We start from the raw sequence: 536,662 nt of genomic DNA, 5'->3' as shown, positions 1-536,662 counted from the left end.
GGCAGCTCCTGCTCCCCGATTCCTTTTGCTTCCCAAAGGCACCCAGGGCTGCCCCGCTGCAGAAGCCCCGTCCCTGGGGGTGATTTCTCCCCCCTCCCCTCCTCTCCCTTACTCCCTCCACAGGGTCTCGCTCCCCTCGGTGCACCTCCTGCTGCCCTTGCCTTGTCCTTTCCCTTCTGCAGCTGCTGCTGCTCTCGGGGGAGATGTTTCTCACCTCCGACAGCTGCCGTGCCAGCCCCAAGATGCCAACTGTTACCTGCTGGCCTCCAGAACGCACCGCTCCGAGCAGGGGGAAGAAGCCACCCGCCACCTCTCAACCTCTCCCGGCTTTTCCAGCTCGGGAGCATCATCTCAGGCAGTCCCAACAGCCTGGCATTGCTTAGCAACGTCACAGGGATAATTTCCTGCTAAGTAGCTCCCGAATCTCATCTTGCAAGGGGTCATTTCTCTTGGCAGCTGACACGGCCGCGGGCAGATCGCAGATATCCTCAGGAGGACGTGGGCAGCGGGGCTGGTGCAGGTTCACTGACCCCAGCAACAGGCACAAACGTCCTCTGGAAGATGCTCCATGCTCCACCCCAACCTTTGCTCCCGTTTTGCAGAGCAGAGCAATGAAGGATGAAGGATCGTTGTGGGCAGCCTGGGAGCTGCAGGACCAAAGATAAAGGCCGAGCCCACTCCGTCTGGTGGAGCTTTGCTCTTCTCTTCAAGGGGTCGAGGCTCCAGGGCGCACGCGACCATTTTATCTTCGCCTCCTCGGCCACCCTCCCTCGCAGCAGCACATCAGGGACAACGAATTCAGTTTCCATCAGAGCGGGTGTTTGGAGCAGCCTGACAGCAGGGCGAGCGGAGGGCGCTGCTCCATGGCGAATGGAGTTTAATCCTTTTCGTTTCTTTCCCGTGGCACTGAATGCAAGAGTGCACCGATTTCTACCCAATCTCAAACACACTCAAACCTGATTGTTGCAAGAGAATGCTTTTCCCACGGGCATTCTCACGTTTCTGCTCTACACGCAGGCACGGGCTGTAACTGCAGAGCTCTGTGGGCGTGCAGAAGGTTTTCCTGCAGCAGACTCGACCCAGGTGCCAGTGGCTCCATCCTCCTGCCGAGGAGCATCGTGCAGAGCCCGGCCTCACACCTCGGCACAGCCACCTGCCTGCAGCACACCAGGAACGAGCTCCATCCTGCCTGGGGGGGCACCTTTTGATGGAGAAGATGCTCAGATGGCCCTGAGCAATGTTCAAAAAAACAAAATAAAATCACACACAAAAACCCCAAAGTCCTATCTATTCCTTGGTACCAATACCTGTTGGGGAGGACTTGCAATGTGAATAATTATATACACCATACAAGTAGATGTTTTGTCCACTCCCTACAGCTATTCTAATCAATTCCCAGTAAATTTGTAAACATATTTAGCAAACACTTATAAATGACAAGATGGCAGACTTCTGCATGTTAATCAAAAACTATCTCACAAATTATGATACCAAAAAAAAAGTCTACAACCATGTCATGTACAAACAACTGGGAAGAATTCTCTAATAGTTTAATTTTATTGTTGCATTAAATTTTCACCTCCAACAAAACACTTCTCGAGCATCACGACCCAAAGAACTACCAGAAAAGACCTAAACCCCCAGCCCTCAGGCTGCTGGAGGATGCGTGCTTAGCTCTAAGCACAATAATGGTGCTGATGTCATGCTAACCCAATGAATGTACCAAAAGTACGTCTCATCCCAGGAAGGGATGAGACTTTGTGCTACGCACAATATGAGGCAGATTGTATGGATGCCACCAACTCCTTGCAGCTACAGAAAGAGTTAGGAAATATGGGGACCCTAGTCAGAACAAACTGCACTCTGAATATTCTCTCTCTTTACTTTTCAGTCAATAAAAAGCAACCTCGATGACATAGGTTTGACTCCATGCCTGCCCTGCAAGTACAATACAGGGGAAGATGGAGTGTTCGTGCCATTCATTGCACAGGTGAGCTGCTGAATAGGATTTATTTAAGGAAGGAACAGCGTGATGATTTTAATTCTGTTAAGTGTAGCTTCCAAAATGCATTCTTTATGCTTCATTTGTTGCAAGTGAATGACTCAGTTAAAACAGCATTTCAACTCATTTTAGCCAAAATATTTGCTTTGCACGACAACAAAATACAGATAACTGCAATCATCTGTAAGTAAGAACAGGCAAATTGACAGGCACAGCAGATAGCTGTTTACTGTGATACCTATAAAGTGGTCTTTCTTAGCGCAAAACTTTTATGCAAAATAAGAAATGCCAGGAAAATGAATTTGCAAGTTAGCATTTGCCTGATCTGGCTGGCATTGTGTTTGGAAAAAACTGCAAACAATTGTACTCAATTTGTTTTCTTCCCGCATGCATTCCAACCAGAATACATGTACTTAAAATATTTTCACCTTTGTGCTCCAGGACGGTGAGTATGAATTTAAAATGTCATTATCTTCTAACTATGTAGGCTACATGCAAGATGAAGATTTTCCTCTCGGTGCATTCAGTATAATTAGCATGTATGACAACATTCAGACGATTTAATTTCCCAATTACACAGCTATACTGAAAATATGCTTTGGATTAAACATGCAACATTTCTTATCAGTAGATACCCTACAACTTCCTCTGCGCTGTTACATTACTGCAGATGCTCCTGTTTTGGCAAGATGAGAAATAATCATTTTCTGCCCTAAGAACCACGGAGACAGAACTCATAATGCTTCAGCAGCTGCACCACGTCACCGGTGCATGCAGAGCTCCCCGGGGGCAGCCCCGTGGCATGGGTCCCTTGCTGAGCCCAAAGACACCCTGAAAGGACTGGGGCCATTTGTGATATTATCCTGCTGTTCGTCTACAGGCTTTGGTAGCTGTGGGAAAATCAGTTACTGGCATCTAATTTACTTGCATATAATTAATTTCACCCCGAAGCTACTTATTTGCTTGCTTACTTTTAGGACTGATGGGTGACCACCACCACAGCACCACCAAAATCAATTGTTTTCCTGAGACGAGTAGTAGGCATACGCTTGCATACATGTCGAGTATTACTCATGGGAAGTCTGGAAATCTTTCTCTTCTGTGAGTAAAAATTAAACAGAATAGGGCATTTACAGATGGCTTGAGAGTACACAGCATTTTTTTTTTTGCTTCCTTATTCTCCAATTGAAAATAAACAACCTATTCCTTCAATAACTGACATGAAAGGGGGGAAGCCAAAGCTGGGTGAGTGGGGAAGCCAGTATTTTCCTCCAGGCTAGGGCTGAGGAGAAAGGGATGCTGCTAAAGACGCTTGCAGTGCTTTTAGCCTGACATGGGTTGTTCTCCATATAACCAGAGCCTGGCACAGAGCATCTCAGGGACACCCGCCTGCTCCAGCTCAACAGGCCATAGCGGCACCAACCACCTCCCCTCGGCCTCATCCCACCCGAGGCTGCGAGCAGCACAGCTTAGACCTAGTCTAGGTCTAAATCTTGCAGATTTTCCCCGTGTAACACCCGAAAAGTGCAGCCTTGCCTGGTTTTCCAGGCAGCTGAAGCTCCCTCCAGCTGGCGTCTCCCCTGCCGAAAAGCCCTTTTATCTCCTTCTGCCAGTCATGCTCCTGCAGGTACCTGCAGCAAGTGCTGTTACAGAGGCCTTTTCCAAGCCTATCGCTTTGACCATCTCTCCATGCCTCTCTCAAGCATCCCTCTGCTGAATTTCGTGTATCTGATCAAACAAACTACTTGTCTTTATTTCAAAGGCTTTCACAGATAACCCTGCCCTGTCTTTTATCACTCATTTAGCACCAAGAAATCAGCTCCTTCCTCCCGCTGGCCTAGACACCAGCCTTCCCTCCCCTGTGAGGCTCTCAAAAAACCACACCTGCACATTTCCACGCTGCCCCTTCCACATGGAGATTTTGCCTTCTAAGCAAACCCAGGCCAGCTGTGCCACCTCCCTTTGCCTACAAATACACCTATAAGGTCAAGAACCCTCCTGGGACACTTTTGCAATACAGCCATGCTCTAAGAAGTCGAGCAATGTTACTCCCAGTTTCCTTTGTCTCCCTTGCCTGTGGTCCTGCCTTGCTTTGTGTCTTCTCCTTGGCAAGAGAGCTCTCTTTTCCAGGTTTGTAAGGTGCCTGGCATAAGGTTATCATACCCTATTTCTGGAGTGAGTCCTTGGGCACTACAGTCGCACCAGGGCAGCTACAACAGCCAGTTTCTCAGCTCACAGCCACACTGCCACCAAGGAGATGCAAGTACACACCACATCATGAACAACTGGCCACTTCTGCCTCCCTGCTTTATCGTGTACATCTCACAGAACAACATTTAAGACATTAACACCCATGAATTATAAAACAGGTACATGTTTTCCAGGCTTAGCCTTGCTGCAAACTCCCTCAATACAGCACAGCCTCAGACAAGACCTGGCGGTGATGGGGACAGAAGGACCAGCCTGCCACATTAAAAGCAAATATGAAGTGTGATCGTCTCTTCGCTACCAGCATTACCATCCCTGCTGTCCTGGCTTCTTAATAACATCAGCATCATTTCATGTGCTTTTTAAGCAACGAAGAGAAGTCCCGAGGTTAATTAATCAGAAGTAGAACACAGTCACTTTACGCAAAAACAAAAAAAATGTGCAGAGACACAAACTAGCATTTGACGGAGTTTTCAAGTGGAAAAGAAACACCAGTTTTAGCACTATTTAAACATAACAGATTGTCCTTCAGCTTAGGAAAATTCTGAAACCTTTGACCTGTTTTTATAATGCTTTAATGAGCGTTCGTGCTTTCTGTCACTCAGGAAGGCAGCAAATTATGTGGCAGGCATCAGAAGCCAGCAACCTGTTGTATGTGCACGTACACTGCACGCTGCAGAGGAGGACAGGCATTTTAGTCATGGCAGAGCACATCTCACCGACTGAGTCTCGCTATAAATCTTCTTTCGACAGAGGACATCGTAACAGGCAACCTTTCCAGAGGCTGGCTCAGCTGTGGGGGTCAGTAAGACCTCCAACACAACGCTTTTCATGACTGAGTCGCAGATGACCAGTTCGCAGGCCTCAGCCGTGTGCTGTGCTGTGGTGTCCCTGGCTCACAAGCGGCACGGGTACAACAGGGGTACTTGTCCTGACCTCATGTCCTTGGTCTGCTCTCTGTGTTGGTCCTCCTCCTGGATTACCCCCAAAATATTTCTTTGTCCAGCCCTTTGTACACATTCTGCCGGTTCCTTCCCTTCCCCTGCTCTGACACCCTGCATAGATGGAGGGTGATGGCAGCACTGTTTCCTGCTCCCCATCAAGCTTACTTTTCTCCTCTCTGCCTGGCTGCTCCTCTTGGAGGACAACAGTTATTTAAGGTGGTGTCAGTCATGGGCTTGAATTCTGGCTAAATCCTGGTGTCCTTCACCTTCCAGATCTGGGAACCTTGCTTCTAGAGAGATAGGGATCCATTAGTGCTCAACAGACAGCAATGAGATGCCTTACAGGAAAAGACTTACAGCTGAACATACTCATGTCTCCTGAGGGCTTCCTCATCTTGTATTGTTTTTTATTTCTTCTGCTCACCTCCTCATCTGGCCTGAATCTTCTTGCCTTTAAGACCTTTTTGAGGTCCAACAGCTGAGGAAAGCCACCTATTAGCCAAGGCCATTTTTGCATTCGTATAGAAGCAAACTCAGTTTCTTCCCCTATATAATAGGATTTAAGAACTTCAATATTCAAATTAAACATTTTCTTCATTAAGTGAAGAACCTTTAAGATGTGCTTGAGCCACTTGTTTGGGTTTAGAGCTAAATCATTTAGCACATGCCCAGGAGTTTTCCATGGCCTACTTGCACAGCCTAACTGGCAACTGTGGCGCCTGTTCTGAGATGTTGGCAAAACAAGGATATTTTGGGGCTGGTCTTGCAGATGTAGGGCTTTTTCTTGCAATCAAAAATTCATCTTTTGGAAATACATTGCTCTCAAAGCTAGCATGGCCCTTAACAGAGCTGAGCACAACCTAGGGACAGCTGCCAGGGCTTCTCAGTTTCCCTGTTAATGCCCTAACATGAAAACCCTGCATCTCCTGAGCAAAGCATCTCCAGTGCACCCAAAGCAGACAGATCAGCACTTGCAAGGCTTCTCTCTCCACAACCTCCTCTAGAGCTTAGCAAAACTACAACCAAAGGAAAGTTCAACCCACTTGATCTGTCCTCCCTGCTTGAACCCTGCAGGGAGAGTGCCAGTTTAAAAAAAGGCAAATCCTGACTATGAAATCCGTTCTTGATGGCAGAACTCACTTTTCAGATCCACACAGGGATTTTTGCCTTTGTGGCTATTCTTGCCAAAGGCAATGTTTCCATCAAGGTCAAAAGTAAGTGGTTTCTGCTAGAAGAGGAAGGTTTCACTGTCAGAGAGACAAGGGGCAGACTCAGGGGCAGCATCTCACCCTGACTCTCCTCTCCCCTGGATTCACGAAGGAAGAAGAACAGAAGCCCCATTAAGATCTGGAGGATTATGGCTCTGTATGGCAGAGGCGTGCAAAATAAACAGTGGTGTAATTTGTGGAGCAACTTTGGAAACTTAATTACTTCTCAGGATTCAAATTTAATGACTCCTTCATACTCCCTGGATCCTAAGCAGCAAGTTATGTCACGTTGTGTTAGAAGCTGAAGCTGTAGCACACAGAACAGCATCAGATCCGGGAGGAGAAAAAAAAAATGCCCCAAATGGTTTTCCTTTCCCAAGAACAAACATATGCAGTAGCACAGTGCTTTGAAAATAAATTGCTCATGAACCTTCTGGCTTGAAGGTACCAGTAAATCTTCCTGTTTGCAATGATGCCCAGGTATATATGGCAAAAATCTCACCGCTCTATTAAAGGCCTTCCTGAAATGTCTCCCTGCTTTACAGAAAAGCTCTTATTTACCCCTTGTGTCCTCAGAATAACGGATTACCACAGCTCCTGGCAATCACAGCACAGCTCAGCTCTATGTCCATATTACAGAATAAAGTACATTACATAGATTGAAAGCTGTTACATAAACCAAACTTTTATTATGGTGGTTATAGTAACAAAATGTCCAAAGGGATGTTTTATATACACAACTTCTCCCATGCTTAATCAAAGTACAATCAAATACTTTTTTTTTTTTTTTAAACAGCTTTACTACAGGAATGTTTTGTTATTTTTAAATCATCCAATACTTTACCGCTAATTCCCTATGTTATTAAAGCTTGAACAAGGAGATTGGGGTACAGCTCTTGCAAATCCTCAGCCAATTTGGAGGAGGAGGTTTCTAAAACCTCCACACCGGGCAACTCAGACCCAAATCCTTCACATATGAACGGCCACAACTCAGGTGCCAGGAGGCTCAGCACTGTCCAGCTCTGCTCATTGATGCCCCCGTTGTGTTCCCTGGAGCAGATAATTTTGGTGCAGGGCACAGACGGCAGGCGATGCTTTAGCCCAGATATCCCATGTGAGACCAGGCGCGTCCAACAGCCCCAGCCACCCAGACCTGCAGAATGGGCTGGTGGCAGCACCTTGTTTCTCAGGGGCTCCATGGGGGACACACAGGACAGAGCTCATGGTGTTTGGCTAACACAGTAATGGGCCTGTGGAAAGAAATTAGGTGGCTACAACAGAGGTCTGTGGTCCCAGAGCCAAGAAATAACCTGGCCCTCATCTGCACCTAAGAATGAGCATGGTCATACCCTGGGTGAGTGATTAGCCAAATGTAGACAGGGTGCAGGATCTGTGGTGGGTGTGCTTTGTGGGGGCATCACCAGGTGTGCACCCAAACACCCCAAGCACCCCCAGCAGCTCTGGGCACACGCAGGTCCCCTCCCATGGGAGGGAAGCAACTTTGCCAGCCCAGCGCCAGGCAGCTGTCTCCTGACAGTGAAGGCCTCCTAATTGCTGTCTGGTGCAATTAGACTTATCCCTGCTTGTAATTCAATTTGCACAAGGATTCGAGTTCAGCCCAAGGAGTTTGTGTGTATTCCAGCTCCTCCAATTAGCAGCACTTTGTAGCCGTTCAGACATCAGCGCTGACATGGGCTGGCTTTGCTGCATCCCTCTGGGATGTCAGCTCGCTCGTGGGACTCAGGTGACTCCAAAAGGGCACGTGCAGCACTGAGACACGGGCTGCCCACCACTAGCCACGTGTCTAGATGATGCTGGGCTCCATGTAAGGAAAGGAGGAGGGAAAGGGCCCAAGAAGTAGAAATCCAAATATGATTAATGCAGATCAGTGATGTTTCACTGATCTTTATATATATTCTTGTGGGATGGGGAGCATCTTAGGTACTACGGGAGGATAAGCATCCTTGGCTAAACAAGGCAAACTCCTGACGTCCATCTTTCACATCCTCTGCTCTGCAGACAGGTACTAGATGTAGGAAAGCTGCTCCATTCCTCTGTCAAGATTTTCCTACCAAGAAAATTTATATAGTATTTCCTTAGCCTTCAGGGAAAAAACACACAAAAACCCCACAGTATTTGGAAAATAAGAGATCCATGGAGGCTGTGATTTGAAATTCATCACACCATCATACCTCCTGCTCCAGAGACATGTCTAAAGACAGCTACTTCAGAATATATAAAAATATTTTCAAACTTAGCCATGTCCTGCATGTCTGCTTAGCTCTGATATTTGCTTCAAGAGAAGAGCATCACAGGGACTGCTGTAAAAGCTTTAAAGGCAGAAAAGACCCCTTTGGTGCCAAGAATGGCAGCGCTCCCTTAGAGGAGGAGTGGCACAGTATTGTGTCAATGGGGAGTTTGACAGATAAAGTGTTCTAATTGTAAAAACTAGCAAAAATGAGATCATCACCATCCATGATAAGTGTAGAAATTAAGAGAATTTCTATTTTCCCCTCCAGCTACCTTTAAATAATCCTGCAAAAACAAAATACTTTTCCTTCATTCTGATGCTTAAAGGACAGCTGAGAAGATTTAACCGTTAAAAGGAGCCATTTATTTTAAAGGTTGTAATAAAATATATATAATTTCAGCAGCAATTGCCTTCAGACAGCAAAGAGAGAGCTGTTGAACGTGCCATCAGCAGGGAGATTGCAGGGAGGTCGAAGAGGAAGGCAGGGAAAGGCTTTCGCCTTCCTGGATGGGCCACAGGCTTTGGGATGGATCGGGACAGCGCTCACCACCAGTCTCCAGCTGGGGAGAGGGCTCGGCTGCCCTGGGCTGCAGGGTGCAAACGGGGCCAGGGCTCACCAGCACGGCAGGCAGGGACCAGTCCCAGGGAGAACCGGGCAGCATCAGACGCAGCAAGACCCGACACATGCTTTTCAGGAGAGAAGCAAAAAACAAAACAGCCCTGTAGCATTAAGAAGCCAGTTATTAGAAGTTTTCACTTACCAGAAAGAGCTGGATGCTTGAAGAGTTTCTTTCATTACATATAATATATGTATATATACACACACACAAGTAATTTTCTAAGAGTTTTCTTTACAGCAGCGCTTCGCACTTGCGGAAAACAAGACTTTCCACTCTGAAAAAACACTTCTCTTTCTGCTCCCTTCCCTCTCCACTCCCCCATCACTTTTCCCCTTTCCTCACCCCCACATTTAATACCCATGGAAATTACACAACACCTGCTTGCTTTGTCCTGTGCCACTTCCCCCAGGCACACTGTCCCCTCTCCAAGCCATGTCTCCACAGCACTGTGCCTGGCCAGCCGAGGCGGGGGCGCTGGGAGAGCACCAAGCACGGTGTGACCCACTCCTTGTCACCCTGGGGACATCCCCTGACCTCCAAGCAGCCAGAACTAGCACACCCTGCCCAAGCTGCTCCCAGCCACTGCCCCCATATATCCACCCCCAGCTGTACCAGCCTTACCTCTCGGTGCCCCTGGGCAGTGCAAGCAGCCAGGTGTGGCTTAAGAAAAACCTGGGGGCAAGGCACAGGCCCCCACCTGCAAAGCATTGGCAGACTGATGCATTAAAAAACCTGCTGAAGATTTTATACAGGTGTAAAAGGGGATTGCATCCTTTCCTTCTGCTTTTTAGCATGTTTTGAGCTCTTCCTTAAATAAATAATTAAATAAAGGCTTTAAGCTAACAGGAGTTTTCTACCAAAAATGTATGGCTTCATTCCTTAACAACATGAGCAAGGTTCCTGCTGGCTGCACATTCAGCAGCTCACCTTGCAAATGTGCTGCTAAAATTGGGTCCCTCCTGGGCCATGCCCTTGTTGCACAGAGCTTGGGATGCTACTGGGGAGGGGGCTCAGGGCAGCCGCTGCGTTTCGCAGGTGGAAAAATTCAGAGGCACCCCTCCTTCATATGTCAATATGTTTTTTCTGAAGAAATTAACACACCTGGAGCTGAGTCCAGCTTTATAGCTCTCCTTTAACATGGCTTTCCAAATGTTTTCATGCTGGGAGAGGACAAAAACATCTCCGAAGTGGGGGAAGCTGCAGAGGCCAGCTGCTGGGGCATCCAGCCTGGGTGCGATCCTGTCCATCAGGTGCAGAGCAACTAGTGGTGGAGGGGGTTGCAAAAAGTTGGCTGTGCGGAGGCAAACCCTTCACCCACTGCATCACACCCTGGAAAATAGGAGATGCCATCAGGGAGAGCTCGGCTGGTGCCGGCAGCCTCCCCTGCATCCCTCCTTCCCAGGGACGTGGCCCCGAGCACGGTCACGGGCTGGGGCAAACCTCCCGCTTCAGTTCCCGGCACTGACACGTTAGGTTAAATCATGTGTTTTGAGCTGAGATGCATAAAACAAGCTGGAGAAAATGAATCATGTGGGGAAATGAAATGGTGAGAAATCTGCTTAATAAAACCAACTGCCTCGGGGCCTCCTGTGCATAAAAGGAGTTGAAGTAGTGCTGTGCTGATGGGAAATGATGGACTTGCAGGAGAAACCCCAGGGAAACTTTGTTTAAACTTGAGGTGCTTGCAAAAGCAATGGGAAGGCAGGTGCGGAAAGGTTCAGCACCCTGGTCCTGCTGCCACCCGGGTGTCCCCACCTCCTCTCCTGGGGTCCCACTGCTACCACGGGGCTCACATGTGACACGTGCACGCGTGTGCACAGCCTTCTCCGGGATGGGACGTGGTGGTCTGTGGCAATGCTCAAAGTCATAGGAAAGCTCCTGCCTCCCTCCTGCCTCCACTGTGGTAGTGTGGACGGCACTGGGCAGTTGAATGCCCCCATGGAAATTGCCCTTGATGGGTGCATGTCAGTTTGGGTGCATTGCTGCTAGAGAAGAGACGAATGCCTGCTCTTTCCCCTGCCACCCTCAGCGCCCACAGGCTGGTGGCTGCCCTCTGAGCACATCCTCTCGTTTCCCTCCCGCCTGCGCTTTCAGTGATGCTGACGCCAGGTTTGGGGTCCCCGCAGGAGCAGCCAGCACGCGGCCAGGGATAACGCCACCACCTGAGCAAGAGGCACGTGGGGCTCTCCGAAATGTCAGCCTCGCACGGCTCCAGCATGCTGAGGAAGCATTTCCCTGTCTCAGAACAGGCAGGGAGTTAAATGTCAACACTTATATGCGTCCCCTGGCAAACAGCTGGGGCTTTCACAAACGCCACAGGGATTCCCAGCCCGCTTCCTTTTCGCCCCATGCATGATGTGAGCTCCTGCCTGTGCCCAGAGCTCAGCCTTTGCCGAGGAGCCTCAGACATGGGTCAGGCGTGGGGATGGAGACCCGAGAACCACGCGTGCCTGCAGCTTGTCCCGCAGGCAGGGAAGCACACTGGTCCCCGGCGCAGCACTGACCTGAAGCAGGCGAGCACATCGCTCCGGCTCCCAGCAGGAGCTGCGGGGCATCCCGTTAATGAAATTACAACCGTGGCTCACACGGCACATTTCTGCTGAACACATCTGAAATGTCTTTCCCTCGGAGGCTACGTAACCAACGCCTGGGAATTATCTCACTGCTGTTATAAATGCAACATGATTACAGTGCTGAACCTAATTTAAATCCCATTGCATGCTATTGTAAAACAGCAAGAGATGAGCTAATGTGTAATCTGTCATTGAGCCATCCTCAGAGTGGGCACGCCAGTCTGATCCCCAAAAGCTGAAAAGCTAAATCCAGAGACTTTAAAGTAAATCACAAATCCTATGTGAACAGCTTCTGTTTGATGAGACTTTCAGGTACTTCAGGGACAAGCCTCGTTTAATTGTGTGCCCACTCAAGGACGCTTTGCTGCCCAAGCTGCTTTCTCAGATCCGTGCTTACTCTGCGCATCCACCGAGTGCCGCAGCATCTCTGCTCCCATGCAAGCAGCAGGGTGAAGCTGGGGGAGGTGACTATGATAAATCGGGGCCCCGGCAGTGAGGCCAGTGCAGAGCACAGGAAGTTTAGTCGCACCAGTTGGCTTCGTGGGACCCTCCATGTCGCACTTACCATAAGGGAGACTCACAAATGGCTTTCTCAGACATTTATTATTTTCTATTTACAACCAATTTACACTATTTATCACAATAGTTTCACCTTGGTCCTGAAATAGCGCACCACGGAGGTCAGAACACAATTCTGTAGTATCATGGGGAAGGAGTCTCCCAAATCAAGGTAGCAGCCCAGGCTTCAAGCAGCAAAGCTGGAAATTGGGCTCTTCTGAGCTTTGGTGCCCAGCCAGCCATCAGCCTCTTCCTCTTCATCTTGGCCATCTACATCACCCTACTCTTGCAGAGTTGCTGGGACCAGACACGTACCTGCTGTGACTACAAACAGATAGCAAAGTATTTTAGGAGGGGAGTTAATACTCCCCAAATGAACTCATCCTTTCAGTTCATGTGCTAACAGCACAGACTATCATAGCTTTATTTTTAAATGGCCTTTTCATTTATCACTGGAAAAATTTCTTCCCGTTGACCCGAACAGCACTAGCAAAGTCAAGTGGAATATATATATTATTTCCTACTCACTGAACATAGTCATTGTTAATCTGAGCATGTTAAAACCAAAAGGGACAGGACCTGGAAGGTGGTTAATGCTAACACGATGGGAGTAAAGGGGAAGGGGTGAAGCCCAATCTTGTTGAAGGCAGAATTAGATGTTTAAAATGGAAGTGAAGTGACTATCTGTCTTGTACTTGCAGTACCTAACTCTGTCTCAGGGGACATGGCCATGGCACAAAGAATCTAGACTGTGAAGAGACAGGGAACCAAAAGTCTTGTGGAGTTTGCAGCAGCATGAGAAGCAAGGAGACATGATCACATGTATAAAACTGGGAGATCCAGAATAAGAAGCCAGCAAAAGCAGCTCACACAGTGTTTGCTGAGCACACTGCTGTCAGGTCACTGGAAGAATGTTTTATAGCCACTTTGAAAACAGTGAGCTAAGATAACAGATACTCAGACTTTTTTTGAATGTAGCATTATTTTCTTTTGAGTAAGACCTTGTGTAAGTTCAAGGTCTGGGGGGGACAATTTATTTTTAATAAGCAATGGCTTATTTTGGTCAGGTTAGTATCAATAAATAGCAATTAGCTATGCAAATGATAATTTGCATAAACAGCATCTGAAGGTCAGTTCGTAGCACAACTGTCTCATACAAAGATGAAGGGAGGACCAGCCCTGCATTCAGATCTCCACCTGGTGTGGATGTCCACAGCTTCCTCCCGGCAAGGTGTTTAGCAAGACAAACTCACATGAAGCCCACTCCCCGAAGTGGGCTGGAACTGATCCTAAAATTTCGTACTTTCTGGAAATGAGCCTAGAAGTTTAGTAGCTCTCCCTTTCCTACAAGTGGGATGACAAGTTTTCTCCTCTTAGCACAGAGGATTAGAAGAGCTCTGGTCAAAAACAAGCACAAACCCAGCCCAGGGAGAAGGAAGAGGGTTTGGGGCCCACAATTAATCTGCCCAGACTGTCTCACACATCTCCTCTAGCACATTGCCTCTGCCTAAAAACACTGCTCAAGTGCTCTGACGCAGAAAGATGCCGCATTCACAGGGGGTTTCAACATGAGGGAATCTCCTCTGGCTCCACAGGAAACAGGAGCTTGTCCTTCACGGCTTGTCCTTTGCTATGCACTGCTCGGTCAAAACATTCCTGGTAAAGAACAACCAGTAATGATTTTTGCTTTCCTTTGGTTTTAAAAGTTTTTGCTGGTTTTATTGGAAATGACCCGCAACTTACATGTTCAGAGCAACCCAAAAGCTTTTCTTCCAATCAATGCAAAACAAACTGGGGGACAAAAGCCCCTGAAGGGGAAAATCAATGTGTTTTGATATCTTCATTACTCAGGTAATACAACCCAGCCTGACATAAGTGTAAAGAGGTGTTCAGAAGCACATCTATTTTCAGCCCAGACAAGTACCAAAAAGGCACAAGGAAGAGTTCCAGCATGCAGCAGGCAGAGGTAGCAGTTATTTGACTAGCTGGGAGAGGGCAAATGTACTGTTACTTCCATCCCAAGAGTGTTAGAAGAGCAAAATGCATGTGTACAATGCCCCCAAGGCCTGCCAGCACTTAAATCCACCTGAAGGCATCTCTGGTAGCTACCTGGGGAGTGGGAACAGCAAGGAGCCCCAGAGCAGAAGGCCTGGTCCCGCCCGTGGGGCCTACTGCTCAGGCATGTGTACCCGAGCACCGGCCCCTACCTCCTGCTGCTTACAGGAGAAATTCAAAGCTAAGATTGCTCCTTGGGATGATTTTTAACACTGTGAATGTGTGAAAGTGTCCAATTTTAACAGTGAATTTCATCTGCAGGAAGAAACAACCACCACCACAACAAAAGGAAGTGCCGAATCACACCGATCCATCAGGAACTTAGACGAGGCCCTGAGCAACCTGACCTAGTGGGTGGTGTCCCTGCCTACGGCAGTGGGGTTGGAACTGGATGATCTTTGAGGCCCCTTCCAACCTGAGCCAGGCTATGATTCTTTGAAAAGTGTGCATCCTCATCCACACAGTGTTAGAGGTGCGGGGCAGAGCACAAAGTCTCCTGAAGAATTCTTTGGGTGCTATTTAACTACATCGCAAGGCGGGGGTCTAATTAATCCTTGAAAATGGTGAAAGAACAGCTGGGGGTAGTCTGCCAGGTAAGCCTGGCAGCCTGGCAGGTAAGCTTCTCGGTGGGAAGGAAGAGAAGAAAAATATACATACGCTTCAGTTTGATTTTGTGTGGAAAAAGGCCTGGCAAACACAGTTGCTTATTAGGGATCAGTCTTCACCCGAAAGTTAATTAGAACTGTACTGTAAAACTTTGGGGCTGAAGATGGTAAAGGTGAACTTTAATGAAGGTTTAATTACTAGAATGACCGTGAAATATTTTGCTTCGAATGCCCTCTGCAGCAGTATGGAGCTGCAGTGGCACCTCTGCTCTGGTGACCACAACCATAACATTAGGAAGAAATAATTGAACACCACAAGGAACATCAAAGTTCAGGAGTCCCCAGCAGACGATGTTTTTGCACAAAATTGTCAACAGTGCAGAACGGAATGAGACTGCTTCACACATGGGGTGATCGTTACTCTGCTGCCAACATTTTTTCAACTCAGAAAGCCAAAGCGGCCTCGTTTCTGGAAGCGATGAGCTGAGCTTCATTTTGGCTATAACGGCAGTTCAGTGCATTAGTACCAACACCTCCTCTTTAAAAATGTGTGTTACAGGTCTAGAGCAATATCCCATTAAGAAAAAAAAATCGTTATGAAAATGCCCTAGCAAACTGGGACAGAGCTGTTTTAGTGAAAATGGATGCAATTTCATTCATAAGAGAAATATTTGCTTTTTCCTAGGTGCATCACTGTAGTGGCTGCAATGAGGTTGTGACTCCTGTGCTGAGCAACACCTTCTAACTGGAGATAACATAAGCAGTGCCCAGAATATCTGAAAACTTAATTTATCTTTAAGGCATTGCTAATCACAGCAATGAGAGCCATAGTCACAGTGGATAAGACCCATTCCATCAAGCGGCAGCGTTAATTAATTGAATTAGAATTAACTTGGAGTTCAAATGAACATGAAAATGACAGGTCTGACACTATCTTTTTATCTTTTTATCTTTTTTTTTTTTTTTTAATGATCCAAAAAATAGTATCAATTATCTGCCTGAAAGTCAAAACAGGAGTGTCCGTGGTCTGTTTCCCAAGGTGCCCACCGAGCTCTCCAGCCCGGGCAGACCTGTCCTGCTCCTGCCAGTGTCCCCACATGCAGCTGGGCTACTGGGGGCTGGGGCAAGCTTGACCTCTCCTCCTTGCCACCAAATCTCTCCACCTGTAGCTGTGGAGGTGCCTCTGACGCCCCAGCTGCTGCGTGCTCCTGTGCTCTGCCAGCTGCATCCGCTTTGACAGTCAGTGCCTCTAACCAGGCATCCCAAAAGGCTTTAATAACGTGATTATGCGATGGCAAGAAAAACCAATAACCCAAACCTGTTTTTGTCACAGTCTTGAAGTTCCTGCTTGGAGCAGATGCCTTATTAGCCATTTAATTCTCAGCTTCACAGCAAGGAAATATAAGATCAACAAGGCAGCTGCAAACTATCTTCATGCTCTTGCTCAAATTTAATAGAGATTCATGAGGATTTACAGTAATGTGCAGAAAGAAAAGGATTACAGGGCTCTCGCACCTCCCTCAGACATAAGGAAGGTGAAAATAGGTAATCAGCACACAGATGATGAAGGCCAGACAAAAGTTGTACCCCAAAACAATGATGCCAAGGTAAAACAAAGCAGCAGCCCCCCAGCTAGCGTAGTGCATTCGCTCAGGCCAAGCTGGCTCAGAAGCCCCAGCCTAGAGGTGAAAGAGCGGGGCTGGAAGGGAGGACACGCAGATGCTGTGGGTGAGCAGAGGAAGGCAGACCGTCCCCTCCCAGCCTGGCCCTTGCCCCGCCACTTTTTCCTGCTGTTTCCCCTCTCACTCCAAATGCATTTTTTGCCATGTGGGACCTGCAGCTGCATCAGTGCTGCGGAGGCGAGTGAGAGCCTCAGGCGGAGCTGGGCGCATTAGCAGGGCTTGGCTGATGAACTGCAGCTCCGAGTCGGTGAGCTGTCAGCCTGGTCAGTGAAGTTTGCAGGAGAAGATGAGAGAGAGAGTCCCTTGTACTGGAAAACACCTCTATACTCTTCCAGCACATCAGGAAAATGGATAACTTTTTTTTTTTTTTTTGATTTTAAAATGCAGTTCAATCGCATGGAAGCTGAAATTGAATGTGCCATGAGAAGGACTTTCCACCTTGCATCCTTTGTTGGAGTCCCAATAAGTCATAAAACTGGCTGCTATATATTTTTCTTCACCAGCCAGGAAACCTTGGCTGTCATTCAGGATGTGCCTGGGATAGAACAGTGCTACCCAGTCTAAAGCAAAGCTACATATGATAGAATTTACTGGCACAAGAACAACCCCAAAAGAGCTTAACTGGGACCGGACTGTGCAGTAGTAGGTACAGAACATAGCTACTAAGAGAGGATCCTGACCCTACAAACCTTCATCAGGCAGCAAGGAGGAGACAGCAGTCATCATTACCCTGGTTTATTGGTGTGGAACCTGTTTGCCATAAATTGCACAAACCTGGGGCTGAGCCAGGAAAGGAGCCTGAGCAATGATGCTGATTTACTGCTCCAGCCCAGCCCTCGCTGCTCCTCATCCTGCGTGGGGCCACCAGCCCGCTGGAGGTGGGGACCCTTGTCGTACGTGGGGACACTTGTACGTGGGGACACTCAAAGCTGCTGTAAATAAAGTGGGGCAGTGCACGGTAGTTAAACCAATGTTTTTTTTTTTGCTGTCCATGCTGAAGATGCTGACCTCTTTATGCTCAGTGCATCTCCTATTGAAAATAATGGATCAGATTCCACCTCTGTAGCTTATTTCTATCGAAGCAGCCTCCGCGCCCCTAAATGAATGGTAATAGCTGCCGTGCCATTGTAACTCCCGTGCAGCAAAGCATGTTGAAGCCTGTTAGCTCCTGTTTGTTCTCAGCACGGATCATTGCTCCTTGCACCGCTGTGAGAGCCAGCCAAAAATAAAGAGGTGGCATCCCCACGGAGGTGTTTAAAGATCGCGCCGCACACCTGCGAGGAGTTGCAGCTACAGCAGGCTCTGCAAGGCACCGGGAATTCCCAGAGCTGGCTTGGGACAGATCCTGGGCACGGCCAGGCACAGGAGCAGGAAGGAAACACCAAGCGCCAGCGGCTTTCAGTCGCAGCCGCATGAGGGCACAACAAAAGCTCCTCTTTGCTTATTGCTCAGAGTGGCTTTATTGGAGAAAGGAGGGCTGCTTCATCTGCTTTGTACCTCTGAGGTACCGCCAGCCTCAAGCCAGAGAGATATAATGTAAGACGTATTTTGAGCAATTCAGGGATGGTTTTTGTTGCCTTTAAAAAAAAAAAGAAATCTGCACAAAACTTTCCAGAAGCAATGTGATTTTATTCTGCACATGGCCACATTCAGCATCACAGACACAGAGTGCACTTAGGCAAAGCAAAGGCAAGAATTCACATAAACCAAAAAAAAAAAAAAAATCAGTGTTTTTGTCCAGTCTCCAATTAACGTTGCTGGCAATTTGCAACAAGGACTTCATAAAAGTCCTGAGGCACCTTTTACAGGCAAGATGGAAAGTGGTTTTATTTTCATCTCACAGGAAATTTCCTTTTCTTTCTCTGCAGCAAAAGCAAACATGTCAATAAATAAGGAATGAATCTCTGAAAACTTTCTTTGACTCAAAGGCAACCTGAAATTATACAGCCTAATTCCCTTCAAGCACTCCCATCCTGCCCGGTGCGTGCGTCATTCCCCGAGGCAAACGCGGCGGCTCTGAAGGACAGTCCATTAGCCAGCACGAAAGCCCCCCTCTCTCTCCCTTTGACATATTGGGTTAGATTGCACGTTTGCTCAGTGTCCTCAGCGTCAAGTCCCTTAATTCGACTCCGAACGCTGGCACAAGCAGCAACATCCTCTGCAAACATCGCTTTGCCTGCACGTCTGAAGCCTGACGGTACAAAAAGAAACCCTGGCGGTTCGGACAGCAAATTTTCTGCAGAAAACGAGCCGCTGGCTTTGCTCCCTCCCTGTCCTTGTCTGCTCCTGTCCCTGGGGCTCAGCATTCGTGTCGGGATGGGTGTTAGTGGGAAGCAACAGCTCCCAGCCCTGCACGTCCTGCAGCCGCTACCTAGCTCCCACCTGCCCAGCATTTCAGTGAGAGGGGTTGGCAACTTCAGTGAATCCCTTCAGCTCTCAAGGGGGTTTTGTTACTGAGAGAAGAGTCAGATGTCATTTCCTTTGCAAGAAAAGCAAGTGTCATAAAAAGACACTCGAGCTGTTCTAGTTGCCTACAGCAGCCACGAATGTATTGGGTATGTCAGGTCGTGACAAGCATCAGGAGAAGCACTGATTTTTGTCTTTCAGTCTGTTCAGCTTCCCAGAACCTGGGAGTCATTTGGAGAAGGCTTTCAGCAGTATAAACCAGCACATAAACAACAGTGACATTCCTGGGGAAAAAAAAAAATAAAAAAATAGCTGTCTGCTCGTGGATTCAGGCAGAGCTCAGGACTTCAGGGCACTTTGTGGAAGGGCTGTTACAAAGGGGGCAAGCAGGCGGGGGTCTGGTGTTAGACATCACACTTTGGGGTTCAACAACACGTAGAGCAGCTAAGAAAAGGCACAGGCAGGGGTTCAGGTCCTAGCAGGCAGTGTGGATGCAGCAAGGATGTTTCAGCTGCAGCACAGCGAGGGCTGCCCAAGACATTTGGGACAGAAAGAAACCATCCTGCCTTGGCAGTGTCCTTGGGGCACTCGGGGGAGAGGCTCAGGCTGCAGGAGGGATGGCAGGGAGGGAGGAGGTGGAGGTTTAGGGCCCCCTGCTCTGCTCAGGGTAGGTTCACGGCCCGTCACATGAACATGTTTACCACTAAGACGCTGTCTGCCTTTCCCTGATCAAGTACACATTTAATTACACAGAGCAGAGGCAGGCAGGCACAGTGCAGTGCCCACGGGATGGACCCTGTCTTGGTGGGGGGGTGTGGTGGGGCTGGCCCTACAACAGTGTGGCACAGAGGCTGTGAGAAAGGTTGGGGTTTTGCTCTAGGGGAAGACAAAAACATCTGGAAAACAGCATTGCCTGGATGGGAGCTTTTCAGCCACTTTATTTCCAGCTCTTCCTTCCCAAGAGAAGGCAAACTCCAGTTCTCCTGCTCAAAAGCTGGAGGAATGGTCTGCAGCCACCAAACGTCTCCATTCAAGCACTGTTTTCCACTTCTCTTCCATCAACAGCTACTTCACAGGCTTTGCTCTTCCCACATCCTTCGTTTTTTATCTCCCATCTGTTAACACCTCTTTTATTATCCCGTGCACTTCTCAAGTCAATGACTGCCATCCACATTCCCTTCCACCGTACATCTGCTGTCGTTTGCAGTTTGGACATATTTTCAGATGCCTGTTTGAAGGCTGCCTTAAAACCTTAATCACAACTGTTTCTCCCAGTCTGAGATAATTGGGTGTTAGGGGCTGCTTCTCTTACTTATTTTTAGCAAAAGGCGAGACACTTTTACAGGTGTTTCAGCACACTGGAGGAAGGGAGGGGAAAGAAGTCAATTATATGATCTCAGACTCTCCATATGGCTTCCCCAGCTCCCTTCCCTCCTGTGCAGAAATTGCCCGTGTGTTGAGGCGAGAGGACATGCCCTGGCAGCATAAAGGTCAGGTTTTACCTGTCCCCAAGGTCCTTGTTTTCAGCAATAGCCAGGTCTCCAGCATTTCCAGAGGGCATCAGCAAAGGCAGAGCAGAAAATGCTCCAATCTAACTAATTTTTAAAAGAATGTAACAATTATGTAAATTAGGGTTTCCTCGGGTACACTTAGCTAATTATGTGTGATTTTAAAGTGGAAACATGACAAATTGTTCAGCAGCCAGCATCCTGCCCAGTTGGCAATTCCTCCTGATACAAAGGTTTTAAATATCGAAGACCCAATCAACATACCTTTGTGCATGCAGAAAGAAAGGGAAAATCCTTTTCAGATCATGGAGACTTGGTTTCTAGCAAAGCTTTAAACACCAGCTCAGTGGTGATTGCAGCCGAGCTCTGTGCAAACATGTACTCGCAGGCTGGTCCTGCCCCAGCTGCTCCTGGCTGCGCAGGCAGGGCCAAGGGCAGCAGGTCCTGCTGCAAATAAACATCATGGAGATATGGACCGGAGGCCATAGAACCAGTGTCTTTATCCCAACCCATGTTTTTTTTCTTGCTTTTACTCTTCCATCCTGCTGGTGGGGTGGGCAAGAGAGCGGGTGGGTGGTGGGGCTTCGCTGCTGCCCGGGGTCAACCCATCACCGTCCTTTGCAGCTGAGGCCATGGGGCACGCGTCCCTATTTCCTACATGTCTGTTTGCAAACAGGAGTTGGGGAAAGAGGCTACCTTGCTGTAAGTTACTTAAGGAATCTATCGGAGTTGAACCTTAGAACCCGATTCAGATTTCCCATGTCTGCCCCGGTTCTGTAGCAACAAGGAAATCGCCCAGAGCACCTGGGTCTAGTGGGCTGCTGCTGAGAAGCTGAAATGCCAGCGAAGGCAACAGAACGACACCCACTGGCTGTAAACTGAGCCCAGAAGTGCTGGCTTCTGAAATAACACTCATACAGTCATTAAAAACAACAACAACAACAAAAACTATATCGACAGTAAGAGTTGCATGAATGCCAGTAAACCTGTCATTAGCAGTGTAAATTAGTATGATTTTTTATAACAACCATCAGAAAGAAAAAATAATCTACATTTAGTGGAGGAAAGACTGTAATTGTTTAAAGGAACCTTTGTTCTTCTGCGCTGTGTACAAAATAATGCAGAAATATGAAAAAGGCATAGGGAAAATAACCATAATGAAAATTTCTCTGCATATAACACTGCTCCTGCAGTAGTGGAGGACTGAGGGTGGAAGATGGATCAGAGCTGTATGGGAGATAAAGCATGCTGACAGTTTTCCTCATAATGCAACTATTCCCAGGGTGCCTGCAGTGACTCATGGCAAGGGGACACATCTGGGGGGTGCAAGGGCTCAGGCTGCACCGACTACTCCCTCTGTGCAGTCCTCGTCGCACAACAAGATGCGCTGCCCCGCGGGAAACCCTGGCTTGCCAAAGATTTCAGGACTGGGCTCCCATCCTGGAAACCTGCTCTCAGTTCATTAGTGCACATGAATCCAGCAGCAGCTATAGAAATATTTGTCCAGGGTAGTCAAAGGAGTGGGTGGATTTCTCCATTAAGTCACCCGTCTGTAATTTCTCGTAGAAAATTGTGTGCATTGCTTCAGTTCTACTGGGACACACTGAAAGAAAACACGAGGGTCAGCAAAACAGTTATTAATATTGCACACATGTGCAGAGGAGGGCGGCAGCAGCTTGTCACTCACCGAAAGCTGCCAGGAGTGTGGCAGCACCGGGTCCTGGACACAGGCAGGCTGTAACGCTGCTCTGAACGCTGGCACCTGGTGAGAGCTTTTTGTCCAAGGGGAGAGGGAAAAACAAAGCTTTGCTTTGGACCTGATAAATGGATCTCCCTGGAGTACTCTGGGAAGATCTGCAAGGGAAAAAAAAAAAAGACAGAACCCTGCACGTACATGAATTATGTATGGGGAGCTTTTGTAGGGCTGGGGCTTTGTCGTGAAACAATAATTTTCAGAAGAATAAGAGGAAGTAGGCAGTATGTTTTTGAAGGTTGTAACAATGGTATAATGTGTTGTGGAGATGGTCATAAATGCCAGTATTTCCCTGTTTATTTCTAACCACACTTGCACCTGTGAAGGTTTATACAGGCTTCTCCCCGACAAGTGCTTTTGTCTCCTTGGACTCCTCAGTTTTCCCAGTTCCTGCTCTTTCCCAACCCCTTTCTCATCCTAGCATCCCCATCCCTGCTCCCCAGCTGTCCTGTTAAAAATTCTTCCCTCCTCTCAATCTCTTTCCCAGTCTGCTCCGATGCCCTGGGGCATTTTGGTAAGTGCAGGATTTTGCCGTCAGGAAGGTGATAAGACTGGCCCGGTGCTAGTGCTCTCTGGTCAGCAAAAGCAAAGCACAGGATACAAGAAGAGAGCTGGGTCACACAAATTCATGGCCCAACACCTGTCTCAAGCACAGTGCTATTTCCCGGTATTACTCACCAGGTCTTAGGCCTAGAACTTCCCAAGCCCGGCTTTCTGGAAGCTAACTGGGCTCCTCCCAACTCAAGGGCCTGCGAGAGCAGACCATCATTACACACACTGACTTGCTGGTGCACTGCAGTTTGGAGGAGGAGCAGAAATTCAGAGATTCTGTACCAATAACAACTAAACACAGTGCCAGATTTCGGAGATCCTCACCAGCACCCACCAGTTTCCTACCAAGGAGGTGGAGATCCCATCACACAATCCATCTGCTGCTGTTTCCACTCTGCCTCTCTGGAGAAAGCGCTGGAAAAGCTATTGTGGTGCATGGTAACAGCCAGTGAGTAGCTCAAAGTGGAGAGAAAATCGTATGTTAAAAACCCAGCACACTGATCATCAAATTCATTGCCGTTTTAAGAGAGCACAGATTGAATCGAATGAATGAATTGTACCAGCTGCAAAACTTCTGGCAGGCGGAGCAGGAAAAAAGCAGCCCTGGGTGCTGGGAACGATCTTCACCTCTTTTGAGGGAGGTATTTCTACAGTGAATATATTTAAGTGATCAAAAAAAATCTTGTGCGAGGATGATCTTGCTTCTTCCTCAATGTTTCTTTGAAATAATTGTTTCAAACGCAGCAGCTCTCGAGAAGATCAATGGCTAGCGCTATAAAAATATCCTAGCACAGACAGATTGCTGCTGAAGAAAGAATTATTACCAAGGTTCAGCTTTACATTTTTGGTTTTAAAAAGAGACTATTTACAGCCCAGAAAACTACATGTTTCAGGATCTGAGATGTCATTTTTAGCTATGCATTAATCTTTTAGGTTCATGTCAACCACCATCATCTGTTAAGTCAATAGTTATCTTTCCTACCTACCTCTGAGATGTCCTGGATGAATCCATCAGTCAAGGAAGTCTTCAGTTCTCTTGCTGCTGGAAAGAAGAAAAAACACATGTAGTAGGAGAAACCAGGCAAGAAAACTTTCTTCATAATCCATCACTGAGCTTGTTTTTGTAAGCACAGGTACAAAGCACACCTTACCTTTGTGAAGATATTTGAGATGTAAATCAAAGAAAATTGCTATGCCAGGTTATGTGCATGTGGTATTATATTCTAAGAGTCAAGAATTTAACCTACTTAAATTAACTCCAAAGCCAATTTTAATGGTGTCATCCAGCTGTAAATGGAGAAAGTTCTAGGCTCTATAAAAAGGGGAAAAATATGCAGTTAAAAAAGTTAGAGGAGTCCTGTACAGCATCTCTGGCACTAGGAAACTTCCTTCCATCCCCACACAATGGAAGTGCATTTCTCTCCAAACATCTGAGCGTGCAGAGCAGCAGAGCACCACACTCACAGAACAGGGGTGTGGGTGTCTTGGTATAGGGTTACTGTCTGCACCACACTGCAGACACAACAACACGGCACCTTTAAGCCAAGGTTACGTGCCGCTGAGCAAAGCAAGTGAGCACAATGGCTTCAATTTTTCTGACATAAAAGTGAGCCCAGAAAGACTGATGTGATCTAGACGAGATCCCATAAGGAGATGGTTGGAGAGCTGGGATCCGAGCATGCTCCCAGCCTGGTGCTCTGCCCACAGCCCAGTTCTGCCTTACTTTTAGACAGATAAAATTTCCAGCTTCATTTTTTCTTTCAGATGTCCACTTGGCATGTTAGTGTACTGCTATAATGCTCCAACCTCCCGTTTTGTTAACAAATAATCTGAGAGGATGGTGAGAGCTGACAAGCACGATTTATGAATAGTTGTTAATTATCAAAGCCTTCTGATAATATTTATGCCAATAAATTAACAGGTAGGAAGCTCAGCACAATTAGCAGAGGAGCCCAAGGCCTGATGTTGTGCACTTGGCCCGACTTTAATTAGTCAAATGGCAACACGTTTTTACAATTCTGACAACCTAAGGCAGCAGCTAATAACATTCACAACGCTAGGCTAAATTGTGCAGACAAAAATTGTAATAAGTATAATAAATTGAAGCTGAGGCTATAAGGCAACCTCTTAAACACACTTTCCGCAGATATCTTTGACCAACGGTACTTAGAAGCAGCTGAGTGGTGTCTTCTTAATTTTGTAGCCAGCAAACACAGGAGCGACAGAACTCCTCCGTGTCCCTTTTTCATGACCCTACGGACAATATGTGCACCCCTGTAACTGCCCAAGACAATACAAGCCTTCCAGCTGGGAGCAGCATTCCTACAATGACACACTGATGTGCACACCTTTAATGGCCCTCTTTATCAACGTGGTTGCAGGATGTGTGTTGAAGGACACACAATGCGACCCGTGGCAGGACCAGGAGCAACGGCAATCGCTCACAGGAATCCCCAACTCACGCACGAGTTGCTGCCCTGACCCCGGCCTCAAGGCTGAGTGCTCAGGCGTGCCTTGAGCACGAACATCATCATCTGGGGCTGCATCCCTAATAAATCTCCTGTAGTTTTGCTGTGAACATTGGTTGACGGAGAGAATGGGAGACTCTGAAATTTAGAGGTCGTCTTTCTCACCATATTTTAGTGCTGATGAAACTCTGCTAGTTTTCTGAGCAATATATTTTAAAAACATTAAATAAAAATGGCAAATTCCTCTGGTTTCCACAGGGGAGCAGAGAGGTTTTCCCCTCAATTTGGCCAGAGTGAACATTTTGGCAGAACTCAGCACTACTCGGAGGGAATGAGATGATTATTTTCTGTGCCAGCCCCAGCCCAGCTCCCCGCTTCCCACTCAGGGCAGCGTGCCACTAGCTTCAGACACACAACTAACAAAGAGCATTTCCCAGCAAGGAACTAGTCTGTTATGATTTCTGTTGATAGGGGGAATGGAAGGGCAGACTGGCACTATGCTAAAAATTAGCCACTTTAACATATTCCTTCTCTCCCTTTTCAGTTTTCACGGGTACTTCTAAACACCGCAAAGGCGCATCCTCCAGACAGTCCAATTAAAAGAAAAGTTAGATTTGGTGATTCAGTGCTTCACTACAGGCAGTGTTTACAGCGTTTTTCCTTGTTATTTCATGACATCAGCAGTTGGCAGAATAAAAAACATTTCATCCAATTTGTTGTTCATTGCATTGACTTCCTCTCCGCTTGCAGGCTGCTGACTTTTGTGAAAGAAACATCTTTACATCGTAATGCGTTTCATTGTCTTCATAAGGACAGGTTTTCAGATAGCTGTGGCTGCAGTCACACATATGAAACAGACTCTTATGAGATTTTTAACTCTTACCTCTCCCTGCCCTCTTAAAATCATTAAACTCTCCTGAACCTTTCAGCTATCAGCACCGGTTTCTCAAAATGGTCCTGCAAGATATTTTGTCCATCAGTCATGTAAGCTTCATGCCTGTGTGAACCAGCCGACGTGTCCGAGTACCGCAGCCAGCGAGCCCCCGTGCGACGCAGCAATATCCCGAGTCCTTTCATCCCCAGACCCCGACACTGACAAACCCACAAACGTGACCCAAATTACAGCTGCAAATAGCCCCCTAGCTCCATAACGCTGCATAATTCGACACGCTGACTGGAACAATTTTTGGAGAGTTCAGCCATGCACTGAGCACTAAAACACAGCGCTAAGAAGGTGGAGAAAAGCAAGTGTGGTCGACATGTCATTTTTATATACCGGCGGATCATTCGCAGTCCAGGCCTGCATGGTCAGAACAACAGGAGGGTTTGGGAGGCTTTTTGCAGGCAGTCCGTTCTGCAAAGATCATGCATTTTCAGGGAGGTTCTCCAAAGCCTTCCCACTGCTAATTTCTGTCTAGGCAATAGAAATGGTATTGAAAGCTTTTTCTAACCGAATGAACGAGATTTCAGTTGAACTCAAACTATTTGATATGGATAAAAAAAGTGCATAAGAACAGGTAATGGAAAGCTGTTTCTTAAGGCAACACTTCATTTATAGAAGACTATTGAGAAGCTGCTTTTGTACTGCTGACAATGCCACAATGAAATCAGTGACTCTTCGGTGTCTTGAAAGAAATTGCAGCTAGATCCTACTTTGCTGGAACATTTATTAAGTTGTAAAACTCATTACTAGTGAAGGGCTAAAAGTTATAAAACTTTGGTCTTGAAAGTTCCAGTGTTAAGATGGTGAGAGACCTAAAACAAAGGGGTTTGAATGGGCTGTGAAGTTCAGGGCTGGAACAGATTTGGGGTACTTATTATTCGAAACACAAAAATTAAGCATGAATTAGGGTCATCAACCTGTTTGGCCTGCTGATTGTATCACATTTGCCTACTTCTTTCCTAAGAAATGTCATTGCTTCTGGCACGAGACAGGCACTTTCAAGAAGCCCAGGATAAAGCTGAACCAAATGAGTCCCTAGCCAAATGGAAAACAGGTACAACGAGGAATAAAGGTGTTTATAAGCACGTGGGGACTAGCCACTTTCATCCAGGTCTGCAAAAAGCAGAGACCTACACACAAACAGAGCAATAAATTTAACAGACTGCATGGCGATTCTTGGGCACAAGCCTTTTAAGGGGCCAAGAAAGTATTTCCCCACGAGAAAAGGAAAAAAGGAAAAAGCTCAGTAGTGGAACAATCTTGAACTGTAGTCAAAACTGGACATCATACTTGGCTCAATTTTACCTGTGGTCTGTTTTCCTAAATGATGCCAGCTGGGATCTAAGCTCTGTTTGGCTGAACCTCAACAAGCTTCCACATGCAATCTGTAACACATATTTGAATCTATTATTACCATTTTCAACTTTCTGCACAATTTACACTTACATAATCTACTCCCTCTTTCCATGCAGTCAGACCACTGATGTAAGGAGATTTCCCACCACAGAACCATTATATAAGCATGAAGAGTAGCATTTACTGTACCTGCATATTCTTAAAGGACAAAGGCAGAAAATACTTCTTTGAATACTTGAATATCTTGTGTTTGCTTGTGGCTTGAAAAAGACCACCACATTTGCACTCTTCTGCGTTGTCAAAAGAAAACACTGAGAAGTTAGCAAAATAACTAATGACCTAACTTCCAGTGATATTTCGGAGTTTGTCTGACAGTGCAGACCTGAGCACGTTGTACGCAGCAAGACAGTCCGTCTCTTAAAAGTGAGCATTTGAGGAGACTAAGTACTCTCCTGCCGCATCCGATCAGCCAGTCCACAGAGCAGAGGTCTCCCACCCGTGCACATCCTCAATAGCTCTTTCTGTTTCTGCCTCCGTGTGAGATGTCACCCACTTATCCAAAGGAAGAGCAAACTCTCTATTGCTTCAAATCGAGAAACAGATGATTAAACCAAACCCTTACTTACAAAATGACATTCAACCCACTTGTCCTCTACAAAAGAAGAACCTATGTGACTTAGATGCTATGGGAAACATATTCTTAGCTTCCTTAAATCATAACTTCTGCAGCGGGCTTGAAGGATTGTCAAAAAGGGGGAAGAAAGTTCAGTGATTTTGAATGCCAGTAGCTCAGTCATTGCTGTAAAGCAAGCAGCTGATTGCACACTGCCTGCTGCCCTAAGCTCCATGTAAAGTAGTCATTATCCTGGGAAGAAAACACAGAATTGCATCTGCCTGTAAAGATTTGAGACTTGTTTCTTTGGCAAAGTTGCATTGGACTTAATATCCAGCAAATTTTCACTGTCATAGTATGAGAAGAACAGGTTTTCAACATCTCTTATTCTACCCATGCTCAAAAAACTATCACGGTGCCATCAAAATCATTAGGTTGTCAGAACTGACTGTCTCTTTGCCAGTTAAAACACACTGGACAAATGCCATCAGATTTGCTAGCATAGCTCACTCATTTTTACAGTATTCTCTTAAATTCAACATATAATATCACTCCTTGTCCACTTTGGCTCCTTATCTGTTATGCCTTAAAATAGAAATAGCTTTAGGATGGGATGAAAGATGTGTTTAATTTTTGCCAAGTGTGATACCACTAAAGTCATTAGCCAATATTGGTTCCAACAGGAGATTACGAACAGCAGGAATTTAACGTGCTCCTTTTGCAGGATTAATAGATACGTGTCTCATGTTGCTTTTGTGCGTGATGACAGCTTGAGGCTGTCAATTTCAACCATTTCCTGATTAAAAAACAACAGATAAGCTTACATGCGTTCAAGAAGCATGAACAGAAGATGCAACCGAAGACGAACAGTTACGTGATCCATAAAGGCTTAAAGCACAGCAAGTTTTTGGCAGGGGGACGTGGGGGTTTGGGGAGTGTTTTAATTGGATCACGTTCTAAGAAGCTGCCTATGTTCAGCTATTAGATCTCCCAGATTACATAGCATATTATCATTTTGTTAAAATGCATCTTTCATGAGGGGAAAGGAGTTCAATAAAGGCTACTTTAGTATGCTGGCTTTTTTCAGTCTTTGAGACAATTTCAAATTGCCTATTGTGGCAAGACAGAGAGCATTCACCTCTGGAGTTAATACACCTCGGTAAAGCTATTACAGAGGCACACAGGACAGCTTCACTTAGAATATGCAGACTGGAGGGCAAGAGTCATTTCAATCCCGATTAAGATAGCCAAGCTTTGACGTTAGCCAACACAGAATCACAGAGTAGCTGAGGCTGGGAGAGACGTCTGGAGACGGTCTCACCAGAGCCCTCGGCTCAGAGCAGGGTGAGCTGCAGCCGGGTGCTCAAGACCATGTGAGGTTGGGTTTTGACCATCTCCACGGATGGAGACTCCACAACTCCGGACAATGACAAGAGCCAAGGCACAGCAAGGGCTGACTGCTCCCTGCAGGAAGGGAGCCAGGAGCTGAGCGCGGCACTGCAGCTGGCAGCGCCGGGGCCTCAGCCCAGGCACGGACGCTGGGACCAACCCAGAGACTGCCAGGTGGGTTTGCGGGGACAAGGCCGGGCTGAGGACAAGCAAGGACGTCAGCCTGTGGGCCAGCATTCAGGCCAACAGGGTGCGGGTCGCACAGGGAGGCCTCTGACGGGCCTGGAGAGGGACGTACCTATGGCCTGCTTAGGGACAGAAGGCCCAGGGCTGAGCTGAAACCAAGCCTCGGGTCTGAGGGTGTGGGTGAGCGGCCCAAGGGAGGCTGGTCAGGGCCCTTGAGGTCTATTCCTGCCTTCAGGGCCCTGACAGAGACAAGGCAAAAGAGCTGGAAATATCTTCCCACTGATAAATTGCAGCACAACTCACAGGGACAGCGTGAACCCAAACAGATAAGGGACCCGCACAAAAGAATAATGATCATCTATTCTCTCTTTGCAATGGCAATTCTGAGAAAACCATTAACTTACAAACTCAAAGGCTTTCACTATTCGTGATTCAACTGAGTAAACTGGTGGCTTCTTATTATGCAAATACATGAAATGTTTTGTTCTGGGAATATAAAACAAAATAATAGATTGGGGCATCTAAAGAACCTTTAGTCCTCTCTCTGTCATTATACTATCAGACTTACATGCGACATATCTTTCCTACCATAAAAATCCAAGGGAATAAGAGGTATCCCTCGAGTGATTTTGCACCTCTGCAGCAGTTACCTTTTCACTCTGTGTTGAATATCCACTGGAAGAAGGTTTCACTGAGGACAGGTTGCTATAGCTTTCTCTTCCAACACAGCTAGCTTGCTGAATGGGGGCTGTAATAAGACTGTGACACAGGCTTCCTGTGTCATCTTTTTTTAATGCAACATCTTACGATTTTGATAGAAGTCTTTTAATCATTGTATCTGGTGATTTACAATTTTCACTGTGCACAGGGTAGGGCACTTGAAGGCGTGTGGACAACACTTTTGATTGTTTCAATAACTTAATGCTGAAACATACTTTCACGCTTACTTGACTCAAGGTGTAAAAACACTCATCTTTTCACCAATCATCCTTGGAAAATGAATTAAATTATTAGAACTTCAGAAGGGAGAAGTAGAGACTACAAATTACTTTTTTCCTTTTTTATGAAGCCAAACTCTCTGACCTGATTCTTGATCAGAGTTAAGGTTTTCTTCAAGTTTTGGCATTTCTGTAGGAAAAAAAAAGCTGTTATACAACTGGAAGTAATAACTTCACAGACAGTCCTACAGTCACCAAGGCCACTGTGTCCTAATAAATAAAGCCACAGATATACATTTTTGGATTGCATTTTAACAAGAAGCTCCCAAACCCACTTTTTAAGAGAGGAAATACGAGCATACACAGGACTTCTCCCTGGGAGAACACATCCTTAGAATGTATTTTACAAAAAGCTGGACAAGAAAAAGCATGGATCCTCAAACTGTGACACTTTCACTGAAGAAATGTATCACATCTGCTGCTCATTTTATGTTGCTTGGGGGAAGTCATAATCTGCCCTTCTCCAGTCCTGCATACTGGGGTTTCCCTTAGCTTACCATACATTTATAACACTGTCAACTACCATCAAGAACTCATACTTTCTCTTTAGAGATCCACAGTTTAGTGCTCAGTCTTAAAAATAAGTCTGTCACCATCCATCTACATGCGTGGAAATTTTGTCTGTATCAGAAAAAAAAACCCACAAAAAAAACAACAAACATCCACCACTAAGTCATATTATATATCCCGAGGACAGCATGGCAGTAATCCAGAAATGGCAGATTTTCACCATCACTTTCAAATGGGCTGGCAGAGCTTTTTGCAATGTTTATCACGATACATGTTCAGGATTAATTGTTGCCAAGAGATTATCATCTGCATTCAAATTAAAGGTGTTAAATTAATACCATAGAAATTTCAAGTTCACAGGAAAGTAAAAGTGGATTTGTTACGAACAATCAGGGATTTGCTTTGAGATTACACAAAATCCATCAGGGCATTTCCCCACCTTCATTCACATCCAGTGTAATCCAGAGCAGGAAAAATTAAGGCAAAATCAAAGACATGCTTTGCATCACGAATTATCAGGAATCCTTTTATGATACAAACAGAATAGCAAAAGCACTACCACACCAGCTGTCCACCAGACAGACAGAAACCTAATTAGCAGGCAGGCAGGTATTAATTTCCAACCAACTGCTCCAATAAAGCATTTCCCTTCATATGTAATGCTTAATACAACTACACTTTCAGTGCTAAGAGCGTATGTCTAAAACCAAAACAAAATATTCACAACATGCTCACAGTTAAATCACAACAGAAAAAAAAAAAATCAAACACTGAGGTTTCAACTTCTAAAAGCTGCACTTTGGAGAATTTCAAATGAATCTTCATAAAGTTACAGCCAAATTAATTTAGCGAATGAAAATAAGAACATTGGACCAGTGCAATGATGTATTTAATGCTTTCAGAAAATGAGGCAAAATTAAAATTAGTAAAGAAGTGGATGCTTTACTAACCTCAACCCACAGGTCTTTTACTTCTTTACTTCATGTCATTAGTTGCTTGGTAGGAATGGGAGAAGTATGTGATAAACTCGATTTATTTATGTAGAAATTAAATTAAAGAGGACTTGGTAACACAATTTCTTCATAGAAGATAACAGACATTACCTTAAATCCAGGAAAACAGGAATTCTAATGTTATCATTTGTTGTCCCATTAAAAAGTTGAGAGCATGGTCTCGGTTGTCTGTAATGCATGAAGTTTAATAAGTGAGAAAGTGTACGTTCCAAAATAATTGGTGTCAAACAAAATGTTATGATATGAAGAGGTACAAGTGACAATTGATGTGAAATCATGATCAATGCCAAGAGACTGCAGGTGTATCTCAGTGGTTGTCAGCTTCCTGGTAGAGCCAAATAGTTCAACGCCAAACCATTAACAAAATTTGACAGAAGCTGCCCTACAAGTGTAACCAAGGTCTCCCTACCTGTAGGGAAAAATAAAAAGGTATATACTGAGATCCTCAAGTGATTGACGTTATTTTGTAATTAACAGCTTACCCACCAACTGGCTGAACAGCCAATTAGGAAGCTGTTTACACATCTAACTCATTCAAATTAGAGCATCTTTAGTAATAGTTATTAGGTATCAACCCCTTAAATTACAAAGATTATACTCAGATGGGCAGCAGCAAAGCTGATGAAGTAGAAGCCATTCTTCAGACTCTCTCTACTGAGAAATGTGCTCTGAATGAAACTGATAATAGGGATTGGAAGATAGCTGCTTACAAGCACTGAAAACTTCCAATTGGCAAAAAGTGAAAATGTCCATTCTGGTTGGAAATAGGAAAAACAAAACCAGAAAGCACACCGCACCACTACTTTCTAAATCCTGGAGGAAAAAAAAAAAAACAACCCATGAGAGCATGCTAAATGCAAACCAGGCTCAGTAAACAATACAGAGTGTATAAAAATGCAGTTTAATCTGAATTTTTCTGGAGCTAAACGCTCCACCTAACTCCATAGCACAAAAGAGAAAAGTTAAAAAAAAAAAATTGCTCACAGTGAGGGAAAATATTTTAAGAAGTTATTAAAGCAACAACCCTATTAAAGAGAACAGATCTGCAAAGCAGCAGCAAAACAAGCTGCCCAGTCTATTTTATCAAGGCTTTTTAGGCTTTTTTTCCTATCACTTGACAAACAACTGCCATCCCCGCTGCCAAATACTGAACTATGGTGAGACTTAACTGCGTTTAGGATGGAAAAATAAAGTTGCTGCAAATTTAACACTGCATAATCTACAACAGCTGCCTATGAAATCTACTTTATGTCCTTTTTTTCCTCTGTCTCTACTAGTATTGTTTCATCAACATATATAGAGAAAATCTTATTTCATTTATGCTGGTTAAAATATTTTTATGCTTGTTAAAACATTGCAGGTAACTTTTAAAAAAGGTAAAGAGTGGATAGCACAATTATATATTACTGGCTAGATGGCTCTGTTTCATCACAACTTACATGCACCATCAAATTTCTCTGTACCAGACACAGCATTTTAAGTTGTTGTAGGACTGTAAACTCTGCTAATTGTTATTGATCAAAAATTGAAAAGAAACCTAATTTATTAGTTGTCCTAATAGTTTAAATATTGTTCTTTCATTCCAAGAGAAAAGCACTAGCAAGTGGCATATCAGCTCCCATTTGGACCATTGTGTTACTTTGGGTTTGAATTTGATCATCAATTGAAGGAAACCCCAATCATACCAGTAAGTATCTAAGGTGCAATTAGCTACCTTGTTTCTCATACTGTTCTCCTCGACATCCCTTATCACCATTAAAAGCAAATGGAAAGCCCATTCGGTCCCATGTCATCTGAAAAAGTAAACCTTCTCACCTCAGACACTGTGTATGAAGACCTTTGTGTCTTACAATTGATAAGAAATCAACGTCTCATCTGCCTAAAGTATGATAAAAAAAAAGCTGTGTCCCAATAGTGTAACTGAGCTATTATCTAGATATATTCACTGCACAACATATCCTTTCTTTTGTCTATTATAATTTTAGAGTAGTATCTATTACTCTAAACATTGTTCAAGATTTTCTTCCTTAGTATTAACCCATTTAAACTGGACACACAGCAACCACTTTAGGAAGATGTAAATGAAAGTAGCTAAAGGTCACAAAAATTCAGCCCTATCTGAAAGAGCATCTGGGGATTTTTAATTATATCTTCTCTTCAGTGATTGCCTTTTTGCACTCATTTAAAGAAATATTTCAATTAAAAAATGATAGTCTCACTGTACTGCAAGGAATGCATAACGAACAAGCCTACAATTATACTGAGTTCAGAAGAAAAGATCTGGAAAGTGTTGACTGGTATGTGTCATAAAAGTTAGTAAGCATCTTCCTCAACATCATGAAAGATGTTAAATTAAAAGAATGCTGGATTTCTGGTAAGTATGACCTCAAAAACATACGCTCTGTAGCTAACTAGAGAGAAGCATGTTCGGACATTGAGGCTTTTATTGACTTCAAAAGGTCAGCAACTCAAATGGGGGCTCACAGTCCCTTCTGAATGATGGACAGAAAATTATGTCCCCTGTCCAGAAACTGTCCACTACTAACATCAAGGCAAACAAGCATTCTTAGATCATTCTGTGCCTGAAGGAGATGAAAAGTATCTCTCAGGCTAAGGTAGCTAGACAGTTGTTATTCTAAGAAGCAGAAAGTATGTAAGAAAAAGAAAACGAACTTCTAACAGAAGTCAACCGCAAACAATTAAGGACTCCACAAAAACTCTGTAGCTAATGAAAGATGTTTCGTTCTTTATTATTGTGTAATACTTTTATCACAGAAACATGGTATTTACAAATATACACATATAGACTGCTGATCATAAAATGTTACTGAAGAATTAGTCAAAAAATCAATTTACAAAAACCAAAAACTTTCCAAAGATATTCTGGCTGAAAAAATTCAATGAAATTTCAAGGAGACAGTTCTGTACAGAAAGATAGGTTTTAGCTCCTCAAGTTCTGGTAATATTAGACAAGAGAGTTGTGAACCAAGTGAGCTAAGCTCAGCTGTACATTTGAGATGAGGCAGTTTTTATATTGTTCTTTTTCACAATTTCTTGATGGTCAGTTCAACAGGTCTCAGGAGGCACTAGTTTGTATGTTTTTGGAAGCTGCAAGCATTGCTCTCACTTTGGCCATAAGATCCTGTAGAAAATAAGAGAAAAATTATTAGACTTGCCTAGGCCTTGAACAGAGCTAAAGCATGTGATTGAAAAAACCTGCATGAAAGGGCTAGTTTATGCTTCAGTCACATAAAATAGATTCATGACCATCAGATATTTAGCCTTGGGCCTGTGATACCAGGCAGTAGCTTTTAAAAAAGAAATGGAATTACTTTGACAGAGGATGGGTATCTTAAAACCATGTTAACATTTAATTACTGCACGCTGTATCAATGCATATACCTGATACAGCTATTTGTAAATAGTTATGCTATGAGTCACAGCAGACTTGAACATATCAACAAAATCATAACGAAAATTCACAGACAAACAGCAACAAGGGTAAGACTAAGTTGTGGATGTTGCTCAATGCAAAGCAAGTACTTTAGTTTGCAAGAGGACATATTTTTCCTCTATCGTCAACACCACAAGCTTAGCCTTTGCCAAGCTGTTCCTCTGTTCCTTCTTCCATGAAACTTAAGAGCACAACATAGCAAGACGGGCTCTCAGTAATACCTGCTGTTTGTGTATTGTTCTAGCATAATGTGGACTTTCATATCTTAACAGTGGATATACTGCATTGCAATGAACTTAGCTACTTTCATTTCAAGTTTAGTCAACCCTCTAAAGATCAAGCTGCTAGGGAAGCAACAAAATTGTTTTTCTCATAAGCAAACAAATTAAGAATGACAATGAACATGTCTCTATACCATATGTGAAGCTCAGAATTGTACAAGGTATTAAATGGAGATTACAATATGATGGACACACTCCATTAGGCCACTAATTTGAATTTGTTTATTTGTACCTGAGTGATTTTACTCTGCACTGAAGACACGATTGCTGAAGAGATTTGGCCATCTTTTTCCTGAGAAACTCCCCTAAAAAAGTAAAAATCCGTGTTAAAAGTTTATAGCTTACGTTTTCAAAATGAATTTCACTCACCATCAGAGTTTTGAGCTTTATTGTACGATTCTCTCATACACTAATAAACAGTTCTCTCATTCAACCACAAGTCAGGGTAAGTCATGGTCAGAAGACTCACTCCTGTGTAACTGACAAAACCAAATCTCAACAGCAGGCTAGGGATTTTGGACAGGACTGCATTGTATTCTGTGGAAATAATTTAACTGCGAATCTCACAAACACATTGAAATTCAAACCACTCTGTTAAAATTCTACTTCAGAGTTACCCCATTTAGTGAGAGTTAGCATTTTCTAACTTAGAATCACACTGCAGAATTTTACATGTAAGTTTTATTGTAGGAGTATGTCAAGGTATACTTGAACAAGGAGCAGAACCTTCAGTTCTCTACACTCAAAAGGATCACACTTCATCTCATACATAACATGAAAACTTCTTTGACAAATTAAATTTGTACAGTGCTTTCCTGACTTAAATGTAAATGTAGCAGAGGTAGTGTTAACATATTTTCCAGGTTTTGAAATCTGATCCTAAAATTTCACTGGATTACGTAAAAACTCCGTCAAGCAATGGAGATCCAAGCTCATCATTAGACTGATGTACAAAGGGCCATCCTATCAGCGTCTTCTACTTTTAATATACGTACATACAGAGCTCCTCACCATACCAATTAGGTCAAAAGACACATTCACAGTCAAGAAACACAAGCAGTGCAATATTATCCTACTAAGAAAGTGTATTACCTGGAGCGTTCCTGGCTGGATTCCCTGCTCTCCACAGGAGAGACACTAGCTGAATGCACAGAATTTTTGTGTGTGGATGGTTTGCCTGGTGACACAGCTGGTGAAGGAGACCTAGCTTTGGACTTAGTACGTGATCTAGACCGCCTCTTCTTCTTCTTTTCATGGGGACTTCTGCGAGAAGAAATATTTTATTGAAGGATAGTTACAGTAGTATTAAACTAGCTCAGTGAAAGGTACTTTTCACACCTCTAAAGGATTACGTAGCGCTCTTCCCCAGGATACTTTTCCATGTGCACTAAGCAAGCGTTCAAGTCTTACCCCAATATTGTATTTCTTACCCCAATACTGCACTTCTCTGGTTGTGCAAAACAATGTCTCAGAAGCTCCTTTTAATAAATTATGATAGGAGAACTACTAGTATCTAAGGCTGTCACTTGGAATACTATTTCTCAGGTACGGAGGAATTAGGCGGCAGTATTTGATACTTTAAAGGATGACAATGAAAAGTCTCTAATTGAAGATCTGCAGAATAACCTCACTAGAGGGAAGTTCCTTCTCAAACAACATCCTGCATCTAACATATAATGAGAAATAGAATAATTTATATATCCCTGTATTTTTTTAGCCCATAAAGGAGCAAACCATGTAACTATAGCTTTGAAAAAAATCTACAAGGTAAATCCACGGTTTGCTTGCTTTTTAAAAACACGATTACTACAGTAATCCACTCCATAACTCAACATACTGCAGACTCAAAACCCTAAACAAGCTATTGTATACTATGCAAGCAAACCTTCACCTAGCAAGACGTTTGAAGCGCTAACCATTCCTGACTTGGAAATTTTATATACAAACATTTGCTTCTAAGAGAATGGAACAAATGACTAAGGGTATCTGATGTATTTACTATTGACAGAAGGCGGAAAACAGAGGTTGCCTTATATGAAGCATTAAGCTCAAAGAGAATTCAACTACTAATATACTACAGATGAAACTATCAAAGCCTTTACGCTTGTTTATGGATTTACGTCTAAGATTTACATACCAGTATTGATATTACTGTAATCAGAATTACTAACTTAGCTTTTAGGCAATACCTTACTGCAGGCACATCTCTCTAGCTTTCTCTGCTGGGGGTGCTGGCATACCTTCCATTTTTAGAGCTCACAAGGTTAAAAAGGTCAGTTCAAAAAGAACTAGAAATGCTCTGCTAGAAGTCTAAACAGAAAAGTAAGTTTCTGAGGCTTCTGACACACCTTAAAACATTGTAAACCTTAGACCCATCTTTTAAATACCACATTGTTGATCCCTTTATTTTCATTTTCTTGTGAAATTTTCTACTTTAAAGGCAAATATGCTATAATAAATACTCACATAAATATTCTATAATTACAATGCTTAGAATTTATCATATGAGTATCTGATTTTTTTTATATAGAAGTCAGCATTCAAGACTTAAATTACAAAATGCACCTTACTCTTTTCCTGCATAAATAATCATTAAATGGCAGGGAAAAAACACACAAAAACACAGCTCTATTGGCCTCTAATATTCCCATAATTTTGAAAATAAAAATCCTCTACAAAGCTGGTTATTCCTTGACTAGCTGCTTATGTACTGTAATTGCTCAATTTCTTAAAACATAAGGTAATCAGGCAGTGAATATATTTCATATTTAACTCTTGAAAATCTCAGCAAACATTCATGGTGCTAGAATATTTTAGAGTAGGCTTTTTCAGTGTTCTTAATCTCAGATTATAATGAACAAACACTATAAATGCTGAATGAAATTGTCTATCAATTTTCTAGTTTTAAAAGGGTCCACATGCTAAAACCAGGCTTATTTTTACAATATTTTTTCTAGGCACAATAGCTAGCATGAAGACCCATGCACATTCTCTGTGGAAAGCAATTCACTGCAGATGAGTTAGATTAAAATGATTAAGATGATTACAGATTAAGATGATTTACATCATTCTTATTCAAGTAACTATGATGACATCCAAGGTACAGGATAAGCAGAAAAAACAATTGTTACATTTATTCTGAAATAAACATTATTTTGTTAAGCAGTAAGCCACTAAATTCACAGAGAAGACAAAGCATAGCTTCCTAGTTCTTACATATTTTCTTCTGGAAATGTACCTACAAATTTACCAGCAATGCTAGCATCACCACAGGTATCAGATTAATGCCTTAAGCAGTTTAAAACACCGCAGTATTTATTATGTCTAGGGTCCTTTTCAGTCCTCTGACGATACAGGATTCCAAAGCCTGCCTATTCTTTGTTTAGCTGTGGTTAACAAAAAGCACTTAGCTGACGGCTGCCATGTACGATTCAAATCTGCATTTGGCTATCAGGCAAAATATACATTACTTCCTAACAGAAAGCCTAAGTAAACTAAGTGGCTTTTAAAAGATCATGAACCCAAACCTTCCTTCCATTACACCCACTGCGAAGAACCTACTCCATAAATGAAGATCAGGAAAAATGGTGCACCACAGCATCTATCTACATTTTTACTTGACATTTAACATGTCAGTCCTAGCTAGGCTTTCTGCAGTCAGAGCTGCAAAATGTCCTCAACTATGTTTATCTACAATATTCTTTCTTCAGTCTACTTTTTTGCTTTTACTGCCATATGTTGTTGTGTAGTGTTGTTTTCTTGTCTGAGGCCTAACAAAGGTTTTCAAGTTCTACCTATATAAACAATATTGTTTAAAGAGGAGTCTCATTTATTTCAAAACTCCAATCATAATTTAGCACTTTGAATAGCATAATTTTCAACATGATTTATAGCTTAAAATATCAAATGGTCAAGCAGCAGGCACACCAACGCTGCATGAAAGAACATCACAGGACTGTGAAACGATTCTTGCAAGTATTTATAGGAAGAAAAACATTCTAAGCTTCTATATATTGGATCTTTTCTGCTTAGCCAATTTGCATGCTGAATTCCACAGAAACCTCTATTTTTATCTCAACTTTTGAGTATGAAAAACTGAATTAGTTGAAGTATACTGATAAAGTTCTCATTCATACATACCATACATCAATTAGCTAGAAGCTGTTAAGAGATGGAAAGTTATCCTAAGAAACAATGCCAATATTTTAAAAATCATGAAGGTGAAAGTGACCTCTTGTTTCCTACTCTAATATGTTTTTCCATATCTCCTGTAAAGACAATCTTCACTGATACGAAGAAGGAATCTGTATGTTCAGTTTAGTAACTCTTAAGGTGCTGCGTTTTGTGTACACTTCAGCTGTACATGACAAAATTAGCATGAAAATTTTCACTTCCTCCCATGTTGAAATTAGAGACAAAACATTTCAAGCCTTTTGGGCACACATTTTGCAGATGTTTTTATTCTGCACTGGTGAGATGAAGTAATGGTTGTTATGCCATCTTGCCAATAGGAGGTTCAGGTAGACTATATGCAAGGTGGTCTCAAAAAAGGCACCACTTATTTTGGATTTCACATTCCACTCAGGTAGTAAAGTAACGGTTGAACATAAAGCAGACTTTTTGTTAAACTGGATTTTCCCTTTATTTGTGCAGATACTGTGAGTGGTCAAGCAACTTTCAGATACTGGTATGAATAACCTAACACCAGTATATGGCCTCTGTGGAGGTCGTATCGATTGGACAAGTGGAACATGAAAAACAGACCGAAGACTTCAGAGTCCAAATAAAATCTGAACTTTCACAGCTAGGAGACAGTACTGTATTAACATTCATTGATTTGGTTCAACATTTAGTGTTCAAACATATACAAGAACGTGCAAAGAACAATAATCAGTGCTTCTGGTTTTTCTTTTCCTCCACAGATGTATTTGTCTAATAAAATAAAGCCCCAGATGAAAAGAAACCCAAAGCTTTAAGTTTTATCCAGGGAGTATACAACACTTCAGGCAACATTTAAAGTCTTCTGATACCGGAAGATAACCTCTTATACTTACTTGGATCGTGCACGTTTCCTACTGTTTCCAGGACTATTACTGATGCGATAAGCTGTTGGAACACTCCTTTCCTCTCTCCGTCTTTCTGGTGTGTGAGCCCTCCTCCTAGGTGACCTTGATCGTGACCTAAACAGGAAAAAACACCCAAAAGTTTGCTTTTTGTTACTTATATTATTTGTATAATTATTTTTGTTTCAGTGGAATTGTGCTGTCACCAAACACAAATGTAACACCATTCACTTCTACTTTATATCATTATGGGGTATTTAGTCTCCAAGACTTGTCAGTTGCTTATGAATTTCTTACCCATCCAACACATTTAGGGTGTAGTTATCCATTGCTTTTCACTCCCAACACTGGGGGGGGAAAAAAAGCAATTTTTTTTTCAGTATTGTGTGCTGACATCAATGTCTGTATTAGTAGGCATGAATGTTCCACTTCAGTGCAGTCACCTTTTGTGGCAACAGTTTACTAATGATGGTACACAGAAGTCCAATTTGGCTTGAAGCCTGGAATTGTCAGGCCTGACCTTGCCTTCTCAAATTAATGGAATGTTTTTAGAACTGCTGCATCACAGAGATAAATGCAAGTTTTTGTTTTCAGTTCATCTCTAGCTCTGACAAGTCCAGGAAAATTTGTTCCTGATGCTGCAGAATAATCCTAACACAGCTAATATTTTCACCTGTGCAAGTGACCAACAACCCACGACCGGCATTGTTTGGCACTAGCACTTTCACTTGAAATATTTTTCCTAGAGAGAGAAAGAGAAAGACCAAGATGAAAAAAAAAGCATGCCCAGTTAAGATCAGAAATCAACTTAACAGCCTAACTCTTTTTCTGTGTGATCTGCAATTAAGTTGATGTGCAAATAAAAACCTGTGTATTTTTTAATAACCAAATAATTTGAATGAGGAAAGTCCTGAAGAATGGAAGGGAGACAGGGAGGAGATTGAGAAGGGGACAAGACAGGGACCCAGCTTGAAAAAAAGAAAGAAAAAAACCTAAGCCCCAAATCTAACCCAAATTCATGGTAGTAACAGTTAATTTTGTTCCCACTAAAGTGTATAGTTCTAATCATTCGATTTTTATTTGTTATTTTCAAGCCTTTCTTATTTATTTGCTATAGGTATGTCACTCCAGGTATACCAAACATTCATTTTCTTTCGTTCTTTTGCAGTGACTAAAAGAGAAGCCATTTGTGAAATCACTGATCTTCTGCAGACTTGCACCATATATTTAGTATATACACACACGCTCCTGAGCCATTTCTCTTATACCTACAACAGAACCGATCAACTGAAAACGAAAAAAATAATCACAATGGCAGTTAAGGGTTGCAAATTAACTGCTTTGTCACTTAGAAATCTGATCTTTACCAGGCCTTTCAGAAGGATTAAAAAAGGAAAAAAAAAAAACAACAGATCATAAAGTTTGGGGTCAGTCAGACACCTTGACATTTTACCAGGATTTCCCTCAAAAGAGCGCCAGCAGTCAAATCTTTTCGTTGTCGAAGCTGCCTGATAACTTTCCCGCTCTGTTGCTGCTGCCATTGATGAGTTGCTCAGACTCGGTTCCATGCTCAGTGTCCCTGTGGATGCTGTGAGTCTGTGATACGGAGGCACACACTTCACATTCAGAATAAAATGTGCTAGTTTTGGTATTAACTAGACTCCTGAAAAGGCTCAGTCCCTTAACCAAAAGCTGAACCTTAGTGAAACATGCCTATATGGACCAGCCTAAAAAAAGTCCAAACAATCAGAAAGAAAAAAGCATTAGCTTCATTTTTATGAACCAGATATGATGTTTTTTGGTTCTACAACATTCTTCCAACCACCAAACGTTAAGAACTTGGCCATTAGTTTCAACAATTACAAACAGCTTAACAGTTTTACTTTGATACAACAATTATTACTTTCATTACACTATTATTTTAAGACACTCTATTCCTTTCAAGTCAACAGAACTTGTGTTTAGAAGGGTCCCAAAAGTTCAAAGGATTACAAAGCTTGGCATGTCTCATTACCATACAGGAATTAAAACTAAGTGAAAAGACACTACCTCTGCAATAAGAAAATTGATTTGGAACTAACAAAGAGCAGTTACTTCCAAATCTCTCAAATTTCTGCAGTTGAGGCAAAAAGCCAGTCTCTCACACAAGCATTCTGAAGCATTCTTCTCAAACTTATTGAAAAGTGACCCACTAATGAAGCATGCCACTACTACCGTTTGTTACTGGGTAATTCAGTATGTGGCTTAGCACTACTCTGTTACTAGACAGTATAAAGGAAAATGATCAATATCCAACAGAAGTTTAGACTTTCCATCTCTACTTTAGGTCAAAATGAACATCCAAACGTCATCGAACCATATCATTCAATACCTAATGAGCGCCTCTCCATCCCCTCTCATACACACACAAACCACACTCACACATACAAAGACATCAATAGCTTAGATCATGTGCTAAAAAGATCTACTGGTAGAAAACAGAGATGCAGATGAACACGGTCATTTCTTACACTTACTGTCCATCAGCTTCAAAATCAAACTTCCCAGCTAGAACAGCAAACCTACAACTCCAGGGACTGACAATTTACACTTCTTTAAAGAGCAGCACTATCAGATGCAATTCACATCTAACTTTTTATGGTGCTTTGAAGCTGATTAAAAGAAAGACACCATGAATCATTTACTAGAGATGACCGAAAGATACCAAAGGCTGTTTGCCAAGACAGATTTAACAGATGTGCCTCACCTTTGACCTTAATTACTGATGTGTAATAAGTCGTTATCTCTTTGGGACTAACACCTCCAAAGCAAGCCATGCTAAAATACCTTACAGTGTTTTTGTACATTGTTTACTGTTTCTATGACTTAAATTTAACTTTAACCTGTCATGTTGATCTAGAATTAAAGCCATACTAGGCCAGGAGCTTTGTGGGACTAACTTTGGCAGGCAAATTTTGGTTCAGAAAATAGCATTCATTTACACAAAGAAATTTCTTGTAGTGTAGCACATGGCTCCATAAAAGCACTATATCTGGGTTCCTTGCAAAACTACTTTCTTTAAACTTGTTTCTGTTAAACAGGCTTGGTTGTGCTACCCAGAATAATGAATATCCAAGACATGCTTTGAATTAATTTGCTGTTATTTGAACATATTTTTCCAACTTTAGTACTGCTGAAGTTGCATTAGAAAATACTAAAAAAAATGCAAATTGTACAAAATTGTACCTTACCAAGGCCTATTTTTAAATGAAGCAGTGTCTATGCCTCTAACAATGCAAAACCAAACGATAAACAAGTGATATAAAACAGTACAGAAGTATATTGCAATGATTATTTCCATGATTTCCAAAACTAATTGTGATTAAAAACCAAAAAAACCAAAAACAAAGTTTGACAAGAATGCTGAACATCACTTGAACAAAGACGGCAAAGACAGTTACTGTAAAGTTATCTTTAACTTCACTTCCTACATCTCATTCCCTATTAACTTGTTAGAAACCAAAATCAGTATATAGTTTGTTGTAATCTTATTTTTTGAAACAACTTATATGATTAAACAGTAACTACTCAAAGCATTAAAGAGAAGCTCATCGAGTGTCCACATGGAAATCTCTCAAAATCTAAGACTTTTATGACTGTTCCCAAATACAGGGCACATGGTGAGTGGTCATTATTACAACTTAGAGGTCGTTCACTATTCATTATCATCCAAACGCAATGTAGTCTAATGAGAAATTGTGGAATACGCATCTCTCTTTTGGTTGTCACAGGTAATTTAAATATAACAGTTTAAATAGCTTCAAATCTAAAACATATTTTTTCACTGTACAGACCCCTCAAGCCCGACAAACTACTCTCTAGGAAAGTTATCAATTAAATTACTACAAAAAAGATCATCTTTGTTATTCCATTTTTTTGATTAATGTGATCTGTAGCAGTACTACAGAAAGAAAATTCTAGTTTTTTTTTTTTTCCAGTCTACTGCACCAATAATTGCTCTATACTGTGGTCTGCAGGTTAGCATATACATCTAGTCCAGGATGGAATAAGGCAACAAAATCTCCAACACACTACATTAGATTGAGACCTTCAAATAAAGCAAAGTTACTCAAAATAGGAATGTTCCCATATAATTTAGCATCAATAACCAGACAATAAAGACTATCCTCTAGGCACCATCCAATTAATAAAAGATGAACACAGTAACCGCTGCAAATAGTCCACAGCTTTATCCCAGGTGGTTATGACTCTTTACATAACTACTTATTCAGCAGTAAACTGTAACATCCAGTGTTTTAGGAATCTAGAAAAGTTACACATTTTGCATCAAGCACTGGGAAAACTAAAGACATAAGAGACGTGAAAGGTGCCATGTTTTGAACAAGGCAAGGCAACAAATGAAATTATGTTTATATATTTAGTGTTGAAAATTAAGAAAAGTTGTATCTCTTCTAGCTAGGCACCAACATTTGCTTCTTTTGGGAAAAGTACTAAGACAAGGCATTATTTTTACCTTAACATTTGAGAGACAAAACATGTCAGTATCTGAATGGGTTATGAATCAGCCTCCCACTCTTGATTACTTAATTATTTTACAACCTTTCCAGTTTCAGGGGCAAGAACTTTGATTTTGTAAACAAACTGAGTACTTTAAGGATTATCAAACACTTTCAGTAAAGCCTGGCTAACTATCGCCATCATTTCTTGTACAATGTGAGACCATGGGGATAATTTTTCAAGGACCTAATTAAAAATACAGAGCTAGAAAAGACTTAAAGAAATCAGACTATTCAATACTCTCTAAACCATCATTCTTAATACAGAAATTTCCCATGATGGCGCTTTCACAAGCTGTATTAACCACTGAGAAACTATAAAAAGCTTTCTAGTCTCTCTTCCATTAATTTAAATCCATTACTTCTCATCCTAACCCCAGGGACTGAAGAAGAATGTTCTATTCCCACCTTTCTAGCATACATGATGACTCATTTAATTTTTCTCCAGTTTTTCCAAAGTCATAATTCTAAATCTCCTCCCTACCCCACCTTTTTTTTTTTTAGTTTATGAAAATTTTTGCTGATTCACTCCAATCTTCCTCTAGCTGGTCAACATCCTTCTGAAGTGTCATGGTCGAAGCTGGACACAGTACTCCATCTTCCATCTCAAAATTATCTTTATACATCTTATTTGCAACACTGGAATTTGTCTTCTAGCTGAGGATTCATTCAATCCATCCTGCATAAGACTTGCTGTCTTGACTGACTATATAGATTTTTTTCCATTTCAAATTTTTTACCGTACTCCCACCAGACTACTCCTTACTAGTATATAAGAAAAACTCTAAAGTGATAAAATACTCTTCCATTAAAGTAAACCAACAGTCGTTATATTTAGTATAATATGCAGGAAGAAGGTATTAATTACTATTAATTACAGGAAGCCCTCAAGCAGAAGTTTAGATTTAGTCACAGTGAGAATGCTGTAGATAATAAATTTAGACATATAACAGGTCTCCTGTCAAAAAGTTTCTCATACGACCTGCAGAAACCTCAAAGTGAAAGGGCAATAACTCAGCACTGATGATACTGCCTTAAGCTCCCAGAAACAATGGTTTCCTGAATGGGAGACCCTCCAGAGACCTTGGTTTGAACTGGCATTCTCAAATCAGAAAACAGGATGAATGAGAGCCCTTTCCTGTTCAGCTTTAACACTAGTCAAATTTTAAGATGTGCAAAATGTTCTCAATGCAAGATGTGGTGCAATTTTGAAACAATTTTAAAATTCAGCCAGCCAGCATCAAGCTTATTGGACCTCTCAGGTGAACAATTCAAACAGTTGATCTAGGAAAAATCCATCCAGATTTAATTAGGTGTCATCCATTATGTTAGGGCTAGTATGCATCTATTAATTGATTTGCACCAGGAAGCATATTCTACAGGGCACACAAAGATTAGCTCCATCGGATTAACTATTTTTGGTGACTTTTGCGTAGTATGTCCACCACCTGAATTCTGGCCAATCAAGAAAAAAAATCCACTAAAAAATAAGAGTGTCTGTGATATGTGTGTTGGACTTCAGAATACAGTAGTTCGGTCTTTCCACTAGCAGAACCAAATGTAAATCAGTTGGTGAAAGTATTCAGGCCTTGATAAAGGAGGAGATATCCTCAGATCACCATGAAGTCACTGGAGACATCTCAATATACATCTGACTTGGTTGTCATTAATCTGGTTAGTGTCGGATGCAAGCTCATGCAAGATGCAGGATTATCTTTAACCTACAGAGTAGCAGACTGAAGTACTAATAAGAATCTTCTTAGATGATTCTTTTTCAAGGTACCAGAAAAGATTATTATTTTTTTAATCATTACTTTGATGATTCTTCTTGTTTTCACCATTTATCAATAAAACAGTAGAGGAACATACATGACATAGCTTGGATGAAGAGACAAGGGAGTTCCGACATGGGAGTTCCAAGTGAAGATACAGCTTGGCAGGGAGCTGAAAAGATCAGTGATTCACCTGACAAGACTTTTCCTCAAGATATCCTCCACTCTGAGAAGACACGTATTCACTTCACTAAACAATGAAAGCTTCATTCAGCATCATTCCCTTTATACACTGGTATGTACAAAAAAGGAATGGTACCAGAATATTTTGGAATGCATGTAATAACATACAAAGTATCATGACCACCTGTTTGTCAAAAGCAGTCAAATAAGCATTGTGCCAGACTGATCGTTTAAACCCAAATCAAGTTATGTTCATTTCTTTCATATCTGAGTAGAAGAGATGTCTTCAGTGAAGTATCGTATTTAACCTAAGAAAACTAGTATAAAATATCAAGTTTTAAAGCGTTAACACATATATTAGCATAGTTAGACACTTTGTTAAATATATGTGAAGTTTTGTCACATCATCATCAACGGCTAGAAAAAAAACTGAGACATAGCTGAACCAGCTGTTTCTATAGAAGAAGCATTTAAATCACTGGCATGTCCACAGAGGTAATACATAATTCTGCGTGCATCAGATACATATACAGCTATGGTAGTATTAATATGCATAATTCATTTGAACTACAAGTTACTGAAATACTGTTTGGATATTCTGTAGCATGATCCAGAGACTACAACCCCAGGAACATGCCCTTCTGACTGATTACAGCAACTGCTCTGCGAAAGGAAATTAAGATACAACAGAAGTTTACAGACAGCAATCTTTAAAGGTTCCTAGACCCAAATGTCTTAGATGTAATTAACAGTATTAATATAACATAATATATATAGCCATATAATTAACATAATGCATTTAATCTCATTAATGGTCAAATTTAGCCCAACTGCAGTGGGCTACATTCTTCTACGGTCTCTGTTCCACAACAACTCTGCTTTCAACCTTCTTTGATTCCTGTCATCTCTCTCCTGCCATTCATCCATCACATCTTTTCACATGCTACCCAACTGCTTGCTTTCCTTCTGAGCTTTGCTGTTCAACCAGCTAGTTCTCTATTTCATGTTTTAATACTGTTACTATACCAGAGCAATAGCCACAAACTCCTCTTCTTGTTATAATCACACTCCTACATAGTATCACCAGGTATTTCACAGACCAGAGTGAAATTTGCCAGTGTAAATTCTGCACTATGTATTTAGAAATTAACGACTATTTCATCAAAAATATTTTCAGAGATTTTCCATATTTGATATTTTCTCACTGTCTTCAGGGTGACTATATCCCTTGTAATGGGTAAGAAGATGCTTATGTAATTAAAGAAGTGCAAAAACATTTCCAGTATTAGCTCACACAGAACTCTAGAGAATATGGTTGGTTTCCAAACCCACCTTGAATGCCTGACAGTTCTATAGGCAGTGGGAAGTGAGTGCTTTGCTTTTGAATGTGATCTAGATCTGGACTTAGATGAAGAATGATACTTGAAAGGTGATCGAGATCTTGTCCGAGATCTTTTCTTGTGTTTTTTTCTTTTTTTGTCTTTTTCTTCATCCCTAGGAGGATCCTTGCTTTTGCTTGAAGGCCTTTCTGCTTGTTTAACTTCTAAGGTAGGTAAAGTTCTGACTGCAGTCACAGGACATGGTATACTACTGACACTCTGAAATCAAAGGTAAATAAAGAACATCATCATTCAGTTTTGAAAATTGCATAAGAATTTTTAATTTGAGAAAGTCCTACGTGTGTAGACAATACATAAGCATCTCTAGATCTTTATAGCTTTTTATACTAAACAGGGGGTTACATCTACTGTTACGCATGCCATGTAAATACACAGTTCTGGCAAAGAAACTTAAGATATCCTACTCACTAATCTTGCCTATATATATACACCTATATATGTATATATTGTCGAAATGCTGGATAACAAGTACAACAGCAAGGAAGATAAGAACTAACAATCATCTTACATTTTTGACTCAAGAAAGTATGAGAAATACATCCATCTTAAGAAAATAGTTGTTAAATCAATAACAATCTAACCTCCCACGACTGCTTTAAATCCTCACGGTGCTGCATTAGTATTATGTAAAGCGCGCGTAAGTCAGGCTCACATCTTCAAAAACACAAATCTAATATTATTCAATAGAGGCCTATACAGTCCCCCAAAGGTATATATGCAAGTTGGGATACACATTAAGACTCTCAGCTTAACTAGGTATATTCCTGAGGTTTTCATCTTTAGTTTATAGAAAAATTTTTTTCTAAAAAAAAAAAAGTGTACTAACAGATAACTTTTTATGTATTTATCCCTTTGCTTAAAAAGGTATAAACCAGAAAAATACAATCAGGACTTACTGATATTCAAGATTAAGTTTTCAAGTCACTTTCTTCCTTGAACTGTGCTATTTAGATTAGAACCTCAAGTAAAACAGCAAAATGAAATAGCGCTAATACAAATTATTTCTGTACTTTATGAAATAAGTCTTTTGCATGTAAAGGGCTGGAAAAAATGACAAAAGTTATTAATCCTAATGATAGAGCAGGCCCTTGCTCAACTCATGTTCAGCGAGTAATTCTGACTACAATTGAGCGAATTAAGCAAAACATACCACACTCCGAGAAATTTTCAAATTACCAGCTTGTACCTGAGAGAATTCTGCTCAACACCTTGCTCAGAACAATTCAAGTCAGGCACTGTAGATAGGCTCCTCATTTCAAAGCCTGTCATTCCCCCAGCTGCCATTTCAAGGCAACTGGAGAAATCAGTTTCCCTGTCATAATTTCTGCTCCACCTGGTCTGACACTTTCATCATTTGATACAAGGAATGCTTACCGTGATCAGAATAGAAACTAATACATTAAAATCCCAAATAACCAAATTAGAAGCAGGTGATCTTCTCCTCTCTCTCTGCCCTTCTTCTATTGTGAATAGGTCAAGGCAATAATTGACTACATGTGAATACTCGGAAATTCGGCTTCGCTTCACATTACAGCAATGTTTCTTTTCTGAGCTTTAACTGGTAACTGTTATCACAATATTTACAAAAATAGCAATAAAGCAGTCCTGAAGTAGTTTGCTTCAAGCATTATAAACATTTTATACCATTCTCATTTGAGTGACTGGTTTACTTGTGGCCTATTTCCAATTTCCCTAACTTCACAATCCACACGCAATTCCAGACACCTCATCTCCAAACTCAAGGGTTTCCTAAGAGACTACTGCAGCCTATTTTTGTTCCTTGACAATGTTATTCATGTCTTTATACAGTACCTTAGTCTCTTTGAACTCTACTGAATATGTAATAGACCAGTTTACCTTGAAGTAGATAACTAATAGCTTGAAACAAAATAGCTGTAGGCAAAGTAGAGTTAAGAGGAAAACAAGAGAGGGAAGAGAAAACAACATTTTTCAGTGCTCAAGTTCATTTGGCTGCACAAAACACAAGCCCTCATACCGTTAGCCAAAAGGAAGCTAATAACTGATTGACACAGGTACTTTTAGTGCGTACGCAGGGATTCTCTCAGCAATCAGAATGAGGAACCCCGCACTGCTAAGCATCCCTCCATACCCACCACAAGCACTGGCTGCCAAAACTGTGATCTCTCCTTGACTTTCAGGATGCTTACAGTACGAGTGACCAGAGCTGTCCACAACCCTCTGTGGAGCGTGCTGCAGCCTGGCTGGATGGAGATTCAGACACAACAGCTCCAGCTTACTAATGAAGCATGTTTGGAAAGCTCTGGCAGAGATCATACAGAAGTAACTTCACCAACCCCCAAGTGAATATGTAGGTCCTGAGTGCAAGACAAGATCTCGTGCAGAGAGGGAAGCCACCTACCCAGCTAAACTGACACAACGCACTGCTGGGACCGGGTGCTCAGAGGAGGTGTCACAAACATGCTGATTCCTGCAGTGGCAACTGTACTTTCAAGAAAAAAGCCACCAGCAAAACGGCTTGAAACATCCTCAGAGTTGAAGGCAGAGCTCTGTGAAAGAACGTAATGCCAGCAAGTTGCCAGGACAGGCAGAAAAGTTAAATAATGCTGCTGAATTGGAAAACAAAACAAAATAAACCAAAACTGTCTTGTGTCGGGCAAATAGAAGAAGCTGTCAGTGACTTGGGGTTTTGCTAGGGAAAACTGATCCAGGCAAACTAAGGTAGTAGAGGCAAGAAACTAGAGGCAAGAGTGAAGCAAATCAATAAATAAAAATCAAAGCGAGTGCGGACAATGGGAGATGATTGTTTCCAAAAGGCAGAAACTTTTTTTTTTTTTTTTTACTGACCAGACTTTGCAAACCTGCAGGTCAGCAGAACGCTGTTTCAGAAAGCATGGCAACAAGCTGGTTACCTGATTAACTTTATTATGCATCTCAAGGGAAGGGAGATTTAAGTTTTTTGAGAACTCTCCTAGGAAATTAGATTGCAAATTTTCAGAAAGCATTCATTGAACCTCACTTCTTTATTCCTTTAGGTTAGCAGAATATTCTTTCAGCCCCTACTAAATATTACAGTGTCAGACAATTATTCTTCTGTGTTTTCTGTGGATGGCTGAAGGAAATCCTGCTAAAAGAACACTTCCTACAGTAAACACCGGCTACAAGAAATGTTTCAAAGGTACTTCTTCAGAAAACAAAGATTATTGAAACACTCTCGTTTAAGAGAGATGGGTTAGGAAAGAGCTTTCTATCAGGAAGGACAGAAAACTATTGAGAACGAGTACTTCAGTTCATTACCAGACATTTGCTTATTTGCAGTATTCAGAAGACCAAGACACACATTAGTTTTTCATGGGTTACATTACTTAATCAAAGTTCAAAATGGAGATTAGAAGTAAACCAGAAAGTGCTTATTAAAACAGAACAAAACACTGGCATTGTTCCTGGTACAAATGAACTTAACTGTGAAAGAACATTTATAATGTAACTAACACTTTCACAATTAGTTAATATTTTTTTCTATTCTGAAAAGCTGATTTTTGCATTAATTTCAATCTTGTGTTGGATCAAAGTTGGAAAGAGTTAAGAATTAGAAATGTGAAGAGTTAATCAACAATTATTTTATTTCATTAAAAATTAAATTTTATAAAATCTAAATCGCTTCAAACTTTTCTCTGCCACTGCACCTTTTTCTTGCTGCAGGTTCCCCAAAGATTGTGCTGAAATATTCTTTGACACAGAACTAGAAAGCAACTGTCTCCTAGCAATAAAAATGTACCATTGCTCTGTGCATTGGAGTGAGCAGTTAAAACTTTTAGAAGACTGTTAGTCCAACCCTAAATTACCCCAAAGTGATTACATGTGATTGATAAAAACACTTGTTTTTCTAGAACAAATTAAATACTCAGTACTCAAACAGTTTCATCACTGTTTAGTTGCTGCTACAACTAGTAACACTGCAGTGACCATGAGAATTTCTTTAAAAAAACACAAGAAAAACAGAATTTTGCATTTTCAACTTTGAAGGGTCAACTGCAAAGAAATTAGTGGTTGCGAATGTGTTTGCTGCACAGAGAAGTATGCCTTTATACCCTGAGTACTTTGAAGAACAAAAATCAAGGCAGAGAACATTCTTAACTCCCCCACATATCTAAATTCTTTAGATGGCAGTTCCTGGTATTCAACTTTTTTTCCATTAAATATTCGTTGAAGTAATTGCAGTATAAGGAATTACAGCTCTCGTGTCATTTTTTATGGTAGGGTTCTTGCAATAAAAGAAGTTTCAAATGCCAGCAAGATAGCCACCACTTATGCCCCAAATGCCACATTAGTATGTGGCACTTGGTTTTATGTCTTTTGTATAGCCTTTTGAAAAAGCAAGATAATAGAAGTTTTGAAACAAACAAGCTAACAACCCCCCCCCAATCGTTCCATACTAAACAGAAGATAATGATGCATATATTCTACTTTATTTTTTCCCCCAGAAATGGATGACCCTGAAACACCTGAAAGCTTTTTATTTCCTATAAATACTTAGCATATGGTATTCATTAGACAGTTACGTTTTGCTTACAAATTAATAAATATTTTTTAAAAGATGCAAACATAAAATTATGTTACATGTGATTGTGTACATCTTGCACACTTTCTGCTGTAGTTGATCCCGCTGTATTAGCAATAGATGGTGGGTATTGCTGTATGCCTGTTTAGAGTAACAATCTACAGTTGTTGATAACGCTGTTACGCTTGGCAAAAATTGAATAGCGCCTTATTTTTAAACCTGTACTACAAACTTCTATTTCATCCATAAACATACTACTCTCCACAAGAAAATGAATACTGTTACAAACAGGACAAAAGTAAGGACAAGCCATCTAAAGAAACAAATGAAAAACAGGTCTTCAAAAGAGAAAAGATGAAAGAGCCCAAACAAGTTAAGAACTGCTTTGTGCTATAGAATCTTTATATTCAGAAGCACAATGACAGATGACATTAGGGACAAGCCACTAAAACAGTTACTTTCAAGTTATGTGCTTGCCTGGTTTTGCAGCATTATAATGGTGAATTTGTCTCCTTGTTTAAATTGGATGATAAGGTTTATACAGGTAACAGTTTGGGTATAGCCAACTGTCTTTTACAAGCAGATCAAAGTACTTATCACCCATAAAGCATTTCTGACAAGGTAAAATATGAGAGATGAGCAGAATAATATGCATTAGAAACCTATCAGACATGCTATTAGGTAAATCATGCCTTGTATACAAAAATTATACCGTACTACACATGCAGAACACCTATCTGTACATCAAGTAACTGCTCTGAAGAAGTCAAATACACTGTGTGCTGCAGAGAGTATATAAAGCCTTGTCTAACCAGGCACCAGCATTGTCCCCCTCTCCTATTTTTGTCAGGTATTACCTGCACCAGTAGATTCTGAGATGCTTTCTCTCTTCAATTGCTTTAACGGTCACTTAAGACCATTCGCTTTGACAAAAAATGAAACTCTGCAGGCCTTCTTTTGGCAGGGACAGCAGGGATGAGACTTTACCTACGTAAATCACATTTACCAAAACTTTGCTGGAAGTAGTTATTTGGCAGCTTAGATTCTACCTCTGCAAGGCTTCTATAACTTGCTGCAGTTATCAGCCACTGTTAACAAAAAGATTAAGCAAATGTTCACCAGCAAGACACTGAACCTTGCCAGGTTTTGCTTGGCTGCAAAACAGATGGAGAACCCCTGCTCCAGAGATGCTGCTTCCTTTTTTGCTCCCAGAGGCACCTAAGAACAACGCTGCTTAAGTGGACAGGATTGGGAATAATACAAAGTTTTAATTAGCATTTTTGTAGACAAACCACGTTTTAAACCCCCTAAACAGTTGTGAAATGTGCTACAGGCCTGCTATACCACAGCCTACTACTACCAAAGGTGATGTCTGTATTCAGAATTCAACTGATGCCAATAGCTGCATATCTGGAAGAGTCCTACAGTCCTCAAAATTAAAGGTTGCTCCCTACTGTAGGCCACAGAACCTTATGTTTGTGGCTGACTGACTGCAATTTCTCTTAATTGAAATACTGCCCCTTGTGTGTTAGTTGGTATGCTTTTCTTGATACAATAGCATCCACCTGAATCATATATAAACATAAAATCATACACAAAGAGAGATGCTACCAAGTTACTGTTTACCCATCTCTTGAAAAAGCACAGACTTCACCAGCTACTAGTTACTGGAAGCTGATTAGCTTCAGGAACTGAGCTAGAGTTCCATGTTTTCTAAATGCTGCTCTGATGAAGGATTATTCATAACTGCATTACTGCTGTAATGCATCCAAGAATGGTGAGGAGTCATTTCTGAAAAGCTGTGCTGCTTCATTGCTCAAGCTCATTTTTCAGCCTTTTGTTCCTCTTGCTTGATTTCACTTTAAGGAAAAACAGAAAACCATATAAAAGAATGAATTCAGCTACAGAAAAAGTAGATCTGACTATTTTTATGATCCAGCTGAAGTCAAAGAGCTTAAAAGTACTACATAACTCTATGGTGCTGAGTGCCCTTTACGTGCAGTTAGTGGAATCAATTTTGTTCCAACTTACATACTCAGTATCAGCAATTCTTTTAAGAAATACTAGGTATCTTGAAAACCTGACAGAGGTCAAACAAAACTTTGTTCATTTAATGCATTTCTATACCGTGTGATAAGCAGGTTTTCAGCACCAATGTATGCTGTGTATAAACACACAAATAGCATGACTAGTTTTTATACAGTTATTTGGCAAGGACAAGCTCATGGGAATTATGCATCTCCCATGGAAATTCTCAACCCATTTTCATGCCTTATTATACTTTTCAGTCATTACTCCATTTCTGAGACACATTTTAAGCTACAAAAATCATTCCACTACATTAACTCTATGACCACTGCATATCAATCTTTGTTTCCTGGACTCAGCATTGGATGGACGTATCCCCAAAAGGGAGATAAAATTGTTTGTGACATTTTTGGTAAACCTACATATTTTTTTCTTCATTTTGTGAAATTTCCACTACAGCTTCCGTTGACCAAACTGCAAAACTAATTTTACATCTCTCTTTCTATTGGTTATACGTATGTTTTCTTGATTACAGTTACTTTTTGTTATTGGAGAATACTTTTGCAGTGTTTTTAAATGCATGTTTTTCTTTCTGAAACATGACTGAAAAAGCTTTTTTTTTAATAAAAAAAACAAGATCCATGCTATGTAATTGTTTTTAAATTGATTTAGACACCATGATGCAGATTACTGGATTTTGAGTGTAGACAGCAGAAGACTGCCCATTAACACAGTACTAACATTCCCCATATAGAAGGTCAATATTATTTCAAAAAGGCAGGTCACATCACTAACTTTTAAATACATATCTGAAATTCTAAATAAACCCTTTTATAAACAAATTATTTTCCAACTATTTCTATTGGTAAGAAGCAGAGAAACTGGTTGCTTTAAAATTCTTAGATACATGGGACTTTGTGTGAGAAAAAGAGATGCCTTCTCTGAAACAGTACTTCTGCGGCAGAAGAAAACCAGACATTTTTAGCAAGTAAGTTTACTGAGAAGTGGAATTTGGGGGAGGCTTTTGTTGAAAAGTTGACTTGCTTTTTAATAAACTCAACTTAGACCTTGAGTAATTTCAGATGCAAGTGGGGACACTCATCTGCTCTTCTGAAAAGAGACAACTGTTATTGAAGAATTACTGTGCCTACGTCCTTGGCAAATCCCTTTGAGGAGATGAGCAGACAAAGTCTCAGGAATTTTGCACTGGCATTGTCTCTTTGCATTCACTCTTCAACATATAACTGGAAAAACATACTGCACATGCACCAGTCATAGGGAAAACATGTTAGCATTAGCAATGAGAATCCTAAACAGGATCTCTTTCAGCATGTGCTCGTACTCAATTCATTAATCTGCTACTATGCTGATATGGAATTCTTTCTGTGGCAAAGGAAACAACGGAAAGCCACGTCATTCATTCTTGTTGCAGTCTGTCACAACCATTATCTGAAATTTTCAGTTGGTACCCAAGATAAAGTTTTGCTTGATCAGTGCAACCAAGAACTCCTTGCTGGCTTTTCTAAGAGTGACACAGATCCAAACCCAGGAAACGGAGACTACTTCCCAACGATATTTGTGTTTGCAATGTGCACGGTTGGTCTGACTGCAACACACAGTTTTTTTCTGGCTTCTGTAGGATCCCACAAAAATACCCCTAAGCTGCATAAATTTCAGGTCCTATTTAGGCTGGGTATCAGGAAACTACATAGCCTACACCAAATCCCACTCCTACTTTTTTCCCCCACAGCTGTTTACAACCACTGCAGTGAAGACCTAAGTCCAAGGTGACTTTCTTGAAACGGGTTTTGATGGTTTTTCTTCCATTAAGAGAAGAGATTGTCTGGACTTGTTGGAGGCGTCCATACATTTGCTGAAAACACAGACACCCCTGTCTTTTATGAAGCATGCATGAGATCACGCTGGATTGGGATGTGCTATGATAAAACGATACTCAGACTGAAAGAAAAAGAGGTTGACAATCTAGCCTCTTCTTCACTCTGAAGTTAAGCAATTAGGAACTTAAATGGAAAATATACAATGCACATGGGAAAGTGTCGCTTGGATAGAGAACATAGCTCTGCTGCCAAAACCTGCAGATGGAGAAAAAAGCTTCAGGACACAGCTATGATGTACGAACAAATCAATACTAGAAGGATTTTCCTATAGAATAAATGCAAATCCCTCACTTAGGCTTTTAAAATTGTAGTTATTTTATTGAAATCAGAAAAGGTTTATATGAAATGCATTATTTCTAAGCTGTTTTGAACAGCAATTTCCATTTATTAATAGGGAAAAAAGCAGATCAGTGGCTTTGATCGATACAAGTTTTTAGAGTTTGGTTTTATATTTCTTCACTAAAATTTGCAGAAAAGCATTCCTAGGAAACAAATGTCTTCAGCTGAAGAAGGGAGACAAAGAATACAGTTTTTGTACGGCTCCTATCTCTTCCAGCTTTCAACAACAAGCTGGAAATGATTAATTCCAGAAACATCAATCTCTCTTGATCTCTTTATAGTGATCTTGAAGATACAAATAAAAATTATGAATACAGTGTTGAAGTAAACAGTCTACCGGAGTCAAGAGGACAAAATATATTTCACTATTCTTAGAGTCTGCTGAACATGACTAAAGTACAAAAAACAAAAATTACCATAGAGAAAGCTGAGACTTTCATTATAGTTTTGTCTTCATTACTGTAGAAAACAAATCTGTAATCTGCCTTTTTCTGTAGCTTCTTTTGAGATTCTCTTTTTTCTTTTTTGCAGAGACAATGTTTACCTTTTTTTTTTTTGAATGGCATGGATATAAGCATTTTGAACCAATGCACATATTACTTACTACCTATGGACTTTTGCAAAGGCTCACAATTTCTACACCAAACACAAAGTAGTAATTAACCAGCAGCAGGACTAGAAATCAAACTTAAAAATAAAATCCACATACAAACTGCTTACTAAGTTATGACCAAAGCAAAAATGAAGCAAGTTAGCAAACTTATCATCTGTATGTCTCTGTCGTGAGAAGCACTATACACTAACAAACATTATTGTACCAACTTTTAAGTTACTAGCTAAAGGTCACCACCTATGGCAGACACAGACAGAGTAGGTGCAATTATGTCTTTACGCTTATATAGCTGCTTCAAACATGATTATACCAACCTATTATTTTTTACATAATGAAGTACTAGAAAACTTGTGGACGTTAATATAAAACTAAAGCATTTCTGCAACTTAACTTAAACATCTTTTGACCCAAGGTTGCCCCTTTAAGCTTGCCTACTCAAAAATTCCAGGTCTTATAAAACTGATTTCTAGAGGCTGTACCCAAAAAGGCATTTTAACGGATCCACATACTGCCTGGTAATAGTTCGATTTGCTGCAGAAGATAATGCCAGATAACTGATTAATAACTACTTCTGCATGATAAAACCTCTTTTTTTCTTCGTGATAAATTCTAGTAAACCAGTGTGTGACCAGTAGAAAATAGATTTTAACTTCCTTTGGAAACAACAGCCCAAACAGTCAAATGGCAAGGTAACTTACTAGCAACTCTATTATCTTTTTATAGCTAGGCATAAAGCCTTTATCAACCTCCAGGTTACTTTTAGATTGGCCTAAGACTGCAATATCATGATGACCCACTCAAAACAGAGCTTCTGAAAGCTCTCAAACTGACATTACCTTAGTATGATCTATTACAATTGACTGTCCAGACTGGGGATACAGGGACCAATTGTCAGGAGCATTGCAAAGACAAAAGATGGAAAGCAGTCTGCCTGTGCTACATACACTAGGATTCTAGAAAGCAGCAAAGTGCACAAATTTGTAACACAACTATCAAAAATTCTTCTTTGAAGGAAGTGCAGGAATACTGACACTCCAAATCGCTTTGCTCTAGATAGATATCCGCTTCAGCTGTTCAAAACAGATTCTACTAAACAAACCCAAGGCACTGGGCCACTTTATCATCAGAATGGCACAAGCATATACTCTGGAAGACATCAAAATAATTAGTCCCCTCAATTCTTTCACTTTGAGTTTCTTGTTTTGATTCTTTACTACCTGCTCTGTGAGTAGCATGCATGCACACATTACACGTTTGTTTGAATTTTGCGCTGCTATCCACAAATTCAGTTTTGTTTTTAAAATTGTATCCTTATACTACTAATAGATCTTTTATAACTCCCATAATAAACTGCTGCCTAAGAGAAAAATATCCTAGCAGGCAAACCTTTTAAAGCACTTACCTGAAATACTCAACTAACATAATAATGATGAATAACAGTCGCCATATAATCTAGATTTTTCCCACCTATGTATTTATTTTCTTGATTAAGGATGCGCCAACTAGAAACTTAAAGTGGTATGCATCGTTTCACTACATATTTACCTCAGCTTTATACCAGCTAAATTAAAAAAATTGAACAGCAGGACAGGTTCAAAGTAAATCTGAATGTAAGCTCAGTTGCCTGCATATTGTTTTAAAATTTTGAACATGTCTACTCACACCAAAATAAACTTGAAACAAGCAAATATTAAAGTAGATAGCTAAATAAATTTGAAAGAGGAGCATTCTACTTCACAGACCACTAGCGCAGAGTTAAACTTGCAAGTTTATTTTGCTTTCTGTAACCGGCAATCTGACCTTTGAATTACACACCTTATTTCTCTACCAGTTTTTTAATTGGCATTAAGGGGCATATGTAAGATAATTGAAAAAAGATTAAAAAGTGTTTAAAATTCAAATTTCTGTCCATTTGTAAAATATTCCATCTCTTCTGTCAACTTGATAAAATACTCACAGATTCATACCCCACAGGTAATTTTTCTGCTAGCTTTATGGCAAAGAGAAATGTATTTCCTGCATACCTCAACACTGAAGGAATTCTCTTCAACCTTCTCAGTTTCTGCCTCTGCCAGAGGATTTTTCAGAGTCTGCAAGAACAGTGCAGCTTTCCTTTTGCGTTCTGCTTGTAGCTGCTTTTCTTTTGATTCCTTGGAGGCCTGTGCAAGCTTCTCCCTCGCCGCAGCTGCTAGTCTATCCTCAAGTTTCTGCTTTGCTAAGGAAGATAAAAAAATCAAGTTTAGAATGAATCACACTTGTGCACCTTAAGTTTCCTTGAAAGAAAGGCACAAACAAAAAAGAACAGAACCAAACAGTCCCCCCAGCTATATACAAACCTTTCTAGTACATCTATTCAAAGAGATAGTAAGGACAGATCAGTTGAAATGATCAAATTCTACCCATTATAATTTATAGGTAATGTCATTTGATCAATGAAAAGCATTAATACAGTAAAAATTGTTAAGCTTAAAGAAACTGCCATAAAAATCTGATCCTGGAAGCGCAGCATACTAGTGTTTTCCTTAGTATTTACAGAAGCTGCCTAAAATAGTAGCAGTGTAAATTCAGAGGCTTTTTCCTTCATACTCCTTAAAGCAATGCACTCTTCATTTTGCTTTTCTCACAGGCTGGATCATTTTCTCACATCTTCCAGCCCAATTTATATATATCTAAAAAAGTTTACAAAGGAGTTTGCTCCAGATAGCTTTACAAATGGTTTTGCCATTGTTATAAACAAGTATTGTTACGTGATTAAAGAAAGAAAACAAGCCACTTTAGCTATGCACAGAACGATTTTTTTTAACCTGCTTCATCTTACGTTTCCAGCTCTGTGTTCTGTACACATACAAGATGATTTTTTGGTTAATTGCACCCAACCCAGCTTTTCCCCAACCATCTCTTATGCTTCATTTTTATTACCATATACAATATTTCATACTTGCTCTACATATGTATCACTAGACTATACTCGGTGCTACAAAAGTGTAGAAAGGAACTGCTACTTAGAAGTTAAAAAAAAAAAAAAGTACTGTTTGACAATGAAAAATTAAATTCCTGTAGCATACTCAGTTATAAGAGCAATATTAAGTTTTTAAGCTGGCAAACACTGACAGCATCTCTACTTTATATTAAACAGCCTCTACTGTGAAACCGCCTGGGGGATGAAGGTGGGAAATTTGATCCCTTCAGAAGATCACTTCATTTGAATTCACACTGCATACCCTTCTGCCCTTACATATACACAGTAAAAGAGAAACCCATACAAAGACTTAATGGCACTGCATTATAACAGGAACAAAACATCAACAAGGTGATATTAGTGTATATGGGCATGCTATGTTACTGAAAAATAACTTGAAGCATTTCATTGTTCTGTGAAGAAAATGAGAAATGGACATGTCTTTTTCTGGGTTGTGTAAATGCAAACTGGAAACTAGAGGTTTAGTGTTTTACCCCAAGTTTGTAAAGAAAAAAACAACTCAGAAAAATCAGGTACCATGGCAAACTATTCAATGCCATTTTGTTATAGTGTCAGTTTTAACTGAGCAACCAATGAATATTTTGTACTCAACAATAAGTAAGAAACTGTGGGAAAAGGAAAAATCTATTCCTGTAAACATAATATGGTGAAGACCGAAAATACTTAAAACACTGTACTTTACAAAGGACTCAATCTTTCATTTTGCTTTCAATATAACATGGGATACCTTGTTTAGCTTCCAACTCCTCCTGAGTAAGCTGAGGTTTTTTCTCTTCAGCAGGAGTAGAAGGAGTGGTAACAGCTGGAGTATGGTTTGAAGCATTATTAGCATTCTCCTGGCCTTCCTTGCCCTCTTCCTCCTCCTCATCACTGTCATCATCTAATTTAACACGGTTTTTCTCCAAAGGAAGAAGGTCATTTTCCTTGGCCTTGATTGCAAAGCTTATTGGAGCAAATGATGCTGTGAATGAATGGGTAAGATTTTACACATCATTAGACAACAGTGGAAAGCACGTTGAATTTCTTGTCTTTATCCATAACTCCTGTAGCATACACCATGAAAGAAACCAAAACCAAGAAACAGATCTGTATCATCCTTACACTGTGGTAATTATTTTGGGGGACAATACAATAATTTTTTTTCTTCTTTGAACATATTTTGGAAACTATTTCCCTGAAATGTTCAGCCTCAAATTAAAAAAAAAAAATCAGACACAAACCATTTTTTAGACCCAGCCATACAATACAGTTCTTAAAATGATTTTCATTTATTTAAAATCACTTAACGGTTTCTCACCCTCACAATTACGTGAGAATTGGTCTTTGGATTGAAGCATGAAACCAGTCTAGGTCAAAATACTTCGTAATGCTATAAGAAGCAGAAAAATAGTTGAAAATATTTTTTTATATTTTATTATATCAGACACTGCAATTAGCCCTATAGTATAACTAGAACTTAAAATACATCTCTAAAGGATCACTTGCATTCCATATTTTTCTGCAAATCTGTTGTCTCAGGCCAAAGAGATATGAACAATCCTAAGAAAGAATTCAGTATTTCCTCTCTATGGTTGCTTTCTTTCTTGTTGAATCTGTTTTCCCAGTTTCTTCTCCCCACTGAACACTCCTTCTGCTAAGGCTGCTGACACACTACAGTATGATACAGTCCCTTATGCTTCCTTCACACTAAATCTGATGGTTTGTGCAACAATAGCGTTTGTCAGGCTCACAGAACAGAACTTAAATACTTACATGCATCTATATGAAAATTAATTATCTTGGGGAGATAACATTTCACTATAGAAGAAATAAATGCAAAACTTAAATCCTGTTCTCTAAACGCACTGTGTCTTAACTATAGTCTCGCTGTGGCAAAATTAGTGGTCAAATATTCCTTTCAAACAGTCCTCCCTGCTACCCCAGCACAAAAGCACAACACTACACATCCATGACAGCACAGACAAAGGAAAAAGAATGCCTGTACACAAACCACAGAAACCCACAAAAAAAATTATTGTGGATCGTTTCAAGCTAGTCTTCATTAATGGATCTTCCAAAAATAATAAATATAGATACACATTAGCTACACTTAAGTCTAACTACTGCTTTTCCCTCAAATAATTTTTCCTGCAATGTTTTCTGAGAACTGTTTTCTGGAAAAACACAGAATTCATCTCTAAACAGTTTATCCAAAAAGTAACTTTAAAGAATAAAAGACTGATCAGCTCACACATCTCAAGCAAAACAACTCACTGCTATATGATCTGCTGCAATACTTGTCTTTCACAAATAGGAATGCCTGTTGCATGCATATATATAAATATCCTCTAAGATTCTAGTAACAGAAAATTAAATACAACAATTAATTTACATACCAATGTTTAGAAAATATAAGCTTTGCATCTTCTAATTCTAGGGTAAGAAAACAGGCTCATAAGTAAGTAAGAACCCCAAAATTACAAGATAAGAGATCATAATGGCAATTTTTCAACTTTTTCATATGACTAAACAAATCCTAAAATGGGATTTTAATCCTTCAGAAGCAAAAGAAAGGTTCAGATATTATGTTTGTCTTAGAGCCAGCTACTGCATTTACATTACAAGAAAGTGGGATTTGTACCATACCAGAAAGTGAAAATAAATTTATAGGAATAAGACCACAGGGAGTAGGTACACTCATCAGCAATTAAGTAAGCCTCTGAATAAGGTAGAAGGTAGTACTTGTCAGTGGGAACACTGGTTAAGAGTTTGTCTTCTGTTTTGTCTCCTAATGGCTTTTAATTCTACTTGTATCTTTTAAGTTTTATTTTATATTGAAAAGATGACATATTACGATTTCTTTTTCTGACAGGCCAGGATATCAGTTCTCGAATATAAAAAAATCTGTTTTCAAACTCAGGATATTAACAGTGTGTTAGCTGAATTTGGCTTTTAAGAGATCCTTCCACTTTGTCCCTCTGCTGCTATAACTGCAAGAAGAAAAACATTTCACTTGCACGTGGAAAGGCTTTTTTTTTTTCCCCAGTATGATTAACATGCAACATTGGAAGACTGATTAACCAAGAAATAAGCGTAGTGTACTTCCTCCATGTGTATGGCTTCAAACAAGACTACTGCTTTTATTCAGGAGGAGTATCTTCTTTCTTACAGAGCTTGTAACTGTCAAGTTTTAAATGACAAAAATAATATTCTGCTGGCGTCACTGATGAAAGCCTTCAACTTTGCACTAAACTAAAACAAAACAATTTATTCTGTCAGACAGTAAATACCTCACAGTCTGATAAAAGAAAAATATGAAAGCAAGCAAATTGCTTACTTCAAAATTTTTTTATGCTTTTAGTGAAAATAATGCTTAAATTCTTTTCCCTACTCCCCTCCCGCACCCCCTTTTTTTTTCTTCACTATATGCTAACAAATATTTTTACGTCCAACAACTCATGCCAACGTACCTTTCACCAATTTACCATCACTGACAGTTTTAGGAGGAGGAACATCCTTTTTAGTTCCTGGAACTCCCTTAGCACTTGGCTCAGATGCATCTTCAGGTGTGTGCTCATCTGCAAATTGAGTCTCACTTGGCTTATCAGTGGCAGTATCTGCTGGAACGTCTTCGGATGAAGATACTCCCTTTTCAAAAGAAATGTTTGATTTTACCAATTGGGTAGTTTATGAGAGTTAATGCTGTGCTTGGGGAGCTGCAATTCTGCCAACTATTTCAAACATCACTTTATCAACAGCTAATTGTATATCAATAAGCAGTCATGACCAAAGTTTGCTCCTTGTAAATAATACACTGCTTCACATACAGGCTGCACAGACTAGAGATCTGCAGTAAGATGTGTTGTTATTTTAAAGGAAGAAAATGTTTTTCAGCTGGTATACTTTTGCAAAGAACTGTTTTAAAAATGGCATTTTTTCAAACTGGACCCTAAAAGCATATACTTTATTTCCAAAGTATTTTCTTTTAGCTCTCGATCTCCAGAGTCCAGGACAAAATCCATTAAAGTTGATTCACAGAACAAAAGCTTGAGACGTTTTTTGCTAGATACCTTCTGTACAAATTCAAGTTATTACAGGGATGAACACAAGGTAATGTCTGACTCGTCCTAACCTTTTGCTGAAGAACACTGGGCCTATCAGTGTTTTTTGTGACATTAAAGCGATACAGTACAGATGTTGTAAGATTTTCAAAAGAGTAAAGAATTATTGCTCCTACTGTTACATGACTGAATCATTCAAGACAACTTCTACACTCATACTGTGAGAATATTAAGACAGATATTGTAGAATATTAAAAATATTTACATGGCAAGTCAGGGGATCACATTAAATAATTTAACATTTAAATGAGCCTCTCAGCAAACAGGTTGGTCGCTTCCCACTGGCAGCTGTTAAGTATATTTAATGTTGAAATATCATGTATTGAAGCAATCCTTTCATTGTTCCCTGCAGCCACTCCCTGACCAACAGAACTAATTTCTGAAAATCCTCTGAGAGGAAACAGATTTCATGTATTTACCGAAGCCAACAGCACAGTTTTCTATTAACTTTAATGGCCAAAAGGAGAATAATCAATTGCATTAGTTGCCTATACTTACATTATTAAAGCATAAAAATAATACTGAAATCATTATTCTAAAAAATTAAAGAGAACGGCAATATCTAAAAAACCATGCAGTAAGACAATATTCATTGCTACACAAGACCTCAGGGGACTTAAACCAGTTTCTGCTTGCTTCTTAGCTACTAGAATCATTTGAACACCTAAAAGGAATCTTTTATCATTATATTTTGGTTAGTGCACAATTTCTCCAGAAAATAAATGTTAATGAGTCTTGATTAATTATGTAACTTTTATGAATTCAACCCACTAGTTTGGAAATAAGAAATTCTACAGTAACAGTTATCACTGTGGTACAGGAAAATTTTGCACGTAATTTATCAGTTGACTAAGATAATATTTACTACAGCTTATCTTTAAAAATAGTGTTTTCCAAACATTTTTCATGATTAAAATAAGAGACAAAAGCATTTCAAACATCAACTATTATTGAATTTCTTCATTTTCCAGGAAGTTACTTTGAGGAGTTTACCCACAGGCCTACCTTCTTCAGTTTAAGTAATTAATTGTTGAGCACTCCAATCTAAGCCTTGAGATGACAAATGACATAGGGCCTAAAAAGAAAATAGCTCTTTCCCATGAAAAGTTAACATCAGATTAAGTATTTCTGATAATATTTGCAATTTTCTTTTCAGTAAGAGAACAGACAATCTAATGCTATTAGCTAACATGAGAATGGTTAAAAACAAGGATGCCAAGTTTGGGTATTATCTTTTAATAACATGACTAGAAGAAGCGAAGGAAGTAAGAAACTGACATGAGATTTTGAAGGTCTAGTATTACTTCAGTCAGTCATGCTAGGATTCCTCTGATAGAAAACCTCACTCAGAAAAAAGCATGCCAGCAACATAGTTTGGCTACTACTCTACAAAGAACCATAAAGCATGTGGCTGTTAAAAAGTTATACCTCATCTTCATGACAAAAAAACACTAATCCTAACTCTATAAGGCTGCAGACCTCCACAAGGCATATACTGCCTTGTACAGAAATTCAAAAGATTCACCGTTTGCCATTTTAGACTACAACCACAGTGAATGGCTGCTTATACTAAAAAGCAAGAAGTAAATATCATACCACCTCATGTATCCCAAATTAAATGCTATACAAAATTAAGAACGAACAACAACAACAACAAAAAGCATTCGTATCCTTTGCTGACCGAGTTCTCTATAATTCAGAGATTTCAATTTTTAAAGTCTCATGATAATAATGACAATACACTAAACAAGTCCTTTCCCCACTTACGCTGCATTTTTAACATATGTACATATAAACACACACATACCTGAGAGTTGTCACTGCTTTCCTTTTGAAGGAAGAACTGTTTTTTAAATTCATAATACGCATTATACTGGTGCCATGGTTGCAGGAACTCAAATCTGTTAAAACAAATGAACACAGTATATACCAACAATCTATTGTTGTCTAACTCTCTCTTGCACATAGAACAATATTTTATGTTTGGAAGCACTGTAATGTACGCCTAAATTTCCAGAGGATATATATTGAGAACATGGTTTTGAAAGAAGTTTTTGCTTGTTTGGTTGTTTTTAACATTTCAGCAATAATGCTTTGGCATTACTTTTAAGTAGATCCCTGAATTTCAATTAAAAAAAAAAGACATAAGTCCCTTCTTGAGATCTCCATGCTCTGCTAATATATTTAAAAATGAAAACCTCAAACTTTAAAATAAAAAACAGAATAATGTTTTCTTACCTGAGATCATTCTTGGCACGAACACTAGTTTCAAATTTTATCCCATTCCTAGCAACATACTCAGCTAGCTTGTCAATAACAGGTTGGATATCTGGGGGTGGAGGTATAATGGCAACCACTGGAGCAATTGTGCTGAAAACATCAAAAGTACATCATTTTTATAAATAGATTATAAGTATCTTTCAGACTCTTGTTTAACAACCCCCCCATGAAATAGAGGCTTGCTCTCTAGGCTCATTATGCAGTTAAAGTAACTACTGATTTTCCACATAGAAAAAAAGTCATAGTAGCTGAATAACAGTAACCACATATAATATCAAAGACCAAAGTGAAGCCAGGTAATCAAAGCTGTATAAACACTGCTGAATGTTACCGAGGCATCACCAATAACACTGCTGTTACTAAACATTTCATACTGCAGTGCAAGAAAGAGTCCCCTCCACCAAACAACCGCAACTATAAAACTCTATGTGGTACCTTGTAGATGTTGTGGTAGAGGTCAACCCACTGCTGCTTTCGGTTGTGTCTGGGGGAGGTGGAGGTGTAGTACCAGGGGGTGGAGGTACTGATGCTACCCCTGTAGTGCTTGATACAGTCACCCCTGCAGGCAATGCATTGTAGTAGGTGGCGACATCTATTCCTGGAGGTGGAGGTGCGAGGCAGTAGGTTCCATCAGGTAGCATATAGTAACTATAATACATGGCCGCCACAGTTGCTATAAAGAAAAAAACAAAAACAAAAATATTAAAGAATAAAGTTCTAGTTAGAAGAAAAATATACAATAATAACAAAAAGCTACTATGGCATCAGAACAAAACCATCTACAATCTAGATTCACAACAACACAAAAAAAATGTGTAAAAGAATGTTCACGTTAATACGCTTAGAATGAATATGAACTAAGTATGATTAAAAGAAAGAATCAGAATATACTGAGGGTCAGATGGAAGCCAAATAGATAGGAATAAAAAAAAAAAAAGAAAAAAGTGAATCACCAGAGAACGCCTACAAAAAACAACCTAATATGAAATCGTTCTTCCTAAACTAAATTAACCTCTGGCATTGTAGCTTAGATAAAATTGTGTATGCATTAAGAACAAAGTGCGCATATATTCAAAACTAACACTGAGAAATTAAACTCCTATTATTGCTAGTGGTTTAATTAAACGACAGCATTGCTTTAAGAGCAAAATGCTTTTTCAATATAGAAAATTACCATAACTATTAAGTTAGTTCTAAGTTCCACTTTATTAACAACCATTTCTAATTGCCTCTATATAAAGCTGGTAAAAAGCTGTTTTGAGTATCTGAGTAGTTTTTCCTTATATCTGGTAAATACATTTGCATTACAAGCTTTGGAATCAAAGTTATGCTGACTGTATATCCACTTACGTAAACTGTATATGCAGGTAAGTAGAAATTAGGCAATATAGTCTTTTAACGCTGAAGCTACATAGGCATTCACAAAATCTAGAAACTTTAAAGTTTACAGGTGATTTTTCATTCTTCATAATAGAAAATCTCACATTAGACTACCTTCACAGTAGCTGCCATTGTACAACTGTGCTACATTGTACACGTATGCTACAGTCAAACTCAGAAACATTTTGCATATACCAAGTGCAAATGGAAAGAAAAGAAAATAAAAACCCAGAACAATTCACAATGGCCAGTGCCTTATTTCACTCATTACCTGCATACAAACTCCTCATTTACAGCACAGCTGAATGTGCCACTGCTATTCATTATGAACAGAAAAGAATTTGCTTTCTAAAATGATCTTAGAGGGTAGTCTCTATCTGTATGATTGCCAGTGAGGTCTTTTTCTGCATTTGATTGGTAAAACTTCACATTTCAAGCTTGGAGTCACTGAAGTGCGCCTTAAATTTTTTGATCAAGTAGATGAGGCTGACGGGAGATCTTTTCACAAGAATGGCACAGAACCAAAGTGACAATACAGACTTCATCATGAAGAGAAGTGAACTACTTTTGTTTGCCTCAGGTTTGTATATATATTTATTTTCTAATCCCCGGTCAAGAGATCTACTTCCAGCTAAATGAGACTAAATTATATTTAGTCCATTACTTTGTATTAACTCACACAGTAAGTAGGCAGGATGAAAAATTTTCACATTTTCACATATTTTTCGCATTGGTTATTTAGTGCTGTTTAGTGAATTTACAGTCTGAGGCAGCATACCAAAAGATGAGCAAAAAGGCAAATACTTGGCTATTAAGCTAAGCATCTTTTCAGCTCAAGAACCTGACAGTTCACTACTACTAGCCAATGCTTGAGTCCACCACACCAGCTCTGCAATGTAAGATCACATACAAGGCTGTATCATCTGGGGAAACTAGCCACTGACAGGGAACAGCTACACTACAATGAAACTGAGATTTATAAACTAAAAATAGTAAGTAACAAAGATTCCTTTTTCTGGAACACTGTCTAAACTCAATTCTAGTACAAAAATGCTAATACACAAATTATGAAAGTACATCCACATTTTTCTATGCTGCTCCCACCATTAGTGGTTTAATATATTGAAGTATTTCCAATATACTCAGCATACCACTCGGCAGATAGTAATTATCAAAGGAAGTACGGGAAGTTCTGGTTATGTCTAATTAATACCAGCAGAATGTAATAGACATGTAGAACTGTGCAGGGAAGATTAGCACATCTAACTCAAGCTAGTGCAGAAAGTTGTTTGGAAAATCTCAGTATATACAGCTAAGCACAAGCAGCAAAACAGAAAAAAACAAGCAATTTCTTAATGCAAACGCACATGGAGATTAACATCCTTTGCTATTTTACCTAGCGCAATAATGTATTTCATTCCTTTGTATATAAATTGCTTTAGGATTAAAGCTTTCTGCTTCAATAACATCCCACTGCAGCAAGTACCACAATTTTGTATTTCAAAGTACTATGCTAAATATATATGCAACTTTGATACTTCGTAGTTTTATCCAGTGCCTTCTTTATGGACTCTCCATTATGGACATACATACATAAGTCACTGAAGTGCCTCATCATTACCTGCTCATTTTTATATCTTCCAGTGCTGCTTCTTATTCTAATCACATCTCACTCTAACAGTGCTTTCTAGTAGAGACAACCTAATCACTTTCTGATCTTATGATGGATAACCCATTTTGTGGTCATAAAAAAAAATATTTATACAAGATACCGTTAGTAAAAACTGCCACTTAAAACCCTGCTAATTTTGTAGGTATCTTAAAAACGGATATGAGAATCTCTTATTTAAACTGCGTTAGTTGAGAATCCGAAGTACTTAAAAAATACTGCACTACTATGCAACTGCAAGTCATAGATAACCAGATTAGCCCTACCGCTCCACATTACATCAGAACACATTACCACAAAATCTTTTTGTTTCTAAATAGAGGTAAAAATTTTATTCTTTCCATGGAAGTTTGAAATTAAACATTAGTTTTCTTTGTGTATATTTACAAGCATTACTTTGCATAGAAATATCTTACCAATAGTTTAAAATGGAAGGGAATTTTTATTTCCAAGATGATTTTAGGGTAGAGAAAAAAGGGTTGCATGTCTCAAATAGGGTTCTTCTAGCAAAATCAACACTCACTGAATGTTAGCATAAAAGTTGCACAACATTGAAAAATACACACAATTTGTATCTGCTGGATATATATTAAATATAGAGACACACAGAAGCCTCAAGAAGCAGATGAGTTTAGCAACATAATACCAATACAATGAACAACTGATTTGAGTAAGTTTTCCAAGCTAAAGGTTTGTCAGATGCTAAATGCCTGTTCCTTGAGAAAGCAAAGGCTTGTGGCTTGCTTGCTTTCTTTAAGCAAGTATTTTATAATGCTTTAATTAGCTCAACACTTCACACAAGGGCACTCACTTCCTGTAAATCTAAAGATTTTCCACAGAAAGGTGTATAAACAGAAAGTATTCAGGTAAAATATTTCAAAGGATTTAGACTAAGAATTTACATTTCTGGAGGCAAAGTTTAATCAATGCATTAAATTACAGTCCTCTTAAAAGTTTCCTAAACAATTCTGTGTGGCAGTATTTACTTTTTTCAAAGAATAACTTATCTGTAAGGAGAGCAGAATAAAGATCTATTAAGTTTTAAAGGCAGAGAGAGCAGAGCTGTAGGCTTAACTTGTATTGCTATTAAATGATAATCTCCAAGTCTGCATCACATTCATTCAGATTCAAGCCTGACATGAAAGTAATCAGAAAACTGAAGGGCATTTATCCATAGAGACACTTATTCTGATTTCAGACTTTCTTGAAATAATCAGTAATTTTCCATTTCTCTGCAGACATCTTATTTCAGTTTTATTAACATTCTCTTAAGGTACAGTTTTAAATAAAAACACTTCCACACATATTCCACTACATGTATTACAGTTGGACAACATCTCCAATCATTTGGGGAGTTCTGAATTTATAACGCTTCATAATCGACTTTGATAATTATTGTCACAATTATTTGCAATAATATTATTAAAAGAATGAACTCTATCACCACCACCTTGAAATAAGACCACTCATTACCTACAAATTGATACTGACATAAAATGTTTCTGCAGTGAAGGCTACAATATACCTGTTCTTACAGCTCAATAATGTCAGATGGTAAGTCCTATAAATGAAAGGATAAGTTATATTTCTATGTTTAAGGAATCAACGACTTTCGCAATTAAGGACTATGAAAGAATTAGAGGCACATAAATCCAATTAAATTTGTCCTCACCTTTTTGGGTATGAGAATTTACTAAACTTGCAAGAGCTTTGCATGCAGCCTGCATTAAGCAGCTTCAAAGATAATAGAAACCAGACATACCCAGAGAAGTTAAGATAACATTGCTAAAATATTTCATAGCAGAGGAGATTCTTAAAAGAGGTTAAAGACAGGACAATATTTAAATTTAATCTGAAACGGTTCAAAAGAAATGTCTAGTATTAAAGATTTCATAATAATTTGGAGGTGAGGAAAGCCTTGACATTTCACTATCAGGCATGGGAAAATCAGTTGAGCACACAACTTTCTACATTGCTCACTTATAATTTAAACATTATCATTGCTTTTGTTGTTCATTTAAAGAGAATTAGAATATCTACTCCTGTATTAAGAAATGACCTCCGTAGCTTTTGAACTTAAAAGACAGTCCTCTTTCTCTGATACTGTAATAGGAAATATAATTTAAATACAAATTTTTAAACTTTGGATCTTGCATTTTCCTGATTTCTATTTTCTACACATAACATTGAGCCAGTGCACAGAATAACAAAATAATGAAAAATGATACAAAGTGTATAATAAAATACTTAAACATTTATTTCCTGTAAAACTACCTCCTATTTCAGACTAGAACATTATACTAAAATCTGAATGTATCACCTCATGTGGATCCTTCAATAAACATGATTTTTTTTTTTTTAACCTTCGCACATTTTTCTTAGTATTAGGCCAGCAAAACTGTTCAAAGCAGATTCACCATCTGCTTTTTCACTCAAAGTAGCAAGTTTTTTTGATGAACTACTTTATAGGACAGTTTTATATTCAACTCTGAAGGCATTAGTTAGGCTTCGTTAATAGAAACTGATGGAAGCTATCAAAAAACATTAATATTGTGCTCTCCATACTCACAGACCGGAGACTTTGCTGCCTCGCTCCCCCACCCCATTTCTGTTTTTTTCTAAACTGCTAGCAATTTGATATATACCCGGTGGAACACCACACCTTCGAAGATCAAAGCGATTGAAAAAGAATAAATACCAGTTACAAATGATCAAATATGAAGTTAGCGTATTTTTCTGTCCACCGGTCTCCACACACAATTAATTCATCAAGACACACCACCAGTTGCCTAATTACAGGGCACTTACAATCAGAAGAATATTCTACTTGTGATGTCTGAACAGCTGCCCCATCCGTTGACTGCGGTGTTGATGAGTTATTATCTGATTGCGCTTTGCGGACCAGTGCTGCAAGTGGATGATCTGGGTCTACTACCTTCAAAGGCTGAAAAAATTTGAGAGTAGATAGTACGTTAAAATTTGAAGTGCATATTTAAAACATGGTATCATCAACTTAATTTGAATTAAATTAATTAGGTATCAGTAATATACTCCAAACACTGAAATTACTGTTTCTGTAGCTCCTATATCAGGATCAACTTGATTCTTTTTCAAAAATTTGTGGAAGGAAAAAAAAAGACAAAATACACTTCAATTTCATGTGGCCATAAATCCATGACATGAACAAAAAAGCAGGTATTACTGTGTTGTTCACCACCACGGCTAAAATAAGACACAGAATCTGACTGGACTTGTCTAAATATCAGACAACATTGCTGCCATTTCTCTGAAAGCTTCATAAGTGCACAAACATCTGTTATTCCCACTGTTCCATCACTGGATCAAACTCAAAAAATATCTAGAACATATCCAGCAAAATCTACACTTAATGAGTCGTACTAATTCTGCTGAAATATTATTCACTGAACCTATCATGTCATGTCAAGATTTTATCTAAAATCTGAGAAGAAAATATTCCATCTCTGCTTTTAGCAAAATACATTCACAAGACAGAAAAAAATGTTAACAGAAGATCCTAACACCTGCATATTACAATTCTGTGCCCTGTAATCAGATGTTTAAGAGTCATTTTAATAGGCTGAAATACCTTCATGAGCTCTTCAAGTCTACTGCATTTTTTAGACGCAAAGAGACTTGGATGCAGATAGTTTCCATCATCGTCGTCGTCGTCGTCATCCTCTTCCTCAGATTTCACTTTCGAGTCTGAGTAAAAGCAATATCTGAATTTAATTTGGGTTTTCTGCGGATTGGTATTGGGAGAGGATGAGGGTACAGAACAAGCATACGTTCTTCTAAGAAACTACACTTTTCACAAATCTGCTTATTCGCTAAAATATAGATTAAAAAGATGACATTGTTAGCCATCAATAAAACTAAAACTTAAGTGCACAAACCAACTTTTTATTGGACTAGAGCTACACAAGCATTATAAAGCTCCAAGATCACAGCAGATTTTGTATCATAAATACCCCAAAAGAATATTTTCTTTTAAAAAACTTTTTCAATTTAAGGAAAATCTCAAATCATCCCATCAATCTCAGCTGCAGGGTAACAGTACTGCCATCACAATACACCAAAAAGATGCAGCTATTTTACAAAAAAAGACCAGTGGATGTTTCACTGATTCACATCCCAAAGCCACCCATTCGACAAGCATTTACTTACGTTTTTTCTCGTCTGCTTTATTTTCAGAAGGAGCTGCGTATCGTCCCTCTTTCATAGCTTTCTGAATGAATTTGTAGTAGGGATTGAGGTAGTGATCAAATCGCAAGAAGTCAAACTGGGAGTTGCGTGCTTGCTTGGCTTTTAGCATAATCTCAAACTGTGCTCCCTGCTTGCAGACAAAGTTTGCAGTTCGTTCTATAATCGCATGCATTTTTGCTGTTGGAGGCTGTGGGAGTAAAATAACATAGATTTGTATTTTCATAAACAGTTCGTAGAGTTTGTCAGAACTCCAGAGGTAATTAGAAAGAGGGCAGTTCCCTGCCCGGCTTCTCAGCAACATGGTGTCATAATCACTTTCACCTAGTGAAAGCATTTCACCTTTGAAATAAGAAAAAACCACAAAAAACAGTCCCAATTTTCCCCAGCTTCTTATTCATTTCCTCTTGCAAGATACTCTCCACCTATCACACCAAACCGAACTGGGGAACAAACTCCAGTTGAACTTGATGCAGCAAAAACATTCTTTTAAGTGAGGCACATTCCATAGCCAGAGACACTTCTGCAGGCACAAGACAGGAGACGGATGTTTTTGTTGACAAAGCAGTGCCAACATAAAGTGGATCTGCCTTACAACATCTTGACGTGCTCTGAAGAGTCACCATGCATGGACTTGTTAATAAATGTGCAAATAATGTTCCTTAACTACAAAAGCTTCTTACTAGGTTTCTTAGAAGGGACATGTTGCATCTGAAGACCAACATAAGAATTTTATTTATACATGCTGTCACATTCCCAGTCATTAAACACTTTAACAATAAAAGAAAATGAATGAAGGTAACCAGCATCTGTGCATTTCCACTCCTGAAATCTCACATAAGGAGCACTGCCATGTCAAAACCAAGAACTGAGAAGAACAAGAATTTAAGTGAAGAATGAATAAACTTCACCACTGACTCTTCATACTCAGGTCTGTTTTGTCTTGTGCTCAACAAACTGTAGGAACACATACTGTGTGTACCTATGAAGAAGGAAATGTCACACTACTGATTCATTTCAGCTTTGAATTTTTACTGGTCCAAATGCAGATGCATACTGCAGACCTCAGAAAATCTTTTTCAGAAGATCAGAAGCAGACAATACAGTGGTGCTCTATTTAGGGAAAAAAGACTGAATGTGATCAAACAGCATATTTTTAGAAATAATTTTCAGCCAGTTGGATTCTTCATTAGAACAACATGTTCAATCTGGAAAAATAATTAGTTGTTTCAAGTTTTACTTGTCCCTCTAGAACACTACTAAAGATTGTTTTAATTAGAGATAATTAGGTTCTCAATAAACCGACAGTATTATGTTCATTGCAAGTTTCACAATTTAGTCATATATCAAATTTATCTATTTCTGTGGTTCTTGTGCAGGAATATAAATTACATTTCAAGACCTAGAGATTCATGAACAAAGCTACAAATCAGCAAGGAATCTCAAGAAACACTGTACCCGAAACTGCGATCTGGCATTGAATTTGAAACTGACACCACTTTATAAACTCTGGAAGACTAGCAGCACCAGGGATCTGCAAAACTTTGAAACTTTACAAAGTAAGAAAACAATAAATCTCCATCAGGTAGAGATGCAGATGTCAGAGAGATATTCTAGTTTGCTACTACATTTAATAAATAGACTAAATTAAACTGATAAGGACTGTTCGTTAAAATTGGTGGTACTCTTTCAGGAGAACAGGGGAAAAACCCTTTGAAAATAGTCCAGAGGTGACATTATATAAGTGCTATAATCTAGTCAGATACTCTGTTCTAAACTTCAATTATTATTGGAATTAATTTTTTTTCCTGAGAGAGCTTTCCTTACTGCAAGTTAAACAACTATCATCCATTCTTCAGTGAGCCTGGAAAATAATTTAAGTCTTACATTGCCTCTCAAATATGTTCATCTAGAGAAAAAAAAACAATTTTCAATCTCTCCTCGTAAATTTAGCTGGTAATATCCTCTTATTGCACACGTCTGTGGCATCCACAGACTTCTTAAAATGCAGTGGTTAAAAACAATCACCTTGGCCCACTAACCCAGACCATGAACAGTTCAAGCAGTAGAAGACATCCTGTGTGCTTAACACAATGCTTGTATTTTAAATTTGACAATGACATTACTGCTGCAATTGGAGTTTCCATACACTCAACATGCAACAGCTCACTAGAGCCTCTGGATTTATTTTTTTATTTTACAGTAGTGCTGCCTAACTACTTAGTCTTCATTTCATTTAACATTTGCACACTGGATTGCTCTTTATTGCAGGAGCTATTTGATATCTTTATTGATCTGCACCTTGCAGATAGTGAACAAAGTCTCCAAGTTAGCAAGTCGATTCTCAGATCTTATCCAACTTCCAAGCACTACAGTTTCTTCCACAAAACGATTCACAAAGCTTAAAAGTACCACCCCCTTCCTTGACCATTAACTCCTTGCCATAATTACATATCATATCCCTTAACTTAAATGTTGATTAGCAGCAGCCTCAGGAGAAGCCTAGAACACCACTGTCACTTCCACAAAATAGTAACGTATCTGTACATGTTTTCCAACCACCTGGGGATCAACAAAATGGCAAAGTAATTTACAGAGGGTTTTGTTTGCCTTTAAAATAAAAATAAAACAAAACCAACAGAATATGCACTTCAGGGAAACTGAATCAGTTGGTTGGAACAACAACAACAACATCACGGCTTACAAAAAACATTTTCACAATTTCCTATCCAGGGTTAAATATATGTTCTTTGCAGAGCTGCTATCTAGACATTTCTGGTTTTGTTTGTTTTAAAACACAAACTGAAAATATCCCCATTCACTTTTTGTTTGTTTGAACATATTGGAGTTCAATAGCTGACTTATATTAGAAATCACTTCAGTAAGCCCCACGTTGCATTCTGCAAGTACATGTAAAAATGTATCTTAAATTTCATAACAAAACTCAGCAAAACAGATTTCTAAAACAGCAAAACTTCTTTCACCATCAGACACTTTTTGGAAACAGCATACAATTGTAAATAAGTGGTTTCTGACTGTGAAATTGACGTTCCTATTCTAAGAATAAAGTATAACTGGCAATATAAAGGCAATAATGTAAATATCTGAATTCAGAAGTGGGTTTGCAAGCACTTTACTATTGAAACATATTGTATGACTGTATAGAAAGTAAAGGAAGTAACACAATAGATATGTTAAAAAAACAGAACAGGATAAAAATTTCCAATTAATGGCTAACGAAGTAGAAGAACAGTCTTACACTGTGTTCATGAATAGTGATTCTAACAAATTGCTTTGAATCTTTACTAGCTAAGATTATCAAGTTGAGAAGGCAGCCCAAAGGTAAATTAACATTTCCACAAACACAGTATAGAAGAAAGAATATTATTTCACTTATCAGCATCTCTTCTGAAACTTGAAATAAATTTAAATTCATCATGTTTACAACTGTACTGAAACACCAACATCACTTCAGTGAAGGATCTTGGAAGGAAGAGACTGTTCAACTCTCTTTAGGGAAAACATGCAAGTCGTCATTAAGGTTACAGCTTACGATGTAGCACGTTCTGGTAAGATCACATGAAGGGAAGAGCTTCTATAATGCTAATACTTTCAAGTTATTTCAGAATTTTCTAGAAATAAATTATTACTTTCCTCCTGGAATAGGCTAGCCTTAAATGCAGCCTTTACATCGGTTACTTCCTTTGCATTGGTCACTTCCTACCCACTTCAGATTGGGCCAGATTAAAACAAATCTGAAAAAGTCAACAGAAGCAATCTTCTGTTTAACAGTCCTTTCCACTTTTTATATTCTCCACATTCTCTAAAATATCACAAGTGATACTAAATGCACTTAGCATAAACACGGTAGTAATTTCAATGTGAATAAGAAGATTCAAGAGAGTTAAAAGAACTCAAAAATTCAAGGCAGTACATTTGGAATTAAGCTACTATTTGAGAATAATTTAAAGTCTACCAAACTGAAGTTAACAGAGAAAAATCAGTACAGCACCATAAACTTCTTGAAAATTGACAGAAATGTAGGCTGCATTAAATGTACACACATACCAGTTCCACATCAGAAGGTACATTCAGTCCCGGAGGCGCAACAAAAGGTTCTTCATTTTCTTCTACATTTTCTGTCTGAGCTGCTTCTACAACAAATGGCAAGGTAAAATACTACAGCACAAAACAGGACAAACTTTAACCAAAAACTATTACAAAAAAGCTTATCTAAAAGTATTTATCTTTACATCTGTGTAAGATAAGCACATCTCGTATCACAGTAACCCAGCAATATGTAGTTAAATAACCCAATTATTAATTAAACAATCCTAACATAACTAAGAGACAGTTCAATAACACTTGAAATCTTCCTTAAGACTTCCCATTAAAAATACAGTTATCATAATTGAAGATGGGAGCATGAGAACCTGAACTCTGCATTTAAGATCATAAAGAGAAGCGTACTATGTTGAGAGGTCTTGTTTATAATTACTAAGGTGATGAAACGTAAATCTAAAAATTCTATTATGGTTAATTATTGTTTTGTATGTTTGTTTCTAGTGATCTTTTCCTTCTTGACCAAGAGACATAGCAGTAAAAAATTGTCATGTGATGAAATACAAGAATTTTCATGATTAAGAACCTGCAGGACAGCAGAATTAAATTTCCGATCCTGATTACTGCAGTATTGACTATGGTTTATGAGGAAAATATTTTAATATGTCAAGAGAAAGTTTCCACAAAAATCTAGTAACAAACTTCCATAAAAAATGTAATCTCTATTTAACCTGAAGTACTTTTGCATTAAGACACATGTAAAAACGTCAAAGATTTTCAACCCTGAACTGAATAGGAGACAGAGGTGCTTCCTCTTAATTAACCCTCATTGTTTTTACCCCTTACCTCTTTGTTTTGCAGGCTGATGTTCCTCCTCCTCAGTAGGTTCTGAAGGGTCATAATAATCACTGCCATAACGGAATCCCACTGCATTATAGGTACCATCTTCTGCCAAAGCTTCACTCAGTCTTTTATATTCCTCCTCTTGAACAAAAATACAATTATCAATTAATACAACATATTTAAAAGCTAATGTTTTTTTTTAAAAAAGAAAAAAAGTAATGATTCTTACTTAAGTTTTTAGATGAGACGTTGTCACCTGTTTTAACTTTCATTTAAAACTGAATAGAAAAAGACAGCATGTACACATGCTGACCATTTATGTCTCCCTGAAGAGATAAAGGCTGAGGGTTAAGACATTCTAACATAATTATTCACACAAGAACACTGACTTTCAGTTATACAGCACTGAAAAAGAAGCAGGGTGTGTTTATTCTGTTGTTTTTTTTGGGGGGTGGGGTGAGTGTCTCAAATCCCAGTCTGCCCTCACAATCAGGGCAGTTTCTGTGTGGATCTATATTTAAACTATCCTGTGGTCCTCTCACATACGCAAAGACTCCCGCTTTTCGAATCCACTGGATACTGTCAAGATAACATCAGAAAAAAAGAGAGTATAAAATAAGTAGGAGTAAATTTAATTAATTTCAAAATTATTTATTTAAACATGTGCTAACTCAGGAAGTTTCCTTGAGCAATACCTTGCCTCGCCTCCTCCTCAAGCAAGTCCGTATGCAAGGCTAAATACCTCTCTTCATCACAGAGGGCTTCTATTCTAGCTTCCTCTTCAGACAACTGATAATCTCTGTTCCACGTGGAATATTCAGCATCATATTCAGAAAGGTCATGCAGGTGACCACGCCCATCATACCTGCAAGATGAAAAAGCTGGTCAATGAAAAAAACTTAGGGCTTGAGTTTATGCGACTACTTAAATACTTACCCATTAAAAATGAAAAAAAAAATACTTATATGTTAAAGCATATTTCCTTTTAGAAGTTACGTTTAATTTTGCTAATCATTTGTCACCAACTATTGAAAATTTGTTTAATAGGCTAGATTCCTCTCAAAGAAACTAATAAATTATTACAATTAAAGGCAAAGGTATCCTTTAATAGTTTAAGTGGGATCCATTTCCTTAACAGCTCTTACCGTACGTGGTTCAACCAACCAATCAATGTCACTTGCAAAATATGTTTTTCTGGAAAGTCAAATAGCTTACATTCACACAAACCCGAATACATAAATACCTATCCGTAAGAACCAAACGGTCGAAATTTCCTCGCTTCTTTCTGCTAGTCCCGAACTCTCAGGAGATATCTTCACCATAGAAACTTGCGTCCATTGGAGGTAAAATCATGGCTAGGCTCGGCCCCTAGCCATTTGGCTGAGGAAATAAGTTCTGGGTTATGTGATAGAGAGACACACATACATAGGAACAGTAACATATACATGCAATTCAAGGAGGTTCACCGTAAAAACGGCAAAGATCAATGACGTACACTTCCCTTCTACTAAGCAGAAAATTTTATTTGCAAGAAAAGCATTGCATCGGGATAATGTTTATGCATCAGTAAAAGAAACTGATTGAAAAGTGACAGTAAACTCCACTCCGCTGAGGTGTCTTCCCACACACAACTCTTGACTTGTGCCAACTTGCTAGACCAAAAACAAAGAAAGTAAATATTCTAATAGCAAAGTTAATGAAACACGTAGGTCTGGTTAATCAAGCTCTGTCCACAGGCAAACTTCAACCCATGTCTTCTCATAGCAATGTGCTTTTCTCAAAATGGTGAAAATGAAGACTGCTGCTGGAGATAAAAAGAATCTAAGCTTCCGAAGGAGTTTATAGGATTAGTAAATGCAAGCTTCCTTAACTTACAAATGCATGTTATTTGAACTTTTTAGTATTGTATGTATGTACGTACATGCACATACTTTATTTTTGCTCCCAACAATTTCTGTAATTACAATAAACTGGGTTACTGCTGTACAGAACCACAAAAATGGCCTCTACCTCCTAACAAAATGCACCATACAAGTGAGCTACCCTTAGAAGTGTGCATTATAACACTTCCCATGTAAGTAAAAAATAAAATAACTTACTTTTTATTCATGTTTTTGTATTTATTGCAATTTAACAAACCGTAAGAATCCAAAATAGTGCAAGAACATCTCTTTTTCCTGCATTCTTATGGATTTTTTTTCAAGCCAAATACTGTTATGTTAAATCGAAACAAGAAAAGTCATGCTTAGTATCACACCAATGATGAAATTGAGGGAACAAATACATATAGTATGTCATGTGATCCTTTTCAAACCAAAACCCCTCCATCTTTCCACTGAGTTTTTCAGGATCAGCCACAACTGCTCTTAAATATTACTTTCAGTGCTCCACTCCCATATACCCAACCTGACTTCTGATTTTCTTTCTCCAGATGTATATTCAGAAAATTCATTCTGAATAAATTATTTGTAAATCCCACCCTGAACCGCTGAGACTTCTTAAGAGACCAGAAGAAAAACCAAATCACTAAATTCTGTTATACTTTCTGGCCACGAATCTGTATGTACCGCAAAACAACATAAAAAGCCACCTCTGCCATAAACTCTGAAGAGTAAACACCCCAAATGAGACCCACTCTGCCACTAATATAGATTAATGCATGGCACAAGGAAAAAGTAATGAGACCACGAATTGCTCTTGGGGTATCCCATCAACAGCTTGCAGTCAGATTACACAGGATAAGTATGGAAGCCCCACTTTCCCTAAGGTGGGTAAATGCCTTTTCGCTCCCTACCCTCCACCCCAGCTGCTTAGAGAACACAGAAAACTTCCGATAAGCATTCCAATGCAATAAGGCTTCCTTGGTTTCCATGTGAGGATAGACAGTACTTGGGGGTTGCACTGAAAAGGTGCAAAACCTTCACACTCTCCACTCCACAAACCCTATCCTAGCAAGTGGAAGAGGAAGACACAACGCATACTGGATGCCAGAGGGAGGGGAACCTCCCCACACTGCCAGAGAAGGGAACCCCAAGTTCCCGTTGCCAGGGGGACGTCAGCCTTACAACAGCAGCGCTCGAAGCACCCTAGCAGGAGGAGCAGCCCTCCAAGCCTGCCAGCGAAGAAGATCCCCACACATCCATCGGCCAGAGCGAGCCCTCCATTGCTCATCCCCCGCCCTCGCTTGCCCACAGCACAAGGGGAGGAACAGAAAGAGGCTATAACAGGAGATCTCGCAGCAGAGTCTGGGGGTTGTGGTACACCGACCTATCGATCATGATCTTGGGGTCTCCCATCCAAGGAATAAGGTGTCGCCCCTGCTCCTGGTACTGAGCCTTCTCATCATCTCGAAACAGCTTGCAGGCATAGCCGAACACCAGCAGCTCCACACGGCTATTCCCACCTCCACCTCCTCCTCCTCCACCTCCTCCGGGGGGCCCGGGGACCGCTGCCCCGCCTGACAACAACATGAGGGGTGGCGGGCCTGCCTCTTCTGCGCTCCGGCGAGAGCCCCCGACCCCTCCGTACATCACCGGGGAACGCAGCGGGCAGGAGAAAACTCGCAGCAACAGCGACTGTCCGAGAAGCGAGTCCCCCAGGAGGCCGGGCCCGCGCTAAACTCTCCAGCTCCACAGCACCACGGTCGCCATCACCCGAAACAAAATGGCGACGCTTCCCCTTCCGCTGCCCGAGCAGAGGGCGGCCCGGCTGCCGGCAATCGGTAGATTCGCCTCAGTTTTCGGGGAGGAGAACGAGCAGCCCCCGAGGCCGCGGTGAAGCTCCGTGCTGCCGGCGGCGGCGGGTTGGGACGGCCAGAACGCCGTGAGGCGACAGCGGCCGGTGGCGTGGCGGCCACAGTGACGCGGGGGTGCGACGAAAGTGCGGAACCCCGAGGGGGGGGCGCGGGGGAAAGGCAGTCATGAGGGAGAGGCTGGTGGCTGAGGGAGGGTTTCTGCTGTAGTTGATAAACTACAATATTTGCTAAAAATATATATAGCCTAGGTCAGATTTTCTAATGATGTTTGCCTCAGTGTGATATTATTTTCCTGGTTTTGGTAAAAATGTGTAACGTGGTCAAGGTGACCCTGCTTGAGCAGCGGGGTTGGACTAAATAATCCCTGGAGGTCCCTTCCAACCTCAACTACTCTGTGATTCTGTGAAAAATAAAACCTAACCAACCAAACAAAAACAATAACAACAACAAAAACCACAAAACAAACGAGCAAAAAAAAAAAAACAACAAAAAACAACCCAACAACAACTAAGCTCCTCAATAACTTAATATGAAGGATCAAGTTGCTTTGCCTAATTTATGATAAGTTTTGTAATTAAACACATCATTTTTTGCAATTCAAAATGGGTCTTAAACCATAGCTTTTGTTATGAGGAATTCTGGACACCAATAAACACCGACAGAGCTGCTGGTTTTTTCCAGTCCAATTTACCGATGTCACTGCACCCAAGGGAATTAAATATGTAAAATAGTGTGAGAAAAGCAATGCACGAACAGTGGAAAAGAAATGGGTAGGTTGTATCTGCATCTAGAAATACCTGCTACTGCGTAAATTTGGTGAAGAAATGTAAAACTTTTCCTTGAACAGTTCTTTTCCCAGTTTTAGTCATGAAACTGAAGACGTTATCCATGGGGTTTCCACAGAATATGTGAAAATGAACTGCGAAATCTAAGTAAACTTTATATAATGCTACTTTAAAGTAAATATGATGCACGTACACACGTATCTGCAATTCCTTGTGCTATAAAAGATGGTTAAAAAAATGAAGTTCTGGAAGTTAACAAATCTGTAACCCTGGAGCATATTTCATGTGGAAGTTATTAGAAACTGATTGCTCTGAAAGCCATTGGTGAAGAAATCTGCTAAAGATAGGTGCCTTGGATGTATCTTGCTGTCATGTAAAAGTAATGACTGAGATGTTTTAATGTAGAGAGTAGTTCTTAGTATAACACTCCCCTTTGAAAAACATGGTATACAGGCCTGAATACCAAGGAGACGGGGGAACAGGCCTGATCATCATTCCACAATTTTGTACCAGTTGGGAAACACTTGCAGTAAAGAAAAGTGCAGGAGAAAACAATAAAAAGAAGATAAAGGAAAACAAACAAAAAAACAAACTGATTTTGAGGGCAGTGTAAAAACGCAATTAAACACTAATATGTGGTGAGGATTTTGTGGCTTCCATAAATCTTCTGGTAATACAAATGATTCAGCGATGTGTCACAAAAATGTCTCCATGCAGTTGAAGTGGCGGTGTAATGAGATGAGATAACTTAAGAATATTTTACCAGGATATCAGCGTTTGAGACAAGGGTGTGAACTGTACATGAGTCAGATAAAGGACAAAAATGGAAATCTTAGTTACAAAGAATGCAATTAGAGAAAGATGGAGGGAGTATTTTAATGAGCTCTTTAATGGTGAAATGGATAAAGGTGAACAAACAGCAATTTTCCAGCCACCTGAGCCATTTGTAGAAGAACCAAGAGGCAATCAGAACACCCAGGAACAATAAAGCACCAGGTGTTGATAATTTTTTCCCTGAATTATTAAGAACAGGAGGGGATATGCTAACTGCAAGACTTTAAAACTAATTGGTACGGGTTTGGTGATTTGAAATTAATGTAAAGAAATGGAAAAGGGAAGCTGTATGTCTATTTCTGAGAAGAGGGACAAAGTGAAATCTGAGGCCTCGGGCCTCACTGCTTATTAGCATGTGATATTTGTGGCTGTTTGTTCACATGTAATTAACCTGTAAACAGAAGAGAGATTAAGAGAGGCTTCTGCAAGAACAGGACTACTGCACAACAGTTATTTTCAAATTATTAAATACTCAAGGAAAGGTAGTAGGAACATGAACAGACTACATACAGGGATCTTTAATGTATTTAAGGAAGCACGTAATAGTATGTTATGAATTTGCATTGTAATAATAATAAAAATATCTTCTTTAGATTTTTTTTTCTTCAGTATGTGTCAGTAAGTTATTCCATTTTTATTTTTGTTCTAGTGTGTATCATAATCAGGAAGGAAACTTGGTGCTAGTCATATTATAGAGGTTTTTTTTTATTTTTTTATTTTTATTACATTTAAAGACACATCCAGCTTTAATATCAGCTAATACGAAAATACACTCTGAAATGACTCTAGGCTTCTCTTTTAAGGTTTTTATATGGTAGAATGTCCATGTTATTTCATATTTCGACACTCAATTAGTCCTAGCTGAACTGGCTGGGAGGAAGAGTAGCTAGCTATAACAGGAAAAAAATTACAAAATGTATCTCTCTCCCTCTCGCTTTTTATATTTTCATTCCATTGCAGATAGGAAAGCAAGAATAAAGCAAGGAAAATCAAACCTTTTTTTTTTTTTTTTTTCCTCTATCTTAATAGAACTGTAGTCATCTAGTATTACTTTGTGGCTTACCTTTAGCTAAAAGTGTAGAAAACATATTATTTCTCAGTTCTGAAGTAGATTTCAAAGAAAAGCATGTTGCACTGATTTGAAAGAAAAATACCATTTTCCTCACGTTTTGTCCTTCAGCAATATAAAGGGATTTTCAAGCATACCCAAAGAACGCATCAAATGTTATTCCAGTTGTAGAGGAGAAAAGAAATCTCAGCTGCTGGAATCCCTACTGAAGACATAGCAAAGGAGGGGTAAGCAGTTCTGCAGAGGAGAGTGCAAATTTTCAGTAATTAAGTAGTTGTAACTTAGGAGTGGGTAGTCACATAAATCTAAGATGTTATATTCTTTTGTATTGGTTATAGGGGGATGAGACTCTATATGAGTCTGTATAGGATTTATTGATCAACACAGCACACTGTTCTTCGTAGTAAAAATTGAAAGCTTGTGTTATCATGATATTAGTATTGACACTGATGTTCAAAGTGGGCCCGTTATTTTTGTAGAAAATGCTGTGCTTAGGCTGGAGCCAAGATCTAAGGTTTTTCTGGGTCATCATTTGTTTATTAAGGATCTTGGCATGAACCTGCATGGCCATAAGACTTTATTCTGCCTCAGTGGTATCTTGTAACAGAAGAGCTGCCATGTTCTTTAGGGACGTACGCACAGAACCAGAGTGGTTTACTTGAACACTAAAATTGCACATAATTATTCTCTTAAAGAAGATATTCTCTAAATTATCATGACTTTTTGAGCAGATTTTATTGTTACTTCTGCCATTACTGTAGCATCCACATATAAAACATACGGTAATTCCAGTCCAATTGAATTGGAATCACATTTTAAACATAGAATTGCTATAAAACAGTAGCTAGGTAAACAATTTATGGGTATGTTAATGACTGCAGTATGTAACTGGCTGCATTAATGACTAGATACAGAGTAACAGAGTAGTGGTTGAGGATTTCCAGCTCTTTTTAATTACAAGCTTACTGTAATTCATAGCTTAGTTGCTCGCTTTATTTCCAGAGAGTTACTTCTTGAATGAAGATTATATTTACCTATCTGTCTAAAAACAGGAGGTAAAAAGCTCTCTTCTTTTTAACACAGTGATTTTATCTATTGACCACATTTCTTATTCTAGCAAGTTACACAGATATGCAATGTATCCTCTGGTAGGTTGTTTCCTCTGTGAGTGTGTGTGTATTTCACAGCCTGCCAATTTCTATGACTAATTTGTTTGGTTACTTTCTTTTGGTCTCCTTTCTTGAGGGTGTGTTTAAGAAGCAAAGATGCACTTAAATATAAACAGAAAGCATTAAACAAATGAAAATAAAGGGGAGGGGGGGGAGTATCCAGAAAAAGATTGTATTTTTTTCCCCGTGATGTTTGCCTTGAAAAGGCCCAGCAGGTTCTATCAGACAGTCCTCAAGAGACTAAATGGTATAGATCAGCTCCTAGGTGCCATCATTTCGTTGAAGAAATTTCAGTTCCTGTCGTTTTGATGCAGTAGAGCTTAATGTGCAGCTGATTGCAAAATACAATAAAATTAAATAAGCTTGTTCTCTTTTTCCTTCCATTTGCTTTCTCTTTTCTTTATTCAAAAATATCTTTGCTGTTGTATTATATAAAGCATTTTATTACTATATGCTTGGAAAGAGTAAATTAAAGTTTATGAGTAGTACTAACAATCAATGTTGGATTTGCTCCTGAATTCTCTCATATAGCAGCAGTAGCTTCGTTTTCTTACAGCTTTTCCCCAGAAAAAAGATTATGTATGAGACATTTCAGTTAAAATGCGTAACAAGCAATTTCTGTTACTGTACACAAAATGTAGAGCAAATTAAATAGTTTTAAAATATATTCAGTTTACAATTAACCAAATTCCTTACATTCGGCTTTCATCATAAATTTGCTTTTGTTGTTACTGTGGAAGCCCATGACGTAAGTTCCATAAGGAATGTGTTGTGGTTTTGTTTGCAAAGCATAGTATCACTGGATAGTAACTTACGTTCTGTATTATTTCATTTGTTTGTTTTTAAGTAATATTCTGTCTTGCAGGTAAAGTAATGAAAATGGACTGCTACTTTCTAGATAGCACTGATGCGTTTAAGAGCAACCTTCAAATTTGATAGCTTGTCTCTCTTACTGCAAGGAGGTTTTACACAGCATTCTTTGTGCAACAAAGCAGCCAACTCTGTGTTACAGTCTGTCCAATTGTATTTAATCTCCTCTTAGCCATTAGGCGGAATTCTTTCTTCTTTTGCAGAAGGTCATAGCTGAATAGGTTTATTGCATATGGAAAATAAACTTATTTTTCCTATGAGCAGTAACATTAGTCATGGTGTGATAGCATTCCTAACTAAACCTTGACCATCATTGATCTGCTACTTGAAGAGAACCCCACTTCATACATAAGGAAATAAATGCTCTCTTATTTATTTATTTATTTATTTATTTATTTATTAAACTTTGTATCATTGGGAATATATAGATATCAAAAGATGAAAGTCTGCCTTGTGTAACCCTGTGTTAAAACTGCTATTATTTATGTATAATTGCATGGTTAAAGAAACCAAGACATATTCATTAGCTTTAATGGATTGTGAGGCCATATTTATTACTAGTAACAACAAGGGAATACAGATTATAAATGGCTGTCATTTTATATTATAAAATAAACATAGAAGCTAGCTACTTGAAAACTTTATGGTTCTGGAAATTCTTCCTTTTGCAAATGATGTAAATGTTGTTCTTAAGCTGCCACTGCTTATTGAAGCTTCTCTCTCAAATGATGCTGAAGCACTCCTGGCCCTCTGCATGCTTTAGAAAAATCAATGCTGCACTCCTATGTGGAAATAATTACTAAAGATTTAGGCCTGGTAGACTACTATTCATTCCTAGAGGAAAAGGATAAGGCAGCAGCAGTTTGTCTTGTTTATTTGCTTCTTTAATGGTCTTTGATCGTCTGTTCTGTGGACGCTTTTTTGAAGGTTTTCATTTTATTTGCACCTAATATTTTAATGTTTTCTGAAGGACTTACCATTCAGTATAACATGATGAAAAGTTTCATAGGTGGGAGTGTGAAAGCAGTCACTGATAGACACATTAGCTTGTGCCAGATGGCACAGTTGGACAACATGCTGCATGCTGTTGCTTCCTCCATCCTGAAGTTGCCTATTGTGCAAAGTAGACCTCCAGTGGATCTGTCTTCTGTACGGCTGTATGATTTGCAGAGTTATCAAATAGGCAGGCTGAAGGGCCTTCATATTAGTATTGCCTGTTTGCGTAATCAAATTCAGTTACTTCTTCCCTCTAATGCTTCAGATTTTCTTGGGTGAAAAATCCTTAGATTTCTCTTTCAGCGTTAAATGTTTGGCTTCCAAATGTCTCAGCAGTGTCAAATGTTTCATGCTCAACAGCTGGTGCTTTCAGAGTGCTACACACTGTGGCTGCAAATCAGTCGGTGTGAAACCATATGTAATCTGCCACTTTCTTCATTTTTTTTCTTTTTTCTTTTAGTGCAATTTGCTATCATCCCTTGCACACAACTCTTGCCTTTCCCATTCACATATTGGCTGGGATCAAGTGACGAACATGGGAGGCCAATGTAGCTGTCACACCTTGACGTTGGATCTGCTGGGTATAAATTGTTAGTGTTTCCATGGTGGCAAAATCTGAGACTCAAACACAAAATAATAAAAAAGAAAAGCTCAGAGCCACTGTTCATTGAAGTGTGCTTAAATGCTTTATCCTCCCCTATGTTTGATTGAGATAAGATCAATTTCTGAAGGTTGATGAAGATGGAAAAAAATACCAGTACTTAGAGGTAAGCATTTGGATCCAATGATTTATTTCAAATACTTCAAATACTGACAAAAGTTTATAAATTTTAGAAAAATAAATTCTAATATAGAATGTCTCTTTCATCACCTAATCAGCATTTTCTACTCAGAAACCTCTCAGCACATACTAGTTCAAAGTGGTGCCTGTCCTGCTGTCTTCCTCTATTGATGTTGTTTTCCACAGCTTCTTTCTCCCATTTTTGACTGCAGCTTTTCATAATACATAATTCTATGTGAAAGGCTCAGGGCATTAATGCTCTGAGGGGAAAAAACTGAGCTACTGACTCTGGAAGCAAACTGTTCCAGACTCTTTTGATGCTTCATAAAGATGCCCCTCTGCTTTATGCAGTTGTTATGGTTTTCCTAGCTTGGAAGTCTGAATTGCTGAAGACATTCAAGTTAATATGTCTTGCTTGTACAGGAAAAACAAAAACAAATGCTTCATCGTGCTGGATAAGTTAATAAAACCTGCTGTGAGCACATTTGCGATATGTTATCTTATTACAGACAGACAAGATGCATTTGCATCTCCATACTCTATGCAGTTTTAGCATATGAGGAGTGCACACGCCATAAGAAGACAATGTTGATCAGCATGGTAAGCTCAAGTCTCAGCATACAAGCAATCCAAGCCTCAAGCCTCATTTTTCTTATTTTGGTATGCTTCATACTAACTATGCTTCATTCAAACTTAAACGAGGAAGATCCCAGCCTAACACCTGCCTCTGTGCAGCCAGAATGATCTGTGTATCAGTACAGATGCCCAGGCACGTCTGTGCGCCTGTGCTGATCCAGTTGTAGCATGACACTTTCAGTAAAGTTTTCTTCATGGCTTTTTAGTGTTTGCAATCCTAAATCTTTATTCATTCACATTTTGAATGCGAATGTCCTCATGCTGAAGACATTCAGTCTTATCTCAGAATTACTCAATTACTCCGTTGTTTTGTTTCTTGAATTATCTGATGGACCAGAGAAAAGCTACAAGTAAAAGGTGTGTTAAAGGTCACTCTCTGCTAACTTCTTCAGTAAGCCCAAGGGCTTCTGCTGCTAGAGACCTAAGGCAGAAGGACTTGATAATTAGTGCTGTATTGCTTCTGTTCTGATCTGCATAAGCCTGGCCATATCATGTTAAATAGTTGTCAGAGTGAAGGAGAGCATACCTAAATGTTGTTAACATAGAAAGGAAATAAATGCTGCTCAGCAGTCAGTCATTCCTGATTCCTTCCAGTAGAAGTAATTTACATTCAATACCTTGGTGGCTTCTGGTTAAGAACTTAAGAGTTTGAAATATTGGATCCGACAGCTGGTTCATGTTTCAAAGGAAAATAAAGCAATAACATAAAGTAGGTGTTTGATATGTCTTGGGAAATAAAATTAATGTCTTAGAGATCTAATTCGTGGCCTAAGCAGCAGTATTTTGGTACAGGAACTCAGGATGGACAACAGTAACATGCAAACTGAAATAAGAATGTTAATTATTCATGTAACAGACTATATTGTAAAAGCACTTTATCTCTTTGTCCTATTGATAAAAGCAAGTCAAAAAATAGAATCATCCACACAGAGTGATCCCTAAAGTCTGGAGTAACAAAACTCCCCCTGAGGCTCTGAGGTAGTATTTCACAGCAAACCTCTTATTTTCCACGGTGTTTTGAAGGTAAGTTGATTTCTGGAAGCTTCATGCAGTTTCCATAAATTCAATTTCTGGAAAGGGAACTATCTTCAGAAAATTACAAAAGATAAAAAATTCTGAAAGACACAGAATATCCAGCCCAGGGATTTGGCTTAAGCCTTGAGTCTGCGGACAGACTGTTCGACTTGTTTTCCAGCATTTTGGCTGAGGTTACATTGTTCTTTATTATTAAGCCTTTTTAAATAACAGACGTGCCATGCAGGAAGCTAGCATCTGCTGCTGAAGGGTCCTAATTTTTCCCCCCATCTTTTTAGTGCAGTTTGTTACTCTTTCCTGTTGCATTTCTTGGGAGCTCACAGTGGCCAGCAGACTAGTATTTCACTGAGCAAGAAGGACAAAAATACAGCCATGTGAATCATTTCTCTACACTTCTGCCAAGACTTGGATCAATGAAAAGCTCTTAATGTTAAATGGCATATATGTGTGTGTAACCTATGTGTACGCGAGGGTGAGACTGTTTTGCTAGCAAGAGGAGAATGAAGAGCACTTACTTCCTTGAATTTCTGCTCTTGTCTCTTGACCTGAGTGCAGATTTCAAGGGCCTTGACAAGGAACGCTAGAGAAAGAGATTACAGGGATTACACTGTATTATTAATTGGCTGCGTTTGATTTATGAATATTGATCACTGAACTTTTGTGTCAACCTGGAGACTGGGGAATGGGCCGAGTTTGGGCTGTGAAGCTAAGTGAACATCAGCCAGCTGTGAACACTGAACTGAGAGTTTGAGGTGCAAACCGGGCCCGGATGCAGACTTTACCCAGGACACGGACATTAAGCTGAACATTTAGAAGATATTATATTTTAAAACACAGAGGCTGACTAAAATGCTTTGAAAGCCTTTGTGGGAGAACTTTGACAGCAAAATAAATGTCTCAAGCATAACTATATTTGTGTAAACAGGACATCAGGATTAGAAAAATCCTGGAAGTCTTCTAAAGGGGAAATCTGCATTGTGAGCTCAGACACCAATGAAGCCATGCTGGAAAAAGACCTTAACAGAAAGCTGCTGCCAGACCTAGCATCTTCTCAGCAAATCTGAAGGAACCCAAATTTACTGTGCTCAAAAAGTTACATGATTTAACAGAGACAGAATGGGATCATCTTTATACTGCAGCAGGGCACAGAAGCTTCTTGCCTTTTTTTTTTTTTTTAATTATCTTAGTGCCTCCTCACAACTTGCTGTCTTTATAAGATTTGTTTCTGGATCATATTCTGTTAATTAATTATTGACCTAATTGTATCTGCAAAAGGTCAATATGGTTTTGGAATGCGTTCGAGCGATGGAATAGTCTGTTTGCAGTGTTGGACTTCACAGCTATGCTCACAAAGCAGTCTGTGCCTTTGTTCTTCTATCAGTAGTTTTGAACACAAGCAACAGAGCACATAAAGAACAAATAGAAAATGGGACGTGAAAAATTTTAGAGCAGAAAGATCTGTAGATACAGTGGACAGTGGAGACATTGGAGACCAAGGCTTTGTCCGGCTCTGAGCCGGGAATGAGATCCTCCTCAGACAGGGCAGTAACCCTTGGGTGGTTGCCAGTCTGGTGTCGCGTACTTGCCATTTCACTGTTTTTTTCAGTAGACAGGAGAAATCTGTTCCAATGAAACATGCATCTAAAATGGGATTTCAAAACCTGCATTTCACAGAACAGACATTTTTCAACTTTTTTTTTTTTTTTTTTTCTCTGCAAGGAATATGAAGTTTTAGGCTAATTGTGTGCAATTAACACAATTTAGAGATGTTTGTGTTTTGCCAGTTCTGTGCCACACTTTTTGACCTTCAGTAGAACGAGCTGGCTTGCAATCTGCCCTGCAGAGATTTGCAGAAACATTAATGCTTATGAGAAAATTCACACTTCTCTCTGATTCAAAAACTTGGAGAAGCTCACAATAAAGGATTTTGGCTGATCGTTCATCTTTGGGGGGAAAAATAAAAATGGCTCATTTGTTCCTGCCTAATTAGTGCCAGGGCTGTGTGTTTAGGAAAAATAAACATGCATGTGAGAAACTCAGACTTCTGACCACATCAAAGATACCTACTTGGAGCACTTGTTTTTTGTTTTCTTGTTGTTTTACGTGGACATGGTAACTGCAATATATTTGAAGAGAGCTAACAGAGTTGCAAGAAGCAAACACCATTGTGTTCCCACATGGATAGCTGTCTGCAGAAATACGTTATCTAAGAAACCACTGCAGGCAGTTTTGTCATTAGAGAGGATCTGACCACACAAACCTTTCCCAAACATGTACTCCGTGCAGGATTATTTAACGTTGACTTTCTCCTAGGATGCTTCTGTCTTGGCAGGCTTCTGAAGAAGCATTTCCCTTTCTCCCCACAACTGGTTCACGACACTACTGCCCCAACATTCACTTTTCTTGTTTTTATCAAACTTTTTCAAAGGTTTATGCTGAGCAAAAAATACATTCAGTTATCCCAAAGGATGACCTTTTTCTATAATGAATCTTAAAATTCAGGCTGCCAGAACAGTAATGCCACAAATGCCTCTACTCTGGGCCTTTCTCCTGTGTCGTAATCTGCTCTAGCTGCTTTATTGAAGTCTGATAAGTTTATTCTTCCTCTGAGACCTGGTCAACTCACAAAACAAGGAAATTATAATCTTTTCATCCTCTCCAACATCAATTCCACATTGCATCTGATCTTAGTTTTTCTTTATAAACAGTATATTAACAACAAAAAAGTCTTAAAAGTTCTGCAATACATCTTTCCTTTGATGGTCTTTGTATTGTTCCACAATAAATCCAGTACAACCCACTTCCTACCCTGAGAGTGTATCTTGCTTGGATATAATGAAGCTCACAATAAATAAAAATACAATTCCCAAATGATTCTGTGTATTTAGCCAGTGAAGTGTGACTTCCTAGCGTGAGACTGCAGTGTGGAGCTTAATTATTTTCTGTGCAATTATTCTGGCATTTTTACCTGGTTCCCTCCTTAGGCAACCATCTCTGATGTTACTGAGGTATTGCTGAGAGAAGGCTGAGTGAAATATGAGTATAAATAACTTCAGATCTGGTCAACCAAAACATCAAAAACAAACAAAGAAAAAGTGTTAAATTGGCCTTGAAGCTTTTCTTCCAAGGCTGCCTGAAAATGTATCCTGAAAAATAATTTTCAGCTTCCCAAAACTGTAACAGTATCATGCTTCAAGTGTTGGCCATGGTATTTTCCACTCATGCATAAATTTTCAGCTTGATTTTATTTTATTTTTTTTCCCTCGGATAAGTAGTTTAGAAGTTAAAACTGATAGAGACACATGGCATGTTGTGGCATTTTTTTTTTTTAACATACACATATATATAAAATGTATTTTTCTACCTCTACGTGTTGGAAGAAGCACAGCTTAGAATTTGTCAGTGGTGTTGAAATTGGCAAAATGTTTTGCAGTACTTGTGTCATTCTTGCTGTTAGAAGCCTTTGAGAAGCCCACAACTGCCTGTATATCCTTTGAGCCTCTGCTGCATGTCAATGGTCAGCTCCAGGCTAAAGGGAAAATACATTCCATTATATTCCTTCCAGCTGATGTTAAGAAAAGGGCAGCAGTGCTCAATGATGTCCGAAGGTCTGACCAGCTCAGTGAAGTCGTGTTATTGGAATATATTGCACATTCAGAGCTATTCCAGAATAATTTGGTAATGGACACAATTCAGGGCTAGCAACGCAGACTAATGAGGAGATCAGTGCCACTGAAGCTTTCATGTTCTGTGCAGTGAAGGCAGAAGGAAAAATCTGTCTTCTAAGATTACTGAAAAGGGATTATCCTCTATCATACTATGTTTCAAAGGTACAGTTTATGTGCTATTTTTCACATGCTGAGTGCCAGGGAAGTTCTGGGTCTTTTGGACAGCAGGCTGAAATCTTCCCGAGACTTTATTTATGCCTTCTTAGCGAATGGCTTGTTAGCAACAAAGCAGAATTGACACATACATTGCACACTGGACAGTGAGATTTTCACTCGTCTTTCCTAAGTAAAGAATAGCAAAAGTTAGATACCTGTGAAGACGAAAAAGTTTATGGAATTTGAAAACTAACCTGTAAGGCTGAATCTTTGAGATACCTCTCAATATTTTACACAACATGACATCTTGTCCTTTTTAAAGTTCGCTGGGAAACTACCTAGTAATTAGTTAAAAAATAATAATCCAGTTTTAAAGTTTCATATTGCTTATCTGCATTTCCCACTTGAAAAGAATACTCTGCTTTAGTAAGGGTTCTGTGTATAGCACAGAAATCTGAAGAATGGTTGTTTGTTCCTGCATCTTTGGTAATACCTGCTTTGTAGTGTGATGGCTTTAATCCCCTGGGTGGCAGAAGGAGAACTTAGCTGGATTTCAGGAGAAATAGGAAGCCATGTACAGTAGATGCCAACTGTTAACAATGATTTTTTTCTCTGACCATGATATTAAAGAAATGCTGCTGTAATTTACTAGTACTTTATGTGAGATTATTTACAGAAGTCAGTATTTTTTCATTTTAGCCTCGGTCAAAAAGGCCATTGAAAAGACATGTTGTTTTTCTTTCAACTTAACGGCACAAAGGCAAATTTCTTTACTAAATACTATCATTAAAGACAATACTCAACCTATTGTTCTTTTCTGATAGCTTTCCATGTTACACCTGATTGCCCAAGCCCCTCAGTTACCTTTGCCAAGAACCAAGGTCTGAAAAGTATTTTGTCAGCTTCAGTACAGGAATAGGTTTTCTCAAATAATGTCAGAATAAAGGCAAAAGCCCTAAATGAAATTAAAGATTAGGGTTTTACTTCCCCCCTCTTGTTCTTACTTTGTTTCTCAGGTGCAAGTTATTCAACTTTTATAAGAAATACAGTTTGTGTGTAACAAGGGGTAATGTTGTAGTATTCAGTATAAAGAAAATACTGCTAGCAGAATGTTTTCTTTGCATCAGGGAGGCAGTTACCACCACTTAGATTTCTTTGTAACCATTTAAAATAATAAAACTCTTAAGTAACACCCATTCACTATTCTAGAACGTGATTGCAACTTTTCCTGCAGAATACGGAAAGCTATTAAATAAACATTTTCTTCTGTGCCACAAGGTTAAGTATGTTAACAGCTTGCCAGTGCTTTTCAATTTTGGTGGAGTTTTGAGCAGCCTGCTTGATTTCTGGGCAATGTAGGCTCTTTATATCCCTGTCTCCAAACCCTGGATATCTAGAAATGTCCTAAACCTTTTCATTCTGAAATCACCAGCTCTGTTTTTGGATATGGAGAAACCAGCTACTTTGGGTAGATTAGTTTGCCTGGACTGTTGGCTGAGCTTTAATGCCTAAGGAGGCAGGAAATGCACCAGTTTGATGCAACTTTCCAGTCCCTGGAGCATGCAGCTGTTTTTAAAGCCTTTCTAGCAATCAATTCTGAGATTATGGGCAGCATTGATCAGGATTGCATGCATAGCTTAAAAAAAAAACAAACAAAAAAATCCCACTAAAACCAACAAAACACAAAAGCAAACGAACAACACCAAAGAAATGCACAGAAAATACAATAAAAGAACTTAACTTTAAAGAATTTTAATCTTTAATTAAAGGATCTTATGTTTTTCTCTGCGCAGTTCTGTTAGCTGTTTGAGTTGGTCTCAAACACACATGAGTTTCTGTAATTATTTACTTTGTTCTTTGATGTGTTTTCCATTAGAAGTAAATTTAAGGACAGAATCAACTGCAATTTTGAATAAATTAACATTTGTATAGGAAATATTTTCATGATTATGCTTCAATGTAAGGATATTGTACAGTGAATTTTCTGCTTAAAAGTCTTCAAACACCAAGTAGAAGTTTACTCTTGAGCAAATTGCTTACAATTCCCACCAAGGAACAAGAAGTAGCTTATTAACCAGTTGTGACCTCTTTTGATTTCAGATGAATAAAACTGAATTTTGTCTAAGTTTCTTCTTAACATGCTATTTTGGAGCTGCTCTGTAATTAAATGCTTGTGTTTGAGCAATATAAAAACCTTAATTAAAAAGGCAGAACCTCTCTTTTGACAACGTGTTATAAAAGGATTCTGCCATTGAACAATACTCTCTTTTAACTGCAATATGTGAAAATTATTCTTCCCTGTGTTTCTAAAAGCCTCCGTTTCAGTGTCAGCAAGCTATGAAAGCGGTGCCCATTGCTCTGCCAAGCTCTGAGAAGCACGAGGGTTTGCTCGCCCCGCCGCTGGCTGCTGCTACTCGCAGCAGGGACCTGGCCTCCGGCAGGCTGCTAAGAGCATGGCCAGGTCTGCCGAGGGCTCTGCGGTGCTCGGCCCCCTTCCCTGTGTGGGAATTTGTAGGACAAAATCTCTCCGCTCAAAATACATTAATTGTGCTCTTACTCACCCCTGATGCTTGTCAACGGAAAAGGGAGGACTAATCAGTGGTTATTTTGAAAGCACTCTGTCTTTGTCTCTGGGCAGCTCTAAGCATGCAAAAAGAATTGAAGGTTTCCTTGAAATTTCTGCCATTGTCTGCCTGAGCAGTAATTGCTGCAAAGTGGTACCATCCCTATTTTCTTTCCCTGCAAGCATGGTTAATTAAAATTTTAGATTCATGATCTGTGAAGATAACTATCAGCTCTAAGCGGGATCTCGTCAATCAAACTCTCCCCAGTTAGTGCCCTTTTATCTCCAGTCACAAGAGTAACTGTTGGAAGGTTGCAGTGCTTCCTAGCACCAGCTGAAACCTCATTGTTTGGGGAAATTAAAACAAAAGAAAATGTATTTGTAAAATCCCAGTTCGGGGCAGAAGGATGGCTTGGAAATGTGTATGGCCAAGATTGCAGTTTTAACTGTAAATGGGATGAGCTTTTCAATTTTTAGTGTATGTAGTTATTCAAGAGATTGACAGATGTTTCAATTACAATGAAGTAGTATTTTCATGGGAAAAATGTGTTAAGTCCTGTGTAATGTTTTTGTAAGAATCAGAAGATGGAAACTGAAGCCAGACATATGCCAATTAAAAAGATCAGACGTAGATTGCAACTGCTACAATAAATCCATAGTTCTCTGCCCTCAGATGTCTTTGAAGTAATATTAAATATACTTTTGGAAGATTAACTCTAGAAAAATATGAGTTAAGCTTTAGTCAAATGTAAATAATTGCTCCAGGTTGAAGAGCGATACTTTTCCAGAAAGCCATTTGATTTGACCTTCTGGGCGGCTGGCTGAGGGATGGAGTGTGCCTGCCTCCAAGAGGCTCGGAGCAGAGCTAAGGAGCTGGGGTGTTTGTGTTTCATGTTAGCCTTGAGTAAAATGGGAATGAAAAATTGTGGTGGGCCCCAGGAGCATATTGTGTCTGTGGAAACAGCTAACCAAAGAGCATTGTGGGGAGCCTGAGCAACCTACATGCCACACCATGAAGTAAGAGCATTAGTACAGCTTCTGGACTAATAGCCTACTGTGAAAACATCTTGAACACGATGGGAAATGGGAACGCTGCAGCTTCACACTTGTGTAAGCTAATGCACTCTCCTAAACAGGATGTTTCCCCATCAGCTGCTGCTGATGAAGAGGGAACACACTGTTCTGGAGACTCCTTTTCCATTTATGAGTAGTGGTAATTGAATAGCAGGCATTCGGAAAACACATAAAGGATTTTTACAGATTAATCTGTGAACCAGGGCGTCTGCTCGGCTCTTAATTTCTGCTGGTCGCATGGTCGAGCTGTACGTACGACCCACCTCTGCAGCAGGGCATAACCTCTGCTACCTCCTCACAGCCTCTGATTTGACTTCTATCCACAGGTCCGACTGTGTCAAATATATCGCTGAACATTGCTCACTGACAATTTATGGATCCTCATTCTCAAAGCAGTACTCAAGAAATCAGCAGCATAAATGTAATAAAGGACCTTAGGGTGTCCACTGGGGCAATTCAAATGTTTCTGTGCTCACATATAGGAGATAAGCTGCCACGCCAACACCCATTGGTTTGTTTTTATAAAAATGTATTCTTGTGCTCTGAGCTACTTGTTATTGTCTTCGGTTCCGATAGCACAGGGAAAGAATGGCACATTTACTATAAATCAGCCCATGGTTCTGCCTTTCTGTTGAGAGAAATATTGTTTATTAGAACAGCAGTTGGCAGCACTTGCTGGCAACTTTTCTCATCTATTTCCCTGATAGATAGTAGTGGTCTTGCTGCATGGCTGGATGCATCTTTGGTCGTGTGCTGTTTTGTTCTTCATATAGGAATAATGTATGGTTTGAGACACTCTATGAATATGTTGTAGTCTGTTATACAAACCTAATTTCACAATAGCTGATGCATATTGTTTCTTTTCAAGTTTGTTTCATCGATCCAGAACAACTTGTGTTGATTAAGCCCTTGTAAAAAGTGTACAGATAGTTTGTACAGAGCAATCTGATTGTACCCTGAAAATATAGAAATGCAAATATATTATCTTGGGTAACTTCCACCTAATCACTATTAGTGATGTGCCAACTAAAAGGAGTCAGCTCCATGCAGAAATGTGGCAGGGTCTAGCCAGAAGAAAAGAAATTTTGTTGTCTTTCTTGTTCAGAAGACGTTCAGCAATGCACAAAGAGTGTAGCAAAACTGACAACTAGCTCCAGATTTTCAGTCCTAGTCCAGTGATTTGAGCAGATGCACAGCTTTTTTGACTCCTTAAAACTAGCTGTCCCTGACTGGAGTCCATATAAAGGTTTTGTCGCAGGAATTGTTTGATCTTTGTCTAAACTTTAACATAAAATATGTGCATTACAGTGAATTGGGGTCTGGAGCTCATGAAACATTGCTGTTTTCTTTCATAGTGAACAGGGAAAGAAACTGAGCTACATGGTTGCTACCAAGTTTAAGAATCTGTCAAACACCTAATTTGCTGAAGAAACCCTGCACAAATTTTTAATGCAACTGTGAGCTGAAGCTGAGCAATGAAACTTGGATCCTGGTCAAAGCTGAATTATACACAAAAGCGTTGTGCAGTCATTTTGGTCTGAACCTTCAGGTCAAAAGCAATAGATGCTGTGCAACTTCCAGCATAACAGCACCGAGGTACAGGACACGAGGCCTGTTCTTAGGCATATCAGCACTAACTAATAAATGCAGGACAGATGTATTTAATTATCCTTAACTAGAGGGTTCTTAACTAAAACAATAATAACAATAATAAAATCTCAACAACAGCAAATAGTAATATCTTAAGAAAAAAAAAGAAAGCCCAAAAATATGACCAAAGAAGCCTGAAATTTTACTTAAATGAGTTAAAAAAGAAAAAGAAAAAAAGAAAAAAAAGGAAGCTCATTATTCTTCTACCAGGCAGCTGCTGTGCTTGGTAATTAGAGAAAGAAATGAAAAGCCTTCAGTTCATCTGCGTACTTTGTTTTTAATGCACCAGTGGAAGAGCAGATATACCAGGGTCTATGAGAGAGTTCTGCTTGATCTTTGAAGGGCAGGAGAATATTAAGTAAGGTAAAGCTGCTTCTAATAACAGGTGTGAACTTGCACATGTATGGAAAGCCTACTTTTCTCTTTAAATTGTCCAGTTTTGGGGTACTCTCATAAGCAAGTAAATCTGAAAATTAATCTAATCACTTTGCTCTCCTTCATCATGCAATGCACTCATGTGAGCATCAGGCATGCTTGACGTTATTGTGAATTTACTCAAAATAAGATATCCATCTAACTCGGTGATCTGGAGGACTGTGTTTATAAGGCTCTTTTTAGGGGCCGAACCATACATAATCTCTTTAGCTGTGTACATAGGTACAGGTACCCACCTCTGTTAGTCTGTGCTATTGAAGAACTACATAGGTACTTGCGTATCTCAATGCGAAGGACGATATAATTAGTACTGGGGGTCAGAAGTTTAATGACCCCACTTGGTTGGGCCATCACTTTGCTACTCGCAATCATGTCTTGTTTTACATCTACCCTGCAGCGCAGCATGGTGGCTTCTGCAGGTTCATAAGCAGCTGAATGAGACTGGCTTTATAGGATCTCTCAAGGAATACTTGTGGCTTTGCAGGGTTTCAGCAGAGCTTGTTTTTCAGTGCATATGTAGTTTTGCTTATCAGGAATGTTAACCAAACTGTCTGGGACTTTCAGCCCACTGTTGATGGTGTCCTTTTCCCCTCCCTCCTCTGCTTTCAGTTCTAATACCTAAACAACAATGAGTTCATGTGTGCTTTATGAGATTTCCCTGCTCCCAGTAACAGTTTGGAATCCTGTTTCTGTTCCACTAACTAGAACAGAATAGAAAATATGCCATTGATTTTCTATAATTGTATTACTTTAATTGCTACTAGGTGCATGTGGAAGAACAGAGGCCAAAGCAAGCAAGCTCTGTCCTAGAGACCTTGTGTGCCAAGAAGAGAGCTATTGGGGAAGCTGGGAAATTCAGGGAGAAAAGGGAGAGACTGCTGGTAACAATTTTAGCATTGATCATCAGTTCAAACTCCCTAAAGAACTTACATTACACTTGCTTTTTGTTTTCCAATAACAGTGTGCTAGGACCACTCCTTATTATGCAGTTATTATTATGCAGTGCAAGTATATATATATATAAAAAAAAAGGTGTATCTAATAGAATATATATACATATATATTTTGTCACTGATATGTATTATTTCCTTTTATTCCATTCCCTAGCCCTTGTGGATGTAATTAGCAATTGGACTTTGTAAATTGAGAGGAGGCTGAGGAACATGCTACTTCTCTGATTTTGGCAGAGAAAGGCTCTAATCATTTGGGTAACTGAGGAGGTAGTTAGGAGGGATGGCCAGGTTTTGTAGAGAAGGTGAGAAGTCATCCACAGACTTGTTGTGAATGTTAATGATTGTTAAAAGAGAGGATCAGCTGCACCCGTTCACAGCAATGTAAGGACTGCTGCCTGTCAAAGACTTTGCATTGGTCTTCTGCTTGTTGTGTCAGGGTGCTGTCTATGGCCAGTTCAGAGAGTTGGCTTTTAGATAACTGGTTCTGTTCAAGCCTTTAGTTTGTCAGTGTCATAATTTATATGTTGTTGACTCTGTGGCATAGATAACTGACTTCTGAATTGTATATATGTGTATTTTTTTTTTTCTTTTAGAAAAGCATCTATGCTAACTGGATATCAGTGATCGTGCAGATTATCAGATAAGTAATCAAAGTTAATAAGCACTGCTTGTAGTATGCAAGGTTTGGCCAAATTAGTATCAGCACTGACCCACCTGGGCTATGTAAAGCAGAGGAAGAGCCTTAGCTCCGTGAAGGTGCTTGTAGGTCCTTGATACACAAGTGCACTCTGGCTTATAATTATTTCCCACAATTGGTGTGGCTGTCTTTATTAATGATGTGGTATCTGTCCTTTCTTCTGGATCCCTAAAAAGGAAGCCCTTCCAAGCCTGAGTTTTACAGTGTTTGTAACCTCTTCTTTTTCAGTGAACACCAGAGAATGAAACACAAAATTTGAGCCAATAGTACTAGAGAAGGCTGGAAGGAGATGCTTGTTTAGAATTACTGACAGCTGGATAGTAAAAAATAGATTCATGTTAGCCAGAATAGAGTCTCCTTAAAAATTCTGAGTCCTACTTTCACTCTACACTTGTGTAAAGAAATTTTTACAGTGACACAATTAAGCTTTCAGAGGACCAAGTCCAGCCCCCATTTGCAAAAGTGATGGAAATGGAAATTTATTGGAAATTGCTGCAAGTGATCTGCAGTGTGCTTTTCTGCTTAGGCCAACAGCATCTATTAGGTTTGTTTGCATGATACTTGTTAGAGATGCCTGATAAATGCTTGTTTGGTCAGTGTTCCATGCCTGTAAGAGGATGAGTTGAAGGAGAATAGTTGGCAAATATTCACCATTGAAATGCTCGAGTAATGCGAAACAATTAAGTGGGAGTCTGTCTGAGTCTGCATCAACCAGGCACCAACCTCCTTGAAACAAGTGTGAGATTCCCCCAGCTTGTGGGAGCCCTCTGGGAAGCGGCTGTTAATGCGTATTGTATTCCTTACTAGTCATGGATTTTATTTGGCACGACCCTTTATTTGTGCCTCTTTTCCAGTCACCCAGTCAGCCAAATTATGATTGTGTTGAACTCTCAGTTATAAGCCCTACAGAAACAGAGGGCTAGTAGAAATTAGCATAATTGTTTTATGCAGTGAATCAGGAAAATATTTTGTTATTTGAAGTATCAGTTGAGTTGCAGAACGTATGTTAAAGAAATGCCTTTGAGATAGTGTAATCTGTTTCTTTGTATACATTATACATTCATATAACTTGACATTTCTTACATATAAATAGCCTGAAAATATGCTGATTGTAGCAGCAGCGTGTTTATCTGCAGCAAAATATTATTCTGTGCCTGCGGGTTACATATTAAATGACTTAAATTAGAGGAGACGGATTATTCAGGAAACTCATGCAGATTAACACCATAACATGGATGATACTGTATTTATGTGGTGCACTATTACTGTAACCCTCTTTCATAACTGCAGTCTTTCTCTGCTGCTACTGTACCACCTCCGGCCTGATTATTGTGTTAGCAATTCTCCAATAGGGGCAGAAGTCGGTGATAATTCATGCCGGTATTTCAGAGCAGTTTGAAGCTATCTGAGTTATATATAGTATGAATCAAATCCTGATTTCATTAAAGCTGATGGCTAAATTCCCATTGACTTAAGAGGGACCTGAATTCTGATTCCAAAGAGGAAATTGTCCTAAGTGCATGGGCTATAAATACGCAAAGCACATAAGGAAGATTCAAATGGCATAGGATTACAAATAAAATACCTCTTTAATATGTCACAAAAATTACTTGAGTAATATACTTTCTCAACATCAGTTGATAATCTCGTTCAGAAGTTTTTTTTTTTTTTTCTTTCTACTGTATATTAGGTTAAATAATCTTGGTGTGATGACAATCCAATCACAGTTCCCTCCAAGTAAAATGGTTTGAAAATACAAAGTGTATTTAATCTCATTAAGGGTGACCACATCAGGAGGAAAAAAAAAATAGCATCTGATGTAATGAAGCTGTTGGTGATATCATATGGAGGATGAATATTGTGGATCAATACAAGTTGTTCTGCTTGGCAGCATTCAGGAAACAAGTATGTTAAAACCTGGCAGCAAAATCTTAACATATAGACAGAAATGAATTGTATTTTAAAACTATTAACTTCCATGCCTTATAGTAACTTGATTTAGCTGGAACAGATTTGCACCAAGCCTATTACTAGCTGCAGAGGGGAAAATTATTGAACAGGCACACAGAGTGACAGGCTAACGCAAATATAAACAAAACTGAAATATCATTAAGGCACTTAAACTGCACAGATCCTCCAGAATCGATGGTAGACACACTCTACTTTTAAGCGCCTGTATTATGTGCCTGAGAATTTGTTGGCTGAGCTGTTCATGTCTGGATATGGCATTCAAATTAAAAAAAAAAAAAAGGCAACATCAAAAATCACGTAATTTTTTGGCATTAACTGCAGTAGCTTTGTTTCTTTAAAGTCTTCCCCTCTTGTTACCCTTTTGGCTTCATAGCTTGCCCTTGTGCAAAGTACGGGGTGATATTCAAAAATGAGAGGAAGGATGTAATTTTTGAGTACACCAGAAACAAATTTCTCTGACACCAGAAAACAACCCCACTTGAATAACATCCTAGGAAATATAGTTACTGTGTGGTTGGAATAAGTGAACAGCAAAACAAGGCGAGATCAACAAAAGAATATTATCATTCCTATAGCTAGAATCCTTTTATTTTTTTTTTCCCCCCAAAAAACTGTTTTTCTTGCGTCTTGTACAGATGACAGAGGTCAGTTGGATTTGTCCCTTTGTCTGCTGTCAATTTACACTCCTGCTCACTAGCCTGTTTTTGCTAAAGAGTATATTATAGTGAAGTGCTCATGTTGGTATGTTGTAAGTCAGCAGTGTTAACTTGCTTTCTGCATCCTACTACAAGAGTAGCTTTAAAAGCCACCATTCAAAAAGTCAAGAGCAGGTGAGTTGATTGATGTCGTGGATTGCCTTGTAATAAGTGCCGCAGAATCAGGGATGTGTCTGTCCCCTCATTGTATGGTTCTAGATGACAAATTGCAGGTCCATGGTAATATTTTGCCCTTTAGTATGATGTGCAAACAAAAGGCTATTTTACAAGTGTTTTGTTTGAGCTCAGATAAAAGTGTTAGTAAATAGTCCTCTATTTGCAGGAGTGATTAATGCTTTCAGATTTGGAGCAGCATTTGTATTATAATCATTACGGTTTGGTTTTGATGACTAAACCTTTGTGCCCTACACCAGGGTAATGCTTCTTTAAAAAACAAATAAAAATTAATGGGCATGTAAAAACACTCCAAAAAGTACAGAAGTTGGAAATCTCTGTAACTGGCTTGGCTTCACATTCTAATATTCAGTAATGCTTCTGAGGAGAAGGGTCAACCTGCAAGTAGCTGGGGAGCTTTGAGGCTTTTGGGATGTAGCTGGTAGAAAGGTGTAGGCTTGAGGGCCACCCTGGCTTGCCGGTATAAGCACAGCTAAGGCCAAACTTGCGTGCTGCAATGCAGCATTGATAGATATTACTAAAGTAACTGTAGGCAGGCTGGTGTGGTATAATGCTGTATAGCTCGGATCTCAAAAACAGGGGAAGCAAACGTGCTGTGCCCAAGAGAAGTAACCCTGGTTGAGTTAATTCAAAAGCAGTAGGGGTGTATCAGTACCAGCTCCAAAGCTGGCTTATCCAGCAAGGCTGAGGGCTTGGCACCACTCTGCATTATTTCTGGCAGGACAAATCGCCCTCGTGGTAACCAAGGTGAGGGTGTGCTGGGGGAGCTGTGGTGCTCCTGTCTGGTAAGACCTTTAGCTTTATCTACAGATAATTCACCTTGGTTTAACCACTTCTTTGCTGCAGTGGTTGTAACTGAATTCATGCAATCACATGCAGACAAATTTCAGTTGTTACAGCATGGCTCTGCAGCCAGAGAGCTTGCATAGTGCTGGGACTGTGCTGATACCTACAAAGCTTGCAAACAGGGTAGAACAGACTCATAAAAATCACCCTCCTGTGTCACTAGTTGAGTGAGTTAATCATTCATGGGTTTTTGCTCTCACAGTGGTCCATGCTAGTTTGCTTTCTTCTTAGGGATTCTCAAACCACTTTCTGCACTTTAAGAATATAGAGGTGATGACTTTGCTACCAAACTGCTGTCACTTTTCAAGCAAAGCCTGACAGCTACTTAGCTGCTATAAACAGTGCTATAAAAGTGCTGTATAGCAGCTAGCACAGCTGCTTATATACAAAAGAAACATACAGATAAGTAGCAGGTAAATCTCTCAGAAGTTTAAGATCATGCTAGAAGGAGGTTGTATATCATGATAAACCACCAAGGGGGTGGTTGGGCACTGGGACAGGCTCCCCAGGGACGTGGTCATGGCACTGAGCGTGCCAGAGATCAAGAAGGGTTTGGACAATGCTCTGTGGATGTTCTATGATTTTAAATGTCACTGTATGAGCTACTGCATACATTTGTATAAACCTCTTTACGGAGTACTTGCCTTGATGGATCTACTATTGGTAAAAGTAATTTTAAATTCTTAATGAGCATCACAAGTATCCTGTTCAATGGGGAATAGCATCATTAGCACAACATACAGAATAACCAGACTTGGGTGTCTAGTAAATGTGCTGGCTATCATGAATGATCAGTTCCAGAAAGTGCTTCAGGAGTACTGTAGGAGTCTCCTATCTATCCAGTGGTATTGTTTAAATCTGCTTAGCGGAGAGGTCTGAGTGATTTCTTACCCTCAATAGTAAGCTGTATGGTTTAGACAAATAGTCTCTGATTTTTAGAGGGGAGTGTTTTTTTTTTTCTTTCCCCTCTGTGGTTGTCAGTTTATATACCTCTTTTTAATGGGCACACTCGTAGCCAGGCAATTATCATTTTGTTATTGTGGTTGAATTGAAAGGATCGTTGTAGAAAAATGACAGCACTACGCATGCTTCAGTATTGCTGAACCTGAACAGTATGCTCTTCATCTCATAACTATATCCATCTGTAATCTTCCCTTCCTCCCTTGTCTCTAGAGCAACAGCAGCAGAGCAGCTGCTTGATTGCATGTGGAGTGCATATTGTAAGGCATCTTGCTTGTATTCAAATCATGGGATGACTTCGCTCTTACAGAGTGAAGGATTCCTTGGACTGAAGGTGTGCTGCAGTCTTTTGCGTAACTGGAGACAACACTGCATTAATAGCTAAAGGACTTTCATTAAATGGGATAACTTATGAACCAACCTAGAAATATTTGGGTTGCTATTTTGAACTGAATTACCACAGCTCCAACCTCACAAAACACTGATAAGACTGCAGCGCAACATGTAGCATACCTGGGCTAAGTAGAGCTTACCTAGTCTGGGCAATATAAAGCAAAGAGCATTGCTGGAGAAACAAAATAGAGGTAACATGAACTGGCTGGAAACTTCTATGAGACCGGACTGGTGTGGATCTTGGAGGAACTGAGCTTTTTTCAAAATCTGAGTGACAAAGGAGTTTTAAATTTAGCAGAACAATTCTCACTTACCCTTATTTTTAGGAACAGTATGAGTGATATGGACAGCGAGGTGCTAGCCTTCTTTTTGTCAGGTTGGCTTTTATCGAGTACTGTTGGGATCCAACATCTACAAGGACGTAGAATTTGTTAAAGTCAATGACGTTTACAAATCAGTTCCCAAAGGTGTGAGGTATGTGTAAATTAGTTCTTTGCTGTGTTCCCTCCTAATTCTTTTGAGTTGGAGAAATGCAAGAATTCTAAGGAATTACATACATTTTCATGGTCTTCAAGAAGTTCAGAGAGAAATCCCTTCTCTTCCAGTTAAGAGTAATCCCCTCAAATGAGGAACATCGTCATTGGAACAATGGCCCCTAAACCATACAGTGCGGAACAAAGGCTGGAAATAAGCTGTTTTGAAGAAGTGAAAAAAGTGGGCTAGAGGTTCCTGAGAGAGACTGTATTAAACTAGAGCCAGGACTCTGAACTGCACTTTTGCCTGCATGGAGAATGTAGAGATTACCATGTAGTATTCTTTCTGTCCATGCATTCCATTGATATATTATAGCCTTATAGGCCATAATGAAATAAGGTTGTTAGAATTATGTTGTTTAGACCTCTAGATCAATATATGGTTTACTATTGTGTGGTATGGAAGGATGGCTTAAAAAAAAGAGCATAACAGCTCAGTATGGAATAGCCTGGGTCAAGAAGCATGCATCCCTTCAGCCCCTATCAGTTATAATTTGTGTTATCTCTGCTGATATATATGAACCAACTCTCCTTCAAATTTCCTTTCAGGAGGAGGTAGGTTTAATTTGGTTATCTGTTTTGTAATGCATGATGTTGTCTGAGCAAGTATTTAGTTACAAGAACATCCAAAGCAGCGTTTTACAATCCTGTTAAGCTCTTCCTGTGTTCTCTTTGCTTTGACCTTTCTAATTAGTAAGGTTCCTTAGAACATGTGGGAGAGGACTGTTTTAAAGAGAGCGGGGCGGGGGAAGCATTGTGTAGTAGAGAAAAATATGTTCTTGCAAGATTTGTTTTAAAACGAAATCTTCAAACAAGCTCCCCTGACACTTGTAAAAATGTATAAGCAGGTAGGCTAAATTTCCCAAAGCTGTTGAGATTCCTGCTCCTTTATATTCGTGAATAATATTCTCGTCATGTTATAGTGATATAGGTGAAAAGCCACAGACTCTTTGTCTGTATGACTCTCCCCCCGGTACTCCAGGTATCTTTGTTTTAGCTGCTTTGGAGAGAGAGTCTCAATCAAGCATATGATCTAGCTGTAAGACCACCAAGACTCAGTCCTTGTCCCCTGAGGGTTACAGCCTTCACTCCTTGCATGGGAAAGACATGAAAGGGCATCAAGGGAAACCACCCCCCTATGCTTCTGTTGTGTCCCTGGCAGTTGCCAGAGCTGGGAAGGGACCTGGATTTCCTAACGCCAAGTGCAGAGTTCTCCCCGCTATGCTACATTTTGCATAGGATGTGATGTGAACTAGCTTTTAGTTTACTTTGCATAGTTGTTAACTCTGCAATCAACTTAGTGGATGGAACACGCTTGCTGAATTTGTGTATTTGCTTATTTCAGTCTTCTGTAGATATGCTTGTGTAATGAAAACTCAATGAACTTTTAATGGATTAAAAACCAAACAAACACTAAACCACAAAAAACAACCCTTTCATCAGCAGATCATTATCTCATTGCAGGCAGGTCATGCCAGATTGTTGCTGGCCCAGAATCTAAACATCATCTAACCAGGAGAAGTCATTCTTCAAACACGAATCACAGAATGAGCAGTTGTATTATATAAGATCTATGAATTATTCATCATCTCTGCTTGAACATTCATCCCGCCACTGAGGCTAAAGCCAGCCATATATTTACTGGTAAAAATAACAATTTATGTTACAGTGGATAATAATGCAAATTGTTGTTTTATCCTTAACTGACAATATCATTACCCTGATGACTTTACATACAGATAAGAAATTGTATCACTTCATACTTCGTAGTCTTCTGAGATGAGTAGTAATTCTTCTAAAGTTGTTTTATATCTGCACGTGAGTGTTTTTTATATGCATCTACAGTCATATACAGATGAAGTTCTACCTTTGGATTTTTAATAATACTGGAGAGGCAAAACAAAAGGACTGTGCAAATAACAATGTACTCAAAGAGTTAGTGTTGCATTATACTTTTCGCCATATGCTGAGCAATCCTTCACGTCTGATTCTCTTTCTTTCTCCACTCCTTTTTCAGCACGACTTTTCCTTATGCAGCGCACACTGCATTCGGTATCTCCTTTTTTCAGCTGCAAATGTTACAAATTATGTTCTTTGACTTTTTCCCTTGTTTTTGCATAGCAGTTGAATACATTGACTCCTGAGGATAACAACCTACAGTGGCCAGCTCTGCCTGGAATACTGAATGTATAAGTCAATATCATTGACCAGTAGTATTAATTATTTCAGGAAAGTTTCTTAGCCCGGTGTTGCAGCTTTCATTCGATTATGTTTAGTTCCCGGTAGTTCTGGAGGACAGCACTAATGTGGGTTATGTAACAAAAAGGATATATATATATATATACACATTATATATACATTATATATATATATATATACACACATTACTTTTAAAGTAATTAGTGCTTTCTTCCTGCACTACAAAGGGCCAAATCCTTGCCCATTACGCTGGCTACAGAAGGCACAAAAGAAGGGGCAATTTTATGCATAAAAAAAGAAGACATTTCAGTTTGCATTACAGTTGCATTGCAGCAGTCTGAATGTTTTTGACATTGACTTGAATGAAGTTTTTGCAGTTTGGGCCTATTTCCATCATCTGGGGGGACCAGAGGACAGAGACATCAACTCTTTGCAGTTTGCCCACCTGGCCTGTGCAGCCCTTATCCTTGTCCACAGCACTTCCAGAAGACTTGTAAAAACCCTTGAAATAGAGCTCCAAAGTAGAGCTAAAGAGCACACCCTAACTAGACCTGGGTGGAGGTAAGGAAAAAAGTGTGATGTTGATAAAGAGGTAATATGTTGTATTTTAAAGCCAGGTGTTGTTTATCCAAGATCCCTAAACAGACGTGGTATAACCTAAAAAAGCAAATGATAGGCAAATATGGTTGATCAAGGTCTCCACTTTATATTGTGCTGGTCAATAATGATAGCAAGGAAGAGTGTGGTGGTCATTCACTATACTTTTCCCTTGCAATCAAAGCAAAATTCCACTTTTGGAGCTTACTCCTAGATCTTGTTTTCTTTGACTTTGTGTGGAACAATTTGTATGCAGGGAGCACTGCAAAACAGAAAAACAGCACTCCAATGCAAACCTGGTGTGGACTATTGTCTGCCTAGTCACAGTCCCGCTGGGCTCTGGACATGCATGCCAAAACATCTTGCACAGACATTGTTTTTCCTGGCATCATTAATGTTCTAAGCAGAATCTGGTTTGCTCTTATTGGTCTTCAGTCATCAGAGATACAGATATTGCTGTTTATGCACTGTCAGAAGCAGATGTTTTTCCTTGTGCACAATGGAGACGCTTTCCTGTGGAGAAATAGAAATGTTTCTAAGGAGAGCCCCTTGTCACGGGGGCAGGAAGAATTGCGTTTCTTGGTCCATGCAGTTTATCTTGACCTATCTTGTATGTTTTAAGTGGTGGAAAGTAATTTTTAATCACTGTGGGTAGGAGAAAATAAATGTATTTCCCTTTATCACAGGTGCAAGCTGCTTTAATCAGTGGAGAGCTTTCTCTGTAAAGTAAAATCCAGTATGTCCTGCCTTTATTATTTGATGCACCAGCTTGCTTACATGGACAGGCCGTTTTTGTTGAATGTTTTTGCAGGTTTGGACATGAGACTGGAGAGTAGTCTGGCTATTTCTAGCAGGTGTATTAGATGCTGATCCATACAGGACCTATAGGCCTGTGGTCAAGCACATCAGCTCCTCCTGGGAGCTTTCCCCATCTGCCCATCCTAAGGAAAACAATCCTGTTTCCCCTTACTTAGCCCCCCATATTTGCCATGTTGGTCTATCGAGCAGATGTGAACTAGTAACATCCATAAAGAGCAGGCTAAAAGTCTGAGGATGGGAAGAGGAGCAGGCTTGTAGATGAAGCCCTCCAGAGATTTGATAATTGCCAGAACCCAAAGGGATGACCCTGTAATGATCTGTGTTACACTAGCCAGGTTTGGGTCCAGCACAAGCAGTGTCCTTGCAGCCACAGCCCTGAGGAACTGACCCTGCTGGACTCTTGGATGGGATATCCCCAGTGCTTATGCAGACTGTCTGAATCCATGCTTATGATCTCAGAAAAGAGCTAGAAAATGGTGAAGATCAGTGTGTTTCATGCCTGCACGAAACCTAAAATTTAACATGAATGGACTTTGATGTATAAAACAGTAAGAACACCCTTACATAAAAATTCAGCTTCTCTCTGCTGTAGTTCATTTTGAAGTGCTTGTCGCTGGTGCTTGCATACTGTGCATATGCACTAAAGCACTGTTTAATAACCACTGATTAGGTTGCTTTCATTCTCTCCACAATTTCTTGAACCTTTCTTTCTTCTTGGATGCTGTACCATTGTGTCAAGCCTAATGTTAGCATGGGAAAACTTCAGAGAAGTCACAGACGTATTATTATTATGTATTTGGCCCTATACTTTCTACTTCAGATCAAAACTGTGTCATGAAAGGCAATTGCAGAGGCTGTTCCTATCCCAGAGAACTTACTGTCATGGCAGAGGCTATAAGCCGGGGAATTAATGATGGGACATTTGGTTTGGTGCCATGCTATAATCTGCTGTCATATTCCTGGGCCAAGTCTGCAACTGTTAAAGTGAGATATCTTCAGTGGTTTCAACGAAGTGTGTGTGTGTGGGGAAAAAATCTTCTGCAAATTTTTTACATTGTGATTCTGTGTTATTGCTCATTATGGTGGAAATAGACCTCTTGCTAATTAAAATGGGTACTAGCAATTAAATTAAACAATGCCTTAAAATACCCAGCGTTGTGTCATCTTCAATAATGGCTATTTCTGCAGGGGCATTTTCTCATGTGTGTATGTTTTTCTGAGATGATTATGACATGATTTCCGTTGTTTGAGCACTAAGTTCTTCAAGGACCTGACCAGAACCTTTGCCTTCTAATGAAATAAGTAGTAGTAGAAAGAAGGAAAGAGAAAATAGTTAGCATGGAAAATAAAACTAAGAGGATCATGTTCTCAGATTACTGGATAATCAGGCAACTTCAGCTAACTATTAAGGATCATCAGATCCCTGAATCAAAGACGTATATATAAAAACATGTTTCATGATCTCAGTACTTCAATAAAATAGTCATTCTATTTGTACTTATCTCAACTGCTATGGTGAGATATAATGCAACAGAACATAGGATAACTTCTGTACCAGTATATTTAGAAGTGTTATAGTAATTTTTATGGTATTTCAGAGTCCAAATGGGTATCTGCTACTGAAGCATACTTCAGTTTTTCAAGTCAAAATGTGTGCCGGTGCCCACTGCAGAAGAAAGTATGTATTCCAGCAGATCTTGGTGTCCACCTCTCAGTTGTTTCAGAACCTGCCACCAAAATCCGTTCTTCCAGCACTGAGTAAAATGAGATTTCTCTTATCTCTTCAACACAAAAAAAGTAAGCATGGAGTTAGAATATAGAATACAGTTTCACTTGAAAGAGGATCTTTCAAATAAATCGTCTATAACTGCATCTTTTTCTCATTGCCTGCCTTCCAACGTTCTCCTTATGACTGGAGAGTTGCTGTGGGTTACCTGCTCCACGTGTCTAACAGTAGCAGACTGTTCACTAAGTAAATTCTGCTCTGTGATCTCCTTGAATTTCTCGCGATCTGTTGGGTTTAATGTAGAGTGATGGATTTTTATTTATCTATTTATTTCAAGAATCCCACCAACATTAGGCAACAAAACTGCTGTTCAAGCCGAGATCTTGTTTGAGTTCGTTTGACTGTCACATAGCTTACAGGTCAGAAGGCATTTTGCCACATTTGAACTGAATTTGTGAAGGAAATCAAATGGAAATCTAGGAGCATGGATTTTTTTCAGTGTGATTTTCTAGCCTACGCTATCGTTATAAGATGGGGTGAGATTACTTATTACGGGACCTTTTCCTGATGGGCCACATGATCTGCGTTACATGGTTTGTGCCAGAGTTTTTGTGAACCAAACTGGAATGCTGAGTATAGAGAACTCAGGTTGCCATCTGCATTTGACCTTTTCGGTTTGTGTTGTTTCCCCTTCCCTCTCCATTTGCGAAGTGTGCATATCCTATAAAACGCTGTCTCGTGCCTTTCAGTTGACTGTCATGTGGAACCGAATCGCAGTTAACTTCTTCCTATTGCTCTGGAAGCAGAGCCAGCTGCTCTGGCATCTATCGTGAACAAATTGGCAATTAGAAAGCCCAGCTAGAAGAGGCCACTATAGTGGGTTTCTGTTATCTGTGAACCCCATTTTAAGTGTTTTGTTTTGTTTTGCTTCTAAATCCAATCACAAGTAGGCATAGAGTACGGGAGATTATGATAATACCTGCAGTTATAACCTCTGGGGACTGGTGGTATTTCTCTGTTTGGAGACCTGTCCTGAGAGATGAATGGCCTGGCTGGTATCTCTGCTCTACTGTTCAAAGCAGGTTTCAGCTTCAGCACTAAATGGAATTTATTTCATGAAGAAAAGGACCAAGTTGGTTTTTTTACTAGATTTATCTGACAGACAGCCCTCTCTTGACTTGGACCTTTCAGATGAATTCACCGACAGAGGCGTTTTGCAGAGCTGTACAGCTGAAAGCAGCTGTCACCTGAGGAAATTGTTGGAAAGGAAAACCCATCCTTCTGAAGTATCTTCGTTTTTCATAAACCAAGGCTTTCTGACTGCTTTCTTATGCCTTCACTTGCCCAAGTTTTCCTTCTTTGTGCTCACTCTTGCATTCCATCATCAATAGCACGACTTTCATCAACTTTAACAAATGGGAATACCAGCCCTACAAAACTCCTCTAGTTGTGGGGTGCACTCACCCACAGTAATCAGTCTGTGTGGAAGAGACAGCTGAAGCAAGCAGTGGGCTTGGTCCTTTTAATCCCAGCCATATGGTGTTGGAGACAGGCAGAGCTGTAAGATGCACCAGCCTTGGATCTTGTTTAATCTGCAGGTTCTAGGTGGGGAGTGTCAGATAGAGACCTGTCCTCATTGCAGCTCAGCAGCAGCAGTCAGCATGGCACTGTTTGTGGCTGGCACCTCCTTGGCTGTTCTGTAGGCATCGCTTTCTATACGGTAGCTAGAGATCTGAAAGGCTATCTATACCTGAGAGTGTGTGGATTTACTGCCATGGTGCCATTGACATTTATTTTTTGGATGTGCCTTTCCTTAATTTTCTGTGCCTAAAGCACTTGCATTGCCATATCGAGGCATAATTTTTATAGTAAAAGCAGCCAAATCTTCCTGTGCTCAGACTTATATTTTCTTTAAAAGTGTATTTAGTACGACTTAAACACCTCTAGGCTGAGGAAAATGGTACATCTTTCACTGCCTGCTTTGTAAATGCTACAGCAGCCTTGGTAAAGGTTCCCTGTAGTCCCTGCGCAGGGAAAAGCACAGCACCATTTGTGTCACCTTGTTATTCCCCTACAGTCTCACTAGTTTAGTGCTGATGAAAGGAGCAGCACGGAGGCCACAGCTGCGGTTCCCTGCAGGCAGGGTCTCCAGGAAGGAGACTGCAGGCACGGGGGAATTGCTGGCTGTCATACAGGGGGCAGGGGTGTGTTGTAGCGCTGACTGAGGTCAAGGCAGACTGAAGGGAAGGTGATATGGGTGAGTGCCAGTTCCTCACGCGAGGACTGAACCCAGGAAATTTGGAAACAGAAATGTTAATAGAAATGGCATTGTTTTGTGTTTGTTTGAAAGCTTTGCTGTGCTTGGAAGCTGATTTCCCGACAGCAGTTTCTTTTGCCTCCTCTGAGTCGCAGTATATTTGGTCGGCTTTTGGAAAAGACTGGGACAGGTCCATTTTATTCTTGGAAAGATCTTTATGCTAGTGTCCTGTCAGCTGAGCACCAGAGCATCCTTTGGAAAGCATGCTGGCACTTCTGGCAGCGAGGGCTGTGCTGCTTCCAAGTGCCTCTTCTGGCAGCGATAGAAGAGGGAGGCGTTGGGCTGGCAGCGCAGCACAGCCCTGTGGTAAGCGATCATTGCAGGCATGTGCTCATTACTGCGTGTCTTTGAGCTGATTTTACTCTTCTGCTTCCCTGTTTCATCTCAGCAGATGAGAACACAGCTTCTCAAAGGAGAACGTGGATTTTAGCTGCGTGTGCTTGGTGCCTTCTCACAAGTGGCTGGTTCAAAGCCGCCTGTGCTGGCCGGCTTCTGTCGCTGCCTCTCAGAATGGGAGCAGGAGAGGTTTCGCCTCCTTTCTCTCAGCAGAGGCTGTGATTTAGGTCTTGCTCCCTACTTAGCTGCCAGTTTTTATTAGGCTTAGAGGCATTCACTTAGAGACCTTTTTCTCTGCCAATTTTGTCTGAAACCAGCCAATAGGTTCAGAAATGAGGTGGAAGGAGCATTAACAGCACTTGGAGAGGCAGATGGCACAACTGTATACGTTTCATTTCCTGAGGGAAACCAGACGCAGCTTTCCATCAAAACCTTGCAGTTTTGAAACATTTAATGGGAAGTCATTCAAAGTAAACTTCGAATAAATTGCAGAAACTTCAACGTAATGCCTTAGTCTTTGTGCATAGTTAAGTGGAGTATGAATAATACATATACAGAAAGTATCTATCTTAAGCAACTCACATTTTGCTGAATTTAGGATTGCCTCTGTGCTGGCATTCCCCTTCTGTGCAATGGGAATAGCCCTACCTCTTACCTCCTGTCAATACAGTAGATTTAACTTCACAAAAATCCTGTAAGAAATGCTCCTGAAAAGCTGACAAGGAAAAGGAATTCTGTTTGCAAAGTAGAGTTTACCTGTGGTGCAGGAAGAAGGGTCAAATGCTAGGCAATAAAACAAAAGATTACATGTCCATCAAACTGGAAGCTGCCAGTTCTGTGCACTGAATGAGGCTGGAGCCCTACGGGGGGAGGAACAGTGTGTGTTCCCTTAACTAAAGACACTGATGTAAAGCATTCTTACAAGGTGGTTTAGCTGAGGTTGTATAAAACTGGTTCTGGTGTTTCCTGATGCCTCAGTGCTTGGCTTTATTTATTTTTTTTAATTTAATTTATTTATTTTTTTTTTTACTTTAACACTCTTTCAAGCTTCTTTGTATGAATGTCTGTATACCAGCTATTTTCTTCCTCCCTTACAGAATTACCTGTCTGCACAGCAAATATGGGGACACAATCTGGCTAATGCAGAAGGTCATCAGAAATGATTCAATTTTAGTTAACATTTCCATCTCTCTTTTTTTTTTTAGCCTCCATATTAATTCCTCTTGTGCCTGAAGTTAACACATATTGTGATTGAATTTTTTCAGTCTTCCAGGAAGTGGCCCTTTCTACTGACCACCTAGCAGGATGCAGTTATCCTATCACACCAAGAGCCCTGCCTTTAAAAACAGCCTATTGCTTGACCTACATCAGGCAAAACCCTCTCAATCCAGGTGATCAATAGCAGAAAGAAAAATGGAATTAGCTTAGCCAGCCTGTGAAATATCTACTTGTCCATAAAGCAGTTCCAAAACTGTAATTGTTCCGGTGAAATTTTGCAAAATTCTTTGCAAGAGTGCCAGGATCGCCACCAACCTTCTGTTTCTTTATACCCAACACACTGGAAGGATGAGCTGTGTGCAGTTCTTTTGCATTTCTTAGTTGGAAGTGATCGTACACTGCATTGAGGAGATAAGAAATATCTGAGAAGCTGCATGCCACAGATATACAGCTGCTCTGTATATGTTTTTTTTTTTTAACTACACAGATCATGGATTTCAGGAACGAGTAACTCAGTATCCTACCCAGCTTCTTTTATGTCAACAGTTTGCTCAAATCATGAGACATCTCCAAAATGCAGTGAAAGAATCAGTCTTTGGTAGCATTCCCCTTACTGACTTTGACAAATGGCATGTCATCCTGAAAACATACACTCTACAATTCCTCAGTGTATCTGGAGTGTTACCAAATGTGTCTAGTCTTCCATGAGAGCTTAGATCTCCCTGGGGCTAGTAAGCCTCATCAACTTTTTAAACCTGAGTTTTGGAGATCAGCTTGCCATGAAAGGAATGATAAATAATGTACAGGTCTGACACAGAAAGGAGTTCTTGTGCTCTAGCTCTCATTTGGGGCGCAGTTGACATGCGATGAGGATATGTTGCAAATGCAGAATTTTGGTCTTGCAAATCAATTAACTCATCTGTGGCTGAGGCCTGGATGGATTGTGAAGCAGAAAATCCATGTCAACATATGCTTGTAAAAACCTGTAAAAGTTTTCTACAGAGATCAGATACAGCACGCTGGGTGAAACTGTTCAGCTGAGACGATAGGTGGTAGGAATCTAAGATGAGAAAAAATTATTTTAAGTAAAGATTCTGTACAGCTGCTCTCTTCCATTGCAAGGAATGTATCTGTCTCATGGGGGCTGTTGTTTATTTGGATTGTGCTGAAACAGGCCTTGGCTGTTGCTTTAGTTCTTCCTTTCCTCAAGTCCACGTGCAAATGTCTCTATTCTGTTTTGAATGAATGCATGCCCCAAGATGTTGGAGTGTTCCAAGCCATGGATATTTTAACATCATGTCATGCACAGTGCAATCCCCAGAGAAGTAAATGGTGACATAAAGAGACAAAACAGTAGGAAATTAGGTACTTCAGACAAGATCTTCAGGCGTGACTGCTGACTGTGTGGTGCTCAAATGCAGATGCTTTAAAAGCATAGGCCATCTAATCTCTAAAAATTGTCTTTCTGTGCTGTCGCTAAGCTGGTATCTAGAACTGAACAGACACGCTGGAAGTCACTGTGCTCTGCTGTTTTCTAGCAAAAGCTTTTATCTAAAAAAAAGAGAATAGAAATGATATGAGGTTAATCTAAAAAGCAGAATATTGCGAAGGCTGAAAAAAGTTTGGAGCTTTCCAAAATTCATCATTGTCTACACATCTGAAAATGACTACTGTTTTGCCCTTGAAACAATAGATAGGTTAAGTTGTTAACTAAAGCTTTTATTAATGGGGGAAAGAGGGGATGTAGACACCTTAAGAGCCTTCTGTTCTCATTACTGAAAGAGCATCTCCTTTGTTTTTCTAATCTTTGTAAGAGTAAAAGGTGCAGCTCCTAGATAAGAAGTAATATCTAGTTAAAGATGCACCATCACTTCTGCCTTTCCAGGGCATTATTTCAAATGAAGCAACAGTGTCTGTAAGCTCTTTGTGAAGAAAGGTCAGGCCATCAGCCACCTTGCTTGTCCTATACCGGGCACAAGAATCATGACCACGTTGCTGCTGCCTCACAAGTTCCTCAAACACTTTGCCACTTTTGTTCCTAAAACATATGGCAATTTCTGTTGCCAATTAGGAGCCCATGTAGGTCCCCCAGACTGACGATCCCTGTTCACATTAGGCTGTAGGTACAACAGCTGTTTTTTTCCCCTCCAGTGATTCTCTGTCTGTGTATCTGATGTGCTTCTTAAGTGCACAAAAGAAATACTTGGAACAAAATCATCCTGCAGAGTCCTGGGATGTGTTATGACCAGTGTTTTGATTAAACTTTCTCTGCTTCCTCAAAAGTCAGGCTCCTGGAAGTATGGCAAACCAACTACAACAGCAGTTCGCACAGTCATGTGTAAACATGCAGGCTATGGGCTCTGTGACAATGTGTGTTGTGTGCCAGTTTTGTTTTCAGCCTTAGGAGCATCATGCCACATGCCTTGTGAGCTGGTTCTGTTGATAAACTGGTAGATACTCGCAACTAAGACTTCTTAAGTTGGAGTCCGGATTAATCAGCACTCCTGTGAGAGCGAGACTGTGACATAAAATAGTGGCTGCTTATTTCACAATGAAGCATGCTTTCCAGAATGTTTAAGTTCCCTGTGAAGTAAGAATGGCATAACACCAAAGATAAAGATGACATTTTGAGGCAAGGAATCAAAACTGACAGCCTCCAGAAAATAAATTGAAGGGGTAGGTGGCTCATCGCAGTGCCAAGGAGCAGTGATAGGTGATTATGTTTGCTGATGGAAGTTGAGTAATGAGGAGCGGTCAACAGAATAGAGACAAGGCAGTAACTGAGGTGAATAGCAAAGTGTTTGTAATTCACCAAGACTTTTTTTTCCCCCCCCTTAAGAGTAAGCAAACAGCCAAAAGAAACCTCACCCATTCCTAAACAGCAATCTCTATGAGACTGTATTTCTAAAGAAACCTAGCAGTGTATTGGAAGCTTTCACTGCATTTTGGAAAGGTTAACTTGCATGGTGTTTCTATGAACTGGAATGAGTTTTATCTCCGTGTTACGCTTGAGAACTAAGGCACAGAGGAGTGAAAGCAGGTGATTTGTTTAAGGTCACAGAATAAGACTCTCCCTAGCATGGGGATGGGCCTTAGCTAATGGCTCTAAATGACTTGGTAGAACAGAAATCAGCACTGACACCTTTTGGGCAGGAGGGCTAGCTCTGATTGTATGGCACTGCAGCACGTAAAGTTGATTGTCAGTCTCATAAATGCACACTCAAGGTGCTTTCTTTCGCTACTAGTGTTCATGATGGGCTGTTGCGTGCGTTACAGTAAGGACTGGGGATTTAAACATCACTTGAAATCACACTATGGAAAGTTTTATGAACACAATAAAAGTTGGCTGCTTGTCCTAAAGCTCTTGTGTGTATGATCTGAAAACAGAAGCAATACCTTCATTTTACCAAGGGGCTGCGCCATACATTGCCGCAAACTGGCATCTTTGCTTGGATGTGGATTTTCATGCTGGCTGCTGAGTGGTTAGGATTCGCCTATTCAATTAGCAGTGTAACTCTGTGATAGGCAGAGCTCTCTTCAAATACCGAAAAGTGAGGTATGTATGCCCTGTAGGTGTAATTGCTACATGGGACATAGCACTTGGAACTAATTGCATCTTCTGAAGAGTTTTCCTAGGGAGACCAACAACTAGAGGAATACCAATCAATGCATGGGGTGATAGAGGCATTAATCAGAGTTGTTGTTGCTTCTATATTGTACAAGGACTTGTCTGTTTAAGATAAATTATGCACATAGAGAGGAGACTGTTAGTATCCTTCATGATATATGAAGGAGAAAAAAGACTACAGTCAGCTCCCAAAATTTGGAAATTTTGTATTTCAGAAATTTCCTTATTAAAGATTAGTAGATCCTAAATAATGCAGAACCTTGTGGGGTTCTGTTTGAACCAATTCCTCTTTTGCTTACATTTATTTGCTTAATCATAGCACTCAGTGCTAGCCATTGACTACAGAAGCATGTTTGTTCCTTTTTGTGCTTAAACCATTTATTGAGGACTTCACCTTTTTTCTTCAAACACAAAAAAAAAAAAAGAAAAGAAAAAAAGTCCAGTTTCATTTGAAATTCAGTGGATGGTGGACGTCAGATCCCTTAGGCTTCTTTGAAAATCCTAATTGCTCTGTCTTGTGACAATTATCTAATGTCTGTCTTTCAGCTTGTAAATGATGCTAGGTATCAAACAGCCTTCATCTTTCTTTGACACCTGACACCTTTTTGGCATCTTTCCATGCACCTGTGGGAAAATTGTGCAGGCAGAAGTGACAGTAAACAGCCAGAAATACCAGAATATGGAGATCTTTTGATATTCGTCCTATCTTTGCTACATACACGAGAGACATTTACATGAAAACATTCTACCACAAATGTAAATTCAGTAGTAATGATGTGTCAAGGTGATATCTCCAATACACTCTGATACCAATACAGTGGTGTGTGCTGTGCTTAGCACTGATATTTGTGGATCTGGTTTTAGACCTTTGTGTAAGAAATCAAGCTCATAGTCACAACTTGTCAAAGAGAAAGAGGATTTGGTGGCCACACCTAGGGAAAGCCAGAAAACAGCGAAGAATGATGAAAATTTAAAATCATTAAAATCATTTGATGTTGCTTTAGAAATTATATGGCAAAAATGTGTGCTTCCTTCCCTCTGTCCCCAAGTCTCTGCTCCAGTAGAATGGAGATCATTACTGAAAGTCACAGTGGAGCACAGGTCATAGCATGTCAAGGAGAGATAATGATCTATGAGAGAGCAGCAAATCTTCTTTCTCACAAAAGTGAAAGAGATGGGAAAGAGCTGTAAAAAGAATAAGGAATATTTTATATAAATGCTTAATAGATTCTGCCTTGTCTTTGTCAAGAAGGTCAAATGAGATACATACATCTCCATCTCCTCACCTTGCCTTTTTCTCTTTTTCTTCTTCTGTGTTCTATTAAAGTGACTGATTCATGCTAAAGGGGGAAAAAAGATACTGAGATATAACTGACTTTGAAGTAAGTTTTAAAAAGGGAGATTAAGACATAACTGGTGTAATTTATGTGCTTCGATGCCTTGGTTTCTTTTTCTGAGTTGTAGGTATGAAAAATGTACAGTGTGTGCTAGCAAAAACCAGTTCTAGTCTTTGTCTATAATCTTTTCCAGGCTGACTCATTTATTTGGATAAGTAGAGGTTGTGAGAGTGTGAGTTCTTTATGTCTACCCCTCTTCTATGTGGGCGGTCACAGTTCAGTAGGAGGAATGGGTACAATTACAGAGGATCAGTTCAATGGCTTTATGCTAAAGACAACTGGGCAAAAAAATAAAATAATACCCAGCTTTAGATGGTGTTTCTACCTTTTCGTTTTTTTTTTTTTTTTTTTTTAAGTCCTACATTCAGCAGCTGTCCAGTAAAATCTTGTTGGGTAACTTGGTTCTGTGCTTTTTTAATGTTCATATACTACTAGTGTGTAGAGATCCCAGAAACGATGAACACACACACATTATTCTTCCTCAATTACTGTATTTAAATTGATTATATCATAAGGTGGATATCCGTGCTTATAGCTCATGAATTAAGATGAAATCTAGTCCCATGTGACGTTTCGCAGATGGGATCCTGAAGTGCATCATTCATGCATAGAACAAAGCTAAATTTGGTTTTGATATAGTAATAATGATCTTTTTAACAGAGAAGTAATGACTGTAGAAAAGGGAATGTAAACTTTTCATTCTTCAGTAGTTAATGTAATCAGTTCTGAAAAATTAAAGCAAAAAGTGTCCTGATGTGTGTTACTTATGAGGCGTGTATTTTGAAAAAAGTGGTTCAGCATAAATCCTGCTTCTCCAATGCTATATGGGTACTTCGGTGTTTCAGACTTTTGTCTTAAGAGGGTGGCTGTGTTTGTGCAAGAGAGGGTTAATCATTGATATCGTTGATGCTAGTAGGGTGCAATGGATCACTGTAAACAAGTTCAGTCTGTGTTTATAACTGCTCTGTGCCTCCTGTCTGTAGCAAACATACCTTTTGAGATGTTCAGACATGAAGGAAAGTCCAAGGTCTCAGCTTTGTTTCTGTCATTTCCCTGCATTTTTTTTAATAAGCAGAGGGATTCTTTTTCATGAGACTATGACGTGGGACTGTCTTTCAGATGGGCTTGTTCCTTCTGGTGGAGGAGGTTGTATGTTTTTAACGAAGGTAAGCAGGAGATCACAGAAGAGGATCACCAAGAACAAGGAGTTTCAGCTATTAGTTTTTATGGTTCAGAGTAATGTCAGAACCACAGACCGCCATTAACTTTCACTCTATAATGGAGCATAATACTATCCAGAGATGGGATGCTTGGTTAGCATATGTCAGGGTGATTACAGAATTCGTATGAAAAATACAGCTCTTAATTAGCTGTACAGTCTACAGGAAGCGAATGACAAACTATCTGTATAATTCATGACCTGCCTCTGTTAATTTGATGCTGTGATGCATGAAGTTCAACTCCCCTGCTGCCGACCAGTCACTGAAAAATTGTTTATACTCGTGCATCGCTGAAAGGACAGACACAAGGGAAGAGGATGTTGTAAACTCTCTCAAAGAATGAGATGAGCAAAATGTTCTTAAACTATCTTCTAATGTCTCCCCTGTTTTTAAATCAAGAGCAAAAGAGATACTGATCGCATAAGCAATTGTCCTCAAGATGTTATCAGTCTTGATTAGAATGGAGTTGGTCCTCAAGTCAGTCTTTGTATGTAAGTGCAATCTGGTGTAACGAGCATTCGCATTAAACATCCTGCTGCTGAAGGAGACGGATACCTTTGCAAAAGACTGAGTGTTGTCTTTCTGAGCTAAGGTAAACCACTTTTTCACTTACCTGGCTTAAAAAAAAAAATCACAGAATTTTGCTGAAATCTTCTCAGTGACATGAAGATGAGGGATGAGCGTAGCATCCCACTCTGAAGTAATGAACAAACTGGCTATGTTTGTGTTATCCTTTCAACTAAGACAGAAAAATAATAAGTTTGCATTGAAGGTACTTCAAGATGCTTTTTATGCAACTTTGGTAAGTGTAAAAAGGAAAATTTGTCACTCACTCTTTATGACTGCAAATGAGAAAATGCAAGAAAGTACTGATGGGAGAGAGCTTTCTGAGGAACACTTTCCCCCATTTCCACCCTATTTTATGTCAAGGCTCTTGAGACATCTTATTTCAGTGCCCTATTAAACTTCTGCTCTCCACTAATATTCTGACATATTCTGATATTTCCATACTATTCCAATCTTATCCCGACATCAGGTCCCATATAGACTGAGAAACAATTTAAGATTCTAGGAGTGCTAATTGTTCCTTTTTTATTTTTATAGGAAAAAAATACATAAAAATCCCACATCATTTTGCTGTGAGATAATGAGGTAAAACTTATTATCCATCTGTTGTACACACATTTCAAAAAGCAAATTTTTATTATGGTTACACTACAGAGGCCCTTGAAAACTGCAGGACTGGCTTGGTTTAATGGAGCTGCAGCCTTTTACTTCAGGTTTCATCTTGTGATCTTCCAAAGGCAATGAGAATAATTGCATCCATCTTTTGGCACATTATGAAACCCTGGTAAATGCTTTTACTGCTTTAGTCTGGCACGTTTCTCTGAGATATACGGCACAAACATATGTGGGTGTGGAGGAAGAAGGAGACTGAAGGGAACAGATCCTGGATGCTTGTGGAAATGTAGCTGTGTCTTCGTGCTGCTGTTTCCCTTCCTCAACCCCTCCAGCTCCACCTCTGCCTACGAAGGCAGTTTGAAATGCAAATAACACTTATGTTACCCTTTGATCTAATTTCATCTGAGTAATTTCTCATCATGTTATAAACCACTCAGACTGAATAAACCAGTAATTAGACATTATGACTGGAGTTAGGTATAATTAGCTATTTAAAGGAGAGCTAATAATGCTTTTAATGGAACTTCTCGTTGTGGGGAGGGAAGGGGGATAGTGTTAAAATGTTTATAAGAAACTCCAGTTAATGCATAGAATTAGCACTCTACTGATTTTGTGTGTTTTGTGCTGTAATTTTTCAGATAAAAGATGCTCTGTTTTACTGAGAGATTAGCTCTAACTTTAGTTTATGGGAAACTATTTCTTGTTAAGTTAATATAATTTTTCTGAGCTATGCAGTCACACTGTGACTATTGCTTACTTCCAGAGTGGATTTTTTTTCTGATCATTTTATGTTGGTTAGGAAAATGTCTGATCATGTAGCTCGGGAGGAGACATATGATCGTGTAGTCCCATGGGAGGAGACGTTTGTATATTATATACAAAACCTGCCTTAGAGAACGCTTTTACACCATGTATCTTGAGCCAGCCTGGAACGTGCTGAACAAACAGAGGGCAACCAACCTTGCTAAAAAACCATTTTGCATAATATGACTCTCCCTGACTGTCTTCCTCACTCTCCTTGAAGCAAATTAATTGAAAGTGTTGCCTAGTGATGGGTAGTGCTTCTTCTAGCTGTACATGAAAAAAGCCTGGACTATTATTGCTCTTGATTTTCTGTTTTGCTTCCCTCTATGCTCCTAAATTTCATTTGGAAGTAAGTGATCCTCTCTATTTTAAAAGTTCTGTCTATAATTTAGTCCATTTATGTATCAAATAGCTGTGAGTAGATATATTTAACTCCCAAAGTACCATAATTTAATTCAGGAAAACATTAGCCTTTGAGGGTCATTTTTTTCCATCTAAGAATGATAACAGAAAACAAAAACACCTGCATTCCAAATCATTATAAAAGAAGTTATTTCTATTTGTTTTGAAATGTTATTTGAGTAACTATTTGAAAAGGTTTTGGAATCTTTAATCAAAATGCTGAAAACATGTTTAGGATCTGATGTGTCTGGAGGTAAGAAAGTTTGGCAAAAGCTTCAGTTAAAAAGGTGTGTGGTGAATAAGCAGTAGGATCACAGGATAATTCAGGATAGGAGAGACCTCAGGTAGTCTCTATTCCAACCTCGTGCTCTGAGCAGGGTCTGCTATGAGGTCAGACCAGGTTACTCAGCGTTTTATGGCATCTTGAAAAACCTTGAAAGACGGAGATCACACCTCTCTGAGCAACTTGCTCTACTGCCTGACTGTCCCAGTCATGAAAAAGCTTTTCTTTATATCCTGTTTAAAACTGGCTTGTTTTGATTTATATCCATTATTTCTTGTCCTCCTACCATGGAACACTGTGAAGAACCTGGCTCTGTTGTCTCGATGACGTCCTTGTAGGCATTGGAAGGTATGGGATGGTTGATATCAGGTTTCTGTAAGCATAAGATGCTAGTGACAAGGACTGAGATTACTGCTCGTGCTGACTCCTCCAAACAAGAAAAAGATTAAAAGAAGAAGACCTTTCTCAAAAGAGGGTTAGGTGAGAAATGTGCCTGCACAGGCTCATGACTGTTTTTGAATAGCTTCCAAAGATTTATCAAACTGTAAGATTTTTTTGCAAAATAATAGCTTAAAAATAGTAGCACTAGAGGAGAGGAAGGAGCTAGTAGCAAACTTGGAAAGATCGCTTTTCCATGATAGTGCTTCCTATGATAAAGAGCTAACAAGGCTCCTAAGGGCTTGGTGATAGAAATAAATGTTTCGACTGTAGGATGTTAGGGGCTGGGACCATCTTTTATTCAGTGTAATGGGAGTGAGGGCTTGAACTGCTGTGATACAAATTATAGTATTAGCAGAACCATTACTTCCTAAAAGTAAACTGCACCGTGAGTTTGACAAGGACAGTGTGAATAATTCCTTGAAAATAAAGCAAAGATCAGTTCAAACTATGAATCTTCTCTGACATGTTTGTTTGCTTTATTTTATTTTTTTTTTTTTTGATATGCTATCTCTCACATTAATCTTCTCAAGCTCTTTCAAATGCAGTTGCAAGATCCATCTGTGGGCATATTTTCAGGCCTCCATCATCCAGGTTCTCGAGTGTAGAGATGCAGGAGAAGGGGAAGAAAAAGGAAGCGTCCTTCAGCCAGAAATGAAGGAGTTTGTCCGTGCAATTCAGTGCTGGGAAGGGTTCTTCTTTTCCTCGACTGGCAAGTGAGGGTTGCCACTTCTGTTTCTCCCTTCAAGCCCTTGCTGTGGTTGGGGGAATCGCTGATGACTGCAATACTAGGTAAACCATGGGAGGCTAAACAGGAGGGCAAAATCCATCCTATCCCCTGAGTACCCAGCCCATACAGACAATCTGGACTGTAGTGGTCTAAATGGAGTACAACAGGCTTCCGTATGCCAAGATGCCCTCTTCCCAGCGATCTCATGGTCAGTTTTGAGGACTCTAAGTATGCAAGTGGAAACACAGCTGGCTGAGGACTAGAAGGCATATGTCAATTTATCAGAAAGATTACGATCACAACTGTAATATGGATCACCAGCTCTTCTATTTTTGCAGTGAATATCATGTCAAAATAATAAAACACTTCAAGGAGAGACATGAGGGTTTTGGACAACTGCATAAGCATGAGAACTTCTCAAATCCATCCTCAGTCTGACTCAGGCAACTGTGCACATCAGATATTTGATTCACTTTGATTGTGGCCCCTAAGCAAACACCATTGTAGCCATTTTAGTTTCTCTGGAATATTTTGCTGCACTCAGCTGTTTTTGATCTTTCAAAAAAAAAAAAACAAACTTGTGTCAATAGAAGAATGATAGGAAGTTAAGTAGCTCTAGGCTCATCAGGAAAACAAATATTTAATTACTTCTGTATGAAGTAGAAAGACATCATGACTGTATTTAAAATCAAACATCAAAAGGCAAGGATGTAGCGTCTTTATTTTTTTTTTTTTTGTATTTTTTTTTCCAGGAAATACCACTGGGCTTTTAATTTGGGTTAATTGTAGAAGAGTTTTTTTTCTTTGCATTACATTAATGATTTACTCCACATAGCATCCCATTTAGTTTGACAGTGAAGAAAGATCTCTTGTGGCTCTCAGTCTAGTTCCAGAAGATGGGATAAAAGGGTAGCTTGTTTCTGTCTCTTGTTAAAGATATGTCCTTGTTACAACTATTGTTTAGCCCACCGAGTCTTACCTGTAATCCAGCTACTTCAGGCTCCACTAGTGTGTGTTGTTTCCCACTGGAGCCTGTAGGGAAGAAGGTTTCTTATTTATCCTCTGCGCTCTGAAAGCAAGCTGTAGTCCAGCTGTTCTCTCCTGTCTTCATGCATTCTCTCTTTTTCCTCTGCTAATTCTTCCTCAAGGATTCATGGATGGAGGGTACACCACAAAACAACAAGCAAAAGGCAGGAGAGACAAACGTGTCCTGAAGCTTCATCAGGAGAACCCCTGCCCCTTATCTGTAGTGTTTGAATGACAGCTATTGCTAGTCACAAGTCCCAGGCATAACAGAGAATTAACCAAAATCACATGCTTCGTCACAGCCGATGGCTCTGAAGTGGGAGCTGACAAGTCTTGGCTGCTAGAAATTACTACAGCATCAGCTTTGCCAGCTCATTGAAGCTAGTATTCTTGGGCAGGGATTCCCAAGTTATCACAGGGCTTTTTTTTTTTTTTTTTTTTTTTTTTGATTAACGAGATGAGATACAAAACAAATTCTTCTTGGCATTAAAACCAAATTCAATTTTTAATGAAAATGTGAGGACAATAGATGGCAGGGCAGAAGGTTGAGCTAATTTTTGTAGAAAACAGGGTTGGGAGTGTTTTAGAACAAAGCAGATATAGCAGGGTGCTGTGGAAAAGTTACTAAATAACTTAATCATATATAGAAATAGGATTCAGTTTCAAGTGCAAGGTACATCAAACCTAAAATCCTATTCTCTTTAAAACATAAACACTGAACAGCAACCAGAAAATGACTGGGTCTCTTTTATTTATGTTTTTAAAAAATCAATTTAAATACCATCTGTCTGATTTTGCAAAGCAGTGAAGAGGAACCAGTACAAAAACACCAGTCAGTGCTTTGTACACCTTCCAAATAGCCTATAGCTGCAGATAATAGAAAATGCCCCACTCACCTCCAAGAAGGTGGTATTTTTTTTTTTTTGCCAGGAGAGCTGCCAACAGCTCTTTTGCCCTGTGTTCAGGGCCAAACTGTCAGGAAGCGTGGTGCGGACCCGTGAGTGAAGTGTGCCAGCAGCCCTCTCCCGCAGCATCAAGGGGACAGTGAAGCTCAGTGCTTGGCCACCCACTTGGGAAGGACAAGTGGCACTGTGCTCCCAGGGGACGTGTGGCAGCCTCTGGTCATGCATTTGGCTTATGGCTGCTGGCTGGAGCAGCCTGAGCCTGCGGTGCAGCCCCCTCTGCTTGCTTGCTTGCTGCAGTTGTTTGACAGGGAGTGGTTGAGGCAGGGAAGCATCTCACGCCTTCCTGCCTGACTTTTGGGGATCTCCCCTTAATGCTCCCATGCCTCGGTGTTTCGTTAATGGAATGGATTGCTTATTGCACTGTCTCTGCTCTTCCGATGCACTTGATGGTCAGCCCAAGCCAGTAGTTCAGCCACCTCTGATTTAGGCAATGTGGCATTTACTGCATCTCGTTGCTGCTGGCAGTGGGAGTGCTACATGGAGCATGGACTACCCCAGACTAGAGCTGCAAGAGAAAGCTGAAGGGAACCCAAGAAATTACTCTTGGGTCTTCTGGCATGAAGGCATGTCTAACTACACAGAGATGTGCCATCACCAAAACTGGTCAAATAAGGAGCTCAGAAGAATTTACCATAAGTAATGTACCAGAGGACAGTTCTATGGTTAGTATGAAAAACACATGGAAAAGACCTTCAAATAAATGAAAATAAACCTTCTGCTGGAAAGGAGTAAAGCCAGTATCTTCTAGTCATTAAAAAAAAAAAAAATTGTTAATTTATAGCCCAAAAACATTAATTTGTGAGTGAGAGATTAAGCCAACTTTATCGAAAAAGAAAAGGAACAGAGCTAGAAACTATTTTTCAAAACATCTTTCTGTAGCTCTTTTCTAATTGTTAGGGTATAGGAATGCCAAACTGCTGTTGGTGTAACTTCAGACACATTTACTTTTTGTAAATATTTAACTTAAAGTTCCAGCAGAAGCAGAAATCAATCAACCAGTCATCATTTTATAGACACTGTTAGGCAAAAAACATTCTATGGTTAAACAGACTGAGATGTAGGAGTTGAAAATTAAATGGGGTCTTCATTAAACTAGTATTTTATTAGATCTCAAAAGAAAAAGAAATACAGTTAATGCCATATTAGAAGAAAACTAAGAAAAGAGGAATGTAAAAAAAGAAACCTGGAAAAAAATAAAATCATTTTTTTTAAATGCCATGTGTTGTTTCTGCCCTGGTTGCATCCTGTAGTACTCCATGCCAGTCCCCTAGTCTGCTTTTCAGGTATCCCACATAATAGTTTCTACAAACTCTTAAGGGGAATAGACACAGTGAAGGGGGTGGAGGTTCGCTGTAGACTTTCCATACATTAACTTGTTCATATTGCTTTGTGCTTCGTAGTAAATAATGATTTGTTCTCTTTGGTGTTTGCTTTCAATCATTAAAAACCCTTCCTTTCAACACTACTTTATTGCACATGAATCAATTCCTTCATGTCCCTGATATTTTTTTTCTTTCCTGAAGTGCTTACGATCTTTCAGCACCTCTGTGATAATGAATAATTGTAATGATGATAATGAAACTGAGTGCTTACAGCAGGCTGGAGAGAGGGGGGAGTGATGCGATTGGAAAACCACTAAATAGCCCTACATTCTTTCAATATTTTCTGCCGTTGTGCAGCTGAGCATTGCATCTGATTTGATGTCTTTTTATGTTCTTGCATTTCTTTCACTGGCATAGTTTCCTCTGCATCTATTTCACTGAGCTTCATATTTGACGTGGTTTGCTGTATGATGAATCATAGTTTTTTTGAATTTACTTAATCTCCTTCCTGTGTTTCCACCTGCGTCAGCCATGTTTCTTCAGTGTACTCTTAGCTTTTTTTTCCAGTTTTCCATGTTAGGATAAGAAATGAAAGTAGACCTTGGAGGGCTTTGCTCTTGACCTCATTGGGACACCACCAATTTTATTAGAATTATGTTTTATTTTCCAGTTCATACTGTGTCATGAAGAATATTGATCGGTTGCAGCGTCGACAGTGATGGCTAAAATTTGCCACTTAAAGTATTGCAAAAACGTAGAGATAAAGCACTGAAGTTCCTGTTCCCAAATAGAGCTGCTCTTCTAATCAATTTTCTCCATAAAGCATGAGCTTAGGTTCTTTTTCTACTTGCAATACAAGGATTTCCTATGTATTTTATTCCAGGAATATCACTTTTTCTTCTTTGACTCTTGAAACATAAATTAATTGCAGATGTCTGCATCGTTATAGTAGCTATTGAAAAGTTGTTTATGAATAGCTAGATCAACATGGCAGCCCTCTCACTTGTCATGTCTTTAAAGCTGCAATGTCAATATATGCACAAGACCTTTTTTTCCCAATGTTTTTGTTTTAGGTGTTTAGCTTTTGCCCTGTCTATCAAACAATGAAGATGAGTACAGTTCCAAATCATCTGTGAGGATTACATCACTGCAAATGATGAGGCTCTGGGGAGGCTATCTGCCCTTATCCCCTAAAATCTGTCTTGGGAGGATTTCTGTAATCTCTCTGAAATCCTGGATTTCCAGAACTCTTCATAGAACGGAGAAAACCTCTCCCTTTCAAGAGCTGTGCAGACTAGCAGTCACGTTGCTCCTCTGCGATCTGGCTTTGTGCTGTTAACAGTTTCTCAACAATTCCTTACATCATCACGCATTTTTTAGAAGTCTTTCTAAAGACAGAGTGATCACATGAAATAAAGATGTAGAAAATCTACTTTGAAGACTCTGAAGTCTAGTTTTCACTTTAGGCTTTTATTTGGAGATGGTATTAGACATCTTGTTTGTTTAAGAATACAGGAAGAAAAAAAAATGTTAGGCAGAGGTAAAATCATTTAATAGATCAAATGACAAAGTGGGAAAAATGAGTCTTATGTACCCAGGAACTTCTCTGAAGAAGGGATGTTAAAAAAAAGTTGTGTAACTGTAATCTTTTTAATTTGTCCAACAAAATCAGCTGGTCAAATACAGCTACTTGCAAGCTCTGCCCTTTGTTTAAGAGAGAATTGAATAGTTTATATTCAGTTGAATATCTGCAGTTCCTTTGGGATAATCACGGCTTTATGAAAAATCTAATTATTATGTTAATCACTATTCAAATGGCATGGAGTAAACTACAGAGCTCCAATTGCAAGGAAGATATTAATCGTTAGATTTTGTTCTGAAATACATGAATTTTTGTGGTTTATTGGAAGCAAAGCATCTCTTCAGGGAAAAAAAAAACACCTTGAAAATCAATGAGGTCATTGCAGTTGTAATTTAGTATTTCGATAAAACTGGAGATTACCAAGTTAAAATTCTTGTCAGTGATGAATAAGTAACATGAATGATTGTCTGTGCAAACGGTTGTCTGTGTGGTTGTTGATATGTGTATATATATAATTTTCTTTTGCTCTAGTCAGAGAAATAAGAAACATTGTTAGCAATGGAAAAGACAGAATCAAAGGATGATTAAAAATGATTCTTTTCTTGATAGTGCTATTGTGTTAGGGTAGGAAGAGATGAGAGAGCCTTCAGAGACTGCATCATCGTGACACTGCAGCAGACAGGCTGCAAAAAGTCTAAAAATAACGTATGGGTGAAGTCAAAGAATGCGGAGCTGTGTCTCTGCGAGATGTGGAGCAGCTCCTGAGTGGTTGGTACCTGGCAGGGCTGAACTCCTGAACAGTGACACCGGGGTTCTCTTCCTCCACCTCGCTTTGATTTTACCTTCGTCTTTCACAAGCGTTGAAGATGAAACGGTGAAACAAGCTGAGCTGAAAAAGAAAGTTAGAAACGTGTAAAGTTATGTAGCAAATTGAAAGTTGAAGGGGTCATTGTGGTCTTGATTAGTTGAAAGGGGTTATCTGCAAATATGAGACAGAGAGAATAACCCAAAGCGTAGAGCACACGTTGGGAGAAAGGCTCCCGACAGATTTTTCATAACTTTAGAATAGAAACTGGATTTCAAGAGGATCAGTCCCACATTTCTAACAAGCAGATGGAAAAATCTCTTTTAACATTATTCTGTGGAAGAATAAACACTTTCCAGAACTGCAACTTGTGCAGAGACAAAGGTATGGCAAGTTGCAGGGGATAACTCAATCCAGGCATAGTGGAAGTGTCTGATTTGGTAACCACACTTCAGCCATCTCTTTCAGTTTCCATAGTGTGCAATTGTGATGGATAATTAATCAGTGACATTAATTTGTATCAACAATGATCCAAGTGCCTTTTGCTTGTCTAGAACCGCTTGCCAGAGTGCAGCTGTGCTGTCTGGGGACAGGACCAGCCATTGTGTGTGTGATGAGGCAGCAGTTATCACATTTCCGCTGTGATGGAGGACGTGGCCAGTGACTTTTCTTGTGGCAGGATGGGGAAGACCTTATCAATGTACATTCAGAAGTAGTAACAGTGAACGTGCAAGATATAACTCACATCAGTCGGTAGGTGGGCTGCCTTAAAGAGGAGTCTTTTTACATCTGCTCTGCTTATAAACCATGCTACATAGGAAGGTAATTGTGGATGGTTACCTGAAAATGTTTCTTGTTCCCATTTAAGAGAAGAGTGAGATTCTGTATGTCAAGCAGGACTGATCTCCCTCCTATCCTCCAAATCATTAAGAAAATATCAAAGTCAGAACTCAGCCAACACCACAGGGATGTGTTACAGGACATTTGCTTCGGGGGCTGCTTTTTTTCTGATAAGATGGACAGAATCTTGTTTTCTGTTAGTGGATACACAGAAAATCCCCCACGCTTTACACAGAAAAAATGCTATTTCCTGTGTTCTGGCTCAATTTTGTTTCAAACAGTTATTTCATGTCATTTCAATTAATGCTTGCGGGCATATGGTGACACAGATTGAAGGATGATTGAAAAGACTGGAAACATTCTAGAAAGCAGGGAAATAATCAGGGACATTGGTAGATACCATATTTACTACAGGATACACCTTTGTCCAAATACAGAGTCAGGAGACTTTGAGCCAAATTGGAGATGACAAATTCAAAAGCCAATGAGGAAAATGCTCTTAATACAGCATATAAATAACTCCAGCTTCTTGGAAGAAGTGCTGAATTAAATGACATAAGGACTTCCTATTACACAAAAGAGGAAGCAAAAATATACCTCTCTAAAAGCTCCCTCTTCAATTTGACTCAGAGTATTAAAGCACAGACTTCTAACTCATGAAAGCCTTGATTTAGGAGACTGCTTCAGCATGCACCAGTATTTTAGGCTCTAAGTAATTCCATTGACTCCATTAGCAATCCATGCTCACTTGAAGTAAAGCACATGTGAAGGGGTTTTTTTAGACATTGGCCTAAGAAAACCAAGAAAACTAAGAAAAAAGTTACATGGCATAAGGAAGACTTTTTTTTCCCTGAGAGCTCTTTTGGAACTTGTTCTGGTGTATTGCTTTTACTTGTTGTGCCCAATTGGACTGAAGGGAGACCTAAATGCGTTTGTGGAGCCTGTTAGCCCTACTAGATTACATCTAGGATAAATGTCAAACAATGGAAAACATTGTCAATGCCTTTGACTGGATTCATGACAGGCTAGAAGGACATAGATTTAGCATTAGTCCTGGTGCAGGTAAAGATGGTTCAATTAAAACCAACTTATATCAAATGATTTAGTATCAGGCTAAAAATATTTAGCATCACATCATCAGGAAATTAATGAAAATTAGGTTTAGAAGTGAGAATGGGCCTTCGGTATCTTTGCAGAGAGGATGTACTTTATTTAAAATGCAAACTGAATCAATAATAAAATGTATGCTCACTTGGCTTAAAATCTTTGTATATTGCTGCTAGGCTTGATTTTTGCTGAATTTCAGAAAGAAACCAATGGCCATCAACATAACTTTGTGCCAGGAAAGGGGGGGGGTCCTCTTCTCTACAGCCCCATTATAGGTTTTATAAAGAAAACTCCCATTGCAACTGAAGATACTGATCTCTCACTGAGGTGGGTGAATTTAACCTGGATCTATAAAGAGCTTTTAGCACCTGCAGATCTTCTAATTCAGGGCTGATATCTCTTTTCCATACGTGTTTATGATACGTCTTTGTGTGGAGAAGTCGAATTGTGTTATCTTGTGTATCAGGTACAGGTATTTACAACTTGCAGCTCTTCATCTGCTGACGTTGGTACAACGAGAATCACTGCAACTTCTCCCTACCTCAGTCCTACCCCTCACCCTGAAAAGGGGAGAACAACCACAAAAGAAAGTGTCATCTCTGTATCTGTTTTTTTTCTTTTTGTTTGTTTGTTTGTTTAGTAACAGGTGGGAAAATTCTTGAGCGCTTGACTTCAGTGATAAGCATTTGAGTGAGACTGGTTTATTTTGAGACAGAGGTGTGTAATGATAGGCCAGGTACAACTGGATTTTCCAGCCAGTCCATGTGGTTTATGCTGGTATTTCTGTGAATGAATTTCATTAGACTTGCGTAGTCTTCTGTGTGCCCAGAACCAACTGCATTGTCATCCTACTTACATCACCATCAAAGCACGGTGCCAATCAGCGTCAGTATAGAAAAATAACTAACACGTACTGTGCATTTGTTCATCTTTACAAAGCCTTACAGTAAAGTATTGTAACATCCAGTGTCTATAACACACAAAAAATATCGCTGAGGAAGAATGTAGTATCTATTGCCTTTTTTCTTATGCCAGTTATTACAAAATCAGATGTGCTACAAAAGAGGCACATCATAATTTATCAATTTCATTTTATATCAGTAATAAATTTAATGTTCTCTGTATGAGAAATACCATTATCACATTTTTGTGATACAAAAATATATGGATTCTATTAAAACCCAGAGAAACAGTAGCATTGATCGAACTCCTTTAAAAAGGACTTACCTTAAAAAGTAACATGGTGTGATCCTTAATAAACTCTTCCAACTTAATTTTCCTTTGCAGTGTTCATTTTTATAATACAAGCTTTACTCTATTAAGCTGTCAGATAAAAAGGGAGCTAACGGCCTTGCCACATTTTCCTCTAACAAAGGATACATTTAGCTAGTTCAATTACTAGTGGAAGCCTTAGATAGAAATACAAAAAGGACGACAGAACGATTTATTTTTACAATAAAACTATTAATTCTTGCGCCCTCCCCTCCTTACAATATTCTGGTGCTTAACACTACATTAATGAGACACTTTTAAAATAATTATGGTTACTTTTGTTGCAGCTTTTTCTGATTTTTCGATGTGGCCTTAGAATTAACTGTCCTTGGCCGTAGTTAAATGTTCCCCTTAATTTGGCTGAAAATGTCAGCTTTTTATGATTTCCTGCAACAACTTTTACTGTTTGTTACCATTTGGATTTAGGGAGAAGAAAGAAAACATCATTGCATGATGCCCCTCTCTTCGGATAATTTAACCAATCTAAAATTTGTAGCAACATTGCTGGAGTTTGCATAGTCTGAAGCTCAACATATGGCCACCTAACAGTTTCTCTCTGCGATCTTTACATGAGATATAATTTATCTTTTATAGCAAGCTAAACCACACAGGATCTAACTCCTAATACAAGGAATTCATTAGCAACAGGCTGTGTTGATTCTGGAACCAAGTACAGCAATTACCCAAAAGGTCTTTAAACTGCCTCTTAAACAATTACGTGAAGGAGTGGGTTATTTACACAGCCGGTACCAAGCTGGGAAGCATTTAATCTTTTAGTTGCTGCTCAGGTCCTCGGCTAGGACTGGATTGGCTCTTATTTGTTTGTGTCCTGTGACGAAGTGGGCTGGTGCTGCACGCAGCCAGCTAGTTTGCAGTCTCAGAAAGATGAAGGAATAAATGGACCATAGCAGCTGAATTCCCTTTTAATTTTTAGGCTGCCTCCTTCCACTCAGTGCAGGGAATATAGTGCTTTGCAATTCAGCTCACCACCTTTACCGTGGCATTTTCTTCATCATTATGCATGTTGCTAGCTGTAGCTGGTCTTTGGTATGGTTATGGAATGGCCTTCTGAATTACATATCTCTCTGGATGTATGAAATTTATACCATTACCCCCTTATGCATATTAAGAGAAAACTAGTCTTTTGTTTCAGAACATAAGGCGATTTTTCAAACACAGATGAGGGAATTCCTCTTCATGGCTCAGTTCACCTACGGCCTTTATGAACTGGGCATCATCACCACACTTACAGCTCCACCAGTTTCAGACACTTTGCATGGGTGGTTTATCTTTCTCTTAAGCATGCAAGAGAAATTCTGCTGCCTTTGCTCTATATTGTGAATCTGAATGCAGAAACTGGCTCTGTTTGCCTTGCTGTGTACCTGAAGCAACGCGGTGAATGCGGTACAGGAAAGGATGTTCTCTGCTGCCTCCTCTGCTAGGAGCAATTCAGCCTTGCACCCTTAAGTGTGGCTCTTCAAGAAGCAAGCATTGTTTTCTTCGGGTCCAAAGTTTGGCTTTGTTTCTCCAAGGAAGAGAACTTGTTAGGGATACAAACATCCCCATAGCCCAAATATGGCCTACTACTCCTTTTCATAAAGACCAATTCCTTCAACAGCCCTGGAAAAAATCAGCATATTTGCTTTCTCAGGAGCAACATTTAAAAACTGTTTCTGTTCTTTCATGCAAAGATTGGTCGCACCAAGTTGTGCAGCCCAGGGATAGGATGGAGATAATTTAAATGTGGAGAAATGCTTGTTGGGAAAGCCGCAAAAGGAAGCCAGAGTTCGTGCCCTGGAAAAAATAAAAATGCCAAATCCCCCGCCCCTAAATTATTTGGCTTGTCTTGGGGGAATAAATGGCTTATCCATTTGGGATTTGAAGGGATTCCTTTGGTTGAGAAACTGATAAGTGAGTTGTTAGAATTCTCTAGGTGGAAGTACATGAGATGGATTGAGGCTGCGTGGGTGGAAAGATAAAGGCCTGCTCTGAGCTGCTTAGACAGAATGCAAAGCGGAAGATTTCAAATTAAACGGCTGCAGTAGGAAGCAATTGCTCTCTTGGAGGCGTGGAGGGGTTCCCTGGGGTTGCCCTGGCAGAAGGGAACAAAGGGTTTATAGGTTTCATAATCCCCTGTTTACGTGCTGCCCTTGCTCACTGCATCGCTCATCTGAGAACTCTGCAGCTGTGTATTGTGACAGAGACACTGGGGAGGTAATTTTGTGTTGGACAAAATGTGGTTTTCATTACCAAGGCTGGCAAGGGAGGATAATAGAGACTTTCCTTACTTTCCTATCAACGCTTGAAGACTGCCCAGGTCCTGAAAAAAATCACAAAGATCACTTATTTTGCTTCACTGCCTAAGGCCATGTGCTCCGGTTGCTTTGGGGTAGATATTAATATTTAATGACAAATCACTCTGAAACTGAAGAAAAAATTAATGGTCATTTTTGGCCTGCTATGTTCAGGGTTCAGTAGAGTGCAATTCTTTATAAGAAGAAATCTTTGCCAGATATTTAAATCTGGCATTGTCCAATGAATCATTCAATGATGAAATATTCTGGAACCATTATAACTTTTAAAAATTAATCATGCATTAAAATTTTTGCACCACTTAATGTAGCAGAGAAGGGTACTATTTAAAAATTACAGGCTTCATTAACCGAAACTAAATTATTGTTCAAAATCAAGTGCATGAATCTCATCCTGAGAGAAGTCTGACCTGTATTTATTTCTGCTACTGGAATAATTGTAAAGGGAATTGTACTGTCAGTGTTAATTTTGGTCTTGTTGTTGGGAAAACTTGTAATGCTCACTGCCCGCTGTTTTGAGGTACAGGAGGGGTTAGGATCTGTGTTAGCACTGAGAGATTAACTGACTATTTCTATTTTTATATGCTCTTGGACAGCTTTTATAAATATTTATCTTACTGACAACTGCCAAGAAATTCAGTTCTGCATAGTACCTGAAAGATAGTTTAGTTCCAGAGAGGAGTAAACATCCATACTCACCTGCCTGAGTCCTGCAAAGTATATCATCTTTTTTGTTGATAAGGTGAGAATCTGGTAGATGCAACGGGCCTCTTAAATCTGTATACTCTTTGAGTACGATGGCCTTATCCAACAAGAATTAATTTAGTTTAGTATGTTTTCTTTCTTCTTTTGCAGATTGTCTGCCTTCATGCCACTTTTCACTAACTTATATTGATAAACGTATGCACTGCTGTGCATGGTGAAAATGCTATATAAAAGAACAAACAAACAAACAAAAAAACTAACTTTTCTTACTAAAATACAATGATTAGTTTATTTTTCAAGTGAGTTTATATGGGTGCAATTGGTAATGGTTAGCTCTTCAGGTACATTCATATTGTTATAAGATCAATAACTAATTGATCGAAGTGATAAGAAAATTACTATTAGATTTCATGAAGTCATTAATTAGCAAACCATCAGTAGTGCTTACTGAATCACTAGGGTATTATTGCTTAATTATATGCCTAACTAAGCATACCCTCTGCTCTAATTAGTGGAAAATGAGTTAAAATATACAGGATATGGCCTACTTCTGTACCCAGCCACAGCTTAACTCATTTTCTTTAATTTCCAGATATTATATCAACATTATAAAATATTCAACGCATGTATTTCATTGCTCTGCTACCATTAGTGTCAAATTTGTTGGTGCAGCTTAACTGATCTAGAAGTAAGTTTAGAAATTAATATTAATATATTGCTTACAAAGGCTGCCATTTGAAAAAGTACTTTAATTATAAACAAGGCATATTAATTTCAAGTGTGCTCAAATATGATTAAATACCAGTGGGAAAGATATACAAGAAGACCAGAGGTGCACTGCAGAACCCCTTTTTAGCAAAAGGTTATGATTCTTCATTCCTATAGTGGGCAACATCCACTGAGGATCCAATAACCTCTCTCCGACAGGGATTGAATTTGGTTTTAAATGACATCCATTAGTTGAAAAATATGTGGAATAAATTATTTTTCATGAACAAGTTTAATTGTAACTAGCTGGTTACTTTAAGGAGTATCTAATGCTCTATCTGCTTGGTGTGACGGAGGCTGAAATCTGAATTCTGCTCACCTCATTCGTACTGATTATAAAATTTTTGTTTTGTTTTACACCTATTTGCAACCAGTATGAGTTCCAGGTCATCATAGTTCCAAAACATAAGCTTTCACCTCGGTTGTGCCCCCATTTACAAACCTGTAGGTTAGAGTAGCCTTGGTTCATGTAATATTCTAAGTAACTTTGAGTGCTGGCTAGAAGTTACCTTGGAAAAGTAAAGTGTTGTCAGTGAATGAGGAAAAAAAAATATGCAAGAAACATCCATCTCAGGCTGTCAAAACCAAAGCTATCACTTCTGACTTAGGAACTGCCTGAGCTGCAGATCACTGAAAGCCGGGAAAAATATCGTGATGCATGTGTCTCGTTCTTGCAGTCTCAGCATTCCCAGCTGGAGGCAGAATCTGAAGCTAAGTGGGGCTTTGATCTGACCTGCTCTGGACATCACAGTGTAATTAACGCTTGTCAGAGCCTGCAGCACTCTGTGCAATCCGCTGCATTTCTCCTGCTGTATTCTGGCTAATGGGTGGTCTCTTGCTCTAGTCTCAAATAACATACATTAGTGTCTCCGCTGAATTCATACTTCAGGCATAGAAGTTAAAGGAGCTTTTTTCACCTACAGCAGCTTGTAATTTGGTCCAAAAACATGAAAGTTTACCACAAGGACACTTTTTTCATAAAAGATTTTTTTTGAATGGCTATATGAAAGCTGTGTCACCTATAAAATTAGAATGGAACATATGGATATAAACTGGCTTTGTATAATTTTTCAGGCCTTCTTTATGAAAATTACTATTTTATGCTTTCCTCTGTCACATGTATTTTCATTTTAAGTGTTTTTATTATCATTGCTGAGTTTTGTCTTGTGTGGGTATTTAGCAACTCGTGCAGTGCCAAGTCTTCTACCCTCTTAAGACATATATTCCATAGCAGGTTTGATACAACATTTAACTTTTACATAACAAAAACCACTTTTAAAACTGCACATCCCAAACTGAAGGTGCAATGAAGCTATTTACACAGAAATCCCTGCCAATTAAGACAAAACAAACTTGAAAGCATGAAATCAGACATGACAATAAGAAACCAAATAAAATCTTTCAGTATGAGGACAGAGGAAAAGTGAGAGACATGCTGGAGATTTGTTCAGCGGGAATTGATAGAGTCAGCTCGAATGAGGAATATAAAACCAATGATGTGTGGATACCTCTGCCTGAACAGCACATAATTCCTGTAGAGGGGAAAAAGGTTTTACGGAGTCATGATTAGCCCTCCAATGATCAGAGCAATAAAATGCATTCTTGTGAGGTGATCCCACTGGGCATCTTCCAGTGCATATTTTCAGGACTGGCCACTGAAATGTCTCACTTGCGATTGCTTTATTATCTTCTCTCGTTCGCTACCTCCATGTATATTTAGGGCTTTCTTCCCACTTAGTCCCTGTAGGGGACTTCTGCAGAGGCATAACCTAGTGTTGGACCAGCACTGGGATGTTGTGAAGCAGTCTCACCATAAAGATTTCCAGCTAGAGACTCTGTGGAGAAACAATGAGCTGCTGTTGTGATTCCTGTCAGAGGCTGGACAATGTCCTGAGCAACTTGTTCTGTTCAATCCTGCTTTGAGCGGGGGGGGCACTGTTGCACTGGATCATCTCCAGAGGTTCCTTCTGACCTCCCCTGTTCTGTTAGTGTGTAAAACGAGGCCTGTTAGCGTGCACGTCAAAGTGAGTTTTCTTGGCATGGCAGGACATCTCCCACCAGGAATACAGAAAGTATTTAGGCTCCTCTAGAGCAGTCAGTGACTGATAGCAAATGTCTTGATATATATGGGAAATGCCAGGGGGTGATAGGCAACTCTGTTACTGTCTGCTGGCAATAACACATTTCTGCAAGTGGTTTTATTGCCATCAGTCATATTTCCCTCAAGTGTACCCAAAGGGCAAACAAGTCTTGAATATCCAGGAAATGACTAATGTACTGGTGTAGGAGCAAACTTCTTCAATAGCATCAACTTGTGACACTTAAAAGTAATGCAATTAAATGAATGAATCTGTGCTGCTACCCTTACAAAAAAATTTCCAGGGTAGCATAACAATCTTTCTGCATAAGTCCATTTGTCCCATTAGCTAGATTGTAAGTTTCTCTATAGACCTGAGTCATACTGATCTGATATAGTAGGAGAACCATAGTATAAGAATTTCCTAAATCAGTAGTGCATGACATGTTTTTATTCAAATTTCACATTGCCTAGCTTAAAAGCCTCTCTAGAATGCCTGATCCATGATGAAACCCCAAATCCTTTCCAGTGTGTAGCTGTCATAAAAGTCCCAATTTACAAATTTTTACAATTTTCCCAGTGCTATAGACACTGCTCCCTCTGCAGAGGCCTGTCCTAAAACCCCACACAGTTAAGCTGATAAACTTACAACCAAATTCTGTTATTAACTTGAGACCATTTGACCTTATAAATTTACTTGAAAATCTGGTCACTTAATTGTTATAAATCAGTGGAAACCATAATGCCTTGAAATTTGGTGATTTTTTTTTAAAGTTTTGTCCCAAGCTGTCTAATCTTCAGCATCAAAAAGGAGTCACTATTTACAGGGTTGCCTGGGGTCTGGACTTTATACATACTCATGAATTTCAGGTTTATTTAAGAAGGTTATTGCCAGAAAATCCTGAAGGGGGTCTCTGGAACTGAGTTCAGAATCCCTGGGTAACTCTAGCTTCAAGAACTTCTTAAATGAACAGTTTATAGAGGAACACATCTCCTTAATATAGCAAATTCCTCACAGACAGCATTTGTCTTTGCAAGCTGACTCTTAAATGCATTGGCGACAAAACCTACAATACACATAATAGCAGCGAAGCCATTGGAATGACAGGCTAAAGAAACAAGAATGGTAAACAAATGCATTATTTGTGTGCTGAGGTTTTGCAGGTTGCCACACTGAACGAACTAACTGAGCTTTACATGACTCTTCTAATGCAAGCAAATAAAAGTGAAAAATATTTACGCAGAGGTGCTCATGACTCTTAGAGCTTTTTAAGAGGTTAAAAGTTCTTTAATAAAAGCTATTTAAAGCACTTTTAAAACCTGTTTGAATAACATGCGTTATAAAATCATACCGTAAATTAAAATGTCACTTCTATTATTAAAGATTTGAAAGGATATCTGAAAACATATGTTCAGTGCCTTTATAACTCTTATAAATGCAGATTTATAACTGGAAACTTAAGAAAGTGACCAAACAGTTTGACTACTTTGTTTACCTTTGAGTGGCAGAAAAGAGCATGTCATGCAGGTACTGAGATTTCCAACATCAGCATCCCTGCTGAAGTATTTCCAGTGTATGGTATTGGTGCAGTGCTTGGTATTTGTCACTACTTTTCCTGGAAGTTCTTGGGAGAATTTTTCTTTCACATGGTGTTCTTAACAGTTTTCTGAATTTTTATCTGGTGAAGTCACTTGTAAAAAACTCAGTGGTAGTTTTTCTGGGTTTAAGCACACTGTAGTGGCTTTAAGTTACATGTATAAGCACACATTTGGAAGAGTAGGTGAGCAACCTTCATCAGAAAATTGTCATTCTTATTTCATGGAATAAAGTAAAGAGCCTGGCTCTCGCTGTGTCATCTTAGTGCCCACTATGGGGTATGTCTAAGGAGGAAGGTCAATTGGCAATACCATTTCCTTTCTCACTTTGTGCTATTAACTATTCACACAGTTGTGGTTTGGGATTACTATGGCAGCCCTGTATGTTACCTCTCTGTATAAGCACAGCAAGATTATTAGTCCATCATCACTTACAGAGGATATTTTTTTTCTTTCTCATTTCACTTTGAGCTTTCTCTTCAATCATGCTATCGTTATCAGACAGATGAATCTCACAGTTTAGTTTCTCCCTTCTGAGTTTTATCCACATACATCCACTTGGAAGAGGGGAAGAAATGCAAGTAATTTAATCTTTGGAAATGATGCACCAGCAGAATATTCTAAATGAGGAGGGTAGACGTGGTATGGCGAAGGAGATACTGGCCCCCAGAAAGCAGCAAGTGTTCTAGTGGAAGAAGAGCAACCAGCTCAGAGAAGTTGAGATTAGCAGCAACTGTTCTGATGTGCGGTGACCTGGGAGTGGAACATCTTCCCTAACTGCTATCAGCAAGTTTTGTGCTGACCTCCTAAAGAAGTAAATGTTCGGTAGCCTGTTTGGCTATGGAGGTGGCTAGGTTACGATGACTAATGGTTCTGCTAGAATGAGAAATGCTCTCAAGACAGAGGCTAAAACAAGCCTCCAATATCCAAGTTGTTACTGGCCGACTGCAGCTGTTTTGTTGGTAAGGGACACGTCTCCTTGCTTGCCCTGTCATGCAGCTGTAAGCCATTTGCTGAAGTGTACTAAGTGTTAGCAGAATATTGGAGAAGGCGATGGCTGTATGCTTTAGTAAGCGCTAGAAATGTGTTCATTTCTATTGTCTTAATTAAAAAAATAAGAACTAAATATGATTTTGTTTTCAAATGTGTTTTATTAGCTTAGTTTAATCATATAATTTATAGCTGTTTGAATACCATTTCTCTTGATAATTCCAAATTAAAAAATATAGTTTATTTATCACAACAGGTAGGTCTTCAATTTCCACTCAAGTCTTCTGGAAGACAAATAATTTCCTTCCTTTCTAATCCACAGGAAAGCAAAGATAAATATAATCTTCCCTTCCTGTAATTGCACTGATAAACTGTATATATTTGTGGCCACAGATAAAAGTACCACATCTGTTTTAGTGACTACAGATTACCCTATTTATTTCTAACCATATGAATTTGACAGTATCCCCTTAGATTTCTATTCTATGGCATGTCAGTAATCTTTGAAAAATGTATTTCCTTGCTCTGTGAGACAGGGTTGATAAGGTAAACTATTAGAATGGGTTTTAAGCAGTTGAGGGAATTTCAAGGACATCTGCTAGGGAGGAAGAGGCTGCTTGGTTTTCTCTGTTTATCTAACATTACTCGGTGCATATCTGTCGTGGATTAGTAGTGTTTAGAACTACCTGCATTATCATATCATCTTTTAAAGAGTCCTTATGAATATGCATATGTGCCTAGAGACATGCAATCGAGCTTTATAAATTGAAGACGTGCTTCCTCCTCCTTCCTCCCTTTCCCCAGCCTGGGGTTTGCAGGTGACCCTGCTGCTGCTCATTGTCCCCGCAGGCTGCCTCCACGCCGCGGGCCAGGAGTGCCTCTGCTAACACCACACTGCTTGCTCACTGCAGGTGCCTGGGAACAACGAGCACCTTCCCCTCTTCAAGCTTCAGCAGAAGCAGCAGCATTTTACCCGCTGCCACCTTGGTTGCTCCCAGAAACTTTATAGCTAATTGGATAAAGCATTCTAGGCTTAACCCTCCTTACGAGTACCTCCCGAACAGGCACAGGGAGAAGTGCCTCACAGCTGGAGATACCAGCCTGCTCAGGCTCTGCCAAATAACAGAGGGAAGAAGAAATTGAATCTAATTAGTTATTCCCTTCTGCATAAGTTATTCCCTTCTGCATAAAGTTATTCCCTTCTGCATGAAGGATTTTTTTTTTTTATCTGTTGTTTTGTCCTCTCAATTAAGTCTTGATGGAGGTTTCCTGGTATTTTCTCCTGGAGTCTGTTTCACAGTAATGTGGACCTTAAACAGTTTTCCTGGAATTCACCCTAAAGGTTTCCTTCCTTTTCTTCGTGCCATTATATTACTCTTGGTTGCATGCTCACTGACTGCTTTCATGACCTCCAAATGACTGTTGATGTACCCATGGATGTGCTGGGTTAGCTTGGTGTGATGCTCGTACTTGGGCAGGGGGAGCAGAAGCTCAGGCTGTCAATCCCCCAGCTAGGTGTTGCCCTCCACGTACAGTGCAGTGGGCTGATGCATCATTTAACATGCGTTGTCATTTGTGTGGGAATGTAAAAGGTGTGTATGCTTCATGACAGCTGTCTGCACATAAATGAAGCAAATCATCCCCAGCAAATTCCTAGAGGCTGAAATTGAGCCCAAGAGTTCTTGTATCCAGTCTTAGACTGCACTACCTTCTAGTGGCATTTTACAATATTTTCTTCCTTTTAATATTTTAGCACATATTGGCAATGATCCAGAGACTCTTAGGCACGGCTAAACTAAATGAGGGTAACTTTTAGCTTCTAATAAATTACAAAATATTTATTTTCTCAGGAGTAGTAAAAATAGCATGTATATAAACTCATTCTATTTCTGCAACTTTGTTCCCATCAAATTGTAACTCCCAAATTAAAAAAAAAAAAAAATATATATATATATATATATATTTGCTGTCTTCTAATGCTGGTCTGTGTATCACAAAAATCTGATTGACATAAATGAATTCACAGTTTATAGTTAGACTTAATAATGGATAGATTTGCTGAAATTTAAGCAAGCATTCTCCAAACATGAAAGTGAAGTTGGAAGTGTTGAAGTGTTTAAAAGTCCATGAAGCAACGTTGGAATAGATACTTGCTTGTTATTGGCTTCATTTTACTTTGAGAGTTACTCTTCTGTAAACCAGAAATAACAATAAATTATAAAACCAATTGGTTTAGATTAAACTATAATGAGAGTATTTCAGGCTATGTTCTGCATGGATAACAGTGCAGGGAGACTATAACTAATTGTAAATGTGCTTGTAAAGGATTGGGTTCAGGTCCTGCTTTTAAGCCTGTGCATGTAAACTAGCAGGCAGCCCAGGGCTGAGGTGACTCACCAGTGCCAGCTCAGCACGGTCTCGTTGCTGGTGGTCTGTTGGTTATCACACCATCTTTTGACCCAGAAGATGCAGTAGATGCAGTAGGCAGAAGAATAGGGTGCTTTTGCTAGAGCCAGCCCAATACAGGGTGGTTTTATCTACAAACAGAACAGCTTTATTTTTTTATTTTTTATTTTAGTTTTGTCTGCTATGCAAAATTGAGAATATCAAGTGCAGAAAAAAAAAAAAAAAGAGGAAAAAGCCTATTATTTGTTAATTTCTTTCCTTATTTTTTTTTGGTTAAAACTGAAGGAATTGTGAATCCCCTAAACATCGATGTCAAAGCAAAGTGGTTATAAAGCACTTTTATAGTGACAGAGTTTCACACTGAAGCTGGGTTTGCGCTGAGCTCATACAAAGCAGCTTCTGCTGCCCATTGTTCTCTTTCATCCTGAGTTACATGGGAATATTGCTTGTGGGACTGTTTTGCAACACAGATCAAGGGACGATCCCAGATAAAATTAAAATGAGCCTCAAAACACTGGAGCAGCACAAGCAAAAGGAGGACCATTGCCAAAAGAAAAGTAACAGGCTGATTTTTTTAAGGACTTGGCATTGATGTGGATGAATATGCAAGGGCAGAGCAGCAGGGACTTCCTTCCCTCGTTACTCTCCGTGTTTTATGGTGGCAGTCAGAAGACAAGGCCATGGACTAGTGGCAGTACCATGCTTGTTGAAGTACAGAGTAGATGTGGGCCTTGTATTGAGGAGCTCAGATTTCAGCATATCTATGCAGAATCAGCATTATTGCATTTTGCAGTCCTCAGTGTTTCCTTTTCTGAATCTGCCATTCAGCTGAGACAATGAATGATATGATGTTTTACTACCCACTCCTGCCAGTTAATTTAATTCTTATGCACACATACTCCCTCACTACTTCACAACACTGAAGGGATACGTTTGAATCAGAAAAAAAAAATCTGCTCTATTTATATCTCAAAGCCATGTGATTTGTTATTTTTTTAATGTATTTAGTTTTAAGAAAAACACTTCCTTGGCTGAAAACATAAAAGCCTTAAGGAAGCTCTTGAGTCATTGAACAATTTGAATAAATTTAACACTAGATAATCCCATTACCATCACCATCATTGTTATGGTGCTACTGGGAGGGCAACGGATCCTTTAAGTCAGATATTTAGACCAGAGAAGCAGACAGCAGTTGGAGAAGAATTTAAAAGCCTGTTACCTCCTCAGAGTGGCTGAAAACAAGGGAAAAAGATATAACCTAATCTTATGGCTGCAATGCCTGAAACTAACATGTACACCTAATTACTTGAATGAAAATTCTGTCAAAGAGTTTAACTTCCAAATGTTATTTTCCTACTTACATCTCAATTCAGTAGCTGGTTATGGTTGAGAGATTCTTGTTGGTTTTATAGTGAATGGTCATTCAGAATCCATCTCAGTTTATGCTTAAAGATATTTTTAATTGATGATCTAATGATATAAGCAGATAAACCATGGCTTTTAAAAGATGGATGTAAGTAAATGTTCTGATCACCTGTATGCTAAAGTTGATTCTCCCTTCTTCACCCATATATAATTTACATTTTAATTCAGTTGTGAAACTTGCAAAATGGTGATATGAAGCAAAGGAAACAGTAATAATCTTGGTGCAGTTCTAACACATCACCTAGGTCTTAAGTAGAGAGTCAGGGAGATTCACGAGGCTTTCATTATGAATATGGCACTTCCACAGCATGCTTTTCAAAGAGGTCAGGGCCATCTAGGTCTGTGGTGCTGCTGAGAAGGGCAGCGAGAGCCTGCAACACAATCTAATCCTCTCCCTTCTCCCAGCACTAAGTTTCGTGCAGCCAAGAAGTCATCCAGTTCAGGAAACTGATCTGGCCCCGAAGTAAAATAAAATAATAAAATAAAATAAAATAAAGTAAAATAAAATAAAATAAAATAAAATAAACATTCAGCTTAATCTTCCTCCTGACTGAGCTGGCTGCAGGGCCCAATGTGCCATGCTGGTGCCAGCCCAAGAACAAGAGCATGCAAGCTTGCAGACAGGGAAGAAAAAGGCAAGATCAGCATTAAATCAATTTGGCCATGATGAAACTGCACTTCAGGTCTAATGAATTGCTGTTCGAAGCTCTGGTACAAAAACCTTTAATGTGTGTCTGAAGCAAAGCTAAATGCACAGACAGTTGGTGGAGAATGGCTGGTAGGGGGATGTAGTGCCTGTGTTGTGTCTTTAGCAGTCAGTCTGTTGGAGAACGTCCATCATGTACCTGCTCCCCCCTGTCAGCACCAGTCAAGGATGACTCTCAGCCCAGCCCTGCTCTGATGCGGTGGGAATGACGGGCTCCCCGGTAGCTCACATGGATAAGTAGAAGCCCCTCTCTTCAGGGAGAGCACCTGCAGTCACTTTCTCTTCAGATTTCTCCGCTCTGTCTGTTGAGCATTCTCTGGGGGCCCTTCTACATGCACTTCCAAGGCTTCCCCAGATGGCTACTCTGCAACCCAGATGTTGTTTATTTATTCATTTGTCACTTTCAAAAGGAAAAATACCAAGAAAAAAATAGCATGAGACATGTTTGTTCTCCATCAAGGAGGAACGAAAGGGACTTGTCAGAGGTTCCAACATATGCATTTTTCACCTCGAGAAGGTTGTCACAAACACTTGCTCCTCTCTTGAAAGAATCTTTCCCATTCTTTTTCTGCTGGAAAACTTCTCCTCTTTGGGAAGATGGGCTTTAGAAGCTCCAGTCCTAAAATATATCAGAACTGGAGACTTTCATCAGGAGCTATTTATCCCAGTACCTGGGATACTTTTCTTCTTTGCTAATGATTAGGTTAATAAATCTGTGACAGCCCTGAATGTCTCTGGAATGCTCCTGTGAGGTATGGCTCTGGTCCTGGTTCTTCCATGGGGTTAAAATACGCATATTTTGTAGCCATGCTTAGGTGGCTACTTGTCACATTAAATGTATGTAGGCAGCTGATGAGTGTTGTCATTTCATTTTCAGGGACCTATCTCAAAGGCACAGTTAGCAATCCCCTACTGACAGGTCTGTCAGATCATAGCATTTCTTATTAATATTGCAGAGAATCCAATATTTATGAGATCAGCCTTTTGCAAGAGTTCAAATAATAGTGAGTGAAGAAACCTTGGGTGCAAAAGTTCAAGCATCAATAGCCTTCTCTCTGGGGCATTCAGGACCATTCAGCTCTGTAGGGCATTCAAGACCTATTCTACTGCACTGCTATGCTGAATAATGGGACTTTGAGAATTGCATAGTTCTTTCAGTGTTGCTAAAGAGATTGAGGAGGACTTGAGCTGCAATCAGTCTCTTTAATGATATTACTATAAAGATTGTATCTCTTGTCCATTCATTTGTTAGAAACCATTTTTATAGCAGGTAAAGCTATAGAAGATTTGTCATCCAAGACTAACTATAGGAGAAAACCTGGTCCTTCACACGTAGCACAGTTCCCTTTCTGTGAATGGAACATAGGTGTTCAAGCAGGGGCTGCAGCGTGTGACATTTTCACCTGTTGAACACACTGGAAATAGATGTGATGAACCTGAATGAACTCATGTCAAAGAGGCAGTCAGGTCTTCCATTCGGTCAGCTTCTGCGAGGTCTTATAATGGCCCCACTTTCTGTTTTGCTTACGGGTATAAAGAGCAGAGGGTTGATGTATTCGTGTCCTCTGCGCCACTGATCACAGCAGTTGGAGTAAAGCTCGATCGCATGATTAGCAATGCTCAGAGCCTGAAGATAGGTTTTAATAGAGCTTGCAGAAGATTTTTTTTTTCTTTTTTCTTTTCTCCTCTAGAAATTGTTCATATTCATTTGTTGAAGCATCTTCTAAGAAAGCTCGTGGGCAATATCAGACTTTGACAGGATGGAGCTCATTAACTTCTACCCAAGCTAAATGTCGATTTACATACTAATGTCAGTTCTCTGTTACCTCTCTGTCCCCAGTCACGTTTTTTTTTTTTTTTTAAACCAAATGCTTAAAGTAATTTTTAATCCATGAAATCACAACAGTTGAGAAATTGACCCCAGAAGTATTTCTCCAAGAGGAGCTATTATATAGGGAATTGCAAACTGTGGGCTCGTTATCTAGCTGCCTTAGAGGAGAAAGTGGCTTTTTAAGGAATTCTAATAAAAGTAAAATTTTATAAATGTAGTAAAAAGAATTAACTATGTGAAAATTCTGGTGAACACTCAATGTTTTTATTTTTTCAACTTTACATCATCAGAACAAATTTATCTGTAATTGGTAATTAAAAAGATTAATAGCAATGGTGTAGGAGACAATGAATAACAATGAAAGGGAAGAGACCATATTTCTCCTTTTGCAGTACATGCACATAGGAGGAAAATCCATAAGACAAAAAAATAGGAAATCTTTTTGCATCCATATAGTAAACATGCCAAACTAGCTCCCAAGAGCTACAGTGTACAGAAGTTTGTTCACATTAATTTAAACATCTCACTCCAGGCAGAGATTTTTTTTTTTTTTTGTAAAAGGAAATTTAATGGTCAAAGATTCATGCCATGAGTTAAGTAGCAGCCAAGTGGGAAATAAGAAAGGATTCTAAAACCTTTCTCCATAACTCTGTTTTTTTCAAGTTTTGTGCATCTTTCTTTGAAGCAGCTTATGATACTTATTGTTAAAGCAGGATTTTGTTCCAGGAAGACTCTTTTTCCTCGTATTCTGCATTTTTAAAATAAATTTCCTTGAGCCATATTTGTAGTTTGTGTTCCTTTTGAAAAGCATCATTTTGCTGTATTTCATTGGTTCTTGGAAAATTTGAAACAACGTGTTGCCAGTATCAGGAGAAATTTATATGCAAAGCATCTGACACAGAGTAGATTTAGCACTCATCCAACGAGGAAACAAAGTACTAATTCTTTGGCTACCCATTGCAACCCAGTAAGACTTGTAAAGTAGATGTATCCTAAAAATGTTAGCAATTCATTTTTAGTTTACACGGTGCATCAGGGAGCCTTGCTTTGACCACTTCTGAACCAAGAAGTCACAATTTCTCCTTTTAATGAAAATTTCAAAATAGAAAATATTTAACACTAGAATCACTCTGAATGAACATATTTCTGCTCCCTTGTAAATCATAAAGGATTTATTGTGATTGTGTTAGGCAAATTTTGGATCTCTGAAACCTTCCTCTCAAATATATGGGGTGGGATTTGTTGCTTCTTCTTATTACTTTCCTTCAGTAGGACCCGTGAGTTGCTAGTTGGAGATTAGGGGGTGCTCCCAAAGTGGTAAATTAGTAAGCTCAGCCAAGCCATATTTGTACCACTGCAACTTCAGGGAATTAGCTGTTAATCTTTGTACACAAGTCAAACGCCAAAAGGAAGCTTCCTTGACCACAGAACTGGTCCTTACAGGTAAGGTGAGAGTGGCGGTCAAGTAGCATGGCTAAACCGTTCCATTTCTGCTGTTAATAGCTTCTGGTCTTGGTCCAGTACCTTGTGATCTGGTTTCTAGGTTATGGTGTGTGTATGATATATATTTTTGTCACATTACAAACGTGAACATACTTGCTAACTGGCTGAAGAACTTCATGGTGACTGGAAAGCAATTTTTTTGTAGCTATGAGCAGCCTGAAGTTTATAGACCTAAGCACAGGAGAAGCTACAGATGAAATAGCTGCATATGCAGATTAGCACATTTATATAACATACTGACAATGCCAGCCAGCTTGTCCATCCTGCACAGAAAGAAATAACCTTGAATTTAAGTCATTTGTAGGTGACATGACAAGTGACACCATTTGCAAAGTTCTGTGCATTCAGATTTATTTTCTGAACATCAGATCTGCAAAGGTTTGGCAAACTCACAGTGTTGGGTTTGCTGTATATACATTTGAAAATCTAAGATTTACTGTGCATGTGTGAGTGTTTCAATATCAATGCATCATTACAATTTGATGATGATGTTCTGCAAATAAAAATCACATATAAGAAAGATACAAACTGAGCATCAGATAAAATGTGATCAGAAAAGGAACTCTGAGCAAATAAGAGGACAGTACACAAATAAAAAATACATTTTTTTTTTTCAGATATACCTGCAAAGATGTTGCTAGTTGCAATAGCAGGCAATAGGCTGGGATGCATCTCCATTGCTGTATGTGAGGATCAGAGCTACCACGTTCCCAGAAGGCAATTCCAGGCTGATCTCCAGAACAGAGGGGTTTTTGCCAAACTCCATATTGATCTCTTAAAAATAAATCAAAACAAAACAAAAAACTTATCGTACATGACATCAGAAAAAAGTTTAATAAATCTATTTTCCCCTTTTAGGATGCTAACTGAAGGGACAGTGAGAAGTCCTCAGCCATTTACAAATTTGAGTCTATTATGGATACATTATCTATATTGGAGACTGAAGTGAAATTTTAGTCTGTTGAGCACTGAATTTTTACAGCAGAGTGCAGAGAAATAATTCAAATCAGGTGTTTCTGTAATTGCAATGCACTAGGGGCAATTCTGAGAGCTGAATAGATCCCAAATTTACCCTTCCAGCTGATTGATGCAGTGGTTTAGTGTTAGTACACAAGGTAATAAAATAAATTGCATAGGAAAACACGGCAGGCTGGCTTCAAACTGAGGAGATTTGATTGCACTTTGTGTCTTTATCTTTCGTTTGGTTTTGTTGTGGCCTTAGCACCAGTGCAGTGATATGAAGAGGTGAACCTGTCCATTAAAACTGAGAGAAAGCTACACATAATAACTAAAAGTCAGCACACGTACAACATGCCCTCTAGTCTGGTCATTGGCCTAGTGTGTGGTATTCAGCAAATTATAAAGTGATCCCCAATAGGAGGGTTATTGGCCTCCTTGCTCTGTGTAGGAAGAAAGGAAGATGACAGAAAAATTTGAACAAATCAACTTTATAAATTTTGAAACATTAGGTAACACTTTAAATATATTTTAATGCATTGCCACAAAGTACTTGCAATGTACTGCTTAATGCAAGTCTGATTTGCTCTAGAAATATAAAGGACGGATTTTCTACCCTATCAAAGTGAAACTGCATATGTGTTATCTGGCTTGTATGTACAGCATTTTTTTTTAAAGACCTCTATATGACCTGTAGTATTGCTATGCAAATGATGTCATTTTTTTTTTTAAAAATAAGATATTTATGAATAGTTCCAGTGAAAGTCCTATCTCTTGGTGCAGTTTTTCATTTGACAGCCACATCTGGGTCTTTCTGACAGAATATTAAATCTCTGACTTTTGATACCTGTTTTATACAGTTAGCCTATGTTTATCATTTCCAAGTAATATTTGAAAGGGCAGAAAAGTAGGAAAAAAGCAATCCATATAAGTGAGTCCATGAAAAGGTAAGAGAAGACCACAAAGCTTTTTAAAGTTCAGCCAGTTGAACCCCAGATCTTACAAGTTAGCCACAGATAGGTCACCAAGCTTAAAAATAAAATAAATAAAATAAATAAATAATTAAATAAAGTCTCACTTTATGGCTGCTGCTAATGTAATTTTGCCTCATTTTTGAAGTCCTTTTTGAATATCCTTTAATTAGTTAAGTGATAAAATTTATTTTGAATTTGAATTACCACGGGATATTTTTTGCCTATTTCTGAAATATTTAATACATTTGTTGTGATAAAATCTACAGGATTTATATATCATACGGGGTTTATATATTGTCTCTTTGTTTAACATACCCTAAGCTCATTTTAGAGTATTAATATGCAGTTATGAGAAAAGTGGAAAATATAGAGTTTGTATAAGAGACTTTGTCTTTGAACAGTATCACAGATAATCCCGCACTGAAGCCAGGGTGAGCTTGATCAGGGGTTGGTTTCAAGTGAAAATGCCAGATCTAAAATAACACATTATTCTAAAATAGACAATATTTTTATACTTTAACGTTTTATCTGCAAGAACTGAGCATCTTTGTCAAACTAACTTTGAAAAACTTTCCTTGTTTACAGGCTGAATTCAATTATTTGTGAAAAATCTTATATTCCTTTCATGTATCATCTGCACTATACTGTTCATAAGGAGGGCAGAAGCTTTCATATTTATAAGTCAAGTTCTTTTGCTCAAACTCAGTATGAAACTGAAAATGAAACTATCATTTTTCAGCTTTGTTTTTTTTCCCCCCAGTAAAATGAAAACTTAGAAGTAACGGAGGTGTCAGGAATTTTCTAGGTGGGATGTATTCAGACAGCCTTGGAAATGAATCCTGCAGAGGTGTTTCTGCAAGGAGGAGGGATGAAACTTTCAGTGCCTCATTTCTTTGACCTTTCAAGCTGTTGGGAGTTTTAAAAGCTTTTTCTCCTGCTTTCAATTCTAAAGGTTTAAGAAAACAAATCAAATGCAAATATATGATGTGATAAGGAGATTATAGGTGTGCAGGAGATCACATTATGTCTAAGATACTGAGATAGCATTCACTCAGTATAAGAACTTAAACAGTCTAAGAGTTTTAGTGTAGGCTGTATTCTAGCTTGTTGAAAGATCCTACTTTTGCTAAGAGAGGCTCCTGGTTAAATTTCCTCAAATTGACTGTCCACACAGTGGTATTTCCATTTTGCACTTGCTACAAAGATACAATACATGACCGTTTTCTTTGTTTTCATCCTTCTCACTGAATTCCTGACAAATGGCTTAAAAACTGCCAAGTATAATCCCTTTCCCATGCAGCATTTATTTTTCCATTCAGCATTTAATTGAGACCTGGAGCGCCAAAGGGTGCAGAGAATTTAACTTTGTAAGGGGCAGACCATTGTGAATGCAGGAGCCATGACTTACCACTTCTGTCTATTAACAGTCTAGGGAACACGGTATAGGTGCCCAAGTGAAGTACCTGCAGGTGGTTGGTATGAACACCCCCATTTTCCCAGTGAGCATTTCGGACCTTTATACATCAGCATTTGCAGTCCCTGCGTTGAACATCCCTGGTTTTTTTTGCTGTTGGGAAACTAAAATGCTATTCAATGCTCGGTGTCTCAGAAGAGGTAGCCATTCTCCTCCAGAATCCTCATAAAAGATGCTAAGAGAATGTCTTGCTCCTGGCCATTACCCTTGGAACAGGTCACTGATAACATCAACTTCCTCCTATGTTTGGGGACATGAAGAAGGTTATCTCAGTGGAGGCTATTGTTCAGATCCTGGGAAAAATATTCAGATTCTAGGGAGATGGGGCTTACTAGAAAAGCATATTAGCATATTTAATGTGAGGCAGAAACTGATTAAGAAACAATGACAGAATATGAAGCTAGTGCAAATGAGAGAAAAGACTTATAGCAGCCACAGCAATCCATGTGCGAGAGCAGGAGTGTAAGCTCTGAGTCCACTACATGGGCTGACTTCTGTAACCTCTGGCTGTCATATATCCAGCAGCAGTAAAGCAAGGCAACTATAATGAGGCTGAGGCAGTCAACAAACAAAATTTTATATCACAAAGCTTGGGAGCCGAAGGCCTGGCACAGCGCAAATTTTACATTGCTGTTTTCTCACCTGGTTCTCTGGAAGAGCAAGGCAGAATACTAAACAAAGAGTATGGAGTGAATATATAAAGAAGAGCAGATAAGAAGCCAGGGGATGAGATTATTCCAAAAAAAAAAAAAAAAAAGGAATAAAATAAAAGTATGAATAAAGCCTGTAAGATATAAAAACACTTGGGGTGACAGTTGTATCGCAAAGGAAGTGTAATAGTGAAAGCAAATAATGTTTTCTGCCCTGACAATATCTCTCTCTTCTAGTGTAAATCCAGTTATAATTTTTTCTTTGTTTCACTAATCCTTTTATGATAAGGAAATAGTTCACCTCTCTGAGTTAGTCCAAGAACACTGGTTGTAGTAGTGTTTCCAGCACTACTGGAATTTAAAAATGTGTTTAATGGGAAATCCAGCTGGTTGTAATGGGGTAACTCATATGTTTAACATTAAGCATGCACTTAAGTGCTTTGCTAAATTAGGCCAATATTTACATCTTTAGTACTTCCATATCTTAATAAGGACTTAATCTTCTAACCACATAACACATTGAGTTTGCATATTATATGAAATACTACTGCAGGGATTTGACAGGCTAAATTTCTTTGTAAATAAGGAGAATTAATTCAAACCCCATTGGTGTCATTGAAAAGATTCTTATTGATTCCCATAGTTCTTGAATATAGAAAGAGAAATTAAATAAATGTTCCCCAGGAGAAGAAGTGGGAGGTTCTTATAAGTTACAAAACAACAGATGTCTTAGTTCTATGTCAATTATTTCATTTGTGATTATTCTGCATTATGACTCTGCCCATGATGATTTAAGTGATAGCATCTGTGGAGGCCTTGAAAAGAGTCTTCACTGCATTAACTTTATGTGGTAATATTACACCTGAACTGAGCCTGTCTGCTGGGAAGCACTAGGTAAGACATGAGCATGAAGTGAAACACAACAAGAACATCGGTGAAAATCCAGTTGTAAAATGCAAAAATTATACTGAGATGTTTATGGTTTGTTCCTGCTGGTTTCAGCTAATAAGAAGATAAATTTTTATACTTTGTTCTTTTGCACAGTAGAGTACTGCTTTGGCTGGGATTACTTTATATCTGTATTAACTTTCAACAAAATCTGGCAAGTTCTATTTTTTTTTTCTTGTATGATCATAATAATGAGTAGGACAAATACAAGCAGCAGTTAATAATGCATATCTGGTGTAACTAGTCAACATCTGAACTTGTTACAAGGATGCTATTAAAAGATGTGCTTAGTCCAGTGTTTGTAATGCAAATTAAAATCCAAGAAATATTTTTTGCAGAGGCTCATACAGATGTTTTGTAAAGCTGCATAACAAACACTGTCAAAATGTGAACATCTTTACTTGTTATTCCCTGGTTTTCTGTTGCTTGTTTGATCTACAGGGAGCAGTGCATAGTAGGATACTGGAAATGTTTTAAATATTTTCCCGTGAAGTGACCCTTTACTTTTCCTCCCCCCATGTATTTATTAGAGATTAACAATCCTAGATTGTTTTTGACTCAGGATTAGTTAAGAGATCAAGCTCACTTACTTGCAGATCTTAGTCCTTTACACGTTAAGTAAAATTCCAGCCTTCTATGCAGGAAACCTGCAGCGAGAAGTTTAACAGTTGCCAATCAATGACCTAGTTGCTGCTGGATGACTGTGGTCATGAGCCGAGAGACTGGGGATGTTCTGAGGTTCAGTGCTCTGGTTTGTTGTGAGATCAAGGTGGTTTTCTACATGGAATGCCTCCTAAGAGCCTCTTACTTGTCTTTATTTTTCTTTTGAGTTTTGTTTTCACATGCATCTGATGTCTTTACTGGGGAGTTAAGTTTGTGTTATGCTTTGAAGAGAAGATCATACTTCCAAAATCAATTCTCTCCCCTCAGCAGTTAAGATGGCATTGAGAACAACATGAAATGGGAAAACCATGGGAAGGAAGATCTTTTTTTTGTCTGTGGGGAAAAAAATAAAATAAACAAAAACAGATCTTTTTTTTGTAATTGATTTGAGAATCAATATGTTTTCTGAATTGTGCTAGCTTATCTCTGGAGAAGAGCTTACAATGTTACCGCTTCCTCTGCCCTTTTTTTTTTTTTTCCTTCCTGGTTTCTTTCTGTTAAGAAATCTGTAATGTCTCTTGTCCACCCATAGTTCTTGAGACTAAGAGCTGAATTTTTATTTCTGTCTGTACAATACCCAGGATCTGATTAATACACTGAATGTAGGTAACTCAGCTGGCAAGGATATAAAAACTGCAGGAAGATGATGAGGGCTTTGGCAATTATTTATTTAAGGCATTTGGAATTCCTAATGGCCCCATTAAGATTACAACTACTGTTGATCTGTCTTCTGCAGTGTCACAGAGAAGGGCCATTACAAAGAATTTAAATGAGGAATAGGGTAGTAACTGTGTCTTATTGGCTTGACTTCTGTAAACCTCAACAACGTTAGTTAGAGAGGCTGGGGTGGTTGTGCAAGCTTAGTTACAGTCGGGACTGGGTTTACCATTGATGTGAAGTCCTTCCTTCACAAGCAGGCTGTCCGTGGGTGTACGTGCATTCACGCGGACACAGTCTGTTGAAACTCTTACTGCACAGAGCAATGCTCTGAGTTATCGGGATCTGAACAGACACCATCTCGCTGGGAACGGCATGTCTTTCTGGGCTCGGTCCAGGAGCTGACGGCTGTCAGCCCTCGCAGGGGGTTCTGTTGGTGGGAGACAGCACTGCTCCCCATGTAAGCTTGTGTTTTTCCTTTGACATTAAATTCTCTGCTTGCTGAGATACACTCTTAATTTCTGGCGATTACACCATTAATATGCAAACCATGCAAGTTGTGATAAGTGGTTCCAGAGCTATTTACTAGCAGGAATATGTAATGTCAGATGAGGCTTCTAAATGTGAGTATTCTTTTAAATATACTGCCCATAATTCTGCTGCAACCTTCTTGGTTTGTGTACGTAAAACTGACAGAGTCATATCGTTTGTTAGCTACAACTGCCACATTATGTATATTCTTCTTACTCCCTTGAAAATTACAGCTGTTGTATATCCCAAAGAGACCCATTTGGGAAGCAACAATAACATTTAAATTGAACATTCATTTAAAAAGTGTTGCATAGTGAAATAGTGTTGTTTTTTTTTCTATTTTAATTGGGAAACTTATTTTACTTTTTTAAAAAAAGCTGTAAAGTACTGAGATTCCAGAACTATAAAGCACACAAGGATGTCTGGAACCATGTTCCTGTAAATGAATCAATTGTTGTAATCAAACCTTTTTACACTATTATGCAGTATCTAAGTTTAAATTAGAAATAGCCAGGCATCTAACTTTCCTTCTTCCTTATTTTTATTTTCATCAGAGACCAGAAGTGGGGAATAAACTCTTCTTTGAATCACTTATATTCCTTTGGTCATGGACTGGGTTGTTCACAGCCATACTATGGGCATCATGGGTTTCCTGTCTGAGGGCTGGCACACACCTTAAGGAAAAGGAGATGACAGGAGCTGTTCATTGCAGACTGGTGTGCTGTTTCTACTTCTGTATTTGTATCTGCAGAGCACTCTTCATTAGCCAAACAAGACGTTTTTAGAGTTGAAATTTAGTAATATCTGTAAGAGGCTGCAGAAAAGTCTTCCTATTTTTCACTGAAGTGTATATTGAAATGCAGTGTTTTATTTGCAGCTGTTAGCTGTGCTGCATATCAATACCCGTACAACACCTCTGTCTTCTGAAGGCTTGCTTCAGATTCCTGTTTAAAATATTTCTATTTATTTTCTGAAACTGAAGTCTTCTGGATATGGGAGTAACAAGCCTGAAGAAACAAAGCTATCTAGTCTGGTCTATTCCAATGCAAGCTGTGGATTTTTCACTCGTAATTCGTTGATTCATGGATGTCTACAAAACAAGTGACCTGACATCACTCAAATTCAACTTAAAATGGCCTCAGTGTATAATTTAGTTAAAAATGAAGGATTTCTTTGTGAAGATTAAAATTAACATTTGCAAAGAGAGGGGGAGAGGCAATTGGAAAGGAGGAAGCAAAGCAGCCTTCATAGCATTCATATATAGTGTCAATAAGTGAAAATATCTGCACGTGTCAAGGGGCCCAACAGGTTTAGCGATCATCTGCAGACCTTTAGAGGATGGAACCAGAGGGAATTCCTTTCCTTTTGAAGATCCAAATCCCTGTCAGCAATGGAAAAAGAAAGAAGAGAAGATCCGTAAGGAATGAAGAAAATCTCTCTTCTCTGTATTGTCTTTCTGCTGGCAGGGATGCTGTTCCCTCCTCCAGAGACATTTTGCTCATATCTTTGGGTGAGGAAGATGTGATTTTTATGCCAGCGGGAATGATACAGTCTGTATGAGTACTGATAATAGCCCTGAGTGACCTAGCACATTAGCATCCCATCATAAAACTAAAGGAAGAAGTGCTATGTAAAATAACAGCAGTAAGCTGCTTTACTGGGTAAATCTGAGTGTGAGAGAATACACAGTATAGTTTTTTTTTTTAAGTGGCAAGGATGGAAGGAAAGTAAGTGCTCTTCTCCAACTACCACTTGATTTTAAGATTTATGTTGTACTTCATTCATGGCTAAGTAAGGTCAGCTCCAATGGTAGCCACTAGTGGCTGCACGTACAAGAAGAGCAAATAAGTTGTTAGAAATAAAGTTACCCATATGGTTCTATTATGATTTGTAGCCTCATCCCCCTTTTTTTTTTGTTGGATAAAGAGTGTATAACCAATGCAATATAATGTGTATAATCTAATTAGGTTTAGGACAAAAATTACTCTTGATGTGTTAAAATGTCTATGGCATTTTAACCCTAAACGAAGCTTACTAGGCATAAAGGAGTATATAAGGATAACTTAACTGAGCAGAGTGGAATTGAAGATTTTCTGATATACATATATATATATATATATATATAACTGTCCTAATTTGGATTTCTCAAGGGTAAATATGAACTTGTCTTCCTGATATGATACATATTTTGGAAAAGCCTACTTATTTTCACTGTGATCAGTTCTGTGTTTGTCTAAGGAGAGGTGTTAAACACTATGCCCATGTAAAGAATCAAACTTTCTTTAAAGCTTCTCATAGTGTGAGAGCATGGTGGCTCATGAAAACCAGTGCACCAGTATGACATAAATAGCTTTCCTATCTTTAAATGAAGTTTTAATTAATAGAGGAAGTTCTGTTCAGGTGATTTTGGGGGCTTTCTATTTCTCTCATTAATGTTTACTGGAAGCTTTCCTGTCCTAAAGAGGATGTCACATGTTCATTGTGTACTCCAGGACAGAAATAATGATGAAAAGCAGTCTTTTTTCTTAATGGAATAAGAGAACTAAAGGAAAAAAAAAAGGAATAGAACTCTGTGGAAAACAAGGATATACGTGGATCCTTTCATAACGCGGAGAAAACTTGTAGAAGAAACAAGGTTAATGAGGTTAGAAATCAATTTTTCTAATATAAGAAATGCAATCTAAGCTTAATTTTAACCAAAGATTTGTTAAGCACTTGGCAAGCAAATATGGATTTTTACAAGCATTCTGTTTCAATTTTATGTGCAAATGACATTTGGCAGCAGTAATTGAACTACAGAATGACTTTCTCATATATTTCTAATTTTGGTTGCTTGTCTCCAGCTTTTGGAACTCTCTCTAGCTGTGCTTGTAAACTTTCTTGCAGACAAATTAACTCTGCAGTTGTCTCCAATTGCTGCTTCTTATTTTTCTGATTTACAGAGATGGATATCTTGTTGGACATGCATTAATAGAATGTGAAACTTTAAAGGGGGGGAAAAAATGCTTTTGATCAGATTCCCATTTGGTGTAAGCAGAAAAACTTAAGACTGATTCCACATAGAACTAACCCATAGGAAGCCAATACTAAACAATTCCATTGGCATCAAGTAACTTTTTATTTTTCCTGGAATGATGTCTAAGGTAATATACAACACAAACATTGGATAAACTTGGGTTTCAGATACAGAGGGGGACTGAAGAGTGCTGCACAAGAATGTTTTGAAAGTCAGAATTGGGCAGTGTGCCTTTGTATGGCATAGGAAAGCTGAAACTCTCTTAGACTCTCATAACGTTCACACCATGATTCAGAGTTGCCAGAAGTGTGGCAGCTGAAATCGCAGTATTACTAAATGCAGTGAAGTTCTTGCAGGTAATGATAAGTAATGATAAGCCCAGGACTTCATGCATTCTCTAAATTGGTTAAAATCACCAAAATTACCTTCCAAACAAATACATAGACAAAAGAGAGGAAAGTGATTGTTTTGTCACTTTCTTATTTTTTTTTCCTGGTTTATCCTGTTTAGAAAGATGAGTGCTTAAGGATACAGAGTCTAGGCACAAATAATGAAGTTAAGTCATATAGTAGTGTATAATATAAAGCTCTTTCATAATGTATTGCCAGACTTTAAAAATAAATAAATATATATTTTTTTGTAACCCAAACAAACTTGGTGTAACCTTTTGGGGCGGGGAAGCGGTTGTAGAAAATTCTAATCTGAAAGAAAAAAAAATCTGGTGAAATTTGAGAAGATAAATGCTTGATTTTATTCACGTATAAAATAAGACTTTCATAGTCTAAGTTAATTGATTGAAACTTTATGGTGACCTAGTAATGAAACTGTGTCTAATACATTCAGGTATGACTTTGATCGTATTTTTCTATCTACATGCGTTCCAATAAGAAAGCAGGAATGCCTCACAATCTTGCTACTATCTTTCCTTAAAAAATATCTTAAAAGTAGACTATGTGAGCCACTTGAGAGATCGCAGCCTAGAAGACTAGCCTATGATCATTTGAATCTGTAGTGTACAGAGGAAATGATTTGGATGCTTGCATATCCCAGACTTGTACACTGGTCTCTAGACCACCTTTTTTTTCTTCCCTGGGTCCTTTTCTGCCTCCTAGGTAAATCCATGTGAAAGCTCTAGCAGGCTGTTACCAGTGGTGAGTGCTTTTTAAAGTCTGAACTAAGCATGCTCTTGAACAAGGACTGCCTTTTCCTCTGATGGCACAATGTCAGTAGTAACAAAGCCCCGAATGTCTCTTAGGCCAAACCTTAGGGACCAACCTAACAAAAATAAATAAAATACAATTTCTAAATTCGCATTACATTATTCTCTCAAACTTTCAATTTTGCTTTCTCAGCCTAATTTCAGTAAAATGACTGTAGTATTTATTTTTTCATTCATTAGAGCCAATTAATAACTATGATCGAGTATCATGAAATGACAAATGTTTCCTGGGTGAGGATCAGCAAGAATAGACCAGCCTGTCTCTATCTCAGAGGGCAAGGAAATCCACTTTTTTCTATCATCAGTGACTTAGAAAAACAAGAGGAAATTGAAGTCAGAATTTTGGTCTGGCAGACAGTCTAGTCATGAATCAATAGAAAGATGAGATAAATATTAAAGAAATATTATTCAGCCTAAAACAAGAACCAGCTGCAGCTGTTGAAAGTGGTGATTTTATTCAGAAGCTTGTGTGGAAGAGTTGTGTGGTGAACAGCATGCAGCAGAAGATATATGATTCATTTCACTGTGAACCCCAAGTGCTAGGTATTTTATTACCTTACACAGGGAGTTACTTCCAGAGGTAGTAAATTTTTCATTTAAGCTTCCTTTGTTGGCTATAATCCCTTTGATTTCTTCCTTTAATTAAATCATACAAATTTTCTGGCTGTTTTTCCTTTGTTCTGTTTAACCACTCACAATCTTTTTAACAGTGATTGGTAGAGGGAAAATAAATGCCTGACAAATATACCTTGGCTGCAAAACCAAGTACGGTAAATCCTGTGACTGAAATACCAAGTTGTGCTCTGGAAGATATTTATTGCATTTAGCCACCTCAGAAGACAGATATGAATACTCTAATCTCCCTTAGAATCCCAGATTAGATACAGTAATATGATAGATACAGTGTTTGGGAATGGATTCTCTTCTACATATTGAACCTCTGCTTAGTAACTGTTCTGTCAGCTTATGCAATTTGAATGTGCCAATATTTGTGTAATCGTCTCTGGGTGGAAACTTTCTCTTGTTATATCTAGTGTACTTATCTATTGATAAGACATCTTTATTATTATTTCTCCTTCAATAATGCAATGTATATTATTGCTGCTTCTGTTCTTATCCGGTCCAAGTTTCTCTGACTTTAACAGGTACAAGGAAAAAGACAGTTAATGGTTAACTGATAACTGGTTTACTAGATAGGATGTTTTAAGATTTGCATTGATAGAAAGCTTTTTTTTTTTTGGAGCTGCAATAAGCTAACTCTTCAATGAAAACCAAAGTGTGCTTTTCATAATCAGTTCAAAAAGCTTTGCTTTTATGTTCCCAAATTATGTTTTTCTGTGATACTCCAGGAATTCAGAGTCTGTAAGACTGAACTGAGCAGAAATTACTTGTTTATCTATTAGTGAGCCTAGGATTGTGATGCTTATTAGACAAGCACTAAGCAAGGACTTCTGTAATATATTACCTATGCTCTAGTTTGAGGAATGTTGTAATTCATTAGCAACTCATTACAACTCTTGGAGCAATACCCTACAAGAACTTCCTTCTGTAACAGTGACTAAGATACAGGTTAGAAAACTTTTTTTTTTTTCCCACCCCATTCTCTGCCATAAAAGTACATTGAAATATAAAAGTACGGAATAGCTGCAACCAAACAGTAATGGATTCACAAAATCTGTGAACTAAAAAGCAAGTCTTGTACTCAACTGCTGAAGGCAGTTTAGAGTAAATAGAGAATCATAACTGCATTGCTAAAATAAATGCTTCTGGAATGTTTGCTTGTTTTGGTGTACGTGACTGAAAATTCATTGGATATCAACACATACTTTGAATACGGCTGCATCGTAGACATCTTAACGTTCAGTCTCAGAGGATCTCTGGAGATTTCTGCAGATACATCTGAAGTCTGTCAATCTATTTCAAGACTGAGATGAAGTATTTAATTTGACTTCATACCATAAAGAATTATTCAGTAGCATGAGCATAAACAGTTGATTGTGAGCTTCTTGGAAGAGCTTCTGGCTTCAGGTGCTCTTAGAAACAAAGGTTCATAGGGAATATCTTCAGAATGTCACGTGCCTACTTGAAAGAACAGAGACTGTACAAACACACAGTGCCTTTTTCAATTTTTTTCACAAAACATGTTACTTTGAACCATTTCTAAAACTATCCACAGATTTTAAACTGGTTTATATGATTTAAATTTATTATAGAAATCAGTGATTTCTATAATTTGGTAATTTAACAAATAATTATAATTAGAACCTCGTCTTTATTTAATAGTAAGGTAGTAGTGGCACTACCTCCATCATACATTGCTGTGGAACAACATGTACTTCTTAAAAAGAAAAGCTGGTGGAAAGGAACTTTAGTGATGTAGCCATGTGGTGACCAGTGATTGTTCCAGTCCTACCCTACCTTAAGGTGGCGTGAGTACAAACATACACAAACTTTCAAATGATTTCTCTTAATGATGTCGTCTTAAGGACTTCTGGGCTCTTGTGAATCTAAAGTTACAAGCACAATTCAGTTACTTAGGAGAGTTGTAGGATTGAAGGCCATTTCTCCTTGTAGCTTTGGTTTTCACCAAAGATTTTCTATAATGCATTAACCCTGACTGCATTTTTGGTCTAGTCTTTAGTTTCTTAGATGCCTATGAGATGCATAATATTATTTTTATTTTCAGTGTTAATGAATTCCCAATTTAATTCCAAATTTACATCATGTTGTTAAGCTATCTGCCCTCAAATTTCCAAACGTTAGAACTTCCTGAGGATTTACCACTTGGATGTTAGAAAGGTACATTTTTCATTTAGGCTACTCAACATTTTTTTCTTGTATTGTTGGTGCATCCTGAGGGATTTCTCTGAAACCAAGAGTGAAGGTTCCAATTTAAGATGGGATAGGGTGGTGACTGCTGGGGGGGGAGGGGGAGGGGAAGACTGGTGAAAGGAAGCCTGCCTGCAATTGGTCTAAAAACTCAATGCTCTCAACTGGCTTTGTATCATTTCTTAGCTGATGAAGTTTTATCTTGAAACTTTCTCTTGTATTTATCATTACAAAAGAGCAGTTTAAGAAAATGAAGTGGAGGAAAAGCAGATCGCTCCTTCAGACAAGAAAGTAGCCATGAAAAGCAGTTGAGGTCTAGGTATATATCAAAATTTCTAGTAAAAACTGAGCTGGAGGGAGGCTTTTAGTTAAGATATTAAAATGTTTATAGTATGTAACTTCCATTTTAATTCCATATTACATTTGAATTCCTGGGCCATTTAGTCTCTACCCTTATAATGCAAACAGTTTTAATTTCAGTGTTTCAATGAAAACACTGGGAAAAAAGTGATAAATCTCTTTTTAATTAAAAACGTCAAATCAAAACCTTGAGAAGCTTCTGAGGCTTTTACTTTATGCCTTAGATGCCTCATCTGTAACACACAGGTCAAATAATACTTGGTGTGATACTTTTTTCACCCAAACTTCTCAAAGCATTTACATTCTGATTGCTAGCAGTATTTGGAAAATTATCTCTTTATATTCAGCCCACAATGCAATTCCTTTCATTATTGGTTTAAGTGTTCTTATCATACAATGATCCTAATTGGTCTTAAATTAATTCTGCTCTCTGGTTATGAGAGAGAGCAAAAATTTATGGATTATACATTTTCGACTTCTATCCTTGTTTGCCTCTGAAATTGTAATAAAGTAAAGGATCCAGAGATGCTTTCTTGTCATGTTTGATAAAACTACAAGAGAAATTATTTCCCCTTCCAAAACAGCCCACTGCTTTTATTATGTATATTAACATGAATGCCCTTAAATCAAACAGCTTTCAAGATTAATATCTAAGATTAAATAATTTCTACTGGCATCCCTTCACTAATGACAAAAAAGGTGGTGCTGAAGAGACCATACAGTGGAGACCAGATAGCCTCTATGACTTTTTATGCAAATCTGTGTGTTTTGTACTGCAGTGAAAGAGTAGCTGGATGTTTTTGTTGCTCTTTCTCAGATAAGAGCTGGCAACACTTTAGAACTGCTTTACTACAAGTGCAAACACTTGTGTATTTATGGCCTTGTTCTTTTCTGCATTGGTTAAAAAAAAAAATAAATGAGAAGGGTTAAAATAGAAAAGTCATCCTTGGTGGATAAAACTATTCCTACAAAAGGGTTCTCTGCTGTCCACCTTATTGCATACAGTTTCTTGAGAGTAGTGTTAAGATTTTGAAAAAGCAATATATTTAACAGAATACAAGGATGCTTATTTGTTAAAACTACAGTTTCTAATGATGATAGAGCCTGTACAATATCAATTAAAGAAAGCAAATGTAGAGGAAATTGAGACTATTTATTTATGGGTCTGTTTAATGAGGGAATTGCTGCTCTTTGCAATTTCTAAAAGTAGAACATTGTTATACCGCTGAGCCAGTATCGTCTGATTTTATTGCAAATTACTGGAAACAAAATTTATTTGAAATTAGTGAGTAGTTTGAAATATCTACCATTTAACATAAAGAATACATTGAGCCAGTTATCTGTATTGTGGTGGACGTGCAGTCCTCTGGATTGTTCTGTGTCTGCATCTGTGACTGACAACACATGTGATATATTGTATTTCTATACAGAATACTCACTGTAGCCTACCTGTTGTTTTTCCTTTCCCTGTTTATCAGTCATTTCAGCAGAAACATAAGAAAATAAAAGTAGAAAAATGCTGCACATGCTCTGCATCTGTCTAGATGAAAGGAGTAATAAATACAGTGGTGGTCACTATTTTTATTAAAAGAAAAAGTCTGAGTTTTATATATATAACATATAGTTTTATCTTGGGCTGTATTTTCATTTAGAATAAAAGCTCCCTAATGCTATTCACTTCTGGTCCATATGGAAAATCATAATGCATCACTTCTCTTGATGTGTTGGTTATGCTTTTGGTAATATAGCACAGTATATAGCTTGCTCCTTTTCATCTGTTGCAGTGCTTTATGCTTATTTCATGATGGATCTGAAAAGACTTTTTTTTCCTAATTTGAGAATTTATAGGAAGGAAAATATGAAGTATATTGCTGCATCTCAAGTATCTCAGTTATTTCTTCAATGGAGATTTACGTGAACTGTAGAGACTTTTGCATCTAAGAAAACACTTGTAGAATAAACCACTTCTAATGAGCAAACAAATCCTCAACTCTCATATTTGATCCTATAACTCAGTGTAACTATTCTGTAACTAGTCTTTCTGCACCAAATAAGGTTTGTTGCAAAAATACCAATTCTTTATTTGTATGATTTCATTAATTATATATCATCTCTGAATTAAAAGTCATTAGGATTTTAAAAAAATGGTTACATTTCTCAGATAGCATTAGCTATTTATTTTTATTATCTCCCATATTTTTATTGTCTTCTGCTGCCAATGAGCTCTCTCCAGACTATCATCCCAGCAGCAATTCTGAATTTCTCCTGGCTGCTTCCTATTCTACTGAATTTTCTCTGCATAAATCCTGGACAAAGTCGTGGGAGAAATCTGTACTGGCTAGGTCATAGCAGAGCAGAAGCCCTCTAAACAAAAGGAGTAAAGGAAATCTTGCAGTTAGGTTCAAATATTGAAAAAGAGATCGTGTATAAAGTTCTCCTTTCATGTCCACTTCTGAATGTTCTGGGAAGGTAAGAAGTGCTTGTGCAAGAATGTCTCCTGCTGGTACCAGTACCTTAAGATTTTGGTCAAAGAAATAAAACCTGCATGCTCTGAAGGCATAGTTTCTTTTCTTTCTGGGTTTTGTAACATTAAATCTCTATAGAGACTGCAGTTTCTGGAGTAGAGTCATTTTGTTATCGTTAAAGCGTAGATTTTTTTTTTTTGGTGGAGGCTTTTCATCAGCTCTCTGAGAGTAGGAAAGGAAATGAGAATAATACTGACAACATGTTTTTTCCTTGAATTCTGTTACCCTAATCAGGAGTGTGTAGGGGAAAAAGGATTGGAAAGACTTTGAAAAACTTCATAAAGAAGTGTTATTATTATTATTTTTAAGATAGTTTAAGTTTAAGTTTAAGGTTTAAGTTTAAGAAGTTTTATAAATGAACATGTTGTGAGGGAATGTAGTCAGTGATATTGTTTAAGTATATTTTCTATTCATGATGAGGGATGAACAATATGCTTTAAATTCAGTGAAAAGTGGGAATGTAAATGAAGTTCTTTTGATTTAAACAATGCTTTTCCGAGGCATTTGAAGCAACGTAATTTGAAACAGGACATTGATTTAGGCAGCCTATTGAGGATATTCTGCATGGTCCTTTCTGTGCCTGCCCGGGGCGGGGGGGGGGAAGAAAATGGACGGAAGGAGATGGCAAAAGAGTGGGAGGTTGTGAGTCAGTCGCTGCCAGTCGCTCTCCCACTCCTCAGTTGCATCCCCTCCTTCCTCCTCACACCTTTCCCCTGAGCCTTTGTGGGCCCTTCCATGGGCAGCAGCTCCTTCAGGGCACATCCCCTGCTCCACCATGGCCTCTCTCCATGGGCTGCAGGTACACATTTGCCCTGGCACCTGCAGCATCCCCTTCCTCTTCCTCCTCTTGACATGATGTTGGCAGGGCCATTCCTCACATGTTTTACCTCAGCCCTGGCTGCCCTGCAGCGCATGGCCCTTCCCTCAGGGTGCCCCAGAACCTTCTGGAAGCGGCCCCGGCCTTGCCTCATGGAGCCCCATGGCCTGCACCTGGGCACGGGCACCTGGTACAGAGGCGGACAAAAATAAGCTATCGTTGTTGAAACCTTCTTAGCAGGTACTGCAGCAAATGCTGAAAAGACATACAAGTAATTGTGTAGATCATTTTGAGAGAATGGAGAGGAAAATGATCAACTCCATATTCATTTGAGGTACGTGTTGCCTGGGGCTGCCCTGCTGGTTGCAAGCGCTTCCTCACGTTTGTCGTGGATCAGAGCGTTAAGGCCCTTCTTCGCTACAAATTGGAGCTGTTTAGTAGGCAGCCTCAGGGCTGATACAACTGCGTCAGGGGCCAACTCTTAAGTGTATTAGCATTAGCAACATGAATATGTTCTTGGATTCAGTCTTAGCTCCTACATCATACCTGAGGCTATAAAGATAAATATACTGCTTAAATGTTGATAAAGTCGCTTTATTTGAGATAAATGTCTTCCAGAAAACAAAGTCTGGGGAAGGATTAATTAAGATGATAAGCTCTGTTTACATCAAGTAAAACTGAAAATCAATTGTTTGCTTTCAGATTTGATAATGGAAATATACGTTGTTTTATTTGTCAAATGGCACAATTAATTATAGGGAAGATTTTTTTTTTTCCTCTAGGACTTCTTTATTACTCTGCTTACACTGCTTACAATTAATCCTAATGGAGAGATCAGACTAAAAATTCATGGTCTCTTGTAAATTTTTATAACCTGATTATTGCTTTCATGTGCCCAATGCAATGATACCTATTTCAGGAAATAGCTTTCTAAATTTCACACAGTGGTGCATAGACCAAAATCTTTTGTTTTCCAGTGTCATTTACCTATACCAGCCCTGTCAAGGTATTCCAAATTCTAGACTTCGTGTTTCCCAGTGCTTGTTCCTCAGTCTCACTTGCTCCCAAGGAATATTGAGCTTTTCACCCTTCAAGGTTAGAGCATTGAAGTTTCAACTGCGGGACCAAGCTAATAGACACCAAACTTGTGTTAGGTGTTTATTAATGTGGTCAAAACGTGTACTGTTGCTGCTTAATCCATTATGTGTATTGCCACTTATGTATTTGATTCATGTAGACGTGTAATATGAGTTCTATCTTTTAAAGTTGAGTTCAGGATGACTGAAATACTCTGAGACGTTGCTTGCTTTTGCATTCACTTAGCTTCTTGAAATGCAAACAGCTAATGGCAGAGAAGGGACGGGGAAGAAATAGAAGGCTAATAACTTTCTTTTCATCTTCTTGTTCTACAGACCTTGATGTGTCCTTTCAGTTTATTGAAGTTGTGGTTACTTTTGCAGTTATGAAGGCTGACATTTTTTGGAATATTATAATTCAGCTGTGACACTGATGTGTTGCTAGCAATAAGTCTTGCTATATATAGCTAAGTGCTTATATAATACCTACCTCCTGTTCCCCTGAATGAGGTGGGAGGACTTTTATGAATCTTCCAATATTCGGATTTCATTTCAGTAGAAAAGATATTCTTTATTATTTTAATGGGAAATGTAACGAATTGGGATGTCTTCTTTACTAGGACGTCTGCCAGAGAGCAGCTCTAGCTTAATGTGAGTGAACAGTAATGACCGTTGCTTACTGGGGACGATGTTAGCAAAGGTTCTTAGTAGAGATATCCTTAACCAGTGCCAAGAGTTACAGCAGTGATCAGCCAAACTTAAGGAGTTAAATTAGTCAAAAGAGAGGTTGTAAACTCAGACCTACTATTATATCAAAAACACATTAAATGCAGCAAATCTTCTCTTATATATTCGCTATAATATTTCATTGTATGAAATCATGTAGGGGTTTTTCTGATTTTGTAAAGTTCTTTCTAATTCTTTGATCCAAAAGGCTTCAATTAAGTGAGTACTTAAATGATCGGAGGGATCAAGGTCAGGGCAAACTATCTACTGAAGTAATTTTAAAAAACTTAGTAGTCTCCAAGTATTTCCTATGTCATTCTCAATTTTGGCATAAGGTGTGATGAGATTCAACCCAGTAAATAAAATTAATTGTCATGGACTGGTCAAGGAACACTAACTGCTTTTTTTTTCTTGTTTTTACTGAGCTCATAATTGTAATATATGCAATATATTCAGGATGGTACAGTGATCATGCAGGTCAAGGCTGTCTACTGGGGTGAACCCAGCCTAACTTGGCCTGTGTCAGCATGTTTCCTTGCAACAGAAGTGACGGGGTGTATCTGTTGCTGGGCAGTGGGAGGAAGAGAGAGGGTCTTGGAGCTCTCAGAGTCTGTCAGTGCTGGAAAACATTTGCTGATCCCAAACTAGAACTAAACCTTAAGAGTTTTTGAGTATCTTACAGACTGAATTTACAGACTGAATTTTAAAAAAATAAATAAAGCTGCAGTTTTAGATAAAGAGATATGAAGCTATAAGATGAAGACATAAGATGCATTGTATACAAAACTGTTGCTCCCTTTTGAACATAAGTTACAGAAAACTTCAAAAGCATGGACCAAATATGCGTAGAAAAAAGTCTGAAGGCTGTAGCTGCTCTTGACTGATTCTGAAAATGTAATACTTACAAAAGACATCGAAGTTGATTAAATTACCATTTCATTTTTCCTTAGTGATGGTATTTTATATTACTATTAGTAATTTTCTGTATTTTGACAGTTAATAGCTACAGCATGAGTAAAGGTAACTTCTGTCATATTTTTTCACAACACTATACTTTGTAACTCTTCCAATATTCTCATGTGAAAAGCAGACCTACATCCATTTCTTCCACTCCCCAAAACTTCAGCCTCTTCTCCATCAGAAAGATTTTGCAGAACTATTTGAGTTATTTGAAATAAGGGTGGAAGTGAAACAATGGGAAAGAATTTGGTCTTAAAGCTAGAAAGTTCAAACTACTAGTATTACAGAGCTTTGAAAAATTTTGACCACCACCACTTTACTACTTAGTACTAGTGGAGAGTGTTTATAAAGACATGAAAATCAGGAAAAGTGTTTCTATAATCTTAGCTCTATATCTTTTAATGAAATCTATGATATAAACTCACTAGGAGATGCATTAGGACACAGTATTACTGTGCTTAAATTTCTACACTGTTACAGCATAATTGAATCATCAGACTTAAATAATGAGAATCTTGGGATATTGTGTCTCATCAAATAAATTATATCTACCAGAAAGCTATACCAGCTTACACTCAGTAAAAAAACAACAACAACAAAAAAACTAAAGTTTGAGGCTCACTATATTTTGGATAAATAATGTGAAAGAAAACATTTATTGATTTCTACCAGCCAAATGAAGACTTCAAACAGCATATCCTAGCAAGAATACTAAAACTTAGTCGCTTTTAAAATAGTTCTGTAGAACAGATCTAGAGGGGGAAAAAAAAAAAAAACCACAAACCTGCCAACAAGCTATAAATAACTATTTTGATGATGAAACCAGATCATTCAGTCTGTGATCACATCTCCTTTGTTATCTGCTGATTTTTGTTGGTTTTGTATTGTTTGGGACGAGGAGGGAGGCCTACGAGTCTGGCACAGTGTTCTCATTTTTCCTTTTATAGCATAAGTAGATTTTAATCACTTTGCATACAGCATCCAGTTCACTTAGATTTATAGAGAGAAGCCATAGAGTGAGTACAGTGTATTTTGACAGAAGAAAGTGACTTCCTACTCCCCACTGTCCTGCCCTATCTTTTTCTGACTTTACTAGCAAACAGGGACAAATATTTCTGACAATTAATGAAATTGTGTTTTTCACTGAGTTTTTGTTATTAATAGCTGCTTTACAAGAACATTTGCAATGCGGGAGTGTCTCTGTGTATAGTATTGCTTTTGCATGAGGATAACTTTGCAAATTATGCTAAATAGAAATAGCAAGAAAATTCAATAGCTCTTGAATCTATTTGATTGTAGAATTGGAAACGGAGAGGTTTTATAAAAGCCTTTGACAAAGAAAGCATATTCTGACTGGGTCTGCTGTGCTTGCCCAGAAGGTAACACTGGCCAAGGTGACTTGATTTGCATTTGCGTGTGCAGTGTTCTGCATCTGTAGACTTGTAGAGTTTCTATATAAGTCTGAGATCAAATATGAAAAGCTTTACTTTTGGGTCAAGAAGGACCACAATAAATACAGCTCTGAGCAGCTCTCTTCTGAGAGCGGTTATCTGGGAGGAATAAGTGGAAGACCACAGCTGCAGATTTTAGGGAGTCGGTTACTGTATCTGTTTTCCTTTTGAACATAAAACATGGATTAGACTCAGCAGACTGCTCTGTGTTTCAGCCAGACACTTCTCAACTAGGCAGCAGATTGGCCTCTTGTTTCCCTCTGTTGTGACTGTGGATTAGTGCTAACAGATGGGCACAGGGTGAAAGAATTGCCAAGCTTGTGTTTGAGGACTGAGCTAAAATGCCCAGATTCCTTCGTCATCCTGGCTTACAAAACGTGAGTCCCAAGCCCTCCCTTCTGAATCCAAGATGCATGCATGTTGTGAAGACACTGAATTTTATTTTAACAGTGATGATAAAAGTGGATGTTGGGTAGTGAAATTTTGATACCCCCTCCCTCTGATTTTTCTCTGTTCCAAAACTTGTGTTAAGAAAACAGTCGGCTAAAGAGAAGCTGAGGGGGTGTGTGGGGCAGAAGGGCAAAGATGTCAGCCTGGAGACACCGACGGAATGGGGCCCCATCCCTGGAGGGCTGACTGGAGGCCACCCACCAGACAGAAATGGCTGTACTTGAGCCAGTTCCTGAGGCAGGAGGCTCAGGCCTCAGGAGACCATTTCAAAAGGAAGAAATGAGGGTGTTGGGCTGTGCAGAAGGCTCTCCAGGACCTTGTTCTTCTCAGTGTCACTTGTTCCTGTTGGGGCAGCTCAGAAGTTTTACAAGGCATTAGCAGTGGCAAAACTCAAGCACGGAGGACGTGTACTCCTCGGCCAGGCAGTGACAGTCCTCATTTGTTCTGTATCTGTGGAAGCTTGGGCACTGCAGCCTCTGACCTGAAATCCTGGCGTGATTTATGGCTGTCTTCAGTTCTGGTGCTTATTACAGTGCAGACATGAGACAAATCAGTCATCCTTAAGGTTTTGTTACCTGACATTGTTTCGTTCATCCTGGCAGGGAAGAGGCTCAGTAATACTGAGCTGTCTCAAGGTGTGAAATGATGTAAATAAATAAATATATTTGTTAAACTAGTGAAGCAGGAGACGGGAGGAAAGAGGACTCTCTCTTGAAATGGCAGATGCATCTGTGTCTGGTATTCATGCTCAGTTATTACTGTTCTTATGATCTTAAATAGCATAATACCATATAAAAAAGCCAAAGATTAGAAGAATTATTAGTGCTCACTTGTAATTACAGTGAATTAGCTAGATCTTGCATACTGAGAGAGCTATCACTTGTAATAAGAGTGTACCTATTAAAGAAAAAATGAAAGTCATAACTGAGGGTATCTTTTTGAAGAATACAAATATCTACAAATACTTTATAGAATAGTAGTTCTACAATAGCTTCCCAGCTATTTGGCGGTGGATATGTGCAAATCCTCTGTATAACCTGCAGCAATAACAGCTGCTAGTGTGATTCTGAGAAATACCACAGAAAAAAAGGCCAGAAGAATAATAAGAGAACTTTTAAGAAGGATGGCAGTGATCCAGTAGTACCATCCCTCCAGGACACCATTTACCAGTAATATGTATAGTACTTAGCTGAAAATACTGTGGTTGAGATGGAATTGTATGTTGAATCCCAAATGCTTGTGTGTGTGTGTGACTTCAAAGGCCCAGATAGCTTTCTTATTCTGAGCATCAGTTGCTCCCTGAGATTCTGACTAGACTCCAGCAAATTACCACCTCAGTGCCTAACTCTTCCTCCTCGCTATTTTGTTGCAAAATAGTACTGCAGTATTATTTTGCATTTGTAATTAGCTTTTTGTGTCAGGCAGAAAAGATTATCTCTTTGGTATTTTTAATCAGTTTTTCTTATGTTTCTTTAGCAAGGGACAGCCGAGTGAAATTGCTACTGTTTTGTGTGCAGCAAGGTGCCCTGTGGTCTTCCAGTAAATTAAATCACACTAGGATTAATGCTCCCAGTCAACAAAAATCCAGTTCATCTAGCTGTGAATGTGCAGTGTGGAGTTAAAGGGCACCTTGTCCCTGCAGCACTCATTGCTTTTTCTTGAGGGGAAAAAACTCCTGGTTCTCTGAAGTCATCAGTAGAGCCATATGTAGAGCCACATATAGAAATGAAGAGATTATTTTGATGAGTTATCATTTTTATGAGCTTAACTATTGATGAGAATTACTTATAATTCAGAAACTTCAGTCAATGCTTTAAATAAATAGTAGAAAAATCCCCTAGAGGTCTTTTTATGGTCAGGGTAAATGGGAAAGATTTATAGCATCTAAGAACATATCGAACAGGAAACAATTCGGTAGAAGTGCTCAAAGGACCGTGTGCAGGGAGCAACGTGTGTTAATAGGCATAACCTTCAACTTTCAAAGGAACTATATATGCATGATGACTGAACTCTGGGAGAGAAAACAGATCTTACCAATTAATCAGAAAAAAACAAAACAAAACACCACTAAACCCAATAAGTAGCAATTCACTTAAAAATGGCTCAAACTTGTAGTCTGAAACGTTATCCAAAATTCTTCTTTTGCCTGTACAACAAACAAGTATCTGTTGGAATTCACATGAATGTGGTAGAAATTGTCCAAAAACTTTTATCAAAAACTAAGACTCGGAATATGTGTTACGTCTATTGTCCTTCAACACACTCCACATGTCCTGATTAGCAATCAAGTACAGCACAAAAACACACAGAGGAAGGTGAATTTCAGGTTTAATCAGTTTAGGGTGTTGTACACTGTATTAAAAATTTTAATTCTTTTTCCCAAGCTTGATTATCAAATGGAGAAGTACCGGTGGGCCTCATTAACTTGGTGAGCTCCCTTGTACATACATGGAAGGTCCTATGACAAGTCTGTTTTGTAAGAGCCTTTAAAATAAGCAAGAACACAACAAAATACTCCCTGGAAATTGGCGGAGAAGCTATGTAAACCAAAACAAAAGTTTTTTTTTTTGTGTGTGTTGTAGGAGACGGCTCTTGAGAGATGCCTTAAAGCCTTCTGTCAATATGGAATTTGTTGCTTATTATTGAGGAAGCTCCTGAGGAATAGGCTGACTTGCTTTGTCACAGGTAGTAGGTAGAAAGTCTTGAGAGATGTAAATCAGATTAGTTCTGCAAGCCTGTCCTTGCTTATTTAAAGCTTAACACGCATTTCTCTTCTGTTGGGAATTAGTTTGCACATGGAAATAGTCAAATAAGAAGGATAATATACTCTAATATACAGACTACAACCAGGATTTTGGCATTTCAATCCTTTGGATTTACTTGAAAACATCAGCTTTAACTCCCTTGCATTAGTTTCCCGTGCATGATATTTTTTTTTCTTTGTTGAATGCTTAGCCTGTCCATAAAATTAGGTCCAACTTATGCAAGCTCAATATTTGTGACTTTAGTGAATTGATTTACATGTGCAAACTCAAGCATATATAGGACCAGAAGAAACAGAGCTCGAGATGCGTATCTGGGGGGAAGGGAATACCAAGTATCTATTTTCAATACTGCCTGATGAGACTGACTGGCTCGAGACAAGACAGGCAATGGTACTCAAGTTAATCTGTAAACAGCTGCTCAAGCAGAAGTGCATGCTTTAAAAAAAAAATAAAAAAAAATGCAAAAATAAAAAAGCAAAAAACATTGTGAACTATGAATTCTATAGAGCTAATGTGCAATGGAATACAAGACATTAAAAAAAAAAGCTTGATTCATCAGGTTGTGTTGTGATAGTTTCAGAAATTATTAGAGGAGGATGTGTGTTCTTTTTTTTCCTAAAATAAATAAATAACAGTGGCAAGCTGCGAAGATGCTTTCAAGTCTGGAGCACTGAGTGGAACTCTAAGCAAAGGGTAACGGACAGCCTGTTGCGTCTTTTCCACCCAAAAGTCAACAGATTATGCCTGCTGTGAGAATGCCACGTTAATCTTCATTTGTTTTCCCTCATATCCAAGTCATATTTAATATAGATGGTTTACTGGATCTCTAAACTTAATTGACAAGCTTGTAAATTTATGGTGTAAGTTGTCCAAGAATGTAACACTGAAGAGAAATACGATGGTCTGCTTGGCTTTTGCCTGATATATTTGGCTGGTCCAAGGTCACCCTGGAGCTGGAACAGTGTTTTGAAAAAACAGTAAGAATTAAATGCTCTGAAGGACAGGAAATGTAAGAAACAAAGTGATAGAATAAAAAGGTTCTGCTCAGGGTTTTTCTGGTGTTCCTGAAATAGTAGGCATTGTACTGGAGAGACCATAGAGCTTTGTTACCATTCTATTAGAGAAACAAAAGCAAGTGTTCTTGTAGCTTTGTGGTTGTATTACGGTCACAAATTTTTCACAAATTTGGGAACTTCTGTGGTAGATGAGTGGAGACTCCAAGCATCTTCTAGAACAGAGCAGACTTTTCTGTTTGATGTCCTGTCTGTGTTTCTTCATAACTTTAATCAAGATGTATTTAGACAATCTGGAAAAAAGGGGTTTAAAAAGTAGGTGGCTTTTTACACACCATGCTGTATATCAAGTCCAACAGATGTAAGTCAGCTACTCGAGGAATTATTTTGGCAGCCAAAATTACTATGCAATATAGGTTCTCTGTCAGGTCACTGCTAATTTCCTAAATGCAGTGAACTTAAGACCATTGTATGTTGGAGTAGATGTTGCCACACTTCTAGCTTTTTTTTTTTTTTTCCTGGGGGTCTAGGTATTTTGAAACCCCAAAATCTTTTGGGTATCAGGTTTAAACTATTATGTGTAGGCTATAAAATACAAGATTGGCTGGCATAATGATGATGTCTGAAGAATATAAATGTCTGATTGACATAGAAGGTGGATGTAAGGAGCTGGAGGGAATGTTTACTGATTGATTGAGAATGTAATATTTACATCTTTTTTTGATTATAGTAGTCAAATACAGTATTTTCACGGGGAGCATACTGTCCTCTAGAGACTTTGGATCCCTATTCTCTAATCAGGTTGATGAGCACATTAAAATGCAGATAGAGGAAAAATCACAGAAGAGTTGATTATCTCATGTGAAGAAGCTGATAGAGGAACATAACTGCAGCACTTCTACAAAAGTTTCTTTGGGTCAATAGGAAGGAGTATCACATTTAAAGATGCAAAAGGAAAAACTATAGCATAACAAAAGTACAGCAGGTATTTTGAGAAAATTGGTTGACTGGCCTTGTCACAGCATTTCATTGCAGAACATAGGTGAGAGCTTCTGTAGAAACCTGGATGGTGTTTGCACCAGTTTTGGAATGGGAGACAAAATATTATATGCTTTAAGCTTAGCTGTTCAGTATGATAGGTGAGATAGTATGCTGTTTCTTTCACCTTTTTCCATTCTCCTCAAATTGTGAAAATAGGTTTGAATGTGATGTTTAAATGCACAAAAAGACATTTTCCAAGCGATCCAGGATTCACATAAAGAAAACAAAGTTCTTCTGAGGAAGGGCTTAAAAATTTATGAAAAGAAGTTCTCCAGCTCACACTGACTTATTTTTAAGTTCAGAGACTTAAATTTAAAACCGCCACTTTTTGATGTAGCTCACTCAACTGAAGCATTTTGTTCAGATCACAGACATCCTAGCGATCTACCGGTGAGTAGTGCTGATGTGCCCAGAGTTCCCAGTGATGACTGGAAAGACTATCTTTATTTCCTGTTAAAAACCATCAGCTTAGCTACAGGTAGGAAAATGGAACATTCTGCATTTGTGTTTTATTTAGCTGGCAATAAAGCCATTCCTGCAAATGAGAGCTGAGAGTGCTCACACGTGATATTTGCGTTTGGTCTAAGAATGTTGAAACATAACGTTCTCAGGAAAGAGTTTGACCCTTTGTATTATGGTGAGAAAATCCAATCTAATCTTCTGAAACAAGATATATTGCAGCCTCTGCCAGTCTTGCTGCGTCTCCCTCTAGCAGCAATTAGATCACTGGGTGAATGTAAGATCTCAGACTGCTGCACTTCATACGTAGTCCCTGCATTGAGTCCAGGAGTTCATGTATGACCAGTGCCTACAGAGAGTTATCTATGGAAGGATGGCAGGATCCTTCTTCCATTCCTTTGTTCACTTTCCACCTTTACAAATCTGCAGGATTTGTACAATCAGGAGCAAGTGAATGGTTGTGAGGAAAGCGTGAGCTGAAATCTGATCCTTGTCCTTTGTACATCAGATCTGCACAGAGCCCTTCCCAACCAGATGTGAGCCCCCTGCCATGCACAACAAAAGGCTGAGGGGCCACAGCCGGAGCCGAGCTGAGTCAGACCAAAGAAAGCCTGCAGAGGAGCAGCGTGCTGCCAGGTTGAACGAGCACCTCACCGGTACATTGACATGGCTTCCAGCCAGCTCAGGCCTGTGGCAGAGCCAGCTCATCCCCGTAGCAAAAGGCTACGTGTGGCACAGGCTCCTGTACCTGCAGAAATACTCCTAGCTTTCCTCATACTCTGAGCTAAGCTTACAGAGAGAGCCTCTTGAGGGACCAGCCTTGCATGCTAGGCTTGAGCAATGGTTCTAATTAAATACCTGAATAAATCTTTAACATTATGATATTAAAATTTGCCATCATGATGATTGGCTCATTTATGTAACCTGTCTGAAAGCAAATATGACTTACAATTTGCAGTGTGAGTACCAGTAACCAGCTGCTTTTAATCACTCATGCATTGAAAAGGGCATTGCACAAAAATTACTGAATACTTTCCAATATCTAAACATGTGCTATTTATTTCCAATTTCTTAAAAAGTACGGAGATTTGGTGAGTAAATTATTGTTGTTAAAAATAGAACAAATAATGACCGAAGAGCAAGAATGAACTGTCAGCATTTTGTGGAATTTCCTGACTAATGTAAGCTACAAAAAACTTTTCTTAGAAGTGAGCAAACTGGGATAGAGTTATCACGAGTAATGAGCTCAATGAGTGAGGTAAGAGAGCAGAGATTTATTGTGGGTTGATTACACAGAATATATTCATCCTGACCTTCTTGAATCATGAAAGTCTTGTGACAGCTTGCATTTCACTTGTTATCTAACTTGTTACTTTTCATCAGCTGCTCATACACTGTGTATGGGGGAAAAATAGAAAAAATGGTGAAGTTATTAGAGTCATCAACTTCTTTAATTAGTAAAGACTAAAACAACTTGGAAGTGGATGCTAGAGGATTTCAGACTATCTTTCCATCTTTCTAATGGAACGCTTTTCCTTTGAGGCGAACTCCCAATTTCCACTAGAAAGACTTCATGTCAAAATCTCCTCCTCCCCTGTGCAATTATCTATCTGCAATTGCCACACAGGCTGCTAGATTTTGTTTAAAATATTTGGCACGTTCCAACCGTAACATCCATTTTCACTGTTAGACTTGGTTTTTGACTGAGTCTTCTTGCAAAAAGATCTTAAGGAAGAATCAGTTCTCCTTTATTTTTCCTTCCTGCTCTGAGTATGGAATGACTGTTACAATGCCTTTTTTGAAAGCTCCTTTTCACTGGCACAAATGTCTGCTGGACTGATTCGTGGCTGTATAAATGTGGATTTAAACAAAACCCACAAAACAATGATGACTTGACAGCAAAAATATAGAGCTAGATTCACAGAATCACTGAAATTTAAACTGTTTAAAATTTTATTGTGTGGAAGTTGGAATGTGCATAATTGCTCCTCTGGATAAAAGAGGATTTCCTCAATTCTTTTTACTTGCTGAAGGAAAATTCACACGTGGCCATCCCTCAGTGCAGTGTCTCTACAGGTGATTGGCTGACATAATGTATGTTGGCCAGCTTACTCACTCTGGAAGCGGAGCCTGTTCTTGCAACTGGCTCAAAGCTAGAAATAAGATACCACCCTAAATGTCTCACGCTAACTTAGTAGTTGATGGGGAGAAAGGAGGGAGGGAAGTGTAATTTTTGTTACATTGTACCTAACATATATTTACCTTGATGCATTTATGAAAGTAACTTTTGGGCAAAGCTCCATTAGACTCCAAAAACTATTTGCACCAAACCTATGTTATTTGTATTGTAGTACAAACTGGATATATGAACAAAGGATACAGACATATCAGTTAATGCTTTGCAAAAAAAAACACAAAACAAACAACAACAAAAAACAACCACACAGCCGAACAACCATGATAGCAGTAGCCAGTCCCTGCCTCAAATAATTTAGAGATACTCATGTCAGCTGTGATGACTAAAACTAAGCTTTCTTTAGATCAGTTGGCTTAGAGCTGCCAGAAATGCAACAGCATATGCTACAGAGCAAATCTAGGAATACTGGTAAATATTTGGCTTTTGGCTGTGATGACTGAGTTTAACGATATTGGGAACCGGGTCTTCAATAAGCACAAGTACTGAGAAATGATAAAAGATAAAACTATGAAAGTTTATGCCACACAGCACTGGGGAGAAAGAAATGCTGTTATCCCTGCTTTACAGAATAGCAATGGATATGCAGAAATTGTTCTTGCTGCAGATGACTCAAAGAGCTGCTGTAGACGTCCAGGCAAACTTCTCTTGCTACATTCGCTCTGTGGCTACAGATTGAAAGGGCAGCTGAGGTCCCACTGAAGGTCACAGCACACACTTAGAATATTCAAAGCTTTTGAACACAATTTTTTCACCTAGCTCCTGTGGTAGCAAAACCTCAGTTGTAACTAGGTTAGGGATTTGGCTGCTCTGTGTTTGCTGTCAGGGTGAAACAATTATTGCTATCACAATGCTAAATGAGTCAGATGGAGATCAATTGTTGAACAAATTAGCAACAGTATTATCAAGAGAATAGAAAGGTCTGTGATAGTACGCTTTGTTATCATACAGCCCTAGAACAGAAGACACAGAACACATAGATCAAAATATAATTTAGATCTCAATCAAGAGCATCATTGTCATTTAGCTACATTCAGTGAGAGCAGAGAGTAGAGAATTCATCTATATTTCTTTAAGCCGAAATTGTTTTCTTCCAGTATGTGACTGGAAAGTTAGTCAAGTATATTGCTTTATTGGCATATAATTCATGTGCTGACATTATCTCTATTCTAAAAAAGTTAGTAAGCAAAAATCATTCCATAAATTATTTTTTCCTAGTAACTTTTTAGCATGGGTTATTAAAAAACTTGGATTAATCGTCCAAGAAATTGGAACCTAAATGTTCATAAACATTGATAAATGAGAGCTTTATAATTTTTCTAGTGGGGTTCCTAGAAGTATTCTTAACTACTCACGCTGCTAATGTAACAGTAAATGTTTATGATATGTTGACATGCAGAGATCGATTTAGCATCTCAGGAAACGGTCAGAAGCTGAGGCCGCCCTGTCTGTGCTTGAAACTTGACAGGTGAGGCAGGCAGTCCAAAAGTAATTAATATTTGAAGCTTCTCTCGGGGTCTTTGGGGTACAAAGGATATCTCTTCCTGAGGGAGCCTGTGATGAACTGAAGTGTCTATAGGTAAGTTTGGTTGGTTTTGAAAAGTGTGTTTTTTGTGTGTTTTAATAGAAAAAAATAAAAATGTTAGAGGTAATGAACTGACACAAACTGTTTACAAAGACATTGCACAACACTGCAGGGTGTTTGGCAGGAATCTGGAGAAGCTCCAGTGGAAACAATGGCAACTCCTGTGTTAAGTTGTGCTCCTCCTTTAACTTAAGATATGTAAATAACTTGTATCGTTGTTTGGTGCTAAGGAAGAACTACAATGCAATAGAAAAGATATTCTAATCACTACATCTAATTACGCTGAAATGAGAACTACTGAAAATTTCAAGTGGTAATTATTCTTTTTATTATATTTAATCCAATCAAAGCCAAAACTGCCACGATCATAGTTTAATATAAAGAAGTCTGATGTAGGGAATGTCTAAGAATATGGAACCTTCTGGAGCTTTGGTGCTCTAATATTTTTGTCATCTTCCTTTCACCCCAAAACACATTGGACAAGCATTTTAACTTACTCAGTGGTTAATGTTTAAAAACTCACGACTTTGTACAAGGCTTCCATATCTTGTTAAATTGGCTCTGTATTTTCTCAACTTAGTTTTATGTGACTTTATGCTAGCTGGCTTTATGCTATACACAGTCTAGGTAATTGCTTACTTGGTGCTAATATGGTTGTGAGCCAGAAAATTTGCATGTTGCTCTTACAGAAAAGGTCCTGTCTGAAATGAGGACTCGGGCTAAACATTTGTGCACACAGTTATATGCAATCATTGCCTGAAAAAGCCATCTAATTATAGTTAGTGCCTTTGCCAAACATTGTTCTAAACTATTAAAACTGCTATAAAACCACACTATAATCCAAGCTAAGCACCCCACATTCTGATAGAATCCAGCACAATAGTTTTCTGAAGTAAAACTCTAAAGGGATTAGTTTCTCTGCACACCTGAAGCAGATAAACTGCTTAAGCCTAAACCCTACACAGGACAGCCCTCCCTATGGTACAGATTTTTTCAGAAGAGACCTTATGCAACAGCTTTTCCCTGTCATTTGACTTTATGGAAAGAAAAATGCTGCAGGAATTTGAGAGCCTTTGCAAGTAGGCATTGAGTCAGCTGAGGCTCTAGCCTTGACTGAATCCATAGATTTTTCTGTGTGAAGAGTACAGTGCCTGCTACAAGGCACATATATATAATTCTGTTGAAATCTGAAAGCTGTTCTCTACAGATATCTTCAGAAATGTTACTGAGTGAGGGATGGGGCGAAGGACCATGTTCAAATACTGTCATGGGGAAACAGCTTGAAGTCTGCAACTCCTCTCATGTGGCATGGCTGCTGTTCCCAAAATTCCTGAATACTTGTCAGACTATAGGTTTTGATTTTTTTTTATCCTGTTAGCCTGGAAGTTCATGTTTTTCTTCTTGTTTTTCCTTCCTACACTACCTCAGAGCCTTAGAAGGAAAACTTCCCAAAGAACTTTTGTAGTCTTACTTCTGTTCCCACCAGTGTAGCCCTCATCTCATCAAGTGTGAGAATGATAGGTAACAAAATATTTGTCCTTCTGGTTGTGAACACGTTGGAAGATTCACAACTCTAATGGAAACGCATTCCTCACAATACTGATTTATTTTTCACTTCTTGTCAGAGGTCTTTGAAGCACAACATTGAAAGACGTGTTTCTTGTGAAGCAGCATGCTATTCCCTCTTCCCTCTCTCTTCTTTGTTTTATATCAAGGGTTTGGTACATTTATGATGATGCTTTCTTTGTGTTTTTTTGTTTGTTTTGTAAGTTCAATTGTCATATGGAAGACAAATTTTGTTGCTCAACTTTATAATAAATATCATATTTCTTTTTTGGCCAGATTTTTATAGAGCCAGGCGTATAGCTCATCTTGGCTTTCACTGATTAAAATCTGAAAGCACCACCACACTTGGTCTTGTCTTTTCCATGATTTTCCTGTTGCGGTTTGAGGTCTTTCCTCTTTGTAGCTGATGTTGCTTGCTTTAGTCACTGTGTGAGATTTATTTCAAAAACAATGAAGGTGAAGCATTTGCTTTCACGTTGTCACCTGTTGTTTAAATTCCCTTTCCCATATACTTAATTTCTGCAGGGATAGCCGGATCCTAAGGCTGTTGTGGGATCTTTGAATTCATTTGAATGTATGTATTGCAAGAGTTCCTGCTCTTAAAAGCACTGAGGAAAACAAAGGGATAATAAAGATTCTTTAATCTGTGCTTGTGAAATGAATACAACTTACTTGCTCAAGTAAGAGAATCTAATTCTATAGATTTGATTTACTCTGGGACAGCCAGTAAGTGCAGCTCTGCACTACTGGGCCCTGTTGGAAAAAGGGTGGCTTGCTTTCTCTCCTTTCAGGGAGAGAACTTCTTTCTTTGCCTTAGCTCTGGGACAGCTTTTCCCTGGGCTATTTCAGCATTCAGTGTCAGAAGAAAACAATGTTTTCTGGTTAGACTGCAGTGGAGTTCCTCTGAACTTCCTGCTGATTTGTATGCTTTGCAACGCTTGGCTTTTCAGGTTTAACATGCTTAGTACTTTTCTGTTAATTTCCTTTATAATAGGATTTTAATACATAGAAAGCAAACAATCTCTTTGGAATGTTTAAAGTCCTAATCTGTCTGTGTAAATCTCTTATTATCTAAGCATTTTCTAATGTTGATAGTAATTTTCAAAGCATTTTTTATGGCTTTCATGGGAGTTCTGATTTGCATTTGGTGTCTAGGCATGTAGCCATTTAAGTCCGTTATAATGTATTAAGTACGTGCTTATTAGCATGAGCAGTCTTGCGGTCTTTTAGTCTGGAAGGTAAGACTGTTGAAGCTCATAAAAGTGGAGAGGTATGAAGATGACTAGAGGTTTTACCAATTGCGAAACTGACCACAGTGAACATAATGGTGGCATGGTATGGAAATATTGGTAGGAATATTTCTTGTAATTTCAGTGGAAGAAAGGTGAGCGAATAAAAGACCGAAGTCAACTTCAGTGGAGTAATAAATTCAGCAACATAATTTGAACTTATTTAAATCTATTTTTCAAGGACTTTAATCAGGAATTATCACTAATGAAATCAATATTTTTCCCTATGCTTTTTGTTGTGTTGCATTTCTCTGCTGCACTCTGGACAGTGCAGGTGTCATTTTCTGTTGACTTCAACAAAATAATTACTGATATTTATGGATAAGTTCTGGTCTCTATTTTACTCCTATGTTAAATGCATATAAAAAGTCTTGCTTTTTTTTTTTTTCATGCATGTGCATGCTTTAAACACAATTGTCCCTCACACAGAATGAGTTTCAGGAGTTCAAAATTTAAAGACCTTTTGAAAGATTATCTTAGGCACTGATCTGGGAGCTGACACCACTACTTGGACCGTACAATCTCTTCTGATTTCCTAAAACACCAAAAAACCCTTAAAGAATTAGCATGTTTGTTTCAGCATGTTCTCTTCTGCAGGGATGTCTGACAGAATTGAATAGAAATTTAGATTTTAAAGCCTCTATGAAGTTAAACTTTGTTACTAACAAGCAATTTAAACAATATAGGGATTTCTGTATAGCATTTCTTCCTCAATTATTTAATAGCCCATAAGACAGCTAAAGTGCTTTTTACTTTGCTCTTTCCATACTGAATAATAACAGCCAAATGAATTTAAAGGACCTGCAAATAAATGAAAAACATTCTTATGCAAAGCTTGATGCCAAGAACTCGTTGCTGAAGCATATGACTGAATCTCGTTACTTAAGCACTAGAAACTACTTTAACTGTAGAAGGTTATGTCTAATAATGTATAAGCCTTCTGTCTTTGACGTAGAGCCATGACAATGATCTTAGTAAAGGATTATGGGTGTTGTGTTAAGCAGAGGAGAAAGCTACTTTTAATACCACAGTATTAAGCGACCACAGTGAACTCTGTAACAGCACAACTTATCTTAACATGTTTAGATTTAATTAAGCTTAACAACCTGAATTTGTCCTATTTTAACAGGATTTAAAATCAACTATCCAGAGGTTACCAGTTGTGATTTGAATTTGTCTAGAGCCTGCACCAGTGGCTATGTAAGTCACTGAACAGATTACTGTGGGCTTTGGATCAGGCTGATCTGCGCACAGATGCACACCCTGACTTCAGCGTAACAAATGGCAAAATACATATTTCTGCAGCCCTCCTGTTATCTGGCAGCTGTTCCATTAACATCTTTCTGAACCTACAAGACCACTACCCAGTTAATGGCTCATAATGCAGATATGTAATTGTTGACTGTTTCCTGCTAAGTAAAGTAATCTCTGTGCTCTACTCAGTTATTTAACTCTTCATTTTGCATTTCTGGAATACAGATCAGAGCCCAAAAAGGAGGGTTCAGCATCTTCCTTTTATTCAGTGTTAAATCTGCTGGCTGTTGAAATGCATGTTTATAATCCCTCTAAAATATTTTAGAGATAATTGTTTTGGATTTGTCCTAACTATTTTTTCACTATGCCTTAATTTGTGTTGTTGCTCAGTTGATCAAATGTTCTTTTTTTCTCTTTTAAATTAGTGTAAAAACTAGGATATATATTGATGCCTGTTATGTGAGAGAGACTGTCTACCAAAAGGGAAGGTTCTGAAGGAAAGTGTCAAATAGCTATGGATAACAACATCTAGAATAGATCAGCATTGGCAAAGGGGTTCACAAAGGAAAGGTAAACACAACTGGCTGTGTGTCCCAAAGTTTTCATAAGCTGTGAAACTTCCCTTGCAAGTTAATCTGAAGTTTCCTGTTAGAGTGTAGGCCACAACCATCTTTTTTTTCTTGTTTTTTCTCCAAGAGAAATTATGTTTAAAAAAACCCACAACACTATAACCCTGCTTCCCAAGCTAAACTGTCTCCATTATTTTGGAAAAGAAAATACAGTAGTCCCTAAAGAACCTGGAGTACAGATGAGTGCAGGTACTGTTCAGCTCCCTACTGCCTTCCTTTGCTCTCCTTCACTCTGCAGCTTGTAACTCTGTGCCTTGAACTTCTCTGTCAGGAGAGGCTCTCTGTCAGGAAGAGCTTCAGAAATTAAAATCATGTCCCTAGAGAGAGAACGGCATACTGAGCAATATAGTTCACTGATATACTAGTACAGAGCATAATGATCAGAAATACGGAACGCTCCTGCTGATCTTTAGTGGAATTTACTATTTATATAAGCTGAAGTTTAATCATTAATGGATGGATGTGTGGGGTTTGAATGCAAAAGATACAATAGCTGTCCTAGTTTCTCCTCACTTTTCCTTTGTTTGTGTGTTACATTTGAATAAAATTGGAAGTACATTATTCTGCAGAACTTGCACGCACACACACAAAAAAAGTGTATGCATGTACGTTCTCTTCTCAGGAAGAAAACTATCCAACAGTTTCAAAACCTGATACTTTTGTCTGGATTTTGTGCAGTGTCCTTTCCAATACAGCCCAGCAGAAAACTTGTGTTTTAAATTTGCTATTAAAAAAGACAGCTATTGGAAGCAAGGGATGACATACAGCTTTATCTGCCTGCCTAAACCTCCCCTGTTTGGACCTTGTTTAATCGTTGGCTAATTTTTTAAGAAAATAAATTACTGCTATATCAGCCTTGTATACTGAAAGAGTGTGCGTTCAGTGAACACTTGTGAACTGTTGGATTCAAAGTTGAAATTTTGTTGTCTTTGCAATTCATGTAGCTTCTTTGAATAATTTTCCGCACAAAGCCATTCAGAAATCCCTGAAGGTTTCTGTAACAGCAGGGGTGAGTGCAGTGCTCAGAAAGTAAATGCGCTTTGAAATGATTGAAAGAAGTTTATTTCAGTTGATATATTTCCATAGTGATAAAAGTCCACAAAGTATACAAATTAAGTTAAATTAGTCTAATCACCTCAGGGCAATGCCAAGCATGATAAAGTGAATGCCCAAGTTTTGTTTCCAAAAGCTCCAACTCGTAGAAACGCTTGTATAGCGTATGCAGTTAAGTGTCTCCCTAACATCCATAACATTTATCATGTTATGATGTGCATTCTTTGCAGTGACCTCTTGACTTCCTTAAGTGCTTTGTAGTAAGACATGATGTGATACAGTGTAAGCGCTGTGATGTTAGGGGACGGTGATGAGGGGGAAAATATTTACTACCTATTTGTGCAGTATCAACTTTCTACCTCAGAATTCAATTTATCACCATCCTTGTTGCTATGTATTAAAAAAAAATAAAAATAAGCAATTGTCCTCATTTTCCAGGAATGTTGATTTAGCTTTTAATTCATTAAAATGATTCCATATTCAGCAGAACATGTGCTTACATCCTCTTGACGTTTACTATGGAGAGAAAAAAACTTGATCCAGAGATAAAGGTACACACTTCCTTGTTCTGTCACAATATTTTTGTGTGGCCTTGAACAAATCAGACTGTTCTGAAGAGCATTTTGGTATCCCTGCTTCACTTGCTGAATGTGTGCTTCTAAAAGCTTTTTAATGTGATCTTCGTGTACCAGCACTCTTTCTTCTTATCTTCACTTACCTTTCTTCTGTTGTGGATGCAGTTGTAACTATAAGCTATTCAAATACTAGGGGAATGAGGGCTTGAGATATCTTCGTATCTTAGGCTTAAGTATGTTTTAAGTATATGCTTAGGTACTTTACTGAAAGGGAATCAAAAGCTAGAAAATCTGTAAAATCAGTACCTCCTAATTTTCAGGATAACTTCTTTAAAGTAAAATGTGCATTCCTTAAAAGCCAATTATATTCAGATTTTGTCTTTTATTTTCTGAATTCAAGCTTCTGTGGACATCTAGAGCTCCGTCAGTTATCCTGTGGGGTCTGCTTTGGGGAAACAAAACCAGTTGTGTCAAATTTGTTGAACAAGTCCAATAGTATTGTTTCATGTACGGTACTTAAACTGGTCTGCTGGTGAAAATGGGAAGCACATATGTATTTTTTTTCTGTTATATGAATTCAAATTTAAAGCCTCTAATGTTATTGCTGACATCTTTCTTTATGTTGCAGTGTATGTGTAAAAAGTGTCAACTTCAGATTGGAATGAGTGGGGGGAAAAAGCTATACACTTGATGATTAGAAATTTAGTGCAAAGTAAAATTTATTGAGAATTTGGGTTAAACTTGGTAAATAGTATGTGCTAGAAAAAAGTCAGGTAGAAGCGTGAAAATGTAAAGCACTTTGATTTGATATTTTGTTAATGTTTCACCTCAAAAACACCAAAAAGTTCCCTTTCAAAAATGAATTTTCTGGAAATGCCCTGTTCACTCAGAGTTGCATTTGATGTTTTTATACTTGAATTTGAACCATTTGCTCTGCACTAATGTGTTCGTTAAATGTTCTGGTACAAATGGTTTGATAATCCTTCTATTCCCTTATTTCAGCATTTAAACAATGCAATTTTTTTCTAAGGGTTGAAGCATTTGAGACTTTAAAACAGTCTTTGCTTTGAAAAATAGATTTGAAGTAACTTTCACTGGTGGTTTAAAATCTATGGTGGAAGTTGAGCTCCATTTCTCTAGCTGCAGCAGGCCAGTAGCTCCCCGTTTGGATGCAGGCAGTATGGTGGTGCTGAGCACTCTGTCAGGCTTGTTGGCACTCTAATGTAAAGCCAGATGATGCCCCTAGGGACACAAGAGCATGAAGTACATCACTGGCGATACAAGAGAGAGCTTTATAAATTGCAGAACTGTGGTTACTATTTCAAGCAGCAAATTAAAGCTGCCCATTAAAAATGTTGTGAAATACGATGTTATCTTCAGGTTAGAACAGCTTTCTGATGACATGATTTTAGTTAGGTTGGAGAATTTCAGCCTATTGTTAATACTCATCATCCAGTAATTGAAGATGGATATATCATTAGATTTTAACAGTTTTTCAATAAAAATACATTTAATTCAATGTACAGTAATCAAATCCCTTCTCACTTTGAATTAAAATGATTGGTAAAGCCTTGGTTTGCAATTAAATGTAAAAAGGCTTCTGAGTTCACAAAAGGCTGATATGGAAGATACTAACTGTTTGTCTAGGTATCTTTCAACACTTAAAAAAAAAACAAACAAAACCAAACAAACAAAAACCCCAAACTAACAAGCAATCAAAGCCAAAAACCCAACAGTTACAAGACTTCATTTCTGCATTCAGAAATGTATGTACTATTGGTGTTTTTCCCACAGAAAAACTGCAATGTGATGTTGTACATACAGTGCTATGGTAGTTCTGTTTTCCATGCATAATTGGATGACTGATTTAAATAGCATCTCTCAGTGATAGGAGAAATAAATAGGCAAACACACAATTTTCTTCTTTACTCTTGATAAGTGGATCTGTCATTGAAATGATGAGGTTTTTCTAGTGCAAAGAGAAGCAAATATTCTATTTGAGAATACGATGTGATTGTGTGAGTTTTTGGTAAATATTTGAATTGGATTACTGGTCAGCTGTGACTGTACTGTGAAGAACAAGACAATATTTGAAGTGCACTCATCTTGGAGTTAATGTTGCGTTAGTCAGAATCTTTCAGGATGGTAAACTGGTGTTTTGTTGCTCTTAGCTTACAAGTTTGGCTCGAGAACCTTCCTGCATACCGGTGGCTTTTGATTCCCACCTCTGGAGGCATGTTTTGTACCTTCACCACATAGCTGAGGAGCTGCAGTTTTGTTTGGGCTTGATCACTGTTGACCTACATTCTAGCTAGATTCAGAGATGATTTGAGAATTGTCTCATGCAGGAATGCCCGTTGCATTTTCTAGGTTTATAATCAGTGATTTGATGAATCTTCTAACACAATGACTGACCTTTCTTCTCTCACAGCTCCTCCAGAAGTAAATTTCTCAGGCTGCTAGCCTGCCATGCACGTCACTTTTTTTTGTTTATTTTATCATTAAACATATGCTGAAATGTAGGGTAGGACAGATGTTTGTGTGAGCTGGATATATGGCGAAGGTACCAGCAAAGTTGTTCTCCCTGGGCATTCCTGTGCTGTTCCACCGAAAGAGAGCTCTTAGGAAGCTTCTATATCATCGCCATGATCAATAGCACTGGTTCAAGCCCAAGTATCCAATACTAGTTCCAAATGATAGCAGCTCTCAAGTACATCACAATTTCAAACATTATTTCCGGAATGTATCTTAATCTAACTCCTGTGGTATTCAATTGTGCGGCTAACTAAAGCCTCAAAGAAAGAAAGAAAAGCTGTGGTGTAAATATGTAAAAACAATTCAACAGGTGCTCCACTATCTTTTTAGCTAAATTGTTTTGTAAATGTTTGAGTTATATAACTGCAGCAGGCTTAGCTGAAGAAGCAACACTCTAAATTCCTCCTCAGCTAAACTTGTCTAGGAGGCACTGGTGCCTGAGACATAAAACCATTTCTAATTAAATTGGAAAAATTCTTCCTCTTTCTTCCTTTGTATTTGTCTGCTGAGCAACAAATCTCACTCGTGCAGCTTCTTTCTACGTGGCTACAGTAAATCTAAACCTTTTTTAGAAGCAAAAGTTTATCTTGTTTGCCTTTAAAGATCATAACATTTAAAAAGTAATTTGGTTCCAGCAGGAGCTGGGCTGGATTTGTCGTCTTTTATTTTTTATTGATTGTTGTGAGGTTTATGACTTGGGAAACATGAGAAGGAAGAAATGTGGTGATTACTGTTTTTAAGTGATGATGAAGAGGAGAAAAATGCTTGCACTGTTGACCGAAAATGTTTGAGAACAAAAAATTTCAGTTCGGATATTTCAATATGCAGGCACATTTATAAAGCATGAATCGGTTATTAAAAATCAGATCTAGGTTTTGTGAGTTAAGAGGATTCATAAGCTAATGTTTTAACTGATACCAGCTTTATTCATCTCTCTGACTTACGATTTTCAAAGTGGTTGCACTTGCCTTTTTGAGCTAAGGTTGTGCCTCTTTTGTGTGCTTTGACTGAATCAGTGTCCCAGAAAAGCATTAAAGGGATGCTGCATAGCTGGAGGATCACTTTTTGAGGAAGATGCATGTTGAGATCATTATAAAACACCCCTGGCTTTTCACAAGAATAGGAGATGTTTGGAGCTCTAGTTCCACCTTGTATATTGCTTTTAGCCAATGGATATTTTTCAGTCTGTCAGTAGTATACAGAATGTGCAGTACAGTAGCAAATTACTGCTGTGTTCCACTTTATCTTGATGCTTTCAAGGATACGAAGTGTCCATTCTCTCTATTTTTCTTTCAAGTATTTTGCTTTCTAATAATAAAGGACCACTCTCCCTTTATTTCTAAGGGATGTTTATACTCTGTTCTTGCTTGAATCATTCCTCAAGGCTTCAGCAGACCTGAAGTAGACCTATCCTAGACCACAGCTATTCTGACCCCTAAATACATTTGAAGGGTCCAGGCATAGTGTGCACTGAAATCAATCCAAACTACTTTTGTATGGCCAACAAAGCTTCCCCAGTCTCAGAGTAAGCAAGAGAGACATGTTATGTTAAAAATAAAATGCAAATGTCTGAGTTATTTGAATATAATCGCTTTATTAATTTAACTGTCTAACAGATACTGATGACAGTGTAATAATAAGGTCCAAAATGTTCTTTCTCATTAAAGGGATTAATGAACTCACATCTTAAGAATTTCATTTTAATTAATTAGGAATAACTTATACAAGAGAGAGAAGTGCCAAAAAAAAAATATCCTATTGAGGAGTGGAAAATTAGTAAATCTGTTAATGAAGGATGCCAGATGCCAAGGCTTTCATGAAAGGATGCCTACAGTTTTCTGCTTCATGTGTAGAAAGCTATTGGGTGACTGGATATTTTGAAAATTTCAGCACCAAAGGCATTCCCACTCATTGCTATCATATATGCTGAATATTATGTAATCTCTATAGCAAGCACAACAGGCACTTGCTTCAAGACAAAAATGTTATCCCTGCACATAGGTAATGTATTAAATAATGCATTAAAATGTGATATTGCAGTTTTCAGTTGATTTTTTTAATCAGTGAACTGATAAGGGTTTATTAGTAATATAGCTTTAAATTTCTCCATAGTTTCAGAAAGTTGAAAAACTGAACACAATTATTTTCCTTGAATTGTGAAGTATGGATTCCTCTCTTGAACTCTAGATCCTTCAAAAATTAAATTTCTAAAGCTGTACTTCCAAAACACTCACTTTATAACTAATCATGCTGTCAATTTCTAAAAAAAAAAAAAAAAAACCGCTTGCTGCCACTACACTGTTTTTTTTTTGTCTTTCAGAAGTTAACAAACAGTACAATGGCAACAGTAAGCATATTGCTCTAAGGAAGCAATTTCAGTTATGAGAGCGTTCTGATCTCTTACATCCAAACTGAACATTCATGACTGACTGAAAATGAGCAAACTATATCATTTTGTTTTATGCTTCGTTGGTTTAACTTCCTTCAGCTGTCATACCTGGAATTCAGTATGTGTTGGCTTCAGAATCTTGTTAATGTCAAAAATAACTAACTTGGAACTGCCAAAACCACGATTGATATGTAAACAGATAAGTCTTAAATCTTCAGGAAATGCTGAAAGAAGTAAGTTAGGAGCGAGTGGTTTGCAAACAGATGGTTTATTGAATTAAGATCAGTCTGCAATGTTGCTACAGAGTTAGGATAGTGCCTAAGGAGTCCTTACTGGTACTACAACATTTTTTTTTTTTTAATATTGCATGCTGTAGGTTCACTTAAGGAAAGATGCTTCTAGCTGGAATTGGAATGGACAGAAGAGCAGCAGACTAACCTGAGAGAAAAGGGCAATGACTTTCCTGAAATTAAACGGCAGCTTAATGACACAGGTAGGAACAGGGTTTAAACCATCTGTTTTTTTTATTCTTGTGCTGTGAGAGAGATGCCAGGCACCTTTCAGACAGTATTTTATCTTGCATAGTGGCTGTTTCAACGTTGTTTTTGGCTTCTGCCTGGTTTTCTAGACCTGGAAATTGTGCAGTAACCAATATGTTGTGCAGGCGATACGTGCAAGTCAGGCTGAACATGCGTTTGGTAAGAATAGGCTGTCCTTCTTGGGGATGTTGCCTTTATACATCAGGAATGAATGCTATTTGGGCTGAAAATTCTTTCTCAAAACACTTTGGTTGAAATCAAAAAGAAAACTTATTGCACATAAATGGAGTTTACCGCAACAGATAATTTATAATTATTTTTACACTCTCTATAGAATGCATAGCTATACGTATATATTTTTAGAAACTAAAGCGTTCTTTGAAATATTTACAGATCGCTGTAGATTTCAAAGGCTTTTAATGTCATGCTAAGGTAATACACAAGTGTGCAAGCAAAGAAAAGTTAAATTCAGACTCATCTCAAAGAGTGATAGGATATGGTCACAAAAGTTCTGTTATGGTAAATTTGCATGTGGTCAAGAGGATAGACTAATAGACTGGAAACTGGGAAGCCTGCTTTTTCCTTCTAATCTGCTTGCTTCATAGTTCAGAAAACTGTTTTATGGATTAAAAGCTCTTCTGAGCAAAACCTCTTTTGTACTGTGTATTTGTCTGTATAAATACACATTATGTGCTCATCACCTTTTTCTTATGGCCTGTTGGTCTGACGGTTACAATAACAACAAAAGACAGGAAGGACTGTGTAAGCTTTTAGGCAGAAGCTGTGTAGTATGGGTGAAAGAAAGTAACTAAAAGAGTAGATTTACAGCTCTAACATTCAGTCCTATGTCGTAATAACATTCCTGGTGCAGTCTTAGAAGAAAGAAGTGCCAACAAGCCTTTATGTAGGGCTGGAGTATGTAATGTTGAGTAATCAGCATTACAATATATTTTTTCTTGTCCATTCTAAATGCCAACTAGAGGAAAACTGTGCTTTTTAGGCAGGCAAATGTAATTTTGAATATGTCGTTGAGTTCAATAACACTGGTCATTCTGACAGACAGAAGAAAATTAGATGGGCGACAAAGCATAATGATAGGTGCTGAAGAAACTCTTTCGCTAACGTTCATGCAGTGTTTGGGAAAAGAACATAAATTGGTGAAACCTGGGCAGTTTTTAGCAAATTGAGGGTGAGCAAAAGACAGAGCACAGTGCCACCTAGTGCCTTCGGCAAAATCAGAGTATTCTCAATCAACTTTCAGGTGGATAGGAATTTAAAATAAAAAGAAAGTGAAAATATATGAAAGTGGAATCAACGTGTTAGAGTAAAAATCAGGGGGTGGGGCCCTCCATCGGGGGCAGGTCTATTCTGACTTCCAGGGAGAACTGCCTGAGTGTAAGAAACATTGTCAGTTTGAGTAGATCCCTCCCAAATCCCTTCTTACTGTTGAAATCTGGGGTGTCACCTGGGCAAAGAGAATGGTGCTATGTATCAAATCTCAGTAAAAAATTTAATTTCCCAAAGAATGTTAGAAACCATGCTTACATTAAGGCAACCCCCAGCACAGAGTTAGCCTCCTGCTGAGAGGCCAGGTCTGCAGGTCCACCTGTAAGCCTCATGGCAGTCAAAACTTTGCACCCTATTTTATCAGTCTTTTTTCATGAACATGATGGAGTATACGTAAGAAATTATGTGACGAGAGGGTGAATATTATATAAAAGTACACCGCAGTATTGTTAGTAGTGTGACGTTTGTACTGGGAATCACAGATCAAGTCTGCTCTTTGGGTTGAATTGTCCTCTGGACCTCTTCCTCCCTTGACTGTGGAAAGAGGTGGAAGTGACTGTCTCCTTTTGTTTCTCAGGTGAGTGGATTGAATCCCAAACAGAGAACATATCTGGTTTTGTATACATATGTATGCATATATTATGTTAGGCTGCTTCAAATGTTCAAATTTCACATGTATTTTTGCATGTCCAAGGCAGAGGAAGCAGTAGCTAGGTGACTGCATATAGAGCAAATACAATAGCTCAGTCCTGTGTGTTATTGTGGGATGATAATATTCATGTGGTATTATAATAAGACTGGCAGAATGACAATCTCTACACTTTTCAAATTCAAAGGAAATGAGACAAGCTTGAAGCACCTCATAAAATGCAATCCTGTTTCACTAGCAACAAAGGAGTATCTTTGTCATCTTGGTAATGCTTAAGGATTAGAAGTTACCTCTCATATTAATGGATCTCATCTCCCCAGAAATGAGCTAGTTAGAAGTGAAGTAGTGGAAGATCTCTGAATATATTACTAAGGAGTGAATTTGCTTAGAGATGAGTTTAAAAGGAGACCTTGGCCAAAGACATCTTAGTTTGGATATTTACTCTTAGAATCTTTACAGTCAACTCCCCTTGGACTGTCTGCATTTCAGTGCTCTGAAACTTGGGAAAATAAAAAGTCATAACTCTTCTTTTTTGTGGTTAGATCTGGTTCAAGTAAGGGAGACTAATCTTTATTGTAATGCTGTGAAATTGTAAGCTGTATGTAATATAGTATTAAAATAAGTGAAACTGCTCTTTCTGAGGAGTCTAAAGTGGTTGTGTGTTAACTACTCTGCCAAAGGTTTAATTTTAACTTTATTGCTTATCAGAACAACAGAAAGGAAAAAAAAAAAGTTATAGCAGTTTACTTTCCACAAGTCATGCACTAAGTTAATTCTGTTGTGATTTTTGTAGAGTCCTGCTATTTGATACCTGCTATATGTATTATTCATCCAAACTATTGTAAGACTCCAAGGCTTCCATAATCTTAGCAGTGAATGTCACTGCTTTAAAAAAAAAAACAAAACAAAAAAAAACCACAACACACAAACAAAAAAAGCCTGACTTCTAGCTATCTGTTATCCTCTCACTCCTTCTGTACAAGGCCAGAAGCAATATGAAGGTGAGTGATCTGTCGGACAATATGGCTAATGTACAGTCCAAGGGAACAATAAATGAGTAATAAAATTATTCATTACAATTGTTCGGTATATGTTTAAAAGCAATCAAAAAATCTAGGAAAAAAGTACAGTAAGGTCACAGAATAAAAGTGTGCACCCTTAGTATCAACCCCTTTAGCTACCTCATTTAAAATAAGCAGCTTTGAAAAAGAAAATAAGAGGAAAACTGCTTAAGAAATTTCAGTTTCCTAAATTACCTTCCTGCCTTGATTGGTTGCACCAGTAGTGAGATCAGAAGAACTTAAAAGATGTTAATATATTTTTCTTATTGCTTAATTTACTGAAATTAAATTTTTGTTCTTGTGACCTTTGTCATTCACTCTTCACCCCCATTTGCATTTATCAGAGTTCTTTAGTCAAAGTACAAAGTGAAAACTGCAGCACTAATTAAAAATGATCAGATAAAATAGATGTGCATTAAATAGGATGGATGAGTCTTTCATTTGCTCTGCCTTGAGTGCCAGAGCCCTGAAGCACTCCAAGAGTCCTCTTCGTTTCTTTTTCAGTCAGCCCACTGGATGCTCAGACAGCCCTTGCTCATGGCACATAGCTTGTGGCCTTAATTAAATCACAGATGGTAGGTGGTTGTCCCCTTAAAGAATCAATTTGACTTCTTTTCATCTATTAGTTGGTTTGTATTTGAGGGCTTTGATACGTCCTGGAGACTCACATCTACCTTATTACAAAGATCTCCTGGAATAGCTCTGCTAATAGATGGGCGGTATTGCTGAAAATGATCTTGACTTTATGTAATTGGAAGTTGTAATGTGTCATTGGAGATGGTCTGAGGTTTGGCAAATTAAGGGCTTTGTTGATATCACTTGTACCTCCAGGCTTTGCAGAAAAATAAGTGTAAGTATGCTACTAGAATCACCCATTACATATTCTGTTACTACAGTATTTTAAAAAGTGAAATCAAGGATTCTAGAGTCTAAAGCTGTGGATGGTATCAGTAAACCACTTCAGTTGAACCGGGGCCATGAACTCCTGCTCGAAGGCATGTTTTATAACAAGTTAAATGCTAATGAGAGTGGGCTTGTTACGTAGTAGGGTTTCACCTTCTTTTGTACTCTCTGCTATGCTGTTGCCTGACTCTGAGCCCTCGCGTTTGTATTTTATATGGATTAAAGCTATTGCATTTATTCCTTAGGAAATACCTGGAGCATGAAAGCTGTTATATTAAATTAGTTCATTACAGTATTACATGCATAACTGCATAAACATCCATTTGGTCCTTGCTTTGATCACCTCTGATCTTGGCTTTTACTGCCACTGACTTCTACAAGCCTTTTTTTCTCCCCTAGCGTGTTTTTTAATTCTAATTTGAAGTTGTCAAGAGCAGGTTCTTTTATTTCCCATGATAATGGCTTGCCTAGTTTTTTAATAGTTTTGAACTTAAATCAGTTTTACTGGGGGCATTTTTACATCAATGTTGAAAAGGCATTGATGTACTGGCAGTGTTTTACTGCTGCTGTGTGTGATTCACCTGGAAAAGCACCTTTGCCTGTCACTGAAGGGCACTGCATAAATGTAATATAATATTATTTATTTATTATCATAGTACTACATTGCAAGCTACCTCCTGAATACATCAGTAACCAACCTACCTTGTCAGTTTTATCATCCCAATTTTCTTTCCTTTTTCTCCTTGTGTGTTTTCTTTACTTATGACTCCTTGTAGCATTGCTGTGGTCTTACTCGTTAATTAAGTGCTAGCATCTTGTACTGAATCTACCTGTTTTATCACTTTGGGTCATTCATTAATTAGTTTATACTTTTTTAATGGATGTTTAGAACCAGCAGAAACATTTTAGTCTTGCATTTGCAAATGTCAAGATTGTGTTTCTAATCTTAAAGACTTATTGTACTTGCTGTTGAATCCCAGTAATTTATCACATAGTATTACATTTCACTTATTCACTTATGGTATGCATGGTTAAAGCAGATAATAGGTTACAGCAGACAACAAGCAGATTTCCCTAGTTAATATCTGAAAACGTTGGCTAGAAAACTAGTTGTTAGTAGCATCAGACTAAAGAAATGTTAGATGCCTAGGGATTGAAAGCCAAGAGCAAACATGGTGGGGAAAAATGTAGACCTTGAGCTTGATTGACATGGTGCCTGTATTGCTTGAAGCTGCAGAAAACACTTCTCAGATTTTCTGAGATCTTACATATGGTAGTAAAAATGTGGCTTTTTCCATGACCAGTCCTAGGATTGTCCTTAAAATAAGCTACAGGTCTACCAAATAAGTAGACATGTCAAACCTGTAAAAATGTGCTGGGAACACTCATTCATTCTAGCTGTAACAGTGATCGTGAAGAAGACAGCATAATACTGCTCCAACATCACTCCTAGTGAAGGGATCAGCAGACAATGCGGTAGTGGGTGTCTGAAGGGGAAGAGCATACATTTTAAGTTTGAGTGAACACGTTAAGCCAGTTTTAAGTGTTTATATAGGCACGACTTCAGGTGGAGGTTAAATAGGGCTGTCCTCACTTCTGTTCTTCTGGATGGTCACTGCAGTGAGGGCAGATCTCCCTGATGGAGGGAGATAGTTCTCAGAGCCTAACTCATTGGTCCTTAAACTAAACGATGAGATAATCTCACTGCTTTTATTTTGATATCTCTTCACCTGCTGAAGTGATTCATTTTGATAATACAATGTGCAATGGGTTTAACACATTTCTTAAATGAACAAGGAAACCGGCTGATATAAGTTCAGAATGTAAATATCAAAGCTTTCTTGTTGTGGCACTTCTACTGGTGAGATAAAGCATACAATATTAAGCTATGGCATTACATCCTGACAATATAATGAAGTACTTAGTGCAATGTTGTAGAGATTTTACTCTGCATCTTAATCTTATTTTATCTATATTCATTATTAGTCAGGTTAAGTTCAAACAAAGAATGTTATTTTTGGCTCTGAGGATTTTTTTAATTTATTTTTATCCTAGTGACGTGAAATCTGAACGAGGTTTCTTGTTTCATGTAGCATTTTCCTTTTAAATGGTAGGGAAAGGTGCCATTGCAGTAGATGACAGAGTTAATGCAGTATGGACTGAACTGTGTTACTGAGGAAAAAAAACATCTCATGCAGTACAATGTGATGTGTAGTTTTAGATAATTTCCTCTGGCTTTTGTAACTGCTGTGCTACAGTGCTGAAAGTATGAGTACAAATTTCCACTGGATATTGTCTGGCAAAGCTGAGACTATGGAGTGGGAAAAGAAACCTCAAACATGAAAAAAGCTTTAGAGATGAATGGCTTTAATACTTTTGTGAACCATTCTAAATCTACTCATACTAGAAATGCATGCAATTATCCATAAAATAAATTGTCTTTGTCTCATAATTGTCTTAGCTAATTACCTTTTTAGCAAATTAAAAGGTGAGAAGACTGAATACTTATGTCTACATTTCTTCAGCAGTGCTTGCTTATATTGTTCCTTTGTTCATTGATGTGAATCTCCAGTTTAAAAGTGTTAGATTTCCATTTTTTCCTGGTACCCCAAGCAAAGCCGGGCTGTGCAATCTCTGCTGCCTGTAAATAGGAGTGTTCTATAATTGATGAGATCCACAGGTCTCTCTTTTTACAGTACTCTTTCCAAATGGGAGAAAATGCTCCAAATAAAAGCTGCTTGCAATTAAAAATCATATCACACCTTTACAATGCTTGCAGTGCCCTCAGGGCTGGTTTTCTTTTCTACCAAAGCCGAAGACTGACTGGATTGAAAAGAAAATGTGTATTACAGGACTGGAAAGAAGCACAGAGAAAGCTTGTTTTATCACTAAGTGAAACATATGAGAATGCCTGTAGAATTAACTTGGTTATCCTGCCTTAACAATAAACCTTTTAAGCTCCAGAATTTGCACAAGTCCTGATCTATGAATAGGAAAAAAATTAACAGCTAGAAAGATAGAGATCTAAGCTGCTTAGAATTGGTTCATCTTGTTTGGATAAGATTTATCATAACAGCATCCCAGCCGGGAGGCAGAACCATAGCAGCACTACCAATGTTCTTGCTGTTTTCCATTTCTCTGGCAAAACTTCCAGATAGATAACAAAGGAGTTAGAAAATGACATGAATTTAAAAATGTGACTCTTTATTGTCTGCCTGTGAAATGATACAATGTGCCATGTAGTATTCAAAAACTTACAAAATATAATTGCATGTATCTGACTGTCAGCAACTGTTTTGTAATCATCTTGGGAACAAACACACATAGGGGCACATTCTGCCCAAGTCTTGTTCCACTAATTAGCAATACCTCGGAAGTTCATTTCAACAAAAGAACCCCAATTTTTGATACCCCTGAAAAGGGTCTGCACTCCAAGTGAATTAGGGGGCTTTTTCTATGCAGTTTGTTCAGTTTAAAACTTGAACAGAAGAAATATGAACATGTTTTCAGGCTTGCCCCAGAGCACTCCTGTTGTTCTGGCAATCCACGTGGGAAGCAGGGCTCTCTACCACTCACTGCCTGAAATAATATTCGTTGAAGAAGAAATCAGCATCCCAGTTAACTTACTTCTGTTATTATTCCTACTTCAAAGCTGTATCAGAATTATTGTGTGATCATTTGCTCTGTACTATCTGCACAGATACATCCTCTCTGACTTCCAGAAGCAAATGCAATAAGGTAGAAAGAATCATCTTTGATCCTTTCCCACTGGATTACAGGATAATTTGTTTGGCCTTTGAACATGCATTGAATTATAGGAAGGCACGTGATAAGTAATTGCACTGAGAAAACCCCTATAATCTACTCCCCAGAAGGAAAACAGCACTCTGGTTTTCGTTTATATCTCCAGACCACCCAGATTAACCCAGCAGTAAATGCCCCCTGTATTCATTTAAGAGGTTTTTGGGCCTGGATGGGAGAGGAGTTAGAGGTTACCTGACTGGGAGCCTGGGTCAGTGCTCCAATATAGGTCACCTAAGTCAGTGTTGGTGCAATATAGATTGCATAATATGCCATAAAGATTGAGTACTGCTTTCCGCAGATAGCACTTGTACGGTCCTTTCTCTCTTTATGTAACTTCAAGCAGAGTTCTGCCCAGGGAGCTTTGTACCAGATTGGCAATTTTTTTCTTCCCCTGTTGTGTTTGAGACTGAAAATTTGGTCAATCCAAGGAAGGATTGAGATAAGGCAACAGGATACCCATATGAAACATAATCCACTACAGAATCCTGATACTAAAACCAACAACATAACAGTATGGAAAATACTCAGTGCCCTGGAACTCCCCTTTAGCTAGAATTGTAAAAGCTATTTGAGCTTGGAGGAAAAAATCTGCCTCCTTTGCGAGTCCCTATTCCTACTCCTTATTTAAAGAGCTTTGAGCCAGTGCGCCTAGAGGGTACAAATTAATTAAAATCAGTAGAGGTTTTAAAACATGAAGGTGATGCAAAACAATGTTAGAGGCCGGATTCTCCGGTGGTCCGAGCTAATACATGTCAGTGACTTCAATTAAGCTATGCTAGTTCCCTTAACATCAAAGGATTTGGCTGTAAGACTTTGTGATCTATCCAGGGACCTTCTGCTTAAGAAGCCGTTGAGCCAGAGAACTACTGAGGACAGAGTGAAGGTTTCTGAATTGGTATGTCAAGACTAGTGGTTTGGCCAATGTCTTTTTTTTTTTTTTCAGACCAAACCTTTTTTTCTTTATTTTTTTTTCAAGGGGGGAAAAAAGACCATTTTGGGCTAAAGTGACGCTTTTTTGTATTTCTCATTTGGCTTACCTTGCAAGTCTAGTCATCTCCATTGGCCCTATTAAAAGAAAAATTGGAAACTTTTTTAAACAAAATTCCGAATAATTTAGTAGCTTTTTTTCATATTCAGATTGTGAGCCCTTCCTTCATCCATTCTGGCTTGCTTGACAGGGGCTTATAGGAAATCTGTTTCAGAGATCTCCCTTATGCTGGCGTTCCCTGTCCTGAACTTACTTTGGTTGCTATTTGTCACTTCTGTCAGACTCTGTCAGTATCTGCATTGCAGGAGCAGTAGCTCTGTCTAAGGGTCTCTTTTTTCACCCCAATAATGCCATGCTCTTCATGTTGTTTAGTGTGGGTTAATACTGCAGTTCCAGCTGCATGCCTGGGGGGCAGGCAGAGCTGGATGGCGGCTGCAAACTAGGTGATATTAGATTTGATACATGCATGATCATAAGGTACGTAGGATATCCTGGTGCTTTGAGCATGTGATATGTTTTCTAGGAGGTATTCCTGACAAGTGTGTTTCTTTGCTGCTTTACTCTGATGTACAGTTCAGAAGACAGAGAGGAATTGTTGGGTATAAAAGACCAAAGGGTACAATCATAGAAGATTTCCTTGGTTTGTTAGATTTCTCCTTTGCTTTCACTTTATTGGCCTCCTTCTTAGCTAAGTGCTGTAAGAAAGCAATGATAAACTATAACTGAAGAAGAGAGGGGTCCTAGGTAACACTTTAGTCTGTAAAAACATGTGCTTCTTCCAGCTCGGTGTCACTTTCATGAGAGTATCTGCAATCAAGAAATAATAGTACATCTTTTTTGTCAGTTAGCTGTCTGCTTCAAGATATGAGTCCAGATGTCTACCAGAAAACAGATGTACAAACTACAAAAAAAATACATCAGCTACATTATTCAGTGAGTAACAACATAAATTCTGCTATATCCCTCTATGCATTAAAACATGTCTGCTTTTTTTCACTCAAGAAAGCACTTCTGTTCAGAACAATGACATACCACTTTGTTTTTGAAATCTCCATAATTTCCTTGGCTAATAAACATCCTAATACTTATTTGAGGAGAGTTATGGCATACTCCTGTTCAGAAGCCATCTGTTTGTTTATACACAGATATTCTGTGCTATCACTTCTTGTCAGTTTTTTATTTCAATTTCTTTCTCTCACTATTTACAGTCTTGAGAGGCATATTACTTCTTGTTTTGCTGACCTAATGTTAATACTACATGACGATTTTGAACCTTTAAATTTGACAAATATGAAGGCGCTGTGTCTCTTAAAGGTCTAAAAGAAAGAAATCCAGAAAGTGACAGAAATGCAGTGACAAATACTGGCTGTCTTAGAGATGCCAACAAGAAGTTATCAAGACTAATGAAAAATCAGTATCATCAAATACATTTGCATAGTACAAACGAGTAGAAAAGCCAGTGACAGAAATCTCTCGGATAGCGAAGGATGAAGAGAGGCATGAAGTTGGTGGTCCAGGCCTCACATTCATCCTAGAGAGCCTTGGATGGCCGGCCAGAAGGCCTCTATACTTCCACTGGCATATCTACGTGGTGGGAATAGAGAGAAATGATATGAAGTCATGCGGTCTATCTTCCCCAAAATACCCAACCTTGGGTGCCCAAGATGTGTGGAAGCTATAGATCCAACTGAGAGGAGGGGAGAACTGATACTAACAAGCCTGTATCATGTAGCTTATTTACACTTATGGGTTTCCTTCTTCAAGCTAAAACCAAGGTCAGGATAACAGCGTTAAGCAAGTCAAATAACTTAAGCACTGTGACCGGTAGTAAGAAGCTACAGAGCGTGGGTTAGTAAGGTAAGACTGGAGTTATTAGGGACCAGTGCCATTAATTGGCTTTTCTTACACAGTTGGTTCCCTTCTTTCTTGTTGAGACTAATGTGAGGACTGCAGTCAAGACTAACTGTTGACAAATGAAGCATAAAGTTTTCAGGTGAGCACTAGATGATCCAGTTTTCCTGAAAAGATGTGATTTTATGAAGAGGTTTTGTATTAACAAGGTTTGGTATTGCCAAGTCATTTTGTGATGATGAGTCTTTTCTTTATAACAAGACTAGAGCTGGGTCTGGTGATCAATTTATGGTTAGGCAATATATGATCTGGCATGCTTGGATTTGGGAAAGATGTGGCTTGCTGCCTTAGTTTTTGCAGATACATCTGTTATCTTGTTTCTTAGCATTTTGGCTGTGTTTATGTGAGTATTTCATCATAGTATTTCATACTATGTGAGTATTTCATCTGTCTCTATGCCATTATCATTGTTACCTAAGTAGCCCACCTTTCTTGCTGCACACCTTTTAGATCATGAATGCTACCAGATTTCTGCAGTAAATGTTTCTTCAAGTTCCTTAACTCCCTCATTACCTTTTCAGTAAATGAGACTGGTAAATTTATCATGGATCAGTCAAAATTTGCATGCCATTATTTTACTGTCATTTACCATCTGTGCCAGTACTTGATTGATTGGCAACAGACCCATTTGGGATCATGAATGTAGAATGTAAAAGTGCCTTTTAGACTGGTAATGAAACCTTGTCTTTCCATGGTTAAAATAATTAAAGCTCTTATTTATTTGTGGCTAGTCAGGTCTGCTTCTTGTTCTACTGCCTGATGAAGTTGATAAAAGTGTATTTCCTGTCTTTGACAACTAACACTATTTTGTTTCTAAGAAAAAAGTAACTCATGAAAATGTTGAATGAAATTTTTGGGTAGTAAAGGTAGAAAAAATATTTTCTGTTCCCTCTCCTCCCCCACCTCCTCCCAGTCCTTTGCATTCAAAAGAGAATGTCACACTTAATACTGGAAAATTACAAAGATACAATTACCTGTCACTAGCATATTATTAGCCTATGCAGATATACTCACTGACATGGTCAAAATTTCATATGCTCTGTCACCGCCTGATGGCATTGTAGCTGTGTCATGCTCTTTCAGGAACTTTTTTTGTTGTTGTTACTTTTAGCACACCCTGACTTTGAGGCTTGAAGTCCTTTATTTCCAAGTAGATGGTCAGGTGCATAATTCAAATATAAAACTTATTTGAAAGGTCCACCAAGACAGAAAGCTTATCTTCCTAAGATACTTTGTTGTATCACTTCTGACTTCTTTATATAGTATGTTGCTAGATTTTGCAAACCCTTAATTTTTCTCAGTGAAATCCTTGTGGAAATTTCATAACATCCGAAGATGAGATAACCAAAATCACTCTCATTTAATAATGAGGAATTGAGAAACAATAAGATTATGGAATTCCTTTAATTTGGAATGGATAAATATGATAGGGAATTTTCAAGGGGGGAACATTCATTGACATGTGGTTTGAAAACACCTTGCAGTTTATTAACTGGGAAGTGATATATGGAAAATGGAGCTCCAAAATAAATTTAATTGAGGGGAAATGGAAGAGCTAATGGTTATCTATTTTTCCCTGCCACACCTGCAAATATTGATTAGATGTGATTCATTGAGAGTGAAAGGCAAAGATACAAGTTCAGCTAGATATTGGACAACAGGTTTTAAGGAATTGTGAATTTGTCTATGTTTTGAGTTTCAGGAACAACTATCTGGTAAAATCTTGAGGTCTGGGGAAAAAAAAAACACCACAAACCAAACACAAACAAAAACAAAAAATCAGTAGTTCCAGTAGGTTTCTACAATGTGAAGAGCTAAAAGAAGATGCAGGAAGGAGCTAATCTGGCTTCATCCTTAGTGATATTCCTTGTCCCTGTGATCTAGACTGCTTCTCAAGATTCGCTAGAGAAACTGAGAAGTTCTAATACTAGTAATTTTAAGAAGTCTGCGAAGTTTCTGAAAATGTGAACTCTCAGTAATAAAGATAGTGATGAAACTGGAATCTCAAATGAGAAGCATGAGATTGATTTTTATACAACCTTATAATATTTTGACTTTCCATAAAGGTTTCCGTATTGATCTTTAAATAGAGAAGAGATGTATTTTTACCACAGGGACAACTGAAAATTTATGGTTTGGAATAGAAAAATTTTGTTGTTTCCTATCCTTCCTGTAGAACTGAAAACTTTTAATAATGCTAGTGCTTGAGTATTGATCAATGTCTGGGATTATCGGTCTGCGCCAGCGTTTTCTGATCATCCTCATTTTCATGGAGTGCTGTTCTGCCTGAGTTTTCGCTCAGAAGTGGGATTTAATATTTCTGCATTTTTCAAATAGAAAGTCAGTGATGAGATCTGCAGTCATAAGATGTTGTGCTGTCAAAGAGCTCTTTGCTCCTAGAGCCATCAGCATGTGTGGTTCTATTACAGAAAGCAAACAAGCAGCTGCTGAAGGCAAGGAACAGTAGGGTAGCAACAGGGGGCTTAATTATGCCCAAACTGCACAATATTTAGGTGCACCTGGCATCCTTTGGTAGGGTATGAAAGTTTTTATTACAAAGATGCCTGTTGAAAAAGCTATTTACGATTCAGCAAACACTCTGAAAAGGCATTTTATCTCTCTAAATTCTAATTCAGTGAGTCTTTTTTTAACTGTACCCAATAGGTGTCAGGTGATGCTTCTGGAAATAACAGACCTGACACACTGGAACTTTAGGTAAAAAGCAAGGTTACCTAATTACCTGCAGGAATTATATTCAGCTATGGTGCATTGCTCATGTGGAACTTATCTCAGGCAGAATGTAGGAGGTGAGTATACAGTACCAGACAGGGAAAGTGGGAAGGAAAAACCCATCAGTTTGGTGCTGATAGTGTTCCCAGAGAGTCAGGGTGATCTTCCCCCTCTTGTTTGGAGCCTTGCATACTCTACTGGAGCACCTTTCTTCTGCATCTGACGTAACTGTCCTGTTTGAGGGTGTGTGTGGTTGGTTTGCTTTTTTGTTTGCTTGTTTCTGTTTAATCTGACTTCTGTTCCCTCTTATTGCAAGCAGCCATACACTTGTTTGCCTCTTGTGCCCTGAACGAGCTCAGCATTCAGACTAAGCAGATCTTTTGTACTCCTGGTGCTGTCATTTCCTGATCCTAAACCTCTGAGTCAATGGAAGGATTGCATTCGTTGACTTTTGGTAGTCCTGTAAGGAAGTTGGACAGCTGAGGAACGATTGTTACAGGATTACGTTCAGTCTTCTATCAGTTTAGGATTAAACAAGACAGCAATATTTCAATGTGTATGTGTACAGACTCAGTGATATCTTCATGTCTTTTTCTGTCCCATTTTGAAAATGAGTAAAATAAATAAAAAAATATAATAATTAAAAACAAACAAAACCCTCCAATAATCTCCTTATCTCTGTCCATCATATTTCAGATTGGTTCAAGAAAATTTGGGCATTCTGAGCAAATGTAATTTTTTTTTTTTAGTTTACATAGTCTTATTGAAACTTATCTGAAAAATCATCTCCCATTTGATTAGAAAAAAACATGGCTACTTGTATAGAATGCAACATAGCTTTTAAACCAGGAAACGTGGGCAGGGTGACAAGCAAATGTTTATTTCCTTTTGCTGCAGTCTTACCGTATCTAAGAAGAATTTCTAAAATTGTCAGTCATCACTGAGGGGGATATTAGTATTCATAAATGATCTTTAGCATTTTTATGGCATTTCTGTAAAGGTGAACTTTATTTTGAATTTTTGTTCATTAACGTCAAGAGTTTTCCCCCAAGCCTGACATGTCTTTTGCTTACTCAGCACATTAAAATGCCTGGCTTTGAGTCTACAATGCATTAAAACTCTGCTTTATATTTTTCCAGGGCATGAGGTATAAGTTTTTTAAGAAGGTATAAAAGTTTAAGGAAACTTAGTGCATTCTTACCTTCCAAACACTTGAGGAGAAAATAGTGTGTATGTGTAAATTCATTAAGTTTTCCTAACTCTTATTTTGAGAAAGCAATAATATTCTGAGAAGTTCTCACAATAGCAGACAATCCTGAGTAATATCAACAGAAAATGTGACCTACCAATAACTTCTGAGGGGTGTGTGTGTGTGTCTATATATATCTATATTTATATAAATATAAAATATAAAGCACTTTTTCACAGAAATAGGAGGAAAGGAATCTTACATTAACCAAACACTTCTTAATTTCTTCAGTATGCTCAAAGCATCTCAGTTTTGAGCTGCTAAAGTTGATCCAGTACTCTCTACTGCCCTAGCATTTCTCTGGAGAATTACAGTACTTAGAAAAAAGATGACTGTGGCAGAATTCTAACATGATAAAATGTATTAAGCTCAAAAGGTAAGAGCTCTTCATTTAAAAGAAAAAAAAAGGGGGGGGAGGTGGAATTTTAAAGTGAGTAATGAAAAGCATCATTCCTACACAGGTCATTATTTTACATACGAAGTTCTCATCACCTGAATGGCTTAATTTACCAACCTAGTGGAAAGAGATCTTGTTCTACATCAGACTTTTATATTCTGAATTTGTTGGTGGAACATCATCTGAGATTTTAGGGACTTAAAAGTTAAAATTCTGAGTTGTCGAGTTTTTCTTTGTGCTTTTTTAATAGCCTGGCATACTTTCCATAGCATAAAACTAAATATCTTGATGTCATTTAACAATATTATCTCCAATTATTTTTTTCCTTTCATTTCAAACTGAAAGATATAAATTTTACTCTGATAGTCCATGTAATCTTGCTCTACCTTGCATAATTTTGAGTCTATCCAATTGTATTACACTTTAAATGGAGCTTGAAACATGTCTAATTTAGAAAATATTTACATATAATCAAGGAAACATGACAGGGAAATCTATTTAGTAGCAATGCAATCAGCACTGTAATTGATATTGGAAATCTTTCTAGGAGGACACAGTTAGTTTAGCAAAACAGTTATGGCTTCATATATTGCACACAGAGGAAACCAGCAAATTGCACTGCTCATTTATTTACCACCTTCATTATTATAAATAATATTATTGTGTAGATGCTGTTTTTATCCATTTAGCAAATTTGCTTTGTCATGACTCAGTAGACCAAACTGCATTTCTGCATTTAGTGTTATGATATTCTTTATATTCTTTATTTTTATTATTCTTTATTTTATTTATTATCTTTATCTTTATTCTTTGTTTATTCTTTATTTATATTCTTTATGATATTCTTTATATTCTTTATTTCGTGTTATGATATTCTTTTCATCATTCATGTGATGTGGGGGGTGACATGGGACATAATCAAAGGAGGGGGAAAAAAAAAAGAAAAACAAACCACCAAAACCAGAAAAAGTAGCTGTTATGCTTTACAGTTGAGTGTGCACAAAGAGAACTCATGCAAAGGACAAGTTGCACTTGAGACCCTCACACTATCACACTTGATTCAAAATTTTATACTATCCTGGATTTTGCCAATAATTTAAACATTATAAGTGTTCAGGATATGGAGTCAACCTTTACCAATTATTGGGAAATCACTCTGGTTTCTTACTATGATCCTCAATACCCTATAATACTTTGAAATAACTGGGGAGAAATGATCTATTTTTGCATCCTGTGTTTTGCTGGCAATGTTGGGAGCTAACTGTGGTTGAGGGGCACAGCTCAGCTGCTAAGTGAGCACGCTGATAAGAAGAATGACAAAGAAGAGATTTAGAGATGGTTGCTTCTAGGGTTTTCCTACTGAAGGAATTTCTTTCTTCCCTTTCCATCTTCCTCAAAGACATCCATCAGTATTGTGTGAGTAGAACTTTGCCTACACTTTTCCCTTAATTCCTCAGTGTTAAATTTGTAGTCAGTTATATGGCAAGTATAATTTTCTTCTCACTTTCTATAGTTTCATTGATGTACAAATACTGACGAAGCTAATTTACTTGTAGGTGATGTTTTATTAAACACATATCATTTGTATATCTAGCAGTACACCGATTCTTGGATAACAGCCATGTTTTTAAAAGCTAGCACTAGGCTTATGCATTATGTGATTTGTGAATCAGTGCCCAGGAGATGAGGGTTGTCACTTATTGAAACTATCTGTGAAAATAATAGAATAATAGATATGGCTCTAGGCTTGCAATGGATACTGTTTATTTCATTTTGTATTTTAGATATTTCAGTTCACTTCTTAAGCACACAAGTATCCATTGTCTACTAAAGGAAGTAGAATATAAATCAAATCATTCCGGCTTCTGGGTTCAGCAAGAACTCATAACTCTTCTTTTCATTTGATTGTTTTTCATTTTAAATATTGACACGTGCAGCACTTCTTGAGCCAACTGCTTAAAAGTTTCTTTCACGTAACTTAGTGACAGGCTAAGTAGCTGTACTAGTGTAGAAGAATACATCTTCCCTTTAATTTTCATTGCTATGGTTGTGTGAATTTAATATAAAGTTACAAATATGTTGGAGGTGAAAGCAGTCGGAGTTAGATTTAAAAAGCAATGAATCTTAATACTGGTCCAAACAGAAAATATAATATGCAATTCTCACTGCTCTAGTGAGACATTGAGCAAAACATAAAATGATAAAGGCATAAAGGGGAGGCTTAATTCTGCCGGGGGAAAAAAAGAAGGTGGGATTCTCCTTGTCTAGGTGTACTTCAGGAGCTGGTGAATCAAGTTAGAAAAGACTCTTGTTCACCATTAGTTAATGAGCTGTGATGAGGGTTAAAAACACAGATAATTTGAGAGAAGTAATCTGTACTACTTAAGCGAAGTGTAATGTATTTTTGTAGAAATTGTTACAAAGATTTAAAAATATTTAGCATTAAATATTCTAGGAAAAAAACTCTAACTTCTATAGGATAGTTTTGAACCAATTATAGTAGTGTCATTTTCTAGTCAGTTTTCAATTATTTTCATATAAAGGTAAAAATTATTTTAAAACAACTAAGAATCTTTTCAGGGTCATTACACAATAACTAAATTAAAAAAGAAAATCATTGGATAGGCTCAGAAATGTTTGAGTCAAATCTAGTACAACACACAAGGATTAAGAAAGAATATTTTGCATGAAGAAAATGGGTATGTTAGTTCACTCTTCAGTCATGGTTCTCTTCATGTTTTAATTATCATATCTGACTAGTTGTTTCACAACAGGCAAAGGTCAGTAACGCCATGAAATGGCAATCTGCAACACTGGCTACCTTTGGATAAATGCGTACTATCACTCTGATGCATGTTGTTCAAGGAGGAGAGTCATTTTTGAATGATACCAATGCTATTCTATTTAAAATGTCCAGAATAGGTGTTCTGAAATTTATTTTTTGGTTCTCACCTATAATTTTTTTCAGCTATTTTTCTTTCTATCTTTCTATAATACTCAGGTTTTCTTAAGTAAATAATTCTGGACCAAAAGAGTCCTGATACTACAAAATACAGTCATAGCCTCTTACAAATTTTTCCATTTACTGTATGCATGGAGGATTACTGTTAGAGTTTCAGAATGATTTAAAGATGCACTTCTTTGGACCCATACTGGAAACTTTTTTGGTTCGCAGAAACTGGAATTTTAACTTTGATCCATTCTGCATTGCTGTGATTGTTATAATCCTATATACTTCTGTGGGAATGAAAAAACACTTCCAGCATCTTAAATGCCCACATGATTTATGTGCCCAACTCCCAAGATTGTGTGTTTTTTTGTTTTTTTGTCTTTTTCTACTGGTAGACACATTATATACAAGCTTTCCTCACAGTTAGAAGTTTCCCTATGGAAAGTATACTGAGTTTTATGTAGCAGTGAGGTCATAATTCAAGTTGCACCCTGGTACTCAGAATCCTCAGCCCATATCTTTTGAGTTTATCTCAGCATCTCACTTAGAACAATCATGGTCTTAGCCAGGATGTCAAAGCTAAGAAGGAAGCATTTTCCTTTTTATTGTGTAGATCTCATTTAGATGAATTACAGAAGGGTCACAGCTTTTCATTACAGATAATCACTTTTATTAAATTGCAGACACCATTGTTTCTTCCTTCATGCGTATTGAGAGCCAGACTGGAAGTAATCCAAGCAGCTTCATTTTTGCCTGAAGTAGCAAAAGAAGTAAGAAATTGCCTCTTTTAAACTGTATTTCAAGCTACTATTGTTTAAGATTCCTAAGAAAAGTACAGAGGGTAAAGTCAGTTAGTAAATTATTTTAAGAATCTAAGAGATACAACTATAAAGAAAACTTTAAAGACACTTCCTTACAGCCTGTCTCAACATCATAAAACTACTTAAGCATTCTGGGTGTATTATGTTCTCCTGCACCAGAATAGCAAGTTGATGTGTTCATCAGTTCTCTCCAGAAGACAATATTACATCAGTTCTACCAACTGTTTCTTATATCACTTAAGGTAAAATATGTATGCTGAACTACTGTAAGAGACCTTTTAGGAGCTCTTTAGCAATGGTAGGGTAGGATTCCTCATACCCTTTCATTTTCTTCATACCTCATTTAACTACTATAGTTTTCCCAAATTCTTCATCCTTTTTTTCATCCTTTCTTTGGAAATATATTTGTCCAGTTAACTCAATAACAAAAGAAATATATTTCCATTGATCTCTCTGACTGAGAAAACAGGTTTATGGTATTTTATTGAAGGGTTTTATTTAATACATGTATACACAACAGAAATAATGGATTAAAAACTTCCTTAAAATGTTTCAGGAAAAAAAAATCATGCAGAAAGAGCACCATTACAGAAGTACAATGACTTCTAGAAGTCCCATGACTTCTAGTTTTCACATAAAAAAAAAAAAGCTCTTCCTTTAGCATGTAATGGATTGTGAAGTACGAGCAACCAAACACAAAGATTATAGTACCAGAAAGTCAATATGAGTGTTTTATGAATCCAGATGGATATGAAACAAGAATTGATCTAACTCTATAAAGTCCCTTTCTGACCATGTTACATGCCATAACTCAAACTTCTGTTTATTCTGTTTGAACTCAACATGGAAAAAAAATCCATAAAACGAAATGCAACAGTAAATAAAGAATGTTAGTGCTTGGAAGAAACATCAAAACTGTCAGCACCTGTAGAAGAGTTACTTTGGGAAAACTGTTTATCTTTATGTCTCTTTTTATCTTTCTGCCTCTTATTGTCAATTCTGAGTGTATGGAAGCTGCAAAAACTTCAGTTAGTTTCTCTTCAATGTAATACATGTTATTTTCTGCTCATATACAGTCAATGTTTCGGCAATAGCTCACCACCTGCACAAAAGGTGATTCCTGGAGTATATTACTGCAAAATTATATAGCCATAGGGAGTAACAGTAGTGGCTGTGGCAGCAAGCATTCTTTAAAGTGTTTTTAGTACTTGATGTCATTAAAAATGATGTTGGTAGCGTACATAAAAGAACGGTACTTTCTTTTTTGAAAGAGAGCAGCAAACTATTGTTTATTCACTAAGCTTCTGCAGTTCCTATACACTTCAAAAATACAGCCTTATGTTTTGATAGTGTCAAGAAAATGTAGGCATAAAGGCCTATGTTGTCCAGGAGTGTGAAATGGTTTTGCTTCACACATTTCAACTGAATTGAGCCAGGCTTATAAGCTAAAAATAAAAGCCAGAGCTGAAATGGAAAGATGGCTCAGCAACCAAGAGTCATGGATTAAGTGCCTAACTCACTTCACATGACACGAATTACCTTTTAACAAATTGCACTCAGATTTTTAAAAGCATTTAACTTAAACATGTAGTTATAGAAAGTTTGAGACTGCCAGTACCCTAGAGAAACCAGAAATGTACAGAAGTTGTAGCACAAACCACAGTTTACTTTGTCATAATCCCACACCCAACAATAAAATATTTTAAAATGTTATAATTACTCATAGGAATCCCATTGTTGGCAAGTTTGTACAGTTTTATTACTGCAACGCAAGAACCACTTCTAAAGATATCAAGTAACTTTCCTTGCTTGGGTGCTAAATTAGGTAGATTCTGTAACTTCAAATTCAGATTAAAAAATTAGTTTAGGAGAGGTCAGATCCTGGTGGAAATTGAGGAGTGCGAGTGAAAAGGAGGGAAATGAAGTTATAGTTCACTATCAAATTCTTAGGATACATGAAGGAATATATTTGGATCAAATCTGCATTGCACGTGCTCAGGTAGAAAGTAATTTCTAGTTCTGGATCAAGTTTTGTTAATGGCTTGATTAAACAATTAACAATTGTCCTTAATCATTTTGCTGGTTTAGCTGTGAATGATAAGTTTTAATGGTATGAACTATTTCTGCATGGTTTTCTCCAAAATCCTTTGAATACATTTAGTATTTCAGTTGTCTCAACATGCATGTCATACAGCTGTATAGTCGTATGAGCATTGCAACACTGATCCCTGAAAACCTGCAAGGTGTGAATGTCTCATGATTTCAGTGCCCTGTCCCATTACACATACTTGAGCAAAGCAGGTGCATGCATGACCCTGCAAACCTCTTAAAGACAAAGATGTCATGCACACTATGACGGTCAGTGCTTCCCTGTAGGAGCAGAATGACTTCCTGCTGTTTATCAACTGATGGTGTCTGAATTATAACCTGTTTTTAATTAACAAGCTTCAGCTTCTTTACCTTGATGATAGATGCATTATTGTTTCTTTTTTCTCAGAAAATATATGAAGTATTACAGATACAAGTTCTTTTTTAAAAAGATATTGAGAACCAGATGTGTAATGAGGTGCTCATTAAACATAGGAATGTGTGCACCAACATGAAGACTTCACAACCATGATTCTCCTGCTGTTCTTAACAGATAGCTATTGGCAAGAGCTAGTTACTGCTGTACTTTCTGTTAATTACATGCATTTTTCTTCCTTTGTCTCCTAATGAATAAAAAGTAATTTACATATTCCTTTATATGAAATCTTTCTCTCAGTGGAGATGTTTGTTAGTATAATTGAGGTGTCGTTTATCCAAGGTAGTATCACTGCTGCTCAGTGACTGTTATGTGCATATATTTCTTTTTGCAGGATGGTAGAGCAAACCAAAGAACACTGGTAATTTTGCAAAATGAAAGAGAAGCCCTCTCTCTGATGGGAATTTGTCAAGATATTGCAATTACTAATGAGCACAGGGATGAGCCATAGTAGAGCAAATCCTTCCCAGAGAAAGGGATTTGATTGGCAGCATAGTCAGGTTTCTATCAGGAACAAGCTCCCATGTACCAGTAGTGTACTTCTTTGCTTGTAGAAATTTTTCATGCTGTATCTGCAAGGATGATGGCTAAATAGGCACTGGAAAGAATATATTTTCTTTTCACAATATGAATTCACAGTGATAGTTTCTGTTTTTCTTTAGTGTGTCAGTGACATGAGCAGCAGGTTTGCTGACGGCTTTGTGTTTTTCTCCTAGCCAGTCCACTGAGGAATGGAATTACAAAGCCAATTATTAAAATTAACAGATCTTTCTGTGTCACTTCAATAGCTTACTGTAATTTTCAACAAGAGAGAAGAAACTTCTGTGCTTCTCTCTTTCCTTTGTGTTTCTCATTAAATATCCTTCAAGGCTAGCACACCAAGAGAAAATAACTATCTAATATTATACACCAATCTGACAGCTATACAACAAATTGCCTCAGTGCCTGTGTTACTTGAGTAGTAGCTCAATTCCTTGGAATTAACCTCAACTTTAAAAATCCCTGAGAGTCTCCAAATGGCTGATGCTCAAAAACCAGAACAGCAGCAAGAAAACTGTTAAGGAGATGACCTTCCTCCCCTTTTCCAAAGGTTTACATTGCTGTCCTGGAGATCCCTAATGTAGTTATGTATGAGGTGATGATTCTAAGGTAAAATCCAAATAAATTGTATTTGGATGGCTCAATAGGTATTCTATACTGGAGGTTCAGCTACAGATGATGGGGGGGGGGGAGGGACGGGCTGGAGGGGAGCAGTGGGAGCGAAGCGGGTGGAATTATTGGAGCTCTTTCTTTCCATGCTCATTCTGAAGTTTCTGAAACATAACCTAGATTTTGTAGAGAAAATTAATCTGTATTAAACTTCTTCCAGTTTATTGATGCTCTTAAACAGGTGTATTGCATCCTTTTCCTAATACAAAATGTTTATGATGAAGATTTTCCATTCCTGGAGATCATGGGGAGCTGGAACCAATTCTGTCCAGCCACCGATTTTCACATTTAGGAAGCATCCTTTGTGTGAGATGTCTATTTCTCTGTCAGATTCAGCTGAATTTAGCCAATTATCAATAAAAATTTCTCTTAATGAGAAACAGATAGCAGATGCTGTAATTTAAACCTCATTTTCTTAGGAAAAGTGGGTCAATAGTGGCTTAATCCTTTCTTTAATTTTTCAGATAAACTATTATAGATTACAGGACGTAGTACAAAGAGGCAAGATGCAAATAAAACTTCTGTTTCCCTGCATATACTTTGTGATGGATAGTGATGGGCATTGCAAAGTTCTTTTTTGTGGGGCTGTAGACTTTTATCCAAATATATATGTATGTGTATATATATATATGTAACTTCTTGACTTGAGCTGCTATTCTCCTGTTTACTGCACAGTATGAATCACTTTAGAGTATATTAAAATGTATGAGTCCAGACACATGGAAACTGAAATGCTAGCAAAAGCATATTAAAGTACTGCAAATACCAAACACTTGACCCAGAACAGTCAGGCTGGGAATCCTTTCTGTACATATTGTTCCCTTCAAAATCTGGATTGAAATAAATCTTTTCTTCAGCTATGCAAAAAATGGAATTCTGTGTATTATGCACACAAACTAATTTGTAGCAGGTAACATTATTCTGGGGGCATCCATAACAGCTATGTGGCCTTTGTTCTTGAACAAATAGATTTTCTATGCGTAAATTTTATTTTAGGTAGTGGATTACTCTCCTAATGCAACCTAATATTCTGCTGCTGATACTCATAAATCCAGGAGTGGTCATTTGCACATGGTAGCCAAAGTTACTGTCTGGTGGGGTTCCTGTTAAAATAGTTGTTGCGGTTTTGGTCTAGTACACATAATTGTTTTTAAAATAGTAATGAATATCAGTTGGTAAGAAATAAATGCCAACTTTTCTCCAGTTTGGGGCCTATAGGGTCAGGGTCCTGTGTGTTTTTTTTTAAGATTACATCTCTGAAATGTTGGGTCCATGCTGTCTGAGTAATCATGAATATTGATTTATATTAAGCACAAAAGTGCATTTCTATAATCCAGACCACTTTGGTTCAAATTTAAATAAAAGTTTTGCAAAAAAACTTTCATGAACTTAAACTGCCGGTCGTATCAGAGGTCCAGTTAAAATTATAGAAATGAGACCTGGAGGCTCAAAAGTCTCTAGCGTATAGTCAAGCAGTTAGTCCATATGCATCTCTGTGCTATGTCCTTTGATTGCATAATGGTGAAATAACAAATATAGAACTTATAACCTGTACAAGAAACAGCAATGGGGCAAGAGAGCTTCTAATCATTCCAGCATGCCTCTTCTTTCTCTAAAAGAGATTTAAAGCTTCTCTTTTAAAATGGAGGGTGTAAGGGTCAAACAGGGAGTAGCTCTGTAGGAAAGGAATGTGTTCCACTATAAGATTCTGTTCTCTAGTTTGAAGGAGGGTAGTGTGTTTTGAAGTTTTTTGTCTCACACACCCCTTTTTTTTGTGTGTGTGTGTGTACAGCCTTTCCTGAGCTTCTCCATTTGATTTTGATGCAAAACAAAATATGCTTTGGAATTCTAAAAGTAAACTTTTGTAGCATTTGCTGAGTTGCCTGGCAGCGTGTGTAGCTGTTGTTTGGGCTACTGGAGACTGCCCTGAAGATTTTCTAAATATATCAAGCTGGTTTATGCCAATGAAGCTCTACTGCTGTGAGTGTAGCTGTACAATAGCTATCATGAGCTATAAAGCTTAGCCCAATTTGACTTTATTTTTCTTCCATCTTTGTTTGAGGTGCAACACAGTACCAATGCAGGAGAAAACTAGGAAATTTTTAGTTTGGGAAACTGAAGTTGGAAATTTCCAACTTCATGCATATGAGAGTGATTAAAATTGCAGCCAGCAGAAAGCCATTAATTATGACATCCTTCTGAAAGCCATAGTTGTTTGCAGCATGCTTTTTAATATATATAGTGATTGGGACCAATACAGATTTTATTACTTTTGCTGTAAAGCAGATTAAACTATTCTAAATTGCTTTGTTTAAATGTCAGGTTGACCACAAAACAACTAGCTTTATGTATATAATACAGACTAAATGTAATTTATATGTGATAAAGTCCCTGTTGAATTCTTGTGTTTGTACAAGGGAATGATCTGTTCAATGCTGTGTTGTAGTTTGATGCATCTTCATGTGTCAATATGAAAAAAGATCAGAAGGTAATCTTAAATGTACCTTATGACTCTAAAATTCCTCTGAATTTTAATTATTTATGGACCATGACAACTATCTTTGCAGTTTAATCCAATTGCTTGTTAATGAGAGAATATTGTAAATCATGCAAGACACCTTTGAGATTACGAACATTACAGCGTAGTGGAGAATACAACCACTGTAAAAGAAAAAGGACATTCACACTTTTGATGAGTTATGACTACCCATAAACACTTTCAGAATATGTAGTATACTTGCTGGCACTTCTCCTAAACTACAGTTCTGTATATTCACAAATTGCTGCTGAGGAGGGTAGGCCTGAGTTAGAAGAGGTTGCAGTTAGGAGGTTTTCTGGGGTCAGTTAAGCAAAGCTGCGGCTCTCCCTGGTCTTGGCGATAATATTGTATCAAGTAGGAGCTTGGGCTACAGATATCCAGACTGTACTCAGTGCTAACATTTCTGTGATTCATCACTCTGTAGGGATGATGCTTTTCTGTACTTTCTTTCCTTAAATATTTCCTTGCATTGAGGCAAATCTGAAAGAAAATTTCAGTAAACTTTTGTGTATTAGAAGGGCGTTCTTATCATTACATAATCAGTTACTACAGGGGAAATGTCAGAGTCCATGATCCCCAAATCTGTGCATTCAGAATCTAGTGAAATTCAGAAGGAAAAGTTGCACTAGAGTTTTATATAAATTCTTTTCAGAATGAAGAATTCATCTTTTCCCTTGAAGAGTCTCAGAATAAGATAAGGGGATTTTGATAATTTTCTTTTCTTTATAGCTCTCCCAAGCAAATTAATCCAAAGAAAGAATAACTGACAGCATGACAAATTAAATTATCCACAGATGATATATCTGACAAGTGTGTGAACATTGTCACAATAGGCTAATAATGGTAAAATATTAGCACTCAGCCAAAGGCAGAGTGACCTGTGCTCCTTTTTTGGCTACAGACTACATTTGAAGTTGGATAGTCTTCTGCATAGCTTATTTGATCAGACAATAATTCAACAGACCACTTATGAAATCATTATTTTGAAAATAGATGGTGAAATTTTTCACAGACACTACAGATTCAGAAACCTTAATATATGAAAAGTATCCTATGTGTTTTTAAAATAGTATTTCTCTACCTAATTAAAAAGGGGAAAGAAGGTGGATAGTGCCATGTAACATGGTCTACCGCTTTGCTATTACCTATCTGTGTGATTCCACAGTATTTAGTTTCAAAAGCTTTGACCTTTGATATTGAGGGCAGTTTTTATGCTCCTATGTTGTCTTCTATTTTACTAGATTCTCATAAGCATGTGCTCTGTGACATGTATATTTCTAGCTCTAACAATCAACTTCTGAAATTTAGGGACTCATTTTGATTTATATCCACGTTTTACTTTATAAGATGGAAGGTGATAAGTTAGCAAATGTAGGTTGGAAGTACAAGGTGGTAGTCTGGAAACTCTAGGTTTTGGGTGATGCTCACAAATTCGTGCAAATAAGAGGAACACAAGCAATAGGTGTACGAGGAATAAAAGCAACAATGTAACAACTATTTAATTTATCAACACAAACCAAATTTTGGTTCAGTTAAAAACTTCTGTTCAAATTATGTTGCCTCCAGCTTTTTGAAAGAACAGCTGTTTAGTCCATACAGCTAAGCCTCCTACGTGCTATTCAAAGTCTGTAAATATGACAGATTAAGATGTTTTTGGTAGCCTTTATAGAAATCATGAAAATGTACTTAATCTAAAATGCAGCAAGATCCAGGAAAGGAATTTGGGTAAATTAATTCAACTCTCATCAGATTTTAGGATTTTTTTCTTAACCTTCCACTGTATGGAACTAAAAAAAAAAAATAACACAGACAAGAAAATAATAATTTAAAATCTACACTTGGTTTCTTTTGAGTTTACTGTAAGGTGCATGTAAATTTCTTGAAGACAAGGAAGTGAAAGTTATTTCTTTGCCATGTAGAAGTAGCAAGACGAAGGGAAATCTTGAGATAAGACCTACCACTCTTCATAACTCGACAGTGAGTAACATATCTTGGCCACAAGTCTGTTTCTTATCTCACACCTAACAAGTCATCTGTTGATTGTGTCAGTACAATTAGTTGGAAAACAAGCTGCAGTTTCTAGATCAGACAACTGACACAGTCTGGAAAAAGAAAAGACTGTCCTTTTAATAACTTTCATTAACCTGATAGCCATCCTATTTCATGTCTTAATGTTCGTTTCTAAAGTGACTCTGTATGTCCTGAAACTTACTTGAAAGAATTGAATTATTTTTAGCATTATAAAGGCAAAAGTCCAGAACCACCATGCCAGCTACTCTTTATTATCAGATGGAAAAAACAGTCATTAATCATCATTATAGTAAAATCACACTTTAAATATAGTGTGCACATTAATCTAAGCACCAAATTAAAAAGCCTGTATTGCCAAGTGAAAACCAAGAATTTAATCTTCTGTTCTTTATATAGCAAACAGATCTTCTATATCAGAGAAATTCCTGTGTATGAACTAGCTGATGAGAAAAGAACCTACAAAACCGCCATGTTTAATGGGGCAGATTGCAAATTAAGAAGTTAATGATTCCAGGTCGCTTATATGAGGATGATACTGTTTGGCTCCAGTGTTCTCAATGCTTATTTCAACTTTCCTGTGCTGTTGCAGGTTTGCTTGCTTTAAACAATAAGCTGTATTTCATTTCATTTCAGTAGTGTAGAGGAAAAGAAGATGAACGGTCCATACTGCAGGGCTCTTCTGAACAATACTAACCCATAATTACTTGGAAGTCCTTGGTAGATTGGCATTCTTTCTCCTTCTTGAATTTGTTATTCTTTTCTTTTCTTTGAAAATTGTTTCTCTACACGAATAGCAAAGAAGCTACTCTAACTAGAGGTGCAAAAAGTATATTATAAGTCTTTTTGTCTACCTAGAATTGTTTGCTAATTTCCCATCCAGTTTTGCTTTCATCTTGTTTTGCACTAATTTGGCCAGTTATTTTTCTGATAATATTTTTGGCTGAATTTCTATGGAGCTAGCTCAAACATCTTTGTCTCTCCTTTTTCTTCTCTTATGGACAAAAAAAAAAAAAACACACTTCTGAAACCTTTGGGTTTATAAGCTACTGAATTCCTGAAGTTTTTCTGATAATATGACAATAGAAACATCCATGGTATTAGTCCCCAGCCTCTCAGTTCAGTTGCATTTTGATTGAGGCCCTTAATGCTGCCAAAGTTTATCTCCATTCGGTCAGGCCAGAAGAATATTGAGTTACTGTTGACTCTGTCCTCACAATGCTGGAGGGGATGAGGTGTCCTTCCATACGGTGCAGCAACACTTCAGCATGCCTGAAAATCTACTAGTGTTTGCCTATCTTCTTTGAACAGGCAGGTGGGCGGTATGCTATGTAAGCAAGGATGAGAATTAATGACAAGGATGACATCTTGGCAGAGGAACTAGCCTTTCTTCCAGAGAGACAAAGCACATCTATTTCTAAGCTTTTACTGGATATGTTTCTTTCATCTGCATGAGTTCATATTCAGTGAAAGGTTTATTGTACTACTAGTTCATTACGTTCTGATTTTATCGTACAGTAAGATGATGACTAAGGTGATGAAAAGGCAGGTAAATTCAATGTAAACTTTTGTTGGATATTATGTCTATAGGCATTTCTTATCCAGTGACTGAAGACCATGTTAATAAAACGACATACAACACAGATAAGAGTACAATGTGCAGCATAATGGTACCGACTGTGACTGAAACATAAGCAAGATCACTAGCTACGTCAGTGTCACATCGAATTATCATGCTGATTTAGGTTTTAATATTTGCTAAATTTGATGGATGTAGATAGTGCTTTGTGAGGTGATAATATGGAGATTTTTTATATACATATTTAACAGTAAAGATAAAAACAATAAGCAGGCACAACTGAAAAATATTTTCTTTCAATTTTTTTGGGCATGTTTCACAAGAATGTCTTTGACTCTTTGTAGATGCTACATTTTAGTTATCTGAACATCACATTTTTCTTAGCTTTGAAAACAATGGAATGTTCCCTCATTATGAACATTTCCTGGATTCTAGAATAGACAACATAAAAAAATGATCTGTGAATAACAGTGAAGGTAGTTTATGTATTTATATATGTAGTTAATAATAAATTAGTTTATAATAAATTCTTCCTTGTTGCTTTTGGAAAGCGTAGAGGTAGTTGGACTGACCAGTCTGCCACATACGCACATGCACCTCCAAATGAGAAACGTATCAGATTTAAAACTTTTTTTTTCTGGCCAAAAACAAGTATGAGAGTTCAAAAGGTAATTTCCTTTTAAATTGCAAGAAGAAAAAAAAGGACATCAAAAAACAGATCAAAAAAGAGATTACTACAAAAAGATGTCCTGATAAATGTGAATCACTGGCAAAGTTGTATTGATTTTTCTGTTAGAACTAGCTGCCTCTGATGCCTGATAACGAGTAATATGTAACCTTAAAAACAAAATATTTATACGTTGTATGACTGTTAAGGGATAAATCACACTTACACATTTAATGCACACATTTAAAGTGATTCTGTGTTTACATAGTACAGTTTTTGTCTTTTTAATGCCCAGTCTCTGACTTGAGACTTTCTTTTGTAACTTTTAACTCCTAGACCCTTTCCTTTTTTGTTTGGTTATTATGGGAGTTCATTTTGCCTTTTTTTGCCAGTTGTTTCAACATGGGAATGATTTATAGTGGGCAGATTTTTTTTTCTTATAGTATTATTAAGAATATAAATCAATAGTATTATTAAGGATATAAGTCTTTGGATGTGCTTTCCAGAACTATTCATAAAAAAAAAAAGTCATAGACAATCCTAGCACAACAGCAAGCAGTTTTCAGACTCAGTAAATTATATCAGAGGGATATGTTGCAACTAGTTGACGGCAAGCGCTAATAAGCATGGTAATTTACTTGGATTAGGTGATTTAACTAAATGAAGCATATGCACACTAAAAACATTCTACCAGCGTGCGTTTGCTTTATTAGCATATATGAATGTGTTAGTAAACTGATTTTTAATTTTTGTACTGTTAGTAGACTTTTTCTCATCATGCAAGCCAGGTCATAGGGGAGGATCTTCTCTTGGCAATGACACAAAGGAAATCTGGGTGTTGTACTAGATCGCAATACTTATGGTACACCACTGCAAAACAATGGCAAATGCCATGGCCTGTCTCACAACACACTTCTAGAGTCAGTCAAGACACATTACATGACTCCATCCTCATCTGCTAGTTATAGTCATTAGCTTCAAGTAATCTAGTTTGGAAATCAGTATGGGTGTGGATCACTAGAATGATCAGAGGAAAAAAAAATCATATTTTATAAGGAAAAGCTAGAAGATGGTGAGTTTTATATCCTGGATAGAATAAACCTAGCAAACCTTGTTTGCTACTTGAACATGCGTCAGAGGCTTCATGCCATGGAGGAAGAAGGCTATTGAAGTTGAAAGACAGTGCTGGCAAAATATCAACTGGACATAAATCAGTAATGAATATATTTGGATAGGAAGTAGCAAGATATTTGTTCTCTAAATGTATACAATTGCATAAAATTCTCCAATGAATCAGAGCAGCCCTTATCAGTCAAATTTTGATTCTAAAACATGCAGGAATTCTCCAGTTACTGAGCAGAACCCCCAGATTTCCATCTCCCTTCCTTTTGAGATAATAAATATCCCTTTTGATTGCTGTGTGAGCCAACCATGCCACTTGCTCGCAATTTGATTTTGTGTTGATAGAGAATATGTTAAACATGTACTTTCTCTTTATGATCTTATAGGGTGAAGAAACTTTCTAGTAACTGACGTTTTTGCATAGCCTGAACGTTTTACTTCTATCAGTCTCTCAGCAGGCAACGCTGAAACAGGGCTGACAGAAAACCTTGAAGGTGGTAGAAGCTACACAAAAGATCATCTTGGTTTTTTTTTTTTTTATTTTCTCCAAGTAATAATGACAGAAAAATGATGAATCTCTGTATCTACTGCTCTATGGAATTTAAAACCTTTTGCTAAGAATATGTTTGAGAAAATGTGACTATTTTAAAGCTGATCCTGGGATTTTGTAGGTACCTCAGGAGCTTCTTACACAAGATCAAATCCTTAGAAGGGATTTGTCCAGGAATACAAAGATAGGTGGTAACCTGTTTATAAACGGTATCACAAACCCTGAGGAAGAGCTCCAAGAGTTGTGCAGCTTTGCTTTTCCACTGAAATGCCAGAAAACTCCCAAAGCACTGCTGAGGACTTATCTAACTGCAAGGGAGTAAACCACTTGGTAGCCCATGGGCAAACAAAGCAGAGCAAAATAATAATTGGTTTGAGTGGCAGATCGATTGCATTATTATACTGTCCTTGTGGCACAGAGAAACAGATCAAAAACACAATTGTAAACAGCTATTTTATATTTCAAGGGTTTCCATGCTGATGTTACCAACAAGGCAAAACACAATGTGTAAAGAATGACGGCATTGTTCTTTCTATTTCATAAATAACTTTAGCGTATGACTCCAATACTTAGAGAAGAATTGGTACAAGTTCATTCTATATATTAATGTTGAAAATGGGAGTTTGCTTTTGAAGCATAAGTTCTCCTAAGATTTTTTTTTTCTTTTTAATAAAACAGAAAGCTCAATAAGCTATTGCAAATCCTGCAGAGTTTTAGGAGACCAGGGTGACATATCTACGCTAATTCTTGAGAGAGGCTTCTTAATCTCTCAGGCATTATTCCTTGAGAACAGAATGCCCTGATAAAATAATTTATAATTTTCCCTTAGAAATCTAAGCAGCAGAACATTCTGTTCCCTTACTTCTGTACACTGAAATGGTAATATTTATCAGAAAACTAATTTTCCTGATCACAGACCAGATTTTTCCATAGATGAGGTGATTTTCAGGCCTGTGCTGTGTGATGGCTCTGATCTGCTCTACAGTAGATCCTGCAGAGCTAGCATTTAAGTACTTATGTGCAGCGTCAGATTGTGAAATACAAGGACACTTTTAGTCATTTTGGATGTGAAAAAGGCCAAATAATCAACGCAAGTATCTCAAATTTGTCATCGACGTTTACAGACTTTATTATTAAAGTATCAGCATTACAAAGTGAATGTTGACAGCTCTTGGTCTGGTACAGCACTGGATTAAATAGGGTTGACTAAGCTCCTCATACAGGACATGTGGAGTGCTCTGAGTTTCAGTCTTCCTACATCTGTTTCCAGAAAAATGGCTGTTGTTAACATGCTAGATTGAACAGCTAGACAGCTAGATTGAAACCATTAGGTTATATATTCTCCATTAAAATTTTCTAATGGCCTAACCTCCCTCACAATTTCATGTTTTACATACAATAGTCTGTAAATTCAACTTTTCACAATTGTCTTATCTCAAAGGCAGAAGTGCCTGGAAAGTGCCAGATATATAGAAATTATCTTATGATATTCTTCTGCTAATGCTGAAAGGTGAACTATAAAAAGTTCAAAATACTCTGTGGTGTTCTATGGTTGCTACAGCCCTCACCTTCAACTCTTAATAAGAAAGCTTCTAGTATATTTTGGAAAAAAAAATAAATCAGTCACATAAAACAGCAGTTTAGCTAAGCTTCTTAATGTAAGATGTTGATGTTTGTTTTACAAATTAGCATGGGCTTAAAAGTGCTTTACCTTATTACCACATGAACAGATTTTTATAACAGTTATTAGTGTAAAGTAGCCTGAAAGTACAGCAGTAGTTATAACAGTAAAGAGCATCTTTGTCCGTTGTCTTTTCTGGCTTCACGTTCTGTGGCTTTTAAGTTCTTTTAGGTGTGATTATGCATCTCTAGAAATAGTTCAGCATCAATATCTTTAGAGGGAAACAACTGCTCTTATCTTTCATTGTTTTGTGGATTGGGCATTTTAATTCTTCACCTCATTCAGCTTTTGGGGAACAATTCTGATTTACTCTTTCATAAGGACAGCTAGACTGAAACCAGTTTTAAGTGATAGCATTGCCTTGTTGCAAGACACACAGAGTAATAGAACTGCTGATATAAGAAATAATATGAATTTTTCTGGAGGCCACATTCATGAAAGTGTAATTTGAAACACAGCAAAATTGAAACTCCAGAATTTCAAATTGATGGGAATTTGATGGGAATTTCAGTGTCTTTCAGAAGATTATATTTCTCTAAATCCAGATATTTGAGTAGGAATTAGGCCTCAACCAAAGCGGTCCAAATTATCTTTTATTTTCAGGAGAGATTAGTCTCTGTTTTAGAAAGTTATACTCCAGCATGAGAACTCTATGGAAAAGATCATTCTCTATTATAAAAGGAGCAACTTGGTTTATCTTCCCTGCTAAATAAGCAAATCTTCCCCGCTGAATTCCTTGAGCTTTTCTTTGAGAGCAGCTACGTGGTGGTTCTCAATGCCTTCCAGCCGTGGTCTACTTGGAATGCATAGCGTAAATTCCAAAAAGCTGAAGTTTATTAAAGGGATTAGCACAAGCAACCTTTAACCCTAGCAGAGTAACTTCAAACCTTTAATGCTCAAATCTGCATTTAGTTTTAGCAGTCAAGGCTCATCTGTAGTTTGCAATTCAAATTCTGACATTTGCTTTTGTTATTGCTTTTTGTTGCTGTTGCTGTGGAGTTTGAATTTCTCTCCTGTGCTATGGGAAATAGGTAGAAGCTTTCAAGCGGCATCACAGAAGCATAGGTGGATAGGGCTCTCTGTGCAGCAACTATTGTGTATGGTAATTATACAAGTGATGCATGATTTTTGGTTTTGAGTGTTAGCTTGATGAATTCTGCTACTTTTTCCAGTTACCATAAACACAATATTTTGTGTTTATGGTAACTTGTGGGGCCCTTCTCTTCTAACCACAAGATTCTCTCCAAATTAATGGTTTTTTTGTTCGTTTGTTTTGCTCATCCCACTGATTGTCACCATGCATATTGGTCTCTTAGAAGAACTCTTAAAATCACCTTGATGTACTTGGAAGTCATTGTTTGTATTGCTGTTTGCCTCGCATCTTACTTAAACTTCTCACATTCTTGATCTATCAGATCTTAGCTATTCCTTTGTGCTTGGAATCTGTTGGTAAGTAGTAGTTTCACAAAACAGCCCAAGATAGCCTGCAGCCAAAAGCTGATGTTCCCAGGCAGCCTACACCTGCTGTCAAGAGCTGTTCTCCACCAAAACTAGTCAGAAAAATAAATGCACATAACTGCCTGCTTATTGTACGCCAGTCCCTAAATTATAGTTATTATAGTGCTCACGTAGTCACTACACCAGTTAGAGCTAAGCCTAGGATGAGCAACAGAGTAACTGAAGTTATCTGACGGTGCTAGGCACTTCCTCATTTAGCACACTTTTTGCTCCTGTTTTTCTGTTTCATTGATTGGTATTATTTTCAAAACACTAGTACCACATGCAAATTTTTTTGATGATTTATAATTTTTATCATAGTTCACTAACATTTAACGTCTTTCAGGCTCTTAGATGAAAAGCAATAGGTGTCAATATTGGCCAGTATTTCATATTGTGTGCAATATTCCGGGCTAAACTGAGGAGTGACCAGTTACTGGTGATTTCTGCAAATGGTTCAGGCAATATTGCAGGCAACTGAATTTGAAAATTATCACCCATGTAAAACTATTTAAAACTAGAAAGAAACTGAAAAATGTCATTTGCATCTGACTAAGTTCTAGCTGAATCTATCTTATGAAAAACCTGCCAGAACCAATATTAAAATATTGTTTGACAATATATGTAAACTCTGTAGGATACACAACAGAATGAAAGATAAAAATCAGAACTAAAAGTATCCTACAACAATCGTGGTCTGTAAGATATTTTTCTTATCAGATGTTATACATGTGCAGTTAATAGTCTGAAACTTCATGAATACTAATCTTGAGACATCAAAGTAAGACTACTGTGTAGAACGGCGAGCTAATCTCTGAATTCAATATACACAGTGTACTTTTAATTTAGATAATGATAGGCGTAAGGTTTCAACCAGTATAAATTTTGCATAGAGGTAAAAGAATTGATAGTTTTACTATCCCGATTTACTCTGATGGAAATGCTGCAGCACCACATTCTTTCTCTTTAACCCTAAAGCTTTTAATCTTTTTATAACGTCTATTTTATAAATGGATCACTGATGCTTTTAAGCTGGTGTTTTAGGGTACCACTGCCAGACACATCACTCCTGGAAATTTTACTTATTTCAGTGCATATTTTACTTAAGAAGGACAACTAGAAACTGTCTTGTTCTAAAGCATCCGGGCCTTGTTTTCTAACATGATTTAAAGCTTTGTGTTAGGAATTGAGTCTCCAGTCTAAGACCTCTTTTTCAAGAAACGAGTAAGACCTATTTTTCAAGGAGTAGATGCTCTTAAAGATGTTTCAGACTTTGCTTTTTTGAAAATCCTTTCACTGAACACAAATGAAAGCTGAGTAGCACTTTGGAGAAGCTCGTTTACTTTGGCACCTTTATTTGAACCTGTGCTGCTCTTGATACTGCTGCTGCTCCAGCCTTGGCGTGCTCCCGGTGATCTTTGTCTCTTACAGTAGATGAAGAACAGATCTATGTTCTTGCTAGTGGTATAGGAACCCTGGGTTTGTTTGCTGCAGCTCACTTTACGTAATTGAGAAGATAAGATGTACACAAAGTAAAATGAAGATTTCAGCAAAACATTACAGGGATTGAGTTTATATTTGATAGCCAAAAGATTCTTTTCTGTCCATAGGTAGCTGGTAATTAAACAGGAAGACAGTAAATAAGCAATAAGACAACCATATGATGTTTTGCAAGGATTAAGTTGTAATTTAAAACATAATTTCTACGTTATTCTTGGCAGATTAGTTGTTAATAGAAATGTATTTTCAAAGCTGGGCATGTTTTCATATCAAAATTTACAAAATATGGAAAATACTCCAATTAGGCATTTTCTTTCTCAAAAATAACATATGGTACATATGTGATTTTGTTGGTTTAAATGTTCAATTACAGTGCACTATGTAGTGTGAAGTCTATGTACTAAGAGTGGAAACTATAAGTAAATAATAAAAAACTTAAGAAAAAGAGGAAGAGCAACCAACCCCCTGGAAACATAAGCACGTCTGTTTTTTTTTTCTTCAGAAGAATTTATCTTTTTAAATATATATAAATGCTGGATAAAATTGGACTAAAATAGCTTGAAGACAGCGCACACATGGCTGTAAGTAGAGATTTGATTAATGATCTCCATAGACAAAAAAAAAAGACATACCTCACAGCCATTGAACAGCTCAGTCTTAGAGAATGGAAAATAAAAGTTAGTTCCACCTGGCAGTGCTCTCACGCACAATGTAATGAACCAGTGAGTAATTAAATGGGAGAAGAATGGATGCAGGACATTTTTGGGAAATAGTTGAAAAATCAGCTATTCTTTTCAAGCAACTTGGACAAAAAAGTTGAGCTAATTGCCTGTTGGAATAAGCTGGCATAATTTCAGCAGTTTTTGAATGGCAATAATGGAGTTGTTATTAATGAACCATAAGAAAGAATCTGGCCTTTGGTATCTGTTGATAAAGATATAATTGAATCATTATGAGTTTTAATTCTAAAGTGCATAATGCCATGTACCACCCCCAAAAAAACTTAAAAATAAAAGTAATACAGTTGTTTCATACCAAATTTAACAGTTCACAGTCCTGCAGATATATGTGCGAAGGTACCACAAGCATGGCAAGAAAGCTTTACTTGCATTATTGGCTGAGTTATACATTCCTGCTGTAATGGCATCGTGTAAAGTAAATTGTCTCTAGCAACCAACAGTCAGACTGGATGAGAGACGTACAGCTATTTTTATGATCAAAATTACAGCTGAAAACTAGAAGTTATATTCTTTTGTCAGTGTAGATACCTAGTGTTTCGCAGAGCTTGAAAGCAAATGTGCCTTTCCTGGTCCAGAGTTTTAATACACCACTTGAATCTTGTCATCTGTCACTTATAAAACTCACTCTCAAACCTGAAAGCGTGGAAAGGACCAAGCTGTAAAGCATTATGTGATACATCATTAAAGTATGTGAAAACTGCCAGGTGTTGCTGAACACCCTCTGCTCATGCTGTCCTTAGTGGGATGCAAGCATGTGCTACCTCTCAAGATCAAATTTAATTTCTCTACTTTTACATCTTACACCGATGAGACTATAAAATACCAGGACAGAGTTTATTATCAAGTTGGCTGTTAACTAGCAGATGTTCCATAACGATAACAAAGACTGCAGATTATAAATTGTCTGACTATTAACATATATCTCAGTATTTACAATAATGCATTGTAGCTAACTGCTGTCTCTCTGCAACATCTTTAGCCTAAAGGTTCTATATGTAAGAAAGAGGGAGCCAGGGCAGTGTTTGGTAAACTGTAGTCATGTAGGCATTCAGCTTTACTAGAGAACATGACAGTAGTTGTTCCACAACATCGACCAACTGAAATAATTGTATGTCGTCTTATACAACAAAACGGCAAATTTCTAAAGCCAGTATTATCTCTCTTCATTTCTGCAGTACTTTTTTCCGTTGTGAAATCTGCCTCAGTTACTAGGAAATGTGCTTTTCTCTGAGCGTAAAACAAATTGAAGAGAGAGCCCACAGAAGACAATTTTGGAGTTCATAACCCAAGCTGTAGCACGAAAAGTAATTTATAGATAACAAACCATTAACCTTGAAGAGGGGAAGGTCAGCAAACTGGCAGCACTTTTAATAAAAAGCTGTGTGGGAAGAGAAGAGCAATATCTCAAACCCATCACAAACACGTGAAATGCTATGATCGTTTTACACCTCAGTAAGCAGTGCTCCTTAAAGAATTCACCTTATGAAATAAATTAGATTGAATTGTATAGGAACATACCAAAGGCTCATGACTGTAAACTTCTGCTAATAATATCCTGAAAGTTGTGACGAGTGCAAGTGTGTGTGTAAGCGTTTTAAACGAATTAAAAATAGAGTACATGGGTACTGCTACTTGACTGCTAATAGAAATACTCTTGTCGATTTCCTTGCATGTACTGCCATCTAAGCACTGCCGGCTTCAGGAATTTAACTATTTATAATGATCTGCTTACAATCAGTTAATGTAAAACTCTCTTGATCCTGTTTCTTCCCTGTGGCTCTAGAGCACTTAAATTGTATACATTCCACCAAGTGATACCATTGGCTTCTCAGCGTTTTGGCAGCATCTGCCAGTAAATTTTCACAACAACTGGGCAACTACTGTTCAAGTAAGACTATATTTCAGATAAAATTCAAGTATTGATATTCTGAATAATTCAAAATTCCAGTAAATTTGACAAGAGTCAAAGTTACATGAAACTCACAAGGAAACATTTAGAAATAAATGCCCCCTCTAATATTGTTCTTTGGACACTCTGTATGTTCTGTTCATTTAGATTACAAACTAGGATGAGAGTCCTATTCTTTCTACTTGTCAGCTCAGTCTCAGTTAACAAACAAATTTAGGGAATCCAAAAGCAAACTATCTTAGTTAGCAAGCTGGTCAATTGTTTTTCCTAGTTTTCTAGTATGTCTTTTTCTGCTGTCTGAATGCTTGAAAACACATAAAAAGGTGAAGTTCCTCAAAGATAGCCCTGCTTTGGGGAAAAAAATAAAAGGAGGGGGGGGGGTTTAAATGGAAATGTCAGTAATACTTCTTCCACCTTCATTCTCTTCAGATAGCTGTTACTATCTGGGCAACTATAAGCTTTTTTTAGCCGTATGGTTGCCGTGATTTTGCAACTATATATTTTGCAAAAGGAGGGAGAAAAAATAAAGAAAAAGGCCCAAAATCTCAGCACAACTGCCAGAGACAGAATTAACTTTCTACGTGAAGATTGTGTACTGCTCTCCTAAATATAAAATATTACAAAATGTTTATATTAATTCCTTGTAATTGTGACATAACTGCAATCCAAATAACAATATTCATTATTTAATATTATTTAAGTAAGTAGATTTGCAACAAATGTAAAGGTAGATAAATAATGACAGTAACTCAGATAAAGTTGCGTATAGGAAACGCACCACAGCTTAACCACTTGTGTACAATCCAAGAGATTCCTACAGTCTTCAGTGATGGCTTTACCCCAGCAGTAACTGAGAGACTTAACCAGGGACACAGGACTGCCCTGGATGGTGACATAGGAGTTAACTGGTTAGGATACCCATAGCATTGACCCCAGAAAAAGCCATCTATGCCCCAGTCAGCAAGTGTAACGCAGGAGGATGCAGAGCACAGAGGCAGGGAAGGTGTTGTTGCTTGGGCTGGACTGAATGGAGAATCTGGAAGCAGGAAAGGAGCTGCCTTAGTGCCATTCAGGGAATTCCCTCATCCATCAGGTTACTGCCAGGGCATAGGAACTCAACCGAGTTTATAATCCTCTGTTGGAGAAGCGAAATGTTTCACTCAATTGTTGTCTTTTCTATTTAGGTAGATAGATCATAATTTGTAACTGATTTTACATCCCGGTTAGAGGTGATGAATAGAGGATTACAGCATGGAAGTAATGCCTTATCGGATATTCAGCAATAAGAACTACAAGCCTCTTAGTTTGATCTTGATTCTGTGCAGTGTATCAGAACAAATTTTAAAGAAAAGAGAAAAATCAAGAGATAAATGCAATTTGTGGCTGACAGAAAGTTAAGGGAGTTTGCCAGTCATGAAGACAGCTATATTACCCTATGGTAAGGATAAAATTCCTTGTTGCCTGTAGTAGTAGAAGAGGGTTTCAGTTTAATAACTGCAAAGTCATGCCTTAGGGCCTAACAATGAGGATGTCTGTCTACAAGAGAAAAGGAGAAGGTCCTGAATTGCATTGATGGATGATAATATAACTGTCAGTGAGAGCTGAGCAAGAGAAAGGACCTTTGTATGCATTAAGTGAATTAGTGTCCCCAGGGACACGAATCCTTGCTTTAAAGCACAGAATACAGTTAACATCCTGGAAAAGTCCAGAACTAATGTTTAAAAATAAATAAACAAAAATGGCACCTAACATTTTCTGATACTGAAAGATTCAAGAACAGTGGTAATAACTCTGGTTTTCTCTTTTTCTAAGTGTATTATATATTTTGAATCTTTTGCTATTTTGTATACAACTGTTTTAAGATAATGAGTTTTTCTGTGGCTGGTGATGTTTGTATCTAATTCCATTCATGTCAATGGCTGATTTTGTGGGGGTTTGACACAGTGACCTGGCAGAGTCCTCTGCTGTTCTTGTCTTTTAAGTCGGTAGCACTACACTGATATTCATCAACATAGGATTTGGACCAATGAACAATACAGCTGATGCATAAGTCGTCTTTTTACACAACAACATTTTAAATCAGAATGGTACTGAATACACAGAAAGTGTGAAAGAACAGACTAATAGTTGCCATCAATCTCCATTTATCCTGGATGACGAGTGCATTATAAAACATAGGCAATGACAGTAATCTAGTGGAGATAATAGATAACTACTGTTTAGAAAGTCATTTTTTTGCTCTTAACTACCTCAACTGATAGCCCACTACATAAGTATATTCAATGTTTCCCCCCATCCTTTTAAATAGGTGAAAGTCTAGATATTCTGTAGTGCATACACAAGAGGTAGTGATCATAGGTGCTGTTATGCTGTTATACTGTTATGCTGTTGCTGCTAAATATTTAGCCCCTGGGACAGTAGGTAACATTTTTATTTTCATCTTCCCTAAACAGTTATATACACAAAATACCATAATCAAGCCTGTGATACACTATGCTTGTGTATTGCATAGGAGTTAGCAGTAATAAGAACTTCATCAAATACCACAAGAACTGTTGGTCTTTAAGGGAGAATATCAGCATTATATACTCCTCATTTATGATCTGCTTGGAAATACATTGTTCCATTATGATATAATGATTAATAAGCATGTAAAAGTAATTACACTAGTTGGGTTTGTAGTTGGTTTAATAACGGAGAGATGTTCATCCTATACTATCAGCAGAAGATGGACATGGGAATTTAATTAAGCAGATCTGACTTAAAACAAATGACAAAGCTACTATGTGCCATCTGAGCCAATGGACCTAAATGTGTGCATGTTTACAGGCTACTTTGATTGTGAATATCTTACTATACAGTGCAGTTTCACTAATACTGGCTATGGTAATTTATTAATCATATGGATATACCTAGCAGGAATCTTATTGCATTGATTTAAACATAAAATCATTCTCATTCTTAAAGAGAAAAGTGGCTTCAACAACCAAAGGATTATTGCAAATCATTTTTTACAGCATTTCATTACTTCTTGCAAAAGGAAGAAAAGGGAAAAATGATCTACTGGAAGCTTTTCAAAGCCTTAAATATCTGGAAACCATACTCCCCTATGGGTGGGAAGCTTATTTCCAGCTCATGTGACAGTGCTGCTGCTTATATTCAGCTCAGATGACATCTTGATGCAGTTATAGACAGCGTGAAAGCTTTGTGATACATGGAAAAAGTAGTAGTCTAGCTCAGTAGCCTGTACAACATTGGTAATAAGCAGGTAATTATGGAAGAAGAAAAACCACGGGCAAATGTGCAATATCCCTCTGATACTCCTCCAGCCTTCTATTATTTTGTCCCAGGAAGTAAAATAAATAGAATATCATTTCTGTGGATTCATCTGGTTATCAGACCGAAATTATCATTTTCTTTTTTTTTTTTTCCTGTTGACAGGGCTCTTGCCTTCAGCTATCTAGAAAGTTAAAAGACTGGCAACTTTCCAGTTTCAATCTGCTTTCTCTCTCTCTCTCTCTTTTTTCTTTTTTTTTTTTTTTTATGCTACGGTTGGCTATCTCATCGGTGTTTGTAATTTCACAGATGCTCTGAATTGTCTTCTATCTTGTCTGGTCTACAGATTTTGGCTTGCGAAAATCCTGTAGTCTTTCAGAAAACCAACCATCTTTAGAATAGCATTCTTTTATTTCACATTGTTGTCACTTGTTTTCCATGCTTTAGGAACAGCTTTCAGTTCAGAAAAAGGGTTGGAAATAATTATACTACTTGCATAATTTAGGTGAAATTAGTGTTGGTAAATAAAATATACATATGCCTGCATTAAGAAGGAAATTAAGGAAATAGATACGGAAATAGATCTTTTAAATTGGAGAGAGAAATAACCACAAACCATTTCAGTATTGCATAAATTGTTTTTGACATTAAGTATTTTAGACTATCTACATGCTACAACAATAATTTATTAAAAAGAAAAAAAAAAAGAAATCCTAACATGGGCTAAAACTACACGTTTCCTTCTGATTGACTTGGATGTTCCTTGAAAAAGTGTCTTATTTTCTGGGCTTTCCTCTTCTAGAAAATGTGGTAAAAGTTACATACCTTCTAAAAACATTGGAGGGATATCTAAGTAGAAAATGTTCTATAATTGTCACAAAGGTAATTTGTTGTTACTTCTTATATTTCATTTGATTTTCAGCCTCAGCTGGCTACTTTCTGGGCATGTTGTATTAAGATGGCAAAAATTTGGCAGATGGCACAGTGAATAGTTTTGTGGTTCTAGTGCCTTTAAGTCACCTATTCAGGAATAGGAAAGCTTTCTGGGCATGGTGGTTGAAGGGAAATGTAATTTGTGGTCTAATGACAGAAAATTCAGATATTTGAAATAATGTTTTGGACATTACACTTAAATTCTAATTATATTTGTAGGTGTTCCATGTGAAAGCTAGAATATTAGTTTTTTTTTTGCAATCCCAGTAACAAATGGTAGAAATAATATTAAGCAAGCAGCAATAGCACTGTAAAAAAAGAAAAATCCCTCATGTCCGTGGGAATACTCATTTGCAAACTCTGTACTGTAAGGTTCCAAATGAGAGCTTATGAAATGCTCCTGTTTCACGGGCAAGGTCATTCTAAAATCTGAAATAAATACATCTTAGAACCAGCTCTTTAGTTAGAGGATACAGCCAAGCTATTTGATTTGCACCTTGCCACCATTTATTTGTTAAAATGGTAAAACCAGAGGTAAACAAACAGGCACTTCTGACTGAGGAGACTGAACATGTTATTGCAGTCAGGTATCCTGTCAGTTGGGAAGAAACCATAGGCACAGATAAAAAATAAATAAATAAAGCCACTGTAATTGTTTCTGCCCAGACTTTCTGACTGACTGTGTACACAGAATGAATCCAGGCATTTAAAAGACAACCTGCTGCCTTTTTTTTTTTTTTTTTTTTTTTTTTTTTTTTTACTCCCCCAAGCATGTAACACATTAGCTTTCTAAGAGAAGGTTGAAAACATTATCTGCATCCTAGGTTTTCCTAGGGTCAGAACCATTCTTTTCCTTCACTGTTTCTTACCCCGTACATGGCATCTAGTGAACAGGCAACTAATGCTCTTTGCCAGTATTAGAGAAGAATCTAGTGACTTTAATCAAAGACAATGGGGACTGTAAAGGGGACATATGTTTAAAAACTAAAAACAAATTAGGAATTGAAAAAGAGAAAATAAAGTATGTATTATGAAGTATTACATGTTTTCTTTCACATAGCTCTTTCTGTTTTTATAGAAGAAGATTCCATGGGTTGCTCACAGATTGAGAGAGAGCGAGGTTTGGTATTTTACTTAAATATTCAGCCCCGACAAGGCTGAGGGTGACTTGTTATTCTGAGTGAAACAGGAGGAAAACAAAATACCATGTGAAGACTGACTTGGTCATGACTGCTTTCAGTGAATACATTTATGCACTTATTCTTTCCAGAGCAAAGCTATGTGAAGGCTGCTCTCCCCTCGACTTGCTTTTCTGCAGCTCTCTCTCTAATCCTTCACCTTCAGGAGCACAGGACAAAGTTGATTAATAAATAGAAAATAAGGTAAAAAATGAATACAGAGGAGAAAGCACTTAATGCATTGCAGTGCTATCTAAATGCACATAAATAAAGCAATAGAATGTTTTCTGATCTTTTCTAGTTTAAATAGCATTCTACTTACCAATATGTTTTTTCTTAATTGCTTCAAATGAAAAATTCATATAGGGAATTCACAGGGGAGAAGTGAACTAAAAGTAAATCCTGGGTTTTTGTTTCCAACTGTGAACAGTGCTACTTTCATAAAAATGAGATATCTGCCTCTGGAGACTATCCCAGTGATCAAAAAAGTAAACAAATATTAAGGCATAAAGAAGGATTGGTGACATGAATGCTGTTGTCAAAACTTTCTGATTTATTCCCAAAGAGAATAATGATGGTTTCATCTCTCACTACATTAGAGCTTGTCAAAGCTACTCATTGATTTTTTAGAGTTAAACTCCCTAAGCCTAGAAGTAGGACATTCATTTGTTTCTTTGCTTTCTTGCTTGCTTTCGGAGTCCTGATTTACCCCAACCTTCAGGAAAGAGTGTAATAGAGTGATAGTCTTTTAACAAAATTTCGAAGATTATAATTATAATAAAGGCAGTGTGGCCAGCACTATGCCTCATTAAACACTACCTTGAGCATTTTAATTTAGTCAGTTTAAAATTCTATTAAAATGTCATTTATCTCTTACTGTGAAGTTGGTGAAAAATGCAGTGAGAAGAAACAGTCAGGATGAAAATGATTTTTTTATTACAAATATGATAGGTCAAATATTGCCCAGTGTAGTGTGTGTGATAGAGTTCTCCCGGTACTGCCTTTGTCTAGAGAATAAAATAAGAAGGCAGCTTTCAGAGTAATGAGCTTTTTATGGTTCAGACAAGTGAAACTAACAATAAAAAAAATCTGCCACTCCCCTATAACTGTAACTAATAGGGACTGTCATTTCTGTAGCTGACAGGCTCTGAATTATCACAGAAATCTCCCAGTTCATATCACTGCTGGCATTATCCCACAAATGGGAGCAAAGATGGGTTCACAGCCTAAATGCAGGTGAAATATTTCTTAGCGTTTTACTTTTCGGTATCACTCAAGTATTTTTGTCAAACTCACCAAGCCTTCTGATTCTTTACCAAATTGGTATCAAATATGATATTTACCAGAGATGTTATGAGATAGCACAGTATCTCTCCTTTAATGTTATGTTCTGAAATATTTATAATGTGGATGTCCTGCTCCTTGATTCTTTCTCCTGTTTAAGGGACATAAATTTTTCATGCTAAAATTTCCTGGTTCATTTTCCATTTTTATAAAAGCTGGTTAAGGATTTAAAAATTAAAAGGAGGACTTCCTTGTTTAATGTTTAAAGTAAATGCTTGTTATTTAACATTCTAGTTGTTCCTGATTGTTATACTTCAGTAAATGACATCAGCAACTGTTTGCTGCAGGTGGCCATAGTAAAACCACTTTCAGCTAGATCTTTAGATATATAAATAATTGTGGTAGTTGTGTGCACAAGGACCAGTTCCTGCTCAGCACTGGAAGGAAAGGTTAAGCACTCTTTGAAGGACTTAGTGTTGCCCAGCAGGGCTTTCACTGACTTGTCAGCTGGAGAGAAGAGAAAGATTAAAGGAGAAGATGATGAAGTGTTGAAGGGTTCCCTTTCTGGGGGAATCTGGTACGTACCCTGGCTCAAACATGGGATGGAGGCAAAGCAGTGAAGGAATGTTTAAGATACCTAATTAATTTTTATTATTATTTTATTAATATTTTCATTTTTATTTTATTTTTTATTATTTTTTATTATTTTTTATTATTTTATTTTTTTATATTATATTTATATTTATAATTTATATTATTTTATTTTTTATTATTTTTTATTATTATTTTTATTATTATTTTATTAAAATATTTAAGATGTTGCCAGGCACGGGGCCTTGAAGGGCCCAGAGAACTCCATGGGGTTTACATGGTACCAACTATTTTATAACCAGGCTGTGTGGGTGTAAATACTTAGCAAAAGTTTAGTCTGCAAAAATAGAGGAGAAGAGCAGAGAAGTATAATAGCTTCAAAAAAAAAAAAGTGGTAGGAAAACAAGTGCAGTTCTCTTCTACATACATTTTCTTCTTAAACCAGATTGATCTGCATTCAGTATCTTAAAATCTAAAATGATAGCTTTGTGAAAAGATCACCTGCTTTTCTGTGACAATGTTGGGTTTTTCTCTTTTAAGGATAGCTTCACCACTTTGGATCTGATGTTGTATTTTCAATTTGATCCTATTTTTATGTCAAACACACAATCAGTGAACTTGCTGAATGGCTTTAACCTCTAAAAATATTCAGGAAGTGCCCTGCTTCATTGCTCTAGCTCTTACCAACACTTGGTGTGTTCAGATCAACAACTGCAGTTTCCACCCAAAGATCAGCACAACCGTGTCAGAGAATGTAATCTTTCCACTTCTGCATTTGTTTCTTGTTATAACGCAGCTTTTCTAGCCATGCTAACATTTCAGAGGGGGCTACAGTCATGTCACAGGGTTGGGATAAATGTGTTTGACACTTGGTCTCCAAAACGAATGTTCAGTTATTGTTTGACATTTGGGGCTACCTGAAGTGAAGTACTGCTTGTCAGCGTTTGCTAACTGTAGGGCATTTTGGAAACTGTGTAGTGAACCACAGCTCTAAATACTTTCTACTCTTGGAATTATCTTCAAAGCTGAAATCTTTGAAAAAAAAAAAAAGAAAAAAAAATAGTTTAAACCCAGAATGAATATCCCAAATGCAAAAGAAGAAGCTTAGCCTTAAATAGAAATTTTCTGGTGTACAGATTTTATGTCATTTTAAGACAATAATGCTTTCCATGAGGAATTGTGTACCAAATATGCTGGAGGGCAAAAATATTTTAAAGTGATCTACTTTAGTGTTGATAATGTTCTATGCTAAAATCTATAATTGATATTTGGTCCGACTTATAGTCAATCGCAGTGCACACCTGCTGATAGCTGTAACTGTTGACTGACTGAAGCTTACTGGATCTGTAAACAACCATAGCCCACGGCAGCTACAGCATATACCTATTTTTCTGTTCCCCAAACAATATCTTGATATTCTCAGCACCCTTGGTACTGTGACACTTTTGCCGGTTATCAGGTAGGATATGCTTATCTAGCTCGAGCAATGCCATGGTACAGATAATCAAGTGAATACAAAAGTCTATCCGGCACAGCGTGCTGCGCCGTGTGGAGCAACTAGCTTGAGCCCTGGAAACAATATTCGCCTGGGCTCAAGCCAAGGTAATTAGTTCTGCCTCTCTGAAAGGGTAATTAGTTGAAGCACCACACATAGGCAGCCCTGGTGTTTCTGGCTCCAGAGATAACTCACCACGGCCAGCTCAGGTGGCTCTGTGAGGTGCTGCTCCACCGAGCCTGGGCGTAGGCACGGCGTCCCTGCTGCTGCGGAATGGCTTTGCCTCCCTTGAATTGCCGCGTCTCTCAATCATTTCTTTGTTATCTGAAATAAGCAAAGCAGCTTTAGTTGTGTTTTCCATTTAAAATGTTACCTTCATTTTAGCTTAAATGAAGGTCAGATCTTTCTTCTCTTCCTTAATAAGTTCTTCACATACACTACATCTGTTATGAAACTCTAATGGTTGATCAGAGAAAAGTCATTAAAAATACATGGCATATTCAGGACATCATTTATACTTAATATGTGCAGTAGAGTGGTCATTTAAGTAGTTTATTTTAGCAGGTTTGCCCCATTTAGGAAGTACAGTCACTCCTTAAATGTGTTCTCTAGAAATTACATTGCTTAAGTAAAGTCTACTCCCTCTTCAGGCCTGCACTCCATATCACTAATAAACTGTTTGGCAAGTGTTTAATTTGCCCCTCTTACTTTTCTTCAGTCTGTGTTTTCAACATTTTCCTTGTACTTTGCCTCATAAGGTTTCTATTTTTAAAGAAAAGTGTAACTTGTCTTAGAACCGCCTCTGTGTTTTATAGCGTAATATCATGTTCAGTTGCTCAGACACAAACCAAAAAAAGTTGCTACTGATTACTCCAGCCAAAACACCTTGGTGAAATGGTCTTCCAGTGGTGATTCTTATGTAAATGCTGTAAAATGACATTATATCTGCCAGGCAGTGTTTGCAAATACCAAAATCACAGAAGTTACTGCTGAAATGTAACAAAAGTAAATAGATAAGGTTGAAAAATGCTCCAATGATTTTATTTATTTATTTATTTTAAAGTAAACACAAAACAAGCCAAATAACTTTTAGTTATTTGAATAGTTGTCTGGCTTTGTTTTCTCTTGCTTTTTCATGCTTAGCTATAGACAGGACTGCAAATACTCAGCTGCTGTGTTTTGACTCGTCTCTGAGCTACCAAAATGTCCCTCACCTATAGCTGAGGATTTTGTCCAAGAAATAGCAGAAAGAAACCACACCCAGATGCGCATAAGTGACTGTGAATGCACCAAAAAAAAAATCATTCTTTATAGGAAGCTCCTGGCACTGTCATAATTCCTTTCACTTTACATATTCTTCAGTCTTTTTAGCACGTTTTTGAAGTGTGGGTGAATGTCTTCCCTGATCTCGATGCGTCAGTGTTCAATTCCTTTGCAATGACTGCTGAGTAACTTCCTACAGAAAGCTTTTCTATCTCTCGCCAAACTCTAGTTCCTCCTAGAATGGGAATTTGGGTGCATTTTACTGTCTCCCGTCTGTACTATATTTCTAGCCTACTCTGAGCCTCCATAATTCATTGCTCAGTAGTTATGAGGTCAGATTAATAGCTGATCTGATAAATGTATGAACACCTAGGTTGTACATCACGCTAGTAGTCAAAAGAAGGAAAACTCAGGGATATTTGGCTATGGTCTCTCTAGCTCATGAATGTGCCTTCTGCATATTGACTTGTCTCATAACTTTTAACTTAATAGACTTAATTCCCTGCTGACTGCACTCATTTATTGAGTTTGCCAAAGCCCCAAAAGGCACAGCCATATGCTTTATGCTTCTTGATGCCCCGAGTATCCCTGGGTCAAGTTATTCTTCCATTTTTGATAATAGAAGCACATGTGATACAGTCAGAAAAATTTGGAAAACCACTGTATTTGTGGTATAAATTTAAAGGTGATTCTGTGTTTATAATTTGATACACGTGGTTATGCAAGTATCACCAGGTACAGTTGCAATCACTGTATGCATGAGCTGGATAAAATGCAGCAGGAAAGAACTTCAAAATCATGAAACTACCTTGACACCGATGCCCCAAGATTAAAGCATAGGATAGAGATTTAGTTACTGTTTTCCCATTCCATTATACACTTCAAAATAATTACTAATCAATATTGAAAAGCAACTGAAAATGGATTTCCTGTAACCTTGTAGATTGGCTAGATTGATATTAATAGGAACAAAGAAATTAGTATGTTGGATAAGATTAGGCCTATTTATCTTGATTCTGACAGAAGAGAATATCAGCTCTTTTAGAGGAAAACTTCTGGAAAGCAAACTTTAGTTAAGGGAGTTAGGAGATAACTATTTCCTTAGAGAGGAGCCATCTACTTTCCCATTATAGTACATCTGAGCAAACACAGTCATAAGGCAACACAATTTTTCTGTGTTACTGAAATCAGATGGAAACGTAAACACAGTACTGAAAGGCTGTTTTCTCTTGTTCGTGGGCTCATTTGTTGTTCCTTCTTTTTGCTTAGCTTTTATGATTCTTTTTTAACCTTCAGTTGTGAGAATCTCATAAAATGGTGTATGGTGTGCTTCCAGACCTGTGCAGTACGGTTTGCAGCAAAGCACTGCTTCATCTCCCCTTTGTCTCGGAGCTGCAGTTAGAGCACAAGAGTACGTGTTTTACTGTTGCAGTGCAAAGGGAAAATGTAGCTCACAATAATTACAGCACTATCCAAAGGCTGATCAAATCATAATAATTGTCCTTCCATCTCCCGGGTAACAGGTTTTGCTGTCAATTTTTAACATTTCTGTAGTAGTATCTCTAAAAAATCTTTTTTTTTTTTTGAAAAAAAAAAACATTGAATTCAGATTATTCGTAAAACATTTTCATCACTGACGAAATACTACTTTATTTGGGTGAAAGTTCAAATTGAGGTATCATCCAAAGAAGACACTGCATTTCCAATTTGAACCCAACTGCTGACAGACGGAGTGACTTCAGTCTTGCAGAAAAGAAAAAGTGGCAGCCCTGCGCAGGCAGCTGTGGGAAGCACTATTGACCTTGACCTTTTAAGAGGTGGGAGGCAATTTAGTGGAGTGTTAGTATTTTCCTGATCCCTTGATTCAGCTAGAGAAGCAGTTCAGCTTCAATAGTGTCTAAATTGACTTCTGTAAAAATCTACAGTGCTATAAAGAGGGAAAAACTATGCAACCTAGTAAACCTGTCAGCGGCACAAACTGACTACTTGTGTAAGCAACTCGTCTGAACATTTTTTGTCAGTTGTAGGCTTGAAATTCATCCTAAGAATCAGCACAAGTCTTAATACGCCAAAATTTTCTGAGCCAAAATTATTTTTCCAGAAAATAGGTGGCTTACAGAGAGTGTTTCAGACCTTTGCATGGGGCAAAAATCAAGCTTCAGGATCACATGTGTAACCAAGGGATGTGAGGAACAAAGCAGAACTTAAAGACCTATTCTCTAATCAAAAAAGTGTTTCACGTAACATGATTTTCATGGCATATAAGATGGCAAAATCTTCACTTAAAATCCTCAAAACACCAAATTATAGCTGTTTATTTTAACATGGTAGAAAACACCAACAACAATTGATGTCAGTTATTTTCAAGACTAAAACAAACCTTTAGTAGTCCTGAGAAGTATAAATCAAAAAGTATGGCTTGAAATGCAAGGTGGTCTTTTAATTTTTTTTTTCTTTCTTCCAAAGAGCGCATGTGAAAAATACTTAGAGCGGATTTCAAAAACCACTTCATATCTTCTAGTGTGAATAAAACTCTCTACAAACTGAAAGTACAGACACAGCTGTTCATGTGATATTTAGGAGAAAAATAAGCATTTAAAAAATAATGTGATAGGTTATATAAGGTCAGCGGGGGTGCCTTGTATGTATTCTTTCCCCCTGTTGTCAGGATGAAAAGATACTGTTTTATTCATTTCTGTTTCTGTATCCTACAACAGACTAACAATTCATCAACTGACAGGTTTATGATGGATTTCAAAGTCTGTTCACAAAATAGGTTGAGTAATACGAGTCCAGCCCCTGTAGGATTGGGGTGACAGGAAGGAAAGGCAAGATAATACTCTGAGGAAAATCCATTATCAATCACACTCTATATTCAGTGGAAAAATGTGCCATTCCCCAAAAGATTGCAACATAGTGGGTGGTATTTTGGCAAAATCTTTGCGCATAGGCATTCAAATGACTGTTATTGCATCGTGTGGTATATGGCTTTGTTACATGTAATTTTGCGAACAGTTCTTATGCAGGATAGAAAACATTTGTTATTGAACAGAAGATAATGACTCTGGTAAAGCAGGTGCTTGAGGGCTAGGCTTTTATCTGGTCCTATCTCTGCAGTGACTCCCTCAACATAAAATAAGAGGATTCCATTATTTATTAATTTTAGAAAGTTCTCTTGAAAAAAAAAATTAGCAATTGATTTGAAAACAGAATTCCTAAACATTATCAGAGTCTTCTTATATTTTAATAGAAAACTAAGTATAGGGCCTTTCTCCATACAGATCATTAGTATTACCACACACACTTATTTTAAAGATATGCTCTTTTTGCACTAGTGGTTCAGTTGTACTCGTGGTGAACAGTATATTTTTCCAAAGCCTTGGAAGGATTTGGAGTGGTGAAGCGGCACACAGCTGCATGTCCTGCACTGCTCTTCCTAAAAATCTCAACGGCAACCCTGGTTCAGGCACACACATAGACTTACTTGAATTGAACCATATCTGGAACTGAAGCTGTGTGGCAATGTTTGGCTGAATCTGAACTGCCAAGAACAACTTGCAATACTGACACAAGATTTATTATCCTGGTCATAGACCATTTACAACAAATGCTTCATATTTCAACTTAATCAAATGTTGGCAGGTGTACCTGGCAAGACATAGATTAAGAAAATGAAGTAATGGTAGGGTAGGAGTGAGTGCAGATGCGGTGTGAAAGGTATGGGGAAGAAGACTGTTTAACCATAAACACTGCAACGTGCAGTGCTGTTAAACCACCCAGACCTGTGTAAATTCAAATCTGCCTTTAAAAAGCCATTCCAGGGCCCACCAGAGTCAAGGACAAATATTTTTATTGATGCGAACTTGGTAGACCACCTTTGTGCGATATCAAAGAAGGAAGAATGTACACCGGTTTCACTGGCAACAAAACTGGTTACACAATTCAAACCCTTTAATTTTCCATGTTATTAAAATAACATTGTTACGAATAGCATTTGTTCCCTTTCTCCATTTAAACTAATTCTACTTTAATAACAATTCAGCCTTAATGTCTTTCACATTTCATAAAAATAAATAAAATATAAATGGGATATATATGTGATATTTTAATTTTTATTTATATAACAAAAAATATATGATAGATATTCTATACAAAGTAGAAATGTGGGAATCAACATGGATTTTGCCTTATGCCCCTCCTTTGCCCAGAGCCATGACTACTAAGGGAACTAGCACATGAGATTTATGTATAAGGTTTTGAAATATTCATAAAAAAATCAGAGAACTTCTGGCATGAAGCTGAAATAGAAGCTGAACAGCTCTTAATTGCGAAAGAGAAAAAAATTTTAATCACTTCATTTGTGTTCTGACAGCTTATTTCAGGGAGGGATTATTTTCCCAGAAATGCAGAAATCTTATCACAGAAGTTGTCATGACGAACTTACAGTTGAGCCCCATATTCTTTAATTCTTATTTCAGATGTTCAGGTAGTAATATAAAGGATATGGCTATAGTTGAATCTTGATTTGGGAATGTTTGAAACGTACACATCTTTTTATTAGGTAGTATCAAGAAAATAAAAGTTGTACAACTATGAAAAAAGTTCGTTAGCAACTTGAGGAATTTTAAAGATGTGAGAGATCCAGAAAACTTAATATCTAAAAAATTATTCAAGGTATTTTGTATTAATTAGGAACAATTGTCATTTCTTGCATTGAAACAAAATGAGATGATCACTGTCTTTGCCTAGTAATGAGACATGAAATCTAAAAAAAGTGTGAAATCAATTACTTCTCTGATTGTTGTGCTAAGCATTATGCAATCAGAGGCTGCTTTGCATTCGTAACACATCCACACCCTCCTATCTGAATCAGCTCAATTATTCTAGCTGTTTCTCTAAACCTTTGTTTCTTCTGAAACTAAAATCTGATTGCAATAACAGTGCAATTTACTGCAAAGTTCTTTTTCATCCTATGCCATAAATTGGCAGCATCAATATGTAATAATATTTTGAAGGTCATACATTTCAATTACACTCAAACTTATGCATAGGTTACAAATTGCTTTAATCATCAATGTGTGAGGCAAATGCTTAGTTTCTGGAAAACAGTTTCAGATATTGAGTTTTTCTTGTCACTTCTTTATTTCTTAATAAATGTTTCTAAGAACAATGAAATTGTTTTGCCTGAGATGGCAGGATAGAAAACATGGACATTTCCTGTAGTGAAAAATATTGATCAATTCCCATGATGTGAATATAATAATTGGAATGATAAGATCAAATAGTCCTAATAACTTGCCATGTAAATCCATAAACCAGCATTTTGTTGAATGAGAACTATACTTTTGAATTTTCTGATTCATGTCATGCAGTGGATTTCTGAAAGTTTTGGAGTATATGCAATGCTAAATTCCTTCATATTACAAGTTCACAAATAGGACAATAGACAAGCATCATTTTCTAGTTACTTTAAATTATATATAATTTGAATAGTGATATGTATTTTTTACAGAATCAACCTACCTGAACTATGATTCTTAAAACATTGAAACATTCAATTTTTTCAGCATTGTAAATATAGCAACCTCTTTAAAGTTGTAATTGATGGCTGCATATAAATTGGAGTTCTTTTGGTTTAAATGGGAATGGGATCTTGCAGTCTTGACCCCCTTCAAGTTCTCTGGATTGTTAATTTCCTGGAGGACTGGGAGAATTGCATGACCGTGTTTGGTGGAGTCATAGTCTCAAGAACAGAGCTAATTAAAAGAACAAATCAAAAAATAACAGTGACTTCTCTATTATGAACATGCTCTTTTTCTGAACCTGAGAAAGTTTCACAGAAATGTTTTGAACTACGTACAAATTTTAATAGGTGGAGTGTCTGAGGTCCAGGATAAAAAGTTGAGACAAAAAATGTTCTTTCTGTAGCTAATAATGTTCTAGTGCACTCAGATGGCGATGGGGAAACATGGTTAGGTTCCAGTTCTGCTTCATTTGCTTTGTCTTTCAGTTGTCTTGCAGGAGCTCTTTGCTTTTCTGTGCATGTTAGTTAGCTGTGGCAGAGACGGACAGAATTCAAAGCAGGGTGTTTGGCACTCTGTGGCTTACGGTCCCCAGGATGCTAGGCTGAGCTCACTGCTGCCTGGGCCACATCTCTGCAGAGTCACCAGAAAATTAAGCTAACTAAAAAGTTTTCTGCAAATGGTTCTTTCTTTATAAGATTAGTTTTCCACTGTCTTAGCACATTGGGATCTGACCAACACTGGCATGAGAACACAGGTGGGAGCAAGAAGAATGTGTGGGTAGGGAAGAGGACAGTTTAATATTAGCAAATTCAGTAAATGCATAGTGCTTGACTTCTTTTCATAAACCAAAATACCTATGGTTTCACCTGTGCCTGTTTGAGTGCACCTAAAACAATCATAGTTTTCTATCTTAGATTAAGGTCAATTTTCTTAATATTTTCAGAAATGTTTAATTAGTTTTTACCTATGTTAAACAGAGCCATTTGCTTTTTCCCCCTTGTCTTAAGGAGCTACAGCAAGATCTTTTGCCTTAACTAGTAGCTCACCAGTATATACATATGCATCAAAACCTTTTGATGCAATGTGCATTCTGCTTACAGTATGATGGCATAACAATATCTCAGATTAATTTTGAAATTTGGGGTACATCTGAATCATGAAAAATTGAATGTATAGGGCTTTATATGTATTCCCCAAAATGAACAATAATATTTATTAAATAGACTACTATAAATCATGTTGTCATTCTTTACTGGCTGGCAGCACCACACTTAAATATTGCCAAACCACAAACTTTTCCAACTTTGTGTAAATGCATTTTGGGAGGTGCTTAGCAAAGCATCATGAAAACTGCTTTGTACAGGGAAGCTGAGGTGTTGGAAAGGATTATGCTTTAAGCCTTATGCCTGCTTACCAACCTCTTTCAAAATCTCTTTTCTACTTCCTTATACACGTCACATGAATAACACAATGTTCACGGTGTGACTGTGCTTCTTCCAGCATTTAGATTGTCCTGAAATCATCATTTCTCCCTTTTGGCTAGCAAGCTTTTGCTTTCCCTTATGAATATGAAGTTGAACTATTCTTGTAGAATACATATTTAGATATCATTAAATACTGATTTAACACTAGAAACTTTTATCTGCCAAGTGGACTTGATTTGAGGTGCAGGGAGCTCAGTGGAACAATTCCTACTGGTTGTGTATGAAGTTCAGCTGAGGGTGACACATGCTAGATGGTCCGGTTGTCTAACCATTGAGGGGCACAGAGAATGGAAACCTCACTGACAGCTATTTAAAGTCAATCAATACAGTAAGAATATCTTTGTCTATTTCAAGTGGATTCCTTCACAGAGATCAAACACTGCTTATAGGTATTCCTGGATCTAAGATGGAGGCAAAGCTCAATAAATCATTCTGCTGTTTACTAAGTGGAAATTTGGACACAACGATATTTTACCTTCCTTCTATTCTGCCTTTTAAAGTTAAGATACCTGCCAAGTTAGGAACCTTTAGAAATTTATTATTGTTCTTGCTGAAGTTTTATTTTTTGTTTAAAGACTTTGATTTAGCTGCTGAGTAACTTAGTTTCCTTTTGTTTTTCATAAAGCTCTCTCTTTTTATTTTATTTAACCTACAAAAACTAGGGATCAGAGCATTTGCATTCATAAAGGCTACTTATTATGCTGAAATCTAACACATGTAATAGTAAATTGCTCACCAAAATTAACAATAGCAGTCTAAAGTCCTTGGATTTGAACTGTTTAAAGTCAGAACAAGCCAGAATTGCTGAAGACTTTATGATGCATTATGCTTTCTTCTGACTGATATTGAGCATGACAGGCATTTTCTCCAAGATTAAAAGGGCTTGAACCCTTTTTGGCATACCAAAGGCTGCAAGACCTTCAAGCACTGTTCTTTTAAGAACTGTGTTCATTTCATTGATATCTAGTGAATCATAGAGTACGTGATTTCTTAATGAACTGGCATTTTTCATTGTGGCAACCACCCCAAATCATAACCAAATGAGAATTTAACAGTCTCATGCTAAAGTTGACAAAGTTGATATCAAGTGCACTTGTGCACTTGGAAAACCCAACTGGTAATGTCTCAACTGTTTGTCAAATTTTTCACACACACGTGTGCGCTCTCACACAAAGACAACTCTTATTTCCTCGCTAAATGAAATTTGAGCAGATGCAGATGAGAGATAAGCAGATGCTTACAACTGCCAGTTGTAAGCCAAGAGGCTTCTGTGCATCATCCCTATTTCATCAAGTATGAATAATTTCCAGGGAGTCAAAGGGATTTTATCTACAGTGCCTCTGAATGTGTTGGGGCTCTTACAGTGTCATCGATATCAAAAATACACTTTTCCTCTGCACCATTTACAAGGTATTCTGAAAGGTTAAGGATAACTAGATTGTCAAGTGGCCACCATAGTCATTTGCCACCTTTTTGTAGGTGGGAAAATTTGAGACAGAGAAAGGTTAAGACACCTGCTGTGGCTGTGCTGTGAGTGATAATCCAGAGTTGAAATCACTGCTCCTCTGAATGGGAACATCTGCTGATTTCAGGGGAACTAGCAGTCTCACTAGGGTCTGACTTTGAATCTCATTTTGGACTCTTCTATAGTCTCTACATACAGTGAGGAAAGAAGAACCCACTTTGTTTCCTGAATTACAAAAGCAGCAGAACTCTCCTCACTCCACAAGGAAATGCATAGTTCATTTCTTTCGTTATGTAGCAAAAACTATACTTTAAAAATGTAGTATTATCAAATCATGTCTGTAAGGGATAGAAGAACAATAATGATACTTCATCTTAACTCCTTTAGAGGCCCATTAAGCATGGTGAGATAATCCAACCTTTTAAAAACACATAAAAAGGACAGTATGGCATAGGAAGGCACATGTCCAAACAGTTAAAATACCATACTGATAAGACAGAAACAAGATATATATTTTCCTTTAAAACAAATGTAAGAATGTGATCTAATGGTCACAGTGTAAATGTGGGAGTGAGAAGACCCTGCCACTGAAGACTTCTGAATTTCTTATAATGTTTAATATTTCACTGGAAAAGATTCTTAAGAAAAATAATACTGTATTTGGCATGATTTTCCCTTGTATGTAGGTATACATTTTCTTTTGGGTAAAATTCTCAAATGTGTTTTGTGCAGCCCCAAAATACCCTTTCCCAAGCCTGAATTCTTTTTACTTCAGCAGTTTATTCGACTGTAGTCATCATTTACATTGGTGTCTATTAAATAGTAAAAATATCCATGACTGGAAGGGGTAGCTGTGATTTCCCTCTGACCATTTTCAACTGAAATGAAATGTGTCGTGTAAAATAGTAATGAAAGTTCTCTGACATTTCTTTCCTGTGCTCCAAGCTAGATGCCTAAGGCACACTGAAAGATGATGAAGAACCTCTTTTTCTTGCCCAAAGGCATACCATCAATAACGTCATCTTTCCTCATTGCTGATGTCTATTTCCTTGGTCAGTGATTTTCTCTTTCTCAGAACTTTTTGAGGTAAATGTAATACGTACATACAACTCTTGGATGCTGCGATTTGTAAACAGTTTTCTGCTTTTTTGAATGATAGTTTTGGGCCATCTCATTTGTGCACATAGGAACAGTTAGAGCTAGATTCATGAATATACTTAGGTATTTGATTGCAGTTAAAAATTCAATGAGAATTTGGTGCTGAAAAGCCATTGTTACACATAGCTTTAGCCCGTTTGTTGTGTGTCTGTGTACACCAGGAGCAAAGTGCTATAGAACACCCAACTCTTGATTTTAATGGAGGTATTCACTCAAAGCTACCCAATCCTCTTTTTCAAACAGGAATCAATTGGATCTTACAGTACTGTTGGGTTAGTATGAAACCTAATGTAGTATTACCAACAAAAAACCTCAGGCAGAGAATATATTAATTTGTCCAGTTCCATTATTTTGAGAAGTAGATCTATAAATCTTTTTTTTTCTTTCTTTTTTTTTTTTTTTTTCAGATGTATGATTTCTTTAAAGGCTAGTAGGACATCACAAAACAGTATAACCTTAGGAAATATAATCAAAATGATTTCTAAATCTTGACCTTGTAACATCAGCTTCTGCAATTCTGAATGGTGTTTGGCAGTGTGACAAAGGGTTTGCTTAGCAGTTGCCCTGTAATTTGGCACTTTGCACTCCCTAATGGGATTCAAATACCTAAACTTAATATTCTGTTTATGACAAGCATTTTAATATGCAAGTTATACGTTGGGATTCCAAATCTAAATTGTCCTGCAACTCTCTTCAGTTTTCATTGTTGAACTTTGCCTCTTCCGCACCAAAACTACTATTTGCTGCTAAACACAATAAGGTATCAGGTTTGGTAATACCTGAAGCTGGTTTCATCCCAGAAAGGCAGGTGATTCTTTTTCACTGGGTATGAAAGATTTTGAAGGAATTCTCAGAGCAAATGGCCCTCTGTCATCTGGAAGATGGACAGCCTTTCCTACTCATTACCAATTTTACTGAAAGCCCAGTTTTGAATTTCAGTTCTCTCAGTCAGAGCCTTACTGCAGTCATTTTCTGATGTTGGATAAAGTAAAATTCTATTATAATTTGTACTAAATTTTTATCGAGCTTTTGCCACTCTAACTTGACACATGAAACGTGTTTGCATGTGAAGTAACTCACTGCAATGGGTGCCCATGATGAGCTAATAGCAGACTGCAGCAGAAATCTGGGCATATTATTACCATTATTTGCAAAAGAAATGTTGTGGCATATTTCATGGTGAGGCCTATTCATAAAAGGTTTTCATTTTGTTTACTTCTGAAACTTTAGTTTATGGGACTGATTTTCTAACAGAAATTTAAAAGATTGTTTGCTGTTTAGATTGATTGCTCTTTTGGTATTTAGGGTAGTGGATACGTGGATGCTATTAGAAGGGCAGTGGAATGACAGATCTTCATGGCTACAAAGTTAATAACTTGACTGATCAAACATCAAACCACAGAAGCCATTTTTTAAAATGATGGATATAGAGTCAATACTGCTGGCTATATGAAAATTGCTCTTGCAGAATCAAAGTGATTCATTGCTAGTTAATATATGCTAGAGCTTGGCATAGTAACAGCAGGTATATACCTGGGAGTTTCTTCTGTGTCCATCATAGGAGTAAGAGTGGGGAATATTTTCCCTGTGCTACTGTAAAGATCTCTTCTTCACTTTCTCTTTAAGCATCAATTTTACACTAGTTTGTGGTGGTTTTTTTTTGTTTGTTTGTTTAATTGAATATGAATTTAAAATCAGAGTTTATCTGGAAAAAAGAATATTCTAATGTACATCAGGAAAAAAAGTACAGCAAGTTTGTACCCCAGAGCTTAAAATAAATTAAAACAAACAAAACCAAAGCAAATCCAACCAACCCCCACCAAAAAAACCAAAACCAAAATAAAACAAAAAACACCAAAACAGCCCATTTAATTTTTTGTCTAATGATATTCTATCTGTCTTCACCAGGAACTTTGCCGAGGAGTTGCAGGAATTATTTCTTTGCATGAATTACCAGTATGTTTATGCCTAATGCTGATTAGAGTATGTTCAGAAAAACAATGAACAAAACATTTTCAGACTATTAGGCATTAATTCATTCTAACCCATACATTTAGGAAAGGAGAGATTGCATAAAATGTTTCACACAGAAATTAAAAAACATACATAATATATGCAATTTGTCCTTCACAAGCATTTGGCACAGGGAGCAGACACTGCATGAAAAGGAAGCCTCTATAAAAACAGTAATTCCTTCAGTTCATTTTCAAACCCAATTTGTTTTGAATTTTTGATGAAAACCTTTTCTGGTGTTTACGTATTTACATTTGTCTATTTATGCAATTATTTATTTGAATGCAGACTTGATAATTCAAATAAATGTTTGCTGTCCATCACAGAGTCATTTTAGAAGGATTTATCAGTATCGCTAGCAGTTAGAAATTGTATTATTTTTTTTCTTCCCAAACTAGTGCTTTTGAATGAGTAACATTCCAAACAATCAGCCTGCTGCCTAATCAAAGTGAGTTGTCAGAGAACAATTGCTAGGAGCTTCCTGAAAAAATCAGGAAAAAATTGCATGCTAAAATCATTAGAAGCTTTTGAAAACCATGTCCTCTTTTTTCCTTCAGTATCTTTGACTGAAGTCAAACATGGGAAACTCATTATGTTAGCTACCTCTCAGGTAAGTAGCGATGATTTGTGAGGAAATTAGTACAAGCAAGTTAGGTAAATAGTGATTTGAAGGAGAAAGAACCTTCTTGATATATGGAAAGTGATAAACTGTGGTACAGGTAAAGGCTGGCAATAAATTCCCACAGGGAAGTAACAGACTTACTGATTAGGATGCAAATAAGTGTAGGGGGGCATCTTAAATCTGATTTAAATGCAAAGAACAGTTTCCAGGAGACAGGCAGGTATCACTACAAGGCCGTATAAAGAAGATGCCAATCCAGAAAAGAGTTAAATCGATCTATCAAAATTATCACCATGCTAATGTCCTTTATATACAAAAAAAACAGAACTTATATAGAATAAAAATGGTGCAGGGTTCCTTATAGCATGAGTGACATGGCAGAGACTAAATATGGAGTACTTAATGGCATGTGGCAGACTGAGAGGAAGGACTCAAAATTTCTCAGTTTCTTCTTTTTCAGATACTTTTTCTGTATTCTTACAAAATGCTCTGTGACTTTTAATATTTTTGTTTATTGGATGTGTTTGGAGATACAGTTTTTTGAATAGTATTCCTGTACTTCTGTACAACTTCTAGAAAACATGTTATTCTGCTCATACGGAGTCAAAAGGAAATGTCATCCTTTGTATTGTAAAGGGTTGTGTTTGAATTATATTTTAGTTTCAAGTATCTTTGTTCAATCAAACACCTAAGCAGTAGAGGCACTCTCGCACTTAGCTCATATTCATTCCACTGGGGATTTGGTTTTAAGCCTCATTTAAAGCCCCTTGGAATCAAGGATTCATTGCTATAGATGGCCATGGAAGAACACACTGAATTGCTTCTTCAGCTGGAGTTGAGAAGCTCACCTGTCTCCAACTCTGTGACCACAGGCTATGCTAGCCTCCTCAAATCATTGCTGGCAGAGTGGCTGCAGCCCTAAGAGAACAGCAAATATGCTCTCTGTCCACAGCTGTGGAATAATTTGTCTTATCCAAGCGCAGTCTTCTCACCCAGTGCCTCTGCTTTGGGACTTGAAACCGGTGGATAAAAACTGTGTAGCAGGAAGGAAAAACTCAAACTGGAATCAAAACTATCTCTTGTCTCCGCAGAGATACCAGTGAAGCTACTTTAATTGTGAAGGATTCTTTGCCTTTAAAAAGAGACTGAAAGCAACCAACTTACTATGTATAGATGTTAAGCTACATGTACATGTTTCCTTGGCTTGGAAAATTAGATTGAATCAGTGGAATAATTTAAAGCATTTTGTTTATTTAAACTACTAACACATTAGGTTGTAGAATTTAATTAAATGGCATCCTTTGAAAGCTAGGTATTAATTAAATACTCACTAAATGAAAAAAGGAATCAGGGTTAAATTCAAAATTATGATGTTTACTGAGTGTTTATTATTGGTACAAGGTGACCAAAGAACTATAATCCATCTATTATTATATTTGGTTGAACTGTTGATTAATGAAACTGTTGATGAAACAGAAAGGAAGATTACTCCATAGAGCCTGATCGGGAAACAGATGAGATGGAAAATGAGGTTCTTGTGTCTAACATCTGTATTATGACTCCTGATAAGAAGAGAACAAAATGCCCTGGCTCCACAGAGACCTCAGCACAGCCTGACACAGGTGTTACTTCACTAACTGTTACCCATGAACTGAAAGGAGATAAATTTACCTCCATAGTTACATGCTTTGCTTTAGTTCCTTGTTGATTGACAAATCATTTTATTTCTGGACATAAGGAAATTCTGGCTGGTGGAACTGCTTCCATTCTGAGACTTCCCCTGGAAAAGAAGGCAACTCTCTCAGTTCTGCTAATTTTTATTCATTATTTTTTTTAACCAAATTGTAACCATTTTTAACATTTCCTTTTCTTTGGCCACCTGTAAGACAAACCTAATATTAAGGACTTCTATGCCACTTTGGCATCTTCCGGAGAAACTGTTGCACATTGGTAGGAAATAGGAAGGTCCCCCGAATGTTAGGAATAGCAATAGACAATCCAATTCCAGGTATGCCTATCTGAAGTGGGAAGAGGCAATGTCTGAGACACACTGGGATCCTTTTTGTGGAAACAATGAAAGTGCAGCTGATTATAGCCCATGATTTGACCCTTTCTGTTTTCTAAATAAACTTTTTGTTTGTTTTTAATGTATGAGCTTGGATAATGAAATAAAATTTGAACCATTTCTTTAGTTCTCTAGCAAGAGAAAAGGAAGTGCTAGCCCTTTCCCTTTCCCTCTTTTCCCTTTCCCTTTCCCTCTTTTCCCTTTCCCTTTCCCTCTTTTCCCTTTCCCTTTCCCTCTTTTCGCTTTCCCTCTTTTCGCTTTCCCTTTCTCCTCCAAATTGCATGTAAGAGTAAGAGTTTTCTTTTACGTACCAAGAAATTGCAGGACTTCCTTTAATATAGTCAATTTTATATGTAACTTAAAAATTAGTGCATTATTTTTCACCAGGATGTTGTTATTGCACGTGCCATGATCACAGCAGCCTTAGCTCATTCCCATTACCTGCCAGGTATCTCATTGAGGTGCTGTGTCCTTCAGAGTGACAATCGAGCAACCCAAGAGTGACATAAATGTTCTCAGAATGCTTATGAAGGAATTTTCTTCTTTCTGCAGACTTTTAACACTGTTTAGTACAAAAGGTTAATTGTGAGATAAGCTCCTATCTTCCTGTTTTGACTTTGCAGCTCTTGTAAAAATAGATGATGGGAAATAATTGTGATGATCTTTAGACCTCAATTTTAAAGATTTCATTAAACTTTAGACAATGCAATTTCTTCTAAGCTTGTTCTTAACATACATTTGTCAAACAGGTATTTATCTGCTTGTAGAGCGATGCATCTGAGAGAAGGTGGCTGGTACTGTATTACATCCCTGACACACTAAAGGCAGAATTTATCCAATTAATAGTTTTCATGAAAACTGTGTGGTTGAAATAACCTGCTGAATAATTAATATCCAGATATAAATTATTAAATAAAGGTTTAAAAGTGTATATAATAAAAGACTATCATCAAGTGATTTAAAATGTTCTTACAGAATAATCTTTCTAAAATATGGTACATAACTGGCAGCAATCCAACAGTAAAATAATTTACAGGAAGATTTATAACATATAGTTAAAATCTCATTGGGAGAATTTGATTAATCACATTATCTTGGTTGCTCATTTGGGGTACATGCTTTTTAATAGTCAAGAGAAACAAGGGAAATAGTAAGACAGTTTTAAAGAAAGCAACACAATCATGAGTTATGAGAACTAGGACTGTTGGACAAAAGGAAGACTTAGAGCAGATCTGATAACACCTATTGCAAATTAGGAAGCTGTGAAAAAGAATGGCAGTTGTTTTTCTCCATGTTTTTCTAATCATATAAGAGGAAGGAATTGGTCTCATTTACAGGGATGTAATTTTGAAAAGATTTCCAAAACATAAGACTTGCTGAAAGAAGATGTATAGTCAAGATGTGGAGCGTTCAACGCTGACTACTGCCATTGCTGAATGTTTGTCAGGGTCATGGAGCTGACCAGATGAAGGGCAGAATAGGAAGAAAAAAGCTAGGCTGGATGAGATTTTGAGCTTACTTTTAGCTCTGTATTTCAATGATGTACCCTCAAAATCCAGATTTTCTAATTAATACTGTTTGATTTGGTCTTTCTTTTCTGTGTTCTTTGAAAGAAGCCTGTTTAGTAATCTGTATGTTTCCTTTCCGGTGCAGACCTGTCTTCCATTTCTTATTGCTTATTTTTTTCTGAGAGAGCAATTTCTTCTCTAGTCTAAGAATTTATTAAATCATTAACATATTCATTAAAAATAATTTCCAAAATGAATTCTGATGTTTTAAAGTGCAAAAATTAATATAAATGGGATTAATTTCTTTCAGCAATAGAGTTTTTCATAAAAGGGTAACTGATTGTCAGATTATAACAAATTGATTGATTGTGTCACCATTCAGCAAAAACAGCATTTCTTAATAGAAGTGTCTGACCTCGGTACAGAGGGAAGAGCAAGATATAATAAATGTATTTGTTACTTTATTTCCTTTGGCAAAGAAAATTAAATGTCCTTAAAATTAATATATTTTCCTTCTGTTTTAATTTGACATTAAAACTGCATGTCTCAAGAAAAATACACTGAGTACACCACTTTAATAATTGTATTGATCAGGCTGTCCTGCTAGACAATAGAATTGTCTTGTACTGATGTCCCTTAGTACTGTAATTTTGCTACCCATTCTATTAGAAAATGGTTTCAGCTCAAAGTTTAGAATATACTTAAAATACTTTGTCAAGGAGTTTAGGGATTAAAAACTGTCAAGGCATTTGAAACACTAGGATTCAACAAAAGCCCCTGCAACAATAGATCTTCATTGAAGTAAGAACGTATAATAAAAATTTTATTTTGGAGGACAGAAGAGAAGACTCAGTACTGGTTTGCTTCAGTATCATTTAAATGTACCACCTAGTTTGGTGCTGCTGATCGTCAGTATTTAAAAACCAGGACTGACCACCAGAAATGTGTAATTCTTAGACAATCAGTAAGAAAAAGCCATTGTACTGCTTCACCTGGACATTCACAGAAGTGTTGCTTGGCAGAGCATTTCTTCATTCTCACTGAATACTTCAGACAAAGAAATGCTTAATACAGTTCCACCTGGCAACAAACAGAAGTAGAGTTAGCACTGTAACATGTGGCAAAAAGCTCTCCTTGTGGGAATAATACATGTTCTTTCCGATTTTCAGCACATAAAGCATTAAAGTTTCTTCAGGTAAAGAGAATAAAATACTGTGAAACTGCATTCTCTGAAACTCATCTGTCGCATTTAAAATAATGCACTTACAGCATAATTTATTTAGCTTATCATTTTTTTTTCTGTGTGGCCTTTGTTCCTCTGAATGTTTATATTAAACTGTTTTTCCCTTCTGTTTGTTATACTCCACTGTTCAATTTTTCTGAATGCTTGTTTACAAACAAAGCCAGAAAATAATTGATATTAAAATGCAAATACAGTATAAGCAACCTGCCTTCACTGCATAAAGATACATAGAAAAGAAGCATATTACACCATTCTGTACCCTGAATGTGCACCCAAAATAAATACAATCTATCGCTAAATACTTCTTTCATCTCATAATGGGCCATTAGTGAGCTGTCTGTGTATGCCAAATAGCAGCTGAAAACAAACAGCTAGAACCAGCTAGGAGTAAACATGCCACATTTGGAAGTAGACAGGAGGCAAAGTTTGGGCTGTCTTCACACTTTCTCTATATTCACCAGCTCCTGGAGAGTCATTATGTAATATGTAGCAAATAAGGGAGAAGAAAATCAGACTAAAATATAGTTTCAGGCAACATTATAATGGAATATACAATATAAATAGAATAGGACACGCTGCAAATGCTGTTACGTGAAAGACTTAACAGCTGTGCAATGCCTAAGCTTAAAGCTTGATGAAATTTTTTTGAAGAGGTCAGTCTTTCATTGGAAAGTGCTTATTCAGAATAAGCTTTATAAGAGTTTATAAGAACATTTAAAAGAAATTATATAAGAAGTATTCACAACTGTTTATGTTTTCTCAACTTGTTTCATCTCCCCTTCTGTGGAAAACTTCTTATTGTTGAGATTTGGTTCTGATAGAGACCAAAAAGCAGCTTTGCTCTTTCCTCCTTCTCTTGTTGCAACAGTTTTGAAAATGAGACGTTTCTGCGGGATGGAAATTTTGGCTCAGTAAACGTCTGTCCTTTCACAAAACTACCATGAATTTTGACAGAGCAATCAGCAGGCTATGAGTGGAGCTGTGGATTTGAACATTGGGTTGGCAGAGTAATTCTAAGGGAGAGAAGTGCATTGAAGTCTAGCTTGAAACTGGGAATTGGCATTAAAATCAGAGCAAGGGGGCACTGGCAGAACCATTTAGTAGGAGCATGAGCTGGTTGTTTATACCTCTAAACAAGTAAAACCTCCCTAAACCTTCCTTGAATGATTCAGTCTAGTAGATGTACTGTGCTCAGAGCCCAAGATAGAAATTATTGACTGTGTTTTCCATCTAAATTGTGATGCTTGATGGTGATTTGTATCTTGCATTGGAATCCTTATAGATTGCACAGGAATAAGAAGCAGAGCACAGTACAGTGTTATACAGAACACATTCGTTTTTGACCATATGATTAAAGCCATTAACAGTTTCCTTTAAATCACCAGTACTGAACTGTTCATTCTTTTTGTGTTTTTAGAAGTAATGCAATATTTGGATTTCAATCCTCTTTGGCAGTCTCCAGGCGTTATTGTAATAGACTGTTCCCTGGCTGAGCTAGTAAACAACTTGCCAAAAATATTTTCTCAGCTAAACACAGACTTTCTGTCATTCACTTATTGGTATAATTTTTCATCTTTAGCCTTTTCTTGCTACATTTACAACATGCTGGGAATCACTTAATTAAACCTCAAATTGCTTGCGTGTTTGTTTGGAGGAAAAAGAAACTTGCATTTATGTATATCAAACTGTAAAAGGATCAAGAAGCTTGACAACTGTACAGCGAAGTTTTGAGACGGTGTCTAAAAACTATCAAGTAGCAGCATGTCAGAAGGTAGCTTTGCAGACACTCAACCTTTTCTATTCAAGCTACCAAAAAAGTCAACTCAGCATCCAGCAAGTTATTGATAAATGAAACTGGCTCTCTAGGGAAGTAGAATAAATATTAACACAGTGTGTGCTTTAATTCATATTCTGGTAAGTCCAGCCTTTTGGTGTGGAAGGGGGATTGTACTGCTGCTTTCCAGTTATATCTTTTCTATTTTTTTGAATTTTTGCCTGCATAAAAAGCAGAAGAATTTTTCTGAGATTTATTGAATTCTGAGATTTATTGAATTTATTGAATAAATATATTGAATAAATTACTGTTTTTTTTTTTTTTAAATGGTATCAACTCCTGTGTATTTACAAACCTTGCTATTTGTCATTACTTGCTATATTGGCATTCAGGAGGCAGATGCCTAAGCAGACAGACCATAAAATTTGATTTCCCTCAATATAGCACTTTCTAATATGAAATATCTGCTGTTTATGTGTACATCTATGTGTGTGTATGTATATATCTGTATATGTGGCTATCATACATTACTGTTAGCCTCCAGACACATCATTAAATTCTCATATTGCTGAGAAGTTGGAATATGTTGGTTTCCCAAGAGATCCTGTTTTCATGGCCTACTGTATTATTGACTCAGTGAGAGCCTGAAATAGGCTTACCTGCTGTTCTCCATGAAAAAAGTAGGATCCAGGCTCTTGCTGATTCAAAACAAGAGATCTAGCATGGAGATCAGGAAGGGATTAACATGGTATATGTTCTTCCCAGCACTCAGCCTCCTAAAATTCCTTGTTTGTGAGCCCTCTTGGGTAGGAGCTACAATTAGCTTCAGTTTACACTGGTAGTTAAGTATTTTTCCATAAAAGCTCATTGCAACAGTGAAAATGGGAGATGGGTCAAATTTTAGGCCAATAGATTTTGATTTTTTTTTTTTTTTTACATTAACACTAAAGTACACTTGTTCTTAATTTTTAAAACTGTAAGGACAAGATAAAAATTCTAAAATACTTTACATTTCATTATGTATTGATATATATATTCATATGCACACAGGAGGTCAAATTTTAAATTTGTGTCGTAGCCTTACTGACATTTCTGGAGCTATACTTATTTAGCTGAACTGACAGCCTAGGACTGTTGCAATAGATTTTAGGTAGCTGACAGAGGCTTATTTAATTATCTCTTGCCTTTATCAGTGCTTAATGAAAGTAGCATTTGCCTTAAAAATTCACCTCTTTTAACAAAAGCTATGGATAATTTTATCTAAAATGTAAACTATGGAGACCATCCCTTGAAGGGAATCATAAGAATAGTTTGATCCCAATGTATAAACTTCTTAAGTTCTTTCCTCTCTTCTGTTTTGTAAAGAGAAAAAAACAATATCTATTTATTCCCTAATCTCTTAAACCAGCTATAAAGTCTCAGACCTCAGACCAGAACAAGTTCTAATGAATCACTACAAAAATGTTGTTCTTTAGAGTCTGACACTGGTAGGGATTTGTAACATAAAGTCATAAGCCGACTTCTCACACTAAGTACAGTTTAAACAGTCAAGATGGACATGAAGCGGGGAAGGAAGCTAGATTATTCAGGATTTGGAAATGCAGATAGAGAATGACTGCCCAAGGTCAGTGGCTTGGCACGTGTGCCTCTGCCTTCTTTTCTTTTCAAGTTGCCTCTATTATAGTTCATTGCTTGTCTGCTAGAGCAGCCTTCTTTCTTGTAGAGCAGTCTTTCTCATTTTACTTTCTCACTCTGTGGTTTCCTTGGTAATTGGGAAATATTCTAATTAAGTTTTGTTAATTTGAAGAGAAAGGACCATTATATACCTTGGGTGAGAAATGCTATACAAGGGTTGATTATTACAATGATGATGATGATTAAGTATTGCAGACTATCTGCTCTATTGACAACCTATTTGCAATCTTTATTTTTATATGAATATTCATAAAGCCTGTACAGATATAAAGTACGACACTTGGCAACATTTATGCAATTAACTACACATTTAAATTCTGCGGGTAGTAGTGGAAATTAAAATCTTCAGACTGATTAGAAGAAGGTTAGGGTCTATTAATCCCCATCCCCACCATCTACACGTCTATCCTTGTAGCTATCTGTCCTCTCTAGATGTTTCAGTGGTGTTCATCTGTGCCCTTGAATTACAAAATAGTTTAACCTTTTATCGTAGTGTAAAATGATACAACTTCTTTAAAAAATAATATGCATTAATAAACATTATTTATATAAATATCCACAGTGATGTCTTAATCTCTCAAATGTAGAAGTGTTGTTTTCCATGCAATCACAAAAGTTAATAGCTTTTCACTGTGAAGAAAAGTATCCCATTTGAACAAACTAAAAGGAGTAAAGTGAGATGAGACCTCTGCTTGTTTGACAGAAATTTAATTTCAATAAGATCATTAATTGTTCCTTAGTTCCTGAAAGATCCCAAAGTTAGTTTTGTCTAGAGTTACCTTCTGGCTATTTGGCACATTTCTCCTTCTCAACCTTTGCTCAGGGCTGCAGTGGGTGGTGGTTGTTACTGGTCTTTCTACATCGTGAAAAAAGTAATCAGAACTAACATTCGTTTCCTGATTGTCTGCATGCTCCATTTCTGAATCTTTCCCACTTTACATCTCAGTGAAATGACATATTTGCATTAGAATTTTTGCCCAAATGAAATATTGTATTTGTTGAAGTTCTGTTTGTGTTTTTCATCCATTGTCTTTCTTGAAAGAGAAAAGAAGGGTAGTGGTAAAAGCTGGCTTAAAATATTCGTGTCTATTGTATTTGAACAAACAATGCTACTGCATTCATGTGAAGTATCCCTCAGAGTGACTGTTCACCCTTTTGTATGGCCCTGAGAGTCCATTTATTTCACACATCAATTACACACTTGACATTTTAACACCGTGTCTCTGATTTTAATGGGTTTTAGGAACTGCATTATGATTAGAGAGAAATGTTTCATTCAGGAAAGGAGACACCAATCACTTACATTAAGAACAGAAACATAAATGGCAAAATGTTAAAATTAACCCAACTGGGACTCAAGAAAAAGACAAAATACCTGTAGAATTTCTATCTGTAAATCTGTTTCTTCTGTGTAAGTCCAGAAAGTACACTGCTAGTGTGATACTTAAAAAATTCCCCCACAGTTATTGTATGTCATTGCCTTTTGCATTGTTTCAATGAGGATTCAGTGGAATTAGAACGAGACTGAAATCACTACAAATGATGTTCCGAGGGAAATTCCCAAGTAGTAACTTGTTGTTTACAGTTTTTCTCTTCCTAAGAAGCATTATTTAGTCTGAACATCAACTACATGTGGTTGAAATTGTTTTTAACTTTTGCCTCTCAGAGTCATTCTGTTTATTTCTTTTAATAAAATATTTCTCACTAATAGCAATTAGTCCAAAGCAAAGGTACTTTTTTCAGTATGACACTTTTGAGAGCTGTATTAGATTGCCTCAGTCAGAAAAAAAAATATAAAATCTACAAGTCATTTTACAACAAATTTGCTTTTATTTTACTAGCAGCTGCATATCAAAAACTTTTGTGTTAATGGAACTTGATAACTGGACTTTGACCTTCTGCTGAGTTTATTAATTTAGTGTTTAAACTTAATGTAGGTTCCTGACTTTGCAGAAATCGGAGATGGGAACGCTTGACAAAAGAAAATGGTTTCAGTCACTATGTGAAAATAAGGAAAAGTATATAAAAAAAAAAAAAAAAAGAAAAGATCCAGGAAAAAAGAAGTCAGATTTTATCCTATTTATTCTTCCTTCTTCAGGTTGTGCTTTAGCTACTTTAGGAAGCTCTTGAACTAAGAGATTTTTCAGCCTATATAAGCATCCATATCAAGAATACTTAACTCGTGTTAAACGAGATAGATTTTTCCCAGAAAAAAAAAAAAAAAAAAAAAAGAGGTGAAAAGCAGTCTATTCAAATTCTGGGCTTTATAGTCCAGCCAAATTTTTTCTTTTTACCATTAATATTAAAAACAGAGTACAAGTAAATTTACTTTTAACTGAAACCAATTTACATGTGGGAGTGAGCAAAACTTCCTCCCTTTAGAAAGTCTATCTGTAAACTCTATGACATGAGCCTATGACTAAGGCTGATGTATATGTATCAGCTTCAGTAACTCTGGGCAGAAGGGAATGAGTTTTCAAAGAATAATTCCATATAATCTATGTGCATATGTCATCCCTTATTCAAGATATTTTGCAAATTCCCCTCAAAGTGTCCATAGAACAAAAGAACCCATTACCATTTAAATCCAGGAAAAATTATGACTAGGTTTTTAAGAGCGTCTTATGCCAGACTGGAATTCATAATATTGCATTTGATTGAATCTACATAATGTGGCACTTAGTCTGCATTAGGACTGTAAACCTTGACCTGGGAGGCTACCGACAGATATCTGAGAACCTCACTGCAAATCAAATCATTTGGTAGAAGGAGGCCATTAGGACTCAGATCTGACAGCCTAATTCTGACCTCCCTACATGATTGGGAAGAAGGTAGAGCAAAGCTCCAGTCTGGAACCTTATCATTAAGAAACTGCTTAGAAAGCAGCTCCCCAGCACCAATGAGCTGTTGCTCCTAGGATCTGTCCGAGTGAGTGATCCCAGTACTCCTGAAGGCAGAGTGTATAGGGCAAGCTTTCTGATAATTTAAATTAATCTATTTGGCTGAGAGTTAATGAGGTGAAAGCATGCTTGACGATTAGTTCAGATGAGTTTGCATCTCATCACGCATGCGCTAATTTATTGTGCTGCCCAGGGAAATAGGCCAGGAGGCCCACAGGTAATGTCCTGTGTTGCTGCCTTGCTGCCCACCAGGATCTCTAAAGAAAGGTGCAGAAGGGTAAATAGATAGGCTGTCACTGTTGCAGCTCCCAATGAGAAGAGAATTGTTGCAGAAGGTGAGAAAGATGAGAACCTGTTTCTGATGTGATTTTTTTTTTCCTGCTGGAATTATTTCTGTCTTATAAATGAAAATGAGAAGTTTTATGATGTTGCTGTTTAATGTACTTAAATTCTGATCTGACAGACTATGCTATCACTACCTGAGGTAAATTAAAACTTCATCAAAGAGTTATGCAGAGCTTGTGGGCTAGACTAGGTAGGACATAATGCATAAATTGTAGCAGTTGGCCCAAGGCACTATCGATCATGTACACTTCCAGGTACAATTTCCTCTCTATTTTCCCTAGTTCCAGTGTGCCAAGAAGGTGAACAGAAAGTTATTGGTTTATGCAGTGTTGGCCTCAAGACTCAAACCAGCATGGGATTCACTTAGAAATCACAATGAAATTTGCAAATAAATATTGGGTAAGGTATATTCAAATCAGCTTTTCAAGAGTTAGAAACGTACAGAAAACGAAAGTTGTGCTTCTTTAAAATTCACTTGCAGGAGTGGGATCATCAAGGAGAACAGTATACCAGATCTCATGGTCAAAGAGCAATTGTTGTCTACAGGTGCTATATTAGAGGCAAAATAGGACACAAGCTGCACAACCCAAACATCTACTCATCTCCTGCCATACCCCTCCCATGTGGCTCAAGAGCTGTGGGTAGCGATAGGTGCACAGCAATTGCTGTTTGTAATATCTGCAACATGGCAATTGCATTAGACTTCTAACGGATGCTTATATTTTCTTCCAATATGCAGCATGTAGATTAAATTATATTTAGGCGCATACATGGAAATATTGGGGAACGCTGGGTGGCTATAAATTCATAGGGTCAAATATTGATCTTTTGACTTAGTTATATACTGCTTTATTGAGTAAATGCCCCAGCAGGAAGCTACAGGAGTAAACTATTATCTTTATTAGTGAAGATACCTGACACTTGGTACTGCGTTGTTAAAACATTTATTTATTTATTTATTTTTCCAGAGAAAAAGTGTTGAGTTGTAATAAGATACTGAGTTAGTTTTTTTTTTTTTAAAGAAAAAAATCAAACAAGAAATGTGCCCACAAAATGAATTAGCAATGACTGTGAAAAAGGAACACCTTTTAATGAGCAACTTATTTCTTCAATAAGAAATAAAATCTGCTTTAACTGTTTCAAGGAAAACCATGGAGCTGTTAGTATGTTAAGTTATTCATACAGAGCAGATTTTTTTCTGCTAAGTCTAGATAATCATTCTCCCTTGTGATAAATTTAATTGAGATCACAATTACACCAAGTATTCATTTGACTTCAATTACACTGATATTTAGAAAATGTACCAAAGTGTAAATGTGAAGGTTTACAGACACAAGTAAAAATATAATACACAAGCAGGGGAAATAAAGGAATAAACATTTGTGGTGAAATTTACTGGTTTTTACAGTTTTCATCTCCAAAACCACATTCAGTATTCCCCATGCTGTTTCATCTGTGATGTGTTAAGCTGCTGTGTCCATGGCTCAGGAAGTAAGACATAGACACTGTCCAGACCGCTGTTGTTTCTGTAACAATAATTTTGACCATCACTTCTTTCAGTGACCATAGGTTACGCCCTCAGAGATGCAGCCTAAGTCAGAATCAAGAGGAAGTTTTATTAACAGGTGCACAAATCTGTATGCACTCAAAACATAAGATGTGATGATGTCTTTCTGTGTACTGATAGATTTTGGTTTTAATCATTTATAAATTACGTGTGGGTCTGACTCAGGAGGCTGCAGCATTGCCAGATTCCATCTGCAGCTATGAGTGCAAACATCTTATTGATCATGATGTCAATTTTCTCTGATGAAAGAATTAGAAGCCAATAAGAAAGGTGTGTTTTGAAGACAAATCGGTCTATAGTTTATTAACTGGTAACTCTCAGATTATTAGAACAGATAATGAAGGAGAGAAATAGCACTATGTTTTTATCACTTCATGTAATTACACAGTTTCCTGGTGCATGTTTCTTGCCCCGAGTGGCTGCAAAGCTGACAGACATGCTTTGGTACTGTCTTGTAGCAGAAATTACTCCCCTGACTAATACTTTGAAGGAACCGATGTACCACTGAATTACTGACTATCCAGTATGTTCAGATTGGACAGTGGCCATTGTCAAGCATGATCTTGAGTGGTTCCACAAGACAAACTAAGGAGAGAACAGCCTGACTGGAGTAAATATGAATAAATCGTTTAATTTAGCAAGCACTTAGCATCTTTAAGCATGTATGTAGTCCTTCTGTTTTAAGAGAAGTACCCTGAAGTTAAAGTTATATATGTCTTCTGTCTTATTCCATTACAGCCTTGAGGAAAAAATGGGTAAAACCTCTTATCCCTTGATGTTTACTGATGCTACAGCTAACTAGAAATTTTTAGAAAGTCTGCCTTTTCAAATGCCTGAGCCCTAAAAAAAAGGAAAGTAAAACATCTGTGGCCAAAACCTACCCATCAAGATTCCAAGTAAAGCAATGAATATACATATTAAAAAACCAACCAACAAAACAATAAATAACCTAAGCCTAGGACCTTTGTTCATTGTCTGTTTCAATTATGACTTCCTGTGTATCTGCTCTGATGGTGAGTGGCTTCTACTGTTTGATCAAAAAATCAAGACATCTTGCAAAGCATTTATCATTCGTCAGTGTAGATTTCAAATGATTCAACCACACCAGAATGGCCGGAGAGTATTTGATCTCCAGGGCTGTGTCAAGAGAGGTTGTAATTTCCATCTGCAAGCAGTTGCACACAATCAGAGTTGTGTGAGGTATTGAAGAAAATCTAATTTTAGGCAGCCAGACTTCAAAGACTAGTTTCCATATGTTCCTTACACAGAGACAGGCTCCTGCTGAGTTAAGCTCCTGCCTCTGACTCATTGTCTACAGACAAAATCAGGAGTCCAGGGAGCTAAGCTTTCTGAAATTCAATTTGTACTTAAAAATAGATGGTAGAAACATTTCTGTGTTTTAGATAACAGGTAGGTCAGGCTTGATAAATAATAATTCATCCATACACTGAAGTGACTCAAAACTTATCTTATTTTTCTAAGCTAGATTCCTTAACAAACTGTGCATGATACAGGCTCATAATGGGGAGAAGAAACATGTCTTACAATCCAATATTGTTACAATCTGTTTGTCTTATGCTGGGGTCCATAGAAAAGGCTTAGTGCCAGCTTCTTTTAGGTAGAAGATCAGATGCTGTCGGGCCTCCAAAGGCAATGTTTAATGTAAATGTAAAATACCAAATATTTTGTTTAACTTCAAATGTATGATCAAGTGTTCAGCTGGAGTGCCAGTCCAACTGAATGGTACAAATTGATTTTCAAGTATTTCTTATATGACCATTTGAAGATGTATGTTGCCCAGTTGCTTTGTTATTGATATCCTCTATGTTTCCTTTCATAAGCATTATCAAGCAGGAACATTGTTTTGAGGTGTAGAGAAAGCTAAGCTTTATCTCCTGATGCTGTGTTTTTGGGTCAGGTTTTGATGCTTTTAATTAGAAAATGAGTATCACTTTATACCGCAGGTAGTCCCACTTACTAGCTTCACACCCAAACATGAAATGAGGACTATTTAACTGAACTTCCATGTGTCAGCAAATACATTCTGTATTTATGGTTCTTCAGTTTTTTAGGAACTTAATTGCCCTTCACAAGTTCCCCAAAATATTTAGTGCTCTAGGATGAATTTCTTCAGGTTCTAAGTCTCTCTGAATATGAGTACTGTTCCTTATTCTGGTATGCAAGCCTGTCTTTTTGTTGAAATCAGCATATAATATATCTGGGTCTGTGGTGGAAGACTGAGGTAGTAAATACACAGAATAATTGAAATTTCTCTGTCATCTCATATTTGCTCTTTTTCCCCTGTTAAATAATCTGCACCTTTTGCCACCTCCTCACTGAAATAATCTTTTCCCACAATGTCTGATACTCCTCACTAGTAATAACTGCCCTTTAACCTTGGTTTTTCTGACTGTATACCTATCTAGTATAATACCTTTCTTTTCCTCACTTATGATGTGTTCATTTTTGATTTTTAAGTTCTTTAAAGAGTCATGACAGTTTCTTTCCTCTACGGTAGGATCTTTTGACTTTCAGTTTTTAATATCGTCTATTTTAATAACTGCCAGTCCTCAAGAACTTCATTTTCATTTATAATTTCTTCCCAGAAGATCCAACCTGCTATTTTCCTTAATCAATTGGGTTTCACTGTTCTTATGCACTGCTCTTTGCAATAGATAACTCAATTTCTTGATATTTTTTCACCAAATTGCTTCGTTCTTTCAAATTCTTACTTAGCTTCTCCTTATGAATCAGAATCAAACTCATGGCACCAGTTCCCTGAGTAACTTCCTCTGCCATCTGGACAAATGAAACTGTCCCTGAAACATAGCAAGTGGTTTTTGGGCAGCCTGCATTTTCCAGATTTTTTCAATATATAGTTTGGTAATAACATGTGGCTTTACAATTTTGTCCTTTGAATTCGTTTAATAACTCTAATTGCACATGATTCTCCTCTTTTTCTACTGACTGGTAACCTGATGTATACAAGATATATTAAATGTTACCATTCTTTAATTTTTTTGAGAAAGAGGAAAATACTTAGGGCGAGATTTCCAAAGGATGTCATCTCTCACTTGGTGTTCTTACAATTAAGCAGACAAGAGAGTCTTGAACCAGAAGAGAGGCAATATTATTGCCCTCCCTATTTTATAAAGGGGATCTGAAACGTACTGGTTTTCCAAAGGTCATTTTTGATGTCCATGGAGGATGTGAGATCTGCTTTAAAACTCATTAATTCCAGTCCAGTCTCTAAGTGACGGGTAGTTTTTCCTCACATTCATCTAAATCTAGTTTACTTTGTAACAGTTATTCAGGTTCTTTGTCATCAAAATTTGATATCATTTAATTAATTGCTTCACACTTAGGAATTTTTAATCCTTGCTGAAGAATAAATTGCCTTTTTAAAGGTTTCTTTGGACCAACAGATTGTGAAAAAGTGGGGGCAATGTTTAAATGAATCAGAAATGTTATTTCTGTTTCACATATTTACATGACTGATTTTCCTGTCCACAAATGTTTTACACATGTATTTATGTATGTATTTAGTTTTATGTTATTGACTGTTGGTTTTCTACCAACAGTTTAGATAACAGCGGTATGTGTTTTTTATCCAGTTACTGAGTAGTCTTAGATGTGAATAATGTATTCCTAGCCTTGCTTCTCACAGTTACCAGTGATTGCAAAGAGGGAAGAGATGGCAGGGCCACAGCTGACAGGGTCAGGTCTTTGCTCCTTTAGGAAGGAGGGAAACCATCACACATCTCTGCTCACGGAGCTGCTGTTCACACTGTTAGATCCTACACAGCCCTCAGTCGGCTGCACCCTCTGCTCCTACATTTATCCCTAGAAGGAGCTGCCTTGCATTCATACCCACTCAACATACTTTTCTTTTCTTTTCTGGTAATTTTTTTGTTTTAAACATTTTACACACAATTCTACCCTGCCTTTTTCAAATTCAAATTCCTCTGGTTCTCCCCTCAAGCTTCTTAAATGTGGAGCAGCCGCACAGCAAAGCGAGCCCAGCTGACTCCCGTACTCTGAATATCCTGTGTAGAGGGGAACCTGATTTACTTTTGAAGTGTTGGTGGATGTGATAAAGCTATTGAACCTGTTTTCTAAAAACCCTGGAATTGGTCCCTGGAGTCACTTGGCTGGTCTCTCTGTTCACAAGTAATAATATCTGTAATAAACATACAAAGAGCTGCCCAGAAGATGAAAATCTAAAATTTATTCCCAAGCAGCACTCAGTTTTGTTCATCCAAATAACAAAATGCAAATAATTTTAAAGGTAATCCCTTATTCAGAACTAAGAAGCAGCAGAGATGGGAAAGAAAGAGGCCAGAAAAGGAAGGAGACAAAGGTGTTCATAAAAGCTGGAGACTGATAGCAGTGGGCAAAGCAAACCTATCCAAGAGATTTGTCAGTGTTCCCAGTGCTTACAATGCCCTGGTTTTTGTTTTTCCATGGTTGAATTTCTGCTGAATATTGGCCAGCAAATGTGCTCTTGGCTTGTGTAACTGCTAGTTATTATTTATCACGCAGCTTAGGAGCTGCAGATAGACCTTTTTTTGACTGGCCACGTGCCAGCTGAAAGCAGAAGGAGATTTGCTTCCACAAAGAGGTTAAAATTACAAAAGGATAAAATAACTAGCATATAGCTGAAGACAGAGATGCATCGGTAAACTGTTAGCCAATTCTGGATAGCAAGATGTCTTCTGGTTAGTCAGCCACTTAGCTGAAGCCAGGTATACAGAACAACACATTCTATTTCAGAAGCCAAATGTGATATCCTAAAGTTGGAACCATTTGTAGCTGTGCTGGAGCAGGTCAGAGGCCAGGTAACAAAAGTAAGAAAGAAACCCTCGCCTCTCTCTTTTTTACAACAATAATTGTTTGTCTGCCCATAGTAAGGTTTCCTCCATGCTAGTTCAGCTGTACCTGGTGTGTATGAGAATCCTTGCTCGAGCCTTTTTTACTGCTCTTCCCCTCTATAGCAACATGAAGTTCAGCTGAAGTCGAGGAGAAAAAGATCTGTAGTTTTATGGTAGGTTCATGCTGTGGTAGCTTTACCAGCAAAAGTGAAACTTTGCAGGCACGGTAATTATTCAGTTCTTTTATATTATTCCCAGGGTTAGATACAGTAAAACATGTAAGTCGAGCAATTAAATTAATGAATAATGCCAGTGTTGTTTTATATGTTGCTTTATTTAATAGGAAATGGAGAGGGGGTGATGACTGTGGAATGATTAATTTCTGATGCACACTCATATATTAGCATTCCTTGTGCTTGCTTTTGTGTGTGTAATTCTGCATTTTGACAGAGAATTATTAACTGTAACTGGTTCAAAACTGAACGTACAAAGATTAAGTGGCCTCCTCACTGCATGGAAAAATGTTGCTATGATATCGGCTTGCACTTCTTTATGTTCTTTAAAAGTTAGATAATCGAGGGCTAGAAGTTCTCCAGGGCATTTAACTGATGGATATAGCAAGGGGGCAGTAAGATCCAGAAGCCTGCTTGGGCTTCTGCAATGTGGTTGCTGCAATACTTGAAGACATGGGGCTTTGACTGAAACAGCATGGTACCAATTTCAGCTGTCACCTGCGAACAGCATTGCAGTGGTTATATTTGTTTTGACACTCGAAATGCTGGCAGTATGTTCTAGGTCTCGTTTGAGTGCTCCCATGGGATTTATAGAGATTTCCTATGCTGTCCCTAGATGTCAGGTCTGGGACAGCGGTAGACACCATCTTCTGAGTCTTTGGTGCTTCTGTGCAAGCATTAGTTGAACACTTATGGAACTTCTCGGTGGAATATATTGGAACTGAATCAGTTCAGAGGGAACAGATTTATCTGGTCAGTACCTGGACATTTAATATATGCAATTCACATCCTACTGTGAATTAACTGCCACCCATTCCCAGATTATCTCAGAAGTATGTGCAGCAGTCTTTGCTGTGACTGCAGCCTGGATATACGACACTTCCCAGCAGGGAATGATAATTCAATGATAATACTTCCCTCCTGAGCAAGGTCGCGGTGAGGTAAGAAACATTGTTAGGTGTGTTGGTACCCTAGCAAAGAGTAGTTGGATGGACGCTAGTGTAACATTTTGTAATATTTATGGATATTAATAATGCATTTAAATCTTAGTTTCTACTAATCTTATTTTGCTTTAAACTCTGGCACCAAGGAATATCCCAAGGTCAGGTTATATGTGGATAAGGGGGAGACAGTGGGACAAAGGATCTGTACAGCTGCATTCCAGACCTTTTGGCTATAGGACATAAAACTTGGGTCCCCTTTGTGCACATCTGTTTCCAGATCAGAAATTAAAATAATATATATATAAGTATGGCATACAGCAATATTTAGTTATCTTTTATATATAATGAAAAAGATGTTCTGCACATATGAGGTTCTCTTGTCTTCAGTATTTTTAGTTTTGATGTGGCTTTCCAATTGCCTTTAGAGTGTCTGCAGGGTTTTCTTGCATTTGCAGGGAATTTACATTTTGAATTGCATATGATGTACTTTCTCTACAGTATTCTAGCTTCTAACTGTCCTTTTGATTATTAACATTTTTTGACACAAGTCAAGGTACTTTGCTTCTTTCTAGACACACAGCTTCTGTATTTTCCCCCAAACCATTTACTGTCCAATATGCTTCTGTATCCCTTTCTACAGGCAGGTATTTGCACTTCAGTTGTACCCTTTACTTGCAGATTAGCCTAATTTGTTCTTCTGTTTAATCTTTACACTTCAAGGGTATTGGGAAGACAAATGTTACTCTGAATTTTTAGCTTTCTGAGGTTTATTTTAATTGACAAAGCTCTTCGCTGAAGAACAGCCCATTCTTTTCCAGCTCTAGCTTTTCTCGAAGGTGAGCTGGAGGGGATGGAGACCATCCCCTGTCACCAGTGGAGGCCAGGGGCGGTTGCAGTCTGGCTCAGTTCCAGGGAACCCTGCTCAGCACCAGCCTCTAGCCCAACTCCCTCATCTTTGGCTTCTCTAATCTGAGTTTCTGTGTAATGTTTATTCCTGGCCACCATTGCTCACAGGCACTTTGATCCTTGCAAAACCTCTTGAGAAAAAACAATTCATAGAACACCATCAGAGTCACTGTCTCTGTTTCTTAATGACATTGATCAGCGTTTCTAAAATCAAACAAGTGTTTTGTGTCATTTAGTTAATTCAAGCAAGGTTCAAAAAGATACTGTTCATGTCAGATACTGCTGGCTTGTAGCCACCTTCCTCATTGGTGTTGCTTTCTTGCAATTTTTTGTCTACCGGCTTGGAATTTCATTTACATGAACCTTATACCACCATGGCACAGAAGTTTATGACAAGTACTTCTTGGAGGAGTTTGAGCATTTTCTCTCTTTGTCCGAGTAAACACTAAGACAAAATTCCCAGGTATTGGTATCTATTGTGTTGGATGAGAGTCTTTGTGACTGCTAACTGTGTTCTGATGGAATAACTGTGATTGCACCTTTAGGATTAATTCCTGTTTAGGGGACTTTAAAGTATAGCTTGGATCAAGTGGAAATTTTTTTAGTGCTTCAAAATGGCACTGATAGGGATGGTTTGGAGACGTTCTCTTATACACACAGTGGATTGCAGAAACTTACAGAAAATGCACTTTCTGTGGGAGAAATATAGACAAAGAAGATTTTATCCTGAAAAAAAATAATCTAAAAAGTCATAACTGCTACAGTAGTTACTTATTTTCTACTGGATTTAATTATTCTCTCCAGTGTAGTTAAAAAGCCCCCAATATTTCATTCTCATAAGAGCAGCTGTTACTATGCACAAGCTTGCATTTGTGATTGGACCACTTTTAATATTTATTTGCTATCTTTGTTGAATTTCAGTAAAAATCAGTTAGTTGAAATTATATCTATTATCCACATTGGTTTACAGCTCCATAATGCTTGCTCATAAGCTCATTCCCTTGAAAACAATACCTGCTTTCATTACAAATAAAGGAGAGAAGTGTCATATATCAAGGGCTCTCTTGTTCTGGTTTTCATTTTACATGAATCCTAGAGTTGCAAGAATGTTTAGATAAACAACTCAGCTTTATATGACATTTATATGACTAAAGAATTTAGAGACTGTTTGACTTTTAGACATGTCTATTGAATTCCTTGGTGTCTTCTCAAGCAGGGCAGCATTTAGCGAGAGAGTGAGTTTCAGAGTCTGGCTATTAAAGACAAAAGAAATTAATTTTATTTATGTGGATAAGAAGAAAGTAAGTTGTGAACTCTTGCTAAAAATGGCATTAAGGAGTACTAGCTATTTATACAATATACATTTGTACAATGTATTGGTACACATTGTGATTGTGTTCGATTAGCAGTTCCTACTTGATTTTCAGCTCCCTTTGGGGATACCCATGTTTTACCTATTATCACCACGCACTGCCAAATGAGAAAAGCAGAGCACACACCATGGGACCCAGGTGTGTTCAGCAGGGTGAGCTGGCAGAAGTGCAAGCTAACATCAGGCTGCCTGCCAGGACAGAGGCAGGAGCAGACATACAGCTCGCCTGGGCTAGCAAATAGATCACGCTGCACTGGCAGGCTGGTAACAAAGCACCTGGTGTTTCTTTCCAAGGGTCAGGATCAATGTCTTCATGCATTTCAGTCAATGCTGTGTGTGTGTGTGTATATATATATCTGTACACCATTTCATGCTTCTCATGAGAACGAGGTATATAATATATCTAACATCTCATATATATGTATGTATCCATACTCCTGTAATTACCTAGGGCACACAGATATTCTAAAGTTTGTTTTTGTGTCATGTATGGGGTGGCTGCCATCCTAATTTGAACTTCTTGCTAGAATCCCAGATTTGTTGAAGAGGTGCTTCCTCTGAAACCCCAGAGCCTGCTGTTGTTATCAGCACCACTGATCTTATTCTTTCTGGAGCGGCAGCTTGGCGTGCTGGCAGTGCTGTCCCAGAGCTGCCTAGCAACCTCTCCTGCAAAGTTGCAGTCTGGAGCTCCTGGCTAGCACCTTCTCATCTGGGTTTTCTTTATTCTCTCACCAGACCGTGCATCAAAAGCTGTCCCATCCCTTTTGCCTTCAGGAATGGCAGTAAGGGTGGATTGTCACCTGTCAGGTCTGACTGTCTTTGTCAGTTCATCCTAACACGTATTTTTTAGCCTCTTTACTTTTACATTTACTTTTTTTTCCTTTTATTTTATTTTTTTCTTTTATTTTGTTGTTGTTGCTATACCAGGGACAGTAGAGGCTGTAGTGCTTGTGAACAATACACTGGAGCACTGCCAGTTACCTGGTCTCTCAGGAACTAATGAAAAGAGTAAGACAGGATGGGTTTACATGGTTGACTTGTACAAACAGCCATTGCAGGGATTTCACTAGAAAACAGAGAAAAAGGAGAGAATAAACATGAAGCAGTTCTCTTCGCCTATTAATATGCATAACAGGAGCTACTTCCTGAGGCGTCTCTATTTCAATAGAGTAATTTGGAGTATTTTTGAAAGCAAATGCAATTAGCATTGATTCTTTTTTTCAGAATGACACTACTTAAGGTACCCAAATGCGAGCCCAAGATGTCCTTTTCTTACATCCTCTGAGAGAATACTCCAAGACATGCACTTCACTTTCTGTCAGGTGGAAAAGGCTTTGTCTGACACCTCTCTGCAAACTCACACGAATGGCTCCTTTCTCTCAGTTTACCTCAGTGGTGATTAATGGACTTTCTGCACCAGTGAAACACACTTCTAGGAAAACCTTTTTATTACTGTTTCTTGTATCAGGTCTCAGTGCCCCATTGGGCTAGGCGTTGCACAGACACGTGATATCAACTTTTCAAATTGCTCAGCGTTGGCTTTAGCATGTACAATTAGGCTGGAGAGTCCCTGGGTTCTCAGAGGCCAGCAATGAATTGTGGCTAAAGTTTGGATCTCAGGAAGCTGTTTTTCTCTGGCTACTGTCCAAAACGCAATAGCTGATCACCCCAGCATGTACCCGCCTTACAGGTCCTATGACTCCCCGGTTTGTGTCTGTGTGGGAGGCGGCACCCGTCCCCCTGGAGCTGCTCCCGGGCTCTCCCCGCAGCGAGGGGTGCTGGGCCGTGCCTCCCCGCTCCTGTGAGACTGGAAAGCAGTACGGGCACGCAGCCACACCGAGGAACTGGAAGGACCTGTGTTCCCTATTTCAGACGTAATCCAAGCACCTGTACTTTCCAAATGGTTCTCCAGAGTTGACCCCAAGTAAGAAATAGCTGACAGTCCAAGCAGTTTAGATACCACACTCGCCAGATGTGCAAAGAGCATGCTTAGAGCTGTGCCATTGCAATCCACCAGGTGAGAAACTGAGGCACAGCGGGATTATCTGATCTGCTCAAGGCCTAAGTGTGCTTATTGCAAGGCTGGCAACACTAGCAGTTTTGTCCAGATTTCTCCAGTTTCCATCAATAATTTAATTCGTAATCATTTTCCTTCTTTTTCATTCATAAAATGCTATGAATAAATCATAGGCTGAATTTACTTCAGAGGTACGTCTCTCATGTATTTATTTATTTCTGGACAACCGCTATGGCATTAAACAGTAGACAGCGCTGGCGACTAGTTGTCCTAGCAGGTGAGCTGGCAGTAATCGCAGGAGCTTCCAGGGCTGATTCTTGTTTTACGATCTCCTCTCTCACACTCCCCTCTCCAGTTCCAGAAGTGTTTGTTCCTCTTTTCATTACCGTGACATCTCACTGAGGGCAGAAGGGTGACATTGCCACTAATGCTGCTGTGAGGATTAGCTGGCAGCTGACAGACTGATGGCCTCACCGTTCTCTTCCTAGGTGGAACAAGCTTCCGGAACTGCAGGAGAAAAAGTATCTCACATGTACCTGAGAGGAGGTGGGAGGTCTGCTCTCCTGTTTGTACCCAGAAATGCCACCAGCAGCTTCTGGTGGGGAGAGAGGAGGGAGAAGAGAGTGTAGCTTTGAAATATGCTACCCAGGTGCAAAATGAATGGGAGAAACTTGGAATACAAAATGAATTTTCTCATAACAGCTAAGGAAAAAAAATGCAGCAGTTGATAAATGCTCTTGTTTTGTAAGTGCAGCATTCTTTGTCAGCTCCATGTTTTCAGTTCTCCAAAGCTCAGGAGAACTGCTGTGAATGATGTGCTCAGGATTTTTAGGAGCTATGCGCTTCCTTACATTTGTTTCTCTTCCTTATCTTATTTATGTGAGGTTAGACGCACACATTATTTCAGCCCCAAGAGAAATAGGCCAGCTCATTTCAGATTTTCAAAACTAGATGAAAAAGAGACTCCATAGTCTAGATACTATTTTAAGGCTCACAAACATAGTCTCACACATTAAAGATTCTCCTGAGATAACGAATCTGTCATTGTTTTCAGAGTGGGATGCAGAAAATTATTTTTGTACCAGAAACTTTCAAAAGAAAACCAGAACTCACTTCTTAAAATTGAAACAAAACCGTTAACTGCGATTACACAGAGGGCCCTTTTTTTCACTCTAAATCATAGACTGTTAGAATCTGTACAGCTTGATTGCTCCCAGCATAGCACAGCCTCAGCCTGACCACCGTCTTTCCCAGAGTTTCAAAGGCAGTAACCAGAGGCAATGCAGCCAGCAGAGGGATGGCTGGTCACTGCTGCCTTGGGTGGGGTGAAGCTTGGAACACGTGGGGAATTCCTCAGTCCCATCACTTGGTGAATAAGCAAAAGAGAAGCCCAGATTCAGCCCAGAGCAAAGCAGGCAGAGGGAGGCCTCATGGCGGCCTGCAGCTCCCTCACGAGGGGAGCGGAGGGGCAGGCGCTGAGCTCTGCTCTCTGGGGACAGCGACAGGACCCGAGGGAACGGCATGGAGCTGGGACAGGGGAGGGTCAGGCTGGGGGTTAGGGAAGGTTCTGCACCCAGAGGTGGTCAGGCACTGGGACAGGCTCCCCAGGGACGTGGTCACGGCCCCGAGCCTGCCGGAGTTCAAGAAGCATTTAGACAGCGCTCTCAGACATAGGGTCTGGGTTTTGGGTGGCCCTGTGCAGACCCAGGAGTTGGACTTGATGATCCTTGTGGGTCCCTTCCAACTCAGGATATTCTATGATTCTTTAAGAAAGTGAAGCTTTAAAGTTCTTAGGAGGTTGAGGGGATTACATACATAGGCCGTAATGTCCCTTACAGCGCAGGATATTTGACGGTTCTATGATTCTATGAGCTACACTCAAAGACTGCAGGTGGAGAATGAAAAGTGCTGCCCCAAATAAGCTGAATTTGCGTGTGTTTTTCCTGTTCTCTGGAGATATTTCAGTTTAAAAGAGCAGAGCAAAATGAATGAAGCAAAGTTTTTTTTGTGTTTTTTTTTTTTTTTTTTTAAACTGCGCATCATTCTATCGAAACATGAAAAAAATGTTGGTTGTTCTCTTAAACACAGACATCCAAATTCTGCCTCTGGTGAGGAGTCACTCTGACCTCTCTCTGCAGTCTGCACTGCTGAGATAAAGAAGCTTGTGGCAAAGAGTTTGCATTTCTTAAATCTTTTTGAAATGAAACAGAAAGTCTATATTTTTTGGATGTGAGTTCCTGAGAAGCCTGGGCTCCTGAGCCCTTTCTCAAGCACTTGAGCTCCCTACTCTAGTAGTAGCAGTGAAGATTGGCAGGGCACCATAACACAGAAAGCATGCGTAGTGGGATCAATTGTTTAAAAACATTAATATTAGCCTTTTAAAAAAATAATATTATTTTGCAGGATATTAGAACTTTTTCCATTTGGAAAATCTCTGGAAAATGGAAGTCTGAACTTGGAGTGCATGTAGGAAAAAATGGCATTGTCAAGGGATCTTGCTTAGCTACAATGTTAGCAAGGGAAACATCAAGTCTGTGTTTTCCAAGCAGATTTAAAAAATCCTGGTTCTTGTGTAATTTTGATCATTGGAGAATAGGGTATAATCTTGCACTGGGAATTTTGCAGGCAAGATTAACTAAATTATTTGTTTTACTAGATTTACATAACTACAAAATTGTGCAGTGTTAGCTTGCCTTATTCAGGAACTAAAAGTATATAAGGTCACTCCTGATTAAAGTCAATGGATAGGCAGGGTGCATTAGTTCTAAACATTGTTGGCTTTGGTTTATAAAGATTATTAATGACCAATATGCAGGCATACTCGACTGCATGCTTGTCTTGCTCTTCAGTCTGTATCAAACACATTTTCCATGTGTTGAGATACCATGGCTGAGAGCTGGATCCCTATGCTGTGGCCTTTGTTTGTTCCCTGAGTTGGTATGAGTTACCTAGCAGGGCAGTGGAAGCGCCTTCAGGGACCTGTCTATGTATTTTCAGAAGATAACAGTATACCAAGAATAGCTAAAGAGAAATTCTTCTGTTTAACCAATAAACTGATAACGTGGAAAGTTGTACCTGTCTGAATATATGAAAAATAGGTGAATACATATCACAGCTCTGCCTGGTTTAAGAAGTGTGAGCATCATGACACTAAGATCAAGATCCTTTCTTAATTAAACATTAACCTTCCTTTCACTGATGTTCATTTTTAGAGTATGTTGTGGTACGTCAAAATCATGAAAGTCAGGCTCAAGTGACCATTTTATTGATAGTTTAGATGCGTGATGTTCAGTTCCAGGGGAATTGCCTACCCAAGTGCACTGCTCGCTGCACTGCTTTGCCAGTTACTGGCAAACAAAGTAACAAAGTTACTTTGCCCTTACTGCTGGTAATGGACATGGCTATAGAGCAGGAAACACCTCTAAAGATGCAAACACATTTAGAAAGGAATTTTTATACCCAGTGTTCATTTATTTTTAATGGGATGTAAACACACAAATTTATAGATGTCTCTGGGAAGCTCATCCTCGTTCATTTGGGAAATCTGCCAAAAAGGATGGCAATTGCTTGAGCTGGAATTAATGTCATTATTTTTTGTTTGGAGGTGGAAGGAAGGGCATCGATTTTTCCAAACACCTGGCAAACCGGACTGACCTAGACCAGCCATCCACTGAAAAATTAAATTCTCGGGAATTTGTTTTAAAAGATTTTGGCTGTAACACAAAGTTTTTCTGAAGACTGTGAACTTGTAAATCATGTAGTGTCACCTTGGAGTGGTATTTGACACTGTGGTATTCATTTATATTAAAGCTTTCTCAGTATCCATATCAATTGCTTTTGTAAACAAAAATGTATTCTACATATGAGATGTTGCTCTCTTGATTTTGCCCCTCTGTCACTCCCCTTAACTCCTCGCCAAAACAGATGTTCCTATAAAATGGTATGTCATTTGTTCCTGAACTTTTCTTAATGATTGTGGTGGCATTTGTAATATTTCTCGGAGGCAAGTGCAGCAGCTGCCACAGTAATTGTTTCACTAAGTGAATGGAATATGTTTTACCACCAAAAAAATCCAGCTATGATTTCATAATTATTGCTTCCCTTGATCAGCTCCAGAGCTAGGCACTCACTCTGGTAAGTCTGAATATTCCCCATTCCTAAATCCCAGGAGTGTACAAAACTCAGTTCTGTATGCTGTTTGTTGTGCATGTTTAACAAATATTTTATAGATTTGAAAGATTTTGCTGGACAAACCTGGCAGGAGACATTTTGACTTAATTTCTTTGTCCTGTTCTAAGCTCTCCACCTTGACTGGCCCTTATGCAGACCCATCATATATAACACAGGTGGATTTCCTATGAGGCATATTTGGTCTTCCTTTCTAGAATCTTCCATACTGCTTTTATTTCTTTTTCTGATTCTTCTTGATCAGATTCACAGGAAAGGATTCAGGTAAATTTCTCAGCTGTTCTGTGGGGCTTTGTTTTCTTTTGTTTTCTACCCAAATAATGAAAGGAAATTAAAATGTCTTATGCTTTCTGCTATAGACAAAGATCACATAAAATATAAGACAGTACATGCTCTCTTTGACCTTGGTTCTCCCCTTTCTCCACTCTTCACATCTTATGCAAATGCTATGCTCCAAGGCAATAATGAACTTATTTCATTAATCACAACAATAATTTATACAAAGTTTGTTTTTAATATCCCAGCCTATCTTACCAGTACTTTTTCTAATGCTTCTAAAAAGTTGAAATTGCTCATATCAATCAGTCTCCATTTTTACACAATTAGCTGCTGTGAAAATAGTTTTTAGTTATCTATTAAAAGCAAACAAACAAAACCAAAATGAACTAACAGCTCTATCTCTGCAGAACACTCATAGATATTCTGAGCTTGTGATTCTGCCTTGACGTGCTGAATTGGTCACAGTTCATTAGATCACGATTTGAAGGGCTGCAGATGTTTGGATGTAGAGATTTAATTTGATCTATTATACTTATTTAGGTCAGATATGAAACTGTGATCTAGGTCCATATCTAAATTCTGAAAATGTTACAGTTCTATCAGTCCTAAAATGATTACATGAAACATATTTGGGGTATCTGGGACTGCTGTCTTGTACACTGTCAGTTTCAACTGGCCCTACAAAGCATTAATGTCATGATATCTTTTCTGTTAGCCATTTATAAAATGCCCACAGCTGTAAGCATAATTCTCAGGGACAACCAGAAAACCAGTCGTTGCACAGTATTTAAGAGCAATGTGTTTAATCCTAAATACTAGTTAACACAAAAGCATTGCTGAAATTAATGCTTGTTCCTAATTGAAACTTCTAGAAGTTGTGGAGTTTAAACTCTGATTTTAGAAAGCTTGGCAGTAACCTGTGAGGAAGGGATGAGCTATAACTGAAGTTATTTCTTTTTTTTCTTTCTTTTTTTTTTCCCAATTTTTTGGAAGGGACCTCTGTAGACTTAAGGATATGTCTTTGTTGTATTTGAGAAAAAATAAGTATGATGAGCAATGATTATTTCCACATTTGTTTTGGCATACTTGTGAAGCATCCAATCTGTACAGTCATCTATATTTTTCCACATTCAGTCAGATAATAAAATGTCTGGATTCAGAAAGACCCTTGCTTATTACAGTGTCTCTGGGGAAAGGAGTGTCTGGTAGAAGATGTTTACTTCATTTAACTGCTGTTGGCTCATCCAGCTGATGTTATTTGAATTTACAGTAGAAGTGAACCTGGTACTAAAATGCTTATTTTTATTTATTTATTTTTATTTTTTAAAAGGAGAAGGCAATAGTCTGTGGAATATTCTGTTCTATAACAATGAGAAAAATGCTTGTAAACTGAAATTTTTGCATAAAATGTAAGTTTTTTTAGAAAAGAAAACAGGAGAGAATGAACTAGATCTTCTAGGCTTAAAATTCTAAAAAATAATCCAGAGAATTTATGACTGCATCATTTTGCATATCTCAAACCACCATTTTCTGGTCCCACAAACAGAGATTTTTTCTTCTGTTATTGATTAGCCTTTTCTGGTTTTCAGTGACACAGATTCCTCATTTACATCTACATCTATCTAGCTGTCTCAAGAAAGTTTCATTCTCAAAAGTGTATATACATTCTCTTGCAAATATCACAGTGGAATGTAGAAGGTGGTGTTTACCTATTTCAGCTAAGCAAAAGCACTCTGAACTGGCGATCTCTATGTTCACTGAAGATCTCACAAAATACGTTTTATAATATCTTGATGTGCTTATAATGTGTGTCCATATATGATGAATCTTTATTGATGAATTTATGGATGTCAGAAAATTTGGATAACCTCAGGTATATAATTTATCCAATGGGCAGCTAATTCATGATAAGTGCAACAGGAACAAGTAAAGGAAATGGCAAGGTATTGTCTTTGTTAGCAAATTAGTGCTGCTATTTTGTCTTTTCAGTTTTTTCAATTATCTTAATTTAATTTTGACAATTGAATTAATCAAAGAAAATTGTCCTTTTTAAACTTTGCTGTTCAGCCTACTATTCACTGATAATATTAAAAAGAAAGTATATTAACTGTCGCATTCAATTTTCAGCATTAAAAACATTAATGTCTGGTTTGGGGTTTGATCCAAATTGTGGTGTAGAGAATGCAGGTCTTCTATTTCTCATGTATTTCTTGCTGTCTGACAAATGAAAGTGATATGACAACTTTACGTTAAAAAAAAGAATTTAGGACTGTTGCGTATACCTATATATAGTGAAATGTATAGATGTTCTTTTATCAGCCTTTCCATATCAAACCTAGACAAAACAGTAGAAAGCTAACTGTCCCTTTCCTGCTACAGATCTTTCTAACTTCCCCTGAAAGCCCAGCTTTGCCTATCTTTTTCTGAGGATTTATATACTGACAGATTTGATTTAATTGTCCCTGCCAGAGTATTCAGATAACCCTAAAAAAAAAAAAAAAAAGGATTTGGACTGCTTTCATAATTTCAGAAGACACTGATGAGGCAGATATTGATCCAGTTCAGTCAGAAAGAAACAAAAAGACAATGGGACACAAAGAAGCCATAAAATATACATATATATATATATTCTCCAGTATACCCTTCAAGTCAGAATAAGAAGTAAGACTTTTTTATCCTTAAATCAACTTTTAAGTCATCTTCCACCCCACTTAAATTGGCTCTTAGGAATGCCATCAGTAATATACAGCAGTATCTCTACTTTAGAGATATTAACAAATCCATACAACCAAAATAATTTCAAAGTTTAAAAATTTAAAAAGAAAAAATATTACTTAAAAATTATTTTCTACATGTTGTGAAAGGAAAACACCAGTGTTGCATGTCTCAAATCTTTAATTGATCAAAAGGCAATACTGACGAACTGTGTGCGTGCAGAAGAGGTGAGGGGGCTATACAGTAATGGCTAGCAAAAATGAAAAATAAACCTTGTAAAAGCCACAGAGTGCATAATTTCAAATTTAAATAATTAGTTCTGAGACAGGCACTCTGCAGAAGTAACTGTTTCATCCAGCACTCCATGATCTGATTGCATGTGATCATAAATCAGCCTTCCCACTTGCCATTGCCTTTTTCCCAGATAACAATTGGTTACAAAGAGATCAATCTTTTGCTGCAAATACTTTCATTTAAATGATTCATCGGATCATGTTTATTATGAGCAAAAGTGTACATGATTTTGTACAATTCATTTTGATTCATTGACTTTCATTCAGATTCAGAATAAAAATAAATGTTGGAATTAGATGTGGAGGAGACATTCTAGTTTCTGTCCAGCCCTTGGTTGCCATCAATTATTCACAATAATCCTTTATAACTTCTATAATTTTTTCTTACAACAACACTGCAAATTTGATGGAGGTATCTATAATAAATAGAAGGGGACTGAGGACATGCTGTTTGATTTGCTCAGGGACAACAGAAGAATAAGCTGCAAACAGAACAGCCTTGGACTCAGTTGACACATGACGTGACCTCAGCTGAGAGATAGCTGTTAATGTGAGATTTCTTATTGGAAGAATAAGTCTTGATAACTCCAGCTGGGTAGCTGGGTTGTTCTGTCAAAAATGATAGTGGATTTATAGTCACCAGTGGGCTGGCAGGGGAAGGGATTCAGTATATGCTGGCATACAGATAACAATCATAGATATAGGCACCCAAGTGCCTATAGAACAGAACAGTTAAGAATAATTTCCCAGAGCATGTAACACTGGACCAGCGTAAAATTGTAGTCCAATTGTTTGTTTTTAGGCCTTTATCTTGTCTATTGTTAAATATTCATGGAGAATTCAGGCTCATCGGGTCAGACATTATGGCCTTTTTAGGGAAGAGGAGGGCTTCCTTATGCAAAATAACCTGGTAGTAATGGCATTTGTAAGGGATTAGCATTTTCTTAGATTTGACACTGCTGCAGTATTTTAAGGTCTGAGTTTTCCACCAGCTGATCTGATACCCATGATGTAGTTGCAGCCCCCAGCTGAAGTTCTAGAAGATGTTCGGCAGGGCTTCCTGGGCTTGTGCTGCAGACTCCCTCCTTGCTTATTTACATGGATCCTTGGACTGTGCCTTTTCAAAATGGGGTCAAATATACAGAAGGACACATGGAAATTAGGGAAAAATAAACATTAAAGTTTTCTCATAGTCTAAATATGAGTTGCTTCATTTTTCCAGTAACATCATACTTCTTGAAATGAAATTGTCAGAATGAGGACCATAAGGGAGATTTAAAGGCATTTAGGCACATTACTCCTATTGAGATAGCCACCTGAATATCCTATAAAAAAAAAAAAAAAAAAAAAGCTGACCTGCTCTCTTCAAAAAAGAGCTTCATTAAGCTCTAAATGCAATATGCAAATTGCCTTTATAACCTCTTCCTTTTTACTATCTGCTTTTGCATAATGTAACAACAGGGCTTTGAGATTCATGCTGTGCTGTTTCTGCTGGGCAATCAATATACATACTGACATTGCAGAACAGTGATATAAAGATTGCTCTTTCCTCCTGTAACACCAGATCATTTAAACAGCAGCTGTCTTTCTTATGAGGGAAAAAGGCAGAGTAGTTATAATTTTGAATAAAAACCTAGTCAGATTTTTTTCTTCCACCCACTATATGCCAACTAGAATGTATCACGTAAAAGACTCTCTTGGGAGAAAGACTTAATAGCCCTTTTCTAACAAAATCAAGTTTAAGATTTAATGATGTTAGGAAAAAAAAAAGTTTATTTTAACATAAACATTTAAAAATAAAACTGCGAGCAGATAAATGATCCTTTGGCTGAGATTCATTTTAAGGAGCCTTTCTGCTCTTTCAAAGCTAATAAATTGCTGCCAATAAAAAATAACACGCAGAAATAAAAAGGCATTACAGATTCCATATCAGGCTTTCCAAAGTGCACTGAAGACAGGGTAGAGCTTTTGCCCAACTTCAGTAAGCAGCATTTCACATCTGAAGTGAGACAGTTTTCAGAAAATGTGTTACCTCCTTCTTTAGAGGGGAAAAATTAGAACCCTTCCTGCCCCTCTTCTTGCTTTAGAGAAGCCAACTGACCTAAACCCCAAACAGTTTTGTCTTCCCTGAAGTAGGCTGTGGAGTGATGCGTGGGTTACTCCTAAGAGGAAATCACACTGCTTTTAATATCTTCTCAACCCAGTAGTAGAGGATCATTTTGGTACGTTGTGGTTCCCCATTCTTGCATCTAGTTTGTGCTCGGCTGACAGCTGTTATCTCCATCGCTGTTCTGAAACATGGTTCTACGCAGGTGAATTAAATCAGTGTATTTTCGAACAACTGGGATTTCAGCTCAGCTGACTGTATGAGCTGGTACAAAAAGATAATTACTTGCTTGGTTATTGTTTACATCAGCTATCATATTTCAGAGAAATGGGATATAAATATTCAAGGTTGGTGTCATATGGTTCCTACTGTATTTTCTTACAATATAACCAGGCAAACAGCAGGTGGATTATGCAGAACAGCCTCTACCGGAATAAAGCTGTAATTGAAATGGACATTGATGTCACTGAACAATTTATCTTCCTTAAAAGGGTTTTGCTTTACAAAAGAAGCTAATTTAGTCTGGGAAATTAAATTGATAGCCATGTGGGAGCATTTGTCTAATTCACTTACAGAGTTGTATCATTAACCATGATTGTTTGATCAATATTTACAAAACAGTAGAATTTACTCAGTTGACAGATGTCAGAGTTACTCTCCTCATTACTGAAAGTAGATTCTTTGTGGGTAACCTGCAACAACATCCACCTCCTCAGGGACTCAAAATGCTAATATGGTACTAATAATGGATTTTTAAATACACAGTGCAGTCTTCTACAGTGCTTCAGTAGGTAGCTAAAACCAGGAAAAACTTTTCTAAATCTATAGCATTAATGTACACCAGATAAAGAAGTTTTGTAGTGACCTTACACCATTGGATTAAACCTGAAGGATCGTGGACATACCATACCAAAGGGCTAGAAGAATAATTATTTCTTTCATGTGGATATAAGTAAAGAGGGTGCTTCAAAGAAGGAAATGTTTCGACAATTACATATGTACTGCTAGGATTACCAATTCTCCCTCTTTAATCTTAATTTTCTTGTCTCCATTTTACTCCATTTCCATCATGTCCATTTTACTTATCTCTGTAGAATCTTATGTGAAAGACCTGTGGAAGTTGAAGTTATGCCAAATGTTTTTTAGACTGGTACTAGAAATTACTCACGCTGAAAAATATTCTATATGTTCCTACTTAAATAATGCAGAGAATTAGAGTGTTCATTCACTTCATTAAAGCTTTCATTCATTCCTATGATTCATATCATCATGTATTCAACTCTACTTTGTGTGAAACATGATTATAGACCACTTCAAATGGCTTATCTGATCTTAGATCATCATTGTCCTATTTTGGGGAGAATATTTTATCAAGAGGCTAAAATATAAGGAAACTCTCTCTTCCTCCCTTCTCAATTAACTTCACTTAATAAGAGCTCTTCCTTTTGTCACTGCTTTAGTGAGTTCTTGATGATTTATCACTAGCAACACTTCAGAGTCTGGATGCTGCTAAGAGATACAGAACACTATATACTCAGAGCAAATTGTAATCTCATATTTTGTCAAATAATTTTATATAAAGGAATTTGGAATATTCCTTACTAAAAGTCTCAATATTTACAGGGGAATCTGAGCTGAGAAAATTGCTATGTAGATTTGGATGTGGGATTTCAGAGCAAGGAGCTTCATTCCCTTCTGTTGCAGACAAGGAGGCTGTTTCTGTCCCGGGAAAAAGTGTTGTTCCACTGAAGCCATTAGAGCAATGGTGACTTCTGAGCAGAAAGCAACTCTGAATGACATCTATTCAGGAAAGCTGGCTACAAATGGAAGCCCAGCTTCTCTCTGCACACACAGGGACACAGTGAGAAAATGATAAAGGCAGGAAAGGATCAGATTCTTTCTCCTTTGTTTTAACTCCATGTTTTCCCATTTTAGTACGTCTTTCAAAGTTAGTAGACACCATAACCTTTGAGATATTACATGACGTATTCTAATTATAGTTCTGTTTATCAGTCTCTCCTAGAAAAGAGAGCCCTGATTATGATTATTTATCTGTGAATCCTGACTGTTTTCATCATTTTAACAGTTTTTAACTTCATCTCTGTGGCTCACATTTTCACTGAAGTAGCATGAATGTTAAACTGGAGGAGTTTCTTTTGAAGTAAATGGAAATTATTCCTGATTTGCCCTGGCTACAGTGACATCAGATTTTCATTCTTTATTTTTTCTTACTAATTTTGGTGTCCCTTTTTCTCCTTCTCCCCTCTTTCCTTTTAATGATTTTTTTTTTCTTAGAAGCTTCTCTGCATCTTGGCCTGGTTTTAAAAATAGTGCAGTTACTTCTGAATGACAAACAACACAGGAGCAGTTTCCTCTGTTTTTTTTTCTTTTTTTTTCTTTTTTTTTTCCACTTGACTTGCCTTCTGCAGTTAAAATAATATATTTTCCACTTACATAATTTTATGTTCTTCTTAAACCAACATGCACAATACATAAAACACAAGTAACTTGGCTGGCTCTCATTGACATTTAAAACCAGAAGCATGACTGTGTTATGTAAAATATGTCTTTCTTTTCACTGCATTTCCATTTTATTACTTTTCTCATATTGTAAACACTTTAAAAAATATATACTAAGCTATTAACCAAATATCATGGTGCTTTGAGATGCCCAACCATCAGTACATGTAGCAGATCATGACTCGTACAAGGAGCTACACATCTGTTTGGGGGGATAGATCATGCCTTTGAATAATATAAAGCAATTTCACTGACACCTGATCCTTGTGTCGGCATTTACCAAGTATTTATCACATAGGCAGTAAATGTCACTTCTACAGGAGTATTCCACTGTGTGCAGCGTATGGGGGAGAGGTATCTGACCTCTCATCTGGCTCCCTCTTTCTAATCAGTAAATGTGAAAGTGAAATGAAGCCAGGCTTCTCCCTCTTACTCATTCCTTCATGTTCAGCTGTTTCAGCCCAGGAGTTGAAAGCATAACTCCTCTCTGCGACCTGTTTGAATCCAAGGCCAGGATAACACCCATAACATGAAAGTGAGTTTTTAATTCTCTTGAGTATGAAGTCAATGCCATCTGATATCTAGTCTTTCATATTTTATGGGTTAAGTCATTCAGATTTCTTGACTTGGTAGTTATGTAAGAATACAAATGCTTTGTGCAATCCTATACTCAAATTCAATTTCTTTAGGTCAGTGTACCATGAAAAATCAACTCTAGGTTTTCCAGGTAATGGAGTGCCATATGCTTGAACTTGTGACTTTAATTAAAATTGTCAAATCGGTACTTTAGAGAATTGTATTTCTTGGATTTCCTCCTATTCTCTCTGGTCCTGGATTGAAAGTAGGAAAATAGAGACAGACATGGTGATAGATTTGACAGCTGACCTATTACTCTCCAAGAAAATGATACCATGATGGACCCTCACTAATAAGAATTCCGAAGGTATTAATGTCACTTTCAATCTAACAAATGTTTGACCTTTATTATGGTATTACAGAAACGATAGCTGCTCACACTCACTCTTCAATTTTAAATGCATACTGAAAAATGTTTAAATGTGGAAAGCCCACATATTCTAGGCAAGTTCAAGAAATTGCTTCTGACTTCAAGCATTTTCATTACTTTATGAATGACAGAATAAGTGGGCTCAAGTTGAAGGTGGCAATCTGAGGAACTAACAATCCTGCTCATCAAACTCCATAGGAGGTTTTTCCTTCTTTGGGAAGCTCTGTGATATGACTCTGCAGATTTTCATGGGTGTAGCGACATTCCATGTTCTGGGAAGAAAGCCAGAAGTTTAATCCCATTTTATAAGTGACTGGGGCCAAATTCTATTCCCAGAAAATTAAATGAGCGTTCTGTAATGGAGTTCAAAAGGATTGGGAATTGACCTCTATCTAATAACTTTCAGAATAATTTATTAAAACTATTTCACTTTTTCCACTATTGTATTGTGGATGCAAATTTGTACATTGGGTTTCAGACTCAGGCAGAAGGAAAAGCAGCTAAATAAAGATTGAAATTCCAATTATGTTAGCTTTATGCCTAATTTATATTTCTCCTAAAAACAATACAATGCATAAGTTCATGACTTTATTGAAAAATGTTCCAGGAAGACGCATATCTGCAAAGAGGTGCTAAATAAAAGAAACAGCTTGAAAAGCATAATGCCCTGATCTCATTATGTCAATGTACACGACTACATCCAGACGAATACTGTCAGACCAGGGCTACAGAGGGAATTGAAAGTCACTCTTATATTAGAAAATGAAGGACAAGAAATCCGTAAAGTATGGAGCTAGTTTAATGTTAAACAGCCATTTTTATAATACATCATGTAAGTGATTAATCCTCAACTCCTTGCTTTCCTCTATAAACTCTCCTTGAGTAACTTCTTAAGCTTATTAGAGCTCACTGCTTTATTGAACTTCTGTGATAAAGTATTTCCTATGATTAGCCTTTTGTCTGGAATACTCTCCATGGCAGAGTATAGTTGTTCTACCCAAACAGCTTTTCCTGTGACACTCGTTTGAAAATCTCATTGACATGTATGGAGTCATTCATACTTAGCAGATAACTAGGTATTTAACAAATTCCAGCTGAATGTAAGTATATGGATTAAGTTAATGCACAGTCAATATTGTCATAATGAATGGATCCTTTAATGAATAGGCAACTCTCATTTTTTTAGATTAGGACTTTCAAAGTAGTTTTGAGGGATTAACATACTAAATCCCAACAGTGCTTTTAAGATAACCTAACTTACTTGTGTACACAAAAAAAAAATAAAAATCCTCACCAAGTTTGGTCTCTTAGATTTATGTGCAAAGGAGAGAGAAGAGAGAAATAAGGTGGGGTTTTGCCAAGCTTTATTTCATTGTGTTGAAGAATTGCTAACCCTAAGTCAATTAAACGGTACTTTAACTAATGGTTAAATTGCTTCAGCTGTCTCTCTTGGCTTGTCACTTAAAGAAAAGTATGAGACCATATAGTTTAGGAAGAAAGTTGTTACGAGGAAATTCTTCACTCAGAGGGTGGTGAGGCACTGGAACAAGTTGCCCAGAGAAGCTGTGGATGCCCCATCCTTGGAGGTGTTGAAGACCAGGCTGGATGGGACCCTGGGCAACCTGGTCTAGTGGGTGGTTTGTCTGCCCACAGCCAGGGGGTTGGAACTGGATAGTCTTTAATGCCCCTTCCAACCCAAGCTGTTCTATGGCATGATTCTATGATATAATGTGAAAGCAGAATTTCCAACACTGCATCTTCTAAAATAATTCCTTAGAAAACCTGTGTCAATGAATGGTTCATTTTTTTTTTTTGGGGGGGGGGCGGGGGGTGGGGGAAGGGGATAGACTGTAACCTGATGGCATTTCCAGGCCTATTTTCCAGTTTTATATTTATATTTTATAATATTTCATTATTATATTTCAAGTTCTCAATAGAATCCATTAATATAAATGCATCAATTTCTGGAAAAAAAAATCTAGAGAGAAAAGTGACAGCAGAGAGTAATCTGATTTCTAAGATAGCTGTCTAATGTTGTGGAACAGCAGCCTCTATTCCTTGACCACAGAGGGATGAGAAAAATCCACTCTTAACAGCCCTGCATCCTTCAGGAACAACAACAACCTCCTTCAGTCTTGGCAGCGGTCCTTATGATGGAAGTAATCCTAATTGTGGGGCCTATGGAAGTCTTTTCGAGTTTTCATTGAAGATTTTAGAACGGAACACATTATAATTTGTCTTAACATCCACAGAGAAACTGAACAATATAGGATAAGATTTTTTTTTTCTTTTTTAAAAGCAATTGAGAGAAAAGGCCAAGGGAAAAAATATATACATATATTTTTTCTTAGGCTTCCCAGTATCCGTCTACTGATATAATGTGGATTTTGTTATTTGTTTGCTTGTTTGTTTTACAGAAGCAAGTGCCATTTCACTGCTATGTTTAATTAATTAAACACCCCTCAGTGGTCTGTGGACAAAGTCTGTATGAGTTTACGAAACTCACTGTGTTTTTCAGTCACATAAAAAAATCCTCATGAGATACTGATGCTGCTGATTGTTTTTCTGTCTTTCAGTGCACCAGCTGTCACAAGCTGTGCATGAAGCAGTGATGCTCTACTTCAGAATTATTCCTGGATTCATCCTAATGATTAGATCCCTTAAATCAGCATGTGCTCATTTATGAAAATAACACATATCATTTAAGTGAGTTCATACCATCCCTCCCTCCTAATGTTCCCCACTGAAGAGATAAAATTCTGCAGATATCCACTGGATGCTTACAGACTGATTTCAGCACATTTGAACAGTGCAATGACTATTCCAGTTCTTTCTTCCACAGTCTTTTAAAGACTTTTTAAACGGTGTTTCTTTCTGTCTCTGAGTGTTGCTTCAGATACAAGGTTATACAGCTTTGAAGTAAGCTATGTCTTGGCTAAGAAACTGGCCATGATCCATCATATTTCCATTTGTCACACTTTCTTTTTGTAAGTAAATAATCTGTCTGGATTATTTCTAGTCTACTGATATCTATGATTTTTTATGTGCAGTGCTAAGAGCTGTCCACAGTACATCACGTGGAGAGGTGTGAAGGCTGTGTGAGGTCCTAGAGGCATTCATTCGTTACTTCTCTTCTCCTAGAAGTAATGAAAAATTAAACACCTGGGCCTCGCACTGTGTTTAGTATCTAGTTTCACTGCTTACTCATGGCAACACTGGAGCACAGAGCATTCCTGCTGTCTCCTGTAAAGCCCTGAACTAAGATTTATTTAAATAGTTTCATATGAACAGTTGTGTTTCAGTTACATTATTAGGGGTTAAAAAAAAAAAAAAAAGCAAGCAGCAACAACAACAACAAAACCACCTATTAATCTGATACCAACTGTAATGATATAAAGCTGTAATTGTTTGCTATCGAGGAAGTCTGAGAAGAAACTTATTAATATACAGCTTATCTGTCCATATCTCCAGTGTTTCTTGCAGCCTGCACTCTGAAACAAGAGATGCAGGTGGTTTTCAGAAAGACTATGAACCCCCCCAATAATTCTTCTGTTCCCACTTCGCCAACTTTGTAATCTGTTTACTTCATACTTCCAGGGACTGGGAAGTTTTTAAGTTCTCAGCTTTGGGACCATACACATATTCTTAAAGTTTTCATTCAAAGTGGTATTTCTGTTCAAGGATGGAATTTCTTGTGAAAACCAGAGAGATCTTTGCCAAATTGATAGAAAATCAGAGGCTGATGTGGACAGCCTGTATTTGAGGAAGACAGTCTGAAATCAGAGACAGCATAACATTAAAACTTGAGTACTCATTTCTCACATTGCCTTTTCCTTCCCTCTATCCTTTAATCTACCCACCCACAAAAACCTTTGAAAGACCTTGATTTTGTTGTAATGTTCAAAAAAACAACAAAAAAAATGTTTTTTAAAAACTTAATTTTGTGAGAATGGAACCATTTGCCAATTAACACTGCTCATGCTGAATAATGAGGACCTCACTAAAGGCTGGGGTAAAGTCCTGCTCAGTGCCAAGAAGCCATCCTAATTGGGAGCGCAGTAAGGAACGGAGCGTGTGCGTGGTGTTCAGCTTCAAGCACTGCTTGCGTCCTCACTGAAGTTAGTGCTTCTGCTAATATGGCTCTCTCTTTAATCACGTTTAATTGCTTTGCTGAATCACACCATGTTTTCTAGGCACGGAATAATTGAAGATAATCACTTTGACCTATTGCAACCTTGGGAAAAGATGTTTGGAACTAGACTGGAAAATGTATTGAAAAATAAAGAGGGGGGGAGGTGAGTTTTGAAAAACTTTTCGCTCTGTTTTGAATCATCTGCCTATAACCATGAAAAGCATTAGTTTTCACTCTCAGGTAGTTTTGTGTATGTGACCAGTGGCTGTTCTAACTCCAATAAAGTGGGACACGTCTCGTTCTTGTCACCATCCTGAGTGAGTTTATTAAAGTTAGGCTAAACAGCTAAATCCCAGTAAAGCTGTTTTCTGTGAGGAAAACTCTTCTACCAAGTTGAAATGGGTAGTAAAATAGCAGAAAAGAATTTTTTTCAAAACTAAATTTCAACAATATCTTATTTTCATAGTTCATTATGAAACTTTTAGTATGTTAAATTTGAAATACACTTTATTTTGCAATATACATTTGATATTTTATTAAAAAAAATCCAGTAACTCTGTAACAGGAGGAACTTTACTGGTTTTGAGTTAAACATTTTTAATCTCCATCTTCTACACAAAAAGAATTTCATCATAGTTCTTGTGTTTGGTTTTTTTTTGTTGTTGTTGTTTGTTTGTTTGTTTTCTTTTTTTTTTTTTCAGTTTCTGATCCCACTATGAATCATAAATCTTCAGTAACTTTTTGTTTTTCAATCAGGTTTTCAATATAATTTAAAAAAGGTCAGAATAGCATAATTTAGTAGTGTGACTGAACACAGTAATGGCAGCTCCAGGACAGCTCTACAAATTAATGTTATTTTCAGAAAAAGTAGAGTGACCATATCTTCCAATAGTGAAGTGTTCCAGGACCTTGTCATTGCGTTAAGTGGAATGATAACCAGTTGTGAACAAACATTCCTGTATACAAAATTCTCTGTTTCATTTTCATCTGTTTGGTGGAGACTGTCAAGAGAATTGTATAATTCCAAATGACTCATAATTACATTTTGGGCTCAGGCAATATGTACGTATAAATCCTGACAGGACATTACTCAAATCCTTCGTGTACTGCTGTCTCTGTGTGACTGCTGGATGCTGTTTATGCATTGATTCTTAATATACTCTGCTTATAACTTCCAATTTCTAAACATACTCAGCTGTAGCATAAAGCTCAAACAAACCTTGTTACTGCTCGATATACATTAGGACAGCAAATACAGTCTTCAGAATTATACCGAGACTGAGAAACGATTTGCCCTTCATTCTTTGAATTAGCCTATTTAGGGTACTGAATGTGCTCTGTCTTCTTAAAGTTTTCTTAGATGAAAAATCTGTGTATTTCCTTACTGACATCTGGAGCGAAGCAGTTAATGCTGCCTGCTTAGCAGCATATATTGTCATTCATTATAACTGCTGGGTGACACTTTACAAAGGCATTGCTTTGTGCTGCCATTTTCAAGAGCATATCAGCAGGGTCGTGTGAGTTCATCTGTTTGTCTGTGTATTGACATATATATTTGGACATAGTTTTTAAGAAGGTATTTAATTTAACAACAGTAAAAAGCAAATCACTTAGAACTGAATTTGATGTGCTTCCAAGCATAATGTGTAAAACTCGGCTTGTGTAAAGTCTTTGGAGGAAAGCATGAATATATCCAAAGCTTTTCTGGCTTCGTTGCAAACCTGAAATTATTCTGATGTTTTTTTCAAATTTGCATGGTTTCTCTGAGTAAAACAGAACCTAATTGCAAATGACCCTGAGCTTAATTACAGTTGATTATTTCAGTGTTAGAAATCATGTGCCCAGCATGTCGCACCAAAGTTCAAATAACCCCATAAAGAAACAACCCTTATTTACTATAACTTCTGCAGAGCATAAAGATTCAGATAAAATGGGAGCTATTTTTCCCTGAAAATAGGAATGAAAAAAGAGCTCTTTGTGCTAAAACAATAAGAACTTAAGAGATTACTACTATCTTGCAATTTAGAAGGCTGTAATTTATCAAAACATCTGTCTCTTTTGGAACCAGGAAAGGAGAGTTTGAGCAAGGATATCTTCCTTTAGTTAGTTGAAAGGAAACTTCATTTTAATTAAAGGTCAAATGACTTTCTCTTTGACTTAAATAGTGGAGGAGGAAGATTGTAAGAACAACAAAAAAATTGACAGCTCTGTTTTCTTCAGGGTGTGCAAGTAATCTTGATTCTGCCATCTTTAATCTTGCCCCATAGCAGGTATACAGTTAAATATCAAAGGAATAGGAGAAAGTGTGGACTTTTATTTTTCTTGCTTGGAGTAAACTCTTGACTTTCAATGTCCGCTTCAGCTAAAGCCGTAAGAATCAAAAGAGAATAACAGAAGCCTATGTGAATGGCTTGCATGTTGGGGCAGTTCCAAAGCAACCAAATTTAACCTGAAATGTCCCAAGTAGCCACACTGTCCTTTGAGGTTCAGAACTGAATATTTATTCAATGGGACAGAAGTTGCCTACAGTTGACATCTCTCAGGAGCAGGTGAGGTATTTGCCAAGCGCACGTCCTCTGCCCCCGAGGTGCTGAGCCTTCTGGCTCGTGTTGCCTCACAAGAAGTTCAGGTCCCCTCGGGAGCAAGGGGACACCAAAGGCTCTAGTCACTTTTTTTTTTGTTGGTGGTGGAGAAGAAAATCTGACTTTTAAAGCAGATTTAAAACAGATCACTTAGAAAATGGACTCACAGCAACAGAAAGAATCTCTGCTAAATTTAACAACTTAAAATGCTTTGTGACTTTTGAGTGTGTGCCAGTCTTCTTGTTAGTTTTACGATGACATTCACTGCTTTGTTTAGTACCTTAGCACTTAGAAGGGAAAAAAAATCAGAATATTTGTATGTTGAGGGAGAGGAAATGACCCTTAGAAGTTACCATAACCATAATAACTTCAGCAGAGCTGTGAAAATTGTAAACAATAATGTGAAGTGCTTTCCCTCTTGATCATCTAAAGGACTTGTATGATTTCAACACTATTCTACTTTCCTTTCGTCTCGGACTTCTCAGTTTTGGAGTAGTCTTGATTCATGGAGTGGATTAAAATGTACAGCGAGGTATGCCATACTCACACTTGCATCATAGCAAGCCATAGAGGTCACTTTTTGATAATTCTTGCTTTGCTTTCAGAGTGTGAAGTACAAATGGTTGATTAATACAGTAATTTTCAATCAATTGATAAATTAGTCATAATCTCTAGGTGGAGAAAATGCCAAGTAGTGCAGTCTCGTTTCCTCTGTCTAATTCATCCTGTGCTCCCAGCAACACGCTGAGGGAATGCGTAGTCTTGCAGTCATGGTAGTTTTTCTGACTGCAGACAGAGCTGTCAAACCACATGAAAGGCTGCTCATGAGAAAGTAGAAGTGAAGGCATAATGACATAACGGACATTTTCCACCAAGGAAGAAGTCACTATCAGCATGGAATTGGAAATATGCATTATTTTTTTGGTTTTGAATTTGCATTCTGTTTTGGTGCTGTCTAAATAAAATTTAGTAGAAAAGTAATATTTCATTTAATTTATTCAAGTCTTACTCCTTCAAAATGTATTAGTTTTCACAGGTTCTGTAGCAATAACACTGACTACTTTTTGTATACTCCATGTGAGAGTTATCTGTGCGTGAGATCAACATTCGCAGCACGTCCAACATTTTAACCTTTCCCTTTTTATATACAAACAGAAATTTCTGTGCTGTAGAAAATGATGATACATACACCAAAAGAGCATGCTTAAGTGAAAAGTTTTGCAATGTCTTCACTGTTGGAGATGATACCTGTTATGTAAGCTCAGGCTGTGTGTTATACATTAGGGAATGACAACTTTTGACAAGATGCCATGAAAACAATTTCTGAAAAATATTCCAGCCCTTCCACTTAATATTCTTAACCTGTTTAACATAAAGTGTTCTTCCAGTTCCACTAGAAAACAATATTTCACATTACATCTGAAGTATATGGTCATTGTGATTTTATATTCTCTGATTTTATTTTTACTGCTCTTTTTGTTATTGCATGTTGCTGTAAAATGTATATTTGTTAATACTGTTGCTTTTGTCAGGGGTATGAAGATGTGAGATCTCTAACATCAGAGCAACACACTGGGCAAGTAGCTTACTATCAGAATCATTGAATACAGACTGTGTCATAAAAAGCACACACTATATGGGAATTTAAGCCCAGTATGTTTATGCATGACTTGTCAGATGTATTTAATTATTTAACTGTATTAGAGAACCTATTAGGTACGAAAATCAGCAAGGGATAATCCCAGCTTCCACTTTTCAACCTAAGAGAAGAGTTTTTTCTTCCTTATAGGCAGTCACCAGTATGGATTGGTCTTCTTGGACATCCAAGAAGCCAGTAGTAGAACTTGGAAAGCATTTAACCAGGATTTAATGCTTAAACTATACGACAACCACATCAAAGAATAGGAATACACAGAATGTGCCTCTAGTGGACCGGTCTGATCTAATCTACTCATCTGCAGAACGCTAGTCCTGCCTGCATTAGGTTTTAGAATATAAATGCTTCCTCTATATGCGGCTTAGGTGGGCAGCCCCAAAGCAGTGGAAGAAAGCTAGGTATATTAACATACACCGGAGTGCGGTACAGTCAGACTGGTAAGTGATATACCTGGACAATACTAAATTCCAAGTTCTTGCTCATTTAACCAGTAAAACTGCATCCACACTAGAAAGGTTTCACAGCTTTAATTATGTTTTGGATTAATTAAAGCAGTAAAACTTTCTAATGTAGATGAGCTCTTGCTCATCTCATTGCTCTGCTTCCAACACTCTGTCGGATTTGGAGTGGAATTGAGATGCCCTTATTGTGTCATTGTGCATACATCTAGCAGGGTTCCTAATGGCTTCACCCACTCTTGTGTTAACATTCGCCTTACCATTTTCACTTGATGACTGCACACTCATTACAAACCAGCCAACACTACGGCTTTTTTGGGAAGCACATTTTCTTAGGCCCTGCGGCTTTCAGGCATGGCGGGATTTTATTAGCAAATTTGGTACAGTACAATCAGTATTACATCTGAAATGGTCTTATTTATTTTGTGATTATAACCCCTGGTTGTCTGGTATGCAAACAGGTGCCCTGATACTTTCTTCCACTGGAACAGAATTTGCATTCTGTCCACACCAGCAATTTTACTGAGGCAATGAATATGATAAATTGTCCTGACATCTAGGTCCAGTGGTGTCAGCATATTTATAATAGCTTCTGTTTTTCAGGCTTTTTTTTTTCCCTTTTGGCCCAAATATGGAGGTTTTGTAAAAGATAACAATGATTAGATGGGTCGATAAAAGAGAAAGTGAGAGAGAGAAAATCACGGCAATGTATACGTAAGAGGAGGTACTAGAAGAGCTATACAAAGTGGTGACATATTACGTGCTAGTTCAGCTTCAGTGGGCAGCTGTTTTCTATGCTTGTGCTCCTACCTAAGTGCCCTGTCCAGTTAGGAGTATGTGAAATAGCATTTTCACTGCTCCCTGTTGTATCAGTTGAGTGGCATAAAATAATGTTTCAGGTCATGGCTTGGTACTGAAGCAGGCTCTGTGTCTCTGGATAGGCTTCCTATTTCCATGCAAGACAGACTGAACGGCAAGAGCAACCCCAGGAGTTCCAACTTCATGATTAAGGTCCACAAATCATGAAACTGGATTAAAATCAGAAAATTTTAAAATGAATATTTCTCTTTCACTTGGACCTTTGGGACATACGTTTTGATCATTTTAAATATTTTCTCTACCATTATGAAAGCTTTCACCTTTCCTCTCACTTCTTTAAAAAGTAAAGTTAATATTTTCACAAAATGCTCTATTTGGATACTTAATAAATTGAAAGAAACTTCCTTTTAAGTCACTTAACTGTGCAAAAATATTGAAGCATTAAAACAGTCTTAAAAATTTTAACAGTAGAACTTGTACTATGAAGTAATACCAATCAAAATAAGTATTTCTACAATTTAATGGTACAAACCAAGCTAGTCTGAAACCTAAAATTATGGCCCTAATTATACGCTTTTGCTATACAGCTTTTGTGCTGTGTGAAAATGAGAAAGTCAAACAGAAGTCTGCCCTCTGGTACTGTGTGGCTGGTGAAAACCTGTACTTCTTGGTAAGGAGTTGTAAAACTTCTGCATGTGCTGGTTTGTGGTATGGTTCCTAAGGCTGTACTGGATCAATGAAGTGCTTAATGTATGCATTTGTTAGTCTAATTTAATAACAATCTGCTGAGAAATAAATAAGAAGGTGAGACCCTGGATGGGTATAGACCTTCACAGGGAAGTACAGTTGGATTAACAATTTACTGGCCTTAGTTTAGTCACAGTTGCTGACTGTGTGACTGTCACTCACTGAAAAGGCAAAGGAAAATGTGATTTAAATCATTCATTGATTATTAAACGTGCAAACAACAACAACAAAATAAAAACCTATCAAACCCCAAACACTGATCTACTCGCTGGTAAATATATTTGGATTTAGGAGGCAGTGCATTAAATATCCACATGTCTATGCCACACCAGACCCAGGAGAACCGTAACTGGTTTGCAGGACACAGCAGCTCAGGCCGCCTTGGGGAGCACCCCAGATTCCTCCCTAAGAAATCACAGGAAGCACTCAGAGGCAAAGTTAACCCTGTGAGCAGCTGAGTGAGCCCCTACCATGGTCAGGCTGTTGTTACAAGCACTTTCTCTCCCTTACAACCGTATGTGGTTGGTGTAGCTGGCAGGACTTAAGGGTACAACAATCTTGCAATTTCAGCCAACAAAACATGAGGAGCATCTCTAGCCAAGTCAATTCTGTGAGATCTGCAGGAACACGCAATAATTGGTTTTTATTTTTGAACAGCGATGTCCCCAGTACTGGTGATGCCCAGGATTAAAATATAGGATGTCTTTCTGATTACAAGAAGCTGGACAGTCTTGTACCAGCATTAAATTGATTTTAAGGGGAATGAGTACTATTTTTAGGCTTGAGTTCATAAACAGAATGGGACAAAAGGTCAGTCTGATAGGTATGGCTCATTTACTGCTAAGCAGGACAAAGAACCTCGTAATGGCTGCGTTTTATAATAACTGAAAAACCAGTGGATGAGTGGGTATGGAGAATTAACTCCCTAATTTAAATGTTGCATTTGAATGTTATTGAAGACAATTATAATTATTTGAATCACTTAACTATATTTACATGTTTTGAGTTTCCCTTTGGGGTAGCTCCCTGGTTTCCTAACACACATCACTGGCTGGCAGATATTAGGCTGCAGTTAATAGCTTTGCATTACATGGTGATATTATTTCGAGTACCTGAATGTAGCAGCAGCAAAACACATCATGGGTTGTAGTTATGGTCAAATCAATACATTCATGCAAAATGAGGGAAAAATTAATGTCGTGCAGTCGATAGCTCTAGTTAGAAAAATGCCTGTTGTAAGAAGAAGCAGACTTAACGGTCTGCAGGGGGAAAAAAAAAAAAAGGGAAAAAAGAAGAAAGCACAGGACTAAAGAGCATTGTGACACTATAGGATATGTAAGGAAGCTTAGGTACTCTATCAAAATTCCCTGTATCCCTCTAAGGAGAAACAGGACTTCATTATTTGTTCTTAAGGAAATAGAGTAACACCTCTAAATAGATAAACGTCCTGGGGAGAACCAGCCAAGTGACAAAACCTGGCTTGGAGTCAGCCTTCATGTAATCATCTCTCTGCCTCCTGCATGGGAACTAAGCCCAGCAGGGAGAAGCAGGAAGGGAGGCAGGCTGTCTGCCCTCGCCAGCCCCAAGGTCTGGCTGCAGGGAGCTTGCCAGAGGCTGGCAGAGCTCAGAGTCTCTGTGGAAAGGCCTCTCCATCGCCAGTCCCTTTAAGCACAAAGGATGTTTTGGATTTCTAGGCTCATGTTCTCCAGGTGGAGAGGGTGTAGCAAGCTACAGGATGGACAGATGGACCAGGCAGGCCAGGAAAGGCAGACTGAGAGGTTAACAGAATCAACCCAAGAAATGGAAATACCACCTGAAAGACGGGGGGCTAATGATACCACTTAAATATCTAAACATGCATGAACTGAAGGGTGAAATGGTGTGCAGCAGTGCTCGCTGTCAGGGGACAAGCTGCTACAAGTCTATTCATTTCTGCCTTGCCTTTTGCTGACGTGCAAAGATAATGTCTTTTAACATACATATTTTTGTGTTTGATATTTTTATTTTAAGTTTCATGCAGTTTTTTATCACTGGAAACAGAATTTCTCCTGCTGCAAACTGAAAGAAGGCTGGGTTGAGCTCAGGTGTGATAACAGGCTGCTGTTTCTGAAAGGGCCCAGTTGTGAGCATCTTTTTTAAGTGCCTTAGCAAGGACTTAGTAAGGCAGACCTGCAGATGCAGCGGGAAACAGCATTTGTTTCCTCAGTACTGTGATGGATGACTATCAACAGAGGACCCCTGTAAACAAAGAAAACTGTTGTTTCTCACACTGCAATCATCAGAGCACTCCGTGGTAGGACTCTGCTGCCTTAATTTAGACATCTGCAGCACAGACATCTCTAGCTGAGCTAGGCACACAGACTCCTTTTATAGTCCATGGAGAGAAATAGGGAATAATTTGTCTTATTCTACAGCAAATGTCTAAAGTGCCATATAAGTCATGCTTTAGAAATGCCTACATCTCTCTAAGGACTATTAAGGTGTTTTAGATAACTAGTTGAAGACTTCTGAATTTACCCTTCTGTAGCAGGTGAGATGAAGCCCTTTCCCTGGCACTCAAGCGAAGCAGCAAGACAGCCACCGGTGGGCTCCCTGCTGCAGACACGTCCCAGCCACGTGTGCACAGCCCGTGTCCTCTCGATGCTGCCCCTTCCCACCCCTTCCCACAAGTTCCTTTTCTGCATTTTCTGTGTCAGGTTCCCTGCAGGTCACTACCTCTGGGCCTGCTGCCCCCCATTTAACTTGTGGAGCAGCTTTGGGGCTCTCTGAGAGAGCCAGCATGTAGGGGAGTTGTTTCCTAGCCATTTACCCACTTTTATACAATGATTTGTACCCCCTATCAACAGGATCGAGGCCATGCATAGGGGATGTGATGCAATTTTCAGGACTAGATTGTGATCAGTATACTTTAGTCTACCTTTAATAAAACCAGGTAACTGCACAGTATTTAGCTCAAATCCAAACCTAGCAGCAAAGATGTCTTCCTTGTCTTGGCCAACCCTTGGGCTGCTTTGTGCCTTCCCATCTCAGCCCCAAGGTGTTTCTATTAAGCTAATTTATAGAGGAGACGAGTACTCAGCTTGGTTTTCCATCTCCTTGCACCTCCCATTTATACTAATGGCACCACAATTCCAACTGTTCTGCAGTCAAAATGAGGACTCCAGACAGAAATTATGGGCCAGATTAAGTTCTAATTTGCATTTAATTCTGGATGACGTCCCCCTCCTTCTCTTTTCACTCATATAAGCTCTGTTTCAGTGTTGCTTTAGGGTTTCCTCTGTCCTCTTTTGTGTTGTGGATTTGTTCCTTGATTGCAATGCGATTTCGATAATATCCATAATTGCTGAAGTTTCAGTAGCTAACTATGTTAATTGAGGCGCTGGACAGATGGCTCAAGCATCTGATATTAAGCTTACTGTGCTGAAAGGATGTAGCCAGCAGGGTTTGGAGAGTTACCATGGGAATGCACTTCCAAAGGCTGCTGAGTGTTAGAAGCATTACACAGTGCCACTCCTGCCAGGGCTGCAGTGACACTCGCTTTTAAGGGATCAAACAAGGCAAGAAAGGGTCAGTTTAAAAAAATCTCTGGAAAAATACTGTGGTGTGTTTGGATTCTCCAGTTAGCTGCTGTAGAGTCAACCAAAAGTGCTTTGCACATTCACTCCCAGAAAAGCAACAAAGCTATAATGAGCCTTTGTTTCTGGAATTAAGTAGAATTGTGATTTTGCATCTTTCATGTTAGAATTCGCAGTGAAATAAAATGTTTTGGGTTTTCTGAATCTTCAGTTTATCTCTCTGTAAAGACTTTTCAGTGGCATTCAGAAAAGGAGGACAGTTAGGTAGCTAAGAATTTTGATTTTAGCAAAACCCACAGTTGCTCAAGTTTCAGTAGATAACTGTGAACTGAGGAGCTGGACACTGGCTCAAGCATCATACATGAAGCCCGCAATACTGAAATGACGTAGACATTAGCTTCAGGGCACCATGTGGCTCCTCCTACTTTGCATGATTTAGGGCAAGTCATTTTATTTCTTCATAGCTGAATAATTAAATTTTAAGCCAACGTATTTTGCCCTTTGCATAGGCTGAGGACATGCTACCCGCCAGTAACTATCTTTCAGCTGACAGAGGGAATTCATGACAAGAGTTTCAGCCACTCTTTTAATTCTCTACCTTTGCCCCATCCTCTCTCCTCCCTGCTGCCTCCTGCCCGCCCAGCACAGGAGTTCAGGCCCTCATGGGGCTCTGTTAGAGTTATCTGCGATTAATTGCTGTTTTCCCTTTGATTAGAGCGGTCTTTGGGGCCAGTCTGTAAGTAACATTTAAACCTCCTTGTCTTTCCCTCGGACAATGTTATCATCTGCACGTCGCCATTTAATCTTTCATATATCTGTCCTGTAGAAGGAAACATAACAAACATGGGCCTAACGCTGTGAATCAACTGGAAAACCTGCCGTTGACTTCAGTAGAAGGTTTTCGGGAGTGAAGAAATTATCTAATCTGATTCATGCCCATCACCATGGCAACTGAGCACTGTGTAGAAAATTACCTATATCTGTAAAATTGTTGGCACATAGACTGGATTCTTTCCTCATTTTTTCCCCTTATTTATACAATCAAAGATGCTTAGATTATTTTTTTTTCCTTGCTCTGGGAGAGTTACCTGAAATGTGGACGAGGGCCTGTGTTTGCTTTGTTCTCTGAAGGAGTTCCCTAGGGTAAATATATTTACCATTTATCATCTGTTCATACACACTGCATATGTGTAGCTGAGTTGACTAGCAGATAAAAACTTTTTTTTTCTTTTTATCCTTTCAGTTTTTAAGATGCACGAATATAAATCCCATCTGCAGATACAACATCCTGAGTGCTGCATATTTCCAAACCCCTCCAGCAGCTGGGCTTTATGTTCCAGGTCACCTACAGTTATTTTCTTGTACTAAATTATTGTGACGTATTGCAAGAGTTCCTGGGTGTGATGTGAAATATTTATAACTGGGATTCCCAGCCAGCTCACGAGAAGTGGAGATGATGCAACATTATTTCCACATATTGATGGGTTTGTTTTCTTTTTTATTCAGCTGAAAAAAATTAACTTTAAAATTGTTTTTTTTCCCCCGAAACCAAATATTCTGTTGAAAGGTGAGACTGCATGGTATATGGTGTGCTTTTGATCCCTCTTTCTGCCAATCTTTGCCAACAACAGAAGAAGAACTGCCCATGAAGGTCACTCACAAATAGACCCGTGTACATTTGAGTGCCATGCTTTGTCAGTGAAAAGACAAGTAACAGAAAGGAAAAAAGAAAAACAGACTGATTATTCTGTTTTCTCCCAGAATGTGTTGTTGTTGTTGTTGTTATTATTATTATTATTATTTATTTTATTGCAGTGTTTTATATTGTGTTAAGTATTTTCCATCTCTGGGCACTTTTTAGAATCTGTAAATCTATTTCAGAATTTAGAATGGAGCTGAGATTTCTAGAAAATCTGTCTCTAGGGTATGATCTTCACAATAATTGTCTGGTCATAGTGAAAACCATGGAGAGGAAAAGGTCTGTCTGCCAGGGGCCTTGCCACCTCTCTCAGTGATTTCAAAGCAATGCTGTGATTGAGGGGCTTTAGGAAAGACGGCAAGATGTGTGTGCCATTTTTTATTCTTTCTAAGTAGCCTTCCTTTTGCAAGACTTGTAGCTGGAAGGAAATCTTAAAATGGTTAAAGTGAGCTGTGCTTAAGTAGAGAAGGAATATATGCCAGCACTGCTCAAGACAGGCCCGAACATATGAGCTTCATTTTCACTGTGAAAAAAGTATCTTGGAGGCTAAATGCATTTGTGAGTCATGGCTGTAGACAAATCCTAGCCCTGCTTCAGTAAGATGGTGAATTAGAAACACTAACCGATGGCATTATGCCCTGTTGTTTTCATTGTAGTTTTGTTCTGCTCGTAAAGTGCTGCCCCTCGTTCTGAATCATAACAATTAGCAGTGAAAATACTCCTGCTGAAATAAACCAAAAGCTCATCGCCAGCTGCTCTGTTCTCTAGGCCACTTGGAGCACCATATTCTTTTATTCATTTTTCTTGAGAGCATCGTGTATTGCTGATGCAAATTTTTGATTTTCAAAACCCTTCATTGCCACACATATGCACAAAAAGGTCTAAAAGTGCCCGTGCTTCAGATCTTATGCCTTGTCTGAAGAATAGTTTGTCAAAAAAAAGGAGAGAGAAAAAAAAGTAATTAAGCAGAAATGACAAGCATTTATTCAACAGAAGAGCTCCTTAGGAAACTTTGGAGCACATCTGCTTACTTTGCCAAACAGGGAAAATATGTGCCTTTTTTCCCACTGATATTATCAAAAACCAGACAAATAAAAACAATATAGGGCATGTGCACTCCCTTCTGCTGTGCCTGTCATCATCACAACTACTACTGAGGTTTTGATGATAGCAAATCCTTAGGCAGAAGGCACCTTGTCTTTCATGCTCCAGGTCAGTCTTGCAAGAGGGCTGGCTTTCTTCTTTAGAAAGTTGTAAATATTCGTGTTACTCAGTATGTCTTCCAACATCCAAAAGATACTGAAGAAATAGTTTCCATACAGATTTTATTATTAATTTATTCACGCTTCTAGAATGGCTTTTTTTTTTTCTTATCTTAAATTTTAATTATGAAGAAAGGCTATAGATGCTGCTTAATTTTAAAGTAGTAGCATTTATTTTTCTCATAAGAATTCTTTTGGTCAAGATTTTTGCCCTGTGATCCACAGACCACAGTGCTGAGCAAAGGCAGCTGATCTGCTGCCGCTGCCACAGGTGGCTCGTGCAGTGGCTCGGTGTCTCTGCCCTGCACTGTACTGTTCCAGAAGGGGGTTGAAACCTTCTCAGGGTCCTTTTCTGAAAGAACAGTTTTGCAGTTCTGAGCTAAATTTTTATTGAAAGTTAAAGGGACATAGGTTCTTACAGGATAGTTTTCAAAGATCTTTAGGTATTTAGACACTAAATGTTAAATTTCTTTTAGGCTTTAAAAATGTTTAGGTGTCTACTTCCTACTGATTTCAAAGCCTGCTTTTGAAAGTCCTGTCAGATGCCTTCAGCATCGTTTAGTTGCAAATGACAATGCCTAGATATTTTTGAAAGTGTCATCTCTCTATCAAGAAACATCTGCCATACATTACCACCTTAACCCTTGTAAAACAGTACGTCTCCATTGAAATTACTAGACCTGTACATGGTTAAAAGGCAGTGTGAATTTAGCTTCTTATAAGGTAGACTTTTTGTCCTATACTTGTAGTAAAAGCATTTGAGCAGCATTTGAGATTATTTGCTGCAATTGAATGAAACAATAAAGGAGGAGGTAGTTTTGTACAGTAAAACTGCGAATTTCTGCTTCCATCTAAAACTCATTGACCCTTGGTCAAAGCTCTACATTTCTTAAAATCACTTTCCTACCAAGTAGAAGTTGGGGGATGAGGAATGGAAATGGGTCAGGAGCTGGCTTTCCCACCTTGCTTAGGTAGCTCCCACCCCTGAGTCACCACGGAGGATGTCAGAATTTCCTGGAGATAGCAGTGTAGGCCAGCCAGGAAGAAGGAAGTCAGCAACAGGAGAACTGGGCCTCTGGAAGCTGTGCCATTGAATCACAAGGCTTGGAAACTATGCCTGGCATAACACAAATTCTTTGTCACATTTTACTCAAGACTTTAGCTATTGTCCCAGATTCTATGGTAAAATCCCACGGTGGTCTTTGCAAAACTATAGATAGGCTGTGTATCTGGCTCTGCAAGACACTTAGTCAAAATGCCATTCCAGGATGCAGAGAGACAAGTTCTTTTTTTTTTTTTTTTTCCCAATATTACAGTGATGGAAATGATACTGCAGCTGGATCATTAACTTCAGTGCTGTCAGCGTGTTCTCACCATTGCATTTACATTAATTAGTCTACATATTATTATTTAACAGCACACTTCTCTTAGATGAATTCACTAAATGTACTTTTTGGCTCCCACTACGTTGAGTGCTTCTGCTTCTAAAGTAAGTTATTAAATGCTAGAAAATGTAGGAAGATATGTGGAAAGACACCTCAATACACACCTATACATTCACATTTGAATAGGTGCACCTAAAGATAATCCTGAACAATAACTTTCCTACAGAAATCTCTTGCTGCGTACTATGCAAACATTTCAAGCACTATGCAAGTACTGTTTCAAGCACTATGCACTCCTTTCAAGCAGGAAAGAAAACAAAATGCAGAGTATCAAATTCAGAGGAGTGCATGTTTATGGATCTGAGAGGATGGATGAATGAATGGATCCAGCTAGATTTTAGCATATATTAAGACACCGATCACAGCGCAGAAAAGGAACAGGAAAATATGCTGAGTATAGATCCTCACAATGGCTCCTTATGTACTAAGCACTCAGGTTATGCACAGCAATTAGTCTTCATTGCTTCGTTCTGCTGCATCTCTTCACAGCCAAATCTAGGCATTGAACTTTGAAGTATATTGTATTTGGATTGAAATGCAGTATCTTTTTTTTTTTTTTTTTTTTTTTTACATCTATGCTCATTACCATCAGAGTTGAGAAAGGCCTCGGTCAGGTGTTCAGTGCTGTCTTTAGCTGCAGAACTCAGCCTGGTCCTGTGGGCTGGAATGGGGACACCAGAGTTCCATCTTGCTCTCACAGTCAGAATTGTTATTGCAAATAATTTATAATGTAGCTTACATGGAAAAAATGAAATGTGTAATCAATAGAATAACTGAAGACTTGTGGGATTTTCCAGGAAGTATATTGGCTTTGAAGAGTAGTGGGGCTCTCTTTTATTTTTTTCCTCAACTTTCTTTTGAAAAGAAACAAACAAACAATAATAATAAAAAAAACCTCCTATGCAATATGTTGTGTGATGTAAATCTAGCTCTAAAACCGTGAAAATATAGAAGGAGTCCAAGGCAGAGAAATGAGAGAGCCTCCATATCAGACTTAATATGCGCTAAGAGAAGACACATTTTTTAATGAAGCAATTGTTTGTTGATTGATAAATATTTCTGTTTGTCAAATCTCTTCATGGGCAAGCAGCATTAGCATGGGGAGAACTAACCTGTTGTGTAGGCTGATGCACAGTTTGACTAAACACAGGGTGAAATATTAAAGGTTACATCTTTACATCAACAGCGTCATCTCCTTTTAAATATGAATATAAAGCTTTACACATTTAATAACCTTTTAAAATAACTTATAGCCAAGAGGCAGCTGTCTATAATGGATGAGAGATAGTGAAAGGCAAGCTTAACTATGGGAGTCCAGATTTAAAGTGTTTTACTGGCAGTGAGATCAGGCAAATTTGACTAGAATTCCATTTAGGACTGAACATGACACCTGATACCATTTGCACTATGTCAGTCAACAGTTTGGAGTCGCAGTTTAGATAAAGGAACTGCTGAGACCTCTTTTCTGAGTGTGTTTAGACATCAGAGTTGCAAATAAATGCAGACATTGAATGCAAGAGGCATACACAAATTAATCTTATTCTTTGCCAAAGGGCCAGAAGTTCATTCACGTGTGAATATCCATCAAAGATTGTAACATTAGGTAATAAAAGAGCAAATGAAGCAAGATCTTAAGGCTTCCCCTACCCATGAAGTGGAACGTTTATTCAATAAGAATCAAATTAAAACTGTTGTATTGATTCTGTTAGTTCTGCAAAGTGTAGGGTTTTGATACCGATACTTCAAAACTGTTGCTATATTAGCAAATGCAGCCTTGTGGATGGGGCCAATTGCACGTATGCTAAGGCAATGAAAATGTTCTGGTGCCAACCCAGAAGACGACATTACCTTCAGATATTACACATATGCCCTAAGCTTTGTTGATGCTTTGGCAAAAATAAATAAATAAATCAGTGGAACATTCAGTGTTGTAATACTGGTGAGAAAACAACTGTCTAAATATTTCATTAGCTTTGATTTGATTTAAAGTTCAGGAGGTGCAGAGATGACGGTATTTTCTTCTAACCCAAATGACTCTGTTTTGGGTTTTGGGTTGTTATTTACTTCTGTAGGACAAAAAGTGCAGAATGTTACCCACTAATCATGATACCAGGTGCAAAATTAATTGACTCATTAACCTTAATCAGATTGTTTTACTTGTGAAGGTCTCATGTTCTGAAGATGATGGTGTCTTTAGCTTAGTCATAAATAAGCATTTACCACCCACTGTCGCAGGGCAAACATTCTCTTAGGAACACTTAAAGTGTATATAGAGGAAGCTCTTGTGGTTTATTTGAAGAACAGAACACATGCAGCCTTCTAGATAAGTGGGTGCTGTTAAAGAGGCAACTCCTCTGTTCCCCAATACCTGCATACTGTAAACTGGAATTTGCTGTAGTTAACCCATAGAATACAATTTTGCCATTGATTCCCTTAGTGTAATATTTCTTATTAGAAATATCTCAATATAGCATAGAAAGTGAACTGTTTATTATTATTATTACAATATCAACAAATTTGAGAAGTATTCTGAAACATTCATGATGATCCCAATACTACAATATTCTTATGTTTTAAGTATTTTTGAGTCCAGCTTCCATTAGTAAGACATTCTGTAATGTGCACCTCTTTTTCGTTGACGTATCTGTGGTTTTGTTCTTCTTGGCACAGAAAAACCAAACACCCACATCAGGAAAACGCATAGTATGTGAAACGAGAATAGATGAGATTTTCATGCAACCATAGCTTATGCTTTTTTTGGCAAGTGACAGTGAAAGAGATGATCCAAAAATGCATTTGCACATCAGTCAAAGGTCTGACTGGTGCTTATATAGACATACTTTAGCCAGCTTTACCCCACCGAGCCTAGATGAACTGTGCTAGCTAACCCCTCCAAAACTTACCTACTTTCTCAGATTCATAGCCTGCAACGAGATCTGTGCTTGGTGTTGCATGTGCTTACCAGTTTGTTTTGTTGGCTCTAGTTTATCTACACAACCAACAATTGCTGACTGATTGCTGTATAACAGGAGGATATTTGTGCAGTTGGGATTGTATGGGGTCTAAGAAAAAGTGGAAGCACAATGCCACTATTGTTTTCTGTTGCAATGCCCAGAAGTGCTGTCTTAAGGATCTGTATACCTTGCTGAATTGCTACCGTCCATTTCAGAGCTCTTAATACTATTCTTAAGCAAAACAGACCTAAAACTAGAGGGGTTAACTGGCCCTATATCAACTCCCACACAGTAGAAAGAAAGCAGACCTGGCAGTGCTCTACCGCCTTCACAGTGCTTGGTAGTCACAGCATAGGGACAGGAGAAAACTAGAAGGAAAGACTCTGAGTTGCAGAGTAGCTACAAGAGGCAGCTATAGGACAGAAAGCCTCTCAAGCTGAGCCAATATTTGAGAGGCACAATAAACACATAAAGATTTTTTTTTCTCCTTCTCTTCCTTGGGTTGTGCTTTTTATGCTTCAGATCTTGAGATGCACAGCACGTAATCCGGTGTGTAGGAGGCAGAGACTCCATGATTGAACTGCTGATTTAAGTTAAGTTATATATTGCCCATAAATTGTTACTTTCTGGGGCTTATCGTCTTCATTAAAAATCACTTTGAACTGAACATTTGTATTATTTTATCAGCTTGAAGCTCGCTGTTTATGTCTCTAAAAACTCTACAGCTCTTGAGTTCTTAGACTTTTATTGAACCCTTGTACTTCAGATCTTTTAAAAGAAGAAACCCCAAACAAGATTTTTAACAGAGTTCCTCTTTTTTTGAAGTATTCTGGTTCAAATCATGAGTAGTACTATGGAAATCAACAACTTTTTTAAATTACACAAATCCAGAGTTAGCTGACATTGCTATAAAACCACTCATTATGTAATGATGGTCATAAAATAGCAATTATACTATTTCGTTCTGAGTTTTAATTATGTAATTGCAATGACTATGTTGATTGAATTCTTAGAATGTTTAATGGTGTTAAAGAAAATATTATGACATTTTAACACATGTTTTTCACAGTACTTTTAAATGACACCAGTATTCAAATGCTTTCCCGCCCCTTCCTTATACATATATATATATATAAATGTATATATATACTCATTAAAGGTGAAATTTATTTTCAGTGGAGCAGGAAGGAAGTGAAAACATAGTGCACATTGGATTGATCTAATTACCACATCTGGATCTTCCTATAAGTACTAATTTCCACCTTCCTGCTCTAAAAGGAGGTTGGTACTTTGCAGCATCATGCAGGCCATGCAGGATAAGTACATTAAACACTTAATATGTAACAGAGACAAATTTCCATTAGAGTGGGGAAGTGTAAAAGCACTGAACAAAGGACTGATATGGTCTCATCTGAAATATCTTTGCAATTCTACATTTATGTTCAAGAAAGACAACCTAAAATCAGAAAAGGCGGGGGAAAAAAAAAAAAAGGTTACTAATACAATTAGGAGGATGGAGAGTTGATCATACAGGAGGAAACTAGGGATTGTCTCATGCAGTCTCACAGACTGAAGTCTGAATAGGAACATGATTGCTAAATGGAAATGAAACTGCAGGCAGGGAGAAGGATAATGGTGATACAAGAACGAATGGCTACAGACAAGTCATTAATACTGTCAGACTGGCAGTTTAGAAGCACGTTCCTATCCACCAGAGCACTAAGGTGCAGCAGCAGCTCTGCTATCAGAATAAGGGAAAAGAGCCCAACTTTTCTTAAGATAGACCACAGTGCCCCAGAGGAGAGGACTCAGGGGCATGGTTCTTGTGACAGAAGAGAATTTGACCTTTTGATGCAGAATGATCCCTTCTGCCTTGTGTTTTACTTTTGCCCCCAAGACAGTGAAGTATTTCAGCAAGTTCTAAAGTGCTGCTGAAGCGAGGACTTACCAATACTGAACTGAGGTTGCTGTCACCATGTTCTGTCTACTCCAAGCCGTTTAATCCCTATACTCTCATAAACAACTAGGAAGCAGGTGGTTCCCTGAACTTTCAAAGAGTTGGGTACAAGGTGCTGTGGCTGAAGAGTCTGTGTGTAGGTCCCTGGAAAGCCTGAGACCTGAGGCTGACATCTCTGCTCATTACACAAAGGGCTGTAAATACTTTCCCTGTACTAGCAGACTTGGAAATGGAAGGTTGCATGCGTTTCCTGCAAGTGATTCTACAGTTTTCAGTGTTTTTTTTTTTTTTGAATGATATGACACATTTTTCTCCATTGACAGTGGTGACACTTTTGTTGACTCCAATTGACAAGGAGACAAACATTAAGCCCTTTTAAAACTTACAGTATTTAACAATTCCCCTAAAGGATTTGCCACTTAATTTTTTATTGTTCTCTCTGACTCCGAGTGACATGGTAATTGGACATTTCTATTGTCACACACCTTCCTCAGTTACCCTTTTTTTTTTCAAAGCCATTTTAAATCTTCATTTCAGATTCTATGTCATCTAATTCAGTCCAGGTGCTTTCCATTAGATCTCAGTGAAGCTTACAATGTACTACACAAGACCACCTTAAAGACCCCACGGATACTAGCTCTTTCTAGATGATCTTATCAGGAAAAAAATAATTTTTCAAGTTTTTTTTTTTTTTTAAATAAATGTTACATCATTTGCTGTTTGTTTGAAAACAAGATAGGTCATCTGAAATGACGTTGGGATACACCATGAATATCCACAGCTCTCAAAGGCATTTGACAGAGAATGTGTAACTAAATACCAGCACTGAATTTCATCCTTTGGATACCAATGCAAAGGTCTCAGCTGCATTAGGGGCAAATTTCACACAATGTAATTATTGCATCTTCTAAATCAGATGATATTAATATGCTGATCTCTTTGGGACACGAGATGTTCCTATATTATGGTACAGTGCCTATCAGGCTGGGTTTGTAACTTGATTGAAATTTCTAGGTGTTACTATGAGAACTGAATGTAAAATTGTAATCAGGAAAGCTTTGTGGCTTTTCTCCCCTCATAATTTATCAAATTGCTCAATATATTTCTCTCTAGCATTTCAGTCTTTTCCATTTGGCAAATATTGACGGTTTTCCAGGGCTTTAATGGAGGTAAAACTGTCATGTAAAAAAAAAAAAAAAGCACCTAATAATTTTATGCATTTCTGTAACATTTACAAGCTAGAAAGCTTTTACTTTGTTCCAGAAAAACATAAATTAATAGACAATCTAAGTTCCTTCTCAGCTTTTTAATGTCTACTCTGAGTCAATCGGAGTGCCTCTGAATTGTAGCAACGTACGGTACTTTCACAGCAGTAAGTGCAAGTTACTTTTATAAAAGTGCTTGTCCTAAGCAAGAAAACTTAACTTGCAACCGTTTACTAGTGACAACAGACATTTCACAGAGATACATCTAAGGAAACTTTCAGGACCGATGCTGACTCTTAAGCTATGCAAAAAAAAAATGTAATACCTAACTCCAAAGTAGCCTTGGTGCTGTAATCATTATTGAGGCAAGACTTCCTATAACAAATGGAAGATTTTTTGTCCTGAAAATCTATGATCAAGTTGAAAAATTGGAATGACAACATCACACAAATCCACTATAACCAATATTTTACTATGTAAAAACATATAAAATCCATTTTGATGCAGCACCATTTTTTTTTTTCCTTTGGAATAGGAAGTAGAGAATAAACTACAGGGAAAAAAAAAACAACAACACAAGGTAGACAAGCTCATACTGAGTGACTAAGCAACATCCCCATCTACCTGTCTCTGAGTTAATTACATACGTATAAATATATCTCTCAACTGGACAGTGAACTAAAGTAATTTTTAAAGCATCAGCTGAAAATGGATAAAGGCAGCAGTCCTTAGTACTACATCTTGGCATGTTTAAGACCACTTAATCTTATATCAAGCCAAGCTGGGAGTTCCCAACCATAAGCTATCAAGTCTGACTCCCTTCAGTTGTATGCAGTTTCTCTTAGAGCAATGGCTTCTCTAAAGCAGACCCAGGAGTGAGAGAAGGACGTTGATGGAGATTGACTGATAAGGCTGGCACGTGCATCATAACATTGGTAAAACGTACACAACATTTTTGCTCATTTAGAGGTGCGCCATTTCTCTTATCATCATGCTGGTTAGGCTACTGTTCATCAGGATGAATTTGGGAGGCTTCTGTTTCACCTTTTTGACAGCTCATACGCAGACACATTACATTATTTGTTCTCTGTATATGATACCTCTTATCTTTTAAAGTGTAAAAAAATATTTGTAATTAGATAACATCTGCTAGGCATCCTAAGCTTTAAGACACAGTTTTTACATGAAGATTTTCAGCAGTTTAGCTTATTATAGCTATGTACCATCTTTATGGAAGAATAGCGTCCAAAGACTTCCTTACAAGTCCATAAAATTTCAATCTTATTCTGGAAGATAAAGTTATGACTTGTCAGTGGGGCTGGTCTGGGCAGAACAGCAGATGCAGAGCCAGGAAAACTGGATTCAATCCCCAGCTCTGCCCTTGGTCTTCTAGGTCATGGTAGGCAAATTGGTTGGAAGTCTCAGAAACCCCACTTTTTAAATGGACATTAAATCTTTGGCTTTGGTTTAAATCATTTTGAGATTTTCAAATATAAAAGACTGTATTAAAAGTAGATGGCATATTATGGGACTTGGAATTCCCATTAAAACTTGTCAGTTTTAATGAGGAGGTGCTATATGATCTTGGTGAGATTGCTAAAGGACAGACACTTTAAAATAATTGGAAACAGGAAAGATGTGTTAATTGATGATCGCTTTTGGAAATGTGACCGCTACCCTTCCTGCTCTGTATTCCTTCATTCTTTTTAAAAGATTAAAAATACTTTTTCTCTGCCTTTTGTGTTCAAGTTCCAAGGCACTGATCAGAGTGAGTGTCTTTACCCTGTGTTTGCAAGGCACTTAGCATAAAGAGCCCCCCGCCTGGTATAGCAGTTACGTAGAAGACATATTCTTAGCTCAAATAAAGTGAGTCATTTCATTTGTGGGACAGGTAGGAAGGGGTTGTGAGCATGCTGCTCTTAAATAACGGGAAGAACCATTTCCTTTCCCCAAAGAACCTGCTGCCTGAATAGATACTTTAGAAATTCTCAGTGTGAATTTGACCACATTATCTAAGATAAAAGCAAGTACAGGTAGACGTCCACTCAAATTTCTAGGCTGCCGATTTCAAGCTAATAGTCCCAGTTATGCTATGCCCTGTGTCTTTGAAAGCATTATACAACACCTTCCAAAACGGTGGAAAGAATACCTAAGATCTCAAAGTCACATACCTGGGGCTTCAATTCTGCCACATAAAATGTTCCTCTCATGGAAGGCACTAGTGTTCAAAACCCCAGAGAGCTCAGTCCTTGCCCCAAAAAGCCTGTGATGTGAACCACAGCGTGCCCCAGGACAAGGTGACAGCATAACCATCTCTCCTGATGAAGTTCCTTCAATATTAGCAGTCCTTGAGGAGACCTCTAGCCCTATATATATATATTCACAAAAATTGGTTTGTTTGTTTGTTTGTTTCCTAAAAGACATGCAATGGAAGAAGCTACTCAGAAGCCAGCCGAGATGGTTATCTTGACTGTAAAGACCTGTCTCACACCAGTGTCACTGAGAGCCCTCAGTTTCTAAAACCATAAGGTAATGAATGACATCTACCAAGGACAGGAAAAAAGTCTGTCTCTTCTTCATATTCCAGTTTTTCTCCCCTCTCTTGGCTGTCTGCCTGTTCATTTGTTTTCTGCTGACAGATTTATATTTTTTGGCCGTATTGGAATGACAAGACAGTGACATCTGGTGATCAGTTTTGTGTATTTTCTTTTTGGTATTTCACCATAAAGCATTTTCCCCAAATTCTGGTCATTACTGTAGAAAAAATAATCTACTAATAAACAGGTCAATTATTTTGAAAAAGATAAAAACCTCAGCAGGTCCCATAAAACGAATATGAATGTCAGAATTTTAGCCTAGTCTGTTGGAGAACTACATATCAAGCAATTGGTTACCCATGCAGCCATCTGTCTGCCCATTGCCACCAAGCTGTTTATGGTCAGGTCCTACACTGGCCCCATGAGCAGGGAGCTGTGTCATTTACATCTTCTGGGCGTTTGGCCTGAGCTGTTGGCCAAGCACAGACATACGGGACTGTATATTATTTTTAGGCTTGGAGAAAGCAATCACTGAAATAAATTGCTGAGTTCTCTATATACTTTAAAAAGGAAAAGAAAAAAGAAAAACCCTCAACCTAATCGGCTGTCATAGTTTGTTGTATGTGTTGTTTTCTTTTCTTTTTTTTTTTTTTCTTCTAAATGGGCTGCCAGCAGGGCTCCTGCTAATAGCCTGATGTCTCAGTGTGCTACGCTGTTTGGACCTATTAATTTCATAAACAGAAACATCAGTGCTTCTCCTCCCTTCAGGCTTTAAAGGGCATGTCTATCCTCAGTCTCTATCAGCACAATGTTGTGGCTGCTAAAGATATATCTCAGCTATATCACGCGACTGCTTTAGTTCTGAAGTGTTCTTGGGATTGTTCTGATGATATTGGGAAGTTGAATTTATTCATCGATTCATGAATAAGAAAGAAATCAAGTGCAATAAAGTGCAGAGCTGCCTGTAATCAAATGAGTTTCCTGCATTCTCTTGTAAGGAGCCAAGAATAAATGGTGCTGCGTTATGCTGTTATCCTCCTTGGCACTGGTACTGGTGCTCCCCGTTAAGAAAACCAAGGGTGTTTTTCTGGGAGGTGATACGACCAGACATTTTATTACCTTCCCCTGTTTCACTGTCTCCTCTGCCCCAGGTGCAGCCTACCTGGGGAGGGCGCAGGGAGACACTGAAAGCGTCCCTTCTGCCTGCCCTGGGCAAGGGCAGAGCAGGAGGGCCCTGGCTTCTACTTCCCCAGACAAAAGAACAAAATACCTTGTGGTTTTCCCCCAAATCATCTCCAGAGCTGCTCTGGGCAGTGCTGCTTCTCAGGGCAAACTTGTATTTCACTGCAGCTTCACTCCTGATGAAGTGAGAATTTCTTTCATAGGAAAATGTTTAAAAACTTACTCTTACTTGCTGATGGTCTTTCACATATTTTAGTAATGCTTTGAAAAATTGAATTTTTCCATTGAGATCTAATGCTTTTCTAATTTTAAGCAGAGGAGGGAAAATAATGCTTTTAGAGACTCAGTTTAGGAGTCAAATGACAATTTAAGAATTCAAGAAAGGGGAAATTAATTTTATTTTCAGGTTATAAACAAAGGCTACGTGATTCCTCTGTGCTATTAGAAAGCTTGAAGAAAGAAACAGACTACCTGGCTGTGCCCTGGGGCACTGAAAAATGAGTTATCTTTCTCTATGCTCTAAAAAAAAGTGTTAACATTTGTGTGTGTGCATGAACAAAATCAAATTAAAATGAACTCTCTGTCCCAAGGAACTGGTTGATACCAGAAGCTAGGGATGCCAAAGCACCTTTCCACAAAGGAGGTAACTCAGATGCGTAAGGCAGCAGACTCTAGATCATTCTCCCTTAGCTCACAGAGCCATTTTCTTTTATTTTTTCTGCTTTCATAAATATATTTCTTAGAAAAGCTTCTGGAATAGCGAGCAAAGTGCAGCTATGTATCTTGGTGAGACTTGAGACGTTGTATTCCATAGAGAAGCTGTGATACTCCATCCCTTTCCACTCCTTTTTCAGGCCTTTTTTCTCACATGATGGGCTGTGGCTTCACATCCAGGGTCACGCTGAGCTGATGTCAGGGTGTGCATGTCTGGGGTTAAACCATACAAATCCTGCAAAGAAAAGAGGATCTTGGTTATAGTCCTCACAAAGCTGCAGCTGTCAGGGTCCTGCTTGGGCCTCCAGAGGTTTCTGCACAGCGACAAGTGGGACACTGTGAGGACACTGCAAGGACTTCTCTAGTCCTGGGCCACCCATTTAGCACACGCACAAATAAACCACCTTCTTCTTTGTCTGCTCGCAGAGCCCAGCCAGGCTGGTAGCCCAGGTCGCAATCTTGACTGGAAATAAATTTAGCTAATCATAAAATACTAATCGGTGCTATCAGTATATTCATTGAGGTGAATACAGTGGTACAAAACATGGTAAGTCTAATTTCTCTTTATTTGTTCTTTCTATATTCCCAGCTACTGCAGATTTTAGCAGATATGCAAATCACGTTTAATCCATTTTGGGAAGTAAGTTTCAGTTATTAATATTTTAATAAAACAGAATAATTTTTGGAGTTGTTGAAGATATTTTAGGTTGTTGTCATTTTCTTAACTGTATTGCAGGGTGTTAAGAAACAATGGTTGTTGCAATCTTGTGACCTAATGCCAGTAACCTGGCAAGTATTACTATTCCAGAGATTTTTTTTTCAGTCTTTCTTTTTTGCTATCATCTGAGCAAAGATGTATTTTTCCAGAATATCATTATAAAACATTCATAAACAATAATGTTTTGTTTATCACGAGTGGTATGTTTTAAATTACATTTAAAGCACCTGAAAGTAATTTATCCCAGAGCTATATGGTGTCACTTGAGAAAATAAAATCAAAATTGCTTTTGAATTTGCTATGACTTCAGTATTACTTGTAATGGCAGCTGAAGTTGTTGTTTAGAATTGGGTTCCTAAACATCTTGAGGCCCAACATACGTGCACGTGAGGATATGTTTATGTAGTTACCACGTACTCCTCAACCTCCTAAGAACTTTAAAGCTTCACTTTCTTAGAGAATCATAGAATATCCTGAGTTGGAAGGGACACACAAGGATCATCAAGTCCAACTCCTGGGTCTGCACAGGGCCACCCAAAACCCAGACCCTATGTCTGAAAGCGTTGTCTAAATGCTTCTTGAACTCCGGCAGGCTCAGGGCCGTGACCATGTCCCTGGGGAGCCTGTCCCAGTGCCCGACCACCTCTGGGTGCAGAACCTTTCCCTAACCCCCAGCCTGACCCTCCCCTGTCCCAGCTCCATGCCGTTCCCTCGGGTCCTGTCGCTGTCCCCAGAGAGCAGAGCTCAGCGCCTGCCCCTCCGCTCCCCTCGTGAGGGAGCTGCAGGCCGCCATGAGGCCTCCCCTCAGCCTGCTCTGCTTGGGGCTGAACAAACCAAGGGACCTCAGCCGCTCCTCATATGTCTTGCCCTCTAGACTCATCACCTTCATAGCACTCCTTTGGATGCTGTCTAACAGTTTTATGGCCTTCTTATACTGTGGTGCCAAAGCCTGCATACAGTACTCGAGGTGAGGTCTGAGCACAGTAGAATGGGACATTCCTTTCCCTCAACTGGCTTTTCATTCAGGTGTCTTGGCTTCCCTTGATATTTTGAGCACTTTAATGTTGTACTTTCCAAAAATGACTATTGCGGCTTCAATTAAACATTTTCATTTGTGTTTTGAGTGCTATTTTGCAGTGGCTAACATTATAAAGCCAAAATAGACAAGTTGTGATGAATGTTCATAGAAATGAAGTATTCTGAATGATTTCCTGCCCAAATGTATATATTCTGTACTACAAATGAAACAGAAAGCTGGTTCTTTACTCTAAGTAAATGCCCATATCTTTACACAGACCCTAACTTACAACCTTATAGTTCTGAATTATATAAAATTGTTATTTCTATTAAAGCTTCGCAAATTTTGCTTCCTTTTTTTCTCCTTCTTCTTATTCTTTCTCTCTCTCTCTTTTTTTTTTTTTTTTTCTTGACCCTTGTCCCCTCTGTGCAGCCTGTGGGTGTGGATGCACTTGATGAGCACCCGACTACCTACCGAAAAGATCTGAAATGCACTGTTTGTCTGAAATTTCAGACATTTTGCTTCTGTGATCTAGGGTGCTTTGTTACTGTAGGAAATTATCTAGTTTTCTTTGTGATTTTAAATAATCTGTTGGTTGTCTTCAACAGAATAAATGTCTTCTGTCCTTAAATCTTCATTGTGCATGACATCTGTACCCATAATGCCAGGTAGATATTACATTTCAGCTCAAGTGCTGTAATTGCTGGGCTGCTAATGATCTCAAATCCAAAAGATTTCTTCTACATCAGGAGACTACAAAATATAATGATTTTGGATCTGTTATAATACAGATCCAATTGTTTCTGTGTCTTATTGAACATAATGCTGTTAAAAATAAAATCAGGCACTTACTCATGGGTGATAGGCTCCTTAACTAGTATTTAAGGAGTTAGGGCTCCATTTGTGATCTTGTTTTATTAGTAAAATATGTACATTTTGATATACTAAGATAAGAAGCCAATCTGGCCTCGATCTTAGGGCAAGTCACTTTGGTCCTCCACACTGTAGGTGTTCCTTTATGAAACTACCATCGTCCTCTCCGAAGTGCTTTGAGATCCCCGGTTGAAGAAAGGTATATAGCAGTTTGGAGTCCTGATTTCTTCTAGTAAGAGGTCTTGATTTTAGGAAATTGTTTCCAATGTACCACTTTTAATTTTTTTTTTTTCTGCAGATTTTCATCTCCATTATAAATAGCTCAGTAAACCCCACAGATAAATATATTTTCAGATATTTATTAATCACGGGTTGTTGGCTTTATATTATTTACTGTTACATTATATTGTCAGAGGTGAAGTTGATCGAGTTTAATCACATTCTTTCTGAATGTGGCACTGAAGAGATATGAGTAACCTTTTTAAAATCATGGCCTAGAAGAGAATCAGAGCAGGGCCTTGTGATCTCACAGCCTGGCATAGTGTAACCGTGGGGCCTTGTGTCCTCTTGTGCTGGCATGGTGTCACGGCATGGCTTTGTAACATCATGGCCCAGAACATAGTCGTAACAGGGCCTTGTGAACTCACATCCCAGCACAGCTTCACAGAATGGAGTTGTACCCCCACGGCCCAGCACACGGTCACAGCGGGCCTTGTGGTTTCACTGCCTGGCACACTGTCACAGCACAGGTTGTAACCTCATTGACCAGAACAGAGTCACAGCAGGGCTTTGTCACCTCACAGCCTGGCACGGTGACACAGCGGGGCCTTGTGACCTCACAGCCCGACATAATGCCACAGTGCAGCACTGTAACCTCATGGCCCAGCACAGAGTCATAGTAGGGCCTTGTGAACCCACAGCCCAGCACAAAGTCATAGCAGGGCCTTGCTTGTGAACGCACCGGCTGGAGCAGCGTCACAGCACTTGTTGTAACCCATGGCCCAGCACGGTGTCACAGCGGGGCCTTGTGACCTCGTGGCCGAGAACAGACTCACAGCAGGGCCTTGTGATGTCCCTGCAGTATTAGTGTAGGATCATATTTGAATCTTAAACCCAACTCTTTTCCTTTTGTAAACAAACTCTCATACTCTTTAATGGCAATTGAAATCTCGACTAATTGGGGTAGAGGCTACAACAAGTCTTAATTTCACTGGGAATAGCAGTCTGACCAGTCTCTGATGGGGAGACAAAATTAATTGCTTAGATCCACGCAGTGACTCATGTCTTTCTCCTTCACGAGGAGATAACTAGTTTTCCCACAACAAACAGGGAATCAAATATTGCCTGAAGCGCTAAAAACACATTGATGTTCTCCAGGAAGCATGGCAATGTCTACAAAAATGAATTAAGCAAGCAGAGAGGAAACACTGACTAGTCTGTTATTGCAGCGTAGCTGCTTACCAACACAGGACCAGCCAAGATCTTCATGCTGATTATGTTAGCACTTTAGTGAACATAATCTTGTGTTTGTATAAGGACTGTACTGAAAATCAGACTTTCAAATCCAAATCAGGATTCAGTCTGACTCAGGATGTATTATCTCCAGTAGCCCCAGTTCCAAACGGAGCAGAAATACCAGTGACTTATGCTTTTGCCCCTAAAACTCAATATACTATAAGCCTTTGCACTATAAGGAAGTGAAAACATTCAAAGACTTCGTGTCTTTTCTTTGCATTCTTGTTTTGATAGGAAGAAAGTTACTCAGGTTACACTCAAAGTGGGAGGATTTGTGATAAGTTCATTTATCTGCTATTAGTATAGTCTCAAACTCCTGTGCAAAGAGACACAAAATATTGTATGTTCTTTGAAGACACCTGTCTGACCTCCTGCCTCACTGAAATGGGATGGGTATCTGAGAAAGAACACATTGACAGTGTCAGCCCAAGGCATGAATTTTCTAAGAGATTTCTCAGGACCTCTGACTTCTGGCAGAGGCAGTCCTAGCCTGAACCACAAGCTATGTCTTTTTTATAAGCTTATAAAATTTCAGAGTGAAGCTTTTCATTTTCTGAATTATATAAGCCAAACTGAACTCAAAACACTTATAAATGTATTGGTGACTCTTTCCGTCCTCCTCAGCTATATCCACCTAGGCTTATTGCTAATTAATGTCATTTGTTTAGTGCTTTCAGTGTTCATCTCCAAGGGCTGAAAACAAGTATTACACTGGGAAAAAGCTGGTAATATTGGCTGACTGGTAGTGACTCAAAAGGATGTCTGAGGAGACAGATGCTGACTGCAGCCATGTAGAACCTGCTGCCTGGGCCTTGCAAATGCTGCAGCACTTCCTTTGTGATCCCTAGGGATGGGCTAATTTCCTTGCTGTTGTTTAAAAATGCATGTAATTTCTAGCCAAATGGATTGTTTGTAAATTTCAAGTAGGAACCAATTTAGAGAAAAAATGAAAAACAGCAGACTGCAAAAACTGTTTGGGGCTAAAAAAGTAAAGTGACATCAGCTAAAGTTGGAAGGTAGAGGGAAACTAATTAATAGAAGTGTATTTGAAGGAACATGCAAAATGAGGCATAAAAGCTTGCATAACAGTTTTGTTTTGGCAAGAAAAAATGAACTGAATATGGAAAGAATGATGGAAGTGGATAAATATGGTTTGAATGTTTTAAACAGGTTTGGTTTTGTAATCTTTTCCATTTGAATTGGATGCAGACTTAATATGTTGTTATTCAAAAGCTTGCAAGTCTTTTTTCTTTAATGAGGAAAGACAGTAATAGATGTAGGTCAACCTGCTGGATAGCTGCTTTAATGATAAATATTCAGCAAGACAGCAAAATATCTTTTTTTTTTTTTTTTTCCCTCTTCCTTTCTTCCTTTTCTTTCCCTCTCTGCAGTGCTGCATTGTTGTTTGGAGATGTTGATGGTTAAAGTATTTCCCTCACAACTTTACCTCCACCTAGAAAGTGGCACTCTTTTAGTTCAATTTATAGTGATTGCAAGCCTCTTCTAGTACAGTAAGATATACTGATTTATGGAATTATAACAGAGATAATTTTTCATGCTCAAACTAGCTGTTATCAGCAATTTTGATGATGCATTGGAATCTACCTAACTGTAAAAGGCTCTTTTCAGTTAAAGAAGTGTTGAAGTTAAGTTAAGGCACTGTCTATTGCAAAAACCTCTTTATTAGACTGTTTCACAGCTATTTTATTCCATTATAAATCCACTTGACTTTGCTAGAGAAAACGGTAATCCTCAACAATTTTAAGTCAGTGCTGGCATATGTGGCCATTACTTGCCCCCTACATCAGTCCAAAAAGACAATAGGTAATCATCTCTCTTATATATTTTTCTAGAGGGATGCTTTTGAGCATGGGTGTACAATGAAGCCTTGTAATGTTGATTGCATGTCTCCATGCCCTGTCAAAACTATCACAATGTTGTAAATCGTTGGTCAAGAGAGCTATAATAGGTGATTATATTTTGGCATCCATGTGCTGTATCGAAGTACCTGTGTGATTCAGTACAGTGCATCATTTTTACCACTATTCGGAGTAGTGTTAACCTGTCTTGCTCTTGGTGAAAGGCCAGATCCAGTGCAAGCAATATGGCAACATTGGCGAAAAACTGAAAGCTAGGAAAAGAACTGGGAGAAGTTCAAGAATCCATTTAGAATGAAACAAACAAAATTATTATTGTATTATTCTAAATTATTCTAAATTACATTGAATTAATTAATATTCTCAAAATTAACTCCTAGGTTTGGAATGAGTCAAAGCCTGCACTGGGCAGAGCATGGAACATCCTGGTACACGCTGCCACAAGCAGGCCAGCCCATGGAGGCACTACTGCTGAAGGGCACCCCCAGGACAGGCAATGTAGGGTTTTGTTCTGGTGACTCTGGGAATCTCATGCCGACAGGTCTCAGCTCTGTGTCCCTGCATCTAGTCATAAATGGACTTTGAAAAGCCACACAGTAGCTCATTATTTTTCTGTCTGTACATGCACTGATTGATAATCAATAATATATTGGCTGCCTCCAATATGTTAATACTAACGTCAACATGAGAAAAAGCACCCCATAAAACAGAATATATGCTTGTGCCATTCCTGTCCTTGCATTTTTGGGCATTGCACGGTGATGTTTATGAGCATAAGCTCTGTTCTATATCCTTACAACAACATGTGCCACCACAATTCATCGTTTACTACCCTCAACAAATACTACTTGCTAGAAGTTAGTCTTTTTTCTCATACACAGGTAGAGATTCAAGCAAGAAAGAGATGGAATAGTCAAGCAAAATGGAGTTCCTTCCACTCTCAATGGAAGTTTTTTTTTTTGGAAACTTCTTTTATTCTTTTGACTGCAGCTTTTGCTGCATAGCTACAATATCCTGTGTTATTCTTCATTTAAGAAAACATTCTGGCTATCAATGACTGCAGAAGACAATGCAGTGCTAGGTTCACAATAACCAGTGATTAATTGGTTAATTAATTTCACGAAATTTTTCAAGATACTGTCTTTGTGCTGTGATATGAAGATCAGGACCAGGACTTCCCCCTTGTCCTTCTACCTCATTCCTTTTTTTTTTTTTTTTTTACACCAATGTTTTAAAGAAGGAATCCCTACCCACAACACAACAACCAGCATTGTTATATTGTTGTCTTTCTGATCCTGTTGAATGTACTGTTATCCATCTTGGAGACTGTCATCAGAATTAAAATATATATATATATATATTTTTTTTTTCATCCACTGAAATCCTGTCTATTTAGTCTCCTTTGCTTTCCATTTCTCTAAGAGGCTGTCACAGAACTGGTGTTTACAGATAGCTGTCCTCAGATGCAGCATCACCAAGACCACTTAGTTTGAGGCCACCTGGCAGTACGGAGAGGGATTTGTGAGGCTCCTTTCACATCTCAGCGCCGTGGAAGAGCATCAGAAAGGAGCTGGTGAAGGTTCTTCAAGCAGCTGAAGCAGATTACATCCAGTGATGCATCAGACAATTTGTCAGCTTAGAAAATAGCACATAGGCTTGATCATGGGGCTTGGATTGGATTGTTGTCCATCAGGCTGGATTAGCCTGTGCTGTGTGGTCTGCCAGCAGAACCCAGCCGGACACATAGCATCCTCTGACTGAACTGCACAGAGAGTTCCCTTTATGGATAAAAATGGATATTGAAACCCTTCAGACCAGACCAGAGACTTTGAAAACTAGCCTAGCAAAACGAACAGTGAGAAAAGTGGTGCTGCATGGATAGCATGACCATCCGCGTTCAAGTAACTGCAGGTGGAAGGACCAGTAATGCCTTTACTTCCAGGTCCTCTCCCCAGAAGTCCGTCATGCATGCAGTACAGGAGGTTTCCCATCTTTGTTCGTTTTTTTCCCATTGTTTCCTCCTATTTTTATATGAAGTTTACATTTCCTTTCCTTTCCTTTTGTATCCTCCATCTCCTCCTGCACGATTCAAGGGGATAAGTGTTTGATGAATTCTCTCATTGAATTGGTAGGCAAAGGGGAGAGAGAGATTCAGACCTTGTGTGTAATACCTAGAGCTAAATAAAATAAATAAAATAAGCCATAGGATATGAGAATCCAGGTGAAAATAAGTTATATATTTTTTCTGTCTATGATATTTCACATAACTGCTATTCTGCTGTTGCCATGGTAATGCCAGCATTTCTCTGTCTCTGTGCAGTCCCCTTTTCAATCACTTGGATCTACTACCTGGCCTCACATCTACCTAACAGATGAACTGCCCGTCTAGAGAAGTTTTTTTTGTTGTTGTTGTTTTGTTTTGTTTTTAAATCCTGCTTTCCAGGATTTCATGCTTACAGGCTTTGCTGGTTTGGTACCAGTGCAGTATATCTCACATGATCAAGGTGCTATAAAAGTGATGGGAGCTCTCTCACTCATCCCAGAGTATTGTAAAGACCTCTTAAATTAAGGTCAGCATTGTCTCTTGAACTGCTTTAGAAAACTGACATGAGAAAGGCTGAAATGAGGATATATATATAAACTCTACATCATTTTAGCGACTATAGACCTTCCTCATCTTCTGTGATCTTGTATTTAGAACTTGACAGAAATTGAAAGGCTGCAAGGGAATGGAGTGGGGGCTGGCTGCTGAGCATCGATCATCATTTATAGTGGAAAACCAGGATGTAGTGTATGATTAGGACACAAGCATTTTTCTTAGTTTGAAAGGCTGTTTCCAATAGAGATTCACAATCTGAATGACGGTTCACTAATAGTGGGCAGCAAATTGTAATAATAACATAGCATCATGTAGTAGAAGCGTCATCATTTCTCAGGCATAATGGACACTTCATTTTCATCCTTTAGAAAATCAGAGCTATTGACTTTGCTAGGAAAAAAAAAAAAGAAAAAAGAAAAAAAAAAGAGAATAAAGGGCAATATTTTAAGATAAGCAAGTTTTATGACTAAAATGGTTTATTACATATTAGCCAGATTAACCCTACTCTGAATGGATTTGCCCACCTTAGTGTCATGCAGACAGTGGGGCAAGCAGAGTAATCTGAGAGGTTTCATTAAGAGCCAAAAAAAATTGTGTTTATACTAGATTTGAAACCATAACATAAGCGAGGGATAAAATGAATCCAATATTTCCTGGATCATGGAAGCCATAGTGGGTAAGTTGATCCCCATTTAAATTGTGGTATTTGAAACTCACTGGTTTGGCTGCCATCTCATTATAGAGTGAATGACGTCCTAGTTAAACCAGCTTTGTGGTTCCTGCTCTGATTATGTTCTCCAAGATCCTTCTGTCACTTATCAGCAGAGCATCTGCTATTTTTTCCACAGTCAGGGATAACTTTGAATTACAACTCCGACCCTTCGTGGACCAAAGTATCCTAGCTCCAAACTGTGGGATATGTATTAAAAAGTCCACGCTGGACAGACGGTAGGATACTCTTTCCAGTACCATCTTTTCTCAGCCTCTCATTACCTTAACATCTGCAGCAGATTTTGTAATTTCTTGGAGAAAATCAAATGCAGGCAAGCATGAAAAAAGGCAAATATTGTAATAAGATAGTCTGAGATAATAAAACAAAGAATGCTGTTTTCTTTCCAATTTTCAGATAAAAATTAGTCTTGCCTTATCCTGTTCATCTGAAAAATACAGTTATTGCTATTGCCAGTTGTTCGGTGACAAGCTCCAACTTGTCTGGAGTCCAGCTTGTATAGTTTGTATCAGAACAGCAACTGTTGATAGACTGTAATTTCTTTCCTGATAGTTTTCTTTTTCTTTTTTTTTTCTTTTTTTTTCTTTTTTTTTTCTTTTTTTCTTTTTCTTTTTCTTTTTCTTTTTCTTTTTTTTTTCTTTTTCTTTTTCTTTTTCTTTTTTTTCTTTCTTTTTCTTTTTTTCTTTTCTTTTCTTTTCCTTTTTTTTCCTTTTTTTTTTTTTTTTGAGGATTGGGCCTCAAATCAAAGCAGAGCTTGAAATGCATTCAAGTTGTACACTAGCAAAGACCAAAAACTGGTTGAAGAATTAAGTTTTTAAGAAAGTCATTGAGGGATTCAGCAGTTGGGAAGTTGCAATGTGTAAGAGTTAGGTAAAATGATTTTGATAAATTCAGAGAAGACCAGAAATAGAAATGTCAATTAAAACAAGAACATTAACCAGCTCCCCAGATTTGAAGAGGTTTGTCAGCTGTTGCATGGGGGTTTTTTTGTTTGTTTGTTTTGTCAGTTATGTGATTAACTAGAGGTCCCAACCTCTATGCGTAGACACTCATGTAGATTGTAACTCCACAAAGACGTCTTCATATGCTGAATCATAAGGGATTACTACTGGGATTAAATACAGGCCCGTCTGTGTGCTTGGAGGGACCAGGGTGCTGTGGCTGCACCGAACCCTGTGGTTCCTTGGGAGACCAAGAGAACTATTCATCTTCTGGTGAAAGCACGTAGCAAATCTGCAAAGAAATTAATTTGGAGACTTCCCTTGCGAGGGTGAGTTACCCAGCTGGAGGAGACCCTAACACAGTTTACAGCAGATGATATTTTCAATAATACAATTTTTCTGAATGGGAGGAGATAGATTCTGACTCATAACTATATACAGCAATATGCCGAGCTGATCAAAATTCCACTTTTCCCCTCCATTTCAAGTAATGTGCATTCATTAAATACTGACCCTAGAAGTTACATACTTCAAAGTTACCAATATTTTATTCTTTTGTCTTTCATTTCATTACTTCTTTTTTTGGGAAGTATTTTCTTTGCTACTACTGATATTAAAAATAGGCTACTGTTGATATTTAGTCACTGTTACCGCAGCTCACAGCTTCCTATTCCTATCTTCTGATAGCAGAGGAAAGCTTTATTTTATTTTATTTTATTTTATTTTATTTTATTTTATTTTATTTTATTTTATTTTATTTTATTTTATTTTATTTTATTTTATTTTATTTTATTTTTTCTCAAGAATCCCCTGATGTTGATCTTCAGGCTTTCAGATGATCCAAATCAAGAGATGTAAACCAGATACTTTCCTGGAATTCAGCTGCACTGCACACTGATTAAAATATCAATTTTTAACAATCACCATAAATACAGGCGTACAGTTTCCATGTTCTGGAGATCAGCTTTTAATGTTTAGACTTAATGGCTCAGTGAATGTAATAGAGATTTCTAGTGGCTAGGCGCATACATATGTTTTCATCAGCTGCAGTAGCTATAGCAGTCATTTCTCCTCATTTTTTCCAAAGGGAATTTCATTGTTGCAGAATCTGTATCTAAACTTATTTCTGGTAAGGTGATCTTGGTCCCACCAAGTGTGTCCAGGTTTGTTGCATGCCATTATTACTGATTATGCTGTGATGGCAAAGGGTTTGTCAAAGAATGGGGCCAGCTCTGCTAGGAATTGTGTATGCATATCACCATCCCCAAGCATTTACAGTTCTTATTGAAGAAGCAGAAAATAGCTCGGAAAGAAAAAAAAAAAAAAAAAAAAGAAAAAGAAAAAGGTCTTGTTACGTTTCCTTTACTACAGGGAAGGGATTTATAGAACAGTTTAATTCTTTGCTCAGATCAGTATGTGGGAGCGTGGGGAAGTGATCTCAGGTCCCCTGTAGCTCTAAGATACATATCTGTCTTTCTTGTTCAATTTAATTTAGAATAAGTATCCATTTTAAACTGTGCTTCCATATAAATCATTTAGTAATAATCCATCCTCTTGAAACCAAAGCTATAACAATCAGTTGGATATGAATAATTGGTACTAAAAGATAGGTAAAAGTGTCTCTTTCCATATAAAAATGTCTCCTGTTCTGAATCAATTCAGCATTTTCTCTCTCCCAGAGAGAAGTATATTCAGGCTAAGAAAGGATGGAGGGAATGTTTTGTTTTCATTAAAAATTATTTTTTCCCAGATCAATAAGAAAAGCCCTAGCTTTTCATTAGAGGGCGCATATGAAGAAATGGGTTCCTTCAGCAATTCACAAAACATCTGTAGCATGTTGTCAAATGGCCTGGGGCAATTACAGTGCCAGGCAGGTTTGGATTCATTAGTATTACTTGCTAGAGTACTTATAATAATTAGCCGAGTCCCTCTGGTGAAGAGAAGATAGTCTTTATACCTCCAAAGCCATGTCTCATTTACATAAAAGAAAGCAAGTTGCTGTTCACATAGGGAACAACGGGTGGCTTCGAAATTTGTTTTCTCTAGATGAGTAACAAACCTGATGGATCAGAGAGCCTTGGACTTTATTTTATCTCATCTTTTTGCACAAAAAAGTTTATTTTAGTTATCATTGCTTTAATTTAGTGACCCATTGAATCAAAGCTGTAACTAGAAGGCACAGAAACGTACTTTTTTTTTTTTTAATAGAAGGTTGGTTGGTTTTGGTTTTTTTGGTTGGTTGGTTGGTTGTGGGTTTCTTTTTTTTGGTTGTTTGTGTGTCCCCCAAGATCCCTGGCCATCTAGGAAGCAATGCATTTATTTTCTCTCTTCTGTCATTTTGGGCAACAACAATTTGTAACCCATTAAGAACACTTTCGGGGGAAATTAAATTCAGTGAGAACTGGAGATCAGAAGGCCCCTTTTCAAGTTATTTGAGCACATTTTAAAATTAATTGCTGTTGAAGCAGAGCATCCTTAGAGGAATGGTCTGAACACCGTACGGTATTATACTGGTATCCAGTCTCCGCAGAGTGTGCTGGAGTTCTCTCTTCCTGTCTCAATCCATATGGCAAAAAGCAATATGCCACAAGGGGCTTACATTCACAGTCGGCTTCATCCAGCTGAAAGCAAGGGGAATTCTGATAGGAACTCAGTGGGGCTGAGATTTCACCTTTGGTTTTTGGAAGGGAGATGTTCACTGCTTCCCAGTTTAACATGGTTTATTCTTCGCTTCCCTTTAAGTTCGTCCTTTGACTAGCATTAAATTCAGGTTAGAGCTTCTCTCCTTCAGCTTGCAGAAAGCAGCAGTGACAGCCATGGGTGACTGCAGGGAGAGCAGAAAATAGCTGCCTTCAAGGCAGACACGGGGAAGGCTTCAGTTCCTAGACTAAACAACACGAGCGCGCCTGGATAATCAAGAACATGCAATCATGGCATTTAATTTAGAGTAATTCAAATCAAAGTGCCATTACAAGGGTGCAGAAACCTTTGAAAAATTTTGCTATTTAAAGACGGAGTCTGAGTTTTCTCTTTCAATTCTACGTGTTTCTTAAGCCCCTGAGGCCAGTGGAGCAGTAAAGTCGGGAGCCTTTCGTGGCGTACAGTGGGACCAGGTTGTGATTAAAGCCTCCCGGGAGCACCAGGTGCCTCGTCCCATGAGTTGGGGCCCGGCAGAAGGGAGGTCAGGAGGATTCCTAGGGGCCCTTTTATCTGATCGAGCTCTTTCGAGAATTCCTATGAGGAGAGAAGAAAGCAATTTCCATTAAGATAAGGGAGGCAGAATCTGAGAAAAGCTTTAACTCCAAGGAGAGCCTATATAATATTAAATTAAATGCTTCCTGGTGAGTGAACGTTGCGCTGTGTCTTGCTTAATAGAGAGCGGAGTATTGATTAGACAAACTGAGAAAGCCAGGCACGGAGAAGGGTTTATTAATGCTCTCTCTTGTTATGCTTATTCTTTCAAGTGCTAGTCCTACAAACAGTAAATATGTACAAATACATGAAACGGGGAATCATCAGAAGGACGAATAGGTCTGAGATGAGTTATTTTGCTGTTTAGAAAGTTGTAAGAGGAATTTAGCACTTTAAAGAACGATTAAAATCACATTTCATGGAAATAGAGTTGAAAAGCCTCAATATGATAACAGTATCTGTGCTGTTCACTCCAGCCATGCAAGCTGATAGTTTGGAAACTGAAGAGCAGAGGATTTTTGCTGGAGCTGAGTAGCTCCTCTGAAAAACTACAACACTATTGTCGTTCAACAACTGTGTTTGAAGTGATGAGTAAATGAAGATTCAAGGCCCATGCATTCCCTTTTAAGCAGACATGTACGGCCATTGACTTCGAGTATCTTGCACAATCTCCTGTATAATGCACTGTGCTCTAAGGTACAGGCTCATTATTTGGGTCCTGTAAGGCTCTTTGCCCTTGTTTACACGTTCAGTATGAAAAACTGAAATACAGAAATGCTCTACCTAAATGAATTTCTAAAGGAAATCATCCAGGCAGATAATAGCATTGCTAATTGTCTGTCATTGTGACAGATATAATAATTTACTGTTGATACATTTGGTAGACAGTAAGGGGCCTGAATCCTGGCTGCTCCGTATTAGCAGCTGACAGTCAGCTATTCACAGGAACCTTCAGTTATTCACAGGAACCTTCACTTTTGTTATTTTTACCGATATTTATACAAGGAGGAAGCAAAAAATAAATAAAAAAGGATTTGGTAGCATTTTGTATGCTTTGCATTCTATCACGTATTTAATGTACAATTAACAGTTGACTGCATCCTACGTCACGGCACTGACTAACTGCTTACATGATCTATGTAGCTACATTTATTTTCTGCACTAAAAATAATAACAGAGTAACCAGTCTTAGGCATCACAGATGCTTCATACAAAATGAGAGGGACTGTTTCTTTTCTCCCTGAAGCAAGCACCAGCACTGCCATATCCAGCCACCCCCAGCGAGTTCTGACATTTACTTCTGGCTGCAGAACAATCAGATCACAATATTTTCTCTAAATATAGTAGCCAAGAAAAATGCCTTTTAGGCATTGCTCTAGGCATTGCTACTTTTTACATGCACACTATAAAGTCTTCTGAAAAAAAAAAGTTTCACCCTGCTCTTTTATCAAATGGCCATGGGTTACCTATATATATATATAAAATTTATTTTTTTTTCCTCCAAATTGTTTAGCAGCCTCTCGTAATTGGTTGATGCGTATATGTAGATCATGGTGCAATCAAAAGAGCTGGAATTTCAGATTTCCATCACACCATTTTTACATATATTTTAGATAAACCTCTAACAAGCTGAAAATATGATTTGACACATTTGTTCTCATGGAATTTCTCATCCCACTGTCAACAAGCTGTGTAGTATTATAAAAAAAACTTCGGAGACCCACTTCAGATGGCCATTAATTATGCCTAGTTAGTGTCAAAATAGTTAATTTCTTTTGTTTTTTGATTTTTTTTTTTAGACTTAATAGCATGCTATCATCTGGCAGCTTAATCTTTGCTTTAATGAACAGTAGCAACACATTAAAATGATGTGAAAATTACTACACTAACTTTACAGAAAAAAATATCATTAGTACAAGAAGCACATTAAATTCTTCAAGGATACTTCAAGTGCATGGATTTACAGTTGATTAGGACTTCTGCTGAAATTATTTTAGGATGTTTGCTCCCCTTTGTCCTGATTTGCTATAAACTATCACCGTATGTCATAGACAGACTTACAGATTCAGTACAGATAATAATGCAATATTAATGTTTATAAGCATAACTCTGAGGTTATAGTTTATTAGATAAAATACAAATAGTCACAGTTTTCAATGATTTTGGCTGGAGGTTTAGCCTGTGAAATACCATAGCTGTATTTAAACAGATTTATGTGGAATTTTAACACACTAATATGGAATGTTTAAGAGATCTCAGTTGTGGCTGCTTTTTTCAGATTTTAGGGAGTTAATCTGAACATTTGAGCTTCATAATGGAGTTGGTAATAAATTCTATCTGATTTATGTGCATGCGTACATATGGCAATATATGGAATATAATGATTTTATGATGTTGTTTTGGTATATTTATAAGGTAAGAGACACTCTTTTTTCTTGCAAGGATGTCACTTTTTTTTGGGGGGGGGGGGGGGGGGGTCCTTTTTTTCTCCCCACCAAGACTGCACTTGTCTGCTCCAAAAGCATATATGCTAGTTTAGATGTTGATTTGTTTGGTCTATGTTAATGAGCAGTTTTCAGGGGCATCATGCTTCTCGCTTCACCACTGTTTTATAAAACAAACCAGATTTAGCTGCACGGCTGGGCTGTTTCAAGCCACTACTGCTACCCAGAGCAGTTGTGCACTTGACACATCTCGGAGTAATGTAAAGCATCCAGACCTGTGAGTGAAATTCAAACAAGGCAATATATGGCTGTAGGATCAAGTAGTTTTGGCTTTTGTTTCCTGCTGGCTCACCACCAGCTTTAGTAGGCAGTTGTAGTTGGCCAGGGGCAGGTTCCCAGAGGCCGAAGCACCTGAAGACTCGCACAGGCACTCGCTGACATTTGCCAAGTGCCAAAGTGAGTTAGTAAATGTCTGACTCCTTATTGACTTTCAGTCTACCCCAATGCTTAGGAGCCTCTGCAAATCCAGCTAGACATATATATATTCACTTGTGGGTATCCAAAGGCTTGCGGATTTGGACCTAATCCCACAAACTGATCTACTCAGTTACAGCAAAAATGTTCATTCAGAATTTGTCTTGGAAGAATTGCAACCATAAATATAATTGACACATATTTCTGTCTCACTGTATCTCCTTTGTAAATCAGCCATTCCTAATTCTGTCTGAGACAGGGATGGGGCTGTCTTTTAGAAACCCTTCTGACCCATCTAATCTAAGTGCATAAAAAGGCCATGGCAGGTTGATCTCTGTGTTCCCTCTTCTCCTGATTTCCAGCACCTCCTCCTGCTTTATTTCTTTCTGGCATACGATCCGTAAGTAATATGTTCCCAGCACCAGCTCTCATGGCTAAAACAACTTCATATGAATCTTTCTTTGCCATTCCCTCCTTTGTGCTGAACTTGTTATTCCCTCATAGATTTTAATGCCTGGAAGAAGTTGGTAGATGAGGCTATAGGATTTCACTCGATTACTCTCGTATTGAGCCTGGTATCTTGAGTTAGATTAAATCAAATCTTTCCAAAAGTTATCACTCCGAATTGGAAGGCTTTAAAACATGGCAGGTCACCGCCTTTCTCGGGCACTCATCCCTCATTTCCTCTCATCTCCCTCCTAATTTAGCAGCTGGATGAAGCCACAACAATTCTTTCTTGTGCAATCCTGCAAGGACAGCTTGCAGTGTCCCACATCTGTCTGTGCTACAGCAGCTTGACTTGGGGCAAAGGGACTCTGCCCATGTGGAGCAGAGGTATCAGTCCTCTCCTGCCCAGCAGAGTGCCAGTGAGCACCGTGCACTGAGCACCGTGCACAGAGCGCCGTGCATCGCATGCTTCTGTGTCGGGTGGTTGCTGCCGCACTCCAGCGCCACATCAACCAGTGTTTTTTAATGGGACTGCAATAGATAGGTATTAGAAAATCTGCCATCTCATGTACCGCGTTGCTTTCCGATCCAATTATAACTGCAATGTTTAGCGAAGCTACTGGCTGATCACCGATCGTCCTCCTTTTCATACATATCACGCATTTTCACTTGGTATTTTACCATCTGGGAATCCTTGTCTCTGAATTTAAAGGTTTTGCAGTCTCAAAGGGCAGCTCTGTTCTCTTAATTACCGGTTATTCTCTGAGTTGATTTAGTTTCCTATGACTGTACAACTTCTCTCGTTTTCTTCAACATAAGAAGTGTCCTTGTCCGACATGGGGCCAGCGATCTTGGAGGTCTGGTCTTGGATTTGGTTTGGGAACATACCAAAATCCCCAACTCCCTGGTGAGTTAAGACGGGATCTCCTGGCGCCACCTGAGATTTGCAGAACAGATACATCTCCCTTGTATCTACGTCTAGCTCCAATTAGCCGTTAGCGTCGCTCTCCATCCCCTGGCACTGTCACATAGGCTGTACACATTAATATTCTCCACCAGTCTCGTCTGCTCACCTCTTACAGTTTTTTGCTAAGTTAATGTGATTTCTGTAGTCTGTATTTCTCAGGTGTCCTTTATAGTTTTTGAAGATGACTTTCTCTCTGTTCTCTGGAGGAAAATGACCTACGATGTAATTCAGTATATTTCCCCAAAGCATTCAGAGCACTATGACCCCGCGTCCCACACCTTAATCTTAATTTCTAAAACTGTATGACATGAAGCCTGGATAGAGATGCATTTTTCATGGAGACCCAAATTCCTTTTTGTGTTTTTGCCTTTCTGCCAGTCCGTGTTTTCACACACTGAGTTATTATTGTTGGTTTTCAGACCCTTTACCTCAAAAAAGAAGGTCTGTTTTCTATCCCCTGACTGTCATTTAGCATGAATTTTATTCACACTGATAACACCACCAGATTGCCAGATATACTTTTAACTTCCCTGCTTTGTTGATAAGATTGATATTAATCCTATCTTTCTTGGTAATCTACTCAAGTATTTACCTGCCTGGAATCATCTTCTTTATTTATTTTTAGATTCGAAATTCTATTTTTTTTTCCAATATCCTTTCTATGTGCTTTTCATTTCATGTTGCTCAAATGCCTCATTACCAATCTCAGGTAGGGAATGCATTTTCTGTGCCAGCAACTGAATAACAACTTCAGATGGTTTCTTTTCCACCGATGATTTTTATGATTATTATTTTAATCTTAGCTATGTCTTCTTTCACGATGTGCTGCTGGGTGCTAGCAATAGATCTGACCGTATTTTGCATCGAAACTCTTTTCTGGCCATTTAAAGGAGCATTAAACTGGGAGGAAATTATTTGTTGCTTTTTTCTGATCCTCAAACTGGCAACATAGCGAGAAAGGGATTTTATGTAAAAGACAGCTATATTTTAAATGTCTCTAAAGAAGTAATATGGAGTTTAGTCCAAAATGGATAAAGGTGAAAAAAATTTCTTCTATTTTTAAATAAAATGAAGACCTCGTTTAGAAAGGCATTATTTGAGTGGTAACGCCGTTCTCCCCAGGAGTAGCTTAGGAGAGGCCAGTTCCAGCTCCTTACAGAAAGACAAGCCCTGTCCCACACATTTTTCTCAGTCCTACAATCACGTAAACCTTAAGGCATTAACACTTTCTGTAGGATGGTTTTATGGTATTGTGGTTGCAAGGATGCACCTCACAACTCCCAGGGTGCCATATAAATAATGACTATAAATACTAATAGTAGCAAACTTGGAGCAGGTGCTGCACAAGGGCAATCCTTTCTCTGATTATGCCTAGATCTCAGGGCTCGTCTGTCTTTAGCATTTGTCATTGAGAGACAACTGCTCCCGAGTAGTTTTGTCTACAGACCCCTTGGTAGGCTTCACGTCACCTGGTGTGTGCATGTGAAGCTGATTCAGGAGCTGATTTCTGCGTGCCAGGTATTGAAATTCAGGTAGGAGCTTCCCTGCCCTGGTTTTGAAGTGGATTCAGCTCAAACAGAATAAAACACTCATTGTCCCAAACAGGAGTATTCTCAGGGGCTTCTTCAAGGATCCCTGTTGCATTTCAAATTCCTACTTCATTACAATTCAAATATATTGTTAGAGAAATCCTTTCGGGGGGAAAGAAAAAAAAAAAAAGAAAAGATGATATTAAAGTGCAGCATTCTGTAGCTAACACTCTATGTTTCCTCAGCTAAGCATACACTGCTTGTCAAATATCGAGCAATAGTAAGGAAGGGATCTTGAATGTACAACGATAGAATACCTTTATTAATTTATCTTATTTGTGCTTGCAATTAGCTTTTTTTTTTTTTTTTAACTTTTAGAATAGTTTTTAAAATGCGTTCAAAACCTGGAGATAATGGAAAGTACTAATTATGCTGATTAAACAACAGTCGAAAGGCATATAAAGTTGAATCAAACCCTGAAAATATGAGAGATGAAACTTAAGGAAACTTCCCATCTACTTAATTCTACCGGAACATACAAAATGCAGTTTCACTTTTGGTGTTTTTTTTTTTTGTTTTTTTTTTTTTGTGTGTGTGTTAACTACTCTTTAGCAATAAAAGCGTGAGCCCACCAGATTAATGTGTACTGCAAACAAATTGAAGCCAAAGGAAGCACTCCTCAAAGTAAGGGAAAATTGCATGGAAATCTTATAATTTTCTTCCCCCAAGGCAGGTGCTAGAGGGTGGCCAAAACCCTATTTTAAGTTTTTTTTTTCTTTTTTTTTTTCTTCTTTTTTTAATAATACATACCAATAAGGTTTTGTTTGTTTGTTTGTTTGTTTTACAATACATACGAATACTTCTTCAGTAAGCGAATCTGTTTACCTCTGCCCGTTTTGAGGAGCTGTTACTTATATTACAGGTAAGGGCACAATTCTGTGTCCAGCACTGCATTAGCAAAGGAACAATTCCTTGCACCCGGGGGCTCTGCCTGCCATCTGTATAGCTCAGTGTGCCAAACATGGGCATCTGTCTTGGAGACGTCCATCAGCAAGAACTTCCATTCATAAACATCTTCAGGTTTCCTCAGGGCTTTACCCCTAGCTTCCACGAGCAATGCTTTTCACCCACTTGCACAAAAATGCTCTATTATTTACCACCTGGTATGTTCAGAGACTGGGACTTCTGATGTTACCATCCTAGAGCTTAAAATCCTGGGTTTCTTCTGCTCGTCAAGTCAAGAGAACTGCAATAGATCTCAGTGGAAACAACTAGAGAGAAGAGGAGGAAAACTAGTTACTAGAAATCAGGAGACAAAGCTGATGTTAAAATGTAAAGAGCACGCAGCCTTTGTCGCTCATTGTGAGTCTCTGAGCAAACCAGCTGCCGTACTTGGAAGCACTTGTTGATGAAGAATTATGACTGCTAAAACATCAGCTTCCTTCTGTCTTGAAGTTAATACATGACAAGAACAAAAAGCAGTATGGAAAGAAGTAACAGTTTGCTTTCAATTTTTAATTAAGTTTGGCAAATAAGTCCAGAAAAGGAGTATCTGAAGTTGCCTTAGGGATTCTTCATACTTTTTCAGTCAAACTGCTGCCAAAAATATAAAGAAAAATAGGAGACACAGTTGGAGCATCATTGTCATGACTTTAATTGCTTTATAATCAGGCTGGTACTCTGTAGAAGAAATGTGAGAAATTTCTGTTGACAAGTTTGGAAAATGGATTGACCTGATGTTTGCTCAGTAAAATAATTTGATGTAATCGTGATCCGCAAAGCTGGTTTCTAGAATGTTGAACGCTGGCACAGATGTGCTGAGGATGTTAAATATGTCAAATTTTAGTTTTTGCATTTTTATCTCCAAACTAACTTCTAATAGGCATTGGGTTTTTGTTACTTGTTTTATTTCTTCTTCTAAACTGTACCATTACAGAAGCTTTCTAAACTCTTTGAGACAGGCATGCTAGAAGCCACGCATTAAGCTATTAATCTTGCCAGGTTCCTCAAAAAGTAGGTTCAGGGGAGTGGGAATTTATGCAGAAAATTCATGAGGAAAGAAAAGCCACAGGTGAGAAATGGTTGCAGAGCATTAGCCAGTTCTGTGTGTCATTCATTCTTCTTTCCCCATGTTCTCTTTATCACGTCCAGCAGTTAGCAGTGGTCAAACCATCTCAAGCTTTGACAGTTCTCAGTCAAATCCAGCATCAACCGCAGTGAAAATTAACTATGTCCTAAATAAATGGCTGTGCTACCTTCAGGTGAACTGCAATGTGCTACAAGATGAGCGTCAGTGTATGTGCGTCATAAAATCAGAATCACAACCTCTGGTCGTAAAACACTTTGGGTGCCAAGAAGATGAAAGCATTTTTGAATGATATATTCAAATCATTTATTTTTGTTAAAGCAATGAAGTCTGCAACTTTTTAGTTTTCTGCCCTTACATATTTCCCTAAGATTAAAGTTGCAAAGTTTATTTCTAGCAAAACACGATTTTTTGCTCCTAGAAACTTAATATATGCAAGAGAGCTCACTCCTGCATCTCATCTGCACCAGACTGCGAAGCTGCACCCGTGAAAGTGAAGCTCGGAGAGTTTGACCCACTGAGTTCAAGTGTTCTGACCCAAGTACAAATGGATGCACAGAGTGAAGACTTTCCTCCCCGTGTCTCCTTGCACTGTGTTTTGGGGATGGAAAATGGCTCAAGCAAAGATTTGAGCTCCGAGGTTCACCAAGGGGCGCATGACACCATGCTGTCTGCATGCCATTGACTCTGCAGAAGAGCTGCGTTACAGGCATAAAGCCCTTATCACTCTGTGCAAACTGGGTTATAATATTTTACCATTTTCTAATTACAGTGATTTGATGAAGTGCATTTTGATGACCCTCTGTTTTAAAGAAATGCCATTGATAGGCGCTGGCATGACAGATGAATCGGGTACTGCTTCTGGTTAGCCTGGCTTGTTGCCGAACAGCTTGATGGAAAATGGTTTAAGATTTCTGGTTGTAAACCTTAGCAAAGAACAATTCTTCTTCTTCTCTCTTTTAAATCTGCTCTGCTATAATTACGAGAGGCAACTAATTTTTAACATCACCTACGGGCAGAAGCTATAAACTGCCTTTTCTTTTCCAGTACAGCTGTCTGGTTCAGTAAATACATCTTTGGGGACTCGTTTGCATTAGTTACCGAGAGATGATGTGCTGCAGTGAATGGGGGTTTCTGCTTCCTAATGGTCTTCCTCAGCCCTGGCTTCCTACCACAATTAAGAGCTCTTTTGCTGTTAAGGGAGGAGCACAGACTCAGTGCTGCAGGAGACCTGAAGGTTAAGACCAAGTAGGCAGCAGGGACATCATCTGCCATTCCCCATAGCACCTTGTAGCAGCCTGGTGCCATCCATGCCAGACTTCCAGCCAAGGTCCAACAAGTTTTCCCTTTTTGAGGCCCCAAAGCTACTTTTCAGAGTTTCATTAGTGTTTGGTATTATACCCTAGAAGCTTATGGGAGAGTAAAGTGCGCCGTATTATTATTTGTAGTTATCGAAGCAGTAGAACAAGCTTAAGGGTTCTGCATTTAGATAATTCCAAAATGTATAATGTGTGGCTGGATCATTTGAAAAATAAGATTAATAAAAGCCCAGGAGCTGAGGCATTAGTGAAGAGAGAAGATGCTAACCCCTTCCCTGAGCAGAGGAGCTTTGTCCATGAGACAAATGTGCCAGCAGCCACATCCCTGCGTGTAGCTCAGGGGGAGGCATGCCATTCCCAGCTAGTCTAACCGCTCGTCTCCAAATTAAAGAGGTCAGAGGAGCATTTTGGTAAACACTAGGAGAACCGGAGAGCACACATCCCACTGCTTTTCAATAACAAGTCGCGCTCATTGTGCAAGATAATTTGCTTGGTTGTGATTTCAGGTTCCTTAGGTTTTCAGTAATACACACTAGGGCATTTCACTATACGCCCAGATCTTGAAGTGTTTTTCCTGGCTGGTCTACAAAAAACCATGGTGGTGTGAATTTACAGTAATAAGTAAAGTCATTAGCTTCCAGTAGGGGCTCTCTTACTGTGCACTTTGCATATTTTTGTGTTCAGTCAGGAAGAACTGTGGAGTAACTGCTTTGTTTATCGTGTACTGATTTCCCAAGTTTAAAAAAAAATTACATTCTCGCTGTGTAAGATATTTTTCAGATGGATGTAGGTTTTGTTGCGACAGAAGTTATTTGGGGTTTTCTCTGGCACAAATCAGATTGAGTGTGAACCAAGTACTTTGTCTTCCAACACTTTAACTGAGTAGAAATAATACTAGAATGCGATAAGATTATACGTATTTTATAAGTGAATATAGCTGATGTTTCTCATTGCGTAACACATTCCGGATTTCTTTTATTGTATTTTGGAGTGAAGGAAAGGAAGGAAAGGAGAAAAGGCACTAAATTTTTAAATGTCATTTTAAAATATGATCTGAAGTGGCCTTAGTAAACACAAAAGCCTGTGGTCCACGTGTAGCAGCAGGTTTTCAAAAACCTCTGAGGAATACGCATGACATTTTTATTTTTCAGTGCCATTCTCTAGAAAATGGTTCAAAACCATGTTGGTAAGAAAAATCCAGCCAGTGCCAGGGGCACAGCCACCTGAGTTGTGTCAGCCCCGCACACAGCACTCTTACACCTTTATCAATCGGTGCTCGCTCTACTCTTAATGCTTCTTGTGTCGCACACCAAACAATTACATCCATCTTCGCTCACTTTAATTGCTATATTCAGCACTTTATTCTGAATAGTTAAGCCTTTTTATTCTTAAGATCATTTCTGATTGATCTGGCAGTTCTTCTTGCCCACCACACACATTGTTTCGAAGTCGCACTCCAGATGTGCAAAGGGCAGGCTGTTCGCTGCCAGTTAGGGCTTTATCAAAAGCCAGGAGGTCGTTAGGCGATGGTAGCGCTGGGACGGCTGATTGATGTCCCTAATTGGCGCCTGCGGTTTTAGTCTAAACAGACACACCAACGACTCGATGGACTCGCAAGGCGAATTCACCTCTCTGCCCTCACAAGCGAGCCACCTCAGCTGGCTTTGCAGCGTGTTGTTTAACCACCGCGGGTCTCCCCGGGCATCCCGAGCTCCCTCTCAGGGCCCGCTCCCGCCTCAGGCGGCCGGGATTTAACGACCCTCTCCCACCCCAGCCCCTCGGCTGTCTCCAGGCGGAATGGCGCCGACCCCTTCCCTGCCTATTTATACCCGCGCGCTTTCGTCTCGTCAGCCACGGCCCAATCAGCTCTCGCCGCGCTCCCGCCATCTTCCTTCCGATTGGCCGTTCCTTGTTGCGGGGCGGGATTCGGGACCCTCCCGGCCTCGGCCCTCAGCCCCCGCCGCGCCGCCCTGCCTGCGGCTGCCCCTGTCAGGCGGCGGCGGGCTCAGTGCCTGCAGTACCCGTGGGCTGTCTGCCTTTCCGTCAGCGAGGGGCAGCCTCTAGTGACGCCCCCCATGTCGTTCCTATTTGTCATTAGTCGTTAGTCTCCGTGCCTCTCACTTGCACCTTGATGTTAAATTTGCTTCAAATGCAACAAAGGCACCGGTCAGTGAGGCACAGAGATGTGTATCAGGGCCGCAGGCGCTTTGCCAGACTGGAGACCAGCTACAAAAAATAAAAATGTGTAAAACCAAAAGCTTCCATGTGTCTTGAAAGTGGGGTGGTGGGGAGGAGGATTTCAGATAACTGAAGATGGGAGAAAAAAACTACTGGGTCTGAGACAAGTACATTGTCTTGTCCACCACGACATGGCTTGCGTTGCTTTTTTCCCCCAGCAGGACAGTCTTGGACAAAGCTTGCGAAGCTCATGTTCAAGCGTTATCAAAGTAACTTCCTTTTTCCATGCCAACCAAGCTGTAGAAATAAAATTTTCCTACTCAAAATGTAATGTGATGCTTAGTGTCATGCTTTTCATTTCTGTATTAGCTTGCAGAGAGGGAAGTTTGCTGGCAAACATATGTCCAGGGTTCTTGTAAGCCCCTTCCTTCCTTGCTGCAGCATCCAGCTGTGCACTGTCTCTGTCCTGTGCGTATCTCTGTGTCCATTGCCTCTCCTCCATCAAAATGTAAATGCTAGCAGCTGATCAGAAAATGTCATTCTCTGCTTTGAGAGCTATGGAAACCATCCTCTTTTTCCAGCACTAAATATTGAACTTTTCATTGCTGGGAAACTTTGCTTGGCCTTTCAGCTCTATTGGCCTGTTGAATAATAGTGCCTGTGGTTTAATTGCACCTCTGCTTGTGCTTATTCAGCCCTGTGGGCCTCTAGGTGTGGGGAGTCCCTCCTGCTCCCCAGGGGTACGGATGCCAGCATATTGCTCACCCAGCCTGTGAGGTGTCAGCAGAGCAGGTCTGAAGTTGTCCACAAGTCCAAGACTTGCTTCTACTGAGCTTTATACCCATCATCCACTGTTGGAGATACGAGTCATATGATTTAAATAAACCTTTTATCACTTTTTCATGGGGAAGCCAGGTTACAGCCTTCCCTTGTGAAGTCCCACCTCGTGAGGCCCCACCTGGAGTCCTGCGTACAGATTTGGGGCCCCCAGCACAAGAAGGATGTAGCCCTGTTAGAGTGAGCCCAGGGGAGGGCCACAAGGATATGAGAGGGCAGGCGGTGTTCAGCCTGGAGGAGAGAAGGCTCTGGGGGGGCTTCATTGCGACCTTTCAATACTTACAGTGGTCTTATAAAAAAAGATGGAGAAGACTTTTTACCTGGGTAGGTAATGAAAAGACAAGGGGGAACGGTCTTAAATTAAAAGAGGATAGATTTAGACTAGACATTAGGAGGAAATTCTTCCCTGTAAAGGTGGTGAGGCACTGGAACAGGTTGCCAAGAGAAGCTGTGAATGCCCCATCCCTGGAGGTGTTCCAGGCCAGGATGGATGGGGCGTTGGCCAACCTGATCTAGTGGCTTCCCTGCCTATGGTAGGGGGGTTGGAGTTAGATGGTCTTTAAGGTCTCTTCCAACCCAAGCCATTCTATGGTTCTATGATGGTCTCCTTGGAGGGTTGAGAATCTGTAAAGAAGAAATATTGTTGATTGCATCAAGTATCTGAAAGGTCAGAAGCAATTCTGACCTTTAGATTTACATATGAAAATCACAAACCAAGGTAAAATGGCTTATTTTTACATGTCAATATAGAATCATAGAATCATTTAGGTTAGAAAAGATCTCTAATATCATCTAGTACAACCTTTAAATATGATTCGGATATGCTACCCTGTTCCAAGTGTTCTCCTCCTTGAATAGGTAGAGCCGACTGTCTCCATCAGGAATGCAGGCTGGGGCTCACTTGGTTTTATTCTTCATACTGTGACAGTATTACGCACTAGACTTCTGGGCAATTTAGAGGCAACCTGCAGTGACAGTTATGTGCTGCGTGAGCTTTTCATCTTACTGAGTGTTTCAGGGCTCTTGTGGGTAGACTCTTGCTCTTATCTGTTCCCAAACTCTTCCCCAGCATGCCTGGAAATGGGATGACTTCTTGATTATTTAGGCTAAAAAGTGGATTTTGTTGCCCATGTACCCACACATGCCAATAGGTTAATTACATTTTTAAACTCAAAAACCATGTATTTAGTTTATCATAAAATCAGAGAGACAAAATAAGTGATGCTCTGCATTTGGGAATAATATTCCTTCCTGTTTCACAGCCCGTAGAAAAGTGTGTTTCTTGATATTGATAAAATAAAATGGATTTTATTACACTATAATTGCAGATGGAGAAACAGAGGGGAGCCCTTATAACTGTGAGAATTGGATTTGGAAGAAAAAAAGTGTTAGACTGGTAACTAAAAGAATATAGCTTAGATAACATGATAATCTTCAGTGTAGAAAGTCTTGAACAGATCAGCCAGGAACTTACTGAATAACTCCTTCTGTGATTATAGCCCTTGGCGAATTGTCTGAAAGTATATTTTGAATTGTATATAGATTTATTTGCTAATAATAGTAGTTTAAGCATTTTATGTGATCTAGCACATTGCAAGCCTTCATCTAGCATCAGGTTTTACTTCATGCTCAGATCGTTCTGCCTTACGTGAGTCGAATATAAATTTTCCTAAAACCTCTAGATTTCTCATAGAGAAGGTATGTTCACCTGTAGGTGAGTCCACAAGTAGGAGAGACAAGCTCACTGAAGAATTAGCATGGCTAAAACTTGACTTCTATGTATGTTTAGGACCTTTACCTAAAATCTGGTGAGAAAGCTGCACCAGAGCACCTTTGGTGTGCGTTTAGGTGGGCAGAGCTCAGACAGCTCAAAGGGCTGGTCAGCCACTTAGTTCCCTGTGAAGAAGCAATCTCTGGGTTTGCTTACACTGAGCAGGAACACGTTTAATACTCAAAGTAGTCCAATTATATAAGATTGTCTATACAGCTATTGGCAGCACTTTAGATACATTGGTTTAAACTTTATAGATAATCCACAAAACACCGCGTTCCTTGGTAAATGACTTCAGTTTTGACACTGGGGTGAGGAGAAGCAAAAAGTTAAAAAAAAAATAAATTAAATTAAATAAACAAATTGGCTTGCAAGGGTAGCTGCTGTGAACAGGAGATCTCTTCTAGGTGGGCGGCCTATAATTCAAGATGACAGTACCAGTGCTACACGAGGGACGTAGAGCTCAACGTAGATGATGTTGAGCTGCTCCAACCTTCAAGGATTATAAATTACAGCATCCGATCCTCTACTTTAATGAATAAGAATTCCCATTAGAAAAGCACAGCATGGGTCCACCAACTCTTTCATGTGGACTGGATGCCTTAGCCTCTGATCCACAGCATTTCTCACTTTTGATTATACTGCAAGGATTACCGGCAGCCATCTAATAATCAGATCAGTACCTTACCCATCTCCCATATCTTGCATATCCTTATTATGTATTTATCTTGTGTTGTGTGGGATTACAGAGTAGCTGAGCTGCCAGAATTGTTCTGCTTATTCCAGAATTGACTTTTTTAAAGTTTAGGATGTGATGGCATTGGATAAGAAAATGGATCCATTCTATAAAATAGGAAATATTCTTTGGGCAGCAGTTTATAATCCCATGCAATGTATATTGAGGAAAATCTACTTTGAGCAGAGGGTGTAACAGACTGTCTGTGCCACAGTTAAATCCCATTTAAAACTTCACAAAATTTAGGCAGGGTTTAACCTGGCCATAAGTGTTGTTCTGGCCTTCTGCAAAGATCGGAAATTGTGCCAGAATTTATACCAGGAATGGGCTTGTTATACTAATTAAAATTAAGACAAGATAACATTTTGTACTTGCAGTTGGCACAGAGGAGCAAAAGGAGTTGATCTTGTAGCAAAGAAATTAAAATAAAATGTAAGTTAAATTAGCTAACTACGTAGCCTGAGCTAATGTGAGAAGCTTCAGTACAGCAAAAGACCTTGAGTTATAAAGTGAAAGCAGGCCCAGGGATCACAGCGGCCAGTTTGTCTGCAGCCCTCTGCTCTCAGCAGCAGGCAGAATGCGGAGCCACTCTTTGTGTTTGATCCTTCTGTTTTCTGCTCTAGTTAGCCACCAGTATTTGTAATTATACTGATTAGATTTACAGCCAGAGATGCTCATTAAAATAGAAAGAACTGTATACGTTTCCCTCTTCTCCTTTGCCCTGTTTCCTGAATTTAGCAAAGACTCTGGATTTAGCTAAAATTCTGAAGCTGAGTATGTGACTGGGTGCTGTACATGGCTGCAAAGTCGTTTCTTTTCCTTCCTGGTTGCTGGAAGGTAACAGGTTTGTTCAGGGCCAGCTAAAGATGGAGAAGCAGCATGTCCCTCCTGGGATGATAACTCCTACTCAGAATTGCAGATGGCCATCGCTGCTGTATTTTTACTTGGGAAGGATCCTTGTTTCTCTGAGACAATGAAACCATGAACTGAGTGCACATTCAAGCACTGAAATGAAAATTGAAGTAGGAGATTTCCAGAAGTCCGTGGCATTTTGGGTTACCTCTCAAGTGTCTGAGGACTATGGTGATAGTTGACTGAGGTAACCCATCTTGGGAGCATGGCCACTCATAGGAGGGTGCAGACAAGAACAGACCCAGGGGTTCAGCTGCTGCTTCACTCCCAATTAGTACCAAATGTATATCTGTAAGTAGGCTCAATCTTTGGTTGTATTTAAGACCCTTCCTGTGTGACGTACTATTTTTGACACTATTTTCAATGTATAGCCATTCAGGAGCTTTATTTTATAGGAAATGGACCTTGTTGCATTGAACAGAAGAAAGATTTTTAATTTTTTTTTTCAACCTCTTCTGAGTTTCCAGTTTACAACGAATCTTAAATCCGAGTTAGTGTTTACTGGGCTGTAGTCTGGTTCCCAGGACTTGTACGCTCCCTCAAGGACAACAGTTTGACATGCAATGTTGAACTTTTCCCTCGTTTCTCCAGTCTGAGCTCTCACCACTTCCTGGGGGAATTGGTTTTATCATGTTTCCAACCCTTCACTTTCACACATCTAACGCATCATTTTTCCATTCTGAAAACCCGGCATCTGGTTAAGCTCATACTGAGCAAAATGAAATAATAGAGGCGATGGCATACCAATTAGATCACTAAAGAAATCACAGTCGGTTGCCATTTCCAGGAACATGTAGTACTTCTGCAAGACAATACTATTATTACCTTGCATTTGGAAGTACTGCAGACTCTTTCAACAACTTTCATGGATATTTGCCTCGGAACTGAACGACTCCAGTTTAATTTAAATGTAAATGAAAAGTACATAGTGTTTAAATGTTTAACAGACACACAAAGGATTTTGCACCAAGCAGAATTATTCATTTACTATGTTCTGTAGTAGTGGCTATTATTCATTTATTGCCACATCTAAATTCCTTAATCAGACCCAGATGATACTCTGCAGATTCCCTCCCTCCCCCTCGGTGTAGATGGCCTTCAGGAAGACTTCCCAAGAGCTGTGCCAGCTTGGCTTCGGCAAGATGCTGCCGCTTTCTTAAATTCTGGCTGGAAAATAGCTTCCATGATTGCAGAGTGTAACTAATGCCTTCTAATACTTTCTTTGCAGTGAGCAGCAAAATCGAAGCAAATGGCAGGCTTTAGTTACTGCAGTAATTCTGGGTTCTGGCTGCCTCTCCTCAGGAGCTCCTGGCCTCTTTTCACTGGAACAAACTGCATGTTTGAAAGGAAGGCCAACAGGGAGTCTCTTTAACTTAGAGCTTGCGGAGGTTTTCGAGGGACTGTTCTCAGCACTTCAAAATCACTGCTAGAGCCTTAGAGCTAAGAATGGGAAGTCTTACACATATCTTTGAAGCCACTTCATACCGCCATTTATTTATAGGGGTTCGCTGTACTTGTAACGTCCCTATTACTGTTATTTTACATAGTATTCTGGATGTTCCTTTTTGTGTCATTAGAGGTTTTGATGTACTTTCTATATATGTTGTCTCCAGGCTGTTTCTTGGTAGTTATACAACTTTTTATTATTTTATATTTTATTTTGTTTTTTTTTTAACAAAAGAGCAGGATCGTGTCAAGGCCAGTACTTCTGTTACACATACCTGTAGTACAACGATGGCCTTTTCTATGGTCTATCTCCTGGGCCTGGGGACATCAAAGTGGGCAAGCAATAACAGTACAGCTATTTTGACCTCCTTCAGCAATGACAGTGATTTGAGCATGTTCAAGTTTTTTATTTGATTTCCTCTTTTATCACAAAGCTACAAAACTCTGATTTCAAACAAACACTCTTCCTGGCTGTCTGCGTTATTGTGACTTCTTCTTATGAGTTCCTGTTACAGTCTCGTGATTTAATTTGTCTGCCCAAAGAAGCTGTTCCGTTTGCTTTTTGCTGCAGTGTAGCCATGTAGCCGTACGCTTGGGCTCTCTTCATTTCTGGGTTGAATTCAAGGCTGTATTTATAATGCATTAGGCATTTACCAGACCTGGGTCATCTCAGGATGTAAGACCAGCCATCTGTGAACCAGCGCGTCGCCCAGGGAATCTGAAAACAGATGAATTAGGAACAGGCTCGGAGAAGCAAAGGGAGGAGAAGTCCTGTGGTTGTGGCTGGAAGCCGGGTGGTCTGTGCTTGGAGGAACCTGCTAGGTCAACTGGGCAAGTCGCTCTTGTAACATGCGCACCATGCGCTTCTGGAAGACCCCAGCTCGACCCAGCACATTTACACTGCGTGATGGACACCGGGGCATGCCTCAGCTTGCTCATCTTGAGAATTTGGCAAAGCAGATTGGAGATTTGAGAAAATTTCTCAAGCAGAAAAAAATTTGGCTTCATAAGTGCTTCCAGCAACAGTGGAAAGGGACAGCAGAGATACAGCAATTAAAGCCAAACGCAATCCTGTCTAATTACAACCTCCCTACATCCACTCAATGTCTTAGGTTATCCTTGAGGAGCTGTGTTACTCACTGACCCGCTCCTATCTAGAAAGGCTGATGAAAAAAATACTTGAACAAGGAGAAAGTAGAGATTCAAAAAGAAAAGAGAAAAGAAAAGAAAGAAAAAATAAGAAAAGGAAAAGGAAAAGGGAAAGGAAAGGGAAGAGAAGAGAAGAGAAGAGAAGAGAAGAGAAGAGAAGAGAAGAGAAGAGAAGAGAAAAGATTTAAAAAAAAAGAAAAGGAAAAGAGAAGAACAAAGTTGGGCCTTCGTGAAGTCAGCCCTTTGCAGATGGCATTAGGGTGCCCTCTGGTTTTCCCGTTTCTTCGTAGGCACTGTAGGAAGGCCGGTGCTGTGACACTGTGTGGCCCTGGACCTCAGATGCAAAGTGAACGCAAGGGCTTGGGTTGGCCATTAAACCTATCCCTACTGGGTTGCGGTGTAATAAGTACCAACAGCTTTATATATATCTATTCTGCTTAGTGCATGCCAGCAGGAGATGAATTCATATTAACAGAGGCTGGTTGGTAACTAACACTTCCATGGAAAATACTGTGCTGAACACAGACTGCAATATAACACAGTGCACCACATGACGACGGAAGCTCCCCGGGTAAATGTATCCTCATACACCATATTTTAGCAAAAAACAACTCTTGAATTTACTCTGCAAAGCAACTGTGTGATAAATGATTTGAATCCTTTAGTTACTCACGGTAAAGAAGCCACATAAATAATTACTGATTTACTGACAGCAATTAAGTAGGGCTAAGAACCCAGGATTGATAACACACTTACTCTGCTCATTCTCTGGAATAATAACTTAGATGCCATTTCTGAATATCATACATCTTTATCACGGTTTCTGATAACTGTCAGCTCATCCTGACCAAAGGGGCTTTGAAAATGTAGCTAAAATGGAGAATTCTTTCTTCTCAGTAAATCTCTCACCTAGTGCCTGTTTTTGCAGTAGTCAGGATTCTGGTGAGGTGATCTTAATTTATGAGTTTAATCTGGGAAATTAATTGGTGTAGGTTTTGGTTAGACAGATCAGTGGACAATAAAAAGCATTTGGCTTGAAGGAGATTTCCTTTTGCAAGGAAGTAAAAAGAATACTGAAAATAATTCAGCCATTATTGTTTTAAAGACTAAAATTCAAATGCAAGAATTCAACTGCACCAAAACCTCTGTAGCTACTTAGCTATAGCTGTATGCAACCATGCAAAGACATAATGTATTAAAAGATTAAATAGTTAACACCTGCTATGTTACAAACAAACTCCTCCATATTATTTTAAATTCCATTTTACAGAAAGGAAATAGAAAAGTTTTTTTTGCAAACTTTTAGCTGATTTAGGAATCTAAGTCACATCATTTAAGTGACAGGGGTCCAAACCCACATAGCTGTGACTTCACATACCTCTCCTGAAAGCAGAAGATGGACTGTAGCTGCTTTTTGAACATTTTGCTAGGTATCCATTTGCATTGGAGGAGTTAAGTACGTTTTAATGTCTGTGCCTATGTGATTTAAGCTATAAGGCCTGTTCAATGCCTTTCAGTACTTGGGCTTCCAGCTGCCTAGTCACTTATGAAAGTGGGATTTAGCTGTTCAAATCCTTTAGACTTTGGGATGCTTAGTGCAATGGCATGAAAAAAAAAATTGAACCTTGCTGCCTAAAGATACAGCTAAGTACTCAGCAGCATATCACAAAGTGCCTACACAGGTTAGGCTTGAATTCAGTTATTCAGTTTAAGCAGAAATCACAAAAGCGCCCATGCTGTTTATTGAACAGGGTCTAATTAGTATATGGAGATAGTGATCAAATGCCTTTTGAGAGTGATTCTCTGCTTGCACATTCTGCTGAAAAATGTATGTAACTGCAGGAAAGTACCTGCAGAAAAAATAATCAACCCCAAAAGATAATGTTCTGCCTTGTGCTGTGTGACAGCTCCCGTGCTCCTGAGACCATCCAGAGCCACCACCTAATGACCCCCTTCATGTCTCGCATCAAAGGCATGAAAAGATCTGGCCCTTAATGCTCTTTTTAAGCACAGTGCCGAGCACCTTGCAGTGCTCGTGAGCAGACCGTGCTCTGTCCTCTAGATTGTGCTCCAGCCCTAACTGCTCCTTCCACTTTAGCAGCTGAAAAAGCCAAAGCCAGTAAGTACTCCAACACAGTGTGTTGTTGATAATAGTCTTGATCGCTCGTGCCTACCTAACAGAAGGGTCTCTAGCCAAAATGTCAGGAAGCATGCGAGCTGCCTGATCTTTGCCGCAGTAATAAATGGATTTTAGATTGTTCTGTTAACCTGTGGCTTTTTGGAGAGTTCTGCTTTTATTCAAAAGGCTTTTGTGGGTCTGAGAGGGGCCTTCACTTGACTTTTCAATTCTAGGTTTCATTTTAGTATTCTTGTGGTTTGAAGTGTAACATACAGTCTTTGGTGCTTTTCCCCCTTGTTTTGTTTAGAACAGAAATGAAAACCAGGGACCTGTTGAAGGAACTGGAGAAAATCCACTGCTGCTCTAACACTCTGCATCCCATGGACCTCTCGGGCCTTTGGGAAGGCCTGGAAGGAGGGAAATAACCATGGTGTGACTCCATTATAACCTTGCTGTGACTCCATTTGTGATTTAGCCATCTGGCTAGTCAGAGATATAAGTCATGGCCACCTACGAAAATTAGAGAATCTCCATCTCGATTTGAAGCTGAAGAGGGTTTGATCAGTTCAATGATTGCATTGAATTTATTCTAGTCTGAGTTTGGCATTGTTTGGATAAGAGCATGTTTGTTAGAGCTCTCTCTCTCTGCTTTAGTCAGTTTTTAAATGCTGACAAAACTCCTGCAGTTTTATGTAAATTGAAATCTAGCCTGAGTGGGTAAATAGGAGCCTTCCTTTACAGTGTCTGTCAACTAATGTGAGCTGTCAACAATTCTGTTTCCTTTTAATAAAACCGCTGAAGTTTAGCTTCTCTGATACTATCAAAAACTTAACTAAAAAGCACTTATCACTTGAAGCCTATTAGGAGATTAAGGCACTGAATTAATCTAAACGAGTTAATGCAGACACTTTATCCTTCCTAGATCTGATCTGTTCCACCTGGGTGCCATAGCATTCAGAAATGACAGTGGTGTCAGAGGGGAGATCCCTTAAGCGTCGTCAGGCAGGGAAAGGCAAACCGTTGGCTGTCACTTGTGACCAAGGAGGAATCCTTTGCAGGTACCTGGTGTTTGCAGCTGCTAAAGGCTGCGTGCATCCTTGGAGCACGCTGCTGGCTGTGGTGAGATGGCAGTGCAGATGGACAGGCACCCAGTACCGCCTCAGCTGGGTGTTACACGGGGCAAGGGTGAGGTGAAGGATTAATTCACGGAAATTGAAAGACATATGTAGCTTGAGACCTGGGCTCACAGCTCTATTCTTTCTAGTATGCAACCCTGCGAGAGGTGGGTTTTCTGAGTTCCTCATCTGTTAGACAAGGCTGCATTTTACATGGCTGTTATGAGGATGAAACTCACAAACTTGACTTAAATCTGTAAGCCAGTGCTATTTTTTTCGCTCGTTCTTCAGCTTCCTACCTGAACTGCAGGGGTGATTTTAGGGGAAATTAAGGGATCTATTAAGTTGTGGGTGAACTAGCAATAGCTGTGTTATTTCTAGGGATAAATTCTTAATATCCTTTTGTAATTGTTCTGATATTACTATTATAATTGTCTTTATTATTGTATTACTATAGAACCTCATGGCACTAAGCAGAAACCAGGATTTGGAGTACTATGTGCACTACATATACAGAGTAAGCATTTAATCCTCAAGGAAAAAAAAAAAATAAAAAAATTACATTTTAAAAGTAGATGCTAGAGAGTAGAGAGGGATAAAATGAATAAATTTAAGAGGAGGAGATTAATGGTAATGGCTCACTACCCTGTTTTGAAAGAGAGAAAAAGAATGTTATGAGAATGATCTTGTAGAGATATAGTCCAGGGCTGATGCCATTCCTAGTGCGGTCAATAATAAAGTCATCATTTTATCATGCTTTGAGATGTCCTTGTAAGACACAGGAAAGTATCATTCATTAATGTTGTTACGGAAGTTAACACTATTAATAGTCCAGGACAGCTCAGAGGTAGGGCAGAATGAAAGGACTGTGCTTTAAAAAATCATAAGGGTAGAGAAGTCCTACCACTAAACATTTCTCAGATATACCGAGAGGCCAGAAGATACTATCAATGGCATCATCTTCAATAGTCTTTTAACTATTTTCATCTATTTGGGATGAAGCCAGCCCAAATTACTCATCCATGCTGGATGGGGCCTTGGCCAACCTGGTCTAGTGGGTGGCATCCCTGTCCACAACAGGGGGTTGGAAGAGGTGATCTGGAAGGTTCCAACCCAAGCCAGTCTGTGGTTCTCTGATACTCTTCTGGTCTCTGAGGATAACTACCACAGAGCTTTTGGTCTATCTGTTATCCGTGTGTATTTTTTTTGGCCTAAGCCGTGCTGAGATAATTCAATACATTCTAATGTTCATAGAAAAAAGAATCTAATGAATTTGAAAACATCAGACAAAATGATGGATTTTACAACTGAATTTAAGCAAACATTGATGGTGCAGTTCATTGACAGAAAACTCGTTGTGCCAGGCTGATGCTACATGACCAGTTCTCTTTGTGCCACACTGAGCCTGGTGAGAACAGAGGGGCGGGAGAGGCGTTCTTTGTACTGTTTGCAATCCCGTCTTCAATCCCCACCTTTCATGTTCTTATTGGAAGCATTTAATTTGAATAGTCCTGAGGACAGATTCATGAGGGTAGGGTGAATGATTTAACGCTGATGGGCTGCTGTGTAGCTCCTTTTTTGGGAAAGTGCAGGCCTTGTTCTTGAAGCATAATTTCCTTCATGAGGAAATGCAGTGTGAGGAAGATGTTGCACTTCAGAGAATATATACCTTGCTGCAGAAGATTCTTTTTTCCACCTCAATATTTTCAGATTGCCTGGAAATGTCCCTAATGTATTCATTAGAGAGTAGATGGATCAGCATGGTACAGAACTAGAATGAGAGTCACACTAGGAGATGTGAAAACACAATATTGAGATAGAGAAAGAAATTCTTTTCATGTACGGAATAGAAATACTCCGAAGATATAGTATCTATGCTTGCTTTCCACAAATACTTTTCTTCCTCTTCTTATATTTTGATTCGGAAATTGCGTTTCTGTATGAAGACCTTGGGTTTTGTTTCATTTTTTTTTCTTTCTTTTTTTTCTTTTTTTTCCTTTTTGAAGAGGAATGGCACAGACTATAAACTGACATCTTACTTCGTAATGACTTGCTCTGAATTCCTTGCTGGTGACTAGAGAACCACAAATGTATACTGAGATGAATAATGGGAACAAAAGATTATCATATTATTTGCTTGAATTCAGCAGCAAACTCTGATTTGTGTGTTTGTTTCCCAAGAACATTCAAGTGTTTGACCTAAATAGAAGAAATTACCATGAAAATATGAGGGCAGTTTACTGTGAATTTTTATCGGACGCAATATTTGATGCACATTTTTCTATTTATTTGCATTTTTAGAGGCCTAGTAAGTGACTAAATGTTTTCCAGCTGCTACAGTGTACATTCAACTGTGATATTCCTTTTTTTAAAGTACTTAATGTTTTTGCTATCAATCATTTCCATAGTAGAATGGAAACCACCTGACTAATGCAATTAAAAATGCTGTGGGAATGCCAAATGGTGAATATTTGTTATAAGGTTTTAGCAAACAGTCTGAAGAATGGTAGTTACTATCAGGTAGCTAATAAATGTCAGTGGCTCATCCAGTTCCAGAATAAGAGAAATACATGAGATAAATCCTACTAAGTGATGAGAAGTCTTTCCGCCAACCAACTCCATTGGGCTTTAAATTGAAGGGCTCATCAACTAAAATGGGATGGAATAATGTAGCGTATTATTAATAACTTTTCCTTGATGTTTGAATAATGTGGCAGATGAGATTTATTCAAAAATGTCAGTAGCATTTCTATGAGCAGAATGTTTGTATCCCCAAATTTCACTTTCTGTAAGCTGCCAGTCAAATTATGATGGTCTTATGACAACCTGCTTTTTTATGTTTCACCTTCCTCTGCTGAATTGGAATATAAAAGTTACAGGAAAATTAACAATAATGCAAATGCAAGATAAGAATTCTAGTCAAGCTTTAGGAGGATTTTTTTGGAGAGAAATATGTGTATGTTTTATTCTTTTGGGTATACCTCAAATGAAATTATAATAACATCGGTGTGGTTGTGAGAATATTGTTGTCAGAGTTTCCATGTGGTAGACCATCCAGAAAGTACTTCAGAGGAAAAAATACAGTAGATTTCCTGTTCCCTAGATGTGGTCAGTATCGTTCTCATGAATCTGATCCCAATTTTGTGTAAATGCTACTATAAAAATAATTATTAATTATAATTATTCTTCCATTTCTCCAACTATTAAAACTGAGATATGATGGAACAGTTTCTGCCATTCCACTGTAGCATTCTAATTGACTCCAAAATTTTCGGTATTGTCCCTAAAAGTGCTGTCTTGATTTTATTTATTTATTTATTTATCATAAAAGAACTAAGTTCACTTTCTGTGATGACCTTAAATGATTACCGCAGGCATATGCCACTAATGCAGAAATGAGGTGGAAGCAAGTAAGTCCTGCATCTTCTTGCATTCCAGTTCCTGACAACAAATGGGATGGGAGAGTAAGATAGCTGGCCTTTCACAGCAACCAAATTCTTCTTCACTCCATATCAAAAGGTTCTTCCTGAATACTTAATTGACCAGTAAAATTCCTAGTGAGAACACAAACCTAGATGAGAGTGTTTCTGGCCAAACTGGGTGAGATGGGTACTATAAGAGTACTGAATATGCTTAGGTCCACATAGCACTGAAATACATAAGATGTATGATTTTATCCCAGTATTGTGTGTGTGCCTGTCCTGTGAAGTGCAACACAGTAAATTTTCAGATAAAACACTGGCTTATCCCCTTTGGGATAAATGCCCAGTTTCTGTCCATGTTCCCACTTACTGTGAAATTAGCTTTATAATACCTCAGCCTGGCTCTTCTGGAAAGCGTTTGGCATCTCAGAAGCTTTAAGACATGACCTATCTGAAAGCTGTAGTTCCTACTACCACAGAGGAAGGGGTCTTCCCTGGTGCTTTAGCATGTGTCCACATCGTCAGTCCTTGTACCTGATGGCGATGATACCTACCATTCGTTGCATTCCCAGTCCATATGGCTCCTAGGTTGGATTCCTTCCACCACTTCAAAGCAGCCGTTCCAGGGGCAGCATCCGTGCCCTCAGTGCCCCAGGACAGCCCTCGTATCTTCAGAGTCAAAAGAGCAGCGGTGGTGGGCTCTCAGGCGAGGATACAAACAGGGCTAGCAACCCCTGCTGAATTACCTCCTTGAAATGGGTATGGGTATTCCCTCCCCAGTGGTGGCTTCATCCATAAAACAGAGTCGTCCTGACACCACCTCAACTGTTGCTGATGCTGGTACAAATACTGTTGAGGCTGCACCGCCATGTTGTGCTGCTATTTTTTTTTTTCTCCTTTGGTCTCCCAAGACTCATTTCTCTGGAGGGGGAAAAAACAACAACAACAAAAAACTCTCAAATGTCTAAGTACTGGCGGCTTTTGTGCGCATCCTGATGTTTCAAAGCCAGGAATACTCTCCTGGATTTAGAATTTGCAGCAAGGTTGCAGATAAAAAAATCTGATATTAGACACAAAATAGCTCAGATTTTCAGATCTATAAACTTAAATGTACATCTGTGTATTGATATTTACCCATGTGAAAGTCGGTAAATATCAGTGAAAACAGATCTCCAAAGTCTACAGCTGACTTGCAGTTTGACTGACAACTTGGAAGCAGAAGTTCGGTTGAAATAGATAACTGGGGTTATATTAACTTCATAAAAAATATCAGGTCTAACTCGAAAAATCCAGCATCTTTTAACAGAAGTCAAGTGATTCCCTCATTTGTCTGGCCAGCTTCTGTCAAGTTCTTGATTAAATCTTTTCTAATGATTTCTACCTGAATGAGAGGCAGAGAGAGGGCAGTCACAAATCACTTCTTGGACACTCTGACAGGGATGTGTATGATTCATTTATGTTCAGCTAGATGTAAGTCCTTAACTCTTCCTCTTAACTCTATGGAAAAGGGCATCATCAGCAACAAATATCCAAAGGGTGTAAATTCTAAGAAGGGAATTTTCTGCTGTGCTAGAGCTGGTGGTTGTTGGAAAATTAGAAAAAATATTGCAAGTTCAGGAATAAATATAATAGTGAAAAAAAGAGAACTAGTATAATAATAGTAGACATTTAAATCATTACAGTCCTTTTATCTCATGCATTTTGAAGGCAGCAACAGCTGGGGGAGAGGCCTACAGCCTCCGTAGCTCACCCAGTGAGTGCTTCCCTAGCATTAAACGTGCTCAGTGCACAATCCCACGTTCCTTGGGTTTGGCCTTGCAGATAGAAGGGAGGGGGAAAAATATTCTTTTCCTCCTCAACCATTTTTTGTCTGTTCTTCTTCTCTTTTATGTCCTTTTCCTCATAAGGTTGATTGTAAATATCACCTTTCCTGACAGAGAACTGGGCTGCTGTGAGCAAGATAACAACACATGGTTTTTCTCCCACTTTCCGGATATAAAAGAACATTTCTTATTCTATTTGCTTTGTTGCCAGCTCTTATCTGTAATTTAGATCATAAGCCAGACTGTCTTTTTCCAGGAACATTGAATAATATAATGGCTGGGAGATTGTGGGGAAATTTTCTTTTTTTTTTTTCCTTTTATCTCTCTTTTTTTTTCTTTTTATGTTTCAAAATAGTCTTGGAAAACTATTCATACTCTGTAGAAAAAGCAGAAACAAAAGTCTTTTTTATTCTTATTTTTGACTACTATGCCTGGTTCTTTTAACATGTTGGCTTTCCCTTTATCCTTTCAGGGCCCCTTTCGGGGCCTTCAGTGATACTGAAAGACCCAAGTCAGGGCCTGATCCAAGTCTTACTCCTGTTAGTGACAGGAATTTCTGTCATCTACTGGCTTTGAATCCTACCAGGGAGGAATCCTGTACAGCGAGGGATTCAGGTCCTTGGAAGGATTTCTGGCCTAAGGCTCCGGTTAAGGACAGCCTCCAGAAGGAGACACTCAAAGCTTCAAGACTGATTTTAACAGGTTCTGGAGCAGGCCACACAGAAAGCTGCTGTGCACAAAAGGTGCAGAGATGGGTCAGAGAAAAGAGAGCCCAGAAATACCAAGCAGGGAAAGCAAACTTAGGAAGCATCTACCTATTAAATATCTGCCTCTACTTTTTGGAGAACCTCTATGTTGCTCTCCAGAGCAACAGTTTCTTCTTTGCTTTCCACTCTCCCTGTTTTCCCTTCCATAAATGTCTTAAAGGAGTTTCTGTTAAGAAAATGGAGTCGGGGATAAAACTAAATCCAGAACCATGTGATTCAACTTCAGTCATGGACATCCTTCACAGGCTGTCAATTCCCTAGTAATTCCTGAATCAAAGGCTTAAGGTTTAATGGCAGATTTTCACTCCTGTGATTGGGATGAAAATGCAGTAAATTCCAGCTTGCATATCCAAGGCAAGGTAAATCCAGGTGTCATCAATCTCAGGTCAAAATTGATAGTTTTGTGCTACATAGAAATCCTTTCTTAGCTGAGCCCTCGCAGACTATCAGAGAGAGAACTAAAGCTGGAGAGCAACTGCAAGAAGCATCCGTGCAGAGCCTGCCTCGAGTCAAGGATGTAAAACAGGGCCCGAACAAGGCCCCATCCCCATAGAAAGTGGCACCTTCAGAACCCCACCATCCTACAAATGCCCAATTGAAAACACAAAAGCAACAAAGGCAGCGTTCAGCCAGCTGCTGCCAACTGAACCGCGGGGCCAGCCCAGGAGGCAGCAGGAGGAGTAGAACAGCTTCTGCCTTCTCGTGGTGCCAAAAAGCAGAGAGGGGAGATTACGACCTGGATCAAAACCCTGGTGGGGCTGTGGAGTTGGTCACAGCTGCTAGAGAAGTCAGCTAGAGACAGGCCCTCAGGTGGCGCGAGCACTGACCTAATTGATGACAATTCGGTGCCCTTCCAAAGCTCCTTGAAGAGGATGTTTTCAGAAAGCTCTGGGCCAAGCATGGATCTCTGTGAATGTGTGTTTGCAAACAAGCCACTTACCGCCCGGGCTTTACAGATAGCCTCAGTGTTCTCTGAATCATGTAACCTCAGCCTCCCCAGCCAGGCACAGCCGTACCAGATGAATGTGGCAGATGCAAATCTTAAAGGAAAAAAGCAGAATGCAATGCAGAAATGAACATTTACAGTATCTGAGGTAAGTGCTGGCAAGAGCAAGTAAGAAATGCCTGAGGAGTTAAATAAACAGAAGAGAGGTTTATGGGAAGGGAAGTAACCAGCCTGAAAGAATGGAGAAGGGAAGAAGACCTGTGAATGTATGTGATTACCTTGAACAGAGACCAGCTGCCTCACAAGTCCTAGACAAATACAGTTTGACTCGTAATTAATTTCCTTGTATAAAACCAACCATCTGCCAGAAGAAAAGCAGAAGGTGGAAGTAGCGTATCCTCTTCTCTATACCAGTCCTAGAATTAATAAGCTAAAAGCAGTAGCACCCACAGACCACGTAAGAAATAAATGCCTATAGTTTATGACATCTGCTCTGGCTTCACTTGAATGGATACCACCAGATAAGTGAAACAGAAGAGTTTTGGGAATGGCTACACAAGTGACCAAAAAAACAGGTCAGTGAAGTTCTTACAGCATTACAGGTGCCCAGTGGCGGTGATGCACTTAAAAAAGAATCTTGGTTGTCAAATAACGTGATATCTGGAATTAGGGAGTGTTAAAAATGTTTTAAAATGTCACAAACTAAAAATGCAACTTAAAGTACAACGAGGAATAAAAGAAGTGTTTGCACCTACTGGGCAGATTAGAAATGTATGTTTCAAATTTCTCAAAACTGGGATGCTGTCCATTTGTGCAGTTAAAACAAGGGGCCAGAGTCCTGGTCCAGCCCTTGTGCTCTGCGGGGAAACCATACAGATAAATTAAGTAGTTAATGTAGCTATGAGGAACGTCAAACACGACGCACTGTTCAGCTTTTCTCCCTACAGGCTTTCCTGGTTTTCAGACATCTATCAGGCTATTAGGTCCTCAGTGGTACTCACCCTTCAAGGTTGTTTAAACAAGGGTGATTTAATGTGGATTGCAACCTTATGGGCACAATGTGACCCAGTTCGCAATTTTTTTTATACTTTTCAACTCACCCAAAGCTGGCAGCAATGAGGAGCTCCCTACTAGACAAAGGCTGTAACAATGGTAGAAATAAAACGGCTGTAGGAACTGCTACCGCATGGGTGGGAGAGAGCTTGCACCTGAGTCAGACAAAGAGATCAAGCTTGACTTTACAGATGATGCATTAATATGCTTTAGTATCGTGGCTATTGTGTATGAGAATTTTCTTATTTTCTGGCAGGAATAAGTTGAAGGAGTAACAGTGTTTTTGGTCTTGACAGCAGGTGACCATTCCTGCTGTGGTTATGGGAATGCCTGATTGAATAGGTTAGGAAATATTGCTTGTTGTGGTCCTCCCAAAGGCAGGGGTTAATGTGCACGCTGACACCGTGGCGCTCCCTCTGCATCCCACCAGTTCTGCAGGGGCTTTCCTGGACTGAAATCATATTTTGGCCATGCTGGGATCAAGGGAGAGCTGGAGGACGTGTATATGCGCTGTATGCATTGCACATTGCCTCTGTGGAACAAAGGGAGTTGGTGCCTATGGCCCTTGGCCTAAACGGAGAATAAGACTGCACCCGGCCTTTGCGTTACTTATTCAGCATAGCAGTTGTTTTTTTTTATTATTTTTTTTTCCTCCTTAAACTGAGTTTCTAAGCTCTTACTTGCTCAGCTTGGCAAGTACAATGTTTCACAAATTATAGTACACAGAAGGAAACTGAAGTTAAGCTGGTTTGAGCTTCCCAAGGAACATTTCTCATAGTGCCATTACTGAGGCTGTTATCTGAAAAATAGCTCTATTAAATGAAGAGCTTTGATATGTAGGCAGAAAATTATCTGATGCTTCTTTCCATGTTAAGTTATGGTACTGTTGCACATGCAGGAGGGACTGTATTTTTCTTGCAGAAAGAACCCTTAGGTGTTCATAGGACCAAACGTTTTCTTAATGGGAAGATGTTATTAAAATCTGTGCACTAAGATGCTTTGTTGCCTGTCATCACGAGTTATGGCTGATCTAAAAGTTACAGGGGAAAGACAAACTATTGTTTCACTGAGATTATGCACGTGCATTAGATCTGCAGGAGGATTTGGGCGGTGGAAGGAAGAGGCCGGCAGAGCGGGGGCAGGCTGAGCGAGCGATGTGGAGTGCTGGCACCCGGTGCCATGTCAGGGCTGGGGGGCATTTCGAGGTGGGAGCCTTCCTTCAGCCCGAAAGCGAGACCTCTATGCTTGTAGGAAGCAGGGCTAAAGAAGACTTGCTTCTCTTGTGTTTTCTTCTAATTATTTTAGGTGGGTTCCTCTCAGCATAGCAGCTTTCGTGGGGACTGCTGTTGGACACCCATGCACTGCTGTTGCCTGAGCCCCCACGCAGAGCTGTAATGGCAGGAGGCAGCGAGCGCTGGACTTCAGGCTCTTCAGTGCCTGGATTTGCAGTGCCTGTGCCTTTTGTAGGTCTAGTCCTTTGATAGAGTAGAAAATAAGTTTGATTTCAGAAGTTCCTTTTAGTTCAGCCACCTTGGATTCAAAGACAAATTACCCACAGAAGTGACTTTCCTGAAGTCATGGCACAAATATTACCCTTTGCCATCCGCTGAAATCCTCCTAGGTGGCTACTCTGATCCATATAAGCTCTGCTCTTAAGATGGTAGAGCACAGCATGAGTTATTTTATTTTGCAGTACAAATGTATCTTGTATTGAGTGTCTGAGGCAGGCAATTCAGTAAGTGTAAATAATAACTGATTTTGACAGAAATGCTTTGTACGCTGGAGACCCTTCAGACAAGCAGAGCGCTGCTTTCACACGTTTTGGCCAGCTGTACTGTAGAACAGAACGCAGAAACCCAGATTTGTGACACTCCAGGTGATTTCCGCTCCCCTACTGGAAGAGAAGAAAGGACTGCATTGCTTCACTGGTGGGGCTTCTTTGTCTGTGACAAATGCATTGACACGACTTTTCCTGTGATTATTCATTTTCCTTAATGGCTTTGCAAGAGAGGAAGTTCCTTGACAGCGTTATGGAAGGAGGCAGCAAGCATGCTGTGGCAGATAGGGGGTGAAAGGCATGTAATATATCCTGGCTCTGCAGATGTGCTCTGCTGAGAAATGCGGCGCTCTCCCCTGCAAGATGTAGGCAGTGCAGGTTCCTACCCACTGCGGGGCAATCCGTATTTTTAACTGGGGGAGGGACACTCCTGAAAATGACATAAGCAGCAAAGAAAAAAAGAACACAGAAAATATAACACACACCATGCACGTTACAATGAAGTGCTGTGCCTGAGAGGTGCATGGCCAACGGGTACCAATTTAGCCTTTGCTGCACTGGGTCTGGTGGCCACTGTCTGACCTTGCCCCTTGCCTGGCTGGGCTGTGCAGCTGGCTGCAGGCACCCGTGTCGGGCGCTGCTGGAGCAGATCCCGAACTGGCAGCAGCAGGAGCCCCGCGGGGCTTTGTGCAGCAGCCGGCACGCACCGGGGCTCTTCGATCTGCTGCCGCCGTGGGGCCCTCCTGGGAGGGCGGCGGAAGGGGTTGCAGGAGCTGCACCCAGCTGGCTGGGGCACGACAAAGCAGCAAAATGCTTTCCACGGTAGGAGACCCACTGATGTTAGTGGGTGTCTTGATTCAAAACTTCATTCTGCTCAGCAGACGTTTGTGTTTGTGTGGATAACCACCACATTCAAGCAGCCAGGGATCGGAGATCTGGCCGGCAGTATTTCCTGAGCACCCCGCAGCCCGGCCTGGCTGTACGAGTTTCACATGCGGTTCTTTTGCGCCGGCATGATTTAGTCTATTAGTTGCTGGTGTTATTAACATTTTTCTCAAACTGTTTTCTTCCCCACACAATGTACGTCTTGTGCATGGAAGCTTTGACACATTAATTAGCTGCTCTGTTTCAGGCTGGGATTGAACACCGTTCCCACCGCCTGAGTAATGGTAGAGGCTCGGGAAAGCTGCTTAAAGAGTTTTCAGCATTAATCCAGTCTTTTGCTGGGTAATAATCAGCCACTAGTTTTGCTATCCCTTCAGTCTGTACGTAGAAGAAATGATTTATAGCATCACCAAATAAAGGAGGGTACTTTTTATGGTTTGGCTTTTAAGAACTAACTCTGAGAGACCTTTTGCACGCTGTATGTTGGCTCGCTGTCGTTGGCAGGCAATATCAAGCAGCCTTTCAGGCGTTTAGAACATGAGACTGGAAAAGCCCTTCTGGGTCAACAACTGCAGCTGAACAGTGTTGGAGGCAGCCGCAGAGCATAAGGCTTTTTTCTGTGCTAAGCTTTTCAGATACACCCCCACACAACAGTCTTCCTACTTCCAACGGGAAAATTCTGTTTGCAGGTTTTTTTGTTTGTTTGTTTTTGTGTGTGTTTTTTTTCCATTTTTTTTTCCCCACTGATAGCAACTCCTCAAATCCAGACACAAAAGTTTAGACAAATAGCTGTTCCCTTCTTTGTTTGACTGCATAGCACGGTGCTGGACATTTTGGCGACTCCTGTGGCCTTTCATCTCTTCAGTAAAACTTGCTGCCCATCTCAGTTTGCAGCAGGGGAAGGTACGAGTGTGTGCAGTCAGGAGCACACAGTTCTGCAGCAGCCTCAGCACCACTGTCAGACTGTGACATGATGTTATAAAATATTGCACATAGGGGCCAACAACACGGCATACGCTCCAGGGTAACTGTACTGACCCATTTTCGTAACGCTTCTTGATGCCAGCTGAGATTCAATGTGCTGAACCTAAAATCTCAGAAATAATGAAATGCAACTAAGATTAAATGGTTGTTGGCCTATGGGATATATTAAAAGTAGTCCATAACGAAGCCAAAACTAGCCATATAATGTCCTGCAGTTCCTTTCGTGTAAAGCTTACAGGGGAAATCTTCATCTCAGAGCAGCAGGCCAGAACAAGGATACTGCCTAATTAAATGCAATCCATTTTCATGATTAGGAAGGTTAGGTGTGAACCTCAGTGACACAGGAGGTAGGTGCCAAATAAATTGCAGCATAAACTAGTAAAATTCAAGGTATTTACCAATCACATACAAAAGAGCCCATGAATCATCTAATTCCATGAAATAAATTAGCATAAATTGTATTAACTAATTAAATTACTTAAAAAAAAAAAAAAAGTTGTTTTGATAAGGTGGCGTTGCGTCCTCTTGGTTTCTCCCTTTTTTTGAAAGTTCGTATAATGAACTTAGAAAATTTAGAAGGCCAGCCTTTTAGGAAAGACAGGTAACTTCTAACATATCCTTCCATCGTGGGGTTGATGTGCAAATTTGTGTTATTTTATTGACTACCCATCTGAGATTTCAATGCATATTGTTTAATCGTAACATACAATATTCATTTTAGCAGTTTTGAAATGTAGTCCACAGACTTTTTTTCCTTTTTTTTTTTTTTTAATAATTATGCACTTTGCTGCTGCTGCAGAAAGCTGTCTGCACAAATAGTCACAGATGCTCAGCCTCATGCTGCCTGGATCCTGAAGCCTCCCACGCAGTCATCAGCAGAGAGTGTGAAAGACCCAGGGGTCAGCGTGAGGACTGAGCTTTGCCCTTCTCCCTCTAAAAACTTCTGCTCATGCCCTCCCACCCCCAATCGTCTTCCCTCTTTTTTTTTTTTCCTTTTGGAGACAGTAAAATATGACAAATTAGCGGTACATGAGTGGCTGAGTGAGAAGATGTGCTCACATCTGGTTGACCTGTGCAGAATCTGAAACAAAAGTGCCAGAAGGAAACGTGCTGTAGTCCACATAACACAATTTTCAGTTGTCCAAATCCTACATCATAAAGCCAATATTTTCCAAGTTGAATTCACTCTTTGCTGCTTAACTTGAGAAACTTTGGGAGGGTCAAAATTTGCTTTCTCCAGACCATTAGGTGCACAGACTAAAACGTAAACCTTTTGTAATGACAGACTTGGCAGACTTGAGCCCTGTACCTCAAAGTTTATTTTTGCCTTCAACAGTTCCATACATTATTCCAGATTTGCAAGAGATAAATGCCTGTCTTGGAGACTGCTTAAAGGACACGTGCAATGCCCAATCCAGCCTGCTTTTGTATAGCAGCCATAGAAAACAAAGCGGAGAGAGAAAACTCCAGTTGCTTTTGCTATAGGTAAATTAGGCAGCCTGAAAGCGCTCTGCTGGGAGTTGTCCTTAGGAATTAGCAGCTGGTCGAGGAAGCTGTTTTGTAAAGATGCGCTGAGCAGTGCCTAAAAGCCGTCCTCAAGACTCAATATTTCTGTCATGTGTCAGCACCTGGTGAACACACTGATGTCAGTGTTACATTTAGTATTGTAATCATCCCTGACAAGATGAAATATGGTCTTTGAATTCCAGGAACATATGGGATTATTGAGAAAGAAAATTGTGTGAACAAGGGCAATTATAGCAATAACTATCCATGGCATAGACTACACTGAGTCATCCAAGCATAACATGGATATAATGAAAATATTTTTAAAGGCAAACATGATGTAAACCAGTGCCAAAATTATCTAATTTATTATTCTGTCACGAATGATAAATGTAAAAAGAGAAAGAGAAGAAGAAGGAAAAAAAAACACAAATTCTGTTTCACAGAATAACGAGAAAGCATTCCTTTGTGCACTCCTTGCTACCTGATTCGGGTGTTTACAGAGGTAGCGAGGCTTCTTTGTAATGGGTATTTGAAAGACAATGAGATATGTTTCCCATCTAAATTCCAATCTGTAATTTCTCAGGTTATTCATCACTACAAAATCCCCCTCCTATTTAACTTCCTGTTGACACCCCACCATGTCTACACAGCCATGCAATATAGAGGAGGCAGTTGGCAGCCTATTTATTATAGCAGAACTAGCTTTAACCTTGAAAATGTCATCTACAGGATTGTACCCCTATGATGATGAGCTTTTGGAGCTGATTGCTCTTTGAGATGTAACTCTTCTGGATTTACATGATCATTTTAAGAGAACGGTGAGGGTAATAAGGTTTGACTACAACATGCATTAGGAAAATTAGTCATAATTTTTGTTTTGCCTTTCATTCTTACCCATCGCCCTGCTAAAGGGTGAAACTAGTCCTAGAGCCAGAGCTGCAGTCCCTGAGGCACTCAGATGAGGCGTGAACCTTGGGCTGGTTTTCTGCTTTGGTTGCACTCAATTCCAGAAGCTCTCTCCCCGCTACAAAGGCTGCGTGTTGACTGTCCTGGAGAGACAGAGGACTCCCACCTCTTCGATGCAGCTCTGGGGCATCATAAAGGTAAATCCTTCTGCTCTGAGGCAGCATATGTGGCAGGTGGGCCTGATTGCCCTACTTCCCATGCCAGGTTGCTGCCATGAATCATTTAGACTGCAACCACATGAGAAGGATGTCCCTACAGCTGTAGGAAAAAAGGAGAGTGGAGAAATCTCTGACTCCATGCACCAGTGATTAACGAATGCCATCCATTGTAACAGGAAAAAATGGAGTGTAAATGTGGAAAGCAGTAGAGGAGGGGGGACATGGAAAAGGTTAGGGCCACACCATAAATGCTTTTGTCCTCAGCACTGGAGCCAGCAATAGGTGAAAGAACCAAAGTTACTGTGTAGCATTAGTATTTAGTAATAAATGCTCTGCTTGTCAACTGTGAGTTTCAAAGCACTTAGTGAAGAGGATGGTATCATTATCTTCACTTCACTGATGGGATAAACACATAGTCAGGAAAAGTTACTTGCTGAAGGGCTTGCAGCAGGGTAAGAGCAGAGCAATGACAAAACCCCTGCTTTTTCTGAAACGACATCCTTTCTGACCATACCTGTGCTGCCAGACACCGAAAACATGGGCAACTGGCAAGAGCTGATAGTCGCCAGAGCTGCTTGGCTGCAGGAGAATGCAAAACAGCATGGAAAGTTAACTGGCACATGCACCCCTCTCTTCCTGTACTGCAAGTTCTCTGTCCCTAGCCACAGAAAACAGAGGGGAAGATGCTGGTGTGGTGATAGGAGGAGACTTGGGAAAGAATCCTATATTCTGCAAATACATGTACACATACGCACATGTGCACACACACACAGATACACAAAATATATGTGTACACTGTCTCCCCATCTCCGTTACATTCAGAGACCTGGCAGAATGAGAAGTTTTCCCTCGGAGGCAGAAGCTGACACTTGGAGCTCTGTTTGTCACATCCATAAGCATCATTTCTCACCCAGGTCTCGACCCTGCCCAGCTTATCGGAATAGTTGTGATAGGAGAAATAACGTGTTGCAGATGCTTCTGGAAACAAGCTCCATCCTTAAAGGGGAGCGAATGTTTGTCCTCAGCATATTCTGTCAGTGTAAACTTCAATACAAAAACACTGGGTGCCCAGTACCTGGGCCACGGCAGACCACGTGATGCAAATATGATTTCTCATACGAGTTAAGCTCTGCTTGTTTGAGCATAACGCTAATACTCATAGGGAGCCATCATTTTTATACTCATGTATACTCATGCCTGTCAAAATAATAATTTGAATGAATACAAAGTTCTTTTAGGAAATTAAGATTTCTTATTTATTTGGGGGAAATAACAAACAACAAAACTAAATTATTTTTCTACTTACTGGCAAAGTCATTCCTGCTACATTATGTATTTTAAAACTCACATCTCATTCAATTAAGATTTCATACCATTGACAAAATGATGCTATCCTGAAAACAAATATTGCAAAAGCTGCTATATACAAGCCCATAAATAAACTGCAAGATTTCCAAGCTTCAAAGACTGAGGACAGGAAGAGATTGTTTAAAGAGTCATTTGCACATTTCTTATTCAGTACATTTGCTGCATTCAGTACCAACAAATACATTGAATCAAACAAAAAGAACAGACTCGGATGGCAATAGAAAACATTTTTTCTTTGCATTGTTTTTTCACAAGATTATCAAAAGCATCAGAAACCCCATCCACAACCTAATATTATAAATACCGTGTTCTAACTCCTAACCTCATGTGACGTGAACAAGATACACTGCTTCATCACAAGCAACGTTCAAAAGTTAAAGCATGGGATGCACGTTATCCTCAGCGGATCTCAGTAGGTACAGCATAATGATGCTGCCTCGATACATAATACATCTATGTCACATTCTAAAGTATAAAGCCAAAAACGTTTTCATGCTCTTCTTATTTTTGGTAAACAATTTTAAAATATGGTATACCTGGATGAAAACCAGATTTAGTCCTTCATACTACTGGCATTTGGTACTGTCATTTGTATGTCACATGCTGTTTTCAAATGGATTTTGGGCAGTGACGTGGGTGACCAATGTACATCCAGCACAGGAGGAAATGGATTTAATGAAAATCATATAGAGAGGATTATTCTTAAAAAATATTATTAAAAAAAAAAAAAAGCCTTGATATGTCCTGTTTCATTCATAGAACTTTTTGTGCTACAATAAAATGATTGGAAGAGAAAGTATCAAGGAGGGTCTAAATCTATATCCATGGTCACAGTGTTAAAAACAAAAGCAAAACAAACAAAAAGAAAAAACACACAAAACAAATGCTCCAGTATCAAAAAATATGCTTAAATATGTTGTCTGCACACAAAATAGACACTTCATACTCTGCTGTCACAGTACTGTTACAATCTCCTCCGTATATTCTGAGGGCTCCTTCTGCTGCATCTTTTGGGAAAAAAGAAAAACATTCTCAGGCCAAGAAAATTGAATATATTTGCAGAGCTGTAAGACAGTCCAATGTATAAAAAGCTAGGAAAAAGCCATACACAAAAGCCAAAAAAAAAGACATAGAAGTTTAGATATTTAGCTTTCACTGACCCTCTCTTTATAGTTAGCTGTCAACAACTTGTGTTTATTTACCAATAGGCAACACAAGATTAGAAGCCTGTATATTTTATGTATGTATATCTATATGCATATATGCAGTGTGTCACATTCTGCTCTGTTCTAGCTGCATAAATTCAGTGTATGTCTGGGAAACCGAAATAATTTCTGTAGACTGATTTAATTTGTAGCCACAGACGGATTGTGGGGTTTTGGTTTGGTGACCGTACCGATTCTTGGCCAGGATGGAGGGAAGTCAACGGGAGATGGAAAAGCTTGGTCCAAATTGAAATAGATTGGTTTTGTTTCGTTGTTGTTGTCATTTTCTTTGTACAGGAAGGATACATGGAGAAAATTTGCTTTGGATCAATAAAAAATGAAACACATTGATGTTTTCTAAACTTTCAACTCCATTTCTTTTGGATGAAGCTTTTCACTAAGTTCAGTCCTAACTGATGCATGCTTCCTCTTCCCTAAAGATCAATTTATTTATTCTTTCTAAGATTTACTATCCAATAAACAATTTCCAGCCTGCACATCAGGGTGCAAATGCCTTTTCTCTTCAAAATCAGTAGCAGGTATCTTGCTAGAATCACTGGGGCCAGAAGTCCTCCTTTTGTAGTGCTTTGGCAGCCCATTAGGGCAGCCTGTGTAATTCCTTGGTAATTCCTACAACCCAGTACACCAAGTGAGCTGGGGAGACACCTACCGCAAACAAGAAGAGCTGGGGATAAGGAGATGTGGCTGCAAAGCCACTCTGCGAAAAGGGGCTCATCTTTGGCAATTACTCTCGGGGACCCTGGCTGCTGAGTAAATCCTAGACCAATTCACATATTTAGGGGCTCTGACCGCCTCGAGTGCTCACAGTCTGCTCTACGCCCAGCTGGAAGGGTTGATCTCTTGCACAGCCCAGATTGCACTCTCTAGTGATCCAAACATCACTTTGGTGAACCTACAAAATACTGGTCAGAAGAAAAATTACAGTAGTTTTTTCCCCTTAAAGATACTTCATAGCAGTACTAAACCAGGAGTTATTAAGTGCTGAGCGGAGTTTAAAACCACAAAAGACTCAGCAGAGACCTATTTAAAAGATGCCTGTAGGTAACAATACATAGACTTATTTCTAGTTTGGCTGTCTTCACAGTATACCGTTGTGTTACTTCTTTGTGGTTGGAATTCAGTGCCTCAATCTGACCGGTAAAAGGAGGAAGAAAAGTCACAGTGCCAGGTTTGGATTTCCAAAGGCTGCAGTGCATTTGCAAAATGCACTTGATGGACTTGATGGTTGTTGATTGCATCCAAAGGTTCAGCCAGAGCAATACAAACACTTCGTAGTGTGATATGTCAACAGACACAAATCAGTGATAGAAATGTTGTGGACTGCTGTAGGAAAACCTTTGTCATTTCTGCCTTGTATAGGTATGATGTAAACAGCAATATCTAAAATACTAATAGGCCACGTATAGGAGTCGTACGTGTTACGTATGCTGTTCATGTGTATAGGGACGTGTGTATATTAGCCTTGCTAATTCCACGCCCATGTCTGGCAGCTGAATAGCTTGAATTTGCTTCTTCCTCAAGTTCTGGTTTCTTTGTAGCAATTAAATTAATCACCACACTACGTATTTTGAATAAGCGTCAATTCAATAATTGCATTCTGTAAGGTAATAAATGTAAACAGAGAGTGCACAGCAAGACCAGAATTGCCCCATTACAACATCACAATGGGAAACGTTTTATTTTGGAGCATAAAAATCCATCTTTCCCGAGGTATGTTGCCTTTCCTCAGTTCTGGGAGCTGGAATGGTTCAGACAGAATAAGCCCTTCTTGCATACCTAGTGTTTTCATCATTGCTGACAAAACCATCCAGTGTATATTTGTGCTAGTTACTTTTAGATACTGCTAACAGGCAAGTGGTAGAATGTGGTAGTTTCAAAGGCAAGCAGATGAGGGCTATTTAGTTGACAAAATATGGCAATTTCCAATTTATTAGGCAGTGATTAAAAAAGCAGTTTTCTACTGATATTGACGGTGAGAAAAAACTGGTGGACACTGTGTCAGAGGTCCTGAATGTATGGCTTGATTTTCACTGAGGAGCTGGTATTACTGTCAGACTGCTGATAAATCAATGCGGTTGGCTGAATTGGTGCTTTTATCCCAGGTGTTCAGCTTTGTGGGGGTTGTGCCTGGCCTGTTCCCAGTCATCTAGAAAAAATAATATTGAAAGTAGATTTATTTATTTTGCTAAACCACTCTTGTCTGATGAAATAAAAGCTTGAAAGCATCTATTTAGGTTACAACGTTGTCACGGAGTCTTGAGAGCATATGCCATAAAGGATTTTTAACAGTTATTGCCAAGATCTAAGGTGATTGGCAGCGATCACTTAATAATACCTATCACTTTAGAAGTCTGGCTCTTTATAAAAACAGATGTATTTTGCCTCAAGACAATTTAGGGAGAGCTGGAAAAGCATATGCACACATTGATTTATTTAAGAGTTTATTTCTCAGACTTAAATGTAAAAGTGCCCTATCAAAAAGTCATAGTCATCAGACAAATACATTGCCAAAGTGCAGCTTGAATGTATAATATGAAGTCCATTACAAGAGATGGGAACAGTCTCACTGAACCGTACTCCAGAGCTGGTAAAGCTTGTTTACTTCCATTTCATAATTTACCAGAAAGTAGAATTTTGCCCTTTGCTTTCAAAACACACACTGTAGCTGCAACGTAATACTTGCCGGTTCCACTCTCTACACCATGCATTAAGTTAGGTGCCCATGTGCCTTCTGAGTCCTGGTCTTTCAACAGAGTTTAATGTGGAGCACTTTCAAGTACAGTACAGGGGAAAAAAGAAAGGACATACTCACAATGTCTGAATTGAAGGGTTTCACATTGATGTTGCGAGTCGAGCTACTGGTAAGGGACCAGACCTTGGTTTTGTGCTTAAAAGCAGCTCTAACCTTTGGGGAAAAAAAAGATACCAGATAGAAGATTTCTTCGAAAATGTTGTGTGTGTTTTCTCAGGTGCAGCCTACAATTATGCCCCCATTAACCTTCCTCCAGATTAATGTCACTAAAAACAACATGATGTACTAAAAACATGAACCAAAATCTATAGTCTGCCTCTTCATTTTTCTTTGTATTTAAGGTCTTATTTTAAATTTTAACTTCACTTTTCAAGTATACATAGATTAAATACAAAACATTTCATAACCTCCTTAGGTCTCATTTCTCTGTCAATATTATCATGCTATTTTGGTTATCCCATACTTGTATGTACATGTCCAAGATATCACTGTATTGCTACTCATGTTGTTAGAAAGAATAAAAATAATAAAAGCAATTAAAAAAAAAACACAAAAACAACACAAAACTGCAGCGTATATAAGCATAAGGGAATTAGCTGATCTTTATATGTATAGTAGCTAAATCAAGATGTAAGCAGCTCAAACTGCAGTGAAAAAAGATGGAAAGGAGATGTTAGGAGGTGCAGTAGCGAGGCACCGAGACAAACTGAGGGAGGCTGAGGGGCTTCAGTCACAGGGCTTTTGCAGATTTTGCTTTACAGTATCTGTTTTACTTCCATGGTAAGAAGTAAAGCACCCTTGCAGTTTAGATGAAGCATTTTAGATACACATAGCATGCAACAAAGCCAATAGGACCTGCTCTCCAAAACTGCCAGTTCATATTACCTATACATGAACTATTTTTTGAGGATTCAAATTCTGAAAAGTTTCTGAATTTCATTTCTCGTTTGGTTTTGGTTAAAATGGTAGCAATTCAAATATTTGTATTTGATATGACATTTGATGCTTGACAGAAGGAAGAAGGCTTTCTGAGCCTTGGAGAAAATAGGGTAAGGAAATATTTTCCTCCGTACCTTGAACCTGCCTGTTTAGATGATTCCAATAAAGATCAAGAATTTCACAGTCAGTCTTGACTCTCTAAAGTGACCGTAGTAAAGGTCATGTCAATGCTCTAAGACTGAATATGTTGGCAAATATTAATGAAAAATAACAATAGTAAAACAACTTCACAGAAGAGTGCTTTTGATGCTGAAGAAGAAGAAAGAGGTGATGGAGCAGCTCTGTAGCATCCAGAAGGAATAGCTGTGGAAGAACCAAAGCCTTCACAAAGCAGTACCCCTGTTAGCATGCTGGTTTTTATAAGAAACTTTCATTATCAGTAATGCATATTGCGGAGGATTTTCTGCTCTCTGCTAAGGGAGGAGGGATGCAGGGAGCTCCCAGCACAGCAGAGATGGTCTCTGCGACATCAGCCATGCCTTGGCTTTACCCCAGCTGCTTGGAGACAGCTTTCATGCAAAAGATGCTTCTTGGTCCGCTGTGAAAACCTCCGCTTCCAGCCAAGAAAAATACCTGGAATATGTTCTACTCTGTTTGGTTTCCCATTAAGAATTGCATGAGCAGTCTCCAAAAGTATGTTTTGTTGAGATTAATGTTTATTTTCCTCTCTGGAACTGCAGATGTAACAAAGCCAGAGGCCCCCTAGCAGGCACTGCCAGAGTGAGTCCTGCTGCCACTGCCTAAACATCCTCCATTAACAGCTCAGCCTGTGCCCTGCTCATCGCTCCAGCCCTTGGGACTGCACCTCTCCTTCATCTTGAGCTGCCTTCTCTCAGCTTTTTTGGAAACGCTTCTTTCTTACATTAAATAAAATAAATGCCAAACCTGGGTCAAAACTCTGTAAGCCATAAAATCACTAACAACAGTCTTGTGTTTATTGAAGGAAAAAAGAAATCCGTTCCATAGCAGGCAATGATAATGGGGACCTTTTTTTTCTGTCTTACGTGTTACGTGAATTTGTTAACACCAAATCTGTTGACTCCATTTTGTAACCTACCTCTGAATTCAGAAGACAGTGAAACAGGAACATGAAAAATCCCTGAAAACAGATAAAAGGGAGAACGGTGAAGACTGTGAAGAATAACATATAACAACATATTTCTCACTGTATTGTATAAAGCATGTATCGTGTAGATGGAGCTCTATAAATACACTGAAGAGTAGGCAATTGTGCCCCATGTGAAACTGGAGAAACCTGCTGCATTAGGCTACTCTGCATCTTACCAAGACTTTTTCATGTAAAACAGCACCTCTCAAACTTTGGGGTGCTTTGGAGTGGTTGCAAATAAGTAGTAATTCTTGTCATGAGCTACAAGAGAACATTTTGTCTGTGCTTGAAAATGTAGAGGCAGAAGAAAATGCTTTTGGGGAAACACCAGATACTTACTTTTTATATTAGAAAGAGGCATTATCATTACCAAAATTTTCACAACAGAGTTTTAGTATCTTTAGACTTTTTGCCCAATGGAAAGCAAAAAGTTCCCAGCCCTTTCCGCCAGATTCTTTTTTTTTTTTTTTTTTTTAGGGGGTATTCAGCCAAAGTTTTTAATTTGGATGAAATTTTTAATTTGAAGTTTTTAATTTGCATAAAAAAATTAACCTTTTCTAGTAAGTTTATTGGGAGAACTGCATTACATTCATATTTGTTCCTGAGACATCATAGTATTTGAAACAGTTAATTTTTTTCCCCTTTTGTAACCATTTTTTGGGAAGGAATTACAACATACCTATAGACTGATGCCTCTGCTGAAACCTCTGCTTGAAGCTAGGCAGATGCTTGCATTCTTTCCTGAACAGAGCTATTTTTCTGGATTGGTGTCTTAAGAATCACGTGCTGCTTTCTGCAGCATGCAGAGCAGCTTTCCTTTTCTCATTGTGCTGCACCGTTCCCAGCAACTTCTGTTTGTTTTCATTTATTCTCAGTAACAAAGCCTCAAACTGACATAGAAAATTTGTTCCAGTATCTTTAACGGGAGAATCTTGCCTTTACCTTTAAGAATCTTGCCTGTGATACCCAGTGCTAGAAGAGTGAATCTATTTCTCAGGCTTGCTGTCTCATTTATTTAATTATTGCTACTGGAAACTTTAAGGAGTGGGGTGAAAGTTCTGTTCATACAGAGACTAAACAATTGCCAGCACTGTATGATCAACACAGACATAAAAGACACAGGAAAGAACACAGAAAAAAAAATCCAATAAATACAAGCATGTGAAAACATTACTAATGATCCAGTTATTGGATCTCAACAGCAGTTCAGTAACCATAACCTTTCCCACCATTCCCACCAGGTACTTACTTGTAGTGAATTGAAAACAGCAAACATATACTGAAATACCAACGTGTGGGTATTGACGGCCAGAATCCCAAAGATCCACGAGCTTCCCAAGATTGGTAAGAGAACAGCAACAGCTTTAGCTGTTAGTCTGAAAGAGAAAATGACGATGGGAAATGTGATGAGACAGTTAAACAAATTTCAGATCACACACTAGGGAATTTATCAATTATTTCCTGGCAGAAACGCAGTGTGTCTATGACTCTCTTTCCCATAAAATTCTTTTAATGGGCGAGTCTCTTAATTACACATTCCTCATCTATGAAAATAGAGATAACAGAATTTTTATGTCACATGGGATATATACAGATTGAGAGAGGCAGTAACTGAGGGTGCTGGGGAAGAGATGGAGAGATGGTCATATAGCTGCTATAGCCATATCTTCAGTCTGCAGTGAACTATACTTCTTTCTTCTGTGAGGAATAATAAGTGTAAGAGTCAAATGCAGAGAGCAGAAACTTAGAACAGAGACAGGATCACATGGAAAAAAACAAACCACTATGTAGTATATCCAAAATACATTTGCTCAGCTTGACTCACTAGTCAAGACAGCTTGAAAGCTTCTAGAAAGTGACTTGGGATTTTTAATCACCACAAATGGAAAGAAATGCTATCTGCCTCTGCCAAACGTAAATCCTTTAACACCAAGCTATTTTTCTGCTACCTCCCTGCTTTGTTCAGAGCTGATTCAGAGAAACATATGCCAAATATTGAAATAACTTGTGTTTCTTGGAGGTGCCTCCTGATATATATCCTGATATATATTCTCTCTGCTTACCTTGGAGTACTTGGCAGAATTTCAGTAAAAGGTGATATGACAGCTGAAAAGGTAACAGTATTGAGAAAATAAGAGGGATTTTTGTTTTAGCCTTAATGAGCTATGTATGGGATGTTTGTTATAATGGAAGATTAAAAGAAATTGTAGTATACCAGAGAATTAAATGATCACAGAAAGCTTTCTGCAGCAGCTGAATTCTGAGGATTGAATTCTATATAATTCGGTTCTTGTGTTCATTTTCTGCGTTGACGTAAATATTGCAAATATCTCCCTCTGCAACAGAATACTACTCATCCGCTTCCAAGAAAGGCAGGCTCAGCTGATGAAATGTAACTCACTGGGATTATTGCTTATCTCACACAATTGTGTTCTCCTTATGAAGCCCTCGGAGCATCGTCTCTGATTGATGCTAATGAATTGCACTAAAGAATTGTACTTCCGTGTCTGCGCACACCCTGTAATATTGGCTGCAAGAGTATTGTAGTAATAGCCCTACAGAGTGTTCCTAGTGTAATCACAGAAAATAGTAAGACAACAGGATTACTCTACGGAGGTCCTTGGCAGAGGATGTTAGGTATGTCTGAAACAGAGCCGATCACAGCCGATAATTCTGTCGTCGATGGGTCAATGCGATGATTCAGCTGCAGCTGCTAGGGCAAAGTCCCTGATCATTTCTGTGCAGAAAGGTGGGAGTATGTATTCAGAGAAGAATCACTCTGCTTGACTTTTATAGTAGGGATATGGTGGTCCATCCAGTCTAACCTGAGATGACACTCCTGGTTTTAGCCTGATCCATCTGTTTCTTGATTAAGACAATAAACACCTCCACAGAAAGTGTTCACATCAGTTGGAGCCAGTAAAGGCACGTATAAGGTAAGGCAAGGCCAGGTGACTCATAGGGAGTTTTTAAGGCATCACTCGCTTCTCCCAGTAAATGCCATGCACCCAGTTCACGGCACTGAGCAACCCAGAAGCAGTCATGATGTCTGTCCACTCTTTAATCACTCTAAACTTCTCACGAATCCCACAGGGTAAAACACGCTTGCTGTCAAAACCCTACTAACTAGGCAGCCCACTGCTATTTTGCCTGTCAAGAATGAATTGTTGAACCTTTGCACAGCCAGGCATCACATTTGCAGTGACAGCTATCAAAGGACAAACTCTTCCTCTGCGGCAGATGAGCACAGTGTTGGTGGCACAAGGCAGAAAGCACAAGGAAGGAAACTGCTCCTGCTTTGAAACATCCTGAACCATAGATCTGATCTCTATTTACCACAGTGCTTACAAGCATGGGCTTAACTCCTGTTGTAGTCCACAGGATTTGAGCACATTCTTACACTTAAATACCTGTTTAAGATATTTTGTGAATTTAGTGTATGGTACAATTATAGATAAAGAAGGTAAAGGGAACACAAGCTGGAAGAACCTAAAAGCCAGTCCACACTCACAAAAGCTGCATTTCTCAGAAATTAGCAGATTTTTATTTAGCTGGAAGCCAATACAGGAGAAAAAGTTGTTTTAGGGAGATTAATGTTGTACTTCTGCCTTTTAGCCCCTTGTACAGGTTAAAGTAGAGGTTCAGGAGAGAAGTGCATAGAGCTGCATGACAAGAGACCACTTATAATTACAACAAACACAAGACAAATGAGAGTGTTGTACAACACAATTCAATGAAGAAATCTTTTAATTAAATACTTAGATCCAAGGCATCTTGTTCATTTCAGTGACCTGAGCACACACTTCATTATATCCTTGATTAAAAGTGTATGTTGAAATACTGCATGGGATTCAGGTTTATAGGGAAATCTGAGACAGGGAAGAATCAGGAATTTTTTTGCCTCTATTGATAAGCATCTTAATTTCCTTGGCCATGAATATTTCTGCACAATTTAATTTAATTCTGCAAAGAGTTTGTTCAGCCAGAAAATGAAAGAATACAATAAAGCCTGAGCTCTCTTATTTAATTACAATATGCATTTAAGAAGATACAATTTTAAATCAGCCAAGTGATAGAGGCTTATTTTCATGAATCAAGGATGTTTTGTTTTTCTCTGTAGAGATTAAAGTTCATCACCTCGACTGTAACATAAGAGATGTGCTAAGAGATCTGCCAGCAGACCGCCTCTTGCAACAAGCATGGAGCAGAAAGACAACTATAACCTACAGAGCCCTCGTGCCTTCAGGAAAATGCATCTTCGGAGCAGACAGAGGGGACGGTACATGAACACCCAGAGGATGGATCAGGTAGTTTCAGACTCCATGATGGTCTAGAAGTCGCCTCTAACCCGATACAGCAGGTGATTGGTATGCCCAACACAGCTACACTTGTAAACACTTTTCATTACAAACCACCTTTTTTTTTTTTTTTTTTCTCTTTGATTCCCACACTGTCAATTTTTATAAAACTTGCAGTTTGATATATAATCTTCCCTAGCTGGTTTGTTGCCAGAAATGCCAGAAATAAGTTTTCATTATTTCTTTTTGAGTCTTAGCATAAAAAGCTTCATCAGTAACTTGTAGTGTGTGGGAGAATTGAGTTACGTGCTAAGCTGCAATGTTCTTAAAATCGCTCTTATAGTTTGGATTTTCAGTAACTTTGAACATCACGAATGTCTTGGGTTTTTTTTTGTTTTTTTTTTCTTTTTTTTTTTTAATACAGGTAAAGATAAAGACTGCTCACTTGCTCACTTTTAAGCACAGGTTTCACCACTTGTTCAGCAAAAATACATAGCTAAAAATGAAAACAAAATACAGATGTGTGGGATTTTTCATGCACATGTATGCATGTTTCATAACCACCCATTTACACAAACAGTCATTTGAGGGTGAAATTCTTTTAAGACTATCTAATGGTCAGTTCTGCCTGTGTGTCACTTAGATCTCATTGTCTTTTTAAAATTACCTTATTTATTTGCTTGCTTTGAAATTCATCCTATGTATGAAATTATTAGTTCAAGGTGTTTGTTACCTTTTCTCACCAAGCAAAGGAGTCAGCTCTATTGTTCCTGGTCCTCTTTTATTTTCTTCCATTTACCCCACCCCTCCCCATCGTTATTTCATTTTGTCTTTGAACTTCAAAAAAGAAAAATACTAAATGTAAAATGCTGTGTCAGAACACCATTAAGGCTACAAGGTTAAAAATCACTGAAAAAAATCTAAGAAATACAAAAGTTAATGTTCCGCTAGGCACATTAATTCCACCACACTGCACATACTTTTTTTTTTATTCCCATTTTTCTTTGCTACATGAATATTTTAGTAGATTAGTTCTAGTACACTAAGATATAGAGTGTAATCAAATGCATGTTGTGTTTGGAGAAGGAATACTGCATGACTTAAACTGTGTAATGTTAAAAAAAAAAAAAAGTCACTCCCATCATTTGAGCTTTACGCTGTCTACAAAACTGGTGGCGTGAAGAGACCACACTTTGGGCAGAGGCAGATCTTTGCGGATATTGGGGTCTAATCCAAACAAGGCTTCACAAACCTTGCTAAAACCTTTCTTTGTCCTTGTGCCCTAAATGCGTTGGAAAGCACAAGGGCCATTGCCTTATAAAAGAACCCTTGAAATTTGTCCTGCATGCCCCTTCCCCTCCTTTGGTCTTTGAAATCAGAAACATGATAGCAGCCTATTTTTCACATATCCTTTTAAAAGCTCAGATAATGTTGCTCTTCTGCAGTATAATAGCATTAAGTTTTGTAAGGTTTTTGTGTCTCTGCATCTGTGTACACTGGCTGATCAGCCCTGGGATTAATTAATTAAGAACAAAGCAAAAGCTTTTTTTTTTTTTTTATCCTTTCTATTGTTTCCTTTTTCCAGTATATTTTTTAAGGTATGTACTTGTTATTACTTTATAATATAGAAAACTTCTGTAAAATACAAAAACTATCTTAAGTCTGATTAAATTTTTATATCCGGTGCATATGGTATAGCCCCTGGGATATTCCTGGCTGTACACAGCCTATCTGTCAAGTCAGGCTACTCTTAGCGATATTTCTCACTCTGCCCAGTACTAACAATCTCTGCAGCTGCACTGCAGAGCCTTCTGAAGTGCTGCACACCAAGAACCACTTTGGTGTGACTTGGTTGCATTCTGATTCACACAGCTGTTTGTTGCAAAAAGAAAGCAGCAATGAATTGGTACTGCCCAGTGCCTGTCCTGCCATCACATGTCCAGAGGCTGCTCTGCAGGCGTTGCTGTAAGCTCGTACATTGTCCCACTCACCTGAGCACTTGTGCATGAATGCAGCTGTGTGGGAGAGCATGATGGAGTCCTATGAAAGTCCTCAGAAATTTTTTTCTGGTACACTTCTTACAAAAGCAGCGTACACTTTCTCCATTAATTGCTAATACTGTGTAGGCACGGCCAGCAAAAAGCTCATTCTTCAGGACCTTTGTCAAACTGTCATTTAGCATGCACTCACCCTTTAAATTGCCCAATGGAAAAAAAGAAAATACATTTTTCTTCCTTTTTCTTGTTCTTACAGTTTAATTCTAATTCCTGAGAAGTAAACCTTGCTCACCAGAGACCTTCCACTCCAAATTTCTTCATTTGGCTTTTGCTTGATTGCTTTAGTTTTAGCATTTCTTTCAGTACAGGATTTTGGTATTTTCTGTCTTTCTCAGTAAGAGATGGACTGTCACCCGGTGGTTTATACCAGCTGAAGTCCTGAGCTCTGCATTAATCAATTATTGGACAGAAGGAAGTTTTCTGAGTTGGATAATTGTTGTAGCTATATTGCAGCCATGGTGTGTAAGAAGTGTAGGTTTCAGCACCTCTGAGACATACTTTCTTCACTAACATCACATAAAATCGTTGCACTGTTAGTAAAGTTTCTATGAACATTTTTCTAAGAGCAGAGGTGGCCTTATAGTTTTATTGTATTTGCAATTGGTTTGAAACAGCTCTGCTCAATTGAGATGACTCCGTTCCCCTTATTTAATCTCTGCCCTTTTCTGTTATTGCCCTGAGCACACTGTCGATATCTTACACCAATGCAGAATGACTACACTGACAGCTACAAGAAAGAAATTTCACTGCTTGCAGAAAGAAAACTTTATTACTCCTGTGAAGGGGACCCCTAATTCACAAATCAATTTTATTGGGCATATATGAAGAACTAATCCTTTTAAGACTTCTGACATCCACTTTTCAGTGATGATGCCTGCTGAACTAAGAATTAAATTCAGACCCATAAGCCAAGATTATATAATAGTTGGAGGAAACACTGTCTATAAAAGCAAAAATCCTTCACAACAATTCATCAAAATTGTTGCCCTGACAAATAGGCCTTTTAACTGAAATTCTCTCTTGTTTCTTAAACTCTTCACTAGCCACTGTCAGCAATATCCTTTATACTTTATATAAAAAAAGTAAGTCCAAAAGCCTATAACTAACATTTCAGACAAACACCGTGAAAAGTTAAATTTAGCCTCAGTTTCCCATTTGTTACCTGTAATGCTCACTAAGCTCTGACCTGACAGCTGGAGAGCTGCTGGGAGACCACGTACAGCAATTCTGGCTGTGAACAGAAATGTTTCTAACTCAGTTCAGCAGCATTTCCAGCACACACCTTGCCTACCTCTTCTGCCCAGCACTCAGGCCCATGGGTGTGGGCACGCCATGCAGGAGCCTTGTGTGCCATTACTCCCTGGGTGTTACCTGGCTCTCCAAGGAACAAAACCCATCCTAAGCAAGTTAGGTGATGACTTGCCACCAACCTCAGACAGACAAATGGAAGAATACTGATAACAACTCAATTTTTTGAGCGAACTAAGCAGTGAACATCAAAGAAAACATTTAGACCAGCCTTGGGCCTGACCCAAAGCCTACTGATGCCATTTGGAGCCTACAGGGTCAAGCTTCCTGTTAGTCTTAAATAAAAAAACAACAAAGTGGGTGACAACGGCACTGGGGGTGGTGTGGGAAGTGCAGCAGGGAGGCCAAAGCACAGGCCTGGGAGTCGAAATCCCACAGGTCCCCTCCTCACTTACCAACCAATTTGCTCTGCATAATGCGTACAAGTGATGTCAAGAGCAGGTGGGTTTTGTTGTTGCTGTTTTTGTAGTTTTTTTGTTTGTTTTCTTGTAGTTTTTGTTCATTTGTTTTGAACAAAATTAATCTCTGAGCTCTGCTAGACGTCTCAATCTGATGGGTAGAGCTGTGCTCTCAGACAGGGCAGACACGGATTTTAGTTCTGTGCTCCTGCAAATACACATGCACCTTTTTCTCCTCCTACATTTTGTTTTGGCTATACAGACAACAAGGCTGATTGCACAAGGAATGTTTTCTAATTAGCACAAACAGACTCTAGCCTAATTGCAGATGATTTCTAGGAACTACTATAATAAATTAAAAAAAAAAAAGTCACTGGTAAGTGCAGATGTGCAGACAGAAAATGAGTCCTTTAAATTGCCATTTCCTATCGGTAAAGTGGAGGCGATGATACTTGCCCTTTCAAAGCAATGTTGTGAAGATGAAGAAGAACATTTACAGACACTGCAGACCATTAATTTCTGGTGGGTGCTATTTATAAGCCAGGGAAGATGCTAGCAAAAAAAAAAAAAATCTAGGCTGTAACAGCAACTAAATCCAGATTGAACTTTATCACGTGAGCGAGAAGGGGGAGAGAATTCCTCCTTTTCTGTTATGTGTCACGTCCAACATCCAGGCCTCTCACCACAGACCCTCAGAAGAAGGCAGGTGCTGCTAAAGCAGGGGCATTTCTCCTAAGTCTTCCCAAAAGCTAAAGCTGCCTTAGCATCCTGTACATCTGATAAATAAGAAAGGCTCCTCCTTCTGAATTCCCAGCCTATAACCTTGGACTCGATATAGGATTTAAGGCAATCTTGGTCTCCTTGCTCAATCAGCAGCAGTTGTGGAGGGAGCACTGGCCCTCTCCTACGCGCTGTCCTGCAGCCTTTCCCGAGACCCATTGTCTTTTTCTCACTGTGGCTGTCAGTGGTTGGAGGAGTTGTCCTTGCAGCTAGGTACGAGCCCTCTCCTTCAAACAGATAGAGAGGGTTAAGCTCTGACCTTTTGTGGGACAGGTGGGATGAGGCCCTGTTCACTGGCTAGGCCAGTCAATAGAGCATTTGTCCAGAAAATAGGAGGTCTGGGCTCAGATTGCTCTCCTGCCCTTCCCATTTTTTCCAGAAGAACATTTTGACTCCCTGCTTGATGCTCATTCTCTCCTATTGAACCTGTTCTGCTTGTATTGAATAATTAAATATTCACTGGGTCAGAGAGATTAGTTGTGAGGCACTCACCCGAGAGAGAAGAGTCCTACATAATCCTTGCTTTATTAATATTTCCTATTTTATATTAAATATTCAGTGAAGCAGGGACTGAAATTCAAGTCTCCCTTCAAAGCCTCATCAAGCCTGACAAAAATAGAGGCATGACCAGAAATGGAGGTACCACAGGAATTTCAATGCCGAGAAGGCAATCCCAGGGGCTGGGAGCATTGACTTTTGACTTCAGCCCCTAACTAAGGATTTAGAAATCCATGCCTTCCTAAGGCCTCCCACAGATCAAATCCCACATCATCTCCATCACATCATGATCTTAAAATTGGAAAAGACAAATAATACTTCCCAAAGAAAGTCACAAGCACGTAACTAAAACACATCCTTCCCCTTGTCTTTAACTCAAGCCATTGAAGGAATATGGAAAATTAAAACGTAATGTCAATGCAAGCTGGATCTTCATGGATGAGGATTTCCCCAGGAGAACTGTACTTGCAGAGGGATTTTTCCAATCTGTCAAAAATCCCTTTCTTCAATATTTTTTGACACTAACTCCCTCGTTGTGCTGCTGCTGAGACAGCATTCTCTGCTTCTTGATCCCAGGAGCAAGGCTAAAGCTAATTTTCCAATGAACTTTGCCATTGAGTCATCAAAGAAAATAGTAAGTGCTTATTCTCAAAGCAGAAGAGCGTTCCACATCCAGCCAAGGAGTATTTAGAATTTATTCTGGGACAGGAGATAAAGATACTACCTGCACTGTGAGTCTTTGCGCCATGGGATACCCAGTAGTACGTGTATTCATTCCCAAGAGACACCCAAGAGCTCCTCTGTTCTTGGTGCAGACACTCATTTTTTAAAAGGTGACTGGGAGTTGTGGCTAGTGAGTCTTGTTGCTTTAATCATCAAAACTCTGCATTTGTGTCTGTCTGTGGTGCCCTTCATGTTCTGTTTCTATTGAAGCATCACTTGCACCTCAGGAAGAGCCCCAGTGTAACTGAGGATATATTTTCTCTTTTCCCCATAATAATCTCTAAAATAACGAGCAGAATAAATATTTGCAGTTAGATGATTGTTTAAGATCTGCTAAGTACCATCACCTGCTAGCAATTATACAATTCTTTTGCATACAAGCATTTACAATAAATTGGCCATCAATGGTCCTTTTTTCTTTTTTAACTAAATAGAGTAAGGGGCTGTTTATTCCAGTCATATGTTAATTTTTTTTGGGGAAAAAAAAAAAAAGTCTGCTGAAAAAGCTTTTTGTGAGACTCCAATACTCAGTGACAGGAGAAAAAAGCTCCCAGCAGATGGTATTGATGGCCATGGCCAGAAGACAAAATAATCAAATTCTCAGAAACCCATGTGGAAAATGACAGCAATTTAAAACAAAAAGGAAAAGAGCAGGTCCTGACCCTTACAATTGTCTAGATTTATTAATTTCTTGAACACAAACTATTCATTTCTGTAGCTCTTACAGTGTTTGGTTCTTTCTTGAAAGCTGATTCTGGAATTACTTTGAAGAAAGCAAGAGAGAACAAAAAGAAAATATTACATGCTGTCACTTTAAGGGTTCTTTAATAATCACAAAAGCAGATTGACTGGGGTGTCTGGAAGTACTACTTTGTTGTTTTAAAAAGAAAGCAAATTGTAATTTTTTAATGGCCCAGGCCTTTTTTATATTGCATGTCATCATTAAGGGAGGGTTTGTTTCCAGAAGTAAAATAGCGCTCTTATGTTTTCAGCTTGCACCTTACAGAGCAAGCACTCAGGAAAAGAGCAGCATTTTGTCCCGCAACCAGAAAACAAAAACTATGCAGGAGGATTTGTTTATAGCACATACAGTTAGCAACGAGCTAGTCCTGGGCTGAAAAGGGCTATGGAATTATTTGGTGGTAGAACAGACGAACAACAGATATCAAATAATTAATTGACAAAATATGACCATAAAGTTCGTTATAGGAGCATCATATTAATAGGATAATCCGACCTTGGCTGCTCTGGAGGTTCTGCATATGGGAAAACAGATGTTCCTTCAGATACTCCCCTTTCTCTAATGTGGACCTAGTGCCTAGCTCTGCATTGGACTCAGCCCAGGAGAAGGAATTTGTTACGACAGCTTATTCCCAGAAAACTCATTACCTGTCTCTTCCAAGGACAAGGCAATGGAAATGTCCCAAAGGGCTAGATCCTGCCTGTGGGTGCCAGATGGACTGGGCTACATGTCATCTACTCTTTTCTCCAACATTTGCACCTAATAATTTCTTTCACTGCAGTCTCCATTGTCTTAGCCATTTTCAAAGCTCCCAGTGCAGGACTTCTTCCATCTCATGACAGCTTTCTGTATAGCCTGTCCCTGGGTATTCCCAGCATGAGGAACTACATTAGCCCAATGCTAACTATTTTTAATTGGCTAAATCTCCACAAGTCATCTTGAAACAATATACTGAAATTAGTCTTATTGCGCGATTCACAACCATCTGAATCTTTTTTATAGTCCTTATATCATGCAGCGCAAATCTTTGTTTTCCCGGCAGTAAACCGAGATGACAGACCCAGTGCTAATAAAGAGGGATTGTCAAATTACAGAAGTTATGAAAAGAACCTCATAGTGTTCAACTTTCCTTATATAACAGAGATTTGATGGAACTATTCATATGACTGGAATACTGATGTGAAAGGCCACGGTTTGTTCAGAAGGGACACGCAGGGAAAAAGAAAGAGTGTATCAAAAATGTAGATCTGCTCAGAGAGCCAGAAAATATAGGCAGACAGACCTTTCAAAAATCTCTGTGTAAAAATAAAGGGAAAAGAAATGGGAATAGTATGGCAGCATAACATCTATCTTGGCTTGCCAAACCCTGGGGATAACGCAGATGAGGCCTTTTTTTCCTAAACAGTTCAAGAGTTGTCTAAAGCATAAAATTAGGTGTTAGCATGGAGCTAGCTTGATTTAATTAATGATATTGTTAATGAAATGCAAAGTTTATAAAACCGTTTTGTTTTGTTTTATTTTGGTAAAACTGCAGGCCGTGATGTAATCCCATTGCAGTTGTTTTTCTTTTTGCTCTGCAGTGTCAAACCAGCAACACTATATGTTAAAAATATAGATTGCCCCCTATTTTGTGCTCGGTACTGGTGATGCCTGAGCTGGAACATCATACTTTGGTTTGGATATCATTCTTCAAGAAAAGTGTGATCTTTCTGGAAAGACTCTGGAAGCAAGCAACAAAAATGATCGGTAGGCTAGAAAGCTTTGCCTGCCAAAAGTGTCCTAAAAAGGGGCTCAGGTTTTGAAGTTTGCTTCAGCAGGGAGAGAAACTTGCCAGCACCCACTGGAGAAGGACAGACTCCGATTTGTCCTTTCTTTAACTGCCCGTGTAGAAATGTCAAGCTTCTTAAGAGAAGCTAATAGGGAAAAACTTCTGAACCAGCTACACCCTGAAGAGACTCAACTTTCTATCACTGGAGGCTTTTTACCAATATAAGCAATTGTGTTTTACACACTACTCAAAGTGGTGAGAAGCAATTACACAGCCAGTTACCGCTTTTCAGCTGACAAGTGGCAACAAACCTCACAGCTTGGTAGTTTTGTGTACCTGTGAATGCCCAAAGAAAGCTGCCTCACGGACACGAGCTTATTGGAAATCTGTAGATTTGGTGAATATTTCTGGCTCTTAGCTTGAAGTCAGTGGGGCTTCATTTAGGATGACAGAGTAACAATCACATCAGCCCATACACAGGATTTCTGTAGAATAATAACATTCATCCCCCTGAGGATCTGAACTCTGAAAATGATCTCTTGACCTAAATGGCATCAGTGACCCTTAATTATGCAATGATATCAACAGAAAGATCATTCTTCCATTTCCATGGTAACGGTACCAGCGAGCAGCAAAGCTGTCAAGGTCAGGCATATAAACTGAGAAAGAAAAGTAATTTTCTGTGTAATGGTTCATACGAGCTTTAACTGCAGTACTGGCAAATAAATAGCCATATACTTGCTTGATCGTCTGTCTCAAATGTACATAAGGGGGAAAAAAGAATTGCCGGCATACAACCACGATTGTGCTGCCTTGCTGCCTTGTTTCTGAAAACTGCTTGCTAGTGACTGTTGCTTCGGAGGATAACACAAAATGCAGAAAAGCATTCAGCTGTGCAATGCTGTAATGTGAGGAACTCAATTTCTTATTAAATTGGTTTTAAAGAAACTAGGTAACATATGGCTTTTATCATGTTTATCAAAGTTAATGTCATAGCTGATGCTGTATTACTTACAAAAAAAAAGCCCAGGAAGAGGTCAGAAAAATTCCTACAAAATATTTTCTAGTTTGTTGAAATCAAAATGTTTTATTAACGGGCTGGATTCACACCTCCTCCAAAGACCTACCTGCAAATGGAAAAGCTAGAAAACTCTGCGTACTTCCATATTAGCATTCAGGCTGTCTTGTGCCACCCATTTGAGGTATTTTGCAGAAGGTTTCAAGGCTGATGGCCAGCTGGCCCATGGTCCCCGTGGAAGCAGACAGCCATGGGGACCTGCCCCAATGCCAGTGCTTGTGTCTGAGGCTCTCTTGGCTTTTGGGAACTGTCTCAAGCTTTAGTAAGAAGCTGCAGTATTGAGTACGGTTGTGATCACATATACATTATGAAATTGAAAAGTAGACTCTGTGCTTTTTTTTTTTTCCCTTTTTTTTTTCTAATTTCTGAGCTTTTTAGTCTGTTGATGATTTGTGATTTGCCAATTCTCTTGGTCTGTGCAGGGGGCTCAGACAACAGCTAACGACAAGCTCTTTTATGGTGCTCCATATGTATTTATGTCTGCCTATTGCTGCTTATTTTTTTGAACAAATAATCTGACGATTGCTATCTCTAGTCATATGAGAACAGCCAAGGCCTCATTGTTCTATTACCATATTCTGATGTTCCTTAGTTTTTTAATATCTTTATTAAAATTATGCAACTAACTTGGGAGTTCTGCTGGAGAAGGTACGTTAGACTCATGGGATAATAAGCACTATAAAATTAAAGAACATGGTTCTTCATGGGGCGATTACCTTTGACAATCTGGGAAATCACTATTCCTGATGTACTCATGCTTTCAATTATCATCTGACTTAAATACCTTTTTGATTATTTCTAATATTGTTCCAATTGAAAGGTGTGTATTTTTTTAATTCAGTTTCTTCCACTTAAATGTACATTCCTGCCTCACATCTTTTACAAGAGAAAAGAATTGGGTATAATTCCAATATCTATTTCCAAAACACCTGTAACGTATCTGTGGTTAATGGAATTTTATTACTTACCTAAGGACAGTATCTTAAAATTTGAAAAGACTTCTGATTCTAAAATAAGACCTTTTCTTTATTGGATTTACCCATATTTTTCATTTATTTTATTTACTTTGTGAGAGCATTGTCGGGAAAATATGTAAATCACACTTAGCTAAGACCTGTGTCAGACTGGGTAGTGATTTACATGGTTGCCTAGAGCTCTGCACAAGGTGCATGTTTAAATAAGCGTTTACTTTATGCGATGGTATAACTATAATATTTGTCTTATTATTCTGCATAAAGCTGACACAGAATTCTAGGATTATAAATTGGACCAAGGATGTAAATGCAGAAATTCAAGAAAACTCTTGCAGTTATTGCTATTCATGGTGAACTGTACCATTTCATGATGAACAACCAGCATTTAATTGTTACTCTGGTACCAGCCATAATGCAATGACTCATGCAACACCATCCTCCTGCTACTGTTACTTTCATGGCTTAAAATCAGATGTTAAAGGACTGAAATCTAAAAGCAATTAGGGCATTTTTAAAACAAAACAAACAAAAAAGTGCATTCCAAAGCTCTTTTTCACTGATGATTTTCAAAAGGTAACATTTTCTGTTATTGCAAATCTAACAGGCATCAGGGTCCAAATCCATAGCAGTACAAAGAGGAGTTAAACCCCACTGAAGTCCTTAGACTCATCATATCTCTTCAGAGACGTGACTTACAAAGCTGACAGAGCACGGGAAAAAAGACAGAAAGACGAAGAGAACAAATAAAAGAGAGAGAAAAAATTAAATAAATAAGCAATCTGTAACTAAGGTCACACAGCAAGTCACCAAGAGGCTTGTGCCTTAGCATACAAGGAAGTGCCCTGCAAACTATTCTGCTTGTAAATAGCAATGCTCTGGAGGGGAAAAAAAAAAAAAAAAAAAAGAGCATTTAAAAATGAACAGCTGTTCAAGTAGGCTCTTGGAGCATGTTTATAGATATCAGTGTTTCCAGAAAATTCATTCATGCAAAGCAGTTACAATAGTTTAGTAATGACTGATATGCCAGAAAGATTCTTTTAACTACAATAATGGCAGTTTCCATCAAGAAAATTGAGTTTCTAAACCTGGGAAGGAATTTGCACTGGTGCATTAGGTCCTTTGAAAGCAGCAAGCGATTTACAAATGAGACGATTGGCTAGCCACTGATCCTTTCCATCGGATGAAAAGAATCTGTAAAAGCATCAGAAGATTTGCCAGTAAGGCAGCACGAGCATCTTCAGTTAATGAAAAATAAAGCACACACTCGATGCTACCAGCTGAACATGTACAGAATTTAAGGTAAAGCTATGAGTAAGTCAAATGTTAAGGTAAAGTAATGTGTTATTCTTCAGACATTTTGGGGGAAACAGAACAAATCCAAAACAGCTGCATTGTTCCCATATGCCACAGTATCATATCACTAGCAGCATCTTTGACCCAACTCCCGTGTATGCTGGCACCGTGTACACTGCAAAGACTCATCAGGAACAACGCAACCTTAGGCATGGGGCCAGCCCAAAGTTATGTTCTCATTAAATGCCGTATAAATCCCAAGTTGACTTAAGGAGGCGCCATCTTGATGAAGTGTAGCCTCAAGCTCCTCCAGAGAACAGCTTTCACCTACAGCAACTGCTTTTAACATCTACCAGGGACTGATAGGGTGGGATCAGGGGATTTATTCAGTCATGGATCAATAAGCACAACACAGTTTTCTAGATACTGAAGATGAGAAATAGCTGACCAATGTCCTGGTATGACACTTTCCTTCATACCCTTCCCTTCCATTACTGATTCTGTTGTGCTCAGAGCTAAGTTTCATCACAGGGATTTAATAACTAAGTTTTAATAAACCTCATTCTATCCTGACATTCAGCTATGAAAACAAACATGCCTAAGCATCCGCAATGAAAAGTCTTATATCTTTATACTCAGAAAATCCAGTACCTCTTAAATATCAAGTTTTCCTAGTATCCTTTGTACCTAGAGGAGTACATTATGGACCCCGTTATATAAAACAATTTACACAGCCTCCAAGACTCATTTGTCTTTCACTCAACTACTTTTAGATCCAGTGAGTTGAAAGTATAAAACTGGGGAAAAAAATCAGAAAGAAATATGTGCTAGTTGTCCCAAAAATGAAAGTCGCCCAACGGATTATAGTAGAGATTTCTTACAGTGTCTCAAGACACATGAGGCAGGGTAGAGCCATAGCTGCTATTTATCTTTCGCTGATGTTGTTGTGCCACGTGTGTTATCCACAAGGAGTTTAGACTAGAAATGCCCAAACCAACCCCCTTTTCAATCAATGTGCATAGGCATCCCCACCACCTTCATCCCAAAAACCTTTAAAGCAGTTTCAGAGAGGGCAAATAGAATTAGTTGTTTGATACTTCCTGAAATTGTGTTAGTGTTGGGCACTTCAGAAATCCCAACCTTATACAGAGAAACCTAGTGCTAACACTCCCCTGCCAGGGGATTGGCGGTACAGACATTAGGGACAGAGATGGTGTGAATTTTACCATTTTTGTAACTGTTAACATTGTATCTTTACTACCCTTCCTAATACAGAAAGAAAGGAGCACACAAGGATTAGAACTGCTTGCTGCTTTGGAGCCCACAATCAGCAGGCCCCACTCACCCTTGCGCAGTAAATCCTTTTTAAGGAGAAAAGACAGAAGGAAACCAATTCCCACAAAGGATAATCTTGGCTCAGAAGAAGACAACCAAGAAAAAATAAGCTGTGAAAGGACTCACAATATCATCTTTTCCAGCTCGGACACAAGACAGGATCATTTGTCACTCCTGGCACTAGGATTAGCCATGACAGACATTTGCGCAACCACTTCTGAAAGCCATTCAAAGACACGAACAGCAGCTCCAGGTGATCAACTCAGAGTAGCTTTGCTACTCTGCTCCCATTATTGGAAGCTAAAAGATGCTTAATTTTTTCATCAGCTTAAGATTCTCTCTATTCGTCCCTTTTACTGTGCTCTTGGAGAACAGCCTCCCCTCTGCAGCGATGTTTTATGTACTTCTAAGCTTTCACCACCCCTCCTGAAATGTGCCTGAAATGCACCTGAGCTATCACACGGCCAGGAGCTTCTCTCCAGTGCCCTGATTCTTAGCATCTGCGGTAAAACAAGCACTACCATTACTGTCATTATGGTTACAAAAAGGTTAGCACTTCCTCGTTAATACTTTCATTGCCAGCATTCAAACCCATGTATTTTCAGTCTGAAACTCGGAATCTAATAAGGAGATACCCAAATGGCATTTGTATTTGTCATATTCAATGAGCCAAAAATTTAATTTTATTGAGGACATTATCATTGGCAGTAGTACTTCAGCTCTCTAATTGTCATTGCTTAATACTTTCCTTTTAATTATTTCCTTTATTGCCAGTCCCCCTCCTCCTTCCAAGAGCTTCCATGAGGTACATCGCTCACGCTATTTGAAGCCCTATTCAATGAACAGGATTTCTTACACAGTTAGAAGCTGTCAAGAAAAAGAATTGCTGAAGGCAGATTTGACTTGCCAGGCTGCTCTTTCTAACTGATGGCTCTCCTTCAGCAAATGGGAAAAGCTCGTTTCTCTTTCAACAGAGCACACAGAAGCAGGGGCTCCATGTCTCTGAGGGCTGCGGCTGCAGCATCTGCCAGCAAGGCACAGAACAGATTTTCTAGTGCTACGGATCTTGAATCCCTGTGGATTTTCAGAAGGGTTTGACTGCAGATTGTAACTTGTTCCTAACCCTTGAAGGCAGGTGGGGAGAGAAAAAGGAATTCGCTAATGGTATCGCAAAGGGGTGGAATTTAGTCACGTAGGGAGGTTATGGTAGGAGACCTCTCAGGAGAGCTTCAAGTAAGTGTCGTGATTGACAAGTGCATCCTGTGAAAATGAACAGCTGGAAATAATTCTCAGAAAAAGAAGTCTTTGCACTGCAAATGACATGAAACAGGCCCTGAATCACAAGAACAAAATGCAATACACAGTACCTTGCAGAATAAAGGCTTATGATGTTAAAAGCACCGAAGTTAGCAGCTCTAACTTGGAGGAGTGCTATCCGAGACAAAAGGTGACTGGGCTGAAAGGCAGGCACTATGTTTATAAACAAAGTAAAATACTGATTTGGAGTCATGGCATGGAATGGATCATTGATTAAATGGATGAGCAATTTGCCACTGTGCATTTGGTGTGCTGCTGGAATATAATAGATGGCTTTGCAAAGTGCTTTGGAATGGTCAATTACACATTTAAACCGTACAGATGTCTGCAGCGTCATGAGCTGTTGGAAGACAGCCCTCATGTATTTGTATCTGTCAAAGGGAAAATCTTTCAGTACAACTTTTTTTTCCCCTCCCCCAAATTACCAAAGGAAGTAACAGACTTGCATTAAACCCATGTACCCAGATTTCAGTTTAATCCAGAGTGGTTTAAGCTACATTCAAAAATGCAGTATGAGCTAACACAACGTACATGACTTGCTTGCCCTGTTGAGCTTTTCTTGACGCCCTGTGTTGCTCTCATGCACCACAGCTACTGTCATTTGTTCCATTTTTCAGTCATTAATTTAACTAAACAGAGGAAGTGTTATTCCTTCCCTCGACAGAGAATTCAGAGACTGTTTCATTATTTTACTGAGTGAGGATCAGGCTTTGAGGGATGAGGGAAATGAGTAAAATGAAAGAAAGAATAGGGTAAAAAGCTAAGAAATATTTCTAATTATGTTGTAATTGCTTTCTCTGTGGGGATTATGATAGCTATCACTTCTGGTTCACTGCCTTCTGAAGTGTACACTTTATAAAAATGATACAGATTTTTCCAACTCATTGGGCCATTTCAGAGCAAGCAGTGAGAAAGTATTGAGTAAGACTTGGAGTTAGAAATTTATTCAAGAAAAAGTTAATGAAATTCTGTCTCTTCTGGACAATACAGTGCAAAAGTGAACTAGCTGCGAAAGCACAGTGATACGGTTAAGCATGATATCTTCGATCCTAGACTAAAATGGCTATTACTGCCACAGAGACGTGCTTTGCATTCTTCTGCTGTTACAGTTTCTAATAATCTTACTGTAAATCTAAGGTCTATGAAAATTGTATTATACTTTAACCCTTGTAATTCAGTAGCCAGGTAACTCAGGTAATCAAAAAACCTACTTGTGATAGACTTAACCAAGGAAGAGTTTTCTCTTGGGTAATAAAATGTGCACTTATTTAAAACGCTGTCACATAAGACATCTTTTCTCACTGTAACAGAGAAGTAACTTCCCAAGTAAACACAAAAATGAGGCTTTGAAGGGGTAGAGCAGCAAGACAAAAGCTATTTAGTTGTTAGCCAGAGTAAATGAGTGCACTAAGAGAGGAATTAAAATTTTAAATGCAGCGGGAATAAGTTAAAAAAAAAAAAGAGTTCAAATGGTCCATAACTCAAAAAAGTAATCATGTGTCTCTTCAAGCACGTGAGCAATTCCATTAAACTAATCTGCTTTAATTGCATTAAGCTCAGAAAGACTACTCATATGTTTAAACTCAAACATAAGATTAATTATTTCCTTAAATGGAAGTCAAGAAGCCCAGTCAAGAAGAATGGATAGTGCAAACAAATGTGTATATGAATTTTAATTTTTCAAGATTCAGCATTCATTTCAAGATTCAGCATTCTATAAAGTAAAACATTCAAATTAGCTTTTCGGTGGAAAATGTGCTCCCTGGATGCAAAAAAATCTCAGAAAGCTGCATCTGAATTAGTAGATGAAATTATTTTGCTGAGAGTCTATAGCTAATCAGCTAAGAAAATGTACAAATATAATCAATCGATCACAACTAAGTGAAACAGCTCATAGTCTATACATTTGTGTTCAATATGCTTCAGAAAACAGTGTAAAAAGCATGTTCTTAAGTCAATTCAAAAAAGAAACAGGAGCTCGTCATAATTCCTTGCTCATCTCTTACCAGCAAACTATTCTTGCAGAGTTGAAGTTTCAGATGCTAAAAAAGTGACCATTCACACACACACAAATCCTACAACAACGAACTATTTACTGTCCAAACTGTCACAGGAGTCTATTAGGCATTAATTAGCATCTGATTGTATACTGGTTAATTAATGAAATTGTTTTTTCCTTAATTTTTTTTAATGTATGTATCATAAACTTAACTCTTTTATGGTTTTTTTGTTTGTTTGTTTGTTTGTTTGTTTTTCTTCAATTTACCCTATATTCTATATTGGGGATATTGGGGGTATTATTATTTTCTTTAAAAAATAAATAACAACAAAAAAAGGCATGTCCACACCTGTCTATATCTCTGAAACTAAAATAAAACGGTCAGGAAGATGCTGTCTGATAACTTCATTACAAGAAGCAACATCTGAAGCTGAAAAGGTCAACCAGTCCATAATGTATTGCACTTTATTCTGGGCAGAATGTAAATTGGGCAGATGATGAATTAATTAATTTTATGATAAAAAAGAAATGTTGTTAACACCTTCCTGTTCTGTTTTGGCTTTTAAGCACAAAGTTTGGTGGACACTGCCTTCAGAGCTGAGCACCAGCTCACTCTGGTGCATGTTCTGTAGCCACATTTGAGTCAGCATTTGAGAGGACCTGTTGCCATATGGAAAATCAGGAACAATTACTCTAAATAATTACATCAGTTTATTGCTGTCTGTTGCCAAGAGAAACAAGCCCTTGTTGGTAATATCCACTGGCGTTGCCAAGTAACTTAATCTTTAGGGAAACCAAATACGCTCCAGCACTAGCACTTCTCTAACAATAAATATCCTTTCTAACTGATATCATCATGGCTCATAACTGCATCTTTATTCTGACAATTTGCTAAGGTAATCTCTGCTCGGTTTGGGGCTGACAGCCTCAGAGGTGTGAGTTATCACACCTAACTTGAGAGTGCACAGGGGCGGTGTCTGAGCAGGAGCTGGGCAATCTAGGCTTCCCTCGGGTTCGCTGGGGAGAAATCAGAACTTTTAGGGCAAGCAGCTTGAACAGACGAGATGAATTGCACAGCAGAAGCACCCGGTTATCCATCCATCAGGGAGTGCAGGTGGAGGAGGAGGTGTCTGCTTCACTGAGCTCTAAAGCTCGGGGACATGAGCCCAGGTCAGGCACTCTCCCACCGAGGCTGCCAGCAGGAGTGGAAGTCAGTCCTCGTCGGGGTGATTAAACTCTTCCTTTGGCAGGAAAGCCTGGCAAGAGGCAAGCCTGATGATGGGCCTGTTCTGTAAAACCTGGAGGCTTGGATTTTCAGACCTCTATGCCTACGACTGCTGATCGTTTGAACTCAACAGCTGCTGCAGGGGTGAGGTCTGTTACATGCTTGAAGGCAGCTACAAATATTGGCCTGAGTCACCAAGGAGAGGCAGCTGGCACCTCTCTCGCACTCCTGTCACAGGCACTTCAGTCAGTCTCCAGCCAGTTTTGCTATTCCTTTCAGTTCATTACCACTTGTAACCTTCAAAACCCCACTGTTTAAGTACTATCATCTAAATCATTGCAGACAGAAACTTAGTGTTTCTTATTGTGCTTTCCACTCAAATTTCATTCCAGCTTGAAAATAATGCATTGAAATCTCTCCTATTTTATCCCCTAACAACTTTATTAGATCGAGCAGGTTCTCCCTGCATAGCTCCTTGCACTGCATTTCTCATTTTCTTTATTCTGTCTTTTGCTTCTTTTGCATTCTGAGACCATGAACACAGCCGTAAAAAATCCCCTTCTGCTCTATGAAACACTTCACTACAGCAAAGAACTACGATATGGTGACAATGTGGTTACTTGTCTCACCAAAATCACTTTGTGCCATTTAAATATAGATGTGTTTCCAAGAAGTGCTTGATAAATTCTTTCTAACATATTCCCAGTTTTCCCCATAGCTGATGTCAAACAAACAGCACTATCCAGATGGATGCCTGACAGGCCCTTTATTTAAGGCTCGTCTTACACAAAGCAGTCTGTGGTCTTCAGTGATTTCTCCCTAAGCCAATTGCACTTGTTGATTCAAAAACTACCTTGTAGCCCTTGCTGACAGCGACTTGACAGAAACTACAGAGCTTATTGTGTTTTTCTGATTTCTCCCTGCTCCCTGTCACTGATTCATTTTGCTGTGCTTATTCACTCTCACATGTTAACAACCTCTGATCAACATCTAGGAGTCTTTAGTGGTTGGAGGCATTTTCATCTCGCTATGAAAAACATTTCCTAAGCAGCTGTCAGAACAGAAACCACTTTTGTTTTGTTCTCTTCCTTTTTGGAAAACAGTACAATGTACGGATGATTTCACACTAGACACATAAACTTCTCACCTGTATAAAGAGTATGGAGGACAAGAAACCTAGTGTTATAAAGCCTGAACGTTTGATTTTATTCAACAGATAGGCCAGTTACTTCTCCATGACATTCTCTGTACATGAAACTCAGCCTGCCTCACTGCCATATTGAATCAGGTTATAAACACTCTTTAGGATCAGATTTGGACAGCTATTTATGTCGTTCTCATTTCAGATTTCTTCTGAGGACCTATTTCTGTAATGACATCTACAGAAAAACAGATATTCTGTATACTTTACATACTTTTAGTTATATTTTATTGAATTAATTTATTTCTATCAGGAAAGATGACCTATCAAACCTATTCCTGCTTAACAATTAATTCCATGATCATTTTCCTATATATCTTCTCGTTATTTATTATTTTTCTCTACTACCATCATTATTGTTAGGTTAAAACCTAAAACCGTGCTTTACAAATACTAGGTACACAACTCACATTTTTACTATAGAGCTCCACCATTCCCAGTCTATAGCTGATAATATTTATACCAGGAGTATATACTCCCAATTAAATGCATTTTGTCTTACTCCTAGCTCAACCATCCTTAAACTGGATGCTTTAAAAATATATATATATATATATATACATATATATATAGTAGCATTCAGGGTACAACCTGTGTTGAATCAACTCTTCTCTATAATACAAGTAAGAAAATATCTAAGTACATAGAGATATCAGTGTAGCTATTTATGGAGTTTGTTCCCTTATTTCCTAATTCTAATAATGGACACAAATTGGCATTGACAATACACAGTTATTTGCTTCCTAAGGTTCTATATTTCCTTTGTATTTCTGAAGGTCACAAGGACTCAGCCAAACCTGAAACAGTAATTTTAATTCCAAGTCTTTTCATTTCACTACTATATAATTATCTTATAGATTTTTGTGTAGACTTATTTACTGTTTTTCTTTTCCTGTTGGATAAGTATACAGTAACTAAACTGACTTCAATTAGGTAACTGTCACCAATATTGAAAACTTAATGGCATTTTAAAAATTACATTAGTAATCAAAGCATAAAAATGATTCTTTATGACACCATTTCAGAGCAGAGGTACCAAAGCTTATCATACAATAGTCCGTGACTCAGAAATATTAAACACAGACCATCGTCACATTTTTATTCTGAGTTACACACTCCTTGAGTTATATACAGTATATTATATGTTTGGACTAAAATGTCTTTAGGAGATACAAGATGCAAAATGAAATATTCAGCACTTTAAGTTCAATATATTATCTTCTTAGTTACCCATACATAATCCTATAAATTTTTTAGAAATCAGAACTTGTCCTTGTGTATTCAGATGCAGTGATGTGTCTACATTAACTTTCCCCTCTAGTGCTGATACCATAGTATTTAAAAGCTGATGCACTCTCAGAGAGGCCAACATCCCTATGGGCTCAAAGCACCTTGATATAAAGACACACTTGAATTTAAGAACACATTTAAATCCAGCATAAGTCTCTGTGCTTTGCATTATCGAGAGAGTCTTAAAGATAAGCATATGCCTAAATATTTTGCTGAACTGGGGCTAGAAACAAGGTTTATCCTCTGGAAGAGTGGAATAGTTGCAATACTCAAGTACAGATTGATCATGCTCTGGGGGATTTATATTTTAAAATAGCAGGAAGAGGAAAGTCTCCATTAATAAAAAGGAAAATCATGAATCAGCAAATGCTGGAAACTATAATAAGCAGGAAAACACTTTAGCTCACAGTGAACCATAGGCTTCATCCTATGCAGCATATGGCTTTTGTAAAATATATTAACTGGCTGCATTCAAGAGAATGATATGTTGCCTTCAACTTTATTTGCTTTTTACTAAAGCGGAATGATATCAGTGTTCTGGGAGAAGGCCATGATTCATGTCCCTAAGATATGACATTGCTAGTGTGGGATTATTAACTTGTTAAAACAGAATTTGAATATGAAAAACTTACTTGAAGGCATTGGCATCTCCGTGGACCTTATAGTTGTCTGCACTGATTCTTGAGATAACTCTTGTGACAGCGATGAGAATACCAATATTGACCTGAAGAAGAAGAAGGAACAAGACTTGGTCAGGAAATCAAATACCAAATGTGTCAGAGATGCAAACTGCCCTAAGAGTGTACTGTGTGTACCGTGCAAATGAACAGAAAATAGGAATTTTGCCTGTTGTATTTATTTGGCGAAAGAAGTTTCCAACTTTGGACTGATATAGTCTGACCTCCATTGTCAGTGGATTTCTCTGTTCCGAAAGTGGGTAGCTCTTCCACCTTGTGTGATTTTTCCCTTCCGGAACAGCTTACCTCTTTAGGATAAGGCTGGACAGAAACATTGATTCACAACTGAAGTGCTCAGGATCCCTACTCTACAAATACCCTAGTATCTACCAGCAGCTGCCAAATTAGACAAGAACTTCAGTGAACAGCACTATATGTCTGTGTGATCTTTGTTTTTTTGTTTGCATGTGCACAGGCTTCAGAAAACACTTCTCTCAGACTTATAGCCTTCACAGTGTGTAATTCATGTTTCTTACCAAAATCTGCTTGCAATTTAAGCATGAGATTATTTTAAACCAGCAATGAGGAAAATATATTAAGCCTGAACTCTTCTCTTCGAAAGCTCTACTCTTTTTTATGTCAGGCCCAGCAGAAACATCAATAAAATGAAAGGAACTCCCACCAGAAATCTAGGAAATCTTGAAAAGAGTAACACTGAAAGGTGCAACAAAAGAAAGTTTGCTCTGGAGTCACAGGTGAGAAAGTAAAGAAAACTTTATCATTTTACGGAGATGTGGCAAATACTGTCTTGTTTTGCAGAGACCTTGGGTTTAAAGAAAAAAAGAGAGGGGGAGAATGTGAAGGTGAAAGACATATTTCCCCTTTTCTGTCCAAAGTTACACATCAGCTACAAAGCTGATATTTAGCATCAAGTTAAGAACAAGGGAAGAACAAAGCAGCCTTGAGCTACAGAACATAAAAAAAGAATTCGATATAGTACTATTGCTTAATTAAAACTCAACAATCGTAATCTATTTTAACATAAATATTATAATTTTGGTTGAGCTAAAGAATATTTAAACTTGGTAATAATCATTCTCATGCCATTTTTCAGATCTTACAATTCTTTAAATTTTAGATTCCTAAGGGTAGCTCATCACCTACTGTAAAAGATAAGGATAGCTGTGATAGTTCATTTCTGCCACAGCTTTTTAGCCCATCCAAAGAATTCTCTGTGGAACCAAAAAACTTTTCAATTACAAGTGTACTCGTTCAATTGGTTTTACAGAGATTAATAAGAGATGAAATTCAATGGTCTTGGGACCATTTTCCCTATTCCCACCAAATCATATATTGAAAATATTTTTAAGGCAGTAACAAGCATTCCTGAAAAACCCATTTATGTGCTAAATATGTGCGTTGACTGAAGGAGCAAATGATGAATATGAACAAGTTACATTTCTCTTATTTCTCCTCCCAACTCTCCAATTTTCTGCTGTATGTCCACCAAACAATCATCTTCAATGCAGCTTTTCATGAGAATTTCACAGGAAATGCCTCTCTATACCCTTCACTTCTTTCCTGACATATTATCTTTCATCAGCCTTTTTTAGTCTTTTATCTAAAATATCGGTTTCCTCTACTGACATTTCCTTGCAGATGTCTCACAGACAGCACAAGTTCATCTTGGCACAGTTGCTGCACGGACCCTTTTTCTGATAACTGGAAACAGCATGCTCCTGCCAACCTCACAAGCACTTAACTCCAGCTCTTTATTCCATTCCTAATTCTTTTTAGACAGATTTTCCTAGATTTTACTTTCTGCATAGCATTTTAAAAAATATGCAGATTATGCATATGCAATGTCTTTTAAAATACTAAGAAAATACATTGCAGTGAAATCAAGACTCCTCATTCCTTACATTCTGAATTCCCTACATCTTACCGAAGTCAATGAAAGTTATAAATAATAAGCACCAACAAAGGAATACTCAGAATCTTGCAAACTTTCACTCAGACTGGACATGAACCCTAGGATGTGGTCATCAGAACACCACAAGATAGTCTCCAAGGACACAGAAACATATGGTTTGCTGAAGCACAAATTCAGTATTTTTAGGTGAACTATGATTTTATATATATATATTAAAAAATGAGATTGGAAATTAATTTCCTTTATATTTTGGATCGTCTAAAGTTGTAATTTAAAAAGACCTAGAGCACCTCCTCTTGTGCAGCCAGTGTAATCATATCCTGTCCAGGCTGCTTTAGTTACATGTTTATAAGATGAGAAGGAAGGACTGTGATCTGTCTGCTGATAAAGATAAGGTACTTGTAAAATTAGCAACCAGCCCTTACGCTCAAGTCCCAAAGTTCTATGTTTAAATTTCCTAAACCACTTGAAAATTTTTGTTTAGGTATTTTGAGAAATTAGAGTAATCTCTTGCAGCCTAAATAAACAGATTAGCTATGAATGTCTTCTTTTGTTAATGTTTCAGTAATCAAAGCATGGAGGTATTTCCACTGTCCTTGTAATGGGAAACCAAAATATAGCCACTGAATTGCTCCTCTAGTGATTTTTTGGCATCTGAAATAAATACTTACCCAATGACTTTAATAGAGGAATGCTTAGTTGATGAAACACTCATTATGTTTTAGCATATATCAGAATGTTCAAAGTAGGAGAATAAACATTTAGATAAAAGAACTGTATATAGCTCATATTTCTTACTTTTCTGAAAGGCCAGATTGCCTGACAGTTGCAGTTATTTTGCCTTAAAAGTACACAAGAACATAGATTTTTTTTTTTCTTGTAGGCACTGACCACACTTTATTTTTCAAAAAAATATGGCTAATAACAATAGCACATGTTTCCTAACTCACAGGACTCCTTTCAAGGCAGCTGGTCTGACCTCAGGCACTTGCAGCTCTGCAAAATCTGCAGGAGCTGCCAGTTCCCCTTATGGTAGGCTTGAGACAAAGCCCACCAGAGCCCATGGAAAGGTTCCAGTGACATCAGGGAGCCCTGGCTCACGCTGGGACAACTTCACCTGATTAAAAATTGTCAGATCAGGTGGAGAGTTAAATATGCAAAAAGAACCTCTTTCAATATGAATACTTCTTATCAAAATTTATTTGGATTAGATTTTTGGACATGGAAAAACACAAAGAGCATGAGCCAAACTTTGTTTTCTTGACCATACAGCCCTGCTTAGAGGAGCAGAGATGTGAAAAAAAATTAAAAAGGTCTGAACTGCAAGAACTGTCTACAATTGTAACACCTAATTCTATAGCCTTTTGTCAACTGACCCAGTAGGATTTCTCAAGGGTCTCCCTGAAAGAGCAGAATGAATACAGCTATCAGGGACATCTGCCAGAGAGGTGCAGAAATGCATCTTTAATTCCAGGTTAGGTTGGTTAGCTTTTCAAAGAGGTGCCCTGCTGTCTTTGAGTTTTTTACAAAGCTGGAATAGAAATAGTGAGACAAATTCTTTCCCTCACTTATTCTTTTGCAGGGTTTTCACCCAGCTTTCGTCCAAGTCTCCTGAGATTTTTGTTGTTTCTTTAGCACAGTGCAGAAATCCCCTGAGTAAAACCCTCAGATGTGGTGTGTTGCATCCTAGCCAAGAAGAGGCTTGGCAGCACAGAGGGAAAAAAATGGATAAAACATATTGCCTTAATTAAATCCATTGACCAGTTTTCCTCTAAAACCACAAACTATTTTAAGCTCCACTTCAGTTTTGGGCAATGATACAGGGAGTTATAACTGCTCTTCCAATCTGAGGTTTAACATACTCTCCAGTGGTGCGAGTTAATTTTATCCTAATCATGACATCACTGGTAGCACACACCAACCCTCCAAGCTGTTGGAGTTGCAGCCCATTGCTAGGTCACATCGTTATGCATTTCCATACACAGAGAGTCAATTAAATTAGAATGATGTTCAAAACTGGGGGAATGGTTTTGGAAAGCCTGATGCCACTCCCAGCTATCCCAGACCAATTAGAGGCTGAATAGACTACACTGAGTTATTTTGGATTTCTTGTGCATGACTTCATGTTAATGCATACAACATTGCTCCAATCAGAGCTGAATAGCAAAGCAAACCTTTGAGGCTGGAAAGAAAATACACAAGAAAATAAATACTAAATAAAAGATGGGACAGATCCTTGACTTCTACTTTTTTTCTGATACTAATCCCTCATTTTTAAGTTCTTATAATCTGTCCCATCATTCTAAAAAGCATTTCATGATTTTCTGTTCATTAGCTGATAAGAAATTTAATTTTAAAAAATGCATAAATTCAATTTTAAAATAGTAAAATCACTCATAACTGAGTGCTAATAAAAAAAATAGAGAAACTTTGCTGCTGCGATCTGTGCATTTGTGCTCTATTCCACCACAGCACTTAAGTATGTACTTGATTTCAATGCCTGAAGAATCCTACTGTTTCAATGCCTTCAAATGTTATGGGCCAAATCCGTCACCTCTTCCATGATGAATGATGTCTAATAAAGGACGCAAATTGCCACTTTTAAATCAGTGGGCCTACCTGCAGGGTAAAATACTATTCAACATACAAAATTAGCTTAATTCTGCACAGGTACATAAAGGTATAAATAAATACCATCAGACCAATGGAACTTACTAAATCAGGTATGAGCAGCAGGTATAAAGGGAGCAAATCTTTTTCTGTATATTTAATATTCATAAACATGTATCAGTTGAAGCCAGTGATGGCAGGTTCAGCCTGGGATCCAAATTCATGCAGCCCCATCTGAAGATACTGGTTACAAAGCTGGTGTCCCCACAGCACAGAATTGCTTTAGCAGTATGCTAATTACAATCATTTAGCTCCATAAAAATGCTGTTTATTAGAAGGTCTTGTGAAAAAGCACCAGGAAAATAACAACTTACAGGGAAAACAATAGAAGGAACTTGCCACTACAGCCCAATCTTCCCCCCACAATGGATTGTTCCCTGTCTGTAGCACACCCACTGCTCTGTGTACACAGATGCTTTCAGCAGAATTTCCTTAATTCTGCCATATCTATGGAAACACACCAAAGTAGCAGATGGTTGATAACAAACAAAGCCTTCTGCCAGAAGCTTTTACTGTCTTGTTCCAAAAATTCAGGTGCTTTGTCAAGTTTTGTTTTTGCTTTTTTTTTTCTTTTCCTTTGAAGACATGTTTTCCCAGGCCAACATTGGCTGAGATGAGGTTCGTTTCCAAATTAATTGCAACAATTTTCTTGTGAAGTTGCTGTATGAGATTTGGGTGTTGTGGCTGGGAACTGGGGAGTTGGGACTGGAGAGTGATCCTTAAACCTTAATGTGCGGGTAGAAGCCAAAAGACCTACACGTAGAAGGATCTATTTCTTTCCTCAAACCCTAAGGAAAAAAAGCACTTTTGGTATGGGAATCCATATAGGTCTGGGAGGTTCTGCGAATTACTCCCCAGAAAAGTATGTGTGAGTATTTTTTCCCAGTCACACTCCTACCACATCACTCTGTTTTAAGGCTCCGTGATGTCTGTAGCGACTGTGAGGCTGGGGCAGGACAAAGTAGACCGAGTCTGCCTAGTCTTGAGGGAGTGGGAGTTGAAAGGAGCAGTTCCCCTGTTTTCTGCACGGCATAATCCTTTTACTTGGCAGAGAGAAACTGGATGAGAGTAGTCAAAAATTGCTTTTTGAGGCTTATTTTCAGAGCTAAAAACTGGTTCAAACAAGTAGTGGCTAATTTTCTATTTAAAGAGCCCAGGCACACATGCATGCACAAAATAGTGTTTAGCCTTGTTATTTCCCTATAGGCGCTAACATATTTTTCAGCTAGCATATCCAATGCCCAGAGAAAATAATTTGTCAGCCAGCTTGCTGCTATTTTGGGCAGAGCTGGGTTTAGACTATTTAACAAATTGCTCTACACGGATCAACCTTGTGAGCTCATTCTTTCTCTTTCGCAAAATATTTGTATCCATACAAGAATATAACTTGAGCTGCACAAATAATATATCTGAGAGCCAGACGGTTAAACCCGTACTTTCATAGCAAGCAGCTACACATACAATTTGTTGAAGACTGTGCTCACTCAGGTGAGTAAGTGCTTCACTATCTAGCGTGTTTTGATTAATACTATCTTTGAACAGCAGCTGGGAGAGATTTGATTTTGCTGGTTGCATCTCATTTCCTCCTTTGCTGCTGAACAATGGCCAGAAAGCAAGCGCTAATGTGAGAAGGAGATGTTCAAATATTATGGTATTTTAGTTGCTCTCCAATCATCAATATCTATGTATCTTTGAATATAAGCTTACAGAAGGTCAAAGGTACAGGACAACAAGAAATTAAGCTTGCTGGAACAAAGTCCAGAGCTGTTTAGCCAACTCTAATCCAATGATAAGTGTTTCTTATTTACATGTATATGATTTCACTTAGATTAAAAAAAAATAAATAAAAATCTGCCCTTATTGCACAGCGACTCTCCAGTGTTGCCATTAATCATTTGATTAAAATGCTAACGTGAGGTAATTTCTGCCACATCGATATAGCAACTGTTTTCATTGTTTTTATATATGTTTATATAGCCTAGTTTTTCAGAGGCTGTATCTTGGGTGGAAGACGCTGGGCTGTGAGAGCTGCTGATTTTGCTGTCTCAAGGCAAATGTTAGGGTGTCAACTCGGCTGCAGCACAAAATTGCCTGTGATGGCACAGGTCAGCCAAGGAGCCACCACCTGCTTCCTGAATGGTTACAGAGACGTGCAGTGGCAAACACAAGTGCTCAGTGCACTTCTATATGTATAGTTCTCCTGCCTTTCTTTGGCTTGCAGAGATACTTCTGCTAGCAGGATTTGTGGGGTTTCTCTATGCAGAGAAATCTCGGGATGTGCCTGTGCTGTCTCTCTTGGGGAAGTACAAGACAGCATCACTGACTCCCTTTGATGTTCCTCCATGCAAGTAGTCAGGATCTTATTTTATCTGACCCTCCTTCAATGCCACAGCAGGCACAGGCTCTGGTCTAGATTTCAGCTCATGCTTCAAATCTAGCAAAGCTTTAAAGGCAGCCTAATTTCTCTAATCAGTGGGTCTATTCTGTGTTCGTGTTGTCACTCTGACATTACAACCTGCAGCAAAAATCACAGACAACCTGATCAATTATAGTATTGGAAACAGTGCTGTAGAGGAATAATCTCCCACTTAATTCCTGTAAAGACCCCTGACTCCTCAAGTAATCATCATGATTAAACCACAACTCGCTGTAATTTAATGTGTGGCCATAATTAAACTGCTGTGGAACATTTACATCTCAGCATCGCAGCCGCAAACCTGCAGGCTCCCTGGAGAGGTGACATCCTTTGTAGCTGACAGAGGTGTCTGCAGAAGCACCTGATCCCCTGCCAACCTGCCTTAGCCCTGCCTCAATCAGCTGGACAAACTGCCGCACCCAACGTCGAATTCCCAATACGGAGGAAGAGCACAAAGTCCTCATCACTGTAAGAAGGCAGACGTGGAGGCTGCTTGTTACTTTCCCCAGAGCTTGCCTGAGGGGTGGCAGCTCATGCTGCTGTTTAAACCCATTCCTGCCAGCTGCTGGCTGCTTGCAATCCCTGCTGACCATCATCTTCACTGAGGGCACTCAGCTTTCCCTGAGAAAAGTGAGCTCTGCACAAGCAACAGCTTCAAATACCCGTGGGATGGAATCAGCTTTTCAACTTCTACAGGTGTATGTGAAACACAAACCACTGAGCTTCTTTCTGGGGTCTTTCTGAGATCTAGTATACCCCCCAAGATTACTCAGTTCTGGGCAGCTATTAATGGCCCCAACAGGGCTTTTACAAAAGAAGGCTGCCCCAGTATTTTAGGTTGCATTTTATTTTTGGAATAGTGAAAAGAATAGGGTGAGAATTAATATGTATCAACCAATACACAACCTAGTAAAACAAAAATTGGAGCAGGAACAAAACAATTCTGGACCATTCACCTCTGTCATTCAGTAAGTTTCACTGGCCTGGCACAAAGACTGACACCAGACCTCCAGCTGAGCTCTGCTGGGTGGCTGACATCCATCCAATATGAAACAGGAGCCGTGGGTTTACCTACCAGAATTACAAACAATGCTGGTGCCACGAAAGCCCAGATTGCTCCATTCTGTAGTGAAAGCCAGCAGCTGCAGAGAAAAATAGAATGATTTTAGGTGAAACACATGGTCATTTAATTAGTAATGTTCTTAATTTAAAAAGAGACTAAGAGTGCAAAAAGACTGGTGAATTTTAAAAGCAAGAGACATGATAGAGCATCAATAAGAAGCTCCTTTTCCCCTCAGACTCTGAAGCAGGATTTCATTGTGATTTGTGTCTTGCGTAGAGTCAGTGACAGCTATATGCCCCAGCATGCCTTCAAATAGCATTAGGGGTGGAAAGACAGGAAAAAAGGAAAGATTTTATTTGCTGTTTGTTGGTCCTGTGTCCTGTATCACAGACACTCCTTTCAGTGCTGTGAGCACTGTCATTGTAGTTGTCCTGGTTCCAGTTAGGACAGAGTTAAGTAGCTCATAGTAGCTGGTAGGGTGCTATGTTTTGGATTAGGATGAGAAGAGCGCTGATAACATGCTGATGTTTTAATTGTTGCAGAGCAGTGTTTACACCGGGCCAAGGACTTTTCGGCTTCTTGCTCTGTCCTGCCAGCGAGCAGGCTGGGGGTGCAGCAGGAGCTGGGAGGGGACAGACCCAGGACAGCTGACCCAAACTGGCCAAAGGGGTATTCCATACCATCTGACGTCATGCTAAACAATATATAGGGGTGGCTGGCCGGGGTGGGGGGGCCGGCTGCTCGGGAATAGGCTGGGCATCGGTCAGCGGGTGGTGAGCAATTGCATTGTGCATCACTTGTTTCTTACACATTATTATTGTTAATACTATTATCATTATCACTATTATTATTATTATTGTTATTATTATTTTCCTGTCTTAATAAACTGTCTTTATCTCAACTCACAGGCTTCACTTTCCCGTTTCTCTCCCCCCATCCCAGAGAGGGAGGGGGGAGGGTGAGCGAACGGCTGTGTGGTGTTTAGCTGCCAGCCGGGTTAAACCACAACAGTAGTGAGAGAAAAATGTAAGCCTTTCCTGCTTTGCCTAGCTGGGGATAAGGAAAAAGGCTGGGAAACATGCTGTCAGCTTGATGCTTCTTTCTTACAGTGGTGAGGATATAAACTAGTTTACCGCACACAACAAATAACCCTATTTCCCAAACTTTCACTTACATAGCAGTAAGATTGAATTCCATGGTATTTTCTCAGATAAATTTGCTTTTCTTTTTCTCACATTGAAATGGACTTTTTAAAATTTTATTTAACAATATCCATTCTAGATCTACAGATGCTTAACTGCAGTTTTCTTCAAAAGGTTAAAAATCTTTTATCAAAGATTATTCTCACCTTGTCAGAAATGCTTGAGTCCCTGCTTTACTCTGTGCGTGGGGTGAGCAGAGCTCACACTGAGTGCCCAGCGTAGGAGGCAGCGACCTCTACAAGCAGGCAACCTCCCCTGCTCCTCAGCAGCAAGCTGCAGAACTACAGTCCTGCTAAAAGATCTACGCGTTTTCCTCCCCACCACACTTTTCATCCTTATTGTACCTGGAATGAAACCCTTTTTATACTCACTTGTCATTTTCTCCATAGCTGTCTAGGGATGATGTTGTGGAAATTACACAGATCACCAATGGACACCCTGTGAAAAGACAAAGTTGGAAGCAGCATTAGTAACAAAAGTGCAACTTCCAGTAAACCCTGCAAATTCAGCTAAATTTGCATGGACAACAGAACAGCTCAGAGCGATTTTATAATTAAGTCTAACTCAACATCCTTCTGCAGCTTTGTACTACAATATGTTTTAATCAATTAATGTTGGACAAACAAAATGACTTTTCAATAAAGCACTAGTTTAACAGGTTAACTGAATTAGTGCTAGTTTCACTGAGAATCAGAGTCCTTTTTCATCCCTTCTTTTTTTTTTTTTTTTTAAATGTAATTTCTCTCTCTTGCTATTTGAGCAGTGATATCCAGTGGAGCAACGTCAAGTTTATTTTTACCACTTTCCCCCAAGTAAATGCACCTTGCTCAAGAATACAGAAACAAACTAGAAAATGGAGATGAGTTTCTCACAGGGGTGCATGACTAGCAGGCAAGAAGATAGAAATGGTGACATTTAGTTGTCTAGAGCATCACATGCAGCAGTGAGAGACAATTATGAATAGAGCCAAGCAAATTAAGATCCCACTCAGATGCCCAACCAAGATTTATTTTAAAATAAATAGGTAATAGCCCTGCAAGATTTCCATGCTTAAAGTAGACGTTTCCAGATGGGTTCTGACAGTTCCAGTACGCAGCATCCTGGGAGGTGGAAGAGTGCTTTATGGGATTACACAGGAATTATACAAAGGCAGATGATTATGGTCCTGCTGCCAGGGGTAGCGGCATGCCACTGGCCCTCAGCACCGTGATATCCTGTTGTGCCACTTTAGCACAGCTTTCCAGGCCAGGAGCTGGAAAGGAAGCGAGTTTTTTTTGCCAACAGTTCTGAACATAGTGCAACATCATCCCTTTAAATACTAAATGATTGTCTGTTAATTCCTGTATGATTTAATAAAACGTGAAGGTTTGAGTTTTTATCATCTTATGGAATTTAATAACCAGGTCCCAGACAGAGTATTATACACAAAAGCTTGAAGTTTCAATTTTCTTTTAAATTCTTCAGGGTTTCTGCATGAGGCTTATACAAAATTCTCTGACAAGCAATTTCTGCTTAATCTTACTAATTATCCTCATAATCTTGTTAATTATCTTCATAAAATTCTGCAAAACTTTCCTGTAATGGCAGAACTATAATTTTTGGAAGAAGTATTTTGCTCTTTAATGACTGTGGATAGAAACACCTTATATTTATAAATGAGAAAGGTGCTCAATACTTAAGAAGCAGCACCTACAGGTATTGCTTAGCTCTTCTACCTTGAAATCCACTCTGCAGGGTGGAGTTTAACAATCCCAGCACTTGATTGTGCTCCCCCATGCTTGTCCAAATCAGGAATAACCCATTAGAAGCATATTTGTGTAAAAAGTAAGCAAAGGCAAGATTTAAGTTTACTATTACATCTGTATATTTAAGAAAGGAAAATCCTATACATATCTGAACAAAATCAGCAATAATCATATTGAACAGAGCAATTATGCACTGACATAAACCCATCTGCTGAAGCTCTTTCTACCATGGGTATTTGAACTACCCTGGCTCTCACGTATGCCTGCATCTATGATTCCCAATCAGATCTCCAATTGCTGAGTAGAGACAACCTTGTTGATTGGCAGTGTTTTTCTTCTGATGCCAGTTGTCTTCCTGTAGCAAGCAAGCCCTACCTACATGTCACAGAAGCAAAAACACTTGTGACTGACTAACTCTCCTTTAAACTTCTAGTCTGCCTTTTTTTTTCCCAAGTCAAAAGTCAGATATTCAAAGGATTTAATGTGATTCTTTATCAATTTTAAATGGCAGTGAAGAAGAAAATTAAATACAGAGTTCCTTCGGAAGATAATAAAACTTACGCCGATGAAACATAGAGCAGTCATCTGCATAAAAAGATGTGTTAAGACAGTGATAGTAAAATGTTGTTCACCTATAGTGCAGCGTTTGCTCTTTCTTTGCATTGACAGGATATTAAATGGTAGATGGCATTGGATGCAGCATCAAGGTTTTGTTACAGTGAAATGGGAGTATTTTTCCTTTAAGAAACAATCATTCAATAAATTCCAGGAAGGCTGAAAAAAAATGTGTTTAGCCTAAGGGGATCATAAGATTTATTTTGGACTGAAGAATTAATATGGATTATATATTATACACAAAAGTAAATGTATTTGCTTAATCTTTTGGCAGTAATAATTGCATAAGAGCTGTAAAGTTTAGTCTACCCCCATAATAGGTAATGTTAATGTTGTACTGGCACTGGTTATCATCCATGAAAGAATTATGGTTATGGTTCTTCACTGTATCTGAATGTTTTCTCAGTTAGCAGATGCTACAAATATGCTCACCAACTCTATCCACAATCACCAAATTTATGATGCAATAGACTGTGCATTCCAGAGCACAGTATCAGATGAAAATGTTCTAGTACACCTTTCTGGCAGCTGATCTATGGCAGTGGTGTCATCTGTGTCTCTGTAGTCCCAGTGCAATACAGAGTTACACTGAAATGGGGCAAATCATCCAACACACATCCCTGTGCTGCTGCAGCATGAGCTCTCCAGGTCCCCAAGCCAGCTAATTTAAAGCTACCTTGCAAACCCAGCATCAAAATGCAGCCTGCAGAGTAGGCATAAACTCTGAATAGCTGGGCACTGGAAGCCCAATAGCACATCCTTATTCAGACAGAATTCTCTGTAAATTTAGCCCAAATACAGTCTGAAGTGCAATGCCTAAAATGAACATCAGATAGGTTACCAGTTTCCCTCCTCTTCTTTGCATTAAACTTCATATCTAATCCATTTTGCTTTACGTTTCTGAGGCACTAATGGTAAATAAAATGGAAAATGCCTGTAAATCTGTGAGCTCTATTTCGAAAGCTTCTGTGTCATCTATACATCGAAAAAAAAAAAAAAAAAAAAGACAGGCTTTAGAAACTCTGAGACAGACAGTTTGAAACAAGCAATTTTAAGACATTAATTCTGCAATGTTATATATGTAATTTATAGAGAAAGATGAAGATTAGACACTAATGAAAATATGTTTCTTTCCAATACTGAAAAGATCTATTTTACTTGATGGGGAAAAGTATATTCTCCCATCTGTTTTGTAGAAGTTAATTTTGTATGATTTTCTTTTCTTTTGCTATATTATACCATATCTATGGAGAAGTCTATGATGACAGCAAATAACAAAGCTTAGATCTTTTGCCAGCTTGGAACAAAATCTCCATTCTAAGGTGCTCCCCAAAGGAAAGGAAATTGTCAGGAATAAGTAAACAGGTTAAGGTAAAAGAGCTACAGCAGAATCTCCAGTATCACAAACTGTATCATCAGCATCCTGCAGATGGGTGGGTGGGTAACATTTTATTATGATAATCTGTGTGGGTTATGCTGAATCACCAAGGCAACAGTATTTTTTTTCCCAATCAATCTCAAGGTAGTTAAGGTAGTTTTAAAGGTAGAATATTATCACCGTCCTCAAATTTCTCTTCTTTTGAATTACAACTGCAGGCTTTAATGCAATTTCAGCACCCTTGGGACTAAATATAATACCCAGGACGTCAATCAACTCTACGTATTTGGTATCCTGTCTCTCTGATTACTGTTGAATGCATTTTACAGGAGTAATAACCCTCAGAAATCTCAGCAGATATTATCAGATCATTGATGGTCAGTGTGGAGTTCTTTGTTCCCATGTCCTGTCAACTTGTGCCTCAAGTTTCAACTTGTCATTTAATAGAGACTCTGCAAATTTTTATACATGTACACAGACCAGATCTTCTGCTTAAATAAGAATAATGTGTCTGGGTTTTTAAATTCAGGACTGGAGTTTGACATTATTCCAGGAACTATGAGTTTGCAAAAGTCAAATGCATTCACATTTCAAATAAAAGTAAAGAATGAAAAAATGAACTATCTGTTTTGATTAACATGAGACGAGACATCCTTGTCTCCAATTTCTTTCCACCTTTTTTGGTCAGTGCAAGAATTAGCCAATCCAAACTGTAAAAAAAATGTCAATTTTTATTAGATACTGGAATATGTATATCTGTTACGGTCTCAGGATGGCACAAGAATGCTTGACTTTTGATAGCTGTATTCAAGACAAATTTACCCTAAATTTTACAACCAAACAAAATAATCTTAACACAATTTTGTTAGCCTCTTTCCCCAGACTTGCAGAACTTAATATGTGGAAGTTTTATGGGATATATATATAAATTCTCTCTATTGTACTTTCATCAAGATCATGAAGGAACAACCCAAAACTACTCAGTAGAGCATGAGCACATACTGCTGCTGAAAGTGGTACTGACACTTGATTTCTAATTAAATGTTGCTGTTTGTATTCAGAGTAAATATACTAACAAGAGAGAAAGCTGGTGACTGACAATAAAAAGAACTTGTCAGTGCAGTGAGGCCTCCCTCCCCTATTCCTCCTATTGATTTGCTAATTTAGGATCTGATCTGGCCTAGTGACATCAAAGAATTTACTGCAGTGGGATTATGTCTAGGGACTACACATATTAACATTTGGTTAAGACCTACTCTCAGTAAGGTAAACTCCGATCATAAGATCACTCTTTTACATATGCTTCTGAATATAATCTTGTTCCATGGTGAAGAAAATAAAAGCAAGCAGCTCCTAAATGCTTACCCCATCCAATTCCATAATAATATAAGTGCTTGCTCTCTTCTGACCCAAATACTTTGATCACCATACTGTAGAGATGAAATCCTTCCATCAGCATCCATGCAAAAGCACTCAGAAAGAAAAAATGAAGGAGAATGGCCAAGATCTTGCAAGGCAGCTAGATTAAGAACAAAAAAAAAATATATATTACTTCTTTGTGATCCAGTCATATTGGTTTTGCAATTATTTTGTTTCTTTTTACATTTATGTTAAATCACTGGTGTAAAACATTAAAGTACAAAGCACTAGAGGACTATTTTTCTGCAGCATTTTGAGATAGATTCGGAGTAACAAATCCTCTTACCTTATCACAAACAACAACAACAAAAATCCATTGCCAGACATGCTGTGGAAAGCAAAACTGATTGCTTATTTGTGCATAAATGATACTCTTACTAAAGTATATACAATATTTAAAAATTAGAAATTTGCAGATTCAACACCTGTTGCTGAGTTTGTAGTAAACAAGAAAATCAGACAAGTGAAGGTACAGACACTGTGCTGTACCCTGCTCCCTCTTCTGTGATGTTCTTCATATTAAAAATAGGATAACACACAGGTTAAATCACATTGCATTCTAGCGTCTGTGTGTCTGTGTTAGAAATTCTGTAAAAGTTTCTTACATGCCTCTATTAGCAACACTAATAGAGAGATTTAAAAAAATTACACCAAGCTATAATTGGCTCTCAATTCCTATGGTGGTCATCTAGTTTGCCTTCCTGCTTGAATTCCCGGTTACTGAGTCTGAAATATGCACCTGCTGTATGCAAAGCCATATTTGCCAAGAACACACTTAGTGATTAAGGCAAAGAACTGAAATTCTTCTCCGTAGGGTCCTTACAGACAGTTCAAATCCTTTGTGATAGACTTTTGGAGCACTATGTGCCTGCCATCAAGATTCTGGCAATAGGAGCTAGTAGAGAAGTTTAATCAACAGAAAAATAGCATCAAGAAAGTAAGCCTACCCGGTGGAAACTGGACTATCTGCTTCGGTGTAACCCACTACATGTTTTGAAGTGAAATAAATGCTGCCCCAAAAGAGATAGGAATGCCATGCCAAAGGCAATGCAGCAAGAAGTAAAAATGTCCTCCTGAGTCCTGCTTGCAGCTGCCTCTAAGTCCCGCTTACAGGCCTTACTACGGCCTGCTGTGGGCTAGAGGAAACGCAGCCTGGGCCTGAGGCCTGGCTTTTCCTTAAGGGCTGTCATAGCAGTTCTCCCAAGTTAATCTTCAAAGAGATCCTTTCGAAGAGATCCTTACATCTCTTACAAGTCTCTTATCAGCCTACCTTGTAAAACAGTGAAAAGTAACCCTTTCTTCTTCCCCACTCCTCACATGTTCACACAGCACATTCTCCTTTCCCCCACTAATTGCTTTTCGAGGATGTCTCACCACAAGTGGTTTCCCTCATCATACAGTAATTGAACAGATGTGACTGACAATGATCTTACCACACGATAACCTTGTTTGGTTTGCTTTCAGTTAAGGTACATTTTAAACATGTTCTTGGAAGGAGTCCCAGCTTTATTTGATTTTTGCGGCCTGTAGCATACTGATGGTGGTCATTCTGCTTTGTAGCTGTAACATCCCTACTATGACACCTCCAGAATTTTGGAGGAGTTGCTTGCATGTGGTCCACAGAAAGATTTTTTTGTCTTCTTCAAGGATTTCCTTCCTCATCTGAACAAGTCACAGTAAGCTAACCAGGCCAGGAGAGCCTGTGTGCTGAGGAAGCATTACCAGTAGAAACCAGTTTGCTGCCACAGTGGTCTTCAAGATGTTAATCAGTAGTTCCCTTTGTCATGTTAGTTTAGCTGGTCTGTGGTGGCATTTTTTTCTTTTTGTTGATAGTTTGGTACTTGGTAGGCTACTGAAAATTAAAACGTTGGAACTTTGATAGTGTAATAAAAATTGAGGCCTTCCAGTAAATTCTCACTTTTACTCAGCTGGTCCTGTGCTAGTAGAGGGACATTCTGATGCAAATCCCCTGTGATTACATGTATTAAAAAGCAATAACTTTGGTTTTAATTCATGTAAGTGAGATCTGTAGGCGTTTTAGTATTTCAAAATGTTTGGTGACATAAAACTAAACCAGATTTGCTTATTGACAAAAACTGTAAAAACCTTTCCAGTTAATTTTATCATAAGGCAATGAAATCAATTTTAATGCCTTTTGATTTCTATCAGAAGATAAGTCCACAAAAATATAAATGCAACATAAAGCTGACTTACAAGCTACTCTTGTCAAATGGATACTTTCAATTTTTTTGAGTAGCCAAGCAATACACATCACAAAACACCAGAAAAAAAAAAAAAATAAGCGCAGTTGCAGGAGGCTAGTCTGTACATAATTTTGCTTAATACTCATTCCACATTTATGCCTTACTTACTACTTTGAAAACATCCTCAAATGGCAGAATTGCCTTCTTGATAGAGGCATTGCAAAGCTGAGACAATACACATTAAAAACAACTAGGCAACTCTTTCTGTATCACAGGATGCATGCTACGTAGAGTAGGATACTTATAGAAAGACAGATCTTACTACTATTATTACTACACTTGACTAATTGTGAGTCTGTGGAAATACAAAAATCAGTCCAGCTAGTAGCAAAGCCTGTCATGCTATGGTTGTTGAGAAAGTAAAGCGGTCTCTCAGAAATGTCTCTAAGAAAATAATATTAATTTGTTCATTGAGGACAGTCTTAAAGCAGGTAGGTAAATTTGCTTGTATTTTCTAAATCCAATTTGTAATAGTGTTTTCAATTTGAGTTGCAATTTTATTGCATTTTTAAAAAGCACACTGAAAATGTCCTTCCCTGCAGTCTTTATGCTACTTTGATACACAGTCTTCAAATTCTGTAGATACCTATAGCACAAACAAAAGAAATTCATTTTGTTTCTCCAACTACTGATGTAAGGAATCGAGATTTCTATTAAAAGAAAAAAAAAAAAAAGATGTTCCTGAATGTGTTAGGAAGACCAAAGTCCTATTGTGGAAGTTGAGTTTTGTAGTTAGTAAGTTAAACATTGCTCCAAAAGGAAAAATGCTGTAGTATAAATTGAAAATGATTAAACAATACATCTGAAATTAACAGGGAAATACTGCATGCTATATCTGGAATCAAAAACTAAATATCCCTAGAGATAGAGATGGGAAAAGGATGGAGAGTCTAAAGGCAGTCATGTAAGAAAATGATGTGAGCTCATGGTCTGTTTATTCAATGCCATACCTTATTGCACTGCATTTCCTCAAGCAGACTGGTACCACCTGTCCTCTCAAGCAGAGCACTTATAAACTGTTTAGCACTAAATATACCCACCTTTGGCAGAAGGAGAAGATTAAGTACACCTTCTAGCGTACATACTGCCTCCCTCTTTTTGTAAACTACCATTTAGCAGTCCAATTACAGCAGCAATTAAAGGTATTAAAACTGATGTCCAAGCTAGTGAGAACAGAGCATGCAGAAACAAGTACACAAGACTAATAAAAGGATGAATCACAACACTCCTGATCCCTAGAGGTTATAACAATAAAAATAAAAGTGCAGCGGATACATACTTCATGCTTTTCAGCTTCAAGATCTTTACAGTATTGTGCCATACAATTATTGCTGTTACAGAGGAGATAGAGCTGAAATATCCAGGGACTCTCTGAAATGTTTCACTTTGGAAAGCCTATTGCATAAAAAAGGCTTGTTTTCTGTGAGCTATGGTTTTAAAGGAGAAAAAGTATTCATAGTGGTAAACATAGTGGCCAATTCACACCAAAATATAATCACATATGGAAAAGATCACTGGTTGGAGAACCAGCCCCTCTGGATGTAAATAAAAACAGGCTCAGAGAGCTACCAATTATGGTTTCCCTATAGGTAAACATATGAGAAATTAATACAGGTTTTGATGTTACATGACTTTACCTACACCACTTCCAAAAGGAGTACCTGATACGTTTTGTCTGGTTTCATACAAAATAATTTCAATATAAGTGAAGTATGTTTTGAAGGGGTTTAAGAGACATTAAAATATGCACCTGTTAAACTGCAACATAAATCAATGTGAGTGCTTTACAAGCTTAGCTACCTCTTCTCAACTGAACAAGCAAATGTCAGTGTAAACAGGGCATGCTATAAATGTAGGTGGACCCTGGGATAGGACTCTGGAGAATATGAGCTCTAACAATATCCAACTAAAAGCAGGAAATGCAACTAGTACTTTGCAGTATTTAAAAAGGCTGGAGGTGATGCAGGCTTGGTAAGCTGTAAAGAAGCTTTTACAACTTATCAGAAGTGGTTCAGCTGGATTGTTTGAAAATCTGGATTGGCTACAAAAAGAGAAACTGTGAGAATAGGACACCTCTTATGCTCAGGGAACATTTGTTGCCCTCCAGCCTATGTTCTTTCAGCAGAATGTTAGCTCTATACTTACTTAGAGAGGATTATTTTAATACCTAGTTTACCTTTGTTTTCAGGTTTAGGTTACATCCTTTGTTGCTCTCCACAGTCTTAATTTCATTTTTCATATAAACCATTCCCTATTATTTTCCCCCTTGCACATTATCTTAACTCAGGACCTACCTGGATGTTAAGGTTGTTCATACCTGGAGGAGTACAAACTTAGATTTACAGAGTTTGTACATCCTCATGTAATAATAGCTTATGTAAAAGCAGACATTATTTATAAACTTAACAGAAGTTCAAGGTATCCCATTTGAGATGAATATAAATTTACATAGCTTTTGTATTGACAAAATTAAAAGTATGCAAACCTCTTATTTACTGGTACTAAGAATGAGAAGAATAAAAGATTAGTAGAAAGTCCTTTTTGCTTGTCCAAAATAATATGGAGCAACAGCTGACCAGAGAAGCAGCCAAGTTTTGCCCATTACACAAACAGAACACACTGGAAGATTATTTTAAAATCAGTTTTTGTTTCTGCCTTTTTCAAGTGGGACATTACATCAACAGATTTTATGTGATTTAAAATAGCGTTTTTTAATATTTTTTAATAGTGGGAACAAATCATTTTCATTTGTGTGTAATATAGTTACCTTGGCATACTCATCTTAATTGAGTCTAATTAATGTTTTAGGTGCCAATTCTGATGGTTTAGACCGTGGCACTCTGTATAAGAATTCCAACCTACAGTAGGAGATCTATAAAATCAGTCTGTAACTTAAAGTTCAGGTCTTCATGATAAGGCAGAAAAAGCCTAAACTTGCTTAAAGCTTAAGTTCCAGGTAAGCAATATGAACATGTATGTCATTTGCTTAAATAGTTGCCCGAGTTGCCTAGGAAGTATATACGTGCTTTGCAGTACTGAGGATCTTGGTTTAAACTCTTAACAATACCTAGAGGCAATGCTTTCTGACACCTATGGCTAAGTAAGCAATGCTTGCTGTACCTTTCTCATTGATTATGACTCAGGTCAAACATGAATGATATTTTAAAAATATCTAAATTTCCAGAGTGGAGATCATGAACAATAAATCTGCTACTCAAAACAATAGCATATTCTACCACATAAATAAAACCTCATGAACAACAACCAAAAAAAGACCTTCTGTTTTGCTGACCAAGAAAGCAGAATAAATTGTGAAAGTTCCACTGGGAAGCTCATTACCTTCCAGCAAGAATAAGATGACTTTTTAAAATGAAAAAAAAAAAAAAGGAGGAAAAAAAGAAAGAAAAATCAATCACCTAACAGAAATACAAATAAACTACCACCCTACCTAAGTACAAAATTCATACAACCTTCTCCAATACAGAATTGTTTTGCAAACAGACACAGACAAATACTATTATAACACTACTGAATTCACAGAAAGCTTTATCCAGGTTGTGGGGTGGCATTTTTGGCTAAGGCATGTTTAAAATGGGAGACCTCACCTGCAACAGACACTTTCTTGCATGCAGCATTCATACCATGCAGATGCCTTGCAAAAACACAGCCATTCTCTCTTGCACTTACCGTTCCAGGGCTGAACTGAAAACTGGTGAGAAGCAAGATCTGAGCTACCAAGACAGCAAAGGACAGATTGGCATGGATATGGTAGCGCTGGTTGCGGATGGTGCTCACAGACCTGGCAGAAGACAGAAATACACATGAAAAAGACGGTATTCCAAGAAACACGAACACATTTATGATTTATCAGAAAGCATTTTGTTTGGCTTTTGGTCTCTTGCCCTGGTGGGGTTATCACAATGTCTTTTCAGCACTTTTTCCACCAGGACTGAGTGGTATCTACCTGGTTTCTTGTTTACTCTGCCACCATCCTGAAGGCAGCAGCAATCTGATTTGCACATTAACTAGCTCTGCTAATGACTTGTGATGGAACAGTTGCAAAGGGCTTGATTCTGAATGGTGCTGAGCTGTCAAGGAGGGACATCAGATCTGCACTTTACAGAAAGTATTCAGCACCTTGCACCATCTAGCCCAGACTGTCCCACAAAGTTTCTCTTTGTATTTTGTTGAGATTTGCCTGTATTTGAAATAAGTGAACTTGAAAAGGATGCTGTTACAATTTTGACTTTACCAGTATCAGCTTCTTAGCACAAGAAATATAACTACTTACACATATGGTCAATGCCCATCTTGATAGAGCACTGACCATGATTACAACATTATATGAACCTTGTCTCTCTTGTCTTTGCAAAAACTGGCAGGAAATCTGACAAGAACGTGGTTTCCTGGCAGCCTTCTGACCATTTGCTTCTGTACTCATCCAGAAATAGGAAGTATAAACCAAAAACATTATCTGAACATTTCAGGCCTTTTGCATAATTTTATTATTTTCTTTAAAATATAGAACAGTGGTAATGACTACAAGTTTTCGCTTTCGATCCATGCTGCCTGCCAGTCCCTACTGGCAGCTTTAATTGTTTTGGGAGACCTGAACCATTTGCCTGCATGAATGGCAGTGCTTCCTCTGCACAACAGTACCCACTCCCATCTTTTTGCTGCATCACGCTGCATTGTGATGACTTTTGCAACAGCTGGTGATATATTGTGCTCTCCCCCTTCAGCAGGATGACACGGACTCGATGATGCAGATGATGGCTCGCTATCATCCCTGCTCTTCTAGTGCTGTTTCAGCCAAAGTTCCATGAGAAGGGAGTGAAGAGGGAGTCTAAAAAACTCATCAATGTCCTAAAAGTAACCCAGAGACAGGTTGCACTGCTTGGTGCCAATGGCTTTCTAATAAGGAGCTTCATGTAGTCACAAACTGGAGCGTCATTGCCCAGAAGGCAATCAGGACTGCCCCCCTGGGAAGCAGCTGTCCTTGCCAGGACGCAGAGTAGCAAAGAACTTGCCAGATTCCTCTCCACTTACCTCATGATCAGCTAACGCTGCATTGCAAAATTTCACTTCAGCTGTCTAATGAGGCCGTGCTCTCCAGTGAAAACCTAATCAAATTATTTTTAATTGGCAGTTTGAATGATTCTGTATGTAGGTGGGGTGCTTAACACTGATAGTCAGCTGGGTCCAAACTCTCTTTCCAAGTGTGCTGTTTGCCTCCAGTTTCTCAAGGAGTTTTCAGCCCAGCTGCAGCAGTATCAGCTTCTTTTGCTCATTTTCCTTTCTAAACACTCTAACATCCAGTTTTGCACTCAAGACAAAAATGGAGCAGATCATTCCCCTTAGTCTAAGTATGCCAATAGCGCAATGCCAGATAGGCAGACATTGGACTTGTTTAGATTGGATTTTGCCACTCATTGCACATTTAATCCAAGTATGACCAACACAGATCTTAAGACTTGGAAATAATAAGTTTTTTGGAACAAACAAATATTGCAATCAGTTTATTGGGTTTCAGCAAACCCTTTTTCCTAGAAACTGGCCTCTTAACAGGACATCCAAAAGACATGCTTAGGCACAGAAATCAAAACTTGAACTCCTGAGTAGGAAGAACATGGTTTAGTGCTTAACAAGAAAGGAGACAGAAATCACATTCTTTGTTAAGATCCCAATCTGCTGCGCAACCTTGGATGAGTTATTTCACCCCTTGTCAGATTTTCTATTTTTTAACAGAAACCTCTATAAAAGCTTTTTTTTTTTTTTTTTTCAGAAATGTTTGTATCAAGCCTAGCTGGGCCTCAAACTCAGCTGTCACTACTGGAACATAAACAGGCAAAGAGACCCTAAGTGCCCATGGCAAAAACCTTCCCAGTGCAGAAAGCACAGCAAAGGGGCTGCCATATTACAGGTGTGAGGGTGCAGGGATCTAGAGGATTTAAACACGAGACAGAGGGAATTTCACACTTCCTATAGTGTCCTTCATCCTCCTAAAGGAACACATTTGTAAACTCGCCCAACAGAGAACAGAAAGATATTTGAAAATAAATGTGGGTTATATGATGCAGTTGTAACCAATCCTGACAAAACAGAAATGACGCATCTAATATTGACTGAGCCTTCCTGTCCAGGCACACTTACATGGCTTATAAATACACTGCCTTACAGAAAAGATGGTTACAAAGCAGAAAGAAGTACTGCTCATTTCACTCCAAGCAATTCCAAGAAATATCTAGTGGGGAGAGTGTGTGTAATACTGCAGTAATTGCTGATACTGTGCTTGCCTTTAGCTCCTGATCAAACACTCTACAGCCTCCTTACAAGATTCCTGAATTAGGGCAAGACATGGACATTTAAAAAAATAAATAAATCTAAAAATCCTGCATAGCATGGAAATAGCTCGCTATATAGAGACCACCCCATTTCGGGAAATTAGAGTAATTAAGAAATAACCAACCGTTACAAATACATGTGCAGGATCTAATTAAGGAAGGTTGTAGAATTACTAGCCTTTGTTTTATTCTGAGCACCTAAAGGGATCCAAATCAGTGGCCTGAAATGCATTGTTTGGCTTTTCTGCACCATAGTTCTCAGCAGGTATTAAGTTAAAATCACTCACGACAACACAGCAAATGTGACCAGCGTGATCGTCAAGCAGAAGATGGACAGAGCACAGCCGATGTAAGTGATGGAGGAGAGGGCCACCTGGTGTTCTCTCGTTAGCTGTACACAAATGAGAGAAGAAAAAAAAAAGAAAAAGAAAAAAAAGAAAAAGAAAAAAAAACTATTAGTTGATTTATTACATTACAGAACCATAGGTCAGCCCCCCTGCATGTAGCTTTTCCTCTTCCCTTGTCCCCATATATAAGGTGATGTTCATGATCATTCACTGCTGTTTCTGACGTGCAAAATGAAGAGCCGTCTGAACTGTCAGCTGCACAGCCAGGGCATCCACATGTCTGTGGCATTTTGGTTCCCTCTTGCATTTCATCAGTCAGTATTTCCTCAAAACAAGTTAGCTCCTCTACTGCTGAGATAGCATCAAGCCTGAGATTAGAGCAGTTTATTGGGCTGCACAAACAATGTCAGCAATGGGATATTTCACAGCTCGCAGGGCACTTTGCTAATGCTCTCACGCTGCAATAATTTACATCGTTGTGCAAATACCAGAAGTGCTTCACAGCAGTGAGAACTGACAAACCAAGATAACCCATAAATCACGGGCCATTTATAGCCCACTTGTTTTGTTTAATGTATCATGTTTTCAGTGCCTGTTGAAGGAGGTGGACTAACATCTACAGAATGGAAAACCAGAGAAAAGACCCAGCAAGAGCAGCCAGAGGGTAAACCTCTAGGTTCAGCCTCTATTTTTATGTACAGGCACCTTTTGGAGAAGTAATTCAATTTTCATGAACATTCAGTCTGTGACTCTACAGTACCCGACACTAGGATATATGTTAAAACCTGGGTAGATTCAAAGGGGGAGGGACATTTTGTTTTGTCTCTTCATCCTAACTTGATCAGAAAGTGTGCTTTAATTTTCCATGCAAGTTCGCATACAAGAATGACAAAAAAGCCACACCTAACAAAGGGAGCCAGGCAGTATTAATATATAATAAGTAGAACAGAACTAGGCAGGAAAAAGCTTTCTCATCTCAGAAGAATTTTCAAACATTTCTCCTGACTTGAATTTGGATAGAGTTGACATTTTCATAAACTGAACATCTGAAAACAAATATGTAGTCAATCCAAAAGTTATTTTATTATTATTATTTTATTTTTTTGAAATGCCATGTTTTTATTTCAACATCTATTCACTATACATTTAATTCCTGGCTGAAAACTCATTCAGAATATTTATTAATTCCAAAAAAAAAAATACTGAAAGAACCGATATATTTTCCTATTTATTTATTTATTCTACAGTAAATCTGTCTAATATAAATAATCCATCCTCACAGGTTGGGATTTTACATTATTTTCACACACACAATATCATTTCCTGCCATGCAAAGTATTTCATCAAAGAATATTGACCCCATCAGTTCTACTGATAAATTTCCCCTTAAAATTCCTTTTATAGTATAGAAATAAATGCTGCGTGTTTCTTAGAAAAAAAATCATTGCATATACAGACAAAAATGATGCACTGTATATGTCCATTTTTCCTGTAATTATCCACTAACAGTACCAGCTCACGTGCAGTCAGTGTCACAGCAGAACCGATTCTGGCTCTCCCAGCAATCTGAGCACCATCAAGCGATGCAGCAGCAGCACTGAAAGACAACTGTTGCTATGGTGTTACAGTTCCTAGGGAATATGATGCAGCTCTCTAGTACTTTTTTTTTTTTTCTCTTTCAGCCAAAGACACATTTCTTGCCCCTGACTTGGATAGCATCAATTACAGAGACAAAAGAGTTCTGTGTGCTGGACCAGCTTAAAAGGTCCACCTAATTTCTACGAAAGAGCTTCTGTCTCTCCTCATTGCCCAGAAAAGCCATGTATAGCTTTCACAGATTGTTCCTGAAACAGGAATAACTTCCATGGTAAATTGGGCAGTTTTGAAATGATTTCCTCATCAGGGATATTCACGTCCAAACTGCATGGACCTCATTTCCTGATTGCTCTGGTACACATCCGTTTCTCTTGCTATGGTTGATTTGCAGTTCTCCAGAGGGAGGAGGGGAGCAGAAGAAACTTTCCCAGCTTCTAGTCACCCTGAAATCAGAATTTCTCATCAATTCAAGGCTTGCTTTCACTCCTTTCACTCCCAACACCTGCAGCCAGAAACTCTCCTTACAGAGGTGAAAGCTGCTCAGCACTCATTTCGATTTCCTCTGGTCTATCACAGTGTTTGCATTGGCAAAGGTGGATAATGTCTACCAACGAAATGTCTTATGATCACATGCAAGGACAGAAGATGCAGGGGACCCATCTAGTGGAAACAGGCAAAAATCAAAAGCTTTTCTTTTTCCATTTTACATGCAAAAGAAGATAATAATCACATAGACATCCTTTTCTAACTAATTTCTATCATAACTAACATGCCTCTAAGAAAGTAGTTTCTCTGGGCTGTAGCTCAGTCTTCCTCCAGAAGACCCTGCAGGGCAAGACAAGGCATAAGTCAAGCACTCCCAGGTGGAGCCCCTATTAGTTGGAAACCTCAAAGAAAAAAAAATCACTCCTAAACAAAACATAAACAAGCCATTCAAACCTAAAATAACTGACATAGGTATCCGCATCTGTGAACTGGAAATCGCCCTTGCCTCTGGTAAACACGACCAAAATCTGACAATGCTCCATGAATGATGTTCTTAAATCAATATCCCCATCTGTCTGCTAACAACTGTTTCAAAAGCAACATCACTGAAGTTCACATTGTCGTCCTGCCTGGTGTGAGGGACAAAAATCTTGCAGGTAGTTCTGAATCGTTTTTATTAAGGAAAAGGTAGAGCCCTCTGATAGCTGTTCTCAAACTGAACTGTCAGGTTGGAGTTGCACCAGAGAGCAGTCCCTGCTCATATCGCCTCCTGCCACTGCAACCAACTCCTTTTTGTGGATGATATCGGTTGTAAGGGATACAGCACAAAGAGACCTGGAATGATTCCCAGCATGTGCAGCCTCATTTCTAAAGACAGGTATATGATGGGGAAGAGAAGAGAACCTGTACTTAAAATACCAGGTCTCTACTAACTCCTCACAACCCAGCTGTTACACCACAGCTAGATGGTGTGTGTCTGTGCTCACACTATATGCATGCAGTTTTTTTAGAAATACCTGGACTGACAAAACGTGGGGCCTCATCAGTTCAGAAACAATTCCCTATAAATCCTAGTGCTCTGACAGGAGCTGATTTCATCTTACCTCAGCTTGTCTATTTGCAGTTTTTCTGACTTAGTTCATGACATGGAATACAAGACAGTAATTTGGGATGATCTTGTAGTCAGCACAAAAATGCTAATCGGGCTGTAATGTTATTACTAAAGAAAATAGCATTAAAGAGTAGCAAATAAAACATTGAGCAATCTGTGAAGTAGTCCCATGAGGATGATTCTCACACTTGTCCCAATCTACATTAAATTATTCTTTGCTTCTAAAAGATTTTGCTTCTTTGAGGGTATAAGGTCATCTTCTAAAGTCTGCAGCAAGCTGAAACACTAGGAAACAAGCTCGTGCAGTCATGAGTGTTAGTAATCATGAACACTATAAAAGACAGATGTTTCTTAGTTTCAGCTTTGAGAAACACTTAAATCAAAAACTCATACTCCATATAAAACTCCCACCCTTTTAGTTTAGCCTGTGACAGTCTTTACCTTGCAAGTGTCGCTAATAATGTGGACAAAGATCTGACAGATTCAGCAGTTACACCCATCTGAAATATTATAGTCTATTGTCTTACCCTACTTCTAACTCATAAAAGAAGTTAGTACATTGCTCAACAATTTTATTTTGGAAACTCATAGGCAACCGGATGGCCTGAGAAATGATCCTGGAAAGACACCAGTTCAGACTTCAAATGTATATTTTTCTTTTATGATGTTGTTAATAACAAGAAAACGAGTGACATCTAACTTCTCAGTTTAAAAATAACTGCACAGGAAGATGAAAATATATTATTATAATGGGATGGTACTTTTCATCTCTGGAGGATCTGGAAAAAGTCAGTTGAAGCTGAGAGGTTTGTTTGGAAGACTGTACTCTAAAAATTGTTAGCTGTATCTAGATGAGAAAACCTATTTATTTATGTAATATTAACAAGCAACCATCTATACCGCACAGCACAGCAATACATCAAAAAGCTAAATGGTCTGTAGAGACAGAAAATATCAACGGGTCAGATCAGAGCATCTGTGTGGGCAGCACAGGGCCCTCTTTGCTCAGCATCCCCTTCCAGGTATTCCCTTCTTTTCTGTGAGTTCTGCGCTCTTGTTGCTGTTTTTCCGTATTCATCCCTCAGTCAGTTGATCCCTCGGCTTCTCCTTTGCAGAAGGTGTACCTCTGGCTTTGTCCAGAGAAGGGACGTTTTGGGGGAGTGCTAATCTAAACTTTTCTTCTTTATATAGTGCAGAATATCCCTCCCTGTTTGCCTTTAGAGGCAGCATGTCACAGGGCTGAGTTCAACTACTTAAAACGACGTTTGTCATAGATGAAAAGGGTTGTCTGTATAACAAATTACAACTTGACAACGTAGCCATGAAAGAATAATTTCATTTTCTAAACTACTTTTGAATCCTCTGTTCTGAAAAGCAATTTCTTCAAAAAACAAACAGCAAGTTTTGAACCAAAAAACAGTTTTACAGCCTTAAGAAATGAAGCCTGCAGTCTAAGGACTACATCATACTTATCATTTGCATCTTAGAGTGTGAATTATTGGTAGAACTCAGAATATGATATTTTGCATGTGTTTATATAGTGTAAACATTTTATAAAATGAAAGTTATTTGTTTACCAGTGGAAATGTAAGACCTGACAACCGTATTTTGCCCTAAGTCTTAGCATAAGAACAAGTGATATTTTTGTGTCTCTTTTGGCCAGCTTGCCATCTAAAAGCAGCATTACCATCACAAAGCCAATTACAATGATGTATGATTTTTGCCCTGTTTACCAAGCTGACTGAGATCTGCCATGAGATGATCAGCTGCTGGCTTGGCCTGAAATCCAGCCTCCAACCCTTCTACAAAGGCTTGAAATGATATCTTCTGAGACATTTCTTGGGGAGAGGGAAGGGAGGAGAGGTAGGGTTGAAAAATTAAGGTTCAGCCAACCCTCTTAAAGCTGCACCTTTAAAATGCAATCTGAATCCAATTAAGAAAAGGATGAATAATTAACTTTGGCAGCCTGAGTGTTTCAGAGACATTAAAACGCTGGCCTTGGCTGATGAAGCTAATGGTTTTAATTGCCTCCAGAAAGGCTGCTGAAATTCAATTTCAGCCCAGTGAGGCCTTTATTTGTATATTAAATAATAATAACAATACAAATCACTGTTTTCCTTCAGCTTGCCAAGCACTTTGTTATGTACATAACATTATGTGCCTTTTTTTTTTTTTTTTTTTTTTTCCAGATTAACATCTGTGTTCCATTCAGGAGGCTCAGTCTACTGAGTGAGACCACAAGTATGATTTTGGTGGGGCCACACCTAATGGGGCTACACAATCACTACTCACAGCAAAACGTCGAACTCTATTCAGAGACACTTTTCTCAATCCACAGTGTATCAGACACCTTCAGAGGAAAAAAGCCTCTGAGAGTCATGTTTTGCAGCGCAATCATCTTTATCAGCCATTTCCAGCAGAACTGCTTTTGAATTCCCATTCGCTGTGAACTCCACATCTCCGGGAGATTAGCAGGGAAGTGCTACAAAGGGGACTTACTTTTCAGGCATTAACGGAACCTTTTCCTCCAGCCCAGCCCGGTGGCTGCTTATTTAAAACCTTTCGCTGTGACATGAAAAATCTAGAATTTTCCAAATATCTCTGCCAAAGTATTAATTAGTATTTTTAAAAGCCCACATTGCCTTTTAGAGCACTTCTGGGCAAGATGTCATCAAACAGTGGGTAATCTGCTCATTATGAACCTCACCCAGCAAGCTTCTCGTTCAGATGAAGCCTGAAGGAAGCATGGCAGGGAGGAAGGACTGAAGTTCTGAAGCGGTACCAATTACAATAAAGTCTGGGGATCAGAAAAACAGATTTTTGCGAGTCTTTCCTCATATCTCTGTTTGTGTAACACAGAGCAGTGTGCTTTTCTGCCTTCATTTCAGGCCTAAGACCTGCAACGTTCTCGGAAGAAATGGTAAATGTATTTACAGCAGATTATCCTCTGTGAAACTGAAGGAGCTACTTTCGCCCATACGCCTCAGACTTCTACATCTGTTCTCTACTTTCAGTTCCAGCAAGAGCAGACTCATACTGTTCTCCAATTAACAGATAAACCAAAGTCCACGAGAGAGGCCTATGAGGAGCAGAAAACCCAGTGTGGGTCCAGCAGGCTCTAGCAGGCAGAGAAACAATGGTCTCCTGCCAAAACGAGCCTTAGATCTTTCAGAGCAGTTGAGGATAATTAAATACCCAGCTCCCAGCAAAATTCAATGAAAATGAGTATGTCTGCCTCCCTTCTCCCCGGCTTGGGCTCTGATTCAGAAATGTCCGTTTCGATTCAGGACTGTGGCTAGCTGTGGCTTGCACTGCAGCCAGAACTCCCCAGGTACCCAGCCCTGAATTTCCCCTACAGCATGCTTTGGGGAGAAAGGGCTTGAAAAGGTCAACACCAGAAGCAGCCTGAACTGGACAGTACAGAAGGACTAAGTTTAATGATGTTCAACAGAAAACAGTGATGGGTTAAGGTGCACTATCGTAACATTTTTATACTGCACGGGGAAATCCTTTAGTCAGCAAGAAGATCTAGCTGCCAAATGGCTCGGCACTTTCATTCCCACCATAGAAAGGGAGACTATGTTATTTTGCTAAGTGTTCTGATTAAAACAGAGTCCTATTTCATACTCTTTTGACCATTATAGTGCTCTTAAATATTTGTGCTTTCCAAAATAAAAAGTAAGTTTTTGTTCTGTTCTGCTGAGTGAAATTAAGTAATTGCCAAACAATTCTCCAAGGGATGTCAGGGGGTTAGTATTTTGCAGCATTAGTCCAACTTTTTCTGTGTAATTATATGGGATTAAGGACAGGCCCAGAGATTGTCCTATTTCCTCCCATCAAAATTAGCAGAATTGCACTGGCATATGAACGGAAGCGCAAAAGGATGAACAATGGCTCTGAGTTAAAATTTTCAGGGAACATGGGTGTAGTACAGACAGAAGAAATACAATGCAAATCACAGAGTGAGCACATCAGTGAGATCCTCAAAGGGGGCAACATTTACTACAATAAAATGGAGGGGAAAGCAGAGAGGGTGAGCAAGAGCAAAGAAGAAAATTTACAAAGCAACCCTAGCATAAACACATAGGCTGATTTATCTTTGTTCATCTGTTGGGTAAGGGCTGTCTAAACTGTCTGCAGAGATCTCTTCAATTAAATAAACTGTCAATGGTAATAAACAAGGACCAAAAAAATTGCAATGCCTATCCAATTTTTAAATATTCAACAAGAAAGAAAAATTACTGGACTAAGGCACTATTCTTTTTATGTTCCCAACAATGAAAAACATGCTGAGAAATGTAATTATATTAAAATCACAAAACAGCAGAAATCAGTGAATGCCATGTTACTTCCATTTCATTGTCCCATTACAGCACATAATCTGAACCTCAGCTGGCTGAAAATTTTAAGAACAAAAGTTCCCATTTCAAACTGTTATTTTGATGTCCTCTGAGTGCAATATTTGAATAATAACTGCAAAATTCGATTTAGGAAAATAACACACCAAACTTACAAATTATACACCTATACCCCATATTTTTTAATATTTGACAATAGTAGGACATTTTCAAAACAGCCTTCAGAAACACAAATAGATGAACTTTGTTCTTTCTCAGTCACCCATATGTTGTCCAAAATTGCTGTCAAACTCAGCTATAACAGTGAAAAATAACATAAAAACACATATATATCCCCAAAGAAGATGTCCTTCCTTTTGTAAATAGAAGCCCACAGCCAAATCCCTAAGTCTCTTCAAAATCCTGGGCTCCCTAAAGATGTTATGTGTTGCCTATATATTCAGCTGCAAGACCAAGAAGTTTTTTAATGTTTTGACCTTCATAAACTCTTCTCTGCTTTCAAGCCCATTGGTCGGCAGCTTGAAATGCATTGATCCTCCCTTCTGAATCATGGAAAAAGAGCTCCTTTCTGGTTTTAAAGATGTAGAAAATATGTTTAAAAACCTGAACAGTTTCTGCCAGAGATTGTATGATACCATTACTTTGCTGAAAATGTCCATCCGCTTGTGAGCTTTAGTGCAGTCATTTTTACATCCTCAGTCAAAAAGACAGAAAGAGCAAAGCCTCACAAGAAACCAAAAAGAGAGAGAGAGAGAATTGGAGAATTGTCTATGAGCCATAAATATTACTGCTTTGTCCTACATTGGTCTCTTGCTAGATGGGGATCCAAACAACCTCTATTCTACAGTGGGAGACACTGATTTCCCCTTTAAAAGGACTTGGAACTCTAGGTCCCCAGGTGTCCAGCATCCTTTTGCTGAAATGACATTTATGTGGCAGATGGTACAAATAGCCTGGCATGCTTCGTAGTTGTTGGATCACTATAAAAATAAAAACTGCCAGATGGCTGGCATGTTTGCTGGCAGTAGCACAGGACCCCACTGACTGATGAGAGGAAGTAAAGCTGCCCAAAATGAAATAATAGTGCCTGAATTTTCTTTGGAGTGCTTTTGAAGTGTGGCTTGCTCCATGTTGGATTTGACTCCTGCTGGCTAGGAAGCACTTTGTGACATCCCTTGGTCTGACTGCGCCAGAGGAACACTGCCCGCATCTCTCCTTCTGATTTCATCTGTCCTCCCCAGCCAGGGCACAGGCCCTCTCCACCAGCCATTTCCCCTCCAGCAGGGGGTACCACTGGGTGCTGGGTGCAGGTGGTTGCATTGTGTGCTGAGATCTCCCCAAGACCTATGCAAGTGGAAGATATGGAGGATACGTACTTGAGGGATCATCTTATCTCCCATCCTCTGCTGTTCCTATCAAGGTTAAAATCTGCTGCATAGTGAGGACTGTAGTACTCCAGGAAAACCACCAAAGTATCACCCTGGGTGCCCTCTACTTGGACTTTTTCCAGATGAAGCAAACATAAACCAGTTTAAACACGTCAAACTAAATGGATTATTTATTTTTCCTACCACAGCTATATTAATGCACCATTGTCTTCCTAACTATAACATTGCAGGGCAGCTGGCAGCACAGGTTTGTTCTGACTGCAGCGAGCAGTGGCTGAGGTGAAAGCCAGAACATGGTTCTGTGAATCAAGGAAGGCGAAAGACAGGAATTAACCCCTGAGAGTGCAGCTCCAGCAAGGATTTGCTATTTTTTACTTTATCTGTTTCCCGCATCAGAAAGGGGAGCTTGATCAGAGCAATGAGTTTCCCAGAGGAGGATGCACCAGCTGGTTAATATCTGCACAACTGCTCCAAATGTCCCATGGACATATTTTGTTGGGGCGGTGCATTTATAAAAATTCTCAATCTTACTAACTTGACTAGAGTTGTGAAAAGGCTTCTCAACTGAGTTTCCAAATTCTGATGGTGTCCTGACCTTAATTACGTCCATGCAACCTCACAAAGGCAATCAAGGGCTGAACATGTCCCTTAGGAACATTCTGCTTGTCTTTGGTCACATTTTACCTTGGCCTTACTTATTTATTTATTTAAACAAGTTGATTGCCAATAATCTCCAAAATTCCAAGCAAATGTTATTGTTTCCCAAGTTAAAACCTAAAGAAATCTCATCAAGCAAGCCTGAATTCAAGCCAGCCGCGATACAGACATAACAGCAGAGTGATAAAGACACAGATAATTTTGGCACTCCACGTGGCCAGTTCATCAGCAGGCTAACAGGTCAGTGCCAGCCTCACATCTGAGTGCCACATGGTTGTAAGTTTTTCCAAGATTGTTTTTTCATTCCTGAAATAAACTTGTTACAACTGTGAATCCCCTGCATAACCGAAAGCAGCTAAGCTGCATACACGGACCTCAGGCTCATCAGCAGTATTGTTAGTACCACTCTTTCACAATCACTGCGGCGTTACTGCAGTCAAGCTGTTGCTGAAACTAATATAAAATCTGGAGTAGTGTTCAGCTCTGCTTGTAATCCAAGCTCAGTTTTAGCTAATTCACAGCATTCAAAGAAGTTCTTTTCCACACACTTTTGTATAGTGCACAGATATCAGAGTGGGGGTTCACTTTCTCACATTTAAGTTAACATTCCAGAATTTAAAACTTTCCCTCATCACTGCTCTCGTTCAATTTCTTTCTGTGAAATATTGGGATAAAAATTCTCTTACATCTCACAGCTTCCTCCTTACACCTGTCTTGCATTTTTGTGTTCCCTGGAAATTAGACCCACCCGACAGTCTGCCCCATAAACCTCTAACAGTTTGTCAGCATTCCTTGTCTCACAATATTTCAGGTTTTCAAGAGAAAGCACTGCCAGATGCTTGATATCCTACAAATTTGTTCATAAAAATGCCTCTCTGAAACAAAATAAAATCCATATAACACATTGTGATTCCTCCTCAAGCCAGATACAGAGTATGAACATAGATCTGTACAGTATAATAAAATAGCAATGATAGAGAATCTTGAGAATATATAAAGTCATTTGTGCTCACAAGAAATGTACAAACTATGCAAATATACAGAGAGAGCTGCTGGATATTGGTGAAGGTGTGGAAATAAGCTGGAATGGTGTTAGCAGGAAGGGAGGCACTAGGGCAGGTTCCAAGTGCATCAAACTGACAGGGTCTGGATCATGCTACGCTACAAGTGGAAAAAGCCAGACTTGACCATGGGAAGGGACAAAGAGTTAACCAAGGAGATTCTTGTTCAAATTTAACGTAACTCAGAAGAAAAAGTCGCCATTCTTAGCAAACAATTATCATACAAGCTCTGCTCTCTGAAGAAATGCTCACAAGTATTTATGTGGCAGGTTGCTTCTGAGGAAGCTCACTTATTTTCAGTCTTCCTTGCTTAGAGACACCTTGGTTTCATTTGAACTCAGAGATTATTTCATGCTGCCCAGTTCCGAACAGCAAAGTCACTTGAAATACCTGCAATGTCTCAATGGAAAGTTTATGCCTTTTTCTTGAGCAAAAACAAAATCAGTCTCATGAGGAAGGGCTGAGAGCATCAGAACGCATATCACACTGAACTGGTCTCAAGTGTTCATGGATTTCCTCATCAATGTTGGTCTCTGCTGACCAGTGCATTATGTTAAAGGCTGTCGTGATGCCCTTGGATAGGATGTCTGCCTGTTTGTGCTATTGTAACAGCTGCATTTATCAGTATGACAAAGAGAAAGGCAAAATAAGGGAATGGAAGTAGAAGGCACCCAAAAGAGAATTCTGATTAAGAATGAAGTCACCTCTTTGAACCAGAGTACAGCCTTTCTTTAAAACCTCTACAGTTTTCAGGCACTCCACTTCTGATAATTCATTTACATTTTCCATTAAAAGAAGACCCCTTTTTGTAAGAAATTGAATCTAGCATATATATATATAGTTCACATGGAAAAATTTCATCCAGTTGTATTTATATGACCATAAGTATATAATAGCTATAAAAACAGAACTGTTTTGATGTGGACAGAAGCTTACTCCCACCCGCTCTTTTTCTAGTGAAACACTGCTTATAAAAAGAAAAATAAAATATTCAGAAGTTCAAGATCTAGTATAACATCATCGTAACAATTTCTTACAGCATTGACAATCTTGTATTCAAACTGGTGATTTATTTGGGCCCTTTGAACCTTGGCTCATGAATTTCAGAATGTGGTGAATAAACATGTATATATGTGTTTAAAATCCACAGTGTTTTAACATTTACTTAACAGGCTTCCAAGGACGCTGGGGAGAAGTTTCCAATTGTGTAGTTGATTCAGTAGGCTCTATTGCTTAGACATGTGAAGCAAATACTAAGCAAATGTTTTAGGAATTTATAACTGAGCACAATCTGCTTGTATAGCTCAAAAGCCAAGGACCTGTTTTCCCCAGATCTTAACTTCATACCAATGTCACAATGAAAATACTATTGTTATTGGTTGTGGTTTTTTTGTTTGTTTGTTTGTTTTTCCCCACTGTATAAAAATAATACCTTAAAATAATCCTAAACTGCCAATTTAAAGTGTCTATTTTAGTCAAAGATTTGGGATGAGATTTTCTGATGAACTCTGAGAGAGGCACTACATAAAAACCAAACAAGAGGAACAGGAATTTAGGAAAATTGAAGGGCTGGAATCTTTCTTCTGTGTCATGGCAACATTATCCAAGACTCCCCCTGTGCCCACTCTCAGTGTCACCTCTCTCCAGCAGGGAGGACAGGGCAAGGTGGCCGTGCCAAGGTGCAGTTCAGGCTCATTGCTGTGTGGACCGGTGAACAAGGATTTCTCCATCCCACAACACATTTTTAAATTCTGCCAATTCAGGAGCAGGTAAAAAAATGTTTGGCTGAACTTTAAAAAGTCATAAATGAATACATATTGTCTTCTTAGCCTGCACAATCTTCCGGTGACATCTGCAACAAGCTTTCCAAATTCTCATGGATTTGCAGAAGGAACATAGGGACTCTCTACTGGAAATACAACGGCAAGGCTATTCCTCCCACCTTGCAGCATTTCACTTTTCCTGCCAATAACGTATAAATTACCTTCTTTTTCAGAAATATGATTTTAGGTGTAAGGGGTTAAAATTATAACAGAAAAATACATGAATTAAATCTAATTTGAAAGAAAAAAAAATATTCAGGATCGACTTTTCCAGTACTGCATCACATAGAGAAGGATTTTATGCATCCTGGTTCCCACTTGCATTTTGTTTTCTAAATTATCATAAAGAAATAAAAAAGCAATTGAAAAACATTCCAAAAAAAACTGTGGCAGATGCAAATTAGAACAGACAGTTAAGATGGGAGAAAATTCTAAAAGCAGAACCATCAAATGACTGTGAGAAACTGGACAGTGCCTTCATGTTTCCCAGTTACGCAGATCTCTTCAAGAAAGTTTGACTTCAAATACTTTGATATAAAATGTCTTTGATCTCTAATTACTGATACTGCATGATATTAAAACTTATTCTAGCATCTCATTAATCATAATAATCTCAAATCAGTTTGTTTGAAAGTTAGATATTTCAGAACTATTCTCCAGTAGAAAACTGAATAATCTTTCACCAGCAATTAGTTGCTGAATGTCCAGTTTAATCCTGGTTAAATCATTTAATCTCTGTATATGGCTCTTTAAAACAGTTTTAATAACAGTGTATTTCTGCCATCCTATTTTTATCTTACAAGTGTGAAGCTCTGTAGGCAAAGCTGCATTTTATTATGAGTACAAAGAGTTCCTAGGAAAATGATACTTGGAAACCAGCTGGGGTCATTAGGTGATTTACAAATAGGAAAGACAATAATGGGTAGATGAAAACTGGGTGACCTGAACAAGCTACCTTCCATCTTTAAATGGCTCTACCATTACAAAGGGCTCAGGAATTAATTAAATTATTTGGATAGCAGACCATGCTGTTCTACACCGTGACCCTGCCTTCGATGGCATTACACCATGTAACTGGGATTGCCGTGTGAGCAGTTGTGCTAACAGCGTTACTGAATCAGTAACTCCTAATGGCAGTTTTGGATCATTCATTCCTTGAAAAGACTTTGCTGCAGCTCAGTGGGATAACCCTGACTATGGTTGCCTTATGCTGCACGCTGACTTGTGTTTCTATCTGCAGGAACCTCTGTGCTGCCATCATGAGCACATACAGCCCATCCTGCACAAGTACCTATCTCAGGGCTAAGCTAAGCTACTGTCTAAAATAAAGGCAAACCCATCACTCAAACCAATTAACAGGAGCCTGAGACACGGCCTCATATGCAGTGCACCCAGGCCAACAGAGCTGACAAAAACCCTCTAGCTGTACCACAGAGGACACCATGCTTGTTAGTAGCACACAGTGATAAATGTGACAATAAGAATCCTACAGTCCTGCTGAAGCTCTTCTTCAGTCTGTTAATTTATACTGTTAGGATGGTGTCTGTAGAAAGCTGACAATGTGCCTGAGAGTATAAATTTGACAGACAATTGGTAATGCATTACTTTGAATGTACTCTCTGTAAATTATTTATCTTATATATTCATTATTTATCAGCTGAGGGTTTTCCAGAGAAGGGCTTTATCACTACCTCCATTGGATCCTCCCTGACAGTAGCACACCCAAATGAAGCAGTAAAACCATATTTCTCATACTCATGACAGTGCTGCCTGTTTGCCTGCTAAGGTGCAGCACCGGGTTGGCCTTGCCTGGTGCTGAGCTTGGAGAGGGTGTCCTTCAGCAGGCATAGGCTAGCACTTCACCTACAAGGAGCAGACACTCTGCTCCTTCTGTAGCACCACAAGGTATCGTGAAGACAAGAACGTATTTGGTGAGGAGAGTGACATGTTTGCCATCAAACTTCAGCTGAAACCAGAGACGAACATGAGCAGCAAGTAGAAGGTCCTGGTCATGTTCTGGCTGAGAAGACGTTTGCTTGTCAGCTCTTTGGATGAAGAAACTGAGCACAAAGAAACTACAGATAAGGGGTTTCAACTCTAAAACTGCCATTTCTTTCTCCTGTTTCTTCTACACAAGCCTCTGCTTGGCAGCTAGGTGAAGGAAGAGTAGCAGGGAAGCCCTTGCAAGCTGGCACAGCAAATGACAGGGACCAGCTGGCAGCAGAGCTCACTTCACATGGAGTTCAGTCTCGGCTGTTCATATTCCACAAGTCTAGTTACCAAAAGCCTTAAGCAGACACATCTCAGCTGCCTCAGTCTTGAAAATTAATCATAAAAACCAGTCTGGTCTGTACTTGACAAAATCAGGATAAAAGGGCGAGTATAAAGTACAGTGCTTCAGGATTCCCACCTGAGGTGGGATTCCCAGAGGCGTTTCACTCCATGCTCCATTTCAGAAATGAAAAGAAAGAAGAAATAGCAATACAACATCCCAGACAGCAAGTTGTGGAATAAATCTGAGTTAGGGAAAAATGAGCCCAGTTACAATCACTTACTGGTGTGGTGTGAGGATGCAATTGATGCATTTTTTAACAGTTATTCCTTTGCTTAATCTCACCTTCAGAGGCACCACTTGCATCAGAATGGCGAAGTTAGTGAGGTGGTTACAAAGACACACTGAGTAGTTGAGGTCCCCGCTCTCACGCACACAACCTTCATTAGACCAGACACCAGTTCCATTGCTGCAAAGCACACAAAAATGGAACATAATCTCTATCAAAATGCATCTTATTGAGGTTAATTCGACATGCATCATACTGTACAGGAGATATAAAAGATTGAAAGCCATCTCAGGCTGGTGCATTCACAAACACTCTCAGTGTCTTCTCATCTCCATCATGAAAACGGTTAACAAAAATATTGACCAGAAGAGGGCCCAAATCAGACCCCTCTGTGAATGTCACTAGAGATTTCCTCCCAGTTCTATAACTAGTGAATAACTATATACTTTTTTTCATAATATTGTGCAAACTGTTTATAGCATTTCACCTAGACCCAAATTCCTATATTTTGAGAACTACCATATTGGACATTTCAATAATCCTGCAAAAGTCAAAGCATATCATAACTGCTGCCTTCCTCTTATTCACTGTCCCACTCATCCTGTCAAAGAAAGTAATTTAGACTGATTGACCATGATTCCTAGCGATTGCTTTTTGTCACTTCATTCTCAGGGAGAGTGAGAGCAGCCCCTGCTCCACTGAGGATACGGCTGGCCTGGCCGTGTGGCTTGGTCCCAGCGCTGCGCAGGGATGTGATCCTCATGGGTTTGCTTCTTGGAGCTGGGAAAACCTGGAAACACCTGTGCTGACGCAGCCCTGCCACAGAGTGGGGACATAGGAGCCACACGTTCACATCTAAGCGGAGTTCCATGCACCATAACTCTGTCTGTTTCTTAACTATGTATTATTTTTTTATATCATTTTGAGTCCTCAGGCTAGACTGAGTGATGTTTTTATTGGTGCTTATTTTACAGACAGGTATTACCTCACCTTTCTTCTGTCCTTTGAAACTTCCTTGAGTTCTCAAAGGGAGTCTTCTGTAGGTCAGAAACCAATTGCCTATTCTTTAACTACCATGCACTAGGGAATAAGACTATCCTGACACAAATAAAACTCATGTGGTAGAACAGATTTCACATTTCAGTTTCTATCCCAAGGCAAAGCCTCAAAGGCACAAGCCTCAGTGGAAAAGCATACAGGAACAATGTCCCAACCATATTAATTTGCTTCAGTAAAATCTGTTTCTAATTTATTGTAATTTGTGAGTAACCATAACGATGAGTAACTGCTAACAGCTGGGACAGTTCAACATCCCTGAAACAAAACTTCAATAAAACAATTACAGTGACTTTCCCATGTGCATGCTGGATAGGAGGGATCACAGCATTGCAGGCCATTGCTACATCAATTAAATTTATATTATTACAGCTCAAAAGCAGTTAATCCCCATGAAATTCAAAATTCACTATTTGTATTCTTTCTCATTTAACTCAGCAAGAGCAGCATGCTTGGAAATCAAAGAGGTTAAATATATTCAGAACTAAAAAAAAAAAAACCTGCTATTTTTCCATAGTTCCTATTTCCTGAGTGAAATTTAAGGTGACATTTATTTACCTTTTATTCCAATTTGCATTCAGAGGCATAATATTTCTTCATTGCATGAATTGGCCAAAACTCACAGCTCTTAAATACAGATCTCACATGGTATTGTGAAACAGGCACAGATCCACAGAAAACAATGGTTCTGTTGGAGGCTTGCCATCTTAAAACATCCAAGCATCTGCCCAAATGGATATATTCATAAACCATCATAAGCATGATCAGTATCAGTCTGCATTTTAGTTTTGATTCCAACACTTTTCAATCTCTCACATGATCAGTATCAGTCTGCATTTTAGTTTTGATTCCAACACTTTTCAATCTCTCAATCACCTACTTAACACAGGGTCAGTGAAAAGAAATGCTCCTATTTATGGTAAAAAGCCACTGTGAGATTGCATTTGTTGTAAACCATAGCTTCATTACTTTACTTCCACAAATAAAAGAGAACAAGAAGAACATGGGTAGTATGTAGCATCACAAACTGTGCAATTTGATTAAATCAAGTTGAAAAATTGAAATTATGTAACATACCTATAGTCCAGAAACGCACAGTAAAGATGAACTCTGTTACTCTTATTTAGTGCTAGGCTGTATTGTTTGGGAGTCTGCAAGAAAGAAAATAAAAGCCCTAAAGGAATGTTTAAAAAGAACCACAATCCACTGTTCAAACAGTTCAAATTCCTATTATTCTAATAACTTCCCTAGACATTCTAGATTAACCACCTTACTGAAAGCAATTCTTTTTTTCAGTTCTCATGCCTTTAACACAAACCCCAAACATTCAAGGGCTGCTATTGTCTGATGTTTACATGTTTGAATTAAATTCATGTCACTTGGAGTGAGAAATTGGCATCCCATTTAAGTAATAACTAAACAGACGTCCTTATTGCACATAAGCACAAATATATGTGTTAATTTTTTCAGCATATATTTCACTTCTTTGGGTTTTGTTCACATTAAGTAATAAAAATCTCATATTTTAGGATTAACAACACTGAAATATGTGCATTACAATGACCAACTCACATACATTTTCTTTCCACCATAGTGATTATTTTTAAATATACAATCAAACTGAAAGAGCAATGCTATAATCCAAGATTTTATTTTAACGGATTTTGGCGGTATGATGACATAATTTTTATCTTTCACAAACAGATTTGGCCACATTAAATCTCCTCCATTCAGAAAGGATTGAAACCTCATTCTCCACTCTATTGCATCAGTTTCGTGACAAAATGATTAAAACAATATTGGAGTGAATTATTAGTTCATTATAGACAATATATGCAAAACAGAAGTTTCCAGTATCTGTTCTACCCTTTTTAATATAAAAGTCCCCCAGATCTACTCTGTGGTAGATCCTACTTTAAGGCTGTTTTTTTTTTTTTTTTTTTAATTACAAGAGTCTTCAATACAAATTGTGAATTAACAGCCCTCAGATTATTGCAACACAAAGTCAATACTGCTGTCAAACCAGAAAATAACAAAGCACTTTCCTCTTTGTTTTAAAGAAGAAAAAGGTAAAAAACAAACAAACAAACAAAAAACAAAGAACAACCACCAAAAACAGACAAGGAAACAAACAAAAGAAAAAAACAGCATGCTGAAATTCAAGCAAGTACAAGAGGTCTCTGCAATTCTCTTCCGCCTCTCCCACAAGTCCGAGTGTCAGGCACAAGGTAGTACAGTTCCCTCCTTACCAACGATAATAAAACATTTCTAACCCAGGACATTCATGCTGGATTTCCACATACTCCCAGTAGCTGTGCTGTAGATAAGGCCATCTATATCTTCTTAACTCACACCTCTGGATAACATAAATGGAATTTTCTTATCTGCTTGAGCAACTTCTGGATAAAACTTCTGGTTCCCTGACTGAGCCTGGTTTTCCTAAGACTTCATCATAGAAACAGCTGAGATTGCAGGCCACGTACTCCCAGAAGTGGAGCTTTGAGAAGACAGATTGCCACTTATCTGCTGAGGGTCTCTATTTTCCCCCTCGGCTCTAGTCACTTCCCGTAGCCTTCTTCCAGGAGGGGAGCAAAGCAAACTGTGAAACTTAAAGTGTCTGAGACTGAAACTGAGTCCAAGCAGGTGGAGGAAAAGAGCTGGCTGCCTGCTGTCTCTCTCCCCAGTGCTCGTTAAACAAGCTGGCCCCTCTGCATTTTAGGCAGTTACTACTTTGTACCTATTTGTAATTCCAGCAGTGTGGTCTGATGGCAAAATGCCGTGAACAAGAAATCGGTATCCCTGCCAACATTCATTATAACCCCCAGCTACATGCGGTTCTCATGCTGATGGGGGACAGGGCACAGAGCTGCTGCCCTTCCACTCTCATGAGAGGGTGGCACCTGGGAAGTGACAATGGGACGAGCCCCCCATCACCTGGAGATGTCTCACTGATATAACTCCTTGTCCACTCATGCCACTTTCCAGATGTGGTTACAGAGATGCAGTAAGCCCAACCATATGATGTTAATTAACACGGGAGTCCTTCCTCATCTTTGAAAGCCCTTCATTTCTGGTTGTTCTCTATAGGTCCTGCACAAAGCCCCAAGAGCTCACTGGTATGTTCCCTGCTAGTTCCATCAATCGTGAACTTCCCATTCCTTTCAGAAAGTGCCCTGTCATGAGCCTCACCTTTAATGACAGCAGGGGTCTTGCACACCATCCAAACCACATATGAAACATGGAGTGCCTTGCAGAAACTGCTTCCTTCCTTTAATCCCACCTTTTGCTGTTCAGATTACTTCTGAAGACCACAAGTTCAGAAACTGCAGAAGACTAATGACATAACCTATGGCTAGAAAAATGCCTTCTGCAACTTCAGTTAACCTAAAGTTTTATTGGCACAGTTCACTTTGTTTTACCAGCAGCAAGGGCACGTAACATAATGTTTGGCCATTATGCTATATAATATTATGTCCATCATGACATAGCTTTCCTGAAGTAAGCAATTGAAAGAATACATGGTCAGTTTGTATTACAAGTTACTTCACTTTTATGACAGAGTGAAGCAGTGGCTGGAAAAAAAAAAAAAAAAAAGAGTGAGATCTGCTGTAATAGCAGCTAAGATTATACAATAACTGTCACTTCTGACTTGTGAAATATCTGTAGATAAATCTTGATTCTTAATGTACTAAATGGAAAGGGCACTGCAGGGTCAGGTTGGAATAAGACATAATACTTCAGTTGTGTATCTTTTCACACAAATAAATCCCAGATGTATGTTTTACCCTCAATTAAGTATCTCTGGCAAGGGACGAATTACTGTTTTTCTCCATCTTTGACTCTAAACACAGATGTCACTCATTAGACAAAGAAGTACACCAAGTGAAGCTATACAGTCTCTGGACTATGAGCTGTCCAGAATCGCATGTAAACCCACATGGAAAAAATACATATAATGTGTATACAAAAAGAATCCATACCACTTCAACTATTTAATTTTCTCAAAGACTATGTTCAGTGTTTTAACACGCACAATGCAGACGTCACAAGGCTTTTTCAGTGCTATTCGTGATAACTGCGTAACACTCATCTTCTCGGAATTCATTGAAACTCTGTAATAAAACTGTCAACAGAAGAGAAACCCACCCAACATATAAGGAACTGGCCACAGTGAGGAATACACCCTCACTGATCTTCAACAGCTCTACTTTAAATTACTCTATGAAAAACGAACAGACTGTGTCTCAATACTGCATTTCTTAAGTTAAACTATGTGTGACAGCATAGCTGTGACTTGGATCCTGTAGCACTGAGGATATTGATTTAATGTCATTGATAACAAAGAACTTAATATACAAGTAGGCTTTTACACTAAAAGAATAAGTCACTTGAATGTTTATAAAAGCCTATGAAAGGACAGTTTATGCAGCTTTTAGCAGTATGGAGAGAGAAAGTGCCAGTATGTTTAGTAATGCAGGGTCTGTTTGTCAGGTCTTCTCCTTAATTTCAGTTCTTTCTATCCATTCTTCTGCATGGAGAGGGGTACGTGTTGCAGCTTCAAAAAGAATTACATTAAATGAAGCAAAGGGCAGGGCACTGGAAGCAGTAGCCAGGAACACAACCCATGTCACTGAAAAACACGGTGCAAGCTCCATGTCTCTATTTAGACCCCCAGCAGAAAGAGAGTGGTTCAGCATCCCTTATTCTAACCACTGCTTTTTGGTAAATTAGTAAGACTTACATGCAAGCCACAGAAACTCCTTGTATGTGTTGAGGGTATGTAGAGTGTACGCGTGGATGTGTGATGGGGATACGTTACTTAAGCTGCTGGGAACTAGGCACAAGGCCATGGTTAGTGGGGGGAGAGGCCAAAAAAGGGGATGAGGGGCTGAAAGGACTGCTGGAAGCCTTCAGAAAAACCTAGTTGCAGGAAATGTCATGAACAGAATTGCAGAAGAAAAACAGCCAGCCAGCTGCTGCTGGGGAGCTCTGCCAAGGAAGAGAAGCCAAGCAGAGGGTGGGGTGAACCTTTGTGAGATTAGCTTGTTTCGCCTCTCCTCCCCTGAATTTAAAAAGCAAACAAATACTTAGTGGCCACCAAGGGAGGAGGGTGCGCACTTTCTAATTCAATATATATTTTTCTCAAATGTGAGGAAGGAGATTTCTTTGGGCCAGATCTGCCATTGGTCTAAACTCAGTAGCTCCAAGCCCAAAGGTTAATGTTGGTCTTTCTCTTATCCAAAGCACTTGATAATTTACCATATTAAGTTAAATTTGGTGTTCATTTGACTCTGTTTACAAAATACAGAATTTTGTTTAATTCAGAGATTTTGAAGCCTTGTCCTCTCAACATCCAAACACTGTGGATCATTTTGAAAGTGTTGAGAAAGGGCTCTACTGCAAACCAGTCACTTTTCAGCACGTTTGTGTCTTTTGTGCAGTTCACAGCACACTGAAATATTCTTACAGGTCTGTGAATCAAAACCTTAATTCTAGCTTATGGAATAAGTTAGAGACTAGTCTTATTAATTTAAGGATTTCTTGTCCACACTGTGACATCCTAACTGCTCACGTGACCTATGCAGGACCACATGACCACTGACTTTCCTTCTAACACAATCCACTTCTCTTACTTAGAAAATTAAAACTTTAAGATACATTCAACTACTCAGCTCCCAGAGAAAAAATAATAATAATAATAAAAATACAGAAGAAAAGAGAAAGAAAGACTACCTACCTATTTCTATATTGGCTGTATTGTTCCAAGCTGTGAGAAAACTGCATTGCAAAGGACTGGGACTTAGATCACCCAACCATTGTAATTTAAAGTCTGTTGGACTGATTCACCCTAAGATGTAACTAGCATATGTCATGAAAAAACTATTACAAATTATACAAAAATGAATTTATCTTATCTACAAGGAATTATACAGTGTTGTGCATAAAAGCCAGACCTTTACCTGATGTAAATCAACAGTTCCATTGTGGTCAACAGAGCTATGCCAGCACACACTTACTGAAGCAATGCAGCAAAATATGTAGGCTCCCAGGGTCAACATGAAAGCCCTCAGAGCATATTTCTTAATGGAACAGACATACAGGTGTGGTGTTTTTTTTTGTTTCTTTTTGTTTGTTTGTTTGTTTGCTTGTTTGCTTGTTTGTTTTTTTAAAGCATAGTAATACAAAGAGTGGAGGAATTTAATATAAGTAATATAATATAAAGGAAATAAACAGTGAAATATCAGGTCCTATAAAGGCATATAAAATCCGAGCATGTTGGCATATATAATTGAATATGGATTGCTTTTTAATCTTCCTTCACCTGAGGTTAAAAAGAGTCAACATATCAATTTCCCGCAAGAATATTGTTAATCAAATACTACTCCAATAGCTTTCCCTAGCTTTCAGAGTTCTCTGTTCAACAGCTGCTTTATCAGGCAAGCAATGTGAGAACAAAAAAAAGCAAAACAAAAAAAACCCTATGAGCAACAGACTGAAAAATATCTTGGCTGTTCTATTAGATCATATTTTTATAAAGAGGGAAAGAAAATGAGGAGGGAATGGATGAGGAAATTGTCCTGGTACTTCTTTTCTCAATTACTGTGCATAGCAAAAAAATAAAAAAAAAAAAAAAGATTACTTCTGAATGTGTACAGCATCAAAAGATCTTGCTATTTTTCTTAGAGTAGCAACTCTGCATCCCTTTAAATAAAAATGCCATTCACTTAACAGCATCCTGTCTTTCTTATGGCACTGAGCAAGGGGCTTCATGGAGCAGCTGCCAAGACAACACCTGAGCACTTGCAGATCTCAGTGCGGCTGTCAGGCACTGTGCATCTGCAAAACAGTTGCTTTTGGTCTACAAGAACTGAAACTACTCCTTGGTGCTCATCTCCCTTCAGCTTGTCTCTTTGATCTACTTCAGGTTAGCTCTTTATAGCACAGATAATCATTATAGCACATACAAAAGCTGGGGCAATGATTGCTAAATGTACGCTAGTTGCAATGCCTTGACAGTGTTAAAAAGGTAATAGCTCTCCTCTTTGTTTTTGGGTGCTAAATAGCATAAAAGTCAGGTTTTCCCAAGAAGGCTCAAGGAAAGCTGCTGAACTGTTGAGCAATTTTGGCAATGGAAACTGACTGCAACCTTTGAATTAGGATTACAGTCTCTCTAAACACACATACATAGTTCCCAAATGGCCTTTCTATAATTTTACAGCTAAAAATTTCCACCCTAACATAGAGGATTTATTTATGTAGATCCCTCAGGTAGTTAACACAGTATGGCATCAGTGGGTCAGTAGTGAGGTCCGGACTCAGGAGCTTCTGAACAAAAAGTACCTTGCTCAGCTTCACCAAGCCACGGATCCTCTATGGATAATGCTTGCATACATTCCTCAATTTCAAAGATCTCAAATATGCAACAATATCTTTCTTTCCTTTTCCTTTCTCTTTGGCCTGGGTGCATACGGGTACGATGATTGCTTTGTATGTATTTGTTAACACTGGGCAGAGACAAGCAGTTGCATGGCAAATTCTTTCAGCTCGGAAGCCAAAACTATTTAAGACACAGTACTGCAGTGTAAAAGCATGCCAAACTCCCATTGACTGCAATCTGGATTAATAATACTCACAATATTGTTGTAAATCATGGTAATAAATGGAAAGCACAGAAAGGCTGAAAAATAGCCATGGAAAGGAGAAGGCTCATTTTCATTAGAGATGCATAGAGTTGCACAAATAGAAACTGCAGGATAAGGACCTTTGAAATTCAATTTGGGCAGCAACCAAGTTACATCAGTAAATATTTGATGTTTAAAATTTTAAAATGCCAGTCAGTGAGAAATGGGGCCTAGCAGGGCAGCCTTTCTTTACATGAGTACCAGTAAACAGAGGATTGAACTGATGATCTAAGGCAGCTTTTATGCTTAAGTGAAAAAATGATTTCTCATGCCCCTTACAGCATTGTTCTGTTCCAAAGAATTACAAAGTGAAAATATGAATGTTTTTGTTCTAGAAATAGTATCATTTGATTAATTAGTAATTTAGCAGTCAGCTGGTTTTGATATGTCCTTCCAGTTAAACAGTTATATCCATGTGTGAGTACAAAATTTATCCATACACAGCCCTCTAAACCAGCATGTTGTTTAGATATCTAGAGATGGACAAAGGGCTGCAAAGCTAAATCATTGATACTAAACACTTGGGACATGTTTTTCTCACTTCTTTAAGTTTTAGCACGTCGATTTAGATGAGAGCAAGGGAGGACCAGTTTCTTTCCCTTGCATTATTGATCGAATTGTTTATGCAGAGCCACTGCCACCAAACTCCTCGGGACACTGCACGTAGCCTCCACCTGGCTGAGGGCACAACCTCCAACTGGGTATTACCTCTCCAGAATTAATGGATGCAATCTGGCTTCAAACAGGTCTAATTTGAATCAGGTAATTTAAAATGCAAGTTATTTCACTCAAGGTGCCCATGTTGAAGCAGATACTCATTGCTCGAAAGACCTTATTCTGTTTTCATGCAGTGTTTCTAGGGTACTCTGGCAGCAGCAGCAGCAGCAGCAGGATGTGTGGGCACAGCCCTGCAGAGCACATTTCTGCTCTTCCCTTCTCTCCCCTCCAGCACACACTCAGAGCAGCCAGAACTTCACACTTCAGAGAAAAATAAAACCTTCTTGATTGTCAGGGACTGAGTAAAATAGTTTATCACACTGGCAAGTAAATAAATAAAAAGAAATATATCCCTCTTTTTATTTTTAGACCTACATGAATTGGAGCTTGCTGAGAGGTCGTGAACACAGAATCCTACAGGGCTGTTATCCCCTAACCAATATCCGATCTATATCATTTATGCTCTGAACTGTTTTAATGTCTGTGTTAGATGGGCCAAGATGAAAATAATATATCAGGACAGATAAAAGAATAACAATAAAAAAGCTAACAATACAAAACTACCCCAGACCTGGGCATTTGGCCTGGTTCTTCCAATAAGTCATTTTGTAAAATACTACTTCAAGTAGTACAAACCAAGATTGGTTGTTAGTGCAACTTTTTGCCATGGCCATTCATCTGATCCAAAATTATGTTGCTTTTGCTGCTTCTGCATACTTATGCCCCTTGGAAAAAAAAAAAAAGTATTTTTAATGTGAATAAATGCAAATACTTACAAAGATGTCTGTGCAACCCATCCACCAGCCCTGCAAAATTCCAGTGACATAAGGTGCAAGAATCTTACTGGCCTTTTTTGGACAGATGAATAAACTATCATTTCAGTTTTCCCCCACCCAGCTTACAATCAACATAATAAAGAAGAGTTCGTGGTCATGCTGATACAAACCCATGATAAATTTCCAAAATTGCTTAATGAAACTGACAACAGTGTCTTTTGGTATTTTTTGTTTGTTTCTTTCTTTTTGTTATGCCTTTTCCTGCTACTCTGCATTATTATATTAAAAATGCATTGCTTTTATAAAATAAGAAGCAGATGTCCCTTCCATACACCCCTTTTTAGCTCCCTCTAATTTTCTTAACTCATGTGAAAGTACTGCTGAAGGAAAACAAATGGTTTGATTCATATTAAAAAGGCTATTAAAAATGGATATATTTCCTAATCCAACAGAACCATAGCGAAAGAGGTAAACAAGTGATTTCCTCCCCCCCCCCCGCCTTCACCTATAATATTTTGACATAGGCAGAAATATTTCCCTTTGCTATACAACTATCCAGGCCCAATGCAGAGCTCTGTAACAGGAAGCAATGTCTAGGCAATGACAGGAGCTGTGACAGGGACCAGAAGGCAGGCACAAAGCATAATCCTTTAAAGGGATGCACAGAGTAGAATCAGTTTTAAGAATACTTTTCCTATTAGGTAATATTTCCACAATTCTTAGTTTCCAAAACATTGCTTAGGCTTTTCCTCCTTATGGCTTTTTTTTTTTTTTTTAAGAGAAACATTTGCATCTGATGAGAACCATTCAAGACACCCAATTTAACATTGAAACTGCAGCTGTGATTCACAGTCCCTAAGTGACTTGGGCAGAGAGAATTTAAACCAGAAACAAGAAACTGGCAGAACTCAGCATGACCTGGATAGGTGCTGGGCACGCTGCCCACTGCGGGGCAGTGCCTATGGGAGGGAAGCGGGACGGAAAGGCGGGCAGAGCCTGCCAGCATTTGCTCCAAGGTCTGCAGAACAGTCACAGTCACTCGTATCCCAAACCAGACACGCTTGGATTGCTGATAAGTAGATTTCACAAAGCTCAGCTGAAACTGAAAAAATTGACACAGAGGTTCAGTCCCTACAACTAACATGCACCAGCCCCAGCAAGAAGTTGCCCTGAATTCAGAAACAACACAAAGCTACAAAACCCAACAGCAAGTCCCACCGGGATTTTTTGGTTTCAGTTTTGCATACTTCTTTGCCAATACACAAATGAGGGCTGGATTAGCAAACATCTGTTGCTCACAAGACTGAAAGTATTAACTATAAACTGAATCAATCAATATTTACTCATATTTATTATGGAAGAGGCTTTAGACTTTATTAAGACCTTTTTTCACACAATGAGCCACTGTAGTTAGCCCAAAACTACCAGATTTCCAAGTGAAGAATCAATATATATTGCCTTTTCTAAGTACACAGGAAGAAAAAGCACAAATATGCCCTAATTTTCCTGCACAAAGACCATAGTCCGTGTCCTTATTTTGAAGAGCACAAGGACTCTGACAGCTTAGAGCAGTGATCATTAAAATTTCACGTACTCTGCACGATACTAACAGGAACAATGGAGTGTTTATGGAATTATTGGGAATACTACATTTATCTTTCTTTGTGAAGACTTCAGTGCCCTGCACTTCGCTTGCAAGGACAAACTTAGCTACTGGGAATGGACAGCTTTGGCAGTCTGGGACTGCAAGAGGTCTGATACGGCCAAATGCTGCACATGAAGCAGGACTCGGCAGTGTTAGGTGATGGGTGGAATTGATGATCTGATGGGTCTTTTCCAATCTAAATGATTCTGTGATTGTTTGGCAAGGGGGCAAGGGCTGCTGGTCCCAGGAAAGGCTCCCTGAGTCTCCCTTGGGATCCCAGCTAAGCCAGTGAGGTTTTGCCCAGGGCTCCAGCTGAAGCACAGTCCCATCTCCCTTGTACACACCTGCATATACAAGGGCTTGGCAGCCCTTGGCGAGGCAGAACAGAAATGAGAGCAATGCAACAAGAGTTAAGTGAGCACTGAAGGACCAAGGCCTTCAAGGCACGGGCACAAAGCTTTTGGTTTTCTGTGTTTAGCACATACTGGGACTCTGGTTTATGACACAGATACCCTAATATGGAAAAAAATGTACTCCTGAAGGAAAACGGCAGCTTCTTCAGATGTCTGGAGAAGCCCCTTCATGAGTTTCAGTCAGAATTTGATCAGGTCTGCATTGTGTCCTTTGAAAACAAAACATGACTGTGTAAGATATTCAACTGGTTCATCATTATGTATTTGTACTGTCATCTTTGCTAAGATTTCTGTACAAACAAAGGCCTAGGTTTTTAAAGGGCATTTTGAAGACGTGATTTAATGAAAGCTTTAGGAGGAGTTTTAATAGTTCATGTCAGAAACAGAGTACCAGGCTTAATGGTAAAAATATTTACCACTCAGTACGCCCGTTGCTAATTTTTTTTTATAGGATTGGATTTATATGTTAGCATTTTCCATTCTCATTAAAATCCTGGCTATGCGAATGTTGCGAATGAAAAGCAATGCCTCACATTCTTTGTGAATTATATGTGGCAGGCTTTGTTTTATATTGACCCTTTCAGTTCTTATATCCCTTGACTAGCTACTAATCATCATTTATCCTGTCCCTGACTCTGCTAATCTCTGGAGAGCGGGTGAGACAGGCAGTCAATGGAGGCGATGGAGTATAAATAATGACAGAGTACAATAAACATTCCAATTGCAATGCCACATCTCATGACAAAGACTTTCAGAAGGATACAGTGCACAGTCCTCCTATGATAAGGCTGTTGTAACCAGACTGGAAAATATTGCAAAAACTTTATGCTTGCTTAAGCCCCAAGATATTCAGGCCCACTAGGTGAGATAAGGGAATGTTTATTCTGTGTAATCAAATAATCACTTGGATTCAGGATACTTGGTTTTATTCCCAATTTCTCTTTCCTCACGTGACTTTTCATTGGTTCTTTCCTGACTCTGTGTTTGGTTTCACGTCCATTTTCCTACCTATTTAGTCTGTAATATCTCAGAATAAAATACATCTCCTCGATCTTGTTACGCTTTGCACAGTGGGAATCCAGCTAACATCTGCAAAGACCACTGTAAAAGTCTGTGTTCACATACAGCCTAATACTGTGCCATTTTCTGATAAGCAGCCTTGGATCATCTGAATATCTCATTAAGTTCCCAGTGAATGCAGGGACTTTCTTCCCCTGACGTCTCTCTCCCCAAACTCCAGGTGGGAGACATAAGCATGCTGCTTCATTTGTTTCATTTCTAAAAAACATCCAGCCATACAGCCCCAGAGAAAAACTGATCTGGGAAAAAAAAAAAAAAGAACCCCAAGAAAAATGCAAGCTTTCTATCACATTAAGAAGCTAAAGCTGCTGTCTTAAGCAACACAATCAATAAACGAGACAAGGAAGTGCAGGCACGGGAGCAGCATTGCTCTCTTAGATACAACCCAAATCTGCAACACTTTGGGTTTAATATTAATCCTCAGACACAGACAAAAATCCTTTTCTGCAACGCTTCTTGAGCTGCAGAGCGATGTAACAAACCCTCTTGCAAGGCTTTGTGAAAGACTATTTTTTAGACCGTTACATCCTACTAAGATATCATACTGTCCTGACTAGGTATTTCTAGGATTAAGTTCGTGGCTTTCCATTGCTTGCTTTTTTTTTCTTTCTTTCTATTGTGGAAAAAAAAATCTGTCAAGAACATTTACATTTTTCTTCCTCTGATTTGAATCTTTTCTCCCATTCCTGTACATTTGCCAAATATGAGTTGTCTTTTAGTCTGTTGCATGAATGAGAATGAAGCACACACAACTATTAAGTTCAATGTCATTTTTCACTCACAGGAAGTGTGAGGGTGCCAGAACTATTTGATTTGTGCATCAGCCACATCCAGTGAATCGAGAACCACTCTGGAATTAGGCCTGCTCCATTAGCTCTAGCTACAAAGTTGAGTAACATGAGACTAAGCCATTCAACTCATTTTTTTAAATGAGAGAATGGCAGCTAGGGGAGCTTCGCGTACGGCTCTAGACATAACGCAGATAGAGCCGTTGCTGCTGATACAGCAGTGACAGAGCCGTAGCCAGCTGCGATTTAAATCAGGGCCCCTGGCTCTGCTGACAGCTTCGCTGTGCAAGGCCGAGGATTGGCACAGCCTCAGCCCTTGGGACCACAAGAACACGAGGGCAACTTCAAGGCTGTGCTGGCAGAACGGTGATAAATGCCGCACTCCCGAGGAGCTGGGGCGCTCAAGTTTCAGTGTATGATTTCTTTTCAGCATAACCGGGATGAAATTCTTAAAATAGGGGTATGTTCAGCTTTCAGTCTTCAGCCACTTTGCGAATGACACCGAGTTTTCCTCTTTTCCCTTAGCTAAAAGTTTACGTGAACACCTGATCAGAAGGGTTGCGTGCAGCTGAATCAGGGGGGTGAAGCAAACCCAAAGCACGCTGCTGCAGGCTGAGGAAGAGAAGCAAGCAGCCCAGTAAGGTATTACAGCCTGCTGGCCGATTCATCTGGGCACAGTGCAAAGTGCCACATGAAGGCATCTTCTGCAATAAATTCAAATGCCTCCAAAATTACTCAGCTCCCAGTTTGCGCTGTATGTCTGGAGCTCAGTTTTTCCATGTGATTCCTGAAATCAGCAATGGGTCCCTCTGGAAACTGAGCTAATGGTTTGAGGAATGCAGCTATGGTAATTAGAGCTTGGCAAAGATTTTTGCAAAATCTCCAGGCTCTCTTGTCGATTACTTAACACAACAATTTAAAACGGGAAAAGAATGAGAAATCTCATGTTCCTGCTTCATTGGAAATGCTGCTGCACCCCCTTGCTTTCTCTTTCTTGCACTTCAGTGAAATGTCACCATTTGGTAACCTGGATTTTTAAACATCTTAACAAGATGCAGTGGCCAATATTTAAGCAATACTCCAGAGTGCCACATTCTGGTAAGCTGCTGAGACACGGCACCCTGCACATCAATCAGCATCCTTTCTTTTCTTCTTTTTCTTTAAGTAAAATACATTGCATAAATAGGGCAAATGCTTTTAGACCTAACAAAACTATAATCATATGCAAACAGAAATGGCTGACTGCACAATTTAATTTACTCAGATAATTCTATATAGCTTCTGAAAAAATTACAAACCAAAAAGCAAATGCCTTCAGCAAACTGCTGCGTGACAGAAGCTTTAAAGGGCTCAGAGGTACCCAGTCTGTTCCCACTGAACTTAGGAGAGAAACTCCCAGTAACTGCAGTAGGTACAAGGCACAATATTTCTGTTCCGCTGTGATTAAGAGTTATTAAAAAGAAAGACAGTCCAGTTCTAGGAACACCATGTCTCAGAACATTACAGCAAATATTTCAGTGTCATCTGAGTGTTAGTTAGGGATGCTTTATACCATGGAGCATGGAGCTTTCATTTCTTCACTAAACATTATTTTTGGAAACAGTCTTGCTGGCGTTCATGGGAATATATTCAGTGGGGCCACACTTCCAATTAAGACATCCCTTTTATAGTTTATAAGTATTTCAATAAATGGATGACAGCCTTAAAAATAAATGTATTTTTTAATAAATGGATAATGGTTAACGTGTCACAGAATCCAAATAAACCAGGAGATTCCAATTATTACTTACAACCTAAGAACTTTTACTATGCTTACATCCAACACATGCTACCCACATCTATCCCATGTCCATATTATCTAATGCTCCTTTAGAAATCCTTAAAAAGGGACTCAGTAAAACAATGCAAAGTCTCTCTCTTTCTCTCTCTCTCTTTTAACACAGATTAGATGTTCTTTTGCAAACACTCATGGTAGGTAATTCAAAACCAAGTATTCAATTCAAGTATTTCTAAAGTCAGAAGAGGAGAAAGAGTAAGAAAATCCTTCCCTAGAGATGTATTTAGATTCTCTTCAGCACAGTAAGTTGGCATCAACACTGTGACATCTACGCAGTCACTGGAATTCTTGGACTACCCTGCACGCAAAAGGCTTTGCCGCAGTTAATGGGAACAAAACATAAACAGCCTCATAAAACTGTACCATCAGGCTGCAATTTATCTGGTGGGGACCAAGATCACTGTAGGGTATAGCCCAGGTTATGCTCACCAATAAATCATGAGTTTAAAGCACCTGAGTGAAACAGCCTTGAGCCTCAACACAAAGCAAAGGAATATAATTTAAATGCCATCTTAGAGTTTATGGCCAACCTTTCACTAGGGTCTCCGTCTCCTAGTGCTACACAGAATCAAAGGGCAGGAGAGCCTGGGGAAGGGTAGAAAGATGGGAAGAGGGAAGGAAAAACACACGTCTTTCTTCCTCTTGGACTCAGACTTGTACAAAAACAAGAATTTATAATCTGTCTAAGCATACTTCATAAGGGAACAAAAGACAGTACAGGTCTCAAAAGCAGCAAAAGCCCATCTGAAACATTATTTACCAACGGGATTATCACTGATGCCTCTTCAAACAGTGCTGCACAACAGTCAGCTACCTCTGGTGTTAACCAACATGTTAGGTACATTTTAAGTAAGATGTACCCAGTGCACAGAGTTGAAGGCAAAGAATAGCTCAGGGACTCTTCTGAGCACTCACAGCATTCACCTCAGGACTTCAGTAATGCAGCCAGGCCTCTTATTTCTTTTTTATACAGTAGTGATTCATTTCTGTTTATTTCCCATCAGCAAAGTATTGATCCAACCAGCCCTTTTTTGGAGTTTTGAGCCCACTTCTCCTCTCATCGTTTGCTTTAGCAAACTCCTAGTTGTTTCCACGTTCACCCTCTGGAGAGCAGGAAAAGCACCAAAACCAAAGGCCATTTCCAATGGCTCAGATAAGTCAATATGTTTCAGGAACATGTAATCTTTAATGTTTGCTATCAGTTAAAAAATAAAATTTTGATCTTTAAGGATGTTCAGCATGACTTTTGAATGCAAGCTTTTTTAATGTAATTTTATAAATGGATCTGTCAGAGTCATGCTTAGTTAGTCTTTTTATGTTGCACTGGACCTATGAGGAGCTTCAGGGTGAGCACTGAGAATCAGGATGAATTGTATGCAGTGCCCATCATCTACAGAAGCTGTTTGCTCAGTCAGGGCTTGGTGCTGTATAGAGGGAGTTTCTCCTTCAAGATGATCAGCAGCTTTACTGCTCAGCCCTAGACCCAGTCTGAGGCACATTATCAAGGGACTCTCCTAACAGTAATCAAAGCTTCGTTACAGGTTCTCATCACATCTTCCTATAAACCAAGTGTATATTCAACTCAATCTGCCTATGAAGTGAGTTTCATCACAGAATTTATGGCTTGATCCCAAGCCCATTTAGGTAGGTTAAGGTCTTTATTTGGATTTAAAGGAGGTTTGGATCATTCTTTCTGTTATAAGGCCAGCAAAATTTCTCATTAACACCCTCAGAGACTTCAGATACTGACAGATTTCATTACCTAAAAGTGCTGTCAGCCCAGTAAGAGCCTTCCAGACTAGAGCCCTTTACAGCACAAAGGTTCAGCCTGCTTTAGGGGTACATTTTACTTTTTTACTTTTTGTTGTTGTTGTTGTTCCAGGTTGCACTATTTTCTAGCATTTTGTTCTTGATTGACCCAGACACAGGCTTCCCCAAGGCATATAAACATGAGCTGCTGTATTCAAAAAGGAATTTGTGCCAGGAAATAGTCAGGATAGGAAAGCGGTTGTCGTGTGCAATGGCCCTGTTCACTCCTTAATCTCTTCCATGGGTTTCAGCTGTATTCTCTTCCTATAAATACAGTCTAATTTGCTGTGAAGAGGAATTTTCAGTCTTGCCGGAGAACACTTCAGCCACCTGCTCTCTGCCTAGGCATTGTACATCACAGAACAGAACCCTAGGGACGGGTGCTGTATCACAGAGATATGAGTATCATTCCCACCCGAGTCTCCCCACAAAAGGAAGGGGCGACTCAGGCAATCAAAATTATGCACGTCCTTTGGTCTGCACCATTGTAAGGATCTTCTTAATTATCTACAGACACTTAGGGAACACAACATAACTAAATGTCATAAGAAATTTCATGAGAAAACAAAAAGAGAAAATATGTAGAAGACATCTGAAGGCCAAATGTAAACATTCAGGTACACGCAGTAGCTATTTGATGCAATATTGAGGGTTATATTAGATGTAATCTGTATTGCAGAAACGTGTCTTACACTTTAAGTATCGAGGCTATGAAAATACTATTTCTCCCTATATCCACATCCCACTTGTTCTGCTTTTGGCTTCTCTTTCTTGCCTGCCCTCAAGGACTGAAAGCATAATAACAATCACATTATTTTTTAACTTAATAGAAGGAACAGTGAAACTAATTCCAGCCTTGGGCAGTCCAGACAGCAGTAATCTACTCTCATCCTTGACGTATTGTACATAAATGAGATTGCAGCTAGATTGCAATCTTACTGTCAACTGCACACCGAGGAACTGGTATGCAGGGCTCCTCTCTGTTCTTTTCACTGGGTGCCTAACGATCCCTCTATCTCAGTGGGAACTTGGTAAAATATTGAAAAAATCTCAAGATAAATTTAAGCATACATAGTAACACGCCCCATGGAATAGAATTAACCTAGATGGCTATATATGTTATGCAAATTGCAGCATACGACTATGCGGTACATGGATATTATAGGTTACAGCACTCACTAGACTTGGATTTGTTGTCTTCAGCTGACAAAAAACGACATCCCAAATACCTACTTTTGCCTACTCCTTCCTAGTAATTAACACAAGCAGCCTTTAATGTATGCTACACCAGGGGACTGCCATCCAACCGTTAATAACGCACACAAGCCAACGAACGTAGCAATCATGAGACTCTGACACGGCAGTCTCCAGCTCCCCAGCATCAATTACTAACACAGCTCCTCTGACACAGGCTATATAAAGTGGTTTGCTGGCATGCTGAGGGCTGAGGCAGGGTTTAAAATATCCTCAGAAAACTATCTAACGTGTGCAGATTTCCCACAATTAAAAGCAAGGGCTTTTCTACTTGTTTTGATTGTAGCCTTTACAATACTATTTCTTTTTTCAAAAAAAAAAAAAAAAAAAGAAAGAAAAAAAAAGAAAAAAAGAAAAAAAGTGGCTTATTTTATCTTGTTTTGTTGTGTCTTTCAAGAATGCTTTTCTTAGAGGGTCATTTAATGAAAGCAAAAGAAAATGATTCTTCCCCCCTACTTGTTTTGGTGACAAAAATTTCTTTGGGAGAATGCTTCCATTTCAGGCTGAAACAGAGTGTGTATTACTCAAACAGAACTATTGGCATCTAATTCTAACTTCGCACATTTATAGTGGTGCTTTTTACTATTTCTTAAGCTGAAAGATATAATGTGTTTGGGCACAGCACGAAATTGCAAACTAAAATACATTCTCTGGACAATGCTAGCGGTATTTTGACTGTGGTTGGAAATTACGCAAACAAGCAGATGAACAGAGGAGGGACAGAATCTCAAAATACATTCTGTTCACAGAACAAATTCACTGCGATTAAATTAGACTCAAGTTTATCTGATAGTAAAAAAGGATCATATCCAAAAAAGAGCCACAGCTACAGATGTTGAGTACACAAACTGTGCTCAAACTACTAATGAAATATAAAATTATTTATTGGGGAAATTTGGATAGCTTTCTCAGACACAGACAGAGATAGCAAAGAACAAGAAAATCACATGTATACCTGTCCATTAATTATTTTTTTTGTGATGTGAAATTCTCCATTTCTAAGTTCATCCATTAGACAGAAAACTGAAAGGTTCATGAAGAATTGTTTCTTATTTTTCCTGAAACTTCACATAAAAGTTAAATATTTCTCTTTATGCTTTGTTTGTATGTGGGGGGAGTTGCTTAAATTTTGCCTGACTTTTCCATTTTTGGTGTAAAGTGGGACTGGAAAAATAAAAATGTCAAGAAATTTTAATAATTAAAATATGGAAAATTGCACCTTTTCTATACAATCTTCATACCATTTCCCCCAAATAAGCAAAAAAAAAAAAAAAAAAAAGTATACTTTTGAAAAAAATAAAAAGATTTTCAAAACAATTCAATTTCTCTCTCAGTCACTTTCTCTTGGTTTTCAGCCTATATGTAACAGAATAAATTATTAAATTTACTCACATTAAATCTCTGCTCAGAAAATGTATATTGGTATCTGGGAGGTTTACATAACTAATTTATATTCCTCAGGGAACTAACATAGGAAACATTACAGACCAGAGTATGACAGCACTGCCATTGTTTTTGGATGGCATATGCTAAAAATCCTGAAGCTGTGTTTATCACCTACTTTTCCAAGGACATACTTTTATTTTTGCACCTTTTCCCTATTGTTATCCTACTGCTTTTCCCAAGCTGCTTTTCTTCCACTATTGGGAGTTCTTTCACCAATTTTGGTGGAAAAAGGACCAGGCCCACCATATTCGTGTAAACCTACAAGATCCATCCCACTGGGGTAATGACTTTAAGAGATATTCATTAAAATAAAGAGAAACTAAGCCTAAGCATTGGGAGTGTGGGGATTGTTGGTTGGAGGTTGTTTTCTTGTTTTTTTCTTGTTGTTTGGGGATTTTTTTTTTTGTTTTAGAGCATGACAAAGCATGGCCTGAGGCCAACAGTGTCATTTGTTTATCTAAGACTTGTGTTGTAAAGAACTTGTTTTCATTTTACAAGAAAAGGAGAAAAGGAAAAACAATTTTACTTCGAGCTTGCTTCTAGTATTTCAAGCTTTAACTCTGAGAACAACTTCAAGGCCAAACTTTAGACACCTAAAATACAGGGTTTCTAAAGAAAATGCTGACAGCCTCTGAACTATAAAAGTTATGGAGAACCCTGTAATAGTAATAATAATATCTTTCATTTATATACAGTGCTTTTTCTCCTAAAACGTCTCATAAACTATAAGTCAAACAATCTCATCTGTGGCAGTAAAAAGGACTAAAATAAGAAGTATTGTAAACTTCTGGATTGGAGAAAGCTTCCACTCCCGGTTCAGTTGCTGGCCATGATTTCCAGTAAAATTAAGTTAAACTAAACAAAGTAATTTCGGCAGCTCACCTGGTCACTAGTGCCTTCCCTCTGTACTGATCTGTGTGACAAGAATGAGAATGAGCACAAAGTAAGAGCAGATGTCCAGAGACTCCTGTGATGAAAAAAAGAAGATTTCCCATAGGGCTCTGAGTTCTGCGCAGCCCAGTCACAGACCACAGCATACAGGCTGCTAACTCTGAAACTCTAGCTCTTGAGATTTCCCTCCAGAAAGCTCAGGAAGGAACAAGTCACTACTATAAAAAATATATAGGCTCCTTATCTGGGTAAATAATATTTGGGAAAGAAACAGAAGTGTTTTTTTGTTTTTTGTTTTTTCTAGGAGAAACAAGTGAGAGTGCAACGGTGTTTCCAGTTTTAGTTAAATCTTTCTGTGTGACCCAACACACATGGTGACTTCAACAGAAGAATAAATTTTCTCCTGAAGTTTCTCCAAGAGACCAAGGTTATAATACATAATAATAATAGAGAAAAACATATGTGAATCCTATATGAATCATAGAAACTAAGCACATAGCCACTTGGGGAAAATTGAGGCCATTTCTTTGATGCATGCAATTTCCTATCACAGTACATGGCATACAAGAGGTCTTAGCTAAAGAAATGAAACGATTAAGAAAATAACTTTAGACAGAAATGTGATTTATTTTTTTTTGTATAACAGTTTCTTCTCCAAAGATCTTACTATCTAGTTGAATAATGAATGTCTGATTCAGATTTGTGATGAGAAATGGACACAAAACAAATAGTAAAATATTTGTGACATATGGGAGCCAGCAACTATGTGAACTGCCCAAATTGTTTTCAGTTAGTTTGGCTTGTTTTTATTGAAAAAATAATACATATACATAAACAGCCAACTCCTGGTCTCTGTGAAGTCTGGTGGAAATTTCACCATTGTCTTTAGTAGGACCAGAACATGGCTTTCTTGGTTATTATTTGGAAACCGGGGGTGGGAAGTTGTTGGGGTTTGTTTGTTTATTTGTTTGTTTTAAATGTGTGTATTGGAACAGGAAGACTTCTAAAAATACATCATACATTTTCTTCCAAATAATTTCTATCAATGATGCAGCTGTAATATAAACTAAAATCTGTTCCAAGTCTCTATTTGTGTTGTCTCAATATGCCAAGCACTGTGTGTGCACAGTTTCAGCTCTGAAGACCCAAATACCTAAATAGAAAAGATTAGGAACAAAATTTGAAAGATGAACATATCCATTTCACAAATGGGAAAACTGAGGCACTGGAAAATTACAGAATCTCTCTCTTGAGATAATTCATCATACTAATTCTTATTTCATCTATGTGGAGCAACTACATTTAAATACTTTGTTGAAATTAACAGAAAATAATGCCAGATCCAAAAATCAATTTTAAATGTCAAATGCTTGGTCAGTTTAAAACTATCCTTTTACTCTCCTTTTATAATTGCAATCACCCACTGCATAGAACTGTAGTCCCCTAGCATAATGTAGTCCCCTAGCATAATGGGGTAGCACAATCAGGGGTAGCACAGCAGCCATAGTCCAGGGCGGTATAGGGATGGAGTAAATATATGAAAATAATATTCTTATACAAATAGATTCATCTTCATATTTATCCTTACAGAAAACAGATTTGGCTATTCAGGACTGTAATTACGAAGGAAAGCAATTTATACATTAATTCAACAATGCCCTGGAAAACAATGTGTAAAATAAATAAAAGTAAGTGAACACTGAATAACTTTGACAGATCATCCATGCTTTTGTTTCTATGAGTTATAACAAACCAAAGAGACTATATGAAGTGTTACACTTCATCAGAAAGATACCAAGCATCTGGTTTTCTCTCACAGAACCAGAACTTGCAGGTATCAGGTTTTGTATCACAGGCAGGCCCCTAGTGCCTGCTTAGAATAAATACACTCACATTTTCTGATGGCTCAGCTTGATCAAACTATACCACAAGGCCTTTTTAAAATTGGAGTGGGCAGATCACAAGAAAGGAATAATAATGAACAGTAGTCCACTGGCAGAAAGATCAACCCTACCAAAACCAGATCATTTCCAATCCTTTTTTTTTTTTTTTTAATTTTAAATTTAGAAATTTCAGAAATCTGGGACACTACTCCAAAACTGCATGGCTTACTTATAGCACATCTGAAACTTGGCCCACAAACTGCATCTTCTTCAATTTCATGGGAATGACAGTTGCATGAAATTCCCCGTAGTGCCTGGTTAGCCATGAACCAGAAATGCCACATGAAAAGCTTTTTTCATAGTATTTACATTCAGTTCCAACACAAATCAAGAAGTGCAGAGTCTTACACTGCATTTTTAAGCTTATAACATCTTTTTGAATCTCATTAAAACTTAGGTGCTGTTTGGTTCAGTTTGAGTAAAAGTTTGCATTGCTTCTCATTTATATTGATTGTATTCAAGTTTCTAGTGTTTTGTTCTTACAGTTATTCCTTTAGGAACTGAAGAACTTGCCTTGTTCCACAAAACCTTCAAGGTTTTCTTGAACAGCTGTGTTTAAACTTTACCCTTATAATTTAACTTGCTGGCCAAAAGTTCTGTTTGTTTTAGGTTTTTCTATCCAAATCTTTTTTTGTACCTTTCCTAGCTTATAATAAGATGGTCATTTGTGTGTTAGCTTTTTTCCGGCTGTCAGTGTTCTAGCTCACTAGATTATGATGACTTTCTCAAATAAAATACTTTGACATAAAAAGACATATATTGAAGAGAGTATGTCATTAATGTATACCACTAAGCTTCAATAAAAATCAGGATTAAACAGAAATTTAAAGGTCAAGTATATAAAAAAAATAATAATAATAATATTTACAGCACTGAAAATGAGCCAGCCTTGCAAAGGCACAAATATCCAGAACCTCTTCTAGCCATTTTTGTATGTGCAAAGCCAGGCTGAAATGCTACTGAGTAAAAAAAGAACTGTGGCAGTGTTCACTGTGCATAGCTGTAGAGAACAACACAAAGTGCAAGGCAATAGAATATAAGATCCATGTTCTCAGCTCAGTCTATGAAAGTTGAATTGTTCTGAATTCAACAGGTTTCACAGCAGTTTACACTCACTCAGCACCTTGACCCTAGGGCAATAGATCTGGTAAAATATTGCAGACTGTTCTCGATTGGGGATTTTTCCCAGATGCTTCTATCATTTACCAGTCACTAGGGTAGAAATTTGGATAAGGGAATTTATCACTACCAGTAAATAAAGAAGGCAGTGTGGTATGGACATGCGGAGCAATTTACCTTGTGCCTAGGTTTTTGGATGCAATAATTCAATATAGTTTGAAATAGTCAAAAACGATACAAAATCTCATTGCAAATAAGGCCAGACAGACGATGAGTAACTTACACACATGTGCTTCTAACACCCATGAGTATAGGCTTAATGCTATGTGCAAATTCCTTTTATTTTTCTCAGAAGCTATTTTAGATTAGCTAAATGACATTTCATGATTAACTATTCTTAAAATGTGGAATATGAAATGAACATGTATTCTTTTCTAAAATAAAAGAGCTCCATTTTTTATATCAATGTAGATCATTCAATCTACTTGAAAGGGCAAATTACAGCTTGATCGTAGGCCAATTATTCTGGTGGAGATCACTTGAATGACTACGAATGTATTCTCTTATTGGCAGTAGTTTTCATATTAACGCTGATGTTATTTAATTAAAGGATACAAAACATCTCAAGTATTTCAGGTCAAAAAGTCATTGAAATCACTGTAGTTGTACATGCACACTGTTGCAGTTTTCTGGACTGGGTCTTTCAGACTTTGAGACCTGAGTCTCACTTCATTTACCTAATAATAGTTCTGTTAATACTCATGGAGCTACATAGCTAAAAGCACAGCCCACGGCTGATTTTTTTCACTGATGTAGGGATGCCAGTGCAGCAGCTTGTAACAGCATGCCCACAGTTACACAGAAAGGTGACATCCTTTGGAGAAAAATGCATGGGGTCCTCTGGCTGAAGCAATTCAGTAGGACTCAAGTAATTCCTTGATGCACCCATCTGCATGGGTTGTATTGCACCCACACTAAATGGCTCCCAGAAGTGACTTAGTAACAAACTTTCTGAGTAGGCTCCCATGTTTAAGTGTATCAATCACTCAGTTGTTATAGACTAGATTGAGGTGAAAGCAAAATACCAGTGTAGAGTTTAAATTCTGAACAATAAGCTCTCTCTCAAAAAATGTTGTACCTAAGAAACAGGAATGTAGACCTCATTATCAAGATCTAATTAAGAAGACTGTGAACCATGCCCTGGGTTATTATAACCTAGTTAGTATAATAACCCACTTTATCTGGCTCCATAACAGGTCAGTACAGATTATCTTGAATACTTCAGCTGGTTGTTCTAACGCACTAGGAAGTCTTTCCAATTGCACTGCCTTACATTCACTTAAAATCATAGATTCATAGAATCATTTAAGATGGAAAAGACCTTCAAGACCACCAAGTCCAACCATCAACCTGACCTACTGAGTCACATCACTAAACTATGTCCCTGACTGCCATGTCCACACACCTCTTAAATACCTTCAGAGATGGGGGCTCCACCACTGCCCTGGGCAGCTCGTTCCAATGTTTGACCACCCTCTCTGTGAAGAAAGAATACTTACATAAAGGCCCTTTTAAGATTCTATAAACCATACAACCTACAAGTAAAATAAATTTCTTGAGCCTGTGTCTCAGAAGTTGTTCTCCTAAGTTCCTGAATATCACAAAAATACCAATACCCTTCACCATCACAAGGCACATTAGACAGTCTAACACAGAATATTGATTTTCTGTACTTCAAAGTGATGTACAAATGCTGATTAAAAAGGAAAAAAAAATCTGCTGTCAGCATACAGATTCAGTACATTAGACTAAAAGATTTACAATTGTTAATTTGCAATAAGACTGAAATTCTGTTTGGGGATAAAATTTGAATTCTTGATACCTGTTAAAGGTACTGTTGTTGTCGTTCACTTTTTTTTTTTTTTAAGAACTATATTTTGTTTCTGAGTGATATAACTGAGTAAATTTCCAACTGTTGAAGAGCAGTTTCTTTCATTGTGCACTCCTAACGGTTTCCTTAAAAGATTCCATGGGTCCTCACACAGAAAAACATGAGTTTTATGCTTTTACAGTTCTGTCAGGATGCTGTGCATGGGCACCCTCCAGAAGCCTTCAGGAAGACAAATGGACACAGCAGGTTGTGTCAGCCCTTTTTCCAAAGCCAGAAACAGGAGGCTGATCCAGAAAGAAATACTGCCATTAGGGAGAAAGAAGGGTCTTGTGTCATGGATAAAAGTGATAGGATGTTTGAGCAATACATCCTACACCCTGTTAAACCCAAGTTCCTCTGTGACTTTGGGCAGCCTATAACAGACGCTGGAGAAATTGGTGACAGCTTTGAGCCCTCAGATGGCTACGCTACTATTAAGCTTTTGTGCTGGGCCTGCTCCCCTACCTGGCAACTGTCAGGGTTTTTCCATGATTTTGCAGCATCGGGTCTCTTTCAATGCAGCATAAATACCCTGTCTTCCTAGTTTCTGAGCAACGTCTGAAGCAGGTGCAGCAGCCTTCCCCCAGCAGCCCTGCCAGGGCCACTCACGGAGCTGCGGCCTGCTCAGGCTCACAGCGGGAGGCCCCGGCCATGCCAAGGCCAGGCCTGAGGCCCTCCCGCCTCTCCGCCTGCGTCCCTGTGCGGAGGCTGCTGCAAAAATGAAAATGTTTACTGTGTTAAAAATAACCCTTTCGGCATTTAGAAAAAAAGAATCCCTTTATTTATATTTATCTCTTCATTCTTCACATTTTGAGTCATGTCTCAAGATCAACTAAAGAAGGCCTTATTGTGGTTCCAATGATATAAGTCCTCAGAGTTTATGCCAATACTTTTATTTGTCATATTTATTGGAGCTGACATTCTTCTGGACTCTGTTAACACTCTGACTTATGAGCTTAATTGGTTTTCATTTGTTTTGCTGTTTAAAATAAATTAAGTCCAGGGTGTGGGGGATTTATTCCCCTCTCATGATCTTTATTTTCTAATATTGTGCAATGTGAATTCAACATACTATTTATTACTGTGTTATGCCATCTCATTAGAAAAGGCCTTACCTAGCTATTTAAAAGATCCTCTTCAATTCAGAACTACTATTTAATTCAATCCCTATAACAAAATAGAAATCTTATCTTTTTATACTCATGCTAGGGATGAAGTACTGAAGCAAGAAGACTAACAGTAATTTAGAATCTTTGCCTGAGATGAAATCGATACACAAGGGACTTCCAAAATCCAGCCTTAGGATGGGTCATATGTATTCACAAAACGAGCAACAACAGAGGAACAACTGAGCAAGCTAAGGTTCAGAAGATATTGGAAGGTCTTAAAGAAAAGAAAAGAGAAGGGAAAAAAAAAAAAAACAGTAACAATACAACAAATTATGCACTCAAACAGCATTGTGTTTAGGTATGAAAATTGTTCATTGACCAGCAAGATGCTTGGGATTTTAGGAGACAGCGTTCACTGAAAGAGCTCTGATGACTCTTAGGAAATTTAAGGCTTACAAAACAAAACGTCTGACAGAAGATGATAATTTAAAAAGGTTAGTTCGGTCATCTCCTTTATGCAGGTAAATAAGGCTGATGATCCTCCAGACAGAGAGAATACCACCTAGATTAAATGAACAAATACTAACAATAAAAACTGTTAGGAAATAGTGATGATGACTGTTTCTGTGTTAGCAATAACACAGGCCAGGTGCTCATTTCTCCTAGATACGAATTAAAGTCTCAAAGAGGGAGCTGAATCAAAGTTGAAAACTTAGGCTGATTGCCTGTAAAATAACAGTTGAGATGATTAATTTCTGATGAGAGTATTGATGAAAAGGCAATGCTGTTTAAAAGTAATATTATCTTATGCCATTGAAGAAAAGTTGGCTATTAATTGAAGTGTTCAGAAGAAGAGACACAAAGCAATCCTGCTGGAGGAATAGCAGGGTGCTTCAGGGGTAGATGATGCAAACAGAAAAGGAAAAAGCCCCAGAATATTCTCAGTAACTATTCTTTGCTCTTCTTTTAAATAATGTTTCACAAAGCTTTATGAATCCATTTCCATTAATCTACAAAGAATCAGACAAAAAACAACCCCAGGATAATACTTTAAAAGAAACTGGATTTATCACTAGGAAGAAACAGGACCACTATATCTTTTACACAAGATTTCTCACCAGCTATTAATTTCTATTCTGCTGAGGATATATTCCACACACTTTTACCTGATCAAGTGGGTTACCTTCTATAAAAGCCTTTAGTTTAAGGTTTAGTACACCTTATACAGTGACACGTTTCTCCCCAGCTTTCACCCTGCCTGGTTTTCTCCATCTGCCAGCTCTGCTACAGCCAGTTCTGCATGTAAAGTCCCAAATTATTTCACTCTTCAATTCAAATACCTACCTAATCTTCACCCTTTTCTTTATACATTTGGTAAACAGCAATCCTAAGCCTTCACTTTGTTGCCTTAAAACACCTTAGATGTGTTTGTCAGTTCTGGGATGACATGTTAAATATCCCATTTGCCTATAAAGGAAGGAATACATACAAGTTTCAGACTGTTTAAGAGGGTACAGGAAGGTGTATACATTTGAAGCTGCTGACACCTGCAAACCCCAGACAGAAATATGAGCTCTTATCAGTGGAAATGTATTCAAGTGCTGACTTCCAAATGCATTTCTCTTTATTATGCATCTTTTCACAAAGTTTTGGCCTTGTACAGTTGCTGTACCTTACTGGGTTTTATTTTCCATTCTATTATTCCTTCAGTCCTATCCATCTCGTAATTTTATACAGGTGGCATTGAATAGGTTGATCCATCTGGTACTTAATCAACCTAGTCCTGTCTTGACAGCAGGGATTGATTACAACATCGCCTGTTTCTCCTGAACTATCTTGCCTGCTTAAATGTTCCTGAAGAATTCTCCCACAATGGAATTGCTTCTTTATCCCTCTGACTGCACAATGTTCTGCTATGCCCAATGAAGACTATAATACAAGCTCAGTGCATTTAATTTTCATTCCAAGTATGGAATGTCATCTTGTTAGCATGAAATCAGGTGTCAAACTTACGTCAGACAAAAGAGAGGCCTAGTATTGTTCTGGGCAAACGTTCTAGTAAGATTAACGGCTCAAACCGTAAACTTGGTGTATTTCCTACATAGAGTTATGAACAGACTTTCATTTTATCTTCTCATCCTTTACCTTAGGAGAAAACTCCTAAAATATTTGTTTCAATATAACTTTCAGTTGAATCCATCATAGTTCCCAGGGAAAAAAAAAAAAAAAGATCCAAAATGTCAGGGACTTACAAAGAATACTCCATGGTAAACTAGAAAGACAACTATTAAATTTCATCTTTATAAAATTGGGTATCACAATACAAAATGCATCCTGAAAACTTCATCCTTCAGGGTTGTCTGTTCATATATAGTTTCTATAGGCAGTATGCATTAACTGGTTTCTACTCATGGAACAAGAACCAGAAAGTCTCCAGAATCTCCAGAAGACCAGTAGTTCTCCAGAAGGTAGCCTGGGCAATGAGAAGAGCACTGCAAAGAGCTGAGGAGTCTGGCTACAGTGCTTCTGTGCTGCTTTTTGAGCCCTGGTCCTGCCACTCTAACTCGGGCAGGGAAGACTTCTCTCTGCTCCTGCACCAGGTAACACAGGACAATGCAGGACCATCTGGATCCGAATTTCTCCCCATCACCTCATGAATGCTGTTACTGTTAGTAAAGAGAGGGGGCAGTAACAAAGATTTTGAAGCCTGTTATAGTAGCAGAGCTGCAAGTTCACTACTCCTCTTTGCTAAAGTAAAAATAAAATATATAAATAAAAAAGTTTTTAAAAATAATAATTCCTTTAAGATGGGCAACCTAATCTCAGTTCAGTCTCAACAAGAAGAAACATCGCTCTGGGAGATTTCTTGAAATTGTTTCATGAAGTTCGTCACCCCCTGGACTTCAGGGCATGGAGAACAGTGCAACAAACACAACTTCATTCACGCTGAAAAGGTTTTGCCAACACACTGACACCAGAAAAACTTTCATAGTAGATAGGGATGTCATCTGTACAAGTAAAAAGTGCTCAGTCAAGCAAAGCCAGGTCCCTGAGTGACATAGACTGTTGTTGCATTGACACAAGCAGGCTTGCCTGCCACACTTTGTTGTTTGGGGTGAAAAGCAAAACACAGCCCAAACATTTCTGAGAATCAAGTATGTTTTTTCTGTGATCTGGAATTTATTGGAAATGGTGATTCAGCTAATTTCACACTTCAGTCACAGCTGGACTTTGACCAGGATCACTAATAGTTTTGAGTAATTGTTAAGGAAGTATTAAAATCAGTCCATGCGAACTAGTGCCATACATTCATTTTGCTGACTTGCTATACAGTTTGTACTGTAAACTGTGGTCTCAAAGTCAAGTATAAAAGGAACACATTTCTCTACCCTCTAATAACCCTCCTTTCTAAGACTAAGTTATCTTTCCTGGCAGCAAGTCATAGTGACAGAACTAGTTACCTGGACCATGCCATTCCTGACTAAACCAGCCTCAGACATTTCCCCAGCTCACTCTTTCCAAAGAAAGGAATGGAAGCAGAAACCTTACGTTACCTGGGGCACATGGTCCCAATTCTCTGCCTTCCATCAGAGAGTTTTGCTGTACTTGTTAGCACAGGCCAAATTCTGAGCAGCCAGGCCAATATAAAACATTTCTGAAAATCTTACTCTACATGCTATCATTTACTCCTGAACAAAACAGATGGAGCATCTGCACCCATGAGGGTAGTATATTTTACATCTATTCTTCATAGATGTAGATGACTCCTCCAGACAATAGACAGTAGTGAATTGTGTACAGTGGATTTTCTGTCCTTGTTTATCTTTATGTCCACATCTGGCAGCATGGAAAATAGAAGTAACAAGCAGCTAAGTTGTTAGTCCACTGAGAAAAAAACTCATGAAAGACAAAATATATCATTAATCTTCTCAAAATAGTGATGCAGAGGTTTTTATGGAAACACTCCCAGTGGCATATATGCACTTCTGACATAGCAAATTACTTCAGCATGAGCAAACAGCTTATTTGTCTAAAGTGTTCCAAAAAAATACCCTTAAATTCTTTAGGATTTGTAATGACAGTAACCATCTAAAATAAAACAACGGCAACAAAAAACAACAACAAAAAATCAGCATCTTAGTGCATGGAGAGATGTAAAGAAGCAAATACACTTTGTACATGACAGGCTACTGCTTTTCTGAGTAACTTCTTGTCTTTTCATTTGAAATGTATTTGCTGTTGTGTTTTAAACAGCAGGTGCACATGTAATTGAAAGTGGCTGGTTGTGTCAAACAAGAGAAGCATTTCATGAAAAACCTTAAAGAGCTAACCTGTACCCTACTTGGGAGAGCTGAATTCACTGATCTACAAGAGAAAAGTCCCAGGCTGACTGCAAAACAAGAGCGCCCATTTGGCCTTTCTCCACCACTCTTGATGAAATCATGCTATCCAGGGGCCAGTATAGTTCCACAGATGTGCTCTGCCTTATAAACAAATGAATGAGGTGCCTTGGGAACAGGCACTTTAATGTACAAAACAGATTGCATTCTGTTCTGCCACAAGCAAATAGATGACTGACTGAACAACTGACATCTTTATTTGCAAATATTTCCAATTCTTTCCTTGCATCAGGTCCCTGACACCTTCATCTCAAAACTAGTTTCTGCAGTTCCTGGAGCTTAGTCCCACAGCCTCCGTGACAGCATATTTTTGGAGATCATTTAAATACCTCTTCTTGCCTAACTGGAAACCAGGAGTGGTATTCTGTGAATTCTTGCCATGGCTAGTCAGATGTAAGGGGTTTGGCCTGAAGTAAGAAGGAAGATGATGGATGCCCTCCCATCTGCTGGTGAACCAGACTGGTGTGGATAGATCTGTATGTTACATAAAACTGCCGATTCTTTGGTACATGGATTTAAATAAATGAGTGAATTAATTCAAAAGTTATAAGATAAAAGATTGATTGGAGCAGAGCCGGTGACAATTTTACAAAAAGGATGAAGTGCATGCCTGAGTGTTAGACATTAAAGTTACTGTCAGTCAGTGTGCGTTCTTTTGCAAAATCCTGAAACACTGCTTAGGGCTTCTTTCTCAAAGAAAATTGAGAAGTCTCTCTGATTGCAAGGACTGGAAAAGGCAGAACTTGGCTAGATTGAAAACAGGCTGAGAAGAGTTCCCCTTATTGTTTTTCCTTCAGACGTGATGACAAACAAGGAAGCAATAGCTGTTTTAGCATCCATTTGGAAAGTTAAAGGATTCATACACCCTAAGAAACTAAATAAGAATGGCGGTACTTATAGCTAATGCTTCCATGCCATAATCCAGGCTGCATGCCTGTTTTTTTTCCCAGCTTTATATTTAAGTATTCCCCTCCCCTGTCCTTCCTAAACTAATTTGAAAAACTTACAATTTTTGTTGCCATGTCCCACATTCAACCAAGATCCTCCTGAGACCTAGCATCCTGGAAACATCCTGCAATGTCTCAACCACTGGAAATCTTAAAATCCTTTGTATGTTTGAGATGATCTCTCATTGTTGTTCAAATGGATGAAAAAAACAAAACAAAACAAAACAAAAAACAAAGAACAATAAGGAATGGGGGATTATTTAAAAATCAGTAATTATCCCAGGACATTTTTTTTTCCAGATGTTTTAGCCCAATCTGATTGCAGTTCCAATACACCATCTAAGATTGTAACACTCTAGCCACAGTGGGTGGTCCAGGAAGCCTATTAAAAAGGCAGGATTATATTACAGTAAAAAGTGTTTTGTTTTATAGGCTCACCCCAAGCAACCTAGGTCTCTGACAAACTAATTGGAAAGACCTAATACTCATGCGACCCCTTCGCTGCCAAAATCCATATCCGATCATGACAACAGGAAAAAAAATCTTCAACCAACCTGCTTTAGGTCACAATAAATTTGGTGAAATACATATTCCCATTATAATGGTAATATGTCCATGTAAGGTACAGCACCATCATTAGATGGCATCCCTTTAGGAAACAGTGATAATTTCTGTAAACTAGGTAACTATTCCCATTTTTACAGCAACTAAATAAATAAAAGTGTTGGGAGTTGTAGCAAGCAGGGTGTTCACAGGTTTCCACAAAACCTCATATGACTGTGAATCCTAGGAAAGGGCTTAAAAAAAGCATTAGACCTGGTCCTCAGCTGGTGTAAATGAGCATAGATAGGGCAGAGGCTTTGCAACGTACACCTGGGGAGGACCTGTCCTTACTCATCTACTGTACTGTAGAAAAGGTGGCAAATACCTAACAATAGCTGCGACATTTCATAACTGGCACCAGAGCATGGCCCTCTGCCTCCGTCTCCAGCTGGAGGGCACAGATTCAGATTCAGTCCCTCAGACACACCACTCCATATTTACACCTCATGCTGTAAACATGTGTAAACATGTTTAACATGTTAAACATGTTTAACATGTGTAAACACCAGTCCGTGTTTACACCTCGTACTCCAAGAATGTATTTTAACAGCATGCAGCATATGCTACCACCTGCCACAAAGATGGAACATTCTTGGAAGGGAGTTTCTCCCTTTCTTTTGCAACTGGTACAACTTTAAAGATATTTCTCAGTTTTAGCATCTGTATTTTTATTTTTTTACTTTTTTTTTTTTTTAGACAGACTTTACAAGACTCCTGTTTCTTCACAAGCAACAGCTGTCAGGTTGATGGGAAGAGACTCTGCTCTTTTACAGAACATAGCTACAGAACAAAGACTGAAGGCCAGTGGTTTGGCTGCACAAAACCAGAGGAAATCTTGCTCAACCTTACATGAGAATAGATAGAATCAAGATTCATTGGGTGTCACAGTGAAATGATGTCCTTAGATGGTTATTCTAAAGTTTGACTGAGAATTCTGCCCCATCCAAATTTTTCAATCCAACTTTCACCTCTGCTGTATTTTCTATCCAGAAATGTTAAATACAGTACCCCCAACTTCAGAACAGTTTTGACATGATTAGGGATATTCCTATGTTTTGCCTTTCAGGACATTCATTGCTTTAAAAAAAAAAAAATCGTTTCTGTTCATTCTGCACTTTAGGCAGGGCACTTCTTTCAGAAGATCTGGCTTTAATTTAGATTTGAGTGACTGCTGCTGCACAATAGCCATTCATGATGAACACTTCCAATAAACTTAACAGCCTTATGATGTATTGTTTCCTGAGGTTATTTTCATTCTATAGCATCTGCAGAAAAAATACTTTGTTGTTGTTGCCTAAAAGACATTTAATGCTGGCAGTAGTGGTATATGAAGAGTTATTAACAAATCAAGTTTTTGACTGCTTTGTCAAGTTTTTCATTGCTTAGAGATCCCACCATATTGGCTTGCTAAGAATATTACATCTATGAATGAAAATTAGACCAGTACAGAGCTGTACTCCTCACTCTATCACAGCCCTTAAGTTGAATTCAACAAACGTGCTAACTGGTGTGAGCTTTGTTATGTATATATTTTGTAAAAAAACAAAACAAAACAAAACAAAAAACTACAAACTATCTTGATCCTATAAAGAATTATATACATGTATTTTTTAACATATATGTCAAAATGATGGCATTTCTATTTCAAATTAAATATATATTACTTATTCATGATTTTTACAAGATGAAGGTTATTCAAAAATAATTAAAACCAAAGCATAAAGTATTACAAGATTTTTCACAAAGATACTCTCCTTTTTCAAAGGCCATAAGCAAACAGGAGCTATTCTATTAAGGAGAATATCTGTAAAAAGTTAATTACATTAACTGGGAGGAATTTAATACATATAGTAACAAAAAGCAAATACTAACTGCATTATTTGAGTATTGGTTTACTCAAATGACACTGCAAAAGCTTTTTCTTAATTCTATATATTTTAATATATTTTATACATAGAAGACATTTCTCTCTCATGGATCTCATTTCCATTACTGTCAGACATCGTAGTGTATTGGTAGCGATTTAAACCAAATCCTCTGAAGTCAGTCACAGCTCACCCATCATCTTTGATCAAACCCGGTAGAAGGAATGAAGTTATTATCCAAATCTTGGAATCAAGACCATAACCCTTCAAGGTGCTGGCTATGACGGAGATCTTACATATAGGTTTTGAGTCTAAAAATGCTTCTTATTTTAAAATTTTTAATTGCTGGAATAAGCACATCTATAATTGTAATAGGGTTTCTAGCATTGCTTATGTGTAAAAGACATGAAATAAATGAGCATAATGTTAGAAAAAAGCTTACAAGCATGAAATGAAATATTATGAAATATCATAAAAATGACAGCATAAAAGCAAATTTCAGATCAGTGACTGACCATAGAATCTTAAGAGTGGGCAGACTCCTGTGCCTCTATAAACTCCTATTTCCTATTAGGAAACTTAACAGGGTTCACTAATAGGTTTTACTCTATTACACTAGGAAATTAAAAGGATTTCAAAAGAGACTTTCTGTTCATAAAGAAAACAGAAAAAAATCCAGTGTACTAAAGAGTTAGCCGTGCCTGATGGTGATCATTACTAAATGGTCCACCCAGAACTGGAACAGTTAAGCAGAAGTACTATTTGAGCTGTGTTTGGTTTATTCATCACACATCTCCAGTGATAACATTTTCAGGAGAAAAATCATCTCCATTGCCTGGTGCTCTCCAACAAGTGCATTCCTTCCCCAGCCTGGCCTGGCACCACCAGGCACAGCCTCATTGCTAACGTTTTCTTCAAGTCTGGAGTTTTTGTAGCTGGCATGAGCAGGACAGAATGAACCCTGGAAAATACTTATGCAGATTATACTGAAGGAATGTAGGACAAGGATTAAATTATAAACCAAAGTGACTTTAAATAAAATATCATAACATGTTGTGATGACCATTTGATATGATCACCTAGCATCTGACTTTCAAGATACAACAGATGAGTAGGTGGCAGATGTGAGAAAGAGGAGGGGACTCCTGTCTGGCCTGAAAGTTTATGATATCCCAGGTGGGGTCTACGTTCCTCCTATTTCTTGCTCTCTGAACTACTTCTCCTTGATGTGGTGCCTAGAAAATCTGGTTACCTTAATATATAGTTGGCAACAGATTGGTGTAAAAGTCCACGCTGACATCTGAAAGTGATCATTTTACTGCCCACGTTGGAGGAATGTTTCCCCACAGGAATAAGGAATTTTATGAGAGTTATAAAAAGTTACTGGCACTACAACGTATTATCACTGGGGTATAAATTACTGATCTGCATGTCAGCTACAGGCCAGCTGGGATGGCATCCAGAACCATTTCTGTGTTCTGAAGGCTGCCTGGGCAACTACCTCCATTTGTGGCCTTCATCTTCAGTGTCACCCAGAGTATTCCTCGTCCAGAGGGATGCATCCAAACCAGATGGCAGAGAGGGGCAGAATAGAAAGTTCTTGCATCACATATCAATCGTAGTAAAACTGCAGCAGCATACAATGTCTTGATCACATTTGTCTCGCAAAGTAAAGGTAGCAATGTAGCACAGATTTGCATCACAAAATACCAAACTTGTAGCAATAATTTTGCCTTACTCTCAAGCTTGGAGTAAATTAAATAGAATATAAGTACACTTAGTTCTTAAAATGTAAGATATGTGGATTCTCATCAGGCCTTACATTCCAGCTACATTTTTTTTTCCAAACTCTCTGAAATTTATATTTATTTTCATCTTATATTTCCCTGAAATCAGCAGGTGCTCCATGACAGGATAAGGAGATATAGGGTACAAAATACAAAATATTGATATATGTACTGTTCCTCGTATTTCTATGCCAGGCATGCTAGAGCTTCCCCTCGCAGGCTGTTACATGCCAGCAGTAGCAGCGCTGGGAGGCAGCACTTTGCACGGCTCAGCTCTTTCCACCTTTGCAGGGAGCCAAGAGGTGCAGGAAGGTGTACACAGTGCACAGGGGGCACAAATGCAGTCTGTGCCAATGCACACTTGCCCAGTGAAAAGAGGAAGCCAACTGAGCATCAGTCCAATCTGGTTCCCACCTGGTCCTTTACTCTGGGGGACAACAAGCAACATCCAAGCCCTGATCCATTCGTCAAGAGTTAAAACAATTAAATTAGTACCAAATTTTGGATCCTGTAACTTAGTGCAAACTACAGCTAGTTGATACATCTTTATCTCCTGTTCAGAAAATCAGTACTGTGAGGCGATGGCATATAAAGAATGCTGTCAGACAAACTGAAGCTTGGACTGAAGCACTTGATCTGAATGCAGGGAGCGTCATCATTTTCCATTAGTTTGGAAGCTCCAGCCCTGTCAGTGATCCATCAGTGGTTTCAAGACACATTTTTAATTTCAGGGCTCTATAGCTCTGGGCTGAAAAGTCACATTTGTGGTGTCAACAAAACTTAAAATGTGGTTCAGTCATGCTAGAAAATATGGGGAAAAATAAAAGACTTTCATAGACTTAAGTACCTTTCTCTTTTCAAATGTTTTTCTCTATCCATCCAAATGCATTCGCTAGGATTAAATATTGCACACTACAGAAAATCCAAAATGTGACAAGGTTTTCTCAGCACGTACTCCAAACTAAAATACAGACTAAAATACAAACTAAAATACTCCGATCACTAAAATACAGATCTCCTTATCTCACCTACAGAAAAGCAAAGGTAAGAAACTCTGTGAACAGTCTTTGCTAAATATAGATAGAACACATTTAGGAGGTACATCTAATTCCTTAAAGCATCTCAATTGCCCTCATCACCATCTTGCCCATAGCAGGGAGTTTCCCAGTGAGTACTAATCTGCATAACTTTGCAGATCAGTGAGGTACGACATGTAGGGTGGATTTTAGTTGAGCAAGCCTAGATATCTATCAACCCAGATTCCCTTCATATCAGTGGAGAGAAATAGGAGTGATTTAGCTAGTATATTTTAAACAAATACTTTGGCATGAGATGAATTATATTCTAGAAAAACTAAATTATCTTCGTTCCTGCACAGATACTCTTGTCTGCAGAGTTCATATGGAGATGTCAATGATGTAAAATGTTAAATTACTAAACTCTTGCTCAAACACATCCTGACACAGCTCTTCAAATGCAAACAGGGTGCAAGCTTCATTCAAACAGAGGGTAACTGGATGTCCAAATACTTTTATGGATCTGACCCTAAGCACTTTTTGAAGTGCTATAGTGAACCACTGGAATAGCAGTCACTGAAACTTCATGTCACAGTCATTGGACTGTTCTTCCAACCACTGGTAAAGTTTCATCTGCTCTTTATCTAGGAAAAAGGGCAGCAGATACACCTCTAACATTTTGGGTCAATATTCTACGATTTAGAACTAACTCTTTGCTGACGTTAAGACACACTCAGTAAAAGTCAGTCCCAAAGGCTGTGGCATTAAAGTAAAATTCCCAGCTGAAAGAAAATGTGATAAAGACACAGAAGCTTAGATATCAAGTAATCAATTTGTGTTCTACATGTCCTGCATACCAGTAAGGAAGAAATATGTGCAGCAAGAAAACTTAAGCAAAAGGCAGCTCTCTTAGAAGTAGCACTGTCATAAATGAGAGCCATTGTATTCATCAATTGCCTTTGTAACTGATCACTATATTTAAACGAGTAAATCTCTGGTCATTAGTGAAGACAAAGTCACGCAAGTATGTATAAAACATCAAGAAATAGTAGATAACTTTGAAAAAAGTCCACACTTCTTGCAAGAAACATAAAATTCAGTAACTCTGCTTAATCTGTAACTTCAAGATGTCTCATCAAGTTTAGAGAAATGTGGCTACCAAAAAAAAGTTGCATTGTTTTATATCTGCTTTAAAACAAAACAAAACAAAACAAAACAAAAAAGTTTATGCATTGGTTAGGATTATTATTAGATAAATAATACCTTTATCACATCAAAGTAGAAAATCTTATTAGATCTTCTCAGATAGGATAAAGATACTCCAGGACTCTGAACTAGGAGATGGCAGGCTGACAGCATGAGAGGTCCAAACAGGATAAGAGAATCACAGCTTGGTCAGCCACCACCTTTGATCTTAATATAAAAGTATGAAACGAGAAACAATTCAGGAGGTTTTATGGACTTTCAAAGAATCAAGTTAGCCAGTAACCCTTTTATTTTTATATGCAGAATTTGGCAGAGTTTTCTGCTTATTAGTTGCTTAGGAATTCAGAATATACATCTGTTCTGAGCATTTCAACAACACACAAAATTCAAGACACCATTAGCTTTGACAGTCTCTGAAGTCGTGGATTATTCTTTCTCAACTGAAGGAGCATAACTCTAAGTCAAATTCACAGTTAAAAATCTGGCTTTTTGAAGTCTGCCTTCCAGGAACAGTATTCAGTAACCACTTAAAATTTGCTGTTCTGCTAAATATTCTTGCCAGTACATGTATTTTTTGTTGGCTAGCTGATAGTTGCAGGAAGCAAATTTTAAATGATTTTTTTTTTTTAAGTAAAAGAATATTTATAGCCACTTTTTATTATTATATTTACTGAGCTCTAACTTTTCTCAAGAGAAAGCCAAAGAATGAGTTGAAATATTTAAATCTAGTTCTAGAATGCAGAAAATATTCAAGTGAAGTTGAGGGAAGTAAAAACCTAATCAACAGTCTGCAGTCTATGCCAGAAAAAATTGAAATATCCAGTAAAGAAATATACTATTTACTTAGGTTGTTCTTTTGTTCACTTGGGTACAGCCTTTACCACAAGAATAAAGCACTAAGTCTCTGCAGTTCTTTTTGTAAAATTTACTGGAACTATTTCCATTATTCTATCAGGTTTGATGTTCACAAGATATACTTGGGTTTCGTGTTTGTGTGGTTAGCTGAGAAATACATGAATTGAAGTGACGTCACTTACTACAAAGAGGTTAGAGCAGTGTGAGGTTGCACGTTTCCTAAAATAAATAATCAGGCTTTATATCACGTCTATAAAGAGTTTGTTCCTTCCATGATGCCTTGAAGGGATTGTGCGTGACTTTTGCACCAAATGATTTGCACACAGCATCTCATTTCACTCCTCCCAGCTGGCCATTCACATGCTGTTTTTCAAGTCTGTACTAATGCTAATAAAGAAAAATCTGCAAAAGAAAAAGCTAGACAAATTACATACCTCTGGTTAGGATTTAAGGTGGGAATTTCACTGTCAGACACAAACCTGTGTCTGGTGCTGTGGCTGGGCACACTTGCTCTGATGACTCCAAGCAGATAGGTGCATGTATGGGTAAATATCTTCAATGTTTCTGCCACTTTGGCTACAAATTCAATAATAAATGGGCCTTGAGCATCTAACTGAACCTCACTTAGTGAAAGCTTTGACCCGAAAGATTAAAAGTTAACCTAACCTTATCAGGTGCCAAGCTCTGAAGTGAATAGGAGTTGACAGCACTCGGCCTTTTTGCAAGAGAACTCAGTCCTGCAGAGGATGCTGAATTTATGCCGATTTGTATCACACTGGCAACTTTTCCCAAGAGCAAAATAATGCTTCTCTGAAACAGAAACGGTGCTTGTGCTATATTCTCTTTTGCTACATTAAATTATTCCCTGGATGATTTTCTTCCTTCACTCATACCTCTTTCACCCCCACTAACAATTTATCTAATTCTTGGCAGATTTTCAATGCAAATATTTCAGAAGAAATGTTTCTGTGAAGGAATTTACATAAAGGCCAACTGCTTTGCAAATGAGGAATGTGTGAAGCTGTCACAACTCCTCAGTGGCAGTTTAGGAGGACTCAACACGGCATTCACAGGACGAAGAAAGGGAACATTTTGACCTCCTCTCTAAACGTGCTCTGCTAGTCACCAAACAACTTCAGTTTAAGATTTAGTCTTAAATTTAGTATATGCCAGTCTAAAATAACAGTTATAAACTTTTACTGTTGGTGCTTAACAGGTTCACGGTAGTCACATTTTTGTAAATTTGAGTGGTTTTTTGGAAGTGTGATGGCTTTAAAATAATGCCCAAGGGGCTGCCATGGCCAAGCCCTAGAACATCTTTCCTCATGGAGATTCCTGCAGTTAGTACAAACTGACATCATTTTATTAGACGTGTGAACTCCTGCTGGTTGAATCTATATGAGAATCTGGTCCCACTAAATGCTTAGCCAGTTTCTATAAACACATTTTCTCCCCAGTTTGAGCAAAAAAAAATCAAGATCATCATACTAGAAAATAGATCATTAAAACATAACAACAGTTTTGACTGATTTCATTACTTTAACATTGTCATAAATCCAGGGGAAATTTTTGTATGAATCACAACACAGCCATTACCATTTATCTGTCATACGCAAAATTATTTTTGGGCTTGTGGGGAATGAAAAAATGATTCCTTCCAACTCTGAAATTCCACAACTTGTTGAGGGTAGGATTGTCATACTTAGTAACAAGTGGGAACCAGAAAGATTTCATCAGTGTTGCTGAACAGTTACAAACGTCGCTAAGGAAAACCAAATTCCCTGGTATGTCTGCTGCTCTTATTCTTTTGCTGTCTATTCAAAGAGTAACTATTTGATATCAATTATCACAACAGACAGAAACAAGGGATGAAAAATACAGGAAGCAGTTCTCCTGAAATTAGCTATTGAAATTATTTAAAACATCTTTAGACTAATAAAAAGTCTATTCTAAAAATTGTTGCCAAAGAGCAGAATAATTCACACAGTGTAACATGGACTGATCCATTTCTTAAGTGCTATAGGATATTTTTTCATTTGTTACTTTATCAATTAGAAATCTCCTTGAGCATTCAGTTCACCCGTTCACCAATTCATAGCCACAGAAAAATTAAAGGAAAGTGTCCCTTGTGTGTGACTGCCTTTCAGAAACTTTAGATCCTGTGGCTTTTTGCACCAACCTATATTACATGCCATAACAATCTCTCCAATTCATGGAGAAGAGGCACTCTGGTGCTTTACACAACCTCTCCCCTTCTTCCTTTTAATACAGAGTGAAAGTCCTGAGGTAGCTCATCGTAGCATCTCCAGACTCTTGGAAATACCACGTTACTTCACCAATACACTGAACAGACTTAATCATACTCTACAGGATTTAATTGTTTCACGGCTCTTTCTTTAGCATGAATGCAAAGCCATGGAGTTAGGACTTACATCAAACGACAAGCTAGTGACTAAATATTTTGCACTAGATAACAAACAATTGTGCATCTAGGGATTAATTCTGCTCTAAATCCTTACATGATCTGCCAAAGTAAATTTCATCAGCACAACCCAGTAAGTTCTTCTGACAGTTCACCATATAATATAAAAACGAGCAGTAGTTTAATTCTAGGATGACAGCATTATGCCTTCCTTCTACCAATGTACCCGTGCTTACTTAAAGCCCCATGTTATCTGGTACAGCACTCCAGCTCTTGCCTATTTTTAAGCAATATGGAATGTAATACTAACATTAAGCTTATGTATAAACATATAAATAGCAGGCTACAAGACTAAATTAGGATAACTATAGATATAAATATGGCAGGCTAAGAGGCAAAAAAAAAAAAAAAAAGTGTGCTCGATATAGTGGGATAATCACCTCTTTTGGCCAGCTGGCTATATAGTGTTTAATGCACCCCAATATGCTCTGGGCTCAATCCCAGAACAACAAATAAAAGCAAAGCATTAAAATCCAATAGTCTGAGGAAAATAATTTCCAGAGAGGAAAGTGTTTAGAAAATAAAATTAAAAAAAAAAAGGGAGAAATAAAGAAATAAAAAGGAGAATGTAACAAAAGATTAAAAATAATAATAATAATATTCTGAATCAGAACTTTAAACTTGCCCAAGTTTTATTTACTGCAAATAAATTACATTTCTATTTCATATTATTTGTTCATGGGACTTGTCTATTATTTATTTTCTTCTCTTCTATCTCTTGTTGTTTAGCACCCTGTAACACGCAACTTCAACAAAGCATTTAGCAATGTGCTTGATTCAAATCACATAAATTATCCCAGTAAAACACACACACCCTCTCTCCTGAACTGTGATGTTCTGGTTGTTGTACTGAAAGCCTTATCATATAAGCTTTGCCTTGGTCTAGAGCATACTTTCCCCTTGGAAGCATATGTTAGTCATTAAATGATAGCTTGAACAGATCAAGATTACTGAAATTTACTATGAGTCACTGCAGAGGAGGAAGGTATGCACAGCTAGCTTCAGCATGAGTCACTGAAATGCAGTTCTTCTTGGCTGGTCCTGTCCTGATAGGAATCTTGTTGCTGACCCAGCTTGTGTTAGCCTCTTAGATTGGGAAGGTCTCTATTTTTTATTTATTTTTTTTAAAGGGAAAATCCCTTCTTAGCAGCCACACATTTCCTGATAGAAAAACAATCCCAAGTTTCTATTACTAGCTGTTAATACCATTATCTACCACTCTATTGCAAAGCAAAGAGAGTTAAAATTCCTAATGCAACAACTGGAAAAAAAAAAAAAAAAGGCAAACCCAGAAATTTACCATCCACAAATTTCTCTCAAGTATGACCTCTCTGCCATTCCTAAAATAAATTAACACTATTTTCTAAGCTAAACTTTTTATTTATATTGCATAAACTAAATAAAAGCATTGTTTTAGATTGGTGATGTTACTGTAACAGAACCTATACTTAGTGATACTGCTACCTTGTAATAAATGCAGTCACAACCACAATGCACTATCAGGTGCCTTCATTTTTGTTTTAGAAGAACTGCCACTGGGGGAGAGCAGAGCAAAAAGGCAAACAAAGGCAGAGTATCCTCTCCCCTCTATCAGACTGTACAACTGGTATCCATCCCTCAGCTTTCCCCACTTTTCTCTCATGGTTGTGAGGACTCCTCTCTGAACAGCAGTGCAGTGGCAATACTATTCAGTGAACTTAGAGTCTGGTCTTGTAAAAAAATAACTCTCCTAACACTAGGAAAATAAGTAGAAATTTATTTTTAAAGAGATCAATAATAATTATAATAATTCAAAATAGCAATATAATGCTAGTGCAAATGATTTTGTCTTTAAAAAAAAAACTTAAATACTCTATGATTTAAGAGTATATCTAAATGAATAAATTTTCTACTACTGTCCATACCCATCTAGACTCCTGTTTCAGTGATGCACAAAAAAGTGACTCTAAGCATTAAAGAGATAGCCTATGGCCTTTCCACAACACCATTCTAAGACAGCTTCTGTACAGAAGACTTTTTCCTACAAAACGTGATCTTCACAACAGTTTGCCTTTCATTACTTTAACATTTTCAGTACACTATTACATATATTTCCAAGGCAACAGAATATAAATCAGGAAGACAAAAATAGCTTTATTATATTTACTGATTTCTGAGGGAAGCATCATTTATTTATATTCTTTTAAGTATTGGTCATTCATGCCATATAAATCATTTCTAAAAGCTTAAGAGGTTTCACAGAGAAATGGGCAGACATGCCAGAAGTCTAGGAATACAAGCATGTGATAATGTCTGGGATTGGCAAGTGAGAAATGTAAAACAATCTAAATAAGTAAAAGAACATGAGCATAGTTCCAAATACACACAACTAACAGAAGTAGGCTAGCTTCCTCAGTACTTGGCGCTGATGTTCTGAAGTCACCACTGTTGCAAAGAAAGTACCAAGAGTTACACCAAGGTATCTCAAGGAAAGTATGCAACAGGTCACTGAGATCCCATACTACTAAAAGCAATAAAAAATAAATTAGATTAAATGAATACAGAGTTGCAGATGGCATCTCTGCTGAAATAACTAGTGAGAAATTTCATATTGGAAAAATCCCTAGTGCAGAAAAGATCTGATTCCCTTTGTAGTTGTGCTGAAGTCACCGAGACAAGAATTTAAATGAATAAATGTGGTCAGACAGTTTAACTAATGATCCAAGGAATTTCTAGCCTCTCCACTAGTACCACCGACAGCTGTATTTGTACTGTGCCACACAACGTCATGAAGCAATGCAGCCACACAGCTCATTCGCTCATAGTCCTCTTCCAGCTTTGACTGAGATCAGTATCTTGCTGCATTTTTAGATATTAGAACGAATGTAGAGTAGCTAAACATTGGATGTCACGACTAAACAGTACCTAATCTACTCCATTAAGAAGCCTAAAGAAATAAGCCATTAAGCCATTAAGAAGCTGGAAATAGGTATTTTTCAAAGACATCTTCACTGGAGTAGAAATAATTTGGCACAGTGTAAAGAATTTGGAAATTGCACCTACCTATCTAAACTCTGACCATAAAAAATGACAGAGCAGATACCATTTCAACAACTCCAGCCAGTAACCAAAACAACAACCGATAGAACAGCCTGTGCTGAAATCTTGGATACCAGGCAGAAATGCTCTTTTGTGTCTTCTGAGATTTGCTGTAGTTTTGCAACACTGAAGACAGAGAGAACATGAAATCACAGGATCACTGAATCATTTAGGTTGGCGGGGACCTCTTGAGATCGTCTAGTCTGACCACCCTGCTGAAGCAGGGGCAGCTAGGGTAGGGTGCCCAGGACCACATCCAGTCAGGTTTTGAATATCTTCAAGGACACAATCCCTCTGCATAACCTATTCCAGTGTTTGACTGGCATTACAGGTGGAAAGAATAAAATACCACAAAATATGCCAACAGAAACAGCACAGTATCGCTTTTCTCACTCAGTTATTTCTGTGCTGTTAACAAAATACATGATTGATGGCATGCAGTGTAATTAAGAGGGCCTAAAACAAAACAAACAAAGTCGGGGGTGGACAAAACTCCTTCTAATATCGAGTTTGAAGTAACATTGGCCTGTCAACAGTATCTACTGGAGAACGTAAAACTCGTTACCTTTCTCTTCCCCTGAACTATGTTGTTCCTTTTCATCCTCATCCCAAGGAAATGAAAGCAGAGGTGAAATCCGTACATAATTTCCAACCAGACTGTTTTCATCACAAACTTTTTGCTTCTCATATATTTAATGTATATTTAACTGCCAGTACTATCACCAGACAAACTATCTAAAACTAATCTTCATTTTACTCTTCGGACTTGATTCTGTTTCCTCTTCAAATTGTTATGAATAATGAAAAATGGGGTGGTGTCATTCTGAAAGCCACATGTCCCGTTAGAGTGAGGACTGAAAGCTTTGCTCCATGCAAGTCAGCAGAAGTTCCGGTAGGCATTGCAATTAAAACAAAATGTTACCCTTCATATTTAATAGGTATCTGTAAAAAAAAGTTTTGAAAGCATACTCTTTCAAAATGCCTGAATCCAGTGAATTTGAATATGTTAATCAGCCAATCAAAACATTTCTGGCCTTTTCTAAAATTTAAAATTAAAAAATAATAATTGTAATGTGGGCATTTTGAATGCAAATCCAGCTTCTTGTGATTTCAAATGCTACAGTTCACTCTGTCACTCCAAAACAGCTTGACCTCATCAAGACAGATTTCACAGGATGCTGGCTCATAGTGGGGATTAGGGGATAGTGGTATGTTATTACTTTTTTGTTTATAATTTTAAATGGCAAAGTTTTTAACATCTGAATGTTGGCTACTTCACCACTGCAGTAACTTCTTTTTCCATAACATTTTAAATATGTATATATATGCATTAACATTGTGCAGAGAAATACAAAGTTTTATAGCAGAAATCCTGGCAGTTCCTTAAATATAGCACAGCTAGCTGGAACTCCTGCAATAAGCCATCACAACGTGCAAGGCTGCTCTGGGGATGTAGTCACTGATGAGGAACTTAAACAAGGGGAACTAAATTGAATTTAAAAGTTGTGAGAGTGTCAGGGAGAGAATTCTGCATCGCTGGACCAGATTTGATCATGTCAAATTAAACCCTGTAATTTTCTCTTCTCCTCCTGTAACAAATGTTCAGTCAAAGGCAGGGTGCAAAGTAGCACAAGATTCCACAGCTCCCTAAAATAGAATGACTGTGGAATTCAGTCCTGAGTTTTTAAATCAGCAAGATTTTTCGAAGTTTATTGCTTGGAATTGACTGACCCCTGACTGCTGATGCACTGACACTTGCAAGCAGAAATTTGAAAGACCAAAAGCAAATGCTTTTTGCTGTAGATTGATAACACTTGGTTCCAGTCACCAGGGATTATTTTCCTTAGGTGAGAGGTAATTTTATAGATACTAATTCTAAGTAGAAGCTGGTATATAAATTTAGCCACATACGGAAAGAATGAAAGTCAGCAACTAAACTTAAAATTGAAAGCAAACTTTACTTGTACATTTATGAAAACATTCAGCTACTTCATGGTGCCCTAATTCCTGCCACCACAAAGAGAAAGAACTCATTTACAAATATTGAGGGCATTTCATGACAAATGAGTGGTAACACCGGCAAAGTGTTGTACCTGTAAAGGCTTAAATCAGTTCTAATGTTGAAATGACACTTTCTGTGAATTAAAATGTATTGCAATGTAATCCTCATCCTTACAACAAGCAGTCTTCAATGTGCTTAATGAAAATCTATATTTTTGTTACTGTGCAATTCTAGGCTTTCAGAATGGATTCCTATGAGAAAATATGTCCTAGAATGTCTCTGTTAATAATATTAACAATACAGAACTACGGCTTTATTGTTTAGAGATGTTGTATATCATAATGACTACTGCTATTTTAAGGTTGCCCAGGAGCAAGAAAATTAGCTGTAACTATGTTCATTTCTCATTTGAATTCAATGGATTTTCTGTACTCTATATAGCAAAGATTTAACTTATGTAGGAAAGTGCTGAACTTTATATTGATTTTTAAATTACAAGCTTTTATTATTTTTTCTTTTTGCTTAATTGTGGCATACTCTGTAGGAAACAGAGTTTTAATTATATTTTATTCAATTTTTTTCTAGCAGAGTCTATCCAAATAAAAAGTATACCTTCATTCTGAAGATGTGGACAAAAGCCCTTGTTTTTCCTCAATCAATATATAAATTAGTCAACACTTAACTTGCCATAAAAATAAATTGGCTCCATATCGATTCGTCTCTCTCATGGTAGCACTAATATTTGTGTACAGATTGGAACTGGTTCTTCTCTCATTTTATTTTCCTATCAGTAATAATGTTAAACAAACCTTGGGATATGGCATGCCACTGGCCAGGAAAAAGACAACAGAGAGAAGGATCGTGTTAGGGTACATTTAGAGGCAAATCAGATGTGTTGCCTCATTAAAAGCTCAGAGAGAAGGTTAAGAAAAATTTTCACTATATCCCTGAGCTCCATGAGGACTTCCAGCATTTTATAATGTGAGCAGTCAAGAGAAGAAGAGGTCTTCTTTCCCTACACTTTACCACCTCCAAAGTGCCCCCAAGAGAGCACTTCCCAGATAAATATGCTGCACCTACAATAATAATGTTGATGTTCTTGTATGACTCCTGGTTCTGGAGATTTACGAAAGTCAGAATATGAGACAGGATTTACAGGAAAAGCTGATGAGCTTCCATTGGTGAACTCTAGCAAGGGGCGCCAAGGAAGTAGGTCACTGTGGGCTTCTGATGGGAGGAATTCTTTGCAGAAAATAAAGAGCAGAAGCAAAAATGTGAATGAGAGGATTTGGTAAAAAAAAAAAAAAAAAGGGGAGAGAAGCAGATGTTTGAATGATTCAGTATAATAAAATGGTAAGAAAGATTAACACTTCATGATGAGGCAGACAGCTCCCCTAACACTACTTTTGTTAAAATGAACCACATGACAAAAGAATGAGATGGAACAAAGCTAAATTTGTACTAACTTGGTAGTATCTTAGCAAAGCTTTTTTTTTTCTTTTTCTTTTTTCTTTTTTTTTTTTTTTCCACCAGAATCAGCCAAATCTTTAAAACGGCATTTGCATTAAATACATTTACATTTTGGAGAAAAAGAGCTATGTTAAGAATTCCTGATTTGCATCCCATTTTCATCCAAGTTTCTTCTTAGACAGGGTGAGAAAGTCAAGTGTTTATAATTATCCAAAACTGCAGCAACACAAGTTCCCCTTCCGCAGAAAACTACAGAAGCCACAAAGTGGTTGAAACTTAGTGTACAAAAAGTTTTCCTCTAGCCATAAAGAAATTTTCTCTGTGGTGCCAGACAACCAATAGGGGATCAACAGAGTGGTGAGCAGTGTGCTGTGGTGCCTCATCCATTGTATGGATGTTCCCCTTTTGTCTCACCACCTTAGTCGGGCCTTTACCCTCTCTGCACCTAGTATGACAGGACTTACACCAAGCTGGTATTTCCACATGCTGAAATTTGATCAGCTGCCTTGTCAGGAAAGACAAAAAATTATAGATATTTTGTCTCCCAGACGTTGTCAAAAAGTGACTTCGGTGTGGTCAAAGATCAAGATCTATGCTACATCATCATATGGATTTCACAAAATATTGATGGTGTTTTACACCATTTTCTTTCCCATTTTCTCTTCTGATGCTTGCCAGAACATGTTGTATATGCTTTTCAGTCTTGACATTCATCTCGTCTGAATTTCTACAATGTGCTGTAATTTCTTGGATCATACAAGTGAAATATTAGTTCTTCTCTAGTTCTTCCTGCTATGAAAGACTTCTTGCCAGAAACAATATTTTACTTTTTTTTGAGGATAATTATTTTACAAAATGTACTGATGCTTCATGACAAGACTTTCGGACAAGTCAAGATTCTTCAACTTTGAACTACCATCAATCTTGACATCATCCCACATACACTGAAAAAGTCAGTTGATTTCTTTCACCCATTTAGCTGGAGAAAATAGTTCATCCAATTGAAGAGCACTGAAGAGCAGAACATCAGCACTTTTAAAATCCAGTGAAAGAATATCTGTTTCTCTCTGAAATGTTCCTGAATAAGATATTACAAGTGTAATGCTATAATATGTATGAAGTCCCAAGCAAAAAGACTCTCATAATGATCTGCAAATATCACTGGAAAGGCTGCATATATCTACAGAAAAGCAAAATGAGAATTGCTTTTCACTCCTAGCTATTTTCTTGTAAAAGTGGACATTGTGGATAGAAAGAATGAATAAGAAATTCCTCAGAATGGCAGAAAGAATGAAAATCTTAATCACTTTATGTTCTTATGCAAATAAGTTAATTTTAAATCCTTGGTGAAGTCTCCTTACAAAAAAAAATTCTAAAACTGTTAATGTTATTTTCATAAGATACAAGAAAAAGTAGCAGAAAAACTAGCTTCAGGGATTGTGCAACAGAAAAGAAACTGCTGTTTGAATAGAGACGATTTTAAAAAATAACACTAAGTACAATATGCATGTCCATCTTGTCCACAGGGAGTCTTTATCTCATAAGAGAAATACAAGTAATATTTTTATGAATTATTCATCCTGATTCATGAGAATTTCTATTTTAGGTCAGAAAACCATTTTCCACTAAAAGAAGCTTGACCAGAAAGCTTTCTAGCAGTTCTATTGGTAGGAAGAATTTCTACTGGATTTATCAGTCCTGTGGGAATCCAGCTGCAATCCTGAACACCCAGGCCTAATGGCAATAATTACTCATGTCCTCCTCTTCTGTCCTCTCTGAAGCAGCATGAAAGAAAGGACTTGTGCTGCTATAGTATGAAAGGTTGCAGAGGCATGCAGTTATTTTGTACTACGTTTAAGTAAATTCACTTAAATTTACTTAAATTTGCTTAAATAGTTTACCTCAATAAATTCACAAGTTGCCTGAACTTAAATTGTTTAGAAGTACTCCACGGACTTCGCTGGAGCTATTTAAAATCTATAGTAGTGAAAAAGAACAGATTTGGCCCACTGCCACCTTACTTATGCACAACTAGAATGTATAATCTATTCATCTATTCCTTAATTTTAAACATTTCTGCTAATTAAAAGTCAGAGATAGAGGTAAATTATATTCCCATAGTCATAGGTGTCACAGGCAGGCAGTCTTCCTCTCAATTCCAATGTATATATCACTTCAGCAGAGCTGCTCATATTTTACATGTAATTCTTTACTATGCATCTTCCCCACAGACAAATATTCATCACAATTTTATCTGTTATTTCATTGTTTCCAAAGATTATTCACAGAATTTGGAATCTGCGATACCGAGAATTACAGACTGTGATTTAGAATACAAGTTACCCAGAGGGTTGATTCTGTTGCTCGCTGATTAATAGCTTTTTTGGCAAAAATTCACACCAACAGCTAAAAAAGTATACCAGGAAAAAAAAAAAAAGTCAAAATAGACAGCTCTATTGTCCATTGCCCAGATCTCAAACTATAACTTCATTAATTTTGTTTACAAACTTTCACAGCTACTTCTGTTTTTACACACCTATTCTGACTAGATTATACCAAAACCATATAAATGAAATACGGCAAAGAGCAACTTAAATGCAATATTTTATGTTGTCAAAACAAAATTTGTTTCAGCACGTTTGGCAACTTCAGAATGCTTTGGATTTGGAAAATTTTTAGCATTTATATTTTTTTATACTGATTTGGAATTTTAAAATAAATTTTAGAAACCAAGCTAGAAGATATACAAAATGCTTCACCATCAGATAGCACTAGCATTATGTTCTGGAACAAGCATAGAAAAGATCTAATGTATTTGTACATAGTTTTGATCTAAAAACAATGGAGAAAAGGACATTTAGTCCTGCATGGGGCCAGTTTCTACTTCTAGTCCACAAAGGATTTGGGGAAAAAAAAAAAAAAAATTAGATTATTAATTTTTGTCTTAACTTGTGGAGCAAATCTTCACTATACCTCTTAACAAAGTGATAGGATGGTACTGGTATTATTATATTATATAATTTAACACTAAATAGATGTTAATAACAATATACTATCATTTATTATCCAAATAAATGCTCTATGATTATAGAAAAAAAAAACACAAGAGCAATAGCAGGTAAAGCAGCCTATACTACAGAATGTGTAACAAATTCGGCTAGAGGCCAAAGAATTAAATCTGTTCCTGTTATTTTGCAGGATTTTGGAGCATAAAAATGCCAGGTGTGACTATGGAGTAATGACCCTACAATCTCTTCTTTTTTCCCCAGCCTGTGCTATACTTAGCATACTTAGTGTTCAAATTTACTCTAAATTAAACCCCACCCAAACCAAATGATCGTGTGTTCTTCATCTGTTTGCTCTCAACCTGTAATAAGGGATTATCTTTGGACGCCAAGGCAAAAATCTATGGAGCCAAATGGACTGCTCTTTCTTTTTTCCTTTTTCAAAAAGGAACGGAATAGATGGGTTTAAAAATACTACTATGAAGTGTGCTATGATAACAAATGTGACATTTCTAGGGGTATACCAGTATCCCAGTGGTCTTCATAGTAAAATGCAACAGGGATAAAGAAAAAACACAGTTTTGTTTAACAGCCTGCTAGTAAATCATCATACCAAAAGCATGAGGAGGCACCAGAATAAATAAAACAAAGTGCATTTTATAAATTGTCTACACATAATACAACCAGAGTCTTCACTTACAAGCTCCCGCCTTTAAGAGACCACTAGCTATATTCAGAAGAGTCCTTAGCTTGAAAACAGTCCAACAACACTTTTCATTTCTATGCCTTAGAGTTTTTCCTCCTGTATTTGTTTTCCACTGTCTCTTCCACCCTTACCATAAGCCCAACAAATAGAAAGAAATACTGGCTTGAATACAGTGATTGAAAGAAAATGTGATAACGTTGTAGAATATCTAACATATGCTTTCTAAGAAACATTTAAGAATTGAAATCTCCATTTTCCCTTTCCATTCAAAACTCTATTGAGTAGGTAATAGATGCTGCATTCCTTATGCCACCACTGCAGAGTTTAAACTAGTTCTTCACTGACACCAACAAGACAAAAAGAGGTTCCTTTTTCTCCGAGAGCAAAGAAGACTGGCTATTTTTCCATTTTCTTGCTGGAATATATTAATTTAGTGAAATTTGAATGCTCTACTGAATTCAATCAATTTGAATAAAATTTGTCTCCAGGATTGTCAGATTCAGAACAGAGTTCTGCTCTGTTGTCTAGAACAGACAGGTCATGCTAGAACAGAGCTGAATCTGCTCCCTTCCTATCCCAGGAGATACTCTGCCATCAGATTTGTGGCTGTCCTTGGAGGACCTTTCATCTCTTGGTTTATTCATGAAAACATTCAAAACACCTCACTTTTATGTCAGTGTGGAGAAAGACCAACAGCAGAAACCATAAACAAAATCTTGTTTTCTTGACAGCTGTAATGAGAAAGCCATAATTCATACCACCCTTTTGTAAATTGCACAAACACATTCATAGAACAATGTACACAGAAAGGTCCAAAACTGCACTTGTCACTTCACCGTTTTTTTAGTACACGCACTAATCAGCCTTCTGCTGCGATGGAAACAGAAGTCAATGAGGTTTAATGGCTGGAAAAAATATAATATTGCAGTTACAAATGCCATCCGAATTGCTACTAAAAACTCCCACAAAAGTTGCAAGAAAAATACATAGAAGTCATTACAGACATTGAAGTTCTGAACAGCCCTAAGGGTAAGACTAAACGGAGAGTTTCTATCTTACTTACCAATTTGTGTGTGAGCTGGATGGTAATAAGAGGAGATCCTGACAGATTGTGGGACAACTTGGGTGGAGGATCTACTTTGATGGAGATGAGATAGCTGGTTGCTGAGATCATATAGCCTTTGTAGGCAGCAGCTTCAGCAATCCTTGGAAAGAAAAATATATTAAGGAAGTAGAAAAAACATTTTGTAGTTCATGCCAGTATTGGCCTCTTTCAACCTGGCCTGAGAAATATTGCTCCTGCCTGATGTACCTGTTAGAATAATTTCACAGTGGTAAGTTATCACAGCTCCCAGTTTCCTAACAAATTGTCTAAAGCAAAGGCCTTTGTGAGCAGTGTAAGACAAAGTTTATTCTCCGAGCTGCCTCCAAGAACTCACCCTTATAGCCACAACAAAGGGAACACAGCACGTCCTTTTTCCATTCAGGTCAATGAATTTCTGAGCAAGATCCAGCCCCAAAAGATCCTATTACATGACCAGAAGAAACAGCTACAAATTATAGGCAACACCTTTAGCTATTAAGAGACTTAATATCATAAAAATTCCTCCATTCTGCTCCTTTCTTGCAAAGGTTAACAAGCCTTGCTGAAAAGTGCCTTGGATGATTAGAGAGAATCCTATGAAGTAAGGGGTCTAAAAATAAATCTAACTAAGGAAAGAAGCCTTCAGGCAAAGAGAAAAAGTGCCTGGGTATTCAGGCAATCTAATTAAACATGCGTATTAGTAAGATTCATATACTTGCATTGTATGCAATGCTTATATACATATATGTCACGTATATATTTAGAAATCCTTTAAATTTTTACTTTGAAGAATTGCTTCTGTCCGGTTATAAAGTTTGCTAGAGCATAACTCAGGTCACAATACAAACAGAGGGAAACATGACTAAACATCTGATTAGTCTCTGTGTTATTTTTTCTAGGCTAAATTAATTTTGCAGTACATAATAAGAACACATTTCTGCTTTCAGCTAAAACTTATGACTTTGGCATTTCTGCACATTTAGGAATAAATGAGATCTATTTGGCTGTAGAGTAAAATTTTTTACACTATCTATAAAAAAACTGCAGGTGTAAAACATTTTCTGTCATCCGTCTCTTTGGTAGTGAATGAATGTTTTTTACTGTGAGAAATGACAGACACGGTGAATTAACCATCAGCGTGGGTACCTAAACACAGCACACCACTGAATAAAAAAAAAAAAAATTAAAAACCATCTTACATCTGCCACCTGTTTGCAGTGCTTTCTTGTTTTCCTTGGGGGAAGGGGAGTAGGGGGAGAGATCATGTTGTAAGATATTAAAATAACTTCATTCAGTTCCTCAGGAAGATCAAATAAAGCAGAACTCATTTATTACAACTCCAAGCACCAGTCTTCTGACCAGGAAAAAACATCAGTATCAAGCCATACTTCTGCTCCCAGGAACCATAATGTGAATTGCATTTGTTACTCTGATATGAAAAGTTTGTTTATAGAAGGACGTGAAATGTTAAGACCACTATCCAACATTTGGAGATTTTTCTTTCACAGATGAAAGGGATGGACAGTTTTTCCTCCCCCCTTACCTGCCATTTTAATGTTACAGACTAATTGAATTTTGAAACGTACAAAATACTTCAGCACAAGCAAGTTTCTGTGTTTCATGTTTGTACATGCCAGCTTTTCTTTGTTGTAGCACAGTCTCAATACTGGGCCTGGGTGTTAGATGGCAGCTGGTCTGTCATCTGATTACCTCCACTGGGATTACTACAGAGTTACACAAACTGTATATACATGGAAGCAGAACAGGGTCCAAAACCCATTGTTTCTTTTTTTTTTTTTTTTTAATTTCTTTCTTTCATAATGAATCTAAACCGACTTCCCTCTTAGAAACTGCTGTTTTTATAGTCTGAAAATAGAAGTCATCTGGCTCTACAGCACAAAAGTTCCAAGAGTTTTGTTTTATTTTTACCCCACACATGCAAGAGAGGAAAAAAAAAAAACCACCACATAAAGCAGAAGAAAATGAACAGGCTTCAAATTACAGGTGTTCAAGTATCTCAGTGCTAGACGGAAGCTAAAAAAAATCTTCAAAACAAATTACTCTGAAAAAGCCTTTTTATTCTAGTAAAATGTAAGCAAGGAAGATATAATAGGACAGTACAAAAATAAAATCAAGAAGGAGGGAACTTGATACTTATTTTTAAAACATTATTTGGATACCTGGGGTTTGATTCCACAAAGTAAAAGTGCTAAGCTAGCATTCCCTGCATTGTTGGTTTTTAGAACACTTTTTGGGCAGATCTGCATTTAGACTTTTATAGACATGATTCCGTAGTGCAACATAAACTGCAAACAGTTCAAGTAATTATAGAAATACAGCTGTTTCTTCTCCAACAACTTTCTGTTTTTCTTTAACATTGCAGCAGCCTTTATTCTTGGAAATGTGTGTTAAAAATACACGTGATTTAGTGAAACTTGTATAGGTCTCCAGGTCATCCTATTCCATAAAATTCACAGACCATGCACAAAGATGACGTAACTATTTCCCTACAACAGAACCCCAGCGGCTTTAGACTCTATGACGATGCATTAGAATGAGAAGTTTTGACATGTAGGGTCTTTACTCATGTTGTGTTCATCTTTGCTAAACTTTGACCTAAGTCAAGACTGTATTAATTTTCCATCTCTAAGGGGCTGAGAGTATAGCTAATTATCTTAATAAATTGCACTCTGAGCCTCCTGATGAAAAACCTAAGCTGTCATGAATTATTGCCTGTTTCTTCATGTCAGTAAGAAATATTGTGCAGTAATGACACAGTTTCTTTACAGCCACCTGCTAAGTGCCCTTTTTTTGAGAGAGAGCAGAGAAAACAACAGTTCAACTTGCTATTCGATTTTAAAATGCTATTTAGTAATAGTTGTGCCATTATCTCAGTGTGATCAATCTGGTCATAAACCAGGAATTCCCTGAAGTTCACAAATGATTTTTCATGACCTTTTGTGGATCTGTATGTCAAGAAAGGAAGGTAATCCCTGAAGTACGTGACAGCTGAGATGCTGCATCTTGCCTTCTGCTGTCAGACGTAACATGATGAAAAGCCACAGAACAGAAAAGACTGAGACAAAGTGTAACCTAATCTACATACTTTAGTGTCGATCAAATAAAAACATGAAGTCATACTAGCTTAAAAGGAAAGTGTAATGATTTACACGAATGGCAGTTCTAAATTCCCCGGGGAACTGTCCAGCTAAGAGGTATATAGGTCTCCATTTACTTTATCTTATCTGCTAACGATTTCATTGGTGCCACATATAAAACAAAAGGTCTTTTAAGCATTGCCTGGTCTCCTGTCGTAAAATTATCTTATAGGTTCAGATTTTATCTGCAGAGGGATGTTATGTTTTCTTGTTTCATCTAAGTGCAAACTTTATCTTTATGTGTGTCAGGAGAAAAGATGTAATTCGCCTTTTATAAAACAGATTAAAGTTATGAAATTCTAATACCAGATCTGATGAAAGGAAAAAGGAGACAAGGAAAGACAAACATGTCGCCATGAGAATCTATTTTACTACAGCATAAAACAAAACATCTAACATAAGGTTTAATCTCTCTCTAGTTAATGACTACATGTCCTCAATATTGCAGAATAAGGATTATGGTTCATAATTTATTTACAGTTGATAATGACATGACTGCTATAAAGGTATATTACTAACGTAATAAACAAGTTGTTACAGCATGGGAGATCTGAGATACTTACTTGGTATCCATAGGGTTGATCTTATGAAAGAAATAGTGCATGTTATGGTAAAATAGGCCGACAATGGTAATCCAAGCTGTGAAAAGAAAACAGGGGTTATTCCTTAGAGCAATTATTGTAAGCAAGAGAAACTTCTCTCCTAGACCTGAAATTCTGTGTCAATCAATGCCTGCCCTATGCAACTGTACTTCCAGAATGAGTAAGTTGTTAATCAGTCATCATTTATAAAGCTCCTACAAGTCATTAGAAATGGCTGCATGACATACCAGAGTCAACATCTCGAAGCTACAGTAATCTCATGGCTACTTAACCACTACCTATATTGGCTGGCAATTTACAAAACTGAAACACAGGCAACCAGTTTCCGCTTCGGCTGCCTGCTTGTTGTCTTCATTCCAAGTATTTATGGGGTCTCTGGCATCTAAGTGAAGAGACAGATGTGTATTTTATAAGTGTCAGCCACACAGATGTCCTTTGTTATCCCTTTTGCTGGGTTCCAAGTATTTATAATGTCAACTCTAAGGTGGAATAATGAATGTTTAGGTTACTTCATTTGGACAGTGTTGCAGTGTGGCCTGAAGGTCAAACTTGTTCAGAAGTGAGTTTTAGAGATTTAACCCTTTTTCCAGCTAAAAGACTGGATCATTTTGGGATGTCAGCCATGATAATGCGCCGAAGAAAATAAAATAAGCATGATAAGAAGCTTTTTAAGGAAAAGAAAAAAGTTATCACATGCTATTTTTAGCATTACATAGTGGTTCGCAATTATAGTTATTCAAGCTTCAGAGCATTTCCAGTGAAGTCTCCAACTAGAGCCCCCTGCCAGTGCAAAGAAACAAAGCTGTCATCACAAAGCAGGTAGATAGTTCAGTAATTATTAGAGTATTTCCAACTGTAGGCTATCTGCAGCTAACTTTCCACTATATGAAACTTTCTTCAACAGAAGTGACTGAGGAAAGGTCTCTGGGTGTGTGAATTCTGTGGATTGTAGTTTATATAGTTTTATGTGGTTTAGGCCTCATTTTCAAAGATCTGAGAATCCAGGTAGATATCTTTAAAAACAGGTTCCTTCAATCTTTCAAGAATCTAAAATAATTGACTTTGAGATTTTAAAATCTTGACTAAAGCTTCTGATTTTTTCCAACTTTTGAGATAAGCAAGAATTTTAGCTTAGGTTTGGATACTGTTGCTTAAACCTATCATTTTATGGTTTAATTTTATAAAACATTTTAAGACTGATTTTTCATGGAGGTAGAAGTAATGCCTGATCTGATACCACAGAATTTCTTTAAAATTACCAGTTTGGATCACTAGATATAATTTATTTAATGATGGTTTCTCCAATGTTAAAAGATGCCAGCATTAAATGTCTGCAGTATCTGTAGTCTAGGTGCATTATTTAAGTTGAATTAAAGTAATACAAAGTAATATTTAAGTAATATGAAGAACTCTACCACACTAATCATTCATTAATATGACAGAAGAATTGCTGCTGTCTTAGAGCCAGTATGATAAACAGCAATCAAATCCACTATTTAGAAAAGTAAGGCAAACCAAAAACTGTTTTCAAGAGAAACTTTTTCAATGTCCTGCTTACATGCTTCTGCTCCTTCCTTTAAATTTTTCCTTACCTTTTTCTTGAAAAGCTTCACTGGGAATGGAAATATAACTCTGTCCTCGAGACGGAAAGCGATAACGGGACAAATTCAGAGTCTGAGGATGCATTCTAGCCAAGGTGTAATCTGTGTGATAACCCAAACAAAAATATGATAAAATCAATAGCGTTTACAACTTACTTGACTATGTAACTGTGCTTTTCCAGTAGCTATTACAAGTCTTGACTTTAAAACTCCAGTTGTTTGAAAAAAAATAGAATAAATTCCCTGAGTACAAAACTGCCTTTTCTACCCAAGTTCTTTATGAAGGGAAAGGCTGTACACAGTGTTAGTATACCATGGATCGCTTCAACCATGCTCAAATACTGAGCTTGACAGGACAAGAAAAACACACTCTTCCTTTGCCACTGACATTTGAAGGCATTATTTCAGACCTCCAGTGCAATGTTTGAGAATGCCAGTGTCCAAGACAGCTTAGGAAGCATGCATTCAGTGATTAATGGTACTGATGACTGCTCAAGTTATTTGCCCCCTTGCTCAGGTCTCAATGAAGCAGAGCAGAATGCCAAAACAGTTCAATTACCTTTGCTACCTGTAGCATCCTGAAACAGATGAAATTAGAGTGCTAGGATGCTAAACAGTAGTAAAAGAAAAAACATCCTGAAAGGTTTAAACTAGACCTATCGTTTGCAGTCTCTTGTTCCCAAATTAAAGTTTTGTAGTATCCATATATCTGCAAGTTCGAAGCAGTGCGTATGAGCTCTAGGTACAACTTTAATTGCCTACTAGTATAGTCTGTGCTCTACTATGCCTTTAATATAGTTTTATTGGATTAATTTAACAGAATTCGTATGATAACCCCTTCCTCAAATATCAAGAAAGTTCAAGTACAGTCAGAGCTGATTACCTCTGGACTTTCTGCAACTGAAATGTTTTTTATTCAAAAGAAAAAATTTGCTTTGATTTCTTCTTTCACATTACCAAAGAAGCGGCTGCATGCACAGAAGTGTTTACAACACACACAGATAGTCCAGAGAGAGAGGGAGAACATTTCTGCTAAATCCTACCTGCCACAGATGATGTGCCCTCAACAGTTAGAGGTAATGTGTTCTCTTCCAGATTGCGTGTCATATGCACCATCACACTGTCAATAGTTTGAATTAAACTTCCAAATATGTGAGCAGTCTGAGGGAAGAAGAAAGAGAAGGCTCTACAACAGAAGAGACTGTGTTTCATAGCACAAAATGCCAAGGTGCCAATGCTAAATTCCTGTGTGACTCATTGTTTGACTGCCTAAAGTCAAATGTGACTTCTCCATAAACTTTTCCACATATAGTGGATTAAATGTTACATAAATTGATGCCTTCAGCGCCTGATCTTATAAAATACTATGTTTTATAGAGTGTCTCCAAAGGACTCTGCTCCCTTCAGCATTTGGCAGTCAATTATATTCAGGACTGAGCAAAACGATGTCAAGAACTGAACAGATTATTATGGCAATATATAAAGACCTGTATCAGACACTCATTGAAACATAATCTTACATACATTTATAGCTAGAACTTTCTTTCATCTTTATAAAAACATTCCCTAATATAAAGCTGTGTTTAAAGTGTTTATATGTCCCATGGAAAACAATCCTCAACACTAAAACTTGATGCATAAAACCTCAGAGTAAATGCATGTTTCAATGAAGAAACCTATTTGATTTGAGATCTACTCATACAAGAGATGACTAAGGATTTTAGGCTAAGAGCTTAAATCTATTAGACATCTATGAGATCTAAGATTTTTAGGATTCAATAAGACCCTAATTTATATTAGTAGCCTGTCCTCTTCTCTTGTTTTAAAAGATTTCTTTTACGAAACTTGAGATTCAAATAAAATTCTCAGCAAATTCCTGGATTCCTCATGCAAGTAGTTTTTCACACTCAAAGTTGGACAGGTGACTTGAAGAAAAAGATCACTGATACAAGTTGCTTTTCCCTATATCAGTTGTAACCTCTCTCAAAGTTTTACTTCTCTAATCTAGGTAAGCACCACTATATATTTCATGTATATTGAAAAAAGTCCATCTACAAAACAAATACACAGTTATGAAAGTTCAGTGCTGAAAAGCCTATATTTAGGTCAGGATAGATTAAATAGTGACTATTGACAATATCTGTTATTTTATAAATGCAGTTTTAGGTTATTTTATTCATTCTGAAATATGTGGAAACAGGAGCAGACACAGTTCCCCTACTGTAGCCCTGAAAAACACATTATAAAAGAAAATAACATAATTGTTTTGTCTGTGGATCTTTACTTCAAATATGAAAATGACATACAAGCAAATAAGTCATACTGCCAGCTGTAGCAGAAAGAATAATAGAGGTAACCAATTTCATTACTGTCTACGTGAAGTCATGCACCTGAATTAACCTACAAATCAAAGCCCATTTGTCTTACCTCAGGTATTTCGAGCCAGTTGGGCAACAGCAGAAAGTCTTCAATGGCTTTTAAAAATGCCTAAAAAGATTAAAGAATCAAATAATATAGCTTTGTTTTTCTTCAGTTACATCTTCTAGTAGGCATGCAAGGCACATCTCTGCTAGGATTTCCACAGGTTCATTTTAAGATGAAAAACCAATTTTCATTCAAGTCACAGAGTCACCCCCTACTGCAAATGTTCTCATCATGTTTTGAACGGTGATAGTTTAAATTAATAGTTTATTTATTAAAAGTAACATCGCTATGAAACTCCCTAAGTTCAATTGTTATACTACAGCTGCAGTGACAACACTACATCTTAGAGGAAAGAGAATTTATTCTCCTAGTTTATCTAAACTCACATGACATTACTACCTCTTCATCTAAGATTAGATATTTCAACAGCACTGCATATAAATCTGGGCCCCATCACCTGTTCTGTTTTATTATTATGTGCTTAACTTTTGCACATAGAGGTTATTTTTGAGGTCAAGATCGGTCACAGTGGGCACTGTTTTTCATGCCCAGCACAATACAGTCTCTGCCCTAATGAGTCTTGCTGACAAATAGGAGAAGGAAAGGAGACATTGAAAATGAAAAATAAAATTAAAAAAAAAAAAATTGAAAGAAAAATCCACATTCCTGCTTAAACATCTCTGTTCAAACATCTTAAAACCCATCAGGAAGTATCTCTTTCCAGGCCACATCATCACTCCAAAATTACCCCCAAAAAGTAGGCACTGGGAAGGGAGGGAAAGCAGGAGGACTGGAACTGCTGGACAGAGCAGAATTATACCAGAATGCTAAGTAAGATTTGTCAGAAGTAACACATTATAAGAGTGTCAGTAATCAGACAGTTTATTGCATATCACTTAAATCAAATTTTCTTGTGCTATGAGGCATGTGACAACCAGTAGAGAGATAACTGTACAGAAAATAGCATGTGCGCTCCGTGCTTGTCTTTCAGGGAATTAGCTGCAGACAATACAAAGCCTAACCATCAATCAGGCAAGTGACAGAGTCTGTATGTACGATCAGGACTCTTGTGTTTATTTCCCAAAATAGCTTTGCTAAAGATAATCATGTCCCGTTTTTCTGTCTGCACATCACTTTCATGGCACACAAAGCAGCAGATAGCATGAATGAACAACCAAATGGCAACTGAAATGATGTGGGAAACAGGTACAATATATGACAGGATGATGTTCCATTTTCGAATTAGAGCCCACATAAAATTTTCAGTGAAACAAAGGAAACAATGTATCAGAGCTTTTTAGAATGGTTTTTGCTCCGTATTAAAATGTGATCCACAAAATCCAAGCTTTACAGTTTGCAAATGCTAAGCCTTTAACACAAACTATCAAATGCTGCCCATGTATTTTTCAGAAGCATTTATTTATATTTTTTTTCAGAATAAATAATCTGTGTCACCCCGGTATTACCCACAGGCTTAAAGAGACAATCACTGGTGAGGCCAGAGCTGATTACTGTAATAATAGCTTTCTAGCCTGCTGAAATCAGGGAATTAGCTGTCCATCGTTTTACAGAAGGCCAACTTTATGTTATCAGAAAGTGACCCCCTTGTCTGCAGTTCAGACTGCAGAAAACGCTTTTTCTTTTCTTCCTTTTTTTTTTTTTTTTTTTTTTTTTTTTTTTGTTGGGGAGAGAAAGGAGAGGGAGAGAGGAGGGGTGGTGGGCTGGTATTAGCCTCAACAAATAACATTCACTGAGGTAAGCTTTAGACCTTATATTGCCATGAACCAGTTTTCAGATCTGTGATATGACTACACAGAAGTCCTGGCTGTGACTGGATCCCTGGTGCAAAATAAAGCCATTAACTGAAAAATGCTGAAGATACCTACACCACAAAGAGGCCTTCTCCCATAGCTTTCCACCTCCGGTATAGAACTGGCAGAGAGGGACACGTGCCTCTGCCCTGCTGTTTCAGAGTCCAGCAAGAGTGATGCATGACTTTACAAAAGGAGGACAGGCACAACTTACCCTCTGCTTGCTCACTACAGGAAAGATAAAAGCTTTTAAAGAGAAAATAAAAGTTGGGCAGACAGCAGTAACTGATAATATTTTAACCTTCCAGTACAAGTATGGATCTGAAATATTAAGTTGTAAGCATACGCTTGGGTGGTTACCCTGCACCAGACTGTGATGCAGACACATCTAGAGTGCTCCCGGAACCAAAGTTTTTTAATGGCAATGGTTTGCCATTAGTTCAACCATGCCTCCATTTTGCTGCTGTCACTACTTGGATTATGGTGTCTTTATGCCTTGTGCCTGACAGGGGACTGTCATACTCAGCTGCATTTTGAATCATCAGGGCTGTGCAGAGAAATGCTGATTTATTTATTTTTTCCCCAGAATTATATATTATTAATTGAATACACTTATAGTTGAAAAAAAAATCAATCAGAAATTATTTTCTCCTTCTATGTTTTCTGCTTAACTAATAATTTTAATGTGCAGTCATAGTTACAAATATTTATAAGAATTAAGTATTATGTAAGGTCCTCAAGAACTAATTTGTTTTAGTGACCTTTGAACCTTTTCTTTGGTTGAAGCTTGCTGTTTGCTACTCCCTAAATAGCCACTGCTTTTTTCATATGTATTTTCTGCAATCAGCAAAAACTTTCAAAGTTGCATTCTATATTCTAGCTCCTGAAGAAGTTTCAGTGTTATCTGGCTCTACACACAGATTTAAAAGAAGTTTACCTCTGTCAGGCTTAGAGCAGTATTTTCTGACAAGGATTTGTTGGGCAAGCTGAATGACACATTTTCCAGGTAGTCCAGCATGCTGTTGGGGGAGCGAAAGTTCCCTCTCTCCTTAGTCAGATTAGTTATGATGGGATGATAGGCATTTGTAGACAGCTGAGGGAGAGAGATAAAACCATCAGAACTTATTCCAAACAGCAGACATTACTTATGGTGCTAGCCCAAAAGGGAGCTAAAGGACAGTTTTTAGTTCTCCTGGAATCACTAGTATTTCCGAGCAGCGCAACCTCAAGACTTATTGTAAGCATTTCTCTGGCCATAAAGCCTAAGCGGAACAGTTCACTTCCCAACCCGTAACATAGAGCCCAGTATCACTGGGTGTGAAAGGTTTTTCTTTACTGTTTCTGTATTGTTGCTTTTTGTTTGTTTTCCTGTAGTCTGAGGCTTAGCAAACTGCTGTGATTACACACAGCAGGCTACGTAAACTAAGGGAAAAAGGAAAGCATATGAACGGATAGACAGGAGAGTCAGAATATACATGCACAGCTTCATTTGTTCATTAGCAACTCAGGTCCTATCTGATACGGTTTCTGTGAACAAGAAGAAAACTAATAGAAATTTGACATTTCAGATCGCAAGAAAGTAAAAATACCCTGGAACAACCAATTGCATGTAGTCTTACTACAGCTAATTGTATAGAGACTGCATATGATAAATAAGTTTTGTTTAAATCTTTTTCATTAAGCACGTTGTAAAGAAATGGAAACTAGCTTTGTTATTGTGGTGGGCAATTTCTAATTTTTAGAGGAAATAAGAAAAGTTATCTAAACTTTTTTGAATTTGCTCTTTCTTCAGAACTCAGTGAAATACTTCAGAAGTTTCTACTTTTTTTTTTTTAGTACAGAAATTATTTTTATTTAACAGTGAATTCCCATTATCTGTCCTACAATTAAGGAGAGTTCTCCCATCTTCCAATAGTGGCTGCAAATGCTAACAATGTACTAAAATAAGTGCCATTAATGAAAATAGTAAAATGGAGAGGATCTGTAATTCTGTAATATGTAACAAATTCTAATACTATAGAAAAGAGTTACGTGGACTGTCCTACCAAAGGTTTTGCAGTAGTTGTCATCATAGACCACGGAAGTGTTGAAGAAAGCAAAACTTGCACACCTAGGGAAAATACATACAGAAATGAGTTTAAAAATGTGTGTGTATGTATGTATATATATATTCCCACTGCAGTTTCAAGCAGTTCTAACTTAAAGCATTATATTTGCTGTTCTGTGCAGTTTATTTATTTACAGCACTAGAGCTACATAGTCTTGTTTAAACAGTTTCATGTACTGTTTCTCTCATCAATTTTATATCCACATCTTTATACAGATAAGAATGTAATTTAGTCTAATTCTTAAACACTTAAAATTAAATCTTTCTTTGCGAACAGGAAGTTTCAAGTGTTTTATCTCAATTTAAAAAAAAAAAAAAGACAACTGAAAGATTAAAACTTTGTCATCCATCTTTCTTCTCTAGTTCCTCTCCCACCGCTATGGCAAAGTATTTAGGGGCTAAAAAATCCAAAAAATTTGCTATGTCTTATCAGGACTAAATAGCAATCTGTAGGCACTTCTGACAAGTTCATATATCCCCTTGCTGTATTATGTGTATATGATAAATTCTTTAGAAAAGGGACTAGGAAGACTCAGACATCAGAAAAAAATGAGACTCAAGCATCAGCTATGGTGCCCAGATAGATGCTAATTTGTTTAAATAATTATTTATATCTTGAATATAAAGTGCTTGAGTGTCAAATAAAATCATGCACATACAGACAAGTTCAGAAAGACTTCTGCATAAAAAAAAAAAGAAATCAGTGAGAAAAAATGAAAGCCAAATATTTCCGTCGCTTTCATTAAAACAGAGGTATCAGTCAAATAAAAGAACAAGAGTGGTAAAAATGGTAGCATATTAAACCTAATGTGGCATTTTAGTTTTCCACAAAAAAATAAAAAAATAATAAAATAACAAGGGTCAAGGAGTCAAAACAGTTTTCAGTAGTAATAGAAGAAAATTGTGGATAATGTCTCTATCACGTGTTTTTAAGTTGATCTGAAGTCACAGCAAGGTTGCTGTTAATCAGATGGGCTTAACTGATGAATATCCCCTTAGCACCCCTTAGCATTATACCCACTGAAAATTACCATATAAGCATGTCATAAATGATTTGTTGAGACAGAAAGAATAAACTCATTTTGGGATGGTTTCCAGCTACTCCATTTTAAAAATATTGATTCCTTTCTGTGCAAGGGGATTTATGGGTCATTTGTGATAGAGAAATAAAATTTTCTTCTAATCTATGTCTTCCCAAGAATTTATGTTTGCCCAGGAGTATGGTATTTCAGCACAATCAAACAGCAGCAGCATATATTGGACACATTATTTTCATGGATCCACATGTAACATGATTATTCATTCTGTTAAGGAACAGGCTGTCCTATTAAGTTTCTTATGTTAGACAACGTTAGCTCAGCTTCATCCCTGCTTTAAGTTCTACAAGGTCGATAGATACCAAGGTTTGGTTTACTGTGTTGATTTGTATCGTAATATCCATTACTTCCTCTGAGAGTGCCCTAGCTTCATAGTTAATTCAAATTGGAAATTAAACCAAAAAAAATCTAATCAGTCCACTGTTTTGAGAGAAACAGCAAAAAGTCAGTACTATTAGAGTACAAAAAAAAAAAAAATTAAACTCATCAAGCTTTTCTTTCAATTTAGATGTAAGAAATTTTAAGTTTTTCACTGAAAACTCACAGTTCTTCATGACCCTGAAGACCTTTGAACCAAGGTTTAGAAATAAAAATAAAAATGCAAATTGTGTTGAACTCGTAGAACAGCAGGAACATTTCAATGTAGAAATCAGGGGGTCTGCTATGTAGCTTTCCAAAAATCAACAAGAATGGAGAGGAAGAGTACTATAAAATTCTGCATTGCATTCCAAAAATTTAGACTTCAGAAGAATCAAAGGGACAAACTGTTACTGCGGTCTTAGAAAGTTTAGTTATTAGCATTAACAAAAGCAACTATATATTCTGAACTATATTCAGTAAGACTGAACTGCCCTTTTCCAAAGTGAAATATAGAGGAATGGAATCTTACATCCAGAACAGCATTTGCATTCCTGGAAAGACCTTTCTGTGATGCCTTCATTATTTTTTAGAGTGAAGGTAGGATTTTCAACATAGAATAAAAAATTTATACTTTCCAATATCAGATAAATTCTCTCCGAATGTTTGAAGACATTCATAAGAATCACATTGTAAAACAAAAAAACTTGATTTCTATCATTTGTGTTGCAAAGCAAATAGGCTGCTTCATTACATATTAAATGAAGGGTTTCCTTTTCAGTGGTTTCAATTCTACTTAAACTACTTATATTTTTCTAATACATTTTGTATTTAATTTGATCGCTATAATCAAACCTGGATGTTACAAATGCATTCATTCTTATTTCCAGGTTTGCATCAGCTGTGTTATTCAGAGTTTTCATTGTGAAAATGTTTCCCATGTGCTTAAAAGCACAAGAGTGATGGGTATAACTGCTTTAGCTCTCAGTAACCCAGTAAGAATAAGTGAAAGCAGGGAAACTGCCAGTGAAGACAAATGTTCCAGATGCCCCGTAGCTTTATTACTCAGATAGATGTTTTCTAATTGTTACTCACACTCAAACACTTAAGAGCAACAGCCTTTCTTGTACTGAAAAGTTTATAATAAATATCCATAGCATGCCTGACAGATTACTGGCCACTGTCTTCTAAATCTTTGTTCAAATCCTGATTTTCTTCTGTGTGTATTATGTTTCAACTGATATCTTTCTTTTCAGTTCACAAATACACATTAGTTATTAAATCTTTATTGCTTCAGGAACTGGTGGGATAAGCATTGTTATCCACATCTGCTGGAATCACTAAGTGACTTGCCTCTAAAGTTACACAATAACCAGAGTGTTAGAAAACTGTGGTTGATATTTCTTAATACTGTTCTGCCTCAAGTCTAATTATTGCTCTTCTTCACTTGATCTTAGGGGACCTAGCAATGGTTGTATACTTCTGGTCTCGGTAATTTTATTTTATTTATATATATTGACATTTTAAAGGAGCTAGAAGCCCAGATGAAAAGACTGCATATTCAAAGACAGCTGAATGTTTCAATGACTTTAATATCTGCATTTTTCTGCCTCTACAAACTACTTTCAATGGCTGGAAGATGAAAAAATAATACAAATCCTACACACTAAACATTTTTAAGTCAACTTTTGCAAAAGACAACCTTTGACTACAACAATGTATATACTCACCAACAGCAGCTGTAAAGTACTGCTCAATTTCATTGGGGGTGAGTGCCCTTTCCCATATAATGAATTCATCAAATGCCCCATTCACATAGCGCTTAGTTTGATCCCCCTCTGTCCCAGTCAGCAGATTTGCCTTGGGGTCCCCGTAATCATAGAAAACTTTCCCTTCTGGATCAGATGTGTTTAGAGTTCCATTGACATAGACTTTCAGTCCTTCTCTTGATTTCCAAGTGAAGAGAATATGAGTCCAATAAGGACCTGCAAAACATTAAGTCACGGTAAAATCTATGAATCATTTTCATTTAGTGTCTCTCCTATTCAAGAAGTTTTTGCTGACTTGGGCTATGCTATAGAGCTATATAGTAAGTGCTAAGAGCGAATTATGGAATGCTGATGTCATGTATATTAATCTTTATACACATGGGGAAGCCCATACTTTGGCAGAATGCCTCTTAGCTTTTGTCTGAACTCTTACTTGGGCTCACTGCAGTTCCATAAATTACATTTGGTGAGTACTATTGGCCAAGACTTGAACTCTCTTCAATACTGTCTCAAAGTACAATTCAGCAAGAGCTCCATAAAGACTGCAAGAATGAAAGAACAGGAAAATAGGCTAATTAAAAGCTGCCAGTTTCTTTGTTACACTTCAAAGGCTGAAAACATAATATTAATTTTTATTTGGATTGAATAATCCACAAATATGCAAATTATTTATACCATTTAACAGTTTTTCTCTTAAAACTGGATTTCTAAACTGATTTATTATACTTTATAAGACTTTGCTACTATGAGGTGAGAAAGTCCTATATTCCCAGTTTGCAGACAGTTAAATTAAGGCAGGAAAAGACTTAGTGACTGTCTCTAGCATTACTAGAAATCCAGATTTTTTTTCAGTCGCTAGGTAATACCATTCCCAACAATAGTTTAGATAGAAGCAGTACAATATGTGATATCCCAAAATGCTTATTGATACCATGCCATGACATGCAAAATTTGATACTCAACAGCTAATGAAATGACCAAAGCACACAGCACCCAGTTAGAGAGTTACCAAATAAAGTCTTTATTTAGGATGCAGTGGAGGCCTGCACATATCCAGTTTTAGAATATACGGAGAACTCCTAAGGATTAACCTGCATTCCTCACCCAGCTGTTTCCTTCTAAGCACCCATTAATATATTGATGTCAATAAGAACTCTGCTTCAGAAAAATGGAAGTCAGGTCCATGTACTGTTGCTGAACAGCAAATGTTCTGTAGTACAGTATCACTGAGTTTTCTGATCATATTTTCTCTCTCCCTCCCCCCCATCAAGAGAACTCTTAAGCACAGAAATCTGTAGGTATCTTTATATACCTACTTCTCTTTCCTGAAGATGTGCTCTTACCATTACATCTCTCTGCAAGAACAATGTAAAATATAACAAAGAAATGGATGAAGAAAAAAAAAATTTACCTGGTGGACTAAAGCTTGCTTTCCACTTCATCATTGCATTCCCACGTGTGTAAAATTCTACGGAACCTTCACCTTCATTTGAACAGATTTTGAAACCACTGGAAATTACTTGTCCACCGGAGGCAGGGGGAAACTTAGCCTGCTGGTCTTGAGTCTTCCAGAAAAAGGAAAATGTTACTCCTGATGGAAGCAAGTAAGAGGCAATTTTTAATGAAAAACAAATGTAACTGAAAGCTTCTAATATTGTAAAATGCAGAGAGTGGGAATGTTTTTGAGGACAAATCCTCTGCTAGCATAAAAAAGGATTGCATTTTTTGAATGAAAAATGCTCTAATAGTATAAACCAAATAAACATCTATTCCTTGCTTTTGCATCACATGCATGTACCCAAGACAGAATAGCAATCATCTCTTCCTGGATAGCTTCTCTCAGTTAAAACTAAAGCTCCTTGAGCACCAGCAGTAATGAAGTCTTTTTCTCTCACAGATTTATGCTTCTGTTCCCTATGCCTCTCTCTCCAGTCTCCTTACCCTTCTCACCCTTGCTATGATCCCCTTTCCTTCCTGTGACTGTTGTTTATTTCAGAACACATTGATCTCATCTCCACTTTCTCACCCAGCACCTATAACTTTCTGTGATGGATACCACATGCCCGTAGAGCAAGAAGCAGTACATTGACTATTTCCAAGCTACTGGCTGCCAGCATACCCGTGCTTACTGAGTAGCATTCATTCCTGATTACACTTTAATTATTCTTAAAATGTTATTACCTGTCTTTCACACTTCAGTCCTCCAGTAATTGCTGAAAGCGAAGAAACAATGTAGAAGAAAAGTATACCAACACATGCAGAGCCACAGTCACAGCTGCAAGATTCTCACCTACACAGCGACAAAGAATACCTCTCTAAAATGCAAGTGCAATCCTGCAAGTGCACACAATCAGCTTTGTTCACAAATAATTCTGCTAAATCCGCCATTTTACTGTTGTATTCTAAAAACTGAAGAGCTCTTCAGATTGCGCACTAGTGAAGAAATATTTCTCTAAAGATTTCTGATTCCTTAATAAAGGTTCTCTCAAAGGGCTCAACAGAAACGTAAGTAGCAAATTAAATATCCCTCGCACTTCAGAAGTTGTTACTCGCTCTGCTGTTGAGGTTCTACAGCTAAATGCAATTACAAAGAAAATGGCTTGACTAAGTAGCTCCTAAAAGTGTTCATCTCAGAATTTATAGTGCTAAGTGCTAAGAATTAAACCTGAGTTCAAAGCAGGTTGAAAAAAAGATATGAAGTACACAAGTGGAAGAGGTTTTGCCAGAAAGATTCAAAATTTGGAAACAACCCAGGAGATCACAGTCTAAACTGCTTGCTTATAGCAGGGTCAACATCAGAGCTCAGATGATTTTCAAACATCTCTACAGGTGAAGGTTACACAGCCTCTCTATGCAAACCATCCCCATGCTTGGCTGCTGGCACTGCAAAGAGCTTTTTCCTTAGATCGTATCAGAATTCCCTGTGCTACAACTTGTCTGTATTGCCTCGCACACTCTCATAATCATAACTCTGCTTTATGATGCTCAAGTTAGTTATTTCAAAAGTTAGTGCACCTCCAAGACTGTTCGACACCAACTATTTCTATAACCACTCATCAGGTAGTTGAAGACAGCCCTCAGCATTCTCTTTGCTTCATGGTGAATATTAAAGCCCTAGACTTCCCTCCCATGTCATATGGTCTAGCACCCTAAGTTATCTACGTAGGCCTCTGATGGACTTACTTGACCTGTCAGCCACTGCTCTTAACCTGCTGACTGGGCTCTTTTGAAATGTAGTTTGATGTAGTCTAACATGTCTGGATGTTTTTATAGTGACCAATACCTGCAGGTTGCCCAAACAATATGAACTTTGCTAATTTACTATCAGTTAGCCCAGCACAGGCTAATGAAGTCCTCAAATTATTATGTCTATTTCTTGTTAAAACCATAGTTTGTTTGATTGTTGGTTTTTGTTTTGTTTTGTTTTGTTTCACAGTTCTCTGATCAAAGATCTAAAAGTCTCACATAAATCAATAGAATCACCAGAAATATTCCCCCTCACTGCACTCCTGAACATAAATTTTTATTCCATTTCACATATTTTTTGTCACATTAAGTTAGCAGAAAAGTTAAAAATTTATCCTGCAATAATATAATAATTTAACTACGGAGTAACTCCTAACTGATCTTCCTGTTTATTCTCATGGCAGCACCCATTAATTTATATGAGCTATACAGCATTCCCTAAATGCTTTATGCATGATAAAATAACCACCATGGAAAGGTTAATCAATTATCATTAGCCTCTTAGAAATCAATCAGTATATGAACATCAACAGTCTCAGTTTGTTAGATCTCAATGTATATGGTTTTAAATCTATAAATGCTGTGAATTCCCAACTGAAGAATTTGATGTTTGCTGTAAGCAAGTCACAATATCCTCATCGGCCCATGTTCATGCTTCAGTGTCTTTAGCAAACAAGTAATAGGTTGAAACGCTAATCCAACCCCCTTTCCAGAAAGCTATGCATTTCCCTTGCATCTACATACAATTCTTCAACACCCTGGTGAAAGGGCCACCAAGGCTGATCATGTCAAGCAGTTATTGCTATTGATGTGATTCCTTCGACCAAATGTCTCATGATCCTCTCCCAGCTATCTTCACAAAACTTCTGTGGAAGTGTTGTTATCCCATCTTTAGAGACTGCAGAGCTGAAGTTTAAATGATGTAGAGAGACCAAGTTCTACTGTATGTCTGCACTGGAGTTGGTTTCCCCCATCTTTGACTGTCGATCCTATTGGACTACCCTGTAGCCACTGATCATCATGTAGCCATGAAAAGACTGTGGATCTAAATCCTTCTTATGTGCGCTCTATCACTTCATGAAATACCAAAACTTAAAGACTGAGTAGGGCACACAATAAAAACTCCACTGAAATTTAGAAAAGCAGTTTTTTTCCCAGATAGCTTGACAGAAATAAATCATTTTGGGTTAAACATATTAAGTTTTGTGTCACCAGATGCTTATATGAATCTTGAGCAGTTAAGCCCTGTTCTTAGCTTTAGAGAAGAAAAACTAAAAATATATAGTCATAAAAGAGCAAGAAGGGGAACTTAAAACTTATAACTAAAAATATGCTGCAGACTTATTTGCAATAATATGCATGACTGCACCTGATGACTAAACCTTTGAAGGTGTCCTCAAGTCAAAGAGAATTGCGTTCATCATTAAGAAAGGTACTTCAAATTTTATGTGCTGTTATTGCTTCTCTGAATAATCTCTCATTAATAGCAAACAAGCAAAGAAAAAAAAAAACTACAGACTACATATACAAAAACTATTCTATTGATGACATCTCTTATTTTTAATTATAGTACTTATCCATAATACAGCAATAAGTGTTTCCAATAGGACATTAAGAAACATAATTGTTAAAGATAATTGACATTATTGTTCCTGTTGTTGGTCTGTACCAAGGGAGATGCGAAGATCTGAGACTTCCCAGTTAACCAGTTTGGGAACTTGAGCCTCCTAGGGCAGACTGTTCTATGGTTCTTCACAATAAACTTAAAGCCTGGCATTAGAAGAATCAAATAAGTTTCTTTATTTAAACTGTGGTCTTTAGAATTGCACACAAAATAAAATTCAGTCCCTGACAACTTTTAAGAGGGAGCATAGGTCTTCTCACATATATGGCCCAGATTTCCAAGCTTCATTAAACCTTCTAGTTATCAGAAACAAGTTTTGTGTTCACAGAGCTATCTAAGAGGTAAAAAGCTAAGGTATTTCAAAACCAACCGAGGAATTCAGATACCCAATTTCTGTTCAAATCAACAGGAAACCTGTCTTACAGTTATAAAATATTACTTTTGCAGAATATTTGTATTTCTATGTCACAGGTTACATAGCTAAGGACTAAGAGCAAAAAGCTTAATGGTGGGCTACTTCCATCTCCCTAGCTTCTTCCATATTCACTGTGCTTTATGATGCTCGAGTAATTTCATGAGGTGCTAACAGAACAAACACTAAAGAAACTTCTCATTATGCTGAAAGGTTCAAGGAAGAAGGAATTGTATGTGGGTAGGAAAGCCCGTCAAGAAGGTGTCCTCTGTATGTTGCAGAGCTCTTTATTATATTTTGTACTGTATTCAAACTAATGGTTAAGAGAACCTTTTCTTGCATCTTTCACAAATATTTCTTTTGGCTAACAATGCCAATTTAATGAGCCCAAAGCTGCTCAGAGAAAACTATTATCTAAAAAGTACTTGAGAAAGAAGGGGGAGGGGAAGGTTTCAACATTTCAAAAACAAGAAAAATGTGTTTTCTCAAGTCAGAACAAGAGTTCTGAAATGTTATTAAATTTATGCTAGAAAAAACTATTGGGATTTTTGTTTCATTAAATATTTAGATTGTAATACTTCATCTGGAAAGATCCCAAGATCATCTCAGAAAGCATTCCCTTCTAAGCGTACTTAACACCAAATCCACACAAATGCAACAAATGGACATCAAAATATATTTAAGCAACAGTATGCTCAAATAAAATTAGAGATCATCATCACATGTTTAGTTGATACAGAGAAAAACAGATACCTCCTTTAGATAAAAGGGTGTTGGCTTTTTTTTTTTTACCTGCTATAATGGTTAAGTATTCACTATCTATATTTCTTCACATTTTATCTGTTGAACATTTCAATGTTTTATGTTTTTAATGTTCTTTTTTTGTGAGATAGGGGGAATTACCTAGTACTGTCAAAATAAATTATTTGCATTATTATGTTATACTATGGATGTAGAAATAATACAAATTATTGATGATTTTTACTTCCTGGCAGTATGAAGAATATATGAAAAGATACTGTACGTATCAGAAGATATGCCTGCTGTGGGATACTGAATTACCTTTTCTAATACTCTCAGGTAATAGTTGTGCACCATCTGCACTCCAAGTTTCTTCTTTCTTAAAAAATTAATGCATGTCTTTAAAAAAATAAATAAATAAATCCGATATCAAGTAATGTTACCAGCCTGAAGAATGGCCTAAAACCAGTAAAAGCAAGCAAATTCAATGTTAATAATATTGCTAAAGCTTAGGGACTTCTGGAGGTTACATATAGAAAACCACCATTTTCCACTAACCCTTCTACGTCTACATTTTAAGTCTCGAGTGCATGCATTGTGATAGTGACTGGTATTACACTTGTTTTGCACATACAATATTAATCTTCTGTAATCGTCATGTTGTCAAACCTGTGCACCCTTATTATACATGTCATTTTGTGGCCTGTGCCCAAGAAGAAAGGGAAGAGGAAAAAAAAAAAAAAGGGAGATTTATGCATCTGGAAAAGAGATTTATGCAAATGGATTCCAAGACACCTGAGATTTAAAAAAAAATATATATATATATATATAGTCTCCAAAGATAAGTTTGAAAAAAAGCATTCCTGCCCAAATGCCACAGTGTAAACATAGTCTCCCAAACTCCCAAATTTCAAAACTGCAGGACGACTTACCTGTTTGTCACACTGCATATTTTGTAGCACCATTAATCTTGGTAACAGATGAAAGATTTCAGGCACTGTAAGCTTATTTCTGGTTTTGTCTGAATTAATTATACTGTACATCATTGATCTGAGTAGTTGGTGATTAGTTATAATCCACATTGCAGTTAGAAAATACTACATTTTCAGCAATCAGCACTCAATTGTTTTTTAAGGCAATATAAAAGCATCAAGCTAGAATTTTAGAGTTCATTTCAATTTGGAAAGAACCTATGATTATTGAATTATATAATTTGACAGAGAAAGAAAAGCAAATATTAATTAATTAGTTTACTAACCTTCAGGTCCACAGACTTCTGGGTTACTAATGCAAGAATTTTGATAGCTTCCAAAGAAGAGAAAGGTAACTCCTTTCTTTTCACGAACGTAAATTCCTTTGTTCACCATTCCTTCTACAATATCTAAAGGAAAAGCAAAATATAATTTAACATTTATGTAACTTAAAACTTGCTGGAAATGTGATTTTAACAGACTCAGACACTTGCTTATCTTATCTCAACTACAGGTTTTCTTATTTAGTTGTTTGGGTTTTTGTTTGTTTGCTTGGTAGTTGTGTTTGTTTTTTTTTTTAATAAAAAAAATAATCATACAGATATTTCTTTCATTTAAGGTTTTTAAAAAATTATATTTGTGTGCCTCCCCCACATTCTTCCTTAACTAAAACTTCTTAATAGAACCCATATACGCAAAACAGAAACTAAAAATCATTATTTCAATGTAGTCTGAACAAACCATACACTTTCCAGACTTCTGAACTCTGGACACATCATACAAGTACTTCTGGCTTGTTGTTAAGTAGAGTTGGTCAAGAAATCATTTATTTAAAAATGTAAGAAAACAGGTTTTTTTTCATCTTTGAAAATGAAATTTTGTGATAAAATCCAATTTTACTTAAAAAAATATTTCAATAAATATACCTCACGAGCTATATTCAAAAGGCAGAAAAATATCTTTCAGACATCCTTTGGTATGGCATCATTATAATTCATAAAGGGTTTTTCTTTGTCTAACGTGGACAATGACTAATTGTCTAGTGATTTAACTGTGATTTTCTTGTGATCTCTGCCCTGAAAAGCACTGTTTATTCATCCCCTACTAGCTAAAACGTATGAGCGAGCCATCATGATACTAAAATAACATAACACATTTACCATAGAAAAACTTGCTAAGGTCTGAGAATTTGTCTGATAAATGACAATGGAAAGTTCACCTCATTTGTTCCAAGATAAAAAGTGGACTAATTTTAGCAATGAAGACTATAGGAAATCATGGAAAAAAATAATTCCACTGAGTTAAAAAGACTGTGTTCCACATAACACAGAATATTCCATAGTTCATTTCTGAGAAGACAGAAGATAATTGTCCAGTTTAGAATGTGGCCTTAATATCACTGTTTGTAATAGGAGGTCTGGAAAGATTGTGAAGATTTGGGTTCTTAGTTTTAAAGACCCCTCTCTACAATTTCTTCTGAAAAATACAGCACTAGGGGAAGAGTTGCTCAAAAGGGAAATATCTGCAATGGGGACATAGTCTTCTGTGAAGTGCAGGAATTGCCATAGAGGTGCTGCTTGATATTTGAAAACAGAATGAGATCGGAATGGAAATGAGGAGTACACAAATGGTCTACAACAAGTAAAGGCTAGCACATAAGGGACTTCCCTCAGTCTTTATATATGTACATCTACCTGACTTAACCTGAACTTTTTGCACAGCAGAGCATGGTGAAAATCATGTTAGAGTGGCACAGGTAGCACTAGGGAGACACCATCTATCCGGTTGTCACTAGATACTGTTGTCACCGCTTTGTGTTGGTGCATCTCCTCACGCAACCTGTGCAAAAGGGAATCTCATTTCCCATCTGCAGACAACCAGTGGGAGTAAGGACTGTCATAATGCTGGCCCATCCATAGGAAAACACCACTCAGGGACACAGCAGCTGCACCATAGTATAACCCTCAGTGAACATATGTCCAAATATTTTTTTAGTTCATCCCAAATCTCAACGTAAATATCACAATTTTCAAGTATCTTCCCCTGCTTTTGAGCAAGACATCAAGTTGTCTAACTGACAGATAAAATTCAGTTCCTTTTAAAAATTAAAGTGGTATAGAGTGAAGCAAATATTTCTAAGTTCTTTTTAAGTCACTTAAATTCTGAATTAATCTAGCCAGAATAAATACCATAAGGTAATGTATTCCTGTTTCCATAGCATTTCCTTTGCTGTTAATATCACTCTTTTTAATGTTCATATTGAATACATCTTATTATGTGAGAACTATGCAAATGGCCTATAAAGCAGATAAGTGAGGACTGAAAGAAATTAGGGTCGTTTGAAGTTCATTATTAATAGAGTTCACATTTGCCAGCATACTTTTACTCTTAGAGAGCAGAAAAATAGTGTTTTTAGTGTTCTAATACAGACCTCCTAGTACTGGAGCAACCCAAAATGACAGTTCTACCATTTTCATCTTTCTCCTCATGTCAGATTTTTCAACAAATAGATATGAGTTAATACCTAATCGTTAAGTGGACAAAAGGTCATATTTCAATTGCTCAAGTCTAAATCCTGATGACTTCAATTAAATGATTTTAGTTATACCTACACCAGCTTAAGCTTAGTTTCCAGTCTGGCAGGTTTCTGCATGGAATGTTATTTTCTGTTCTTCTTTTTATATACTTGTACGTTGATGTAAAAAGAAATATATCTAAGATTTGTGTCCATTTTTTATTTTTTTTTTATTTATATGTTAATCAAAGATATTGTGGTTGACAACATTACTTTCAGGATTGGAAAGTTCACTTGCACTTGTCTTTATCTCTTTTTCACCATTTCATACTCATTTTTAAAGGACATTTTTTCTTTTCATCTTGAAAGAAAAATAAAACAATGTATTTGTTCTTATATGTTCCTCTGAAATATCTTCTGTTTCTTTTAAGTTTAATAAAAATATTTTAGGTTTTTGAGGGCTGCTGGGTTCCATCCTTCTACAGACTGCTTAGCAAGGGGATGTGTCTCCCAGTAATTCTGAGTAATTCACTTAAAATTGCAGGAGTGCTTTTTCAATCATTTATCTCAGTGTACGCATAGATCTTTACCACATGAGCAATTGAACCAAAACTCAGTGTTAACTTTGAATCCAGTGTTACAAGAACCATCCAAGCTCGACAAATGCAGAACAAAAAAAATGTAAATCCTCACCTACAGTTGCAGAGAAGTTAGAGTAGGCAGAGTCATTGGTATATACAAAGGTAGAGTTATGGGAAGGAAGCACAGTGAAGTTGTGGATTCTTAGAGCTGGGTGAAACAACAAAAAATAAGCAAATAAGCAAAACAATGAATAAACACAATCAGAAATGAATTGACCAGTTCATATCTCTCAACATTACACAGATCATAGATGTTGGTCAGTGGCCTTTAAAATTATCATATGATCAACTGTCTCCAGTAATTTGTAAGTAGTACACAAGTATTGCATCCTTTAACTACATAACTTAAGAAAATATAGTGTCACTAAAACCATTTTTAATTCCTGACAGGAACAGAAAAGGAAAAACTATGAAACAGTACAACTGCAACCAGATAAAGGGCTCTGAATACAATGAGGTCAGTAAGGAGCTGTGCAGTTATAACAAAAATCATTACACTGGTGCAAAAGTTATGGTCAGTTCAAGTTCTATGTTCTGTTCTGGGTTCCCTAGCACTAGACATGGACATACTGGAGCGAGCCTGGTGAAGGGCCACAGAGATGTTGAAGGCACTGGACACACCAGCAGAGGCTGAGACAGCTGGGATTGCTCAATAAGGAGAAGCGAAGGCTCAGGGATTTTATCAGTGTGAATAAACACCCCATGGAAAGAGCAAAGATAACACCAGACTCTCCCCAGTGGTATCCAGTGAAAAGATAAGAGGTAACGGGCACAAATTAAAACACAAGTAATTCTACTTAAACATAAGGAAAAAGCTTTTTAAATAATTAAAGAAAAATTATGAGAGAGTCAGATGCTAGAACAGGTTGTCCAGAGGGACTATGGAGCCTCCATCCTTGGAGATATTCAAACCCCAACCAGAAAGCCCTGAGCAACTGGCTCCAGCTCACCCTGCTCATGAGCCACCCAGGGGGTTGAAGGAGACGATCTCCAGGTGGGGCATTAAGCTCATCTGTTCTGCAGCTCTGAAGTCTAAGAGCTGCTGGCAAACATACACTATCAACAGGTTTAAAAGGACAGAATCAACATTACGGGGTTTCTACCTAGAACCATTTTGCCTGCTATAGTTTTGAGAGCCATCAAATTAATTTGGGTATCCAACAATAAAATTTTATTCTTTTTTCCCCTCCCATTTTGATAATTTAAAAGTACCTTGCACACAGTAATTATTTACCTTGGGCAGGCAAATAGATCTTGATGGAAAGCCTGCATAAGTAAATAGAGACATTGACTGGCATTGACTGGGGATTTAGACCAACTGGGCGCACAGGAGGAAAAGGCAAATGCTCAAAAAAATAAATAAATAAAAATAAAAATTCAATAGAAAATGCATGGAAAACTAGAGGTCATATTATAAAACCTGAACATGGCCACATATTTTTTTCTTTGCTATATTTTAAGTTTGTTTTTTTTTTTCCCTTCAATTGCTTCTACTGCTTTTATTGCCATGATAACCAAAAAATTAATTTGCTGACGCTGCCTCTTACAACACAAATGCATTGAGAGATATAAATCTGGCTTCACACACAATGACTTCAACAAATAAAATGGATTAACATGATGGACAGATTATGATGCTTCAAGTATTTAAGAGAAGAAACATGGAATGAAAATAATTGCATGAAATTATGATGAATGGGAGAAAAACAAGAAAGGCTAGCAATAAACAGAAGAGTTGTGTAATCAGAATGGTATCAAAAATAGAAAATTGTCACGGGCATTAGATTACAACAATAAAGAAAACTTTCATTGTATTTCAAAGTCAAATATCAGATAGGTACATAAAACTTCTGCTGGAAGCAGTTGAAATAATACCCATGTATTATAAGACTCAATATATGCAACTGCCAAGAATTTGAACTATCCACTAGAACATTAAGGAAAGAATTCAACATTGTCAAAATTGCACTGCAGAGAAAAGGACTTTTGGCTACTAGCATCCTCTGCAAACAATAGCAAGAAAAAGTCCTCCAAATCTTTTTTTTCCAGCAGTCATGCAGCTGGCTCATTTATAAAGTTCTTTAGCACAGTGTCATAATAGGAGTAAGAGACAATTGCTCATATAACCCAGCCCTATTCATGTAAGAGAAGGTCTGTAGGATCAGGAGCTTAATATATTCTGCTTTTACTCTTCTGTGTTACTACTGGAAAGATTTCTGAATTGTATTGAAGTAATGTCATTTAACATGTTCTGAAAAACAATCTAACTAACATCGGTTATGCAATTACAATTTGTCCAACAGCTGTATGTCACATTAGATTTCATATATTCCTTTTAAGTACTTTAAATACATCTTGATAACACAAATGCTAAAACAATGCTAGGTAAGGAATGCTTTACTCTGTTAGAAAGTACATGAGGTCCACTGTTAGAAAATCACATTAATACACTGTTAAAAATCTCATATGGTAACTTTTTGCAGGTCAAATTATGATCCTATTGAAGTTGGTGGGAATGCTGCCATCAGCCTCTAATGGGAGCAGAATATTGCCCAGATTTATTTCTGGTCAGCTAATTTAATTCCTTTAAGAAGTTTCCTGGAAAGATGGGTCAAACTGTTTGAGTTTAAAATACTTGAGCACCTATGGAATAAAAGGTTTCAGATATTTATAGAATTTTTTCCCCACTTAGGAACAGAGATTGATGTTGCCATTTTTGTGTAATAAATAGCAATAACTTTGCACTTGTGTAACATTTTTCATGTGAGGTTGTGAAGGTCCCTAACTCCTGATTTAATCTTCTGCAGTGATCTTTCTGGGAAAAGATATTACAGTCACCAGTAGTAACACTGCTGCTACTCTTCACAGTAGTACATAGTTTAGCTTGATGGCCAAGGTAGTCAGCCATAGTGTGAGAAATACTGGGGAATGTACATATATCAGCCCAACCTGGAACTGGCTAAGTAGTCAGAAGAAAAAACAGTTCTCATGTGAAAATTACTAAGGGATCTTTGAGCCTCAGAAGGAGGCAAAATGAAGCTGAAAGTTTCATCTGAAAGGTGCGACCCTACAAGCTCATAACGCAGCAGTGGGGTATTGTGCCTCAGTCAAAACTCCATGAGTTACATCCCCTGCCCATCCCTAGGAAGCTCTCACCCCACTTTAAAATATCAGAATCAGAAAACTGCTGAAACCAAAGAGACTACATTTTAAAATCATTCCTTCTGATATGCTAGAATTGTGACAACTGACTCTTTCAAATCAGTGAGGGTTTTGTTTTACCAAGCCTCACATAATTTTTGCCCAACTGGAGAGAAAAAATTATTAAAAAAAAAAAAAAGAAACCTATTGCTGCAATACAATTTTTAAGGAAGTATCCAAAACAAAATAAAAATGAGTAAGATACATCCAGATAAAAGCCTGCCCTTCTTTTTCTGTGCATACTATGTGCAACTTTCAAAAATGTCTGCAGAGTTTAGGCATTTAACTCCTTTTAAAAATCTAAAAGAATCAGGCATTTTCACAGCCGACATAGCCAAAGATCTCAGTTACTGAGCTTATTAGTGCATGTTATGCATGTACCAAGCCAACTAATAACAGTGTTATTTCAATGACTCTTTGGATCATAAACCATTTCTCTTTATAACCTTAACAATGCGTAGACAGCCCATAAAATGTCTGAGAATACTCTATAAAAATCAGTTCTCAAATACAATATCATTTGGACATCAAAGCACTGCAAAAACATTAACTTTAAAGAAAATCTCAACTGCCGTGTTAAAAAAGCTAACTACTTTCATTTCTCCTGCTCCCTATCTACTTATAGACTGACACAAATACTTATATTATTGCCATTGTCAATGAGTCCTTTGTCTACCTCCATTCGTATCCCGAAACTCATGAATTCCATCCACATCTTCCAATGGCCAGTAATGGGAAGCTGATGCAAGAACTTTGAACCCTTTCAAGGAAACACAGATGAACAGGTTGTTAAAGTAAGGCCCAACAAGGAGTGTAGCAAGTCTCCACAAAGAAGAACAATAAAGAAAGTCAATAGGTTAAGTAAAACAAGATAGAGCATGTAAATAAAATACTGCACATAAGCAAGACCGTAAATCAAAATGGCAGAGGAGATTAAAGCCAGATATCTGATTGACCACTGCAGAGAACCTCTGTTTTTAAAATTCAGCTGATTATTATTCTAATTACACTTAAAATGCATAACCATCTCTGACCAAATCTCTGCTAGTGTATCAGGCAGCATTCATCAAAGTAACTGTTGAGGAGCTGGTCTGATAATTTTAAGATCTCACCCAGGTTTTAAACACATCACGGATAGTACGATGCACCAAGAAGAGAATGCACAGTGGGAATGTTCAGCCTCTGCAGCATGCTTTTCCTACTCCTACCTCCTCCACAGAGGACTCTACTACCCACAGTTAAATTGAATTGGAGAAGATGCTAGAGAGTTCCAAGGACCCTTCTTCTTGAAACGCACTGCAAAACCAGTGCAACACCTTCAGGTTATATTAATACAAGCATTTTTCACCTTTGTTGTCTGTGGAGAAACATTAGTCAGAAACAGTACTTGATGCTGGAGGGCCTGCAATGCAGGTGATTGTATACATACCCGTGCAGTTGTTACTGCACAGCCTAGCCTTCCTGATATCTCCAAGTAATTCACACTTTAACTGTGTCATATAGCAGAACTATACCCTTAAACAGAAGGAATTTGATGTTCCTCAAGAGAAGGGGTTCCAGAATAACCAACACATGGGGGGTGGAGGGAAGAATCCCCTCCTCCCCATACAGCATTAGCTGTTCCTTCAGAACTGCCTTCACTACACCAAAATCAGAACGTCTCCTTGTGGCCAGTAAGAACATTTTGTTTTCAAAAATGTCCTCCTGAGCACCAAGCGTACAAGCTGACAAAAGCAGGACATCTGCTGGTTTCCATTGGTCTAATTGCTACCAGTTAGAACAGAGTTTAGGAGATGTGATTACTCAAACCTGAGCAGAAGTGGGCTGTCCAATGCAATCAAATTTTGTGTTAAGATAACGATTCTATTTTAAGGGTATATCATTAATAATGTAGGAAAACATGAACTGTAATTTCTTATTATCTTGTTAGCTGCAAGAAATCCTTTATTCTCAAAATAATTAATTTAACCAGCTGTTCCGGAAGAAATTGATAATCTCCTATATCCAAGAAAGTTTCAGAATGTTGATACAGATACACAGAAGTTTTACTGTGAATACAAATGAGAATGTTTTGTTCAACCTCACAGCATATCATCCTATTAGCTTGAGTTAATCTTTTCTTTTGGGTGGGAACAGAGAGGAAGTATTTATAAAACCAGCATTTTCTACTCAGATTTCAGTCAAATTTCAAATTTGGTGATTGTTTGGAGTTGGTTTGGGGTTCTCCCTTAACCTCCTTCTCCCATATAAGAAAGTATTGAAAGGTATCAAGCATAAGAATCCTCTTTACTTCTCTCCTCCACATCTTCGTTCATACAATGAACTTCTTCCACAGATTTGTTCCCACAATGATCCCTCTAACCTCCTTGAACTCCCTGACTACCATTTTTGTTAGTAATTTCTATAAAACACCCTTGTTTTTTTTTAAAACACCCTCTCTATAAAACACTCCTAATCCTTCTGGGGTCTCCAAATGAAGTGAAGCAAAACTTATTTATAAAATTACACATATGTGTAGTTCCTTGCCCTACATTTTTATGTTGTTTTGTTTTTTGTTCCCAAGCAATCTTTCAAGAGCCTGAGGGACAAAACAGAAAAGTCTTTTAAATATCACTTAAACTGTCATACACCATAGAAAAGCTCCCCAAACCTTGTGAAAATGGTGTGCAAATTAAAACAAAACACAGTATCCTTTGTCCTCTGCTTCTTTACTCTAGAGAGAACAAAACTGCTTGCCTACTGGATAATTATTCTATCATTTTAGTGTTCTGTATACAAATGAGATTTCTTTACAATGGACTCGGAGGAGCAAAAATATTATTTTCATGTTATTTTCGTCCTAAATTTTCTTGCCCACACAGAGGAGTTTTGAGCTCTTTTGATGTCTCCCATCCTCATGTTATACTCTTAGAGCTGCAATGCAGACAGGAACTTAAGGCTAAGAGTACAAAGCTGGCAAATTTGCTAAACGTCACAACAAACAATTGCAGATTTGAAAACACAGAACTACAAGCAGCTCTGCATTTCGTGGCAATACACAAACTACTCAGATTCCCTTCTGAACTAAACTATGCCAAAGATATCTAACAAGTGATTCATAATTGACCAGGATCTATTATTGGCCTACCTAACTAGGAATGTTTGCTGTTGTCATAGAGGTTTTCCCAGAGAGTTGGAGCATGAGTGTAAATAGATGAGGCAGGGATGTGTTTGGAGAAATGGATGTGGTTCTATGGTTACATTTCTTTTGAATACTTGAAAAATACAGAGAAAAGCATAGTTGCTACAAAAGGAGAAAGCTACTGTCAAAGTAAAAGAATAATGACACTGAATAAGTATGCACAAAGCCAAATCTGAAAATTCCAGGCAACCCAAACTCAACAAGCTGTGTGGAAAAGCACTCTGAGGGAACAGGCTGTAGGAACAAGCTTTAATTTGCATAAACTAAATCTGGGTATGTGTTCAGTTCTGTCTTCAAAGAGCATATTCTAGCTGCTGCAAAAAGAATTAAAGTGATGAGGTTCTATGGTATGAAGAGCATCCACATAGGCAACCTGTGCTAGTGTACCTCCAGCCAGCCCCCAAACTACCTGCTCTATTTTGCAGAGCACAGAACATGCCTGCTGTTTCACAGTGTGCTTATATGCAAATAGTTCTTGCTTCCATTAACACACCTACCTTTAATATCTGGGGGAGAAGGATTAAAGATAACAGAGGTGATAGAAAAACATAGAAAAATAGAGAACAACAGTCAGATAAGAAGAATCCAGGGAGAAAATGAATTGATGCCAGAAACTATGTCACAACGTGGCATGAGTTTCATTAGCGGTAGCATCACAACAATGGCATTCCTGTGGCTGGCATCAAACAAACCCACCCCTAAGGAGAAGCTATACTCTAAAAACCTTACATTTATAAGATGGGAAAAAAAAATGGGCAAAGAAAATGGGAAACAAAAGAGATACAGCAAAGAAGTGAATTGCCTCGGGCCATGCCGCATGTTGGTGGCTTTCCTAGCTCCCAGTTCTGAGCTATATAAAGCCATGCTGCCACCCCACTTGCAGCCAATCAGCCCCGAGAAGCTTTCCAAAAACAAATACCTGGTGCACTGAATTCAGCTTATACTTGTACCAATACTTCAATGGGTAACTGCTCTGTGTTCAGAACAAAATCACAAGGCTTGTTTACAGCCTTGTAACTGGGACTGATGCTTTCTGGATTTGAGCGCTTCCCCACAGACACCGTATACAAACTAAATGTTGTACAGCTTCCCCCCTTTTTGAGGGAGGCCTTTTTCTCCCTTATGGCTCTATTGGCCAGAAGCCAGTAATCCTCACCTATAGGAAATGAGATGGTGTTTCTTTGTTTTTGAGTGAAGGCAGAACAAAAGATACTAACTGGTCTGAAGATACTGCAATAGCAGACAACATGGCTCTCCATATCACACTGTATTTTATTTTGAACATAATTATATATGGTGAAAACTTAGAAGCACAAAGCAATACATGAATTGGTAAAGCAGTAAAATTGTACTTGTACACCACCATGAGGCTTGAGGTTAAACTATTTATATAAACAGAAGAATTCTGCAGTTACACACACAGACCCCCAATAAGCTCTGAGTTTTTCTGCATTGAAAACAGATGAGATTTTTAATATGCTCTATAACCAATTTTAACTTAAGCATGAAGGCTGGGAGGAGGGTAGATAGCTTGAAGCCTTGGCAAAGTACTACAAAACACATAAACTGGCATATCTAACTGTAAATCAAATAATTTAAACACTGAACACTAAGACCTTGATAAAAAAAAAAAAAAAAAGAAAGAAAAAGAAAAAAAAAAGCCTGTGTAGAAGTCTGATTCAGAAATTCATGCTCAAAAAGGTAATAAACACTGTATAGAGGAATTCTCTATTTATCAAATACAAGTCATTTTTCTCCAAATATATTTCTATGCAGAATATTTAGTAGGTAGTGAATTTAAACTAAGCAGGATGATCAGGCTTTATTATATTTTTAATACAGAGCTTACGTTCAAATGTGGGATGACTGTTTCTTTAGAGCTACAAAAAATGAAAAATACAAACCAAAATGCAAATCAAAAAAAAAAAAAAAAAAAGAGCAATTAAATATTTAAGCATATTGCCATAAAATATAAATGGAACATTCCTTACCTGGGTGTTTGAGTAGCTGGGAATAGTTTCCATACACCTGCACATAAAACATTTTATAATGAGAGAAAGTGAGGCAAAACTTGCTAAGAGGAATCCAAATATATCTTAATGCTGACCATATTCAGAACATTACCTGATACTGGAACTGAAATAAAATCAGCAAAGAATAATGACAACAGAGCAGAGATAATAAATTCTCCATGGTCTATTTAAGGTTAAAAGTACAACCAAGATCAAATTCCTGTAAGATTTCAATCATAAGTTTTCCTTAGCTACTTTTCGTATTAAAAGGGACATTTTCCGTGCAAGTTCAAAAAGTCTGTTCCTCCAGTGATGATATAATATCCTTCCAGACCCTTTAAGTAGTATTTGCTTGCTTCACACTTTGATCTCTTCATTTAACCATAAATAAATTACTATGATTTGAGAAAAATTAAAAGAAATGTGCATCAGATCCGAAAGTTGTACTGTTCCATGGAAAGAAGTCAAGTATTTCTGTTAGAATCTGTGCCAAAAAGAAAATATCTTGTTTTCAACTTTCTTCCTATGGTCTTTTCCTTTCAATTACTTTCACGTTGTCAGAGATCTGAAGCCAGTTTTGGTTTTGCTAGCAAGAAAATGTACTTCCTTATAGCGCATAGAGCATATAACTCGCACTATTTCCTCAGGAACTGAGCTGAAAAGAGTTGCTAACTCCTCGCTTGTCCAGCTCACGTTTGCACCTCCATCCCAGATCTTTTTGGGTGGAGAGCAAGTCTGAGTGATGTCATGCTTTCTTCTCAAACTTTGTCCCATTCTGGTACTCTATTTATATCACGTTGCTGCTGTCTCTTTTCTGGGTCCTAACACCAGCCAGCTAGGAACAAGTGGAAACAAGTTAATGTGCTTCAGCAAACAGATTAAAGAGATTACAGTTCTTAGCAATCTGCACACTCAGAGAAGATGCAAAGCCAGAACAATTGCTCCTAATTCAAATGTTTAAGAACAAAAGAACAGATTTTGGACAGAAACTGTTGGAGGAAAGCTAAGAGCTATTCATTAAAACAACAGTTTGTATTTTTTTAAAGAAACAGGACCTTTGAAAAAATATTGATTTAAATCACACAGCATTGAGGAATTCATTTTACTGTGTCCCTATCAAGAAGGGGAAACTGAGGCACTAGCCATTTCACTGATTTGCTCAAAGTTGCCTGTCAAAGCTAGCAAAAAAATAAAATAAAAATAAAAATAAAAAATAGATTACTTCTATAATAGCCACGGCAATATTATTCTTTGATAAAAATAAAAGCAATTACATTTAAGTATTTTTAGAAGAGCATCCCAATTACACTAAGCTGTACCACAAATAACAACCAACTTTTTATATGTTAAAGAAAAATAGTAGCTAGAACTAGTTGATATTTTCATTTACTCTTCTCATTAATGTTAAAATCTTGCTTTCAGAAACAAGTTCTCTTCACTTTTTTTTTTTCAGTGAAAAACTGAAACAATAACACTAAACAAAATTTGATAAGCCCTCCATCTCCATAAGCCCTGTTCATCTCTTCCCCATATTTCCATATCAACCCCTTATTCATCCTGACACGAGCAATACATAGGTGATGTAAGGAAGACCAGAAACTAAAATTCAGAATCAGATCATGTTAACACCTCAGCAAAATTCAAATTGCCTTTTCTCTTGCCAAAAATTTTCAGTAAATTAGAACTTTCAGCACATGATGTTTTGTCAACCAGGAAAACACTCTCTAAATAGAAGTCATTCTGACATGTAGTTGTCCTTCCCTCCCCATACATCCATTTGGTGGTTCTTGGCTCCATTTCTACAGGTGTCCATATAAGACTATATTTGCCTGGTTCCTCTTCTGAGCTCTACTCCTTCCATGGTACTAGCCCTCTTTCTTACTTGTCCACTTCTTAACCACAACATTTGCACCAAACTCTTGGCTAAAGCCAACTTTTTTTTTTTTTTTTTAATGAAAGTTTTCTAATGACCCTTTCTGTAGGGCTTAGGTAGCTGGAAGCCCAGCAGGTTGCCTCGTGACAATGGGCCCGGTTCACCCAGCTGGCTGCCCCGAGGCAGTGAACTTCTGAAGCTTCTGGTGGTAACCAGCTCCTTGCTAGGAGCTGGGTAGGTGGGACTCCAGAGTCCAAAGACTGAAGGGACCGTACTTAATTTTGGAAGATGCTCATGCCACATGAATTGCCATATGTTATCAAAATTAAATATTAAAAAATTTCAGTATCACCAAAAAAACATATTTGGTTTGTAAGCTTGCTTTGGGATCTAAACAAAATACTTCTGAGAATTCTGAACTTCAGTTCCTAAAAAAATTTTGTTTGCACTTAGTATAACTAGTCGGAAGGCACTAATTCACTGAAAAAAGCCAGTCTGAGTTTTGCTTATTTCCGTCTAGTACTTTTTATTTATTTATTTATTTATTTCATTATATAAAGACTCCTTCCATCATCCTTGTTAGCCAGAAACTCCTCTATAACCTGAAGGAAGAAGAGGAATCCCTTGTAAACCCCAGGAAGTCTGCATCACATAGTGACAAGTAGAGCCACCCTTAGAAATAGAAAGTTGCAGCTAAAAATCATGAGAAATATTAAAATATAAAAAGAGAAAGACAGGAATTTGAAATATTTGCCAAGAGAGGCCTGTCAAGGGAAAGAATATGCTTACCAAAACAATTGTGAGAATCCAAGCAAACATGTTCACTGCCAGAAATTTTTGTGGAAACAGCAAATTGCAAGCAGACATCAGAGATTATTTGCAGAAACAAATTCTGAATGTATTCGTGTGATCCTCTGGAAACCTGATCTGAAAAGTCACAATGCTGCTACCACAGACCAGAGGTAGCACTGGGCATCTTGTGTGCAAACCAGAATAACTGATCCAATGCTCAGAAGACAAACAATCGCAGCGGATTGCTCTTGAATAACCTGCAGATAAAATAACCTTCACTTAAAGTACTTGCATGTCAATAAGAGCACAAAGCTCTGCATATACCGGGTAACTGTGGACAGCCTGAGCTCAGCAGCTGGAGAGGTTTCTCCCCAGGACAGCTAAGGGAGCTCTAGTCCCGCTAAGGGGGTGAGGAAGGGAGGAGCTGTGACCCCCATGGAACAGCACTGGGGGAACTCCCTGAAAGGCTTCTCGATTTTCTGCCCCACTTAAGCAGAGGGAAGAAAGTGGCCAGGTGGGAGCTGCTGTGCACCTTGGACATTGTTGACACGCAGAATGAACTCCCCAAACAGAACAGAAGGAGGTCTGACGGGCTGCAGAAACAGCTAACAGCTTGCAAGCAGCACTGGAAAAATCACACACCCCATTTTTTTCCCCTCTCCTCTCTTTTTTTTTTCGGTGTGTGTATGTGTGTGTATGGCAGCACACTTCCAAACAAAAAGGTTTAATCTCAAAAGAAAAATCCTTATGACTTATGTCAGTGATTTCAGTTGCAACACTTTTACCACAATAATGAGTGCGACTTATCATGAGATGATTAAACTTCACTTTCAATTTCAGCTTTCCTTGCTCACCTCATTGTTCATTCTGGATAATTATATTATTAAAACAAAAAATTAAAAGTGATGCAGCTGATATTTACCAGGAAATGAAAAACACCTTGAAGTTAAAAATCTTTATTGCTAACTATGCAAATACAAGCAAAGAGAGTAATCCTTTAAAGAATTTGTTTTACACCGCAGAAGACAATCCGTAATAGTTTTCTACCTTTGCTTTCGTTTGAATCATTAACTCTCCACAAGAGAGCTGGTGCATAATTGGCATTGAAATGTTTTATCAAATATCTTAGATTTAATCTTAATATATTCCTTTCTAACTGCTAGATTTTGTTAAACTTCTCTACTATCACAGTCTCTTCTAATACACCAACAAATATTCCGGATGAAAATTGCTCCCTAGTCAAACTATTTATCTGTCAGTAATAGAAACTATTAACTAGGTTGTTATAGCACCTACGTACTTAAATTTGTAATTTTAGTGCTAATTTTTCTGGCTTGTCATGGACCTGCAGTGTAAGTAGCTGTAGAACTGCTGTTACTTAACTCGAGTTACACGGAACAGATCTGTAACTACAATCAGCTGTCCTTTATCACAGGGAACATCCAGGGCAACTCGGCTGGTTCTCTTGGAACTGTTCAGATATGTACATATGTGCACCTTGATTATATTTGCGCACCTGCGAGGAACGAAAACAAGATTGTGCCATACATACTGCCATGTCAATACACATGTTTGTGTACGGTCATTTCCATAATGAGTGTGTTAGCTGCTCACAGAGCTTCAAAGCAGGAGCAGTTTTTACAAAAGAAGCTGTCAACTCTTAGCAGTTTATTACCTCTTCCTTATACAACATTATTCCAACCTAAAATTGTGAGCCCACACCAAAGAAAAGGTGGATTTTTTTGTTTGTTTGTTTTTAAATAATCACCTTTGTGATAAGTTCTTCCTAAACCTATGAAGTTGACCTTAGGACTCTAGCAGTGGGAAATGCCTTGCACTGCTCTCAGGTCAGGTTTGATATATTTGCAACCAGAACAATACACAGTCACTGTACTCAGAAACTCCCGCAGAGTTAACATTCAACGGAGAGGACAAGGACTTCACAGAGTCCCCTCCCTACAGTTACTGTAGGAGGACAAAATACAGAAAGGGACAGGCTGGAGAAGCTGTCCCTGCTCATAGCCACACTCCCTACATTTGATGGAGAATCTCCATCATTCCTTTGGTCCTCCTTTGGCTTGTGCAGCCCTGTCTCTATACCCGTCTGGATTTTGCAGTTACCCTCCTAAACCAGGAGCTGTGTCCTGAAATGCTACATCAGCCTTTGTCCCCGTTTCTAAGGTTTAACAGGCTACAGCAAAAGCCACTCTACCACTGTAGTCACTGCAGAGTTTATAAGCAGAAAAGGGAGTTCCCTATATATATATATATTTTTTCTTTACTAGCTACAAGTCTGATTTTTTTTTTTTTTTGTACTGGGTACAAAGTCTGCATTGCAGATACTTATATCCAGACTCAAAGCTGCCTCTTTCACTGTGTAGCTCATTTCAGCCATTCAAAGGAGCCACAGATTGGTTTACATCAGCTCCACCCCAGTCACCAAGACTGACTTCCAGTTTGTCTTTTGGAAGAAAAATCTAGTCCCATATCATGACACAGGTCCAACTTACATTTGGCAGCACTTAAAACAAAAGCACAGTAGTTGGAAGGATTGTTTCGGTTTGATTTTTCCTTTTCCAACATCTTATTTCTTTTTTGAGCATGGGAACTGAAAGAGCTCATTAGAATGCATTGGCTGAAAACATTTCTGTATTGAAGTATCTTGCAAGTAGTTAATGTCTTTTTTTAAAGTACATCAGAAGACAGCACTTTGTTAACTAGTTCTGTTTTATAATATAGGTAATTTACCCCTATATTGGAAATGAAAAAATGAGAACAGAGGCAGAAGTTATGTTACTTGAAGTCAACTCTTTATCCAGGTGAACTAGTTATCTAGAATGAAGTACTGCATATTGATTATTAGTATTTTGATCAGTGGTTCCAGCAAGTTTGTTGTATTCTCTCAACTTTTTCTTTAATTTAAAAACCACTGCTATTGAAGCAGCTTCTTTCAATTTCAGCAAATCCTCTTTCATCAAGAGAACAATTTTCTTAGGGTAGAATCCTGCACTATTTAGAGATAGCTATTGGTTACAGGCTGCCCCAAACAAGTTCTTAATGACATATTCATAGACACCGAAGAATATATTTCCCTCCCTATGCTCTTCCCTTGTTGTATTACAATAAATAATGATGGAAGGCAGCATTAATCGATAGAGTAACTACAAGAGTTTTAATAAAAGAAGAAACACTGTAGCGCCCCTGATTTTAGAGAAAAGCAGGAAAACAAATCTCAGTCAAAACTGGAAGACATTAAAATTCACCAACTGATGATATATTAGTGTCATTGTATTAACCTGTATGGATGTATGGGACAGGGACAAGGCAGAGGACACTGACTCCTGCTTTAAGATTTCTTGCATTCTCCTTTCCTCACAGGATGGACTGCACAAATAGCTTGGGTAACATATCATAGCACTCTTGTGTGCTGGGAAGAATTAATTTGCTTCTGTTCTCAGGCGTCTAACAACTACACTCCCTTTTCATTGTAATCCCTTAAATATAATCCTGATGTGCATTATGTAACTACCAGTGAAAATCTAGCATATAATAAGTTTTATTTGAACTTAAAAATACACTTACCCCCCTGTACTTTCATAACTCACTGGGCAATTCTAAGTAAACAAATATACAAGTGATTTTTTCTGAGTTCTTGTTTAGAAAGTAATATGTATTCTCAAAGATGTGTTATTTCTTGTTATTAGACTGAGATCTTCATAGTCAGTGATTGCTACAATCCCTCTATTCTATGAAATAGTAAATATCCTTTGAACTGTGGATACCTATGAGAACAAGAGATTTACCCATGTTCTTAGAACTAAAGAAAAATAAACATTTGGTCTTTTTTCTTTTAG

The 536,662-nt window shown here is 38.3% G+C and overlaps 2 protein-coding genes and 3 long non-coding RNA genes across 18 annotated transcripts; 2 read left to right on the top strand and 3 right to left on the bottom strand.

Moving 5' to 3' along the window:
- Nucleotides 1-21,434: 21,434 nt before the first annotated feature.
- LOC136786563 (uncharacterized) lies at nucleotides 21,435-24,130 on the bottom strand. Its single transcript, XR_010825562.1, has 3 exons — nucleotides 23,912-24,130; nucleotides 22,308-22,474; nucleotides 21,435-22,223 (listed from the first exon to the last, which is right to left on the bottom strand). It is a non-coding gene; the product is annotated as an uncharacterized lncRNA (long non-coding RNA).
- Nucleotides 24,131-29,740: 5,610 nt separating this feature from the next.
- LOC106031208 (uncharacterized) lies at nucleotides 29,741-41,165 on the top strand. Of its 2 annotated transcripts, none has more exons than XR_007163327.2 (3): nucleotides 29,741-29,868; nucleotides 33,989-34,088; nucleotides 41,059-41,165. It is a non-coding gene; the product is annotated as an uncharacterized lncRNA (long non-coding RNA). The 2 variants fall into 2 exon arrangements; XR_010825438.1 differs by lacking the exon at nucleotides 41,059-41,165 and adding an exon at nucleotides 40,790-40,905.
- Nucleotides 35,128-83,880, bottom strand: SFSWAP (splicing factor SWAP). Of its 11 annotated transcripts, none has more exons than XM_048063675.2 (19): nucleotides 83,331-83,878; nucleotides 80,759-80,928; nucleotides 80,067-80,204; nucleotides 79,227-79,306; nucleotides 75,123-75,348; nucleotides 74,545-74,660; nucleotides 73,746-73,881; nucleotides 68,324-68,561; nucleotides 67,847-67,978; nucleotides 67,416-67,509; nucleotides 64,958-65,135; nucleotides 62,236-62,469; nucleotides 60,553-60,743; nucleotides 49,043-49,308; nucleotides 42,640-42,795; nucleotides 41,191-41,316; nucleotides 37,229-37,399; nucleotides 36,369-36,441; nucleotides 35,128-35,543 (listed from the first exon to the last, which is right to left on the bottom strand). In XM_048063675.2, the coding sequence occupies exons 1-19, from the start codon at nucleotides 83,591-83,593 to the stop codon at nucleotides 35,478-35,480; spliced, it is 3,054 nt and encodes a 1,017-aa protein (XP_047919632.1). In that variant the 5' UTR covers nucleotides 83,594-83,878; the 3' UTR covers nucleotides 35,128-35,477. The 11 variants fall into 11 exon arrangements, with proteins under 11 accessions (XP_047919632.1, XP_013028892.2, XP_047919633.1 ...); XM_013173438.3 differs by having other exon boundaries at nucleotides 79,227-79,312; nucleotides 83,331-83,877; XM_048063676.2 differs by having other exon boundaries at nucleotides 42,653-42,795; nucleotides 79,227-79,312; nucleotides 83,331-83,877.
- Nucleotides 83,881-170,524: 86,644 nt separating this feature from the next.
- Nucleotides 170,525-433,620, top strand: LOC125182793 (uncharacterized). Of its 2 annotated transcripts, none has more exons than XR_010825632.1 (5): nucleotides 170,525-171,175; nucleotides 196,322-196,438; nucleotides 383,395-383,581; nucleotides 424,636-424,773; nucleotides 433,014-433,620. It is a non-coding gene; the product is annotated as an uncharacterized lncRNA (long non-coding RNA). The 2 variants fall into 2 exon arrangements; XR_010825633.1 differs by lacking the exon at nucleotides 170,525-171,175 and adding an exon at nucleotides 171,230-171,269.
- ADGRD1 (adhesion G protein-coupled receptor D1) lies at nucleotides 376,067-530,909 on the bottom strand. Of its 2 annotated transcripts, XM_013173436.3 has the most exons (26): nucleotides 530,256-530,909; nucleotides 530,123-530,159; nucleotides 525,627-525,710; nucleotides 521,802-521,897; nucleotides 518,881-519,003; nucleotides 513,011-513,190; nucleotides 511,561-511,815; nucleotides 508,315-508,379; nucleotides 507,207-507,362; nucleotides 504,462-504,521; nucleotides 503,078-503,195; nucleotides 502,026-502,136; nucleotides 500,395-500,470; nucleotides 496,653-496,794; nucleotides 444,806-444,879; nucleotides 442,729-442,852; nucleotides 427,572-427,675; nucleotides 424,628-424,739; nucleotides 418,623-418,776; nucleotides 413,891-413,957; nucleotides 412,330-412,396; nucleotides 404,191-404,282; nucleotides 380,524-380,650; nucleotides 379,224-379,265; nucleotides 377,228-377,320; nucleotides 376,067-376,561 (listed from the first exon to the last, which is right to left on the bottom strand). In XM_013173436.3, exons 1-26 carry the CDS (start codon nucleotides 530,322-530,324, stop codon nucleotides 376,466-376,468), a joined length of 2,724 nt encoding a protein of 907 aa, XP_013028890.1. In that variant the 5' UTR covers nucleotides 530,325-530,909; the 3' UTR covers nucleotides 376,067-376,465. The 2 variants fall into 2 exon arrangements, with proteins under 2 accessions (XP_013028890.1, XP_013028891.1); XM_013173437.3 differs by lacking the exon at nucleotides 521,802-521,897 and having other exon boundaries at nucleotides 530,256-530,908.
- Between the last annotated feature and the right edge of the window lie 5,753 nt (nucleotides 530,910-536,662).

Source organism: Anser cygnoides, chromosome 17 (genome assembly GCF_040182565.1).
Source record: "Anser cygnoides isolate HZ-2024a breed goose chromosome 17, Taihu_goose_T2T_genome, whole genome shotgun sequence".
NCBI classification, from domain to species: Eukaryota; Metazoa; Chordata; class Aves; order Anseriformes; family Anatidae; genus Anser; species Anser cygnoides.
The sequence above is the reverse complement of the archived record's forward strand: the minus strand, read 5'-3'. Positions and strand labels throughout refer to the sequence as shown.

Bases quoted from the DNA above. Each gene is read 5' to 3' on its own strand.
- SFSWAP (XM_013173438.3), bottom strand. From the start codon at position 83,593: ATGTACGGAGGGGTCGGGGGCTCTCGCCGGAGCGCAGAAGAGGCAGGC. The intron at 67,979-68,323 runs GTACCACATAGA...TGATGTTTTCAG, and splicing joins TCTACCACAACATCTACAAG to CACAATTGCTCCAGTGGTTG. The intron at 41,317-42,639 runs GTGTCTGACTGA...TTTCCTGTTTAG, and splicing joins AATCCTGGTAAAATGTCAAG to GTCACGATCAAGGTCACCTA.
- ADGRD1 (XM_013173436.3), bottom strand. From the start codon at position 530,324: ATGGAGAATTTATTATCTCTGCTCTGTTGTCATTATTCTTTGCTGATT. The intron at 404,283-412,329 runs GTAGGTAAACCC...CTTCTTCTTCAG, and splicing joins CAGCATTGTTTGTAATTCTG to GTCAATATTGGTATTCTCAT. The intron at 376,562-377,227 runs GTGAGTATGTCC...TATTTTTTCTAG, and splicing joins AACCCTTCAATTCAGACATT to ATGACTGGGAACAGGCCAGG.